The sequence below is a fragment of the Canis lupus genome, chromosome 9, assembly GCF_048164855.1.
Source record: "Canis lupus baileyi chromosome 9, mCanLup2.hap1, whole genome shotgun sequence".
Taxonomy (NCBI): Eukaryota; Metazoa; Chordata; class Mammalia; order Carnivora; family Canidae; genus Canis; species Canis lupus.
The window spans coordinates 20,811,910-21,388,625 of NC_132846.1; the positions used below are offsets into that span (position 1 = coordinate 20,811,910).

General features: G+C 34.9%; 1 protein-coding gene and 2 long non-coding RNA genes across 10 annotated transcripts; 2 read left to right on the forward strand and 1 right to left on the reverse strand.

The window, feature by feature from the left end:
* Window positions 1-37,615: 37,615 nt before the first annotated feature.
* LRFN5 (leucine rich repeat and fibronectin type III domain containing 5) lies at window positions 37,616-273,479 on the forward strand. 5 transcript variants are annotated; one of them, XM_072838415.1, is made up of 7 exons: window positions 37,616-37,736; window positions 38,754-39,660; window positions 143,306-143,475; window positions 256,034-257,438; window positions 260,131-260,843; window positions 267,178-267,221; window positions 273,058-273,479. In XM_072838415.1, exons 4-7 carry the CDS (start codon window positions 256,054-256,056, stop codon window positions 273,073-273,075), a joined length of 2,160 nt encoding a protein of 719 aa, XP_072694516.1. In that variant the 5' UTR covers window positions 37,616-37,736; window positions 38,754-39,660; window positions 143,306-143,475; window positions 256,034-256,053; the 3' UTR covers window positions 273,076-273,479. The 5 variants fall into 5 exon arrangements, 4 of the variants coding, with proteins under 4 accessions (XP_072694516.1, XP_072694517.1, XP_072694519.1 ...); XM_072838416.1 differs by lacking the exon at window positions 37,616-37,736 and having other exon boundaries at window positions 38,131-39,036; window positions 39,513-39,660; XM_072838418.1 differs by lacking the exon at window positions 37,616-37,736 and having other exon boundaries at window positions 38,131-39,036.
* Window positions 273,480-359,602: 86,123 nt separating this feature from the next.
* LOC140639881 (uncharacterized) lies at window positions 359,603-508,054 on the forward strand. Of its 2 annotated transcripts, XR_012036532.1 has the most exons (11): window positions 359,603-360,075; window positions 368,131-368,245; window positions 372,535-372,611; window positions 373,765-374,060; window positions 403,408-403,508; window positions 450,360-450,457; window positions 454,145-454,270; window positions 472,913-472,979; window positions 492,464-492,509; window positions 492,910-493,038; window positions 497,138-508,054. It is a non-coding gene; the product is annotated as an uncharacterized lncRNA (long non-coding RNA). The 2 variants fall into 2 exon arrangements; XR_012036533.1 differs by lacking the exons at window positions 373,765-374,060; window positions 492,464-492,509; window positions 492,910-493,038 and having other exon boundaries at window positions 359,604-360,075.
* Window positions 390,954-447,330, reverse strand: LOC140639883 (uncharacterized). Of its 3 annotated transcripts, XR_012036535.1 has the most exons (5): window positions 447,202-447,330; window positions 443,227-443,351; window positions 397,079-397,162; window positions 395,830-395,984; window positions 390,954-391,142 (listed from the first exon to the last, which is right to left on the reverse strand). It is a non-coding gene; the product is annotated as an uncharacterized lncRNA (long non-coding RNA). The 3 variants fall into 3 exon arrangements; XR_012036534.1 differs by lacking the exon at window positions 397,079-397,162; XR_012036536.1 differs by lacking the exon at window positions 397,079-397,162 and having other exon boundaries at window positions 395,811-395,984.
* Window positions 508,055-576,716: the final 68,662 nt, after the last annotated feature.

Here is a 576,716-nt window from a genome sequence, read left to right on the forward strand (position 1 = left end):
GTAACTGTCCCCAAGACATTGTGCTACTATATATGTCTTTTTTTTAAAGATTTATTTATTTATTTATTTATTTATTTATTTATTTATTTATTTATTCATGATCGAGAGAGAGAGAGACAGAGACAGAGACAGAGACACAGGCAGAGGGAGAAGCAGGCTCCATGCCAGGAGTCCGACATGGGACTCGATTCCGGGACTCCGGGATCGTGCCCTGGGCCAAAGGCAGGCGCCAAATCGCTGAGCCACCCAGGGATCCCCCTGTGCTAGATATGTCTTATTGAGTTCCTCTGTGAATATAAGCCAGCCAGCTAATATTCATACAAGAGTAGAACAGGGCCATCATTTTCACTCATTCATTCATACATGCATTTATTTGTGTTCTTGTTGTTATTGTTGTTTTGCAGAAATTAATTGCTCTGCCTTATTCTAGGTATTAGGAGAAAGTCTGCTTTTGGGGGAAAAAAGCAGTATTACTTACCAGTGCTGATGTTTTATGTATATTAATTCACATAGTTCAAGAATGGGCTGGCCAAGTTTTGGTCCAGAGGACTAATTAAAATAATTCTACTGATCTTGCTCAAGTCTAATATCCTATGCCATTTGGGCCTGATTGCCAAGATTAAGTCATTCTTTTTGAATAGTCCTCTTTGAATTGTTGCAAGCCTTTTGACAAATTTTCAGAGTTCTAAAAAACTTGACTTTGACAACTTTTGCTGCTGTTCATTGAGAAGATTTTATTGAAGGTTTTATTGAAGATCAGAATTCCACATCCCTTTACTCCATCATGCCAGAATTCCCTCCTTGCTATGATTTTAAACTCATTTCTTTAAAACCAACTGTCTTAGTTGACTGCTACTCTTACCTTTTTTTTTCCCTTTTATTATAACTAATTTCTTAGTAAATTCCTATGTAGAAATTCTAGCTTGGCTTCTGGGGTACTATGGACATGTGGTGAAAGGGTCATTAAATTCATAGTTGGTTATTAAAGGGAATACCAGGGGGATCCCTGGGTGGCACAGCGGTTTGGCGCCTGCCTTTGGCCCAGGGCACCATCCTGGAGACCTGGGATCGAATCCCACATCGGGCTCCCGGTGCATGGAGCCTGCTTCTCCCTCTGCCTGTGTCTCTGCGCCTCTCTCTCTCTCTCTCTGTGACTATCATAAATAAATAAAAATAAAAAAAAATAAAGGGAATACCAGAAGTCCTAAAGTCAATGTGATAGAGAAAACTAATCAGTGAGACAGCTCCAAGGGAAAGGTTTATCTTTCAGAGTAAAAGTAAGGGTATAAGGTCCATCACTCCTCATATAGATAATTCCCCTGGTAACCTTGGAACATTGGAAGTTCTTCTAAGGAAATTTAGATTTTTCACTTACATAGATATTACACACTAATTGCTCTTATTCCTAAATTTCTTACGAAAAGTCCTCTGTGTAGATCCCAAGTAGTTACCTCCAGAAATCTGCCAGGACCTCCCTCTCCATTTGCAGACTGGATTATATGGCCCCGTGATGGATGCCCACCTTGCTTTGTGCCTGTACCACACTGTTCTCTATTAGCTCTTCCATAGCTCTACAGAATTACAGGATTTTGACTTGCCTTTGTTATCTCAATATCTAGGACAAAACTTGGTGCTAATAGATGCTCAATAAGTTGCTTATGGAAACTTTTATTTATTTATTTTTACATTCCTCTTGTTTGTTCAGACTTCTTCCCATTGCTTCCCAAAAGTCTGCCAAGCTGCATTATTCATTCCAGTAGGATTTTCCAAGTCTATGTAGTTCAACTTATCTGACTTTAAGATTTACTATACTATCTTCTAGACTCTTTTCCTACAGTCCTTTTTATCTCAGCTCAGATTTTCTTATAAAACACACTAGTATTGTTTTTTCTCCCTTTAGCAAGGATCATATTGAAGAATTTATACTTCCTGAATCAATTTCCTCTTCATCCATTTTATTTTATGCTTCTTGTCTTTTTTCTCTTTGGTACTACTGAAACTATACATAAGTTATCACAAACTCTTAGTCTCTAAATATTTTATTTCCTCATCTTCTATAATTTTAAACCTTATTTCACATTATTGATCTATCTCATTCTTTAAAGGATTCTCCCGGATTTGCAAAACCATTCTCGTGCTTGAATCTCTACCTGCTTTGTGAGAGCTCCCTTTCCCATGAGCTGCAGTCTCTATACTTCTCACGTATGGCTCAGCCTCACTTGGAGCATCTGTGATATTAATCAGTAATGATAAAAGAACTGCTTTATCAGGATAGAGGGCAGGTGGCCACTTTCCTGCAATACTCACTTGCTTAGATGGTTTGGATCTTGAAATACCTCTATCTTTCAATGCAAATTGCATTTCTTACCAACCACATTATGTCTACTTTGAACTCTATGTTGTTATTGTGTACAAGATTGTTATTTTATACAGTGACCATAACCCTGCCTGGGGTCACTATCTAGATCAATGTGCTGAACTGAGTCTCTCTTTTTTTTAAATATTACTTTAGTACCCTTTTCTTAAAGCCAGCCTCCCAGACCAGGCAAGAGTGCCTGCTATTTTCTTTCTTTCTTTCTTGTTTTAAAATAATATCTATGCCCAATGTGGGGCTTTAACTTATGACCCTCAAGATCAAGAGTCACAAGCTCAACCAGATAGGCCAGCCAGGGCCAGATAGGCCCTGTGTACTCCTGCTCAAACTTTGTGAGCTACTCCACATAGCAGTATGTACTGATGAAGTGGATTTCAGCCTCAGTTTTGCTGCGAATCATATCCATCTACTCTCTCTCTCTCTTCCCTTCTTTTTTTTAAAGATTTATTTATTTATTTATTTATTTATTTATTTATTTATTTAGTCATGAGAGAGAGGCAGAGACATAGAGGGAGAAGCAGGCTCCATACAGGGAGCCCAATGTGGGACTCCATCCCTGGACCCCAGGATCATGACCTGAGCTGAAGGCAGACGTTCAACCACTGAGCCACCCAAGGGCCCCTCTTTCATTCTTCTAATACTTTTTCCCTCTTCTGTCTTCCCTCAGTCAATTTCATCACTCACATATCTAGCCCAAGCATAGCTTTTACCCATTCTCCTGCTTGGTTGGTATTCAGCTTCTGATTTTTCATGACCACAAATTGCTTTAAATTTTATTTTCTTTGCTGTTTGCTCTTAAAACAGTATCTGACCCAGTGATGCCCTTCAGTTATATCAACTTCTATTATTATTTCACTTCTACCCATTCCAAATCCTGGAAAGATTCAGGATCTAGGATTTTCTCTGACATTAGTTGCCTGTGCTGTGTAGCCTAGCTCAAATCATTTCTTTCTCTTTTATCAAAACATGTGTGTTTTGAGGATGGAGAATGGGGCAATCTATAAAACCATTACTGGCATGTAGAGATGCCATATAAATTCCTACTACAGCTTTTTTTTAATCTTTTTTTTTTTTTTTTTTTTTTTTTGAGAGAGAGAAAAAGTGTGTGTGCATGGGGGTGAGGGGGATAGAGAGAATCGCAAGCAGGCTCCTCACCCAGTGTGAAGCCCAAGGCAGGGCTTAATTTCACAGCCCTGAGATCATGAACTGAGCCAAAATCAAGAGTCAGACACCTAACCGACTAAGTCACCCATGTGCCCTTCTCTGGTCTTTGTGCTCATCCTTGCCTTCCAACTTTGATTTTCTGTTCAATACACAGAGCTTACCTCTTTCATTTATTTTCCCTATCCAGTGCAAGCCATATATTATTTTTCTTTGGTCTCCTAGAAAATGTTCCACCGATGTAGTCCCTTGCATGATTGACACTTTTTGTTATGCCTGGGCCCCAATTTAATCAGATACCCTGAGGACTCAGTCTATTTTGTGAGTTCAGTGCACACAAGCATACACACAAATATACATATTCATGTTCACACCCCATGAATGAAAAATTTTCCTTAAGTGCAGAATAATTAGACCCTAAGACCTTGTAACAGGTTAAAGTTAAATCAGAAGACCAAACAGAGCACAAATTTACAACTGTATCATAAAAAACCTTGCACGTTCATAAAAAATTCTGCCAGTCCAAGGACTGTTCAATTAGACTCTTTGGTGGTAGAATTTATTCTAAATAAAACCTCACTTCCATGCTGTGCCATTTCTACATAAGAATTGGAGAGAACTATGCAGATCCTGCACCTGTTGAGTTATACAGAAAATCTACAGGAAACCAAGAGTGCAAGTGCATGTGATTAAGTACAAAAGATTAGAATAAAAACCTTAGGTGGCTATGGTTTCTGCTGTTATTTTAACTCTCCATGCTCTTGTACATCATATATCATTAGTGGCAAAAATCACATAATAACAAATTACTAGCCCTATGCTTGAAGTTCTCAGACAATGCATATTATGTGAACATCTATGGCTATTCTGAGCATACTAAATGATTAAGCCAAACAGAAAGGTTATCACATTGTGCTTATGAATTTTGGTAACTAGTGGCCTTGTGTTACGCATGTCTGTGATTCTGGAGAGCAGATTTAGGTTCTGCTTGGTGGCAGCTCCTGCAGGGGCTAATCAGGAGAGCTGCTGTGACTAAAACTGAAGTGGAAGTTGCAGCTGCTTGGGAGATGATTTTCATTAAAACTGCTTGCCAGTGTCAACACAGAATCCAGACTGGATTTTAGAAACAATATGTAACATTTGCAAGGTACTTGGGCACAGTATTCATAATTTTCTAATAGTGGCATCTTTTCACCAAGAATGGAAATAAATCCTTCAACAATTATTGACATAGAATTCACCCTGTAACATTCTAGTTAAATGTGAACATTTCCATTATTTCCTTCTATCTAATAATTATAATATATATGGAGATTTTGCCATCAAAGATAGATGTCTTTAGCATTTGAAAATAAATTACAGTTATTGACAGGTTAGAGTATAATCCTTGGTTGTGTTAAAGTAATGAAGCACATGTAAAAATATTGGTAAAACTATTTGGTTTATTTAAGGGCAAAGGTTAACCTTAAATTTATATATCACTTTACTTTTTCCCTTGGTTTTAAAAAAGTAGCTCTATTTATGGAATTCTTTCTAGTAAGTTAATAGATGCTTAAGAAAAAAATGACTTTCAGGAAACGTCTAATAGACATCAGAATTTCTATGGCCATTAATATAAAGACATATGTTAAATCATATTATCTTAGTTATTTTAGTATTAGTGTACAGATTTCAAATGATAAGATTATGCAAATAAAATGATATATTTCAAAAAAATAAAAAAATAAAATGATATATTTCTTTGTTAAAAATAAAGGTAGTGCTTAGAAACTAAGTTGATAACATAAAGACAGGAAGTATTTTTTCCAAAGGAAATAAAGTGATGATGAGTCACAGAAATGCTGGGTGGGGTGCCTGGGTGGCTAAGTTGGAAGAGCGTGCAACTATTGATCTTGGGGTCCTGAGTTGGAGCCCCACATTAGGTACAGAGATTACTTTAAAAAACAAATAAATAAACTTTAAAAAAAGATCTGTATTATAATAATAGTGTTCCCTCTGTTGCTTTACCCAAACAAATATGTTATTGCTTTGGTTGCATATATGTTAAATAAGTTAAATTTATTTGAGAAGTACTGAAGAAATATCTTAATCCAAGACTATTTCACTGCCATCTTGCATCCGAGCACCTTCCTACCCTATTGGACATTTCTCCTATGCCTTTGAGAGTAGCTAATTGAATTCCAGAATCAAGCCACATCTTTAACATACACCTTGTGCTCAATAAATATTAGTTTACTACATGAATTTTTCTAGTTTTCACTACCTCAGTCTATGATCCTTATCAGGCTGTATTCTAAAATACAGAAAATCTAAATGTTTGGAAGATTTTGCAGCAGTGCCAGATAAGAAACACATCTGTAAATTTATAATTGCTGACCAGAAAAATTTAGATTGCTGTCAACAGCATATATTTATAATTATATTGTTTTAGACAAGTGCAATAAAGTGCTTCTTATCGTATATGTGCTGCTGAAGCACAAAGTGTTTCCTATTTTAGCTATTAGGATCTAAACCATTTTTTTCTTAATAACCAAAAGGAAAAATGAAATCAAACCACAGAATCCATGAAAAGAAGAGTTAGTTTTTAAATACCTTCCAAATGGCCATTAACTGGCATAAGCTAAGAACATTAAAGTCTCAGAACATATGAGCACATGTTCTTCAAACACAGAAATGTACTGGTATTTATCATGAAATCTTTCAAGGTAATAAAAATGCTAAGTGAGGCATACATGTACTAAGGAAGAAAAGAAAGAAATAGTACTGCTTGATAAGACAAAGTTGCCAAAAAGCAATAGAACTTGTTTATTCCCATTCATGAGATCGACACCTCTCCTTGCAGGTGCCAAATGATAAGTTCTTAATGTGTATGTGTCATTTGAATGTGTCTGCATAACAAGTGAATTTAAACATGAATTTTTTATTAAATTACTAAGTCCCTACAGAATGCTAGTCTTTGTATCAGCTCTCCCATTTTGATCTGAGAATAATTCATGTAGACTTACTAATACTCACTACATGAGAAGCGCTCCCAAATTATCAGTTGCTCTCTTCAATTCCACGTGCTCACTTCTGTTATCTAGACTGGAGTTTTCTAATTCAGTATCCTACTCTTGTTTGCCCTCCCTACTAGCGCATTTACTCTAGATTTTATTCTGCCTCTTTCCCTTCATAACATGCTGGGTTCACTATTGGTTCATAATTGTACAATCTGAAACAGAATTTTGAAATAAATTTTCATATGTTAAAATCTTTCTCTTCCAGGCTGAGACTAAGGAAGTGAAAATGTCAGGCACTATGAGAGGATCGATTCATGCATTATGTCCCCAAAAGTACCTGATTCATAGCTGCATTTTATGCACATTCTGAAGACTGGCTATGTATGAAAAGCTATGTGTATAATTAATGCCTTTATATAGACTTTATGTATGCATGATATGTATATAAATATTAAAGTGAATAGACTTTTCATACCTATAATTTAATTATGTTTTGGACTGTATGAAAACAATCCTTACCTAACCTAATGAACTTCTGTCACTTTTATAGAAGTTTTATTTGGAAATCTTTGGTTCCTTTTTCTTCTTCCTGGGACCCAAATCTGTAGGCATTCAGGATGGTCAAGTGTTTGACGTACAACCATAGCCTGTCCTAAAATATAGCCTCTAACAAAACTAAGCTATCCCAAACCCCTAGTAATAGAATAGCTTACTTTTATACTGAGAAAGTTGGGAAAGCACCAAAATCCACATGTGGCATGTGCTCAGGCCAACTTCAAGGAGTTGGTGCTTATGACACCTAAAGTTCTTATGAGGTTGCCTAAAACATGGCAGTGACATCTATGGTGGTTCTATGTGTGCTAAGTGTGTTCCTGCAACAGGATCAAGTGTGTTTTCCTTATCTAGGAGCAGAAAATTGTGAGTGTTGAAGGCACAAATACAGAGTCAGAAAGCTAAATTTTTTAAAAATGAAGGTTTTTTGAGTAATAAACAAAAGAAAAAAAACATTTCTATATATTACTCAGTATTCATCACAGTAAGTGTACTCTTAATCTACTTTATCTATTTCATCCATTCCCCCATTCCTTCTCTATCAACCAGCAGTTTGTTCTCTGTATTTAAGAATTTTGTGTGTGTGTTTCTTTTTTTATTTGCTTTGTTTCTTAAATTCCACAAATGAGTGAAATCATATGGTATTTGTCTTTCTCTGGTAATTCTATTTTTAACTTTTTTTTTTTATTCACTCAAGATTGAGAGAGAGAGAGAGACAGAGACAGAGAGACAGAGACAAAGGCAGAGGGAGAAGCAGGCTCCATGCAGGGAACCCGATGTGGGACTCGATCCCGGGTCTCCAGGATCAGGTCTAGGCTGAAGGTGGTGCTAAATTGCTGAGCCACCAGGGCTGCCTCTATTTTTAATTTTTTGAGGAATATCCATACTGTTTTCCACAGTGGCTACACTAATTTGCATTCTCACCCACAGTGTAGGAGTATTCCTTTTTCTCTACATCATTGCCAACACTTCTTATTTTTTGTCTTTGATTCCAGCCATTATGACAGGTGTGAGATGATATATCATTATAGTTTTGATTTGTGTTTCCCTGATGTTTGGTGATGCTGATGACATTTTCATGTGTTGGCCATTTGTATGTCTTTGGAAAAATGTCTATTCGGGTGCTCTGCCCATTTTTAATCAGATTATTGATTTTGGGGTGTTTAATCATATAAATTGCTTATGTATTATGGATTTTACTTCCTTCTCAGATATATCAATTGCAAATATTTTATCCCACTCAGTAGGTTGCCTTTGTGCCTTGTAGATAGTTTCCTTCACTATGCAAAAGCTTTTTATTTTGATGGAGTCCCAATACTTTATTTTTGCATATTTCACTTGCCTAAGGAGACATATATAGAAAAATAGTTCTATGGTCAATGTCAAAGAAATTACTGCCTATGTTTTCTTCTAGTAGTTTTATGGTTTCAGGTCTTACATTTACATCTTTAATCCATTGTGAGTTCATTTTTGTGTATGGTATAAGAAAGTGATACAGATTCATTCTTTTGTATGTAGCTGTCCGTTTTTCTTAACATTACTTGGTCTTTTACCCATTGTATATTTTGCCCCTTTTGTCATAAATTAGTTGATTATATAAGAGTGAGTTTACTTCCTGGATCTATATTCTATTTCATTAATCTACATGTCTATTTTTGTGTCAGTACCATACTGTTTTGCCTTACTTTGTAGTAAAAAGCTTTGTAGCATATATGGAAATCTGGAATTGTGATACCTCCAGCTTTGTCCTCCTTTCCCAAAACAAGATTGTTTTCACTACCTGGAGTATTTTGTGTTTCATATAAATCTTAGTATTATTTGTTCTAGTTCTGTGAAAAATGTTGTTGGTGTTCTGAAAGGGGTTGCATTAAATCTGCAGATTGCTTTGGGTACTGTAGACATTTTAACAATACTGGTTCTCCCAATCCATGAGCATGGAGTATCATTCCATTTGTTTCTGAATCTTCAATTTCTTTTGTCAGTGTTTTATAGTTTTTGGAGTACAGGTCTTTCACCTCTTTAGCTAAGTTTATTCTTAGGTATTTTATTCTTTTTGGTGCAATTATAAATGGGATTTTTTTTTTAAATTAAGAAAAAGTTTTCATTTTTAGTGTATAGAAATGCAACAGATTTCTAAATATCAATTTTATATTCCAACTGTATGGTTTTTAATGATCAAAAGTTATTAGTTACTACCTAAATCATTAAGTTATTATGTACATTTCAAAATATATTAGATTTTTAAAAACATTTTATTTCTTTATTTAAGAGAGAGCGAGCAAGAGAAACAGAGAGACAGAGGCGGAGAGAGCACAGAAATAGAGAGAAAAAAAGCGGGGGTAGGGGCAGAGACAGAGGGAGAAGTGCACCCCCTGCAGAGCAGGGAGCCCCATGTGCGGCTCAATCCCAGGACCTTGAGATCTTGACCTGAGCTGAAGACAGACACTCAGGTGCCCCTCAAAATATATTAGATTTAGAAATATTGTTTTCAATGGGATATCCTAAGTACACATTAATATATCTAATCTTATATATCAAAATTCATGAGAGAAACCAATAACAGTTACATACGAACTTCAAAATTCAAATTTTCTGCTGAATTATACCCTGACCTGTTATTAAAAGAAACCAATATCCTCAATATATTTTTCTACAAATATCTTGGTAGAAGTTTTATTTTTATTTATTTTTAAAGATTTTATTTATTCATGAGACACACAGAGAGAAAAGCAGAGACGTAGGCAGAGGGAGAAGGAGGCTACCTGCAGGGAGTCTGATGTGGGACTCTATCCCAGGACCCCGGGATCACACCATGAGCCAAAGTCAGACACTCAACCACTGAGCCACCCAGGCGTCCCTTGGTAGAAGTTTTAATAATCAGTAAATATATGAAAAGTGAATATCAAGAGGATATGGAGGAGAAGGGAAAGGAATTAAATAATATAAACTCAAATCCAGAGTATATCTATTTACACGCAAGAACAAAAGGCCAAATCAGGGATATAGATCCGTTTTAATCAAACTACCTCAGATAGCCTGCACTGCAGTATTCTTCAAGGTAACTTTCCAATTGGGACTCAGTTTTGGTTGCTCCTGCTAGAAAGGTAAGCAGTAGCCAAGTTAGCCTTGGATTTTGTTTTTTTGTTTGTTTGTTTTTGTTGTTGTTGTTGTTTTTAAAGATTTTATCCATTTATTCATGAGAGACATAAGCACAGGGAGAGGCCGGCTCCCTGCAGTGAGCCTGATGCAGGACTGGATCCTGGGATGCAGGGATCTTGCCCTGAGCTGAAGGCAGACACTCAACCACCAAGCCACCCAGGCGTCCCCAAGTTAGCCTTGTTGAAGTGAAAATTTTAGTACTGAGTCTACGAACGCGTATCTGTCTACAGGATGGTCATTTTTGTGCACTGAATAGGCACTTTATTTTATTTATTTTGGGGAACTTGGGTGTGAATATATATAGGGTATACAAATATTATCAAATTCTGGGAGTAGATCCATTGTGAGTGGTTCATCTACAAATATCTTCCCCAAACCTTCTTTTTATTAATTTTCTTCTAAGTCCTACATCATCCAGTCATAAAGCATTGGAGGTGCTAACCTCAAGGCATCTTTGCTTTTAAGCAAAGAAGATGACAAGATGCACTGATGTTCTGCCCTCTTGGAGGATTTCTTTCATGAATGGTCCTCCAGGGCACACCTCAGTGAGACTATAGCAGTGCCCTTCCAGCCTAGGCAAGCTTATACTGAATATTCTGTAACTAACCCTTCAATATTTTACTACTTTAACAACAAGACTTAGGGAGACCTAAGACATAAACAATAAGACATTATGAGACCACAGTTTTAGAATAAGGAAGAGAACAGAATATGGAGAATTTGGCATCCTTGGACTGTGATTTAAGAAGAAACAAAAACAAAACAAAGTGCAAGTATGAATTGTCATTCTTATGTCTTTGAACTAGGAATGGTTGCTATAGTGTAGTCAACTCAATGTGGATTCCAAGAAAAGGCAATTTTTCAGAGATATGCTTAGGTAAGCAGGCAGTTGTCATGACATTGTTTGGAGATAAGAAGTTACTCAAACACCATGTAGTAGAATAAAATGGTATTTTCAGACAAATCGTGGATTTAAATTCAGGGAATCTATTTTATTTTGTTTTAATTCCAGTATAGTTAACATACAGTGTTATATTAGTTTCAGGTGTATAATATAGTGATTCAACACTTCCATACATCACCCAGTGCTTATCACAAGTGCATTCCTTAATCCCCGTCATCTATTTCACCCATCTTTCTTCCTGCCCTTACCTCTGGTAACCATCAGATTGTTCTCTATAGTTAAGAAGCAGGAAATCTAGGTTACAATTTTAGTTCCAGAGAGGGCCAATTCTCGGATGGTTAAATTATAACCTCCAAAAATCTACTCCTCCATAAAAGCAATGAGAATAATTGAAAGAACTTTCAAAATGGAAACAAATTTTGATACCAACCTTTTCAGAATTTTGGAAATCAACTGAAGACTTGTGACCATCTAAAGTGTGTTTGTTTGTTAAAGAAGAATGGCTGAATCTAAGAGCAGCAAGCTTATATGTCTTATTCTTTTATCTCATTCCCCACCTTCCCTGCTCTGCAGTAGCCTTAAAAACTAACAGCATTGCACCTACAAATGCTGTGAAAAACCAGCCACTTGGAAACTACAAGATAAGACAAAATGGGATTGGAGCTTCCCCCAAGTCCCAGAAAATTGTCACTATTTGATCTGACCTGTCTGGCAGCTGCTAAAAAGCTCCATTCTCAAGAGATGCCTTCATTCAATCTGATTCAGGGCATGTTCTGTGAAAAACCACTCTGTCCTCAGGACATTTACCACAAAACAGTTAGTAGTAATTATTTGTCATCATAGCTGCCCAGGTAGCATTTTCGTTAGGGCTAATAAGAGGCTAATCAAAAAAACATTAAAGGTTGGGGCACCTGAGTGATTCGGCAGATTAAGTGGCTGCCTCTTGATTTTGGCTCAGATCATGATCTCAGGGTCCTGGGATTGAGCCCACATTGGACTCCACTGGAGTCTGTTTGAGGATTCTCTCTCTCCCTCTCCCTCTGTCTCTCCCCCTGCTTGAGCTTACTCTTTCTCTCAAATAAATAAACCATACTTATAGATGGAAAAACTGGGAAATTCCATGTCAATCAGGACTTTAAAAATGCCAGCATATTCCTGGAAATCTAGAAAGTCACATTCATGTGCTGGGTTGTGAAGATACTAAGAAAAGACCTGAGAACGTCCTATTCACTGACCACTAGTTGATCTTGAGGGTGTGCACAAGCAAAAAGCGAATACTAAGGTAGACTTCCCAACTTCTTGCCAGGGCATTTAAGGAATACCCCAATACAAACAGCATTCCCCATCAATGTCTGGGAGATTTACTGGTCCAAAGCACTGAAGGAAATCTCTTTTCAATCATTAGCTGACCACTAACTGAAGCAAGCAGAGACTTAAGTAGCACACATGACAAAAAGCACATACTCTTCAGACTATGTCCAGCTAAGTAACTAAATAAAAAAAGATAAATAAAAATTAAAAAAAGAAACCCAGCAGCAATAACAAACCTTAGGGAAGAGAAGACAACATGATTTCCAGAGTTGGAACATTTACTATTTAAAATGTACTATTTAAAATGTCCATTTTTCCAACAATGAAATATAGAACACGTGCAAAGAAAGAAGAGAGTATGAATCTTGTACGGGGATAAAAGTAGTTGATAGATAATTCCTCTAAGAAATCCTAGAATTTGTATTTACTAAACAAAAGCATTAAATCAGTATTTTAAATATGATCAAGGAACTAAAAGAAATCTTACATGAAAAGCAGAAGGGAGGTATGAGAAAGATGTCTTACCAAAAGAAGATATCAATAAAAAAATAGAAATTAGAAAAAAGAATCAAGTAGATGGGGCACCTGGGTGGCTCAAGTCATCAAGTTGGTTAAGTGTCTGCCTTTGGCTCAGGTCATGATCTCAGAGTCCTGGGATCAAGCCCCATGTCAGGCTCCCTGTTCAGTGGGGAATGTTCCCCCCTCTCCCTCTGCCTCTCTCTCCCCCTGCTCATGCTCGCTCTCTCTCACTCTTTCTCTCAAATAAATACAATCTTAAAAAAAAATCACGTAGAAATCCTAGAGTTGAAAGTACAATAACTGAAATAAAAAATTTACTAGAGTAATAACAGCAGCTGTGAACAGGCAGCATAAATAAATCTGACCCGTTGGTCCACTGTGATTATCCAGTTTAAGAAACTGGCAGGGATCCCTGGGTGGCGCAGCGGTTTAGCGCCTGCCTTTGGCCCAGGGCGCGATCCTGGAGACCCAGGATCGAATCCCACGTCAGGCTCCCGGTGCATGAAGCCTGCTTCTCCCTCTGCCTGTGTCTCTGCCTCTCTCTCTCACTGTGTGCCTATCATAAATAAATAAAATTAAAAAAAAAAAAAAAGAAACTGGCAAACAAGAATGAGGAAAAATGAACAGAGCCTCAGAGACCTGTAAGATGGCATAAAACATATTAACATGCATATAATGGAAGATTCTGGAAGAGAAGAAGAGAGAGAGAAGGAATATTCGAAGGAATACTGGTTGAAAACTTCCAGAATTTAATGAAAAATATGAATCTGCACATCTAAGAAGATTACTAAACTCCCAGTCAGACTGAATCAGAGAGATCTACATATAAATATATCATGTTTATTTTCAAGACAAGTACAAAGAGAGAACTTTGAAAGTAGCAAAAAACAAACAAAACAAACAAACAAAAAGAAGTAACTCATCACATACAAAGGATCCTCAATAATACTGACAACTTATTTTCCAGAAACTATGAAGGCTATGAGGCACTGTGATGATGTATTCAAGTGCTAAAAGAAAAGAGATTGACAGCCCAAGAATTCTACATTCTGAAAAACTATATTTTACAGATTAAGGAGAAATTAAGAATTCCAAGATAAAAACAGAATTTATAGCTAGCAGAAATGCTCTGGAAGGGAATTCTTTAGACTATGAGGAAAGGAAACTAAATATTATCTTGAATACATACAAAAAATTAAGTGCCCCGATAAAGGTGATTATATAGAAAAACACAAGAGACAATGTAAATATAGCTTTCATTTGTAACTCTTTTATTCTACTCTCTTATTTAAAACACAACCACATAAAGCGATATTTAAAAAACTTGATGGGATTACAATGCACAAGATGTAATTTGTGTGGAAAACATTGTACAAAGAAGGAGGAGAGATGGAGCTATATTGAAGCAATTTTTTAATATAACATTGAAATTAACTTGATATTAATCTGATTTAAATTGTCCTAAATTAAGATGTACATTGTAATCCCAGGGCAACCATTAAGAAAATAACTAAGAAAATATATAGAAAAGAAACAGCTACAAAATTAAAATATGAAATATGAAAATTAAACAAACAATCAGATCATTAAAATCAGAATTTAAAAATCAACCATAATGGGAGCATCTGGGTGATTCAGTGGTTGAGCGTCTGCCTTTGGCTCAGATCATGATCCCGGAGTCCTGGGATCTAGTCACTCATCAGGCTCCCTGCAGGGAGCCTGCTTTTCCCTCTGCCTGTGTCTCTACCTCTCTTTCTGTGTCTCTCATGAATAAATAAATAAAATCTTAAAAAAATAATAATAAAAATTAAAATCAACCATAATTAACAAGATTCTGAAATAAGCACTTTCTGTTGGTGTTTACTTTTCTAATCTTAAAAACTTTACATGCGTATTTGTAGACATAAATATGTTTTGATTTAACATGATATTGTAAATGTTTTTTGGTCTTAGGTTTGGATTTGAAGTGTGTGGCAGGGAATTTTAATATATGTTTTCTGTATATTGTAGAATCTGTACATACACACATGTAAGCAGGCATTTTATGTGTTACATGTGATTAAAATATATTAAAATGGATTCCTGATGTGTTCATTTATGTTAAACATATGAAATATTTTTAAGCAATTGCTAGTGATTTCCTAATTAAGCAGTGAAGGTTAAAATCAAACCCAGAGTCATATCTGCAAGACTCACATGATTTAAAGAGCTATCAACAATATATATGATAATCTGTATAGTTTTTCCATGTGATTTTTATTAATCTGAAAACAATTTAAAAATTCTTTAACCACAAAGACTAATAGAGTGAATCAATAGCAAAAGCTGATATAATTTAAAATAAACTAAGTGCCCAATCAAATGCTTTTGGTCTGTGGGCACATGCAAATTTGCTTGGAGAAGTTATTCTCTCAACATTCTCTTCACATGGGGAATTTGTGTGATGTTTGTTTTCACTAAGAAGGAGAAAATGGAAAAGCTATTTCAGAACCAGATTTGATTGCTTTGAAAACAAACAAACAAAAAGTGCTTTTTCTTCTCATGGCTTTGGGCTAATTGCTCTTGCCTTCAAATCTCTGTTTTCTTGTTGTTGTTATTTTTCCCCCCTTTATCTATTTTCAAGGTAGATTTAATGGCTTTGGGAAAACTTGTTTAATTTCCCCAGTCCTTTTGAAAATGGTTTTCTTCCCTTTCTTTTCTTGTCTTACTCTCTGAAGTCTGACTTTAGTCTTAGCATGTTGAGGAATTAATAATGCATGACTGATTTTTTTTGATATTTTTTCAACTTTTAAGAAGTTTTGCTTAATGATCTGATCCCAGAAATGACATATCCTCATTTAATTCTGCCTCTGAAAAAAACTGTATTATCTCCAGAGAGCCATGATATAACCTTGTACATTTGTTATCTATTGCCTTACTTATACCATAGGAAGAGAGGAAAGCCCATTTCATATGAAAACACTGAGTTAAAAAGCAAAACAAAACTTGTTAAGGAATTTACATAATTAATTTTACTAAAATGAAAATACAACATGGATATGTTCATACCCACAGTAGTTGGTGACTAACTGTAACACTAATAGTTGCTTTTGAAAAGCTGTATCCAAGTAATTTCTTATGTGTTATTTTCTTCCACAAAAATAATAGCTAGTGTTAAGGAATGTGTACTATGACCAGACATTATTTTAGGTCCTTGGCATGTGTCAATTCCTTTAATATTTATAATGATCCATTAGATAGATATTATTATTACTGCATTTTCCTAGTAGAAAATACTGAGGTAAAGAGACTGGTTAAATAATGTGCCCCAGGATTTGACTCTAAGTAACCTCGTGATAGAGCCTGCGATTTTAACGTCTATCTATTGTTACCTATTGTTATCAGTTGCATTTAGTATCAAAAATAGATAATGTGGGATGCCAGGGTGGCTGAGTGGTTGAGTATCTGCCTTCTGCTAAAGGCATGATCCTGGGGTCCTAGGATGGAGTTCCGCATCAGACTCCCCACAGGGAATCTGCTTCTCCCTCTGCCTGCGTCTCTGCCTCTCTCTGTGTGTCTCTCATGAATAAAGAAATAAAATCTTTTTAAAAAATTAGATAATGTTTTCTAGTGGACAAAAGATAAGCACATATGTGGTATTATAAATAACGGCAAAGATATAGACATTTACTTAGAATAATAAAATATAGTGGATGTCAAGTTTCCTCCAATGATTAAAACTCTGTTCACCATAAAATAGTAAGTTGAAGAAGGTTAGGAAGTAGAAATTTGTCAAACATACTCTTGAAATTGGTTTATCTAAAACTGGATGCCTGATATCTAAATCTGAATTTTTAAAAGTATTTTCTTGCTGATTCAACAAATTGCAAGGGAATGTTAAACAAACAAAAAGTAATGTTTTAAAGACCTCAAAAATAGGCTAGTAGTACTGACTTTTATATTTTTTATCAAAGAATGAAAATTATGGTTCTCTCACATATATAATAGTTGTGGTCGAGTCAGAGGCCTTTCTGACTAAAGCATTAATTTTTGGATTTAGGATAAACTTATAATTTTCTTTAAGTTTGAATGAAAATAACAAAAAGCAAAATCACATACATTTGAGCTCATATTAATACTATTTTTAAAAATATTTTATTTATTTATTCATGAGAACACAGAGAGAGAGAGTTAGAGACATAGGCAAAGGGAGAAGCAGGCTCACTATGGGGAGCCTGATGTGGGTCTCAATCCCAGGACCTCTGCTGAGCCAAAGGCAGACACTCAACCACTGAGCCACCCAGATACCCTTAGTATTAATTTTTTAACATACTTTTACATTATGCACTTATATTATGCTAGGCACTCTTTTATGTGTTCCACAAATATTACTTCATTTCATCTTTCTACAAACTGTGTGCAGTGGCTATTGTCATCTACATTTTATAGATGAAGAAACTCAGAAAGATTAAACAGTTTGCCTAAAGTCACACAGCTAAAATGTGGCAGACCCAGGTGAAAAACTTAAGATCTTGTCCCTAAATTTCTGATCATCTCCATCATCCTATATTGTATATCTTGGGTTTTAAAATTGTCATCACTTATCATTTTTTCTTTCTCTCCTATACACACACCAAGTAAAACAATCAAAATCTCGAAACAAGTTTCACATTTTACTGACAGGACAAATCATCCAGAGGCATTATTAGAAGGCTGATTTGATATATGGTTAATGGAAAAGTTATATTAATGACTTGTAGAGGCAGAGGTCCTACAAATAAGCTTGAATTACTTATTTAGTTATACTCCTAAAATCACCACACATATTTTGTGTATTAAGATTTTTTATTTCTAAAATTATTTTCAGTATCTTTCTTTCCACCAATTGGTAATGATGTTTTAAAGTCATGATTAACAATGGAACAAACATTTATTCCTTTTCAAACAGAGTTGGATACATGTAATTTTTAATGAAAAACTCGTGAATCTGAATAAATACATGTCCTCATCTTTCAGCGCGTACCATTCCGAATAGATAATCATTAGACATTTCATACTGGATGTCAAAGAGAGTGACCCTACATTCAAGTTACTGTCACTGAACTTTCTTTTGCCTGTGCATTTAGTGTCACAAAACACTTAAATTACACATAAATTAAAAACATAAATTTACATATAAAGATATACAGGATGATCAGCCACTTATTGTGGCTTATTGTGTGAACCAAGAACTAACATTTTTATAGCATTTCATAACTACAAGTTACTTTCATACACTTTATACTAAACCTTAAGGTACATAGACAGGTATTTATTTTTTCCCCATATTTTTGAATAAAGGTGAAAAGATTGACATTCATCGAGCACTATGATTGCTGATCATTAACTGCATGTCTTCAAGAAAATAATAACACTTTTGAACCTTGTTTTTTTAACCTATAGAACAGGGCTGGTAATGTACACTTTTCTTACTTCAAGGTTTTCTACTAATACCAAAATAAGGCAGGAGAAAAGAAATTGCATACTGCAAAGGGCTTTTCCTTGTCTCGCTTTTCCCTGTCTCGCTTTTCCCATATGAACATGAGCTAAAGTTAAGTTCCTAGAGCACCACAAAATTCTTTCTGTGACAAGAATTCTATTATATAAATGTAATATGTTATTGGCTGCTCATGAACACACTCTCAACCTAGTTTAGCAAGACTTGAAGTTATAATTTAGGTAGTGTTCATATTTTTCTTTCTCTCAACATTTATACTATAGTATTAAAATTTTAAATCATTCTACTTCTGTTTTTTGGACTTGCATTAGACTTAACTTGAATGAATCCATTTCTGTTCTCCTTCTTAATCTCAACAGGGATTAAGAGACTTGCCAGACCTATCAGGGTTTTTTTAAAAAAAAGCATAACTAAACAATAGCAGAGTATTTATTTTTAAGGAAAGGTAATTTCATGCTGTTCAGATAGACAAACTGTGCCATATAAAGTATAAAAATGTTAGTCTAAAAATGGATTAATAACAAGTACTGGTTTTATAGAAAGAATTGAGGGGTACCTGCATATCTCAGATGGTTAAGCACCTACCTGCCTTTGACTCAGGTCAAGATCCCAGGATCCTAGGATGGAGCCCACCCCATGTGTCAGGCTCCCAGCTCAGTGAGGAGCCTGCTTCTCCTTCTCCACCCTGTTCGTGCTCTCTATCTTATTCTCTCTTTAAAATAAATAAATAAATAAATAAATAAATAAATAAATAAATAAATAAAATCTTTTTAAAAAGAAAGAATTGATACTATATATATATATATATATATTACTAGTAAGCTAATATTTTATAGTTCTGATAATTGAAATCCTTTTAAAGACAGTGTCATTAGACCATAACCCCATTAAAATGTAACCAAAGGCTTAGGTCATCATATACTACAATTTTTTAAAAATATTTTATTTATTTATTCATGAGAGACACAGAGAGAGGGAAAGGCAGAGACACAGGCAGAGGGAGGAGAAGCAGGCTTCATGCAAGGAGCTGGATGCAGGACTCAATCCCCGGAATCTGGGATTAGGCCCTAAGCCAAATGCAGATGCTCAATCATTGAGCCACGCAGGCATTCCTACAAATGGTTTTAATCAAAGAAAAATACCCAGAATAACAGAAGTGGCTAGTATTTTGTGTGATGCAGTAGCTCCCCATCTTACAGACTAAAGAATTCTTTTGGGAAATAATATTAACAGAGTCCATATTTTATTTTTTTAATTCTATATTCTTTCCTTACCTCTTGCAGAGAAACCTTATCATTGATATACTTGTCCCCAAAGTATCCATTATTTCTACACGATCTTCTCCAAATATAAAACCCTACAGAAGATCTCAGTAACTAGGATATTTAAAAATTATCTGATAAAGATAAATACATACCATGGATATCCTATGATTTTTAACATGTTCTGGGAATATAAAATTTTATTTTATTTGCTGTATACTTTAAACATGATATTCTTTGGGTGCCTGGGGTGGTTCAGCTAGTTAAATGATCAACTCTTTGATTTCAGCTCAGGCCTTGAGCTCAGGGTGGTGAGATGAATCCCCGTTGGGCTCTGCGCTCAGCACAGAGTCTGCTTGCGATTTTCTCTCTCCTCTCTCTCTGCCCCTCTCCCCACTCAAGTTTATGCTCCTTCTGTCTCTCAAATAAATAAATAAATAAATAAATAAATAAATAAATAAATAAATAATAAAAATAAATAAAATTGATATTCCTACTCATGGTCTTATTTTTTTTATATTTTCATCACTTAATTACCATATTTAATAATTATCTCTCCAAATTAGTTTGACTCAATACTCAAACAAATATTAAATATTTTCACTCTTGCAAAATAGCTAAGGAAAACACTAAGAAAATTACCTCAGATCTTCTTAATAATGATTAAGTAAGTAATTCAATTAAAAATCCTAAAAATTACTTACCTAAGACAATTCAGGTGAAAGGATTTTTTTAATTCTCAAGTTACTGAAAACTTTCATGTGAATATATTAAAATTAATATTTCTGAAATTATGTTATATATGACTTAAAATTCTCAATTTTTAATGTTTCATCAAGCCCTATATACTGTAGAGTTTTTCTATATTTAGCATTATGAAACAAATGCAAATTGTATGAGAGCCAGGAAAAGAAAATGCCCATCACATAAAAAAAAATCATAATGATGAATAGAAGAAAGGAGAATTACAGATATTTTTCATTTTATAATTATTCAGTAGTCTACTAAATGTAAAACAGATTTTTTTAAAAAATTAATTTTTATTTTACACCAAAGGCACGATTCCATTTGGGAAAAAATCACCTCCTCCCCATGTACACCACCACCCAGATTTGAGAACATTTGGCAGAGAATATATTGGTCAACATTATTGAATGTTTAATAACAAAATCACGTGAGGACATTTAGAACCCTGAAGCCAGTTATGATCTGGGACCAGCTTGTTGGCTAGCCGCAGCCAATTCTGTGCATCTTTTCCCAAAAATGGTTCACTGACCTCATATAGTAGGTTGGTATCACCCAAGGTTGGATCATTAACCTTCCCTATCCTATCCCCTCCTGCCAAGTTGGTTGTTAAACATTTACCAGTGTACTACAGCCAGTAGCAATTTTCCACCTATAAAATACCTTCCAGCATCAAATTTCCTCTTTGGTTGTGCACTCTGTGCAACATTGTCCAAACTGCTGAGGTTTCTCCTACTAATTCTTTGGCTCTATGATACATGTGTGGAGATCTAGAATTTCTTTATTTTTTGTTTTTATACTCACAATATCCACATTATTACAGAACTGTGCTTGGTCAATGAAGACCATTATCTAAAACATGAGTTCTAATCTTAAAATCCAAAATTTGTCATCTTCCATAAAATTAAATATTGGCATGCATAATTGATTCCATAGACTCTGCAATCTTGTGAAATTCATTCTTAAAAAAAATAAAAAATTTAAATCAATGTACTTACCTTAAAGCTACAAGTTAAAAAAATAAAGTTACAAGTTTATTTTTGATTCAAATATACATTTTTCAATATATAGAGAGTATGAAAACTGCCTATAAAAAAAAAAGAAAACTGCCTATATACTTTAAGCATTTTTATTAAAAATTAATTTTGTAAACTTCCTTAAATTTTTTTTTTTTTATTTATTTGAGAGAGAGAGAGAACACAAACAGGGATGGAATAGGTAGAAGGAGAGGGAGAACGAGACTCCCCACTGAGCTGGGAACCCAACATGGGGCTGGATCCCAAAGCCCTGGGATAATGACCTGAGCTGAAGGCAAGACACTTAACCAACTGAGCTACCCAGGCACCCCTAAAAATTCATTAATTTAAACTAAAAGCAAAAAAAATAAAAATAAAAAAAAAATAAACTAAAAGCACAAGTTCAACTAGAAGAGAGGGGAGAGAAAACCTCTGAAGACAATAAAATTAAATCTAAATAAAATGCAGGTTTATTAAAGTGCTTTTCTTGTGCTTTTTCATTCAAATATATAGTAATTAATAGACTTCAGTATTCAAATAAAATGTGTTTTATCATTTAAACAGAATTAATAAAAATTGTTTAATATGTAAATGAAATTAACGTAAAATTGGAAAATTTGTTTTCTATCAGTTGGCCTAATATTTATTATAGATAAGTATTAACCTTAAAAACAATGGTTTTCAAAATATAAGAAGCACAGAATCACCTAGAGGTCTTGTTAAAAGATTCCTTGACCCCAACCCAGAGTCTCTGTTTCAATAGATCTGGAGTATATCTGAGAATTTGCATTTCAACAAGATAATGGTACAGCAACCACACTATGATAAATACTTCTCTAAAGGTACAAGTCTTTTTGATACTGACTTTATCAGTATATTTATCAGTATTTATAAGGCTAAGCACCCTCACATTGACAAATGACTCAACTCTCTGAAACATGAATTGGGATGTTGCCTAATTAATAGACGTCAGCACCATTACTTTTAGAAGAATAAAGAAGATCTTTTCGAGGTTATCATCCTGTTGGCTCACAAACTGGCCCCTATACATAGAGGACAAGGAAAAAGCAAAGAAAGAGGCAAATGACTTCAGATTGGTAGGTGGTAAGTTTAATAAGCAAAAAAACTTACATATGAGTATTGTCTTGGGTGGCTGCTAGACAGTAGATCTCCACACCTAACTGCTTCTATTTGTATAGAAGCCTTAACTGGGTTCGGTCACACACACTCTCTAGATGGTCTCAACACACATTGCTCTCTCAAGGCTGTTTACTTGAAAATGGCTTACAGCATGGGAACAGTGGGCAAAGTGGATATTCAAGGTCTGGGGAGCTGGTTAGGAGCCTCCCAATGCCCAGGTTCAGCTAGTGGGTCAATCAGTGGTCATGTCCTCTTGATGATCTCCTCTAACATATCCACAACTAGTTGGCCCCATGATGAAAAAGACAAATAGCTTAGAATTTCTAAAAAGAAACAAGTTGCATATTTTCTGAAATCCCATAACTCATTCATTCTGAATTTATCATATCCCATGTGATAAAATAACTTTCTCATAATATCATTGTTTTCTTAGTTATAAAATATCCTTGGAAAAATCAAAGTTTTTGCGTGTGCTGTGAGAAGAAAAACTTCTACCAATATGAATTCTAGTAAAATTTGTGATAATTGGTGACAGAAACACCAAGGTGTCTTTAAACTGTTTTGTCATTTTTTAATTAGTTTTACATTGCATGTTTTATGTTGTCTTTGATTATTTACTTTTTAAAAAATATTAGCCAGCTACTAATTTGCACAATTTTTCATAATACATCTATCACAATAACCTTTGTACCTCAAAAGACAGACTTTTACATATTTTATACTGTATGTCATCATCCTCAATTTAATTAAAATATCAGTAAGAAAATATCCTCAATTTAATTAAAAATACAAAGTAAGCTGCAACAGCAGAAGTAAATAATTATGGAGGAACTTAGACAAAACAATATATACCAGCTTCTGTTATTCTTCTAGAAAGAAGTCTCTTCTGCCTGGGGCTGATCCCATATAGTTAGGATCTTCTGCTAACTCCTTGGATGCTGTGCTCCAGCAATTTATTAATTATTTTCCATATTTTATTCCTTGTTTCTTTTGTTAAAAGATTTTATTTATTTATTCATGAAGACAGAGAGAGGCAGAGACATAGGCAGAGGGAGAGGTAGGCTCCCTGCAGGAGCATCATGCAGGATTCGAACCCAGGAACCCGAATCCCGCCCTGATCCAAAGGCAGATGTTCAACCACTGAGCCACCCATGTGCCCTATTCTTCATTTCTTAATGGGGATCTGACTTGATAGATACTTCAATACCCTCTATCTGCACTTGTGTCTTTTCATTTGAATGAACGATCCCGTACCCGTCTTAGATCTCTCATCTGCCATTTTCTCCTTACCCACTGCAGGAAGGGGCTATCCTCTAATATTATTCCTCTGAAACTGGTCTTGCTAACATTACTAGTGATACGCATTAAATCTTCTCCCTCTCTTTATATTATTAATCTTTCTGCAAAACTTGATAATGTTCTCCAACCCATTTCTTGAAATTGTCGTCTATGCTTTCTTGATACCATTTTCTCCATCTCTCTATTAAGATATGTTCTTCTTCAACTTATTTCCATCTCTTTTTTCCTTTTTTGTAAATAAATTTATTTTTTATTGGTGTTCAATTTAGTCACCCATTCACCCCCACCCCCTGCCCTCCTCCCCTTCCACCACCCCTAGTTCGTTTCCCAGAGTTAGGAGTCTTTATGTTCTCCCTTTCTGATATTTCCCACACATTTCTTCTCCCTTCCCTTATATTCCCTTTCACTATTATTTATATTCCCCAAATGAGTGAGAACATATAATGTTTGTCCTTCTCCGATTGACTTACTTCACTCAGCATAATACCCTCCAGTTCCATCCACGTTGAAGGAAATGGTGGGTATTTGTCGTTTCTAATGGCTGAGTAATATTCCATTGTATACGTATATTACATCTTCTTTATCCATTCATCTTTCGATGGACCCTGAGGCTCCTTCCACAGTTTGGCTATTGTGGCCATTGCTGCTAGAAACATCGGGGTGCAGGTGTCCCGGCATTTCATTGCATCTGTATCTTTGGGGTAAATCCCCAACAGTGCAATTGCTGGGTCGTAGGGCAGGTCTATTTTTAACTCTTTGAGGAACCTCCACAGTTTTCCAGAGTGGCTGCACCAGTTCACATTCCCACCAACAGTGTAAGAGGGTTCCCTTTTCTCCGCATCCTCTCCAACATTTGTGGCTTCCTGCCTTGTTAATTTTCCCCATTCTCACTGGTGTGAGGTGGTATCTCATTGTGGTTTTGATTTGTATTTCCCTGATGGCAAGTGATGCAGAGCATTTTCTCATGTGCATGTTGGCCATGTCTATGTCTTCCTCTGTGAGATTTCTCTTCATGTCTTTTGTCCATTTCATGATTGGATTGTTTGTTTCTTTGGTGTTGAGTTTAAGAAGTTCTTTATAGATCTTGGAAACTAGCCCTTTATCTGATACGTCATTTGCAAATATTTTCTCCCATTCTGTAGGTTGTCTTTTAATTTTGTTGACTGTATCTTTTGCTGTGCAAAAGCTTCTTATCTTGATGAAGTCTCAATAGTTCATTTTTGCTTTTATTTTTTTTGCCTTCGTGGATGTAGAAATGAGAAACTGTGTTAACCTAGTAAGTGTAAAACAGAGTGGATCCCCTGTTTCCTCACAATGCTTACGTTCTTAAATATATCTCTTTCTTTTTGAGATAAGAGACATTCCTGTATGGATCCAGGAAGTTCCAATTTTGAGAGCTGCGTGGGGGGGGGGGGGCTCAACCTCATTTACTCTTTTATAGTGATCAAATTAGCAGTTAGTCCATATGGATACCAACTTCTTATCCACTCCTGAATCCAATCCTCGTTCTTGTGTCCATAGCCATATCCTCTTATTTCTTACCTTAACTACTGTTATTCTCCTTGAGAATGATTTTGTTTTTGTTTTTTAAATTCTTCTATCCCACTCTGCTGCTGGACCACACTTTCTAAAATAGGAATCCATATTTATTATTGTTCCGCCTAAAGACATTTAATGGCTTCCTGCTGACTACCAAATGAAATCACATTCTTTAAGCAGAGCATGCAAACCACTTGAGTTTACTGTCCTGTATGTCTTTTCATTTGGCTCATGTCATTCTTGCTTGCTGGAATACCCTTCTCTACCTTACTGCCTAGATCATTCCTATTTACAGTGTTTACATTTGTAAATTGTCTCTGACCTACCCAATAGAGTTAATCACTCCCTTCTTTGGAATATACACACATACACAATTATCTATTCTATTTCTTTTATTTAAATTTTTTTAAATTTATTTATTTTTCTTCCTTCCAGAATATAAGCTCACTGAAAGAGAACAATGTTCCGTTATTTACATAGCATCTGTTTATTACAATATAAACAAACCCAGGAAGTTATTAGTATAATCTAAAGTAGATCTAGATATTCTGGATCCTAATGCTTAACCACTGGTGTATGTGTTAATCCATAATCTATTTCACTTTCTCTCCAAGAGAAAGGACAACTTTAGAATTATTATTAGAATTATTATAGTTCATATTGCAACTCTTTGTTTTTTAAGATTTTATTTATTTATTCATGAGAGACAGAGAGAGAGGCAGATACATAGAGGGAGAAGCAGGCTCCCCATAAGGAGCCCGATGTGGGACTTGATCCCAGATCCTGGCATCAGGCCTTGAGCCAAAGGCAGATGCTCAACCACTGAGCCACCCAGGCATCCCATATTGCATCTCTTGTAAGTGTCAAGGAGCTCATCATATTAAAAGATAAACTGAGGCACATTAAAAAGGGTTAAGAGTTCATTTGAACACACATAGATTTGAATTGGGCAGTACCAAACCAAAGATGATTAGAAGAGCTCCACCAACAGGAACTAGAGCAGAGGTTTTTATAGAGAAGATAAGGACACAAAGCAAATAATTAATTATTTGATTGGCTATAGCTTAAGCAGTTGCCTTATTTGGGAGAGCATTGTTGTCTATTTATGATTGGTTGTTCTTAAGTTTCATTTTCTCCAATTGGAGTGCATTGACTCTGGTTTAGGTTTTGCTTTACAAAGGCATTTAGTTATGTTAGTCTAAAGGACTCCTTGTTGAATTGCTTTAAACTAAAAAATCAAAAAAATAAAAATAAAAATAAAAATAAACTAAAAATCCAGAGCACCTGGGTGGATCAGTTGGTTGAGCATGTGCCTTCAGCTCAGGTCCTGATCTCAGGGTCCTGGGATTGAGCCCCTCCTTGGGCTCTGCTCAGTGGGGAGTCTGCTTCTCTCTCTGCCCCCACCTCATGCTCTCTCTCTTTCTTTCTGTCTCTCTCTCAAAATAAATAAATACAATATTTAAAAACTAATAAAAAATAAATCCTTCCTGTAAAAAATAAACTCATAAATCTCTGGCCTTATTTACTTACGTTAATGGCTCTCTTTGTGGCACTTCCAATTATGCCACATATTGCTATATTCTTTGGAACCACAGTTTACCTTTTTCTACTCAGATTCTGTAAGTATTTTTAAAACCAAACTCTTTTATCCAAATGTAGCCTAGGTGATTCCTTCTTTGCAATAGGAGAAGTCTTATTAATAGGACTGGAGAGTGGGAGAAAGTAGGCAGTGTGATTTCGTTGATTCTAATTCTGCCCTTCCTTCTCTCCATGAAGCACAGAAAAGTTAACTTAGGGTCTCTGCATATCAGTTTTTAAAATCAAAATTAGTGGTTGAAATAGCCAGTCTCCAGATTGTAGCTATACTTGTGAGCATAGCATAATATATAGAGACATTCAATCACTACGTTGTACATGAGAATTTAATATAACATTATGTGTCAACCATAAATAGGATAAATAAATTTTAAATAATCTATAAATTCCCTTCTAATTATAAATTTTTGTTCTTGAAAAATCAAAACATTTTATTAATAAACAGAATAATTTGAAAAGTAACCACTAGTGATCAGCATATATATTTACTTAAAGGTATATATTACCACTTGTGTAAATATAAATTAAGATATATTAATGAATTTCTACCTCCCAAGGTGCAAATATAACAAAACATTCTGATCATAGTAACATACATATAAAAGTATAGGGGCTATTTATGGATAGAAATATAAATGTCAATTATCTGATTTTAATTCTGAGTAAATCATTGGCTCAGGTCATGAGCTTGGGGTCAAGCTCCCTGCTCAGGGGAAGTCTGTTTCTCCCTCTTCTTTTGCCACTGCACCTCTCCCCGCAACTCCCAGCTGCTTGTGCACACACACTCTCTCTCAAATAAATAAATAAAATATTTTAAAAGTTTTGAGTAAATCAAAGATATATTGCAATAAAATTTCAGATTAGCTAGAAAAGGCATTTATTTATTTGGAGTAACCACTAATAGATTGTATTTCAAGAATGTTTCTTTTTTTTTTAATTTTATTTATTTATTCATGAAAGACACAGAGGGAGAGGCAGAGACATAGGCAGAGGAAGAAGCAGGCTTCCTACAGGACCCTGATGCAGGACTGGATCCCAGGACCCCAGGATCACAACCCGAGCCAAAGGCAGATGCTCAATCACTGAGCCACCCAGGTGTCCTCCAAGAATGTTTCATTCATGCTGTTTACACCTGAAACACAAAGATGACTAGAAACAGAAAATGGAACCAAGTGTCAATTGCTTTTTCATGGTGACTGCTAAATCTATCATCTATCTATCTATCTATCTATCTATCTATCATCTTCTTATTTTCATGGACTGCAGTTTTGTAGTCAGGTATTCTGTTTTATCCATGTCCCAGTTACTAGCTTAGAAAAAAATAAAACAAAATATATTAAAAAAATAAATGTTATACCTCTATTGAAAAGTCTTTTCCAAGTAAGTTTTATATATATGACTGTATCTAAGGTTAAAATAACAAAGGAGAAACTGAGCTGTTTGAAATCACAAAATAAATGGTTAAGAAAAAAGCCTGGCACATTATCTTATGCATATTCATATTCTTCTACTGCAACATTTATGAGATATAGGAATAAATATTAAATTGAAAATATGAAAGAAAAAATTAAGTCTTTGCATTCATTACATTTTAAAAATAGTTATCACCTTGTGTAAATGTGATCTACAGAGAATGTGAAACACTAAATTTGCTGACTGAATCTTAGCTGAAACTACAAACACACTTGGGTATATTGTGGATCATGCTCACTTTCTTTTATAAAATTCAACAACTTTGTTCAAATCCAGGGTTTACCCTCTTGGGCTACTCATTATTCTTGCTTTTCCGTTTCAGCATTTGCTTCTTATTGAACACCACAGCACAGATACATTGTATGAAAGCAACAAATAGCAAATGAACCACAGTGGGAGAAATTTCATACAGAAAAGTCAAAGCAAAACACAATCCCAAAAAGTAACCGTGTGTTTATATATTTCATAAAACAGAAAAAAAAATTTCAAGGAAAGTAAAATTAGCTTTCAAAGCACAGTTGCCTCTTGAACTGGACATTTGCTGTATGAGGGTAAAATTACTTTGCATATTTTATAAAGAAAAAAGTTTTAACATTTATAGAAAGTAGTCTAAGTATGGCTACTCTACATACACACTGGTTTTCTTCTTTAACGTTTTAAGTTTCACTGTAAGTACTAGTTGAGGCATTTTATGCAAAATTTTCCAGAAGGCTCTTTCAAAACTATCCAAAGACGTATTCTAATTATCTTCTTATTCCAAGTAAAATCATTCCTGTGTTACTTGGTGTTGGAAAACAGGCATGGATTTCCCCTACAAAAGGGTATTCTCTTATGAAAGAGAAACCAGAAGTGATTATATAACAAAAGCAAGCCAGAAAAGCTAGTTGCATAGTGCAAGGACAGAACACAATAGGCAGAAATGAGTTCAAGAGGTCAAGGAATCCATCTTATACCTCACTAGCAATTTTCTAAATGAATGAGTAAATGTAGTACTAGTGAATCCAATCAAAATTTCCAAGATGAGGTCACTAGAAAAAAAAAAAAAGTCTTATTCTAGTTCACTGCATCAAACAAGTGTCCATCTTTCAAAATTAATTAAAAATTGTATTTTATTTTTTGTATTTTGAGCATTTTCACATTTAAGACAAAGTTCAAGTTTAAAACTACATTTGAAACTTTCCACTCTTCACCAAACTGAAAAATAAAACCTTTAATAGGTCATACAGTTCTTTCATACACATAAATATCCATTTATCTCCATCTTTTTCAAAGTGTATAAAACAAACATTTCAGTGGAACAGTATGAAAATACTTTTGATAATAAAGAATTAATGTTTGAAGTCAGGGGAAAAATATTCCTAGACAATATATAAGAAATTATTTGTATAGTTCTAAGTAAACGTTAACTTTAAAATTTGCCCACGTCCTTGCTTCCCATTCTTTTTTTTTTTTTTTTTCAAGATGTAGTGTCCCTTTTAGTATAAATGGAAACTAGAGAGCAATAACATCTCTTAGTAAATGGCAGCAAGAAAACAAAGGACTATGGGCTGCTTGGGTGGCTCAGCAGGTTAAGCTACAGTCCTGATTTTAGCTCAGGTCATGATCTTGGGGGTTGTAGGATCTGCCCTGCATGGGGCCCTCCCTCAGCATGGAGTCTGCTTATTCCTCTACCTCTGCTTCTCCTCCTCCTCCCCATGCTCTCTCTCTCTCTTTTTCTTTCTCTCAAAAATAAAAATAAATAAATAAATAAATAAAATCTTAAAAATAAAAAAAGAAGAGGAAGGACCTATCCTTGAAGCATAACCTGTATGAAAATGAGTGAGTGAGTGAATGAATGAATGAATGAATAAATTCAGTGCCAATGTTTTTATACTTTTGGTTACATTATCAGTACTACAGAAATCAGAAGTCTTAAACAATTTCTATCATAAAATGTAATAAGTCCTCAAATGTGTAGAATTGTAAAAGCCAACTATAGTGCTGAAAGCCAACTATAGTGCTTTCTATATGGTTTTCACATGTTTGAAAACCATATAGAAAGACTGCAATTTCATATAAGTTTTTACAATGATTTCCCACGTAACTCTTAGTTCCTAAATTCTGTTGCTGATGAAACAATTTAAATAGCTAATATACCTCACAATCAGTAAGTTAAACTAATTGTTCAATGAGGTATTTTTTGGTTTAAAAAGGTTCTAATCTTATATTATCAAAGGGCTAAAACAGGCCAGTGTAACCCCAAATAAGAATATTTTATGTTTTTGGCATATCCAAGCAGAAACAAAAGATACAACAGGTAGATAATAGTTAAATTAACATTGTCTATTTACAAATTAGTTTCAGAGAAACTGGGAAAATACCATCACATACCAATATAACACAATAAAACAAAGTGTTTAAAAATAATATTTTCTATAAATATTAAGGATGTTAATAAATCAGAATCCAAATAACTTAAATATGTATTTAATAATGTTTGCTTTTATTTTCATATTGCCTAACTTTTATATTATCATATTTCTTAATTTTTATAACAACATGAGAAATGGCGAAGTAAAGACTAATCTGAGAACCACGGTTAAGCTACATAAATATGAAGAAAGCTTCTTTGTTTATTCTCTAGCAAGAATACCTCTAAGGGGAAGATATTTAAGGAACTAGTTCTAAACTTTTAAAATACATTTTGAGGATAAATAGTGTCTGAAGAGAGCAACTTGAGTATTCAAGATTTTGCTCAACAATATGTCACAAAAATTGCAGAATATTTAATATGAAGGTAAATAAAAATATTAGTAGAATTTTTAGGCATCTTCCTGAGGTTTTTTATCTCACTTCTATGAAAATATGTATTGATTAAAAAGGTTATTTTGAGAAACTAGATAATTTATAGTATTTCAGTAAAATTGGTTATTCATTACATAATTTAAAGTACACTGATTGAGAACAGAAGTGCTATGTATGGAGTACTTGCTTGTACTATGTAATTTACACCAGCAAAATCATTACAATCTCCTAACCAACCCCAAACATGAGGATTATAATTTTTATTTTACACACAGTAGAGGTTCAGGCTAGAGTTAAATGGTTTCCACAAATAATGCAGTAAATTTCAGAACCAAGAGTCTAATCCAGATGTGTTATATTCCAATAATTTTTTGATTTTGCTGTGTTGTACCTGTACTTCATTAAAAGATTGTGTCCGGGTATTTCATAGGCTACCTCCCAAGACAGTTCGAGTAAATGTGGAAAAAACAAACTAGAAACTAATAGCAATAGGCTATTATTAGAGTCAATGGAGATGGCTTCCAGAGGTCTAACCAAAAGAAGATTTGGGCTTAATAGCAAATTGTGGTTGTGAAATAAAGCAAGGTCATGTTATAATGACCTCTCGTTGGTCTAAAATCTGCATTTGATGGTAAGCACTACTGTGGGAATGAAGACCAAGAGAATTGTGATTCTTCTCTCCCCAATGTCTAGTGCTGGACACTCTCTAAAACAATGAAAGGAATACACTGCAAGCAGAGAGGCCATTATATGGAAAAAAAGTTTGATGGCAAACAATCACAAAAGGATTTGTTTCATTACAGAAATCACTGGCACTACTATTGAGAAATAAATCCAAGGGAAGTTTACCACCAATCTAGCTAAGAATGTGGAGTCAATGAAGGGATCTGAATGACTAGGCGGTAAAACATAAGTAAAGCAATGAGAAGCAACTCTGTTTCTCCTAAAGAGACCATTATTAAAGAAGCGAACTGGTGAAGACATTAGGAGGAGATTACCTAATCAAGCTTTAGGAATTTATGTTAACAAATAATTGTTTTAAAAAATTTATCTCTTTTCATGTAGATAAAACTTATCCAACATACTTATCTTAATGAAAATGCATCTTTCAGAAAGTAAGTAGAAAATAGTTCTTAATTCTGTATCTGTGGTAGCTTGAAAGAAAGCCAAACCCTGTGGTTTCAACCAGATGAATGTGTCACATTACTGCCGACTTGTGGCCACCTGATTGAAATTCAGGGGCACGTTTTGGAGAAAAATAAACATTAGAAAACAGACTAAAAAACTACAGCGTAAAAGCAAGCAAGAGCTTTCTTATGCAGTTTATTATCAGGTATTTTAGAACTAAAGGTAATATACACAGTTTGAAGAAGTTAAGTCCATAGACTTTCAACAACTATCACTTCCATCTAATATGACTTGACATTTCTACTAATACTCATAAGTCAAGTCGTAAGAGCAACAATGAAACTTTTTAAGACAATATGTTTTTAAGATAATTATATACAGACTGGCTTCTTTTAAAAATAGAGTGTTAAGTAAGGGGCACCTGGTTGACTCAATGGGTAGAACATATAATTCTTGATCTCCGTGATCATGAGTTCAAGCTCCACATTGGGCATAGAATGAACTTTAGCTTTTTTTTTTTTTTTTCAAGATTTTATTTATTTATTCATGAGAGACAGAGAGAGCAGAGGCATAGGCAGAGAGAGAAGCAGACTTCCCACAGCGAGCCTGATGTGGGACTCAGTCCCAAGACCCTGGGATCACAACCTGAGCCAAAGGCAGACCCTCAATGACTGAGCCACTCAGGTACCCTAGAGCTTACTTAAAAAAAAAAAAAAAAAGAATCAAGTCAAAATGTTCCTGAATATATAAATATAAAACTTTCTAAATGTTTTTCCAAGGTTAAAAACTAGGCGCTCAGCATTTTCAAAAATACGTAAAAGATAAAATAGAGAATATAGTACCATACTTAGCATTCAATCCTGTATGCAAATTTAAGAATGACTGTAGTGTCTTAGCTTCCTGGATAAATAACATACTTTACAGAAATTCTACTTTTTAGAAATCATGTTCATATTTCTAAAGTGGGTAAACAACTAGTCACTGACACTTTAGTTTGAATTAGCTTTGAATTAGCAAATTAAATTTGTTTTCTTAAGAATTTAATTAGATCCATCTAATAATATGGCTAACTTATTGACAAGATTATTTGACAAGAAAAGGAAAATAATTCACAGTATTGTACCGTTCTTCTCTGGATTAGATATTTCTAGGTAGGATGTTGTGCTTTGGGGTTTCTGGGTAACTATATGGAAGTGCCAGACAATAAGGAATTGATACCAGGACATAACCGAATAAGGAAGAAAAATAGATGGATGGATATTAAAGACAGTATCTACGTCTTGCTTGCAATAATGCCTAAGAATTGCTTTACCCCTCCTGCGATGTTTATCTCTGAAATAACTTCTCTTTGAATTTTCTCAAAAAGTTCTTGCCTATGACACAATCCTTAAAAATATTACACTTGTGTTTTAATAATTAAGCTTCAATAAAGACTCTTAGTAAAAGAAATGGCCACTCTCATCTAATAATTTATTGGGGTCTTATTGCTAGTTCCAGCTATCATGAGGTAGACCTTAATCACATAATGCACCATTACCATCATCTATCGAGGTTAAAGAGACAACAGAGAAAACAGGAAAAAAAAAGTAAATGTATGTTTTACACAAGTAAAAATATCAAAAGACAATAAAAAATTATTTAAAAATAAAGGGAAAATATCTTCTGTCTCTAGTAAGAATAAGTAGTAAATATATTTGATTTTTTTGGAAGCTCTAAAGTGGATAAATGAGAACTCTGTTCACTTATAAAAGAAATATGCTAGATCTTCAAGTCTGGTTAGAGTTCAGTTGAATCCTTTTTTTGGGAGGTAAGGTCTATTTACCACCACAATTTGTACCTTAGAACTTTATAGGCAGGAGCAACATCAGAAACCTATTTCTAAGATAATTAAATCTCTTTTTATATTTCAAAACAATGCATGGCACAACTATGACAGTTTTTTTTTTTAATCTTTATGTTTGGTTTTTACTTAACTTTTTTAATGTTATCACTTCAGTTCAGAAACTTGTCTTTTCCTGTTGTTTCTTCATATCATTTTCCAGTCTTTAATTAACAGAGAGCCTTATATTAATAAACGAATCAAAAGCTCTTCACAATAGTGATTTATCACCCAGAAAATCTGGAGATAATTTCACCTTAAATAACATTAAAAAAATAACATTTTAAAAGTGTACATCAACAAAAAATGGATTGAAAAGACAATTTATCACACACGTCAATCCGCAAAAGTAAGAAAATTCATGGAGGAAGAATAAATCATGCCTTTCTCATTGCCTTGGAAGAAACTCAAATGCCAAACACTAATACATCAGAAACGTAGGTTACCTTTTAGTTATTATCACTTCGCTGACAAAATTCACATTTCTATTTGTTGTCTGAAATTAGCAAAATACAACTTTTCCAAATTCTGGATTATTCTGGGACAACAGTCCAACATTTATAACCATGATCATTAGAAAAACAATCTGGGAGAGAGAAACTTGACATAGTTTTTAAAGTGATTTGGCATAAACATTGGGTTTGGGGATAAATTAAGAAAGTCAGGCAGATATATTGAGAAAAGTAAAACTTAAATTATCTATTGAAATACATCTTTACTTCTTTTTAGACACTGATGTACAAATGGACTCTGTTCTAGAAAGAATCTGCTTGGACTCTTAAAAACTTTTCCAATTACGTAGTTGGTTAGCGCCAACAACCAGCGTACAGGCAAACCAGAGATTGCTCTCTTCCTTTCAGAGGCCCCCTTTTTTCCTTTGAAGGAACTAAAAATAAAAAGTACCCTTTGTTAACTTTGAGATCCTTTGGGAAAGAGTATCCTAGCCTCTCCTTGAAAGTCGTGCCATCATCTACTGATGACCAGGTAAAGCAAAGCTCTTCCTCTCTATTATTGGCAGACTGTGTGATCAGCTTCCACTGGGGAGGAAGGAACAGGGTATGTGGAGAGGGAGAGTTCAAGGCTTTTCCAGTGAGTGCTTTCTTGAAATCAGTTAAAACTGGGAAAGTAGAGGAAAGCACTTTCCAATATAATGCATCACGGTGCGGTAAGGCTAGACTAACTGAAGAGAGGATGTATTTATGAGCTTGGTAGGGCTTGCAACATAAGAGAACACGAGAAGTTACACATTATTACTCCTCCACATTAAGGAAACGTTGCTCTCATCTTTCTCGTGCGCGCGCACACACACACACACACACACACACACACACACTCACACAGCTTTTCTTAAAAGCACCCAGTCATCTATTTGAACTTTGCCCTGTTCTCATTGCTAGACTTCTTACAGCTGGTTAAATATACCCCCTCCTCACCTCCGTCCAGGCACTAGAAAGAAGAAAGAAAAAGAAAAAAAGTGATTTAGTTCAGCGATGCACGGTCTTTGGATTTCTCAGTCGACATCTCCCTATACTTTGGTCCCCGCGAGGAACTGCAAACCTTTACTTCTCGGACTTGGGCGGCTCCTATCAGCTCAGCAGGAAAGGGTAGCAAGCGAGACCATCCTGAAGGAAGAAGGAGTCACCCCCGCGTCCTAAAGTATTTGGAAGTGCTCGCCCTCGGCGGCTCCGACCTCGTCCCGGTGCAGCGCCGCCGCCCTCCGCCAAGTCCCAGAAGAGGCCAAGTGCAAAGTGGAACGGAGACGGCCGCGCTCTCGCCCCGCTCCTCCGGGAGGGGGTCTCTGGCCTGGGTTCGCCGCCGGTTCTTGCCGTACACTTTGCGGAAACTCGAGTCCTGTACTTCGGAGGACACAAAGCCACAGGGAGGCCCGGACGGTTTTCGGGGAGACTCGCCTGGACGGCAGCGGCGCCCCTTCGGTGTGTGCTGGAGGGTCTCTCCGCGCTGCTCCCGGGCTCGGGAACTCCGACGGGGCGGCGCCGCGCGGCCGGGGTGGTACTGCGCGCCCCGCCACAGCTCCGGACCCCGGACCCCCGACCCCGGACCCCGCGCCGCGGCGGCGACACCCGGGAGGCGCCGCAGGAACCGCAGCCCCGCCGTGCGCGCCTTCGCAGCAGAGCAGCGGCCAGGGGCGCGCGGACTCGAACACCCTGGATTGGAGTTGGAGCCCGGGGTGGGGGGACGGGGGGGCGCGTAAAGGGAGAACTGAGCAGAAGGAGGAGATGAGAGCGGTTTCCACCGCAAGCCCCCTCCGCCCCTCGGCTTCCTTCCCCAAAGAGGCGGCTGTGTGGTCCCGCTTCTGCGTGGGTGCACGTGTACGCGCCTGGGTGAGCTCAGTGGGTGTGCCCCAGTGTGAGTGCGTTTGTGCCTCCGCAGGGCAACGCTCAAGCCTGGCAAGAGCAATGCCGGCAGCACATCGGAGAGCGCCCATCCGAGGGGCCAGTAGCACGTGGCCTTGCCGACTAGGCCAGGAAGACGCCCTTACTCGCCAGCTTCCCTCCGCAACCTGCGATTATTCTTCCCTTCTCTGCGGGTTCTGACTGGTGTCGGGGCCGGCCCGAGATCCCAGCTAAGAGGGGGAAGGCCCCCCCCTCCACGTCCCACCCCCGTCCCCGCCCCAAGGCCGAAAATCAAACGCTGGAGACGTGAAAGGGTTTCCTGGTTCCAGCAGAAAGAAACAGCGTGATTGCACCGGGGGATTCCCGAAAGGAAGCCTTTTGCAGACTGGAGGGAGCGAGGGTTGGGGTCTCGGAGAGAAGGTCCCCCGAGTTGTGGCAGAATCAGGAGAAACGCCCATCCCTCGGCCCCTCTCCGCAGAGCCCAGCCTGGCTTTATCCCCGCCACTCTGAGCTCTTTGCAGCCGACCTCAGTGGTCAGGCCCGGAGAGGTCACCTCTTGGGCTTGCTTTCTGCCCTTGACAGACCAAAATGTGACGGGCGGCAGCCCTGGTGATGTCTAAGGCTGAGCGGAGGTGATTCTCAGATATAATGCTTTTTAAGCTTCTTTTCCAAAGCTGATTAGTAAGAGAACCACTACCTACTACTAAAGGGACCCCGATGAGGCCGGCCGCAGGCGACAGAGACCTCAAGCCAGCTGCCCTCCGTCTTAGATTCTCCTGGAGGTCATTATAGCTCATGACTTTCCCCACCGCTGTTGGTCGTCGCCGCTTGACCCGGTGATACTCCTTTGTCCCGTCACCGTGGGGGCAGTGGGTGGTCCGCAAGTTTCTCTCTTACGGGAGGCTGGGGACGCCCCTAGAAGTTCGCCTTCATCTTCAGCCTGGGCGCCTTCCCCCTCCCCCTCCCCCTCCCCCTCCCGCAACGCCCCCGCGCCTCCCCGCGCCTCCCCGCGCCTCCCCTGCCTGGGGATTCGGCGGCGCCTCGCGGACCCTCTCCTCTGGCCCGGGGTAAATCGGCCCCCGGCGCGCGGCTCGCGGCTCGCGGCTCGCGGCTCGCGGGCGGGGGGTGGGGGCGGCAGAGGGAGGCGCGGCGGCCCCGGCGGGGGTCTCGCCTGACTCCGGAGTCTGGGAGGCGCGGTAGCTCCCGTCATTGCGGCGAGGGCCGGGCCCACGGCCGCGCGCCCGCCGCCACCGCCGCCGCGGCCGCCTCCATGCTGCAGCGCCGGACGCAGTCCTTCCCCGCGGGGCGGCTGCCGTCGCCCGAACCCGCTGCCGCGGGGAGCCTGGGCGCGGGGCCCGCACGGGTCGCAGCCTGGGACCTGGGCCACCTGGGCCGCCAGCCGCACGCCTGAGCTGCGGACTCGCCGCGGGCAGCGGGCAGCGGGCAGCGGGCGGGGCGCGGTGTGCAGCGGCGCGCAGGGAGTCGGCCCGCGTGTGCAGAGCGGCCCGAACTGAGCGCTCGCGCGCGCGTGTGTGTGTGTGTGTGTCTGTGCGCGCGTGTGTTTGCGCGTGTTTTTTCCTTTTCCCTAGAGGATGTGAATGTCTTCGCAGCTGGCTGCTCCCTTAGGATTCCTGAGTGTGGAGCTCTGGGCTGTGAGCACAACCCACCCATATAATCCATTTTGCACGGTCGGTTTAGATCGGGAGAAAAAAAGCGCAACTGGACGGGGGTGGGGCCGACCAACGAAACCTTCTGGAAATATACACACACATTCACAAGAGAGAGGAAGAATGAAAGACATGAGATTTTCATAACCTTCTTGCTGACCCTTCTGTTTTCCAAAAAGACTCTGGATCTTTGCTACCTTTTGAAGTCATCTTGGATTTTTTTTTTTTTTTTTTTTTTTTTTTTTTTTTTTTTTTTTTTTTTTGTGTAAGCCGCTCTCCAGCTAGCTGTGTGTGTGTGTGTGTGTGTGTGTGTGTGTATGCGCGCGCGCGCGCGCCTCTCTGATGCATTTGACTGTCTTTTATCCAACTGCCCAGAAGCAAATGTTGTTAACTCGTCGGTGCCCCCTCGATGCCCAGGTTCTCGAAGAACAGGGAGGACGCCCAGACCCATTTTGCCGGCTGGATTCGGAACCGCTGCCTGGCTGTGGACCCATGTGTGGATCAGTTTACCCCGAGGCTTAGAAAGCTCCGGTATTAACTCGCTTCCAGGTACATCACAAGGTCACCAGAGGGTCTTGTAGCCGTCTTGTTTCCGTGCATCTTAGACCTTCCCTTCTTGGCCAGAAGGATATTTATGTTTCGATCCACATCATCTGGAGGCAAAAGTTCAGCCCTTCCAGCTGGTTTCTGTACAAACAAGGTAACAAGGATTGCTTTTCAAACTGCTTAACAAAATCCCCGACTCTTCCTCAGCCCTTTCCCGGCTCTCTCCTCCCCACTAAAATGTCACCAGCTCTTGAATTACGTGGATTTGGGTTGGAGGAGAACTTGAAGAAAACGTGATCAAAAGGCGATGCCAAACCACTCTCTTTTCTGCCTGTGGTCCGGTGGGCATCAAAGCCGATCGTGAGAAGGACCAGTCCCCTCCTTATTTCTCCCTCCCCGTGCTGTGCTGGATGTGCGTGTGCAAGAGTGAATGCGAGTGCGCGCGCGCCTGTGTGCGAGTGTGTGTGTGTGTTTGAGTGTGTCTGTGTGTGCGTGCGCGGCCGCCCTGCCTCTGCCCGCTCCCCGGGCGCAGAAACGCGGGTTTCATGGGGCGATCGCCGCGGATCCCCCACCCAGCGCGACCTGCGGGCAGCGGCGGCAGTGGCAGGAGCCGCCTTTCGGACTCCCTAGGATGCGGGTGCTGAGCTATGGCAAAGGGCAGCAAAGTGACAAGCGAGACCCGCGTACGACTGTGAAAGCCACCTGGAGCCACCTTGCCGGGATTGTACCTGCGGGCAGAAAGTCCTCCTACGACCGTCTTTTCCTCTAGAGGCACCAGGTAACAAGCAAACGGCTACCCGCCTCACCCAGTTTCCTTCTGATCTTGTTTCTAGTGTTTTATCTGCATTGCAGGCTACTTTACTTATTAATGTTTCGAAAATCATTAGGAAGGGCTGGGTATCCAAGGGCGTCTGTGATGTTGTAATAACATTTCTAGGAGGTGGTATATAAATCTATACCTGAGCACTTAATCTAGCGGTGAAAGAAAGCTAAGGGAATATGGATACGCTCCACCCTAAGTGCTGATATTGGAAAGCCGGGCATGCTATGCTGAACCTGCCTGAAGATGCCAGAGATTAACATTCCATGTTTCCTTCAGGCTATGGTTGCCACGGACCATTTGGTATCCAACCCTCCCCAGACTGTGGAGTGCGAGAGGGTGTTTGGTTTCCACCCATCATTTCAGGCAAGGATCCTTCTGACCCTTCTCTACCTCTGGTGCCAGGTTGTTTTCCTTTCCTCATTGTGGACGAGCTTGCTAGATCCTTTAGTAGTTGTAAATTACGCATCTGGAGACTTTAATCTGAAACGGAGTTTTCTTGGAACTTGCTTTGCATGAAAGGGAATTCATTGTCACCGGCGTGTGTGCTGAGACATGGTATTTAACTGCGAGCGTTTGCTTCTATATAGCAAAATAGATCCGTGAAAGAAGTCATTTTTATATCGAGAGGAGCAAGGCTAAAACCATAACCACCACTCCGGTACCATCCCCAGCTATAAGGTCTCGGTGGTGGAGCTTGTGTGCGCCTGGTTGGTTTGGTTGGTTTTGGTTTGCTCGTTTCTGTATAATATGTATTTTGAAAATTCTTGCCAGTGCATTGATTTACAAGGAACAGGGTGGATTTGCGACTGCCTAATTAACATATTGGATCTGATACGTTAAAACGGAGGTTCCCATGGCTGGCTGGCTGAGTCAGAACAAATTTAGCGAACTTCCAAAAGCCCCTTACCCTTGCACCTTATTTCTCTCATTTCCTTTTTCCACCACATCTGCGTCCCCTCTGCAGAAATTTCACTCCTTTCTCGAGAGCATTCGGATTAACAGGATAAAGCACTTGCAAAGTAGTCTCATCACTGTTTTATTCCGTAGTGAAGGCGGTCTGAATAATTCAGCCGAGGAGTGCTCGTTTGCGTCCTGCCTTCCGTAGCTGCCTGCTGGGTGCACCCAGCCGAGGGTTTGGCCCGGCCCAGCGCGAGGCGCCCTGCTCTGGAGGCAGCGAGTGGAGATGCGCCGAAGGCTTGTCTTTGCTAAGGCAGCTTAGAAAGTGTCGGGGCGCTGCCTCTTTTTCTCCGCTTGCTGCGTTTCTATAGATATCCATATGATGGCATTTGCAGACTACAAGCTGGCCACTAGCTAGCTGCTCTCGCTGTCCCTGACTCCTCTGGAGTCTGGGCTCGGCTGCTGCTGCAGCCCTCGCAGGCTGGTGGTGCTACAAGGCCGTATATGCAGCCGGCTTGGGGGCTGGGCTCCGCCACTGCAGCTGCCAGGCCCTCGTCGACACTTTTTGGGGAGGGGCGGGAGAGCTCAGCAGGCCCCCTGGCAGACAGGAGGCGCATCACCGCTGGGGTGGCGGCCTGGATGTGAGAGGAAGGAGGTGGAGAGAGACGCGGGGAGGGCAGTGAGGTCCTGCTTGACTTCCTGCGCCTGCAGCCCTCCACCCCCTTGTAAATGAATATTCAAGAACATAGAAGAAAGCTGGCTGCAAAAATGCCTTGATACTCAAATATTGCATGGTTTCTCAGGTTTCAAAACCTGAAACTAAGTGTGTTTTTCCTAGATTTCCATTTTTCCCCCTCTCTCTTTTCTCCTCTTTTGCTCTCCTGGATTTAATTAGGTCATTTTTACTCCTGTTTTATCTCCAGTTGGAATACCACTGAAAAGACACCCCCACCCCCCACCGTGCCCAATAAACGTCAAGGCAACGAGGGCCACTCTTCAGATAGATTCGCTCTGTAAGGTAGGGAGAAACAAGAAAGGATAACTTGACTTTTAACAGAAAAGCAGGTCCACACTCTATTCTCTGAAGACTCAAAAAAAAAAAAAAAAAAAAAAAAAGGGTACTGCCTGAAGAAAAACTAAAACTAAGTAGGGATTTGGGAGGAATTAGATGAGAGCTGTTCCTTTCTTTTCAAGTTAATTTTCTTTTTTTTTTTTTTTTTTTGGATTTCCCTCATCACTCAGAAAATCCTGGTCAGAAAACTGATTTGTGTGTACTAACAAATCTCACAAAGACACTTCTTTGTCCCCCCAAATTCTCCAGAGTATTATTACAACAGAAACTATATCATACTCATAATATTTGTTAGCAAATAAGGCGTACTTCTTTCGAGGGTACCCAAGAAAGAAGAAATGCTGGTGCAGAATAGAAGTACCTGGGAAAATAATGGGTTTTCTCCATCTCCATCCTCATTTCACTTCTCTCTGGCCTTTTCACCATTCTGCAGGTTAGGTCTTGCCTTTGTAGCCTCATACTGAGGGAAGGCAAAACAAATGCATTTGCTGACTTTAGAGTGCTTAAAAGACTAAACATAGATTATGGTGTGATTCATGTTTTAAAACGCCATTCATTTGTGCAGATTGGAGTTAGGTGAAATGTCAAAGCCAAATAGGCCTCCTTGCACAGAGTTTTGTATATAGAAGTTCCTGAAAAATGGAGATTTTTGCCTCTCTCCCCTTCTCCCTTGTTTGGAGGAACAGGGAGGTACACACCAGTTAGCTTGAGGATCTGAGTCCACTGACCTTGTACTTAGATGGAGCTGGCTCATCTCACTCATGGGTTAAGATTGTCAGGTGTTGTTAGGAAATTTCCCAGCAAAATGTTCCTTTCTTTTAGGCTCCCTTATGCTTACCATCAAGAGGGGCAGAACAATAGGGCCGGAGGGACACCCATGGGAACCGACTTGAGCATATAGGCAGGTAGGAAGAACTTGCCACTTGACTCCTGTCCCCCAGACCATTTCTTTTAGTCATTTTTGTCTTTTCTCTTTTCAAGAAGAGAATGACCTTGAGCAACACCAGTCTCCTGTGCTTCACATACCTCTTTTCCTCTTCAAACATGTGATGTATGTATCAATATAGAATACACATGCTTATCTACTTTGGTTTTGAAATATGATATTCCTGGATTTGAGAGGGGTTCATTAAGAAAAATCTTTGACTACTACCAGCCAGAGGTGATTTTTTTTTTTCCTTTTTTCTCATGAGGGGAATGGCAAGAGCTGTGGTCACATGAAGGAAAATTGTCCCACCTTTTCCCCCTCTTCATCATTTTTGGCTCCTACATCATTAAATGCATTCTTGGTGTTAAAGGAGTGTCTGGTTATGTCATTGGTGTTTAAGTGACCCTCATATGTTATGTCTGCTCTTCATCTTTTCCTGAATGACCATTGGTTCCCTTTTGTTCATTTAAACCAGTGTTCTGTTTCCTCTTGCTGCTTGAAGCACTTTAAGCTTGGTAGTTTTGCTGAGTTTTCTAGCTGGTGAAATTAGGATCTTGCTTTCTGCTGATACTATTGCTGTGTTGTTCTGTGGTTGGGATGAGATGCTTGCAGATATCTAACAATGTCCCTGCCTCTACATAAAACTACCATGTAATAAACTCTGTATCAAACTCTGTATTTAGTTATTTTAAGAAAAAATTACAATTAACAAGATTGCTAATAAATAGATGCCAATTTTGAGGTTGGAGGAAGAAGACTACTTAAAACTTTCTAGTGGCTTGACTGGGTAATCTATTTCACTTATCCCAGTAATTGCTATTTTTCATTTACTTAGAAAAGTAACATTGGCATTACTTTCAAAGTTCTAACTTTTATATTTTATTGAAGAATAAAATATATGAGTTTAGGCTTTTAAATAAATAATATACATGACTAACAGGCAATTTTGCTAAATCATTCTACTGACACATATGTGTATAGCTCTGCCTCATTAATAAACTCTGAAAGTGAGACTACTTACTATATTTCAACTGCCCACATTTTTATTCCTGTGGCATCCTTCAATCAGTGAGGACTATTTAAAACCTGAGGCAGTAATAATTTATCCATTACATGGTGTATGCATGGTGAAATTAAGAAGAATTATGTTTATCAGTATTGAAGCTTTTCTGGTTAGAAGTGAACCATTTTTGTTATGCCCTATCAATATAACATAAATTGTATGTTTTTATGAAAACTCCAGTTTTATATAACAAGAGATATAAATATAAGAATTAATTCAGAGATAGTTAATACCATCTTAAAGCTTTTCCATCATAGTATTCTGATAGTGTTCTGACAATGCTTTTTACTGAACTATGACATAATTTAATAGTAATTATGAAGATGGTTAACAAGTGATAGAAAATTATAATGAGATGACATGGTTATATAAATGCACTATCATTTTGCTGATACCAAGTAAACCACATGAATGGGCTTTGTTATTAAACTACAAGCTATATCAGTAAGATTTCTCAGAAACTGGCTTTGATGGCCTATGTTTATTAAGTTACAAAACTTGGGCACATTGGGAAGAAAATGCAAACTGATCGATTTGAGTCTTCCTAGATAATATATATCTTTTTATAAAAGAAATCTGTCTAACCACAGACCTCATGCTATTCTTTTCTTTGTGGGGGCATATATGCAATTTATTGCTTTAAAAAACCTTCCACAGAAATATTTTGAATTTGGCATGATGAAGAACAATTGCAGAATTACCATTGGATATTGAATACTTTAGATTTTATAGCAGAAAGGATCTGGAAAAGAAGTAATAAGATAAACATATAAAGTTGTACATTCTCCTCCCCTCCCTCCCCCCCCCCCCACCAAATCTGGAAGCTGTTTCTGAATTCTTAGAAAAAAAAGACTAAATGAAAATGCTAATTAGTTCAATATATAGTCAATTAGAACTAGTGTATTTGATCAGAGATAGAAGCCACAACAGTGTCGCTTATATTACTCTTTTTACTATGCCCTGTGCAGCTCTTTTGAGGAAATACTAAAGAAAACTGAAGGATTCATGTCAGTTGCTTCCTGCATTTCATTCCTGCATTTCATTCCCCGTGTTGACTTTGCATTTTTTGTCTTCAAGTAGGTTTTTCCTGAGTCTTAGTGGTGGTGCTTCCGAAGTTATAGAATATTTGCATTACAGTAATCTATTAGTGGGAATATATCAACTCTGTTATGAAAACTTTTTCTTCTTTGGAAATACAGGCTGGTATTTTCTTAGTGATTACCTCTTTGTTATGTTTTCCATGGTATAAACATGAGGTTATTAAATGACTTATGTGGATTTATTAGTGTTAAGGTATTTGTATAGCAACATTAAAATGCATATGATTTACACGGTGATATTGAACACTATAGAGTAGTACTTGTACTTTTTTCTAGACGGATAGATACTATTCTATCAGTACTATTCACAGATATTTAAATATAAAGTGCCTCATTTAATAGAAATGTGTCTACCTTTGCATTGAAATTTTAGGGGTTATTTATAGGAATTATGTAGCATATTTGCCATGTATTGATTGTTCAAATGTCAAGCACTTTAACAACCTATAACTAGACATTGGATCCTGACCTCAAGGAACTTATTTTCCTAGTAACAGGAAGGATGTAAACAAATACGTAAGTTTGAAAGTAATTGATATTTTTAAAATCCTATTTTGAATTTTTTTTTTTTTTTTTTGCTTTGTAGTAAGAAGAGGAAATTTGGAAACTGTTACTATACTTTGTGGAGGTTGATACTGTGCAGTGGTTAGAAGCATGAACTTTGGGATTTCACAAACCTATGTCTCATGCTTATGTAACCTTGAGCAAGTCTTGAAACCTCTCTGAGCTTTAATGTCTTCACCTATAAGATGAAGCTAATAATAAAAAACACTTAGCTGCTATCATTACCATCATCATTGCCATCATCATTATCATTTCATCATTAGCTATCCTGAGCGTAAAGGAGAAAAAAAAAGGATAGTAATTGGATGATATCAAAGCCTATGCTTGGGATTGTAGACCCTCAGGACCCCAGGGAATGCTAAAGCTCAGCCAAACCAAGGACCGCACAGTCCACTGTCTTCAGAAACCAAGCATATGTGAATCTTAAACCCAGGAAATCTGGCTGGGTTTATGAAATTATAGGTTGAAGCATCTCTGGTACACTAGTGAGTGCATGGTTTTCCCAAGACATTCATATTTAAATTCATTTTACTTCCTGATGGGTCTGGTATTATAAAATGTCTGAGTTATTCTGATATCTATTCAAATTTAAATTTTCTCTAAAGCATCCCTGCCAAGTGGTCATCTTGACTAAGCCTGAGTACCTTCAGTGACTCTAAAAATCACTCCACCTAAACTGGATTATTCCATTTTGTATAGGCATATTATCAAATTTATATATATATAAATATATATATATATTTAAAGATTTTATTTATTTATTCATGAGAGACACAGAAAGAGAGACAGAGACACAGGCAGAGGAAGGAGAAACAGTTTCCATGCAAGGAACCTGATGTGGGACTAGATACCAAAAATCTGAGATCACACCCTGAGCCAAAGGCAGACGTTCAACCCCTGAGCCACACAGGGGTCCCTCAAATTTATTTTTGAAGTTGAGCCAAACATCTGACATCTTTGGCTTCTAATTAGTTTTAATATGGGAGGAGGGGCACACAACAAATCTAATTCCAAGTACCACAAATATTTAAACTGAATTACTTGAGATCACCAAACCGTGATTGCTCTGCTTATGACTAAACATAACCATACCTAAACTGATTTGGGACAGTTTTCTATGTGTCATGATTTCAAGCCCTTTACTTTTTGTACTCAATAAATGTTATCCATCATTCGTCTTTATCTCCACCTCCAGTTTGTTTGTGTCACTTTACATGCAAGTGTGATACCAGCTCCAGCAAACCACAAGGGTTGATTAGTGTAGCATTGAGCAGAAGCATTATTTCCTTGCTTTTGGAACAAAGGAAGCAGGTCCATGCTATGCTGGAACCATCCATCCAGCACTCATGTCATATTTACTATTTGATCAACGCCTTCTCTCCTTTTGATCCTGAACAAGGCATTGGAGTCTTTAACATATACCTCTCAGATGCTACAGCTTCATTGATCCAAATTGTCATGAGACTAGAATTATTTGCCATTATGAGTCTAGACCCTAGTGCAGACATCTGAGATCACTTTCATAATCATATCATATACCTCAACTTGTAATCATTCACATCATATGATTTGCTTATCATGGTCAAATTAATTCTTTTCCACTAAACATTGAGAGAAAAAGTAACTTATAAGTATTACAGTGATATTCATAATGTGTGTGAGAAACAATTAAATGGAGCAAGATAAGAAGACTAGATTTTATCTTATCCTAAAGTGACGGAAGGATCTGGCTACATCATGGGCTCTCTGATCTAGAAAGGAATGACTCAACGCTCATTCTTTGATTCTTTTAAAACCATTTATTCATCATTTAATGCATGCTTCCCTATTCTGCTAAGTAACTATTTCTCCTTTGAGACACAAAAGTCAAAATGGATTGAAGCCACTCTGTGGAAATTGCTATGTAGAGTAAGAAACAAATATTCTCTTAGACAGCCCTAGTCTTAAGTCACTCCTGATGATACTCATATATCTTTGCCTCTTAATTTACTCTTAAACTTAGATGATACTGATTTCTAGAATATTTACTATGTCCGTTTGGGTTACCTCCGCCACTATTGAATAAAATCGAAATTAGGTTTCCAGCTGTTTCTCCAGCCTCCTTATGAGGTCACCTGATTTCTAATAAGGGGGAAATAATCTGAAAACAAAAGGAAATGACAGTAAAACTCTCTCTGTCTGGTACCCTCACAGGATAGGTCTTGGCTATCAACATTCTTCAAAACCTTCAACCTTCAAATGTTTTATTCCACTAGGCACCATGTTTAGTATATGTGTATTTTAAAAGTTTTATTTTTAATGTGAATGCTAATAGTTATTAAAATTGACACACCAATTCTAAATACAGCTAACCTTTTTCTTAAAGACTTCAGGTCTTTGTTGTTAGTGATTGCAGAAAGCCCTTACAGACCGATCCATGGCATACTTAAGACAGTTTGTACTGGTATGAAATTTTCCTCAACTTCTTTTCTTTCCTATGTATGATTTTTCATTGATTATTTTTTCCATGCTCTCATAAAACAAACTTTTTCAGTGGATGTTTTTTTCTTTTTTAACTCACTAATAGGAACTTATTAACAAAATGATAAGATTGTTAGATATCTTTGTGAACTAAGAGCCTGAGGATGAATAATATTCTAAGACCTCCACTGCTAAGGAAAGCACATGAGTTTTCCTTCACATACTTTATGTGGAAAGTCCTGAAAAATGCTAATATATCTTGGATAATAAATACAATAGATGATGATCATCACCCATCATAAGTACATTTTCTGAGAATATTCTCTTTGCCAGGCACTGTTGGTTTTTACTCTCTTCTAAGCCATGCAATGACCCTACAACTTAGGTGTGATTGTATTCCTTTCTTTGGAGGAGCAAGTTGAGGCTGAGGGCAGTTAATTTACTTGTCCATGATTATATGACTAATGGATGATAGATGACAAATATTTCTGATTGTAAAGAAGATGCTACATCTGCTATACCTAGGTGATTTTCATTTTCATCTGCCTCTTAAAGCTGTTTTCTGTTGATTGTTACATAAATGTGACCTTCAAAGATGAAGACCATCCTCTGAATATGTACCTTATTCTTAATTTCTTTTCCTTAACAGTACTCAATGAATTATCGTATTTTTTATCTGGAAGTGTTTAAAAGACTTTATGGTTACTATCGATTAGGGGATTTGGAAGCTATTTGTATGGAGAAATGTTTGATCCCGGATCTGGGATATAAGTATATCCTGAAATTTTTTTTGCCAAAATAGACTCTGTGATTTGAGGTGATTTATTCTTCTTAGTTTGCCATTTCTGTCTACAAAACGGTATTACAAGCCAGGGTAAACTAGCTGGTATGTCTTAAGTAATTAATAAATGTTCCCTGTAGCATTTTTCCTAGTACAGAAGAATCAGAGAATTCTGTAAATATTAGAATCAGATGGAACTTGGAGATCATTAATGATCATTTATCATTAAAATGTTTGCACTTGTCTAATTGTGCTCTGCATTCCACTTACCTCTTTTTCCTGTTACTATGCTATTTGTTCTGTTGCTGTCATTAATGAGCACTTCAGTCTTTACCCCCAGTTACCTCTTTCTTTGAGACAGGGCTAGAAAAAAAAAAGTCAGATAACAAACTCATTTTGTCATCTGAATCCAGATTTCTATGCTGTTATTTCAGTGGCAGAGAGGCCTGACAGTCAGCCAAAATCTGATGCTTAAGTATAGATACATTTGTTGGCAGAACAGACCATTTCTAGATTAGGACCTGTGGTGTGTTCTCACCTGTGATTTACTTTCTTACTTCCTCTGGTGAATTCAGTATGGACACAAATTCATTACAGATATTCCCATCAAGAGTAGATGTCTGTTTGCCTTCCCCTTGAATCTGGACTGGCCTTGCAACTTGCTTTGAGCAATAGATGTGGGACAAGTAATACGATATGACTTTCAAGCGAGATCATACAGCCATCACTGTTGCCCTCCTAGAAAAAAAAAAACATTAACAGCATATAAGAAGCTTGGGTTTCCCTGCTGGAAACAAGTGGCCCAGCTGACAGCTAACACCAGTGGCAAGACATGTAATGAGGCCTCCTTACAGTACCCAGATACAATTGAGCTTCCAGGTAATTACAGTCACATGAGTGACCATAAATGAGACCAGCAGAAGAACTAGCCCAAATTTATGACCTACAAATCATGAACAAATAAAATGGTTGTTACTTTAAGCCACTAAGTTATGGGGTAGGAATAGATAACTGAGACACACCTTTGGGTAATGGGATATAACCAGCCATCATGCCTATTTTGGAAGACAACTGTCTCACCTCCCTTTCCTTTTTAAGATTTGTTTATTTACTTGAAAGAGAGAGAGAGAGAAAAAGAGTATGGCACACGAGTGGGGGAGGGGTAAGGAGAAACGAAGAGGGAGAGAAGCTGACTCCCTGCTGAAAGGACCCTGAGATCATGACCTCAGCCAACATCAAGAGTCAAATGTTTAACTGACTGTACCACTCAGGCACCCTTCCCCACTCCCTTTCTTACACTTCCAACAAATATTTGTTAAATAGCTACTAGATCTAGGCATACTGACCCCTATGTATGGGGGGGTCAGTGAATCTATGGATTCATTGAAGAATATATTCTTTTCTTAAACTTTTGGAAGTATTTGCTGGTTCCTCAAATGCCTCAGATTTCCTCAAAACTCCTTTTCCTAAGATGTTTCCTAACATGGCTAAATGTACATGAAATTAATTTTGATTTACCTATTTACTGCTGTACCCACTTATCACTGCATTAGAGAAGCTTCTCTGAAAGGGCTGTCCTCTTATCCTAGAGATCATGCCATTCACCTAAAGCCCAAAGGAGAATTTGTCTTTGTTTCTCGATGTTGTATTTTGGGCTTGGTTTGGTTCAGAATGACATTTTGTTATTTCTCCAAGATTTTACCTTCTAATTATGTTTCAGTGACTCATGTTTACTATTCATTTCTTCTGTAAATTGAATCTAGATTGCACAATTACTTTATCCTGGGACTTTATACACCTTCATTTTATTTCATGATGTTCTCATTTATATACCAAATTATTCTGTAGGCATTTGACATACTGTTACAGGTATAATAAGGTGCAGGGTATAGACCATGGGGCAGTATAATTATAATGGCTTAATAACTGTATGATTATTTGTAAAGAATGCATAGCTACAAAATGAATACAGTTAAATTCAGTGTTTTTACTTTTAGTAAGAGAGATACATTTGTGAAGGGATGCAAGGGAATGCATGTCAAGTTCCCTTAAATATTTTCTATAGAGATGTTGTCCAATGAATTTGAAAGTCTCCCTGGAAAATACCAAATATGAGTTATTTTATTTACATTTTCTAATTGCTATATCTTTCTGTGATTTTAGGATTTAATATAAGATAGGTAATGTATGTTGTACTAATCATTTGAAATTTCTACTAATGAACTCTAAAATAATCAAGTACATATTCCATCTGCTGCATGTTGCAATGTACATAAGAATTTATTTTCTTAGCATGATATGTATCAATTTCCAAGATCCTAATTTCTGCAGACTCCAGAGTGAGTGTTTTGTTTCACCATGTCCGTTTGGTGGTCATCAAACTTGCAGGGGAAGAAAAATAATTTTCTGTCTACCCTTCTAGGTTCTTGGCTAAAGCCACCAGCCCCCGCCCCCAATAAAAATACAGATTACAGGAGAAAAACAGAAATTTAACAACATGTATACCTCCTGTATACATAGAAGATACCCAGGAAAACTGAGTAACTCCTCTAAATGGCCCAAGGTATCACCTTAAATACCATCTCCAGCTAATGACCAATTAAAAAAAAAAAAGGGTTTGGGGAGAAGAGGAAGCCAGTTGTGGGAGATTATCAGACAAAACACAGTAATGGTTGTTATACAGATTGTGCCTCTTCTGCTGTTGAAGAATTTTTAGAGATTTAGTTAATTCTCCTCTCCTCGGTTCAGAAAAGAGGACACCCTTACAAATGGAGACTTCTCTTATAAATGTGAATGTCTGTTACGAAAAGGTAACTTCAATGTGGATTTTAGAGCCTTTCTGGTATCTGCTATTTCTTAAAAGTAATCAACCTAAATTAATTCTTATGCCAAAGAGGCATATTTTGGGATGGCAAGTTCTCCCCTTCCCTGCTTTCAGATTTCTTAGCAAGTTTTGTTATTTTGGGGCAACAAATTGAAAGTAGTCAAGCCATAGTCTGACTATAAAATCTTTAAAATTAATGGCTCTAAAGGCATCTAGTTGGCTCAGTCAATGGAGAGTACAAAGTCCAACCCCAAGTTGGGTATAGAGATTACTTAAAAATAAGATCTTGTAAAAAAATAAAAAGGAAAAAAATTAATAAAATGAATGGATCTAATAGAATTTAGCTACAAAGAAAATTGCATTTGTCTATTAATCATGGAGAAGTTAAATAACATCTGTAGTATATACATAAGGCAGATTTCATTTTACTATAATAAAACAGAGACTATTTGTATACACACACAGCTTGTTTATTTTATCAAATACTAAATCATTATTAATATGCATGCTATGTATTGTACTGTTAGCAATTATCACACTTTAAAAGAAGATTGAGAATAAATCCTTGGATAAATGGTTGTGGAAAAATAATAATCTTTTATTCGTTGTCAAATAATGTATAGTAAAATTGTAAGAAAGAAAATGACAATGACTAAATTTAAATATAATTTTTAAAAAGTCTCAGGTAGCTTCTTTTTCTTTTTCCTCTCTGCAAAACAGGAATCATACAAATCCTGATTAATTGTAGCTTTGCATTTGTTTTCATGGTCTGGTTTTCAGCCTCTGAAGTGTAGCATTCTTCATTATGATTTACTCGTTTCTTAAAATCATACTCTTTTTTGATAGGAATAAGTCTGTATTTTCTGATCAACTTCCTTTCTAATTTTCCACTATAATTTAACTCAAATGTTATAGGGAATAATAATGAACAGAGTTTTAACTGGGACAGGCCATCATTTTGTACTAATTCTTTGGTAGGCGTTCAGCTGAGAGAAGGAAGTAGTAAACCCCTGGCATGGGGCGACCTGGGTCAGTTTGACAGCCACTGCTTTGGCACAGGGTCAGCTCAGTTGTTAAAACTCAGCCTTCCATCTCCTTAAAGGCTCATTGCTGTACCCTCAGGACCTCAGTGTTCTTATGGTCATTAAATAAAGAAACTTCCATTTGACAAATAAAATGGCTAAAATTAATACCTGTGGGGATTTTGAAAAAATGTCCATGTGTTTGAGTTCCTATTAAGTGGTATATCAGAGAAGTAATCAAACATACCTGTGTTTTTCAGGGAACTCCAACATAATGCAGTTATGGGTATGTGGACCCTCTATTAAATGGTTTTAATAATCAATTTTCAGTGTCTCTGTTACAAAATTCATGAAGAAAAAATTTAGCTCTGACTAGCCTTATTGGTAATGGTGGGCAATATGTACTCATATTTCCTTTTTTTTTTTAAGATTTTAGTTTTAAGTAAACTATGCCCAACATGGGGCTCAAACTCACAACCCTGAGATCAAGAATCACGTGCTTCACACACTCAGCCAGCCAGGTACCCCAGTATCTACTCACATTTCTATTACAGTTTCATTGCACTGGGCAGACTTCTTAAGATAAAATTCATTCTTTAAAAGTTGGATATTTGCCTTCATTTTAGTTTATTTCAATATAGTGGAGATGGAAACATCCTTTTCATAGTCAGTTTTGGCTAGCGTACCCTAAAATTTACTAACTAATTATAGTGAAATCACAACTCTACATTCTTCGTTGAGAAGAAGTTGGTGGCAGCCTGTGAAGAAAATAATGTAGTGTGGTTAGCCAATGTTCCTGTTTCCTCTAGGGGAATGTAACTAGTTTAATCAATTACATATGCAGCAATGAGTTCCTGAATTACCAAAAAGGAAATGGCTCTTGGCCACTACATATGAGATATTTTAGTATCAAATACCTCTAGCTTTATCTATTCAAGTTTGAAATCATTTTGTTGGGGAGCAAGAATTTCCTGTCCTCTTCTAGGTTCTTCCAGCTGGACTGAGAATCAAATTGGCACAAGACAAGATTAACAGGAGAAAATCAGATTTAATGTTGCATGTACCAGGAATGCACACAGATATGGAAATTCCAAAGACAGCCGAGTAAAATGAGGTATATATGTCATTCTGAATTAAGGAGAAGAAATAGGGGTCTGGAACCCAGAGGAAAAGAATGCGATTCACATTAGCACTATATAAGAAGAGCAGGTATTTGGTTATTAGATGTTTTCCCTGCCATATAGGTAGGTCATTCAGATAAAAATGATCCTTGGCAATAACCTGTATTCTGGCAAAGACAGTTTAGATTCTTCTGTGCAGTTAAGCAAGGGACAAAATTTTCTCTTGAGCCCTCAAAGTCTATGTCAGCTCAAAATAATCCACATGCTGAAGTGGCATATTTTGAGGAGACCTCAAAAAAAATTTTGTAAATCTTTTAAGTATAGCCCAAGACATTACACTTTAATCAGTCAGTGTGCACTGAAATTTGAATGACTGGTTAGTTTTCCTACAGTTAATCTTTTTGTGGAAGTATCATTGGTATTATTTTAATTAAAATCAACAATAGATTGTTCATAATTGTGAGCAAGGAGGATGTAATGTAATATATCATTTGCAACCTCTTCAGATGATTCTGCAGAGGGAAAAACATTGAGCTGGAAGGTTATCAGCAAAAATAGAATATAGCAAGAGATATAAAAATAGCACTCTCTTCCCTGTCTTTTTCAATCTGAGTGGAGCTCTCATTGTATGATTCTGCATGCAATCTGCAAAGTGCTGTGAGACTCGCTTTTAATTGAGGTAACCCTGAGCTTTTTGAAGTATAACCAGCGACAGACTAAAGTGACATTTTGATTAAGCAGTGGCTCAATTGTGAAATACTGTTATCCTGCATCACTGCTGGCAAGCTTAATTGGAGTATAGAGTCTAACTAGAGGTACAACAACAAAGCAAAAACAAAGCACCAATAATGAAATCATGTTACCTTCTTATATTGGTTCTCTCACAGTTCACACATACACAGAGACACAATTTTCTTCATTCCATTCTTTTGTTCTTTTGTTTGAATCAGTGAAGAATGTCCCTCCTGATTCTCTTTTCCTTTTTTTCTTTGTCTTAGTTCTAAAAATTGACTAATTCCAGATAAAAGATTCTAATTACAGTTTAATCAGTTGCTAGTTTAATTTTTAAAGAAGCAAGTTCTAAGGATATACTTTTTGCTAGTATTTGCACTCAAATTTTCCTAAGATATAGGTTGCTGTATTATCGTCTTCGTGATTAAGTGATGGATATTTGGAGTTACATTAATGAATCACAGAGGAGAGTACTAATGCAGAGTGCTTTTCATTACAGAGTACTTCAGCATTGTTAAAGGATAGAATCAAAGTATGGCTTTGAAATTTATCTCACGGGTCAGTTATGCAGGTCAAATGTTCATTACAAGAAAGTTATTGCAATGTGATTTGTAATAGCAAAAACGTATTTTATAAAACTCTGTACAGTCGAAGTATTTATCAGTAACGGGCAGGTTTGTAATGGGCAGGTTTCCTAACGAAATATTGTGCTTCTCTTTAAATAACTAACATAGATCTATATTTGTTGATAAAGAAAGCTGTCCAATATATATGATTGCATAAGAATAGAAGTTGTGGTGGCTGTAATATTATCCTCTTTGCATAAAATATAAACTTACACGTATATATATACACGTAAATGTGTATTTATGAATTATTCCTTGGAAATATACATACACGCAAAAAAGTAGGTGGTGATTTCCGCTGGTTAGGGATGTCAAGTGATTTTTAATTTATCCTTTTATAGAGTTTGAAACTTTTTTGCTTTGTACATGTAATAATTCAATAATAATAAAAACTTAAATATAAAGTTTAAATAGCTATTATTGTTATCGATCAAATAAAATTAAAAATGAATATTCTAAATAATGAAAGGATACTGTATGCTAGATATTATGCTATTAAATAAGTCAACAAAAATATCAATGATATTTACAAATTTATTTTTTATAAATGAATTGTAGAAATTTAGCAACCAAGCTCATATAGAATACTATTTGCACTGTTTAAAACAAACTAAATGTCTGCCTCTTAAGGGGAATTTCCTTAACAGTAGAAGATATGAAAAAGTGCTTGATGGTTTTAGAGTTTCTGCTCTGCTTTATTTTGCAACTTTTAAAAGGGAAAGTATATATAAAACTTAAATACCTAATTTAATCTAAAGTATTAGGAAAACCTCACTTCCACGATAAAGGATGTTTCATTCTGGATTTTATTTAAGTTCACAGCCTTAAGTTTCTGGAGATAGGAATTTTGAGTGTTTTGTGTTTGCATTGGGCCCCAGCACAATATTTGCCATATAGATGAAAGATTTGATCTTTAAATAAAAAAGGAATTAACTTTTTTCCTAGAATCTTAATATATAACTTGCAGATAAAATGTTTTCTAATTTACTCCAATTTATTAACAAACTAAATAAAACAAAATGAAACAGAAGTATATAAGAGGTCCTGCTTAGACCAGTCTAGAAAATTGGTAATGGGAAAAAAAAATACTACTGAATTCCACAGTAACAGAGATAAAAATATTATTTAAATTTTGTACAGGACTATGAAGCTAAACTTTTGAAGGGTATTTTTATCTCATATTTAATAAAAAAAATAACTGCAACTATCCATAATCGTAGAGTAAGAAAAACACTCAAATCTTATTCCTAGGTACACTTTTCAAATAGTAGTGATCAGTAGCTTTAGGGTAGTTTTTACTTTCCATTTAACTTTCACAGCAGAATTTTAAGGAAGTTAAATTCTTAAAATTTATTTTCCCTTTTTTATTGAGATGTGATTCAAATATTGTATGTCACCCTTTTGAAGTGTACAATTTTAGTGATTTTTTAATATAATGACAAGGTTGTACAGCCATCTCTAATTCCAGAACTTTAAAAAAAAATCTCCCTAAAGAAACTCTGCATTTATTAGCAATCACTACCTATTTCCCCCTCCCAGGAGATTAAGTTTTTTGGTTGTTTTGTTTTGTTTTTTTTTGGTGGGAGGAGAGGCAGTGATGGGGAGGAGTGTCTCGGTAGGGAATGGCGATGCAGAAAATAAAGGAAAAGAAAAACAGTACACCAAAAACAAACTAGGGTTTTTTAAAAGAGTTAATCTTCCCAAGGCCTTTCCTAATCTTTGTTCTTTTAGAACATTCTTATAGATATATATATTTTTTTATTTATCAAGGTTTATTCTGTGAGATCCTCCTTTGTCTATGCATTTAATTCTAGCAGTTATTCCACATCATTCATAGAATCATGAAATCCTAATTTTTATAAATGAAATTGCAGTTTTACTATAGATATGTGATATGTTTGTAATGGGAAAGTAATAATAAATAAGTTGACAACATGGTCAAAGATCTAGGTTTCTCCCTATTGATCTATCTGACCATCTATCTATACTGGTGTGAAGTGGAAAGAAATATTTGAATGGGGTTAATTCTATAAGTGAATGGTTCATTAGTGAATATTGCGTTATGGTGATGCTTTTTGCTGCAATAAACAGTCTTGTAATTTCAGTGACTGGAGTAAAGAATACTAGGTTAAAAGCCCCTTTGTGTATCAGTTGAAATTGTATGTATTTTCCCCCTTTTTAAAAGAGAAACAATGAAATATACTTAAAGTTTCCATTTATGCAATTGATGATTGTGCGTGTTGTATATTAGGAGCTGATTCTGTTTAGATAAGAAAATTAATATTTTCTCAGTATTTAGCATCCTAGGTTTTAGTTACATTTGACTGATAACTTATTTCAACACTGCTGACTTGATATTTTGTTGCACAGAATGTCTAAGCACTGTGCAGAGATTGTTCTGTCAAAAGTGAAGCTTATCTTGTCTCTCCATTCTGAGTTCTTGAATCTTGACTATAATTTTAAGTTCCTTTTATCCCTCATTTCTCCTTAAGAATATTTACTTCTTTCTCACTAACGTGCCCCTGAAGTCATTTATCAGAGTAGATAAAACGAAACAGTTCTAAACTGGTCCTCTTTTTCTGTGTTTGGGTGCTGTAACTTTAAGTTACTGACTTGTTTATTCAGTAAGTATTTATTGAGAACATTCTACATGTTCCAGAAATCATGGTTAGATCTAAAGATCCAACAGTAAACAAAATAAGAGAGAGAGATGATTGCTGCCCTTGTTGATGTGATTGTTGTTCTTGTTGAATGTACAGAATGGCAGGGAGAAAGATACTTTGGAATTCATGGATTCAATTTGTTGAGCACCAGTTAGGTGTTATATGTCTGGTTAGGTGTTGGCATTAAAGAAATAGAATTGGTTTGCATGTTTGGAGACTGTTATGACACAGAAAGTCCAGGGTGCTTTGAGAATATGCAAGGTGGGATCCCATTTGTCAGACTCCCCTTCTGCTGGGTCTCCTGTCAGCCCATGTTCTTTGTGGATGAATGATAGTGCATGCTGAGATAACTTGTTCTATCTGGGCTGCTGTTCTATGCCCTGCAAAATCTCATTTAATCTGTAAACTATTAAAATTCAAATATTAGGTTAGATGGCATCATCAGCTGTTTTTTTTTAAAAACAGAATTGCAGATTATATATGCATACATGCATATGTGTATATATGATCCAATGTGTCTCTGTATTCGCAAAAAAAGAAAAAAATATTTCTGTAGTTACTTATCAGGTATGAAAATTTTCCTGCTTTTCATTTACTTCAGATAATATAGACTGCTCTGGCTCAAGTGCTGGCTTAAAAATTTGTTTGAGGAGCATTTCCTGCTAATCAAAAACATATTGCCCTACAGTTATTTCTTGTATTACACCGTCAGATAAATTATCCAACAACAGGAGCCTGAAATCTGCTGTTCAATCAACTTTGGGTTCACTTATTTGTGTGTTTCTCTTCCAACCTGTTTTATAGCCTTGAAAGACTTCTCTATTACCTATTTGTAAAATAATTCCATTGTTTGACTTCAACTCATTGTTTACAACATAACCACATATTCAAAGGTTCCTGTACACTCTTAAGATTAGACAAATACCTTTTTATTTCTCTGGATGGAATTTTCTAATTGTGTGGTCAGTGCAGCTGGTATGAAATCTTGTCCAAGTATTACTAAACTATTTGCAGTTTTCTAAACATACTTAGCTATTTCATGGTTTTGTCTTTGATTCTACTTTTTCTTTTCCCCAAAGTATTATTTTCTCATTATTCTTAGATTATTTGTTCAACAAAATTTCCAAAATGTCCTTTTGGGGAAGTCTTCTCTGCTGCCTTGATGTGGAGGTTGTTGTCACACGTCTTTGTTTCTATACTTCCCTTGTATCATATATTCTGGAGAGGCTTCTGGTGGTTTTCAGTGTTTCCATGCAAATGTCATATAAAGGGCCATTCAGTATCATGGCTCTTTTTTTTTTTTTTTTTTTTAATCACAGCACTTACAGAATCTACTTAAGTCATTTAAAAAATTTTCCTCTCCATATACACTAGACAGACACTGATGTCTTTAAGGGCATGATATATTTAACATATTTAAAATTTTCTTTTTATCCAAATGCCTAGAATCATGTTTGAAATTAGTTGAATTATTGAAACGAATCACTCTTTTATGAGTAAGGACATAATGGTGACACGAAACATGGGCAATAGTTTTCTCAAAAATTTTCCCAAGTTCATTGATATCAAGCTAAAGATTTCCTATATAGTAATATTTGAAGACCTTTACTCAATAAAGAAATACTGGAGAAAAACTAAGAAGGATCTATACATACATCTCAAGTAAAATTAAAGAAAATATTTCCTCTGCGTTGAATCAGTTTAAAGCAATGACTTCTTTCAGATACATAATTATCATTCTGAATTGGTTGTTAGATTATGCAAATTTAGCAAATACTATAAACATTTATCGTTTCAAAGTTATAATTTGAATTATTGACCCTTTTAAGGGATTTCTGAAGGCTGCTTTTGAGAAATACATGACTTGGGAGCAGATCTTTACATTCTTCCCTTTTTTTGAGTTTATATTATTTTCTCAGAACCCAGAAATTCTAATTCCATGTTGTACATTATAATGCAGAGTGATATATGTATAATAATGTACACTATAGTATGTATGCTAGTGTACTAGAACAGTATATACACTATATACTATATGTATAATGTATAATAATATACACTATAGTACATACAATATAGTTTGTCATTTACTTGCTGCTAATTCAATTGTACGATAATAAAATAGAAGATTCTCATTTCTTTGACAGCATTGCTATTTGCATCATATCCCTTTGAGAGGACATAAGTGGAAAAAATAATTTTCTTTTACAGTAGAATATCTTAGTATATATGATCTATGATTTATTTAATCATTGGACATAAATTTGTCTACTCAGGTTTTCTTGGTCATTTAAAAAAGTTGTTTATATCAAGTATATATATTTTATTTTCTTGGGATTTTTCCTTTGATACTTTTGTTAATTCTTTACCATTTTTGTTTCCATCTTCTATGTAAAGATGTCATGTGTCTCTATTCTCTTTATTTTTAACTTGCTGAGTTTAAATGGAAGAACAAATTAAAAACTGTCTCTTCCGACTTATTAAATATTAAGGTGAATAAGCTTGCAAGGGCTTATGTAAAATTCTGGACTCTCTACCTATAGTCTTCCCTCTTTAAATCTATACTTATAGTCCTGCAAGATAAATTTTCCTAAAGTGCTTCAGTTATGTGATTTCCCTGGTCAAAAACCTCCAGAGGTTCCCCATTGGTTATTAAATTAAATTCAAACTTGTTCTCTGACATTCATGACCCTCCAAACCCCAATAAGATCCAGCTTCTAGTCTCAACTATGACTACTCTTCTCTGTTCACACTACATATAGCAATAAAACTGAATTATTTGCTTTGCACAGACTCTACTATCTTTTTAGCCACTGTGTATATTTCTTTGGGCTGTTTCTTGGAATACTTGTTTTGTATCATTTTGGGCTGTTCAAATTCAACTGTTATTCCTCAGAAAGAATTTCAGAAATCTGTATCTTTAAGAAGCTTCCCCTGATTTATTTATTCAATACATATTTATCCAAACGGCATTAGTAAAGGGTACAATGAGTGAAAGAATTAAAATCTTTATTATAATGAGTTCATTTATTAGGCCAAATAAAAATATAAAATATTGGGGGCACTTGGGTGACTCAGTATGCCTTCCACTCAGGGCATGATCCTAGGGTTCTGGGATGGAGCCCCACTTGGGGCTCCCTGCTCAGTGGGAAACCTGCTTAGCAAATTTTCTCTCTCCCTCTGTCCCCGCCCCGACTTGTGCTCTCTCTCTCTTTCTCTGCTCTCTCTCTCAAATAAATAAATAAAATATTTAAAAATATATAAAATATCAGGTGATGATAAGTGCAATGAAGGAAAATATTCCAAGGGCCATAGGAGTCTGTAATCAAAGGTGGAGGGTAGGTGTATTAGTAAGGGCGATCAGTCATATGTTCTGTCTTTTGAGGGGGCATTTTCAGAGACACCAAAATGAGTAGGACAGTAAGTCATGGAGATATCCAGAGGACATGAGGCTGAAGCAAGTGTGAGTTCAAGACCTCTGGGACACCAGCAAGCTTGCTGTGTTTACAAAATAGCCATCAGGGACAGGTGGCTAAAAAGGAGTGAGTGAGCAAAGAGGTTAGAGAGAAGCCCTGTGGGCCAGCTCAAGGATTTTAACTTTCCTTGTGAAACATAGTAATCCAAGGAGGATTTTGAGCAGAACTGGCTTATTATTATAAAGGATCACCCTGGTCACAGCCTTTGAACAGACTGCAAGGTCACAGAGGGAAAAGGAGGGAGCACAAAAAGCTATGTCGATCAAGATTTAATGGTGGATTGAACCTGGATTTTGGTGTAGGAAGTGACGAGATTAAGAGTTAGTTTTTTGAAATAAAGAAGTATGTTTGAGAGGAGGTAAGAAATCACACACAAAAAATTAGCATGTTTTGTAGACTCTTCATCTTCAAAGCTACCATTACTTTTTTTAATTTTTAACAGTAATATCTTGTGCAAGTTTCTTTAATAAACTATTTACTTGCATTATTTATATTTAATCCTCACAACAACTCTATGAACTGTAGGTATTAAATATTATGGTTACATTTTTATATAGGAGTTCTTGGGGAATAGAGAAGTTGAAGTCTAAGAACATATTATATGTATTCTTAGGGAAGGCAAAATAAAATGGCTAGAGATAAATACATCACATTGTTCATAGTGGTAAAAAAATACATAATTTTTTTTCTTTATATTTATCTGCATCCCTTTTAAGAATGGGTATTGATTTTCCTTTACTTATTTTAAAATGCCTATATTTAGATGAATAAGGATATTGCTTTCATAATCTAATAAATGTTAAAAGTGAAAAATCATGATTTTTACTCACATTTGCTTTCAAATTCTATCACCTTGGTCAAATAACAGAGTCTTTCTGGACTTCTGTGTCTTATGTGTACACTGAAGCTAATAATTCCAAGGTTTCAGGCTTGTTTTCAGGATTGGAGTGGATAACAAAATAACTAGGTTAGGCACGATGCCTGAAACAATAGAGTACAACGAAATGGTCACTATTACTATGTTGATATTACGTAGATTTTCAGATTTAATTACTTAATAAGTAAGAGAAAAGATACAATAGTATAATATATATAAATTATACAGCTAAAATCTATATCTAATAAATTGCTATGAAAGTGAATTTCGACTAAGAACTTTGATTAATTTTATTTTATTTTTTTATTTTTTATTTTTATTTTTTTTTATTTTTTATTTTTTTTTTTATTTTTTATTTTTTTGATTAATTTTATAATTAAAAAAAATATTCCAGTGTCCTGTCTTATTTATAGGCCCTTCTACTACTTTGGAGGATGGAATTTATATTCTCTTTAAGTCTTTAAAAATATTTAACATATATTGATTTTCCTTATTTTAAAATGCTTTAAAAAATAAATAAAATGCTTTAGTGAGTACTTTTAAATAGATGTGGATAATTGTAAATAATTAAGGACTTAATTGTAAATAATTAAGATACTCGTTTAGTGCGGGCCAGTGCTGTTTTGTGAAAAATTCCATTGACGTTTGTTGCAAACAGACTTGACGTCAGTGTTAGTTCACTATAAATCCAATTTTTAGGGTCAGGTCCAATTCCACAAGAACATTGCAGTTATGACGTTATGTGTGGCAATGTCATGAGTGTAAGTTAACACATAGATGTTTAAAAACAGCAGCCAAAATGTTCTCTGAAGTTTTTGTAAATGTTGCCCTCTATAGTTAAGACATTTTTTAAAATTATAAGGTGAAAAATATTTAGATGAATTAGGTATGTGCATCCATAAAATAATGATACAGACCACGTTGTTTTTTCTTTTTTAAGAATCTCATCTATTTATTTGAGAGAGAAAGCACAAGTGGCGGGGGGCAGAGGGCAGCAGGCAGCCTGACAGAGGCTCATTCCCAGAACCCTGGCATCATGACCTGAGCCGAAGGCAGGCGCTTAACCCACCGAGCCACCCAGGTGCCCAGAAACTCCTTCTTTCTAATATGTCTGTATAATTTTTTCCATGTCTTATTATACCTAGCAATTGGAATGAACAGCTCTTAGATATCATTTAAAGTGACTGAATTACACTTTTTTTCCTAGAGATGGGAATGTGAAGAAATAAAAACTAATGCCATCTTCTGCAGTCTTATTTCAAAATTATCAATCCTACTAAATTATTGTTGAGTGATGTTTCACATTATCTTGGTTTGCCATGCCTCTAAGTTCAGTTATTTCCAATGGCTTTCACTCTTCTTAAATGTTACTAGATTTTTAAAAATATTATGGTGATTGTTATAAAATTAATTCAGGATTACTGTGTAATGGTTTTTAATAAAACTAAGCAAAACTGGATTCAGGACATTCATTATAATGAGCTTCATTGCATTCACTCAATGGTAGACCTGTATGAATCGCCAGTGATGCCAACTTCTCTGAAATTAAATGTTTTAAGAATTCTTCTAAAGGTTATACTCATTTTTTAAAAGTACCAAAAAATTGTCACTATATTGTGATTGTTCTTCCAGTGATGGGCTCATCCAGAGATATATCCCTGTGTCTAATGCACTTTCTCCCCATGGAGTCTCCTGTTGCTCTAGAAGCCATAAAGGCAAATAGCTTAATACAGAGAAAGGACAGACTGTGCTGTTGATCAGGTATGAGATCTGTACTTGAAGAGGGGAAATAAAATAGTATAATAATATAATTTGGGAGCCAAAGGAGAATTTTGTAATCCTTCATGAAACATTAGCTTTATAGATATGATTCCTGAGACACTGAAATATGAAACTTCTTCTAGGGCACAATTAACTATAATATATTTTGTGGACTGACTCTAAGAACTGTATGTCCCAGTATATAATTAAAGACCTATTGAGTAATTATACCAAAGTGATCTGATTTCTTTCAAGCTGTAGGATTTGGGTTCATTTTTATTTTTTATTTTTTGGTCCATTTTTATTTTTGTCATTTTCAGTTTTGATATATTGAAAGTGAGATCTTTTCATTCAGTTTTCAACGTATACTGAATTAAGACTCCTTTGGGTTATTCTTAATATTGCATATAATCTAGGAATTGCATTATTGCAGTTCCTTTAGGAAACAATTCATCAATAGTTAAAAATTGCTCCCAAATGGCAAGTAAAAAAGGGTAGCATGTTAATGTTTTTATGATTTTAGGACTCAGAAAAGCATTATTTTGTTTTGTGATGAAAATGGAACCCATTACTTTCTAGTAATTGTATTTTGTTAAGGTCAGCAAGCCATATTGGCTTCTGAACATTGAGATGTACCATGAACATTTAGATGTACCATGATATTTCCTTAAAATATCTCCATTGTTATGAATTATTTTAAAGGACAGACAAAACTTGTATGTTCGCTGCATTATCTATTGGCTAGTATACATAATATATCTGAAACTGTATAAGCCAAAAAATGCAGTTACTCAGATGTCAAGATTTTGAGTCCGGTATTAGAAATTAACAAATGCTGTAGAAATTTAAGTTGAAATTCTTTAAGTAAGTAAATCTAATTCTTTAAGTAACTTTAATGATTTAAGGAGATTTTCCTGAGTATTATAATATACTATGTACTGTACTGTGATTAAAAGATAACATAATTTTTGTTTAAAGAAAATACTTATATTTTTGGGAACTATGACAACCTCACAAATGAATTCATCAAAGCAGATTGTGGATGGTGCAACAGGAGACCATAGGGTTAATGAGAGAAAGATAAGATCTAGTTAAGAATCCAAAAAACATCAGAAAGAAGAATGCACCTGAGACAGTTCTTGAAGAATTGGTAGGATTTGAATGGTTTAAAGTAAGAAAGTAGGCATTTTATTTTACTTTTTATTTTTAAGTAATCTCTACATCCAACATAGGGCTTGAACTCCAAAATCAAGAGTCACTCACTCTACTGATTGAGCCAGCCAGGTGTCCCAAGAGTAGACATTTTAGAATAAAAGGACGATATGAAGAAAACAACAAAAAGAGGCTGAGCAAATCATATTTAGGAGTGAATAGTCTAAATATTGCTGGAGTTTAAGATATAAATAGGATAGTAATGGAAAAAATGTCCGAAAATATTTTAGAGGTAGGGAATTCATATGAAATTTTGATGAAAATTGGGAGCCATTGTAGTTTAATGAGTTGGAGAATTACGTTGGAACTTCCTTTGTGAATATTATAAAAAAAATGGTTTATCTGATGAGTTAGAGAAATATTGGAAACAAAGAAACTGGTTGAAAGAGCAAGCATTCTGGATGGGAAGCAATAAGGACTTGATTGTGGAGTTTGTATTAAAAATGGAAAAAAGCATCTGGCTCAGTGACTTCAAGGAACTCCAGTTTACTTTCATTAGAATTTAGGAATTTTGTTTTAATACATTCTCTGCTGTAAAATCACAAGAGTTAACAATATGCTCTCTTTTCATCCCAAACTCTTAGTCTGAAAGGGGCTTATTTCATTGATCTCCCACAATCATCCTCACTATGGGCATTTGCTATGGCCTTTGGTCCCCTCAGAACCAGTTCCATTGTTTAGGCCAGATGGATAAAAGGTGCTCAGTGTCTTAAGTAGGAGGTGCCCCTCACTAGTCAGGCTCCTTAAGTCTATAATTGTAGTTGGGGAGAGTTACTCTCTCTTCATGTACATCTATCATCTTATGATGGTGGAACTACATGATTTTCAGCATGTCTTGTTCAGATATGTTGTTTTGTTTTCATTTAATCATATGACACTTTAAAACTACCAGCATTGAGGTAAAGAAGAGGACAGGATTTTTCTTTTTCTGAATCTCATTTCTTTATTTCTAGGTATAAACCAAGGTGTTCTGATTAGATACAGAATCTGTCCTTAATAATGTGTAATTCTTAAAGAACTCCAGTCCAGATTTGCACATGCTACCCTCCACCTGCTATCCCAGCACAATCGTCGGGACTGGGATTATTCTATTTACCCAAGTTTGGGGTTTATCTCAGTCAAGAGCCAGGCCTGTGTGGATAACTCCATTTTATTTATTTATTTATTTATTTGTTTATTTATTTATTTAGAGTTTTTTACACTTCATTTAGAGTTTTTAGATATACATAGAATTGCTTAGGGATAAATATATTTTTGATGGGTTGAATGATGAGACCCATTTAGTGAAGAAAAAATAAACTTTGAACATTTCGTATGATATTCTAATTTCTTTCTCTAGCTAAATGAAAAAAGACATTAAAAATATCTGACTTAACAAACCTCTAGTTTGTAGTTCTCCTAGTGTTGTGTATCAGTACTCACTAAAATTTATATTTTTGAGAGAAAGATTCTAGTTCTCAAAAAATAATTACAAGAAATGTTACTTTTTGAAAGTCAGTTTTAAAATTAATGTAATTATATAAGATATAGTTTTTATAACATAAGCTAAATTATATAATATGTAAGCAAATTCAAATTTTATAAAGCTTAAAAGTCATGACAATTAAATATATTAAAATGCATTAAATACTTTATCAGTGCCTTTGAATTACGCTTCTGGAAATACACTAGATATGGTATTTTAGATATGGACAGATAACATTAATTTATATTTGTATATCTCTTTGCATCTCTTAGAAAGCATTTTTCTCATGTTATATTTTTTAAACCTGACAGAAATGCCATGAGGTAAAAAAGGTTGGTAACATTGTCTTTACAGTACAGATAGGAAATTTGTTCAATAAACCATGCTTGAAAAGTGACAGAAATGGGCTCCTAATATTCTACTACTTTAGTATTCTTCTGACTCCTAGTATTATGTGGCCTCTATTGAAATGCTGAAATAATATATATATTTTTTTCCTAAAGACAGAGCTCATGAACTGTTCTTCAGTAGCAGGAAATCATTATGTTCCTCTTAAGATTAGTATTTTGCTAGGTACTGGGATTGCAAAGTAAATAAGACTACCTTGGCCCTCAAAGGATGGATGGTCCACTAAATATTTTTTATAGACCACATCATAGCCTAATATGCAAATCACAGACACAGGGAATAATTTGTCTTTTGTTCCCTTAACCAATGACATCATGCAGTATTATATATATTTTTTTCCTACAATGTTACTAGGTGAGCAAAGAGAAGCTTTTTCAGCTTTTGGATAAGCCAATTGAAGATAGGTTTCCACCCCCTAACTGTTTCCATCTTGACCTTTATTACATCACATTTTACTTGCGTTTATATCTTTGAAGGAGCAACAGATAGGAAAGACTAGGACACTGTGAAGATAGAGTCATGTGGAGCACTCATGAAAAATTAAATGCCCTCAGCACACACAGAAGTAGGTCATTTCATTCTTTATTAAATTTATATATCACAGTCACTGATTAACCTGTATTTGGGTATTGTAATTAGATTAAGTCTGAACTTGCTTTATTGTCAAAGCATCTACCGTGTATAACAGACAATATCAAGTTAAAAGATTATACAGGAAGTTCCTTCCTCAAATTTCTCTGCCCCTTGTCTCATATTTCATGATTTTACACCTCTGCCTTGCATACTTCTAGGATTCTCTATCTAAATGACCTATTTTTATCTTTCGTAGCTTATATCAGCAAAAGATGAAAGATCTCAGGTCTATATAGAACTGTATCTGAATCCCCTAGTGTTAGAATTTCAAAGATTAGTATTTGAAGAAATGGCACAAAAAACTTTATGTTTTTCAAAGATATAGGATGGCTGAATAGACAAAGAATAAAAAAATTCACTCTCTCTCAAGTGCAAATTATATAAACTGTCAGCTGATATTCTCCTAATGTAAAACCACACCACAGTAACTTGAGACATATTTTATCATTCCTGAATACAGGATGATCTCTTTGGTGGGCATTTGAAAATGCTATTCTGAAGGTCTGAAAAGGACATTGGAAGGGTCATATGAAATACTAGCTATGCATTCAAGTATTGTGTTAGAGAACTCCAGAAAATTGGGAATGTATTTGATTGTGAATTAAAAAAAAAAAAAAAGGATGAGTGAAATAAATTAATGACTCTTTTTCACCATCACTGAGAAAATACGACCTGTACTATTTTTTATTACATTCCTATAGGTTGGAAAGGATAATATTTTGGTTAATGTAAATTGCAAATTTTAGCTATTTTATGGTAATATATTTTTCAATGTTCCAAAACACCATGCTGTAGTAAAAAGATTACTATTTTTTTCTCACTTCATGTACACATCAATACTCTGAGCATGGCATGTCTTTTCTATGCATTTTTAAATGGATATTTTTCATTTTCTTGGGAAGATAACACCGAATTTAACACCAAATTGCTTCTTAAACTCCACAGATATGCCACCAAAGTGATAATTATCAGGTCTGTAATGTCCTATATCAGATATTCATGTAGTTCTTTGTGGTTTGATAATGGCTTTATGATTTACATTTAAAAGATTGTGAAAGGTGAAGGATAATTCTACTGCCCTGAAACATCAGAAGTTAAAATGTGAAACATTACTGTAGTCACATAAATCAACCAATTTCCCTTTGTTTTTATAGTAGAACATATTTTTCCCTTGTTGAAAATAAGTGCATCAGCATAAAAGCCTCTTGAGCAAGAAAAATGTATATTGATCACTGTAAGTGCATCTCTATAATACCTTGAAGTTATTGAAATTGACCCTAAACCATGTTTTATTTCTGACAATAGGTTCCTTTCATGTATTGATATTTATTGTTTTATGCAAAAATAAATTTTTGGTCTAAAAAACCCATGTAAGATCTGTCTTACTATTTGAATTTTTTTGTAGCATTTGGTAAACATCACAAGCATCATGCTCAATGTAAGACTTATCAGATTATCCATCATAACTCTTATAACACTTTTGTCCTCCAACAAGGTGTTGAAATATGTATGTGTGATGAATCATCTATGTTACTACAAAGAACCCCTGTCTAGTAAACATTACAAAGAAGATAGATTCAATACCAAAAGGCTGCTTGTGTTATAACCTGAATACTAGTTTTTCTGATTTACCATATCATCCCTTTGCACTTCACATTTTCCATTTGGAAAATAGTGATAACATTAGTCTTCATCTAGCTCAATGGGTGTTACAGAAATAGATGAGACAGCATATGTGAATAGTTCACAGAGCTTTGAAAGAAAGTTGCTGCACAAATTGAGGCAATATGTAGGTCAAAGCTACTGGCTAAGGCAGGTGCTTCCTCATTGATATTTAGTTTCTCCCATTGTAGGGTCAAAACAGGCTGTCTGCCAAGAGACATGGAATATCATGAAGAAGTGGAATAGATTCCAGGACTTTATCCCTGTTTTGCGCTTCTCCATTCCTGGTGACTTGGATTAAATGGTGATTGCCAATATGAATTGATAGACAACTTGTTCTGTGATTCATAGACTGCTCTCCTTGCTACTTATTAACTATCTTTTGTTTTTCCTTTTTTTTTTCTTAGCATCTTGCACTCTGAGGAGAAAGGCTGAGGAAGATATCTTATATAAAATTGTAAATAATATGACATAGGTGTTTTTGAATGCTAGGTAAAGATTAGAAAAACATAATTAGCTGGATTAAATCACTAGTCATTTTAACACAAATAATTTGTTATGCCTGTATGCTGTTACTTCATACTTATTTGTCAAAGCTTATATCATATATTTTAGAAAAAGTAATGAAAATGGATTAAAAGCCTTACGTAATTGGTATAAGACAGTCACACTAAATGTAGTATTAAAACACATTTTAACTGATTTATAGTCGAGGAGCAAAGTCTAGTGCTTAGGGAAATCATATATACTTTTGACTATCTAGATGTTTTATTGGTAAACTAATTTAGGGTTACACAAGTATGAATTTTTTAATATCTCCATAAAATAAAGCAAGAGGAAAATATACCAATCTGAATTTAAAAGCATTCTTAATCTTATTACATTTTTCAGGACATTGTGAGTAAATAATGACCAAACAGAAACTAAACAATTGTAACCAATGGAATATTGAGTATGTATTATTGCAATTAAAGATATATATTTTGATTTATGTGATATCCTTTGAAAACAGTGAGGTTGAAAATATTTTATAGAATATTTCCTTTTATGGGTATTTTCGAGACTAAAATACTTCCCCAAAGCCACTGACAAATTATGCATATTAGTTTCTAAGTGTTCTGGTATATTTGAAAATCAACTGTTTTTGCATGATTGGGTTGATTCAAGATCCTGGTTCTATCTTCAGTAGCTCCTTAGGATGCCCTAAAAAAAGGTAAATTTAGTAATGTTGTTTCACATTCCTCTATAAATTATTCCTGGGTACACTCTCTCCCTCCCCACTGGAACATACACACACACACACACACACACTTCCTGCTTAAGCTTATTTACTGTTAATTCCATATATTCTTTAACACTCTGCTTTAGATGCTTCAGTATTTTCATCTTTTCATACACAGGAAACTATTATTTCTCTCTCTGTGCCTGTGCTCAGATTTTTCCTGGGCATGGCACACTTTCCCTTCTAACCTCTGCCTGTCAAAGTTTCAATGTGAATTCTTGCCTATTCCAAAACTAATCTTTTACTCCTCAGAACCACTATAGCCAATGCACATTTTGGCACATTGCCCCATATAACAGGTGGTGATATAAAAATAAATTCCTAATGTAGAAAATTAAAATTAGAAATAATTAGGATATTTTTCCTGCTTGAAGTCACTGTTGAAAATGAAAGTGATGTTTCATTTTTTATTCTATTCATTGCTTTATTTTTGCAAACCTCAGAGAGCATTAGAGCTAACAGATATTCTAAGGTCCTAACAGTCCTATAAAATTATTGTAGCCAGTTTTGTTATTTCACATACTCCATGTGTGAATTTCAGATTTTCCAGCATGCAGGAAGATTCCAAGTGTTATCAATTGGTCATTGAGTCTTTTTTAAAATAACATAGCTTTAAAAAATAAATAAATAAATAAATAAAAATAAATAAATAACATAGCTTTTTCTTAGAGCATATAGAAAGGATGAAAATCATTTATGTTGTTTTCAACATACTTTAAAACTATCATGTAACCAGAAATATAGTTTCTTTGACTAGGCTTTTTAATGGTTATGTAGTATAATGATCTATAAAGTATAAATTATGTTTTATAATAGATAACTATATAATGCATAATCTATAAAATAATACATAACCTACTATACACAGTATGCCATCAGTTTCATTACATATCATGAACTGTACAGATAAAGCACAGACTACGGCAGACTGGGATAAGCAGAGAGAGAGAAAGGGAGAGAGAGAGAGAGAGAGAGAGAGTTAGAGGTTAAAGTGGAGAATAGTTTTTGAACCCCATGTTGAAAGGGGAAACAATGATCATCCTAAGCAAAGTGTATATTTCTGTCAGCATGCCTTTATGTCCTTCCCCTGCTTCCTCCAACTTTCAGACTCTATTATTTGATACTTTACTTCTCAGACACTGAGGACCAGAACAGATGGAAGTTGGAATCCTGAGAGAATGTTGGCTAAAGACATGGGTTTATCTTTCCCAAAGAACACAGGAGTAGAGAGTGTTAAAGTTGAGATGAGGGCAGCCCGGGTGGCTCAGCGATTTAGCACTGACTTCGGCCCAGGGCCTGATCCTGGAGAACTGGGATCGAGTCCCACATTGGGCTCCCTGCATGGAGCCTGCTTCTCCCTCTGCCTGTGTCTCTGCCTCTTTCTTTCTCTGTGTCTCTTGTGAATAAGTAAAATCTTTAAAAAAACGAGAAGAAATTTCAAGGATCATCTTTACCATTTCATACTGAAGCATGGCTTCTTTTTTATAGTCTTCTAAAAGCAGCTGTCTGGTTCCTTTAAAACAACCACAGCAAAGTAATGGTTAATAGCTATTGCTATGGATCAGACCAACTGGGTCTGTCTCTTCTACCTTTGCTAGCTCAGAGAGCTTTTTCTATGCTTCAGTTTCTTTGTAATACAGAGTTAGTAATAATACTTTTTTTTTAGTAATAATACTTACTTCAGAATGGTTAAGGAGATTAAAAGAGATGATGTACTTAAAGTATAGCATAGTGTCTGGAGGAAAACTCTTAATGCCTATTAGCAGTTGTTCTCATATGATTATTGTTGGAAGGCTCATTAAAAAGGTTTTTTTCCCCCCCATATTTTAAGTTCCAAACAACAAGCCTGGCACTTTTACAGGTTAGAGGAGTTTATGCCTTTTGGAAGCTATTCAAAAGGACTGTCTTTTTCAAATGAGAACCGTTTAAGCATTTAAGCATAGGTAACGTTTCTCTAACTCTTTTGAAATCTAAAAATTCTAAGTTAGTTGATCTTTTTATATGTCATGATTTATCATTAGGACTATTCTGCTCTGGGTATTGAGCATGTGTTAATGTTTCTCTAGAAATTCAGTGCAATTCTCCTAGCAGATTGGACAGCAGAGTCAAGTAGAGTCAAGCAGAATTTCACATGGATAGCAATACGTAGGAGACAAGATGCAAGTTCATCAGATGTGTAGTAGGTATGAGAAGAAGATGGAGAGGCCATGGAGAAGCACAATCCACAAACACTGGCAAATGAGGAGTGGGGAGAAAATGAGGAAAGGATTAGTTGAAGGAAATACTATAGGTTTTTGTCTTATTAATTAATGGGACAATTATGACTTTAAGAAGAGTGAAAGGCTGGAGGCTCTGGGTTATAAGGAAGAGAGTAAGTCCAGGTTTGGGCGTGCTGATTTTAAGTTGGTTTTTAGTTGGAAGTAGGATAAAATCAGGGACTCAAAATATAAAATAGAAGTAAGAAGAGATACCAAAGCTAGATCAAGAGATCTGGGGTCAATCAGAGAAATTTTGAAGTGATTAGATAGATGAGCCTGTCAATTAGGAACAACTTGAGAGAAGTGTACCAAGATTGTGGGAAGTGTAATGATAAATTCTGAAGCTAGGGAATTTCAAGAAGAGTAAAAATTACATAGGCAAATAGAAGTGAATACAATCATAGCTAATAAGAATAATGACCAAGAAGAACTGTTCAGTTAAGTAATTTGAAATATATCTCTATGTAAACTTATATTAACTTCTCTGTATCTGTATCTTTCTCTAGCTTTCTATACAGTTTTATCACTTTTTTTAATTGGAGTCCACTTTTGAAGCTAATATACAGTATATATTTGCATTATGCTTAGTGGGGAATCATAAAATCCATTACTATTACAATCAAACAATATAGTGGTTATTATTACCAATACTATTTACAAGTTTCTGGAATGTGCCTAGCTGACTCAGTTAGTAGAGAGCATGCAACTTTTGATCTTGATGAGGTGAGTTTGAGCTCCATGTTGGGCACAGAGATTACTTAAAAATTTTTAAAAAATAAAATTAATAAGGTTCTGGAATGGAAATTGTCATTATTGTTTAACATTGTTCTTGAAGTATACTGGAAAAAATAGATGTTGGAAATAAAGAGTTATGTTTATTATTATTTGCAAATTATTATTTCAATCCAAAAATCTCCCCAAATCAATAGAGATATTAGAAATACTAACAGTTGATTCATATACCTGGTCAGATTATAAATATGTATGATTCAGGAGCTTACTTTTAAAATTTAGCAATAACCAGATGGAAATAAAATAATCTTGTTATCAAATATTAAAGAAGCATAATATGCCCAAGAATAAGCTCTACTAGACATATACAAGAACTTTGTTAAATAGATAATACTATTTATAATATAATAATATAATACTTCATGAGGGAAACTTAAAAAGATGTAAATAAATGGCATTAACAACTCCTTTGCATGAGATATCTTAATATTGTAAAGAGGTCATTTCTCTCAAAATATTTTTATGGATTTATTAGAATCCCCCTACCACTCACTCCCTACAGAATGGTCTGTGAGCAAATGAAAATTTACATGAACTCTTTGTTGCAGGATAAATTGATGGGACTTTCTGAAGGGTCACCTGACAGTATATATACAATTTGAAGAGTAGCAAGCCTTTTATTTCAGAAAATCCACACTGAGAAATATCTGTTAAAATAATTGAAGGGGCGCCTGGGTGGCACAGTTGGGTAAAGCTTCCAACTCTTGTTTTGAGCTCAGGTCATGATCCTAGGGTCCTGGGATCGAGCCCCAAGTCAGGCTCCACACTCAGTGTGGAGTTTGAGATTCTTTCTCCCTCCCACCCCCTCCCACTAATGCTGTCAATCTCTCTTTCTCAAATAAATAAATAAAATCTTTTCTAAAAAAGGAAATAATTGGAAAAAATATGGATTTACAAAACAATATTATAAATTAAAAAAAGGAAAACATCTTAAATTATCGTCAAGTGAGTGTACGTTGCTGTATACATACACGCACACACATTAGAATATGATGTGGCCATCAAATACTTAAATTGACATGTCCAGGACATGCTCTTAAGTAACAATTATGGGCTACATGTATAATATAATGTTCAGCTCATGAAAAGGGAGCAAATTGTGCAAATTATTTGCTATCACAGCACTGTCAGGAATCCTCAACAATCATAGTCAATTTGAACTTCTTTAATAGAAATTTTTAATAAATGTTCAAGTTATGCTATAATAATGCAGCATCACTTAGCTGACTCTAGTAAATTATGTTGAGATCATTTTCAATTGGAAAATACAGTAAGATATTTACTTATCATCATAGATCAAAATAAATACCCAAATATTAAATATTTAGCTATCAAATACTAGAATAAATTGAGGCAAATAACATTGGACTTTTGCAGTGCTCAAAGACAAGTTATCGTTAAGAAATACTGAGATTTCATTATGTAAGCATTGTATTTTTCCATTTGATGAAAAGAAAAACAAAGTTAATAAAAAATGATATGTTGGTAAAAGATATTTGCAGTATAGATGAGAGGCAAAAATTTAACATATTCAAGATATAAATAGAAGTATAACATTATAAAAAAGACCCTTCAAATGGAATGATCTTCTAGTATTTAAAGGGCAGAAGTAAGGTGATTGTGACAAAGAAAGTGGAGGGAGGGATTGTGTTCAGAGAGAGACCTTCAGATTATACAAAGAACAATTTGGGAGTTGTACCAAAACGTTTGGGCTTTAAGTATAAGTGTATTCCATTTAAGATTTGAGGCAGAAAAGTAATGTGATAGCCCTAAACCCTGAAGAAAGGTCACTCTTGATCAGGAGGGAAGCAGGAAGAGGAGCAGAGGCCAAAAGAATTATTGCTGCATTGGTTTAGGAAAGAGGTAAAGATGGACTTTATAAGGATTACAGGAGTTACCCAATTTCATATATATTTTGGAAATATAACTGGCAGGTCCTGCTGAATGAACCAGTGTTGTTCAACTACAAAGTTGAGTTTTTTAAATTTTTTTAAAAATAGATTTATAGTTGACATAACATTATGTTAATTTCAGGTATACAACATAATGATTGAATATTCGCATATATCATAAAATGATCAACACAATAAGTCTGGCTAACACTCATCACCATACATAGTTACAGTTTTTTTTTCTTAGTATGTAAACTTTCAAGATCTACTTTCCTACTACTTTTATTTTTTTATTTTTTATTTTTTTCCTACTAGTTTTAAATATGCAATACAGTATTATTAACTACAGTCACTATACTGTACATTACTTTCCCATGGCTGAATTCTTTTACAACTGGAATTTGTACTCTTTTATCCCTTTCACTCATTTCACCTACCTCCTGATCTCTGGCTAAGGTAATAACCACCAATCTGTTATCTATATCCATGAACTCAGTTTTTTGCTTTCTTTTTTTTTTTTTTCCAAATTTTTATTTTAGATTCCACATATAAGTGAGGTCTTGCAGTATTTATCTGTTTCTGTCCAACTTATTTCACTTAGCATAATATCATCAAGGTTTATCCATGTTTTTGCCAATGGCAAAGATTTTACCCTTTTTTATGGCTGAATAATATCCCATTGTATACATACACCGCATTTTCTTTTTTTTTTTTTACATTTTCTTAATCCATTTATCACTTGAACACTTATATTGCTTCCACATCTTAATTATTGTAAATAATGCTGCAATGAACATGGATGTGCACATAATCCTTTTGAGATACTAATTTTATTTCCTTCTGACAAATACCCAGAAGTGGAATTGCTGGATCATACAGTAGTATTTCTGTTTTTATTTTTTTGACTAATCTTGATATTGTTTTCATAGTGGCTGCACCAATTTATATTTCCATTAAACATGCACAGAGTTTCCTTTGTCTCTACTTCCTTGCCAGCAGTTATTTTTTTTTATCTTTTGATACTAGCCATTCTGACAGATGCGAAGTGCTATCTCATTATGGTTTTTATCTGCATTTCCCTAGTGATTAGTGATATTGAACACCTTTTCATGTACCTGTTGGCCATTTGTGTGCCATCTTTGAAGAAATGTCCATTCAGATCCTCTGCCCATTTTTTTTCCATCATGTTTGGTTTTGCTATCAGATATGTGGCTTGCAAATGTTTTCTCCCATTCTATAGCTTGCCTTTTCATTTCTTGATGGTTTCCTTTGCTGTGCAACTGACAGAATGGGAGAAAATGAAATGAATGTTGTCTGAGCAAGAAGGATGTGGATATAAGAAGATTGTGCATTGTGAAAAATCTGATGTGGTAGAGAAGAAGCCTCGGTGATCAGAAAATTGTTGAACTGATAATTTTAGAATAAGTGACTTGGAAAGTTTAGATGTGATAGTCAGATAGGAGGTGCTGTTTTCAGAGCAGGTCTTTTGTACAACCGTGTGCTTCGGTACCTGAAGTAAGGTGGAAGAAAAGACCAGTGAGACAAAGGAAGCAAAGAAATAAAAGGCCATTGTGGTAGATGGAGCATATCCTGACTTTTAATGTAGCTAAGCATGGTGAGAATATCATTTGTGGATAGGAAGACAGTAAACCAGGAACCAAAAATCTCACTGAATGAGGAATATCACAAGTAGAAGGTCAGAAGGTGGGGGCAAGTAGGAAGGACATGGAGTGGGAGAGTCCGACGACATGCATTTCAAAGGAGCTGTGGTTTTGAGAAAGGGAAGAATCAGTTAAAAAATATCAAGGAGAAGCAAAGAGGAGACTTACTGAGCTTACTTGCCTTTCTTACTCTACTTATTTGCTTCTTCTTTTTCTGAGTATTGGAAGGGGGAAAAATCCTCTTATTAAGAAGGAGAAGGGAAACCTATCTTCAAGAAGAGCGCTGTATCAGAGTATTAAGTTGAAGTGAGTTTCAGAGAAAACAAAGTATCAGAGAGGAAGTTTTAAAGGGAATAATAAGTCTTGTAGAGGGGTGGTTCTTAAATACAATAATTACAACAAGTAATGTTTTAATGATGAATGAGAATAGTTGTAATGCATTATGGTAATATGTCTACTCTTTAGGGCTGGATGGTATTTTAAGATTTTATTTATTTACTCATGAGAGATGCAGAGATAGAGGCAGATGAAGAATCGGGATCCACCTGGGGTACCTAATGTGGGACTCAATCCCAGGACCCCAAGGTCACGACCTAAGCTAAAGGCAGATGTTCAGCCACTGAGCCACCCAGGCATCCCAGGGCTAGATGGTATTTAAGATCTCAGGGAATTTACCACTTGGAACTGATGAAATTTTGTCAAGAAAGAAAACTTGCAAGAAGTTGCAACTTCATTCAGGGAAGTTGGTCTTGAGAGAATGAATACATGGAAAAGTAGGTAATTGAAGAAGGTTTGGACTCTAGGATAAGAAACTGGGAGGAGGAAGGCTCTGGATTTTCCTGTGACTGGAGATTTTTAAGCATTGTAAGATATAGGTCAGTCAAGGTATCTATCATATTCTGAATTGCTGAAATCAGTATCTATGCCAACTACCATCTAGTGGACCTTCCTAATCAACAAAAGCTGGAATACTAAAGGCTACATGACCCAGGCAAATTTCAGTAGAGTTTCTATATGTGCTTTAAGTTCTGTCAATCAAATGGGTTTGGGTGAGACTTGAATTTGGAACTGAGTTAAGGGGAGGAAGGCACAGAGAAGGCCATCACCATTCTGCTGTTACAGATGGTGACAGAGACAAAATGGTTCTGGATTTGGCAGTTCCCAGCCCCAACATCTGGTTTCTTGATAGTAGAAGGAGTATCAGTTGCTTTGGTACCCAAGGAAGAGGTTTTTTTTTTTTTTTTTTTTTTTTTTTTTTTTTTTTTTTTTTTTGGAAGCCTAGCCTTCTAGAGTCTGCCTCTTGGGCCCTCTCAATGTCTCAATGATTATTTATTTTTTAAAGTAATCTCTACAACCATCATGGGGCTCAAGCTCACAATCCTAAGATCAAGAATTGTATGCTCTAGTGACTGAGCCAGCCAAGCACCCCTCTTAGTGATTAGGGCCATTTTATATCCTATAATAAATTTTATTTTTGCTTATACTACTGGGATGGATTCTTTCCTTTTCTAAAACTACCCCTCCCAAATGTAGATAATTTGCCTGAGGTTGGGCACCTGATTTAGTAATATATGGGTTTGGAGAGTTAAAAATTATTAATTAGGACCATCAAATTTTCTCGTGTGTGTGTGTTTTAGAAATAAGTAAGTCAATTATGAGAGATAATGGTTGTTACTTTTATAAGTTCAGCTTCGTTCAGTGGATAATTGGGAAGAGAGATAATCTTGAACTAATGTGTAGTGTGTGTGTGTGTGTGTGTGTGTGTGCTTGCATGTTGGCAGAAGTATCTAAAATACTGCTGAGTATCTTAAGAATGCTGTAAAGTGACTCTTGATATGACACTTAGCAAAAGAAGGAAGCATTTACTAGTTTAGTAGCTAGTTGTCTCTGCCACAGGAGCACGAACAGACATACTTGCATTTTTGAGCAATAACTAGCCTCATAAAAAGCTGACTTGGAGAACTATATGACTACAAATTGAACTCTTACTATAATTAACTTTAGTACCCTTTGAGGGAATGCTGGGCTTAAATAGATATTTTCATACAGCACATAGAAAATCTAACCCTTTAAATCTGGGTCAGAGATTAATGTGAACATTAGGTATGGTGTGCTCTGGGAGCTCATGCTAGTGTTCTATGGAAGTAATCTTCTAGAATTTAACCTGTGACCCCATTTACAAACTTGAAATATTTAGGAGAATCCCGATGGTAGGAGAAAAAGTGAATTTGACACAGGTTCTACTTTCAGTTATTGAGTAATCTTCGAATTTAACCATTGTTATTGATTTTTTTGTATTAAATTCTAATATGTGAAAATCAATGTAAATAATGGAGAAAGCTATAGAATTTGAATTGTTATGGAAGAATTGCAGGGGGCCAAAAAACTCAGGGCATAACACAAATTGACCTGGGACAACAAATTTGTTTCACTTTTTAAAGTCTTTATTTTTTTTTCTTTTTAAAGTCTTTAAAATGTTTCAATGTTTTTATTTTTTTATTTTTTTATTTTTGTTTTTTTTTGTTTTTTTTTTTGTTTGTTTGTTTTTTGTTTTTTGTTTTTTTTGTTTGTTTCAATGTTTTTAATGTTTTAGAAAGCAGCCTGTGATAGTGTGATTTATAAATTATAATAAGAATATATATATTCTTATATATATAATATTACATATATATATTTAGTCTTCATTCCCATTTCTGGTACTGAGTTCCTAAAAGCCTTAAAATTTCCAGCAGAGAGCAGCTAAGGTGTCTCTTGTTATGTTAATGACGTGCCTGTTAGACTCCAGCTGAGGGTGGCAGCTGGTTGCCAAGAGAACCAACTCTGTGATTTGAAGGTTGGAACTTTAAATCCCACCCCTGAGCTCGGTGGAGGGGACGGACTGGAGGTTGAATCAATTGCCAGTGGCTAATGATTTAATCAATCTTGACTAAGTAATGAAGCCTCCATAAAAACCCAAAAGGGCGGGGATTCAGGGAGCTTCCCAGTCTGTTGGATGAGTGGCACGCCTGGGGAAGGTGTGCAATCTACTTTCCCTTTCCCGCCCTTTGTATTTCTCCCATCTGGCTGTTGCTGAGTTATATCCTTATCATAAACTGGCAATCTAATAAGTAAAATGTTTCTCTGACTTCTATGAGCTGCTCTAACAAATTAATTGAACCCAAAGAGAAGGTCATTGGAACCTCTGATTTATAGCAGGTAGGTCAGAAGCAGTGGTAACAACCTGAGCTTATGCCTGGCATGGAAAGTGGGAGGGGTCAGGGGATAGTCTTGTAGGACTGATGCTATCCCTGGGTAGAAAGTATCAGAATTGAGTTGAATTGTAGGACACCCGGCTGAGAGAATTCCTGATTGAGAATTGCTGATTGGTATAGGGAGGCATCCACACACGCATGTTAGAACTGGGTACAGGATCCTATGAGATAATAGTTTTCTCTCCAACTATTTGCGATTAAAAAAAAAAAAAAAAAAAAAGAAAGGGAGAAAAGAATTGCCACCAATGCTAAAAAAAAAAAAAAAATACAGTAAATTCCCAATAATTTTTTTTACCTAGATTAGTGGTTGTTAATATTTTGTCACATTAGCCTGTTCTCCCTGTTTCTCAGATAAATGGATATCTAGCTACTATAGGTATACGTTTTTTTGCTGATCTGGATGAGCTATTGAAGACATCATGATGCAAGACCTCTAAATACTTGAACCTGTCCCTCCTCTAAGAACCAGGACATTCTCTTATATGAAAATAATACAGAGTGTGATACAAGAAATGTAACACAAAGTTGATAGTCTTATCTAAAATATAGCATATTAAAAGTTCTCCAGTTGTGTAGTAATGGCATTCATAGCTAGTTTTTAGCCTAATCTGAGATGCAAACAGGGATCATGCATTGCATGTAGTTGTCGGGATTACTTTCTCTGCCTTAAAAGAAATATTTTAATAGTGTTGACATTTTTAAAGAGTCAAAGCGGGTGTTTTGCAGAATATTTCTGAGTTTTGATTTGTCTGATCACTTTCTCATGAAGATTCAAGTTGAACATTTGTCAGAGAGTATTGCAGTAGGACACCTGTGATATTAGTTTCCCTCATCATTGGTGTTGTTATGTCTACATAGTTACTAGTGGTGCTGACTTCTGTTGGAAAGCTACCCCTTCCCCTTTGTCATTAATTAGTAATCAGAGAGGTGATATTTTAAAAATGTGTGAAAATCCCATTCTCCAACAACTTTCATCCAATTGATGAACTTTGAACTAAGTATTAAAAGCTTTAGCAAAGTGATTATTTTCTATTTTGGTTGTTCCTGTGTTACTCCTTCCCTCCACACTACCTGTCTGTTATTTCATCCTTCACTTTCTTGCTTCCTTCTTCTGTTTCTTTTCTTCTATGATTTTCACTGCAGACTCATAAATTCAATGCTTTACAGCTACTATGATCTGTTTTCTTTTCTGTAATTGTACTAGGCAAGGACTGCATGGTGGCAATTATTGCATTTCATACATTGTTGCCTCTATGAGATACATTGCTGCATTCTAGGCATCCTTGTATCCCATATGCAGAGTTGATTTGGGGAGAATGATGCCCTAAACATGGTAGTTACTCTCTCTTTCTCTCCTCTCCCCCTTTCTACATATCTATCTATATATATATATGCTTTCAACATAGCTAATCAGTTTTTCAGGATTTCCTTACTGTCTGCCATAAGAAAGTCACTTTGCTTTATTCTCTTTCTACCAGTCTTGGTATCAGTTGTGTCTCTTGGAGCTCTCATTCTTCTTAAGAGGATCTATGTTTAGAAACCAAGGTCTAGGGGCACCTGGGTGGCTCAGTGGTTGAACACTTTTGGCTTAGGTCACGATTTCAGGGTCCTGGGATCAAGTCCTGCATCAAGTTCCCAGAGGGAGCTTTGGGGGAAGCCTTTTATACAGACTGGTTGGGGCTTAAGTGCTCACTGCTAATATTTGAACAGAGACTTGAGGAAAGTTGAGGACTAAATCATTCTAATACCTAGGAGAGTTTTTTAGACAAGAAACTGCAAACACAGAGCCTCTTAGAAAGGTGAGTAATATCTAGAAAGATCTAGGACAAGCAGCCACGTTAGTGGGCCTGGAGCCATGGGAGGGAGAGTTGAGTGGATGAGGCTTTTAGAGCTTTGTACAGACTTGTATTCTGCCTGGGGTTTGAGTAACCATTAGAATGTTTTGAGAATAACAATGATAGCATCCAGTTATGGTTTAGAGATTATTCTGGCCATTGGGTTAGAGAACAGACTGAAGAGGGCTTGATTAGGAAAAGGAAGAGTAGTTAGGAGGCTATAGCCAGAATCCTGCCTCATCCAGAAGATAGTGTGGGACAGACAGATGGTGGGACATGGTCAGATTCTAGATATATTTTGAAGCTGAAGACCACAGGATTTGTTGATAGGTTAGATGTAGAATGTGGGGGAATGAAAGAAATTAAAGATGGCTTCACAATTTTGGCCATTGATTTCTTGGGCTGTGATAAGGACTACATGGTTAATTCATCTATAGTATTTTCAAACAGTGCCTAGGATGTGATAAGCAATAAGTATTCGCTTTTTAAAAAAAATTTAATGCCTGTTAGTTATTTTCCACTCTCTTCTTTATGCCTTTATGTTTGTTTTCATGTTTTTGATTTCTGGATTTTAACTTGGCTGTCACCTTAACAGTATTCCTCTCAAGTGCTAACCATCTAGCTATATAAATTTTAGTAATACAGTAATCTTAGTGCCACAGCCTAGCACTGAAATCAGCATATAGTTCACTTACTGTGTAGCTATGGGCAAATTACTAATCTCTCAATTTCATCTCCTATGAAATGAGGGTAATGATATTTACCTCCCAAGGCTATTATGAAAATTAAAGAATATCCAGATTCAAAAATGAAAGTCACTACAAAGTATGAGTGATTGCAGTTTTTATTGTTGCCTACACTCTGAGAAGGCTCTTTATGCTAATCCTAGCCACTTAGAGCCATGAAAGAAATGAATTTGAATGCATTAGTCATTCACACTGAGTTTTATTCTTGTTTGGTAATATTTGAATGTTTTTATTGGTGAGATTTGTTTTTTATATTTCGCAGTATGGGATTTATTGAGACCTGAGCAGCTCTATTGAACCACTTTTAAAAAAATTTAATGAACCCAAATCTTTCACTCAGGATGAATATTGGACTTGGGAAGGGAGTGAGGCAGAAGGCAGTTTAGAACATATGTATGTCTAAGTCATTCAACTTAAGAGGGCTCCATACCTTTGTGCATATTAGATACTGCCAAGGTACAACTATTGAACACAACTGTTAGGATTTTCAGTGCTCAGCAAATCTAGTGTGCAATAATTACTGGAACTTCAACAACTTTAAGGGGAGGAAGTTGTAAAGCCTTGATTACTTATGCAAAAACTAAGGAAAGAACACCAAGGGACTGAGTGTGGCTTTTGTTCACCTTATTTCAGTTGTTAGGTGCCTACTGAGACTGAAGATGGATGAAAAAGAACCCTGTGTATTTTTCTTAAACTAGGTAGGCATACATGGCACCACCGTTGTTCATTATTTTATATTAATTTGCTGCTTGCAGATATTTCTTCATAGACTTCGTAGACTTATTTTAAACCAAAAATCCTCATTCTCTCACCCACTGAGTTATGCTTCTTAGGCTAATATACTTCTGCCTAATTAGTAGAAAAGGGAATTGAAGCCAAGAGAAACCAAATCACGGGGTTATTTGCTTACTAAGGGAGGGAAATGCAACCTTGCTTTCAAGTGGCTCATCTGTATCACCCATCGACATTCTCGACCTACAGATGAATTACGAAATCTTGGTCATTTAGGTATTGGAACTGTCCTAAGTACCAGAAGAAAGTGATATTGGAGCTTTTGCATTTCTTTATAAAAGTTTTATGGAGAAGTGAGTTTATAGTTTCATTAAATTTTAAGCACACGACAGATATATACAAAATAATTTCACAGTCCTATTTCCAGGAAAGGTTTGGGGATACCTGTGCAACCTGTTCAGCAAGCATGTGTATTATGCGTTTTACTTTTACCCTAAATGTTGTAAGCAGGTGGTTGTCACTGGAATTAGTTTTCTTGTCTGACCCATATCAGAAATGCAGCATTTTAGAGTTAAAATTATAAAATAACTCTATAAAAATAGTTACAGCATTTGGGAGGAAGCTCATAAGGTAACTTGAAAATTCTTTTGTAACTAAGATACAAATGGCTTTTAAAACCCTTTGATATTTATGAGCACCTTCAAAATATGGGATAAGTCTTAGAGTCATTTAAAATATTTAAGTACTTATAACATTTTAGGCAATATTGTGATTCATGATGAAGCCATATTTGCACATATATCCATAGTCAATTTGAAAGCCTCGTTATAAAGGGCTTGAATAAGTATGAAATAACTTAATAGGCACCCTCCCCCCACACTATCTGTCAAAAGCACCCTGTGGAATTGATGAATTGTAAGTCTGTTTGTCATCATGAATATTCCCGTTTTCTTTCACATAGAGAATAGTGATATGGAAATGCTGGGATTCAGAACCAGTGATCACAAAAAGATTCTTGAGATGTCTTTGGTGCAAGAAGGTGGTTTAATGACAGCAAGGGGACAGGCAGGACCAGTAAGCATAAAAGGCTGCCCCAGGATTGTGAGGAGCAACTGACTATATACAATGGAATCGGGGGAGGTAAGACGGGAAGTTTCCAAAAGAATTTTCATAATGCTACACAAGACTCATAGTATCCTGCAGGCCTAGCTTTTGTCAAGCTAAGGTTGTTTTTCCCTCTAGCAAAACATTAATGTTGAGAGAGTTGGGAATTCCTGGAGGAATGTCATTCTCTGCCTGTCTCAAGTATTTGTCAAGGGACTGCAAATTATAAGGAAATCTAATTTTATCTGTTTCTTTTGCCTTTGTTCCCCATATCAAATAGGAATAGGAATTGTTTAGTAAAGTGAAAGAGGCTTTTGAAAACTAGATTTGAAAAAAACAAAACAAAACTGTAACCTATATCTACAATCTTCATTCCTTACTTTTTTAATGAATTAAGCAGAAATTTTATTGCTAAGCTCATCAGAGATTGTTACAAACACAGATAAAGTATCCCACATTTAACCAAAGGTACACTTACGAAAGTAAGTATGCCTTTTTTACATCAAAGTAAAACACTTGTGCCCTTAAGGATTCATTTACATTGTAGTGTTTTCACATTATTTTGTTTTTAATCATTTGCAGTATTCTGAATATCACATTTAAACTTTTTTCTAAAAAAATGAAATAATGTAGTTTGTTTTAAGTACAACCATAGCTATGAAGTAGAGGAACTTAAGACAAAGACCAAATCTGTTTGATACACAGGATGGGGCAATTTAATACACAACACAATATCAATCTTTCCAAGTAAGTTTGCTAAGAAACAGCTTCCATATTTAGTGTTACAAATAAAACAATCTTCTCATTTGGAAAAGTTAATACATAACTCATGAAGGAGGTGTATTTTGGAATATTTGGTGGTAACATTTTTGTTTGTCTTGAATATAAAAGCAGTTTACCAAAAAAAAAAAAATCAGGCCAATATTATTTAACATTTCCTCCTTTACCCACTTTCCTTATCTGAGTAGAAACTCATTCATTTCTGTAGAATTTTGGCTATAGGAATGGATCACAGGAAAGGTCTGAAATATCTAAGTCATTTGGCTGGAGAAAAGTGTTTTCTTGAGACTTGGAGGCAATCATTCCTCACTTTGCACTTAAAAGCATTCCTCAAAAAAAAAAAAAAAAAAAAAAAGCATTCCTCAGCAAACTTCTTCCCTACAGTCTTTAGAATAAAGCATAGGATCTGGGCTCCTGGAAGAGGTTGCTTCCAGCTGGGACACCTACCAGCTGAGCATCCTTGCAGGCTTTCTGGATGTAGTACTGTTGAAACTCTGCAGCGACTGGGAGACCTTGGTCCTCCCCATGCCAGCCTCCAGCTGGAGCTATTCCACCAATGCTGTGGGGCTCCCACTGAATTGGACCTGGAAGGGAAGGTGGCTTCACTAGGCTCCCGCAGGCCTTAATTATCAAATTCATCTATAGTCTAATTATTTACAAAGGTTTAAATAAACAGCAACTTAATATTACTCAACCAAATAATTAAAGGAACAAGAAAAGTTTTTCTTGAATTCTGTATCTAAATAAATATATGTGTGTGTGTATATATATGATACATATATCATTATTTTTTGTGTTCTGTGCTGAAAGGGTAAGTAATGTCACAGAGATCATCTATAAATCATTTTAGACCCAATGCAGACAATAGCTCTTAGTATTTTATATTTGAACAAATTATTGGAAACATATTTGTCAGAGAAGTTTGACCTTGAGAAAATACCAGAGTAATTTTCCAATGAACAGACAGGTGTTTTTGTTCATAGAATTATAAAGGGAAAAAAAGAACCTATAATTTTACTTAATACACTTCTGATAAATGTGTGATTGGCACTTGTAGCATCTTCCTTTAATCACAATTTAATTAATACATACAACTTTGTTCAGGAAAAGTGGTGAATAATCATTGTTGCTGTAATTATTCACTTTTTGCTGTCTGAGAATAACCTCTAAAATCTTGTAATGTATCTTTCAAACCATTTTTCTTTCAATATGTGTTATGGAATTCATTTCTAATACATAAAATTTTCTCATATGTAAATGTAAATAACATAATGAACTTCATGAAAGTTTTGCATATGTATCCAATGGCCTGTATTTATCCTATTATATATTGAATTACATGTATAATTTTGAGATTTTAGCATAATTTTCCCAAATACCTTAATGCCATGTAAAATTTTTCTCCTTGTTCATTTCTCCCTTTAGAAAAGAAGATCTGTATTTACTATTAGTTTAATATACCTATGCCCTTGGATATGATATATCAATAGTCACTACATTTTAAAGCATATAATTTTTATTCAATCAGATGATTTCTAATCACAGATTTTAGGGTCAATGCCAATTTATCTATTTCAGCAAAACTAAAACTGATTGCACTTACTTAACTCATTATCCTGTTCCTTAATTTTTACTTCTGCCTCTCTGTGTACTGTAGTTGTTTCTTACTTTCTCAGACCTTTGAGCTGCTTTCCATTCTTTGGTCACCTCTCTATATTTTTTAAAGGATTTATTTATTTATTTGAGAGGGACAATGAGAGAAAGCTTAGTATCTATCAGGAGGGGGCAGAGGGAAAGGGAGAGAGAATCTCAAGCAGACTCCGCACTGAATACCAAGCCAGACACAGGGCTCCATCCCATTACTGTGAGATCATGACCTGAGAGGAAACCAAGAGTAGGTTGCTTAACCAACTGTGCCACCCAGGTGCTGTTGGGTCATGTCTTAAACTCTGTTCATCGTCTCTGTTTCTACCCAGAAGTATGCTGGATCAAAATGTTTGAACATTTGCAAGGCACTAGTTATATGCTGGATTATAATTGTATCCTGGCCCACAGCCTTGATTCTCCCACTCTTACTAAAGTCAGAAAACATGCTGTTTTAGTCCACATGACTGTGCAAGTATTTTCTGTGCATGTTCAGAAGATGGCTTGCATAAGACCTTAGAGGATTTATTTATCCTTTTGTTCTAGAGATTGGAACAATTTGTTTATTTGTCATGTATACCTCAATGCAACTACTTAGATTATGCGTATTGGTGGTACTCAAATAGTAGGGGAGTAAGTCACCTGGAGTGCTTGTAAAGATATTTATTTGTTGGTCAAACATTCTGATTCAGTAGGTAGTAGGTGTTACCTGGGATACTACAGTGTTAGCAGAAACCTAAGTAATTCTGGTACATGTGGTCTAAGGAGGATACTCTTTGTTAAATATTTTTTTTTTATTTTTTATTTATTTATGATAGTCACAGAGAGAGAGAGAGAGAGAGGCAGAGACATAGGCAGAGGGAGAAGCAGGCTCCATGCACCGGGAGCCCGACGTGGGATTCGATCCCGGGTCTCCAGGATCGCGCCCTGGGCTAAAGGCAGGCGCCAAACCGCTGCGCCACCCAGGGATCCCTAAGGAGGATACTCTTAAAAAAAAAAAAAAAAGTAAAATTTCTCCATCTATGAGCTACTTAGAATAAGAAACTAAGTCTAAGGTTTGGCTAAGTCTAAGCATCCATTTCTCTTTCCTGCCTAATTGCAACAAGAAGAATAGCTCTGGCTCCAATCTTGGATTCATTGCACTTCTGTCTCTTACAACCTTATATGATTTGAAATTATTATGCACTCATTTCTGTGAGGTACAAAAGATAGACTCCAATTTCAGATGGCTTAGAAGAAATTTTATTTGCAAGTATATCACTACTTCTTCCAACTTATTAAAAGGTTTCAGAGACAGAAGATACATTGTAGATAATTTATTCTAATCCCCTCTTTCTAAATGAAATGGAATGTAGTCTTTTTAAAGATTTTCTAAATTAAACATAAGCTAGTTATTGGTATTGTCACTAGTAGAAGATAGGTCTCTTTAGTCGCAGTAGGAACTCTTCCCACTGAAGCAATATTTTAAAAATTTTATTATTTATGAGAATCATCTAAGTACTTATCAAAATAAGTATTCCTGGGCTCAACCTCAGAAATCTTGGGAAACAGGGATCAACAGGAAACTATCTTTTTAACCATCATCCAGTGAGATATGAGTGTAAGTGGTCCAAGGACCACATTATGTGAAGTACAATATCTGGCTAGAAGGGTTGAAGAGTTAAATAAGACTTGATAACCAGCTTTAATTAGTTAAGAAAAAAGCCATTCAGCTAGGTTCTACAACAGGCCCTGGGCTAATAGATATAGTCCTTACCATTCAGGAAGCCCACTGGTTAGAGGTGGTAGTGACAGGCAAATGAACCAGTTACAGCATGTTAGATGATATGGAGCATAGGGAAAGGAGTGTCAGTAAGGCCCTCAGGAAAAACACACAGAGTGACCCCAGTGAGGGGAGTAGAATATGGCCTAGGGCTGTCAGGCAAGGAATGTAGCTTGGGTAGGGGGAGAACCATGAACAACAAAAATTTGTGATGAGGGAAAGCATGACGTATAGGATTTTTACAGGAAGTGGGTGTGTGCTTAGCACCCATCATAATATTCAGGAAACACTTGTCATTATTTGTATTTAGCAATGGGCTAAAACTATATGGATTGGGAAAGAGAATCCCATGAAAGACATATGGGAAAGCCTGGGGGAACTGAAGTTTTACATCAAGCAGCAAGCAGATACTTAGGGTGGATGATATGTCTATAACTCAGTCCTACAAATTCACTGATAAATTATTTATGGGAGAGCCAGCAGTTTTCAAGGACCTGGGCTTTGAGCATCTGGGAAGATGAAATTTCAAGGAGATATCATAAAGAGTATCAAATATTGCAGAAAGGTCAAATGTGAGTAAGAGCTGAGGAGTCTCCAACAGATCTGGCTCTTAGCTATTCATGACATTATTCCTCACCATCTATATCAGAATCATTTAGGAATGCTGATAAATATTGGGATCCCTGCCTTCCAATTTGGGACTCCTAAATTAGAGTATCTGGGGTATGTGGCTTAAGAATCTTAATTAAAAAAATATCCAGGAAACTATTCTGCACACTGGAGTTTGAGAACCAGTGAAGTAGAGAAATATATTTCAGTATGTGGTAGGTGCACAACCAACTGCAAAGCTTCAAGCAGGATACAGAGGAGAGAAAGTGGAGATAAAGCAAGTATAGACAAGATTTGTTATGAAAGCAAGGCAGGAAATAGGAACATATTTAGGTCAAGGGAGGATTTTGTTTTTTATATTTTGTTTGAATTAACAAGAAACATGGGAGTACTTAAGTTCGTTATATTCTGATTAGAAAATTCAGAAGATACTCTGGATCATATGCTTATTTACCAAGTAAGTTTTATTTGAATTCTGAGGTTGCAGGTTTTATTAATTTGTTAATATAGTGATCTAATTTATCTAAAAGTTAAATATTTAGGAATCTTCAATATTTGAAGCATATTCCCCCCCAAAAAAAAACTTTGAAAAAAGAATTTTTGAACTGCTTATTTAGAAGTAAAACTTAATTCATTAAACTCTAGCATATTATTGACCTGATACAAACTTGATGCTTTCTATAAACTATGTACTTTTACAAACAAGTATTATTATTGAAGATGAGTATTATTTCTAAGCAAGAGATGAAGAAAAATGATCTTAAAGTGGTTAAGTGGTTTGTTGAACATTGAAGGGCTAGGATGTGAGGGGCAGAATCACATTTTTAAAAAATGTTATTTATTTATTCCTAAGACACAGGTAGAGGGAGAAGCAGGCTCCACGCAGGGAGCCCAGTATGGGACCCAATCCGGTAACTCCGAGATCACGCCCTGAGCCGAAGGCAGATGCCTGACCGCTGAGCCACCAAGGTGCCCCAGAATCACATTTTACACTATGTTTTATCATGCATTTTAAGGAAAAGCTTTTAGATTCTCATTGAAAGGTAGTTTAACATATCATTCTTTTCTTCTTCTTTTTTTTTTTTTAGTTCATTTTATTTATTTAAATAATCTCTACATCCAATGTGGGGGTTGAACTCATGATCCCAAGATGAAGAGTAGCATGTTCTTCTGACTGAGTCAGCCAGGTGTCCCTTCACATGTCATTCTTAAGCTTTAATCCCATGCTTTATATTTCTAATACTAATATGTCAGATAATACTATACTTTTTAACTATATTCTATGCTAAATACCAAATAATGACCATTATAGCAGCCATAGGCACGTAAGGAGAAGTTATTTTATTTTTATTTTTTTATTTTTTAGGAGAAGTAATTTTAACAGATATTCTGGCCTACAATTCACACTTAATACTATGAGTATGTATTATGGAATAATGGAGCTGTAGGAATGAGACCTTACCTTACAGTTGTGGAGGAGTTGGGTAGTAAAATTCTGTACAGAGAGTTGGAGAAGTAGCTAACTAGAAAATCCAAGAAGCCAAACACATTAAGCTGCCTAAATGTGACCAGAAAGATGAGATCTCTCATGGGGAGATCTCTGTGTAGCTTCTCCTCTCTGTGAGTTCACAGATAAGCATCTGTGGGCCTGAGCTGCATTTGGTCACACAGTCAATTAGGAAAAAGAGCTGTACATGGTGCAGAGGAACTGCATGGAACCCACAAGGCATCTCTGTATCTGTTTGTCACCACAGCTGTTTGCAAAAAGACCATTAGGAAGTTATGACAGTTGCTTCACTTCTTAATTTTTTTTCTTTTATTTTTTCTTCTCTTTTTTTTTCTTTCCTTCCTTCCCTCTTTCCTTCTTTCTTTAAAGATTTTATTTATTTATTTGAGAGAGAGAGAGAGAGAGAGAATGAGCAGGGGAGGGCAGAAGCAGAGGAGAAGCAGGCTCCCCACTGAGCAGGGAGCCCAATGTGGGGTTCCATCCCAGGACCCTGGGATCATATCTGAGTTGAAGGCAGAAACTTAACTGACTGAGCCACCCAGGTGCCTCACTTCTGCTTTCTAAATCTTGTGGAAATTTGCAGTAGCTGGGTGGTTCAGTCAGTTGAGCAAGCGACTCTTGGTTTCTGCTCAGGTATGATCTTATGGGTCCTGGGTCCAAGCCCTCCACTGGGCTCCACATTCAGTGGGAAGTCTACTTGAGGATCCAGTCCCTTTGCCCCTCCCCCCACTCACATGTTCTCTCTCCCTCTCTCTCTAAAATGAATAAATAAGTCTTAAAAAAATAAATAAACCTTATAGAAATTCAACTTTTGGTTAACTCTAACCTGGGCAATTCAAAGGAGAGAATCAGGAAAATAGTTCCCAGCTTAACCAAGTTGCCAGGACATAATCACCCTGTAACTTATGTTGCCAACTGCCTTCTTTACTTTGCATTTAGGAGTTGTAGTGGTTCCATGTATGTTATGAAGTTGTGCCTTGTTAAGAACATAATGGTTGCCATGTGAATCAGAAGGTAGTTTACTGTTATTGCTCCTATTCTTCCTTCTCTTATTACTATAAAGAGATGGCATTTATTGACTATTTATGATCTGCAAGAACTGTGAAAATTGTTTGCACAGAGCTTAATCTAATTTTATCTTCTTAGAGGTGTGAGAGGTAAGTTCCCTTATCATTCTCTCCCAACAAATGAGAGAGCTGAGGTTGATAGGTGTTAAGGAATTTGCCAAAATTATAAGGTCTTTCTACTTAAAAAAAATTACTCGTAGTTTGTTAGACTAAGGAGTATAGTAAAACCACTATGCCACTGAGAGAAAAACCAGGATTTCATTATTAGTTCGAATAATGGGAAGAAGAATGTCCTACATTCTGGTAGGTCTTTACACTTCTTCCTTCTCATATAGGACTCATTTGCATCCCTTGATGTGATGAGGTCAGGGTTTGAGAAAGGCCAACCAGAAGGCCACAGCTCTCCAAGGCAAAGAAGACTAGGAGTGCAGAGTCCTGGCGAAAGAACCAGTAGGAGGTCAATTGTTTGCATTGGTATTAATAAGGGAAAGCCTCCTAGTTTCTTACCTACTTTGAACACATTGTGTAGGGATGAAAAGGGAAGAATACCTAGAAAGATCTAGCTATGAGGAAAAAATAAAAATAAGGAAGGATAAACTGAATGGAGTCTAATTTTCCTTTTGGAAAACATTACTCATATGTAAAGCAACTACTCAGAGGAGTAGTCCGATCTCCATTTTCTGTCATAGCCTGGCTGTCCATCCAGGTTGTGTATTGATTGTCTAGAATCCAGCAGAGAATTTGTTCTTATATGCTCTTAAGCTGCTCTGCATGTGCACAAAGCAGGACCTGGAGTCATGAACTCGGAGTTCAAGAATGTGGGAAAAATTGCTAATTTCAGAGGGGGAAAAGGGTAAATAATAGCTGTCCAGTCTAGTTTATACAGGGATTGTATTTATTTATTTATTTGTTTATTTGTTAAAGATTTTATTTATACATGAGAATAAATAAATAAAATCAGAGAGAGAGAGAGAGAGAGAGAGAGAGAGAGAGAGAGAGGCAGACATAGGCAGAGAGAGAGAAGCAGACTCCATGCAGGGAGTCCAGTGTGGGACTTGATCCCATGACTCTAGGATCACACCCTGGGCAGAAGGTAGGTGCTCCACCGCTGAGCCACCCAGGTGTCCCAGGGATTATATTTAAAGAGTAGGATGAACTAGTATAAAAATCAAATATGTTATTCTTTAAAAATGAAAAAAAAATCTCACGGGAGGGATACAACTGGATCAATACACATTAAGCACCAAAAATAGGTTTGGCTTGGATTGGAATTATTAATGTGTTCACAGTAGCAATCATGATAAAAAGTTTTGTTTCTTCTTCCCTCCCCTTTTTTCTCACATAGTAGTCCTGAGTGTTATAACACTGGAAAAAATATCCACATTCATCTCACCTTCCATCATTCCCAGAAACATAACTGCAAAATTAAGCTCTCCTTACAAGTGTTTGTAAATCATTTGTAAGGGAGACGTGGGGAATTAAAATTACAGTAAGATTCTCTCCCACAGGCAGTTGCTAAATTTTATATGAGTGCTATTATACCTTTAGTTTTTATTTATTTGTTTAAGATTTTATTTGTTTATGAGAGAGAGAGAGAGAGAGAGAGAGAGAGAAAGAATGAGTGGGGGGAGGAGCAGAGGGAGATAGAGAAGCAGAGACACCCGCCTGAGCAGGGAGCCTCACATGGGGCTTGATCCCATGACTCTGAGATCTTGACCTGAGCTGAAGGAAGATGCTTAACCATCTGAGTCAGGCAAGTGCCCCTATTTATTTGTTTTTACTGAAGTATAGTTGACACACAATATTATATTAGTTTCAAGTGTGCAGCATAGGGATTCCACAAGTTTATACATTATACCTAGCTTAATTTTAAATGGTATCAAAAATAGCTAATAAATTGTAGTCAAAAATGCAAAATGTATGCCATTTCTCTAACTTTAAAAGGTAAAAGCATACCAGAACATTGCTTAAAGCAATTTTCAGTTGTTTATGCCTATATGGTCTTTTTCCTAGTGGCAATTTTCCTTGGTGGTATTTACTACTAAGATTAATGAGTTTGACTTTTACTAGCTTAAGAGCTAAGTAAATAAGTTCTTAATTTACTCAGGGTATCTTACCACTCAAACATTCTAGAATTTCTTCTTTACTTCAATGATACAAAAAAACAAAACAAAACAAAACAAAACAAAAAACACCCCAAAACTACTTAGGAATAATTATACAATGTACCTTCAATCACAGAAGAATTGTTTTTCTTCCTTGAGACAGAATCCAATCAGAAAGAATTTTTAAAAGACTTTCTCCTAACGTGTTGGTATTGATTGAACTGAGATATGGTCCACACAAATCAATACATGAAAAGACAAGTTGTGTGTGATGACAGTAATTCTATCTGCAGGGTAACTGCCAAATGTCTAGGTACTGATGATTGTACTTCAGCTGGCTGGTCAGCACATGATAATTTGTCAGGAAGCCATTTTCCTTTCTTTGGTTTACAAAATCATACTTATTTTCCTCAAAATATACATTTTGCTTACTATATCAATATTATTATGTTATATATGTAATACATATATATTAGATAGCATGATCAGAAGGCTTGAAAATGCACATTCTTAAATTCGACTTCCTTTTCTGACTTTTCAGAGAAGGGGTGGTCTCAGAATCCTCATGCTGTCTGGTGTCCAGTATTGTTATCTGCAGGAGGGTGCTTGTGACCTGGCATAAGACAATGATATGCTACTGCCGCTACTGAAATGTTTTGTCATAGGGATGCTTTTGTATACCAAGCTAAAGAAAACCAACAGAAGTAGAGCAGCAAATTATGTTAGGAATTTCTATAAGGGACTAACAAAGGAGGCGTAAGAGGTACCATTTGGAAAACCATGTCATTGGCTGGGACATAGAAGTCTCTAATCTATCCTCTATCCAGTGCAGGGAAACTACCTGGACATTTTCTCCCACCACTTACTCAGTTCTTGGCTTGATAGTGTTAGTTATCAGTCAGTGAAACACATTTACATAGATAAAAAATGATAAACATCAGAGTGCAAGAAAAGCATCACACAAGGAAGATCTATTTAGGATTATCAGTCCAAAGGCAGCTAAACTTTATTATCATAGGATACTGCTTAGTTTCTTAACTTTTTTAGCTCTGAAATTTTTATTATAAATGTGCAATTTCCTTTTTTAGAAACTAGGAATGAGATTAATCTGAAGCTCCTTTCATGCAAGAGAATAATTGTTCTTTAAAAAATTCTGACTGCAGTTTTAATGTCTAGAACTAATATATACTATTCAGTTAAATTACAAAATACATTTCTTTACTGATATATGTCCATTTCTAGTTAGAAACATGAATCCAATTATAATGCCATGTTAAATTTACTTTTACTGGGGTGCATGGGTGGCTCAGATGGTTAAACAACTGTCTTCAGCTCAGGTCATAATCCCTGGTTCTGGAATCGAGCCCTACATCAGGCTCCCAGCTCACTGGGGACTCTGCTTCTTCCTCTTCCTCTGCCTCTCTCCCTGCTTGTGCTCTCTCTGTCTGTCTCTCTCAAATGAATACATAAAATCTTTAAAAAATATGTTTTTACTCCTCTTTTATATTACATTGTGACTATTTCATAAAATTGAAGTTACCAACTTTGTTATCAAGGTATATTTTGCGTCAGTATTAAACATGTCTGATTGTATATTTATGGATATTTTCTTTTAATCAGGAAGATTTTTTCAGAGACCATTTCTGCAAACTTAACCAGCATTCTGTTTTGCTCACATAAGGAAAATCCATATTATTAACAGTAATTGAAAGATGGTAAGAAATCATAGAAGTTTCATATTCCAAGAGTTTTTAAATTATTTATCTGGATGTCTCTAGATGCCTTTGAAAGAAAATTGACCAGGGATACGTTTAATCTGTGCTGCTCCTTTTTCTCATTTTGTTGAAGCCCTGAGTAGTAATTATGGTTACAAGGCATTGAAATTCATTTAGAAGAATTCTACATTTTTAAAAATATCAAAACCCTAAGTGTAGAAGAAGATATTAATCTTATCCCCATTTTTCAAAATTGCAAACTGATGTGTAGAGTGTTGTTTAAAGTATCCTGTGCTCAGTGACACTAATCAACAAAGATATATATTTTAATAGTTAGTTTCCTTAATGAATATTTCAAATTATTATCACTACCTCTGCCAAATGGAAAAATGAATCATGCAATCGATTTTGCATTCCTCCCCTCACATTGTTTCTTAAGGTTCTTTTTAAGTAGGAAACATGCATGTTTGTGAGGGAAAAATGCAAGCTAAAGGAATTCATTTTCAATTGATGGAAGTGTTGTTTTTATAGTTGGATTTCATTCTCATAAAATTTCAATTTTGTGGCTTAGGAAGTGTCCAGCTAAGGGAAACAAAAAAGCCAGGAAAAATTCTAGCTCCTGTTAATACCTTTCTGTGGGGTGGGAGTTTCTTTGGAAGAGTTTTCAGCCCTTACTCCTGGAGCTTGTAAGTAGTAGAGATTGAGGTAAACAAAACATGACTGAGTGTTAGTTTAGACAAGAATAATGGTTTCAATATGCAATTGTCACTGCTCCTTGCTTTGTTTTCTTCTGATTCTATATTCCTAAATTTCATGGTTGTATGTACATACTGTCCACATTAGGACTGGAGACAATTCATTCTAAAATTTAATGTAAAACAATAGTAAAGAACAAAATCACCCTATATTTAGCAAGGGGGGTATTTGGTAAAGTTGTTGTCCTCTAGCACTACTGTTCAATGTGAGAATTGTAGCCATTTGTACTATTTGACATTTGAAAGGTGGCAAGCGTGATGGAGGAACTGAATTTTCAATTCTGTTTAATTTTAGTTAACTTAAATAGCCCCATGTGGCTAGGGATTACCACACTGGACAGTGTGTGTAGTTCTAAAGCCCAGAAATGGCTGCTAGATGTACATACCCTTGTTCCTGTCCTGAATATTATACGGAGTGCTGATTCTTTCTTAGGGCTCATTGACTCCTATATCATTTAAAATCTGAGCATTCCTTTTTCCCTAATGTGGGTCCAGCTCGAAGAAGAGCTAGGTCTCTATCTATAAAAGTCTTTGGTTAGCTAACATCTCCTAGTCATCTAGCTTTGGAGCACTGGTGGCCTGTTTGCTTTCTCTGGGTCTTTTTAAATTGGGACTGGATCCTGTTCCTTCCAATTCTGACTTATGCTGACAACTACTGACTGAGTGTGACTTTTGGCAGTAACAGCCTCTCGCAGTTGGTGATTTTCGATTCTTGAACATACAAGTTCCTTTCAGTGGTATACAGTGGACATCTTGGCCGCGCTCATTAGGGCTCTACAGCTAGTTTTTGCAGCTGTCTTGGATCCCTGCATGCCAGATCTGGTGACGAAGCTGTCATTTTTCATTTTGTTGCTGCACAGCTGAATCATTTCTGGCTGTAGAACCTTGTGCAAGTTATTTAATCCTTTGCTCTAGCTTCCTTATTTATAAAAATGGGCAATACTTGTATCTAGCTCATTTGGTTCCTTGAGGAATAAATGACTTACTATGAGAGGGGCTTTGAATGGTATTTGGATATAATGATTGCCATATAAATTACCAGTAGTAACAGTATTTCAGTAGTTTATATCAGATGCTCTGATTAAAACTATTTTCATTTAGCTCTTCATTTTTATTAAACATCAGAGTATCACAAAATAGATTCTTTTAATTTTTTTTTTGTAATTTGAAAATTTTGTAAAGAAGACTTAAGAAAGAGACTGTATTACATATTCAACTTCAAAAACTTGAAATTTGTATCCAACATTCAGTTTTCATCCCAAGTTCTCTAATATGTGACCTTGGGCCAATAACTATGTGTGTGTTTTCTTTTTCTCTCCCATCTCCCATTATTGCCTAATTTAATAACAACTAGAAATTCTTAGAGGGTAGCTTTAAGGGGCATCTGGGTGGCTCATTTGGTTAAGCATCTGCCTTGGGCTCAGGTCAAGATCCTAGGGTCCTGGGATTGAGCCCTGCATTGAGCTCCCTGCTCAGTGGGGAGTCTCCTTCTCCCTCTCTCTGCCTCTCCCCTGGCTTCTGCTCTCTCTCTCAGTTACTTCCTCTCTGAAGTAGATGGGTAAAATTCTTTTAAAAAAGTAGTTTGTAAGTTGTTAGTTATTAATTAAATATGCCATTTTGGGTTTTACCAATGCCCCAGAAAACTGTAGGATGTTTTCCATGCAGAATACCCTCCCCAAACTCAAGACAGCTTTTTAAATAATTGTAAGAGAATGATTTCTTAAAGGATTTATCTTTTTTTGGGGGGGAGTGGGAGTACACACACAAGCAGGAGGGGCAGAGGGAAAGGTGGAGAGAGAGAGAGAGAGAGAGAGAATCTCAAACAGACTCTGAACTGAGCACGGAGCTGGAGTCAGGGCTTCATCTCATAATCCTGAGATCATGACCAGAGCCAAAACTGAGAGTCAGATGCTTAACTGACTGTGCCACCCAGGAGCACCAAGAATATTTTTTTTCCTATAATTATACTTATTATTAGGATTAGTGTCCTTAGGTTTCAATTTTTTTTTTTTTTTTGTAATTGGTGTCTTTATATCAGATACTAGTCAGAGTTTATAGGAGAATCTGATTTCCTGAAGAATAACCAAGCCAAGGACACTCTGAACTTATTATCTTCATTCAGTACCACTGACTTTGTTGACTTTAGCTCTGGCTCTTATTCTTCTAAATATTCTATTTATATATAAATATATATGTATATGTGCATGTATATGTTGGTAATTGCTTATTTTTTTAAGCAACCGTGCCCTATAGAAGAGAAGAAAAAAGTGGAAAATCACGATGAATAATTTTGGCAGCTATGTAGTAGAAATATGTAATTTTGTTTACTGAGACAAATGACTAGTTTGTAAGTGGTGTTGTGAGAAATGGCTAGCAAACTAGCAAAAAACAAGACAAACTAAAAAACAAAAAACCATATTCCAAGATGAATAGATAAAACATTTATATGTAAAATATGAACTCTTAATAATAGAAGAAGAAAACCTGAGAAAATGTATAATCGTACAATGGAGTGCAGTGCTTCATAGCCATAACTCCAAATCTGGAACCCATGGAAGGAAACACAATCACATTACAAAAATCAGTTACATTAGAATAAAATCTGTATCACAAAGGTACAACAACCAAATACAAACATAGGGAAGACCATTTGCAATTTATAATACAGAAATGTGCTAATATTGCTAAGATGTTCTAGAAATCAAGAATAAGACAAAAATAAAACTGCAAAAAAGGAGAGATATTTAATAAAATGAGTTGATGAAATGGAGGACACCTGGGTGGCTCAGTGGTTGAGAGTCTGCCTTTGGCTCAGGGTGTGATCCTGGGGTCCGGGATCGAGTCCCATATCAGGCTCCTTGTGGGGAGTCTGCTTCTCCCTCTGCCTGTGTCTCTGCCTCTCTCTCTCTCTCTGTCTGTCTCTTGCATGAATGAATAAATAAAATCTTAAAAAAAAAAGATGATAAAATGGTTCTTATACATAGGGAATGATGTCATAATCCTAACCCTAATGTCCATCAGAATCCTAATAGAAATCCACATGAAAACAACACTGATAGAATTTAATCTCTTGAATTAACATCTGTAAACTTTTTATTTTTATTTTTATTTATTTATTCATGAGAGATACATAGAGAGGCAGAGACATAGGCAAAGGGAGAAGCAGGCTCCCTGCAGGGAGCCTGGTGCAGGACTCCATCCCAGGATCCTGGAATCAGGACCTGAGCCAAAAGCAGATGCTCCACCACTGAGCTACCCAGGTGCCCCACATCTGTATACTTCTTAAACCCATAGTACTGGTATAATTGCTAGTAACAAAATAACACCCTCACATGTTGCTTGTGAGAGCATATTTAGCACATCTCACATGTTAGACAATTTTACAAGATCTATAAATATTAAAACTATGCACATTTTGACCCAGACATTTTTTTCTCCCAGGAATTTATTACTAGTTGTATGGTTCCATATTCATGAAATAAAATTTGTATAGAACTTAATATTGTTGGCCGCCTGGCTGGCTCATTTGGTAGAGCATTCAACTCTTGATCTCTGAGTCATGAATTTGAGCCCTACATTGAGGGTAGAGTTTACTTAAAACACAACCCCCCAACACACACAAGAGAAAGCATTAAAAAAATTATACTGTAGTATTGTTGCAATAGCAGAATTAAATTTCCATAGTGTTTGATGATTAAATGAATCAAGGTATGTCCAGACACCGGAAAGCTCTTCAATTATAATAATTAAAAAATTAATTAAGAAATTTTCTATACATAGTTGTGAAAGACAACCAAGCTACATTGGTAGAGAATCAAGGCTTTGTGGGAGCTCTTTCCTTTCTCTCTCATCGCCATTTTGGTTGCTGCTCTTGGTTGGGGCCATTCCATACTTAAGGCAGGAAGATGGCTGCTGGAAAGAAGATGAAAAAGTCTCGAGTTAATCAGTTCTAGACTCCAACTCGTTATGAAAAGTGGAAGGAATGTGCTGAGGTACAAGCAGACTCTGCAAATGATCAGACATCGCAAAGCAAAACTGATCATCCTCACCAACAACAGCCCAGCCTTGTGGAAATCCGAAATGGAATACAACACCATGTTGGCCAAAACTGGCATCACTACAGTGGCAATAATATTGAGTTGGGCACAGTATGGGAAATACTATAGAGTATGCACACTGACTATCATTGATCCAGGTGATAATGATAATGATCTTCAGAAGCCATGCCAGAAGACTGGTAAAAAGTAAATCAAGCAAAATTTCTTTAATAAAACTGGCCAGAACTTAACAACAACAACAACAACAACAACAACAAAGAATCAGGTTCCTATATGGTAAGGGAAGTAAATAGCATAAAGCAAAAATGCAGTCCAATAAAAATATGTATTTCTGTATTCATATATATATATAAACCTCTAGGAAATGCGTATTATTGGAGGTGTCATATGGGAACTGGATGTATGAACATAGGGATTAGAAACTTTTTACTATATAATTCTGTATATGTTTTTGATTTATGAATAGCATAGATGCATTACCTATTCAAAAATACATCCAAATTTAATAAAAAATGTTAATTATGGGAAGTATCCCTTTGAGAGACTCAAAATAATTTATATTTCTGTAACATGTTTCAAGCCATCTATAACAATATTAATTTCATTATTTTGGCACAGTGGATCTTTGGGCCTCTGAAGATCACTGTTTTAAATTTCATCTTTGGTTAAATTTTGTTAGGTTATAAAGTCCTAATTCCTTACTGGAATAGTCCCGAAATTTGTATCATTTTTATTTCAGCCAATAGCAAAATAAGACCCAGGAAGATTACATTTGCACAGTGTCAGAAAGCATGGTAGTGGGAGAAATGGACTAAATTTTCTATCTTCTAACTTTTAGCTAGTATTCCTTCAATGATGATGAATTCTATTACATTGCACTATCATTTGTTATATGTTCTATTTTAGTTTTAAAAGCTTCTATTTTATTATTTTGTAAAAACCTTGAACTGCCTCTGCAAGGACAAAATGTTAGGAAAATGGAACATAAGAATTTCGAACTAAAAATATTAATATCTATTTTTCTTTTAATTTATTATTAGTCTGTAAAGGTCATCCTTTGCTACAAAGGGAATTAATTTTCTAATATAAGAATACTTTGAAAATATGTCTCTAATATTTGACAAAATTATGTAAAGAGATCTCTATTATCAATAAAATTTGTAATTTTAAAAGAAATCAGGGATCACTGGGTGGCGCAGCGGTTTGGCGCCTGCCTTTGGCCCAGGGCGCGATCCTGGAGACCCGGGATCGAATCCCACGTTGGGCTCCCGGTGCATGGAGCCTGCTTCTCCCTCTGCCTGTGTCTCTGCCTCTCTCTCTCTCTCTCTCTCTCTCTGTGACTGTCATAAATAAATAAAAAAAAATATTAAAAGAAATCAAATTTTTAATATGATAATAGCCTACGATGAGAATTTGGGCTTTCTTTCCTGAAGTCTAAAAATTATCTTAAAGGGGCAGCCCAGGTGGCTCAGCGGTTTAGTGCCACCTTCAGCCCAGGAGACCCGGGATCGAGTCCCATGTCAGGCTCCCCGCATGGAGCCTGCTTCTCCTGCTGCCTGTGTTTGTGCTTCTCTCTCTCTCTGTCTCTTATGGATAAATAAAATCTTAAAAAATAATAAAATAAAAATTTTCTTAAAGGGAAACTAATAAGTATTTTATCCTAAAAATGAAGGGCAACTAAGTAGCATTTTCCTCTTTAAAGTATTTTTCTCCCACTTATAACATCTTGCTTGCTGCTCCTACATCTTAGACACCAGATACTTTAACTCATTATCTGTATTTGTTCATTTTCCCCTCTCTTGAGGAAATTCATCCTTGTTTCTTTCTCTCCAGTACCTCTTTCAACAATCTAGCTCTCTTCAAACAAGATTGTTAAATAAATCTTTCTAAAACATCACCTTATTGTATCACTTCCAAGCCCAAGAAACTCTAATACCTCACCATACTGTTCAGGAGAGATAAAATACCTCAGAGTCAAATCTTGAATCGAAATCTATTTATTCAGCATCTGGCCACATTGCAAGGTCTACAGAGACTTATTTCTTCTCCTCTTAATAACTAATCTTTCTGGAATCCAGAGGTTTAATTTATTTTCAAGTACTGGCTTTGGTAAGTAAGCAAGGGCAAGTACTCTTTTTCTAGATGCCAAGTTTCCTTATTTGTGAAATTGGGATGATAAAGTATACTTAAATTACTAGATACTGTTAGGATTAAATGAGGTTGATGCATGTAAGATGCTTTATTATTTTTTTTTAAGATTTTATTTGTTTATTCATGATAGACATAGAGAGAGAGAGAGGCAGAGACACAGGCAGAGAGAGAAGCAGGCTCCATGCCGGGAGCCCGATGTGGGACTCGATCCTGGGACTCCAGGATCACACCCTGGGCCAAAGGCAGGCGCTAAACTGCAGAGCCACCCAGGGATCCCCTGTAAGACGCTTTAGAAATATGTTTGACGTATAGTAATCGCTCCACAAATAATAGCTATTTTTATTCTCTTCCTCCTTGAAGAGTCAGTGTTGTATTTGACTTCTCTCTTAGGTACATCTGTGTCTCTGTGTAAGATCCTACTACTCCTCATTTCTATTTATTCAAATTCTACCCTTCCTTGAGATCACAGTTTAAGTGACTTCTTTCTGATACAGATATTTCTGTGCATTTCAGCCAGACACGCAACAGCACTAGACTGCTAATTTCACTTAGCTCTTAATCAGATCTCTTAATAGAGATCATGTTTTAATTATTTGATTCCATCTAGTGTCTAGATGCTCAGACTTCTTTCACAAAGATACAGAATCAATAAAATAACAAATTTCTTGTATGTTATGTATATATCTTGGAAAAAAAGTTATAACCTTCAATCCTTTCATCATATTGGCAAAGTACATGTCTATTTTTACATGATACTTATTGGATATTTCTTGATTACATGATACTTATTGGATATTTCTTGATTTCAATTTGTGAATGGGCTTCAGAAGGACAGAAAAGCTTCTGAAATTGTAGAATTTGGGGTATGTGAGTATGTGTATTTTCTACAGTTTGAGAAAAGACAAAAATGGAGAAAAGGTAGATGACAGACTTGCAGATTTTTTTTCCCATTTTTACCACCAGAGTAGTGAGAAGAACTAGATCAGTGTATCTCAAATATTAATGTACACAGGAATCACCGGGGAGATTTTGTTAAAATGAGGATTCTGACCTAGTAAGTCTCAGAGGTAGGGCCTGCAGTTCTGCTTTTCAAATAAGCTTCTAGATGATGAAACACTTCTGCTACGGGGACCACACCTACAGCAGTAAGGAGTGGAAGCTTTACTACATGATACGTGCAGAGCAAGGATCTTGCTAAAAGCTGATCTGCCCAAGCCTGTTTCTTAGTTTCCTTGGTAACTACTCCCCCACCCCTGACAAGCAAGGGCACCACTTTAAAAAATACACACGAAAATGATATAAACTCCAGTGAGAGATAGAGCAACATGTCAAAATAATATGAAGGAGTAGTTTGGAGAAAGAGATTCTGCAGTTTTCAAAGGTGATGTTATTTCAGGAAGAACTTGGTTCATCTTATTATTTTTTAATTTTTTATTTATTTATTTGAGAGAGAGAGCATGAATTAGAGGGAGGAGCAGAGAGGGAGAGAGGGTCTCCAGCAGACTCTGCACTAAGCACAGAGCCCTATGAGGGGATCCCATAACCCTGAGATCATGAACTGAGCTGAAACCAAGAGTTAGACGCTGAACCAACTGAGCCACCCAGGTGCCCCAGAAGTTGGTTCATCTTTATAAGAGTAAATAGGACTTCTGAGGTTAAGAACTTCTAGGGTACAACTGGACTGTTTTATTTCCAGCTGACTTTTGGGCATAGTGTAAAATCCACAGAATTCATAATGCATGAATTCGTAATGGATGTCCTTACCTTTTTATGTGACACTAATATTGCACTGATGAAAGCCTTACAGAGAGCAGGGTTATTGAGTCAATACCAGATACTAATCAGAAAATGACATTAATTAATTAATTAATAAGTGGGCTCCAGCTGTATGTGGAGCCCAACATGGGGCTTAAACTCCCAACTGTGAGATCAAGATCTGAGCTGAGATCAACAGTTGGATGCTTAACCAGCTGAGCCACCCAGGCACTACAACATGCACTGTATATGGAGATATGGTAAATTGTAAAATTGAAAGGACGAATATCGCAAAGAGCAATGAAAGAAATAAAATAAGAACATTAAAGTTGAGAGTAACCATGGGAAAGGAAAAAGACCCATTTTTGTCTGTTTAAACAATAAAAAGCAGACTCAAGAGGGAAAGTGTATTGGTGGGCTGTTCACATTGGGGGAATAAGAGGAAAGGATATCTGTTAACAATGAAATAAGGAGAAGATTTACAAATCAGAAAAAAAATAATCAGCAAGACATGAGTAAGGCACTTTTAAAGCAGTATTAAAAGTGTACTTGTTATGAGACATATGCATTTTTGGCAAAATAGATGCCTGTTGTTAATGCTTTCTCTGTCTATCTTCTGCAGCCCAGGGGAGGCTCTGGAGAAGTAGCTGAGTGTGTGCAGGGAGGACTGGTGACTACTGTTGATAGTATCACAGACCTAATTGTGGAGAGGGGTAAGGATTGCATGGAAATGGCTGACCGTACACTTCAGGAGAAGTACAAGTAGCTAGAAATGAACCAATGTGTTGATTGAATTAGAAGGCCCTTTCATGTGAAGTTTCTGATGAATATAAAAAGGGAAATGTGTTACTTTGTGAGATTTGGGGGTGAAAAAATATTTGAAACCTTGGGATTAGAATATGATATGAAATGATAAATTACAAAACATGGTTGCACAAGGCATAGATGGCTGATTTGGAGTGAATATTAACATGAATGGCTTGAGGGAGAGAAGTTTCTTTAAAATGATCATGGTGTGAGGCTCCCCAATGTGTTTATTAAAGTTAATACAGATGTCTGAAAATGTGGGATAGAAAAAACATATAAGCCAATTCTTGAACTTGTCAAGGAGGGAGAAAACGAATTTCAGTTCTAAACTTTTATAAAGGGTAAATAATAATATTTATAGATTAATATGTTTAGGAAGGAATTCAGAGCTAATACAGTCCAATGCTTATAATTTATAGACAAGGAAGCTCATAATCAAGAAAGTAAATTACCAAAAACATGAGTCTTTTAGAAAAAGAGTTGGAATTAGGATATAAGATGATTGTCCTCTCTTGTTCTTTGTACTAGTGAAGATGATGGCAGCACTTTTGACAATAGGGACTTAGGTATATGTATACCTACCAAGGGCTTACTATAGGTGCAAACTTTGCTCATAACTAATGCGAACAAAAAACTAAAATGACTTTTTTTTTATTCTAATTCCCCCCTTCAAAATGTTCCTTCCATGAGTGAAGTGATTTTTATCTGGTTTATTCCTCGTATATCCCTAATAGATATTTGGTATTCCATGTTTATCTGCTGGATATATGAGTTAACACATTTTTAAATTTAGGATTTGCTAATCAGTTAGCTGCTACTGTAGAACTCTAACTCTGCTAAGAGAAATGTTTATTGGATTCTAATCACTTCAAGTGCTTATTAAATATTGATGGACAGTAAAACTAGATAACTCTTATTGAACACACATTATGAACCATAGGATGCACATTTTTTTAATCCATGTAACTCTTGAAAGTCATAGTTATAATATGAGAGACCTAATGTATTTAAACTATTTCCTACTACTAAAGTTCAGGCCAGTAATGTATGGTGAACTCTGGGTAAAACATACTGAAGATAATTTATAAGGAGGATTAAGGATTTTCTTGGGAAAAAATGTCTCCTATATCAAAGAAGGTGCCCAGCCGAAGTGGGTTCATCAAAAACCGTTAGTTATCAAATGGGAGTTTCTGATGTGGTAGATGGAACCTTTCCCCCAGTTTAGCTGTGTGTTACCATGTGTGTCCTACTTGCAGGAAGAAAAGCTGCTGCAATAAATGGTGTAATACTTAGGAAAATGAGTAATGTGATGGAGAGAAAAAGTCCTTCAACTCTTTTGACATAGACAGTTCATTGTTGAGAAGGTTCAGGGCGATGGTATAGCATCAAAGACACCAGTAGGAAAAGTTGATTTTAGCACATTAATCGGAAAGTCCATGACCTCTCAGATTTATTCCCTGGACCAGCTGCATCACCATCATCTGGGAGCATTATAGAAAAGCAGAACCTCAAGCTCCACCCCAGATCTACTGATTCAAAAATGGCATTTTATTTTATTTTAAAGATTTTATTTATTTATTCATGAGAGACATAGGGAGAGAGAGAGAGGTAGAGACACAGGCAGAGGGAGAAGCAGGCTCCATGCAGGGAGCCTGATGTGAGACTTGATCCCGAGACTCCAGGATCACACCCTAGGCCGAAGGCAGGCGTTAAACTGCTGAGCCACCTAGGGATCCCCCAGAAATGGCATTTTAACAAGCTTTCCACCTTCATGTAGGTGATCCTTGGCCATGCAGTTCATTGAAACAGAACCAGGCAGAGTGGCAATGTCAGGAAGAGCAGAGTTGCCAGGAATAGAAAGAAGTGAGACTTAGGAAATTCCATACTGATTTGGTAGATGGGTAAAGATGTTATCGAGACAGATGAAGGATAATTTAAATGAAATCTTGGTAATGATTATTAACATGGCTCCATCTGTAAACACAGTCGGTGATGCCTAGGAAAATTGAGGTTTTTGTCTACTTTACAAATGAAGACATCACAGCTCAGAGAAGATAACCTCCCTTCTCAGATGCAGAGTCTGTTCTTTTTGCTCTACTGCCAGTATTTTAAATGAGAAGTGACCTGGCTAGCCAGAAGCATGCCCTCACTACAGTCTCACACATAATCAGGAGCCAGGAGAGACAATATGGCCTTTTCGTAATGAGTACTTGGGCAAGGTGGCCGTTGCTGCATAGGAAATGCCAAGTTTCTGCTAAAGCAAAAAAGCAGAAAAGGAAGGTGATAAAAATTTGGTGGTAAAAGGACTCTTTGGTTTGAAATGTATCAAAGAGACTAAGTTGATTCAAATGAGAGTTACATGGTAAGAGTTCCAGGTATAGTCCATAAGAATGATAACAAAAAGTCAGAGGAGATATTGGAGGCCCCAGAAGTGAAGGTGGCAAAGTGACTTACAAAAATGAAGATAGATGGTTCAGGGGGCTGGCAGGAGAATGGTTTAACAGTAAATTCAACATCTTGTAGACAGCCTACACATCTAAATTAAGTCAATGTGAACACACTGGCACAATACTTAACTAAAATCCTGATTATAAAAAGGCCAGCTTCTGTCTAAGGGCTCAATGTGTTTTATAAGCCTCATCACATTAATTTCCACCGTACTCCCTGGAGACCCGTGGATATACAGTACTACTTAAATGTGTACGTTTTCTGTCTCTCAATTGGGACACAGAAAGAACTTGGTGAAACGGCCTCCTTCTTTCAAGCTGAAATAGTTCAAAGTATATTTTTATAGACTAAGTAAGCCAGCTAACTCTTCAAACCATGGTACTCTTGTTCCACTGACAAATTCCAGTGTCTGATTTAATTCTTGGAAGATCCTGTTGGATCTCCTTGTAAGACGTCAAGAAGAAAGAAATGAAAATCCAAATTTAAAAATAAGGACTATTTTAAGATTGCAGTATAGCCATCAAAGGCTGATGATGATGTCTATATTTATCCACAAATGGAGTATAGTTATTTAATTAGCAATTAAATAATTCAATTATTTTAATTACTTAAATTAATTTCTTCTAATCTTTTTAATGTAGATGATGGGGAGGGATATTTGATGATGAGTCTGACTTATGTATCATGTGATTATCTTATGATGATAAATTTAATATAATTAATGTCTCAAAAATGGCTCCTTAGAAGAAACTTTTCCTTTTTTCCTGAAAAATTATTTTCCAGGTTCATGAAATAAACACATTTTCTACTTTAAAAAAATAGCATTAATTGCATTCTACTTGACCAGTTTTCTCAGTTTTATTTTTGAGTACATTTTTTTTCCATTAAACAGAACGGCCTTCAGAGCAATGACAGTAAGACAGTGTTCTTTCTCGGCTAAAGTGTCGTCTTTTCTAAAAGGGCTTCAGTTTTTGCTCCTTGTCATCCTTCCTTTGGGAGAATGACTATTTATAAATACTTGTCTAGAATACTGTGCACATTTCCCAGAGTAAATGCCCCAGATTTGATGATCATTTCCTTGTAAAAGCCCTTGGAAATCAACACACTTCCTTCTCTAAAATGGTACTGCCAGGTGGTACAATAGATGTCAAAGTGTTTTATCAGCATTATTATGTCTGTTTTTTGTTTGTTTGTTTATCACACCCTCATAGTGTAGGCTTTTTTTCTTTGGAGGACCCTTTGACCTTCATGTATTTTGGTTTCTTAATTAAAATGGGAAGAACATATTCTCTACCTTTCAAAAAACACTGCAAGCAAAATATAAGTCCCTCTTTGACTTTCCAGAATACTCAAATCTTACCTGAATTAAAACTTGGTGTATCAGTGTGGAGTGTCCTTCACATCAAAATACTTTCTCCTCTGCTCAGTTTCAGGTCTTTTCTCTGAAGTAGGAAAAAAGAAAGACACCTGAATTAAGACACTTAACTTTCTTTTGCCTACCCCTGAATTACTTAAGTGTGGATGATTGATGCTGTTCCATTCCCTGGGGTCAGAAAGGAATCCACGTTTTATAATATTTAAAGTATAAGAATTGGTGGCATTTTCAAATTTGATTCTCCTAGGGACAAACTTTCATTTTTACTCCCTTCTTTGTCTATGCTTTGAATTAGCCTAAATGTTGATGATGGCATTGCTTCCTTCTTTGGGGTTGTAAAGAATTTAATATCTTTTTCTATCTTTCATTATGTGTGGGAAGTGCAGTATTTGCAAGTTTAACTCTCCTAGGAACCAGCCTTAATATTTAATTCTCCTTTTCTCCCCGGAACTAAGTGGAGCCCTAATTATGGGCAGTAGATGATTCAGATAGTTGTGTGAAAATGGAACATCAGACATGTTCAGCTCTAAAGCTACATAACATATAAATGATTCTGTAGCACAGGGTTCTGAGGTGCATTCATCACATTGAAAAGAGATATTTTTATTTTATTTTTTTAAATTTTTATTTATTTATGATAGTCACAGAGAGAGAGAGAGAGAGAGAGAGAGAGAGAGGCAGAGACACAGGCAGAGGGAGAAGCAGGCTCCATGCACTGGGAGCCCGACATGGGACTCGATCCCGGGTCTCCAGGATCGCGCCCTGGGCCAAAGGCAGGCGCCAAACCGCTGCGCCACCCAGGGATCCTGAGATATTTTTATTTTAAGGATTTTACTTATTTATTTGAGACAGAGAGAGAACAGAAGATGAGAGGAGGGAGGGAGAAGCATCTCCACTGAGCAGGGAGCCCAAGGCGGGGCTCAACCAGGACCCTGAGATCAATGACCTGAGCTGAAGCCAGGTGCAGCCAGGTGAAGCCAGGTGCTTAATTGACTGAGACACTGAGGCGCCCCTGAAAAGACATATTTTAGATAGTATTTTGGTATCAAGTTGGCCCACAAGGAAATGTGTTTCTGGTTGAGATTGTAATAGAAATCTGGTCTTCAGAGCTAGATTAGTATCACCTGAGTTGGAGGAGGCTTTATTTTCACCTTAATGCTATGAATGAAAAGATTCCTCTCCATGGAAAGTATTTTTAATCCTCTACCTTTCCAATCCAGGCATATGTAAGGTCTAGCACCTTTTCCCAGTAGGAGAATCTTCTTGGAAGCCAGCCTCCAAGTGTTTTAGATAGTCTTGTTGAAATTCTGTTTAAATCTGAGGTAATTTTTGTGCTTCTTAAATTAGTCCTCAGAAGTACTTACTTGTTCATGATTAGTAACAATTTCCAATCTACTGAATGTCATAGTACATCAAACCATTAAGGTTCTGAATTTTATTCTGTCATGGACCAATTATTTTAAGGTCCAATTGTGTGTTGGTCAGCGTTCTCCAGAGAAAAAGAATCAATAGGATATATAGAGAGAAATATGTATGAGAAGATTTATTATAGATATTGGTTCATGTAGTTAAGGAACCCAAGATATCCCACAATCTGCTGACTGCAAGCTGTGGAACCAGGAAAACTGCTGGTATAATTTAGAGTGAATCCGAAGACCTAAGAATTAAGGGGCTGATGATGTAAGTCCTGATTACAGTCTAAAACCTCAAGCAAGAGTCAGGAGCACAAATGTCTGAGAGCAGGAGAAGGTGGATGTGTTCAAACAGAGATTTGGAATTTGCTTTCATTCTACATTTTTGTTTGTGTGTGTGTGTGTGTGTTCTCAATGGATTGGATGATGTCTAATCACAGTGGGGAGGGCCATTGGCTTTACTCAGTTTACCAATTCAAATGCTAATGACTTCTAGAAACAGCCTTACAGACATATTCAGAAATAATGCTGTATCAACTGTCTGGGCATTCCTTAACTTAGTCAACATAAAATTAACCATCACAAGTCCACCACTTACCAATTTGACACCTATACACATGTCCTTAAACCATAGTTAATCTCCAAGTAAAAACAACAGGGTCATAATTTCACCTAAGATTATACAACAATATTGTATGCAAATTAAAACCCTAATCCCTTCTCCAGATGAGAGTGTGAAGTTCATCAATGTTTACCCTTCTCATGATATCTTGTAACTCATGCTACAATTTAAAATTACCAATACTTAAATACTGATGTAAAGTCAATACAACTTTTGTCACATGAAAGGGGAATAAGCAAGGAAAGAAAGAACCAAGAAAGAAAAAAAAAACAAAAATACATATATTTGCTTAATATATGTATGTATATACACACACATATATATATACACATAAACATTAATAACAAAATAAAGGGAAAATACTTGCAATCCCTTTTTTGTAACGAGTCACATGGTTTAAGCTTGTTTTGGTAACTGCTTTCTTATACTTCTCATTCTATATCCCCTTTGCCTTCAGCAAGCACCTCAGTTGGTTATGGTACTTCACTGGTGGGGTGATTCATTTTTGAAGGGTCTGGGCCATTAGTAGTCCTACCTCGATGTGGTTGTTACAGTTTTTCATTGACCTTAATCACAGGTCTTGGCAATACTAAGAGATACCCTAAGGCATATCCTATTTGCTGAAAATAACTCCTATATTCCATATATACTGTTCCTTACCTCCACTGTAGAGTAGTCCAAATTCACCTTATATTCAGGATCAGTCACCCCAACCAACACTGTAACTTGCTTTCTTGCTTTGATTCTGGAGCATGAGGAGCCCAAAATGGATAGGTGATGTCTCAATTTCTAGTTCAATGGAATTATTTTTGTGTCTCCGTGTGGAAACATTTCTCTTTGAATCTAAGATCTCTAAGCTAGCAGAGCATAAAGTCATGGGAACAGGAATCACAAATCTTGCTAGTGAGTCATTAGAGGTAACAGTGAGTAACACCACTTCCATTTCCACCCTTTGATTCCTGGACCTTTTGGGTGCTGATCCAGGGCATATACAGTCTTCTGGAGAAATTGCCTCAGCCCTGCAGAGTAGTGTCACCTAGCTAGTGCTTTCTGTTATGGGCCAAATCTTATTTTAAGGTTGAAGTGTTTCCTAAAATCCCTACTGTCAAATATTACCTGGGTAAATCACTTTTTATTTTTTTAGTAGAACTTTTTTGAGGAATTTTTTTAATGGAACTTAATGCTAGTAATGTGAAGCAGAGCATAAGGAAGGAGAGGTTCTCAAAAATGTATCTCTGATTGGCTTATCATTCCAATCTAGTTAGCTGCTTTATTTACCCCACAACTTTCTACCCTGTGAATATGACCTTTATATTTCTAGATTCAAGGAGATAATAGCTCCACAAGAAGTGGATGAAGGACAGTATGTTTTTTAAAAAAATCTGTGGACCAACAGTGGCCAAAATAGACCTTTTCAAATGCTATAGGATTGCATTTTTTTTTTTTTTTTAATTGGAGTGTTCTCTTATTCTCTATACAGAGGCCATCTTTAGATGGCAGTAACCACAGCTGTAGTTTGGGGAATTATTTCCAACTTCTAGAGTAGCCATAAAATTTCTCTTTCTCCCCTTTTCCCTCACAATGTCTCATCTTAGTACTTTACAACAGTACCACATTGCTTGCATAGCATCTGATGAGAATTTAACCTTCATTTTCTAGATTTATTATTTACTTGAATCTTTTTCCTTATTTTCATGTCCAAAATATATTGCCTCCTATTATATCAGTTGCTAGGGCACTTTTATCTTTTGCACTTAAAAAACAAAACAAAACAAAAACTGTTAGTTTGAAAGCCTGTTTCTTAGGTTTGCAAATAGCCCTTCCATTTTTATCTATTATCAATATTTAAGACAGTTTCCTTCTAACAACTCACTCTCTTGGCTGATTTCCAAATCTAGTAGCCATCATCAAAAATGAAAGATCATGTCACTTTCCTATCAATTACTTGGTTTGTATTCAACATGGAATAAATGTCTTTCTAAAAATATTTTAGAAGAGGAAGTAAAAAAGATACCTATTATGTTAGCTGGAATATATGATACATCTCTGGAGAAATAAGCTTATTGTAAGTAATTAGGTTCTGGCTTCTATCTGCTCATGATTTAAATGCTCTTAATGAAGGATAAATATAAGACATTCCCTGTTATATCTTATGTGATATGAAAAGATGTATGCAGGGCAGTCAGCTGAATGCATCATCCATTAATTATAGGGATAAATTATTATGTGACTTCACTAGTTCACTTACTTCTAGAAACGTTTTAAAGTACTAAAATGTATCATTTTTCAAAAGGAGAAAGTAGCAATTTTTCTTACATATTTACTAATATAATTGCAAATGAGCCTCAAAATCCATTCAGTTAAAATGTAAAAATAAATAAATAAAAATCCCCAAACCGGTATAACACACTACTCTAAGCAGGAGCTGTGGCCTCAGTTGCTTCCTTGGAGACTGCAAAGATACTAATGCACGTAAATATGATGTCATTATAGCTTCCAATTCTCAAAGTATCTTCGTCTAGCTTGTAAAAATTCTTGAGGTAACTAAGATAATTTTTTCAATTGTTTAAAGATGAACCTCATGCAATTTGAAGTTAAAGACCTTATGTCATATTACTTTAAATCATAAAATAACTTCAGTAATCATTCTAAATTGGCTATAAGTGTTTTGATGATTATTCCTATATCACCCCCCCGTCTCTCTCTCATATGCACACACATACCCCAATGATAGTATCATATAAACCATTGTATAGATCCTTTTCAAGAGAGATAAAGCTTTTTTTTTTTTTTTCTTTTCTTAGCTCTACTGCTTTTTATCCCCATCAGAGTCTATCCCTACCCCAGGTAGTCCTTGGTGATAAGCTTATAATTTGATATGTCTCATTTGCTTGTATATCATATATGCAATGTGCATAGAGTTTTTGTATTTATAGTAAATGATCTTTACACAGTTTATGTGTATTTTTCTGTATTTGCAATACAAATATTTTTTGATTCTATCAGATATACCCAAATTCCACACTTATACATGTGTGTTATCACTGTTAGCTTTCATAAGCATGGGCTCCTATTCTGTATGTTCATTATTCAAGCATACTTGATAAAAATTCTGCCACACAAACTTGTATACCTCCAATTTATTTATTTTAATTCTTTCCTAATAAATATATTAATAGTTGGTTCATTCATATACTCATTGATATCACTTACATTGTTTCTGTTGATTTTTATCACTATAACCACGCTACATAAAATACAAGACCTTTATCCATAAATCCTTAAATTCTTTTTTTTTCCCTTCCTTTGAATGAGGTAGATTTCCAGGAGAAAACTTTTTGGGTCAAATATTCGATTAGTATTATCCATTTAATTTTTTAAAAAGGCTATCAAAATTCACAGTTCTCTAGCAATATGTGAGTATACCCCCACATCCAGGCCATCTGTTGTTATTATTAATTGTCTAAATTTCTGTCAAACTGATGGATATTATCTAGTATCTCACTATTAATTTGAGTTTGAACATCTTTTCATGTGTTTGATGGCTGTTCATTTTTCTTTTATATGAATTGTGCTCTTATTGTTAGAACTACATTCAGCTACATTAAATGAAACACTCAAAATAGTAGTACATTGAACCATATAGAAAGTTGATTTTCTTTGTTACAAAAGAGATTTACAATTAGGCAGTGCAAGCATTGGTATCTTTCTGTTGTGACATGGGTTCTGAGTCTACTCTGTGCTGTCCTGCTTGGCATATTCCACTTTGTCCACGATCACAAGCTGGAACCTTGGGTGTTAAATTCCAGACACTTGGGAGAAAGAAGAGGGATAAGGGCTTGCTCCCTTCATTTAAAATAAATCTTCCTTAAATGTACATATTTACTTTTTCTGGCTATATTTCATTGGCTAGAAGGTAGATATTGCTGCATGTAGTTACAATACAGTTTGTGAAATATAATATTCTATGATTTTGGCAGAATACTTGGCTTAAAAGCAGGTTTCTGTTACTACAGAAGATGGCAAGCATATACATTAGGTAGCCATTGACACTCTCTGCCAACGATATTGTTCCCTATATTGCTTTGGATTGTCTTTTCCATTAAATTTTAGGTGATTCCCTGATACCTATATTGCAAATATTAACCAAAATATATCGTTTGTATCCTAACTTTATTTATGAAATACTGTATTGCATAAAAGTTCTAATTTTCATATAGTCCGGTATGTCTTTTACTTCTAAGTTTTCTGGAACACTTCCCAAATCATTGAATGCACATGATTATATAAAGTTTTTCTAAGACTTTTGTTGGTTTATTCTGCAAGTTTAAATATTTTTTTAAAGATTTTATTTATTTATTCATGAGAAACACACACACACACACACACACACACACACACACACACACAGAAGCAGAGACAGTCAGAGGGAGAAGCAGGCTCCACGCAGGGAGCCCGATGTGGGCCGTGAACCTGGGACTCCCAAGATCACACCGTGAGCCAAAGGGAGATGCTAAACCACTGGGCCACCCAGGCGTCCCTATGTTTAAATATTTAATCAATCTGGACATACTTTCATAAATAATGTGGTTAAGGGTCTAAATGACCTTTTTTCTTAACATATTAGATTTGTTACCATTGTTGATTAAAATGATGAAATTTATAATCTTTTCTTACCGAACTAAAATTTCCACCCTTGCTGTTTATTCAATTTTTGTATATATTGAAATCTACTTTTAGGCTGCCTCTTGTCTTTTTCCTATTCTTTCGTCAACACTATTCTGATTTGAAATATAGTGAATATCATACAGACTTTTCAGAGGCTGGAGAACTACAGTTCATCGGCCAAATCCACTCCACTGCTTGTTTTTGTATATCAAATTTTATTGGAATATGATCATGCCATTGTTTTGGAGATAAACATCTCTAATAAGCATTGTAATGCATTACATTTTAAATAATTTTGTTATTTTTATTATAGGAAATTTCAAACTTACATTTTTTTCAAACTTACATTTTTAAAAAATTGAACAGTATAATAGACCCCCAAGTACACATTACTCACCTTCAATAATTATCACCAAATAGTCAATCAGTATTCAGATTTCCATATTTGCTTCATAATATTCTTTTCATGATTGGTTTCTTATAATCAAGATAAAAAGGTGTTTTCAAAAGTACAATTAGTTGATGTTTCTTAGCTATCTTCAAATCTATGAATTCACATTCTTTTTTTTTTCCTTTTTTTAAAATGAACTAATAGAAGACACTAAGTTGCTTTGTATTTTATAGATCCTTACCTTATGGATTTGCTGACTGCTATTTTTTACATATTTTCTTTTGACTATATTCCTGTAGACTGGTAGTTAGATATAGAGGCTGGATAAGACTTAAATCACTATTTTTCTGAGGAGGAGCTAGTATTCTTTGTTGATTGTTCTTTGTACGTCCAATTGTTTTTTACTCAGGAAGTAATGATGTCTGAGTTTCTCTCAAGTATGAGGTCTCAAGTTTTGTGAACTTGATATATCTATTACACAGTTATCCATTAGCTGTTTACTAATGATTTGTTGATCACTATTGAAATTCATTATTTGTTCTATTAGCTGAAAATCTAAAGTAAAACTTACTCTCATCAACTATCTGTTACACTTAGGTATATATAGTTCATGTAGAGGAAAAGCAGGATAGATGCTTGATTCTTTTACATTATTTACACGTTTTCAAAATTTTGGTTTCCTGACATCTTCTAAGCATAATCGGTATGTTTTTAAGTTGGTTAGATTGATTGCTTGTTCACTAGGACTATGCTTAAATTACCCCAAATTTGTCTAGTAAAACTCCCTTTTGTTGCTTCCTAAGTACTTTGATTAGACCTCAGTGATCTTCCTTGCTTATCTGTTAGATGATATAGGCTCATGTATCTTGTATATTTTTGAACCTAGATCCGGAATCCCATTGGGTTTCTTAAGACTAGAACTTGAAATCACTTCTTACTTTTCACTTTGTTTCATAAACATAATGATAGGCTGATACTCATATATTGATTTTACCATTTATGAGTTCCACTTACTATATTTTGCTTTGAATAGTTCCTCAAATATGTGAAGGAAATATTTTATGCCTACTAAAAATCTTACTTACCTTCTAGTCTTTATATAGCATGAACTATTGTGTTGGGTTTTCCTTTTGTATGTGGAAATGTCACTGTATGCCATCTCTCTTCATTTAGTCTGTACTTGGCTTGAAATTTAATTATTTTAGGAATATATATTGATAAAATTGTTAAAATAAAATATAAGCTTATTTTGGGAATATTAAGTAGATTTGTCTCAATTTTAGGATCCCTGGGTGGCTCAGTGGTTTAGTACCTGCCTTTGGCCCGGGGCGTGATCCTGGAGTCCCGGGATCGAGTTCCACATCAGATTCCCTGCATGGAGCCTGCTTCTCCCTCTGCCTGTGTCTCTGCCTTTCTCTCTGTGTCTCTCATGAATAAATAAATGAATAAAATCTTTAAAAAAAGATTTGTCTCAATTTTACCTAAATTTAGTATATATTACCTAATATAAAGATGTGGAGGAAAATATGGCATTCTGTCCTAAATGACTTTATCATTAGATGTAAGGATGCCTAAAGAAACACACAACAACCAAAGAAACAAAAAGCAAGATGAAACAAACTATAATATTGAAATGCAGGGTCTGAGTTCAGATTTCTCTCTCTGGGGATAAATTAACTGAAGTGTTACATATAAATTATCTATTCTAAACTCAAATACAACGAGAGAGTACATAGTTGTTATTTAAAAAAAATATATATTGCATAATTCACAACTTTTAAGGGCTTTCAGTCAAGATAGTTTTGAGGCAAAACATTTTTAAAGTAATGATAGAAATACAGTAGATGACTTATTTCTGCACCTCAGTTTGAAATTACATGAAAGTATCAATGCATTAGTGTTGACATTAATATGAAGTAATTCTAGATCCCGACCAAGAGACTTCTTTAGTTCACAGTCATTTTGAAAAAAGCTAAGATTAATCAAGTTTCATTTGTGGCGTATTCCTCTGCATCATGGGTTATGAAAATTACCTCAAGGCAAAGTTTTAGAAAGCATTTAGCATGAATTTTCTTAATATTTTTTGAAATATCTAATGTGGCTGTATTGTGCCAAATATGTACTCAATAGAGGATTTCCTATTAATGCAAATATGTTTACAGTAACAGCATCAAGCTGTTAAAAAGGAAAGTAACAGGAATTCATTTTGATGTAGCTATCAAGAAAAATAGTATAACATAAGATGCATTTTTAAATTTGTCATATTTAATTATAATTTAATGGTTTAATTCTAAAAATTACTCAAAAAATAACATTTGGAAATGTATATTTAAATTTTGAGTTTCTCTCTCAGAAGGGTGGATCACACATCCTCCCTTCTGAGTGTCAATAAGAAAAAAATGGTGGTTAAATATGTCTTTCTCACACACACACACACACACACACATGCGTACATATACACACACATATACCTTGAAAGCAATAAATGGATGCTGACTGAAGCATAAAAATGAAGTTGAAAATAGAAACCTAGAGAGGTGAGCAACATATAAACTTGTTAGTTGCTCTCAGGAAGATTTTGAACTTCCATTTTTTTGGATGGGTACATATGGTGCCTGGGCAGGAGACAAAAGCCAGGACATATATCAGATGAGGTAACTCAGGAGAGGCCTCTCTACAGCCAAAATCTTGGGGAGTGACATGCTTAGTGAATGAGAGAAGTAAGAAAATATATTCTACACAGAGGGGAAAAAATAAACTTTACTGCCTTGACTTTAGCACTAGAGCTATGGGACATAAGTAAATAGTCTTCTGAGAACTCGAAACCTCAAACTAACTATTATATATGGAATAGACTTGTGATGAGAATTTATCATACTTTTGGTTCCAGGCATTCTTAAGCTGTAATTATTTTCAGATTATTTCCTGGTTGGTCTTGGCTAACAAACAACTGGCAGATGCAACCATAGTTTCTCCCTAAAAGAAACCCTCCTTAAATGTAGGATTCAAATAATTTCATAGATAAGATTTTATTAACATAAATACACTATAAAACATCAGAAAAAAGCACTATAAATGAGACAATAAGACCAAGCAGAAGTAATAGAAAACAAAATCAGACTCAGTGTTCAGATTTTAGAATGATGTCAAAATATAAAACCAATGTGTCTCTGTGTGTGTGTGTGTGTGTGTGTGTGTGTTGTGTGTGGTAGCAGTAGTAGTAGTAGATGTATAGAAAAGAATAGGAGACTGTGAAAAGAACCAAATGAAAAAAAATGTTAAAATTAGTAACAGCAGATTATTAATAGCTGATTAAAGAAGATAAAAGGAAGAATTCATGAGTTGAAGGGAGAACTGAAGAAATTACACAAAAAACAGTGGAAGTAGAAATGGGAGATATGCAAAACAATAAGAGAAATGAAGTTTAGAGAATTTAATATGCGTCAAAAGTCTTCTTATCTATAAACTGTATATATCTTTCTATTGTTTGCGTATGTATCATTTAATGTCTTTCAATACAAGATTAAAAAATTTCTCCAAGGATTTTCTTCAGAAAAATATTTTGAATTTTTAGTTAGTTAATGTTATTTATTGATACCTTTTTCTAAAATTGATCCATAGATTAACTGTAATTCCAAAGAAAATTATAATAGGTTTTGTTACGAAATTTGACAATTAATAAAATTAATGAAGAACACAAATTATCAAGAAGAACCAAGAAACATTAAAAACAAAAAGCAACTTTATGTTTTGACCAAACCAAAGAGCAACAGTTTCATGTAACTTGAGTTATGTGGGATTAGCATGGAGATACTCAAGAAAGAGTCAAATGAAAGTCTACAAAAAAATCCACACAAATATGAAAAATGTACAAAACAGAAGGATCTTTGCAGATTAAGTGGGGGGTGGAAGAATTAATTATTAATCATGCTTTGGGAACAATTTATTATTTACGTGAAAATACTTGAAATTTGTGGCTATGGTACTGTCAGATCAATTTTAGCTGGAGTGAAGATTTAACGTACAAAAATGAATCTTTAAAAAATTTTAAAGTGAATAATGGAAGAATATGCTATAAGAGAAAATACTTAAGGAATGCATCAATAATAAATAGTAAATAAACATGTGCAAACATGTGCAAACCATACAGAATAATATTAAGAAATGTCACTCCCATTAGATTTTTTAAATCTAAATGTTTCATAAAACACAGATAAGCCATAAAACTCTCTTTATTAATATAAACTTGAAGATCTATGTAACACATATAGCTGACAAAGGATTAATATCAGAATTTGTGAAAAGTTGGGGTGCCTGGGTGGCTCAGTGGTTGAGAATCTGTCTGCCTTTGGCTCAAGTCGTGATCCCGGGGTTCTGGGATCAAGTCCTGCATCAGGCTCCCCACAGCAAGCCTGCTTCTCCTTCTGCCTATGTCTGTGCCTCTCTCTCTGAGTCTTTCATGAATAAATAAATATAATCTAAGAGAAAGAAAGAACGTGTGAAGAATCTATACACAAAGTAAAATCTCTATAGTCACCTTGTTAAATGGGCAAAAGGCATAAAGATACTTTCCAGAAGAGGAAATAAAAATGGTTAATAAACCAATGAAAATGAATTCACTGTTACTAGTAATAAAAAAAAACACAAATATAAAACAAAATAATATACCATTTCAAGTCTACCATATTGACAAACCCTAAAATATTCATAAATCAAGTTATTAGAATATATAGACCAAATTGTGTAGTTTTGCCTTCTGGTAAGAGGTGAATTAGGACAATATTTGTGAAATAATTTGTCATTACAATTTGTAAGTTTGAGTATGTGCATGCCTTATAACTTGATAATTTCATTTTAGGAATATAATTCCAGAGAAGCTCTTCTTGATGTGGCTATTGTTTCTTATAATAGCAAAAAGTCAGAAATAATTCAAATGTTCACTGACAGAGCACTGAATATGTAAAGTGTTGTAGACTCCTACAGGGGAACATTATATGGCATAAATAGCTAAAATTAATGATATAATAGAAATGGAAAACATGAGATACAAGAACATGGTTACTGCATATGGATGATATATAAAATAGGAGAGGAACAGGGACTTGAGAGTCATTATTAACGTTTTTTTGACATAGTATGAACATGTACATGTGTTTGTATCTTTTTCTTTTTGTGATCCACACATACTTGATAATGAATCTCCTTAAGATTAAGTCATATGCTTTACCAGGATAGCATCAAACTGTTGGGTTACCTGCAAAGCCACATACTTAATATGCAACACATAATTACAATATGAGAATGGTTGCTGAATAGTCTTCATTATTTAGAAACCATTCTTGTTTAACAGTTTCTGATTAAATTTCTCCCCTTGCCATAGTGAACCATTGGTGAACTTTCCTACTGTAATAGGAATTCAATTTAGATCAGACAGATTTTTCTTATTTTCTAAGATGCAGAGGACAGTGATATTATGGATTTTTTTGGCCAAATATACTAAATCATCATGATTTTCCATAACTTCTCATCTCAACAATGCTATTCTCATATATTCCTCAAACTTCCCAGAATAAAGACTATTAATGGGTTATATGAAATATTAGTGGGGAAAGACATATAGCTGCAGTTGGATTTCCAGGATCCTCATATTCATAATATACTCATGAATTGAAGGCAATTTTATATATTTTTTAAAAGAATATAATGAAATGGAAAGAATGAAAAATAAATGAGAGAGAAAACATCCCTCACATCTAGTGCTTCCCCAAATAAACGACTCATTACTATTCCAAAATTGTTTACTTAAAAATCAAAGAGGAATTCTAATAAGACCAGATATTTGACATTTATTTTTTTGTCTTCTTCCTCTGTAATGAGTCATTAGAACATTTTATCCTCTGATCCAGTAATATGGAATGTTTAATCGACTTTATCTCATGTTTTAAAATAGCTTTATAGTGTAGGAATCAGAATGGCTTTCTATGGCTCCATATCACAGGTCCAAGTTCCAGCTCTGCATCTTCAGTTTTTTATTAACCTCTTCCTTTAGCAGAGGACCTCAAATCATATCTCATATTTGGTCTTAATTTGCAGATAGAGACTGTTCTTTCAGAAACAAATGAGTTTTTAATTCTCCCTGCTTCCTATCTGGCTCTCTGCCTTATTTCTTTTCTTCAAGTCCTAGCTCTCAATGAAGTCTTTGTTCTAGTGAAATTATTTTTCTGAGTTCTAGTTTTTCTCTCATTCTTTCAACCTTTGTTTTTTTGTCAAGCCAATTGACAAAAAATCTCATATTAGTGATTATTTTCTTATACTTCCCTGTGGTAGTATTTCATGAGATTATACATTAGTGCTTTAAGGTGTCCATTTCTTTTTACTTTCTATGACTCAAGCTAGAATGCCATATTATCTCTTTACCTTTAGTATTTTCCAAGCTGTGGTCCAGTATCAGTCTCAACTTTCTCTGTTAACCTCTAATGGGCACAAGTCAATCTCTAGGAACAGTCCCTCTGATGTTCCTCATTGAACTTAAGAGAGAGGGAGAATCACATACCTCCTTTCTTGTATGAAGTGTAAGGAGGGAAAATGCCACAGCATTTCTACAAATTCCTCCAAGATGAAGCCTGCTCATTTCTTCAGCCACAAATCTCTTACTTATCCTATGAGAGGGTAATGAGCCATAAGTCACTAAACAGGTTTTAGATCCTGCTTTCCTGGTATATATGCTGTATGGCTGCCATTTTGACTAGGGACGTTGGAAGCAAAGAGGGTTATATTTCCATCAATGATGTCCATTAGTGATGAATCAGAAGTACCTATTTCCAGCTGATCAGATGTGAAACTCATGTTAGCAAACAAGACTAGATTTATTTTAGTTTACCCAAATATGGGTAATAGACAAATGGCAAAAAAAAAAAAAAAAAAAAAAAAAGAAAAAAAAAATTAAAAAAAAAAGACAAATGGCTGAGGCAAGAATTATGCATGGCAACCTAAGGAAATGCATTCACTGTGAAATATAAGCATACTTGTCACTCTTGTGCTCTTGATTTCTGTGATCTCTCCCAAAACTAAGACAGAACATACCACTTTTAACATCTTATTAGGCACAGATAAAATGTAAACACCTTTCAGTGCATGTAGTGAAAGATAATTGGATTGTATTAAGAGAACTGACTATGGTATTGGATCTCTTATTAACTCAGTGACCTTGGAGAAGTTACTTAGCCATTTTATACCTCTACTTCCTCATCTGTTAGAAGGAAATACCATATCTACTTTATGAAAGCTAAACACTGACAAGTAGGTTCACAATAAGGTGGTTATGGGATGTAATTCTAGAATATGTACTTTTCTGTCTTGCAGTTTGAAGTATCACTAGTACAAGTGACCATTGAGCTTATTGAATTAGCCAACCATATTATTAAATGTCAAGTTATGTACCTGTCCTTTGATTTGTTTGACAAGGATTAGAAAGGGCAGAGAAATTGTCTTTTGCTAAAAACAGGCAAAAATACCAGTTATTGCAACCATTCTTAAGCTTATATTTTACACATACTTACCTATATTACATTTAAAAATCATAACATAAAATACTTTGTTTCTAGAATTAAAATTATTTATATTAGTTGTTTATCACGTCATGTCTATATGGAAAGGATGGTCTTCTCAGGTGCAATAGACATTATGATTGATTTCCTCGAATCTATCTTACTTCTGATTGCATAGCCACTTAGGTGATTGGCCAAAACTCCACAGCCTAGGCTTGCTTAACTTAAGCCAGTCAAAATAATCCTACCTGTCTTCTTAACAACTGGTTTCAGAAACCCAGCTCTTAAGCACATTGGTGAATGACATTCCACTACTTTATGAGTGGACATGTGACCTCTGTTAAGCCCTTAAAACTGGTAGAAAGATACTTTTCATGATTAGTTAGGTTTTTGCCACTTCCCTTGCAGCAGGGGGAATTGAAGAAGCAAGTGCCACTAGAAGCCGTCCTACAACCACAAAGAGGAGTAGCCTTAAGATGAAGCTGAATGCTGGACTGCAGAGTGTCAGATTAGAAAGATTCAAGGTCTTCTGTGACTTCTCTGAAGTGCTTCTCCTCTGACCTTCCAGAATTATGAACAAGTAGAATCTTTTGTCTTTAGTCATCAAATGAAAAGCAAAAAGAACACAGTAGGACTGTGTTCTTTTTTTTTTTTTAATTTTTATTTATTTATGATAGTCACAGAGAGAGAGAGAGAGAGGCAGAGACATAGGCTGAGGGAGAAGCAGGCTCCATGCACCAGGAGCCCGATGTGAGATTCGATCCCGGGTCTCCAGGATCGTGCCCTGGGCCAAAGGCAGGCGCCAAACCACTGCGCCACCCAGGGATCCAGGACTGTGTTCTTTTTGTTGTTTCACTCTTATTCTGCCTTTGGGCACTCAAATCATTTAAAAGGGATTTATGTACATATTTATTGAAATATAGCATCTTGTTTGTTCTAAAGCCTTTCCATTTCAGCCAAATTTATATATTTTGAGTACTTTTTTATTTTTAAGCTGATAGCTTTTAAAATGTATGAGTTTTTAACATATGAAAACAGCCTGACTATAGCATTCTTTTGTAGTCATATTGCATAGTATTTTTATAGCCATTATGCATATGCATATTTTAAGAAATCACTGCTAAAATTATCTTCCTATTATAAGAGCTTCCTATTATTTCAGGTCACCCACATACAGCATTTATCTTCACCATTGTTTTTTATCATAGCACCATAGAACTCACTTAGTAATCCATAACCTTCAGTTTACCCCTAATACAACTTCATTATATTCTCCTACATTCTCTCTGATCACACCTTTTGTTCTGACAAACCAAATATTGTTTAAATAATTTTATTCTTTTCATCCTTTAAGATTTTATCATATATATAAAATATTGGAAGAGAATGAGTATATAAATTTAATATTGGAAGAGAAGGCAAGAGACAAACCAAAGCAGACCAAAAAGAAATATAAACAAAAATGTTTGCTAAAAGTTTTTAGTAAAATTCAACATAAGAAATGACAGATTGTGCCTGAAGACATTATACTAAGTGAAATAGACCAGTCACAGAAGAAGAAAGACTTTGTGATCTCACTTATATGAGTCTATAAAATAGCAAAGAGTAGAATGGTGGTTGCCAGGGGCTTACAGTAGGAGGAAATGGGGATAAAATTTTGGTTATTCTAGATGAATAAATTCTAGAGATCTGCTATAGAACATTATCCCTCTAGATAACAATGCTCTGTTATAACTTAAAAGTCTTTGTAGAAGGGGGCAGCTGGATGGCTCAGTGGTTGAGTATCTGCTTTTGGCTCACGGCGTGATCCCGGGGTCCTGAGATCGAGTCCCGCATCAGGCTCCTCACAGGAAGCCTGCTTCTCCCTCTGGCTATGTCTCTGCCTTTCTCTCTGTGTCTCTCATGAATAAATGAATAAAATCTTTAAAAAAATATTCTGTGTAGAGGGCAGATCTCAGGTAAGTATTCTTACCACAATACAATTAAAAAAAAAGAAAGAAAAAGAAAATGTAATGACAGTCTCTGTTAAAAGAAAAAAAATAATATTTCCTTTAAATATCTTATTCAAATGATTTCAAAACATTGAAAGCCATTTCTAACTTGTCACACTTAGCAAGACTGAAATAACCTTTCAAGTTTTCAGCACGTCTTGGAGGCCAGCATTACAAACTAAAAGTTTTTGAAGCAGATGAGGACATTTATATTTCATTATCAATTAGCTAGCACCTTTATCTAAAATTTATTCTAATATACATCTGAGGTTTAAAAATGATGTTCATGAGCTCATATGAATGACTTCTACTAATTAAAAGTACAAAAACATATCACAGTATGGTTTAAGCAGAAATATGACCAATATGGTCAGTTTTTTATCTTTGGGTAATGTAATAAATATTCATATTCCATTTTTATAGAACATTGTTGTACTTTGTATTGTTGAGGGTAGATATAATCTGAGTAAACATGGTAGAGAAATTTAAAATTGTAAGCATATTTTTAGGAACATGTTATCATTAATATAGAACATAATGTAATGAACTAAACTTAGGAATTTATTGTATTGCAATAATTATTTTCACCTATACACATAATCTTTTTTACCTACTGTATGATTATCACGTCAGTTCTTAATTTATCTTTTCTCCACAAATACAGTAAAAGCATCATTTTTCCTACTCTTTGATCTTCTTATTTCATATCTCAGTGATTAGTTACTACTTTTCAAAGGCTCTGTAGATTTTCTAACATGAAATTACCTTATTTTTTCCTGCATCCGCTCAGATTAGTTTTTTTTAATGGTCCCAAATTGTTACTTTTATTCATCATATTGATGTGGAAAACCAGTAGGATATTTTACCTTGGGGCTTTGTCTTTTTTTCCTTTCTTATTTCTTAGTAGTTTAGTATGACTAATCAAGTTTACCGGTAGTTAAGAAATTTTAGTGAGCACTTATTTGTGAGGTATAGAGCCTTACATTCATTCTCTCATTAAGTTTTATGGCCACATTACCAAGGTGCCTAGAATTAGCATTCACATTTTAGGGGTGAAAAATTGGAGGCATAAAGACGTTTACATCATCCCAGGTGATAGTTATTAAGTAGGGTCAGCCTAAGAAGCTGGGGTTTATCAGATTTGGAACCTGATTTTTACCTCATGCTTTCTGCTTCCCATTTGCTTACATGGCTTCATCCATTATTTGGAAACAGTTAACATTTGACTACATCTTCACAGATTTCATTCCTTTATAACATGTGGCAGTTAGGTCAGGCCTAGTAACATACCTTCCTGTCTCTTCTAACCCTTACCAGATATTTTCCACTTGCCTGATACATGGAAACGTATCTACTGGCTCAAAATGGAAACCCAGAAGTCCTCCTTAATTCCTCAGTTGCTGTGGCATACCTTTCTTACTCTCAGCCCAATCTATTTGTCGGGAGTTAGTTAATATTTGCTAGGATAACAATAAATTGCCCCAGCTATGTAATTATTTTAGAGAGTTGCTGGCCAAGTAATATTTTTCAGTCTCCACTGAACCATCTTGCTTTACTTTTTAAACTCTTAGAAGCTCTCCCAAGAAAGAGATCTACTTCATAGGATCTCTATGTCCCCATATACTAAAGACATCCTCTCTTCTTCTCTAAAGGAATCACTGTTTACTCTTAACTACAATTTTATGTATTTTTTGCTTTCTCTCATGTTGAGCTAAAAAATTGTTGGAAAAAGTCGTTGTTCAAATTATTAACTTCTTCTCTCCCGAGAAGAAAATTATGACACAGTTGGTTGAAATTTCTCATAAGTTACTTGATAATGCTTCTATCTAGTTATTTTTTTTTTTAAGCTTACTTTTACAGACCCAAGCAGGTAGTACCAAGTGTGACCAATGATCATAATAGATTAATTAGGCAAAATGGGAACACGTTACTTAAATAGCTTGGCTTGTTATTTGCGACTGTTCCTATTTGGAGCTCAGAAGTAGAATACAGACTTTGCTTCGCTCATTTATTGTTTTCAACATCAGTGTTCCTAATTATCCTGTTTTGTAAATTTGATTATTCAAAGGAATCCATGGGGCTTTCACTATTTCTTGCCTTTTCTATAAATTGCCTCATTTTTTTTCTTCCCAATTCCTATCAGTCAAAGTTCCTCTTTCTTAAGTCATAGTTTGGTGTGACTCAATCTTTGTTAGATAAGCAATATACCATGTGAAATGTAATTCTTGCTAATGTGCATGAGAGCAAGTAACACACATGGATGGATCCTTTCAGGAACATTTTAGAAATAATAGGTAGAAGAATATCTGTAATTCATCAATTTCCATAAGGACATTAGAATGTTGAAATTAAAGCCTGATGTGCCCCTGAAAATACATATGAACTTTGGGGAGCCCTGGTGACTCAATTGGTTAAGCGTCTGTCTTCAGCTCAGGTCATGATTTCAGTGTCCTGGGATCAAGCCCCACATCAAGCTCTCTGCTCAGTGGGGAGTTTGCCTCTCCCTTTCCCCTCTCCCTGCTCATTCTCTCTCTCTCTCTCTCTCTCTCAAATAAATAAAATCATATATATATATATATATATATATATATATATATATATGAACTTAGTCATACTTTTTCTACAGTCTAAAGGTTCAGGTTTTTTTTTTTTCCTACTCTTTTGACTTTTTAATGGCCATCACAGGAATCAGTCTCTTACTTTTTAAAGCCTCTTTAGATTTTGATGCACCATCTTCTCCTTTGTCAGATTATTCAAATCTATTCAGATTGTTTTCTAGTTCTTTTTCCTTTCTTAGTCTTTTTTTTTTTTTTTAAGATTTTAGTTATTTATTCATGAGAGAGAGAGAGACAGAGACGCAGGCAGGAGAAGCAGGCTCCATGCAGGGACCCCGACGTGGGACTCGATCCTGGGACTCCGGGATCAGGTCCTGAGCTGAAGGCTGAGGCTCAACTGTTGAGCCACCCAGGCGTCTCACCGTATCTTACTCTTAATTTGAATGTTGTTCTATGACGGGATTATAATATCTTGGCATTTTATGAAGCCTTTGCATGTAGTAAGGCACTTCCAGTTGAAATTGGAACATCCATTGGCCTTTCACAGTGACAAGACTTCTTATTAATCATTTATTTGAGGCTAATGACTTTATACATGCCTAGAGGAATATAATCTTAATACTAGAAATTAATTTAAAAGCCATTTTTAAGTTAAAATGGTGAGCTGTTTATTGGTAATGCTTTACCTTAATAACATTTAATATTGAAGTGAGTGCTCTATAAATCTCAAGTCACCAATTGAGGTGAAGTAGCAAAAGTCAAGCAGCATGGTATAGTAAAAAATAAAAATAGTAAAAATAATAAAAATAAAATGAAATCAAACTATCAATAATAAAAATTTCAAAATATTCAGATTCGAGGCCTGAAAAGTATGGATCTTCATACTGTCAATGCTTTTGGCTGCATATAGGACTTTGAGCCAAAGTCCTTTTACTGTCTATATGACTCAAATATTTCAACTGTGAAAGTTGTGTTGCTTTTAAGAGGTATGTGTGTTAGGGGACAGAGAGCATGAGGTAGCCAGTAATCTCAAATACAATTACTTTCACTCCAGAAAGGCCAGTTTCAGATAGGACTAAACTGGTATTCCAGGATACTATGGAGGTGTTTACTGTCCTGTGATGTCAGGAATGGATACTGAAAAGGGACACATAGACAAAAAGGAAAAGATCAGAGAAAAAAAAAAATCACCCTCCTTATATTTTGCTTAGGGGTTGATTATTAAATGCTTTTTTGAAGTACCCAGACAAGCTTTACTTTTCAGTCTCTCTACATTAAGAAAAACCTAGACCTTTTTTCAAAGTTTTTTTGGAAGAAACTTCTTCTAACATTGAGGATTTATTGAGAGTATGACAAGTCTATTGGAGGAAAACCATCTAAATGGTTCTAAATTCATTTTCCCCTAAAGCAGTTTCATTCATGATCTGTTTCCTAAGAAAACCACTTTAGTTTCTCCTTAAATTCTTCTTTAGGAATTTCTTCTAGCTTTAATCACACATAAATTACATTAGAACATCCCTAAGGAGCTTTTACTTTTTTCATTTCAGGTAGTATCTGCTTTGTTTTCATGACACTGCAATAACATGGTCCATCCTTATTTTCAGATCAGTCTTAATTTAGTAGAAAGATTCTAGTGATGATATTGGCAATATTTCTGTTCCGTGTGTGGCTTTCACAAAATTTAAGAGGCTGTGCCTCACTTTGGGCGGTCTGCCATTAGTCATATTTATTGGATAAACTTGCAGGATCAGCAATCATTAAAGTACATGCAGACAAAATTAGTTGATGTTGCTTTTTTTTTTTTTTTAAGAAAACACAAATAAAATGGCTGTAACTACCTCTTTGAGAGTTCAGACTAACAATTTTTTAAAAAACAATCCATAATTGAGAGGAAAATGAAAGACTGGATAGAATCAGCAAAAAAATCTAACAGTGTCTGAGTCTCATAGAGATAGATCATTTTAATGAACTCAAAGATTCTCAATGAGGGAAAAACACATCTCTTTCAAAAATTGGTCAAAAAAATCAACTATAGAAATAAATTAAATTAAATCCTATATCTCTGTGTTTTAATAAGACAAGACATGGTTTAATAATACATTGCATGATCCTTATACATGTTTTTAGTCCTTTAATTAACTCTCAGATTTCCTTTGCAAATAAGACTAAGAGTCTTTCTCTAGACTTCTAACTTTCTTAATTCCTCATCGTTAAGGGAATCCATCAAATCTACTGCATAAGATTGGGAAAGTTTCCAATTTTATAGCTGTCTTTTATCTTAAAGCCAAAACATTTTATGAATCTCTTGGTTCTAATGTTCTTAACTTACCTGATCATTTAAGATGGAGACATTTTTATCACTTTGACAAAAATGGCAACTTTAATTTTAATGACTCCATCAAAAATTGATCAACTATGTTGTTTTTGTGAGGCCTCTTAAGAAAAATGAACTTACTAACTGATAATGCTAAAGACTTGTCCATTTTGGCTTAAAAACTCCCCTTCAGTTTAACACATGAATTAAGTATTTATTTACATATGGCATCTTTAAAAAATGAATCTGAGTTGCAGTTAAAAATCCAAAGTGAAGGTTTTCCAAAGCAGATTCACTTTTCACCATTTATCAAGTAATCAGACTATCAAAAACTATTCCCTATCCTTATGTATTTATCTTACATTAATTCCTTTTAATTACAAGGAGATTATTAGTTTGAGTGAAAATACTTTTATACTTTCAATATTGTTTTACCTTTGTTAAATAATGCTTGAACAGCTCTTGATGTTTTCAGTACTATTTTGGAAGGGATTATTTTTTAATTGAAGTATTGTTGACGCACAATGTATTATTTTCATGCATATGGCACAGTGAATTGATGTCTGTATGTTATGCTATGCTTACCACAAGTGTAGCTACCACCGGGAGAGAGGTGTTTATTTTTTTTTTTAATTGAAATGATTTTTTTCTTTATTTTTGCACTCTGGTTTTAAATGGAATAAAAGGCCCTTGTGAGGTTATTACATGGGTAGTGCTCGCTCAGTAGTCTGCATAAAATGAGCATTTGGTATCTAGATGTTTAGTTTCAAAAGTGAGAAGTTTTGTTTTTTTTTATACTCCGAGTGCCTTACTTTATAGTCAAAATATTTGATCATGCAAGAAATTAATTAATTTGCCCAAAAACAACCAAAAAAAAAAAAAAGTGTTGAGTACCTTGAGTTAGGATTAAGATCTGAGGACACAGAGACTACAAGTCTTTTTCACTCTATCTTTTCCTTTTGCCTATTGTTGAAATTATCGAAACCTTTTGGTTTTCTGGTTGGTTTGTTGTTATTGTTGACATTACTTTTTTAGATCTAGGAATTTTGAGAGTCGTGTTCTTCTGTAAGTGTGCATCTGGTATTTGCAATGCTTCTCTACTATTTTTCTTTAAGATTTCATTTTTTTATTCATGATAAACACAGAGAGGCAGAGACAAAGTCAGAGGGAGAAGCAGGCTCCCCAAAGGGAGCCTGATACGGGAGTGATCCCTGGACCTGGGATCATGCCCTGAGCCAAAGGCAGACACTCAACCACTGAGCTACCCAGACGTTCTGCTCCTCTACTTTTTAAATTTGTCTCAAACTTACTTTATTTGATACTTTTAAAAAGGTAAACCTCCTCTTTGACTACCAGCTATATTTTAAGCTTATGTGTTAATTATTCACTTACATGATCTCATTTAAAGCTTTTTTTATTTAAAATATATTAGATGAGATCATGGGTGCTTAGGTAAAAGGGCTTATAATCATAAAGCTAGTTGGTGATTTCAGGTGTGCTCTTTGCAACATGGTGTTTGCAGTAGCCCAACATCAGACAGATCTGTACCAAGGTCTACTTGTGTTCTTGCCACCATCCTACTCTAAAAATTTTATCTATGTCCTGAGCTATGGGAATCCTCTCCTACCTTGTTTCTCTTCTTCTACATTGGCCAGTATTAGCCAGAAAAAAAAAATTGGTTAATATAAATTTGGTCATGTGACCCATTCTTGGTTTTGTTTGTTTGTTTTCCCTCTCTGTTTCACTTCAATAGTGGAGCTAATTTTGGAAGATAAGGAGTTAGCTTGGCAAAGAAGAAGGGTAAGAATATTTCATGCTGAAGAAGCAGCCAGTGCAGAGGCCTCATATATCCAAAAGGCAAGTTGGTTTGAAGATTTGCAAGTATAGTGTGAGATTTTAAAATTTGCCTTTAAAAAGGAATGGGTTAGTATTCCTGGAGCCTAAAGGCATGAAGAATGGTTGAAGCCAGATGCTTATGGGCCTTGTATGTGATACTAGAATTTTATATATGACATATAATTTGATACGAAATTATCAATTATTGTATAGAAATAATTATGGTGGTGGCAAAATGAAAATATGGAGGACGTGTTGTCTTGTGATAAGACAGAAACAAACATTACCTTTATGATACTATTGTATTAATGTAGGTAAAAGATAGTGAAAGAGTCAATTATAATGGTCATGAGGAACAAGTGCAAACAGAACTAAGTAATTAAGGACATTGAATCAAGAGAACTTCATTGATTAGATGAGAAAATTTTATCCTAATTTTAAGTGTCATTACCATTAAATTATTTCAGTAATTAAAAAATGGAGTTACAGATGTGGGCCAGGAAACCACAGATTTTAATAATGTAATCTCAAAAGTGGTAACTTCAAGCCAACATCAATAGGCCTAGGCCTACATGCACATTTTGAAACTGTCTCTAAATTTTAGTTCCATATTAAAATACATTTTATATTCAATTTAATCACTTCTGATATATTGAGATATTGAGATAAATTTCAACATATATTACCCTTAGCTCCAAAGTAAATTAGAAGTGTGCATAAATGATTTACCAATTTGGTTCCTATGAATTAAACTTCCATTTTATTTCTTACTGCTCTCATCCTTTATAGTGCTATCAATTTCCTTCTTTCTTGACATTACTTGAAGTTTCCTGTACATGAATAACTTTTCTAAAATTGTAGAAAATGGAGTTGAATGGAAAGAGACTTAAAAGAATCAGAGATTCTTTCTGTAGTCTTTTCTTTGACTTCTTACCAAATAGCAGTATGGCTCTGTACAAATGTCTTTTTCTATTTGGTCCTTGGAAATGAGATCAAATAACAGTGCTACCTGCCTTGTAAGACTATTTTGAAGATCACTCTAAATAATATGTGTGAAAAAGCTTTGAAAATGGTAAAGTACACACATAAAATATTGAAATTGGCTTTTATTTTATTATTAGGTTAGTTACACCGATGCAGAATCATTTAGCTAATGCATGTAATCACCCTAAAGAAGAAAATTAAATTGTGCTCTTAGAGACTTAAAGTTCACAGAGCTAATAGCACTTACAGTAAAATTTAAATGCATGCATTTTTAGTTGTAAAGGAAGTTACAATCCCCTTGGTTAGACATCAAAATCACAAACTAGAACATATTGAAAAAATAATTAACACTAAACCCCCCTCCCACTCACAGATGTGTTGGAGTAGGAAGGCATTGCTTATAGATATGTCTGAGGCTTTGAGGTGACTTTTCTCATTTATAATCTTAAATATTTATCCTAATATAAATTCAATGGTGAACTAGACATGTATCTCTTTTCCTCACCACTTTGGAAGAGGCCACACCATAAAGTCACACTCTCAGGGTACAGGCAAGTCAGTTTGCCTTTGAAGAAGGACCAGCCTACCCCTGGCTGGCTCATTAGAGGCAATCTCTCTCTCTCTCTCTCTCTGTCTCTCTCTTTTTTTTTTAGAGGCAATCTCATAAAATAATAACTTTAGGAGATATTCTCATGGCTATCGCTTCCAACCTTAAGTCTCACTCAAGAATGTCTTCTTTGATAATTATACAGAATGAATGTGTTGGCAAACAGTGAGCTCTAAGGCAGACCATACTGATGTGGTACCATGAAAATAACATGTTCTTTGATGTACAAAATCCCAGTGCAGTTCTTGTTCTCCATTCCAAGCCTCTCGACTTTAACACCACCTCCTCCCACCTCTTACAAATGGTACAGTAAGATATCTTCCCTGTTTCTTAGCTTTTTCCCAAGATAATATTTCCAGTTTTAGTTTTCAACTGTTTTTCATTGTAGTGGTTGGGATTGGCCTTGCTTTCTTTGGGAGTCTGTCTCCAGACATGTTTCACAAAAATTAAGAGTGATAAACTGTATTTCAGATGTGCTCTGATAAGGATGAAATAATCCCCTGTGTCTATTAAACTTGTTGTTCTAGATATTTCTGTTCTATTAATGAATGCTGAGATTGCAGCCCTCAAACTCTTGACCTTTAGGACTACGGAGACAATTAATACCCTAAGTGTATTTCATATAAACTGCCTTTAAAGACATATCCTTCACCCTACACTATAATAGTTTAGTTTTTTAATCTAAGCATCTTTACCTTTGGCTCTGTTATATTTCATTTTGACAGGCTTGGCCCATCCATTAAACCTATGGAGACATTTTTAAATCCCAGTTTTGTGTCAGTCACAGATTCATAGATTTAATAAGCACTGTTTCTTCTGTCCTCTTGCAAGTCAGTATTAAAATGCTGAACAAGAAAGACCAAGGACAGCAGGGTTACTGCCTAATGAAATAATGTACCTGAAAGTGCTTTGCAAACACTATTTTATATTCATCTTTGTTCTGCGTCCTTTCTTCTGTTTTATACATGCCAGTTTATAATCTGACCTTATGGAGAATTTCTCCTGTGCAATCTTCGTGATTTAACTTTCTTTCCAATAACCTCTTTGTCATCAAAAATCATTTCTAGTTGTATCATATCATACTAATTTTACTTTCAGAACTTTCTTCTCTACTTGAGTCATCTTTTTTCTTAGAAATTTTCTCCTTAAGTGGTAACTTCCTTGTTTTTTAGTATATGATTTCCTTTGTCTACAGTTAAAATTCTTTAATTTGTATTTCTTGAGTGTCTGTTGTATGTAGGTGAGCATGGTTGGCACTATCAGGCATACAATTATCCATATGATGTTACAGGACTCAAAGAGTTTATAGGCCAATAAGAGATCTCAGGTACATAAGATGCCATTAGTTGTACACTATAAATGTGCTTTTCCTTACTTTCATTCTCTTAGTTCTTCTCTGTAGTTGTAAGTGTGATTGATTTTAAGCCAGTCCTCATCCCCAGAAAGTCGTAGTGCTTATGCTTTTTGGTATTTTCTACACCCATATTGCTTTTCAGCATATTTGCAGTGTTTTCAGATCCCAATCTTCGTGTGGTCCTTGGATTGTCTGAGTTTGCTCCAAAATCTTTTAAGTATACTGTGAATCTACTTCACAGCTTCTCAGTAGTTACTCAAGACTTACAGCCTCATATTCAACTCACTGACTAGTGAAATATATATATACTCTATGGTTTTTATTATTATGAAGCATGGTCTCTTTCCCTCTTTCTCTATCCACTTATATTTATATACATTAAAATATCTCACTATATATAATTATATAGTATTCTAAAATACACTTATGTGGATGTGCTTAATGAAAATATATATTCATATATGCTTAAAGTATGTATTTCTAATATATATACTGTATAGCTTTTTCTACTATATCATCTATCTATCTATCTATCTATCTATCTATCTATCTATCTATCTATCATCTATCTATCTATATCTATAGTATGCCTATGTATGAGTTCAGTTTACTTATATCATAAAGCTTTGTTTGGATTTATACATTTTAACCAGATGTATTTTTAATATAATTTGTAAAGCATTTTGATCAAGGCTTAAAATTGATTAAAAATGAAGAGACAACAACCACCACCAGAAAAATGCAGAATTCTTGTCCACACTACTAAGCATTTTCTCCCATTCTTAAACCACCTCACATTTCCCAAACACCAGGAATCTCCATTTTCTTTTATGATTAACTAAAAAAGGAAAATATCAATTAAGAATAGGTAGAGACTTTATTCAACCTCAACCCAGTAGAGTACTCAGCAGTTAGATAATTTACCATACCACACATTCATGGTATAAAGTCTAATCTCCATCTGAGTAGTAATGCTGTTCATGCACTCTAGTACCCAAAGCAAGGTGCAATCCAATCCTTTTCATTGACTAATGGATTTTAGTTTTTCTCTAGTCTTTCTGTGAGACACATTGTAACCCAGATGTGATTTGATAAGGACCAAATAGGAGAGCCTGGGTGACTCAGTGGTTTAGGGTTTAGCGCTGCCTTCAGCCCAGGGCATGATTCTGGAGGCCGGGGATTGAATCCCATGTCGGGCTCCCTGCATGGAGCTTGTTTCTCCCTCTGCCTGTGTCTCTGCCTCTTTCTCTGTTTCTCATGAATAAATAAATAAAATCTTTTAAAAAAAAGATAAGGACCAAATAATCCATTACAATGTTAAACTTGATATTTCTTTTCTATTAATGAATGCTGAGGTTGCAGCCAGAAATTATTGGCCCTTAAGAGTCACTTTAAGGCACATAATATACCATTATGTAGATCCACATGTAGTTGGCATAAATAATTCAGAGACATCCCATATAACCTCTGTAGAGTTCTATTCCTTATGGTAACCTTTTGTATAACTGTAGTACAATACCTAATATTGCAACCGGGGAACTGACATTGAGACAATCTGCCTATGTTATTCAGTTTATCAGTTTTACATATATTTGTGGGTATTTACATTTTGTTCCCTAAATTTTATCACATATGTAGGTATATATAAACTCAGTCAAAATATATAACAGTTCTACCATGGCAATTCCTCTTGTTAACCCTTTATACCCACAAACACCGGCCTTCCCACCTCTAAGTCTAATCTATTATATTTAATGTTAAAAGAAGAAGTGTATTCGTGTATTGTGTGTATGATATATAGTAATAAAAAATGGGACACACATTTTATTATCTTCAGATTAAAATTGATCTGGCTTTTACAAATTTAGGCATGAGTCAGAATTCTGAAGATGGTACTTAATATAATGTACATGTTCTGAAATTCTATCTAAATGTGTTTTGAAAAATTCTTACTTTTAAGGAGCATATAATATTATGATTCCTTATGGTATAATTTCTAAATTCACCTGCAAGAGGTGAGGTGGAGAGAATAAAGGAAAGAGAGAGTGGAGGAGAATAGGAAAGAGAGACAGAGACAAAGAAAAAGGGACAGGGAAGAGAGAGAAGAGGCAGGAGGAAGGGCGAGAGGGATTGGTGAAACAGAGATGGCAGGTATAAAGGGTCTAAATAAATGATTGATCATGGAACAAAATGGTCAGATATTGATTGAGATAAGGAGACACTAATATGCATGTTTGCTACTATGTAACAATTAGCTGCAATGATGTTCACAGTAAGCACTAATGTCAGTTTGGACTAATACTCAAGACTTTATGCCTTGTCCTGGTGTGAAACTTGAAGAAAGGAGTGGGAGGAAATAAAACATTAGGTGGAAATCATTTTAAAAATAGGTAGAAATGTAGAGATTTTTGGTTTACTTAAAATAATAAAACTTTTTTTTCAAGTTACAGTATTTGGGTGCCTGTACTATTCACATTCACGGGTGTGTGCACATGTGTAATAGACAGATAACATTCACAATTACATTATGATGTTGGTTTTATTGTAATCATTTTGAAAACAAAAGACATAAAGTTTAAATCATTTAGAGTCACTGAAGACTGATGGAAGGAAGGGAAAGAGGAAGAGATGAAAGAGGGAGACAGGAAACTATATGTATATATAGATACATATAGTTAAACATTATATCAATAAGAGTTTGTTATTTTCTTTTAGTTGAAAAAAATTATTACCAAAGTCATACACTGACATGCACATTAGTATGACTTTGATCTCTGTCTGCTGACTTTTGCCAAACCACTAAGTGTAATTAGAATGTTGCATTTTATTTTTCCATGTATTCAAAGAAATGGAGCAAGATTGACATTTATATTCTCAGCCAACCATGAGCTAGGAAGGTACAATTCTCTCACTTCACAAAGGGTTGAAGATGTGCCACTCAGTTGACTTTTGGAAGAAGAAAAAATGTTCCCAGAACTTTGAAATTCAAAGAAATTTCAAGAAATGTTAGCAGGGTGACTTTATCTTGTGAAAGATTTATGTGTTGAAATTTTTTGTTATTATTTTCGATTCAGATTCCATCATTCAAGGAAATATTAGTTATACAAGGAAAAATACTTTGCTAGCTCAAAAAACTTCAGTTGGCCCTTATTTTATACTTATTATTTTTGTATAAGAATTTTGTAACCTGGGATTCCTGGGTGGCGCAGTGGTTTGGCGCCTGCCTTTGGCCCAGGGCGTGATCCTGGAGACCCGGGATTGAATCCCACATCAGGCTCGCGGTGCATGGAGCCTGCTTCTCCCTCTGCCTGTGTCTCTGCCTCTCTCTCTCTCTCTCTCTCTGTGACTATCATAAATAAATAAAAATTAAAAAAAAAAAAGAATTTTGTAACCACAATCTAGTAAATAGTATTTTTATAACTAAAGTCAGATTTTCTTCACTAAATAGGATATTAAGTTAGAGTTTTTATGATAAAAAAATCCATTATTTTAAATTACGATTATGAAATTTAATGAATAAATTAGTCCCGTAAAAACGATGCAAAGCCAATTCCACCTCTACCTTCTCTCTGCCCCTCCCAAAGAGCCTCCACCTTGGGTTGTATCTTACTGAAATACAGCATCACTTAAAATTATTTTCTTGAGTTGTTAATAGGAAATAATAAATGCAGTAATGAAATTTTTAGGTCACCAAGATTTATGTTTTATTTAGCTGCTGAATTCTTGCTATTAGAGGAAAGGAATGATTAGTCGTTCTCATTTACAATGTGACATTTACATTAAACAGCAAATACTTTTGTGGCACATTAATTTATTTATCATATGATCCTGGATATGTATAATAATTTGTAAATATTTTCCTATTACTAGGTATATGGTACACTTTTATTCAATGACACAAATGGATTCCCATATTCAATCAGTGCCTCTAATTTAATTTTTAAATTAGGTTTAACAGTACTGGTGATGAGGCAAGAATGTTTTAGTAATATGTAGTATTTATATGAATTCTCCTGAATATTTATGTATTTCAAAGACCCATTAATGTAGAATAATTTCTGATTTTATTCTATATTTCTGGTCCAAAATTTTTTAAGTTATTTGTCTTTATAAAATAGCGTTTCTTCTACTCTCATTTTTGGAGTCGTCCACCAAGATCATGCCAAACAATATATCATTACATGATTATCAAATAAGCGATTGACTTACTTACAGTGAAATCATCTAATTCGTTTATTCATCATATATATCAAAACAGCTGCTTTTCTGCATCATGTGGATTAAACATCTGGATGACTAAATGTTTACTTTTTAATCATTTTCAACACATGGTAAATATAATTAAAAACCAATGAGAACACCTCCTTCATGTTATTTTGTTCTATTAGAGGTAAAATGGAGAAATACAAGGAATGGTGCTATTTGGTGGGTTCATAATTGCTTTGATCTTTAAATTTGAAGGACATACTTAAGATTATATTACTGCTACCTTAAAATAATTCAAGGGTGTCTTTAGTGGTCAGTGTGGTAAAACTTAGAGCAACCTTAGGAAGAATTTCCTGAGGGAAACAAAATTATCACATGCCTACCATGAATTTTATTCCAGATTGGTAATGTATGATACCTTGATATAATTACAACTTTTTGTAATATTATTTTTTTCATTTTAAGGGAGAAAACTGAGCAACATGGTTATCACTATGATTCCAATCCAGGCTCATAAGACTTTTAAAGTCCTGCCTTTATCAGTAGAGAGATTTGAATCAAAGTGTATCTTCAGACAACTTAGCAAAGACATTGTAGAGGGGAAGAGGATACCACTAGGAGCTGGAAGGGGTCATGATTCTCCATTTTGAAAAAAAATATTACCTAATAACTTTCTGAGTTTTGCCCATGTTTCCTGAGTTCTTTCAGAGTTTAATGTCGGCATCCAAGATACTGTTGGAGGAAGAACCATATTTCTTGGGAATACATGTACATAAAAAATAACAGTTGCCAAATTTCCTAAGACTGTGGAAGAAGGCCAACATGGCAACAACTTGGAAATAAGGGACTGATCAGAATTTCTTATAAGATGTTTTATTTCAAGATATTATCAAGTAGGAAAGGACATCTTTATAAGATCGTACTACAAAATTGTAGTATTAGAATACCAGTCTAAAATCTACTATTTTTGGCATTGCACTGACCAAACTATATGGGCTTAAAAAGCAAAACAAAACAAGACAAAAACCTAGCATCTTATTTGTGTTTCTTTAATATAGAATCCTGTAGTGGTTTTCTGAAATCCTCATATTATGAGATAGGAGACTATTGATTTGGAGTGAGATAGTCCTAGATGAATAGTCTCAGCCTTGCCTGTTACTAACATATGACCTTACCCAACGCTAGTGGACTTAATCTCTATCCTTACTGTTCATACCAGTGTATAAGAATATGCATTTATTTCATTTGATTCTTGGGAGAGGATCTTAATAAAAGGTATTGCAACAAAAGGAAAAATGTTATCATTATAAAATGATATAACCATACATAAAAAGAATTTTGGGCTATTGGAATTTAGAAAGGACTGTAGCAGTTACTATGCTTTTCATGCTAAAATAAAGACATGGAAATACTGTTGATCAGTCCTTTCTTATTACTAGTATAATAATTAGAGATATTAATATTTTGCTCTTGCTTTATATTACCTTTTTACTGCAGAGAGGGAACATAATCAGAGTTACAATAGCAGGCTTCTTAGCCTAAGCATTTTACTTCTAGGAATTTATTATAGAGATATTCACTAATATGTGTGCATAGATAGATGTATGTGGACATTGATTATATCATCTTACGGTAAAATCCTAGAGATTTGTTAATCTTCAATTGTGACACACTATGAGCAGATTATATTGTATGCATATGGTAGATACTCTGGATGGAATGAACAAGGTTGATGATAGAAAACAGGAGTGATCTTCACAATGTATGAAATAAAAGGAATAGAGCAAAATAGGGTACAATCTTTGGCTCAGCGGTTTAGTGCTGCCTTCAGCCCAGGGTGTGATGCTGGAGGCCTGGGATCGAGTCCCACGTCAGCTCTCTGCATGGAGCCTGCTTCTCCCTCTGCCTGTGATTCTACCTCTCTCTCTCTCTCTCTCTCTCTCTCTCTCTCTGTCTCTCATGAATAAATGAAATCTTTTTAAAAAATCTTAAAAAAAATCTACATACACAGACTCACTTTCATGTATGCATAAAGTATTTCGGGAGAATGTTCTGAAATTTGAAATTGGTTTCTTCTAAGCAAGGGTCTTGCTTTAGAAGGAGATTTTTTTTGGGGGGATCCCTGGGTGGCGCAGCGGTTTGGCACCTGCCTTTGGCCCAGGGCGCGATCCTGGAGACCCTGGATCGAGTCCCACATCAGGCTCCCGGTGCATGGAGCCTGCTTCTCCCTCTGCCTATGTCTCTGCCTCTCTCTATCTCTCTGTATGACTATCATAAATAAATAATAAAAAAAAATTTTTAAGAAGGAGATTTGTTTTTGTATTTCTTGTACTTTACTCATGCATATAAAATGTAAAAATTAGTTTAAAATATTAATGGAAGGAAATAAATAACAAGGCAAACAATAGCTGTCTCAGGGTGGTTGGCATATGATTGATATACATTCATGTCTGTGTGTGTGTATGTGATATATCTGAGTTATTCTCTAATTCTATAAGAAACATCTTTCTTTTGTAATAAATATAAATTTTAAAAATATAGCACTGGTTGACAGATTCATAATTTGAAATGAACTCTAATTTACTCTTATTCCACTTTACCATTAATCTATGCACTGTTTTTTTAGCATTTCTGAGTAATTTCAGTATAAACTTTAAGCAGTAGCTTTACTTTTTTTTAAAGACCTAATTATCAGGTATCTCAGGATAATATAATCACTCTTAAATTTTGACTTTATAAGATTATTCACACATTTTTTCAAATGGAGACAGCAGAAAGAAGCTAAACCCAAATTGTCTTTGTATCATCTTATGTGATTCTTAATAATATCTTTTGAAATTATATTATTCCTCACTTTGCTTCTGCAGATAAAATAAGTCATGGCAAAAAAAAATAAGTCATGGCTTAAGTAAAATTACAATTCCTTTGTTCATTTCAAAAACATTTTTAAAAATCCAGATTTCTGCATTAAAAGTGATAATGGTTGAATATTAATTGGCACTATTGTATAGATGTTGGGGGAAGTTAGATACTGTATCTCACAGATCTAGGTCAGTTATTATTTAGGTTAACATGGGACTCTCAGAAATAGGTATAAATCAGCAATCTTCTGATGTGAAGTTAAGATACAAGTGGCACATCTGACTATTTTCTCCATAGACGTATGTGTTTAAATAAGTAGATTTTCTCTTGAGGGAAATGCAGGTATCACAACATAAGACAATTAGCTGCTATGAGGGCAGGATTTATGAGCTTCATTCACTACTGAATTGCCACAATCATGTGCCTGGTACATAGCAGATGATGGTTAAACATTTGTTAACTTTTGTAATTTTTTAACATTAGCTTGCAAGTTTAATTAATTGAAATACAAAGAAAATTGAACTATATTTAAATTGTTTAAATTATGTTCAATTTTGAGATAAGAGAACTTTTAAAGATGAAAAACGGAATGCTGACCGGTCTGTTGGAATCCGAGCATATTGCACATTCCACTAGAAAGCTTCGTTATGCAAATCTATTTATTTATTTTTTATGCAAATCTATTTAAATTCTGTTTAGTGATATTCCTGATAGATTTTGAGATTGATCACACAGTTGACAGCAACTATATTTTTCCAAGATACTTTATAAACATATTTTGATACACTTTTTTTGTGCTTGTCTCCTTTGAAGAGTCCCTGTAACCATTCAGCCAGGTGTCGGGAAGCTATGTAGTAGCTGAGCACCCTTCTGACACTCCTCAGAATCAGCTTTGGAGATGCTTTCACCTTGTCCGTCTTCTTCAGCAGCCAGGCAGAGTGCTGAATCCTTCACAGCAGTGAGGAACTCTTCTGGCTCCAGAAGTAAGTTGACAACATTCAGTTTGATCATTTCCAGTGGTTTTAAAAATACTTAGAAGAGGCTAGCTGGAAATCTTGCAAATTAATATACAATTAAAACCAGGATTATTCATCACTGACTATTTCACTTCTTTGTTGGATTTTATCTTTCTGATGATATAGTTACTACTTTTATGTAGATAACCTGTATGATATTTTCTGAGATTTTTTTTCAGGATTGTGTCACATGATTATCATGATTTATTTATATTCACAGCTTTGAGGCATAGAGAGAGGAGAGATTCAAATAATAGTTTACGCATGAGCAGATGGACTCAGAATGACCAAATATTTTATAAAAGTTGCTTGGCCAATGAATTATGAAGATGGGACAAAATTTCTGGTCTTTTGATTCTTAAATATCAAGAGCCCTTTCCATGACTTTGATCTCCAGTGATACATGGAGGGTAAGGGACTGATGCAGGAAACAGCATTTTTCTTGATTGGATGGTTTACTGAGTGACACTGTGTCATTAAAGGAGAGTTTATGGCAAATTATAAATATGCATTATGAAAAAATAAAAGGGAAATCACAGGTAGAGAAATGGATTGAAATGGGGATATGAAGAGTGTACAAGACGCGTAATATACACCACCCCAAAACAAATTTCCAGCTGCATATTGATCTTTGGGCTTCTTAATTACTGGATATATCAGGTAAACACATCAATTATATGATTGTTTGTTTGTAAGATATGAAAAGTAAATACAACATCTTGGGGAATGTTCAGACTTTCCTAGTTCATACTTATAATCCTATTGTTTTGCCACTTTCCTAGTTTACTTGCTTTAATTTAACATATTTTTTCCCCTTCTCCCAAATACTTGATGTAGGCATCCCTCGCTTCTCTTAGGGATATATTTGTTTCAAAATGTCACCACACAGAAAAAAGATTATGAGTGCATTTTTAAAGATAAAAAAGTTTGATTTAGCCCAGATTATTTTTTAAAATAAAGTGCTTAGCGATTAGAATTTCCTTGAAGAGAATGGGTAGAAAACATTTAATAACATTAGTTTTATTTTGCAACATAGTATAGCTTCAGTGAGCCAGCAACAGTGATGTCCTTAAGGGAACAGGGGGACTGTTGTTAAGAATTTATTTCTGAATTGTGGTGCTATCTATTACATAGATTAAATGAGCATCCAAAATGTTGTTGCTAGTGTACTCAGAGTAATATAGGACTTCTTTTAAGACATAAATAAAAAGGATATATTAGTTTATATTGAAGTTAATTCATTATGACTATAACTGTAGCATAAAATGATGAGTCTGAGTATGCAGAAGATAGATTACAAATCATTATTTTAGTGTAGGTTTTTTTCTCTGCATATTTTATTACCTTGTACTCTTTTCATACATCATTTATTCATTTATCTTAAAAATTGCTTTTGTTGTTTTTGTTCTTGAGCTTTTCATTAAATAAAGCAACTTGAGGGAGACATTTCAGATTTTCTAGGTGTTGCTTTTTGTAAAGAAATGGAGGATCCTGACGAGTTTGAGTTGATTTCACACATTTTGAAGATATGGAGCTATGTAAGATTTATTTCTTAAAGGCAACCCACAAGAGCCTACAGAGATTTTTATATGTCCATACAATAAATTAAATAATTAATAAATTTTTGTTTTCCACTGATAAAGCTGACTTTTTCTAAGTAAAACATCTGACTTTATGAAAGCTGTTAGCATAGGAAATACATTTACTAACATAGATTCTCTAGTGTAAGTCACAGGACTTAGTGAATTCAAATACATTTTCATTTACTAATGGCTATAAACAAGGCCAAAGGATTTACTTAATTAACTTGGCAATAGAAGGCTAAACAGAAATAATTTATATATTGAGAAGGACTCTTCTGAGTTAATGCTTAATTCAATTTTTAAATTACCAGTCCATTACTCTGTAGAAGTAGAATCTCCTTTTCCCTTTCTATTTTTTCTTTGGAGTAACATTAGGCTGAAAGTCTTGCATGGAATTAATCACTCTGAAAAAAGAGAAAGTAAATACATTCCTAATTAGGTTCCTCAAATTTCAAATAGCTCATTGAAAATTCATAGCACATCCATTAAAATCCCTTTAAAAAATAAATGGAATACTGGGAACTTTGTGAGAGGAAGTAAACCATGGAGAAGTAGTAAAATAATGAAGCAATGGAATATCTATCTGTTACTAGTGTAGGACAGTTGAGGTAGTGGTGGTTTTTATGATGATAATTTTTCTCACTGTGGCATTTTGAATTAGTCTTAGCCAGTAAAATAGTACTTTTGTCTGTTTCTACTGTTCTTTCTTATTTAACTAAAGCACTGTGATGAATTTAAACAATAAACAATAATATCTGAACAGGAAATGGGCATGCCTGTCTAAATATATACATATGTATATAAACATCTAAAGATAATTTACTATATACATAGCAGTAATGATAATCACTCTACAAAGCTAATATGCCTTGTAAATATTAAGTATTCCTACTGACATTAAATACATATTTAAGAGACTTTTATTTTTTCTGAAAAAAAAATTCCCTATGTTTAAGACTTATAAATTATCAACTCTGATAATATTAATTTACTGTGGTTTTACCATTTGTCATAATAATCAGTATATTATCATTTGACACTTTCCAGTACTTTTTAATAAATATTAACTTATTTGATTCTTATATTACCTCTATGAGGAAGTTTAACAAATTATGTAGGCTCTCAACCAGATATATATATTTTTACATTGAATACCTTCAGATATATATTTATACATTTGAAGTTATCCTAGATACTTGAGCTATAAGAACACTGATAGAAGGGGTGCCCCAGGAGCTCAATCAGTTAAGTGTCCAACTTTTGAACTCAGCTCAGGTCTTGATCTCAGGGTCATGAGTTCAAGTTCCACACTGGGCTCCATGCTGTGTGGGGATCCTACTTGAAAAAAAAAAAAAAAACAGATAGAAAATTAAAGTTATTGATAGAACAAATAATATGCTAACTATGAATGATAAGATGGGTAATGGATTAGGTTCAATAGCCCTGAAAGGTATAGCCAAGAGGAAACCTGTTATATCATGTAGTGCTCATTTCATTTTATTTATTTTATTTATTTTATTTTTTTGTAGTGCTCATTATAAAAAGAAGGGAGAATAAAATTCTCAAAAGAAGGAAACTGTAAAAAGAAAAAAAAAAGAAGCAAACTTTGTAATGACTCTCATAAATATATGTATTCAGGGATGCCTGGGTGGCTCAGTGGTTGAGCGCCTCCCTTCAGCCCAGGGTGTGATCCTGGAGACCCGGGATCAAGTCCCACATCGGGCTCCCTGCATGTAGCCTGCTTCTCCCTCTGCGTGTGTCTCTGCCTCTCTCTCTCTCTCTCTCTCTCTCTCTCTGTCTCTCATGAATAGATAAATAAAATCCTTAAAAAAAAAAAAAACCAAAACCCCCCACAAATATATGTATTCAGTGCCAGTCAATTCCAAATTAATGTATCTAATTTCCTAACTGCCTTAAATTTAACATGTTGCTAACTAAGCTCTTGATCATCTTGCCAGATACTCTTTTTGATATTCTGCAGCTCACAAAATGTCATCACCATATGCCAGAAAAAATAGGAACCATATTCTTACCTTTTCCCTTCATTCTACAGATTCCATCACCTAATATGGTCAAATTTACTTAGAAAAATTTTCTTGAATTTATCCATTTTTCTCTGTTTGTGACCATTAGTACCCTGGTCCCAAAGACCATAATTTCTCCCCTGGGCTACCCCAGAGGCTTCTTAAATTATCTGCTCACATCCACCAATGCACTGATTCTGTTTATTCTCCATAGGTAGGCAGAGAGAGGTTTTTTTTGTTTGTTTGTTTGTTTTTTAGATTTTTATTTGTTTATTCATGAGAGAGAGAGAGAGAGAGAGAGAGAGAGAGGCAGAGACACAGGCAGGGGGAGAAGCAGGCTTCATGCAGGGAACCTGATGTGGGACTCGATCCTGGGACTCCAGGATCACCCCCTGGGCTGAAGGCGGCACTAAACCGCTGAGCCACCCGGGCTGCTTGAGAGAGTATTATAAAGTACAGAACTGACGTGACATACCTCTTTAAAGACTGTTACTTGTAGAATATGAATAAAATTCCACATCACAGCTTATTATGCTTGAATGGTTTAGCACTTTTCCAAATGTCCCCAACTTATTTCACACTGTGTTCCTCACCTTTCCTACATTCCAGCACAGAGGCCTTTCCACCCTTCTTCCACATGATGTGACCTCCCACCAAAGTCCCACCACATGGTTATTTTCCCCTCAGCAGATCATCACTCTCAATTCCTTTTTGCCTAGTATCTCAACAAAATACTCACTTCCTGAAAGAAGCCTTTCTTGTTCTGCCTGACCAGATCATCTCCACAGCACGTAGTTCCACAGCACTGTGTAACTGAAATTCATCACAAGTTAATGTCTCTCTATGCAATAATTTAATGTTGACCTCCCTTTCAGAATGTAAACGCTATAAGGTCACGATCCATGTGCATTTTGCTTATCAAAGAAACCTGTTTTTATTTCTTGGACACTATAAGCATGGGCCTAGAGCCTCTCTGCCCTTGCCCCCTGCCCCTAGCCCCATCATGTGGGTTTCAAGGACATCAACTGGAATATAATTTTTAAGCATCAACTATGAAACCTCTTTTTTTCTGTGTTTTCCTGTTGTCATAGTTTGATCCAGTTTTATTGCAGGCTTGTCATTTTCAGTGGGTGTTTATTTTTCCAGGGCCTTTATACCGCTGCCTTCTCCCCTTCTTAGTCTCGGCTATATTCCTCAGGGTCTTATTTTCTGATAGGTGATGGATCAAGATCCTGTCCCTGCTGTTATAAAGCAGGTACAAATGAATCCGATTGGAATTTTTGTTTAAAAATAATTATAGATCAGTAGGAAAGGTAAGGGTATTGCAATGCAGAAATAACTACCATAAGATAACTAGTGATGGAAAGCTACAAATAGTCATTACATGGAAAATAAGTTTTTCTATTTGAGATTATGCAAATATGCAACTTATTATAAGTAGAATTTGAACCTCAGGGATAGATTTCAATATCGGAGAATTGTTAATGTGCTGATGTGTTGCCTCACTTAGGTAAAAATTCCAGAAGCTAGAGAGGTTATGCATAGTTCTCCCAAAAGCCCTTAAGTACTGACACCAAAGCTAAAAATGTCTTAGCTGGCAATACTTGATGTAGAAAGGCCACTGTTCTCTCTGCCTACTGTTAGTGTTGGCTCTGTGGTTGTTAATACTATAGTTCTTACTGTGAAGTGTCCTCAGATGAGGTCTGAATACATTTTTAGCTTTAGGAGATAATGATTACTTTATATTTGTTTAGGACCAGGAAAGACTGGTGTCATGTAGAGAATACTCCTGGCAACTGACATTAGATGTGTGACAACAATCTTAATTGTGAAGTATTAGCTCTGAAATGCTTAGAAAAAATCTGATTTATGCAGAATTAGCCTGAGTAACTATCCCAGTTATTGTGATGAGCACCCTGTTTCACTGTCCAGTTAACCTCCGTTATATCACTGTGGGCTGCACTGAGGGTATATTAACATATGCCAGATTTAGAATCCTCTGAGTATATTGAAGCACTTCTCATTGATATTAAATAATGTGGGAGACTTTATAGCAAGGAAAACAATTAGGAGTACAAATATTTCATTTAGAGAAAAATCTGTGGTTTACAATAGCAAGAAACAGACTAGAAGAATTAACTTAGGTTATATTGATCATAAACACTAATTTAACATTACTAATGACTTATGATATGAAGGGAACAATACAGTGAAATTACAGAACTACATGGAAAGTTGTGTGAAAAAAAAATCAGGGACGTTATAGCCATATCAATGCCAGCTGGAAACATTAACTATTTAGGAATCCTAGAAATTTGATTACAAAAAATGCTAACTTAGATATATATCTAAGAGAGTTAACTTGATTATATGGTTTTTGACACAGAAGTATTTAATATCTAGGATGTTGGACAGCCTCAGTGATGTTGAAGATATTTTATCACCCAGGAGAGATAAGTAAAACACACCATTTGGGGATGGGGACAGGCAAGAGGTGGTGACGTGTGGGTTAGTCTGAAATGACAAGCCCTTCCATCATCCTTAGTTGCATAGGTAAAGCTGGATGATGGCTGTGACTTGGCAGGTAGTAGCTCAGTCTCTTGTCTAATTAATCTTACCTTCAATAATTAGGAATAGTGAAGGTATAACTTACTTAACGTAAAAATGAATTTACCCCCATATATTTATTTAAAAAATCAAACACAAAACATTTGGCAACCGAGGTGAAAGCTTTGTTGGTGAGGTAAAAGCTACTTTTCTAAGGTGATTGGCCCTCTTAGTCAAAGGCAATTCTAAATCCATAATAAGAATCTGGCTTTCTTTTTGATCAGTTGTGTGCAGATATGGATTACTGTGCTAAAGTCTGGGGTTTTAACATACTGTTTAATATCTGAAAAACAAATAACCTTTTAATACCTGCTTACTTATTTATGTCTTGAAGATAGAGTACCATTACAGGCAAATGAATGCCTTTTAGATTATTTCAATACCTACTACAATAATGATTCCAATGTGGAAATAATCCACAATTGAAAACATACATTCATTATTTATAAAGAGACAGAAAAGTAGAGTAAACTTTTTCTAATAAGAATTCTCTACTTAAAAGAGAGGATTGAAAAGGAAATGCTGACAAGTAAACTTATATATAATTGTACGTGATTTTTATGTAGTATTTTCATTTAATCAAGGTTATATTTTGGAGCATTTTTCAATATTTTTTGTATGTGCCTTGAAATGAAACGGTGGAACTCCAAATTTTAAGTCAGATTTAAAGAATGACTCCATTTAACAATTATAATGATAATGAGGATGGTCTGTGGCACTCATGGATTTTGTTGATGTAGTTATATGCAAATGTCCCCAGTCTGGAAACTGGTATCCAAGAATGAGTCATGTAATACTGAGTTCAGCAAAGATCCAACATCTGAATCACTTCTTGAGTTTGTTGTCTAATCATAATAATATGAAAGTAACTTTTATTAAAGATATAGAGAGATTTTAAAAAATTCTTTGGTAATGCTTTACTGTGGTTTGTGGGCAGTTTCTCAGTGGTTTACTTGATTTCATTTGAAGACAAAAATCCATATATATGACTTCTTGTGCAAAGGTTTTTATGTATAAAGATCTATAATACTCCATTATGAGTCATAATACTAAATAAGGAAGATATTGAAGAATACATCAAGTAAGAACCTAGCAATCATCAAGCCTAAGTCCAGCTCATTTTTATCCAGGCTTAGTAGTATCTTTTTTTTGCCACATGATTCCCAGGTGAACAAGTACATATTTTGTTCTCCTGTATTTAGACCTCAGAAATTATCAAGTCCTTCCTCTACATCTAGACATATGTTTTGGTCAAATAGTTTTTTTTTTTTTTAATGCTTTTGTTTCTCAGGATATTTCTTGAGTCCTACTCAGAAATAAGTACAGACATTAAGAAAATAATAACTTTAGTCTATAAGACATACTATCATATGAAAAAGTCTCATTAGTCTACTTCAAATAAGCTAAAAAGATCATTTATTTACACATTTTGCAATGACCTTTTGTAGAAAATGCTCATGTGAAGCAGCAGCTATCAGGGACTTACTTTAAAAATACATATATCAAAGGTATTAAAAATAATAAGAATGGCAAATCCAAGGCACTGGAAATCCTTATGAGGGATGGTAAGTTATAGAGATTTATTTATTTATTTAGTAATTTTTACTTCACTTGACTGTATATTAACCAGCAGTCTATAATCATTCTTAATAAACAGAAGCTTATTGAATACAAGAATAAATATGAAAATAATTTTAATTAACATTATACAGTTATCTTGTATCACAAACCCAAATATGTAATATAATATGATCCCCAGATTGTTAATTCTTGGGCTTATAAAAGAATTGCATTGCAAGTAAAACATTAAAGTAGCATAAATGTACCAAGAGGTACATTTATGCACCAAGAGGAAATGGCAAAAAAAAATCGAGATATTCCATGCTCATGGAGAGAAGCCAATATTGTTGAGATATCATTAATTGCCAATTAGATATGTAGATTCAATGCAATCCCAATCAAAATTCGAGAATGTTATTTTGTGGGAATCAACAAATTGATTCTGAAGTTCATATGGAGAGACAAAAGACACAAAATATCCAACATAATATTGAAGAATAACAAAGTCGGAGGACTGATGCTCCCCAATTTCAAGACTTAACTATAAAGCTACTTACTATAAAACTACAGTAATCAAAAAGATGTGGTATTAGCAATGGAATAGACAAATCAGTAGATCAGAGTAGAGACCCCAGAAGTAGAGTCCCATAAATATAGTTAACTGATCTTTGACAAAGGAACAAAAGCCGTACAATGGAGTAGACAGTCTCTTCAACAAATGGTGCTCACAACTGGATATACATACGTAAAAAATGAACCTAGACATAAATCTTAAAACCTTCACAAAAGTTAACTCAAAATGGATCAGAGACCTATGTGTATTATAATACAATAAAATACCTGGAAGATAACATGGGAGAAAACCTAGGTGACATTGGGTATGGTGATGACTTTTTACATAAAACACCTAGGAAACAATAAAAAATAATTGATAAACTGAACTTCATTAAAGTTAAAAACTTCTCTATGAAAGAAAATGTCAAGAGAATGAGAAGGCAAGCCAGAGCCTGGGAGAAAATGTTGGCAACAGGCATATCTGATAAAGAACTGGTATCCAAAATATCAACAGTGATAACATAAACATGTTTTAAAAATGAGCCAAGGACCTTAACAGATACCTCACCAAAGATACACAGATGGTAAAACAAACAAACAAAAAACCCCCAAAAACCTTACGAAATATGCTCCATATCATGTGTCATCAGGGAAATGTAAAGTAAAATAACAATGAGCTGCTACTTTACACCTATTAGAATGGCCAAAACCTGGAATACTGACAACACAGGTGTTGTCGAGGATGGGGAACGACTGGACTGACACATTGCTGGTGGGAATGCAAGAGTACAGCACTTTGGAAGCCAGTTTCCCTGTTCCTTACCAAACTAAACTATACTCTTACTGTAAAATCCAGCAGTCATCCTTCTTGATATTTACTCTAGAGTTAAAAACATATGTCCACACACAAACATACACGCGGATTTGTCCAGCAGCTTTACTCATAATTTCCGAAACTTGGAAGCAACCAAGATGCCCTTCAGTAGGTGAGAGGATAAATAAACTACATCCAGACAATGAAATTATTCAACACCAAAAAGAAAGGAGCTTTCAAGCCACAAAAAGACATGGAAGAAACTTAAATGCCTGTTAGAAAGTAAAAGAAGCCAATTTGTAAAGGTTATAATCCTGTACGATTCCAACTATATGACATTCTGGAAAAGACAAAGCTATCCAAAACAACAGAAAAGATTAGTGGTTGCCAAGTGTTTAAGGGTACAAGGATGAATAGACAGCACAGAGGATTTGGGGCAGTGAAAATACTCTGTCTGATGCCATAATGATGAATACATGTCATTATACATTTGTCCAAACCCATAGAATGTGAAACACCAAGAGGAAATGGCAATATTGGCTGTGTATGAGTTTTGGGGTGACTATGATGTGTCAAGTTTACTTTCATTATTTTTAGCCAATGTCCTACCATAGTGGATTTTATTAATAACCCGAGTGTATTTACATGTGAGAGCCAGGGAGTATGTGAGCAATTTCTTTGCCTTCCCTTCAGTTTTTCTGTGAATCTTAAATTGCTCTAAAAAAATTGTCTTAATTTTAAAAACTGGTATAAACATGTTCATAGTTTCACTGTTGAACTTTCTTGTGTTTCAGATATTAAATAAATTCCTTATATATTGTGAAATATTACTGTATACGAGTTGGCCATATTTGATATGAAATTGTTTCTCATTCTTGTATTAGCTTGTATTTACTTGATTTACTAATAAGATTGAGAATCTTTGCATGACTTGGCCTTTCAGATTTCCTTTTCAGTGAAGTCTTTTGTTAATTTTTATATTAGCTTGTGTTTTTTTTAACAGATTATAGTAGTTTTTTTTTTTTAAATGTGCTTTACATTTTAGTCTTTTGTGGATTTCTTGAGTTATATACAATTGCCCCTAATCTATGGCTAGTTGTTTTCACTTTAATAATGTTATAGCATATTCATAAAGGACTGATCTTATATGTATAGGAGTTGAGGTAGGAATTCCATTCTTTTTTCCCAAATGAGACACAAACTCCTAAAATAATGGGTAATACACAACTTTGTTTTAATGCCTGCACCAGACCCTTGACACTCAGAAAGGTATGAGTGGGGAGTAATATATAGATTATTTTTTTTACCCTTTTGGGAGTTGTTTACACACATTGAAGTAAAAGTAGAATGGGGGTTGTGGCACTGTTTCTACAGCTGGCGGATCCCCAAGGAAATTGACCCTTTCTCATCCAGTCTGGGGAAACAGCACCTCCAGGGATTCTGCACATACAATAGTGGTGACATGGATAAGATTATGTTGCCTCAGAATACTGGAGAGAAGGTCATTAAGCACCCTCTTTTCCGGTGTCAGCTGAGAGTTTCTCCAGGTTTTATTTAGTATATAGCTCTATGATCAATCTGGGGCTTACTTTACTTGTAACCCAGAGATAGTTTTTAAATATAAAGCTACTGACATATTTAACATTTCATACATAGGAAAGATGCCTTAATTCACTGTATTTATTGTCATCAAATTTTCATAAGCATTTTTAAATATTTAATAATTTCAGTTCTTCATTTCAAGGGACAGTGCAGTGACCAAAGAAAGTAAATCATTTTTACAAAGAGGAATTTGCAAGAAGGATCCCAAGCTCCAGAAAAGAGAATGTCCCACGAAGTCCTTACCCAGATAAAATGTAATTTTCATTTGAAAAATGTATCAGAAAAAAAAAAAAGAAAAAAAGAAAAATGTATCAGTTGTTTCTTTTGGTTTGTGTATTTTCTTTTCTTTTTTCTTTTCTTTTCTTTTCTTTTTTTCTTTTCTCTTTTCTTTTCTACATTATTTAAGCTCTTCTCTGCTATTAAAGAAATAAAGATATTTTCTTATGTATTCTTTTAATATTTTAAAAGTCTCTTCACATTTTTTATATAGTGTGAAAATTAAAGTGGATTTGGGGTAAAGTTTAGTTCTATTTTATTTTTTTCAAACTGGTAGCCAGTTGTTCTGATATTGTTTATTCCATCCAATATTCCATCCTTTCCCCATTGAATTGAAACTATAATGCTGCCATACACAGAGTTTTCATATTTGCACAGATGTATTTCCTGGTTTTTCTATTTTATACCATTGTTCTCCTCATCATCCCTGCACAAAAACCATGCTGTCATTTAATTATTCTACTTCAAAATGTTGGTAGATTGTAAAATGAATGAATCCACTGCTTTTGTTTCTCCTTCAGAATTTCCTTGGATAATATGTTGGCTCTTTATTTTTTTATTCTTGTTTCAATTTTGGGAATAGACAAATTTTGTGAAAAAAATCATGTGTTAAATTTTACTGGCATCACATTTACTGTAGTAATTTTTATTTTGGTTTGGGAAGAAATTGTTTACTTAGATAAGTTTCATATTTTTTTATCAATGAACTTTTTCAGGTCCTATAATAAAGATTTACACCTTTCTCCTTATATATCCTACATTTTTTTTCTTTTCTACACAAACTTTTATGATTTTGTGAATAAGTTTTTAAAATGTCATATTTTTTCAAATGATTGTTTCTGTATAGTAATGTTACTTTTCATCATTATGTCTTCTAAGCAACTTTGATAAACTCTTAATAGATTTAGTTATTTGCAGTTATTCTTATAATTATAAAATTTATTTATACAAATAGCATCATTATAATTTCCTTTGTATTATATTTCTATTATCTAATTGAACAGGTTAGGAGGTCTCTTACAGTGGTGAATACAAATGATGAGTGTGGACATTCTTGAATTTTTCTTGACTTTAGAGGAACTATTTCTCACGTTTTGCCATAGTGTACAATGTTTTGCATTAGATCATTTTATGGTAAGTACTAATTTGGGATATATACACTTTTCAAACTACCCAGAAGCACAATTACCCTTTTTACCATTTTCTTCATAAAGAACATTATATGGAGTTTCTATTGCAGTAATCAGTTTTAGTTTTCTTTTTAAAGATTTTATTTATTCATGAGAGACACAGAGAGAGAGAGACTGAGAGAGAGAGAGAGAGAGAGAGAGAGAGGCAGAGACAAAGTCAGAGGGAGAAGCAGGCTCCTTGCAGGGAGCCTGATGTGGGACTGGATCCCGGGACTCCAAGATCGCGGATCACGTCCTGGGCGGAAGACTGCGCTAAACCGCGGAGCCACCCAGGGATCTCCTAGTTTTAGTTTTCATGGATTATGATGATAGAACTCATCAAACCCTAACCCAGTTTCTGACACTGTTTTTAATGTGTTCTTTTTCCCCAATTTACACTGAGGTCGGTATTAAAATATCATTAAGGAAATTCATGCCCTACCTTTTAAAAATTTTGGGGTGAGGGAAGGGCAGAATTATGCTTTGAATCCCTCAAAATTTTATAATATTTGTTTTATTAGAATTTCCTCCACTCCAGAATAATATTCTTCTCTACTTTTGTAAAGCTTGATTTTGGCATATTTAAATACAAAATATTTATGATAATTGGAAATAGAAGAATCAATTTAATTCCTAGTCTGAATCTAGAAGAAAGTAGGTAATGCATTTTTTAAATAAACAAGCAGATATTCACATAATTGAATAGAATTTTAAAGCAGCTTGACTTTCTTTACTTACAGTTGAAAGATTAGGGACTATGAAAAAATTTTTCATTTGTTTGAGCTCCCGCAGACAATTAATGGAAGAAACTGGCTTATTTTCTTTTAGGGTATAACTTAAACAATTTAAAGACCTTGTGGAAAAAAAAAAAATAAAGACCTTGTGGGACTGTTTTACAGATAAAATCTCTTGGTTTTCCATGTTCTCATTTATTTCTTTGATCATGATTGCTCTCTATGCTGCCATTTACTCCCATTGGCTTGTGGTCATTGTTATTATGATTATTATCATTATGATTATGGCTTAATATTTTACTTGAAAATTTGTTCTTATTGCAACCTTTAACACTTATAGAAAGGTTCATAAAACATATGTGCATTTTAATGAATCACATTGTAAATAACTGAAACTACCACTCAGTTCAAGAAGTAGGACATTGACATTGTCCTCTGCTTCTATCTGAAATGTTATCCTTTTCCACTAAGCTAACAACTGTATAGTAATCTATGTGATAATGATTTCTTTGTTTCCTTTTAGAGTTTCACTTCCTATATATGCTTCTACAACCAAAATTGCTTTGTCAGATTTTGAACTTTATAGGAATGGAGTAACACTGTTTTTGCCATGTGTACCTTGTCCATTTTGCTTACAATTCTGCTTTTAATATGTTAGAATGTATTTCAGTTGTTGCATATAGTTGCAAATTGTAAATATTCATCACTCTCTAGTGATCTGTTGTATTAACATACTACAATTTATATATCTCTTTTTGATGGATGTTTAGGTTATTTCAAGTTGTAAGGATATGCAAATAAAGAATATTTTTGCACATGCACATAAATTTTCACCTAGATATCCTATATATATATTTAGTTACCTTGCACTCACGTATTAATTCCCAGTGTTTTTGGTCAGGTCTCTGGAATTTTCTATGTAAAGGATTGTGTCATTTGCAAAGAATTTTATTTCTTCCTTCCCAATCTGTATAACTTGTTTCCTTTTCATGTCTTATTGTGTTAGCTAGGATTTCCAGTATGCTGTTGTATAGGAATGGTGAAAGGGAAACCTCTTGCATTATAGCCGGTCTTAGAGGGAAAACATCAATTTTCACATCATTAAGTATGATATTAGCTGTAAACATTTTAAGACGTTTTTTACTAAGTTGAGGTAGTTCTCTTTTATTACTAGTTGGCTGGGAATTTTTATCATGAAAGGATATTGGACTTGCCAAATGTTTTTTTATGTATCAATTTGATATATACTTTAATACTTCATTAGCTTGTTGATGTTATAGAACATTGATTTTCAGTTTTTTAAATAGCCTTGTATGCCCAGAATAACCCTTTTGTTTATTATAACTTATTTGTATCATTGGATTCAATATGCTAATGTTTTACAGATTTTGACATTTATGTTAAAGAGAACTCTTGGCCTGTGGTTTTCTTTTCTTGCAATCTCCCTATCTGGTTTTGGTATTAGGCTAATGCTGGTCACATAGAATGGGTTAAGAAGTATTATTTCTGCTTCTTTTTTTATGGGAGAATTTGTATAGCATCAATATCATTCATTACCCCTTAAATGTTTGGTAGAATTCACCAAAGAGACCTTTCTTTTTAGAAAGTTGTTTAGACAGTTCTTTGTCCTATAGAAAATTGTTTATTGTTGGTTCAGTATCATTAAAAAGTATTATTTTTCTGTTTTTCATTTAATTGTTTTCTCTTTTTTTTTTTATGTCGTTTGTTTTCTTCTGTTTACTTTAGGTAAATATTACTCATCTTTCTCTATGCTCCCAGGGTGGAAGCTTAGATTGTTGATTTTATATCTTCTTTTTCTACTTTATGGATTTCTTGGTATAAATTTCTCAATAAGCAGTGCTTTGCTGTATTTTGCTATTTTTGATAATTAGTATTTTTATTTCCATTTAGTTCAAAATATTTCTAATTCTCTTGAGACTTTTGACCTGTGAGTTACTTAGAAGTGTGTTTCTTAATCTCCATTTATTTTTATATTTTTGAGCTAACTTTGTTATTGATTTAATAACATTTATTTTCATATTCAAATAACAACATGTATATGTTTTCCATTTTCTCATATTTGTTAAGGTATATATTATGCCTCAGATTGTGCTCTGTCTTGGAGATTGTTCCATCTGAGCTTGAGAAGATTGTGTATTCTGCTGTTAAGTGAAGTATTCTATACATGTCAATTATTTCAAGCTAGTTGGTGGTTCTGTTTAGTTCTTATTTCCTGCCTGCTGGATCTGTCAATTACTACAAACGGGGTATAGAAGTGTTGAACTGTAATAGTGGGATCCTCCATTTCTCTTTGCAGTTCTGGCAGTTTTTGCCTCACGTCTTTTGATGCTCTGTTGTAAGGTACATGCATGTTAAGGACTGTTATGTCATCTTGAATGATTGTTCTTTTGTCATTATGTAATATTCTTCTTTATTCACAATAATCTGTTCTTGAGTCAACTTTGTCTGAAATTAATATATCTATATCAGCTTTCTGTTTTTTTTTATTTGTGTTAATGTGATCTATCTTCATCCCTTTTAATCAATGTTTCTTTATATTTAAAATAGGTTTCTTGTAGAAAACATAGTTAAGCATTTTTTAAACTGAATCAGACAATTCTTTGTGTTTTACTTGGAATATTTATGCCTTTTATATTCAAAATAATTATTGAAATAGCTGGATTAATTTTAACAATGTTTTAACTTTTTCTATTTATTCCATTTGTTGTTTTTAACTTATTAACTGCTTCTATTTTTCTGCATTTTCTGATTTAGTTGATCATTTTATATGATTTCATTTTCTTCTTCTCTTAGTGTATTAACTACACTTTTTTTAAAAAAAGATTTTTTTTAGTGGTTGCCCTAGCGTTTGAGAAATACATTTACTTCTTAAGTCCACTTTTAATAACACTATACTCATTTACAAGTATGCACATAACAGAGCATTCCCAGTTTCTTCTTTCTATCCCTTATAGTATTGTTGTCATTCATTTTACATAACCATATGGTAAATTCATATAAGACATTGTTATGATTATAATTATGCTTTTGAAATGAATAGCTATTTTTTAAATCAATTAAGAATAAGACAAGTATTTTACTTTCATTTTTTTCTTTTTTGATGCTTTTCTTTGCTTTATGTTAACTCAAGTTCCTGACGTATGTTATTTTTTTCTTCCTAAGAACTTCTTTTAACATTTATTGCAGAGTCTGTTTGTGATGAATTGCATCAGGTTTTATTTTGTCTAAGTAAATATTTATTTTTCCTTAACTTTTGAAGAAAAATGTTGCTAGATACACTGGTTTATTTTTATTTTTTAAATACTTTTATATTTTAATCTTCTTTCATATTTAATGGTTTCTGATGAGAATCCCAATACAATTCTCACCCATATTCTTCAATAAGTAAGGTTATTTTATCCTTCTGTTTTTTGTTTTTTTTTTTAATTTTTATATATTTTTTTATTGGGGAGTTCGATTTGCCAACATATAGTATAACACCCAGTGCTCATCCCATCAAGTGCCCCCCTCAGTACCTGTCACCCAGTTACCCCATCCCCCGCCCACTTCCCTTCCACTACCCCTTGTCCATTTCCCAGAGTTAGGAGTCTCTCATGTTTTGTCACCTTCTCTGATTTTTCCCACTCATTTTCTCTCCTTTCCCCTATAATCCCTTTCACTAATCCTTAATGTTTCTTCCAAGATTACCCCTTTGTTTTTGGTTTACTGCAGTTTGAATATGATATGACTAAGTGCAGATTTTTTTTTTTTCTGTGTGATATTCTCTTAGCTTCCTACATCTATAATTTACTGTTTGCTATTGATATTAGAAAAGTTGTGGCCATTATTACTTCAAATATTTCTTCTTCCCTATTATCTGTTTCTTCTCTCTTTGATATTCCAGTTGTTTGTGTTTCACTCTTTGAAGTTGTCCCACAATTCTTGGATGTATCGTTTTTCCCCCACATGTATTTTAGTATGGAAAATTTCTTTTGACATATTTTTGAGCTTTTTCATTTTTTCCTTGACTTTCTCTAGTCTACTGATGAATGCATTAGAGGTATTCTTTATTTTTGTTAGTATACTTTTAATTTCTACCATTTCTTTATTTTCTTACAGTTGCCATTCTTCTGCTTATATTTTCCATCTGTTATTGCATGTTGTCTACTTTTTCTTTTATAGCTAGCTCTTAATGAATTAATCACAATTATTTAAAATTTTGTCTCTGATAAGTACAATATCTGAGTCATATTCAAGTCTTGTTCTGATGCTTGGCTTGTCTGTGTTTTTCTTGCCTTAGTCATACCTTATGTGTGTGTGTGTGTGTTTTTTTTTTAACTAAACATCAGATATGTTGTACTGATAAAAGGAATTGAAGTAAAGAGGTCTTCAATCTGATGATTTATATTTATCTGGCTAGCGATGGGCTTTCTTCAATATTTATTGTAGTATAAGTAAGTGCCAGGGTCTTCAAATTCGTCTAGTGTCTTTGTTTTTGTCTTTCCTCATAACTTTGTGCTTCTCTTAGTACTCTGCCCTTCCTTGGGAAGAGTCTTTGCCTTGCAGCTAATCCACTCTGAATATATATTGGAATTTTGTTTTGGTGGTAATAAGTGGGGAAAGGGAAATTAGTTTTAGGTGACTTTTGGCTGCAATCTTAATACATGTTTCTATGAACTTACAGTTTTTTCATCTTATTAGATGAGTCAAAAAGGCTGAATGAACAATTATTGGGAAATAATTGGGATAATTGGGAATAATTGGGATAAATTGGGAAGTAGTTGGGAATCTTTTTCCAGAGGCCTAAAAGCAGAACAAGCCTCTGGTAAAATCTTTTCCTTTGAAGAGTATGCCTTTGTTATGGAGAATGATCTGAATGTATGGAAAACTGAATGCTTTCCCCTTCCCCCTGCTGGAAATACAAGGAGATTATTCTTCTGTTTTCCTTCTGAGTTATATAGTGGGTTTATGGTGGTAAAACCCATCAATGTTGGGGGAGGGTCTTAAGACAGTGGCTTCACTTTTGCTCTCATGTTTCAGCAATTTATCAAAATACTATTAAATTGGTCATAACAATTTATGGTTCTAGCAACTTCTGCTCCAGATAAGTGTATGTATGTTGGCTATGTCTCTCTGGATGTACGTGATTTTCTAGATTTCATGGTGGCAGTTTTTCTCGTGACTTCAGTTCTCCAACTGGCCCAAGAAAAGTCAATGATGTTTTCTGTTTGGCTTCTTTTATGTTATAAGAACTGGAATGACAACTTTCAAGTTCTTTACATGTTAAAGAAGAAACTTTTCACTCTTTTTATTTTTTCCCAGCTTTATTGAGATATAATTGACATATTGTATAAATTTAAAGTGTACGATGTGATGATTTGATACACGTATATATAGTGAAATATTTACCACACAATAAGGTTAGTTAATATAGTCTTCACCTCACATAATTGCCATTTTGCTGCTGCTTCTGCTGCTGCTGCTGCTGCTGTTACTATGAGAACATTAAAGCTCTACTTTCATAGCAATTTTCAAGTTTGCAGTATATTATGGTTAACTATAGTCACCGTACAGTACATTAGTTTCCCAGAATTTACATATCTTCTAACTGAAAGTTTGTACCCTTTGACCCAAATCTCCCCATTTCCCTCACCTGTTAGTCCCTGACAGGCACCATTGTTTTCTGTGAATTGGTGTTTTTAGGTTCTACATATTAGTGAGCTCATTCAGTAGTTTTCTTTCTTTGTCAGTCTTTTGAAATGTAGCCATTTCTGGTTAGTGGCTTAGAGGAATTAATTTGCATTTTCACTGATGATTAATGAACTTCAGCAACTTTTTTTCATGCTTATTGTCCTTTTAGATATTCTTTTGAATGCATTGCTGTATAAGACTTTTCTGTTTTTTTTTTAAGTAGTTTGTCCTTTTCTCAGTGACTTATGTATTCTTAATAAGTCCTTTATCAAATGTGTTACAAATATCATGTCTCATTCTGAGTTTTTGCCCTTTTAATTTTGTAATGGGGTAGATTTTGATAAAGAGAAGTCCTTACATATACTTTTAATTCAGTATAATTTATCAGTGTTTTCTTAACCTTTTTAAATGATCTTTTGTTATATATAAGAAACTTCTAGTCTCCAAATCATGAATATACTGTCGTATGTTGTTTTCTTGAAGTTTAATTATTTTGCCTTTCACATTCACATGCACCATCTGTTTGGAATTGGTTTTTATATATAGTGTAAGGTAGGATTAAAATTTAACTTTCTTTTTTTAAAAGATTTTATGTATTTATTCATGACAGACAGAGAGAGAGAGAGAGAATGAGAGGCAGATACACAGGCAGAGGGAGAAGCAGGCTCCACACAAAGAGCCTGATGTGGAACTCGATCCCCGGACTCTGGGATCACACCCTGAACTGACAGCAGACGCTCAACCGCTGAGCCACCCAGGCATCCCTAATTTTCTTATATTAATAGCTGTTTGACTTACTAGTAAATTTTTCTTTACCCCTCTGCTATGCTCTGCTACTTTTCTTAAAACTTATGTACGCAGGGATAGTTGATATATGGCAAATGTGGCAGACTAAGCAGTGAAATGTAGATAGTGTTCTGGATACTTTATTATGTTCCTCACTCTATTTGGTTATATCAACTTATACCATACTGCCATAGTTAGTGAGGCTTTATCATAAGTTTTGTTATCTGATAGTGCTAATCCTCCAAAATTATTGTATTTCATAATAATCTTTGCTTTTCATAGCCAGGTTTTATTGTGAACATAGTAGTCATTTACCTTATTGTTTATTCCTTCCTTTATCTCCATTTTTTCTATCCTATTTTTTATTTTCTTCCCCTAAAGGACTCCCATTGGCATTTTCATTATTGTGGGTAGGCTGCTGATATATCTTCTCTTTTTGTTTATCTGAAAATGTCTTCATTTTTCTTCCTATTAAAGATCTGTTAATATTTGAATGCACATTTAGTATGGTTATGTACTCTGGAAGAAATTGACATCATGATTATTGTGATATATTACTCTTAATTCCTGTTATTTGTTCTGAAATCTATTTAGAATGATATTAATATAGACATCCTAGCTTCTTTATTTTATTTTATCTTTTTATCCATTTGACAGAGAGAATGAGAGAGCACAAGCAAAGAGAGAGGGAGAAGCAGATTCCCTGCTGTGCAGGGAGCCTGATGCAATTCAGGGCTCCATCCCAGGACCCTGGGATCATGACCTGAAGTCAAGGCAGATGATTAACCTACTTGAGCCACCCAGGTGCTCCTCTTCTTTGATTAGTATTTACATGGTCTATCTTTTCCAGCTTTTTGCTATTATCTATTTGCGTTTTCAAATTTGAAATAGCTTTCTTTTAGGGTTGTTGGGGTGGTGCATTTGGTTGAGCAACTGACTGTTGACTGACTCTTGATTTGGACTCAGGTCAGGATCTCAAAGCTCTGAGATCTCAAAGTTCCTCTTTTCCTGCTTTCCTTTAGAATAATTATTTTTATTATTTTATTTGATTTTATTTATTAGATTATATAATTTTATCCCTTTGTTTTATTTTTTCAGAGCTTGTTCTAGGGTTTTTAACATGCATCAAACTTATGAGAGTTTGAGGGACGCCTGGGGTGGCTTAGTGGTTGAGCGTCTGCCTTTGGTTCAGGGCATGATTCTGGGATCCTGGAATCGAGTCCCATATCAGGCTCCCTGCATGGAGCCTGCTTCTTCCTCTGCCTATGTTTCTGCCTCTCTCTCTCTGTGTCTCTCATGAATAAATAAATAAAACCTTTAAAAAGATTTATGAGTTTACCTTTATATTATTTTATACCATTTTACTCATATGCCACTTCATATATACAATGGTTATGCCCATATTTCTATGACTTTTGTCATTGTTTAAAATGTAGAACAATGTTGTAGAACTCTTCCTATGTAGAAGTAAAATATGTAATATACTCTACACGTGTAAAGTAAAATAAAACCAACATTGTTATTAACAATTTTATTTTAAAGAGACAAATGAGAAAAATACTTCCATATTACCCACATATTTACCATTTACATAACTTCATTCTGTCTAGTATCATTTTTCCTTTTATCTAAAGACATTTTTTTAACATTTCTAGTATTAAGTCCACAAGTGATGAATTTGTCAGCTTCTATTTGTTCTAAAAGTATTTAAAGTTATTCTTACAACCTTAATTTTACATAATTTTTTCTTTTAATGCTTTAAAGATGTCTCTCCCCTCTCTTCTCTTTTTTTCCACTCTCTTCTACATAATTTCTGAAAAAGTATACTCTCATTCTTATGGAATATGCATATCTTTTAGCTGTTATTTTGTCATGTTTTGCCACAAATTGTTTATATTGTGCCATGGTGTAGTTTTTCAGATTTCTTTTGCTTGGGGTTTGCTGAGCATCTTCCATCTATTAATTTATGATTTTTAAAATAATCTTTGGAAATATGTCAGCCATACTTTTTATTTTAGTTTGTCATTGTCTTATTGTTTCTATTGTTAGCATTTTTTCCATGGGCTCTATTTTGAAGTTTTTATTGCTGTGTCTTCAAAATCGTTACAAACTTCTACAATGTCTAATCTGCTATAAATATCACCTTGTGTAGTCTTATAACTGCTGTAATGGCTTTGCTATTTTCATCGTCTTTTTCATTTCTATATATATTTTTTTTCTATCAGTTGAGTGTTTCTGGTTTGGGGTTATATTTTCTTGCTTCTTTGTTTCCTAGTATTTTTTAAACATGGATACCAGACATAATAAATTTATATTGTTGATTGCTGAATTTGAAGGGATTCCTATGCATATCTCTGAAGCTCTCTCTAAAACTCCTTTTCTCTGATATCTGCATACATATAGACCCTTGACCTCTATGAACTCTGATCACTATCTACATTAATTAGGAAGATTACTGGGTTCTGTTTGGATCACTCCGCCCTGTGGTACAATGTGGAAACTCTTCAGGCAGGAAGCAGAGACAATTTTAGGGACAATCTCATTGCTATTTTTCTAGGAGGAATTGCATTTCTGTGCTGTTGTCCAATATACAAAATATGATACAATACTAATATTATACAATGTATCGTAAAAATATTGTGTCATATTTTATATACTTTTTCTAGTTGTTTAAAAGGTGAGAGGGTGTATCAATCCCATTTACTTCATCATAGCCGGAAGCAGAAATCTCTATTTTCATCTTGATTTTTGAAGTAAAATTTGCTGGGCATAGTATTTTAAGTTTGTGGATATTTTATTTCATTTCATCATTTTCTAGTTTCCATCATTCCTTTAACTTTATTTTTCTCTGAAGGAATAATATGTTTTCTTTTACTGCTATTTAGCTGTTCTCCTTGTGTTTGTTTTATATCAGTTTTTTTTTTTTTTTTTTATGCTACAACTAAGTGAATGTTATGGTCTAAGAGTAGGGTTCATAGGTTTTCTTGAATCTCTTGATACCTTTCACCAGCTTTAAGAAATATTGTTGATTGTATCTTTGAATATTACTTCTTCACTCTTATCTGAAAGTCCGTTCTTCTGGGACTCCAGTTACATGTATGGTATATCTGTTACCATGTTTTATATAACTCTTTTTTTTTTAAGATTTTATTTATTTATTCATGAGAGACAGAGAGAGGCAGAGAGACACAGGCAGAGGGAGAAGCAGGCTCCATGCAGGTACCCTGACATGAGACTCAATCCTGGGTCTCCAGGATCACGCCCTGGGCTGAAGGCAGCACTAAACCGCTGGGCTGCCCTGTTTTATATAACTCTTAATTTTCTTTTCTGGATTCCCAGTCATCATTCATCTTAATGTTTAATCTAGCTATTATCTTCCAATCTAGTTTTACACATTTCTAGTTTTCTTTAAAAAATGTTTCATCTCCTACTCAGTCCATCTATTGAGTTCTGAATTTTTCTTCTGGAATTTCTGTTTGAAATTTTTAATAAGTTCTAGTTTTCTTGCATAAATCCTAAATTTTGTCATCTAACTTCTAGCTCATATTAATTAAATTTATTTTAAGATTTGTGTCTGGCAACTAATAAATCAGAAAGTTTGATATCTTTTGTATATTTTATAATTGTAAAAGATATACTTTTTCTATGCAGCCAAATATTGACTTTCTATTTGGCTGCTTTTTTAAAAAATTTTGTTTAAAATACTAAATATGAAAAATTATGAAAATAATTTGAGTACATGGATGATATTTCAGTAGACAAAATTACATTCAGGATATACTTTTCCTAAGAAAATGCAAGTAAGGTATGTTCCACTTCAGTCTAGCTAAAGTTTGACTTTACTCCTTCTGAAGACTGATATATTTGTAGTTCGGACTTGTTCTTAGATGAAGCCCAATACTTGTTTGCAGATGAAGCTCTTCTTGAGGCCATGTAAAATTCTTGTATTTTTTTTTTTTAAGATTTTATTTATTTATTCACAAGAGACACAGAGAGAGAAAGAAAGAGGCAGAGACACAGGCAGAGGGAGAAGCAGGCTCCATGCAGGGAGCCCAACATGGGACTGATCCTGGGTCTCCAGAATCACGCCCTGGGCTGAAGGCAGAGCTAAACTGCTGAGCCATCCGGGCTGCCCAAATTCTTGTATGTTTACTAAGGCTATTCCTACTTAGAAAGCCTAAGCTCCTTCTTTTTTTTTTATTTATTTATTTATTTTTTTATTTATTTATGATAGTCACAGAGAGAGAGAGAGAGAGGCAGAGACACAGGCAGAGGGAGAAGCAGGCTCCATGCACCGGGAGCCCGACGTGGGACTCGATCCCGGGTCTCCAGGATGGCGCCCTGGGCCAAAGGCAGGCGCTAAACCACTGCGCCATCCAGGGATCCCCTAAGCTCCTTCTTTTGTTTGTTTGTTTGGCTTGAAATCCTGGACCTAAAAAAAAAAAAAAAAAAAAAAAAAAAAGAAATCCTGGACCTCTCAAAAGCTGTGTTCAGCATCTTAGCCTGTCACTGTCTTCTAATTCACAACAGAATCAGAGGTTGCCTTTAGGTTTATAGTGACCCAAATATCTGACTCACTTTGAGGGTGCGGTGAAGAATTTTCCATTTCTTCTGGATCTTGCCACAAACTTTCACAACCTTGAAAGGAGTGAAATTTAAACAGATACACACATAGTTTAAACAGATACACATGTAGACACACCCACTTTTTTCTGGAGGGTTGGTTCATATCAAAGTAGTCATTGCCAAAATGAGAACTCACAATACAGTTTTATGTTTAGATTTTGTATCTAACAAATTCCTTGAACTTTCCTCTTTATTTTAATAATGTATCTGTAGATTTTATGTACTTTCTATTCCCAATTATACTAGAATTTATGAACAATGATAGCTTTGTCTTGTCCTCTACAATTCTTAATTATTTTTTTCTTGTCTTACTCTGATAAACATCCAGTAGAATTTTGAATAGAATTGATAATGGAAAGCATCATTATTCTTTATCTTAAAAAAAATACATTAAATGTTTCACCATAAATCTTATATGTGCTTTCTTCTTAATCTTGATTTGCCAATCATCTTAATATTCAACGTTAATGACTAGGGCATAACATCTATCACTTTTTTCCCACATCTGCTGAGATCACTGTATGATTTTACAGTGTCTAAGTAACTTTACATTCCTGGAATAAACCCCTGTTGGCCATGATATGTGATTCTTTTTATGTTTTATTGAATCTGATTTGTTAATATTTTTCTTAAGATATCAACATCTGGGTTTATGAATGAGTTTTTCCTATAATCATCTTTTCTCATATTCTTAACAGTAATGTTGTTTAGTCAAATGCTTTGGGGGAAAAATAAAATGTTTTGTGGCAACATTCCTTCCTTTTATATTTTCTAAAAGTGTTGATGTAGAATTGAAGTTATTTCTTTTTTGAAAGCTTTTTAGAATTTAACTATGACAATGTCTAAGCCTGGAATTCTCACAATATGAAGATTTGGGATTCTACTTCTTTAATGATTGTAAGTCTATTCAGGTTTTCAATTCCATTTAAGTGAGTTTTGAAAGATATATATATAGTTTTTTTTTCTTTTTCTGGGAGCTAATACTTTTAAGCTAAGTATACTTTTGTTATTTTAATGTCTGCATCTTCAGTAGTATTATTTCCTTTTTCACTCTTGATCTTAGTTATTTGCACTTTTTTCTTTGTAAATTTTACCTGTGATTTGTGAACTGTTGATGTATTTTGTCTTTTTAAAGGTGTAATCGTTGGTTTTCTTGTTATTTTCTCTGTCATGTTTGTTTTCCATTAAATTAATTTCAGCCTTCATCACTATTATTTCCTTCCTGGTATTCCCCATGATTTATTTTGAAGTATTTTTACTAACTACTGGAGTTGGATTACTTTATTTTTGCTAATTAATTTTCAACATTGGTTCCTAAGTAATATGTAGTTATAAGCCTAACCATTTTTTTTTTGTTTTACGTATTGATTTGGTTGCAATTCTTACTATTTTTTCATCAACATTCAATACAATATAAAATTTTTGTTTATTCTCCAGTTTTATTGAGAATTAGCTGACATACATCCCTATATCAATATATTTTCTTATTGATATTTTCTTTTGTAAATTGATTATTTAGGAATGTTTCTTATTTCATAACAGTTATGGTTGATTTAAAACTTCATTCACTTTGATCAGGAAAGCATAGTCTTTCTGTTTCCAGATTAAAATGTGTTAAGACTTTGTCTATGGACTCTTATATAATCAAACTTTAAAATTATCTTTAATGCATGACATAAGTATTTTACAATTGTTGGGTATTATGTACATTACATATTCACTGGATTTACCTGTTCACTATGTAATTATACACATTTTGTATTTTCCTTTATATTCTATCAACAGAGAAAGATATATTAAAATCTCCAGGTATTATTTTGGATTTACTTATTTCTTCACATAAACTGGCAAAGGTTTACTCTGTATTTTGAGGCTATGCTTTTTGGTGAAAATAGATTTAAAGTGTGTTGGCCTCCATGTGAATTGAAATTTTTAGCTTTATGAGCCAATTTATTATCTGTATAATGTTTTTGCCTTAAAGCAATAATTTGATTACCTATTTTTTAAAGTGTCTTTTAGAAATCATTCTAACTTTATTGAAATTATAGTTTAGATGTCCAGTAGACCACTGTTTATAAAATACCTCAAGAATAATTTGAAATGATAGCAGGTCTGTCATGATCATTTTCTCTAGAAATATAGATGATTAGTCAACATCAGGAGAAGAGTTCAGATGTGGTTATCTACCTGTCTTACGTGCATAATGGATTTACTTGCCTATAAGGAGTGACCAGTCATCTTTATTTTTTTTTTTTGACCAGTCATCTTTAATAATAAAGTGAGATCAATAGGTTATATAATAGGTAATGATGATTGAACTTTTTGCATATGGTAAATTGTCACTTTAGATCAACATTTGTTTCACTTAATTTTTCCCTGTATATTTACTCAGTTCTGATATAGAAAGTAAAGGTTTCAAGACTAATTGATACTTAGATTGGTAGTTTTGGCCACAATCATTTCATTTTAAAACTATTTCCAGTTAACACTGTGGTTGAATATCTGTCCTGGTTTATGACTGATAAAAGTGCCTTTGGCAATGCTGTGTTTCCATTAAAAGGTTTATTTCGTCTCAATTTTCAGGTCATATTGCTAAAGTAGATGAGGTATCTATCCTTTAGTAGATGATGGAGTGGGTCATTCTTTATTTAAAGGTGAGGCTATCCTGAAAATTTGTGCTAGATAAGCCTTCGGAATATCACTTTTTAATTAAGGAGTGATTACTGCTGTACCTGGAATGCTGTACCTGGAACTTGAGACATTGTAAAAAGGAACACAGTTCCTTAAGTTTGGTTATCCAGTACGGTGAAACAACAAATTATTATATGTTTACAGCAAATACGATAAATGCAAATGCATTACAAAATTATATGTAAAGCATAACAAGCACAGAAGTTTCGATGAGTCAGAATTTTCTCTGTGTACTAGGATATACAAAATTCCCATGCTTAATAATGAATATACATTTCATTCTTGAAATAGTTTTCTTCTGAGAAAATCTCATAACATTATAAATATTGTAATATAATTTTCCTAGAAAAGATTTTCTATTTGCCCACATAATGGTATGTTTTTTGTTGTCTCTAATGCTTGAATATTAATTCAAAAAATCTATTAGTTTGGACACAGGACCCCTGGCTTCTGATAGGGTAACGTTAAAATTTATTGAACAAACTGGGACACTTTTAGCTGAACAAATGTTAACCCAACCAATATTCTGAGGCAGTGAACATCAACTAGGACTCATCCAAACATAACCATAATATGCAATCACCCTACTCCAAAGAAAAGAATAAAACTAATGATCATCCTGCCAATGAAAAATGTGGACAAGTACAAAGAAGATTGGTAACTCATCACTTTCTAGCCAGAGTTTTTGCTGTTAAATGTGTATTTATTTATTTATTCATTTATTGATAATATCCACTTGAATGTCCCAAATGCTCCTCAAGTACATTATACCTGGGAATGAATTTATCTTTGGAAATCTACTACCTTTATATTCCTTTGCCACAGCCAGAAACAGAAAGTTATTATGGTCTCTCCTCTTGTCATCTACTTTTATTATTAATCTGTCACCAACTTTATTAATTGTACTCATTCTTATCATTCTCATTTCCACTGCTTTGACTCTGTCATATCAAGTCTCATGTTTTATAAATATACCCCCTACCCCCGGAATGGTATTCTCTGTGGTCTACCCCTGTAACCTCATTACCAGAGTTTTATTTTTAACATGACAATTTATTTAAGTCATGACCCATGTGAAAAGAATATAATCACTTCCTAAAGATTTCAGGAAATTTAAAACTGTATCCCAAGGTCTGCAGTTTACTCATAACTTCATCCATGTCCTACCTCTGACCATTCCTATTTCATGTATATTTGCCTTGTTTAAAAATACTAGAGCATTCATCATCCCTGCCATATGATTTTTCAATAAAAGACTGATATTGGAATTTTCTAAGAATGTAATTTTGTCTATTTGTAATAGTCAAGTGTGATTATTGTACAAAATGCACAAAATATGAAGAAATTATAAATAATTCATAAACCTTACTCAGATATTACAACTATTACAATGTTGCCACAATGGCTATCCAATATTCTATGTTTTTATGTTTGTAGATGTGAATAAATAAGTAAATTCATTGAAATTGTATTTTATGTAGTTTCAAATTTTTACCATAACCTGTCATGAGCATTCTCTCTACATTATTTAATCGTTTTCAAAAATAAGTTTTTAAAAAGGCTAAGTAATATTTTATTTGTGCCTATCTTAGCAAATTTAACCTTTGCTATATTTTATGAGTATTTTAATATATCACCTTAGTTTTTGCTTGCATCTGTACTTAATTAGAAAGTTGTTTTTTTTTTAAGATTTTATTTATTTATTCATGAGAGACACAGAGAGAGAGAGAGAGGCAGAGACACAGACAGAGGGAGAAGCAGGCTCCATGCAGGGAGCCTGATGTGGAACTCAATCCTGGGACTCCAGGATCACACCCTGGGCCGAAGGCAGGCGCTAAACTGCTGAGCCACCCAGGGATTCCCAATTAGAAAGTTTTTAGGGATCATTTTATTAGGGACCATTTTATTAGGTGTTATTATATCACTGTATATTAATTCTACAATACTATATATCATAGAATTCCACATGACCCTCTCTGGTTATATTGCCCTAGTTAACAACTTCATAAGCAATGAAACACCTATGCCCATCTGACTGTCCTATTTCTTGCTTTAAACATATTCACCAAACAGACAGAGCTGACTATGTTTCATTTTGTGTTCTCAGGACAGGACAGTGAGCAAAATAGACAATATCCCTTTCTCACATAGTTTTTACCACACAGCTAGGAGAGAAAGACCAGCAATTTCCTAATGAACAGTTCTAGGAATATATCTTTTTATAAGCATGTTTGGCATTCAGCAGGCCCCTTCAATTAGAAATGTTTTAACATTAAGCAAAAGGAATTCTCTTACTATAAATTTTTAAGTATTTCATTCACTATTTTTTTCTTTACTGAAACTTGGTGTTGTTAGAGATTAAGCTTCTTTATTAATTTTTTATGATTCTTGCACCCGTTGTCATATTGTCTACTTTTTTGTTTTGTTCAAACATTTGGGTCAACTTGTTTATTTTATCATGTAATCCTTTTGAGTTTTTTTCATTTAAAAATATCGTATACATTCATTTTTGTCTTTTACCATTTATTATTATAGTATCATACTAATTTTTACCCAAGTAAATTTATTTTAATCTTCTGAAGGCTACTAATTGAGGAATTTTTGTGAGGTGTGGCCTTTTTTTCATTATAGTTACCATCTGTTGCTTTTTTTTTTCTCGTGTTTATTTTAGCTTGCTGTCTGATTTTCCTTGGATAACCTGGAAAACTTCATTATATGTTCAAATTTTAAAATGAAGTATAAATCAAATTGGGAGAATTGATCTGATCCAAACTTACTGACTAGCAAACTTAGCTTGAGAGTGGATTGATAGATTGCTGGCTGCTGGACTGAGTCAAGAGCCCACTATCAGAATATGAAGATTTTTGCTGTTTTTGCTGTACAGTACAAATAACCAAAAAAAAAAAAAAAAAAAAAAAAAAAAACAACCTATTCTAATCCTTACAGAGTTTATTATCTTTGTTTTAGGAAAACTCTTAGGATTTCTTGCCTGGGGAGTTGCAGAGTAGATCGCTGCCAGGCACAGTAGTGTGTGTGTTGAGTGTCTGCAATCTACTCTAGCTTTCATTTTCCAGTGTACTTAGCATTTCCAAGTATAATTTCTTTTGGAGTGGTTCTGAAGGACTGCTTGCTTCTGCCCTCAGTTATAACCCCTCTCTGGAATCATACCTGGATTCATAGATGCTCCATCTCTTTCATCTACCTTTATTTTCCTGCTATTTGTTAAAACATGTTTTTTACTGATGGTTTCAGACTTTCAAATCTGTTTTCTTCATCACTGTGGATACACCTCTTTTAAAATTGAATTTCTATCAATTTTATGACAGGGCGGCAGATGAGGTAAATGCATATGATTAGTGGTAGTCTCTTACTGGATTTGGAAGTTGGGAAAGTGTGCCTTTTGCTGTTCTTCCTGTTGGTGTTTTACAGTTTTTAAGTGATGGGTGGTGTTTGTGGCCTACACATCTTTCTTTTAATAAAAAACATAATTGAAGGAAATGAGAACCTCTATGAATTAGAGTCAATGAACAAGAAAGGAACAAATGAAACATTTATTCATTTTCAATTATTTGTGAGATACTGGACAGAGTATTTTATTTAACTAACAGCAACCCTGTGATCATGTATTATTGTAACCAGCTACAGTTTCTAAAAGACATTTCCAAATTCTAACACCTTAATGGTGTGCCATGTGGCTCATTTAAAATTTGAAGTTATATTACATCCTGTAATTATTTTTCTGCATCCTTCCATCTCTTCCCAACCAGCTGCCACCAAATTGGAAGGTCCTAAAGGGCGGGATTTATGTGCAATTAATGTTGTTTCTCGAAATACTGATCATTGCTTAGCAACAACCAAAAATTCTCAGGAACTGTACCTAGATGAAAAGTAGTTAATAATTTAGTATTTTAGCCCCATAATGCTGACTTCCTCAAATTTAAATAACCTAAGATTAGTAGAGTGAGGAGTTTTGCAGCTATGTATATGTTATCTAGTTTTATCCTTTTTTGATAAAAAAAATGTACATTCTGGTCATGATTCCTCAATGTAAATATGTAGTTATAATTGAATATGTTCAACAATTAGAATATTCAAGCGACTTCAGTATCAGATATCAATATTAAATAATACACATGTGGGAAGACTGGTAATGGAGCAGGAAAAATGAACTGATTTTGGAACCTAATACAATTTAAATATGGTCGCTGGCATTAGCTGTAAATGTTGACCAAAAGTCTTCAATTACTCAATAACTCTGCATGTGAAAAATGCAAGAGCAATCCCTTAGAAAATCATTGTGAGATTTAAGTACATGTGTATTTGTAAAGCACTTAATAGATACTTCCTTAATGATAGGGATGCAATTAGTGACAGTTAAAATCTTGCAAAAACATTTATGTCTTTTTCATCATCATTTGTTCCAAAATTAATATTTATTGATAACATTGAACATCAGTCATCACACCCACCTAGAGCTGCACCTACAGCCACACACATCTTAAAAGACAAGAACACTTGTTCTTACACTCAAAATGTTCTTTTTCCCTTACTATTGACAGTCACTTCAGAGTTAAGGTTTTATGTGCTCCATCAGTGTTCTCTCATTTTTCCAGTTTTCTCCCAAACCTGTTTTCTCCTCTACACGATGGGTCCTTGAGGAGCCTAATACTCACAGCATGTGCTCAGCATCCTGGCTGTTGGGGCACTTGAAGCACCATACGGAGCGTGTATGAGATGGTAAATAGGTTTTATCTTACCGTGCCAACTTTGAAAGACTGGTAGTGACTGCATAAATCGCTCTGCTGAGAATGAGAGAATGCTCTAAAACCTTCAGGAGAAAAGCAGCATTTGCCACGGGAAGGGCAGGTGGAGAAGTGCCCTACCTGCGAGATCAGTGACACTTCTATGGTAATGGTAATGCCTGCCTTGAGATGGGGACAGAAAACAGAAGGGAAGGAAATTGGATATTATTACAGACAACTTTTAACAACCCTTGATTTTGGAAAGGGTGGCATCATCCCTTCTTGTTTGTGTTCTGGGTATAGAAAATAAATTTTGTAAGAGTATTTCATGTCTAAAGGTACCTGGCTCATTTAGTCCATGGAGCATGTGATTCCTGGTCTTAGGGTTGTGAGTTCAATCCCTATGTTAGGCAGGGAGCCTATTTAAAAATAAATTAATTTAAAATAAAAAAATAAAGAATATTTCATCTCCTACTTAATATGTGTGCCTTAGTAAAGGTATGAAGACAAAGTGATGCTTTTAAGTTATATACCTTCCCTCAACTGAACCAAAAAAACTAACAACAACAAAAACCAGTTCCAGAAAGCAATTAAGAGTTTCCAAATAGCATGCCATTCTTTGTATGTAAAAACCTATTTATTTAACTAATAAATTATAGCACATATGAATTATCACCAGAACAGATATCTTTTAGTATTGTTCATTGATTTTTTTGACAGCTAATGAAGATACAGTTTTTAAGATATGTGTATATTTTCCAAAACTACATTATGTATATAATGTGATCAGGTTACAAAAGCTAATTCAGCTCACTGAACAGAGGGTTTGTATGCATATATTTTAATTATGTTATTTTATAATATCATTTGTAAAATGATATGCTTAGAACGGTGCCTGGAATATGGCAAGTTCTCAAAAACATTTGTTAAATGAATGAGTGACTTGTTCTCTTAATTTCTTTTCTAATTTTTAATTGCCTTATAATGTTCTGAAACTAATAGACATTAAGAATAGAAATGTACATTTCCTTTTTTGAAGTGTCAGTTCATTAATTCTAGAAATAATCATTATATTAGCTATTACTTGTATTAAAAGTATCTTTAGGTTATTAATAGTGGTAGTGGTTTTATTGCAAATGAAGAGAGAGAGAGAGATCAATGTGAATCAAGAAGCAGATGGAGGATAGCGTTACTAAGATTAGCTACAGAAGAAAAGCAATAAATAGCATCTGTATTTTCAATTTAAATAAAAATTGGATTACAGCACAATTCTGTGCCTGCTTTGTCCCTGAAGCAAGACTTTGGATATCAACAAACATCTGAGCCTTTTATATGGGAAGTAATGTTGGGCAGATTGATAATTGTGGAAGTGGAAAACATATCAGGAATATTAGATTTTTAAATTTTAATTCTTTAAAGCACAGAGTAAAATATAGAAGGTAAACTGCGCCAATTACACAGGTTTCAATCCTGGAAGATTCTCACACATCTCCTCAGGACGTACTCCTATCATGCTTTATTCAGGGATAGGATAGAGCGGACCCTGGGACAAAAGTGCAGGCAGCTCATAGGGGCTGAGTTGCTTTCTCCTGCAGTTCCTCAGGTGCTTTCTTTGTTACCCAGCATGGTAACATGTTTCTTCTTCAGTTTACAAACGATCAAGATATGTATGAGGAATTTTGGCTTCAGGGAGCTCAGGAAAAGTGAGGTGGGGTCCTTGATAGACCATTAGCCTTGCAGCCAGGCCAGACTGTGTAAAGTAAGTATAAAACCATTGATTGGTCTGTATATACCTAAACAATAGAGACAAGCTAATCCGAGGTGCCAAGTTGAGAGTGTCAAACTTTAAACAGCACAATACAAAGCACTAATGTTGGCCTTACTGTGAACAGAGTTCAAGACTAGAGTTACAGGAGCCCCAGAGGTAAGCAGAGTGATACCCCAGGTGAGCTGTAAGATAACCTTACACAGTTAGATAGGCATATACCCAGCTCAACATAAGTAGCTTGAACACCTCTGGACTTGACTGCCTCTGTTATGTTCGGCATTCAGGGAATATAGACATATGTGTCACCTGTCTAGCCAGAGTTATAAAAGAGTAATAAACTCTTTTGCTAGAGAAAACACAAATACACGACATGGAAAAATATACCATGTAGTCAATTGCTGTTTTATTGCACTATTAACCACTAGCATAAACAGAGATATTCCTAGAAATGTAGAATTTTAGATGGACTCTGAGCAACTGAAAGCTTTGCAGTGATGATATATGATAATGGCCAATATTCTAGGTATCTTTAAGTAATAAGCCATGGCCAAAGCTATATCTTTTTATTGTAAAGTGAACCGAGATACTTGGTGAAAAGTGGAATTGGAGCACATATGATTGAGACTTAGCTATGGATTAGGATAGGAGTCATTTAAGAGAAGCTGAATTCTGAGGATGATTCAAGAAGATGGACGTATACAAAACTTATTTCTAGGAAATTTAATGTCTAGAGAAGCTTGAGTTAAAGACTAAGCTTTGACCACCACGGTCTGCCTAAGCCAAGCAGATGCCCTTTGCATATGAAATGAAAGTACCCTTGCTTGTTTGCTGTACACAGACCTGGAGAAGCCCACTAATCTCATGAATGAAGATGCTCAATGGACTGTTAGCCTAAGCAGTTCTTCTTTCATGGACAGACTCTTGATAGTCACAACTGCACAAGCCTAAGAATCTAGAGCTTTTCCCTAAACTATTAAATCAGGTGGTCCAAGCCTGATAACCAATTTGCTATTTTAAAGGAGCAACTGTTCTCCCACCTTGCACTAGTTGTTCCTCCAACACTGCCCAGAGAAGATTCAATGTCTAAATTGGGTGAATTCATACTAATAGGTCAAAAAAGATTTAATAAGAGTAAAAGAAATAAGATGTCAGATAAGAGGAGTGGTGATACAAACTTTGAGAATAATTTGCTGATAGTTCAGGCAGAATCTAGAAATGAAAACATGTCTATAGACCTGATCTTCTGCCTATTGAATAAATATGACCTGATTAAATTTGTCAGTCAGTTAAATAATTTGAGGGGGCTCAAAATAGCCCTGTGGCTTTGTTAACATCATTTAGGGGACAGATTAAATAATAGAAGTCACTTTGTTTAAAAACATCAGTGTGTGTAGTAAATGGACCTGTTGTACTCTTTCAACTGACATTTAGTAAAGATTCAACTATCCCTAAAAATGTGGGCTTTCCCTAAAAGCTCTTAAGACATTTGTATCTTTAACTTTTATAATTCTGCACCTTAAAATGTTAAGAAGTCAAAAGAAAGAGAGAGAGTGAATGAAAGAGGCAAGGAGAGTACAAAAAATTATTCTATGAATCTGGAATATCTACTATCTGGGACAGATGACACAGATGGTACCCTTATTATGAGCTAACTGGGTATTCCAAAACCCACTTGTCATTTACAGAGATAAAAATCAAATTCTTACACAAAGATATGTGCACTTGTGTTAAATTCCCCAGTGGTCTGAGAAAAAGAATATACCCAATTTAAAACTAAATTATCAAAGCAGTGTGACCTGTAAAAGACTCTATTACAAGAATTTATATTACTATATAAAAATGCTTTTTTTAAATGCTTTTTAATTAGGAACTTCTGTGAGAAAGGTTTTTTTCCTGAAAGGACTAGTACATTAAAATTACAATTTTAACTTCTCTATTTCTTGGGAATTATGAGAATATTAGTTTCTATAAGCTAATTGAAACAGAGGTCTTATATTTTAAGACATTTACTTCTAATTTCTTAATAGCCTCTCAAGGTAGGAAAATATTTTATATTCAAACAGTGATACACTGATTGTTCCCAATTATGTATATACAGGTACACAGAAAACTTGCAGCTTTGTTTCTTTAGCTTCAGCCACATTCCAAAAGTAGACATAAATACATACATAAAATAGCCAGATGAAATCCAAAAGGATCTGTTCTATTTTCTAATAGCTACAAGGCATATTTTTAATGATGCGTGCTTCAGAAGGATAGGCAAACCAAAAGAACATCAAACTACAGTCTCTGTCCTCTTACACTCGATAGAGAATAGATCTGATCATCCCGACAGAGAAAACCAAGGGGACATATTCAAGCATAATTCGGAGAGTGCCGTTACCAATACCAATGCAGAATAATGTTTTGTATGTGTACAAATCAGACTCAAAGTGTACAATGACTGCTCTGTCAAATAGGCAAACTAGTCTTGTACTGGACACATTAATTCTTGAACCTGTTTGTGGCACGGAAAACAGCCCAACCCAGAAGTTAAGCAGGATACAGATGAGACCAGCAGAATTGGCTAAGTACAAGAAGTAAAATTTAAAAACACAAAATGGAGTGAGAGAGGGGGAAAAATCAGTGAAAGGAAATTTCTATTGCCATTAGGCTTCGCTTCAAGAACCAGGAATATATATGTCTGGGCTTAAAGAACCAATGAGGCAAATTTCTCAAGCTGCACAGTTTAATTGGTCTTCTTGAACCTCTTGGAGAGACCTCCAGAACTATCAGAGTATATTTTTTTAGGTGAATATGTATCAAAGGGGAAGAAAAGAAATGTCTCTCTCTATATTCTGTACTATTGTATTTTAAATGATTGTATCTTTCAATTATTATGTTCTGAACAGTATTCCACTGAATAAAGACTAGTATACTTTCAAAAGAGAACGTGTAAGTTGACAGGTGATGGAAAGTTTCATGAAGGCAGTTGTATTGACCTAAATCTAGAAAGGGATGAAGAATTGGAGAAACAGAGGAACCACACTGCAGACTAGAGAAGGACCTTATGTGGAAACCTGTGACCTAAGGGAACCAAGTGGAGGCTGCTAACTGAATAGAGGTGTGTGTTCAGGATGATGAGAAATAAGATGGGAAAGTTGTCTCTCATCTATAGAAATGACTGTATTCATAGAGCTAGTCACTTAGGTAGATATGATTTCAAGCAAGATACTGGGTTAAATTGGTCAAATAGTTTACCCAGATCTGTTTTCAATCTACAGCAGAAACAACTATTGACAACAATTTGCAGCTATTTTAACAATTTCACCCCTCTGATCATGGACATGATTCAGAGGGTCAATGCTTTAGAACATGTTTTCTCATCCTTTCTTATTATAATCTCTTTAGCCTGGTCCATAAAGGGCAACCCTTTATATATGTATTTATAATCTTTTCTCACTGGTAATTAGCATTAATTTAACAACAGCAAGATTTTAATTAAATGGAATGGTCAGCAGATTGGAGAACATAATCCTTGCCTGAAAATAGCTTGTAATGCTGTTGGGGAGATAATAAGTGCACAGGGGGAACCCTATGGACATAATTATAGAACCCATCTGAATGGGAAAGTTTGTTAGGGGTCCCTGGGTGGCTCAGTCAGTTAAGTGTCTGCCTTTGGCTCAGGTCATGATCTCAGGGTCCTGGGATTGAGCCCAGCATAGCGCTCCCTACTCAGCAGAGAGTCTGCTTCTCCTCCCTCTTCTTTTCCCCCTCCCCTGCTTCTGCTCTCTTGCTTCTCTCTCAGATAAATAAATAAAATATTAAAAAAATAAATAAATGGTAAATTTTGTGTGCAGATGAAAAGCATAAAGTCAGCAGTAGGGAAAAAAATCTGTAGAGATCCAAGTGGATCAGGAAATACAATTCTTCCATGAACCATGAAATTCCTCAACAATCTCAGGAGCCTAATTACTCATGTTTCTCAGATGATGAAATTAACACTTGAAATCGTTAGCTCTGTCAATATTACTCAAATACTATGCAACAGAAAAACCAAAATCTAGACTTTTTGATTCTAAATTCCAAGCTGCCTTGCATTGCCTGTGTTTTAAGACTCTTCATAGCTTAAAAACTATTTGAAGGTGATAATGTTTTTGGTATTTTTGTTTTGTTTTGCTTTTTATCTAGCATGTACAGTAAGAATGAGATTTTTGTGGAGGAAAAGCACCAAGAGGGAATTAAGACAACCTGAAAGTGATTATCTGAATCATAGACCTTTCTGTTTGTCAAGAGAGAAACCAATCAGTGCTATGGTCTCCGGGGTTTGGGGAGGCTTTTTTTTGTCTTTGTTTTGGGGGTTTCTGGTTTTTTAACTTCATTGTTTTATCTAGCCTATAATTTATTCTACCAAATAATCCAGGAAAAAGAGGAGAATCTCACTTTCCATCTCCAGATTAGAAGTTGGACCACTTTCAGTCCAACATATCATGTCACATTAAATTCTAACGGTGGATCAAACAGTTCTTTTATTTAATAAATACATAACAGGACAGTATAGAGTTGGAAGACCTGAGTCTAATCTACTTCACCTTTGCTGTGCTCTTTCCAGGGCTCCCACATGTGGGTATTGCCTCATCTGGTATTCATCTCACTCCTGAATGCACAGGACATAGGTTCCTTGTTGTGTCTTGCAAAGGCTGTTGCCTTAGGTGAGCTTGAGGAAAGTAAGTAAAACACTATGGAAAACCTGATTTATATTTTTGTCTTTAAACAACCCTAGAAAAGGAGATTTATTATTATTATCTCATTTTCAAATGAGAAAATGATACAGAATTCTTAGTCATTATGCAATACTTCTTGTCTCCTAAAACTATATTCTAACTCTTAACTCTTAGCCATCGAATATGGTTCCTCAATTCTGGCATATGGAATGGTGAGCGCTGGTCCTCTGAGTGGGCAGAAATATGGCAGGTGCTTTAACTCCAGTGTACCCTATCTACATAGTTGGTAGTACCCAATTTTCTCTTTAATTTCTTGCAATGGAGAGTTAATTTCCTTCTTAAAACTATATAGTCTCTTGGGTTGCCTGGGTGGCTCTGTGGTTGCGTGCCTGCCTTCCGCTCAGGTTGTGATGCCGGGATCCGGATCGAGTCCCGCATCAAGCTCCCTTATGAGAAAGCCTGCTTCTCCCTCTGCCTGTCTCTGCCTCTCTCAGTCTGTGTCTCTCATGAATAAATAAATAAATAAATCTTAAAAGAAAAAAAAAAGCCCTACATATTCTAGTTGTACTTAGAGAAGGGAACATTGATTCATCCTGCTAATGTACTGTTGTCCCTGTACCTTGGGTATTAGTCCAGGCTTTGTTATCTTCAGAGAAAATTTATTTTCCTCCTAGGTCTGTCTTCACAACTCGGTAGCTAAATATACCTAAGTCTGAGTTCACAAGTGTTGCTCTTGGTAACAGAACTTCTCAGAGCTTAACAAGAGACAGGATGTTTATGCTTATATTGAATAGGAGTTCAGTTTGAAAATATGAAAGTTTGTCAGGTGATATTTGCAAGTTATTAAGGAAGCAGATTGTAGAGAATCTGAAAAACTAAGCTAAAGAATTGAAGCATGATGTTTGAGTTGTTGGTCAAACTTTAAAACTATGAGGTATCTTTTATACGTCCTCTTTTTTGTTACTGTGTTTAATCTGTTACCAAACATTATAAAATATGTCTCCAAAAGATATATAGATGTCAAAAATTAATCTCCCTCTTCACTCCTAATTAATTCAGACATCTGTTATCTGTCACATAGGTAATTGCAATAACCTCCTAATTAATCTTTCTGGTATTAACAGTGTTTTGTGAGAATCACATGAGTTAATATATACAAAACCCTGTTCAAGTATATAATAAGGACCCAATAAATATTATCATAACTATTTTTTTTCTTTCTATGTTTAATTCTTCACATAGAAATCAGAGAAATCATGTCAATATTTAATTTTTATTAAAGTAATATAGGGGGATCCCTGGGTGGCGCAGCGGTTTAGCGCCTGCCTTTGGCCCAGGGAGCGATCCTGGAGACCCAGGATCGAATCCCACATCGCTCCCGGTGCATGGAGCCTGCTTCTCCCTCTGCCTGTGTCTCTGCCCCCCCCCTCTCTATCATAAATAAATAAAAATTTAAAAAACAGTAATATAGGTAAGTAGTTCAAAATGCAGATTGTTACAGAAGAGAAATCTAACATTTCCCTAGTTTACCATTCATAAGCCATAGTCCTACTGAGCCAAAGGTGCTGTTTTACCTGTTATTTCTCCACATTTGTGAATGATATTTTTATATTACTATACTTTATATTTCAAATTTATCCATTTTAAATTAATTTCTCACTAAAATTTATTATAGGTTGGCTCTTCTACATTTTTTCTCACTTCTTTTCCATCTAGTCCTTACTTTTTAAATATTAAAATCATCATTAAACCTGTGATAATCATTAATATTCTTTTGAATTTGCAAGTAAGCATTCTTCACAAAGACCATACTTCCTTGTCTCTATAATCATGCTTTTTTCCTGGCTGCAGTAATATATTTACTTTTATTCTTTTTCCTGGTTTTCTTTGATTACATCTTTATTTTTTCCAAAAGATCTAATACATCTACCACACGTATATGTGCATCAGTGATTTAACTATGTTCTGGCAATTACTTTATTTTAGTAAATTAATTAATTTGTGAATGAGAGATATTGCTTTCAATGCCTTCAGTTCTTTGCCTCCTAAATATGTTATTACTAATTTTGTCTTCCATTTATTTTGATGCTAGAACTTCCTTTTGTAGTTTTCCTATGTTGGACTAATTTTTTCTGGATATCATACCTTTTATTCCCTTGTTTTATTTCCATGTTTTTCTGAGTTACAGCATTTATTGACTTCATGCTAGCATCCTACTAGCATGTCTAAAAAAGTTTTCTTTTGTTCTCACTTTTGACAGCTCATTTTGCTGGGTAGAGAAAAATTTTCTAGGATAAAATCTACTTCGCATAAGCATTTTAAATGTATTGGTTTGTTTTTTTCTAGCTTCCAGTTTTGATGTTATGATACCTAATGCCATTTTGCTCTTAAATCATTTTGGCAGGACTTGATAGTCTTCTGTACACTTGGGGATCTTAACTTGAATTTGGTTTATTTTCTTTAGTTCTGGGACTGTTTTATTGTTTTGTATACAATTATTTCTTCCCCTCTGTTTCCACTGTTCTTTACAAAAGCATATTTACCTTTCTCTTCCTATTATTATTTAATGATATTTCATTTTAACTCCTGGATGCAATATACAACTGTATATTCAGCTTTTTAAAGACTTTTAATTTCATCTATTGTAATTTTAATTTCTAACAAAATTGTTTTTGTGTCCAGTTTACTTTTTTTAAATTTATTCATTTTAGAGAGAGAGAGTGTGTATGCAAGCAGTGGGAGGGATAGAAGGAGGGAACCCTCAAGCAGACTCCCCACTGAGCAGGGAGGCCCCATGCTGTGCGGATCCCATGACCAATAAGATCATGACCTGAGCCCAGCCAAGGGTCAGGTGCTCAACCGCCTGAGCCACCCAGGCACCCCTGGTTCATTTTTTATATAGATTTCAAATACCGACTTATGAATCAATTTAAACAACAAAGCTGTCATTTTTTGGGAGGTGGGGTAAGTGTCATCACTTCATTACGTAGGCTTTGGGTAAAGAATTGGGAAATCTTACTATTTTATATGGAGACTATTGACCAAACCTTTTGGTTCTTTAACCTCCCATTCCTTCCTTTCCAGTCCAATTTACTATCAAGTCTTAAATAGATTTTTGGTTTTGTGTAGGCAAATTAGCTATTTCCTTCTGATTTTTCAAATCTGTTGTGGCTATTTCTTTTGTCTTCAACCATTGCCAATGTGCTAAAATATATTGACTTCTATTGTTGCTCCTCCAGTTATCTTGTCTTCTTGCATTAATTTATTTCATCCCTTTACCATCATTTTCAAAGGGTTCATGAGGTGGTGGTATACAGACAAGGAATTGTTTTGAAGATTAATTATAACCAACTCCAAGCTTGCAACCCTAAGAAGTTTCTCACTGCAAGGTCGCCTGCATGGCTTCGTCAGTTAACCTCCTACTGACTTTGCCTCAGGTCATGATCAGAGGGTCCTGGGATCGAGCCCCATGTGGGACTTTGCATTCATTGCAGAGTCTGCTTGTCCTTCTCTCTACTCCCCTCTTCCTCTTAATAAGTAAATAAAATATTTAAAAAGAAAAAAACAAAAAAAAAGGTTTGGGTGCCTGGGTGGCTCAGTCAAACATCCACCTTCAGCTCAGATCCTGATCCCAGGGTCCTGGGATGGATCCCTGCATGGGGCTCCCTGCTCAGTGAGGAGTCTGCTTCTCCTTCTCCCTTTGCCCCCCCGCCCCCCAACTTGTGTGCACGTTCTCTCTCTCTCTCAAATAAATAAAATCTTTTTTTAAAAAGCTTCTTATTGCACTGTAAACATCAAGCAAATACCTTAAAGGCCACTCATGCCTTTTAAACAATGTTGTACCATACTTCTCTTACAGTGAAGTTCCAGTCTTGGCGGACTTCCTTTAATTCTTCAAATGCCATTCATGCCTTTTCCATTTGGGACATTTTAGCATGCTGTTCCTTTAGTTTGAAGTATTTTCCCACTCACTTTTAAACAGAAATGCACTTTTTCTTCCTCCATACCAAATTTAAGTATCCTTCTATCCAAGAAGTATTTTCTTTTTCTTGCTTACTTATCACAGTAAGTGTCCTGTCTATTTAATTTACCACCCAACCCTAACAATATAGAGGATGCCCAGCCCACTCTGTCATTTTGTGAAATATATACCAAATGATAAGACAGACATGTTTCGATACTGACTTGATATGTCATTTCAGTAGGTTTTTGTTACATAAATTTCAAAGCAGTATGGAATAATGATTGAAAACATAAAATTGGGAGCCAGACTACATGGGTTTAAGTCTTAGTTGTGCTAGTAACTAGCTATACGCCTTTGGGCATGTTGTTTAACTAGGTGCATTGATTTCCTTGTCTATAAAATGGGGAAAATAATACTATATAACTCTTTGGGTTTGTACGAATTAAATGAGATGATGTACATTAGGTACATATATTTGACATGTTGCATGTGCTACATAAGTATTGTTAGTATTGTTTTAAAAACTTAGTTCTGACTAACACCAAGTTAAACAGATCAAATTCAACTTAGCAAAGGTAATTTACTAAGTAGTTCCAGAAATATGAATTAGCTTTACCTAATTCACAACCTAAAATTAAAACACATATAATCAAAGCAAAATTACTTCTACTTTCTAGATAGAAATTAATTAAGCTCAATATCGAATTTATTAATTTTGAATTATGCATAGTCTGTTTCCTCTCAGGCTTGTGAAGCTTAGTGTCATTTTAAAGCTTTCTCTTTTATGTTAGCATCCTAGCATTTTGCATAGCATATAAAAGCAGAGCTTTTTATTTTATTTATTTTATTTTATTTTATTTTATTTATTTATTTATTTATTTTTTAAGCAGAGCTTTTTAGACAAACTCATGATGGCAATTGAATTTCTCAGTTGTGCAAAAAAGAGATCTGTGCATTTATTTCTAATTTTCATGAAGAAATAAATTGTAGGCAATACTAGAAAATGAATGTAAATGCATAAAAAAATAGAAACATCTTCAAAAATTACTGCTTATGTTACCTGGAACATACATATTTGGAAAGCATATATGTGCATGACCTAGAGAAAACATCACACTAGATACATTGCAGAAATATAGGAGCAAAATATATTGAAGGAAAATGAAATAAAAATGAAAATATGAATGGCATATTCATTAGCCATTCCGTGATAATCTAGGCACCATATGATTTTAAGTTTTACTTGAGAAATTTAAATTTTTAAGTTCCTAAAATGACAACAACAAAACCACAGGTCAACTATGTGTTTTACAAAATAAAACTTCACTGATTATGATTAAGATCTTAATATCATTCCAAAACTTAAAATTTAGAACCTTTGTTTTGACACTGGTTTATTTGTATATGATAATTTTCTGAAGTATCAACAAGTTTTATTGCTTCTTGTTTCTGAGTTTAGGAGCTAGTTCTAGTTTATATGTCTCTCTACTGTACTTTACTTTCTCAGTAAAATGTAACAGACATGATCTTCACTCCTAGTTTTATTGAATATATGCTTTTTTCCCTCAGAAGTTTCAACTATTCCTGACACACTTGCACTTGCCTCAAGGTTATGCTTCATAGTGAGCATTTGGTTCATGTCACAAGAGGACTGTATCAGTTTACAATAAAAATAAGTGAAAATTGTTTTATTATGAAACTGAAGTAAGTCAAAGAGAAATATTTTGTCAGCTTTTTCTAGTCATAACTTTTATGTCAGTAGAACAAACTATATACATTTTAGATTTTAGATATGGAGAAAATATTTCAGAATATGGTTTCTTCCATTATGTTTCCTAAATACAAAACTTTTGGTTCCTTTTTTTCCTGTTCTATAATGTTAATTAATTTATAGTTTTAATTATCATAGTTTAGGTCTTGAAATTTGAATTGATCATCTATTTTATAGGTATCAAATTAGCTTAAGAACAGTGCTAACAGAATCCAGTTTACCTACATTCTCCACAAACTCTAATCTAAAGCAAACCAAACAGGTAGTGGATGAAGATAAGTTACATTTAGGCCCTGGATGCGTAGGTCATCCTTTACCAAATAAAGCAAAATGTTCTTTTACTTCAACCCTCAACTCCTCTTTTTGCCTTTTCTTTAGATGATGATACCTTGGCATATGATTGAGTCTTTTCATCATGATATTTCTTTTTTGAGCTTGGCATAAATGATGTTCACCAAAATTTATCTGAATGGTAAAAGAGTGAGAATAAAAATAATCTATTCAACCTCTCTTTTCCAGGTGATATATATATATATATATATATATATATATATATATATATATAGCTTCTTTTTCCATAACCAATAATTATTTATAAAATAGGGACACCTAAAATCAAATGTCCAGTATTGAATTCATGATCTTTTATCTGAAACTTATTGTTTCCCTCACTTTTCTCAGTATATTCATTCAGTTTCTCAACTTGGAAACCTAGAATTTATCCATGTCAACCTTCCATTCCCTTACCCATTCAAATCTAATAAGTCTATAAGTCCTATTGATTCTCCCTCTTAATTAGTTCCCACATCTGTGCACTTAATGTAAACTTCACTGTCAAGACTGTGATAGTCAAGGACACTAGCATTTCTCAGCTTGAGTATTATAACGTCATACCTTTCTCCAATCCCAAATTTAATACTGGAACATTTTTCTTAAAGTTGAAAATGCTTACCATGGACTTCATTTTATGGTTTTCCCATATCCATATCTCTTTATAACTATCTAAACTCATTTCATGCAATTTACTTACAACAATCATTAGATTCATGACCCTTTTTTGGTTGTACAATAGCTCCGTACTTCTTGATACAGGGCCTTACACATAATCTTTTATTGTAATATTATTTCCTTTCACCTCACTCGACTCTCTTTCATGTTTTATGACTTAGCCATTACTCATTTACCAAAATTCAGCTTATGTTTCACTTCCTCAGAGAAGCTTCTTCTTACTTCTCTGTTGATATAGTCATTCCCAGTTTTATAATCCTAACATTCTGCAAGTTTCCTTTATATTAGTCATTTTCATAATTACATGTTTACTCCCTGTCATCTCTACCAACACTATACTTTATACCACTATAAGACAGACTCATTCTGTGAATATATATATATATTCATATACATATACACACACACAGACATATATATTCATATTCATATACATATACACACACACACAGACATATATATTCTTTTTAAGATAATATAAAAACAAAACCCACAGATAAATTTTTAAGGAGAATTGTATTAAATTTCAATATTACCAAAAGAACCACTGAGATCATTGAATATTTATTTCCATGAAGAGATTGTATTTTCCCATTGATTTATTTTAAAAATGTATTTCATAAAAATGCTATCGTTTTCTTTATGTAAAATTCATGATGAACAGTTGACAAATTGGTCTATCTTTATCTGATTAACATTCTCTCCAGTTCGTTAGCAAAATTATTTCAGACCTCCTCTATTCTCTCTAAACTGTGGAAGAACAAACCCACCACTGAGCTTGCCCCAAATCTAGCAGATATTCTCTCCTTCACAGAAAAAAAAAAGGAAAAAAGAAAAAAATAGAAAACACCAGAAGAGAACTCCCTCAACTTCCCACTTTTAGAAATAAAAATCTGCCTACATGTGCATAGATCTTTCTCCTTCCCCCTTTGAAGTAGAGGAGAAGTGCTTCCCCCTTTGTGGGACCAGCCCTTTTGCCTACAATTTGATTGATTCTTTTCCTTCTGCCTCTTGTGCATAAAACTTTTTTTCAAAAGAATTGCTTCAATACAGTGACTTAAAAGCTATTAAATATTTCTCATTTTTTTAAAAAAAGAATGCTTTCTTCACAACATTCACCAAAAAGTACCTAGTATTTACTGTACTTTTGTGCAGTACATTTCTGTAAAGTAGAAAAACAAGCAAAACTAATCTATGCTTTTAAAGTTTAAGAGAAGTTGAGAAGGAGGCATCTAAAATACCATTAATCTCTTCTTTCTTTATATAGGTACTGGCTATGTGTCTAGTTTCACTAGATGACTAAATATTCATCAAGATATACATTTATGAGGGGCGCCTGGTTGGCTCAGTCAGTAGAGCGTGCAATTCTTGAACTCTAGGTTTGTGAGTTCAGCCTTACATTGGGCATAGGGTTTAGTTTAAAGTTTTTATTTTTAAATTAAAAGAGACGCATGCTTTTGAAATGTACACTTCTGTAGCCAAAATATTGTACTTAAAAACAATTGAAAGAAAAAATCCTCTTCATTTTTTATTCCCTACACGTTATCCTGTTCTTTCATAGCTCAGATTCTTAAAAGAATTGTCTTAATTTCTTCAATTCTCACTAAAATACATTTGGCTTGTGTTCTAATCACTTTACTGAAACCGCAGTTCTGTGAGAAATTCTATAATGAACCTACTTTGCTTCTCTTATTTCTCAACTGCCCTTCAACATTTGGCATTGTCTTGCACCCCTTCCTTCTTAAAGCTCTTTCCCCACCTCAGCGTTTATGGTGCCAGGGACTCTTGCTTGCCCTCCTGTGTCCCTTTCCCTTCTTTTCATATGATAAGATTTTAAATACTGAAATTCCTCTGGGTAAAGGTCTTAGCTTTTTTTCTTTTTCTTTTTAAAAATTGTATTTATTTATTTATTTATTTGAAACAGAGCATGAGCAGAGAGGGTGAGAGAGAAGCAGACTTCCTGCTGAGCAGAGAGCCTAATTTGGAGCTTAATCTTAGGACCCTGAGATCATGACCTGAGCCGAAGACAGATGCTTAACCAACTGAGCCATCCAGGTGCCCCAGGTCTTAGCTTTCAGACTCATCTATGCAATTTCCTTTAGTCTATTCTACCTCCAGGATTTTAATTATCTATATGACAGTTATTTCAAAAATAATTTTCTCTGGCTTAGAATTTACTGAGTTTCAGTTTCATTTTACTAGATGCTTGCTTCATATTTTCACTTGACTATTTCAGAGGCATTTCCAATTCATATCCTATTTTTTATTCTTTTAATTTTTTTATTTTTATTTATGATAGTCACACACAGAGAGAGAGAGAGAGAGAGGCAGAGACATAGGCAGAGGGAGAAGCAGGCTCCATGCTGGAGCCCAACGTGGGATTCGATCCCGGGTCTCCAGGATCGCGCCCTGGGCCAAAGACAGGCGCCAAACCGCTGCGCCACCCAGGGATCCCTCCAATTCATATCCTATATTGAATTCATTCACTATCCTTCCCTCTCTGCTAAATGGTGCCCTTATTCCTATTATACCATCAAACCACCAAATGAGGTTCTCCAATTGTGCTCTATTTCAGTGAATTATTTCTCAGTTATACCCCAGAGATATCTATCACATCTTCTCCTATCCATTTTTACAAATCAGAGATCAGAAGGTCAACCTTGACACCTTTCTTCCTCACCGTAACACCAAATATACTATAAAATCTTGTTATTCTTACCTGAAAACTATTTCTCTGGTACAAATGTTTTTCTCCATCTGTTGCCATTTTGATCTTTCTGATAGATGATTGCAGTACCTTCCTGACTGATCTTTTCTCATCCACTCTAAACTCTTCCAGTCCATTTTCTGTATAGCAGTTGGAGTGATCTTTTTCAAAGGCAATTGTGATTCTATTCTGTTCAGTCTCCTTTTAATTAATTGACATTTCATTTAGGTTAAACTCCAAATCCTTCGCCAACACTGCCTGCCTCACAAGCCTTTAATTTCTCTTTTGCCACATGGGAATTACTCACATAGGTTCCTTAACTTTGTTAGTTATTTAGAAGTTACTTCCTCAGGGATTCTTTTCTTGACTTAGTCCACTTGTCCAGGGTAAATAACAAACGTATTTTTGCAGGATATTTTATTGTGTGTTCTATAGAACAATTTAAATGGCATTACAAATTTTGCCTTTTAGAAGTATGTAAATTATTTTAAAAATACCAAGAATAAGAAGTATATTTTTAACAAAATGATCATGTTAATGTTAATGATCATTTGCCTGTTGATTTTTTCCTACATTTTTCTGACTCAAACTGAAAATTACTCTCTAGCTAAGGAAAAATAAATTTCATTAGCAATTTCAAATATATCATTAATTTTTTTAATTCCTTATAAGTGATTATATTCCTTAGCTCATTTAAAATGTTAGGTATTTTTTATTGATTATACTAGGGCTTGAGAGGTGTTACTTTCTTTTTTTTTTTTCTAAACAATATTTCTTGAATTTTCTTTTTTTTTTTTTTTTTTTTTTTTATATTTCTTGAATTTTCTGATTCCACAGTTTTTGGTAATAATTTTTTAAGTTTCTCCTCTAACATTTATAAAGTAATTCTTTAGAAATTATTTTCTGTGAATAATTTAAAAATATATTTCAGTGCTTACTTCACCTTTATTTTATTCATTATTATTTACGAAACTGTTAAGCTTTGGATTTATTGCTAATAATGTCTCTGATTATATAAATTAGCTTTTGATTAATGATTTTATTATATTTTTCTGGTAAATATTTTATAAAAAGGGATTTTGCTTCCTTTTAGATCAGTGAGTTATTATTAACTTCCAAGTATTTGATTTGTATTTTTGGCATTTATATCTATCTCCTGTGAATTGCAGTGGAGGTATGTGACCTACACAGTTTTTATTTTGTTTTGATTTGACAAAATTTTTCTTTCAGGCCTATTCTGTGATCAATGTGTATGCTATCCATTCACTTTCATTTCTAATTTAGTTTGAATAAACATGTTCTTGAAAAAGCAAAGCTAACAATCTGAAAGAATCTTAAGATTTTAAAAAGATTTTTTCATGTTTCTCATCAGCTTTATATTTTTTTCAGTACTGTTACTTGATATACAGAATATTTTGAAAGTTTTATCTTTATGGTACCTCATATATGTAACCTTCTGTAGCAGTCAGTATTTGGTCAGAGAAATAGAACTACTATAAGCACATTGGATATTGAATAGATTCTGGGAGGTAAAATCCAGAAGTGGCACTTGGGAAGTCACCAATTAGCACCCCTGCAGCACTGGCAGGAGATAGATGAATCTGAGCTCTAGGAAAGTTGGGGCATGCCAATCTGCCAGAGAGAAACCATTAGGGAAGGGGGTAGAAAGGCTCTTTATGTTCCTTCTGGTGTGGGCCCATTGGTCAGCAGTGTCAGCAGTTGGAAAGAAGTGCTAGACATCAAAAGGCAGAACAAAGATGGAACCCACCAGCACCTCTGCTTGTCTTTCCCCTCATCTCACCACAGTGATAGATCTTCAGAGACAAATAACTGCTACTTCTTCCTCTTTCCACATCTCACACAAATTTCTCTTTAGACAACCTCTACCATTTATCTGTAACAGGAATTCTGGGAAATGTAGCTCCAGCTTACAAATTTATACATTTCAACACCACCATGGACCACCTTTCAAAACGTGGTATTTATATTTCACTTTTTAAATCTTACTCTTTCTGAGTAACTCAGTGATTTAAAAAAAAAAAAATGCAACTATCCCAAGATAAACCAAGAACATACCAACATCCCCCAAAGACCATACAAGTCACTTTATCCAACTCTGAGAAGTGTGCATTCCTTTTCTAGCTGAGTCATGCTCACCCTTTGATAGCTTATAACTTAAATACTGAGAAATAAGCTAACTGTTATTAACACATTTCATGAATGGGACAATAACCAAAGGAAAACGATTGCAGGTGTGTATGTATATATGAACCTAAATACATGCATATACACATATATCATCCATATACTATATATGCACACACAGTATACAACATATAAATATACATGTATACAATGTATATACATATATTTTCCCCATACATTTTATGTAATACAACTACAACAATTTGTTGTTCCTGCACCTAGTCGTATGGTCCAAGGGAATATTTGTGTCTTCCTTCTAACCCTATAGATTTTATTTTTCCCTTGTCTTTGTCTTCATCAGTTCAGGCTGCCATGATAAATACCATACACAGGGTAGCTTAAATGACGGACATTTATTCTCACCATTCTGGAGGATGGAAAGTTCAGGATCAAGGTGCTGGCCAGTTTGGCTCCTGGTGAGACCCTTTTACTGGCTCGCAGACCACTACTTTCTTAAATGTGGAGAAAGATTGCAGTCTCTCTGTCTTCCTCCTCTTATAAAGCCACCAGTCCATTATGAAGGCTCCACTCTCATGACCTCATCTAATCCTAATGACTTCCCCTAGTTCCTGTATCTGAATGCCACTACACTAGGAATTAGGGCTTCAACATTTGAATTTCAGGGGGACACAATTTAAGTCCACAGCTGCCCTCATCAAGTGATGATCAGCTAGTAATAGATTCTAATCTAGTTAGGGACTCAGAATTTTAACTTTCATTCCTGAATTATCTGTGATATTGACAGTTCTGCCCATATTGGATTGTTGCATTTTTCCATTGACTTATCAAAGGATGTGAAAGCACTGAAAAAAAAAAAAAAAAGTCCTCCATAGTGTTTGCTCCATCCAGATATGCTCCATTTTACTTGCTTTTGTACAGTACCAATCCAATTTTACCTTAAAGACCAGGATAATCAGCCTCTTCCATGCATGTTAATTCACTGGCATGAGGAGCCCAAAGTGACCGGCTGGCATTTTCATTTTCCAGTTCAGTGGAACCATTGTTGTGACCCTAGAGAGAAATATTCTTTCCTTTAGAACTTAGATTCTTAAATTAGCAGAGTGCAGAGTTGCGGTGATGAGCAGCAGAATTTTCACTAGAGGATCATTAGCAGCAATAGTGAAAAGAGCTATTTACATTTGCACAACATGACTCCTGAACTTGTTAATCTTAGATATTGGAGGAACAGCAGAATATATAGGTCACTTATTCAAAGCATACCCCATATCCCTCTTATTCAAAGAGTTGCCTAGCAATGTTGTCACTTGGAGCACTGTAACCAAGTTTTCAGAATGTCATCTCATTTTTCTACCAAGTCTGCTGTTTTTGGGTGATGGTAGATATGGTCATATCTGTGAGTCCCAAGAATATAAGCCCATTACCACATTATTTCCTATAAAGTGAAGTTTGGTTTCAACAGAAACATTGTAAGCAGGGAAGGCAAATCTCTGTCCAGAATAAATATCTAGTCCATGGGAGCAGCATGCTGTCTACTTTGTTTTAGAAGTGGTCCAGTATAATCAACCTGTTAGCAGTCAGTTGGCTGTCCCATCTCAGGGGATCATGCCATATTAGAAGGCTCATTATTGATCTCTGCTGCTGAAACTTTGATTATTTAGTAGTTTTTCTAGCTAGACAATCCTTGGTAAGTAGAAATTCGCTTTGATAGGCTCAGACATTTTAGCGTTATAGCCCCTGTGACAACTTTCTTTTACACCCGTGGATGGAAGAAGCTGGAAAAAGAGGCTGATATCCATAGAAAAAATTATCTTATCCACCAGATTATTAAGATAAGCTTATGAGGTGCTGTGTGCTGAGTATTCACAAAGGACACAAATTTCTTTGTTCCCTGGACCCAGAGAGGTCTATCTATAAGCCACTTCCACAGAATCTCTTATTACCAATTTTTCAATCATCTTTTTTTTCCAAATCCTTAATTGCCCAGCCAGAATATTAGACACTACCCATGAGTGAGAGAAAATTCATACCTCTATCCACCTCTCTTTCCAAGCAAACTTGCAACCAGGTACACTGCTCAGTCTTGCCCACTGAGAAAGTATCCTCCGCCACCACTGTTCTTCAAGGTCACCTTGAGTGGTATTTTAATGTTATAGCTGCAGCTGCTGTCCATATTTGTGATTTTCAGTCAAGAGTAAAGAAAATCTGATGTACTTCTTGGCCATGTATAGTCAATTACTGGCTTTTGGGCAGTATTCCAATTTATCATTCACTTTTGCTACTGGCTTTTCAGCAGTATGTAATTTGTCATTGACTTCTGCTACTTTCTTAACTTTGTAGAGTTTTCTCATGTGATCACTATCTCCTAGTTTCTCCCTTTCCTTGGCATAAATCTCTTTGGAGATTACAGTTGTTTGGATTCTTTCTTTTGAATTCCTGACTGAGTAACCTTAACAAGGTGAAGTTGTGTCAGCATTTATGATTATTAGGAATCTCAAAGCTGAGGTAGATTCTTATTCAACAAACTAGATCCTAGATATTATGCAAGGAGATACTTTGTGTGTGTTTATGTTTGTATGTTACTTTGCCACAGTTGTGTTCTGCTGTCCAGGGAAAGCAGGGGGGAGCTCAAGAGGACATTTATATTTGTGCCTCAGCGTGGTGTGTACTTTCCAGATCCACACTGTGAGCTTAAAAGTGTCAGTGGGATTCCGATGGAGGGATGCTCCACTTTATCCCTAAAAGCTATTTTGCTTTTATGGGGCTTCAGTATAGTTAGGCTTCAGTTTGGTAACCAAAAATCTTAAATATCACTTGCAAAGTTTTCTGTTATTTCCTAAATTCATTTTCTTTTAATTATATTTGTTGGTTTGTTTGAATATCAAATTATGTATGTATTGATTTGCATTCTGTTTGTCATTCCATCGGGTATTTAAGAGCTGAAGAAGTTAAACAGAAGGGCTCAAGTCACCATATTGAATGAAATATCTGTTTACTTTTCAAGCTCAACTAAAGTTGGGATATTTAATTCTATTAACCTCAGTCTACCCTTGTAGTCTGCCAAGATCTTGTGCATGTTAATCACCTAACACATTGTATACCTTTATTTCATTCTAACCTTTAATAATCGTAGTCTCCATCTTCATCTAATTACTTGACAATCATGATAAATACTATAAAGGGAATGATATCTGAATGTAGGTCTCTGAGGTACTTCAAAGAAGAAATTTGAAATGAAGTCTTAAATAGGAGAAAATCTTAGAAACTTGGGGCATGGAAGCCAATTATTTCATCATTACTTATTGTTAATGTCTTGAATGTGCTTTAAAAAATGAGACAAAATGAATATTTAAGAGGGAACTTATGTGGCAGTTTCAGTCTGCAAATGCCCTGTCAAGAAGGAGGAATGGGTTGAAGCCAGGATTGTTATACATGTTGAGAGAAGTGGTGGTTGTAAATGAATACCTGTTGCTGCATTTCGCCAGTTTGCTCTGCAACACCTACAGGCTAAAATACGGAATACTTCCTCTTCTGCCTAGGACACATACTTGGGCAGTGAACAGGATTTCAAATGAACCTCTGGTCTGAATAATTTAAGCAGATGCTCATGTTTGGATATAGAACACCTGTCAAGTGCTTTGAAGTCAAATAGACCTCATGACTTTAAATAGAGGTAAAAGTAGTCAAGGGAGTATTAAAAACTAATGGGTGAATAAATGAGGTGGAGAGAAAAAGACTTGGAAACATGGATGGGAATCTTTGGAGTTCATATTAAAATAATGATTCTGGATGAAAGTAATGGTTCATCTATAAACAGCATGTAAAAAAATAATTTTAATCTTGGCTAAAAAAAGCTTTGAAACTAGCTTTCAGTTGTCCTCTGAATTCATTGTATTACAAATATGATAATATGACTGACCACTCTGTAAAGATATAAATCTCAAGTAAGTTCAGGAATTATATAACCTTCCATCTTAAAAAAAATCACCAAAGATATAAAAGGCCCCTATGAATAAAACCTGTTTACTTGGAGTAGGGGACAAGGGACTAGTATACATTTCTGTGAACTCAAATTTTAGCTTCAGTTGTGAATTGCTGTGCTTTTATTATTACTGCAAAGAGGGTAGAATTGACAGACAGGATTTTCTAATATATGATATTGGCAAAGAAACACTTTTTCCTTTGCAGATCTCAGCAAGTAAAATTTATATATGTCCATCAAGAAAGCAATACATTTTGAATACCTAAAGTAAAAGGAAGCTCATATGTATGCATATTCATGTTTCTATGCATTTGTTTATATCTATTTCATATACATAAACAACATTTGCATGTGTTTATGTGTCTGTGTATATGCATGCATATATTTGTTATAATGCATGCTTGTGAATATTTGTTATAGGATATTAAAAGGAAACTTTTGGTTGCCTTTCAATTGTGGAGTGAAGCCCAAAGCTGAAGAAAAAGAGAAACTGATTATACTCATCCCAAGATGATCGATTCTATCTTTCTCAGACTGCTAACAGACAAAAATCTTTGGCCTTGAGGGATTCGTAATGCTTGTTTTGTGAAGCAGTTATATGAGGCAAATACAGCACCTCAAGCTGACTCACTCATAGAGATTGGAATGTCTCCAAAACAGATAATCCTTCCCACCCCCACCTTTTTTTTTTTTTTTTTTTTTTTTTTGGAGTGAGTGGTTTTTAGTTGAGATATAACTGACAAGTAACATTGGGTAAATTGAAAGTATACAGCATGCTGATTTGATACATTTATATATTTCAATATGATGGCGAGTTTCCCCTTCTTTTTAACAGCCCTTTCCCTCCTTATTGGCTATCTGCATAGCGAGGTGCTTTTTTCCTGTTAAGCCTGTGCCATCCTAGGGAAGGAGGAAGGTAGAGGCAGCCAAGCACAGAGGGGGAATGACAGAGGAACAATGTGTAGCTCCCTATTTGACAGGGGTAGTGTGGGCAAATTTCCTTTGAGATTAGTAGTTAACTGGGAAGCTGCCTCACCTTGACTGATCTTGCCACTTCCCCACCCATGGGGATTATTCTGAAGAAAGGAAGTCACAGCAGGAAGCTCTGGGCAGTTGCAAGATGAAAGCAGTTAATTCCAGTTGGCTTTCCAAATCAGGGAACTGGGAAGTGGGGGGAGTCCTCAAAGGACTTTGAAGGGTTTTCAAACACACTCCACCAAAAGACCAGCATTTGGGCGAAAAAAAAATTTTGGTTGCCTCAGTGGCCTCAGCAGTAAAGTTAATGTTAGAGAAGCATCCACAGCTTGCAGTTAAATAAATCTGAACTTTTTTTCTGGCCTACTAGCCTGGCTAGGGGTGAAATGCTATGGCTTAGAAGGGGACAATGTGGAACACAGGCAAAGACAGAATCTACTTCCATCTGAATTTTAGTCCCCTTGACCTCCTGAGATGGTAGACGGGCGAGTGCTAAATCCAAAATGAGATTAAAGTATTGCACTGGAAGCACTGAATTTTATTACCTGAAAGCTATAGATAGAATCTGCCCAAAGTAACAACCCGCTTTACAGATACATTTACCTGTGATGGGAAACAGTGAATGGTATTTGCTGAAAAAAATGGAGGGGAGAAGCCAGAAAAAGAGAATAGGACTTTTTTTTTTTTTTTTTTTACAATAATTATACCAGAGGCATGTTTTAAAGATTTATTTCCGGCATGTGCAACCTCTCAGCCATACAGATGAATTAATGTGTTTAAAGAGTTGCCGCTTTAAAATAGCTAAAATAATTTATCAGGGAGTTTATAAAATGCTCAGCATTGAAGGTTGTAATGCAGACCAATGAAAAATAAATGCTGGTATAATTCTAATTTAATTCTGTCTTGCAGACCAATTTTTCACAAATATACTCAATGTTGAAAATGTAGGGTGTTGTGTGTGTGTGTGTGTGTGTGTGTAGGCATGGATGTACAGAGAACTGCATCTAGTATTTGAAAAAAAAATCATGCATCATCTTATTTACTAATCCAGTAAAAAGGTTTCTTACATTGTAAAACACACCAAAATGTTGCAAAAGGGAAGTAAGTGGATGTATGCTTATCATTAGCACACTTTGTATGAATACATTTTGTAAAATTCCATAAAACAGTAATATGAACTGTGTCAATCTATGTTATGTTATTTATTACTAAGACCAAATCAAAGGAAAACGACTCTGGCATTCCTTTTCTCTCCCTTGATGGCCCTTCCTATGATATATAAACTATTGTGACTTTTTAATGTTATGCATTTCATTTTGTAAAGTATAGATTATGATATAAGTAATTACCTGGTACCACCTACCCAAGAGAGATGTGTTTCAATAAAATAGAACTGGGATGGAATGACACCATATTGTACGAGAGCTATAAACACAAGGAGAGAGGCCCTTTTTCTATTCCTTCCTCCAGGACCCTGTTATAATACAGCACTATATAACTTAACTTGCAAATTTGTTCATAATTTATGCATTGAGAGGTATGAACAAAGTTAAAATAAAGAATTGAAGTAAATTCAAAAGAATTTAAAATAAAATGTCAGCTAGAATAAGAAGAGTAGAACCAATAACATTTATTCTTTTCCTGGCAGATATGTCCTGTGTCTTTGTGTTCTCTTCCTTAGGGTTTTAAAAGAAACTAAGATGGGTAGGGTAGAGGAGGTAAAGACATAAAAATAAGGAAATAATATTAAGCCAGATTATTTCTAGGCATAACATGGCACTGTTTTTTAAAAGTCATTAAGTAATGAGTGCTTTACAAAGGAATGAATATTTAATATGTTTGTAAAGAAAGTAAAATTAGCTGTGTTAGACTGATGTGAGAAATGATGACTTCTAAAATCTAATGTTGAAAATATTGGTGACTGTGAATGTATGAGTTTTTTGTTTTTGTTTGGCTTATTACCACTAAACATATGACCAGAAACCCCTTTTTTTTGTTAAAGAGAGTAAAAGGAAAGCAGTTGTCAAAATATTGTCCTCCTCCCCCCGCCGAGGGCAGACAGGCTATTGGAAAACATAATTTGTTGTTGTTAATTTTATATTTATTTTCTGTAGCTTTGGGTTTCCATGTCGAATTATGTCAGTCTCCTCTAAATGTCTTTGGCTGTTCCAAATAGTCTGTTCTGTAGTATATAGGAAAGAGTTACAGTTTCATAAATTAGTCAGAAAGTCATATTTTCATGATTTCTGTTTTCTCAAACTTTTCTATTACAAACAACTTTCTCCCCTTCTTTTATATATAAATAAAATAATTTTCAGAGTAGGAAGAAAAGTGAATAAGGATTTGAGTAGATAAGATGTCCTAGCTCAGTTCCTTTAAGAATAGATTTTTTTTTTTTAAGGGGGCTTTTTCATGAAAAGTGAAATCTTTTAAATTTTTTTTGTGTGTGTGTGTAATGTGTAATTCTAAGATAATACAAAAACAGATATTTCAATAGAATGGCTGTGTTGTCTATCTAGTCTCTCTCTCTTTTTACATTAATCCATATATTTATTACTAGCCCTGGCAACCCAGGTGGCAGCCTTCTCACTTTTTCTCTGATGGTGCCATACCATGTTTTCCATTTAAGCAAGGTCCAACCATTTTCTCAAGACATATGCATAAATGTCTTTATGCATATGCATAAAGGTTAAATATTAACCAAAGGATTTACTTTATAATAACAATGGCTGTTAAATTTATGGGAAAAAGATGATAAATGTTACCATAGCTATTTTCATGAAGGGACATTAATGATGTTCAGCTGTTTTCTTCCTGATCTGAATGCATCGTAAACCTATTTCTATACCTTTGCTGAAGTCTTTCAATTGAACTCCCCTGGCTTCAACTAATTCAATTCCTAAACAGCAGGTATTGCTAAAGCGTGCTGTGTGCACGTATTCCCAGCTTTGATAATACAGAGGGGAATAAGCAAAGAATCACCAAATCTAGATATGCAGGCTGTTCTTGCTATAAATAGTCACATTATCCTAGGCATTTTGTTTCTTCCTAATTCTTTCTCTCTTTCATTTATCCATATAATCCCAATCCGTAATTTTAATTTCATGAATATTTGGAAAGCTAATTTGGACATGTGCACTAACTTTGAAAGACAACTCTGAAATATGCATTAATTATGAAAGATCACTCTTGCTGGAGAGAAATATCCAGTAACCTATTAAATGATCCACGATGTCCTGAAAGACACAGACAAAAATAGATCAATATGGTAGGCTGATTGCATAGCTTTAAAGAAGTTACAAAATATTTATATGACTTTTTTCTTACCAATGTAAGAGTATTTATGACACTAAGGAATTTAAGCGACATATATGTAGGTTAACGGCAGAATATTTCTAAATGTCTTTGTTCTCTTGTAAAGGAAATTAATATTAATACTATTAGTGAAAGTTCTTTTGTGGTTATTTTCAAACAAGCTATTCCAGAAAGACTGGCAATAGTGCCATGAAATAACTTCTGTTATTATTTAATCATACCTATTAAATATTTCAGTATAATAATATGCAGAAAATATCAGAATTACAGATGTAGAATGTAAAATCTTTATTGGTGTTGAAGTGCAATTTTAAATAGCCTTTAAAGAACTCTGGTATGGCACTTTCAGGCATAAGCATCTTCTGTATGCATCAATAATGAATACCCTTTTTTTCCCTGCATCCCTTAAGTAGGCAAAATTGTAACCCTGCCATTGTATTATCTTATAGGCCAGCTGAAAGAGCCAAACACATCATCATCTCCTTCAAGGAGTTGGAAGGCAACTGAAATAATTCTAAGTGAACAACATTGTTATTTAATTTTACATAATTAGCTCTTGTTGATATTAATGTTTTAATAATGTGTGATTCATTTATTATACAAAGCCTGAGATAGAATTATTTTTTGAATCAAAATAAGAATCTACTCAGTGTTGATAAGAAAATTGTTATTTTTTGTAATACAAATACACAGTATCAATATGTGGATTACTTATTTTAGTAGTTAGAATTCAAATTCTTTTCCAAAATGTTAGTATTCAAGAGGACTGTATATATTCCAGAAACTCCAATCAATTATAGCATATATATGTAGCAATATGAAAATGAAATTTTTTTCCTCCAAGTGGCAGTGAGTTACTATACAAGTAAATTATATATATATATACACACACACATATATATGTATATATATATGACTAAATAAATATAGGAACTAAAATCAAATCAATAACTCCTTTGTGATATTTAGATATTTTGTATAAGCCCATATAGAAAACACATAAGGGTGTTCTCTCTTATTGTCCTACTTAGAAAATCTGAATATGAAAAGAGAATTCCTGGAAGTATATTTTATAACAAAGGAGAGAAAAATAGCTTTACTGGATGCAGACAGCCAGTTCTAAAGTTAGGGCGCTGAGGATGCATTGCTTTATTTTTTCCCTTCTAAGAAGTTCATAAATCTCACTGGTTTATGTACATCTGTATGTATATGTATGTGGTAGGGTGCAGAGAGGAATGTTGTATGCGTGCATATCCACCTATGACATCGGGTGTTTTGCATTATTTTGTGTTTGATTTCTTATACCCAATGAAATTCATTCATGTTTTTCATATATTAATAATTGATATTTGTGTGGCTGTGTATTATTCTATTATATGAATATATCACAGTTTCTTGATGAATATTTTTTTCATGGTCCTAATAGTTTTATCCCACTTTAGGGCTGTTGTGAATAAGCTTTTCTGAACATTCTTCTACAAATCTTTTTATTGACATATCCACTTAAGTAAGTCTCTGATCTATTTAAATATTGTTTCTCATCATGTGTTAGATGTATATGCTACTACAACCTTATATTGGCTCATGAGTGCTGCTTGTTAAATACAGTGCTGCCTATAAAATATGTATGTAATTATATGCATACATTTATTTTTCAGAGAGCTGGCTGTTAAATACAGATTAAATTAAGTTATATTATTGATAAATTAAATTATACTAATTTACACTTATATTGAAAATAAAGTGAATAAATTCTCAAACATCACACTCCAGCTACTATATTTTATAATTATATTAATTTAATAAATTAAATTATACTAATTTACACTTATATTGAAAATAAAGTGAATAAATTCTCAAACATCACACTCCAGCTACTATATTTTAATGGAATATCTGTGCTGTTGAGTTTATTTATGTCTTTCATATGTACATGGCAGAAATACCATGTACAATATTAAGGTGCACTATTATGCCTTTTTCTCCAACTCTACATTTGGTCATGTCGCAGTGAATATGAAATCAGATCTGGTGGGAGTATTTAGACCACAGAATTTGGTAACTATTACATATCAGAGCTTGATTTTTTGTTTTGTTTCTATTCAGTTTGGTTCTCTTTTTGCTGGTCTAGACTTAAACTTATGGAGAGAATGTTACGCAGATTAAATTTTATTTTATTAATTTTTTAAACATTTATTTATTTATTTTTGGGAGAGATTATGAGCAGGTGTAGGGACAAAAGCAAAGGTAGAAGGAGAGAAGTCAATTCCCCACTGAATGGAGGGTCCCATGTGGGACCCAAAGTGGGATTTGACAAGGGGCTCGATCTCACAAGTATAAGATCATGACCTCAGCTGAAAGCAAGAGTCAGAGGCTCAGCTGACTGAGCCACCCAGGCACCCTTCATGCAGATTAAATTTTAAGGACATCTCACATCTAGCGGTGCCTGGGTAGCTCAGTCAGTTAGGGGTCTGACTCTTGATTTCAGCTCAAGTCATGATCTCCTGGTCGTTGGATCAGGCCCCATGTCAGGTTCTGTGCTCAGTGCAATCTGCTCAAATTCCCTCTCTCCCTCTCCTACTGCCCCTTCTTTTTTTTTTTTTTTTTTTTCCTACTGCCCCTTCTAACTAAACTTATTGTAGTAATCAGTTTATAATATGTGCATGTATCAAGTCATTATGTTGTACACCTAAAATTAATACCATGTAACATATCAATTATATCTCATTAAAAATTAATTAGCAACTTAGAAGATCAAATGTGGAAAAATATTTGCAACAAGTGGTTAAAGGAAGATGAATTCTTAATAATCTTTGTTGAGCAAATAATTTATGCAAAATAACAAAAAACATGAGGGAGCCAACAGATAAAAGAGCAAAGAAGATGAACAGATAACTCATATATAACAGAGGGAAAATAGATGACAAAGTCATGAAAAGCTTTGGCTATGCTAATAATTAGAGAAATGCAAGCTATCACAATGTCACAGTTCAACTCTCAAATTAATAAACATTTTCACAATATATAATTCATAATGGATTTTTCTGTTCTTTCCTGATGGTACAATGGAATTCATACAGATTTATTAATTCAGAGAGTGTTTTCATTTTGCTCACTTCACCATTTAGAGGAGATTTTTGTGTTGTCTTCAATATGATGATTTATTAAAAATGGTTCTAAATGCTTCAATACATTATTATTTTAGCTTTATTGAGGTATAACTGACAAATAAATTGTAAGATATTTAAAGCGTACAGTGTGATGATTTGATATATGTATACGTTGTGAAGGGAGCCCCCTTCTCTAGGTATTTAATTGTTAGCTCTCATATTTTCTTTTTTGTTTTGATGAGAAATGTTTAAGTTTTACTCTTTTAACAAATTTCAATTATACTATCTAGAGTTGTCAACTATAGTCACCATATTATAAGATTCACAGATCTAATTTATAGTGGTTTTGATTTTGTGATAAAATGGGCATTCTTTTAAGTTCCTGATTAAATTAAAATCATTACCAACATTTTTAATACAATTTAGGAATACCAATACCAAATTTTTCATCGCTTAAACTGCCCTGCCAGTGGTTATATAAAATCATGCTACACTGATAATCTTATTCTGAAAAAAGTAAACCTCTGATTTGTAACACTGGCTGATATTTTCGATGTAGGTTTAGCATGACTGATTTTAAGCTACTAATAGATTAACAATCTATTCACAAAATTTCACAGCTGTCTATTGCAAACTAATACAAGCCAGCACAAGGATTCCACTACATATAAATTTTTACTTTTATTTTTAAATAGTAAATCATTACACAAAAAATAAAATTAATCTTCTTTTGTTTTTATTTTTTATTTCAGTTTTATTTAAATTCTAGTTGGTTAATATATATGGTAATATTGGTTTTAGGTGTAGAATGTAGTGATTCCTCATTTATATATAACACCCAGTGCTCATCACAGCAGGTGGCCTCCTAATACCCATCACCTATTTAGCCCATTCCCCTCACCTCCTACCATCAGCCAACCCTCAGTTTGTTCTTTAAATTAACAACCTTCCTTTAAATAAAATTAATTACACTTGAGAAGAAATGGGCCTGAGTATGGTTTATTTTTCACATTTAAAATGTGAAATTAAAAGACTTTGGAGGCCAAGTTGGAAATAAGCATCAAGTCTAGATACATCTTTTCACACTTTTAGCACAAGAAATTCTACTTCTAGGAATTTATTCTAAGAAAATGAAAATGTATGTGCAGAAATTTTATCTACTATCAAAGTAGATAAAGAAGTATTTCATTTATTTGCAAGTCCTTGGAGAAATTCTGTATACATAGTAATAAGTATTGTGATCCAATTATGCGATTGATTAATAGCATCCATTACTAGCAGTCTACAGAGTAGAAAAATGTTATAAAATAGTTTCTACAGTCTTTGTTAGAAAGCCTTTTATGTGTTTATCTTACATCTGCATTTATCACGTATTTATACTATGTGTGTATGTATAATATATGCACATACAATGTATATATTATATTTTGTTTCTCCACTGTATACATAGATATATATTTTATGTATTTTATATGTTGTAGTCAAACAAGAGTATTCTTCATGTGTAAGGTTTATAATTTCTTTTTTTCTTTTCATTCTTTGGGGAGAGGGTAGGACTAATTATAGTATTTACTAAGGATAAGTGTATACATACACATATATAGTTTATGACCCAGAAATTTTATTCCTCATTATAAACTCAATAAGAGTTTACATATATTCAAAAAAGATAAATATAAGAATATCCATAATAGCAATACTTGAAATCACCAAAATCTAGAAAAAAAATGCCCAGTGTAGCAATAGAATACATAAGTATATTGCATTATATTTATATAATGTAATGCTGTATAGCAATGAGAATGAAATGAAATAACATGGTAGTCTCACAAAGAATATTGAAAGAGGTCACATGCAAAAGAATACATACTGTATCATTCCAAATACATAAAATTTAAAACAGACAAAACTGTTATGTAAGAAGTCAGGATAGTGGTATAACTGGAGGGAGTGGTCCATTTCTTCATCTGGATTCTGATTACACAAAAGTTTATTACTTGGAAATTTATCAAGTGGGACACTAAATTCTCTGTACTTTCTATATGGACGTTTTGGTAGGCCAGAAGATTGACAGGGTAAAATCAAGGTGTCAGCTATGCTGTGCTGCCTTCTGGAGGACTAGAGAGCTCATTTCCTTGTTTATTTGGATTTTTGGCAAAATTCAATTTCTTGAAATTTTAGGACCATGGTCCCCATTTCCTTGCTGGCTGTCAGTGAGGGCCATTCCTAACTACAGAGGCCCCTCACATTCTATGGCTTATAGTCTCTTTCTTCCTTCTTACAAAGCCAGCAACAGTGGGTCAAGTCTCTCTTACTTCAAATCTTTCCTACCCTTTTCTCATGTAGTCACAGCTTTCTCTGATCTTCCTCTCTGTCTTTCTCTTCTGCTTTTAAGATCCCAGATTATATTGCAGTCACACAGATAATTAACAATAATCTATCCATTTTAAGGTCTGTAACTTTTATCTGCAAAGTGCTTTCTGACATGTAAAGTAACACACTCTTGAGTTCTAGGACCTAGGGCTTAGGTATCCTTGTGACTGTCATTATTCTGCCTACTACAATATTAAATTTCAAATTAAAACCTTTCACAAAAATATTTTTAAAAGCATATCCTGACAAGAGTAATTCAAGAATATTTATTCTTCCTTTGAGCTAGAGTCTTCCTCAGAGCCTATACTGTTTGCCCTCCAAACTCCCTGAGATTCATAAGCTACCTGTGAGCATACCAGATTTTATGTTAAAAGTGAACCTAGCACTTCTTTAAAAAATATTTAAATAAACTTGGGAAACTCTGACTGCTATAGCCTCATAGGGAGTCATAATATGCATTAATATAGAAAGATTCTGAGGTATTATGTGGTAAAGAAATTTCCTTAGTTGTGTTAACCCATTGTTCCCAAATACACTTGAACATGAAACTTAAAAAAGTACCCTGTGAAAGCTCTTAACATCACTCATAAAAAGTTATTTTCTTTGATCTTGATATTGAACATGACACTTTAATATCTCTGAAATTTTTCACTATATCACCACTACTATTGCCTCACTTTCTCACTTTATTAAAAATATTGATTGTGCTTTTACTCTATTTTAATTTTTACATGTGCTATTTCCGCAGAATTATTAACCCCTTTTCACAGATGAGAAAACCAAGGTGAAATAATATCCCTAAATTCCCAAAGCTAGTGCCAGTGTATCTTAACACATCTCCTGGTCTCCATTTTATACCTTTTCACATACCATCTTCTGTTTTATGATGAAAGATTCCTTCTAAAATACTGATTCAATTTTTTTTTCCTTAAAACATTTCTAACAAGTCCTTATTAGCTATAAGATAATGTCAGATGTGCTTAGTGTGGTAAAGAAGGCCCTTCTTAAACCTCTCCAGATGCTGTACTATAACTACCACTGTTTCTCCTTGTGAACATTGGTTTGTGCACCTGCTCCTTCACATTTCCCTGTCTTTCCTTCATGTTCTTCCACACTCTTTATAGTGATAAGTGATAAACTCCTATTCATTTTTCTAGAACCACCTGAAATAAACACCATCTCTGTGACCTCTCTCCTAGATAGAATTATATACTCTCCCCAGTTGTTTAGTGTGTGTTTGCTGATGTGAATTTATTTTGTTTCTTTGTGTGTTGGCTCAAAGAGGCATAGTATATATACTCCAATAATTTATAAAACAGTTCTGTGACCATCCTCTCTCTTCTTAAATTCTAAATTACTTTTTCATTTATCACTGAGAAGTGAATACCATAATCAGTTACTTAATTAAGAGATTTGAGATTTTTTCTTATTGGTGGAGTCAACTTTGTTAAAAGAAGACTTTATTAAAAAATACTTTCTCATACTGAATTTGAAGTTATTTATTATGTAACTGATACCTCCACCACTTTCCCAAATTAGACAATGAGCTTCTCAAGGATGAGGGCAGAAACAATGACTTAGTTATATTTTGGTCTTCAGTTCTTGATTTTTCATGTACTGTTTATGACCCATAAATAATATGTGCTCATTGGATATGGGGGTCCAAGATGGTGGCAGAGCAAAATCCTGAATATGGACACACCAAATTATACCTACATATGGAACATTCCCCTCTGAAAAAGATCTGAAGACTAATTTAACTCTTCCTCACCACAAAGAATAAAAGGTTCATATCTTCATAGATAGAAGAGGTAGAAACTGTCACAAATAACTCTATCCCCACCACACCAACACATAAAAGGGAGGGTTCTCACCAGACAGGCACTTCTTCCGGAGAAGCAAGGGGTTGGTGCCCCACATTCAGCATTCTGGCCCTTGGGATCAGGACCAGAAATACGAGTCCCCAGAACATGTGACTCAGAAAACCAATGGAGCTAAAGTCTGGGGGTTCCAAAGTGCTGTAAGAAACTGAGCTATCTCTCTTGGAGGTGATGTATATGATCTTGTTCACCCTGAGATCCAGAAAAAATAAAGAAAAAATATATATTAGTTTGAAAAGTACCTAGATTATATGCAATGGAGATTCATTTGCTGATCTGGGGACATTGGCTGGAGGGAGGGGGGGCAGTTGAGATGCTTGTGCTAGTGGACAACATTATTCCACTCTCCACACAGCCTACTAGAACAGGCAGGTGAACTCAGGTGTGGCACCTTCACACTACCTTGCTGAAACAGATTGGGGAGGGGAGTGGTGGCAGCTCTGAAGGATAGTTGTTTATAGCATTCCTCTGATCGCTGGCTGGGGTGCCTGAGTGTGAATGGTCATGGAATTACCCTACTGCCTAGCTAAAGCCTGCAAGTCTGAGCAGTCAGGGCATTCTCTATCCCCAGCCTGAACACCCTACTTGTGCACAGACAAATCACTCCTGCTGCATTGCTGAAGCTGGCAAGCATGTACCACCCACAACATTCTCCAGTTGCCTTGCTTATGCTAGCAGGTATGTTCAACCCACTCAGGTGACACCTCTTGATTATCTGGTCCTTGTAGCCAAGAGGGCTGGTGTTCAGTAGTACCACTGGACATTAAAAATCAGAATGACAGTCCCTGTCAGGCAACCTCCTCCAGGGCACTGCATAGACGACAGACTGAAATACAACCTGTCTTCCTGTGAAAAAACTCTATTTACTTAGCCTGAGGATTCAGCCTAAGGAACAGCCTTCAGGTTTCCCACACATCTAGAAGCAAAGGAGGTGCTCCCAAAAAATATAAGCAAGGTAACACCATCCTTGTGCCCTGAAGCTTCACTACAACTCAGCAAGACTTTCCAGAAAGGAGCTTATACATTTATCTAGAGCTGCAGTTATTGCAATGGTTGTCCAGAGGGAACCTCCAGATCTCCTGGTTTGGAGACCAGCAGATATTACAATTGCAAACTGATAGGACTGTACTTGCATACTTTAAAAAACTGCTGTCTGAGATTTTTGTTTCAAATCAACCTGAAGCTAGGCACTAAATGAAATTCTTCCATTGGGCCACTGACAGGTCTTAGCATACCCTCAATAACAGGAGCATATCAAAAATAATCAGATAGTTTAGACTGTCACAAAGGTTCAAGAGACAACTAAGAGTGAGGGCAGGAGTGAAAAGAAGGGGCCAGCACTTTTCCAAGGGCACTTCAGGACAGAGAGGTAGCTGTTTTGCCTAATACGTAGAAACAGAGTCAGGTAAAATGAAGTAAAAGAGAAACAGGTTACATGTGAAAGAGCAAAACAAAAACCTCAGAAAAAGACCTTAGTGATACAGTGATGAATAATGTACCTGATAAAGAATTCAAAGTAATGGTCATGAAGATTCCCAACCAAACTCAGGAGATGAATGGATAAACAAGTGAGAACTTCAACAAAGCAAAGACAGAAAGAATTAAGCAAGTCACCAAGCAGAAGACTACGATAACTAAACAGAAACATGCACTAGAAATGTTGAACAGCAGACTAGATGAAGTAGAAGAGTCAATTGGTAAACTGAAAATAAAAGAACCTCTGGAGCAACATCAAGTAGAATAACATTTGCATTATAAGGGTCCCAGATGAGAAGAGAGAAAGGGGCAGAACATTTATTTGAAGAGCTAATAGCCAAAAATTTTCCTAACCTAGGAAAAGAAACAGACATGCAGGTCCAGGAAGCCAAGAGATTTTCAAGTAAAATGAACCCTGTAAAATGAGAGCCACACCAAGACACAGTATAATTAAAATGTCAAAAGTTAAAGAGAGAACCTTAAAATCCCTAAGAGGAAACTTGCTACATACAAGGGAAAAGCCCATAAGGCTATCAGCAGATTCCTCAGCAGAAACTTTGCAAAACTACGAAGAAGGTTAAAAGATAGAAGTAGTAAAAATCAACTAAAACTAAAAAAAAAAATAAAATAATAAAAAAAATCAACTAAAACTACATTAATTATTTAGGAGATACAAAAAAATATAAAATGTGATATCAATAATATAAAACTTGAGGGGGGAGTAAAAATGTAGTTTTGGGATATGTTCATATTTTAAATTGCTATCAACTCAAAATAGATGGTCATATACCTAGGATGATATATGTGAACCTAATGGTAATCACAAAGCAAAAACATAGTAAATCTGTAAAAGACCAGGAGAAAGAAATCTAATCGTAACACTAGAGGAAGACCTCAAGCCACAAAGAAAGAGAAAGAGAATAAGAAAGAAACAGAAGAAATATAAAAGCAGCCAGAAATAACAAAATGGCAATAAATACATATCATTACTAATTACTTTAAAGATATATGGAGTATATTCTCCAATCAAAAGACAGAGAGTGGCTGATCGGATTGGAAACACAAGACACGTCTATAAGAAATTCAGGAAACTCACTTCAAAACTAAGAACACACATGGACTAAAAGTGAGGGGATGGAAAAAGATATTTCATACAGATGGAAACAAAAAGAAAGATGGAATATCTATATACCTATCAGACAAAGTAGACTTTAAAACAAAAACTGTAATAAAAGACAAAGGGGGACACTATATAATGAGAAAAGAGTCAATCTTGCAAGAAGATATAACTTTTATAAATATATATGTACCTAATATAGAAGCACCAGAATACATAAGGAAAATATTAGCAAAGCTAAAGGGAGGAGTTGATAGCAACATAATAATGGTAGTGGACTTCAGTACCCCACTGACATCAAGGGGTAGATTATCTAGACAGAAAATCAATAAGAAAACATTAGTTTTAACTGACATATTAGACCAGATGGGTTTAAGAGATATATGCACAATATTTCATCCAAAAGCAGCAGAATATGTATCCTTCTCAAGTGCACATGGTATATTTTCCAGGATAGGTGACATGTTAAGCCACAAAACAAGTCTTAACAAATTATAAAAGATGGAAATCATATTAAGCATCTTTTCTGAACACTATGGTGTGAAACTAGAAATCAGTTACAAGAAGAAACCTGGAAAAAAAAAAAACTAAAAAAAGCCATGGAGATTAAACAACATGTTACTGAACAATTATCAGGTCATAGAAGAAATCAAAGAAATCAACAAATGCAAATGAACAGAAATACAACACTCCAAAATCTATGTGATGCAGCAGACTGTTCTCAGGGAAATTTATAGTGACACAGGACTACAAAACACAAATGGAATCTCAGATAAATAATTTATCTTCACAACTAAAGGAACTAGAAAAGGAGCAAATGCAGCCCAAAATTACTGGAAGGAAGGAAATAATAAAGACCAGAGTGGAAATAAATAGAATAGAGCCTAAAAAGACAATAGAAAAGACCAATGAAACTAAAAGTTGATACTTTGAAAAAATAAACAAAAGAGATGATCCTTTATCTAAATTCACCCAGAAATAAAAAGAGGGACTCAAATAAATAAAATCAGAAATGAAAGAGGAGAAATTACAACTGATACCACAGAAATACAAAGGATAAAAAGAGACTACTATGAACAATCATATACCAACAAGTAGGACTAACTAGAAAAATGAATAAAGTCCTAAAAATGTAGTATCCTCCAAGACTGAATCATGAAGAAATAGGAAATCTGTATAGATCAATCACTGGTAAGGAGATTGAATCCAGTAATCAAAAACTTTTCAGTAAGCAAAAGTCCAGGACCAGATGGTCTCACTGGTGAGGTCTACCAAATGTTCAAAGATTTAAAACCCTTCCAAAAGAAGGGGAAGCCTTCAAACTCATTTTATGAGGATAGCATTACCTGGATACCAAAACCAGACAAAGACACCACAAAAAAAGAAAATTACAGACCAATATCCCAATGAGCATAAATGTAAAATCTTCAACAAAATATTAGCAAGCTAAATTCAGCAAACATTATAAAGGTCATAGATCATGATCAAGTAGGATATACTCCAGGGATCCAAAGATAGTTCAGCATTCACAAATTAATCAACACGATGCACCATATTAACAAAAGGAAAGTTAAAAATCATATAATTATCTTGAAAGATGCAGAAAAAACATTTGACAAAATTTGACATCTACTTATGATAAAAAAAAAAAACTTCAACAAAGTGGTTATAGAGAGAATATATCCCAATATAATAATGGCCATATATGAGGAAACTACAGCTTACATCATACTCAATGGTGAAAAGCTGAAAGCTTGTCCTCTAAGATTAGGAACAAGACAAAGATTCTCATTTCCCCCACTTTTATTCAATAGACGATTGGAAATCATAGCCAGAGCAATTAGGCAAGAAAAAGAAATCAAAGTCATACAGATAGGAAAAGAATAATTAGGGATGCCTGGATGGCTCTGTGGTTGAGCGTCTGCTTTTGGCTCAAGTGGTTATCCTAGGGTCCTGGGATTGAGTCCCACATTGGGCTCCCCATTGGGAGCCCACTTCTCCCTCTGCCTATGTCTCTGCCTCTCTGCGTATGTCTCTCATGAATAATAAATTAATAAAATCTTAAAAAAAAGAAAGGAAAAGAAGAATTAGGGGATCCCTGGGTGGCGCAGCGGTTTGGCGCCTGCCTTTGGCCCGGGACGCGATCCTGGAGACTCGGGATCGAGTCCCACGTCGGGCTCCTGGTGCATGAAGCCTGCTTCTTCCTCTGCCTATGTCTCTGCCTCTCTCTCTCTCTCTCTCTGTGGCTATCATAAATAAATAAAAAAAAAAAAGAAGAATTAAAACTGTATTTGCAGATGACATGATGCTATATATAGAAGACCCTTAAAGACACCACTATAAACTATTAGAACTAAGAAATGCATTCAAAAGAGTTGCAGGGTGCATCTACTGCTTATGATTAAACTCTGAAAATGGCACTGGATTACACATGCTATATAAATTGTGTAAAACAACAAAACTAGAGAACAATTCTTATTAGAGACTTTTTTCAAAGCAGGTTTAGAATCCTAGCATATGAGCTACATTCTGGAAAATCCATTCTCCAGTTTATATGGAAAAGATTTTAAATATGATTACAGATATATCATAAATATCCTGATTTTAAAGCCAAATCTCTCTTGAAATATAAGAGCCAAAGAGTAAAAAGCTGATTTTTAAAATTTTGTTACATATGGTGTTTGAATTTTTGCATAAAACACTTATGCAAAGATTCCCCAATATGGAAACATAATTTTGTGAAAAATTAAAAATATGTATAAAGGTACGTTTTTACATAAGTGAATTTAAATTAAACAGGTACATCTGTTTAACATGGAATCTTATGGCAGTTGTTTCATTTTCTGAAGCTGTTCACAACAAGGATTATTGAATAAAAATACTGTACATGTAATTTTTAGTTTAATTTTCCTAAACAGATTGGGTGGCTTAAAGTACCAAATGCCATAGCAAAGCTGATTAAAAAACATCAATTTACATTACATGGACAGTTTATTAGAATTGCAAATGTAAGTCCAAGCATTTGACAGTTTCAGTCCTTCCACATACTTAATAAACCAAAATTGATGGGTCTGTTGCACTTGAGAAAAGTTAGAAATTGGGATGTTTTATTAATGATTCAGTTCAAACATAAAACCCAATGCCTAACTTGATCTCCATTCTCTGGCAGCAATAATTCTTGTCAGCACTGCTGTAACTTAATGCAGGGAAAGGAAGAGAACCTGAAAACCATGACATCATTTCTTTTCTGTTTTGTTCACATTACATTCTCTTTTCTAGTGCTGGTTGTGGCTATATCTAAACTCCCTAAATTGTCATTTGCTGTGAATAATAATGATCAAAACACAATTTTCAACCTTCCCCTTACTTATTATTGTTAAAACATCCTCTTTGAAAGTACCCCTCTCTATGAGCAAGATTAAATTATGTTAGTTCACTCCCAAAAGCTTTCCAATGATAACATTATCAAATGAATATATTCTTCAATGTTTTTACATTCTGAATCACAGATACATATTTAAAGGAAGACAACATTCTAATCCATCACTGCCACCAGCATTAATACGAAATTATTAATAATCTATGACATATGAATTTTCAGCATCTCATGTAAATTTTTAATATATTGTTTTTTTTTTCATTAGCTCCTAGGTAGTTCATAATTAAATTTGTATCCTCACCTTAACCCAAACAACTTAAAAATAAGTGCAGTGAACGTTGAAAGGCATCCATCCACGCTTTTAGATACTACACAGTGATGTAGAATTTGTTTCTCCCATTTCCCCTACCTCTCTTTCTTTTGCTATACTTTTACCTCAGTTGAATAGTTAATACTTTGTCCTTTCAAAAAGGACAAAGCTTTAGCTTTAACTTTCCCTATTAAGTTCCAAGCCCCTTGACAAAATGTTACTCTTCTAAGCTCACAGGTTTCAAGAAACCTCTATGCTAACATTCTTTTAGAAATTATTGCTTCTTTGACAGTTCTGGATGATCACATCATGAAACTATCTCATATTTTTACTGTCACCAGTAACTTCTCATATTGGGATAAATGCCATGACTCCTGCCTTTTCTTTTACTCTGGTCATCTTCTAGCAAGATGCTTCAAAAGAGAATTGTTTTTTTTTTTTTTTTTTTTAATTTATTTTTTATTGGTGTTCAATTTACTAACATACAGAATAACCCCCAGTGCCCGTCACCCATTCACTCCCACCCCCGCCCTCCTCCCCTTCAACCACCCCTAGTTCGTTTCCCAGAGTTAGCAGTCTTTACGTTCTGTCTCCCTTTCTGATATTTCCCACACATTTCTTCCCCCTTCCCTTATATTCCCTTTCACTATTATTTATATTCCCCAAATGAATGAGAACATATAATGTTTGTCCTTCTCCGACTGGCTTACTTCACTCAGCATAATACCCTCCAGTTCCATCCACGTTGAAGCAAATGGTGGGTATTTGTCATTTCTAATAGCTGAGTAATATTCCATTGTATACATAAACCACATCTTCTTTATCCATTCATCTTTCGTTGGACACCGAGGCTCCTTCCACAGTTTGGCTATCATGGCCATTGCTGCTATAAACATCGGGGTGCAGGTGTCCCGGCGTTTCATTGCATTTGTATCTTTGGGGTAAATCCCCAACAGTGCAATTGCTGGGTCGTAGGGCAGGTCTATTTTTAACTCTTTGAGGAACCTCCACACAGTTTTCCAGAGTGGCTGCACCAGTTCACATTCCCACCAACAGTGTAAGAGGGTTCCCTTTTCTCCGCATCCTCTCCAACATTTGTTGTTTCCTACCTTGTTAATTTTCCCCATTCTCACTGGTGTGAGGTGGTATCTCATTGTGGTTTTGATTTGTATTTCCCTGATGGCAAGTGATGCAGAGCATTTTCTCATGTGCTTGTTGGCCATGTCTATGTCTTCCTCTGTGAGATTTCTCTTCATGTCTTTTGCCCATTTCATGATTGGATTGTTTGTTTCTTTGGTGTTGAGTTTAAGAAGTTCTTTAGAGATCTTGGAAACTAGCCCTTTATCTGATATGTCATTTGCAAATATCTTCTCCCATTCTGTAGGTTGTCTTTGAGTTTTGTTGACTGTATCCTTTGCTGTGCAAAAGCTTCTTATCTTGATGAAGTCCCAATAGTTCATTTTTGCTTTTGTTTCTTTTGCCTTCGTGGATGTATCTTGCAAGAAGTTACTATGGCCGAGTTCAAAAAGGGTGTTGCCTGTGTTCTTCTCTAGGATTTTGATGGAATCTTGTCTCACATTTAGATCTTTCATCCATTTTGAGTTTATCTTTGTGTATGGTGAAAGAGAGTGGTCGAGTTTCATTCTTCTGCATGTGGATGTCCAATTTTCCCAGCACCATTTATTGAAGAGACTGTCTTTCTTCCAATGGATAGTCTTTCCTCCTTTATCGAATATTAGTTGCCCATAAAGTTCAGGGTCCACTTCTGGATTCTCTATTCTGTTCCACTGATCTATGTGTCTGTTTTTGTGCCAGTACCACACTGTCTTCATGACCACAGCTTTGTAGTACAACCTGAAATCTGGCATTGTGATGCCCCCAGATATGGTTTTCTTTTTTAAAATTCCCCTGGCTATTCGGGGTCTTTTCTGATTCCACACAAATCTTAAAATAATTTGTTCTAACTCTCTGAAGAAAGTCCATGTTATTTTGATAGGGATTGCATTAAACGTGTATATTGCCCTGGGTAACATTGACATTTTCACAATATTAATTCTGCCAATCCATGAGCATGGAATATTTTTCCATCTCTTTGTGTCTTCCTCAATTTCTTTCAGAAGTGTTCTATAGTTTTGAGGGTATAGATCCTTTACATCTTTGGTTAGGTTTATTCCTAGGTATCTTATGCTTTTGGGTGCAATTGTAAATGGGATTGACTCCTTAATTTCTCTTTCTTCAGTCTCATTGTTAGTGTATAGAAATGCCACTGACTTCTGGGCATTGATTTTGTATCCTGCCACGCTACCGAATTGCTGTATGAGTTCTAGCAATCTTGGGGTGGAGACTTTTGGGTTTTCTATGTAGAGTATCATGTCATCGGCGAAGAGGGAGAGTTTGACTTCTTCTTTGCCAATTTGAATGCCTTTAATGTCTTTTTGTTGTCTGATTGCTGAGGCTAGGACTTCCAGTACTATGTTGAACAACAGTGGTGAGAGTGGACATCCCTGTCTTGTTCCTGATCTTAGGGGAAAGGCTCCCAGTACTTCCCCATTGAGAATGATATTTGCTGTGGGCTTTTCATAGATGGCTTTTAAGATGTCGAGGAATGTTCTCTCTATCCCTACACTCTGAAGAGTTTTGATCAGGAATGGATGCTGTATTTTGTCAAATGCTTTCTCTGCATCCAATGAGAGGATCATATGGTTCTTGGTTTTTCTCTTTCTGATATGATGAATCACATTGATTGTTTTACGGGTGTTGAACCAGCCTTGTGTCCCAGGGATAAATCCTACTTGGTCATGGTGAATAATTTTCTTAATGTACTGTTGGATCCTATTGGCCAGTATCTTGTTGCGAATTTTTGCATCCATGTTCATCAGGGATATTGGTCTGTAATTCTCCTTTTTGGTGGGGTCTTTGTCTGGTTTTGGAATTAAGGTGATGCTGGCCTCATAGAACGAATTTGGAAGTACTCCATCTCTTTCTATCTTTCCAAACAGCTTTAGGAGAATAGGTATGGTTTCTTCTTTAAACGTTTGATAAAATTCCCCTGGGAAGCCATCTGGCCCTGGACTCTTGTGTCTTGGGAGGTTTTTGATGACTGCTTCAATTTCCTCCCTGGTTATTGGCCTGTTCAGGTTTTCTATTTCTTCCTGTTCCAGTTTTGGTAGTTTGTGGCTTTCCAGGAATGCGTCCATTTCTTCTAGATTGCCTAATTTATTGGCGTATAGCTGTTCATAATATGTTTTTAAACTCGTTTGTATTTCCTTGGTGTTGGTAGTGATCTCTCCTTTCTCATTCATGATTTTATTAATTTGAGTCTTCTCTCTCTTCTTTTTAATAAGGCTGGCTAATGGTTTATCTATCTTATTAATTCTTTCAAAGAACCAACTCCTGGTTCTGTTGATCTGTTCCACAGTTCTTCTGGTCTCGATTTCGTTGAGTTCTGCTCGAATCTTTATTAACTCCCTTCTTCTCTTGGGTGTAGGATCTATTTGCTGTTTTTTCTCTAGCTCCTTTATGTGTAAGGTTAGCTTTTGTATTTGAGTTCTTTCCAGTTTTTGAATGGATGCTTGTATTGCGATGTATTTCCCCCTTAGGACTGCTTTTGCTGCATCCCAAAGATTTTGAACGGTTGTATCTTCATTCTCATTAGTTTCCATGAATCTTTTTAATTCTTTTTAATTCTTTTAATCTTTTTAATTCTTCCTTAATTTCCTGGTTGACCCTTTTATCTTTTAGCAGGATGGTCCTTAACCTCCACGTGTTTGAGGTCCTTCCAAACTTCTTGTTGTGATTTAGTTCTAATTTCAAGGCATTATGGTCTGAGAATATGCAGGGGACGATCCCAATCTTTTGGTACCGGTTCAGACCCGATTTGTGACCCAATATTTGGTCTATTCTGGAGAAAGTTCCATGTGCGCTTGAGAAGAATGTGTATTCAGTTGAGTTTGGATGTAAAATTCTGTAGATATCTGTGAAATCCATCTGGTCCAGTGTATCATTTAACGCTCTCGTTTCTTTGGAGATGTTGTGCTTAGAAGACCTATCGAGTATAGAAAGAGCTAGATTGAAGTCACCAAGTATAAGTGTATTATTATCTAAGTATTTCTTCACTTTGGTTAATAATTGATTGATATATTTGGCAGCTCCCACATTCGGAGCATATATATTGAGGATTGTTAAGTCCTCTTGTTGAATAGATCCTTTAAGTATGATATAGTGTCCCTCTTCATCTCTCACTACAGTCTTTGGGGTAAATTTTAGTTTATCTGATATAAGGATGGCTACCCCTGCTTTCTTTTGAGGACCATTCGAATGGTAAATGGTTCTCCAACCTTTTATTTTCAGGCTGTAGGTGTCCTTCTGTCTAAAATGAGTCTCTTGTAGACAGCAAATAGATGGGTCCTGCTTTTTTATCCAGTCTGAAACCCTGCGCCTTTTGATGGGGTCATTAAGCCCGTTCACATTCAGAGTTACTATTGAGAGATATGAATTTAGTGTCATCATGATAACTATTCAGTCCTTGTTTTTGTGGAATGTTCCACTGAACTTCTTCTTAAAGGGGAATTTTAAGAGTCCCCCTTAAAATTTCTTGCAGAGCTGGTTTGGAGGTCACATATTCTTTTAGTTGCTGCCTGTCTTGGAAGCTCTTTATCTCTCCTTCCATTTTGAATGAGAGCCTTGCTGGATAAAGTATTCTTGGTTGCATGTTTTTCTCATTTAGGACCCTGAATATATCCTGCCAGCCCTTTCTGGCCTGCCAGGTCTCTGTGGAGAGGTCTGCTGTTACCCTAATACTCCTCCCCATAAAAGTCAGGGATTTCTTGTCTCTTGCTGCTTTAAGGATCTTCTCTTTATCTTTGGAATTTGCAAGCTTCACTATTAAATGTCGAGGTGTTGAACGGTTTTTATTGATTTTAGGGGGGATCTCTCTATTTCCTGGATCTGAATGCCTGTTTCCCTTCCCAGATTAGGAAAGTTTTCAGCTAGAATTTGTTCAAATACATATTCTGGCCCTCTGTCCCTTTCGGCGCCCTCGGGAACCCCAATTAAACGTAGGTTTTTCTTTCTCAGGCTGTCGTTTATTTCCCTTAATCTATCTTCATGGTCTTTTAATCGTTTGTCTCTTTTTTCCTCAGTTTCCCTCTTTGCTATCAACTTGTCTTCTATGTCACTCACTCGTTCTTCCACCTCGTTAACCCTCGTCTTTAGGACTTCTAGTTTGGATTGCATCTCATTCAATTGATTTTTAATTTCTGCCTGATTAGCTCTAAATTCTGCAGTCATGAAGTCTCTTGAGTCCTTTATACTTTTTTCTAGAGCCACCAGTAGCTGTATAATAGTACTTCTGAATTGGCTTTCTGACATTGAATTGTAATCCAGATTTTGTAACTCTGTGGGAGAGAGGACTGTTTCTGATTCTTTCTTTTGAGGTGAGGTTTTCCTTCTAGTCATTTTGCTCAGTGCAGAGTGGCCAAAAGCAAGTTGTACTGGGAAAAAGAGAAAAAGAGAGGAGAGAAAGAAGGAAAGAAAAGAGAAAGAGAAAAAAAAGGGAAGAAAAAAAAAAACGAAAAAAAAAAAGAAGAAAAAGAGAAAGAAAAAGAAAGGAGAAAAAAAGGGGGTGGGGGAAGGAAACAAATCAAAAAGCAAAACAAAACAAAACAAAAAGAACCACGGGGGAGTATCTTCTGATTCTGTGTACTTTAAGTCCCTTGGCTTCCTCTGGAAGTTGTCAATCAGTCTAGCTGGTCTTCTCGGGGAGGGGCCTGTTGTGCTGATTTTCAGGTGTTAGCAGTTGGGGGAGCTGCTGTGCCCCTGCCTGGTGCAGGGCTCAGTGGGGGTTGTTTACCCCGTGAGGCCGCAGGAGGAACAGCCCCAGTGGCGGGGCAGCTCTGGAAACCTGGATTCAGCTCCGGCAGGAACTCCGTCTGCAGGGCCTGGAGGCTCCGGGGCGGGGCCGCTGATCTGCTCAGCTGGGGCAGGAGCGTCCTCGCTGTCCTGGGCCCTCCCGGCCTCTGCCTGTCCCGGGGGAGGCCGGATCCTGGGCTGTGTCCCGGCGCCCTGTGCTCCGGAGCCTGCGCTGTTGGATTCGCGCTCCCGCCCCGCAGCCCCCTCCGCGGAGCCGCCCCCGAGCCCCCCGGAGCTGCTCCTGGAACCGCGCAGCCCCCTCCGCACGGAGCCTCCTCCTCTGCCCGAGCCCCTCCGAGCTGCTCCCGCCCTGCAGCCCCCTCCGCGGAGCCGCCCCCGACCCCCCCCCCCCCCAGCTGCTCCGGGTCCCCCCGTGCACGCTGCAGCCCTTAGGGAGCTCGGCGCACTCTCCCGGGGCGCAGGTGCCTGTTAGTGTCCCCGGGAGCCCGAGGGCATCCCCGCCCTCCTGGGTCCTGCTCCACCTCCCCGCGAGCCCCTTTCCGCCCGGGAAGGTCGGTGCAGCTCCTGCGTCTCCGGGACGGGGCTCTCCTGTCCTGGGGACACTCGCCCCGGCCTCAGCCCGGCTCCTCGCGGGCCCCTCCCCCTTGGAGGCCTTTTGTTCCTTTATTTCTTTTCCCCCGTCTTCCTACCTTGATAGAAGGGTGAACTCTTCTCACTGTAGCATTCCAGCTGGTCTCTCTTTAAATCTCAGGCCGAATTGATAGATTTTCAGGATAATTTGAAGGTTTTCTAGGTAATTTGGTGGAGACAGGTGATTTGGAGACCCTACTCTTCCGCCGTCTTGCTCCTCCCCCTCTGTTTTTATTTTTTTTACTGAAATCATTATTGCATTCCCTTTTTACCAGGCTACCCCTTATGGAATAATTAAGGAATATTAATATGTCTCCATAGCAAGTACCTTAATGCAAAAAAAGCACTAATCTTAGAAAAATGATCTGGAGTTAACATGGATAAAGAAACTGATTTATTTTTAAAACCAGTGTCATAGCATCCTTGAATTTATTCTCCCAATTTGAGAATGGAGAGGATTTTAAGTAAATAGTTTTTTAAATTAGAATCAATTGAAAGGTTTCAATTAAATTACCTTTTATGTGTATGGGAGGAAGGCATGCTTTTATTCATTAGTTCATATAACAAATACTACTTTAGAGCTAATTGTGCTTAGATCTATTCTAGATACAAAAGTGGATTACCAATTTAGATAGCAAAAAAGACTAGTTAGTAGAAAATTTCATCATTTTATGCAAAAAATAATGGCTACTTGATCTAGGAAAGTGACAACAAAGATAAGCATATGGCTTTAGAATGTATTTGGCTGTATATTGTTAGGATTTACCAATAACTTGGATATTGGTACATCGGAAAGGTAATAATATAATAACTCTTAAAATAACTTTTTTTTTTAGCACCTAAGATGGGAAAATGATGTTGTGAGGAGTAGGATTATTGAATTAAATCTTCCATTTGGATGTGATAAATGTGAGATACTTCTTCAACATCTAAATGTAGATGTCAAGAAGCAATTAGACATAAGTGTCAAAGACTCAGAATGGAAGTCAGACTAGAGATATATTGGGAGGGAGGAATAAGGTTACAGAAATCATTTAAAACCATCGAGAATGATGAAATTACTTTAGGTAACAAATAGATAAAGAATAGAAGCTCAGAGAAACTTCTGAATCCTGGCAGAACATTAATGTTTAGATATAATTTAGAGAGGAGGCCAGACAGCATGGGAGTAGGGACAAGACTAACAATACGACCTATGATTTATTGTGTCCTTACTCTGAGCCTGTCAGTATCCTAAACATTTTGCACTATTCTAGAACACCTATTTAATCCTCATGGCAACCAAATGGTGTGTGCACCATTATCATCTTCACTTTGCATAAGGGACAGCTAACACACAGAGGAGTAAATTGAGCTTTCCAGGATGAAGTGAGATCTTGTTTGTTCGTTTTTTAATAAGGAGACACTAGAACACAGTGTGTGCTATGACCTAGTAGACAGAAAAATTGCTAATGTGAGAAAAAGATATAGCTATTAAAATCATGTTCTTGAGAAGGTAAAAAGGAAGAAAATCCAGAACTCAAGAGAAGAGGTCGGTCTTTGAAGAAATCAGTATAATTGGAGGGAAGAAACAAAGAATAAATGTACAATAAAACCATATTATTGGCATACAGTTTTTATATGGGAAGGAATTCCATTTTGATTGCTTCTTTTTGTTGTTCTTTAATGGAAATAATAAAAGAGGATAGGTTTATGGAGAGGAGCCTGATCATCATGTAGACTTTCCATTCAGTGCTCTGAGAATCTTCACATCTCCATTCAATAAAATAATATTTTACAAGTAACATAGACTCATCAAGTATCTGTGGCATGAATTTCTGTCTCCAAAGATCCTTGACTCGAGACATGAATTAATTAAATGCTCCAAGTAAAAGATAAATAAAATTCTGTCAAAGCTCAAAAGAGGGTGCATTTAAACCCAATGATCTTGAAAGGTTCATGGAGAAAAACACATTTCAGCTAACACTCTTAGAATGAATGGAATTTTGATGGGTAAAATTTTGAAGAAAAGGTATTCCAGATGGAAATACGAGGGTGAACAAAGGCGTGACCAGAAATAGTAAAGCTGATTTGGCTTAAAGGTAGGATGAATAAAGTTATACAGTAGGGTATAATTCATATACAATGTTAAGGACAGATTGTGAAGGGCCTTGAATATCATGCTGAGTATAGATTTATTTTGTAATAAACCAGGAGACTTGGGAGGTTTTCAAACCGTAGAGTGATGAGACAATATTTTTGGAAGTATGATAATGAGCTTTACTGTTTGGTAATTTGGAATGTATGATATTTTAATACCACTGAACTTATCTAGCTACACTTTCGGTTGGTATAATTTTCCTTAATATTATCCTTTCTATTCTAAGCCTAGGGCAACACTTGAGGACAATACTCTTTTTTACAGTTGTCAAGGATGTCCTAGATATAGGAATGAATTTTTGTCTGTTAAAATAAAGCTAAATATTTTAACCACTTAGCATCCCAGGCAAATTTTCATTTTGAAAAATGTAATTCCAAAGGGATCCTTGTCGACTAAGAAAGCTCTTGATGATTACTGTAAGCAAGCCAAATGAACATTTCTATAAATGTTTAATCAGACCTACTGGCTAAAATAAATTTTTGATTTACCTGAAATAACCCAAAGAGTTCAGTAAAACAGATGTTTTCCCTAAAAAACTATTCTACCTCTTAGGATATAATAAAAAAAAATTTATTTTATGAAATTATGTGTCGTTGTAGTTTTTTTCTTCATATTTGGAAACCCCATCATACAACTTAAAAAATCCTCAGTAATCATTTTCTTTTTGAAGTACTTCAAAAATCAACAGGTTACCCTTTTGTCTCCTGCTTCACTATCCTGATAATCAGGCATTTGGAGACAGTTAATCTCGTATAATTTTGCACCATAAGAGGAGTTACCCTCCATGAATGTATTTGAGATTGTTATATTAAAACACAAAGTGAAATTTTTATTTATCACCAATGAAGATTCAAATCTCAGTATTTTTCGGGAAAAGAATGTGACATGCATGCATTAATGCACTCAGTAATCTTGTTCTTTTAACAACATAGCAAAAAGGCTGTCTTTGTGAAATTACTGACTATAGTTAGGGGCCCAGTTAATAAACAGAATCATATTCTATAAACACATGACCAAAATTCATATACTGAATATATGATTTTAACCTATTAATTCATGTATTTAACAGGTGGTCCTTAATTATATATTACCCATTAGATATTGTACTTGGTACTGGAAATAAAAATTAATTTTTTTTAATTTATTATGTTTTTAAAGATTTTATATATTTATGCATGAGAGAGAAAGAGAGAGAGGCAGAGACACAGTCAGAGGGAGAAGCAGGCTCCATGCAGGGAACTCGATGTGGGACTTGATCCCAGGACTCCAGGATCACGCTCTGGGTTCGAAGGCAGATGCTCAACTGTTGAGCCACCCAGGTGTCCCTGGAAATAGAAATTTAAATAATACATTGCACTATTCTTCAAGGAGCTAATGTCCCAATGGGAGCAATAATAGGACAAGGAATGTTGGGAAGTGTGCTTCTCTTACATGCTTCTCTTACATTTCAAACTTTTGTTTCTGAACCATGTATTGAACACATTTTGAACACACATTCACACGTGTGTGTGTGTGTGTGTGTGTGTGGCACTGAATTTTCCACCTCCATTGATGAATCTTCTAGGTATACTTGAATGCTTTTCAATTTTTTAGCTAATAATAATAGTGTACATTTAATGAACACCTGTGAAAAAGCCCATATCTAAGTAACGTCATCTGTTTATTTTCACAGTTAATTAAGTAATATCATTATTAGTCTCATTTAATTCATAAAATCCAAGATACCAGAGGTTTTAGTGATATGCTCAAAGCCCTATAGGTGTTCAGTGACAGAGTCATGTTTTGAAAGGGCCCAATAAATTTAGCCCACACTTTTAATTTAATTACACTATTTCCCTGGAACAGAAAATAAGTCATTAATTCTGTTAGCTATGCAGTAAAACACTGAGGACATAAGTGGTGGAATATTTATACAACTCCCAGAAACTATTTTTCTATAGTTTTTTTGCAGTATATTTTTGCTTTTGCAGTATATTTACTATTCATTTTTCCACCATCAGATAACATGTTATTATAGTTAATGGTATTGCTATTTATAATTCTGATTCTCCTACTGTCTATTGGTTACAACAAATCTTTTCATTTATTCATTCATCTTTAAATTTATTGAATGTGTTTATTTCATACATTCCATATGGTAAAACACCACTGTAGATTCTATACTCAGTACTATGATTTAAAAAAAAAAAAAAAAAAGAGGGACGCCTGGGTGGCTCAGTGGTTGAGTGTCTGCCTTCCGCTCAGGTTATGATCACAGAGTCCGAGGATTGAGTCCCACATCAGGCTCCCCATAGGGAGATTGCTGCTCCCTCTGCCTGTGTCTCTGCCTTTTTCTGTGTGTCCCTCATGATTGAATACATACATACATACATAAAATCCTTAGAAATAAAAATAAAATTAAAAGAAGCATAAAACACATCTCCTATACATACCTGTTCAGCTCACAATTGAGAAGGAAAACACAAATACTGAAACAAATCACGATTCAGTCTTGTAAGTTCTTGACAAAAGGTCTTTTAAAAATGTTATTAGAAGATAAAAGAGAGAGCAATTTATGCTCAGCAGGAGTATCAGTAAAGATCTTGTGGAGATGAGGATATTTAATCTGAAACCTGAAGGCTGAGAATTAACTACACTAGATAAGAAAGGAAAAGGTGTGTTTCCATTGGAAATGAAATGAAAAAACCTGAATGAGTGGTCCAAGAACAAACTGGCCAGGGTGATTAGAGTAAGGAGTGGTGGAGGCTTGGGGAAGCAGGATAGAGGACGAAAGCAGCAAAACAGGTTAGAGCTATACTTGAAGAAAGTTTAACTTTATCATGTAAATATATAGTATTTGCAAATATTTTTATGTCGGGGGATGACATTTTGGGTTTTCCATTTCAAACATCATCTGTTTGAGCCAGCTAAAGCATAAACTAGAGAAGCAACTAAAGGTAAAGACAAGAACAGGAACACTATATTCTCATTACTTTAGCTGGTCTCTAGGCAGTGTCCTTGCTCACCAACCTCAAGGCCTATTCCAAAGCTTTTCCTCTCTAGCATCATCCAGCCCATGCCACCTTTGGACATGATCAGCAGAATGTGTCACCTCTTTGTCTTTGACAGAAGCCATCACACACACTCTCTCTCAACTTCCTGCTTCCTAACAAACTTTATCTGATTCTACATATAGCTCAGTCTTTATTTCCTGTCTCTTGATCAGATTTTGTTCTCCACTTAATCACCTCTTGGCCTCACAGCAGCCTTGCTCTAACAAGTACTCTTTCTGTCATAGGTTTGTTCTGTCTCTTTTGGCTCATTTCCTCAGCCTAGTATGGGCTTGAACTATGCTAAAAACAAAATGAAACAAAACAACAAAGTAAAAACCCTTTTGATCTACATGCTTCTCTAAGCCTTGTTCTTTCTCCATCCTCTTCAAAGCCAGACTTTTCAGTATCCCAAAGAAACTCACTTTTATCCTTCCTGTACTGCTAGGTTCTCAGTTCACTGCAAACTTTTCTCTCCACCAGTACACAAAAATTAATGAACTGTTAACTGTAAACTTCAGTGGATATATCTCAATCACAGTCTCATTTGGGCTTTCTATGTATTTCACACCATTTACTCCTCTCAATGCTTTCTGCCGCTCTCTCCTAACATTGTTTTTCCTGTGTTTTGTTGCACTTCAATTTCCTGTACACATCTGTCCTAGAATCATGGTCCATGTGGTCCTAGTGATGATATAAATTAAGACAAAGACTATTTAACTGATGGACTATTCAGTAATAGTTTTTTGGCAAGTGTATAATAAATAGTTGGCCAGCAGGGGAGAAAGCCTGATTTGTAGCATTTCTGAATTTCTATAATGTAATTATTCTTACAGGGGCCAAGTTCAAGCTACCATGGTAAGGCGAATTAGCTCACAAAATTCCTGAAAATTTAATAAGGATCTCTCACAAATCAGTGAGAGCTGTCTATTTCTAGCATGTGATTGGAGTAGGAGATTGAATAGAAATTCAAGGCCCTCCTGGCAGAAATTATTTAGGAGAAAAGTAGCAGTTTTGACATTTCTGTCTGAGTTTATCTCTAATAATATATTTTTTGAAGATTTTATTTACTCGTTTGAGAGAGAGACAGAGAGAATGGCAGGCAGAGGGAGAGGGAGAAGCAGGCTCCCCACTGAGCGAGGAGCCCAAAGTGGGGCTCAATCCCAGGACCCCGGGATCATGACCTGAGCCATCCAGGTGCCCTATCCAATAATATTTTAATAAATATTATGCCATTTTATTGCTGGTATACTTTAACACTTCCTCACTGATTTCACCATATTAAAAGGCACTTGGGTGGCTCAGTCAGTTAAGCATCTGAATCTTGATTTCTTCTTTCCTCTTATTTATGTTAGGTCTCTTTTACATTATAACTAAACAGTTATCACATCAGTCACTCTATTGTACTTTCTACAATGGGTGTGGTTTACAGACCCAGAAAGTAACATGAGTTGCACATGGGGATAATATAACCATCATACATTCTTCTGCCTGATTTTTGTCCAAGTAGTCCAGAATTGACTCCGCGACTATGGCTCCAGATAGTTCTTACTGATAGCATCACTTTAGCATAATGCCAGCTGTCTAAAAAGAATGAAGCGTAGAATTTCTACTATGACCCAGAAAACAAAACAAAATAGGAAATTTAAAAGGATAATAAGACACCTAGCATTAAAAAAAAAATTCTTGCATGCTTCATACAGTAATGAACACCAACAGAAATCTTGCTTTAATTGTGTTTGCCTTATTTTCAAAGTAATAATATTTCAAGCACTACAAGGGCTTTAGAAAAGGATATAATTTTTTTTCTTTCCCAATCTTAGCAGTTTTGTTTTCTACTTTTATATTTTTATTTATTTTTTTGTATATTTTTATTGGAGTTTGATTTGCCAGCATATAGTATAACACCCAGTGCTCATCCCGTCAAGTGCCCCCCTCAGTGCCTGTCTCCCAGTCACCCCAACCCCCCGCCCACCACCCCTTCCACTACCCCTTGTTTGTTTCCCAGAGTTAGGAGTCTCTCATGTTTTGTCACCTTCTCTGATTTTTCCCACTCATTTTCTCTCCTTTCCCCTATAATCCCTTTCACTATTTTTTGTATTCCCTCATGAATGAAACCATATGATTGTACTTTTATATTTTAGATGTTTCTATACAAATACAAATTAATATACCCACATAGAGAACACTTTTAATTTAAAGGATTCCACAAAGGAGATTATTCTGAAACTAATCATTTTTCATTAACATTTTATTATGGACATTTTTCTATAGTATACACCAAAATTTACAACATTTTTTACCCAACCATTTTACTCATTCATAGATCCATGTTATATTTAACCATGTTGCAGGAACCACTATTTAAGAATTAAATGTAGAAAGGGAGTTTCCTTTCCCTTTCCACCCAAGTTTAGATAATTAAGGCAGTGACCCAAATTTGCTTCTCTTGCCTCACATGCTTGCCCCCTATGTCTAGTACAGGCAGGCAGAGTACTGTGACTAGTTATTTCCCCAGGACCATTTGGTGTGGACAGAGGTGGTTCTCCAGGAGATAAAAGCAGTTCTTTATAGATATGAAGGAAGGAATGCTTGGCAAACAAAAGCAACATACATCTACTACAAAGTGAAATCTCTGTTAATACATATTGAAATACATTTAAAGATAAATAATGCACTTTTAAGGAGTGTTTTAAAACCAAGTATCCCAATATTGTCCATTATAGAAAAAAATTCTATTCCAGGGTCCAATACACACTGCACTGAGATTTCAGGTCTCTAGTCTCTTTTAAATTATTTTTTCTATTTTTCATCAAACTTTCATTGACTATTTTAACATCCGTTAATGATTATGCCTGAATCAATTATTACCATGATGTTTGCTTAGTGGTGATTTTAGCTCTATTATTTTTTCTGCATTTATCAAGTGGCGATCTACTACCGTAAAAAATACCATTTCCTTCTCCACTTGTTCATACCTTTATTCATTTCTATTAGTCTTAGCAGCATTGATTCTTAGATTCCTATTTTATCCAACTGACTATAATCCGTTGCTATCATATAATTTGATGTTCAAACATATTTTGAGCAGTGAGATTCTAGCCAATAAACAAATACTATACGGCATTTTTAATGAATATTTGTATGTTTTTTAATCTTTACTGGGGTTTTCTGAGGAGAGTTAACTTGTTTTATTCATCTCCGTATTCCCAGTGTCTGACAGAAAACTTGAATTATAGTAGTGGTTAACAAACTCTTGCTGGGCAGGTAGATAAAGGGCCGCAACCACCCTCATGTGAAATACTTTTATTTTAAATGTTTATTGAAGTACAACCAGAGGAGTGCAAAAAAGTAAATATACAGCTCAATTATTATAAAATGAAAATCTCTGTAAACACTGCCTTTTAAGAAAAAGATTGTTGCCAACACTCCAGAATCTCCCTCATGTCCTGTCCAGTCAGTAATCTATGCTTCCTCTTCAAAAGTATCCTGTATCTTGACTTCTACACCATGAATTATTTTTGCCTGATTTTGTATTCTATGTGGAAGAATTATCTATACTTTTTGTGTGTAATCTTTAATTGTCCATTATTATGCTTGTGAGATTTATCCACATTTTTGCATGTTAAAGTGGTCCAATTCATTGTACCATTTGTATAATGTTGAAATATATGAATACTCATTATCTATGGACATTGGAATTCCTTCTATTTTTTTCACTATTGTTTGTAATACTGATAAGAACATTCTAGTACATGTCTCTTAGTGCCTATGAGCATACATTGGTGTTAGATATGTGCCATGTGTGTAAAGGCTGGGACATAGTATACATATGTATGTTCCACATTAAGTAAAATGTGCCAGGCCATGATTATGCAATTTGCCAACAGGGTCCAAGAGTGCCTATTGCTCCGTATTCTCACCATGCTTAGAATTAGCATTACTTTTTTGTTGGTGATGGTAGATATGTATATGTGCAGTCATGATCCTTGCAATTTTATTCTGTTTCCTTGATGGCTAATATGGTATACTATCTGATCATATGTATATTGGCCTTTAATGAGCTACTTTTAGTAAAGTGCTTTTTTAAAATCTTTTTATTGGTTTTTATTTTTCTTATAGAGATTTATAGGGATTATTTACATAATTTGGGTATGAATTATTTATTATTATATGTGTAGCAAATATCTTCTAGACAGATATGTGCTTCGACGTTTTCATGGGGTCCAATATCATACTACTTTAATTATCACAGCTTTACAATAAGTTATGCTATGTAATAGGACATATCCACACATTTTGTGATTGTGGTTATAGTTTTAATCAATGGTACTTTTTGGAATATTGAATCCTCTAGTGTTTTTATTAATTTATTTTTTCAATATTTTATTTATTTTTGTTTGTGTTTGTGTTATATCATTCTCACTAAATGCAATTTTAAGTATTTGACTTTTTCCCTCCTATTGCAAATAGTATATTTTTATATACAGGTTTAGCTTTTCTTTCTACATTATCAGTTTTCAAATAATAATAGTTTTATTTCTTTCTTTCCATTACTTATAGCTTTTATTTGTATTCTTGTTTCTCTCACTGTCTAGAACATCCATTACATTTTTTTCTTTTTTTTTTGCCTTTGATTACATTTTATTATTTATTTTTTATTTTTTTAATAAAATAATTTTTTATTGGTGTTCAATTTACCAACATACAGAATAACACCCAGTGCTCATCCCATCAAGTGTCCCCCTCAGTGCCCGTCATCCACTCACCCCCACCCCCCGCCCTCCTCCCCTTCTACCACCCCTAGTTCATTTCCCAGAATTAGGAGTCTTTATGTTCTGTCTCCCTTTCTGATATTTCCCACACATTTCTTCTCCCTTCACTTATATTCCCTTTCACTATTATTTATATTCCCCAAATGAATGAGAACATACACTGTTTGTCCTTCTCCGATTGACTTACTTCACTCAGCATAATACCCTCCAGTTCCATCCACGTTGAAAGCAAATGGTGGGTATTTGTCGTTTCTAATGGCTGAGTAATATTCCATTGTATACATAAACCACATCTTCTTTATCCATTCATCTTTCGATGGACACCGGGGCTCCTTCTACAGTTTGGCTATTGTGGACATTGCTGCTATAAACATCGGGGTGCAGGTGTCCCGGCGTTTCATTGCATCTGTATCTTTGGGGTAAATCCCCAACAGTGCAATTGCTGGGTCGTAGGGCAGGTCTATTTTTAACTCTTTGAGGAACCTCCACACAGTTTTCCAGAGTGGCTGCACCAGTTCACATTCCCACCAACAGTGTAAGAGGGTTCCCTTTTCTCCGCATCCTCTCCAACATTTGTGGCTTCCTGCCTTGTTAATTTTCCCCATTCTCACTGGTGTGAGGTGGTATCTCATTGTGGTTTTGATTTGTATTTCCCTGATGGCAAGTGATGCAGAGCATTTTCTCATGTGCTTGTTGGCCATGTCTATGTCTTCCTCTGTGAGATTTCTCTTCATGTCTTTTGCCCATTTCATGATTGGATTGTTTGTTTCTTTGCTGTTGAGTTTAATAAGTTCTTTATAGATCTTGGAAACTAGCCCTTTATCTGATACGTCATTTGCAAATATCTTCTCCCGTTCTGTAGGTTGTCTTTTAGTTTTGTTGACTGTATCCTTTGCTGTGCAAAAGCTTCTTATCTTGATGAAGTCCCAATAGTTCATTTTTGCTCTTGTTTCTTTTGCCTTCGTGGATGTATCTTGCAAGAAGTTACTGTGGCCGAGTTCAAAAAGGGTGTTGCCTGTGTTCTCCTCTAGGATTTTGTTTTTTTGTTGTTGTTGTTGTTTTTTGTTTTTTTAATAAATTAATTTTTTATTGGTGTTCAATTTACCAACATACAGAATAATACCCAGTGCTCATCCCATCAAGTGTCCATTACATTTTTAAACAGAAGTGGTGATAATGGACACACCTTCTTCTTGTTACTTTCTCAAACAGAAGTAATTCAATGTTTCATCATGAAGAATAATATTTTTAGGATACCATTTTTCAGGTTAAGTACTTTCCATATATTCCTAGTCTAGAAAGATTTTTTAAAACAAATTGGATGTTGAATTTTATTAAAAATCTTATGTTATCTATTGAAATCATCATATTCTTCTCTTTTTCTGCATTGAAGAATTAGAATGATTTTGAAATGTTGAAAAAAATCCTGAAGTCAATCCAAACTCATCATTCCACATTTTCATTCTATATAGTTGTATTTTAATAATAATGTGTTAAGAATATTTGTGCCTATGTTACTTAGTGAGATGGGTTCATAATTTTCTTTTAATAATATCCTCACCAGTATTTAGAAATAATGCTATGACTTCATGATATAAATCGAGAGTGTTTTATTTGTTTTTATTCTCTGAAAGACTGCTTAAAATTGCTTTTTTTTTTTTTTTTTTTTACTTGTTTGGAAGTGTTCATCAATGACACCATCCATGCCTAAAGGTTTCTGTTAGGAGGATTATTTTTTTAAAAAAAGATTTTACTTATTTATTCATGAGAGACACACAGAGAGAGAGAGGCAGAGACATAGGCAGAGGGAGAAGCAGGCTCCCTATGGGGAGCCCGATGTGGGACTTGATCCTGGGACCCCGGAGTCATGACCTGAGCTGAAGGCAGACGCTCAACCACTGAGCCACTCGGGCGCCCCTGTTAGGAGGATTTTAATTATGAATTCTACTTCATTAATAATTATAGGAATATTCAAATTTTATTATTTTTCTCATGCCAAACTTGGTAATTATATTTTTATAAAACTCTGTCCATGTCATGTAAATTTTCAAATAAATGGCCCTAGTTATTCTAAATGCTTGATATATTTTTAAAAAATAACTTTATTAGGGCACCTGGATGGTTCAGTCAGTTAAATGTCTGACTTTTCGTTTTGGCTCAGGGTTGTGAGATTGTCAGGCTGTGTACTCAGCACAGAGTCTGGTTGTCCCTCATCCTCTGCTTCAACCCCCACTTGCTTTCTGTGTCTCTTAAATATGTAAAAAATAAAATCATTAAAAAATAATCTCATTTCCAACTTCATTGCCTTAGTCAGTCTTGGTAGTAAGTAATCACTTTTAATAGTATTTTAAATGTCATAGATTTAGTGATCTTTTTAATTGTATATGTATTTTCAATTCAGTAATTTCTGCCCTTGCCTTCACTATTTTCTTTGTTTTACTTTCATTGGGCTTAATTTGCAGTTTCTTCTATAACATCCTAAGAGTGATGATGACCAGTCATGTCTTTTCTTCCAAGTATGTCTTTAAGGCTATACATTTACCTCTTTATGATTTTTAGATGTGTCCTCCAAGATTCAATATGTAGATTCTCATTATCATTTAATTCAAAATATTTTTCATTTGCATTCTTAGTTGTCTTTTGGTCCATGAGTATTTAGAGTGCGTAGATTCATTTCTATACATGCATATATGTTATATATGTTTTTCTTATTAATTTCTTGTTTAATTGCATTGTGACCTAAAAATATTATTCCAATAATTCTAACCCTTTGAAATTTTTGTATACTTAAGTCAAAAAAATTTTGATTTTTAAAAATATTTTGTGTTTAAGAAATGTGTATTTTTCAGTTGATGCACCCAGTGTCGTGTATGTGTGTGTGTGAAATGTTTATTAGAGCAACTAGCTAACTGTGTATTCAACTATGTATCCTCACTATTTTCTCTGTATATTCATACAAAAGATGGTAGAGTATTAACCTATACCTAATGATTATGACTTTATGTTGCTTTATACATTTTGAGGTGGTTTTGTTAAAAAATCATGTAATTTGATCATTTATATATCTTTCTATTGAAGCGTATCTTTTCCCTAGTAATGTCTTTTAACTAAAAATTTACATTTTCTGGTAGGACTATAGCTATACTTTCTTCTTTTAGCTTTTTCAAATGGAAGGATTTTTTTTTTTTATCTTTTCAGCACTAACTTTTTTTTTTTTTAATGATTATTTATTTAATTTTTGGTGGGGAGGGAGTCAAGGGAGAGGGACAAACTGACTCTGTGCTGAGTGTGGAGCCCAATACAGGGCTCCATCCCATGACTCTGAGATCAAGACCCGAGCCAAAATCAAGAGTCCGATGCTTAACCGACTGAGCCACCCAGGCGCACCAGCATTTATATATTTTCACATTGTATGTGTATCTCCTGTCAATAGCATAAAGTTTAACTTTTAAATTCAGTCAAGATGAACTTATTCTTTTAATTAGAAATTGCATTAGTTTGCTAAGGCTTCTGCAACCAAAATGTACCACATACTGGGTAGTTTAAGAGAAATTATGGTCTCAATTCTGAAGATTACAAGTCTGAGATCAAGGTGTTGGCAGAGCTGTTTCTTTCTGAGACCTTCTAGTGGTTTGCTGGCAATCTTTGATGTTCCATGGCTTGTAAAAGCATCACCCTGACCTCCGTTTTCATCTTCTTCATCTTCACTTGGTGGTGTCTCTATGTGTCTATTTCCAAATTTCCCCATTCTATATGCATACCAGTCATATTGAATTAGAAGTCCATCCTACTCCATCCTGTGACCTCATTTTAAATATATCTGCAATAACCCTATTTCCAAATAAAATCATATTCTGAAATACAGGGATTGGATTTCTTTTTTTTTTTTAAGATTTTATTTATTTATTCATGAGAGACACAGAGAGAGAGAGAGAGAGAGGCAGAGACACAGACAGAGGGAGAAGCAGGCTCCACACAGGGAGCCTGACATGGGAGTTGATCCTGGGTCTCCAGGATCAGGCCCTGGGCTGAAGGTGGCGGTAAACTGCTGAGCCACCTGGGCTGCCCAGAATTAGGATTTCAATATATGAATTATAAGCAACACAATTTAATGCATAACAAAGCATATACCCCATTTAAACTTCAGGTAAATACTGATAGATTTTGGTTTAAATATACTAAATATTTATATGATTTTATATAATTAAAATATATATTTTATGATTAGATTAATATTTGCATTATTTATATGATTGAATGTGCTGATATTTAAATTTATGATTTTTTCTTCTCTATTAACTTTTCTGTTGTATCTTATTTTATTGTACAACATATATTTTCTGTAAGATTTTTGTTTATTCATGAGGGACACAGAGAGAGAGAGACAGAGACACAGGCAGAGGGAGAAGCCGGTTTCTGGCAGGGAGCCCCATGCAAGACTCGATCCCTGAACCCCAGGATCACACTCTGAGCCAAAGGCAGATGCTCAACCACTGAGCCTCCCAGGTATCCCTACAGCATATATTCTTAATTTATTATAAGAAATCTAAATCAGTTATTTTGCCGCTTTTCAAGCAACAAACCACTCAACATTTAAAAATTATTTTCTTTGTTTTGACAGAATTTTACTTTTCCATTTACTGAGTTTCAAAGTTTTTACCATAATTTTGGAACAGTTTTATTGAGATTCACATGTCATATAATTTACCCATCTCAAATGTTCTCTCTAATTGAAGGTCACAAAAGTTTACTGTCATGTTTTTATCTAAAATTTTGGGGATCCTTGGATGGTTCAGCAGTTTAGTGCCTGCCTTCGGCCCAGGGCGTGGTCCTGGGGTCCCGGGATCGAGTCCCACATCAGGCTCCCTAAGTGGAGCCTGCTTCTCTCTCTGCCTATGTCTCTGCCTCTCTCTCTCTGTGTCTCTCATGAATACATAAATAAAAATCTTTAAAAAAAAATAAAAGTTTGATAGTTTTAGAGCTTACATTTAGGTCAATGAGTTCATTTTTGTTTATAGTGTAAGGAACTGGATTCATTCTCAATCTTTTATCTTTCTCTCTTCATGGGAAGTCTGATGATTACAGATTGCATTAATAGGCTTTCTTATATGCTAGCAGACCAGAAGGATAATACCTTGGAAGGAGGTCCTCGTCTTTGCAAACTCAGAGGAGATATGGATGAGGACTAAGTGCAGGTTATCATTGTAAAATTGCAATTACTGCCACTATTAAATGCTCTACTCTTTGCTGTCTGGTGGGAAAGACATTTTACCCAAGTCATAGTATATCTGACTGTAGCCTAAGAATTTCCAAAAGATACCAATAAACTGCATGAGCATGTTGGTCAGATTCCTTTGTTCTTATTGAGTGGCTGCCTCATCTTCAACCCATCCTGATAACCCCATGCAGAGTTTCTTATTATTATTATTATAGAAGATAGACAACTGTCCATGTTGTCTCTCAAAAGAGCAATCACAATTAATAAATCCAGAATACTACCTAGTTCATAATATTAGATAAACAATATTAGATCTTCTTATTATATGAGCCAAGTGCTTCTGTGTATGTTGTTGCAATTGTAGGTAGAATTGTAGCTATACTTTTTCATAGCATTATGGTTCTTGATAATTCACTTAAACCTTTCGTTTCTTAGTTTTAAAGTGATTATAACAATACCTACAGCATAGTGTCATTGTGAATGGCATTTGATATATTACACACATGAACAAACCTGTGAATATGTGCACAATGAAATGTTTTATTCCAGGTACTGTGACTTTAAGAGAAAAGTTAATTTATCATTTACATAAATTAAAATCTCTATATTTCAACCTATTTTTAATCTAATTCCATATTATTTTTTACTCCTTTCCACTTTTTTCTTCAGAGTGCCAACTAAATTTTTCGGAACGAGCATCACGTCTTAATAAGAGTCTACACTGGTATTGGTGCTTACTGTATATATCATCTCAGCTAAATCTCAGATAATAACAAGCCTCTATACTAACATTTGCTTAGATGTTGTATCCTCAATCTGATCTCTGCCATTTTGTTTGATGATGAGTTGACTTATGAATCCTCTCATACAGACTCTTTATACTTATCATTCCTCACTTTACCTGCCTCTTTTCCTCCCTTTTTCTTTCCGTCCATCCCACCTACCCCAACCTTTTTGATGGTTCTCTCTTATGCTATTAGGATATATTACTTGATATTTCTTTTGTCTTTGATATATAGTCTTTTTATACATCTCATGCCATGATTGCTAAGACAACTTTTTTGAGGAAATAATGTCTTCCAGGAATCCAAACAGTAAGTGTGAGACACTGTGAATGTTTTAACTATAATCTTCTCTTTATATTCACCTTGTATACACATTTGCCTTTATACTCTTTCTCTAGGCCAGAATATTCTTAAAATCTTCCACTATGGGGGTGCTTGGGTGGCTCAGTCGGTTAAGTGGCTAACTCTGGATTTTGACTCCAGTCATGATCCCAGAGTCCTGGTATTGAGACTGACATTGGGTTCTATGCTTAGTGGAGAACCTGCTTGAGGATTCTGTCTCCCTCTTTCTTTTCCCCTTGTCCTGCTCTGGTTCTCTCTCTAAAATAAATAAATCTTAAAAAAAAAAATCCTCCGCTATGACTTTAAAACAAGAAAAAAGGCAACACCAAACTAAGTACACGCTAGGGTACATTACGAAAAGTTTTTTTTTCAAGACATAGGCCTTTGAAAACTTGTAAGGTAGGATTTAACTTTTCTTTATAGTTATTTGTATTTTCTTTATTTTCTGTTACCCCTTAATTAGTGAAGGACAAGTTTCTAAATAAGTGACCAGCGGAAACAATTGACAATGAAATGTACAAAGGGATTGGGCCATTGCAAGACAAAACACAACAACACAAAAAACAAATGCATCATCGGCTAGTATTTTAAACCCTCATACTTCCCCAAGCTTAGCACCATTCCCCGTATAAAGAAAGCAAGCAGCAATGGTAACTACTGTATTAATAGTTCTAATTTTAGCAGTGATAGTAGTAGTAATCGTCATTCATTCATGTAACAAAACCTAAAAAAATTCTTCATCCCTGACTTCTCCAAAGGTCGCAGAAAATGAGTTCCTGCTTTCCAGGGACTCACTAACTAATGAAGCATAGTATGAATGAAAAATGCCATGCATGGAATGTATCTTTGGAGCATATCCCATCCCACTCCTATGATACTTCTTTTGCCTTAGTGATATCTTCTTGGCCTTAAAAGAGAAAAGATACTTCAATAAAGACTATTACTAATCACAGGACGCTTTAACTACATTTTAATATCCTAAGCATTTTGAAACATTTTTTGTGAAATATATCATTCATACTGAAAAGCATATAAAACAAACTTGTGCAGTATGATGAGTAATTGTAACATGAATGTCCAAAGAGCTTCCTTCTCAGTTAAATTGAATGTGCCAGTACCTCCAGATGCCTTTTATGTCACGTGGAGACCATATCCAACCCCTCCATGCCTCACAAATAAGCATAATCCAGATTTTTATGTTATTCACTTACTTGCTTTTCTTTATGGCTGCATCACTTTTTGAATATATCCCTAAGTTTTTCAAATTTATATCAATAAAGAGTCCATTGTGTTTATTCATGTCTTTCTTTTTTGTCAACATTATGTTTATAAATAACATGATGCTCCCTGTAGCTGGAATCAATCATTTTTATTGCTTTATAGTATTCCTTTGTTTAAATATACTCCAGTTTATATTTCCATTTTACTATGGATGGACAAATGAGTTGTTTGGGGCTATTACAAATAATACTACTGAAAACATTTCTTTGCATATCTTCTGAGCACATGTGCAACACCACAGGTCCTTGAGGATATCTCTGTTTTTATGATCAGAAAAAGCTCTCAGGACAGAACTGTTTCTGAGAAGTAGGCTTATTTCTATGTGATTTTATGTTTCCTAAAATTCAATCTAGTATACTTTACTGCCTTGTTAATTTTATGGAGATTTTTTTATGTTTTACATTAATATTTCATTCAGCTTTTTTAGAGTTAGTGAAAGGAACCATATTATTTCCCCCACATTATAAGAAAAAGAATACTATCAAGCATTTTAGTTTTAGTTTATTTTTTTAAATTGTAATCAAGTGCACATCCAATTTTACATCTCACTTTTCATCTAAATATTTTGTAATAATTTTCTATTGCCGTGGTGTTACAATAAATGTCAGGTTAGAACAATACACATTTATGATCTCAGAGTTTTCATGGATTAATCTGGGCATATCTTAACTAGTTCTTGTATTCAAGGTCTCATAAAGATACAATAAAATTATTGGCTATGTTGAGTTTTCACCTGGATGCTTAACTAGGGAAGAACCACTTCCAAACTTCCTCAAGTTGTTGGTAAAATACACGTCCTCCCTGCTGTTCAATCCTTACAATTTACTTCTTCAAAGCCGCAATGAAGAGAGAAAGTCTCTGCCCTCAAAATAATCATTATTTTTATTAACTCAAAGTCAAATAATTAAGCATCTTAATAATGTATGCAACGTCTTTACTTTTACCATATTCTCTTAGTTAAAAAAAAAAAAACAAGTTGCAAGTTTTTGCTGTACTAAAGAGGAAGATTAAAGCAGAAAATGTATCCATGATGAAATGGGAATAATAAGGACATCTTAGAATTCTGCCTACCATACATTGCATTATGTATTTTCCTATTATTTTTAACTATCAAAGATTTTTCATGACTGTATTGCATTCAAACATGAAGTATGATATAATTCATTTAAACACTAAATTATCAGGATATATTTTTGTTTTAATAGATATAAAATATTATGCCTAGTTTTTAAAAAATCTTCAATTTGAGTATAGTTGACAAGGAATGTTACATTAGTTTCGTGAACAACATAGTGATTCAATAAGTTTTTACCTTATGCTGTGTGCACCACAGTGTAGCTACCATCTGTCACCATGCAATGCTATTATAATATCATTATGATATCTCCTATTGTACCTTTTATTTCTGTGCCTTATTCATTTCATGACTGGAAGCCTATATCTCCCACTCCCCTTCATCCATTTTGTCCATTCACCCACTCTCCTCCCCTCTGGCAACCATCAGTTTATTCTCATTATTTATAGGTCTCATTCTGCTTTATGTTTCTTTGTTCGTATTCATTATTCATTTTGTTTTTCAGATTCCACATTTAAGTGAAATCATATGGTATTTGTCTTTCTCTGTTTTCTTTCACTTAGCATCATAACCTCCAGGTCCATCTATGTTGTCGCAAAGGCACAATCTTGTCCTTTTTATGGCTGAATAATATTCCACTCTGTATATACCACATCTTCTTTATCTGTTCATCTATAAAAGGAAGTTTGAATTGCTTCCATTTCTTAACTGTCATAAATAATGCTGCGATAAACATAGGGGTGTATATATCTTTTTGAGTTAGTTTTTTCATTTTCTTGGGATGAATACTTAATGGTGGAATTACTAGATCATATGGTAATTCGATTTTTAATTTTTTGAGAACCTCCATATTTTTTTCCACAGTGGCTGCACCAATATACATTCCCACCCACAGTATATAAGGGTTCCTTTTTCACCACCCCCTCACCAACACTTGTTTTTTGGCCTGTTTTATTTTTTGCCAATCTGAAAGGTATGAGGTGATATTGTGGTTTTGATTTGCACTGCCCTGATGCTGAGTGATATTGAGCATCTTTTCATGTGTCTGTTGGCCATCTATATGTCTCTATTGTGCCTAGATTTTAAGGTTTGGAAAGCTCTAGTCATATCTGAAAAAATATGTGAGCTTTAGTTTTCTCAGCTATAGATCAGTGGTCCTTAAAAATTGTGGAAAATAAGGAGTAGCAGCATTATAAAAATACTACTTAATGTCTAGCTAGCTCTGTTTTCAAAATCCTAAAAGCAAATACTAGCTGCTAGATTCATCTTAATTTTTTTAAAGATTCTATTTATTTATTCATGAGAGACTCAGAGAGAGAGGCAGAGACACTGGCAGAGGGAGAAGCAGGCTCCATGCAGGGAGCCGCATGTGGGACTCGATTCCGGGACTCCAGGATTACACCCTGGGCCGAAGGGAGCCGCTAAACCGCTGAGCCACCCATGTGTCCCTGGATTCTTCTTATTTAATAAATATTTGTGCCATGAGCTTTGACGGATGAAATTTGAAAAATATTCATAAATAAAAAAATAATAATTTTGTAAGTGAATAAATAACAATGAAAAATGTCCCCAAACGTAGACAATAGAATGCTATCAGTACATTTAAAATAATGTATTTCAGTTGTCTGCAAACCAGCTATATTCATCATATACTTCAGGGATTGCATGCTTATAGATTTTTTTTTAATTTTTTGCTTATAGATTTTAATACCAGTATCATGTTTATTTCAAAGTTTATCCAGCTTCAAAAAAGGGAGTATCTCAAACCAAACTCCTTATCTCTCATCACATTCAAACTCCTTTCCCCCCTATATATATTCCAAACTTTTTCTTTCCTATATAGGCTCTATATTAGCTATAGGCTCAATGTAACCTGATCCACCCAAGCCAAAGTTGAGATAGTAAGCCAACACTTGCACTTACCTACACATTTAATCAATATCTAAGTCAAATATTTTTACATTTCATTCACGTAACAGACATTATTTGTAGTTGACTCAATGTCTGAATTTTATAAAATTGTCCTTGGTTAGCTTGAAATAATTAATGAACTTTTTGAACTAATTTACTATCAAAAAATGTCCCAGGGATTGACTACTGATATATGATAAATGCATGTTAAACATGTTTACTCATTTAGATCACCATAATTTTTTTTTAACAATGTTGTAGGATTTGTTATAGCCCAGGGCAATACCTATCAAAAATCTCTCAATTAGTACACAATTTTTATAGTCCTATGACTCATTGCTTAACACATATAAATTAGTATTAATGGAATCCAGTTTAAAAAAATAAAATAAAATAAAATAAAGGAATCCAGTTTAAACTTCTTTTTATTTTACAGGAAATATGTGCTCACTACATATAATGTTTTAAAAATGTTTGAAATAAGGGATCCCTGGGTGGCTCAGTGGTTTGGCGCCTGCCTTCGGCCCAGGGTGTGATCCTGGAGTCCCGGGATCGAGTCCCACATCAGGCTCCCTGCATGGAGCCTGCTTCTCCTTTAGCCTGTGTCTCTGCCTCTTTCTCTCTCTCTGTGTGGTCTCTCATGAATAAATAAATAAAATCTTTAAAAAAATATTTGAAATACAGTCATATAGTTCAATGCATGGTATGTTTTGTCCTAGTCATTTTCGTTGTATTCATGTTTGGTGCTTTACTGTTCTTAACATCATACTGGAACCAGTTGAGATTAGTTTGGCCATGAGTAGCAGAGACTTTTCTGAATGGTAGTTTAAACATGATGGAAGGTAATCCAGGGCTGATAGAGCAACTCCACAATAGTGAGGAAGGCCTCCATTATCCTGACTCCTGATCCCCATCTTCAAGGTCACTTCAATTTCTAAGTTGGCTGCTAGAGTTCCAGACGTCATGTCCAAATTATAGTTGAGAAGAAGGTAGAGGGACAAAAGGACAGGAAGGGTATGTCACCTCCCTTTAAGCAGCTGCTTCTGAAGTTCTTGTCACCATTTTCACTTACACCTCATTGTAAGAAAATGACTCACATGATTATATCTCCCTGCAAAAGAAGCTAGAAAATAAACTCTTCATTCTGGGAAGTGATACAATAGGTAAAAATTAGATTTCTGTTACTAAAGAAGGGAAGAATGGATATTGAAAAGGCAACCAGTACTTACACACACTCATGTACATATGCACACATACAGATACACAAAGAGCCTGGGATATATATGAACATACATATATATGATATGATATTTTATATCATAAAACATCATATAAATTATATATATATATATATATATATATATATATATGATTGTTATCCTGTTTTGTTTTGTTTCATTTTTCCCTAAATATCTGCTTTGCTGCTGCTTCCAGTGAGGAAGCATTTATCATGAGTTGATCATTTTGTTTTACACCTATCTGTAGGCATGGGTTAGCATAGTGCTGTAAAAGCTTCACACAAACCCCAAACCAGAGGCATTGACAAATCATACAACTTTCACTTAAGATTCTCTTAGGGAGTATAAGAGGAAAATGTACTACCCAGGATACAAAAAACATCTTATAATGCTCCTAATTTCTCCTTCTTACACAACTCAAGGCAGTTGAATCAATCAGCTATCTCCCTTGTCAAGAACCTGCAAATATTGGGCTTTTTTCTTTCTATTCGTTTGTTTTTATTCAAATTCTGGTTAGTTAACATATAGTGTAATATTGGTTTCAAGAGTAGAATTTAGTGATTCATTATTTGCGTATAACAGTGCTCATCATAAGTGCCCTCCTTAATACTCATCACCCATCTAGCCCATCCCCACCCAACTCCTTCCATCTAAGTCTCTAAAGTTAAGAATCTCTTATGGTTTGCCTCTCTTTCTCTCTTTTTCCCTCTTATTCTCTCATTCTATACTTTATGCTTTTCTCCAGCCTCTAGTACCTTTTTTTTTTAAATTTTAGAGGTCATAAAATTCTAAATGTCTACTAATTTGAGCAATGTGTAAGAATATCTTTCAATTGTATTTTCACTAGCACTGACATTGTAATTTTAAAATTATAATTGTTTTACCAAAATAATGTTTTTATTCACATTTTAATTACTAAAGCTTTTAACACTTTCTAGGACATTTGCTAAGTAGTTGGATCCATCTTCACTCATTTAACAAATACCTACTTAAAATCTATTTTGTGCCATTTCTTCCTCTAGGCGTCAAGGATGCGGTGGTGAATAAAATATAAGTAAGACAAGAAGCCATTAAAAAGTTTTTGATCTGCTTTAAGTTTTAACAAGATCACTCTGACTGGTTTGTGGAAAATAGATTGAAGAAGGATAATGGCTGAAGTGTTAACTAGTTAGGAGGCTACTACTATGGTCTAAGGGGAAGATTATGAAAGGTCATAGCAGTAGGCATGATCCCATCATGTATATATTCTTCCCGTACAGTGTAGAGGATTATTAATGAACTGGATTTGGTATATGACAAAGGGAGAGAAGTAATGAATAATTCCAGAATTCTGGGTCTGGACTTTTAAAAGGACCAGGTTTCAGAGGCATCTGGCTAGCTCAGTGGATACAGCATGTGACTCTTGATTTTGAGGTCATGAGTTCAAGCCACATGTTGGTTGTGATTACTTAAAAAATAAAATCTGAAAAACAAGAAATAGGTTTTAAATAATCACAGAGAATTACTATAGTAGGAGTAAAGCAGATTTGAGAGAGAAAATTAGGAACTCAGTTGCAGACATGTTAATTTTGAGAGTATTAGAAATCAAAGTGAAATAGAATGTCCAAGCTTCTAAGAATTATCTGTCTGTATCCTTTATTCAGTTTATCTTAAGTTTACAGTTTTTTATACAATCGGGCATGGGCTTTTCATGTAATAATACTATTATGTTACTTGGTGAAATATGCTTAATATCAAATTAAAATGATCATTCTGTTATAAAAAGCAAAACAATGCTGACAAAAAAATAGGGGAATCTAATAAGACTGGTAGGGTGGGTGTGTTTGAGAGAGATGGAAGGGAAGGAGGAAGGGAGAAAGGAACAGGGGGAAAAAGAGAGGAACAGGAAGAGAGAGTGGAAAAAGAAACACACACACACACACACACACACATTGCTTTCAGTGATATAAAACTTCCATATGGTCTTAGTTTGTCAAAACATTCTGTAGGAGTACTGCCGGAACTTTCCACCCACACACATATTTAGTGTTTAAATCCTCAGTAAATTCACTACACTTCCTCTGTATGTGTGTGTGTCCTTCTTTCCTCTCCATTCTTTCTATTTTCAGTTAGATTTTCCATTGTTGATAACTTGGCTGCCTCAATGCCCACAATAATATCAAGAGAAAGTGTAAACCACATTTTTTTTTCCTGAAAGATTATCCAAGTTTCTGAAGATGCCTGAATTGTGTCAAACAACATCTCTGTGCTGATGATCCTGTCTGCATTGCTCCATAACTGTGCCTGTTTAATTGCTATGGCAACAGCACAATAGAGCCAATATAACCTCTGAGACTGGAGACTCCTTACATGAAATGTTAAACACCATTAAGAAAACTGAAACAGGGATCCCTGGGTGGCGCAGCGGTTTGACGCCTGCCTTTGGCCCAGGGCGTGATCCTGGAGACTCGGGATCGAATCCCACGTCGGGCTCCCGGTGCATGGAGCCTACTTCTCCCTCTGCCTATGTCTCTGCCTCTCTCTCTCTCTGTGTGACTATCATAAATGAATAAAAATTAAAAAAAAAAGAAAACTAAAACATAATGGATAGCATGACATCTCAAAGGCTCAGAGACTCACCTTTCAGAATTCTAAAGAAAAAGGGTAAATCATTTACTGGATTTGAAACACTGATTAATGGCATTTAAATTTGTGTTATATCCCATCTTATACCCTTTCAAAATGTCATAAAATCAAGGTGAATTCTGAGGCAGGAGCTGCTGTATTCTTGGAAATTAGAAGAAAACAGGGTCATCTGCTACTTTGCAATGGCACGATAGTGGTTTCATGGCATTTCACATCTGTGATGATGTTCCCTATCCTGGACCTTTCTTCTCCTCCATGTCTGTTGAAACTTGCAAACTGATTAGCCTGCAAAGAGATGTGATATAAAGAGATACGGGTGAATGAAGTCAAGGTTGGAGTGTTAGACGACTAATAACGTCTTCAGACTTTGCCTGAGATTCAGTTTCCTCATCATTCAATACCAACCCAAGAGTGGAACACAAGCTCTTTCTACCCTGATGTTTCCCACCGGCATGCTATGGGGCGATGGGAACACACTTCAGTTTTAAAGTTGATGGAAAGCCACAGTGTATCTTGGAAAATATCTCTGTATCTCAGAGTTTCCTTTGCTGTGACTGACTATGTAAAGGCCCCAGGCTCTTCTCTCCCAGGGTGTATTTCCTTCAGCCTCCTTTTCCACACAATGACCTTTCATTTTAATTTTTCAAATTGGAATTTGGCTCACCCTTGTTTCATTGCCCCCTTTAAAATCCATGCTGCAGACTACTCACTATTCCCATACAAAATGTATTGTCAAATGATTATGCTAAAGAAATAACCATCTACTCCCCAGATAAATTATACCTATTCCTTAGAGGCACTACTCTCTTAATTAGTTGAAGTTCTAAATATAAATTATCTTACACTTTTATACACATTTCACCCCTCCCACTTCCCACATATTTCCCACTTGTATCTGAACATCCGCAAGGAGTGCTTACAATCAACAGAAATTCATTTTAGCAAGCCACTTGCCACCTGTGCCAGTTGACCCAGCTTCAAACTACTGCTGTTCTCACTGTTGGGAATCTTCACAGCCTCTTAGCACTAGGCTGTTTTAGGCTGCTTTCTCTCCCCAAGCTATTTTCTGCAGGAGAGAATACATTCTCTTTCAGAGTTGCTAGTAGTATTTATTCTCAGAATCCATGGACCCTCAATGACATTATAGAGTTTCTGCAGGCAGACTTCCAAGTGGGCCAGAAAAGGGGGCCCATATCAGTGGGAAAATACTGAGACCTCTTCATACACAGAAATCACTCTCCCTTTTATGAAGTGGAAACTATATTCTTAAAAGAATAGTTATTATTATGGCCTTAAGTTTTTGGGTAACTTCAGTCATGTCTTGACATAACAAAAATAAATGAATGATGGTAGTTAAGTGTGTCATTTGGGTTGTCATTAAGTCTCTGTCAAGCTGCTTTTATATCTCTACTGTGTATGTCTTCACTGTAGTAATCTACTAGCACTTTTTAAATGTAGTTTTTTTACAAACAGAGATCAGGAACATAAATGAGGAAAACACTTGATGAACTAAAGGAATCATTATTGTTAGAATAAACACCTTATGTCTGAGTGCTACATAATCAGAAAAAACACAAATTACATATATATATATATATATATATATATAATATCCCATATATATATATATATGGCATCATCTTATCTTAGGAAAAGCTTGGGTTTGGAAATAGATCTCCATCTTAGACTTACATTTTTTTCTTTTCTTTCTGGTGGCCTTGAGGGGATTCCTTAATATTTCTTAAATTTTATTTCAGTATATAAAATGAGAAAAAAAGAACCATTTTATATGGAGTTCTATAAAGATTAAATAGGATTTGGTACGATAAGTACATTGTATAACAGGTCAATCTTAGTTTTCTGATCTAAGCTAAAAAAATTAATATTAAAAACATTTTTGGGGCTGCCCGGGTGGCTCAGTGGTTTAGCGCCACCTTTGCCCAGAGGATGATCCTGGAGACCCCGAATCGAGTCCCATGTTGGGCTCCCTGCATGGAGCCTGCTTCTCTCTCTGCCTGTGTCTTTGCCTCTCTCTCTCTGTGTCTCTCATGAATAAATAAATAAAATCTTAAAAAAAAAAACATTTTTTAGTGATGCCTGGGTGGCTCAGCAGTTGAGCACCTGCCTTCAGGCCAGGGCGTGATCCCAGGGTCCAAGGATCGAGTCCCACATTGGGCTCCCTACGTGGAGCCTGCTTCTCTCTCTGCCTGTGTCTCTGCCTCTCTCTCTGTGTCTCTTATGAATAAATAAATAAAATCTTAAAAAAAAAAAAACTTTTTTTTAAAAGAAATGATATCTCTTTGTATAGCTTTCACTTTAATTCTAAAAAACAAAGAAGTACCAAAATACTATACATCTATGAGGTAGATAGAACATGACAAATATTCTATTTATTAAACTTGTTTGTGTTATCAGTTTCTCAGTCTCATTTCCTCATGTATAAAATAAAGAGATCAATACTTCCTTCACGTTACCTATGCTCAATGGTAAGTATTAATTTTTAAAATAATTGCTTATTTTAGTAACTGAGCTCTTATCTGTACTATTTTAGTGTAAGTAATATGGATTTAGGTATACTTATGCCATGTTGAGTAAAAATATATATATGTATACACACAGGGATAACAAAAATTACACATTCCTCAAAGACTCATTTTATTTGTATAAATTTAAATATCAAAATGCTTTTCACAGTCTGCCTCCTATTATTATTGTGAATGTGCTTATCCTCATCCAATTTCAGCCTTCTAAACTTGGTAGGTTCTAGGAAAGCACCTTGCATGTACTGCAGATGCTAAATAAATATTGCTGAAGAAATTAGTAAAAGAATGAGTGAATTGATGCACAAGTGAATTTTTTAAAGATTTAATTTTCAGTGTACTTGGGAATTTTGCTAGAGATTTTTAAAATCAAAGATCAAAGAATACTTGTTCAAGGTTATAGTTGCCTTGTTTTGACATTCGAATTTAGCAGGTTCAATAGTAATATTCTCTGTATATGGTTTAGTAGAGAATAGAGGGATAATGTCCATTTATAGTACTTGGAAAAAATAAACAGAAAACCTAAAATATTAGAAATGATTATCAAATGTGTTTCATTATCTAAACTGTATTACAAAATATCCTTTACAGTACTATAACCATTTTGACACCTCCTAAAGCAATTCATCAACATCAATAGGCATCAGCATCTGTTCCCAGGTATTAGCCTGGGCAAAGGGACACTAATTGAATTGATAGAGTTCTGTCGAATGATGGTGAGGTGGCTTCTGAGGAGTCCAATAGCTTTTCTTTAACTCAACATATAAATTGGTACCATAGTGGTTTCTGCAGAGAATAGATTATACTCTCAGTTGGTTGTAAAATCTAAATTTGCTTGTATATCCTGTTCTAGTTGCCAAATAAATACTGATTCTCTTGAGCATATGTTGTGTAATAACCATGGGCTGAAAGAGGGATGCAGTACTGGAAAATCATTTTCCAGTTTTGTGTGATAGACTCTTCTTTGTTTATAAATGTGTCACTTTGTGTCTGAAAAGAATTAGCTTGAAAGAACATATAATGTAGAGATGTGTAAATATTATCTAGAGAGCTACAGCTGTATGACTATTTACTGAGTTTTATCCCCACTCAAATGTTATTATTAAAAACAGATCTGTGTTGTTTGCATTTAACTGGTTACAGAAGGCAATAGACAAATGTTTTAAAAGAGTTTAACTTAACTAGATGAGAATGGGGTTAGTGTGTTTGATGATCTTCATATTTTTAAATCATGAATTCCAACAAAACACAACAACTACTCTTCTCCTCCATTCACACTCATTTTCTTCAAGTGATAATATATTACTTCAATAAATAAATATGTCAATGATTAGTTTGTGAGTTTGTGGGAAGTAAAAAATGTTCCTTTACATGATCCCTATCTTCCATCTTCTACAAATTTTGAAATCTCTACTCTGACCTAAGATAACATGGGATAGGTCATTAATCACAATCGTGAGTCTTTCATTAAACAGGTCTCACCTAAGCAAAAAATAAACATAGGATTAAGAAAGTGATCCACATTTTATTCCAAACTTAATCTTACTTTCTAAATCACCATATGGGCAGTGAAATCATATCAAGCAGTGTATATATTGGTGAAGTAAATCAGATTATGAAACAGGATGTATAATTTGAGTTGGAAAGGAATCACATCTTTGAAGATATATGGCAGAATTAAGAAAATACGCATTTCTAAAATATGACTAAGTTCTACTCAGCTACCAATAATGTGTCACTTTATAAGTTCTTCCTTTGGAACTGGAATTTGGAAACAAAATAGAGACCCAGGTTGCCTTTTTTTAAACTTAATCAACTATATTGAAGCACACTTGACATAGAATGCACCGACATTAGGTGTAGAGTCAGTGAATTGTGATGTATACACCAGTATGTATCCCACTCTTGCAAATAAGATACAGGCTGTTTCCGGGACCTCCCCACCACCACCCCAATATTTCCTTGTGTTCTTTTCCAATCAACCACCCTCCAACTAGGCAACCACTGGTTTGATTTCTTTGTAGGCTAGTTTTGCCTGTTCTAAATGCACATATACTTGGAAGCGTACAACATGTATTGTTTTACTTCTGAAATTCTTCTGTTAGAGAAAATCTTTTTGAAACTTGAAATGATCAGGCGGTCATAACAAAGTACCACAAATAGGGCAGTTTACACTGAAGTTTATTGTCCCACAGTTCTGAAAGCCAGAAGTCCAAAATCAAGGTGTCTGGCATACCTGGTTCCTATTGAAAGCAGTGAAAAAGAATCTATTCTCTTCCTACCCTCTAGATTCTGGTAGCCTTAGGCATTCCTTGGCTTATAGATATTATTCTTATTGTGCTTCATGCTGTCTTCCCTTTACACATGTCTACCTTTGCGTCCAGATTTCCTTTGTTTATAAGCACACAATCAATTATATTGGATTAGGGCTTGCACTAATCACCTCACCTTAACTTGATAATCTGCAAAGACCCTATTTCCAATTAGACTCACATTCAATGGTACTGGAGATTAGGACTGCAGCTTTTTCTTTTTAATGGAGATATAACTGGGATATAACATTGTATAAATTCAATGTTTAAAACATGTTGATTTGATACATTTATATATTGCAATAAGACTTCTGCTGTAGCATTAGCTAACACCCTTATCATGTCACATACGTATTTCTTTTTGTGTGGTGGGAACATTGAAGATCTAGTCTCTTAGCAACTTTGATGTCTATAATGCAATGTTGTTTTCTGTAATTACTACACCATGCACTAGATTTCCAGGACTCATTTATCTATTGGTTGTAAGTATGTATGTACCTTTATTCGACATCTCCCCAATGCCCCAACCTCCCAGCCCCCTGGTTACTACCATTGTACATTTTGTCTTTGAGATAATTTCCTTAGGTACTCTGTATTTTCAGATAAGAATGGGGAAGAATTGGGGAGGAAAAGAAAATTGAAATGAATCTTCCAGGAAATCCAGACTTTCAGTTTTAGAAGAATGATGGGTAAGAAGTAGAAGAGCACAAGGAAAAATAAGTCGCTTAGGGGTTTCAGCTATAAAAGGACTTAGAGAGGGGATGGAGAGCTCAGTCCTTTTCTTCCTAGACAGGTGTGTTTGATTTTAAACCACAGAGTGTCTAGGGTTGAATTGGTAGGATACAAGAAACTTCTTAGATGAAACCTCTACCTTCATAGAATCTAAGGCAGTTCAACTGCAGCCAAAAACAATGAAATGCAGGGATGAGATCAAAGATCAAAGAGCTCTCATTGGCCACCAAAAAAAAAAAAAAAAAAGCTGGAAGCAGAGATGTAAACTTGGCTGAGGTCTCCAAATATTTGGAAATCACATAGTCCATCTATAGAACAGATCTCCAAAACCATCCTAGTACTAAGATCCCATGTCTTCTTGAATAGCAAATTCCCAAGCTTGGTCTCAAAACAGTTGAGACTGTAGTGAACTGAATTATGATAATACCATAACAAATGACAGAGTTAACTGCACAGCATAGAAAGCAAGACTGTAAAACTCTGAAAAGATAACATAAGAGAAACCCTAAATGATCTCAGGTATGGTGGTGCTTTTTTAATATACAACATCTAAGATATGATCCATGAAAGAAATGATTGATAAGCTGGATTTCATTGATATTCAAAACTTCACCTCCACAAAGGACAATGTCAAGTGAATGCAAAGACAAGCCAGAGACAGGGAAAAGTATTTGCACAAGACACATCTGATAAAAGACTGTTATCCAAAATATACAAAGAAGTCTTAAAACTCAATGATAAAAAAAAAAAAACATAATTTAAAAACAGGCTAAAGACCTTGATAGACACTTCAACAAAGAAGATATACAGAGGGCAAATCAAATATTGAAAGATACCCTACATTGTAAGTCATTCAGGAAATGCAAATTAAAAGAGATGCTAGTACACACCTATTAGAATGACCAAAATCTGGAACACTGACATCACGTGCTGGGAAGGCTATGGTGCAACAGAAAGTCTCACATTGCTGCTGGGAATTATGGTGGAGCCACTTTGGAAGACAGTTTGGCACTTCCTTACAAAACCAAATATATTCTTACCATACAGTGCAGCAACCATACTCTCTGGTATTTACCCAAAGGAGTTAAAAACATATATCCACACGAGAGGCTATACACAGTTTTGAAGAGCAGCTTAATTCAGAATTACCAAAACTTGGAAGCAACCAGGTGTCCTTTAGTAGATGGATGGATAAATGAACTTTAGTACATACAGAAAATGGTATAATATTCACTGCTAAAATTAAGTGAACTAGTAAGCCATGAAAAGATATGGAGGAACGTATTACTGAAGCTTATTATTAAGTGAAAGAAGTCAATCTGAAAAAGCTACATACTATATAATTCCAACTATATGAATTCAAGAAAAGGCAGAATTATGGAGACAGTAAAAAAAAGAAAAAAGAAAGTCAGTGGCTGCCAGGGATGAGCCAGGGGAAGATGAATAGCCAGAGTGCAGACGCCTTTCAGGGCAGTGAAAATGCTCTGTATATACTGCAATTGTGGACATTTGTCATTGTACGTTTGTCCAAACCTGTAGAATGAATGTACGACACCAAGAGTGAACCCGATGTAGACTATGAACTTTGGGCGATTATGATGTGTCAAAGTTGATGCACTGATTGCAGCAAATGTTCCATTCTTGTGGGAATGTTGTTAATGGAGAAGCCTGTGTATGTGTGGGAGGATTTGGTTTAGAGGAAATCTCTTTACTTCCCTCTCATTTTTGTTGTAAACCTGAAACAGTTCTAAAAAATGAAGCACTGAAAAGTTTGTTAAACTTTTCAAAGATAGACTGGTTTCTCTCTACCCCAATTTATGCCAGATAGGTCCTCTTATTTACTTTTCTGTTTGGGTGGGGACGTTAGAGGACATCTATGGAGCTCTTCCCTTTCATCAAAGACTATTACTTTCTGGAATATAGTTACTGAAAGTTTATATCCTCATTTTGATGTTGTTATTAAAAAAAAAAAAAAGCAAGTAGTGAGTGTCCAGCTCATCTAGCTTATTTGATTGCTAGGGTGCAAATGATGTAGGGTTGGTTTTTGTTTGATTCTTTTGTAGCTTTTAGTATCCATACCAGAAGCACTATTTATAAACAGATTAAAACACAACAGAAATGTTTTATAAAAATATCTACCCACAGATATACCATTTCTGTTGTTTTTCATCGTTTTGTAAAGATTCAAGTTTCCAACTGATACGATTTTCCATCAACCTGAAGAGATTTCCTTTATATTTTCTTATAGTGCAGTTCTTATGGTAATGGAATTTTCAGTTTGTTTGTCTCAAAATGTTTTTATTTTACCTTCGTTTCTTGTGAATATGTAAGTTCCCACCCAGACTGACTCTTTTCTTGAAGTGCTTGCAATTTCCAAAAAGAAATCAATGAAGAGTCAGCCATTATTTTTATTTTGTTCAGTTTATTTTCTTGTAATGTGCCTTATTTCTGTGCTGCTTTTAAGATCATTGCTTTTTTCTTTGGTTATCTGCAATTTGATTATAATGTGTCCTGGTATGATTTTCCTTGTTTTGAACTTGGATTTATTGATTGCTTTTTATTAGAAATGTGAAAAATATTTGCCTTTATGTCTACTTTAAAGCCTTCTTCTGATGTTCCAATTATATGCTTATTAATATTTTTGACTTCTTAATATTCTTTCACAGATCACCGAGTTTTTGTTCATTTTATCCCTCCATCTTCCCCCTACCTCCCCAGTGTTTCAGTATTGCCCTGTTTCTACCTATAGGATTACTGAAGTTCTTTCTTCAGATAACGCTCTTCTTTCTGCTGTTCTGTCTCATAAATTCAAGCCACTGAAGACTCTCTGCACTTGCCCATCCTCTTGCCCACCCACAAGTCTCCTTGTCTTCCTTCCTGTGCTATGCTTTGAAAAGGGTCTCCAGGAGCAATGATAGGGTTCATTAATTTTTTTATTTGCTTTTCTCAAAGATCACCATTCTGCGCTTCTTTTTTTTTCCAGTATGTGAAAACTATATATATAGTTCTTTCATATATATATATATATATGTCTAAATACATATATGTCTAAATATATATATATATATATATATATATATATATATATATTTGTACTTAACATTGCTGCTTATTGCGGACAGGCTAGTTCAGTGCCAGTTATTCCATCATAAAGAGAAGAGTAAGACTACTTCATTTGTTGAGCTTGACAGTTCTTATACATTACAACCACATTGAATGTGACTTAAAATAGGCATAAGATAAATCAAACCTATATGAATATGTTTTATTTAGAAAAGTTGGTACATTATTTCCAGAATAATTCCATATTTTATGTCTTCATCAGTTAAAAATTTGATTTTTTTCTAGCTATTTTCCTTGGCATTTAAAACCGCATGTAACTTATAAGAACTTTTAATTGCATATGTATTAGTATTTTAATTTTTCTTTTTTTAAATTTTTATTTATTTATGATAGTCACAGAGAGAGAGAGAGAGAGAGAGGCAGAGACATAGGCAGAGGGAGAAGCAGGCTCCACGCACTGGGAGCCCTACGTGGGATTCGATCCCGGGTCTCCAGGATCGCGCCCTGGGCCAAAGGCAGGCGCCAAACCGCTGTGCCACCCAGGGATCCCAGTATTTTAATTTTTGATGATTAATTTCAAGAATAAATATTTCAGATCAAACTGGGAAATGAGAGTATCAAGATATTTTAAAAATTATATTTGGGTAAATTTACGTACATTAAGATTTTAAAAGAAAAAGTGGAATTATAGCATCTTTTGGGACTCACTGTCAAGAATTTTGATGACTACTTTTCAGAAATTATCTTCAAAAATCCAATTTTATATTGAATAAACTATTCTAATATTTAAGGAGCTCAGAGTATTTGTGGTAAATTTTTAGCCCTTTTATTTTTGAGAACCTTTATTTGCAGTTAGATTGTGAAGGTTATACTATGTTCAAGATGGTTTGTAAAGATGAGTAAAGTTTAATTAATGATTAATTACTTTCAAATATGTTACAAAGTTAACAATAACAAATGCTGTCTTTTATTGTTTCTATTCTGTAAATTGAAATGCTTACAAATCCTTTTTTTTTTTTTTTTTCAAATCCTTAAATATATCTTTGAAACTTATAAGATGGTTTTTCAGGGTTATGGGGAAGTTTCTTAACTCCTACCCTCCAGTCTGAGCTGAATGTCACTTTGTTGTACATCAAGGAATACCCTGGATATATTTCAAAAATAGCACATAATTTACAGAATTGTAATAATCTATTGGCTTCTTTGTTTTCTCCATTTGATTTAAAATCCCATGAGGCAATGAATGGTACATTTTTCATCCTAGTGTCAATTATAGCCTATAATACAGAGTGGATATTTTATACTTGTTTGTTAAGTAAACAAATGAGTAAATCATTTCTGTATTGCAGTTGTATGTTGGCAAATTGAACACCAATAAAAAATAAATTTATCATTAAAAAAATAAAATAAAAAAATAAAAAGGATTGTTCCAGCAGGAATATGAACTTTAGAGAAATGACTGGATGCTAACACTACATTTTGTATCTTTTCTTACAGGCTCTTAAATCTGATCTACAATGGAAAAATTTCTTTTTTATCTGTTTTTCATTGGCATAGCAGTGAGAGCTCAGATCTGTCCAAAGCGTTGTGTCTGTCAGATTTTGTCTCCTAATCTCGCAACCCTTTGTGCCAAGAAAGGGCTTTTATTTGTTCCACCAAACATTGACAGAAGAACTGTGGAACTGCGGTTGGCAGACAATTTTGTTACGAATATTAAAAGAAAAGATTTTGCAAATATGACCAGCTTGGTGGACCTGACGCTATCCAGGAATACGATAAGTTTTATTACACCTCATGCTTTTGCTGACTTACGAAATTTGAGGGCATTGCATTTGAATAGCAACAGATTGACTAAAATTACAAATGATATGTTCAGTGGGCTTTCCAATCTCCATCATTTGATACTGAACAACAATCAACTGACTTTAATTTCTTCTACAGCATTTGATGATGTCTTTGCCCTTGAGGAGCTGGATCTGTCCTACAATAATTTAGAAACGATTCCCTGGGATGCTGTTGAGAAGATGGTTAGCTTGCACACCCTTAGTTTGGATCACAATATGATTGATAACATTCCTAAGGGGACATTCTCCCACTTGCACAAAATGACTCGGCTAGATGTAACATCCAATAAATTGCAGAAGCTACCACCTGATCCTCTCTTTCAGCGAGCTCAGGTACTAGCAACCTCAGGAATAATCAGCCCATCAACTTTTGCATTAAGTTTTGGTGGAAACCCTTTGCATTGCAATTGTGAATTGTTGTGGTTGAGGCGTCTGTCCAGAGAAGATGACCTAGAGACTTGCGCTTCTCCAGCACTTTTAACTGGCCGCTATTTTTGGTCAATTCCTGAGGAAGAGTTTTTATGTGAGCCTCCTCTCATTACTCGTCATACACATGAAATGAGAGTCCTGGAAGGTCAAAGGGCAACTCTGAGGTGCAAAGCCAGGGGAGACCCTGAACCTGCAATTCACTGGATTTCTCCGGAAGGAAAGCTGATTTCAAATGCAACAAGATCTCTGGTGTATGACAACGGGACACTTGATATTCTTATAACAACTGTAAAGGATACAGGTGCTTTTACCTGCATTGCTTCCAATCCTGCTGGGGAAGCAACACAAACAGTGGATCTTCATATAATTAAGCTCCCTCACTTACTAAACAGTACAAACCATATCCATGAGCCTGATCCTGGTTCTTCAGATATCTCAACTTCTACTAAGTCAGGTTCTAATGCAAGCAGTAGTAATGGTGATACTAAAATGAGCCAAGATAAAATTGTAGTAGCAGAAGCAACATCATCTACTGCACTACTTAAATTTAATTTTCAAAGGAATATTCCTGGGATACGTATGTTCCAAATCCAGTACAATGGTACTTATGATGACACTCTTGTTTACAGGTAAGAGAAATTAACCAAATGTTTATATTTACCATGCATATTAATGTAGGGTTTCTTCATGTACTACTGACTTGTTTTTTTTAATTGGCAGTGCTACTCTGTGTTCTAATTACAGCACTCCATTTTTGTTAAAGTGTACAATGTAAGGTTTGTGAAAGGTGAATACCTGTGGGGAAATATTTTGAATTTTTAGAGAGTTCAAATTTATATTTAATATTATGCTTACTTACCTTTTTCCCCTTCATCTAAGAGATGTGACTATCAGAGAATAAGATTGATTTATTTTAAAAACTCAAAAACATACCAGAATTTACACATCCACATGAGTGTTCTTTCCTTCAAGGAAGTCACGTTGGGAGGCTATTCCATTATCCCAATGATGCTGGCATTGCTCAAAGCACTTTTGGAATTATCTTTAGAATCTTCGTCATACTATTTTGAATATCCTCAGTGGTGGCAAATCTTCGTCTTTTGAGGGTGAATTTGAATTTTGGAAACAAGCAAAAGCCATATGGAGCCAAGTCTTATGAATAAGGTGGGTGATCAAGATGGGTATTGCCATTTTTGGTCAAAAATAGGATGTAACTATAAAATAATGAGACTGATTTTTTTGAGTGATTGAGTTATATGCATGTGTATTGTTTCATATATACTGGTTCTTAAGACAGTTCCAAAGAGAAAGTTGATAAATATTTTGAGCAGTGAAAGTATCACTGGAGTTAAGTACATAATCTTCTCATAAGGACTTTGATGGAGAATTTCATTCTGATTATAGATTTTCTGGTATGTTTTTCTAAAGTTCAGCCTCATTGATTTATAGTCACATCTTGTCCAATTTTCAATTGGAAATATACATTTTTACCTCTCCATATAATTTCACTCATGATAGACTATTATTACTCCTAGGAAATGATGCAAACTCATGGTTTTGAAATATACATATATATTTTTTGTCTTGAAGCTTTTCTGAAATAAGATTAACTCAATTTTATATACCCAGGTGAATTCTTGAAGATAATTTGATTTTCACTCATGTATGGAAATGAGAGAACTGTTTAAAAATGAGCATGGGCTGGTGGAAAAGACAAAACTGGCCCAGCTAGCCATATGATCCATCCTGGGCAAAGTTCTACCTGACTGGGTTTTAATTTCCTCCTCTTTAAAAGCAAGCGATTAAAGTAAATTATTTCTAATATCCCTCTCATCACTAAACATATGATCATGTAGACTATGATGCATGCATATTAGCATAAAGTAGTTTGTCCTTCTCATACTCAGCTCTTTATCTGGGCTATCCATTATTTAACCTTTTGTCAAAGAAGAATATGTGCTTCTACCCCTCACCTTCACGTAGCTACTAACATTTTATTTATTTTATTTTATTTTATTTTATTTTATTTTATTTTATTTTATTATTTTATTTTATTTTATTTTATATATATGTGTAAATAGGTCAGCTTTTACTTTCCAAATTATACGATTCTCATCTTGCCATGATAAGTAAATTCTATGTGACCTTCAGAAAATTGCTTGAATTTCCTGACTTCAGTGTTTGTCATCAATAAAATAGTAATGCCTACAGTAACTGTAAGAATAAAATTATAGTGTTCCAAAAAAAAGGATAAAATTATAGTATATATAATGTGCTTAGTAATGCCTGCTGTTTATCATGCACTAAATGATAGTGATTTTAATCACAAATACATACTCTAGCCTGTTTCCTAGTTTATTTAGAACACATCTAGGTTGTATAATGGATTAGCATTGCCAAATTTTAAAATTTCCTAAAAAATTCTTTCAGGGAAAGCATATAGTTTCAAGAATTATTTTTCTAAATGAAATTTTAGTTTAGGTCATATTTGATTGCTACTTAAAAAAAAATGGAAAAAAAAGCATCCGTGGAAGAGTTTTGTGATATAATGGACTGAGTTATCTATAAACTTTTATCAAACTTTAGCAACTATTCTGAAGGTAATTTCATCAGCCCACAATGGGTAGGATGATGGATTTATGCTCTGGTCAACAGCCTTGCCCTGTTCATGTTTTTAGGATAATATTCCTCATGCATTTTCATCAACCTCATTTTTAGATAGTAACATACTGAAAGCCACATGTTGAAGACATTAGAGAAGGCTGAGATCTGTAAATAAAGTACTTTAATCGTAGTAATTAGTGGAGTTATTAAAGATAGGTTAACTGGTACCATTCCATAGCAGCTTAAAACTGACTTGGAAAACAAATACTCTGATGCCTTTCCATTCTGGTTTCTAATGTGATTGTCAGTGTTTTCCCTTCCTTCAAATTGGCTTTTAGTCACAAAGGTGTTGTAAGTGCTAAATGGATTTGTTTAGTAGTCAGATAATGTCACAGTCACACCTTTCAAAAGCAATTTGTCATAAATGATTTTTTAGCCATGGCTTTTATCAGGAGGTCTGCTTTGCCAGGCAATGTAATTAGTAAGCTTGTCAAGGCCTGGTGCAGGCACCATTAATACAATGTAGAATCCAACAATGACTTTTAGCCATTTTACATAGGTAAATATAAGATTAGATCATTTTCTCGTATTTTGTATCTGTTATAAATGTGCTTATCTTAATGAGTACTGAAATGAAACAGAACTGAAGTCATAATGGCTCTGTGTGTATATATATGTCTTATTTTTAATATTAACACAAACTCCATTGTCCCTCAGAATGATACCTCCTACGAGCAAAACTTTTCTTGTCAATAACCTGGCTGCTGGAACTATGTATGACTTGTGTGTCTTGGCAATATATGATGATGGCATCACTTCCCTCACTGCCACCAGAGTCGTGGGTTGCATCCAGTTTACGACGGAACAGGATTATGTGCGATGCCATTTCATGCAGTCCCAGTTTTTGGGAGGCACCATGATCATTATTATTGGTGGAATAATTGTAGCATCTGTGCTCGTTTTCATCATCATTCTAATGATCCGGTATAAGGTTTGTAACAATAATGGGCAACACAAGGTCACCAAGGTCAGCAATGTCTACTCTCAAACTAATGGGGCTCAGATACAAGGCTGCAGTGTGACGCTGCCCCAGTCCATGTCCAAACAAGCTGTGGGACATGAAGAGAATGCCCAGTGTTGTAAAGTTGCCAATGACAATGTGATACAATCTTCAGAAACTTGTTCAAGTCAGGACTCCTCTACCACTACCTCTGCTTTGCCTCCTACCTGGACTTCAAATGCTTCTGTGTCCCAAAAGCAGAAAAGAAAGCCTGGCACAAAGCCAAGTGCTGAACCACAGAATGAAGCGGTCACAAATATTGAGTCCCAAAACACTAACAGGAACAACTCCACTGCATTGCAGTTAGCTAGTCGACCTCCTGATTCTGTCACAGAGGGGCCCACATCTAAAAGAGCACACTCAAAGCCAAGTAAGTTTCTCACTTTGCCTGCTGAGAGATCCAGAGCGAGGCACAGGTACTCCCTGAATGGAGAATTAAAGGAATACTATTGTTATATTAACTCACTGAACATATGTGGACGGTCTAAAAGAAGCATGTCTATGAATGCGATGTTAATTCAATCCAACAGTTCTGATGGGCATAGTGGAAAAGCAACTCTTTCCGATTCTGAGTGGATATTGGAAAGCACTGTGTAACCTATTATTTCTTTTTAATGAAGAAATTACTTTGAAAACTCATATAAGAAATTGGAATTTGAAATTCCAGTTTTGTTTCTCTGATACATGCCTCATAGAGCCAAGGTGTATAAACCTTCTAGGTATAGTTTAATATATGAAGGTGACATATATAAAATGGTCTGGGGATAAAAGCATGACATAGCAGCAGTGCCTCTTCCCATTCTAGGGCTGGCTTCCAGGTTCTACAATAGCAAAATGCAAAATAAAGGTTGTCACCAGGTAAAAATGTCTTGCATAAATCATGCTATTTCCTCCAGTCTTAAAAAGGACCACCTAAACTGATGAGTATTTTTCAGTGAGTATATTGCATATTTTCTTTCAAGGACAGTAGTGTTTGTTTTCAGGCAGATATCAAAAAGGACAACTCTGTGTTCTTATGGTATTTAAAATGAAATATTCAGTAAGTATATCCAGACAGTGTTAAAATAAGTACCCTTCTAAAGAACATTCTTGGTTCAGGTGCCTTAATGGATTTATGGTATTTCTCATCCATGACTTAGCTTCTTTGATGGGAAGCAAAAGAATATTCAAGTGATTTTGCATTTATCAAAAAAAAATCTAGTTATTATAAGCTGCTACCTGCTACCCTGGGCATGTGAGGGTGTTTTCATTCATTCAGTATACATTTGCAGAATGAATGAATGTTATATTTTTCTTTATGGAAATTAAAAAGGGAGACAGAAATACAAGACATTATCAAAGGGATGTTTATTTTTATCACTAAGTAAAATGAAAAGATTACTTCTAGTGGGATTCTTACTACGTTTATAAGCAATATAAAGTCATCGCTCATTAACCAGGTAGTGATTTCATTTTTCCCTTCTTTCCTTTCCATAATTCTCAGTTGGAATGTTTCTTTGTTAGACTGAATGCGTTTATTTTAACCAAAACCTGTGATAAATTTAATTAGAAATTATTCAGCTTAGTGATAATCTATTATTTTTTTAAATTTAGTCAGACAATAATATTGCTCTTTGATATATGGCATTCTTGGACATCCACTGAAATCAAGGTATATAGATAAATGTTCCTATCTACTTATTGAAAATCTTATATGGCAACTTGATGGTGTTTTATTAAAGACTGGTAAATGGGGGTTAACATTAGGGCATTCTTTGGTGTTTGGGGAGGGACGTTGAAAATAAGCTTCCAGTGAGAGTCTTGTACACACAAAAAATTTAGCCATAATACAATAAGGTATGTACTTTATATATATAACATACTCCATGGGAGTAAGTTTTAGTATATATGCTGCCAAAGTGACACATGGGAGTAAGTTAAACACACAGTAAGTTTATTATTATCTTAAAGATCACTTGAAATATCATTAAAACACAGATAAGGAATGGTAGTCATTAGTTTAATTTTTTTCTACTAGAGGCATATATAAACATTTCAGTTAATTTTAACTTTACAGAGACACATCTTATATACACTTTTATGATGACATTCAGAAGCAGGTAAAATTAAAGCAGTTAAAGATTATTTTCCATGCCAATCTTGAAACAAATGATCTAATGGGCTAATGTTATCTTAGATTCATAAATGCCTTCTCTGCCCTGGTTCCTTTTCTGAAGTTTACTTTTCACAGGTCAAATGTATAGTTCTCTTGAGGAATAAATGCAATTACACGTGTGGTCATGTTTTGTTAAATCAAACGCATTATACAGAGTAAAGTGTATCTTCAACATTTTCTGTGATAATGCTCTAGTCCTGATTAAACATTTCTAGTTAACATCAATTACTTAATTCTTCAAAAGGTGTTGATTGGCAAAAGCATGTTGCTTTTCCCTTTCCTAGTTTTTACCTATATAGTATTAAAAAGTCCCAAACGTATCACTGCTTTTGAGATTTAAATAGATGAATCCCCAGAGAAAAAACCTCTGGCCTTATGAAGATTGTGGTCAAGGGGGCTCTGAAATCATGCATAAAGGACAAATTTAGCACATCTGCACCAAGCTGCACTGATCAGCTTATTTAATGTTTTCCACGTGCCTGTATTTTTAAAAATCAATTTTCTGCTTGTTTCAAATGAAATTTTAATTGAATATCTTTTATTTTTATAAACATTTAGAACTCTATAATATCTAATAATTGTAATTTATTCTGTTTGACTAAAGTCATTAAACCCATTTACATTTGTATTAGTTTTATAAGGCTGTTTTCAGGGTATATTAACCAAATGCATGAACACTTGTTTTTAGAAGTGATAAGGCTTATGTTTCTGTCTTTAAAAAGTTTATATTTAGAGAGATCAACAAAAGATTGTCCTATAGAGAGGATCAAATGTTTTTGTTTTTGTTTACAACTATATGAGAAACTAAAAAAAAAAAAAAACAACTATATGAGAAACTTTTTGCTCAGGGCAGTTTCAATGTGAAGTGACTGAAAAGTAAATCTGTGGGGAAGCTGAGGGTTATTACAGATACCCGGTATAAAACATAAAACCTAAAACATAAAATCTGAAACACAGCAATTACTCAAATCAATGAATGAATGGATTGATAAATAAATAAATGAATGGGGCCAGGGAGGAAGGTACAGTAATAAGTCTTTTGATTATATGAAGTTGATTTGTGATCCAGCTGTTTTATTATATCAGCAAGAAATTCTCTTATTGTTTTTCTTTCTGTTTTTTCTTGCATTTCTCATTTAACCAGCTATGTACATGTGATCCAAAGTATATGGTTTGCAGTTGCTGATTATGTATAGGTTATATATATATATATATATATATATATATATATATATATATATGTAGTTTTTTGCTTCCATGTCTTAAATTACTTTTTCCTTTATTTTTAGTCATTCTACACTATGGTTTCAATTATTAAATAGGACAACTAACAAATAATATATTTACAGATATTTGCTCCAAACATTTTTTTAATTATATGTCTTCCTGTGTTACTTTTTGTTGCTTTTGGATAATTGTCCCCTGATTCGAAAATGTTCCAACTATTATTAAAGTAATAATAGTTTTTATTTAATGTATGTAGTATCTGAATATCATAAAGGGATAATGAAGCATCCAAAGCTGCCTTAGAATCCTAAGAGGAAACAAAGTTTGGTTTGATAAATACTATTTATTTTTACTCTACAAATAGAATGAAGCAGAGTCACATTAAGTAAATAATTTAAATTAAATACATAACACCCTCACTGTGGCTAATTTATTTCCTAAATTTTTTAAAAAACCATTAAATGTAGTTAGGTTGGGGTAAGCTATTTTAAGCTTTCAGACTGTTGATTTTAGCTGTTCTATAGATATATTTTACTAAAAATGTTTTAGAATATAGGTTATAGAACTATTATAAACCATTTATAGACATAACAAGTCTATTATCTGAGTGATTCATACTTTTCCATAAGAATTTGAGAAATTAAAAGAAAATTAAATGTGTTCCATTTATCTACAGGGATCTCTTTTTATCTTTCCTTGAGAAGTATTTTCTACTTCACTTTAAAGCACTCAGAAAGTACTTACTTCCAAACTAAATTTTAACTCTTTTATTTGCTTGTATTATTGAATGGAAACTAAATAACTAAATACTTCATTCTTAAAGGTAACAAACTAGAGCAATTATCACAAGATCCACAACAATTGTGTCTTAGTTCTGAAATTTTCCTATTTTCCTGTTATTCACAATAAGAACTTAACAACAATCTTTAAATGTCAATGGTTAAAAAAATGCTGAAAACATAGAGTATCTTGTTGTACATAGAATTGCAAAGGTAAATGCATTTTTTTTTCAAGGACTGCAGATTTGAATGCATTTTCTTATTGGTATGACAAAATTCCACTTCTATTTTATGATGCTAAGAAAGCAGTGTTCATTTATACTAGATAGAATGAAGACTGTTTATTCTCTTTTCCTTGCTCAGTCAACGCTTGTGTTTCAGGAAGCATCCAGTCTTCTTCCTTAACACTGAATGTGGATGCTTCTGTCTGAGTGTTGGTGGTGTTTGGAGAAAAGACTTCAGTACAGAGGTGGGCTGGATGGGAAATGGAGATTTCTCTTATCCTCCTCAGTTATGATGATAATTATCATCATCATCATCATCATTATCATCATTATATAGTCATTATTTAGCTTATAATGTTTGTGAGTAAAGTGTTTTGGGGGTGAAATGTATGGATAAGAAATACCTTGTTTTAAAGTTTCATAGAGAAAAGAGAAAAATAACCAGAAGGAATAATTGTAATTTTGTAATAGTTTCAGAGCTCTGTCTTTCCAGATTGTTCAGTTCCTTTCTTCCCATGCTAGATAAATGCATGCTATAAACAAATACACTTAGTTTTGTCAAGTTTGGGGGAGGAGATTGTTTGGTTTCCACAACAAAAACAATAATTCTTGTAGTAATACAGAAGATCACTTAATATAGAAAGAATGGTAAAAGTATTTCTGTGATCAGAGTCATCCAAAAAATGTGATATTGTTGAAGTGTGGGGCACAGAAAGTAGCAGTTTTTACCTAGGACTCTATTTAAGTATGAAATCACCATGTTAAATAATGTCAACGCATTTGCAATTTTATCAAATATTACAAGTAGTCAATGTAACAAATAGTGTATCACTGTCTTCTGATTTTGTCAGCTATTTCTCAAAGCTGAAATTCAGGATCTAAAGTTACCATTGATAAAATACATACACAGTATATTCTTATGTACCCATATATGTAATATATAGATATACTAATATGTATGCTTATCAAATTAATCAGTTAAAATTAGAATTTGGTATCCTGCAACATAGATTGTAATTAATGTAACAAAATCATATTTAAATGGGCTGGTTACTAGGGAACTTCTCCCAGAACAACTGTACAAACTATACCTCTTATTTGTAAGATTACAGTGGGATATTAACTCTCCAGTAGAAATTTATTTTTCTGAACTTCCTAATGATAGTGATCTCTACAACTTGTCTAATTTCATACACCCTTTTCAAATAGATGACTGTTATGTTCATGAATTTTAAAAACTAAAAATTATTTTTTTCAAATACATTCAGGGAAAGTCATGAAGTCCTTTTCATTTTGTGTTTGGAAGTGGATATACATTTGATCTTGGTTGAAACATGAACTAGATAGATATTGAGATTCTGCTCAGAGTATGTCCAATAAATTATTGAAATAATATGAAGGGCTTATGAAATATACTATGTTGGCTCTACCATAATGTAATTTCCTAAACATTTTTTCTGTATAATATGAACATGTATTATTATTGCTTTCATGTAAAATCTGATCTCCAGAGGCCATTACAAATTTTTATGAATATTTATGCAGGAGGTTCTATAAAAAAGTATTTTGTACTTTTCTCATCACACTTACCTGCAAACCAGAGAATAACTTTTTTCTATTTTTTTTCTTATCGTGTCACTTCTGAAGGACTAGGAGTATTTGCTTAAGAGGATGTATCAGAAAGAAATAGAATGTGTGCTATGCAGGGTTATATAATGGTTTTAAACATTTATAGCCCACTGGAACATACATAAGGACATTTAAAGGCAAAATGGTTGCATATAGAACATTAGTGTTTTAATGAGGATAAATGGGTACTTCATAAAACATGCTGTTATTTGGAGGGCTATTGAATAATGATCGTTGTAAATGATGATTGAATACTCTGCCTGTTGAACATGGTGAAGCTATTTCCTATTTTGGATTCTCTTGTCCATGGTTCCATGTTAATCATATACAACTCTGTAGTTGAAATATTAACATTGATAGTCAATTGGGGGAAATGAGTAGAAGCCTGATTCTCTTCTCGAACTCTTTCAGGAAAAGTGCATTCAATAATAATTATTACTCTTTTAGCAACTAAGATTTTATACCGTTATAATATCATATATCAGGAAGTAGCCATAGACAACTACAAAATATTTACGAAAGTCAATTGCAATTAGCCCAAGAACAGGTAAGTTAAAAAAAAAAAAAGTCTAGATAATTCTTTGTTAAGAGAAATCTTATCAAGATTTCACTGAGAAGTGTTTTAGGGTCTGTTTCTTTTAAAAATGGAATTTGTGTATTTGTTTGTGACACTGAGAATTTTATTCCCAGATGCTTTGCTGACTAATGTTGACCAGATTGTCCAGGAAACACAGGTGAGATTTTTGTTACCCGTCTCATAATTCAGCACTTAAGTGGCTATATTTTTTATAATAAATTTTTAGATTTTTTGCAAGCTTCTGTAACTTGCCAAAATTTTCTATTAAAGCTTATTCAGTGCTCAGGGATACAAACTGTAGTTCAGTTTAGTTAAATGACATTCCAGTTACTAAATTTAGACATGTTTCTGGTTAACTGAACATTTCTGGCTCATACTATAAGAATAAGGGGAATACTAATGTGACTTTGGAGTCACTCATACCCATGCACAATATAATGTGCATTTTTCCAAGTATTTCCCAACGTGAAGACAGTAGCTTGTTAATAATGTATTCACTCCTATCCTTGACCTCCACATCCTAATAGGAGCTGAAATGATACATTATACCTCCCTGGAAGTAAAGGAACAGAAGTGTTTCAGTGTTATCCAAAATGAATGAAGCCATTATAAAATGAAGCAAAAGACTACACATGAAATATTCATGTTATTCCTTTTGTCAGCAACTGATTACTCTTTTTTTTTTTTTTTCCTTTCTGGAAGTTTCAAATGAGTATTTGATTCCTGCATTTTAATTGGATCAGAAAGTGTGTTTCCAGAGCAGAATAGCACTTTAGCAATCTGTTCAAACAGCTGGAAGCATCAGCCATTTGCTTAAGGTTTGGCACAGAAAAATATTCTGCTTTTAAAAGTTCTAAAAAAGGCCACTGATTTATTTTTTAGTGGTAAAAATAAGGTCTCTTTTTTTTTAACATTTTGTATTTAAAAGATAATAACTTGAACAATCATTCAGGGTTTCCCCTAATGAATTCCACTCCCAAATTAAACCTAGAGTTTTTCATGCATCATATCTTTGACTTCAGGATCTCAATCCCACGTTGCAAAAAAATGAACAGATGGCTCACTAGAAACAATCAATAGCCCAGTGTCTGGCACATACTTTGTGTTCTGTTTTGTGTGCAGAGCTGACCTGCATGAGGCTGCATTGTTTCATCACCACCCAGTGATTCCTTTTCTCACTCTGAACTTCTCTCTCTCTGTTTCCTTCTCTCTCCTTCTGCCTTCTTTCCTCTCTCCCTCTCTCTCTAATTTCTAAAAGTTCATTTATCGTGTAACTCTGGGCCTCTAGTTCTTCTGAAAGTGAGTAGCTTTAGAAAGGCATTAGAAAGTAAATGGTTAATCTATAAGAAGCACAGTTCAGAACGGTGCTAAATGTTTTATCAAGAATTAGAAGCAGGAGAGTCAATCTAAGGCATTTTTCAATTATTAATTAAAGTATCCTGAGACTTCAGTGTAGCTACTATTGGTGCTTGGTAAATGATTTCTGCCTTCATAGGCCTGTCATTTCCACAGCTGTCAATGCAACCAGTGAAGCCCCTTCCAAGAGAGGAAGCCCCCTAGTCTTGTGGCCGCTCCCACGGTCCTAGTACTTTGCCTGCGAGAGAATGGAGTGAGGAAGAGCTGGCAGAGATTTCTTGTGCTCACAAATTCCTGGCTCTATTTTAGGAGGAAGAAGGAATATACATTTTTTATCCTAAGTTTACTTTTTTAAAGATTATATTTATTTATTTGACAGAGAGCGAGCACAAGCAGGAGGAGTGGGATGCAGAGGGAGAGGGAGAAGCAGGCTCCCTGCTCAGTTCCTATGTGGGGCTTGATCCCAGGAGCCCAGGATCCTGACCTGAGCCGAAGGCAGACGCTCCACGGATTGAGCCACCCAGGCGCCCCTTATTTTAAGTTTATATTTCCTGCACGATGGTAACAAATGTTGTTTATTACCCAAAGGCAAAACATATTTTCCAAAATTTTGAACACTGCCCATTGCATTAAATTGAAATTAAAATGCTACCTATGCATACATACAGTAAAAGTAAGGAAAAAACCGTGGCACTGGGGTGGCTCAGTCAGTTAAGCATCCTACTCCTGGTTTTGGCTCTGGTCATGATCTCAGGGTCTTTGGATGGAGCCCCGCCTCACAGGGAATTTGCCTGTCCCTCTCCATTCCTCTCTGGCCCTTCCCCTGCTCTCTCTCTCTCTCTCTTAAATAAATAAATAAATAAATAAATAAATAAATAAATAAATAAATAAAACAATTTTTAAAAAGTAAGCAGAAAACACAGAACACCTTACGACACATTTTTGTTTTTAATATAAAAAATGTTTCCATGGCAACATTATTAAATTAATTGTGCCATAGTCCTTAATATAACATCAAACTCTAATAGGAAGATACACAGAAGACAGAGGGTTTCCTTCGATCAGTGGCGTAGGTGTTCCTCATACTGATGTATCTACTAAGATTATTTTTTTCCTAAGGATGAAGAATTAATACATTTATTTATTTTCCATTAGCTAGAATATGCCATATGGCAATTTTTTCCTTAAGATCTTTCGTAAATGTGAATAGAGTGAACTTAAAATATTTAATATATCATATATGATCCTTTTATAATAAAATTATAAAATCCTAATCTCAGATGAATTCAGAGCAAAGAGAAGAGGAATCATTGATAAAACTGGTGGTAATTACATGTAAACGGGCACTTACAAATAAGTGCAAATCTTAAGTTCAAAAAGATTGTTATACTTAAAATAAACCCGGTAAAATAATTGACATGCCATGTTTACAAGTTAAAATACGAACAATTGACTAGTTGAATTTTTTTATTTATTAGAGAAGGGCAAAGGAACAGGGAGAGAATCTTAAGCAGACTCCACGATGAGCACAGAGCCTGACAGGACCTCAATCTCACAACCCTAAGAATATGATCTAAACCAAAATTAAGAGTTCGACACTTAACCAACAGAGCCACCTAGCTGCCCCTGACTAGTTGCATTTATACCAAAAATGCCTCAAGTAAAGTTTCTTAAAAAGTATTTTTTATATTCAGACCAACAAAATATGTGTACTGTGTGTGCGTAAGTATGCTCAAGAAATATCCCTTATTCTGCAATTGCTTGCACTAGCCTTTAAGATAGTAGCTTCCTGACTCTAATAAACTGACTTCCGATTATATCTGTTTAGTATCAATTAAGGTATTTAACAAATTTAAACTTCGTCATAAAATCTCTGCTACAGGTGCAATAACCATAAAAAGAGAACTTCTTTTAGAGAAACAATTAAGGTATAAATGAATAAAAGTAAGCTGATTAGAAAGAAACAGCATTTAACACAGGGTTAGGAAAAAAACATGAAATAAGAGCTAAACAGTAAAGCAAATGTGTCTTTCTAATATTATCTTTCTTACATTATTTCCTAGTAAAAATGACCATAAAATATTTGGTTCTAGAGCTTTAGTGTTTTTTTTTTCTATGATATTCCCTTCAAGTGAAATTGTTAAAACTAAGAGTGATAGAATAGGCACATATGCACATATGTAGAAAACTTTTAACTCTTTTTATAATAACTAAAGCTCATTTTTGACATTTATTTGACCATCACAGTAAATTAAAAAACTAGCATCCTAGTATCAGCAATGACTTTCAGAATCATTTTCTTCTTTTTTAGATATCCTAATTATACAAGATAAAAAACATTCATAGTTCTTAATTGCATTCAGAGTAGGGCACTAACATTTTCCCACAATCCATTCAACATCGGGACATTTTTTCTTCTTTTAATATTGGGGTAGTTTTAATTTCCTCTTTTCTTTGTAGTACTGTTAATAAGACTGTCTGCCCACAGTATTTTGCATGATACCCTTTCACTTTTAAGTAAGGACCATTATCAAAACATCCTGAGCCTATCTCAAATTCATTATTTTTAGTTCTTGAAACATTTTAGCATAATTATTATAGTCTTTTTTTTCCTTTGTGATGCTCTTATAATTTTGTGTTCATATTTAGATCTTTATGGAATCATTGTAAGAGTTTGTCCTTTGATAAGTAAAGTAAATTTGTTATTTTCAGTATCCTACATTCTAAGTTTTTATTCAGCTTCATATTACGTCATCGTTTCAATAATAGTATCTTCAGGGCAGGCAAATTCAAACCGTAATTTCTAAAGCTGATTGCTAATTGTCTAATCTTTGAAATTAGCAGCTTTTATAAAAGCCATACAAAAAAAAAGCCATAATCCCATAGTTTGTTAATGATTTTTTATGTAATGTGGAAATGAATCAAAAACTCTTTAAAATATGTAAGCTTATGCAATCATTAACTTGATTTTTTTTTTTTTAATTTATGAGAGAGCTAGAAAAAGCATGAGCAGAGAGAGAGGGGCAAAGGGAACAGATTCCTGCTGAGGAGGGAGCCCGACCTGAGCTGAAGGCAGATGCTCAGCTGACTGAGCCACCTAGGTGCCCCTCGTTAACGATATTAAAATAGCTTTTTATTCAGGAAAATTTTATTATTTCTAAAATCAAACTAGTTATACTGTCCACTATATTTTTCTTCTATGTGTATTTAATCTTTTCAATATATTATTGTTTCCTGAAACTTGAAGTTTGGTGTAATACACTATCTTTTTTTTTTTTATCAAAAGGAACATATTATTGGAAATGCAAACAGAAATAAACCATTATAATCCAATTTCACCAAGATCAGCTATGCTTTGAACCCAGTAGATAGGAATTTAGATATACCTCATTGTCATTTAAGATGATTTTGTGACTTTTTCTTAGAACACTCCAGGTAAAGAATGATAGTGAGATCTGTAGTTCAGTCATTTCCAAGGTAATTATTTTTTTATAAATAGGTTACACATCTATTATCTATTAACAGTTTTCAAACATTGTATAAACCTTTTGTTCAATAATTTTTAAAAACTATTGTTTGTACCAAAAATAACTTCAACTATTCAGATGAAATATTCCCCCTCAGCTTTTTAAAATATTTTATTTTTAGGTAACCTCTACACCCAATGTGGGGCTCAAACCCAGAATCTGAGATCAAGTGTCACACAGTCTACTTACTGTGCCAGCCAACTCGTAAATACAGTTCCTTTTTAATGGGAAGAGACAAAAATGATTTCTTCAAATTTATGAAATCATATATTTGTCAAAAATTATTTTTCATCTCTATTCAAGATAGAATTTATAGACATATCTTAAGTCTATGATGCTGAGAATCCACATTAGAAGAAGAGTATTTTTACAGTTTGATATTTAAAAATTTTAAATGGTTTTTATATCATTTAATTCAAAATCACATTAACTATGGAATACCTTTCTTGTGAGTTATTGTCGGTTTACACATTTATTTGTTCTGTGGGTGAGGAGCTAATTTATGAAGAGGAATAATAGTCTTCCTGATGTTTAATGTATAATTAATTTTTAAAAATTTCATTATGATACCGAATTCCCAACAGACTATATTTAGAAGTTAGAGATCACTTAGATTTTAGATATGATGAGCAAATTTAGTCTAATATGTTCAAAGTTTTAAAAACCACTATGATTATTTGTTAAAATTTAAATGGCATGCATTAATGAATAAAATCATTACTTTTTTCTTAACTTGAGAATATAAATGTGAAAAACAAAGCAAGGGAAAATGCCATTCCACAATTTGGCTTTGACGCACATAACTATTTAGGCTTAATGCACTTAGATTCCTTTTTAAAATGAAATCCTTTCATACATTCACAATTTGAAATTACTAAGCAATATTTTAAAAGCCTATGTGCATGTCTAGATAGTTTTTAGGTGTGTATTTTGTATTTTATAGCAATAAACCTCTGCCTGGGTGCTTATAGTTCAGTGACTCTAAATTACTAGCACAATGATCTTATTGCCTATGTATTTTCTCTTTGTTTCTTTTTTTCTTTTTCTTTTTCTTTTTCTTTCTTTCTTTCTTTCTTTCTTTCTTTTTTTTTTTTTTTCCTTCCATTTCAGAGGCTGGAGTTAATCTGAAGAGCACTACTTTCTCTCCTGAAAAAAGTTGCCACTGATATTTTTACTGGATAAAATTTAAAAAATGTTTCAATTCACAAAGGCTAATTGTTGAACTGGTGTCCTAGAAGAAATTGTCCACTGGAGCTGAAGCAGAAGTCTCTGATGCTGGTGGAACTGGCTCTTTCAGACCAGACCATGGTTCATCTCCTTTTAAAGCCAAAATTTTTTTTTCCGTCTGGCCTACAAGTTTTTTGGTTTTTTTTGTTTGTTTGTTTGTTTGTTTTTAAAGAAGGAAACAGAAAAGCCGACATTGGCATCGAGTTCTGTATCAATCCATGTTACATTGCCATCCATGATTTAAGACTGTAGAATCTTGAATAATCTATATCACTTTAACAAATAAATGTTTTACTATGACAGAATTTGTACAGTGCCTGATTTGTGGAAATATCAATTACTTCAAGTATGAATGGTGAAATAATGACTATAAGAACTAATAATACTATTTTACATTTATGTAATGCAAAACCTTAAAGAATCAACTTTGCTTTATAATGCTGGAACTATTTCTGCCATTACCGAAGTGCACCCACATCTGTGGGACAGCAGTGCAGCTATTTTAAAAGCTTTATAGCAATTTTGTGGCTCAGTGTAAGACAGAAAGTGATGAGGGATCTCATCACTTCAGAACTTCAGAAAGCATCAAAGTAGGTATATATGGTAATTAGTCCAAATCCATTGCTTTTCTGGAGAGCCAGAATGAAGAGGTTTTAATAATTTTAGGCCTTCTATTTTATTGTAAGTGCCCATTTTACTAATTTTGCACAATTCCAGGATAAATAAGGAAGAACAGACATCTGATTTAATACCAGCATAAATAGGAGTAAGAAATCTTTTGTGGCTAATAAATGTTAATACAACCATAGTTAGACAGTATCCAAGCTTCACATTTAAGGCTGGCCCTGGTAACAAGCAGGCCTGAGTTCTAGATCTGAACATATTTGGCCAGTTACCCACTCTTCCATATTTTCACAGGAGAAATATTATACAATTTGAAAATGTATGTAAACTTACCTCTGTACTTGGTGTAAACAATAAGTTTAAGTTAAAAATAGTATCAGCATTGCCATTGGCAATTGAATTCAGATTCTGTAAAACATTAGAGATTTTATTTCTGTTCCTTTACAATTCTGTTAGATCGTTAAAAGCAGTATGTAGTTTAATTTTTTTTAAAGCTAGGAAACTGTCTTTTAAGAAATTCAGCTTATATGTTAGCCATTCCATGTCTTTTAGACTATTATAAATATCCAACCATCCTAAAGAGAGTTTATAGAATGTTAAGCCTTTAGATGGCACTTGGAATCTGCTCAGAGCCTAACTAAACAACAATTTAAAGAGTATCACACACACACACACTCAACTTCCAGACACACAATCACACAATGCATGCTTGAAACAGAAGAAACAATTTTGAGTTGAAATGTAGTTAATTTGTGACTATGAGCAAATGGCTTCATTCTCTGTTTCCTGACAACTCTAATGTCCTAGAGCAATCTGTGTGTGTGTGTGTGTGTGTGTGTGTGTGTGTACATGTATATATGCATGGATAAATGTTTATGGTGACAAAGATACAACTTAAGCAGTGCATCTGCAGATCTATTCTTGTTGTATACAACTTTTCTCCTCAAATATAAAGTGTCAGGAGCACAAACGACTTTCCTGGATCTCAGTGCAGAGTGTAACTTTTTAAGGTCTTGGGAAAACCTGCTAACTTTTCATTAAGAACATTCTCCTGTTTTATTTCTTCCACTCCCTTGGGCCTGATTCTTTTCTGTTTTGAAATTTTTCTTGATGATAATGTGGCCTGACATCTTCACCTCTTTAGGATGTTCACACTATTGTGTTACAAGGAGCATAATTTTTCATGTAATTCTAGTGTGTTAGAATTAAGATTACACCTAATCATTTCAAATCTTCACTCCTAATCATTCAAATCTTCACTGTGCATCCCCTAAATCTAAAACTTCCCCTTATACACACATTCAAACAACATTAATCAGGCACTCACATTGTACATAGTTTCTCTTGTTGAAATGTTGTTCATCAGGAAGACTGAGGCGCAGTCTCTGATTCTGTAAGTGTGCACTACTCAGTTGTTTATGAACAGATAAATATCTGTATTTCTTATACTATGAGATTGAAAGAACACAAGTGTGTGCCTATAACTAAATAGGAATGCTTATCATAAAATATGTTTTGCAAAAAAAGCAATGAAATATTTTGAAGATAAGAATGATTTCTTGAGCTGAGCTTATGTTGTCACAGTACAGTGATTTAATGGATGTAAAATGTCTCAAATATAAAGTTATTAATATGAACTGGAAACCACTTCCATTTTCCGGTTATTCTACTATCTTGAGTAATATCAGAAGTAACCCAGCTGCTAAAAATATGTATTGTAATAAGTATGAATATTTACAGTTCAACTTGTGATGTAAATTATACAGGATATAAATTACATCAAACACACAAGAAAATCAAAAGAGGTTTGAATGCAGCACAGATAGTTTGTGAGACATGTAAATGGCTTAAAAACGGTAGTTTATATTTTGAAAATCTACAGTCATGATTTTTGAAACCCATGATCTGTAGAACATAAGATTAGTAATAAAGCACTATTGTTGGTTTTGAAAAGAGTAACTTACACATGAAAAGGAAAACTCAAATAATTTAAATTTTCCTCTTTATAATTTAATAGCTCTAAGATTAGTATTACAAGTTTTTGTTTTTTGCTCAATTGTATAATTCCCCATTTCATATTTATAGAATATTTTCTAACAAATTCTTGGTTTTGTCCAAAATATATTCAGATTATTTCTACTTTTATTCTGCTTTCCATACATTAAAACTTATTCCTTTTTTATTTCCAAAATGTACTTATACTGACATCTCATAGATCTGTTTATGAATAGTGTGTGTGCGTGTGTGTGTACATGTGTCTATCAAGGCATATGTACATAATTTTTAATTACTTAAAAATGCAAGTGATGCAGAATGTAGTATGTACAACCAAAGTAAAAGGCCCTAGCACATGATTGTTTTATTTAACATACAAATATAATATATAAGGAAACTAACCATGTTAGATTTTTTATAAAAGCATTTTTTAATTGTGGAAAATATATATGACATGAAATTTGACGTTTTAACCATTTTAAGTGTAGAATTCAATGACATTAATTACGTGTAATCATCCCCACTATTTAAAAAACATTCTTATTACCCATATACAGGATCTGTAGCTATTAAGCAATAATACCCATTTCCTTTCTCTCAGTCCCTGGTAAACTATAATCAACTTTCTCTATGAATTTGCTTTTTCTAGATATTTCATACCAGTGGGATCATACAATATTTGTCCTTTTGTGTCTGACTTATTCCATTTACTGTCATGTTTCCAAGGTTTATCAATGTTGAAGCGTATATCAGAAATTTTTATGGCTGAATAATATTCCAGGAATTTATGTAGCACATTTTGTTTATCAATTCATTTTTTGATAGACACTTGTGTTGTTTCCACCTTTTGGGCACTGTGATTACTGCGACAATGAACATTGTATTTAAGTAAATATTTGAGTTTCAGTCTTCAATTCTTTTCTTTTTTTTTAAGATTTTATTACTTATTCATGAGAGACACACACAGAGAGAGAGAGAGAGAGAGAGAGAGAGGCAGAGACAGAGGCAGAAGGAGAAGCAGGCTCCATGGAGGGAGCCTGATGTGGAACTCGATCCTTGGGACCATGGAATCATGCCTTGAGCCAAAGGCAGTTGCTCAACCACTAAGCCCCTCAGGTGTTCCCAGTTTTCAATTCTTTAAACTATATTCTTAGGAGTGGAATTGCTAGGCGGGTCATAGGGTAATTTTATGTTGAATCTTTTGAAGAACTGCAGACTATTTTCTATTGTGGCCATGACAGTTTACATTTATTCCAGTAATGCACAAGTGTGCAAGGGTCCCAATTTCTCCATATTTATAATTCTCAAATTTTTAAGAGTCATTTTAGTAGGAGTGGATTATCTCATTGATATTGATTTACATTTCCCTAGAGCTTTTCATGTGCTTATCAGCCTTTTGCATATCCTCTTTGGAGAAATATCAACTCAAGTTTTTTGTCCTTTTTTTTTTTTTTTTTTCCCTTAGAGAGAGAGTAGAGGGAGGGGCAGAGGGAGAGAAAGAGAAAGAATCCTTAAGTGGACTTCCTGCTGAGTATGGAGCCCATTGTGAACTTGATTCCAGTACCCTGATTTGTGACCTGAACTGAAATAAAGAGTCAGATGATTAACTGATTGAGCCACCCAGGCCCCCCTTCTTTGCACATTTTTAAACTGGATTGCCTGTTGATATTGAGTTGAAGACATTCTTAATATCTCTGGATATTAAACCCTTCTCAGATATACAATATTGTTATTAATGTCTTCCATTCTGTAGGTCTTTCCAGTTTCTTGATCTTATATCCTTTGATGAACAAAAATATTTAATATTTATGAAGTCCTATTATGTATTTTTCTATGTGTGTGCTTTTAGTGTCCTATCTAAGAATTCGTTGCCCAATCCAAGGTCACCAAAATTTATCTCTATGTATTTCCCTAAGAGCTTTATGGCTTTACCTCTTACATTTAGGGTATTCATCCATTTTGAGTAAATTTTTGTATGTTTTTTGAGGTAAAACTGCAACTTTATTCCTACAGATGTAGAAATCCATTTGTCCCCGCACCATCTATAGAAAAACTATTTTTTCCCTGTTGAATGGATTTGACAACCTTGTCAATAATCAATTGAAAAAAGATGTGTTTATTTCTATTCTATTGGTCTATATGTATATCTTTATGTCAGTACCCACAATGTTTTGATCACTGTAGCTTTCTTTGTAAGTTTTGAAACCAGAAGTATGAGTTCTTTTTGTTCTTTTTTGAGATGGTTTGGCTACTCTGGGCTCCTTCTAATTCCAAATGAATTGTGAGATTGGCTTTTCCACTTTTGCAAAACAGCAATTGGAATTTTGATAGGAATTGCATTGAACCTATAGATCTATTGGGTAGTACTGATCATAACAATATTAAGTCTTTCAATCCATGACCACGAAATGTCTTTTCTTTTGTTTATGTCTTTTTTAATTTCCTTTAACAATGTTTTGTAGTGTCCAATGCATAAATCTTTCACCACCTTAAATAAATTTATTCCTAGGTACTTGATTCCTTTGATGCTCTTACAAATGGAATTACTTTCTTAATTTCCTTTGTGGATTCTTCATTGCAAGTATTAAAAAACAAATCATTTCTGAGTGTTAATCTTGTACCCTGAAACTTGTTTGAATTTATTTATTAGCTCTAGTAGCTTTCTTATGACTTTTTAGGGATATCTACATATAGAATCATACCATATGTGAATAGAGATAATTTACTTCTTCCTTTCCTATTTTCGGTGCTTTTTATTTTCTTGTCTAATTGCTCTTGCTAGAAATACAGTACAATATTGAAGGGCAGTGGGGAAAATAGACATCCTTGTCTTATTTTTTAGCTTAAAGGAAAGCTTTCAGTCTTTCAAGATGAGTATGATGTAGGTGGTGGATTTTTTAAAACTGAATTTATTGTGTAGAGTTACCCTTCTATTCCTAGTTTCTGGTGTTTTTATTATAAAAGTGTGTTAAATTTTTTTCAAATGATTTTGGTATCATTGAGATTATTTTGTGCCTTGTTTTATTAACTTCATTCTGTTAATGTTATATATTATATTGATTTTCTTATTTTTAATAACTAACATCTCTAGGATAAACTGCACATGGTCAAGGTATATAAACCTTTTAATATGCTATTGTATTTGTTTTGCTAGTATTTTGTTAAGGATTTTTGCATCTCTATACACAATGGATATTTTGTGCACTTTTATTCTTTTTTGTGAAGTCTTTATCTGATGTTGGTATCAGATAATGCTGGCCCTTCAGAATGAGTTAGGAAGTGTTTCCTCCTCTTCTATTTTTTGGAAGAGTTTGAGAAGAATTGGTGTGAATTCTTTCAGTGTTTGATAGAATTTGCTAGCGAAGCCATCTGGTCCTGGAGTATCTTTGTTGGGAGATTTTGAATTATTGATTTAATTTTTTTTATTTTTATGGATCTGTTGAGATTTTCTCTTTACTCTTGAGTCAGGCTAGGTAACTTATGTGTTTCTAGGAGCTTGTCAATTTCATCTAAGCTATCTAATTTGTTGATGTACAATTGTGCTTCATATTCTCCTATAATTCTTTTTCTTTATGTAAGGTCACTATTATCCATTTTTGAAAGTGGCTTATTGAAGTCTCCTAGTGTTACTGTAGTACTGTCTATCTTTTCAGTCCTATCCAGTATTGTTTCATATGTTTTGGGCCACAATTTGCTAGTATATATAAGTTAAAGTTGTAATAGTCTCTTGATGATATGATTGGTTTTAGAATTTTTTCAATGTCACAAATATGATTATCCTAATTATTAACTGAATGAATTTATTTTGAGTTCACTAGGTTCATTATCACATTTATTTCACTGGCTTATAACCACTGGTTTCTTTCTTATATCATATACTAACCCTAGTCTTTCATCTCTGTCCTCCAAATTGAAATTCAGTTTTAAGGCTTAATACTCAAGTTGATAAGACTTGAGTCTTATCAACTAACCAATATGCTAGTCTCTTTGTCAATAACATCTACCAACCTCTTGGAAACTGCTCTCAAAAAGCAGCATTCTCAAATGCTACCTCATCAAATCACCAGCAAAGTTTTTTTTTCTATATATATACATTAGTAAAGTGGGTCCTAAACAATTTTATTTGCCCTTATTATTTGAATACTGACATAAAAATTAAAAGAGATGGCAAAAACACTATAACGCTTTCCAAAAGAATGCATAGTTTATCTCTGTGCATAAATCATTTACAATCTTTAGTAGCATAACTTGTGAATACCTACCTATAAAGGTCAACAATAAGTACGCTAAGTATATGATTGTAGTATAAATGCCAATCAATTGAAGTTCATGAAGTCTTTTTGAAAGAGTGGTTTTAAGCTTTCTTTTTGTTGTTGTGTCTTTATAAGGAAAAGGAAATCAGAAATGCCTATTATGATAGGGCATAAGATATCATTGCATGACCCCTAGGAAGTATGAGATGTGCAAATATCTAGAATAAGAAAACAATAAAGTGGGCCCAAATTTCCAACTTGAATTAAGAAAATAAAATTGGTCCTTTGAGTCATATGTTATCATATTTAACAATTTAGATATGAAAATTTAGTTGAATGTGATTGGAAACTATTTGAAAAAATTTCTGAGGGGAGTGACTTAGACAATGTTAATAGGGAATCTCCAATCCCTAGAAAGACTTTTATTTCAAAGGGAAGATTTCAAAATCTCCAACCACCTTTAGCAAACTTGTTCAACTGCACAAGAGTTTGCTAAACATTTAGTTTGTCCTTGGTCTAATACTATCCACTAGGGATAAAAAACAAATGATACAAATGTTCATAGTTAGGTGTTAGGTAAATGTGAAGACATCTTGTGTTAGTCTGTTTAAGCTGCTCTAACAAAATACCACAAACTGGGTAGCTTATATATAACAGAAATTTATTGTTCAAAGTCTTGAATACAGTTGCATTCAGGTGAAGGCCTTCTTCCTGATTCATAGCTGGTGCCTTGTCACTCCACTCCCACTTGGTGGAAGGGATTAGAGATATCTCCAGAGCCTCTTTTATAAGGCACTAATCCAATTCAAGAGGTCTCCATCCACATGATCTAAGAACTACCCAAAGGCCCACCAATTCCTAATAGTATTATCTTGAGTATTGAGATTGCAACATATTAATTGGATATGAGGATAAACACAAAATGTAAGACCATAGCACACATATGTTTACATAAGAAATCACATCATTAGATTTAGATCCACAGTGGTATAGAAGCACAGTACAAGCAACCCAATGACCACCTGAGAAAGAGAAGTAAAAAAATAAAAAAGTAGTTCATCACAATGATGCTACTTAAAATTAGTAAAACTATTCTCAAAGAAGCTTTGCAGGTCAGGAGACAGTGGCATTATATATTCAAAGTGCTGAATGGGAAAAATCTGTAGCCAAGAATACTCTATCCAGCAAGGCTATCATTCAGAACAGAAACAGAGATAAAGTTCCCCAGATGAACAAAAACTAAAGAATTCATCACCCTAAAATAAAGAGGATTGAATCATGTCCCCAAATCATAACTCTACTTATGGAACCACAAGATTTTATTATCCTATTTTGAAACTACCTTCAGTACTTTGTTTGCCACATCAACTTAAACCACCTTCACCAAGCCTTGAGCTTAATGTCCCCTTGAAATGTGTACCTTCCTCTTTAGACTTGAAATTCTCTTGAGTTCAAGTACTATGCCCTATTCATTTTTGAATCTTCTATGATGCTCAAAATAGTGTTTTGAATACAAAAGTCAAGTACTTTATATTTTCTGTATAATATATTCCAATAGTAGCTATCTACAGAAATGGCAAATTTGGAGTCAGTTATGAGGCTGAGGAAAAGTCTGTGATGAGATTAGGATAATACCTAACAAAGAATAATTGAAACAAGATACAAAAATTACCAATAGAATCTGCACTTATTTATTAAATAAGCATATTTACTTTTATTTAACACATTTCTGTTAGAATTTGTGCTTATTTAAGTGATCAAGATGGAGAATAAGTGACCTTTGAACATCTATGTGCTTATATCAAATCAATTTAATAAATATAGCAAAATTTGTTCCTGGGCTAAGATGGTTCATTTTTATAGTTGACAGATGCAGCAACAGCAAGTTGTAAAACAAGACATACTGTATGCACTATAAGCGTAATAGACACACTGTGAAAAACAAAGGGAATACATGATTACAAAGACTATGTGTTCCTGAATTTGGTATCTCAAAGTATAGTATGATTAACACTGAGAATGATGGAAAAGAGTGATATAAAATGTTTTTTTCCACTTTCTAGACATGCATGATATTGTGATCTATAATAAGAAAAATCTATTTGTCCTTTGTCTTATTTCTGGTACACAGCTCCTAAAATTTTTGGCATTTCCTACATGATGAGAGTTATCAAGGTGTTTTTGTTATGTTAATGAGGTGACTTCCCCTCAATACCTGACATAGGTGGCTGATTGCTAGGAGAACAAACCATGTGATATAGAGGGTTGGAATTTTTGATCTCACCTACCCATCTCACCCCTTGCTCCCCAACCTTTGGGCAGTGAAGTGGGGCTGGAGGTTAATCAATTGCCAATGAACAATGATTTAATCAATCATGCCTCTGTGATAAAGCCTTCATAAAAAACCCAAAAGGATTGGATTCAGAGAATGTCTAGGTTGATGAACACATGAAGATTTGGGGGAGAGTGATATGCTGAGAAAGGCATGGAAACTTTGTCCTTTCTCCATCTTGCCCTACGCATCTCTTCTATCGGGCTGTTGTTGAGTTCTATCCTTTCATTGTAAACCAGTAGTCTAATGAGTAAAATGATTTCCTCAGTTCTGTGAGCTCCTCTAGCAAATTAATAAAACCCAAGGAGGAGATGATGGAAACCTTTGATCTATAGCAATTTGGCCAGAAGTACAGATTATAACCTGGGTTTGGGATTGGCATCTTGAGTTTGAGGGAATTTTTGGAACCTCCAATTTATAGGTCAGAAACACAGGGGACATTCAGGGATTGTGCCTGACGTCCACAGGGAGAGGCAGTCTTCTAGGACTGAACCTTTAACCCGTGAAATCTGATGCTATCTTCAAGTAGATTGGTTTAAGATTGAGTCGAGTTGTAGTGATATAGAGTGGGTGTCCAGAGAATTGCTTGTTGGTATGGGAAACTACCCGCATTGGAATTGGTAACTGGAAACTATTTTAGCATGTAAAATTTTGATTGATAATAGTAGCAATACAAATTTAGTTTTGATACTGAAGATATGTATGTAACTAAACAATATAAAATAAAATTTAAACTCACATTCTAGGGTGCTAAATTACCCTTCTCTTGCTCTTCTCTAGGAAAAGAAACTTATTTTCTCTCCCAAAGTCACTGCAGTCTTCACACAATATTTCTGTTATCCTTTCTATGATTAATTTGCTCAAATTACTTCCTAGATCCTCCTTTCAAAAACTGCTTAATGCTCCCTTCTCAATGGTGGCTACCCTGACTGAACTAAATGGTTTGAGTCAAGTAAATTAAACCATGCATCCTTCGCAGTTGTGAATAGATAAAATTGTCTGTATATAATTTCTATATATTTCAATGTTTTGTGGGTTTTTTTCATCATGCTTTTTACTTATTGCTTTTGTTAGTATTAATTTGTGTTTCACCTTATTAAATTAGGAAATAAATAAATTGCCATTGTAAAAGGTAAATAAATCTAAAATCCTTTTACGTTAAATGCCTCAAGAATAGGAATTTTTGCCAATATTTTTATGCTGGTGTCCTTTCAGTGCTCCGCTGTTTTTTTCTATTAACTCACTGACAAATGCTTGAATAAATAGCAGTCAAGAACTAGAATGATAATTTTATTTTGTTTATTTTTATTTTTAAATATGGGAAATTAAAAATTTGCAATGATTCTTATTTGGATGCAAATAGATCTATCATTTAGATCTCTGATATTGTGATCCAAAAACTATTTTACTTGTTTACATGATAAATGAAATCCATAATAACTAAATACCAACACTGTATTCTTGCTTTGGGCAGGTTATTTGAAACAGTACAATTTGATCATTCTAAATTCTGGTTCTATGGTCCAATTGCCCCATTACTTTGCCTACTCTCTTTTATTTAAAAATGAATAACACAGTGTAAATAAATCCTATTTTCAAGAGTATTTTCAACATTTTTTTAAATGACACTGGTCTCTACAACATTTCTCAAGCTTAGTGGAAATCAGAATTATATCAGAAATAAATCTATTTTGAGATTTTACTCCTGCTTTAGGAAATGGGAGGGGGAAGAGTATATCAATAGTTTGTATTGTCTACCCATCACTTACACCACAGTTTACTCTTTCATGGTAAATTATTGAAAAATTGGTTGCAATTTTAATTATATAAAGGTCGTATTTTAATAGACTAAACAAAATCCAAATGCAAAAAAAATAAATTATTTTATCTCTAAAGATGTTCATTGCAACGCCTCCAGCATTATTTTGAGCATAGGCTCACAAGAGAGGAATATGGAGGTAGGTAGCATTAAAATTTTCCAAAGGAAAAAAATACCAAGTTAGTCACCATTATTGCACTCAGAATTTCAAATTTCCTCAGCTCTCAAAATGTGGTCAAAATGGTGATAAATGTGAGTCTTTGACACAAAGGAAGAGAACAAATCAACATTAGTAATTCAGAAGATATTTCAATGACGATAATGACATTTACTTCATTAAAGTGGTCAAATTATTCTCAGTTCCTTTCAAATCAGTGAAGATATATGATGCCTCTATTATCAATAGTAATTCTATTTATTATGTAACATTTAATGCTCTTTATTTTTACAACCATAAAAGCTGTCCCAGATGCTTGTGTTTGAAAAGAAACATCTAGATGTTAAATCACTCAGTATATTGTATTTATATATTTAATTAGTATCCAGGGAAATCTACACAAGAGAGTTCTCTCTAGACAGTCTTTAAAGTTAGAAGCAAGATAAAATACTGGATAATTAATCAATGTCTAGTTGTTTCAGGTAAGTAAATAAGATAAATTTTTATCTTTCCCTAGAGTTCTGGATATTTAAATTCTAAGTAATATTTTATTTCTACTATCATTATTTTTTGTTTTTTCATTGTTTTTACTTATTTTCTGCCTCTTTTCTATAGTGTATAGATTTTAATGTGATATTCAGCATATTAAGTTTTTACCCTAAAGTCTATGAAATTATCTTTAAATTTTACTATTTACTTCATTTGTGAGTTATAATTTACATATCCAACTAATTCTTACATTTTTACCTCAAAATATTTTACAATGACCTAGTCGCATGATTGTTTCTTCTCTTAGTTGGCTACATGATTCTTTCTTGGTGTTGACTATAACTCTGTAATTGTTACAGTCTTTAAAATTATTTTACTATTGGTAATAATAATTCAATTTAAGAATAAACAAACTGTATGCATAAGAGAAAGATAACATAAATTATATATAGTATATGAAAAAATACTATTTACAAAGATATGCAAAAGTCATGTAGAAATAGCAAATGAAAGTAGAATTTCTTATTTATAGGATTAGAAGAGAAGCCCTAGGTGGGGATAACAGGTAGGGAATTGGATCTATGAAGTTAAGCACAATATATAAATATAGAGACCAAGGAAGTAGGTATGGACAGGAAGAGGGGGTAAATTAAAATAATAGAAGATTGGGTCTATAGGATGGATTTGCTGATTTTTTTTAAAGATTTCATTCATTCATTCATTCATTCATTCATTCATTCATTCATTCAAGAGAGACACACAGAGGGAGGCAGAGACACAGTCAGAGAGAGAAGCAGGCTCCCCACAAGAAGCCTGATGTGGGACTCAATCCCGGACCCCGGGATCACAGCCGAGCCGAAGGCAGACGCTCAACCGCGGAACCACCCAGGTGTCCTGAATTTGCTGATCTTATATGGAATCTAAGGGCAGGTGTGGAGTAGAAAACTGTCAAAAGTTCTTAATGGGGAAATTAGCGAATAAGAAAAAGAGCATGATAATAAACTTAGGAAAGTTCTCCTAGACCCAAGACACATTCAATAAATGAGACACATACACTTAAGTTTCCATAAGACAGTCAGTTTTTTGTTTCTTTTTATTTTTTTTTAAAGTTTTTACTTCAATTTCTGTTAGTCAACATACAGTGCTACATTAGTTTCAGGTGTACAACACAGTGACTTTGAACTTCCATACATCCCCCTGTGCTAATAACAAGCGCACTCTTAATCTTAATCCTCATCACCCATTCAATCTATCCCCACATCCCTTCCCCTCTGGGAACCATCAATTTATTCTTCATAATTAAGAGTCTGTTCTTGATTTCTCTCTCTCTCTCTTTCTCTCTCTCTCTCTCTCTCTCTCATTTTTTCCCCTTTGCTTGTTTGTTTTTCTTAAATTCCACATCTGAGTGAAATCATGATATTTGTCTTTCTCTGACTTGTTTTGCTTAACATTATACTCTCTAGCTCCATCCACGTTGTTGCAAATGGCAAGATTTCATTCCTTTTTATGACTGAGTATATATATATATGTGTGTGTGTGTGTGTGTGTGTGTGTGTGTGTATGTGTGTGTGGTGTGTGTATATATATATATACCACATCTTTATTCATCCATCAATTCATGGAGACTTAGGCTGCTTCCATATCTTGACAATTGTAAATAATGCTGCTATAAACAGAGGAGTGCAAGTATCCCTTTGAATTAGTGTACTTTCTCATTCTTTGGGTACCCAGTGCTATAATTGCTGGATCATAAGCTAGTTCCATTTTCAACTTTTCAAGGAACCTCCCTACTGTTTTCCATGGTGGCTGCACCAGTTTGCACTCCCATCAACAGTGCATGAGTATTTAGCATAATCACTTTTTGAATTGTTTAGAGACTAAATCAGGTATGAAAGAACACAAAGAAATAGGTTTAATTTCCAAAGTGGAACAAAATAATACTACAGGATACCTTGATGTGGAGACAATAAGCAGAGAACATGCTAAAATTGAAATAGCCATGGACTTTACATGCAACTTTGTGTCTTCTAGAGTTTTTTCTCATGCTTAGTCAATTACAATAGATGTTTTCTACTTGCAAATTTTGTTAAATCTTTTTTTTTTTTTAATTTTGTTAAATCTTACTCACATTTCCTTTCTTAACCTGCCAAAGCCTGGTGCCCTAGAATAAGGAAGATTAAAGTTAGGCTGCATCAAATTCCCCTAATTTAGAAGCCCCAGTGTAGTATCATCAGGATCTATTCAAAATTAATTATATTTAACTACTGGTTATTTGATTGATTTTTTCCAGAGTATTAAAAAAAATCGCTTACATAGTGAGAATATAACTCAAGACTTATGGCTCTTGAATGCAACCACTAGAGCACATGCTGATGACCTTTTAATGGCTCCATAGAAATAATTTATAAAGTTTTAAAAACCATAGTCTAGTATTTGGGTTTTAGAGCCAGGATGCAAGTATATTAGAGAGGTAGCTATTTCATCCAACAAATATAAATTGATTTTAGTTTAAAGTGTGGTCTAATTCACTTAGCTTAAATTATTTAAGCATCACTTATAAATGTATTCAGTACTAAATTACAGTTGAAACCTTTGTCTTCAAAAATAGAATGTATCATTGTATAGAAGATGGAAGCCTAGGGATCCCTGGGTGGCGCAGCGGTTTGGTGCCTGCCTTTGGCCCAGGGCGCGATCCTGGAGACCCGGGATCGAATCCCACATCGGGCTCCCGGTGCATGGAGCCTGCTTCTCCCTCTGCCTGTGTCTCTGCCTCTCTCTCTCTCTCTCTCTCTGTGACTATCATAAATAAATAAAAATTAAAAAAAAATTAAAAAAAAAAAAAAAAAAAGATGGAAGCCTAGGTTCATAATGAGAAGTTGACACAGCATTATTTTTCCTAGTTTGGCTGTAAAACTTTATTTAGCATGAGGAAGCTAACATTTTTTAGAGGACAAATATTTAAAGTCTTACAGCCATAATTTTTTAATACTTTATTTGCTTCATGTGGCACAATAATATATTTATATACTTTCTGATACAGTGTGGTGAGCCTTATTCTCATTGGTACTCACAGGTCTTGATAGGAATGGTGAGAAAGCAAGTTTATTTTAAATGTCTTTTCATCATCTTTGGATAATCCCTCCAATGTGACTAGGTGGCACATCTGTAAGGTTCTTGCCAATACTTGGTGGCAGCTCAAAAAATTCTTTAAAGTATGGTCACACTCTATTTAAAGTATGCAGTTGGAACTGCACAGATTGAAGCTGTGTTTTTCATAACACTTTACCTGAGATTGAGACTGTTTTGTCTATCTCCAAGAATGGAGATGGATCTAATGGAGATCAAGCCATCTTTTCTCACCACTGCTGAAGACTAAATCCACTCAGGAATTGGAGATAGTGCATGTACCAACAAGAATGAATTTTGCCTTTGAGATATGAAAATCCCTGGCAAATTCAGTAAAAGGTAAACTTCCATGGCATTATAGAAATTGCTTTCAATTAGCTCTAACGCAACTTGTATATAGATTAGATCTCAGTGGTAGGCTGAACTGAGCTGAACATATTCATTAGTCTCCAAATATTAAGCAGTCAGCTCAGGTAAACTACTGTTATGTGAATTTAGAAGTATTAAACTACTAATTAGCCACATATAGAATACATGGAGGTAAGTAGACCCCCATGTACAGTACTCTTACTGGACCCTCTAAGAGAATATTTTTCAGACTGAATAAACTTCAAATAAAAATCCAAACCGAAAATCACATTGCAAAGGTATCTGAAAGTGTTTGAAAGTTCAAAGTTGCTAAGTTAAAAGCTAAGAGGAAAGGAAAATCTTAATGCTTAATTAATTAATTTACTCTCTTTAAAAAAAAGCATGTATTTTCTCCCATCTGGAGGGCTTGTGATCACTACATTTTCAAAAGAGTGCAGATGATTTACTATATTAAATGTGAATAAGAATCCATATAATTGTGTGGATGGCGTGAAGTAGAAAGTCAACAAAAATTTGTTGAATGAATAAATAAAATAATATTCAGAAAAATATTTTTCCAATATTCTAATGTAAACCATCAAAATCATATGAGAATAATATCATTTTTTAGAATAATATCATTTGTTTGCAGTAGTTTTTTTAACCATTAAAATAATTTTTCTCCCTAAATACCTAATTTACCTTAACTGGATGTTTACCTAAAGGACAATTTGAAAAACAAATCAACTACTGGGATGCTTTTTATAACTTACAGGATATAATGGGATAATCTGATTTTATTTAAGTAAATTGATCAGATTCTTGGTGGAATTAGTTAATCTATGCAATGAAAATCTTCATCATTGTATTTATAAATGTGAACCCATATACTTGGTTATAATTTCACATTCTTATATTAAAACCAAGTGCAAACAGAAGAATGTATCAAATCTGTTTTCCGAGCACCAGCATTCTTTCTTCCTGCAATTTTATTCTTATATTAACACTATTCTACATGAGAAAACCAGAATTACTCTGAAAAATAAAAAGTAACCTACAGCAGGGGAAAAAAGGTATCCAAAGGTGAACACTATATTATCCAAATAAGACAGTATTAATATTCTGGATGAAGGAAGCATCCTATCCTACCTGTCTCTCTGGGGCCCTTGCTAACATATTGCACCTGAGAGCCACTTTCACCCTTCAGAACCTGCAGGGTAGTAGCCTAAGCACCACCAAGTACCCTTTCCACCACTGGAAAGAAGTTCATGTCAGCCCCTATAGTTCCAAACCAGGCCCACTCTTCAGTATTATTTCCTCCTTTCCTGGTGCTGTGAGAAGCATAAATAATTTTTATCACCTTGATAAATCTATATCTATAATACATATGTATATTATATGTACTACTACTAATATATATCAACAAAGCACATTTTCCTTTTATTGTATATAATGTAAAACCCTGTTCACTTTACTTCATAGATCAGTGAATCACAGATATTTCTTTGTTTTCTCTGTTAGAATGCTCTTCAAAAAATGATATAAAATACTGCAGAATTATCTTTTAAAAATAAATGGATCATAATTAATTACACTATACCCTTATCTTTTGTATTAAGGTGCTTTCTTTTTTGTATAGTATAAATACAACTGTAAGAAATTCTTACAAATACTTCTAGCAGTCAGAGGTTATTGCTACTTTGAAGATTCTTTATGCATATGACAAAATGGCATTGAGAAGAGTTGGACTAAGTTATTAATCCACCAATAGTGCCTGGAATCGTGTTTCTTACTAAACCCTCATTAAAATGAGGAATTACGGTTTAAGAAAAGAAAATCTTTGAATTCTAGCCTTGAAAAAAATATTGTAATTATTTGGGCAAATCCTTAAGTTATAATGAATTTGGTTATTTTTACATGTTTATTAGTCTATATACATTCCCACAATTTTACTGGGATGATATTTTTTGCATTGATTTTAAGGGCTTTAAACATAGTAGTTCCTTATCATGTATATTGATGTATTTCTTGAGCTTATCATTTGCCTTATACTTTCATATGATAATTTGCAAATATTAGAATTTAAATTTATATGTAGTTATATATATTAATTAATTTCTAGGTAGTTCTTTGTTTTTATGTTTAGTTCTTCACTATCTTGATAATAAATATTCATCAATATTTCTTTTAAATTGCTGTATTTTTAGAAATTTACTTTTCAACTTTCACTTCTGTCTGAAATATGTATTTGTTGTATGGTATATGCTAGAGAAGTGTATTTTTAATTTTTCAAATTTTAAATTTTTCTCATTTGCACCATTTGTTTAGTATTTCCTCCATTCTTTAGTGCTTTTTTTTTCCCATTAGGTTTCAGAAACCAAATACTGTATATACACACTGACACACACACACACACTGTGTTTTTACACATTTAATTCTGTTGTATCAATTTGACTGTCATGCCCATTTTCCTATTTGGGGGCAAATTATTTAACTTTAACTTGTTTAAATGCAAGTTTTTCTAGAACTCTACTTTATGCATTTATTTGCTAAAAGTATCTTGAATTTTTCTTAATGAATCAAAAAAAATTAAGGGAGAAATAACATTTTTATACATGTGAGCCTTCCAAACCAAGAATATAATGTGATTTTTTCAAGTCTTCTCTTCTGTCCTTGAGTTAGATTTATAATTTTTGGCCTGTGTTTCTGTACATTTCTTATTGAATTTAAGAGTAACCTTCAAAAGTGAAGAGGATATTATTTTTGTTCTTTTTTCTGTATTCTCTGTAATTTGATAGCTCAATCTGAATTGCAAGGTAATTTCTGCAAGTGTCCCTTTCAGTTGCATGACACTGAATGGTGTAGCAGTATCACAGAGCTTTTCAGATATCTCAGAAATCCAGCATGTTTGTAAGCACATTTTATCACTTGTTATCTGTGTGGCCTTGAGCAAGACACTTAAGCTCTTTTTACTTCTGTTTTCTTACTTATCACATATATTTATTAGAAAAATTTCTTTAGGCTTCTTGTGAAATATAAATAAATTAATAACAATAGGATACTTATAACAGTGCCAAGTAATTGGAAGTACTCAATTACAGATCTCTCTCTTTTTTTAGTACTCAAGTTTAAGATGTTAGATAATATTTGTAATATTATATTTTACCACTAAAATATAATGAGGATATTGATATGATTGGCAAATTAGTATGATGAAAAAAAGAAGCTGTCAATGTGCTGAGTCAAGTTAATTAATTGAATCATCTAGACATCAAATACAATGAGCCATCCAGAAGTGTATCACTCCTGTCAAAACAAGCAAGAGCGTCATTTAATTCTGGAGACATCTGTAATCCTGGATTTCCAGGATCTATGACAGATGAAGGAGCACAAATTCTAGCTACAATTACTTTAGTACAGGTAAAAAAGTTTGTTCATTAATATTATAATGACTCTGACTATTCTATGTTATTATTTAATGCAAATTATATGAGTTCTTGGTAATACATCAATTTAGTATAACCAGTGTTTTAAATTACCTTCATAGATCTTATTCTATTGAAATATTTTTTGAATAGTGACCAAACAGCTAAACTTCAAAGTAAGTGAACTGGTACTTATTATTTTATTCATAAATTAATGATACAAATAATCATTCCTGATTTTGGGAAAATAATAGAGTAAGAAAATTTATAAATTTTCAGTGAAAAATGCCTAAACTTGTTGAATCAAATAGCAATAAAATAAAAAGTCAGTAAAAATAAATGTCTAACGATATTTCTACATCTCATTGAGTTAACATTGTAAACGCAATATAAGAGTAAAAACCTTTTATTCAGGAAAAAAATTTTGACAGTTGTATGTCCATAGAAAAGTGAGATTGAATCCAGATGATTAAGAGAAATGCTTGAAATGATATTGCCCGAATAAATTTCTAAATCTATGAGTAAATCTGAGCAAACACAAAGTGTGGGAAACACTAAAGATAATAATTCCTATTTGGGTGTAAATAAATATAGTAACAGATAAGATAGGATTGCGTTGATTAAAATTAAAGCATTCAAACTCTACATTATTCGGAAAGAGAATAGAAGAGATAGTAATTAAATTATGAAATTTCCAAAATAAAAAATAATTGTGAAAATGTAAACATATTGTTACAAATATAAACACAAAGTTAAATTGCCAAAGCAGGAGAGGAAATAATAAAAAAAATAAAGCAAATATAATAAATAAAATAACAGGCAAATAAATACATATAGTAATACACATTACTTACATAATCATAATATATAGCAGTGTATATTGTTCATATATTCAGAAATAAAGGATAGAACAGAGAACAAAAATACCAATGCATAAAATTATATTTATGTGTGTGAATTTGTGCATGTATACACAAACCAGTATATATTTATATGTGTGCAAATTGGTGACAAAGAAAATTACTTAGATTATTTCTGTGATTTCATAGAAAAACTATACTGAAACTGTATATCCCTACAAATAAAATGTTGATGTCATAAAGCAAAGCATTGACAAATGGAAATTGAAAGTCAGATTTGGAAATTTTGATAGAAACTATCTACATTGTGCCTAGGAGGCTCAGTCAGTTAAGCATCTGACTCTTGATCTCAGCTCAGGTCTTGATCTAAGGGTTGTGAGTTCAAGCCTTGTGTTGGGCTCCATGCTGCCTAAGGAGCTTACTTAAAAAATAAATAAACAAATAATAGAAACTGTCTACAACAATGGATAAAATAGACAAAAATTAAACAATGATGTAAAAAAAATTTTTTAAAGATTTTATTTATTCATGAGGGACACAGAGAGAGAGGCAGAGACATAGGCAGAGGGAGAAGCAGGCTCTCCTAAGGGAGCTCGATGCAGGACTCCATCCTGGGACCCAGGGATCATGCCACTCCCTGGGCATGATCAACCACTAAGCCACCCAGGCGTCCTGTGTACTTTTTAAAAAAGAATTATGTACATTAATTTTGAGAGAGAGATAGAAAGCAGGGGGAGAGGCAGAGGGAGAGTAGAGCAGAGCAGACTCCCCACTGAGCACAGAGCCTGGTGTGGGGCACAATCTCACAACTCTGAGATCATGACCTGAGCCAACATCAAGTGGTGGGTGCTTAACCACCTGAACCACCCAAGAGACCAAATACAAGATATTTTAATAATATAATTTAAAAATCTGATCTAAAGTACAGTATAGAATTTTGGTTTAAAAAAATCAAGCAAACACTTTAATCATGCATGAAATATTCATAAACACTGGCCTTGTATTGAACTGTAAAAGAAATCTCATCACAGACTAAATGAGTTTACACTACATAGGATATCTCTCTCAATGGATTATTAAAAATCAATAATGAAGAGGTAGGACTTAATATCTTACTTAAGGAATTTAAAAACATATCCCAGAATAATTTATGAAGAAAAAATTCATATGAAAAATTAGACATAAGTACATGAACATAGCATCACAGTACTTCTAGGATGTAGCTAAAATGGCATTTAGAAGGTAACTTATAAATATAGATTCATACATTAGAAAAGGAGAAAGATTAAATACTAATGTATAGCAACTCAAAAAGCTGCAAAGTATAATAAATTGATAGATATGGAGGCAATTTAATATATATGATTGTTGAACTTAAAGTAAAAATTAAAGAAAATATAGGTGACAAGAAAGCCAAAACCATTTCTTCATAAGTGGAATTAACTAGAAAAATCTCATCTGGGATGATTAATTAAGAAAGATAAAGGAAGTTACAAATAGTACATAGAATATTAGAAATTTAAAATATGAAGTAATATTATAAGCCAATTGTAAGATATTAAGTTACATGTTATGTTAGTTACATAATATGTTATATGTCACTTATATCTCATTTAAAAAAAGAAAAGAAAGTTAAAATCCTAAAGGAAAGACAATTGTTACAAAAAAGAGGCATTTAACTAAATTGACTTGATAAGAAAAGAAAAACAAAACAGACCAGTAAGTATTCACACACATGAACTACACATGATGTTTTACAAGAATTCTGCCAAACTTCTCAGAAACAGATAATCCATACAATACAAATAGTTCCAAATGGTAGGACAAGAAGGAATTCATTCATTTCTTTTATGTTAAGAATAATATTAATAACAAAGACAAGGAAAATAAAACTGTACAGGAAGAAAACTATAGGCCAATTTCAACTATGAATATCACAAAAACCTAAACAGATGTCATCTTAAAATAAAACCTCATACGCAAACACACAGTTGCCCAGCCCTACCTTTTGTATTAAACAATATGCTGGACATGGCAGTCAGTAGCACCAAGTCAAGGAAAATAAAGCGATTAAAAAAACACTTATGAACATACATGTCCATCTAGAAAACTCAACATATTCTATAGGCACAGTATTTCAACTAATAATAATGCTCAGGAAGTTTGTTGCTTATAAGAACAATTGAACAAAGCGAAAGTGATCAAATACATTCAAAAGGTAAGTTCCATGCTGTAATTGGGTCGCAAGGAAATCCCAAGAAAGGATTCTGTTGTTGTTAAGTAAACAGTGATTTATGTTAATATCTTTCTTTATATTTTCATATTAATATTTATGACATTACTTGTTCTGTTTAGATTGTAATGCACTCATTTTTCGAACAAAATATTCTGTTTAATGCCATGAAAAATAAAACTTAAAGTGTGTATTTTTTTATTGGAATGCAATTTACCAACATATACCATAACACCCAGTGCTCATCCTGTCAAGTGTCCCCCTCAGTGCCCGTCACCCACTCACCCCATCCCCACCCCCAACCCACCTCCCCTTCTACTACGCCTTGTTCCATTTCTAGAATTAGGGGTCTCTCATGTTCTGTCACCCTCACTGATTATTTCCCACTCATTTTCTCTCCTTTTCCCTTTATTCCTTTCACTATTTTTTATATTCCCCAAATTAATGAGACCATATAATGTTTGTCCTTCTCTGATTGACTTATTTCACTCAGCATAATACCCTCCAGTTCCATCCACGTTGAAGCAAATGGTGGGTAGCAAATGGTGGGTATTAGTCGTTTCTAATGGCTGAGTAATATTCCATTGTATACATAGACTACATCTTCTTTCCCATTCATCTTTCGATGGACACCGAGGCTCCTTCCACAGTTTGGCTATTGTGGACATTGCTGCTATAAACATCGGGGTGTAGGTGTCCTGGTGTTTCACTGCATCTGTATCTTTGGGGTAAATCCTCAGTAGTGCAATTGCTGGGTCGTAGGGCAGGTCTATTTTTAACTCTTTGAGGAAATTCCACACAGTTTTCCAAGTGGCTGCACCAGTTGACATTCCCACCAACAGTGCAAGAGGGTTCCCCTTTCTCCACATCCTCTCCAACGTTTGTGGTTTCCTGCCTTGTTAATTTTAACCATCCTCACTGTGTGAGGTGGTATCTCATGGTAGTTTTGATTTGTATTTCCCTGATGGCAAGTGATGTGGAGCATTTTCTCATGTCCTTATTGGCCATGTCTATGTCTTCCTCTGTGAGATCTCTGTTCATGTCTTTTGCCCATTTCATGATTGGATTGTTTCTTGGGTGTTGAGTTTAATAAGTTCTTTATAGATCTTGGAAACTAGCCCTTTATCTAATAGGTCATTTGCAAATATCTTCTCCCATTCTTAGATTGTCTTTTAGTTTTGTTGACTGTTTCTTTAGCTGTGCAGAAGCTTCTTATCTTGATGAAGTCCCAATAGTTCATTTTTGCTTTGGTTTCTCTTGCCTTCATGGATGTATCTTGCAAGAAGTTGCTGTGGCCAAGTTCAAAAAGGGTGTTGCCTGTGTTCTCCTTTAGGATTTTGATGGATTCTTGTCTCACATTTAGATCTTTCATCCATTTTGGGTTTATCTTTGTGTATGGTGTAAGAGAATGGTCTAGTTTCATTCTTCTGCATGTGGCTGTCCAATTTTCCCAGCACCATTTATTGAAGAGACTGTCCTTTTTCCACTGGATAGTCTTTCCTGCTTCGTCAAATATTACTTGACCATAAAGTTGAGGCTCCATTTATGGGTTCTCTATTCTGTTCCATTGATCTATGTGTCTGTTTTTGTGCCAGTATCACACTGTCTTGATGACCACAGCTTTGTAGTACAACCTGAAATCTGGCATTGTGATGCCCCCAGCTCCAGTTTTCTTTTTTAATATTCCCCTGGCTATTTGGGGTCTTTTCTGATTACACACAAGTCTTAAGATGATTTGTTCCAACTCTCTGAAGAAAGTTCGTGGTATTCTAATAAGGATTGCATTAGATGTGTAAATTGCCCTGGGTAGCACTAACATTTCACAATATTAATTATTCCAAGCCATGAGCATGGAATATTTTTCCATCTCTTTGTGTCTTCCTCAATTTCTTTCAGAAGTGTTCTGTAGTTTTTAGGGGATACATCCTTTACCTCTTTGGTTAGGTTTATTCCTAGGTATCTTTTGCTGTTGGGTGCAATTGTAAAGGGTTGATTCCTTAATTTCCGTTTCTTTAGTCTCATTGTTAGTGTATAGAAATGCCACTAATTTATGGGCATTGATTTTGTACCCTGCCACATTGCTGAACTGCTGTATGAGTTCTAGCAATCTTGGGGTGGAGTCTTTTGGGTTTTCTATGTACAGTATCATGCCATCTGCAAAGAGGGAGAGTTTGGCTTCTTCTTTGCCAATTTGAATAAATTTTATTTCTCTTAGTTGCCTGATTGCTGAGGCTAGGACTTCCAGTACTACATTGAATAGCAGTGGTGAGAGTGGACATCCCTGTCGTGCTCCTGAACTTAGGGAAAGGCTCCTAGTATTTCCCCATTGAGAATTATATTTGCTGTGGGCTTTTCGTAAACGACTTTTAAGATGCTCAGGAATGTTCTCTCTATCCCTACACTCTGAAGAGTTTTGATCAGGAATGAATGCTGTATTTTGTCAAATGCTTTCTCTGCATCTATTGAGAGGATCATAGGGTTCCATTTTTTCTCTTGTTGATATGATCTATTACGTTGATTGCTTTATGAGCATTGAACCGGCCTTGCATCCTGGGGATAAATTTCACGTGATCATGATGAATAATCTTCTTAATGTACTGTTGGATCCTATTGGCTAGTATCTTGTTGAGAATTTTTGTATCTGTGTTCATCAGGGATATTGGTCTATAATTCTCCTTTTTGGTTAGGTCTTTGTCTGGTTTTGGAATTAGGTGATGCTGGCCTCATAAAACGAGTTTGGAAGTATTCCATCTCTTTCTATCTTTCTGAACACCTTTAGTAGAATAGGTATTGTTTCTTCTTAAATGTTTGATAGAATTTCCCAGGGAAGCCATCTGGCCTTGGACTTTTGTGTCTTGGGAGGTTTTTTATGACTGCTTCCATTTCCTCCCTGGTTATCGGCCTATTCAGGTTTTCTATTTCTTCCAGTTCCAGTTATGGTAGTTTGTGGTTTTCCAGAAATGTGTCCATTTCTTCTAGATTGCCTAATTTATTGGTGTATAGCTGCTCATAATATGTTTTTAAAATCGTTTGTATTTCCTCGGTATTGGTGGTGATCTCTCCTTTTTCATACATGATTTTATTAATTTGAATCTTTTTTTTTCTTTTTAAGAGGCTGGCTGATAGTTTATCTATCTTATTAATTCTTTTGAAGAACAAACTCTTGGTTTTGTTGATATGTTTACAGTTCTTCTGGCATCTATTTCATTGAGTTCTGCTCGAATCTTTATTAACTCTCTTCTTCTGCTGGGTGTAGGTTTTATTTGCTGTTCTTTCTCCAGTTCCTTTAGGTGCAAGGTTAGTTTGTGTATTTGAGTTTTTTCCAGTTTTTTGAGGGATGCTTGTATTGGGATGTATTTCCCTCTCAGGGTTGCTTTTGCTGTATGCCAAAGATTTTGAATGGTTGTATCTTCATTCTACTAGTTTCCATGAATCTCTTTAATTCTTCTCTAATTTCCTGGTTGACCCTTTCATCTTTTAGCAGGATAGTCTTTAACCTCCACGTGTTTGAATTTCTTCCAAATCTCTTCTCGTGATTGGTTCTAGTTTCAAAGCATTGTGGTCTGAAAATATGCAAGAGACAATCCCAATCTCTTGGTATCAGTTAAGACCTGATTTGTGAACAAGTATGTGGTCTGTTCTGGAGAAAGTTCCATGTGCACTTGAGAAGAGTGTGTATTCAGTTGCGTTCGGATTTTTAACTTCTCCAAGTATCAGTGAAGTCCATCTGGTCCAGTGTATCATTTAAAGCTCTTGTTTCTTTGGAGATGTTGTGCTTAAAATACCTGTCATTTTCAGAAAGTGCCATGTTGAAATCTCCCAGTATAGGTGTATTATTATCTAAGTATGTCTTAACTTTGGTTATTAATTGATTGATATACTTGGCAGCTCCCACATTAGAGGCATAAATATTCATGATCGTTAGGTCCTCTTGTTGGATAGATCCTTTAAATATGATATAGTGTCTCTCTTCATCTCTTACTACAGTCTTTTGGATAAACGTTAATTTATCTGATATAAGGATAGCTACCCCTGCTTTCTTTGGAGGACCATCTGAATGGTAAATTGTTCTCCAACCTTTTATTTTCAGGCTGTAGGTGTCCTTACATCTAAAATGAGTCTCTTAAAAAATAAAATAAAATAAAATGAGTCTCTTGTAGACAGCAAATAGATGGGTCTTGCTTTTTTATCCAGTCTGAAACTCTGCACCTTTTGATGGGATCATTAAGCCCATTCATGTTCAGAGTTACTATTGAAAGATATGAACTTAGTGTCATCATAATACCTATTCAGTCCCTGTTTTTGTGGGTTATTTCTTTGGACTTCCTCTTTCTTTTGCAGAGTCCCCCTTAATATTTCTTGCAGAGCTGGTTTGGTGGTCACATATTCTTTCAGGATCTGCCTATCTTGGAAGGTCTTTCTCTCTCCTCTTCTGAATGAGAGCCTTGCTGGGTAAAGTATTCTTGGCTTCAGGTTCTTCTCATTTAGGACCCTGAATATATCCTGCCAGCCCTTTCTGGCCTGCCAGATCTCTGTGGAGAGGTTTGCTGTTAATCTAATATTTCTCCCCATATAAGTTAGGGATCTCTTGTCTCTTGCTGCTTTCAGGATTTTCTCTTTATCTTTGGAATTTGCAAGTTTCACTATTAAATGTCAAGGTGCTGAATGGTTTTTATTGATTTTAGGGGGGTGGGGGCTCTCTCTATCTCCTGGATCTGAATGCCTGTTTCCCTCCCCAAGTTAGGGAAGTTCTCAGCTATGATTTGTTCGAATATGCTTTCTGGTCCTCTGTCCATTTCTGTGCCCTCTAGAACCCCAATGAAATGTAGATTTTTCCTTCTGAGGCTGTCATTTATTTCCTTTAACCTATCCTCATGAGCTTTTAATTATTTTTCTCTTTTTTCCTCAGCTTCCTTCCTTGCCATCAACTTGTCTTCTATGTCACACACTTTTTCTTCTACCTCATTAACCCTCGTCGTTAGACCTCCAGTTTGGATTGCATCTCAAGTAATTGATTTTTAACTTCGGCCTGATTAGATCTAAATTCTGCAGTCATGAGGTCTCTTGAATCCTTTATGCTTTTTTTTCCAGAGCCACGCGTAGCTTTATACTTGTGCTTCTGAATTGGCTTTCTGACATCGAATTGTATTCCAAATTCTGTAACTCTGTGAGAGTAGTTTCTGATTTTTTTGTGGTAAGTTCTTTTTTCTAGTCACTTTGCTCAGTGCAGAGTGGCTAAAAACGATTGTACTGGATAAAGGAAAGAAAAGGAAGAAAAAAAAAAGGAAAAAAAACGGACAACAACAACAAAACAAACAAGGAGGGGTATCCTCTGTTTCTATATACTATAAATCCCTTGACTTCCCCTGGAGCTTTCCAGTGCTGGTCAAGGACTTGCTCTTCCCCTGTCCTTTCAGCTGGTCTTCTGGGGAAGGGGCCTGCTTTGCTGATTCTCAGGGTGTGTACTTGGGAGAGCTGCCCCACCTCCTGCTAGGTGCACGGCTCAGCGGGAGCTGTATACCCAGTGAGGCCCCTGTTCCCTGGCGGCTGCTCTGTCCCAGGCACAGGGTGACACCAGGAGGAACAACCCCACTGGCGGCGGCCAGCTCTACAGCTCTGTAGTCAGCTCCCACAGTAACTACGGCAGCTCCCAGTCCACACTGGCCTGGATGCTCTGGGGTGGGAGGTGCTGATCTGCACAGTTCAGGGGCACCCAGTGGCAGGAGAGTCCTCGCCATCCTGTGCCCTCCCTTGCCTCCTTCTGTCTCAGGGGGAGCACAGGATCCTGGGCTGTGTCCTCAGGTGCCCTTGGATCTGGGGCCTGCGCTGCTGGAATCGCTCTCCCGGGGCCAGGCAGCCCCCTCTGCAGGGAGCCGCTGCCTGAGCCACCGCCTGAGCTGCTCTCGGGGCCCCATCCGGCATGCTCCAGCCCTTTACTGTGCCTGGCCATGGTGTGCTGTGCCATCTCCCCGGGGCACACCTCTTCTATTAGTGACCCTGGGAACCTGTCCCTCCTGCGGTTCTGCCCGAGTTCCCTGCTGAGTGCCTTTCCATCTGGGAAGAATCTGGTGCAGATTTTTAGAGTTTCTGCTTCTTCAGAGCTAGGCTTTCCTGTCCTGGAGGCTTTCACTGACTGGCCTTAGCCCATCTTCTTGCGGGGGCCCCTCCCCTACTTGATTCTTTCTTTCTTTCTTTCTTTCTTTCTTTCTTTCTTTCTTTCTTTCTTTCTTTCTTCTTCTTTTTTTCTTCTTTTCTTTCTCTCTTTTCCTTCTTTCCTTCCTTCCTTCCTTCCTTCCTTCCTTCCTTCCTTCCTTCCTTCCTTTCTCTCTCTCTCTCTCTCTCTTTCTTTCTTTCTTTCTTTCTCCCATCTTCCTACCTTGTTAGAAGTGCAAGCTCTTCTCTCTGTAGCTTTCCAGCTGTTCTCTCTTTAAATCTCAGGCTGAATTCATAGGTTTTCAGGATAATTTGAAAGTTATCTAGGTAAGTTGGTAGGGACAGGTGACTTGGGTCCCTACTCCTCCACCATCTTGCCCCACCCCTCTAGAGTGTATATTTTTTTAAGTAAACCATGAAAACTGGCAGCATTTGTTATTGATTCTTTATCAAATATATTTATACTTGTAAATTTTTCCATGATAATGTCACAATTTTGTTTATTAAGCATGCCAATAATCTTCAGCTAACATTTATTTCTTAACTGGGTTAACCTTAAATTCTTACATTCTTTCCATCATTAAAATAAATTGAAAACATTAAAATCTCATCAGTTTCTTTAAAGTGAAAAAAAACCCCACATAATATAAAATTTATCTTCTTATCTACAGAAGAGTAGTATTAACTATAGGCACATTGTTTGTAATGAAATCTCATCAGTTTTATAGTCTTAGAGTCTATTTTTTTCTTCATTAAGTTTATATATTTATGACTATCCTGAAATCATCTTACTGTTCCTCTTTGAATATGTTTCTTTGCTTATGTCATTAAAAAAAAAAAAGTCTCCTCCATTAGATTTGAAGACTACTTTGATTACATTTTTTCCAGTAAAATGGGCAAACAGCAAATTATATATGTGAATAACATATTATTTAAAATATCTCATCTAAATATATTCATAGACTCAACAACTCTACATAAAGAAATATATCATATCATGTCATCAATAAATAAAAATGAAAAATATTACCTCAGAAATAAGGTTGTATCAAATGTACAAGTTACAAAATATAATGATATAATGTTAGGTTAGGGAGAATATTGTTTGTCTTCCAAATATAGGTTTATATTAATATTTACACTTTTACATCAGCAGTAAAACCTAAAAATAAGTATTAGAATTTTTCTGGCCAGGCTGTTTGATGTTTATTTGTTGCTGTAAGAGTGACTATGATAGTCTGCAAAAACAAGCCTTATATTGTTTGTCATATAAAATCCTTTCCAAACCCTCTATTCTAGGCGATTCTAAAAAGTCTTTGTCCTTTTGGCTACAGATACATGTACTTACAGATATGAAAAACAAAATCTAAAATAGTCTCTGAATTTTGATATTTTTAAGACAGCTCTAGTCAACTCAGACCTGCAGGAAGAGTGGCAAGTGGTGCTACACTAGTTCTTGCAGGTAATTCTAACACTGAGGATGAAAGCAATGCACTTCCCTCTACCATCACTAAGCTGATTAAACTAACCTTCGTACCTGGGCCCTGCTGAGCTAGTTTGTGGTGAAGGTAGTAGATGGTGGAAATGTGCTTATGTAGTGCTATTATCTCCTCTCACTGGGTTGCTCTTTGCTATTATAATGGGTAATCACTTCATATACCATGCAGTCCAACTATTCACATTGGAAATGCTGCCTGGCCTAGAAATGAGCAGATACTGGACTGTGGAGAGCACTGGGTTCAAACTTTAAGACTAGTATTTGGTATTTTGATTCTGTGTCTTTTGACAGGTAATTTAAACTCTGAACCCTATTTTTATTAAGTAAACTGTGCATAAGAATGACTAATTTCAAAGATTATTATATGGATTAACTAAGACAATGTGTAAAGCTAACATGTATTTTTGAAGTGGGGGGAATGCTTGTACGAAATCCAAACTGTTCACTACTTGGTCTCCAAAGTAGACTGAGAGAAACATTCAGAAGGATGTAAAATAGAATGCATATTCCCTTTATCTTAGTTATATAAAATATTCATAGATGTAATATCTTAGTTTTCAAGCATGATTCTTGTTACACTCACCAAAAATTAGACAAACCAAGTTAATAGTTGGGAGAGATAATCTCTAATTAAAATAAACCTTTCTTGGGGTGCCTGGGTGGCTTGGTCAGTTAAGCAGCCTACTCTTGATTTCAGCTCAGGTCATCTGATCCAGCTTCCTGTGAGGCTCTGCTCAACAGGGAGTCTACTTAAGATTCTCTCCCTCTCCATCTGCCCCCAGCCCTTATGCTCTCTCTCTTTCACTCACTAATAAAGAAAAGAAAGGAAAAGAAAAAAAAAAAAGAAAAGAGAAAAACCTTCCACTAGTTCTAACTTTTAAACAGCTCAAATATAAGCATCTCATGTGTATAAACGATGTCTGTTTGTACATTAACTCATTTGTACTTTTACATCTCACTGTGAATTATCTATAATATTAATGTAGAAATGGTTTGAGAACAAAATAGGGGATTGTGATGGAAATACATGGTTAGAGAAAAAAATTGTATGATTGTATAAAATGTCTTTTAATTTTTTTTCTTTTAATTGTTCTAGTATAGTTCTTCTTGTGAATTAAATGGCAAGTTATAATTTGAAAACCAGAAATTCCCTGAGTAAAAGAAATTTTCATGGTTTCATATCTTCACTCCATTTTTTTTTTTGGAAGATGGGACCACATTTTGGTTTGAAATGGATTTATTTACCTTTAAGTGGTATTCTGGTATGGTATGCTTCTCAAAAATGTTGCCTACAGCATTAACTGCTCTCTTCATGCCTTTGAAATTTCTTATTGAAAGAAAATTGGCATAAGTGAGCAAATTAGTATTTGTATGGCAATATTCAGGCTGTAAAGCACATAAAAATAGAGGTGAATTAAGTAAATTTCCAGAGGAAATGATGAGAATAGAACTTTCCTGTTAAATGTGTCAGTGAATTATCTAATGATGTCCATTAACAATCAGCTGATTAGTATATTGTCCCTATAATGACAAGTCCCTAATCAACAGGCACATTTAGTGGCAGCCTTGGTCAAGTCAGGGAACAAAGAGGAAGGACATAACTACTTTGATCTTTTCAAGATCAACACGCATTTGACAAGCTTTAAATCATTTTAGTGATAGCAGGTATCTTTTAATTGAATGGACCCTTAAAAATAGGACAGAATCAATAAAACAAGACTAAAGCAGAGAGGGAGACAAACCATAAGAGACTTAACTCTAGGGAACAAACTGAAGGTTGCTGGAGGGGAAGGGGTGGAGGGATAGGGTAACTGGGTGATGGGCACTAAGATAGGTATGTGATGTAATGAGCATTGAATGTTATATGCAACTGATGAATCACTAAACTCTACCTCTGAAACTAATAATACACTATATTTTAGTTAACTGAATATAAAATAAAAAGACTTTTAAAATAGAACAGAATCCTCAATTTAGATATATCTTAGAGTCTTTTAGATGGTGTTTTATTGTATATACAAAAAAGCTGATATTTTTATTAAAGAAAATATGATAAAATTTATACAAGAAAATAGCAAAAAAGTGAGAAAACATAAAAGGATGAAAATTATTTAATTGAATGGAAACAATACACAAAAGAATCTAGTCTCCTGTCTTTTTGTGGTATTCAAGATTTTACTTTTGAGCTTTTTAGTATTAACATCTTGTCTGTGGTATTTCAGTTCACTTTGTATCTTTCAGGAACATGTCTTTCTAAAAAATAAATTAATTGTGACTGCGTAATAGGGGCACAAATTAATTTTTAAAGGAAAATATTGTATTTGCTTACAGTGGAACATAATTAGCTGCAGAAAAGCAGTATGTTTTTTTTTTTTTTTTTTAAACAGAAAGACCAGTGCTGCAATTTTAGGCTCTATTGATTAGTCCTGTTTGGAACAGTGATCATTAGTAAATATTTTGGACCAGAGATTCAAATTATAAAGCTTGGTGCTGAGCAATCAGGCATGATTTACTGTGGAAGGCAACAGGGGCTGAGGTTGTCTACAGTGTGGCAGATGGAGATTGGAATACCATTATAGTCAAGAAATGCAAAAATGTTGCTTCTTATGGTAATCATAACTTACCTACAGCTCCTTTCTGTGATAATGATAGAAATTCCATGATTATTGCCTTTTAGGCTTTCAAACAAATATTTTCTTTCTATGAGACTTTCTATTTGCATTCATACATGTGAATGCACATATATCTAAGAAATCTCTAGATCTATACATCCTCAAGTATATAAGCAGAACATTTAAGTTTTTTTTTTCATTTTGCTGAACAACCTTCCTTGTTTATTATAATAACAAAATCAATTATGTTAATAATTCAAACTGTGAAGTTGAAGATGTCATATACAGATTATATCTTTTCACAAGTATCTTTCATCATCAGAAAGAGAAGCATTTTTTTAAAAAGATTTGTTTATTTATTCTAGAGAGAGAGAGAGTTGGGGGAGGGGCAAAGGGAAAGAATCTTTAAACAGACTCTGGATTCCAGCTCTGTCCGGATTCCAGCATAGGTGTTGGGTGATGCCAGGCTCTATCACATGACCCATAAGATAGTGCCTGTACCAAAATCAAGAATTGGATGCTTAACTTACTGAGCCACAAGGTGCACAGGGAAGCATACTAATTTTGTTACTTCAACTATAGGTCTCAGAATAATAACATAATAATAAGACCCACGAATAGAACATATATTATAAGCAGTGTTTAAAGCTTTAGGTAATTTATACTTTGGGATGTAAATCATGACTCTTCTTTTTTTTAAGATTTGTTTATTTATTCATGAGAGACATAGACTGAGAGAGAGAGAGAGAGGCAGAGACAGGCAGAGGGAGAAGCAGGCTCCTCGCAGGGAACCCGATTTAGGACTCCATCCCGCATCCCAGGATCACAACCTGAGCTGAAGGCAGGTGTCCAACCACTGAGCCACCCAGGTGTCCCAATCATGACTCTTCAAAGGGAAATTCTTTTGAGGTGTTGTAGATGAAATTAAATGCTTTAAAAATAAGTCTGTACATCTTTTTTCTGTACTTTTTTCTATTTTCCTTTATTCTGGTTGATGCTGAGTATTTGCCTGAAGCGATGATTAAGTAGATGCAAAAGTAAGGTCTTCTTGGTGGTGAGATTCCCAGGCCAGAATGGTCACAAAGAGTAAAGTATGAGTGATTCATGAACCTGAATGTGAATTCCATGTTGGGAATGGTAAACTCCAGGAGATTCTTGAGTGATAGTGGTGCTGGGTAATAGGAGAACCAAGTATAGCAGTCAAAAAATATATTTCAGGATAAACCTGCTATTGATTGCCTTACATTTTATTTATCATCATTTGTTTCCTATTTAGAAAACTATGATAACAGAAAGACACATTCTTTTCTTTTATGTTATTCTCTAGCTTTTATGGTTATCAACTCCAGAATCTTACCTCTCTGAAATTCTCTGTGAGAAAGCTTGAAGTTTCATCAAATTCCTACTGTATCAGTGCAGAGCAACTTGTTGTTTCCTGATTATAACTCATGGAAGCCTCCAGATTCTTTAGCTTATACTCACATGGTGACTTCCACTTGAGCCTACTGAGGAAAGGTTGCAAACTCGTAATTTGGGGACTGGGTAAAGTATCCCTCCCTTTCAAACCCAATAAGCAATAGCCTCAACCACAAGATTTAGAGGATTTTTAGCATAAAAACTATAAAGGTGGAAACAGTACTTTTATTATTTATTTATTTATTTTTAGTTAAAAGAGCATCCCAGAAACAAGGGCTAGAAAATATATGATTTCTTAGTTGTGAGTGAAAGATCATTAATAAATGTTGAGACTGTCAAATGTGGCTATTATGTACCAAAAGAACTTCTGTGATTCGCAGGGAAAATCAGCTTCCCTCAGTCTTAGGTCACTCTCATCAGGATCATAAAATGTCTTTCATTTGAACCTTTTGTGTTGAAAACTCAGAAATCACTTTATTTTTTAAACGTTGAATTGAAGAGTTGGGCGGGGGGGGGGGGGGGATCTGACCTCTAAGTAGTGAGAGGTTGGCAAAAGAGTGTAGGACTGCCAATTAAAGTTTCCAGAAATCAGATTTTCAATTGTGAGTAGTATTTGCCTCATTAGTTCACTGGATTAAAATGAGAGTGCATTGTATATTTCAGTCACCATATAGCATGACGCACAAATTTACTTAATACGCGTTTTCTTTTAACTTCCAATAATCTCTATTCTTCTTCCAAGTCAAATGTTTGCAAAACCCTGTTAAGGAAGACAAGTGTTTGCATATGACCCAGGAAACATCTGTATATGACCTAACAATATTAAAGTTAAGGCAACTTCTCCTTTCCAGGTGTTACCTATTTCCCAAACCCTCTCAATCTTCCCTCTGATTACAGACATACACCACTGATTGGGTACTCTATGGCATTTTTCTTATCTTACTAAAATCACTTACTATGCACCAAATATCTTCAAATAGTTATTGTAAATTGATTAAATTGATCCACTCTGGGAGCCAAATGTGATGGTATTACTCTCAGACAATATAACTTAGAGCCTAAAGATTAAGAAATTAATTTTGTGCAGCTGTTTATATCCATAACATTTGTTTTCTTTTATTTAAAAGTAATTATTGCTCTACTACACATGAGAAAATAATTTAATATGATATATGAACCAATGAGCACAGAGACACAGCTAAAGAGGCATAGAAGTAGAGTTAGGAAGGAAAGAGATTCAGGTACCAGGTTTGCTAACCTGAGGAATAAACAGACAGTGAAATAATTGGTCAAAACTGACACATCATTCTCTTAATTGGATGTGATTTGGATTTGTCTGTGATACTTTGTGTTCCAGAGAGAAGACACTTTTTTTTTTTTTCCTTTGAGACTAGCAGTAGTTCCTAGAAACATGGGAGGAGGTAACAAATCTTATGGAGTTATGACTCTCCACGGAAGAACTATGCAAGTATTACCTTCTCTTTTACCTTCTTCTTTGCATTATGTGGATATCCAAATCATATCCAATTAGCAGAATGATGTGTCAGTTCAGCCAATCATTTCAGATCTACAACAGGGCTACCTTAGGGTTGAAATCTTTCATTGAATAAGAGTATACATTTTTAACACCATGGTCCCAGCCCCAAAACATTAGAAAACTCCCTCTTTTGGGGGTACATCTAAGAATCTTTTGGTTAATGCAAATACAAGTAAATGAATTTCTGAAAACAATGCAATGGGCAACTATTGGATTTATTATTTAAAATTATATAATAATTAGTGTTTTCAAGTTTGGCATTTTGAATCCATCTCAGTTTGAATTCCATCTCTTCTTGTATCTTCTGTGCATCTCTTCTCAAGATAGATTGAGCACCCTTAATATTCACAGAACTCCTAAAGGTTCATATAGATTGTATTTACATTAAAATAATTTTCTCTCTAGAACTATATTTAATGAAATGCCTAACCCAACTCTCTCCAACACATTTAATTCTCTCAATTAAGAAATTTTACTTACAAAAAAAAACAAAAAAAAAAACAAAAAAAAAAACAAAAAAAAAAAAAAGAAATTTTACTTACATGCTTGTTGGTGTTCCAGACCAGCAATAGGAGTTTCTTGATAATTGCATATATGTATTTAGATTTGATTTAACATCCCTCAGAGAGAATTAATTACATCACTTTTTAAAAAGTGGAATAGACTAGAAAACACAGTACAATATATTTCTTGAATTATTGTTCACATATTGCAAGTAATTTTGTGTTATATTGAATACAATTTTACAAATATTAAAAACAGAAAAAAAAAAACAATGCAGAAATCTGAGCAATTATTCAGCAAGGTAGAATTACTTAAGGAATGCTTCTTAGATCTGTACTCCTGCAAAGAAACATTTCAAGTCAGTAGCTTTATATTTCAGAATTCTCTTCTGCAGTAATACAATATTTACTCTATGTCCATGGAATTGTGGCTAATACATGGTACCCTCAACCTTGTTGCTGCAGCACTTTGTTCAATAAGATCAAATTCAATATTCACTAACTTGATGAACAGGAAGGGGAGTGGATATTTAGTTGTTTTTAAGTAACCACATAGTTTTGGTCCACACAAGGGCACTTTTGAGTAGGTAAAGGATTACTATAAATGGTGGGATATCAAGTATAGCCTGGACTGTTCTGTGTCAAACAAAATATAATGTCTTCTAATGTAGAAGCTGTTTGAGGAATACTACATAAGACATCCCATAAACCAGAGCAGAGTTCTCCATATCTTGAAAAATTACCTTGGATGGTAATCTATAGCTATTACATTTTTTTCTTTATATGTCTCAAATAATTTTCTCCAGATTTATTGAGGTATAATTAACAAATAAAATTATAATTTATTTTTAAAAATTCAACATTGGCCTTTAAACACTAGTTGGAATGCAACTGCTTTTATTTTTATTTCCTAAGTTATAAGTTTTAATTTTAACAGAAGAAATATTTTTACTTTGAAGGAGTATAATAATAAAACTAGGCAAAATAGTGCATTAGTTGTTTCTGAGTGAATCAATATGTTACAGGCCGTATTAGTCACTGGAGACTACAGCCTACATTATGCAGCTATCATGTAGGGTTTCAGCAGGGCAGTTTCCATTAGTGACAATGAAATTTATAATGCTGGAATTTCAGAATATGGTTTAAAAGTATACTTTACAGAGTATATTTTAAGTGGATACAATAAGCCTTTTGTGATAATATAAATGAAAGCATCATGTGACATCACATCTGGTAAACCTTTAGTGTTTTTTTTTTTTTTTTTTTTTTTTTTTAAGCTCAGAAGTTGAGCAAATGGTGGCAATGAATAGTAAACAAATACAATGGTAGGTATATACAAGTTATACTAAGAAGCCATGGTCAAAATCATTGTGTAAAAGTGTCTTTTCTGACTTCTAATTTTGAATATAAAAATAGAAATTACAGATGTGGCTTAAACAAAAAAAATCACATACATCATCTAATCTGTTGCCCGATGTGGTTTTTAAATTTTTAAATGTTATGGCGGGAAAAACATGGTTTGATTAAGCAAAGGGTGAACTATAAACTGTTTATAGAGTTTAGAAATAGGCATCTTATTTGTGGCAACATGAAGTCATTGACAACTATCACTATAGAAGAATCTACTGTTAACTTTTAGTTTATCTTTACTGTTGTTAATAACTGGGTTATCAGCCAGTTATGCAAAATCTTGGGATCTATCTCTACTTCCCTTGAAATCCTCATTCTATGTTCATCTAGACACATCTGAGTCAGATTATTCATTTTCATGTAGGCACTGTTATCAGAATGCTAGTGTTCAGATTCCAATTCTGATACTACATGACTGTGTCATATTGAGCAAGTTACTTATTCTCATTACCCAAGTTTTTTTATTTGGAAAATGCAATAGTAGTTCCTACAGTCCAGACAGAGAATTAAAGAAGCTAATACAGGGGCGCCTGGGTGGCTCAGTCAGTTAAGTGTCTGCCTTTGGCTCAGGTTCTGATCCCAGGGGCTTGGGATCGAGTCCTGGGATTAAGTGCAACTAAGCATCAGGTTCCCTGCTTGGCAGGGAGTCTGCTTCTCCCTCTTGCTGTGCCCCTACCCTGGCTCGTGCTCACATTCTCTCAAATAAATAAATAAAATCTTATAAAAAAATTTAAAAATGAGTTAATACATGTGATGTGATTAAAATAGTACCTGGATTATTATAAGTAATAAATAAATGCTAATAATTATTACATCAGTGTTATATCATTACCTATCTCCCTCCTGCTGCTCCTCATTCTCCTTTTGCCATCCAAAGAAGATGTATCCTAAAGGGTTTGGTTTCCCCCTGGGACTGAATGTTTAGCCTTTAAAGTACTTCAGAGATATTGTAATTGATATTTCTGATCTAATTTTTGTTACTGTTCAACTCTGGGTGGATACCAAAATGCTAGCTGTGAAACTAATTCCAATACAGTTAAGCTCATGCATGTTTTTCTGATTCCAATGCCTCAAAATGATTCTGAAATATTTCTATGGAATCCACTTACTATAGGCAGGGCACAAGAATACAAGAGCTCCTGGCTCTGGTCATCTCAAACAGACCAGGTTCAGCCACTTGCTGATGACAAAATGCAAAGGCAGATAAATGAGTGGTGGTCAAACAAGAAAGGAATTTATTTCAGTGAGACTGACACCAGGAAGTCCAGGAACTAGCATCTCAAAGATTATCTCCAAAATGCTAAAAATCCGTCCAGTTTTACACAGGAAAATGTGGGGGCAAAAGTGAGTGGGTAAATGCAGATAGGCAATGAAAGTTAAGGAGATCATCATCTTGCCGCCACTTATGGATGGAGTCTTGTTGGCTCAGGGTGGTCCTTATTGCTTGAGGGGGTAGTTTCAGTTTCCATCATGGGATGCTTTCCCCTTAGGGTCTTTTACCTTAGCCAAGAGACAAGCTTTCAACCAACTAGAAAGTTTGAGGTCAAAATGGAGGCACCTGATACATATACTATGTATGACATGTATGATATATATTATATAGTTACATATTTCTTATGACTGTGGATGGAGAGGATGTATTAACCTTCTTAGTTTTATGCACACTAAGATTATCTTTGATTGGATTGTTACCAGGAACAGACTACTCCATTATTCTGAAACCACATAGATTAACCTGATGTCTAATGTTCTGGTATTTAAGAGAAGTATATAGTACCTGCTTGCTGCCTTACTGGAATTTTATTGCTGATTTTTGAATAATTTAAATGGAATTACATAAAGTCTGGTTGTAAAGCTCAGAAAAAAAAAGAATGATCCTGGGTTTGGGATCCCCTCTGAAGTATTTTACCTGAGTTGTAAATCAAGAGGCAGAGCTACTAATTTAGCTTCCTTAAGTAGAGCTGTCTCCAAGGCCAGAAAATCTAGTAGCAATGACTGTATTATATTCTTAAAGATCAAGCTGCCCCAAGTTTTTGTAAAATAATTGAAGAACATCCATAAAATCAGCCCTTCCTTTAACTTACCTCCTTATCAACAATGTAGAAATACCCCACCCAGCAGAGAAATGAGATACTTTTGTGATTTTATCCTAATGGTTATTCACTTTGTCATTATAATGTGTTACAATTGAGAAAATAGTACTGTGTTACTTATTGACCTGAAATACCAGAGATGTTTGTACAGAAGATATTTCTACTACTCTGAAAATTATGTCTATCATTCTTACCCTTTCTATTCTCCATTTACTGTCCTAAGCTTTGTGTTAAGTTGTTGGAGTGCACTTTGCTTATCCAAGAGCCTTGGCCCCTTCAATTCCCTGGGATTCTATATAGAGCTCTCTGTTTCAGTGGATGGAACAGTTTTTTAACATTCTTTTTGGCTCAATCATGGCTTTGAGTGGAGGAGAGATAAATCATCTCTCTGCTGATTTTATTGGGCTTTCAGCTTCCCTCCCATGTTTTCATGTTGCAATGATTTTAATGCAATTACAGGAGAATTTATTATTTTAAAAAAGAATGTAGTTATGAAATCCAAAATGTAATAATTGGGACCAATTTCAGATAAAATTCATTTTCATCTTACTCATTTTTCACTTGTTTGATTCTTTGACTGGATACATGCCTGCTTAATACTGTGCATTTGAAACAGTCATTCTCTATAAGAAGATGAATTTTAGATGAACGATTCCTCAGCTAAGCTCACTCAATGCTTAGTATTAGATACACTCAATCCTTTTATGAAAATGGAATTTCTCAAATGAAGACAGTATCTTTTGGAAAGAATACTGACATATTATCAACTGAATATCAAACATTAGGAAAGCAGCATATATTACCTTTAAACTGAAAACAAGAGAGAATAAACTAGAACAGTCTTGTTTCTACAACCCAACCTAGAAAATAATGGTGCAAAACATTTCACGCGGGTAAGACACTTTTCTCCCAACAGTGTACTTAGGAGCCATGTATCATTCAACCAAAGATCCACAGAGCTGCTTTCAAGCTTCAAAGAATTGGTACAATTGCATTCTCCCAAGGTGGGTCACTTAGTCTTGTACCATATGATGTTACTTTGGTTTTCCAATGGAGGTCGTAAAAAAGATTGATTCCTATCCTTTGTTGTTTTGCCTTCCTTGCCATATGTAGGGCTGTGTAACATGAGTGCTTTCCTTGGTGGCTGGCTAGTCTGATCTATTGCTTGTTGCAAGGCTCCAGAGACCTCGAAAACTAAATTGCTCCTGTAGCAAGCACCCTGCAATTACTCAGGCTGTAACTACATAGACCTAACAAACCACATTGCTCCCCAGGTGGCTTTCTGGCTTTCTTGTGCCTTACTCGTTCTGCTATTAGGCCTTTGCTGCTCCAGGGATCCAGGAGCTTGAGCATGAACCTTTCCAGAGTCACCTATCTTTGCAGAGCCGTATTGTATCCCGTGTGTACCCATAGAAATGGGTATTAAAACTCAAATACTTCAAGACACTGAGTAAAATCTTATCATTGTCAAAGAATATGTATTGACCTTTTACTAAGAAACAATATCAAAAGAAAAAAAGGAACAACCAATATCTAGTAGAAACACATTTACAAAGGAATGCCTATTTTTAGATTGTAAACATTCTAGGAAGAGGAGAGGAAAGCACATATAAAAATGGATAATTTTTAATAAAAATGCTTATGGTTTTATATTTGAAATTAGAAGCCATTTTTAACTCCTGTCTTCTCATAAACTTTTCTGATGTTTCTTGAACTATTCTGAGATTATTAAACAAATCCTCCTGTAATCAATCCTTTAAGTTTGTGTCGTCCTTTTTGCAAAATTATTCTACACTGAAAATGGGAAATATACTATCTTTCTTAATGAGCATGTTTTTGTTATTTAAATATACTGTTTGACAACTTTAGCAGGACGCAGTTAAGAGTTACAACTTGTAGCCAATTTTGATATGTTTATTAATAGACTGAAGTGCTGAATAACTATGCATAGAAGAAGCTATTTTGAGAATTAAATCCATATAAGTGCGAGCCAGTTTACTTAAGGGAATGAAGATATTAGTAAACAAGAGAATATGTTAAAGTTGCCATATTTAAATTATTTTCTGTTCAGATACCTGTTTCTCTAACATTTTATTTTATTTTATTTATTTATTTATTTATTTTTATTTATTTATTTATTTGTTTGTTTGTTTATTTATTTTTAAGAGAAAAGGAGAGTTTATTGAAAACTACATACAGTTGGTCTAGTCCCTACCAAAGGCTGCTGTCTGGGTTGGTCCCTCCCATATCTCAGGTACTGGCTCTGACCCTGATGTTAAGGGCTGGGTAGGGCTGTGGACCCAATTCCCTTGGGAAGCTTGGCAGCCAGACTCCACCATGGATCTTCATCTGTGAATTTACAACTCTAAATAGCTTGCTGGCAGAGAAGGGGGTGGGGGGAGACAGGGGATGGGGCTCTGCCCTAAACTAGTCAGAACCTATATAAGGGAACACTATTCTTACACTTGGGCCCAAGAGGCCCACTAGGCTGTCTGGAAGTCCTGGCTTCTTCTCACAGGCAGGCTTTCCTGTACATGGAGGCAGACATCCCTCCTACCACCCCACCTCATGTGCCACAGGCCCCATGGGCTTCACAGACTTGATCTGGGGACATCAGGCCCCTGCGCTCCCATCTTTCATTCAGGGTCCAGGGCTTTTAGAACCACCTTCCAACCCCCCAAGCAGAAGACTTGGGGTCATAGATGTACTGGCAGATGTTCTTGCTGCTGGGGATACAGAAGCCAAAGTGGAAGTCAAAGCTTTTGAGAAGCTGGTTGGGAATCAGTGCCTCTCAGTCATGTGTAAGCTATTGACAGGCTTGTCTCACCGGTGAACTCCACCGTGGTTCCCCCTTTGCCTTAGGCAGAGGACCGTAGGCCTGAAACTGGTGGTGGACAAAGCACCCAGCATTGGGGTCCAGGTCTGTGGGTTGATGGGCAACCACTGTGAGTTGGGGCTTCTTGATTTCAAAGAGGACGGTGCCTGAGCCCATGTCTTGAATCTTGAACCTGATGACATCGATTGTGGATGTCATCACGTCCCTTAGGGGAGCAGAGGTAAGTCCTCCGTGATCCCCTGCAGCCCCAGCACGTCCTCCCGCCCCACAGGCTGCTTCCTCTGCGGAGCCCCAGCCTGAGCCCCGCGCCGGAGGCCGGCTCCCCCCATACCCGCGGTCGGATTTCACCCGAGCTCCCCCCGCAGCCTCCCGCCCCAGCCCCGCTGCGGCCACCTGCTCAAGTCCAGGAACTTGAGGGGCGCTGCTGGCCTGCCGCCTCTGTGGCTGCCCTCACCGGCTGGAGAGGGGGGCATTCTGCCCTTTTTGAAAGAATGTCCGTATGCCCGTTCAAAGGTGAGACTTCCTTCGCTAATATCAACCCAAGTATTAGATTGTAAAAGCTTAACTGTTTCTTTTCCCAAAGAGCAGTTTTCATTAATTGGTTACCAGAAAATGCTAAAGCGCTGTCTGCTGATTGATTGGCCTTTATCCTTATTTTGTTTATTTATTTTTTAGCCTTTATGTTAGCTTTAAAAGCTGACAGTTTTGCTCAATATTGTGTGAGGAACTCAGTATTGTAACATTTGAGATGACAATAAATATAATACAACTTTGTGTTGGTGGCCTGGGTGGGTCAGTGGTTGTGATTCCAGGGTCCTGAGACAGAGTCCCACATCCCGCTCCCTGCAGGGAGCCTGCTTCTCCCTCTGCCTGTGTCTCTGCCTCTCTCTCTCTGTCTCTCATGAATTAATAAATAAAATCTTAAAAAAAAAATACAACTTTTTACTTAACAAGTACATATTATTTGGCTCAATTTCTGCATAAATAAGAGAGACTCATTTACATTTAGATTTATTTACAAACAAAATTAACGTATAATGTTACTTAAAATCTATATAGCAAAAGCATATCTTCTATGAGTCTCCAGGCATAAACTCAGAAAAATTAAATCAATGTCTGAGCAGGGCAATCTGTTGAATAACCCTTGCTTCCTTTTTGACTTCAGCTGGGTGCTTCCCTGGAAATGAGTACTCATTTGGTTAATTTTACTCTCCACTATTAATCTAAAGGTTGGGGCTCTGGCTAATTTCTTCTCTTTTCCTCCCCTCCCCTCTCATCTCCTCCCCTCCCCTCCCCTCTCCTCTCTTCTCCTTTTTTCTTTCTGTCTGCAGTTTTTTTGTGAAATTTACTTCATTTGCTTTTTTTGTACTGGTAGAGAGCCCTAGTGACTACAGATAATACAATTATTTCCCTTTATCCAAGTTTTCAGGTTCTACAGTGTCAGTTACCCAGGGTCAACCACAGTTCAGAGGTAAAATATTCTCGCCCATCCTGATAAGATCTTTAGTAGCCTAATGCTAAGTCACAATGCTTACCACTTTGTCCTCACTTCACCTCACACCATCACAAGAAAAGTGAGTACAGGGCACCTGAGTGGCTCAGTGGTTGAGCATCTGCCTTTGGCTCAGGTCACGATCTTGGAGTCCTAGGATCGAGTCCTGCATCAGGCTCCCCACAGGAAGCCTGTTCTCCCTCTGCCTGTGTCTCTCTGCCTCTCTGTGTCTCTTATAAATAAATAAACCTTAAAAAAAAAAAAAGGTGAGTACAGTACAATAAGTTATTTTAAGGAGAGAGCATGAGAATGAACATTTCCATAACTTCTATATCATTATAAGTATTCTATTTTATACTAATCTCTTACTGTGCATAGTTTATAAATTAACCTTTATCATAGGTAGGTACCTATTAGAAAAAATAGATTATATATAGGATTCAGTATCATCTGTGGTTAAAGACACCTACTCTGGCTCTCTGAAGCATCGCTGGATAAGTGGGGGGAGATGTACTGTAGATGCAAATGAGATTAGAGTTAAAATGAAGTTTCCCTACAAAAGCGAGAAATTCAATTTTATGGGACTTATAACGATTTGATGGACTGTCCAGACATGCTGCTCAGGTGCACAATCTAATCTCAGCAAATGATGTTGTTTTCTTTCCTTAAGGAAAGAAAATCTTTTTTCCTTCCTTGTTTTTCCTCTTCCTCATTAGTTAGGACCCAGTTCCTTCCAAAGTGAAAAAAAAGAACCAGAAAATATAACCTAGAGGTGAGGGGAGTGGGTATTTGGGGTCTAGGTAGGCTTAAGACTAAAGAAATCCTGGTTTCCTTTCCCTCCTGCATAAGAAGCTACAGAACAGGAAAAGCCTGGACAGAGGGACTGAAATAAGATAGCATTTCCCCACCTCAGGAGACTCTGGGGCCCATGTGCTCCCCCAGCACCCAGGCCATGCCCTTCCCTCCACTGTGCCCAGAGCCAGAGTGGCCTAGGCCTCCAGAGCCCCAAGGTGGCAGGCCCTGAGGAGACACCAACCCCATCCCAGGTGGAGACCCAACTCGACTCCTCAGTCCTGGGCTCTCCCATCCCATGCATGCCCTCCCCAATTTGCTTGACCTAAACCATTGCTACCCCTTGCGGTCAAGGTTTCCCAGCATCCCCAGGGGTCCCAAGGGTTGGAAGCAGGGGTGGGTGTTGGCAGAGGGTTGGGGGATGTTTCTGTCAGTTTTGGCCAGGGAGAAGGGGCCCTGCTCTGTCCAGGTTCAGGTTCTGGGAGCTTTGATCTCCTGGCTGGACATTTGGGACTACCTCCTGCTCGCAAGCCTGGAAACCCAGGTAATGGATGTCCGCTGATCCCGGGTAGACTAGAGGTAGAGGTAGAGAGCAGAGGCCTTGATTGCTGAGCTGCAGAGCAAGTGGCCAGGAAAAAGGATGTGCACCTGCAAGCCACTAATGAGCCTTTATTATCCAGGAGAAACAAAGTCCCTGGGACATATGCCCAGGCACCCTAATTCCCTAGGAAACCTCCTCACCTCCCTACCGGAAACTCTTTGGCCTCCAGCGCCTAGGCCCAAAGATCCTCGAGTAAAGGCACCCCGTCAAAGACCTGACCTGAGGCTAATGGTTTTCCAGTCTGAAAAAAGTTTGAACCATTTATACTTTAATTGGAGCATTCTTCTTCAAATGAATTAAATGATAGTAGTTGTGACCTTTTAGCTTTCTTGTGAATTTGCACTATCAAAAAATATGGCTTTTTTTCCCTTATGAGTCAATGAGTAAACAATTTTGGAAAGGAGTAATGTTTTTTGTTTTTTTGTTTTTTGTTTTTTGTTTTTCTCCTTAAAAGCTCTGTACCATGAATATGAGGAGAACAAGTTGAACCAGGTATGCCTGCTTTATCTTTCATTTTATTTTAAAGATTTATTTTATTTGAGAGAATAGGAGAGGGGCAGACAGAGCAAGAGAATTCCAAGCAGACTCCCAGCTGAGCAGGAGCCCCAGGTGGAGCTCATCTCAGGACCCTGAGATCAAGACCTGAGTGGAGGGATTCCTGGGTGGCGCAGCGGTTTGGCGCCTGCCTTTGGCCCGGGGCGCGATCCTGGAGACCCGAGATCAAATCCCACGTCGGGCTCCCTGCATGGAGCCTGCTTCTCCCTCTGTCTGTGTCTCTGCCTCTCTGTCTCTCTCTCTGTGTGACTATCATGAATAAATAAGATCTTTAAAAAATATATATATATTTAAAAAGACCTGAGTGGAAATCAGGAGCCCCAAGCCTCACCAACGGAGCCACCTAGGTGCCCCACTTTATCTTTCATTTTATTTTTTAAAACATTTTTATTTATTTATTCATGAGAGACAGGGAGAGAGAGAGAGAGAGAGAGAGAGAGAGAGAGAGAGAGAGGCAGAGACACAGGCAGGGTAGGAAACAGGCTTCATGCAGGAAGCCTGACATGGGACTTGATCCTGGGTCTCCAGGATCACACCCTGGACTGAAGGGAGAAGAAAGCAGGATTGGATTGAGGAAGAATTAAGATTCTTAACTTTGAAGGTGGCAAAAGCCTTCATAGATCTCTCCATCCAAGGCAAGACTGAAGGCGGCGCTAAACTGCTGAGCCCCCCGGGCTGCCCTATCTTTCATTTTAAATATCACCTTGGTCTCTCCAATATTTTAATTAAAATCCATAATATTTTCTAATGGTCAAAATTATTTAAAAAATCAGTATAGTCACATTTTGCAGACTGCAGTATTTTAAACATTTTAAAGCAGGTTTCTGCACACATAAAATAAATTTTTAAAAAATGAGCATGGGTAGGTGAATAAGGCATTTTAATTTGTTTAGTTCTACTTGTTAAGGCTTGCTACCAGTAAAAGTCTCCAAAAGAAGTGGTATGCCCTCTTGACCTTTTACAGAGAAAACCAACCTACCAACATATAAACCTGTCTTCTTTTCCCACAATTCTTATGGGCCTAATCTATCATGAATGATGAGGGTAGATTTGGGTCATAAAATGAGTACACAAAATTACCCATAGTGCAGGTGAGGTGATGGTGATAGTGGGGAGGTGCACTGAAGAGAGGAGTGAATCGATAATATGTTGTTTAAATTTCTCTGAAATAATGTCCTCTTGACAAGGAAAGATGGCTCAAGGGTAAAGGGAGTGAGGGAAAATTTTAAGACATTACTCTTAGAAATGAAAAAGAAACTCTATTTTTCTTAGCATTTCTGTAGCTATTGCCATTGTCTTTTCAGTGCTTCTGTGCCCTGTGGAAATACTTAGTATAGATGTCAGTGTAACAGTAGCTCCTTAAGGCAGAACAGAGACAGGCAACAGGAGAACATAGCTGCCAAGGCACTGTTATCACATCCATTCTGGCAATATTGTGTGCCTCAAAGAACAGTTTTACAGTTCTGTAAAGAGGAGCAAAAGAGAATGTTCACAACTTGGATTCCCTGTGAAACAGACTCCAAGATGGCGGTCTACTGGGGAGAACTCTTGAGATGACCTGGGAAAGGGAAAGGAAGGGAGAAGAAAGCAGGATTGGATTGAGGGAGAATTAAGATTCTTAACTTTGAAGGTGGCAAAAGCCTTCATAGATCTCCCCATCCAAGGCAAGAAGACTGGAAGCAGACCACCCCGGGCAGGGGATGTGATGTTTGGCCGGGTCCTTCCCCTTTGCTGAAGGAATCCCCAAAGGGGGCTGATAACTTAAAGTTGTCTGCTGGCAGCACTTCTAGCAGATGGGGAAATAAATCCTTCATTCCTCAGCGGAGAGCGATGAATGGAATGTAGTTTTTTATTGGCAAAAGAATTTGAAATTTTCCTGACATCTGTTTCTCCTCCCTCTGTCTCTCCCAATCCATCCTGCAGTTAGCTGCCAAACAAATCTTGACTCATTTATGAAACTACAAATTCTCCTGACTGCATTTTGAATCACATTTTACTATTTAAATTCCACTTTCTCTTTTTGTCTGCCCTTTCTCTTATTATAATAAATATTTAATTCATTGCCATTTCCTCCAAAGAGACGTTTATAAAAATGTGTGTATCTGCTCACTCTTCCTTGAAAACAGGTGCTTGTTATGGACTCTCCATCTCTGCCCATGCCCTTGCGTTCACCTCACAGACATTGTCTTCCCTTGTCTTTCCACCTCACTTTGGGTTTCATTTCTTCCTGAAGCATTTCCTGCCAGGCTCCACTGATCTCTTTTTCATTGGTCCCAAATGCACTTATATTCTGTACTTCATCTAGTCTTTCTCTAGGTGAATAGAGACAAATCACGGAAGGCAGTCACTGGGCTTGTCTTTTTGTTTTATTTTGTTCTCTGTCACAGTTGCTAGGACATTTCTGGGCCAGAGAGGAAACTTCAAAATACTTGTTGCTTATCTAACTGAATTATGTTCCTTATTTTCTATGGCAACCAATAATGGCTTTGCTTTAGTGTGGTTCTATTGCCCCTTTTCTGAAGTTCTAGACCTCTTCAACTATTCTCTTTTACAGAGAATAGAAATTTATCTCTTAGTTATTTGCATATGTCTTATTTTTCTTAATATTTTATAAACAACTTTAGAGGGAGGTCACTACTTATTCTCTACCTCCCATTTTTTTTATCCTCAATGTCTAGTCCAGTGCTTTTCACATTTCAGCGTCAAATGTGTATTCACAGGATGGTGTAACATTAATGGAATTTAAAACTGGACATTGGGGGTAGAAAAGAGTGTTTTTTCTGGGGGAAATGGAATATGACTTAGAATCATGAGCTTGTTGATTTCACCAGCTATTGCTCTACTGATGGAAAAATACATTGTCATTATTATCATCATCAGGACTGTATTATTTTTCAGTAGCCTTTTCTGTAAAATATAGAGCTTCAAGATTAATGTCATTGATTTTTCTTAAAATTGCCATATATATATAAAGATTGCCTTAAATATTGGGATGCTTGGGTGGCTCAGTGGTTGAGCATCTGCCTTTGGCTCAAGTCATGATTCAAGGGTCCTGGGATTGAGTCCCACATCAGACTCCCCACAGGGAGTCTGTTTCTCCCTCTGCCTATGTCTCTGCCTCTCTCTGTGTCTCTCATGAATAAATAAATAAATTTTTTTAAAAATCGCCTTAAATATTTGCATAGACAAAGGCCACATTTCCACCTTACTCTAATTAGACCACTTAGTAGATTTGGTAATTGAAGCCTATGTGAATACAACATTTCTTTTGTTGACATTTCTCAAATGATATCCTATAAAGCTTCCTCTCCATAGATTAAAAAGTAATAATTTAATATTTCTGTTCTTTTTGCCGAACAGTGAAATTACTCTCTCCTCACCCAGAATTTTCCTCACAAACATAATCTTCTTCTAACAACATCATTTAGTCAGAAAATTTATTGTCTCTTACCTTACTATTGGGCTATACAAATTCATATATCTGAGGGCAGAGAAGATAAAATGAAATATCATTCACTTTAAGAAATTCAGTCAGAGGGCAGCCCCGGTGGCTCAGAAGTTTAGCACCGCCTTCAGCCCAGGGCGTGATCCTGGAGACCTGGGATCGAGTCCCACGTCGGGCTCCCTGCATGGAGCCTGCTTCTCCCTCTACCTGTGTCTCTGCCTCTCTCTCTCTCTCTCTCTCTCTCTCTCTGTGTATTTCATGAATAAATAAATAAAATCTTAAAAAAAAAAAAGAAATTCGGTCAGAGAAATGAAGACTTAGGTTAAGCATTAAAATTAACTAATTTTCATCTTCTGATTATTGACCCACTTTTCTATTATAGCTGTATTACATATTCAAATTAATAGACAAGTAGAGAGAAAAACACCATATATGCAATAGAAAAATACTAAGTACAGCAAACATAAAAAGCAGAAAGAATAATCAAGTTGACTCTAGGCCCTATGACACTGTGAAATCTTTTCCTTTACCTCTTTTCTAAACGTAATAGTACATATTTTAATTATCCTGTGTATTGACATATATAGCTTGGAAATTCTGATTCTGTATAATTTGTGTGTGTGTGTGTGTGTGTGTTCCCCTTAGATAAGAACATTCAGGATATGATCACTTTAACTCAAAGCTGTTAAAAATGTCTCCAAGCTAACACCTGGGCAAACAGATTTCACTGTTCTGTAAAAATAATAAGGAAAAATAATGTGATCCAGAGAGTATACCTCTGAGCTTGATGGCAAAACTGGATCTGATTGCGAATTTTTACTGTTCCATGGCACCATGACCTTTGCCACGTAACCTTATAGTGTTCTGAATGGGGCTTGGTCGTTTGACTGGCTTTGGCCAGTGAAATGAGGTAGAAGTGTCATTATACTAATTCTAAATCAAGGCCTCAAGAGGCCTTGAGTATCTCTACTTGCTATCTTATATTTCTCCCATTGCTGTGAGGGATGCCCTGGCTGCTACTGGAAGATGAGAGACACAGGATTTGGAGGTGAGTATTCCAGTTTTCCCTTTGATTAGTCTGTTGCTAATCAACAGATTTGTGAGTAAACAAATGTTTATGGATAAACAACACAGAGTTTTAACAAATGTTATAGGTCATTGTAGTGGCAAAGAATAGTCTTTCGGTGCTATAGAGAAAGATTTGTATAAACCATTGCCATACAAGAGATCTTACTTAATTCCTAGCAAAATAATTATTGTGGAATGTTTATGTTGGAGTATTGGACTATGCTTTTTTAAACTTCTACTATTTCATGTCTTTTAACATATGCTTAGCCTAAAAGTAGAGATTCACTTATAAAGTTTTCCTGTAGATTCATAGGAGCAGTGTTCTTTAAGAGCTTAAATAGTAATAGCATTCTCTAGGCTCTCTCAATTTTTTCCTCTTCAAATTTTGTACTACTTATTAAAAAATCTGGGAGAACTGTGTACCTGCTTTCTTTTTTTAACCCTAAGGTGAAATAAATATATTTCTTAATATTAATGTATTTAGTATAGATATATAGATATATAAAATTCATATAGATATATAAAATTTTGTTTTTTAAGTAGGCTCCTTGCCCAGCATGGAACCCAGCATGAAGCATGAACCCATGAGTCAGATCAAGGCCTGAACTAAGATCAAGAGTTGGATGCTTAATTGACTGAGGCCCTACATTTTTTAATTTTAAGAGATAGATAGCATGTTTCATTTTTAGATGTGAAAAAAGCTTGAAAATTCATTAAAGTAGTAATAAATATTTCATATATTTATAAAATCAGTTCAAACTACATAATTGAATAAAGCATCTGAAAAAAACAACATATTTTGTCTAATAAAACTTACAGAATTTAGTACTCCTGCAGAAAGTATTAAATATTAACATTTTAAAGAAGGAGCATCAGCAACTTATACTTTGACTCTTCTGAATGCAGTCTTTAGACATAGGTAAGAATATCCATTTCTAATATTAAACTCTGTGCATGTGTATTTATATGGTATTGTATGCCTATATTTGTGTTTGTATATAAAAAGAAGAAAGATTTTAAGGTTTAAGACAGCTTTGAATAATGATTAAAGGAAAATTACCTATAATCAGTATTTAAATGTATCCTTTTGTTTAGCATTTTAGAGTCTTTTAAAACTTAGGTTAATTGGGGCACCTGGGTGGCTCAGTGGTTGAGCATCTGCCTTTGGCTCAGGTCATGATCCCAGGGTCCTGGGATTGAGTCCCACATCAGGCTCCCTGTAGGGAGCCTGCTTCTCCCTCTGTCTATGTCTCTGCCTCTCCTTCTGTGTCTCTCATGAATAAATAAATACAAAATCTTTAAACAAAAAACTTAGGTTAATCTACCTTATTAAAATTAGGTGTAAAATAAAGGGGTTGCCTGCAACTGTATACAGCAGGAACAGACTATGTGAATTTAGATTTGTTCTCAGATAAATTTTAAGAAAGACATATGAGAATATGAAAATTTAGAAATCAATTCCATTAAAACTGTGCATGCTGACTTCTTGTAAAGTCTTTATATAACATAGGACCCTGGTTTGAAGACATCTGTTTGAAAAAAGACAAAAATAATGTTACTATAATAACTTAAACAATATAGGCTTTCAATGTTGTCCAATTGAGCGACTCTGCACACAACAACAAAAAAGTAGATGATTAGATGCTAAAATATGCAATCCAGGCCACTAGGAATACCAAGGAATTCAGAGAAGGGAGATGAAAACATGTAGAGATGAAATATCACATATCATATAAAAAGATGTTTGGTGTGACAAACATCTGTGAATACATTTCTAAGTGTTCAGTATTTATGAACATCCATGAGATTGAAAGCTGCTTCAGGGCAGAAGGTTTGTGCTATTTGTCTTTACTTCCTTCACAGTGTAGCACAAATAACTGACACCCACCCCCTCACCCCCAAAATTGTTTCATTTCAAATCCATATAATTCATTGCAAGACATTATGACTAGTCCTTAAAGGCCTGGGTTCAGATCGGATTGCCTTGGTCTGAATGTCAGCTCAAGTTGCTTAATTTCTCTGTACCACAGTCCTCTCATCTGTGAAATGGAGTGAATCATGGTACTTATGTCACTCAGTTGATGCAGGGTTAATGTAAATCACATAAAAGTGCCTGGCATATACTAAAGACTTTACAAATATTAGCTATTTCATTCAATTAATCTGTCTTTCCTGAAGTCACCAATATAAATCTTACCTACAAATGTAGGACGTTTATTTATCTACTCTACTTATTGAGCATTACCTAATAAATGTTCATACTCCAGGTGCCTTAATCCATTCACAGTGGACACAATGACCTTTGAGCAAATGTTGTTAGAATATCTGTGCTTATTTTAACATATCAGTTAAAGAGGTTTAGAATCTTTAAAGTTTCAGATAAATTTATCAGTTTTCCTTTTATGTTTTTCTAGGAAAGGCTGAAGTTCTGATATTCATCATATGTTATTTTAAGACTGTTTGGGATAAAATAGATTGGTAGGAAAGATTAAAAGAAGACAGAGTTGATTATTCTTTAGATATCTTAAAAGCTTGTTATCATGATCACTACTACCAACAACAGAAAAAATACACACTAAGCATTATACTGTTTGGGGGATGACTAGGAAATTTGTGGAACTGTTTTTGTTTTTGTTTTGTGGAATTTTTTTTTTTGGAACTTTTTTTTATAATAAATTTATTTTTTATTGGTGTTCACTTTACTAACATACAGAATAGCACCCAGTGCTCATCCTGTCAAGTGCCCCCCTAAGTGCCCGTCACCCATTCACCCCCTTTACTAACATACAGAATAGCACCCAGTGCTCATCCCATCAAGTGCCCCCCTAAGTGCCCGTCACCCATTCACCCCCACCCCCCGCCCTCCTCCCCTTCCACCACCCCTAGTTCGTTTCCCAGAGTTAGGAGTCTTTATGTTCTGTCTTCCTTTATGATATTTCCCACAAATTTCTTCTCCCTTCCCTTCTATTCCCTTTCACTATTATTTATATTCCCCAAATGAATGAGAACATATAATGTTTGTCCTTCTCCGATTGACTTACTTCACTCAGCATAATACCCTCCAGTTCCATCCACGTTGAAGCAAATGGTGGGTATTTGTCATTTCTGATGGCTGAGGAATATTCCATTGTATACGTAGACCACATCTTCTTTATCCATTCATCTTTCGATGGACACCGAGGCTCCTTCCACAGTTTGGCTATTGTGGACTTTGGTGCTAGAAACATCGGGATGCAGGTGTCCCGGGATTTCATTGCATCTGCATCTTTGGGGTAAATCCCCAGCAGTGCAATTGCTGGGTCGTAGGGCAGGTCTATTTTTAACTCTTTGAGGAACCTCCACACAGTTTTCCAGAGTGGCTGCACCAGTTCACATTCCCACCAACAGTGCAAGAGGGTTTATGGAACTGTTTTGAATGCCTCTGATTAGTAGAGTTTATTTCTTACAAAATCATTCTAAACAAATTTATTCACACATAACTTAATAGTAACCTAGAACATTCTGTTAAATCTTGTGAAATTTTAGTGTTAAAGCAATTATTTTCTAAATATTTAATGTTCTTTCCGGTTAAATGTGTAACATATGAATGCAGACAATTGTTTAATATGCTGAATATATTCTTATGCACCTATTATTTTACAGGTACATGTGTAAAAGATATTGTTGCTTAGTTTAAGATCTAGAGTCTTTTCTTACTATTTTTTGCAGAAGTTTGCACTAAGTTACCCTTTATTGAGTAGTTTTACAATATATACCCTTTTTTGGTCCCTAATATCATTATACCACTTGTTTTTGGGAAGTTTTGTCAAATTTATGAGGCTCTGCTTTATATGAACACATTTTACAATGTGATTTATGGTTAGAACATTTTGAAATTGCATCATTTTAACATTAACTCTAATCCTAACTGCCTTTTCCACCTCTCCCACAGCATTGTTGGCAGTGTGTTTTGATGATTCTCTAAGAATGCAAATTTGCTAGAACATAAAGTACCTACCACAGAACACTGCAAAAATAATCTCTGTATTTAACTCAGTTAACCTTGATTTGTTTCCATACAATCTATTCAACAAGGAGAAAAAGATCATTTTATCTAGCCATTCAGTTATTCGTTCAGCAAATATTTATTGAGTGCCTTTCATGTAACATGCACTAAGTTAGGTTTGATAGTCCTTGTTTTCATGGAGCTGGTGGTAGAATGGTAGTTACAGATATACAAAATATTGTATAATATAGTATTATATATGCCGTGATTTGTATTAGTGTCTTTCTTATTTATAAAGAATTTCAGTTTCCTATTCCACACAGCTATTGGCATTGCCTTTAGTCTTAATTACCATTAACAGCAAAATTCCAGGTCCTGTAACTTCCTGATCAATTGTATAGTTCTGGGAGGAATGTCACACCAGACACAGGCTCTATGAGCAAATGACAAACGACAGACAATTTTGCAGTTTTCTCTAAAGCAGTCACCCTAACATCAAACACTAAAATGCAAATCCACTACATATCTATTCTTTTTTTCTGTCAAAATAACATTTTTCAGAGGATTATCATATCTCTCCACTTCTGCAATTCACAAGTAGCTGAAATCATGTAGCATCTCTAATTAAATTCCAAAATTCCATACTATGTGGAGAATAACTTGCCTGTGGTGGTAGTCAGAATAGTGTCAAGTTCATGAGCTGGAGCATACAAATGTAACTTTCAAGTTAAATTTCACATCAGGAAGTGCTTGGAAATGTGTTGCTATGCAATCTGAAGATATCAAATTATATACACAGCTAACTCTCTGTGTTACTAGGAAGGAAGTGCTTTCCAATCCCATCCATAAAGTAGACTATGCAGCCCATATGCAGTACACTAACAGAATACAGATTTTTGCATTGGTTAAGAATTGCAGTCAACACACTACTAATATCTGGCCCATGGTATTAGATTGCTTTAGACTCCCTGAATATTTGCATCTTGCTCTGTCTCTGCTGGATTTGGTAGAATCAATTCCCATAGTGTTTACTTTGATAAAATGTAAAATAGTATTCCTGTTCTATGCTAGAGGATATTCAGTGCTCAGGAAATGATACCTGGGAAATTGCTTTTATTCTAAGTACAGACTTTACATATAATTATTATTTATTATAATTGTTACAACTATTTCTTTTCCAGCTAGTGGCTTGTATTTCCATTTTCTTTGTGGTATCTTTTAATTGAGAGGAGTTCTTAATTTGTGTCAAAATCTTCAATCTTTGTTCAATCTTCGTTTCAGTGCTAATGTTTTGTGTATCTTGTTAAGATATCCTTCTATTCCCAAAATTGAATAGAAAATCTATATTTTCTTTAAATTTTTTTCTAATTAATGAATTTACGTATTGACATAAAATTTTAAAATTGGCATTTCATAGGTTTTTAGCTTTTTAAAATATCAATACTTATTTGTCTCATTACTACTTATTAAATAATGCATCTTTTCTCCAAAGATTCCTCTGTCATATAAAGCTTTTACATATGTATAGTCATTCTTCTTAGCTTCCTATTCTATGCCATTTATTTATAACCCCATCGCCATGTTAGTATCATACCATTTAATATCTTGATATCTTTCTTTTGTAAGATCTTCATTTCTGCTAGGTCAAATATTTACTTACCACCATTTTTTTTGGGGGGGGGGAATAAATGTATTGAATATTCTTTGGTTTTTGGAAGTCCGTGTAAATTTTAGTTGAATGTGTCAATGAAAATTTTGTTGGGATGTTGGTTGGAAGTATGCTGACTTTATATAAATTGAGAAGTGTTGACATCTATATAGATGGTTCAATATTTATAAAAATATAATTGTTTTTATATACTTTCTTAATATCTTCAAATTCAAAGTTTTATAATTTTCTTCTTTCTTTTGCATATTTATTCCTACGGAACTACTTATCTTCTTTATTGCTATTTTAAATGATAATATAGGGATCCCTGGGTGGCGCAGCGGTTTGGCGCCTGCCTTTGGCCCGGGGCACGATCCTGGAGACCCGGGATCGAATCCCACGTCGGGCTCCCGGTGCATGGAGCCTGCTTCTCCCTCTGCCTGTGTCTCTGCCTCTCTCTCTCTCTCTGTGACTATCATAAATAAATAAAAGTTAAAAAAAAAAAATTAAAAAAAAAAAAAAGAAATTATTAAATGATAATATATAATACTATTTTAAATTCAGAAATTACATTGTTGATCACTGGTATAAACAGGATATATTTCATTTTTAATCTTACAAATAATAACACTAGTCATATCTTTCACTTTCTTTCTGTCTTTCTTCCTTTATTCATGAGAGAGACACACAGAGAGAAGCAGAGGCATAGGCAGGGGGAGGAGCAGGGTTCCCGTGGGGAGCCCAATGTGGGACTCAAGCTCAGGACCCTGGGATCACCACCTGAGCCAAAGGCAGATACTCAACTACTGAGCCACCTAACTGCCCCAACACTAGTCTATGTCTCTTATGAATAAATAAAATTCTAATTTTTACCTTTTTTAAAAATCAAATTTTTAAAAAAGGTAAAATTGTCAAATTGTGCTGGTTAGAACTTCTGGCAATATATTGAATAGAAGTGATAATAGTGTGATTTTGATAGAAATTTTTTTAATGAAAATCTATGCTTTCAACTGAAAAGATTGGTATATTTTTACTTGGGTTGTCGACATATTTTGATTATCTCTATCATATGATTGGGGGATTATCATTTTTTGGCTTTTTTTGGTAACTTATTTATTATTAATATTGACTGAAATCCATTTTTTCCATTTAATGGTTTGAACGATATACAATTTAATTCTACAGTTTTCCATTAACTTTTAACATGCATAAGTAAACATTTATAATTGCTTGGAATACATAATGATTCTGATCACATTATTGCTATTCAGCCTCTTAGCTTTATCTGCTTATTTTTTATTTGATAAATTTGATATTAGTGATATATACAGTAGTGGTTTGCCTATATTTAACTTCATGTTCATAGTTTTTTTCCCACTTATTTGTTCATTTTGCTTCTCAGAACTTCATTTTGAAGTATATTCTTAAGAAATTTCATTAGTTTCTTGATAATAATCTGTTTTTGTTTTATTTACCTGAAATGTTTTATTTTGCAATTATTCTTGTAAAATAATTTACTTGACATAAAATTCTCATATGACAGTGAAGAAATTGCTCTGGCTTCTACTGCTCCTGTTTAGATGGCTACCACTGTCAATATAGTTCCCTTAAAGCTGTCTTTTTTTTCTCCCCTGTATCTACTTTAAGACTCTTCTCTGTGACTGTGTTGTTTTACAGTTTGGCTATGGTATAGGTTTATTTGATTTTCAACATTACTAATGTTTTGATTACTACAAATTTACAAGCTACAGTAAGCTTTATAGGAAGTCTTGAAATTAGATAGTGTCAATATTCCAACTTGGTTCTTCTTTAGTACTCTATTGGCTATGCTGGGTCCTCCCATTTCCATATACAATTTTAAACCAGTTTGTGTACAAAATATCTTACTGAAGTTTTGAATGGACTTTCATTGATTTCTTATTTATTTATTTATTTATTTATTTATTTATTTATTTATTTATTTTAATCACAGAGAGAGAGAGAGAGAAGCAGAGACATATGCAGAGGGAGAAGCAGGCTCCATGCACCGGGACCCCGACATGGGACTCAATCCCGGGTCTCCAGTATCGCATCCTGGGCCAAAGGCAGGCGCTAAACCACTGAGACACCCAGGGATCCCCTTTCATTGATCTCATAGATGAAGTTCGGAATAACTGAAATTCTGAATGTATTGAATCTTCTAATTCAAATAGCTTATCTATTTATTTTGATCCTCTATGATTTATTTTTTTAAGATTTTATTTATTTATCATAAGAGACACAGAGAGAGAGAGGCAGAGACACAGGCAGAGAGACAAGCAGGCTCCCTGCAAGGAGCCCGATGTGGAGCTTGATCCCAGACCCTGGGATCACACCCTGAGCCGAAGGCAGACACTCAACCACTGAACCACCCAGGCATCCCGATCTATGATTAATTAAATTAATATTTTATACTTTTCCTCACATAGATCCTATACATATTTTGTTAAATTTATGTCTTAGTATTTAAATATTTTTGTGCTATTGTAAATGGTATTTTTAAAAATGTCAAATTCCAGCTTTCTGCTGCTATATAGGAAATTAACTTTTATATATTGACCTTGTATTTTGCAACCATGTTCTACTTATTAGTACCAGAAGTTTCTTGTTGTAGATTCTTTTGAGTTTTCTATATAGACTACCATGTTATAGCAAAAAAATAGTTTTATTTCTTCTTTTTCAATCTGTATACCTTTTCTTTTTTAAGATTTTATTTATCTATTCATTAGAGACACAGAGAGAAAAAAGGAGGCAGAGACAGGCAGAGGGAGAAGCAGGCTCCATGCAGGGAGCCCGATGTGGGACTTGATCCTGGGTCTCCAGTATCACGCCCTAGGCTGAAGGCTGCGCTAAGCTGCCGAGCAACCTGGGCTGCCCTGTATACCTTTTTTAAAAATTGTGCTGCCTTGTCTTATTGCACTAAAATCTAAGGTGACTTTTATTTATTTTCAATTTTTTTAAGATTTATTTATTTATTTATTTATTTATTTATTTATTTATTTATTTCTTTATTTAGAGAGAAAGGCAGAGACACAGGCAAGGGAGAAGCAGGCTCCATGCAGGCAGCCTGACGTGGGACTCGATCCGGGGTCCCCAGGATCATACCCTGGACTGCAGGCGGCACTAACCCACTGCGCCACCGGGACTGCCCCAAGGTGATTTTTAAATAGCAGGGGTGAGAGAGGATGTCTTTGTGTCATCTGAATCTTGGAGGAGATTGTACAACTCTCCATTAAATATGATTTTAGCTGAGGGTTTTAAAATATTTTCTTTTTACATTCAAGAAGATCACTTCCATTCCTAGTACTTGAACATTTTTTTGATTATTGTGTATTGAATTTTGTCAAATACTTTTTTATGCATCCACTGATACGACTCCAAATACACACACACACACACACACACACACACACACACACACATTCACTGGGTTTATATGTCAAGTGCATTGATTGACCCTTAAAGATTAAGCCAGCCTTGAATTCTCCTGTATTACATATTTTATTATTGGATTTTGATTTGCTAATATTTAGTGACTTTTGGGATTTATGCTCATGAGAGATAGTGGCATAGTTTGTATTCTTCATCTAATTATGCTGCTGGGGTAATACTGGTCTCATAAAATGATTGGAATGTGTTCTCTTGGGAAAATTACATTTTGGAAGATCGTAGAGATCTGGTATCATTTATTTCTTAAATAGTTGATAGAATTCATTAGTGAAACTGTGCCTACATATATATATATATTATATATATATATATATGTAGTCTTCTCTCTCTGTCTCTCTTTCTCTCTCTCTTTTTTTTTTTTTTACTGGTTAGTCTGACTAGATGTTTATGAGTTTTATTGAGCTTTTCATAAAGGCCACCTTTTTAAAAAAGTAAGTTGTAGACCCAACGTGGGGCTTGGATTCATGACCTCTGGATCAAAAGTTACATGCTCCATAAACTGAGCCAGCCAGGTACCCCCGTCAATGCCACTTTTTGTTTCCTTTTTTTTTTTTTTTTTCTATTATTTCCCTGTTTTAAATTTGTATTAGTTTCCTGTGGCTGCAGTAACAAATTACCACAATTTTTTTTTTAATTTAGTTATTCATAGAGACACAGAGAGAGAGAGAGAGAGAGGCAGAGACACAGGCAGAGGGAGAAGCAGGCTCCATGCAGAGAGCCCGACGGGGGACTTGATCAGGGTCTCCAGGATCACGCCCTGGGCTGCAGGCGGCGCTAAACCGCTGCGCCACCGGGGCTGCCCCAAATTACCACAAATTTAATGGCCTATAACAACACATGTATTCTGTTACAATTTTGGGGGGCGAAAAGTCTGTAATCAGTGTCACCGAGCTGAAGTCAGGTGTCAGCAGAGCTGGTTCATTCTGAACACCTTAGGGAAGAGTAGGTTTTCTTATCTTTTTGTTGCTTCTGGAAGCAGCCTGCAGTGTTAGCTCACTACCCCTTCATTGTTTCATTCCAACTTCTTGCTTTCAGTTTCATATCTCAAATCTCTCTTTACTTTCTCTTGTAGGACACTTATGATTATATTTAGGGCAGACAAGATAATCCAGAGCAATTATCTCATTCAGAATCCTTCAACTAGTGACGTGTCACATTCCCATTTACCATATACAATAACCTTTATAGGTTCCAATAATTAGGACCTGAATTTCTAGTGGTTATTATTCATCCTATCCACAATTTAATTGATTTCTCCTCTAATTCATAGTCTTTTCTTTTTTTCTGTTTGTTTTAGGGTTAACTTGCTCTATACTTTGTATAATTTTCAAGAGGGGAAACTGAGGTTATTGGTTTTAAATATATCTTCTTTTGTAATATATTTTGTAATATATGTAATTATATATGTAATAAAAAGTAAACAGTATTTTTACTACATCTCACAAATTTTGATCAATTGTATTTTCATTTGTATTTAGTTTAAATAATTTTATTTTCTCGACAATTTCTCTCTGACTCACGTTAAGAATTTTTAAAAAAATATCATGTTGTTTTAAATATCTCCAACTATGATTCCATTATTGATTTTTAGTTTAATTCTGTTGTCATCTGAGGATATACTTTTATGATGTCTATTATTTCAAATTTGTTAGGATGTGTTTTATGACCAAGAATATTGATTATCTTAATGGATGTTCCACATGTACTTGAAAAGAATGTGTACTGTGCTATTGCTAGATATAGAATTCTATAAATATCAGTTGGATCAAGGTGATTGACACTGTTACTTAGGTCATCTATATTTTTATTGATTTCTGTCTACTTAACGTACTGACTAGTGAAAGAGGTATGTTGAATTCTTCAACTTTAATAGTAAATTCTTTTAATTCTCCTTCGTGTTTTATCAGTTTTTATATTATGCATTTTGACATTTTTCTAGTTAGGTTATGTTAGGACATAGTTAGGATTATATTTCTTTTTAAAGAATTGACTCTATTATTTTGTAGTGCTTCTCTTTATCTGTCACAGTGTTCCTTATTTTTCAAATTGCTTTGCCTGAGATTAATGTAGTTACTTCAGCTTTCTTTAGATTATGTTAGCATGGTTTATTTTTCACTACCCCTTATTGCCAACCTGACACTTTATATATACATTGGGTTTCTTTTAGACAACATATAGTTGGATTTTCTTTTTAATTCACCCAAACAGTCTCTGCATTTTAACTGGTATTTAGAATCTCATATTTATATGATTTAAATATGATTATACTCATGTTTAGGTGATTGTTGATATCATTGCATTAATAGCCATTGTTTGTAAAAGTTTTTTTTTAATTCATGTGTTTTTATTATATCTTCCTCTTCTCTTTTTAAAATATTTTATTTATTTATTCATGAGAGACGCAGAGAGAGAGGCAGAGGGTATAGACATAGGCAGAGGGAGAAGCAGGATCCTTGAGGGGAGCTGGATCTGGCACTCGATTCCGGGACCCCAGGATCACACCCTGAGCCAGAGGCAGACGCTCAACTGCTGAGCCACCCAGACATCCCACTTCTGTTTTTTTTTTTTTTTTTTTTTTTAAGATTTTATTTATTTATTCATGAAAGACAGAGAGAGAGAGAGAGGCAGAGACATAGGCAGAGGGAGAAGCAGGCTCCATGCAGGGAACCCGACGTGGGACTTGATCCCGGTTCTCCAGGATCACACCCTGGGCTGAAGGCGGCGCTAAACTGCTGAGCCACCTAGGCTGCCCTCTTCTCTGGTTTTAATTGAGCATTTTGTATTGTTTCATTTTTCCTTTTCTAAAAAAAGATTTTATTTATTTGTGTGAGAGAGAGCACGATCAGGGTAAAGGGCAGAGGGAGAAGTAGACTTGCAGCTGAGCGGGAGCCTGATGTGGGGTTCTATTCCAGGACTCCAGGACCATAACATGAGTCAAAGACAGACTCCCAACCAACTGAACCACACAGGCATCCCAATTTTATCTTTTTTAGTGTACCAATTATATTTATTTTTAATGGTTGACCCAGAAATTACAATATACATTTTTCATTTTCTTCAATTCTCCAGTCTCACCTCAGCACTATTCCAACCTTTTGTCTGAGTTAGAGGGTGGAAAGGATAGGATACTCTTCAGTGCGTCTCTTTCCAAGTTCCAGAGGTAGTATTGACTTATACATCCTACTTCTGAAGGTTGTAGATAGGTAGGGTTTAGAGCCACACTGAGTCTCACACATTTTCATCAGGGCCTTCTCTTTGTTTCTTTTGCAGCCATCTTATGAAGATTTTAAAGGTGGACATTTATTAATTTTATTATTTGATTTCTACTGTTGAAATTTTTGCTGGTGTTTATCGTGTTCCTTCATTTTGTTAGATATTAATGGACATAACATTGTGTTATGGATTGATTTTGACATTCTTAGAAGTCTAGACAAATACAATTTCACTGAATTTATTATGCAGTAAATACTCCTAGTGCCTATTATTTTTTACAATGATTAGTTGAGAATATTTTCAAATTGTATAAATCCATGTAATTTACTTACTCTTACTCTAATGGTAGAATTACAGGCAGAAAACATCTTTCCAGGTAGTTGTTCTGTCTTCTCCATTCTGTACCTTTAGTAGTACAGTAACCAACTTCCTTTACTTAGATTAGAGCCACTGTAATGATTTATTACATCTAATTTGAATAACCCTCGTATATTAAGCAAAAACCACATCTACAGTTATGACCTGTATCATATCTCTTTTCTTTTACTTGCTGCTGCTATTCTAATCAGACTCCAAGTTTTTATTTTTCTTTTTTCTTAAAGATTTTATTTGTTTATTCACGAAAGACACACGGCGAGAGAGAGGCAGAGATATAGGCAGAGGGAGAAGCAGGCTCCATGCAGGGAGCCCAATGTGGGACTCGATCCCAGGACTCCAGGATCATGCCCTGAGCCAAAGGCAGATGCTCAACCGCTGAGCCACCCAAGCATCCCAGACCCCCAGTTTTTCTTATTTTAACTTCTTTAAAGTGTCCTATTAAAGTGAAGGATGGCAAAATATACCACCTCAAAATATGCCCCTTTGATTATTTTGGATTATTTTGAGCTAAAGGCACTTCAACAACAGCAGGTATAAGAAGAGTGTTCTGACCTCCTCTTTTCTTCCTGAAAGCAGGAGATAAAACTCCCATGTGAAAGATGTCCTCCCTATACAAGGATGAAAGAACATTCTTATCACCAGAGACAAGAATAGAGAATGAGAGAATTCTGTACAAACAAATCTCGTTAAAAGAACTATCTTCTTTTTTGCTTTGCTTTTCATATATTTTAGTAACTTTTCCACAGTTGCCTCCCTTGTTCAACCCAATATAAAAAACATAGGTTTATCACTTCTTTGGAAATTCATTTCCTTTTGAAGACTCCTGTGTCACTGAAAACATATATTAAATAAATTTGTATGCTTCTCTCCTATTAATCTGTTTTATGTCAATTTAATCCTCAGGCCCAGCTGAAGAACCTTAGAGACTACAGGCAAAATTTTGCCTACTGTGCAAAAATAAGGATTTCTTAAGGAATCTTGCTATACTATATCTCTGTTACATCTGTAGTCCATCCTTTGTACAACTGGTATATGATGATTTTAGTTCTCAAAAAGAAAAAAAATGAAGTCATCTTTATCTGTATAGTTAAATTCAAATAAGTTATGATGAATTTTAAAATTCTTAATTATTTAGTATCCACTAACCTAACCTATCGGTATGTACCTCTATCCCCTAACTTCTAGTCATTAATTCATGCCCCCATGTCCTAAACCACTATGAGCTTTTCTTTCTTTCTTTCTTTCTTTCTTTCTTTCTTTCTTTCTTTCTTTCTTTCTTTCTTTCTTTCTGATTTTATTTATTTATTTGAGAGGAAGGAGGAATAGAAAGTGAGGGAAAAGCAGATTCTATGCTGGGTGCAGAGTCCCATGTGGGGTTCAAGCCCATAACCCGAGATCATGACCTGAGCCAAAATCAAGATTTAGTAAATTAACCAACTGAGCCACCCAGGTGCCCCCACTATGAGCTTTTATCTAATCTTTGCCTAGGCTCCTCTTTTAGCCTATAACAGTAGTTTAATTTATAGTATGAAAATATTCTTCTGATATTCATATTTTAGTCTGTATCTGATCAAATGAAGGATTAGAGATTTCAATACATATAAGGTTAGGAATGTGAAGAAAAATCAGTTTCATTGCCAATAGTGTAGTAAGTAGGCATTATCTTAGCTTATTACTGCACATTGGAGTTTATAATGCTTTAATGAAGGATGAAGGAATAGAATTGAGTGGAACATCATGAAATGATGAGGTTCATAAGGACAATAACATTAAGGACTGATTTGGAAATACATTTTTGTTTTTCCAAAGGACAGATATTAATATGTAACATCATTATTAACTTGCATGTTTAAATATAATATGCTTTGAAAAATATAGTTTAATAAGTGCATAAAATGTTAAATTTGTTGCAAAAGTAAATATATATAATTATATAAAGGAAAAACAATTAATTTGGAAAAATATATTTGAAACATAAGGTAAATGTTTTAAGAGTATCACTTGTTAAACAAATGAAAACTGTCCAAGGAAAACTTTCCTCTGGGAAGCTATAAAATAAGATACGCCAAAAAGATGCTTTAATTCTTTTTTTTTTTAATTCAAATTAGGTAACATATAGTGTATTATTAGTTTCAGGGTAGAATTTAGTGATTCATCAGTTGCAAATAAAACCCATTACTCATTATATCAAGTGCCCTCCTTAATGCTTTTCACTTAGTTACCCCATCTACCCATCTGCTTCCCCTCCAGCAACTCTCAGTTTGTTCCCTATTGTTAAGAGTAGGTGCTTTAATTCTAATTTTCTTGGTTAATAGCATGAAAAGCAACAGCTTGAGGGTTTTTTCCACCTCTGTGAATGTTTGCTAACCTTTATTTTATTGTGATCTCTGGTGATATTTGTCAACATTAGAAGGTCAAGACAACAATTGAGAAGATGTGTATATGTACATTCACATACACTATTGACAAGTCACTTGGACTAATTATAAACTCTAAGACAGAAAATATTCTTCTTAGAAATAGGAAGAGAGAGGATAGGATGCCTGGTTGGCTCAGTCAGTTCAGCGACTGACTCTTGGTTTAGGCTCAGGTCATGATCTTGCAGTGTGGGGCTGAGCCCCACATTGGGCTCTATGCTCAGTGGACTGCTTCAGATTCTCTCTCTTTCTACCTCTAGCTCACAAGCTCTCTTTCTTTCTCTCAAATAAATAAATAAACAAACAAATAAATACATAAATCTTAAAAAAAAGAATAGGAAGGGGATCTTCCATTACTCTGGTAAAAGATTAACTGGATGTATTTAATTTCATAATATTTTATGGCTACACTTATAAACCTCTTCCTTTGTAAAGGATAAGTATTGAATGAAAACATTTTCTGGTCAACAGCAAGAATAAATGTTCATTTGGGGAATTTAAAAATAGTGAAAGGGAATAAAGGGGAAGGGAGAGAAAATGAGTGGGAAATATCAGAGACGGTGACAGAACATGAGAGACTCCTAACTCTGGGAAACGAACGAGGGGTAGTGGAAAGGGAGGTGGGCAGGGGGTTGGGGTGACTGGATGACAGGCACTGAGTGGCACACTTGATGGGATGAGCACTGGGTTATGATATATGCTGGCAAATAGAACTCCAATGAAAAATATACAAAAAATAAAAATTAAAAAAAAAATGATCACATGTATCTGGAATCCCCATGACAGCTTTTATCCCACATTCCCAAGTCAGTTTTCTGCTCTGGGACAGAAACTCCATGGGAAAGGAGAATGCAAGATCAGGAAACATGAAAAGTCAATCAAGCCACTTGGATATCTATAACATTCTACTTGACTAAAGCACTTTTATTTTACAGAATGATACATATTTTCACTCCTTTAGAGAAAGTGTGCCATGTCTTACACTGAGATCAATTATCACAAAGAAGATTTGACTAGCAGAATCTTCATAGGTTCAATTAGCCACAAAGTACTATCCTTTGATATAAGAGTTAGATAATAGCCTGCTCCAAACATGATTTCAACAGTGCAGAATCCACAAAGATTTTTGAGCTCCAGTATATGCACACTTTACTAAAATCTATTCCACATCCTCATTCTCATTCCAACTATACCTTAATAAAATGGCAGAAATGTTACATTCTCAAGACAAATATTTGTGAATTAGTGAACTGAATAATTTTTATAATGACCTTTTCTTTCTTTCCCTTCCTTTGCACCTTATTAAAGTACCATATCTGAGAAACACATCTCCAGTCTGGGCTGGATGCTCAGAGCTATGGAGATAAGGATAAAGGATGTATACTAACTCTGTTTGAAGTGAACTGTAAATTCTTCCAGGTTGAATTCTTTTTTTTTTTCTTTTTTAAGATTTTATTTATTTATTCATGAAAGACACACACACACACACACACACACACACACACACACACAGGCAGAGACATAGGCAGAGGGAAAAGCAGGCTCCATGCAGGGAGCCGGACATGGGACTTGATCCCAGGTCTCCAGGATCATGCCCTGGGCTGAAGGCAGTGCTAAACTGCTGAGCCACCTGGGCTGCCCAATTCTAGATTGAATTCTTAGAGGATTCAATATGTGTAATAAAACCTAAATTCTCTAAAAATTTGGATACTTGTGAAACATCACAAAAATGCCAGGATATGTAAAAAAGGTAGAGTGGGAGCTCTCAAGACAAAAGGCAACAATGCAAAATTTAAAACAGCTGGCAGCATGTTCTACTTCATGATATGAAAGTGTCTTAAGCAAGTTCTTGAATATATAAAATTAGGGACAGTATTGGGGAAATTCATATTAGAAAAAGGTGAACTGATTTGCCTAAGGTATCTTAGGTTCAAAAGAGGAAATGAAGTCTCTAAACAGCCAATCTCATGCTCAATTCAGTTTATCATGCCTGGAGTAGGTGAGCCAATATGTAACTCAAGGTCATTGAAAATTTCATAGTATATGTCTTATGAAACAATTTTAATGAAATGAGCTATTCCAGTACACTCACAGGTGTGTAATAGCATTTTCTTTTGATCTTTAATTCATTTACTTCACTTTCTCCTGAGTTGCTTTAAAGTAGAATTTTAACAGTTAGTTGCAAGTTCTTCAAGCTAACTCTTTATTACCTAATCTTGTATTCTCTGGAGCAAATGGCCTTGCCTAAGAAGGAGCATAAATAAGTACAGATGTAGATGAAATTTGATTGGACTTAATAGGCAAAATTGATTGTGACCATATATTTTTATGATTTATTTCCAATAATATTAAAAGGGAATCCTAAAAATAGAAATACTAATCAAATTATGCCTATGTCTCATATGAGCATAGATGTAAAACAGAAATCCATTGTTTATTATCTGATTGTAGATCACGGATATTGACGTTAACTGAATTTCCATCACTTCAATTTTTCTATTTATATGGTAATATCTTATTATAGAAAGAGTGATAGTGAAGTATAAAATATTATCATATAAGATGTATATAATTATAACTATATAACATATATAACTATAACTATATATAACTATATATAATATATAATACACATATATATAATTTTAACAAAATTTATGTAAGAAAAATTATTGTATATTAGGATAATCTACTTAGTCATTGCATTTAATTTAAAAATTCAAGTGACCATTAGTTTTGAAAAACAGTTTTCTAAATTTATGAGTGCTTTGCTCATGAAGAGGTTAATTCCAACCACTGACTATAATGTTATAGGACTTCTAGAATAGAATAGGAAAATAAGGTCTCAGAGAATCCATGAATGCATAATACTACTAGGATATACAACAGTAAAGGCATATAAATAAAACCTAAAATTATTGAGTCCATATATGTGATTATAACTAATATAAGGAAAAATTTTAATGAGAAGAACATTCTAAGAAATTTTTTAAAGAATGGAGAGTTAAGTCCTAAGAATGTTAATGGTAGAATAACTGTTTTCATATATGATTCTATCCTTGTTTCATTTTAATAGGAAAAGTAAAAATGATACTTATTATTGATATATTACTGTAAGCTGAACAATTCAGTTTAAGAAATTGCAATTAGATGTCTCTTTGCCGAAAATGTATATTGTATTAATATATTAATTAAATATAAATCAGTTATTTATATATTATTTAGTTATTATTATGTAGCATGATTTTTTTTTAATTTTTATTTATTTATGATAGCCACAGAGAGAGAGAGGCAGAGACATAGGCAGAGGGAGAAGCAGGCTCCATGCACCGAGAGCCCGACGTGGGATTCGATCCCGGGTCTCCAGGATCGCGCCCTGGGCCAAAGGCAGGCGCCAAACCGCTGCGCCACCCAGGGATCCCTGTAGCATGATTTAAAAAAAAACAAAAAAAAATTTATTCTAGCTTCCCATCTGGAAATTTAATATGAAAAAAAAGGCGAGCCTATGAGGTTAAAATTTTTTGCATAAATTTCCCCCACTGAATTTTACCAGTCTATATTTTGTTTTACTTCCTTCAAGGTAAACATTTCCTCAGGACCCAAATCAAGGAAAACAATGGATGGTGAAATGTGAATGGTATCATATATGTGAAAAAGCAATGTTTTGAAAGTTAGAAAACAAAGATTTTCATCTAGCTTGTTCTAATTACTAGCCCAGATAGCTGTATTTTGTCCCAGAGGTTCATATATTTTTCTTGGGATTTATAAATGTTCTTGGTTCTCATTAATCCTTTATGTAAAGCCTCATATTTAATGACTCAAAAGAAACTCTAATGGTGCCCTTGTGATCTGATCAGTCTCTTTAGTTCAAAGTGAGGCAATTCCATAACATCAGGATAATATTTTTTTCCTATGTATTTTCCTCTTCTGGCCACCTTTGTGAAACAACTTTGTTGTTGCTATTATTTAATTCCATCATCAGCACTGTCAAGATGTTCTTACTCATCTTTTCCTCGTGTCATACTGATGCCTTGCTCCATTATTTTCAGTCAGTAAATAACCACACGGGAATTAATTTTTTGTCTCTACCCTCAAGGCTCTTAAATTTGATGAGGGGGTTTTGCCAATGAAACTTTTAGAGGTCTCGTCATCATTCCAAAAGTGTCTGAATATCCATGTATATGTGACTGGGATTCTAACTGACATGGATGCTGAAATCAGCCTCTAGATACTTATTGCTACGCCGTCAGCCTCTTAGGTGGTCTTTGCTGCTGGCTTGGTGCCATCACTAATCTTACTGGAGTCACAACTATGTCCAATTTTCTAGTATTCAGGGGAGAGTCATTAGTCATTAATTCTCCTGTTGTTGGAGAATTAATAATTTGTGTGGTTATTCACTTATAGTCACTATCACTCATACTGTTACAGTCAGTGTTTGATGGAGTCATTGTTAGTGAAGGCAAGAGTTTTGTCCACTTTTGGGCCAATAAAGAGGATGCTTTCCAATCATCCTTTCTATAAACTAATTTTGAACCATCTTACCCTTTAAATTTTGATATACCTGTGAATTTTTGAGGTTAAATTTTAGTTTTTATGGAAATTCAATCATCTGAAATAACTGAGGCTTCAATGGTAGCATTATTCTATCCAGGGCTCTGATAGGACAGATTCCTTTGCTAGAGGTAATCTCTGAATAATGAGTTCCACTTGTGCTGCTTTTAGTGTAGACTCACATGAATTATTCCTATGTGTATCTATATGAATGCTTGTGAATTTTAAAAACTATATCATTTTCAATTATTATTTCTGATAGTTTTTTTTTCCCTGAGATTTCTGAGGCTAGTAGAAAAGAAGGCTGTTGATATCTAGTTAGAATCTCCTCCTAGGTAGAGACTACTAGGGCTCCAGTCATACCCACTATGGCCAAATGATTTTTGGCTACATAGTTTGTGTAGCAGATGCTATTGGTGCTCTGCTCAGATGCTCTCAGGTCTCTTTAACTAGTTCAATGCATTTCTTCTCTAGTTTCTGTGTTCTTTTGCTTCTAACAGCTGTACTTGTGACTCTCTTCCAGGAAGTTTCCCAGAGCTACATGAACCATTTTGCATACATGCAGAGAGAGTTAGAGGTGCTCGTGGAAGTTAAATCATCAATTGATACCCTTAGCCACTGATTGAATGGTTGACTGATTTGAGAGTATAAAAGGCCAGCATTGCACAGTGAAGTATAATTTATAGTCTAAAGCTTCCCTGCAGTACCAAAGTGAGCCTTAAACTTTTTCCATGTGTAGATTCTCTGAATCCAGCTTTGTTATCCATAAGGCTTTGTTGACCTCAGTTTCCAGCCTGTGGAAGGACAAAAAAAAATCATAGAGAAGGAACATCTTCCTCTTTATCAAATGAAGGATTAACACATACCAGTTCTAATTGTATACTGTTGGCAAGAATCCGCAACAACACCAGACCTAAATGTCAAAGGGCTTGGAAACTACTTCCCTAGTACTAACTCTTTGCTATGGAAGGGGAAGACAAACTGTGGTGTCTTCCTAGCTATGGGAAACACTGTGGTTTTATTGGAATCTCATCATCATAATCAGTCCCCTTGGTAAAGTTCATATAGGTTTGTTTTAACAACTATTATGAAAAACACAGATTGTGAATTAAATTCTGCTCTGAATGTGTATGTATATGTGTGTATATGCTTAACATATTTTTAAGTGTTTCTCATGGAAAAATTGTGTTAAGCATATGGACTGAAGAAAATAATTTTAAAATATTATGAGTTTTTAGTTTACAGTATAGGAGAGGAGATTAATACAGAAATCCCCAACTGAAATGCTGAACTGAATTAACAAGTATTATATTAGTTGTATATATAATATACACACACACATACAAACACAGTTAGATAAGTGAATATGTATGTGTATATATCAGATCAAAGGAAGTAATTATAATTTATGGGAAAGAAATTTTTTACAATATAGGTGACATTACAACTGAAACTTTATAGAACATAGAATTTTCATAGATTGGAAAATCCAAGAAAAATATTCCATACACTGAAAATTTGGGGTAAATTCTTGAAGATATTTAGATTATATTGTTTAATGAAATTATGAATAGATTATTCATTGATTGTTCTGGAGTATATATGATGATGGTTTAGAGATACACACAAATTAGGTTTCAGAGGAATTTGTATGCCACGCAGTGGGTATTGCACTCTATTCTTGAGGGAATCAAAGTTATTTGTAAATAGAAAAAAAATCTTCAAAAAATTAAACTGAGAAATGTGGATATTTTGCTTTTCAACTATACATTCCTTAGGCTGGCTTTCAAAATCAACCATAATCTGATAACCTGAATAACCTCTGATCAGTTCATTACCTGAGATTTTTTTTTTCTTGTTTTCTTATCCTTTAACATATAGGCCTTTCCCAATGTTGTTCTCTACCACAAAGCTTTTCTGGCTATTCCAGTTGTCTTCTGAAGTTCTTCCACTGAACTTTCATGGAATTGATTTTACCTGCTTCTCATCTGCATTTACATACAAACTTCTTTTTTCAACTAAATTTTAGACATTTCTCACCTAAGCTTTCATGGTGTGTTTGTTCTATATTTATTGAAAAAGATAAAACAGTACCAAATACAAAGTACAAAGAACAATTTCTTTGTTTGTTGATTGGCAGAGAACTTTCTGCTATACAAGGGATGTCGTTTAACTCAGGTAGCGGAGTGGGAGCTCTTGTCAACACACTGTAGGAAAGGACTAAAGGCATTTTCTGTAAAGATCATGTTTACTCTATGTACGGGAACCTGATGGAAGTGTGGTTATGTAAGGATTTTGTAAACAGCTCAAAGGCTATTTTTTTAAATGAACATCTTTATTCCATGAGATATTAATGGCTAGACTCCTACTGTGTTGGATGCTTGCACAGTCTTCAGACCAATTCTATAGCAGTTGGACATTTTTAAATTAATCACTGTAGATTGAAAATAAATGTTTCTGAAGTACTAAGTTGATAGGGGAAAGCTTCAGGATAAATGAGTTCTAATAGAAAAATGTCTGCTCTTCTCATAACCGATCTGTATAGTGAAAAAAAAAAAGGATTCTGTTGGCTGTCCACAAAAATTCATTGAATTTCTGCCATAAAAAAAGCTCATGATATTGCTTTGACCTAAATCTGATAGTAATTTAGTACCAGTTTCTTCCATAGTAACCCTAAGACAAACTGTGGTGTCTTCCTAGCTATTAGAAACACTGTGGTTTTATTGGAATCTCACCATCATAATCAGTCCCCTTGGTAAAGTTCATATAGGTTTGTTTTAACAACTAGGTCTGATTCTGAGCAAAACAAATTACCTGTCTTGTTATCTGTTTCAGTCTGTAACATAAATAAAAATTTGCATCTTATTATTATTATTATAGCAGCATTGTCTTTGCCAAAATAACCAAAGATTAGTGCCTCTTCTGTTATCAGTCTCACTATGCAAGTGTTTAAAAATAATATCTTATACATTGGTGTATAAGTTTATACTTATTGGAGGGCTTTCCATTTTTTAATTAACTTTCATTGTGTGATTGCAATGATTTGCACAGTTTTAAATTACCAACCATGTGTTCAAAAATACTAGTTTAATCTATCTTCTGAGTCCAAGATTCATATGTTCAAATTTCTCATGGATGACCTAAGGCCCCTCAAACTCCAGTACTGAGCACATTTTCTTTTTTTTTTTTCCTTCACCAAAACTTTTATTTGCCTTGTATTTAGAATTTGATTTAGTTGCACCACTTTCCCTCCAAATATTCAACCGAGGCCTCTTTTTTCAGTCCCACCATTCCTTTAATTACTCAAGCAAGGTCTTCTACACTTTCTTAAATTTCCTCAACTCCTATTCTCTCCATCTTTCCTACATGTTTAAGTTCAGGCCCTCAAAACCCTATACAGACTATAGGGCATAGCATCCTAATTGTTGCTACTGAGAGCTGTTGTGTCTGGCCCTACCTCCATTTCCTACTCCCCACTGCCACCAGAATAATCCACACACTATTCTCCTATTTAGGACACTACATGGATCCTTGCTGGCTATGGAGCAGAGTACTAGTACCTCTTCACATGTTGTCCACTCTTCAAATCTCTGCAGGCTCTGACTCTTATTCTTTACTCCCATATTGAACTACATATAGTTTCCATTGCTCACTCAGCTGTTTTATTCCTTCATGTTTTGTAAACACAGTCCCTCTGTCCTAGGGTGCATGAAGTCTCTGTTGGTTGCTAAATTCATATCCATTTTTCAAAGGCTTACTCAGATGACATACTGCTGAGGTTTCACTGGACCATTTCCCAGTGCAGTGCCTGGCATGCCTTTCCCAAAAACAGTCTGTTCTATTCCTGTACTTTTATATAATTACAGTATATATAACATTGCTATAGGTATTATATTTTCAACTTTTATCTACCCAAATAGTATGGTTCTTGTATGCAGAGACCTTATAGTATTCTTGGCAAAAACTCTCTAGCATATAATGCAGTGCCTAACATATTGTAAGGACTTGTGCATTTTACTTAAGCCTAGCTGATCTTGTTAGATTTCTGTAATATAGGTTAGTAGAAATTTTACTCATTATACACACGAGGGCTTCATATTACATGGCTAAATAAATAAAGGCATTCAGAGATAAACTTAAGCTGAAAATATAAACAAAATACTTGGCACTTACCCTCTAAAATGTTGGGGGTATATACATGCACACACATACACATACACACAAACGTATATATTAAGATTTATTTATTTTAGAGAGAGCGAGACCGGATGCCTGGGTGGTTCAGCAGTTGAGTGTCTGCCTTTGACTCAGAGCATGATCCTGGAGCCCTGGGATCGGGTCCACATTAGGGTCCCTGTGCAGAGCCTGCTTCTCCCTCTGCCTATATCTCTGCTTCTCTCTGTGTCTCTCATGAATAAATAAATAAAATCTTTTTTTAAAAAAAAGAGAGCAAGAACATGAGCAGGGGAGAGGCAGAGAGAGAGAAAGGGAGAGACGCAGACTCTGCATTGAACACAGAACCTGATTGAGGGACTTGATTTTACAACACTGAGATCATGACTTGAGCCGATATCAAGCCAGATGCTTAACTGACAGAGCCACTTAAGCACCCTAAAAATAAATTATATTATTAAAAATTTCTAATATTATGTAATTAGATTTTTTACATACATGCTCACCCAATGTAAACTGAAATTCCAAAAGTAAGACATTTGTATTTAAGTAACTTGTTATTTTGATTACTGAGGCAGATAATTATGAGAGGCCGCATCTTTAGTAGTTAAGAGTGTGTGCTTAGCAGTAAGACTTACTAGTTTGAGTTGTGCTTGTGTTTTCTCTATTTGTGTGGCCTTGAACAAGTAATTCAATATTTCTATGATTTGGTCACTTCATCTGTAAAATGTGTCCTGCTGGATGGTTGTAAGGATTAAATATATTATTATGAGTAGAATTATAGTTTCTGGCACATATTGTATAATCTACAAGCAGTGTAATTGTTGTCATCTATAATTAGCAAGCATTAAGGAATCCTAGGGAATACACACATATATGTGTGTGTATATTTACATATGTTATATGTATGTATAAACAATGGAGTACAATAGTTTCTCTGATCAAAGTTCTGACATCTATGAGCTTAGATCATCTATGCTTTCTTAACTTTTATTTTCAGCTAGTAGTGAATCAACATTAGAGTAGGTCTTGACTCTGGTTGAATAGGATTCTTTGTTTAGTTATGACAGATTCATAGAATCTTCAAAAGACCACGGCTTTATGGAAATGCTTTGAACACACTTACAAAAGGAAACACTGTATTGGTAAAGATGGTAAATTAGGAGTAAGGCATTTTTAGTAGAATTCATTAAATAGCAAATGGTGTTTTATCCCGTGATAGAACGTTTCCAATGTTTGAAAACACATTGCCTTTTTAGATGGCTCATTTCACCCATAGACCCATCTGAGAGCTCGAAAAACTTTCTATAATAAGATAAAGGTTAATTGGGATTATCAAAGTCTTTGGATATGGTCAAATCTGAGGCTGAAAACTCAATCGGGCACTCATTTTCTGTGTCCAATAGGAAAAGTAGCAAATATCCTGAGATTCAGTAACATGGTAGCTGGTACCTAGTACACACCCTACAAATATTTACTTATGACCTTTTTTACTTTATAAGAAGTTATATTCAGTTTATTTTCAGCTTTCACCCACTAATACCTTAAGATTGTACAACATTATTACCTTATTTATATAAATCCCTTTAAGATAAAGATCTAGAGACTTTTAACTATTTTATAACATTTTTCAAGACATAATTTTATTAACTGATCATGCTCCTCTAGATGTGTTTCCTTCTATCTTTAATATTTTTTTTAAGATTTATTTATTTGAGAGAGAGAGCAGGGGGAGGGGCAGAGGGAGAGAGACAATCCAACCAGATGCCCCGCTGAGCACAGAGCCCAATGTAGGGCTCCATCAGAAGACCCTGAGATCATGAACTGAGCTGAAATCAAGAGTTGGATGCTTAACCAACTGAGACACACAGGCACCCTTCTATCTTTAATATTTTTTAAAAGGCATATTGTATAACTAGAGAAAACAATCTAGGTATGTTTTGACTATAATAGGTATACAAGTTGTAGAAGTTTATTTTTAATTGATTAAAAAGAAGGTGAAACTTGCTTTTATGTTCATCTTATACAATTGACAATTAATATTGAGAGGATATCAATTGAAACTCCGAAGCTGCTTTATAATTTTCTACCATACTTTTTGCTGGTAAGCCACATTTCTTTCCAATCATTTTTGTGCAATTAGGTTTTTGGACATAAGATATCCCTTGTGTAACCTTATAATTATTTTGATTAAATCCGTCTTGTTAAATTTGGCCCATCACTTGAGCCTGTCAGATCTTGGAGCATGATCATCATGCCTACCAAATTCATATAATTCACACATTTTCTGAACTTACCTTGGATATTTTAATGCAAGTCATTAAGGAAGTAGAAGATGAGGCTCTGTGACTTTCCATATCATCAAAATGGGCAGTGATTCCATATCAACATTTGAATATGGCCAGTTAAGCAGTCAATTCACCTAATGTCACAAATATCAATTGAAATTAGAAATGTAGAGACTTAAATTTTTTCTTGTGCTTATTTAATACTGAGTTTGGGAAAATGGTAAAGTGCTTTGTATTAGATGTTTCTTCCATTTATATAAATGGAGGAGACTAAAGCTAAACTAATATTGAGCTTAAGTAGTAGATTTACACTAATGGTATCAAGACTTCTGTCTTATAACCTTGTACTTAGGAGGAAATAAGCCAATTCGGAGAAGCTCTTTTGTTCTGAACTACTTTCACCGTTCTGTGCCCTACACCAGTCTCTCTCTGTCCATCTTACACACAGACACACATGCTCACACGCCACTGAACTAACTGCCTTGGTGAAGAGGGACCAGTAAGTAATCAGTTCAAATATGACTACACTAGACATTCTGTCCTTATCTTCAGGGCTTATCTTCTGTCACTAAATTGTATATCCTTAAAGGTCTTTTGCCTACTTGTTCAACTATTAAAAATCAAACCAAAACAGTGCTAAATTCTCTTTTACATCATTGTAGATTTCCCTATTTCTCCTTTTAGTTAAATTTTGATTTTATATATTTTGAAGCTCTGTTATGAGTTGTGCACAAATTTAGTATTTCTCCTCTTTCCTCCCTTCATTATAAAATGTTCCTCTTGCATGCCACAAAACCACCCTGACTTCAGTGGTCAGAAAACCTGGGAGTCAACTCCAACATTTCAGTCATTCTTATTGCATATCCAACTCTATCACCATGTGAATTTTACCTCCTAATTTATCTTGATTCTGTTTATTTCTCTTGAAATGTATCCCCGCTATCTAGCCTTCTATCTTCTAACTGGTCTGCTTTCATCAGTCTTTCTTCCCTTAGAGTATTTTTTATCAAATCAGAAATCTGATTATGTTCATCAGGTATTGTCATTGTTTCCCTTCGTTTTTCATAACCTAAATCTTTAATGTAGCCTACATAGTCCTGAATATGTGGCCCTTTCTCTCCCCTCCCCCCTCATCCCCTCCCCTCCTCTCCTCTCTTTTCCTCTCCCCTCCTCTCCTCTCTCTGGCTTATCTCGTCATCCTTCCTTTTTAAATTCTGCTTAAGATACAGTGGCCTTTCTTACGTTCCTTTTAATAATCAGGGTCCTGTCATCATAAACCTTTTAATATTCCATTTCTTCTTGAAAGAAAACCTGGAACCATTCTTTTTATCTAGAAAACACAATATACAAATCACAATTCAAAACCACTTCCTTAGGGAAGCCTTGCTAACTATGCTGACCAGATAACATTCTCCTATTTTATATTTTCTGTTGTGCCATTATCTCTCATTCAGAACACTTATATTTATGATTTTATGTTTATTTTGGCATTTGATGCATTTCTATCTAGTCTTATTAGACAATAGGCTCTTTGAATAGTTCTATTTTCTTCACCAAAGTATGTATATCTTGCCAGGGATCTGGCAAATATTTCCTGCCCAATAAAAACTCGTTGAATGGACAAATCAAATGAATGAAGAAGATGCATTCACGGCCATTTCTACATTGGCTAAAATAGAGCAAAATAAGAGCAAAATAAGTCTGAAGTTATTTCAAAATTTTCCAGAAAAAAAAAATCATAGCCAACCTTCTCATAAACACTTGGCCCTTCCTTCCTTCTCTCCTAAATGAAATTGCTGTTTTAACACTTAGTGCTTAAATGATTGTTCTTTTTAAAGCAATGCAAATAATAGCAATTATACAAATTATAATATTTTCCTATAACTTATACCCCGATAAATTTTTGTAATCATTATTTAAGAATAGTTACTGTATTCTTTGCAGGTAATGCCTTTAGCAGTGAAAATGCCAATTTAGAGACATTTTTTGATGACCTTTTTCCCTTAGCTGTTGTCACCCACCATCAAAATCTAAAAGTTCAAGCTTTTAGTGAGATATAGGATTTGATTGAATGTCAGATTCCTCTATGCATCCTAAGTTATTCATGTCTAATTGTGAGACAGAGATACTGTATTTAGAAAATGTAATATTTAAGCTGCTTAATTTTTTATTTATGAAAAAAATGTATATGAGGAAGAAAATGGTGAAATGGCAAACAGGAAGCAAAATGAACATGGTTTTTCTATATATATGTGTGTGTACAAGTGTAAATTTAAGTAATTAATTAATAACTAAATATACAATGAGAAGCTAGGTTATTATCAAGTAAGATAATTCATATATTTTTATTAGCTCCTTTTTTGCCCTAAGTAAGCACTTGGTAAATATTGATATTGATAGTTGAATTATCACTATCATTACTGGAGCTGTTCTTATTTAACCTTTAAATTGTACCACATCCTTCTCTTACAAATGTTCAATTTTATAATAGAAGACTTTTAATGGCCCAGAAATTTTAATGGCCCAGAAATAGACCATTACAGAGAGTCATACTTTCTTGCTGGTATAATCCATCATGCTAAGTCTTTCGATGTCTAGGTTTCTTAAATCCACATGAGGAAAAATTGAGGAGGTGTTGATTGAATAATAAGCTTTTAATACAATATTAACAAGTAAAAAGTGTGCCTCATATGGAGTTGCTAATTTATTTTGAACTAAATTATTGTTTGCTCTAGTTCTCCTTTATTTTTGTTATAAACAAAAATATTTCCTTAACTTCTAGCAAGGTGTATAGCATACAGCAAATAGTAGGTGTAATAAACATTTACTGTGAAATTAATTAATTAATGAGATCAAGCTAAATTTTGATGATAGAAAATACACTGATTATTCAATTTTATATGAAACTATGAAGCATGCATTCCACTATGCATGGTTAAGTTTATTTTTTTCTTTGTTTAGACATTAATCTTATCAATTCATTGTTTACCTCATATGATATACCAGGCAGTGTCAAACTGAATCTTAAGCAGAGAATAGGATGTAGCCTGACAATGGAGGTTAGGATGGCTAGAATGTGTGAGGAGGGAGAGGGTAGGCTACAAGCAGAAGGTCAAATCAAATCTGACCATGTTTGGAAATGAGGTGGTATTTAATAGTTCACATGCACTACAATGCTATTTGAGTGAATATACTTCAGCGTATCCTTATAAATGCATATCCTTATCCGTGGAATGAGATTTATGAAAAAATGTTTATACATTTTGTCAATTCTATAATTCTGTAATTCTTTACCGATTTTTTCTTTTCTAAAAAGGACAGTTTTAAACATGACAAATTACTGTTTCATCATAGATTTTTAAATATTTTAAGGCTTAAAATATTCAAGGGAAGTAATAAAATTACCGGATCAAGATTTGCTTTTTTGTGTGTGAAATAATTATTTATTTATTTATTTATTTATTTATTTTTAAAGATTTTATTTATTTATTCATGAGAGACACAAAGGAAAAGGCAGCGACATAGAGGGAGAAGCAGTATCCCTGTGGGGAGCCTGATGTGTGACTCTATCCTAGCACCCCAGGATCATGACCTGAACCAAAGGCAGATGCTCAGCCAATGAGCCACCCAAGCGCCCCATGAAATAACTTTTAAATGCATTACTTTCATGCCTTCTGAAGTTGGCTAGCATTCCATTCTTGCAAGTACTGGAACCCAGGGTCATGTTCTGAACCTTTTACTGGACTTCTTGCTTCTCTTGTACTCTTACAACATATATATCCCTAAGGTGAAATCACTACAGGAATAAGAGTTCTGGATGATTTCCACATTTTGAGGTGCTTGACATATTTAAAAAAATGTTAAAATTCCACAGCATTGTGAATGTTCACACATTACAAATAATACTTAACAAACACAAATAAAAATTGTTATTTGTAATCTCACTAATATATAATATTGAGAATTTATGGTATATGTCCTTAGAGAATTGGAGACCTTGCACAGTTTGTGTGTGTACTCTCCTTTTGGTCAGCTCTGCCCATTACTTAATATACTCTATGTGTCTTTATAACAATAAAAATAGAACTTAACCAATACTGTAGTTATCCAATGTAATATAAAGCCAATATACTTATAATGCATTTCCAGTTTCTGTTAACTTTTCAAAAAAATAGGATATACCTAAGTACACATTTGAACTTGTTCATACAATGTATAGACATAAATTAAAAATTAGGCATCTATATTTATGACTGGGATACAGATAATTCTGGCCATAAATCACATATCTAATTGAATAGAAAATTATAATATAGGAACACATGAAATGCCAACCTCTGCCAATCATTTTAAAACTTAAAGATATCTAAGGATGTATAAAATGTTCTGAAAACTGAATATTTTTTGAAAGTTGCAATAGGTTTTATTTAGGAAGAAAAACTGGTTTATGATTAAGTTGAGTATATTTCTAATGGAGAAAAAAGTGAAAGGTCAAGTTTGTTTCTATTAAAGAGATTTCCATAAAAGAATGACTAATCACAAAATACTTGGTTACAATTGATAAAATAATATAATTTGGATGCTATTAAAGATTAAAGCAAAGACTCGGTCTTAAGAAAAGAAAGAAAGTATAATATACAGAATTAAATTTAACTATAAGGAATTAAACTGTGTTTTTTCATGAATTAAGTAACTATTATGGGCTAAATAGTATCTCCTCCAAATTTACATATCAAAGTTCTAATCCCCAGTATTGTAGGATATGACTATACTTGGAGATGGGGTCTTTAAAGAGATAATTAAGTTATAAATAAGGTCATCGAGGTGGGTCCTCTTCCGACATGACTGAGGACCTTGTAAAAAGAGGAAATTAAGACAAACGGTGACAGAAGATCATGTGAGGACACAGGTAGAGGATGGCCATCTACAATCAAGGGAGAGAAGCCTCAGAAAAAAACAACCTTTCTGACATCTTGATTTCAGACTTATGGCCTCCAGAACTGTGAGAAAATAAATTTTTGTTGATTAAGCCACTTTTGTGATACCCTGTTATGGTTGCTCTAACAATACACCAATTAAAAACTCAAAGTATAATTAATGTTTCTGTAACTAACATGTTGTAAGCATTAGGAGAAATCTCTCAAATGAACTAAATTACTTTGGTGATAGGCTTCCAATAAAACTGTTATTTGTATGCTAAAAATTCCTAAAATATGGAGGTCAAAATGAACAAAATCTATGGGAATTGAAGCAGAATAAAACAGTAATATTTAATAAGCAGCTAACTAGAGATATCTTCATCTTAATCTCACTAATGCTCAGTGAATTATAGGGGCTTAAAGAAATGCCATCTCTGCCTTCACAGAATTTCTGGTGATGATGATAATGATGATGATGATGATGATGATGACAATAACCATAGTTTGGAAAACCTGTCATGTGTTAAGCAGTTTACCAAGAACCTCATTGTCTCACTTAAAGGGAAAGTCATTATTTTTTCCTTACTTTACAAATGAAGATCAGAGCATTTAAATGATTTATCTAAAATTACACTATTAGCAATTAGGGAGTTGCCCCAGATTCTCTACTCATAATCACTAGTATTTGCTCATTTAATAAAGAAAGAAATTCCCCAAGAGACAAATTATAGACATACAGTAACAAATATATACAACAACTGCATACTCAAGTATATGTGTTGCTCTAATTTCAGTGTTTCATTTTTTCTTGTCATATGGGTATGTTGATGAAATTGGAAAGACTGCTACTATTTTAATATGTATGTGCTAGTATATGTATTATTTTATAACATACAGTAATAAAATGTGAAATAATATAAGCCATCTTCATCTTTTATTTATACAAGTACACTATTTTGTACTATAATACATGTTATTTTTTAATTTAATTTAATTTATTTTTAGAGCATAAGTGAGCTAGTGTAGGGTAGTGGGAGAGGAAAATATAATTTTTTTTTAAGATTTATTTATTTGAGAGAGAAAGTCAATGAGTGACTGAGCATGGTGGGAGGGAGAGTCTTTCAAGCAGACTCCCCACCGAGTATGGAGCCTGCCATGGGACTCAACACCAGGCTTGATCTCACAACCCTGAGATAACAACCTGGGCCAAGAATCAGAGGCTTAAATAACTGCACCACCTAGGCACTACAAAAGAAAGAATCTTAAGTAGGGTCTACACCTAGTATGGAGCCTGACACGGGGCTCAATCTCAAGAACCTGAGATCATGACCTGAGCCAAAATCAAGAGTCAGATGCTTAACTGGCTAAGGCACCCAGGCTTACTGGCTAAGTAACCCATGAGTTACTTTTCAATGTTACTGACTATTATAAAAGTAATTATTATTTAATCAAAATTTTAAGTGGTGAATATATGTAGCTGTACATATTTGGTAAAGTATTCAATGTTCTTTTTTAGGAATTGCCATATTGCAGGCATATTTTAGCTTTTAGTAAATAGTCTTCTTTTAGAACATAGAATTATCCTTCATTTCTAACAATTTTTTAAATTAGTCTTTTTTTTTCATTTTTATTTTCCTTTCCTTTCTTTCTAGTCCTGTAGATTTCAGGTTTACCTCTATATCTTTTATGACAAGATCAGAGTTGTACTTCATGACAGCCAAGGTAAACAGCATGAGAAGTCGAGCTCCCTAATTTACAGAGAAAAAAAATTGTTCATAGAACTCTAGTAAATAATTTCTGTAATAATTGAAAGCTATATCATAACTAAACTTCACCTTTTTAAGTCTGAGACAGAAGGATGGTAATATTTCTTATGTCAGTGACTATATATTACTACAAATATTTTGAATGGAATTTTTACAATGCACAACTATAGAACTAAGCTTATAAAATAATCATATAATATTAATAACAACATTAAAATAATAACTAATACTGAGTTTTTACCCTGTGAAGTATCTTACATTAAGCACCTTACATGCATTTTTCTCAATTGTAATAATATTATTGGCGCCTTTTATGGTTGTACTTATCTGTGGGATAAAAACATGGAGGAACAGCACATAGTGATCATGTAACAGTCAATGCAAGGTCAGCTGGAAATTCTAGCATACCCAGTTTGCTACGATATCAGAACCCGAACTTATAAATTCTCTTATGGGAGCTTTTAAGATTATATTTCTCTGGATAGATGTATAAGATATAACTGAAGTTTAATCAGCAAGATGCACCTTTTTTTTCAAAGAATGCTCCAGGACAAACTTTCTCTCCAGCAGATAGCTACAGGATACTGAGAGCAAGTCTCTACTTGCTCAACCATGGTTCTTAGCATAAAAGCAGGATTAAGTAGAGTTTGCTTTTTGTATAATTTTTCACAGAAAGATTTCTCTAAAGATGGGGACTGCATAGGTTAGCAATCAAGAGATCTCCCCTGCACGGCTAGAAACAGAGAATAGGTAAAATGTGGAGAGCCCCACCACATCTTCCTTATCTTTCCTGACTCCATAGAAACTTTTCCGATTCTGAGGAATGTGTATTTAGCACATCTGATTTCAAAGCGTAGATCAAAATTTTTCTTTTATATTAATGGAGTTATTTTACCTCGAAATTCATAGAAAAAGGAGTCACTTTATGTTCCTGAATTAAGATTTAGTAATACACCAACATAATAAATGTATGCACAAATTATTACACCAGCATTTTTACATAATGCATTTTTATACTTATGCTGAAAGTCAATAGATTAAGATTTTGTATAAAGGTATAACTTTATTCCTTTCAGTGAGCACAGATTTGTTCTCATTGAATTTTGGTGACTATCAAGAGTAATATATATTAGGAAGAAGAGGTATTAATAACAGCTAATACTTCCAAATATGATATGAAACCCCACTTAATTATATCTTATCTGGAAAAGAATAATAATTAATAATATATTTGAAGGTAGAAAAAAGTCAAAATGAAGATAAATATTAGCCAAAAAGTTAGACTTTAGAGTCAGTACCGCAGAGGATGAACTCATAGTTGGAAGTAAATGAAATATTTCTCACTTCTTCTGACAGAACTTGATTAATTCAAGGAATGCTTTCTCTGCTGCTTAGCTTCTCAGCACTCACACCATCTGCCCATATTCGGCTTTGGTTTCTATTTGGTTTTACTTGTGAAGCAACATAAAATGAGAAACTCATTAAAAACTTTTGAGACACATCCCATGTAGACACACAGAAACCACTCAGTAGCTGCCAGTTTTATAGAATCAGATACACATGATCTGTATGGAATATTTTTTGTTTTTAAATTCAGGATTTTAGGAGCACCTGAGTGGCACAGTCAGTTAAGTAGTGCCCTACTCTTCGTTTCAGCTCTGGTCGTGATCTCAGGGTCATGAGATCTTGTGCTCTGTGCTTGGTGTGGGGTTTGCTGAAGACTCTCTCTCCCTGGGCCCCTTCCCCGACCCCTTTCTCCCTCTCAAAAATAAATAAATAAATCTTACAAAAAATAAAAATAAAATTCAGGATTTTAGTCTAGGTATCTATGGTTAGTAATGGAAGCCACATTCAGAATATATAAAATGCTCTGAGGTTGATAGTATGCTGGATATTATGCATAACCTTGTAAAGCTTGATTTGATTATTCCAATTTAAACTGAAGTTTTTTTCTCTGAATTTCTATAGTTTGTGTACTTTTAAAATACTCTTTATTGCCTATTAATTTTCATTACTTTTCAAGCATGATTATTTCCTGTTTCTCATTAATTGAAGGCAGTGATCTTGTCTTTTAAAAATAAAATCAACATTATAGTAAAGACTACTGCTTGTTGATTACTTGCCAATTACTAGTCTGTTGTAAATGTTACCTTCCTATTTTACTTTTGAATATCGCAGGAAGGTACAGCAGGTTTAAACTCAATGATTTTTTTTTTTTTATTTCATTACCTGCTTGGTGGTAGGTTTTCTGTAGCAGGTTTTCACCATTTATATTTCATTCTATCCTCAACAAGACTATGTATAACTGGGAATTACAGTATTCTCATTTAACAGAGATTAAGATAAATTAAGTGATTTGCCTGAGATTACAATTAGTAGCATTCAATAGAGAAGTGTTGAATCCCTATATTGTATACCTGAAACTAATATAATACTGTATGTTAACTATACTGGAATTCAAATTAAAGAAACAACAATAAGTAGTAGCATTCATTCTCAGCACATCACAGCTGTAGTGACACTGAATTAGAATGAGTGGCACCATATTACGGTGTGGTGAAATATTAAGGAAAAGAGATTCATGAGATTTCTCCCAATATATTACATCAGGACTCCGGGTGGCCCAAAAGATCTCCAGTTCTATATGCTTTTTCAAAACCTCAATGCTGCTTCTTTATGAGTGGAATAGTATTAAACATTAACTGATTAATGAATTTAGGCAATCTATCTTAATATTTTTTAGAAAAGAACTTGTTTAATATGATCTATTTCATGAATTCTCAATGTTTGTGTCTTTCGGAAGAGTTTGGAGCTTGCATATGTACGTGTATATGCATAGTTTGTTCTATTTCAATATGTTTTTATTTTGTATTTTCCCTGACAGTACCTATTGTGGTTTGAGCATAAATTACTATATGTGATACTGCTCTATGTTATGTGTTTATCTTTTTGCATGATGGGGGAGGTTTTCTGGCATGTTATAGCATCAGTTATCTTCCAAGTATAAGTTAAAAAATAAAAGAATAATTGCATAGCAATTTTTAGATACTGCTCATCTTTTCATATCATGTGTAAGGATTGTCAATTTTATATCCCTAGTTTAAATGTTTCAGTGACAAGTAAAATGGTAAATATAATATTTTATTATACTTGACTTTGCCTTATGACTGTTGATATAACCATGCCTGTTTATAGCAAAGTTGGGGAGTGCTGCTAGATGCTGACAAATATGAATGACTCAATTCAAGACACTGTACTATTTATGTTAGTGTTCTGTTGTATGATCTATGCTACTTTGCACATGGTGGGCTGTTATATTTGTGAAACTCTCCATGGTCTTGGTTGCCTCTCCAATTTTTTGATTGGCACAGAAAAGTTCTAAAACTGTCCAAAACCACTCTTCATAATGTTATTGTCCAGAGACCTCCATGGGACTTGAGTGCCCCTTAGGATATACAGTCATAGATAAGTTTCCTAATGCTTTCTGTTCTTGCCCATCCTTACCTTTGATAATTTAGTTGGCACAGAGATGGTAGGATAGAATCCTGGGTAGGCGTTCTGTCATCCATGTCTTTCTTTTCTTTGGATCTTGACCAAAGCTTTTGAAATGAAAAAAACACAAATTAAAAAAATGTTTTTAGGTGCTATAAAAATAAAAAGTCAGTTCTATTCCTAGAAGTTTAAACCCCTATTAAATTATTCCTTGATTCTGGTGGTAAATCACTAGTGAGGAGGACTTTAAGAATATGATTTTGATAAATTTTAAAATAAAAGAAGTTGAATTCATTTTTCTTGATTTTTGTTTTTTTTTTTCTTGATTTTTGAATGGAGCCAGGATTTTTCTGTCTTCATTTTTACAGCTGGAATTTTTAATAATTTTCAGATAAGTGAAATTTAATTTGGTTTCAAGCATATACAGACGTTTGTGAGGAAGGAAAATATGAATTTCTTGGCATTTCAGTGACAAGGCTTTACATTAAACTTTTATTGTCATCTTTCTTGAATCAAGAGCAGGAAAACGCAGTCCTGAGGGGAGTTTCATTTGCATATTGCTCAACAGCTTGACGTCTTCAATTGGAACACAGCAAAGTGTACAACAGGCCACCTGATTTTTCATAGCCGAGAACGAAATGGGAAATTGAAGAGAAAGAAGAATTTCATTCCACTCCACTTATTTGGTTTAAATTCACTTCAAAAAAATATGAAATGTCTCATTCAGATTAATTCATGCAAATGAAGCCTATAGAGGATGACAGAAATCATATGGTAAAGACTTTCCCAAATGCTCTGACTGAGAGTGAAGCAGTTTTACACCGTTTTTGAGGGGGATACCATAAAATACTGTTGAAATAGCTGGAGATTGTATTGAAAACCTTCGTAGATTGGAGGAGAGTAATAATTTAGGATTCAAATTAAAAAGAAGGTAAGTAATTCAGCAAAACATTAGAGGGCTTTCATCTCTTTAAAAATTAATGTTCTTTTTCTTTACCATTTAAGTTGGAAAACGGACTATATGACTACATATTCTCTTGATAAGTGTGTACATATAAAGACAGTATCCAAATAATTTAGTTTATACAAGTCCTTTGTCTTGAAACACCCAGGTAATTGAAACAAAAGAAGAATGTTGACTGTCTTTGGCTCTGTTCATTTAACTATTGTCACATTATTAGCTTATTTTTCTCTTTACATTTTTATTGCATTTTAAATAGTAAAATAACAGATGTGGCTGTTCCTTGAGGACTGTGAAATGTATGTAATTTTAGTTACTATCTTCAGTATTGTTGTTATTCTAACCCTGCATGAATTCTGTATTTCCAGTATACATGTGTTATATATTTGGTCATGAACATTCATTGACTATTCAGTTTTATTACTGCTCTGTCTTTACTTAGAGCATTCATCTCATTTGTCTGTGGGTTTGTTGTGCTCTCTGATAGACTTTTAATAGTATAGTCTCTGAAAATGCCACTATATAATGCAATTAATTAATTGATCTCCTAAAATTCAACTGACTTTGAATCTGTGTTTTTTTTTTTTTTTTTTTTTTTTTTTTTTACTTCTCAATAAGCCTTTGTGTTTATACATCTGAGCTTTAGTTGTGGAAAAATTTGTATTATACCTTTGAAATGCTCTTCTCTCTCATTTCTTCCTTCTCTGTTAATTATGCTATGTGTCATCTCTTGGATTTGTTAGAATATTCATCTTATTTTTTTTCATCTTCTCCCCCTACTTTTCATTGTTTCATCATTCTATTTTAACTTCTTATTTTTTCCTCGTTTATTTTCAATGCTTTTATTGAATTTATCATTCTAGTTATAATATTTTAATTTGTAATAGCTCATTAGTTTGCAAATATTCATTGTTACATTATCATGTCCTTGTTTTATTTATGCAATATTACAGCTTTCAGAGTTATTCATTATAGTTTCTTCACAAGAGAATGTCTTTCTCTTTTCTCTGTATTCTTTTTTCCCTGGATTCATTTTTTATATTTTTCTTTGTGTTCTTTTTTTCTTTCTTCCATGTAATATGCATTCTCTAATGGCTGCTGATTTTTAGATATCTATTCATATTTGAGAATGAAATATGAAAGAAATAATTAGACTCTTAGTGTTTGTAGTCAAGTTTGCCAGTACCTGGAAGTCTATTGTCTTTGGTCATTCTTCTTCTCTAGCAAATGTATATCTGGTCAGCCCTGCAAAATTTGTGATGGCCAATGCAAACTGGAAATGCAGAGCTCCTTGTTAAAAAATTAAGAACCTCAAGACTGCAATCACAGAGCTTTAAAATAAAAGTGTGATCCTTCTAAGTGTGGGTCCCCATAAGATGACAGAAGATGCATACCCATGTATCTGGCCCTATTTCTAGTTAATGTTTGCCTGAAATCCAGTGTTCTGGGAATTGCAATCCTCTGCAATTCATCCTCTGTAGTGAACAGACCTTGGTTACTTATACTTGCAGTTAATTCCCCATTTTTTAGCCTTGTGCCTCACTTATACCTTCTACCTTTTTCTTTGTTCTCTGTTTTAAAAAGTCTCTTTAATTTCTATTGAGAATAAGGACTACATTTTCTAGGGGTAGAGTGATGTGTTCTCCAGCACAATGGCAAGAGGCTGTCTATCCTTTCTGTGTACAGACTTTCAACCCACCACCCAAATTTCAGCCTATGTCCTATATCTGCATTCTGAAACCTTCAAGTCCAGGGTCCCAAGAATATTGTTTTCTTTTAGATTTCTCCCTTTTAAAGACATAAGTAGTAGCTTTCCCCACTCTTTTAACTACAATTCATTTTATTCCTCTATCTTCTTTCAATTTTCCAAAGCTTTGTTGGGATCTCTTGTCTTTGGTTACCTTTTCTCCTATTCCCCTTATTCCTATGATTGTATACTTGGCTTTCCTGCTTTGTCTCATTTACCATGGTGTACTGTAGAATAGAGGATCCATTGTGTGTCCAACCTGCCATAAGAGTAATTATCTTCAAAATATTTAAAAATTACAAATAAATGCATAAAAATAAGGAAATGTCTTGCCTTATTAATAATCCATTTAACACTAATATACATTTGATCCCTGAACAACTTGAGGGTTATGGGTGTTGACCCCTGTGCAGCTGAAAATCCATGTATAACTTTTGACTCTCTCAAAACTTAACTACTAGTAGCACAGTGTTGACCCAACGCCTTACCAATAACACAACTAATTGATTTAAACATGCATTGTATGTTATATGTATTATATTCTTACAACAAAGTAAGCTAGAAAAAATATTATTTAAAAAATCATAAGGAAGAAAAAATACACTTACAGTACTGTATTGGAAAAAAAAATCTGCCTGTAGGTATACTTGCACAGCTTTAACAGGTGTTTTTCATGATCAACTGTATATTAAAAATAAAACAATAATAAAAAAATCATTGGACTTTGACATTTCTTTTGTTAGTATGGAAAGTAGAGTGGAATTTGGGAGAAAATGAATTTAAGGATTTAAGATTGAGAGGGATATTAAAAATTAAATTAAATGTAAGTCTTTAACCATTTCTCAAACAATATAGCAGTTCTGTCTCAAAGTTTACACACAAAATGTATTTGTCTCCCCTTTGTGAAGGAAGTAAATGAGTGAATTTTTAGAAGTCTTCCAGGTGACTAACTTGACTCCCTGGTTTCCATTAGATACTAAAAATTTATTGATGTTATGGTTCATGAGAAAATGAAGTACAACAAAAACCTTTACCAAATTTAAACATGGTAGAGAGTAAGAGGAGAAATGACATTGTTTAAGATGGTTGCTACTTTTTTTTTTTTTTTTTTGCTGGTTTGCTTTTCTACGGTCTCATTAAATTCCACTTTACTCTTTTGTTTTATATAGTAGAAACAGCCTTGTGTCTTGATATTTTAAAATATATTCCTCTAAAGAGGTTGGAATTATTTATTTTTAAATATTACTTTGGAACATTCATTATATTGCCATTAGATTGCTGTAATATATTCCAATCAGGGATTTCTTGAAAACCACTTGGAAATGTATCACTTGGAGATTTTCACTCAACATCCAGGAATGAAGGAGAGCATTGAGTGTATTCAATTACAATATCCAGTCGGAGAGGGAGAGGGGTAGTGACCATAGAGTGTCTCTCATGTCAGGAATTTTTTCATCATGAAGGGAGCAGGTTACTAGGTGAAAATGCTAGCTTTAATTTGTTTCGAGCCTTTTCATAGAAACCAATAGAGATATATCATCCTCATATCTAATGTATCTTTTTTTGAATACCATTCTCCTGATGCACATTTTTTTCAACAGTCTAATTCATCATGGATCTTTAGACTATTAAGAGGTGTATGTTTCAATGAATAATCTACAGTGCTCTATTCTTGATATCCTTTGATATCATTAAGACATAGCAAGGGATTAAGGGTACCAGCTGTGGTATCAGAAAGACTTGGATCTTGAGTGCTGGATTACCATTTACTAGTAAAATAAATGCGAGTAAATTATAAACTCAGCCTAAGCCAAAAGTTTTCAAAATTGTGTGCATATTGGAATTACTGGGAGTTTAAAAATATGTACTGTTAACCCTTGAAGAACAGGTTTGAGATGCATAGGTCCACTTATATCTAGATTCATTTTAATAAATACAGCACAGTGCTATAAATGTATTTATTTTCTCTTCCTTATAATTATAATATTTTGTTTTCTCTGGCTTACTTTATTGTAAGAATGCAGTATATAAATGCATCACATTCAAAATATATGTTAATTGACTGTTTATGTTACTGGGAAAGGTTCCAATCAATAATAGGATATTTGTAAAGTTTGGAGGGAGTCAAAAATTATATGTGGAGTTTTGACTGCACAGGAGTTGGTACTCCTAACCCCTGATTGTTCAAGGGTCAACTATATTCAACATCAGGATGCATTATGTGTCAAATAAATCATTACCTTTGTTTTTGGGATCTTGCCTCACAGAGCTCCCTTAGTGACCTTAATAGATAGCAAGGGCTGACAATGTAGCCTCCAAGCCTCATTCTCCTCATCTTTGAAATGGGTATAATTATAGCAACATTATTATATGATTATTTTAAGAGTTAAATGGGAAAAAAATGCATGCATAGTACATATCACAATGCCTGTAGCATTATAAATAATTCATAGCTCCCACTCCCTAGCTGAACTATAAATACAGTTAAGGAAGTGACTATATCCTTTTTGTTCACTATTTTATGCATGGAACATACAAAGTATTTTTGTGGATTCAGTGAATCACTTGCACTGTCTTTAAAAAGAGGAGAGAGACATTGTAGTGTTGACTTTTGTTTAGACTCAGAGACCCTTACAACAGAAAAAAATATATATACATATAGATTAGGTTCTGCTGTAGAACAACTTCTTTTCTAAAATGATTGTCCTAGTTATTATTTCTTTCAGGCTAATATATTACCTTATCCTAAAAGATACACATATCTGCCTTCCATTGTATCTATAGAACTTTCTTTTTAATTTCCCTGTCCCTCCTCCCCTCTTGCCTTCCCTCTCTCCTTTCTTTTCATACTTCTTTTTCTTTTTTCTTTCCTCCTCTTCATTTCCTTCCTTCTGCCTTCTCCCCATACTCACTTTTCTATTTCTGTCTCTATCATAGACAATCTCTCTTGGTTCCAGGATAAATTGCTTTTCTCTTAGCCTTGACTGGCAGCACTCCATTGACTCTGCTTACTTATCACAGGCAATAATTGTGAATTTGTCTTCTGAGTTACAATACCCTCCTTCCTTGTATTTTAGTGGTACATTTTAGTAATTAACGATCCAGCTTTGTAAATGACAAAAAAAAGTACAGGTTGTAACTCCAACATTTGTATTATTCTTCTTCCATAGAGCTGATATTAATGTTACTTATTAGTTTTTTATACACTGATTTATTCTACAAAAATATTTTGGGTCATTATCATGTGTCAGGCCTTTTATTGATACTAAATAGAATAAATATACACCTAGCCTCAGAGAAAGGCATAAGCTTGTGGAAGTCTCAACAAATAAACAGATTATTATTGAACAGAGCAATGCATGCTGCAGGGGAAATATTAAGCATCTTCCCTATACTTTGTGGAGTGCACATTGTAAGGGTCTTCATTCAGTCCTGTCTACATGGGAGGCAGGGGCAGGGCTCATACCATCTGAACTGTAGTTCAAAGAAGGAAAGTAGGAGTCAACTTTGAGGAATAAGGGGCAAGGGAAATGGGACATGACTCAGCATTCTGGAGTAAGGAGATTGGTGATAAATGAAGTTGGAGAAGCTGGGGAAGCTGGGTATTAAGGAGCTTGGGCTTTATCTTTGGGACACAAGGTAACTTTTAAAAATTGCTTAAACAACTTGAATAATGCATAATAGAATTTCCTTGAAAAATCAGATTTACATGTTAGTGTAAGGGAAAGTAAGAGGAGAACTGAAGACATAAAAAAAAAAAAAAAAAAAAGCAGAGAAATAGGTATAATGTGATACATTTTTAAGCCAATCAGGAATAATCTCACCCTTAACATTAGCTATAATAACAAAAAATGTTGAGCACTATATGCCAGGTAGTTTTCTAAGAACCATACTCCTAGTAACCACCATATAGGTAGATTATATTATCATAATATGATGATGATATGAAAAGTAATAACCATCACTAGTTAACTGCACAGATGGGAGGCCAAGCCACCTGAGGTCAAAGCTTCACTTCACTTGTTTTCCATCTGACTTTGGACTAATTGATTCATGCACATAAATGCATATACATAATCGAAAAAGTTTTTTGGGCCAGTTAGGGGTTCCTTCAACCCATACTTGCCACTTTCTTGTTCAATGGATTTTAATAAAATAGTGAAAAGAAGTTGTAAATAATAGCAAAAGAAATGATGTTCAAATCTGATTGAAGTTAAACTTTAAACCTCCATCAAAGAAACAAAAATCAAACAAAAACGAGATGAAATAAATTGTGTGCAAACGGGGACTCTGGAATTTGGAGTAGGGTAAGTATGACACAGGAAGAAGGGGATAGAAGTAGACTGATTCCCTGATGCTGTTTGAGGAAAGGGGGGCTCATCTGAATTTCAGTTTTCATCTGAAAAGAAACTTCATAGAAAATGCCTTTTTGGAATCCTGCCTTTATTGCTTCTCAACAGTGTAACCTTGGACAGATGACCAAACTTCTCTTTTCTTCCAGCTTCCTACTCCACGCTTACATAAACAATAGCATTGAACTCATAAGATGTTGTGAAGATTAACTGAGCTAACAAATATAAAATACTTAGGTAGTTCTGACACATAATGTCGGATATATGTTATCTATTATCATTGTTAAAACATCCTTCGGATTTCATGTATTACCATATTTGCTTAGTAGTAAATTGTGTATATTTCTAATCTTAAATTTTTAAAACTTTAGGGCCATAGGCAAGAATTTCCTCTCATTGCTTCCTGAACTGTGGTATGTTCTGCCTTGGTAGACTTAAACTATAATTTTAGTGCCAATCAAGGAGAGCTTCTAAACTGTCAGTGAATAGTGCTCAAAATTGGGTACCATGCAGAATGAGTAGCAATTGCAATAATCATCTCTTGTCTATGGAAGATGGTGGTCATCTCTAAGGGCCCACTTGGGGAGCTAGATGATGTCAAACATGCATGCTGCAAGCATAGTGCAGGAACTTAGGTTAATAATGTTAGAAACCAGCTGAATGTGGGAATTTGGAAGAAATAGCATATGGAAGGTGATTCATGTACTCCTTTATCTAACATGAAATGTAAAATGAATGCTAGTTTGTTTTGTTTGTTGTTGTTTCCTGGGGAAAGAAAGACCTCTGGGTAATATGATTACAATATAACAAAAAGTTCAGACATTTTTTCAGAGGCTAAGAGGTGTGCTTGGGAAGGAAGAATTTGGACTACACACTGAACACCCTTGGGGGAAGATGAAAAGAATCAAATGCCTTAGAGATTGAGATACACAGCTGGATAATGCAGAGATAGATCCTTTAAGTTGGAACATGGGGTGAAAGTTGGGAAGGCTTTTGCATCTGTGTTTGACTGGTTACTGAATTTGGAACAAGTTTTCTGCAGGGCAAAAATTTCTATGGAAGCATAAGTTTTTCAGCACCCAGCAGGGAAAGGATAAAAGAACTTGCAGTTTCCTGAGATTAGATTTTTTTTTTTTTTTTTTTTTTTTGCCAGTATTGTGGCCTGTACTGGAAATACATGGCACAAAATCAAAAATCAAACATTGCTGATTTACATGAGCAGCCCAGGGCCAGGGAAATGGTAGCCAACTTAAACACAGAAGTAGCCTAATCTTATTCAAATTTCCGTCTAGGAGAAGCAAGTTGAGAGAAAAAACAGCACAGCACAAAACAAAAGAATAAGATTGTGTGGTTGTGGCGAGATCCCATATTTGCGTCTTCATGCATAGGTTAGAGTCAGATGTTAAGAGATGATTTGAAGTAATTGTAGTCCTGGTAAAAGCAGTAGGTATATGAAAATTATGAGTTTCAGATTGGAGTGGAGTTAGGTGTAGGACTCAGTAAGTTACCACCTGTGTTGACCACTTTCTTCTAATATAGGTAGAATGAGTATATTCTCTGGAGTCTACCCAAAAAGAAATCCATTCTTATTGTGAAAAAGAAAAAAAAAAACAGAAGGAAAGAAAAGAATATCCTCAGAGCTATGGTACTGGGAAATTGACAAAGGCTCCAGATGAAAGCCAGTAGAAGTCCAGGAAATGAGGCTAAACACTGAATCCGAGCTGTGTCAGAAGTTTCAGGCACTTTTAAGAAGACTGACAAAGTCTTAGTAAAGATGCATGAGCAGGAATTATGGGTAATTAATGCCAAGTACTACTGGATACTGAATGACAAGTTAACATCACTTTTAGCCATTGGAGTGGTGGTTGATCTATGAATCAGGCCATAATTCATAAGGTTTTAATCCTTTATACTGACTACAAACAGATTCCAATAACCTGGGAAACAGTGTGCTGAAACTGGATTTTTGCAGAAGAGACAAGAGGCTACCTAATAATGCTACTTCTGCAAATGGGTGTCCAGAATTGAAAGGTGTGACTGAGTAAGTGTTCTATTTGAAATCAAAATTTGTTTTTGATGCTGCATGCTATTGTTGCCTATAGGATGGTAATATTATTATATACTTGCTAAAAGTGCAAAACGTCAGGAAGCACTGGACCCAGATTCTGAGACATTTAAGGTAGATTTGATTTTAATAACTCCTGAGCCTAAATTATTTTTTAAAGGATAGTTACAAGATAGGAATATTTTTCTATCTTTACAAGTGAGAAATGCATGATCTGCTTAAAAAGGAAATAGTGCTTAATAGAGTAAAAATAACCCAGAACTTTTGGGAGTGCTGTAGAATGATCACTTTCTCCAAGATCAATTTTTCTAAGGACAGCATAATAAAGAACTTTTAATTAATGCCATTAGCTTCTAGTCTGGCAGGTATTATGGGTCACTGAATGTAGGAACACATCATAAATCTTGGAAAATTAGAATATATGTGGGTAAGAGAACACTGAAAACAGATGAAAGTGATGACTGCATCGTTATAAACCCAAGGTGCACCAGACTGCCTGCAGCATGAATGGTTTCAGCTTCAGATTTAAAGAGCAGGTATAACTAGAGAGCCATCAAGAAGACAGGGCCTCTTTCCAGCAACCATTACCTGTATAGGGCCAAAGGCAGAGTATGGTTCTCAAAATTAACATGCACAAAACTGAATTTTTGATATTCCCTCCCAAAATGACTCCTTCTATATCTTTGTATCTGCGACACACCTCTGTCTCATTTGTTCAGGTCAAAACTCATTCTTGACTCCTCAGTTTTTCTCTCATACCCCATTCTATTAACAAAAACTATTAGATCTCTCTTCAAACTGTACTGAAAGTTGGATGACTTCTTACCACAACCCTTCTTACCCTCTGATCCATGCCACAACCATCTTATGCCTTATTCCAGTACCTTTCTACATGGTCTTCATTGTTCCATCTCTATCCACAGTGGTATTCATTAGGACCTTTTGTTAATGTCACTTTTCTCACACTGGCCATATAATAAAAATCTACTCCCCTCCCCCACTTAAACTTCTGTTTTGCTCATGTGACTTGATGGGCCAATGAAATGTATAAGAATGTACATGTATCCTCTCTGGGCAGTAGCATTAAGAACCAATGTGATTAATGGAATTTACATAATCAATTCACTATGGTTCCTATTATAAGCCCCCCAACCTTGCCGACTATGAGTAAATCTGTAGGATGAGAGAAAAATCAGTTTTCTTGCTTCAAGCCTCTGAGACTTTCAGGGTGCAACCAGTTTAACTTCACCTATCCTAACTGATAAATTGTTCCAGGAGATGCCAGAACAGGAACAAAACCCAAAAATATTTGGCATTGGTTATGGCATTGTGTGGTAGGTGTCAAGGAAATATTATTGGAGGCCAGATGGATGGTAATCCATGTTATATAGTGGGAAAATTCTAACCTATGGTCACATGGAAAGCAAGTATTTTACCCATTGAGCTTGTAGCTTTACGCAAGAGAATAAGTGAACATCAACAACTAGTTTCTTACTTTCGACTTCATTTTGACATGTTACAACAGGAAAAAGATAAAACAATTGGTTGGCTTGCAAGAAAGAATGAAAGAGATTAAAGAGAGTTCTGAAATGTGGGATTTGGCAGAATAAAGTTACAATTGACTTCTAATTCCAGATAGTAAAAAGAAAGCTGTTAAGGCTTTTAAAAAACAAAAGGCTAAAATTCAGCCTGGCAGCAGCAAGGGCCAAAACAAAAGAATGGCCATCAGCCACCTGTTAAAGTCTCTCAATGAATGAATTCTTTACCTCATAAGTCTTTTCAGTTGCACCAGAAGGTCAAGAGAAAAATACTAGGGATGGGCCTCTCCCAGGATATCTGTTAAGTTTATATTCACAATAAAGTCTGGAGAGCAGGGCACATCTCCAAAACAACTTAAGTAGGATTATTGGTACATGAAGATGACTGTAAATATTAGGAATTAGGTGACTGTAACTTTGCAATAATTGTACTGTTGAAAACCCCACGAGCCTGTGAAATTATGACTATTAAAGATTTAAAATATAGTCCCCAGACCCCAAATCTTATGGTGGTAAAGATTTAGCAAGCTGCTCAGCTTGCTAAATGGACAACATTTTCTTATATCCATTTCAGATGTATACACTGAGGATAAGGTATACAGGTCAGAGCCCAGAACCCTTGAGAACTATAAACTTGAGCACTATTCTCAGGTAGCTAACCCTCACAGTGGCCACTCAGTGGGAATGGAGAATTTCTATGGTTCGGTGACTTCTAAGTGCTTCCTCCCCATGTCCATTCTTCCTATTCCTTACCAGAAATATTTATTCAAGTGATTCTATTCTTGTTCTGTGAATCCAGTGGGAATAGGATAGAGGGGTAGATGGTAGAGCATTTTTGTGTATTTATTTCTTTTTTAATTTCTAGGTCTTTAGAACAAGAAGTGGCACATCTGGACTTTTATAGATATATTTACTTCTGCTCTTAAATCATAATATTATTAGACAGAATTCTTGAACTTTCTTGGGGAGTGTTAGGAGGTTATTTTGCATGTGGGGAAGGGAGCAAACTAAATATTTGTGATCATCAGGGAAGCATATTAGGATGTTTGAAAATGTCTGTTCTGCTTTGGACAAATTGTAGATTGAAATTCTTTACCCAATTCAAAGCAGTCAGGTTATATGATTTTCATGGGCCAGTGAAATGTGAGCAGAAGTGATAGTAGAACTCAGTAGCAGAAGCTTGAAGAGTCAATATATGGTTTGTCGTGCCTTTGTCTTTATACTTTGGTTATGAAAACAAGTCCATTGGTTTGGGTCTTTGAGTAATTGCAATGGACATAATCTTCTTTTGACCAAGAATATAGATATAGGACAAATGAGAACTAGTTTTAGGTTGCAAATTATTTGTTTTCAGGATATTTATCACTTGTTATAACTTGGCCTATCCTAATTACTACAAACCCAAATTCTACCAACAAGGCAGAACCTAGAATGATCATATTAAAGCCTCATATTATTCACTCCTCTTCATGAACCTCTCCAGTGGCTCAGAGTAAGACAGTCCTAATATGAATTTTCTTCCTTCTAACTTTCTAACCTAATTTTCTTTGACTCTCCATTTCATTCTTTCTACTGTAGCCACACATTAGTGACCTTGTTCTTCTTAGAACATGGTAGCCACATTCACCCTTTCGTTTGCTATTTCTTCTGCCTAGAACACTCTTAACCCAATTATACACTTGATTTTCTCTCACTTCTTATCACTTTATCTCTAATACTTTCCTGGCCACCCTTTATAAAACAAAGCAATAGCACCTGCTCTTCCATTTCCATCTTCATTTGTTTCCCTTTCCTTTAAAACACTTGACACTCATTGGCATATTGTATGTTTACTAATATACCTCTCCCTACCTTTTCCACATATTGTGCACATACTAGAATCTAAGTTCTGTGATAGAAAAGGCATTGTTTTGTTTGTTGCTGTATCTCCAGTTCCCAAGACACTATGTAACTGACAGCAGTCAATAAATACTAAAAGAATGAAAACCAAAAGAGATAAATTAGAGATGTGTCTTTTTTTGGAGGTGCTTGTGTAATTGGACAATATAATTTTCTTTGGAAGGAAGTAGGGACATTGCAGGAAAGAAAGAAAATCCATATTATGGTTCTGGTCATCTAGAGAAGGCAGAATGAAACTGACACTTATGTACTATAGTTGACTATCTTCCATTAAAATATGTGAAAATAATTATTTACCAATTAGGGATATACATAAAAACAAACAATTTTTCTGTCTTCAGTCCCTGCAATTGGGAGAGCTAAGAGAGTGAAGAGACGTTGGAAGAGTTAATACACATTTGTATACAGCTGCCAAAGCCTTTACACTCTGAGGTGCCAGATTAGAAGGCTTAGAAGAGGAGCTATATCTAAGAATTTAGGAGAAAAAAAGACTATGGCATTTGTTGTTAACAAGATAATTGTTGATTGACCTATCTATAAACTTTACTTTTTTTATTCAAAGCCTTTCAAAAATACATATAATAAGTATATGTATGGGGTAACTTTTTCTTTTTCTTTTTATTTAAATTCAAGCTAGTCAACATAAAATATATTATTAGTTTCAAGATAAGATCTCTTTTCTAAGTGGATTGATAGTAAGTCTCTAGCATGTAATTTCCATATCCTAAGGGATAACAATATGTTGTCTCTTTAGTGAACTAAAATTTTAGTCATTATTTGTCATACTTGAAATCTATGGATGTTGATTTTCTATTGCTCACATTTCAGATCACTGACTTCTTATCTGGCGATTAGATGTGAACTACCGTGGATGTAAGAATCACAGTCTCTCCTAAAAGAGAAAGGTAAGGCTTAGGCCCACTCCAAAATTTTGGGGGCTCAGGGCAAGAGTACAAATGGAGGCCCAAATAATAATGTATTGATATTAAAATTTACCAATCAAGCAGAATATAAACTACATTCTTTATTCTGTGCTAGAATGACACCTTGCCCCCTTCAAATCCCACACCTAGCTCCATATTGTGGAAGGAAGGCCCTCTCTTGTATTTTTATGGATACTTTAACCTTAAATACCTAATCTCTGTATTCAAACCCTATAAACTTCTGATCCTTTGGCTATCTCTTGGGACTAGGAATACACATACATCTTTTTGGAAGGAAGATCCAGGGGAGAGGCCAGAACAGGTCCTAGAAACAAAGTTGAGTAATTTGTCCAATAATTCTGAGACCTTTGGTATACGTGGTCTAGACATGGGGAGTATATTTTCAGGTTGGATATATCTCTTGACCTTGCAACCATTTTTTCCCTCTGGAAAAGGGGGTGGAAAGTTGGTCAGAGAAAGTCCAAAATGAGACTTTCTATACTGCAGATCCCGGAATAGTTGCTTCTCTTGCTCACATTTAAAGGCAGTGTTGAACTAGTAAGGTTGACATCTAGAGGCTCTTCCACAGGATAAGACATATCAACACAAGCTTGTGTGTTTTATAACCCTAAACCCCTACTGAGCATGTAGCTCAGTGGGATTATTCAAAGCTGCAGACAGTAGTAGAAAGCAAAAATTAGGTCTTTAAGAGGGTAATATAAACTTTGACTAAAGACTGTTCTTTTTAGGAAGAGTAGAACATTTAATTTATTTAATGAAGTATTTTATGGAGCAATTTGGAACCTCATAAAGGTGCAGTTAAAGCAATTGGTGCTGATTCAAAGAATATTCCTTGCATAATGACTTTGGATCCTTGGGGAGAGAAGGAGGCTATCATTATATAGAGTGTAGTGTTCTTGGCCCATGGTCAGCAAACAGTTTTAGTTGTACAGGAACTATCCAATGCAAACTATTGAACATCATAGTGTTCTATCTACATATGCTGCAGATCTGCCTATAAATCTCTGAAATTAATATGCATTAACTTTTGTTCATTAAAACTAGATATTTTGATGCTGGGTAATTTACTGGTATTAAAAAATAATTGCATCTCTGTATGCTTGAAATCCTCCAGAGTAGCAGGACTGCTTGTGAGAAAAGTGCTCCTCTTAAAGATACAGTCTGACTCAAGAGGAGATATTGACTATTGATTGCTATGGAAAATATTAAGAAGTGTTTTGGACTACTTCCAATCATCCAACTGAAGGATCATCCAACACAAAAGATTATCAAAGCTTTGTTAAACATGTAAAGAATTTTCCTCTTAAAATAGGCAGTGAAATTACTGGATTGCTTTCTCCAGCAATTCTCAAGTTTTGGATCAGAGGAATCTCTTGAAAATTATTGTGGACCCCAAAGAGATTTGGCTATGTGAGTTATATCTATTGATATTTATCATATTCAAAATTAAAATTTATAATTTAAAATATATAATATTTATTAAAATTACATGAATATATATGCAACAGATAGTTTATAAAATATAACTATATCTTTCCAAAGAAAATAGAAGCTGGCATTATTGAGGCACCTGGGTGGCTTAGTTGCTTAAATGTCCAACTCCTGATTTTGGCTCAGGTCATAATTTCAGAGTTGTGGGATTGAGCCCTGCATCAGACTCTGTGCTGGGTGCGGAGCTTGCTTAAGATTCTCGCTTTCAAAAAAAAAGATTCTCTCTTTCCCTCTCTCCCTTATTCACATGCTCTCTCTGTCAGTCTGAAAAAGAAAGAAAAAAAATAGCATTATTTTGAATTTTTCTATTGTTTTTTTTTACTGCATTGAAAAGCATAAAGTTTGATTAGCAAGTTAAGTTTGGCAGTATTGTTCTATTCCTTATTTTTCCTTCTTTCTGCTCCCTCTCCCCCACATTCGAGACAGTGTTAGGTTTTGATTGTCCTCCCTTTGAGTAAACAACAAGAGTACAGATATGAAATTCCCATTGTTCGCTGCCCTGATGAACATCTGAACAGATGTTGGGCAGGCAGCATGCACTGCATGATAGGAAGGAAATACGACCCTTAGAAATGGTACTAAGAGCTCCCAATGTTGGGGCGTGCTTACAACACTTTGATAGATATAAATTAGGAGTTAAATGTGTAGCCAAGATAGTAATTTCCTTGCTAGGTATACCAAAGGATTATATATGGATTATATATGTTATTATATATATATTTATATATATTTTAATATTTTAAAAAATTTATTTATTTGAGAGAGAGAACAGAGTGAGTGAGAGAGAATATGAGTGAGAGGGAAGGGCATAAGGAGAAGAAGCAACAGGCTCCCTGTCAAGTGAGCTGATGTGGGGTTCTGTCCCAGGACCCTGGGATCATGACCTGAGCCAAAGGCAGATGCCTAACTGACTGAGTCACTCAGGTGCCCCTGGGTTATGTACTTTAATATGTGAAAATGATTACCTGTAAGATTTCCACTTTTCTTATTTGAAGTAAAGAACAGACATTGGTTATTTTATCATATAGGCCTTAAAACATGGCACAGCACTTGCTAATATATTTGATATGCTTTCTTTTTTGGATGCCTTGCTTTTGATGCTTTGATAATTTAGTTTGTATAAACATAAATTGCTCTTCAAATACTTCTAAAAATACTTTATGTTAGAAATATTTTCTCATAATCATATTTCTTTCACTATGTTATCAGGTGTTATTATGTGATTATATCTCTGGGTTCTTTCTATTTCTATTAGACTATAAACTCTGAGAGAATAGGATGCTAGCACAGAGCTTGACACATAGTATGCCTTCATAGTGTTGCTTAAATATTTAGGCCTCTTAAAGTAGTAGTAGCTGAAGGCTAGCCCCACTGTTTCTGACTCATTGACTCATTATTCATTTTGGTTTTCCCTTTCTGGCCCTTCTTTCTACATGTGTAGATGCTCAGTTCAGTATCTCTTGCTCACTCCTTCCCCACATAAATCTTAGATATTTTGAAAATTATTGAGGACCTTATCAGCAGTGACTTGTGGTATTTCAAGCCCTAATGCTCTTTTAGCTATGCACACTTAGGCAAGTATTAAGGTCTAATTCTTTTACCTCAACTGAATCTAAACCCAGCTATAAAATTTTATCATTTTTTAATCTGTTTGCATTATTATATTTATCACACCGTATAATAATTCTCATTTTATCATATTGGCTATTTTTATTTCTTTTTTTATTATTTTAAAAAAACTTTATTTGAGAGAGTAAGAGTTCATGAGCAGGGGAAGAAGCAGATGGAGGAAGAGAGGGAAGAAGGAGAGGGAGAAGCAAACTTCCCATCGAGCCAGGAGCCAGACTCGGTGCTTGATCCCAAGACCCTGAGACCCTGACCTGAGCAGAAGGCAGACACTTAACTGACTGAAATACCCAGGCAGCCCTTGTTTGCTATTTTTGTAGGGGAAAAAAATAAGCATCTTAAACAATTATTTCTGATTGATTAATTAGTAGGCACTGTATATTTATAATTTATTTTCATAATTTACATGGTACAATTGCATCTATTATTAAAGAAGATATATCACATCCCAGCAACATGTTTTGTTGTCAAAGCTTCAACACCAGAATATTAGACACAATAAAGAAAATAAAGAAAATATGTATCAGCACTTTAGAAGGAGGTAGAAAAATGTTTAAAAATCATAGAAAAAAAAAATGATCTTTGTCCAAAGGAGAAGAAGGAAAGATCCCTACAGCTTGACTAGCAAAACAAAAAAGTATGAAAGGTATGAGAAATTCTCTATGAAGTTTATTTTCCAGACACATCTATGCAAGATAGATAGGGTAGGGAATGTCCTGGAATTTAAAGAGGTTGTAACTTAGGCCCTTTGGCAGCTGTGGTGGCTGGGATGGTCTTTCTGAAGCCCAAGCTAGGCTGTTTCCTGGTGTGTGTCTATGGGCTTGAAATACCTTGGAAGAACCCTTTTTAATGCCTTCCTCTGGCTGTCAGGAATGCTTAAAAGGTTTCTATCAGACTTACCGCTCAGAGATGAAACATTTGAAGTGCACTGTCTGGTTTAGGTAATACATTGGCAGCAACTATTTTATTTCAAAGAAAATCCATCAATTAACAAGTGAACATGACAGATAGAGTGACAGTGTTTCTCTGTGTTCAAAAGAGGTAGCTAAAGAAAAGGGAACACTGGGTATCTGAAGAGGAAAAATCACCCCTGGGGAAGAAAAAAAGAGCCCCCTGAGAATGCAAAAGCTCACAAAATAGATCTGTCAGATCCTTTCAGACTTTGATGAAAGACACAGTGCTTGATATTAGGAAGACTCTGGGCAAAACAATTCTTCACCTTAGATGAATTCTAAGCCCAACTAAAGACAGAGATTACCATGAAAGGAAAAATGAACCAAGAGTTGGAAAAGATCAGTGCAATGCAGAATAATTTTGCCTACTCCATAATTTGCTTAGGATGAGACTTACCTACCTCCAGTCGGTGCTGACACAATAAAAATCCAGGCATTAAGATAGTTTTTAATTTGAATCTGTGGAGGCATGCTATCAAATGCCATTACATCTTAGCAAGGCCAGCATGAACGTTAATATGTTTGCTCTCAGAAAATGTGTCCTAAAATTTTAATATAATTTAACTAGCATTAATATGTGCCTTCTGTGTATAGCACTATGTAGGTGCTATTGGCAATGCATTGATAGAAGACAAAGAACTTGCCTTCATAGAAGTTCTAATAGAATAGGACAGCTATGGTATAGAGGCAATGTGTATGTATTTAAGTGGGCAACACTTTTATTCCTAGAGCTGTATATTTTTATAATCAGTAGACTCCTAAGCATACAATTAATTGAAGTAGAAATCTTGCAAATTATTTTTTTAAAGATTTTATTCATTCATTTGACAGAGAGAGAGCACAAGTAGGGGAGCAGCAGGCAGAAGGGGAGGGAGAAGCAGGCTCCCTGCTGAGCAAGGAGTTCAATGCGGGGTCTGGATCCTAGGACCCTGGGATTATGACCTGTGCCAAAGTTAGACGTTTAACTGACTGGGCTATCCAGGTGTCCTGCAAATTGATTTGTTAGTATCTCTTACTTAATATTTCAGAAAACATATTGTATTAAAAGCATGTGTTTAGTGATTATCTACTTTTAATTAAAACAAAAATGAAAAGTTTTTGTTTTGGGTTTTTTTTTTTCTATAAAGAACAGAGAAATTTTATAATGACATTAATTTATTAAAGACCCAATCTAAGGCAGGCAACTTCCAAGACCCCTTAGTGGTCCTTCTCCCCTACTGTTCATAGCATTGTGTAGTTCCCACCACTTTGGATAGTTCTCTCCTGTTAGCTAACTAATGGAATATTGAAGAAATGAAAGTGGATTTCTGAGGCAAGTTCAAAATAGCCCTTGTGGCTTCTGCCTTGCTGTCTTGTGGACCATGGGCTCTGAAGAAAGTCAATTGCTATATTGTGAAAACACTCAAGTAGCCCAGCAGAAAAGGCCACATGGTAGTAACTTATGTTTCTCCAGGACAGCCAGAACCAACTTACTAGCCATTTTAGTAAGCCATTTTAGAAGTGGATTCTTCAGCCCCAAACAAGGATTTCACATGAATGTAGTTCAGGCTTGTCTGTATCTTGACAACTTGTTAAAAACTAGACTACAGGTCCAAAATCAAAATGGAGTTCCTTACGTTAAGTCCCACATCACCAAACAAAGACTTAAGCACAAGTTTGGCTTTCTCAGGAATAGGAGTCCTACACCAGGTAATCAGGAATCCCCTGATCAGTATTACTTAGGTCATCTGCCTGATAAACCCCTGCCATTCCCTAAAGGAAAGTAACCTCGTTACAGTCAGCCCACTTTTTTGCCTAGTATAACTTCCTGTGCCTGTTCCTTTCTGCCTATGTAAGTTTTTCATTTTGTACAGCTCTTAGAGCTCCTTTCTATTTGTTAGATTGAATATTGTCCATTCCAATTGATTTTTTGCTCAAATAAACTCTTAGAATTTTAAATATTTTATCTTTTAATAAACTTCAGCAGAGAACCTGTGCCAGCAACACTCCGCTAAGCTCTAATGTAATTCCTGTCCCAGAGAAACTGTGTAATGAGAAAGGTTTATTGTTGTATTAAAGCATATAAGTTGGGGGGGGGGTCATTTTTATATGTAGCAGTTGATAACAAATCCATAGCCTTTAAGTATTCTTTTCAATCTTAAAATCAATGCAGACTTTGATTTCGACTTCATGTGAAATACTTGGTTATATTAGAGTATCAGCTTGTTTCTTTATGCGTTCAACCTGGTTGTCTCTAATCAAGCAGAAGTGTGATGCTGCAAATACCTTTTCTTTTGCTTCAGGAGTAGCAAGTAGGCCTTCTTGTCAACTGTTTCAACCTCTTTAATAGCTGGTGAAAGTGTTGCTGTCAGCTATGGTTGTTTTCTTTAAACTAACACTAATTCAGTATAAGCAAAACACTTTCCTCTTAAATAGTTAAGCTTCTCAGACTCAGTGAAATCTATTTTCCTTTTATCCATTCTTTGCTCAAAACATAATGCATAATAAAACAATACATATCCTTGATTACTATAAAATGAAAGTGATGGAAGAGCATATCTGCCTGTAATAAAAACATCAAAAGCAATTTAGCTGCCCAACAAATGTAATTTTAACAGGGCAGGGTATATTATGTTTGCAGAAGATATGTGAGCATATTTTATTTTCAAAGAGTCAATGTTGCCTTTTTAAAGGGATATTTTCTATATTTCAAATGTAATAGTATAATTGAGATGAACAATACCATTTTAATATTCTTATAAGTCTATCCCGATTTTGACCTTCTAAAGCTCGACTACCTCCAATCTAATCTCCAAATTTATGCAACCTGCCTACAAACCAGAATATAAATTCATATTTAATTTATAAATATATAAATTTTTTGAAAATCCAGTATTAGTCATGTACCTTTTCTTATGGATAAAGTATTTAATTTTGTATTACTCTAAAATAGTTGAAACATTTTTTTGTGTGTGTAACTTTTATTTTACCTACTTGGTTTATATGTTCACAAAGACCAAGGAGATTTTGAAATTTTACTTGCTGCTCTGAGCTCATTTAAGCTTGGAAATGATGGAGCAATTTTAATGTATAATATGTCTAAGTAAATTTTAATATTATCTTCCCTTGAATATATTTCAGCAAATGCAGTGTATTTTAATTGGTATAAACACCAGCAATAATAATACAAAATATATAGAACAGTATTCAAGATTTAACCTATAAAGTTAACCAACTTCACAAACATAGTCTATGATTTAATGGCTACAAGTGCTAAATCAAATATAACTAAGGCTGTTGCCTGGAAATTTTACCAAAAGCCTTCTTAGAATATTCTCTTCTTTAAGGCAACGTTGTTCCTTTTTTATTCAAATTATCCACATGTTTACTTAATTCCTTTAGTTTGCATGTGTAGATATGGTCTTAATCCCTAATGTTGGATGATGGTAAAAATATAATTTGGTCCCACTGAGTCTAATGAAGTGAGGGTATTATGCTCTATTATTCTCCAAAAGATCCATTTATGTGCATTGCACTCTGGTCTAAAAAATAAATCTTGCAGTTCAAATTGCCATATGCTCAGAATTTTAGCACAGGTGAGAGCACAGTAAGACCAGCTGCTATTGCTCTAGATAATGATATCATGTAAACAAGAGAAAATATCTTTTGAAAATGAATACATATTACTCTTTCAGTTTGGAAACAGAGACATTGGAAAAAAATAAATACGGATATTCTTAACACTATTTTAATATCCTTGTCTAAGTTTAGAAAAACAGTTTTTCTCTGACTTCCGTTGGTTGATTGGTTTGGCTTTCAAAAATTACTTCCTTTTTAATAAAACATAGGTTATATAATTGATATATGTATTTGCATGTGATTTTAAAATAACAGTACCATAACAGTACTCACACTAAAGTTACAAATATATGGGGCACCTGGGTGGCTCATTGAGTGCATTAAGCATCTGCCTTTGGCTCAGGTCATGATCCCAGAGTCCTGGGAGTCTGTGTACAGCTCCCTGCTCAGGGGAGAAGTCTACTCCTCCTTCTCCCAGTCCCCTTGCTTGTGTTCTCTCTGTCAAATAAATTAATAAAATTGAAAAATAAATAAATGTACAATTATATGTATGGAATAAAAATCCAGATAAGACATAGTTCCCAGTACTTATGGAAATTTAGCATATGATAAAGTTAACAACTCAAATCACTGGGACCAAGATGGGCTTTGTAATGAATGGTATTGGGACAACTGTGTAACTATTTGGAAAAAGAAAGACACAACTAGTTTTGTGCTCCTCACCATGCACAAGAATTAATTATGAATTTATTAAGAAACTAAATATTTAAAAAATTGAATCCATATAGCTACTAGAAGAATACAGGAGTCAATGCTTATGTATAACTCAAATCCAAAGATTTTGAGATTAACTGATAAATTTGATGATGCAAAAATATGCATGGCAAAACAATAACAGCAAAATTCTCATCAACAATGGCAAAAGACTTCTGATAAGTTGAAAGAGAAAATTTGTAATGTATGACACAGAAAGGGGACTAATATTAGTATACAAAGAATCTTAAAAACTAAAGAACAAAGAATAAAAAAACATGGAAATAAGCAAAACATATGAAAATACAATTCAATAAAAGATAAAATAACATGAAAAATCCAAACAAATTCATATCAAACTAATGTAGTACTGTCTCTCAAAAAAAGTGAAAAATTTAAAAATATGACAATACATTTTGTTGGGGAGATAGACTATCTTATACGTTGGTTGTTAGAATACAAAGCAGTAAAACCCTCTCAAGTGGGATTTGGCAATAGATAAGAGGCCTATATATGTACTTATTCCCAAAAGAGCAATTCCACCTCTAGAAATCGACCATGATGATATATCTCCCACAATATGAAAATAAACTTTCTCAATGCAAGATTATTCATTGCAGAATTATTTTGGTGGATTTCAAATAATTCAAACAACCTAAATTTCTAAATTGAATAATGTTTTAATAAACTATGACACAGGGGTGCCTAGATGGCTAGTGGATTATGTCTGACTTGATTTCGCCTCTGTTCACTATCTCAGGGTTATGAGACTGAGCTCTCCCCCACTCGGCATCAGCTCTGTGCTCTGTGGCAGTCTGATGGAGATTCTTCTTCTCCCTCTACCCCTCCCCCTGTTCTCCTTCTCTCTCTCTCTCTCTCTAAAAATAAATAAATAAATCTTAAAAAAAATAAACAATGACACCTCCACATAATGGACTATGTAACTGTAGTAAGGAATGAAGAAGATTTCTATGAACTGATGTGAAATTATTTCCAGGATATTTTGTTAAGGTATCAAAAGCAAGCATATCTATTTAATACTGCCCTTCTTATATGAGAAAAAAAAAAGGAATATAAGAAATAAAAGAGCAGAAGAAATACAAGAAGGGCAAACCAGAAAGTAATGAGATTTTGTTACCTGTAGCATGAGGTGTAATGGAGAGAATGAAGGAATGAGAGCAGTGTATTAGGATGAGGGAGAGACACAGGCAGAGGGAGAAGCAGGTTCCATACAGGGAGTCTGAGGTGGGACTCGATCCTAGGTCCCCAGGATCACACCCTGGGCTGCAGGCGGCGCTAAACCGCTGCGCCACCGGGGCTGCAGTGTATTAAGATGAGAATAGAAATTCATCTGATTATCCTTTTTATATAGCTCTGCTTCTTAAAAATATGTGAATATTACACATACTCCCCCCAAATAAATAAATAAATAATTAAAATCAACCAGGTTGTGGTTGGTGGGAATCTAAAATGGAATTTAAAAAATAATCAATGAACCTAATTTACTACAAATGAATACCATACACACTAAAGGGAGAGGTGAAGAAAAGAATAAGCCTAAGAAAGGCTGGCAAGTAGTAATCTGAGTATAAACCATATGGCTAAAGACAAAAATAGCTGTAAAAATATTATGATCTACTTTTTCAATTTATTTTTCATGGGACATGGGGTAGCAATTCTAAAAGTAGTTTATATGTATATTAAGATTGAAGAAGTAGATGACGTTATTACAGTTAATGAGAGTTATGTTCTATAAAAATAACAAATAGAGAAAGGAGGGTGGCTAGAATGAACCCCATCCTGTTGAGGTTTAATTGGAGATATTCATAGAAATTCATACTCTGTTTCTCTGGCTCTCTGGCTCTCTGTGTCCCTACATCTACAGATTGATTGAGAGATAAATGTAGATGTATATGTATGCATGTGTTAATGTATTATACATACATATATTTCCTAGTTCTGTCCACTGAGGGGCCCAGAAGGCAAGAAAAGCCAGTACCACACACAGTATCTAATGCCATTCCAAATAACGGGGATTTGTTGGAGAAAACACTTATCTCCAGGGTCAGGTCAATGAAACACATCATAAGGTTAAAATATCTTATAGTACCAGAAACAGCAATGCAGTGTTCCACAAATGATGGAGGCATGTCTAAAGGATAAAGGATCCAAATGACCAAATCTGGGACAATTTTAGCAACAAAATAAATAATGATAGAATTGATATGTAACCTAAAGAATAAAGTGATTATTCCTAAGCCCACATTGATATTAACAAATTGAATCAATCAATAATTAAGTTGTGGAACAGCTTTTCCTTACAACAAAATTTCAATTAATAAATATGGAAATAATTAAAAATAGAAAACCATCATTAGGCAAATATCACAGTAATAATGGCAAAATCCATCATTGTATGATAAAGTAGTTGGCAGAAGTATGATGAATAATAAGATATTTACATAATATCTAAGAATCTTCTCACAAGATAATTATTAAATACAAAAGGAAAATAAGAACATTATAGATAAATCTCACAGATACCACCTTAACCAAGTGATCGAATTTGACATTACCAAAAATAGAACATACCAATATCATGTATTTACTTACTGAGGAGAGTTCATTGCCTTTAGAGTTCTTGCTCAAAATAAACAATCCCATTCTAATCATGAGAAAACATCACATAAATCAAAATTCAAGAACATTTTATAAAATAACTGACTAGGTCCCTTCAAAACTGTCAAAGCAACGAACGAAAAGATTGAAAACTGTTTCCTAAGGGAGTTTCTACCTATCTGTCTGCGTTCTAAATCTCATAGCTTTATCGTTTTATTTTCCCTCTTCTGATCTCTTTACACTTGTTGGTTAATGCCTTATTTAAAACACGTTGTTATCACTTTTGGAGTTTCAAGAGAAAATGGGGGCTTATATTGCATGCTTTATCAAGAACATTTTGAAGTGAATCTAGCATTTAATATTTACTGCAGTATATTGTAGTAAAGAATACAATGGCTTCTAGAAAACAACAATGTCTGGATTTTTTGTCAAGGTATCCCCATCATTGCTTCTGTACTATCAGTGCAAATGATGGCATAGTAAGAAAGCTATGAAAATGCGAGAAAACAGTTGACAAATGGTCTCAGGGATTCCATGTCCTCAGAGCCTACTTTAAAAAAGAAACTATTCTAAAGGATATATTTTAAGACAAAAAAATTAAGTAACTTCTAGAGGATGTACTCAAAGAAGAAATAAGTCTTAAGAAATATTAGAATGTTAAATTTCTACCATTCAATAATTAATGATGAGAAATATAACTGTGTAAATAAAGATAAACTTCGAACGTATAAAACAAGCAAGAACACAATTCTGTTTTCCTTTCAAAAGGCTGCACTGTCAATTTCTTTAATACCTTCGGAGACCTTGCCCGGACCTATAATTTCATTTCTTTTTTTTTTTTTTTTTATCATTTTTTTTTTTTTAATTTATGATAGTCACAGAGAGAGAGAGAGAGAGGGGCAGAGACATAGGCAGAGGGAGAAGCAGGCTCCACGCACCGGGAGCCCGATGTGGGATTCGATCCCAGGTCTCCAGGATCGTGCCCTGGGTCAAAGGCAGGCGCCAAACCGCTGCGCCACCCAGGGATCCCTATAATTTCATTTCATCTCCTGTGGGTTAGGGTATGGGCGAAATAGATAAAGGGGATTAAAAAAGTACACTTACCTTGATGAGCACTGAGTAATGTATAGAATTGTTGAATCATTACCTGAAACTAATAAAACACAGTTTGCTAATTATACTTCAATAAAAAATGCTGAATAAAAAAACAGTTACAATGTCATGAAATGTTTGGGAAAAATTTACCCAATATTTACTAGACCTTTAGTAAAAACAAACAAACAAAAAAAACAAAAAACATTGCTAGAGGAAATAAAAAATATACCAATACATTGAGAGATAGTCCATGACCATCAATTGGAAGACTAAATGCTGCTAAGATTTTAGTTCTTAAATTGATCCATAGATCAGTTTTTTTTTTTTAATGGAAATTGACAGGCTGATTCTAAAACTTATTTGGCAGTGCAAATAAATAAAGTAGCCAAAACAATCTGCTAAAGAACAAAGTAAAGAGGTTAAACTATGTGATTTTAAGACTTTCTCTAACACTACAATAATCAATACAACTTGACAGTGCTATAAACATAGACATATTGAAAAATGGAACAGAAAGAAGTGTAGCAGTGGGTGCCCGCAATATTCCCAATTGATTTTTGACAAAACTAACAAATGAATTAAACACGACAATGTAGTCTTTTTTTTTTTTTTTTAAGGTATTGGAATATCTAAATCCTGATATGTAAAAAAGAAATCTCAACTCATGTTTAACACCATATATAAAAATTATTTTAAAATTGAGTATGCACTTAAACGTAAAGCCAACAATAAAGATCACATAAGAAAGAATTCATGTGACTTTATGATAGATTTCATAAACAGAGGATAACAAAAAAACACTAATCATAAAAGAAAAAGAGTGTTAAATTGAACTTAATCATCTTAGGAAATATTTGGTTTGAAATATACCCTTAATATGAAAATGCATGTATATTTCACAATTCATACCTTGATATACTGTTTTAATATTTATTATATATTTAATATTTATATTCATTTTTATTTATTATACATGCATATATTTAAATGTTTTATTCAAATATAATAAAAAATCTTACAACTTAATAAGAAAAAGACACATGACCCAATTAGAAATGGATAAAGGTTTATACCTCATAAAAGACAAAATAGACATTAATAGGCATTAATAGACATTAAAAACATAAAAGATGATTAACATCGTTAGTCTTTAGAGAAATGCAAATTAAAACTGAAATACTCCTCGCACTTACTAGATCTCCTAAAACTAAAAAAATGACTGATGATAGCAAATGTTGAGGAGGCTATGCAGCAACTGGGACCCATACATATTTTTGTGAAACATTTTGGTGATTACTTATATAAATTAACATAAACTTACCATATGACTCAAGATTCTTTTTTTAAGATTTTATTTATTTATTTATTCGTGAGAGACACACACACACACAGAGAGAGAGAGAGAGAGAGGCAAAGACACAGGGAGAGGGAGAAGCAGGCTCCGTGGGGGAGCCCAATGCAAGACTTGATCCTAGATCACAGGATCAGGCCCTGAGTCAAAGGTAGACACTCAATCACTGAGCCACCCAGGCATTCTTCAATAATTCTACTCTTAAGAGAAATGAATACCTAACACAAAATATTTGTCCAGAAAGTGTCTTGCAAAATTATTTTTTCTAGAAGCCCTATTCATTTATTTATGATACCTTAAAACTGGGAAGAATTCAAATATCCACCATCAGGTACATATATAAACTATGGTATATTCAATGGAATATTTGTTAAAAAATTAAAAATTGAACTACTGATACATGCTACTGTAGTGAGGTATTTAAAAAAATACAATACTGAGTGAAACAACTCACACACAAAAGTACGTAGTTTTTTTTTTTATCAATTTATATGAAATGCTAGACGGTAAACTAACCTTTAGAGACAGAAAACAGATTGTTGGTGTCCTGTGATCAGAGATAGGGAAGGGGTCAAGTAAAAAGGAGAATGAGAAAATGTTTTGATGGATGGAAATATAAGTTTTCTTTTGGATAGAAGTTAAAATAGGCTACGTTCATCAAATTATATAAGACATAGGACACATTTTATTGTAAGTGAAACTTTAATAAATGAACTAAAAATGTAAAACAATACTACCTTTAATGTCACTATTCATAGATTATCCTTTACTCCTTTTTTGTATTCTATAAGGATACTTCTATCTATATAAATACTTATTAAAGTAGGTGCATGGTCCACGCATTTTCTCTTTACCTTTGCAGCTAAGAAATTTCACCTGGATGAACCAAAATGAGGATAATTTAGCAAGATTCATATTTGATATTTACTGGTATTTTGGAGTCTTTTTGTAGCACATGATTATTTTTTTCTTACATTACTATTTTATTTTCTATCATCTATCTCTTGTATTTTCTTTTATTCAAGAACTGTTAACAGGATGTGTGTTGGAATTTTAGGCTCTGTGTCTCTGTTTATCAACACTTATTTCCTACTTCAATTTCTGTGTTCTTTTATTCTGCATTCTTAGAAAATTCCTTATTTGACCTTTACTTTCCCTACTCATTTTATTTTTAAATGTTCAGTTGGATTAATTTATTATTATCAGGACATTTTGAAGGTAATGTTACTGTCTTAATTTCAACAATCATAGCTTTAGTTGCCAAAAATTGCAGTATTTCTAGTTCTGAGAAAACTTTTCAATTTCTAGGTATGATAGCTACTCAAAGTCTCCAAAAATTAATTCCTAATTATAATTATTTTAGAATTTCCTCCTATTTTCTGGTGTATTCTTTTGCTTTGTCAGTTAAGACTTTATTGAGCTCATGGCTTTTCCTTGTAGCTGTTTGTTTTTTATCATATATTTTGCAATTTTTGACTGCTCTGATCCCGGGACTCCAGGATCAGGTCTCAGTGCTAAACCACTGAGCCACCAGGGCTGCCCTTGTTGTTACTTTCTTACTGTACCCAAGTTATAAAATAAATCATATCATAGGTATGCATGTATAGGAAAAAACATAATATATTGGGTTCAGTACTGTCTGCCATTTCAGGCTTCCAGTGAGGGTCTGGGAATGAATCCACCATGGACAAGGTGGGGTCTACTCTATAGGGAAGTGGAAAACACAGTACTTTCTTAGCTTACTTGGGAATGTCTGGGAGTGTAGGTTTTGATTGTAGGGTCCCCAGCTCCAGTGTTTTGGCAAGGAAAAGAAGGACAAGGACCTGTAGACTAGTGCTTTTCTTTAGTGTGTTTGAGCAACTTTAATTTTTTCCCCCTGGATGAAGAAGAATCTCATTTTTTCCTAGTGGCATTGATTTTACTTCCAATGTTATGATTTTTATTTTTGTTTTGTTTTCATTTTGGAAAGAGAGTTCAACATATTTAAATAGTCATCTTGAACCAGTATTACTACTTGGCAACTTTCATTTCAACAATAGAAATTCCATGTGTTTACCTCAAATAGTATTCTTCTATGCATTATTTAAATGGCTCTCTTTCATCACATTTTATCAATGCAACTGCCATAATGACTTCACTAATCCCTTTCCATCTTTCCATACTATCACCAAATCCCTGGTGTAAAATGCAAATTGTGCATTTTTAACATTAAAAAAAGCACCTCTAAGAAATTCTGAAAATAATTACACATATATATTTACTTCATCTTGTCCTTATTCAGAGTTCTGAAATTTAAGCAAATTCATCCCAGATTGTATACATAGTCCTTTTCTACTGGCAAAGATATTTGATATACTATACTTGAAACAGCCATTAGTCTAAGTCATAATCAAAATTATTAAAACAAACATGGCTAATAAAAGAAAAAAAGTTGAATTCAACACTTTAATGCATCTGCTTTGAAGTTCCACTTCACATAATGCTGGCTAATTTTCACATCTATTTTTCTCTGAACTGACTTCCAAGGATATTAGAGAAATGCTTGGAAAAACATATTTTAAGGGACAATTCCTTAAAACATCAATTCTAAGAGTAAGATGAACAAAAGCTATCATACAAGTGGATAGCAAATGAAATTTTCTCGATTCGTTAGATGAAGATGAAACCTTGACAAACTTCCACATAAAAATCTTCAAAAGCTTATCACTTATGACATTCATGATAAATTTTGATTATTTGTTCTGGGTTTTCATGAGTGATAATAAACAAAATCTGGGAACTTAACTCTATTTTGCCAATGAGTTTCTTTTTTTTTAATTTGCTTATCTCCCAGTTCATCTTGTTGTAATACAAATACAAATGCCACAATTAGTTTTAAAAAATCAACATAGGGACATCTGGGTGGCTCAGCCATTGAGCATCTGCCTTTGGCTCAGGGCATGACCCTGGAGTCCCAGGATTGAGTCCCACATCGGGCTCCCTGCATGGAGCCTGCTTCTCCCTCTGCCTGTGTCTCTGCCTCTCTCTCTCTCTCTGTGTCTCTCATGAATAAATAAATAAAATCTTTTTAAAAAATCAACATAATGATGTTCCATTAACATTTCTCTAAAGTAAAACATGACCTTGAATCCAGAAATAATAACCTTTGAAAGGTAAATGTTGGAGGAAAGTTAGAAATAACTTCATATACAATACCTCTGGCATGTATATTAGAACCAAAACACTTTGTGTAGTCCAGAACTGATTGATGTCCAAATTAATCAACATTAGTATGCCTTAAAGAACTTCAAAGCTTCCATCTGAAGCAGAGACTGAAATAGTTAGGTTAGTTGTTATTTTTGTCCTTTGAACTTGTCTTTTTTCTCATAACTCGACCCATGTGAGATTTTATGTAGTCTCATGACTTTAACTGTCACCCCTTTACAGATGACTTTCATCTCAGAGTCCCTAGGTAGGAGCTTTGGATCTATTTCCAATTGCACAATTTGACAGAAGCATACTTTGTTCAAATAGTACTTCAGATCCAAGAAACTTGCTCTTTCCCAAGTGTTTCTACAACAATCAACTGCACTACCATTTTTTTAAGCATCCAGATCATAAAGTACAATTTAAGTCATCTTTAACTTTTCCAACTTCTTTACATTGAATTCATTCAAAACTTCTATTTTCCCGCATAGCTGATCCTATACCACACTTTTTCATTCCTGTGGTCTTTGCCTTAATCTAAGGCCTTCATCACGTTCCACCTAGAAAACCATGCCCTAGCCTTTTAATTTGCCTACCTGCCTTCTTTCTTCTCTCACTCCTTCCTGTTTCTGTATTTTACCTCTGGTCTCTTTGTCATAATTAACCAGACATATTTGTCTTAAAATATAAATATTATGATACTGAAATTTTCTGAAAAATCTTTAGGGTCTTCTCCATGAATAGCTAATGGCCCTTTTTCAGAAATGTTTACACAACAGTATCTCTCCCCACCCATGCTCTTCTGCTATGGACTTTGGCTCTATCCACCAAAATTCACCCACCTGAATCTGGCACATATTACAGCTTTGATCCACTGAATAAGGTAGACTTGATGTGCTACCTCCTGATGAAACTCTTAACTGCTGTGCAATTTAACACTTTTTGGCCCTTGAAAACAAATTGCCATATAAAAAGTATTACCATGCTTTATGAAGCCTGAGGCACATAAAGTATGGTAATACTGGAGGAGAAATGAGAAAGAAAACATCTAGTCTCTGGACATGTGAGTAAAGAGGAGGCTTTGGAAGTGCATCCTGCAGCCTAAGCTCTTCCATCTGACTCCATGTTGAACAGATATGAACAAACACATCACATCCTTCCCAAATTCCTGACTCCTTCATTTGTAAACAAAATAAAATGGCTGCATAATTTTTTGGCATAGTTTATTTTGCAGCAATAGATAATTGAAGTGATGGCAAATAATTTTTTAAAAATAATCTAATATTTTTGCTGTAATCTGGACAAATCATGACTTCTAGCCAAATATTTTACTTTGTTGAACTTATCCCAATTGTGCAGATCAATATTAGATTACTTCTTATTTTTTCCTTTTACTATAAACCTGCATACTTTATATTCTTTACAAATACTGTTAACTTGAACTAAAACCCTCCAAAGAGGCAAGAACTCCAAAGGCTAATCATTCTTGTAAGCTACTACTCAAATATCACCAGTTTCTAAAGTGTTACTTTGTTCCTGCAGCCCCAAATTTCTCTGTGTGTTCATCATCATAAAAGCATTTTCATTTGATATTTATGCCTTTCTTGCTTTTATCACATTGTGTCCTTACATGGTTTTCTTGCCCATGTTTGTTAAGTAGGCTAGGCTCAGTGGGGGTAAAAATATCCTAAATTTTATTAACTCAGATAACCCACAGTGCAGTAAATGAGTGTCAGTGAGTGGCTTTGCACTCTAGTGGTGGTGATTTCATCTAGTAGTTCTTAAAAGTCCTTCTAGCAAGTGTTTTACAGCTAGGAGATCTTCACATCCTTCACTGGATCTTCTGCATCTGTCCTATAGCTGAGGAAGGAAATAGCAAGCAAAGGATTTCATCAGCAGTTGAGAAGCAAAGTTAATAAGTAAAATATAGTACTTTTACCTACATTCCTAGGGTTGGAATAAATCACAAAGTTCAATTTCAATGCAAAGCAAACTAAAATTATATAATAAGAATCTTAAACATGTTCTTTTAAGTTTCCATGTAGAATTTTTTCAGCAAAACTATGTCTTGGTACAGAGTTGATGAGCCATATGACAGACTTGAGTTTAATTTGATCAGGTACATCCAGCTTGCTCTTCAGAATGGCAGCTCAATGTCCCTAAGCAGCAGATCATGATGGTTCCTGTCAGTTTTTTTTTATCTTGCCAACACCAGACATTATGGTATTTTTACTTAAACAAGTCCAAGAAGATGTTTATGTATACAATGGAATATTACTCAGCCATTAGAAATGACAAATACCCACCATTTGCTTCAACGTGGATGGAACTGGAGGGTATTATGCTGAGTGAAGTAAGTCAATCGGAGAAGGACAAACAGTGTATGTTCTCATTCATTTGGGGAATATAAATAATAGTGAAAGGGAATATAAGGGAAGGGAGAAGTGTGTGGGAAATATCAGAAAGGGAGACAGAACATAAAGACTCCTAACTCTGCGAAACGAACTAGGGGTGGTGGAAGGGGAGGAGGGCGGGGAGTGGGGGTGAATGGGTGATGGGCACTGAGGGGGGCACTTGACGGGATGAGCACTGGGTGTTACTCTGTATGTTGGTAAATTTAACACCAACAAAAAATAAATTTATTATTAAAAAAACACAAGTCCAGTAGGCATAAAAGAATATCCCATTGTTGCTTAACTATTTAACATTCAATTATCTATTAATTATGAACTAATTTAATATATTATTATTTTTAAAAATAATTTTTGACACTTACTTTTTATAACTTTGTCCTATTTTTCCATTGATATGCAAACTTTTCCTTTGGCAATCTATTGGCAAACTATTCTTAACATATTTCATGCGTCTGTGTTATATATCATCCTATCATCTACTCTCTATAATTTTGGTAGCGGTGTTTTAATTGAATAGAAATATTCAATTATAATTTAGTCAATTTATCTATTTTCTAATAATTTGCATATTTAAAAATTTGTTTAAAAATTCTCTTCCAGAGTCTATTTTCTTGCATTTTTTGTAAACATGATACTTTTTCTTTCACATTAGTTCTTTGATCTATCCACTGTGTGCTCATATATGTCATATTAGATAGGAATTCAACTTTGTCTCTATATACTGAGTCAGTTTTTTAGACGTCATGGCCAGAGTAGTTTGTACATTTACCATTGAATTGCAGGATCATTTTTATCATGTATGTCTTGTATGTCATACATATCATGTATGTATATTAAGGATCATTCTTTCAGGCCTCCATTTGTTCCATTAGATATTTTTCTGTTTGTGCAACAATACTATCCAATTTTTTTTATTATGGCGTTGTTGTATGTTTTAATGTCTAGTAGAGTAATTCCTCTTGTTACTTTTTTCATTTTTTTAAGATTAAGTTAGCTTTTGTGGATCTTTATTTTTTGAATAAATTTTATAATAACTGAATTGAAATCCTGAAAAATATCAAAATGCAATATTGAATGGGATTGCATTGAATGAACATATAAGGCATAATTTGGGGAATAAGCAGCCTCTTTGTGTTATGATTTATTTTATGCTATCACTTTTTTTGGAGTTTTAGGTCTCTTAAGATCTTTATAGCTGATACTCTAAATAGTTTTCTACTTGATTATATATGGTATAGACACATACAAAATTTTATGACTTGATTTTATTTCTAACAACTTTACAAAATTATTTTATCAGTAACAAAAACCTTTGAATATGGATTTCTAAAATGATTTTCAGACATTTGTAAATACAGCAATTTATTTTTCAATATTTATATATTTTCACTTTGCAATATTGGTGATCAGGGATAGTAGTATTATGCTAAACAGTAGTAAGTACTCTGGGTATCTTGTATTTTCTATTTTTGTTTAGTAAAATACTCTATCAAGTTAACAGTACTTTCTATACTTTCTATTTTAAAGTTTTATGGCTTTTCAGGATGCCTGGGTGGCTCAGGGGTTGAGAGTCTGCCTTTGGCTCAGGGCCTGATCCCTGTGGTCTCGGGATCGAGTCCTGTACTGAGCTCCCCCTGAGGAACCTGCTTCTCCCTCTGCCTATGCCTCTGTCTCTCTTTCTCTCTCTCTCTCTCTCTCTCTCTGTGTCTCTGATGAATAAATAAGTAAAATCTTAAAAAAAATAAAATTTAAGGCTTTTCAGCTTTTCCACATTTTTTGAGGCAGTCACATGATTTTAAACTTTAACTTATTAATGTGGTAAATTATCATTACACTTATGCTGATGTCGAGGTATCCTTGCATTTTAAAGGTAAAACTACTTGATTCTGACTGTATTTTTTGAGAACAGTATCCGATTTGGTTAGCTAATATTAAGATTTTAATGTAATATTTTATTTATTAATAATCAAATTTAAATTTAATTTAGGATTTTTGATTTAAAGTTCAAAGGTGAAGTAGATCTATAATTTTATTTGCATTGTATTTATTTGGTATTAGTATTAAGATTATATAAGCCTTATAAAATGAGTTTGGTTTCTGTAACTCTTTCTTCTATTTTCTCTATAAAATATTTTCATTCTTATCAGAGACCTACAAAATAGAAATTGTCATTCTTAATTTATAGTTGATATAATTTAAGATGGAAACTATTATAATTTTCTCAAGGGCCAAAATTTCAACCAAAGTCTATATGATACCAAAGTCTATTGAACTTTTCTATAGTTACATATAACCTGTCCATATTCACGAAATATCCGTGAAATGTATTCCAGCCTGGTCAGGAACCAGGCTGACCATGTCTGCATCCTGACTGCCATTTGCTGCCTGAATGATCTTGATTACTGTATTAGAATGAGTGATATGAAATTACTGATATTTGGATGTTTTAATTTATAAAATGACAGTATCATATGATTTAACCTAATATTTAATCATTTGTATTCCTCAATTTCTTCATCTTTACTAGTGTGTTAATAGCATGAATCCTTTTTTTTTAAGGAACATTACAAATCTATGTAGGTAGGTTTCTAGAATAGTTCTTGAATGATAGTAAGAGCCTAGGGCCAGTAGCTTATTATAATTACCACTTATTTTTAAAAGTTAAATCTAAGTGTGTCACCTTTATGTTAAATTTTTATACATCACATGAAGATATAATTTTCAGAAAATGATGCTGGATGGAGGTTCACACTAGTGTAGTGATTTTTACTTCAACATTAAACATTGTTTCAAAAAAAAAAACATTGTTTCCAAAACAGAATGAAATTTTCTTACAAAATTTTGGATTTGAAGGTATGCAATTTTTAAAATTTTTATTTATTTTATTTTTTAAAGACTTTATTTATTCATAGAGACACACAGAGAGAGAGAAAGAGAGAGGCATAGACACAGGCAGAGGGAGAAGCAGGCTCCATGCAGGGAGCCTGACATGGGACTCCATCCCAGGTCTCCAAGATCAGGCCCTGGACTGAAGGCGGTGCTAACCCGCTGAGCCATCCGGGCTGACCTGTTATTATTATTATTATTTTTTTAATTTTCGCTTTTAAATAGTGAGGTTTTTGTTTTACCCATAATATGCATTGTTTTAATCATCTAATTCATTATTACTCATTTAAAACAAAGTGTTAATTATAATTGCGTCAGAATGCCAGCTTTGCATATCTACTTAAAAGCATTTCAGTATTTTATAGCTGAAAGTGTTTATTTCTCTTTTTAAATTTTTTTTTAGATTTTTAAAATTTATTCACGAGAGACACAGAGAAAGAGAGGCAGAGACACAGGCAGAGGGAGAAGCAGGCTCCATGCAGGGAGCCTGACATGGGACTCGATCCTCAGTCTCCAGGACCACACTCTGGGCTGAAGGCAGCGCTAAAACACTGAGCCATCGGGGCTGCCCAGAAAGTGTTTATTTCTAATTTAGAAGATTAATGTTTTGCAGTTGGGATACAGGAATGACAAACACAAGGGGATGACTGCAGAGGGAGATTTAGAGTGAATTCTGGCAAATAGAGCAACAGGCAAAATCTCTACTGGTTATTTTGTTGGTATTGTAGAACCAGATCATAAGCATTATAATTAAATTAGAAGAAATGTCCTAGTTCACATCAAACTGGAGGTTAAAGAGTATTTATCCTTAGTTTCAACTGGAATCCAAATTCATATTCACTCTGTTAACCTGCAATAGCAACATGAATGGAATAGATTGCCTTGTACATAAATATTTTTATAGATTGTTTTCCCTTTTATCCCAATTTATATTTTTCTTTATTATGATTTATTCAATTTTAGGTAACATAAGCTGCTAATAAAAATTCAAAAATATAGACTTGCTTTTTAAAAAATTCAGCTTAATTAGTGCTTTAAAAGAATGTCATATATATTTCTTTTGTCACTTAAGATAATTTCAAAATCTATAAGCTATTTTTTTAATATTCAGGTATACATAATATCCATTCAGTAGTTACTTTGTTCTAATAATGATAATTTTTAAAACAGCAAAGTTAGGATTCAGAGCCTGATTCAAGCGTGTTTGGATATATAAACACTCTCTTACCTCTTTTTAGAGAACTCACCCTTTCTGCAACTGAGAACTGCTGTGTAAGTGGAGTAAGTGGCCAACTGTGTGGCTGGCTTTCAGAGACAGTTGTAAACATTTTGCCAGTTGGCCAAAAACATCGTTTTGATTAAACTTTCTTCCACTGGATAAAACACTGTCTCCAGAAGGCACCTGTTAAAATCAGAAATGAATTATTTGCAAGGAGGACTATGCTGAACAGAATAGAGATGTTGGTTAAACTTATGCATATCGCCCTGGAGAGAGCTCAGTTCCTCAGATAAAGACATGAGGATACTACATGATGAAATTTTTGCCTGAGGAATTTACCAGGCACTGTAAACACAAAATGAAGTTCGAAAGAATAGAATGGTCATATTTGAAACATATGGAAGGGAATTATTTATCTGTGTTTGTTCTAAGGGATTTTGTACTATCACACACTTTCTTTTTTAACTCCTTCCCAGATGACCGTATGGTTCTGTAGGTAGGGTAAAATACAGTGTGGAGCCCTGAGCCTAAAAATAGAAAGCACTGAACTGGAGGTAGAAACGGGGAGAAGGTGATTTCATTTATGTACCTTCTAAGCATGAGATACTTTTAACTCTTAATCCCCGCTGGACATGAATTATTAAATAGCTAATAGTATAATACCAGAAAGATAACCATTAAAAATAATAATGTACCTGCTTCTATCACTATTTTTAAAATACTGTCTAGATATAAATCAATAAATTCTATAATTTATATAAGCCAATAAAATTAGGAGAAAAACAAAATAAAAGTTATAATCTTATTTTTGTATGTTACCGATCTACTATATGACTGCTAAATAATTAAAAATAATTATATTCGTTGTGGGGAATATGTCTGTGGTCCATGAAAATATATATTCTTGAGATATATAAACTCATCTTAAATGAGATAATCCAAATAATCCAGCTATTTCCCTGAAAATGTATTGTATTAATATCTGAATATTATTAAGCCATTCTTTATTTGATCATTTTGAAATTCAAGTAAGAAAATGACACTGATCTTGAATTGTGTGAAATTATTAAGGGGATGCCTGGGTGGCTCAGTGGTTGAGCGCCTGCCTTTGGCCCAGGGTGTGATCCTGGAGTCCCGGGATGGAGTACCACATCGGGCTCCCTGCATTGAGTCTGCTTCTTCCTCTGCGTGTGTCTCTGCCTCTCTCTCTTTCTGTCTCTCATGAATAAATAAATAAAGTCTTAAAAAAAAAAAAGAATTTAAGCATAATTGCTTACATAACTCCAAGCAAAATCAGAATGAATTTGGTCATATTCCTTTACAACACCATCTTCAAAGGACAGAATTTATTTTGGGTAGTCCTATTAACCAAAATAAAAACAAAATCAGAAAATTTTCATACCTTTACATTCAATGAATACACTTTCTCTTTATTCAATGATAAAACTTTAAGCTTTTTATTCAATGATAACTTAAAATTATGATATAATACTTTATAGAAAATAGATTGCCTTTATTTTATTATTATTATTATTATTATTATTATTATTTTTAGATTGCCTTTAAACATGCTTTTTTCAGTATTGGCTTTTATCATTCCAAAGTTAAAGAGAGATTACAAAAGAAATAGAAAACATAAATACAGATATTCAATCAGAATATTATCACTATTTTTGTTCTCCCCAAAGTAGAATGCAATTATAGCTTGTTTTCAAAATGGATGGTTTGAAACACAAATCTCTAATATTTCCCTAATCATTTCAAAAGGAAATAAGTATCCTTTAAAAGTAATTCTGAGAATAGGAATGGTGTTTTTTAAAACAATGTTTACTAGGAGAGGTTTTGCTAATAATATGAGGATAAAATTTTTAAAAATCATGTTTTTAATGCTATATATTTATTGAACATCGATTATACCAAGTTATCTTGTAACTGTATACTTGAGCATACTTGTAAATGAGCATACTTGTAAATGTCTCCTCTCATCTTCTGTTTCTCCCTCTGTCTCTGTCTCTATGCCTTTGTCTTTAGTTCCTTTGCAATTTTGATATATAACAACACAATATGAAAAGATACTTAGCAATTTGTTTCACAGGTAATCTTTCAGCTATTATAAAATGGGGTAATATTTTATTATTTTTGTCTGCTACTAGATTAGTATATATTTACATCTGTGAAACTACTACCATGTGCGTGTTTGGTCGCTCATTCATCCACTGATTTTTTTTTTTTTTAACCTATACAATGTCTTATATCCACAGTAATCCCATAAGGTGTATTTTGTTAGTGCTATTTTACTTTACTTTATTTTATTTATTTATTTAATTTCATCAATAATGAAAGTAAGCATCTTAGTGCCTGAGTTACTTGCTTAAGATTCCATAGGAATCTTAACAGGAAAGATTTTAGTAGACTAACTGCCTGTCTTCTGATTCTCTCCTCTTCCTGGATAGCAGATGGACTAATTACAATCTATGAGTATACTTCTTTCATTTTCTTTTCTTAGAATTTACCTAAGCAAAATTGAATTGATTGAAATGCTTTACTTTGTATAGTATTTTGTATTCTGTCATATATGATAGATAAATAGGTAAATAAATAGATACATGTATATATGCATACATATAACCTACAAATATATATATGGATATATACATATTATATATAATATAATTCATTCGTTTATTTATTCATTTTTATTTCCTTTTATGACCACAATGCTCCTACCAAACTTTCAGACTATCTTCAATTTCCAAAACTTCTGTGAAACTCCGATTTACTCAATCCCAAAGATCCCTCCATTATTTCATAATATTAATGACAATGATAATAATAAATACAACAATTTAATGTTAATAATATCTGATATTTATAGAGGTCTTATTAATTCCAGTCACTGTCCTTTGTGTTTCATATGTAAAACTGCACTTATTTCTCAAAACTCTATGAGATAATTACTATCAATATGCCACTTTCACAGATGAGGAAATAAAGTCACAGGAAAATTCATTAATCTGTTCAGAGTCACAGCTAATAGTGATAGCATTAGAATTCTAAGTTCAGGCAGTCTGACTCCAAGTCCATACCCCTAACCAATAGTCCTTACTTGTTTTTTAATAATACTTCTGCATTTACATTACTTATATCATTTTGCCTCACGTTATAATATTTTGAGTAGGCTCTCTATTACACATATTTTAACTTAATATTTAATAAGTATTAATCTTGCACCAGGAACTGCTATATGTGCTTAAAATATAGCACTGAGAAAGAAATGGTAAATGGAGGAAAGAGAACTTAAGAAATTTAACACTGATGAACTAAATGATTTAAAATATTGTTAACTATTATAAATACAACAAATATTGTGTATTGTAGGATATAACTTAAAGGTCATATTGGATTAAATGGTCATGGAAGGCCTCTCTAAAGAGAAAGCATTTGAGGTGAGATGAGCCCTGGATGAAAGAAGTTGCCAGGAAAGCAAATACCAGAGGTCAGAGTGTTCCCACACAGAGGGAACAACAGATTTAAAGGATGTTTTAAAATGAAAGGACTTTCCATGTGGGAGAAGTGAAAAGGAGGAGATGATGTTAAGAAATTAATTCTAAGAGAAAGGAAAGATCCACCTTATGGGTGCCTCATTAGTTTGATAGACGATTGGTTTTTATTTTAAACGCATGAAGTCATTGACAAGATGAAAGGAGGGAAGCGGAAGCGACATAAGCCAACTTCATCCCCCCTTCCTTTATTTTGAGGACACTCTCGCTGCTACATGGGACTATAGGGAAGCAGTGGAACCCATTAGAAAGCTATTGTAGATTTTTATGTGTGACTAATGTTAATACAGAAATAGGTAGAGAAATGGATGAATGTAGTTTTGAGGTGAACAAACAGGAGCTAATATAGTCTCTTAAAGGCAGAAACAATTATTCACTTTTATATGTCCAAGAGTGCTCTGAATATAGTAGACCTTTCATATTTCAATATATTGAGTGTGCTTAAATGGCAATTGCATCAGCTAAACTATTTCAAAGTTCTATTTTATTTCTAAAATACAACAGTAGTTTTAGAGTTAGAATGTTGATGTTTATATGTTGAAAGAGTTACTCTAAAAATCTTTCTAAAAAGTGAAGTAACTCTTGCCTGCTTTCTCTCTATTGGCTAAGAGGAAAATTTATAGCACTAAATCTATATATTATAAAGAAGAAATGTCTAAAATCTATAATGTAAGCTCTCATCTCAAGAATGTAGAAAAAGAAGAGCAAGAGAATTATAAATGGTATAAACCTATTAAAAGAAATAAAAAAAGGAAAATAGAAAAAAATGAGTGAAACAAACATATGGTTCTTTAAAGGTATCAATAAAATTAGTAGATTTCTAGCAAGATTGACAAGTCAAGAAATGGAAGACACAGAGCACCAACATAAGGCATGAGACATATGACATCATTACAGCCCCTGCAGACATGAAAAAGTGAATGGCTGAATATTTAAAATATCTCTACAAACATAATTTGTCAATTTAGATGAGATAGATAATTTTGTTCAGAAGCACAAACTACCATAATTTACCCACTATGAAAAAGATACTTTGAATAGTGCTGTAACCATTAAAGAAGTTAGTCATAATTAAAAGCTTAAAGAAATCTCCAGGTTGGGATATTTTCTTTTTTTTTTTACAAATTTTTAAACATATTTTCTGTTGTGTATGTTTTTTTTTTTTTAAGATTTTATTTATTTATTCATGATAGACAGAGAGAGAGAGAGAGAGACAGAGACAGAGAGAGAGACAGAGACAGAGACACAGGCAGAAGCAGGCTCCATTCAGGGAGCCTGACATGGGACTTGATCCTGGGACTCCAGGATCAGGCCCTGGGCTGAAGGCGGTGCTAAACCGCTGGGCCACCAGGGCTGCCCTCACTGAGTAATTCTACAAGATATTTAAAGAAGAATTAATGCCAAATCTCCACAATCTCTTCCAGGAAATCCAAGAGAAGGGAACCAATGTCAAATCATTTTATGAGGCCATAATTTCCCTGATACCCAAACCAGAAAAACAAAACAGTACAAAAGAGAAAACTACAGATAGATGTTCTTGAATAGTACAGTGCAAAATTCCTCAAAATATAAACTACTGAACCTGATAAGTAAAATATATTATCATATATTGTATGATAATATAAAAAGTAGTGATATGCCATGACCAAATGGATTTCATTACAGAGATGCAAGGCTGGTTCAAAATTTAAAAATCTGCCATATTAACAAGTGAAAGAAGAAAAATCATATGATTATGTCAATCCATGCAAAGAAAGCATTTGACAAAATTCAACATTTATTCATTATAAAAATTCTCAGATATCTAGATTTGTATAGGGCAAGTTTTACAATTCGATTAATTTGATAAGGTATATGTAGAAAAACATACTGAGCTCTATTCCTTGTTTCCCTTCTCTCTCTTGCCCCTGCCCCTCAGTACCAAAAGACTTGCAGCATTTTTACTTTTATCTTCTCTCTCTCTGTTTTTTTTAAATAAAGATTTATTTATTTGAGAGAGAGTGAGTGTGTATGCTTGCATGATCAATGGAAGGGGCAAAGGGAGAGAGGATCTCAAGCAGATTCCATGTTGAATGTGGAGCCAGAAGTGGGGCGGGATCCCACTCCTGAAATCATTACCTGAGCTGAAACCAAGAATCTGACACAAAACTGACTGAGCCACCTAGGCCACCATTACTTTGCTCTTCTAAAGCTTTTTGTTTGGCTTCTTGGCTTGGTCGATCATACAGTTTCAGAACTCAGCAGAAACTTTGAAGGGACAATCAGATGAGCTTTGGGCTTAGGTTTTTCTTTCTTTCTTTCTTTCTTTTTTTTTTTTTCCTTTTCCACCATGATTCTGACACTTCCAGTCTCACATTTTTGTCTCCTTAGTCCTGCAATACTGCCAAAGCTGTTTTCTCTGTCTCTTAGTATAGTCCCTCTTCCTGGGTTCACTCCCTAGATCCTCAGACTCTTATGTCCAGATTTGGTGAATGCTTCAAGGAAAAAAATCAAATGGCTGAAAATTGACTCACTGATTCATGACTCCCTCTTCTTTAAGATTTTGTCTTCTCAATTTTTGGCAGCCTCAAAGACTCTCCCATATAATCAGAAATTCATTTACAATTATTTTTATCATAGCTTTTCCAGTTGTTTTCTGTTTTTTTTTTTTTTTTTTCTAGTTCTTGTTTTTTTGTTGTTGCCTCTTGTTTTCTGCTTGTTTTTAGTTTCCAACAAAATTGCTATGTCTTGTAGTACTGGGCGGGGGGCGGGGCGGGGGGGCTGGAGTAAATTCAGTAAGTTATTGGTAGCTGTTGTTTATCAAATTGCAAAAGTTCCCCTACAGTCCCAAACCTTTGGCTTGCTGCAAGCTACATTATCTTAGCTGGAAGTAGAATCTTAAAGCAGAGGTTTCTCAAAGCTTAGAGAAGTAATCATGTAGAAGTGACACGGAAGTGAGGAAGACACTGATGCATTATCTGATCCTGAAGAATGTGAAGTGTTGGAGGAGTAGTCTCAAAAAGAGTGTCACAAAGGAAAACTGAGTGTCAGTTAATGCAATGATAAAGAAGGAATAGTTTGCAATCATTGTAGAGAACTCTATAAAATGGAACCCAAAACAACAGTAAAACACATTTAACTGTTTTTGCCTCACTGCTTTGTTTCATTAGGCTTGTTATTTCCATGGTTTTAGGTTATCCCTAGTACGGTTTATATTCTTGCCATTAGACCTAGTGATCTGTTTGTTTAGTTATAAGCCAAACCATATATTGCACAGTTTAGATCCAGTCATGTTCTCCATCAGAAGTTCTGAATGCTGTCCTTTTCAAGTAGATTATGTTCAATGGAAATAATTCACTGTTTGAAAACACAGAAAAAAAATTAATATTTATGCTGTTTATAGGTGAGAATGAATGATTTCCAATAGGGATTTTGGATTTTCAAATAATAGTCTTCATTATTATAAACCAAACCTACTTAACACACATAGATATTTTTAAATAGTTTTAGTATACTACTGTTTTAAGGATTCAGGCTAATGCAAATCTCAGTACGATGTTTACATGATTTCTTTAAGTGAAGGCCATAAAATGCATTAATTACACATGGATATAGGCTAATTTTCACATGTATTGTGTATATTTTTGATAATATAATATGTCACTTCAGAGTTTTGTGGATTTAGGTTGGCAAGATTATATTCCATTTCATACAGTCTTAAACAAATAGGAAATGTGTTATTTTACACAACTTAAAGTAGAAGATAGTATGATCAATTATGTCATTAAAGTCCCAAGGTCTTTCCATTTGTCCATTTTGGCAACTGCAATAAAACTCCATCACAAGATATATATCCCCCTGTGTTTGCAACAATACTACTCAAAAAATATAGGCATTTCCTACTGAATTAACACTGTTCAGAGGCAGACATTTCCAATGTTTCCCTTTTAAGACTGAATAAGTTTTTCCTAGAAATACACTAACATCACTAACCAGAATTTTATTTATTTATTATATTTATTTATTTATTTATTTTTACTAACCAGAATTTTATTCTTCATTTCTAGCTATTCCAGTCATTGATGGGGAGCTCCATGATCACTTTGGGTCAGAAATCTCCCATGAGGTTAAGGATGGAACTGGTCAACTTGAAAACAAATGGTCAAAGGTAAGGAGTGAAGTGTGGGCCACTCTATTAAAGTAAAATTTCTTTCTTTTTTTAAGAAAGATTTATATATTTGAGAGAGAGAGAGAGAGAGAGAGATAAAGAGAGAGAGCACGCACATGAATAAGCACAAATATGGAGAGGGGTAGAGGAAGAGGGAGAGAAAGAGAAAGTCCTAAGTAGACTCTGTGCTGAGTGTGGAGCCCACTGAAGGGCATAGAGCCTGTCAGGGGGCCCAATCTCATGACCCTGAGAACAAGACCTGAGCCAAAAGCAAGAGGTGGACACTTAATGAAATGTGCCACCCAGGTGCCCCTAAAGCTAGATTTTTGATAGGGAGGATGAAAACGAGGGAGTTGGTGAATGCTGATAGTTACACGCAATGATCCATAAATGACCATTATTTTATATCATCTATTGTTCTAAATATTTTTACATGTTTTTTATTTACATTTATTTCATAATACCCTCTAGATTATTTTATAGATTAGTAAGGGAGTGAAATACAGAAAATGCATTTTACAGGTAACTTGATCTTTTCTCAAACCCTTAATAGTACAGCTGGGAACCTTATCTGTCTTCACTCCTATTACTGCTTGATTTTCTGTTCACTTTTCTGTATGCTTCTTGAAAAGAAATAGGCATTATTCACAGAAGCTTTTCAGTATTATTCCCGTACCACTGTAGATTCCTGAACTTTTTTCTCATGATAATTTCTCTGTATTCCTGGGTAAAAGAAAGCTAGCTACCATCATTTGAGCTAGGATTTGTGGGAACATTTTCTCACATCAGCTATTCACTGAAAACCTAAGTAGCTTGACTCAAATGAAACAAATAAAGATAATTTATGTTTTATGCCGTTTCTTATTTTATTGACATTAATACACTCTTATAAAAATATTTTCCTCAGAAATGAAATGGTTTGGGAAAATTATGGTTTCATAATTTTTCTAGTTGTAGCTTGCTTTAATGACTATATGAATTTGTGAGGAGTTGTATGTATGGTCACTTTGGCCCTGAATCACTTAAAATGTATTTGTATACTTTACAGATGTAAGAAACAAATAATGTTTAACATTATTTATTTTGTTTCATTCTTTCTTTTATTTTCTTAGGGAAAATTTTTATTTCCTTTTAAACCATGACAACAGATTTATATAGATTTATTGTAGAAATGACCTGATATTTTAATTACATCCTTTTTTTTTTTTTTTTTTTTTTTTTTTTTAAAGAGAGAGATAGCAGGATGAGGAAGCAGAGAGAGAGGGAGAGAGAGAATCTCAAGCAGGCTCTGTGCCCAGCACAGAGCCCAATTTGGGGCTGGATCTCATGATACTGAAATCATGACCTGAGCAAAAATCAAGAGTCAGACACTTCACTTACCCGACTGAGCCACCCAGATGTCCCCATAGATTTTTTCTTCGTGATAAAAACTTTTAAGATCTACTGTCTGACTTTCAAATATGTAATACAACATTATTAACCATAGGCAGACATCATTCTTTACATCACACTCCCATGACTTTTTCATTTTATAAGTGGAAATTTATTCCTTTTGAGCCTCTTCACCCTCCTGCCTCTGGCAATTGCTAATCTGTTCTCTGTATCTATAAACTGCTTGACGTGTTTTGGTTTTGTATTTGTGTGAGGTTTTGTTTTGTATTTGTGTGGGGTTTTTAGAATTTACATGTAAGTGACATTATATGTTATTTATCTGTCTCTGTTATTATTTCACTTAGCATAATGCTTTCAAGTGTCTTTTTAAAAAAAGATTTAATTTATTCACGAGAGACACACAGAGAGGGGCAGAAACATAGAGTAAGGAGAAGCAGGCTCCATGCAGGGAGCCCTATGTGGGACTCAATCTCAGATCTTTGGGATCATGCCCTGAGCCAAAGGCAGATGCTCAACCATTGAGCCACTCAAGCATCCCATACTTTCAAGTTTAAATAAAAAATTGGCACTATATATATATGTTATACATGTGTGTATATACATGTATGTATATGGGTGTGTGTGCATCTATATATATGTGTGTATATATATGTGTATATATATATATGTATATTACATTTTCTTTATCCTTTCATCCACCTATGAACATTTAGGTTGTGTCATGCCTTGGAAATTGTAAATAATGAGCCCAAGGATAAACATATATTTTTAAATTAGTGTTTTTGTTTTCTTTGGATAGATTCCTAGTATTGGAATTGCTGGATCATATGGAGTTCAGCTTTTAACTTTATGAGGATAAAAAATTGTTTGAGGATGTTGTTTTCCATATTAGCTGTTCCGATTTACATACTCAACAGCGCATGATGGTTCCCTTTTCCCCATAACCTCACAAACACGTGTTTAACTTTTTCGCAAGACCCATTCTAACAGGTGTGAGGTGATATCTCATTGTGGTTTTTTATTTTTTATTTATTTATTTATTTATTTATTTATTTATTTATTTATTTATGATAAGCACACAGTGAGAGAGAGAGAGAGAGGCAGATACACAGGCAGAGGGAGAAGCAGGCTCCATGCACCGGGAGCCCGACGTGGGACTCGATCCCAGGTCTCCAGGATCGCGCCCTGGGCCAAAGGCAGGCGCCAAACCGCTGCGCCACCCAGGGATCCCCTCATTGTGGTTTTAATTCGCATTTCCTTGATGATTAGTGATGCTGAGCACGTTTTCATGTACCTGTTGTCCATCTGTATATCTTCTTTGGAAAAATAACCATTCAGATCTTTTGCTTGTTGTTTGTTTGGTTTTTGCTATTGAGTTGTATGTTTTTTATATATTTTGGGTTAATCCCTCATCAGATATATGATTTGCAAATATTTTCTCCCATTCAGTAGGTTGCCTTTTCGTTTTGTTAAAGTTTCCTTTGATTTGTAGAAGACTTTAGTTTGATGTAGTCCCACTTATTTAGTTGTTTTTGCTATCTTTGTTTTTGGAGTCAAATCCAAAAACTCATTGCTAAGACTTATGACAAGGAGCTTACTGCCTATGTTTTTTCCTAGGAGCTTTATGGTTTGAGGTCAAATTTATTTTTAAAATGATATGAACATGTTTGATTTTTTGTTTTAATTCTTTATTTTTCCCTTTTTACTTGCACCATATGCTTTCCCTAAAAGAATATTTAGAAAAAAATTCTGTAGTTCTCCCTTTCCTACTAGACTATAAGATTAATGAAGGGAGGAAACCTGTGAGTCTTGATTATTGGAGGTGTCCCCAGGCATAGGCACTTAACAGAAATGTGAAATAAATGTTTGCTAAGGCTAAAAGCTACAAAAACATTGTTGCTTTGCTCCACAAATATTTTTAATGTGGTCATATGCTTGCCAATTATGTTGTACCAATTGTTCTTACTCACTTCTTTGTATTTATTTATTTTAAAAATGTTTATGTTTTAAAATCATATCTAACAAGTTAGATCATTTTTTGAAAAATCAATTTAAAGTACAATATTTTTATTTTGGATTTTATTTTCAATATTTTTCTTATTATTTAGAAAGTGAAACCCACTTTTAGTTAGTTTTTGGAGAGATTTACTTGGCTGACCTAAGCAACATCCTTCCCACAAACGGTTTAAAACAATGCATCTAGTATGTCTTTGGGTGAGAGTGGTGTAGGGTGGTTGTTTGTATAGTAAATGTGTGTGTGTGTATGTGTGTGTGTGTGTGTGTGTAGTCCATGAAGTAACAAGATGTATAAATTTCCCATGATGGTGCTGACACAGATGAAGTAATCTCCCATGAATAAATTCAAGTATTTCACAGCTGGTATAGCTATTGTTATTTTTTGAAAGTACGATGACTATATTAACTCTTGGGAATATATATATAATCTATTTAAGATAAGTGCTTAGGTTTTGTTGACAACTCATTTGAATTTATAGCAAATGATTTGTATTGCATTTCTATTAGTGTTAAAATTGATTGCAAGTAGCTCAATTAAATTTATTTAATAAGAAAAACTGAAATGAATACATTCTGTGACAGATATCAACTTCCAAATAATCTAGCAAGGCCTGGCATCCTATAATATTCAGTCTATCCAAATTGGCAGGAAAGCCTTTTGGAAAGAAACAAAATCAGTACCTTTGTGTTATCCTGAAATTGCCTGAGGGCCTACTGTCTCCACAGCCAACTTCTCTTGGCTGAAGGGACATTTTTACATAGGGAATTTAAAAATTGGTCACTGAATGGTTAGACATGCAGAAATTATATGTGTGGTGAAGAAGAAAAGGGATTTGTCAGAAATAAATGTTAGATAGTAGTAAAAATACTCTTTATAAAAGATATTTTAAGATATATTTCCCATTAGAAATAGAAGGGAAAAGCTTGTGATGCTACTCACAATGAAACAATTTTCTCAAATATCTCTAGACCTTGTTACTCTGAAATGGAGTGTGTACCTTTGGGATGTGAAGGTTATTTTTGTTGGAAATGTGACAAATTGAAGGAGTGCTGGTTGGTGTGATCAAGTAGAGCACCCACAATGCAGTGAAGTGGGAAGCTTTGAAAACATTAAGTCTAATCTAAGGGTATGGAAAATCCTTACAAAATCAAACACATAGAGGCTGCAGTTTTCTCACTCTTATTAACTAAACTGGATGATTTTTTTTTTTGGTATTTTGCAAAGAATGATAAAAATATTTCATTAAGATATTATAAATAAATTATACATCATTATCATTTATAATTATTTTTAGAGCCAAAATCATTTTGTTTACAATTTACAGTGCCTGCTTGTTACTGAGAGATAGACAAATATGGGCTCAAATTCTGGCACACAGATTCTCGTTTAAACTGTTTTATTCTCAAGGCCTATCTTAGACATAAAATTCTGTACCATGTTTATAATGTATAAAATCATTATAACATTAAGAAAAAATTAATCACATGCTACTGTATCATTTAGTAAAGATATACTGGTTAAGAGAAACACTGAACTCCAAGGGCTGTGTGTCAAAACTCAAACATTTTATCATTTCCTTATTTATAAAATTCATTCTACTTCCCAAGGATGGATCAGATCAATTGGTCCTATAATCTTGTAATTGACTTGCTTGATTAACTTGAGATTCAACTAATTTTATCAAAATGGAACTCCGGTGCTTCAGGGAGAGGCATGTAAATCATAGAAGTCTCATTGAATCTAGATTTTTACTCGATTTCGTTCATCCGAATTCAGGCTTCAAGAATGCTTATGCAGGTATTCTTTTCCAGTTCTTCAGCATTCTCACTAAAGACAGCCTCTCAAATGCCAGCTTATGAGAAGGACTGTGAACAGGGCTTTGCTAATTTTTCATACTCAGTGCTGAAGCACATAGCTTTTATCCTTTTCAGAAAAAAAACAAGGGCAAGAGACTGAGCCAACTTGAACTATTCTTATCTGTTCAAGTTGGGCCTAATCACCTTTCAGGTACACAGGTTTTTTTCTCAGAATTCCCAATGGCTAATGAGAGAGAAACAGGGCACTCAAGTGGATCCATCAGTTAAGCCTTGGACCCTTGATTTTGGCTCTGGTTGTGATCTGAAGATCCAGCACCCCGTGTCAGGCTCCGTGCTCAGCATGGAGTCTGCTGAGCATTCTCCCTTTGCTCCTCCCACCTGCTCATGTCACTCACTCTCTTTTGCTCTTGCTCAAATAAATAAATAATATATATATATATATTTTAAAGGAGACACAAATAAGCAAAATAAACCTATGGTGTTGTTATTCATCTCTATTAATTTAAAACTAATGATTTTATGTTTGTATAATTTTACTTTATTATTTTCATAATCTCATTTGTATTATGTTACATATGTTTTAAATTTTTACTTAATACTTAAAATCATTCATATGCTCTTATTTTCCATACATAATTACTAAATGCCTTGTTGTAAGCCAACATTTCTTAAATTTCAACAGGAAATTTAACTAGGAAAGCTTGGAACAACACACTTTGATTACTCAATCATTTTCCTACATGTTCTGATTTACTAGAGCTGAGGTAGTGCCCAAGAATTTTCATTTTTAACAAGTTCCAGTTGATGCTAATCTTGCTGGTCTCGAGAATCACTGGTCTAGGCATGTGGTAAAGGGGGCATAATTTTAACATACTTTATGCATCTTTTATCGACATACACTACTGGACAAATTACATCTATAAACTCAATGGAGTCTTTTACATGAATATATTGTAGTTCATTCATTGGATGGATTTCAGCACAGCCAGTCAACAATTGTTTCCTGTTCTTGTCCTCTAAGATTAGTGCTATAATAAACATTCTATTCTATGTATGTCCTTAGGAATTGACATTTTATTCCCATGCTATCATTGCTCAGAAGTGAAATGGCTCTGTTTTAGGGTTTAAGAATTTTAAATTTTAATAGGTATTTTCTGATAGTCTTAAAGAAACTTTGACACTTTACATTTCTATCAGTGATGTACAAAATTCATCTGCATTTCAAACAAATGGTTACATATCTATTTAAAATTTTTGCCAGTCTGATAGACATAAATTGCTAATTCACTTTTAATATGTATGTCCCTATTAGATTGAACATATTCATAAATTTAATCATTTGAATTTTGTTCTTCTATCCATAGTATGTTTTCATCTATTGAAGGCTTTTGCTGTACTCAACTACTATAGAAATTACTTTTTCTCTTACCTATTTTAAAAATACTTTCTAGATGCAGAAATTGTATATTAACATTATTTTCCACAGCTATTCATATTTTAAAAGAATATTTACATATATTCATTTTGTATCTTCTTTGTCATCTAGAAGTAAGGTATTCATCCTTATGTAATACATTTAGTCCTTTAAATTAACATGCAAGATTCTTATTCCAGTTTTGGCATCTAATTTGTTAATTAAATTGGAATATAATTTTCTATGTGACATAAGATAGAAGTATTCAGTTATTTGTTCCTATAGTTATTGAGTAACAATATCATTAAGTAATAGTGTCTTTTCTCAGTGTTTCATTTACTATGCTTTTGCCATTATCAAAGAGATTAAAGTGATCTTTTAGGATGTATTGACAAAGTGACTCTCACTGTTATATTTATTACGTTAAAAGCTGTTTGGTGGGTTAAAGTCTTGAATTCAATATTTACTTTATCTAATTCTAAGAAACTATTGTAATTCAAATGAAATTCTTATTAACATTGTTTACTCACCTGATGTTCTTAAATTTAGATTTTTTCCCATCCAAAAACATGATGTGTCTTTACATTTATTCAGACATTCTGCTGTATCTCAAATTTTATTCTTCATACAGATCCCTGTATATTTGTTAAATTAGTACCTGAGTATTTTGTTTGCTATTGAAAATAGAGTATTTTCTATTGTCATTTTTACATTTTTTTGCTAGAATGTTAAAAAAAAACTGATCTTTTTAAAACATTTATCTTAGAGCCAGATACTGGATGCAATTTTTTTATTAATACTTATCATTGTTTTCTTGTTTAAGATATTTGCTTTTTGTTAAAATTAGTGAATTGGTTTGTGTATTACATGTTTTTCTTAGTGTAAGTAGAGTTTCATCAGGTGGCTTTTAATAATCTATTCATACTGAACATAGCAAAATTATTTTTAAAAACTAAAAACAGCTGGACAGTATGATTTTTGAAAATTTGACAAATATTATCATCAGACAACTTTGTGGTGGCAAGTAATACCTTATAAAATGACCCAAATGAAAAGCAATGTGTGTTGATGTGGAAGAGACACATAATCGCATGATTATGATGGAATTTGGGGGAGGAAAGAATCACAACAAAAAGCAGTACAGAGTTTATTTCAGTTATATTGGCAATCATGACGACTATATACTTCAAAGTGTAAATCAAACGTTGCATTCATGAAGAAATTCAAAGTCTAAATCCAGTTACTTCTGGTTACAACATAGGGGTGGGGGAAGAGGAGAGAGGTGATTTGTGTCCAATTTTTAAGACTCATGCACTTGGATTTAAAATGCAAAGTTATAGGCAATGTTACAGAAAACTATATTTGGTGTGTGTGTAGGTATGTGAGAGCGTTTGATTATATCTAGAGCACTGTCTGTAAAACATTTAAAATGAAGCAAAGAGCTCAGAGAATGAGATTCACCCCCAAGTGATGTTCAGAGTCAAGGTTGTTTTTCTCATATTAGAAAGCCGTTTACTCCATGCTGTTTTTGAGAAGGTGTCTTTTCAAATGCTCAGTGATATAGTCCTGAGCATCAACAGCAGGAGGGAGAATTGGTTTTCTATCTTCAGTTTGGCCACATAGCTATTGAAACTACATTAAACTACAGGGTCAAGGATCATATCATCCAAAGGACTAAAGGGGAGTCTTTGTTTTGTTTTTTTCTCTCTCACCTCCCCCACCCCAAGGCAGGATGGAATTTTCTCAGTTCAGTATTTGGATACAGAAATTTGGAAAGGAGAAACTCTGTCATGGAATAATAAATAGAACTATATTTATGACATAAACTAGAAATGATACCATTGTAATTTTGTACTATTAAAAGGGAAAAACGTTATATTAGAAAGTATGTGCAAAATACACTTACTGGAATATAAAAGGTTAAATTTTTGAATTATTAGACATGTGTAGTTGATATATTTAAGTTTAAAAAAAAACTATACTTGATTCCAATGTACTTTCTCAATGAAATTTTCTTTTTTTTTAATTTTTTTAAATTTTTATTTATTTATGATAGTCACACAGAGAGAGAGAGAGAGAGAGAGAGAGGCAGAGACACAGGCAGAGGGAGAAGCAGGCTCCATGCACCGGGAGCCCAACGTGGGATTCGATCCCGGGTCTTCAGGATCGCGCCCTGGGCCAAAGGCAGGCACCAAACCGCTGCGCCACCCAGGGATCCCTGAAATTTTCTTAAAACAATTCTTTATGCTATTTCTATTAAGACATTCACTATTTTGGAAGTGTTCCAATATGACGCTATAACATTTCAATATCCACCTTTTAAAATTCATCTAATCCTGGCAGAACACCTAACTATGCCAGGCATAATCCAGATGCTGGGCTGTGTTAAAGGAACAAACAAGAACCCTTGCCCTTGTGAAGCTTACATTCTACTTGAAACATACAGTAAATAACTAAATTATACATTTTATGGTACATAACAAAGTGCTAAAAAATATAGGAAATAGAATGGGGGAGTAGATGAAATGTTACATAAGATGAATAAAATGCTGGTATTTGAGCAAAGACTTGAAAGAAGTGAGGAAATTGGCATCTGGGTATCAGTGAGGAGAGTGGTACAAGTGGAGCTGGAGTGGGTACAAAAACTCCAAGCTGGGAGCATGTTTGACCAGTCCCAGGAAATGTAAGAAGACCATTATGGCTCTAATAGTGAGACATTGGAAGAGTGGTAAGAAATGCTATCAGAGGTAGTAGGGGGAAATATCAAGGCCTTGAAGTAGCTTTTATTTTGACTGAATTAGAGAGTTGGGGTGGTTGTATGTAGAGGAGTGTTCCAATATAAATTTTTTAAGGATCCCTATGGCTGTGGTACTGAGGATAAACTATGATGAGGGGAGCCAGGGTTATGAAATGTGTTTGAATTGATACATTTTGAATATAGTCTCCATGACTTCCTGGTAGAAAGAATGCAAGGTTTGAGATAAGAGAGATCTTAAGGTTGACTCAAATTTTGGACTAAACAAGTGAAAGAATTCATCGGTAATGGAGTCAGGAAAGATTGTAGATGGCTCAGATATGGTGGGGGGGGAAGGAGAATTCAGTTTTACACAAGTTTCTGACACTATTTTCAACTGGAGAGGTTTAGATCTATAATATGTATATACTATATTACATGTATATGTAATATTTAATATATTAGATGGATATGTAACATATATATTCCTCAAGGAACAACAACTTAGGTATAGATATATACTTGGGAATTGTAAACAAAATTGGAAAAAAAAAAAAAACAGCCCTAGCATTAAGAATGGTACTAATGGATCAACATAGATCCCGTAAATAAATGTAATTTTTGTGTAACCTTAATCAGAGTATTGCAGTACCCTGATCCAAACTACCACATTTGTAAAGCTTCTATGATAGCTATTCTCTGGTTTAATTCCAAAAATAAGCATGTTAAAAATATCATGACTGATATTGGCAAATCATTCTATATAAAACAATTATGAATAAAACAATTTTTAAGCATTCAGCTTCTTTTTTTTTTTTTTTTAAGATTTTATTTATTTATTCATGATAGTCACACAGAGGGAGACAGAGAGGCAGAGACACAGGCAGAGGGAGAAGCAGGCTCCATGCATCGGGAGCCCGACGTGGGATTCGATCCCGGGTCTCCAGGATCATGCCTCGGGCCAAAGGCAGGCGCCAAACCGCTGCGCCACCCAGGGATCCCAAGCATTCAGCTTCTTACAACTATAAACACTCTTCTATTTATAAAATCTCTTATTTAAACTTCATTTCAGAAAACATATTACAATATAACTTTACTATCAGTTAATAAACTCTTTTACTGTGGAGAATACAAATGACAAATATAAATGTGAACAGGATGGATTCAAGGAAAATCTTCCTATAAACTTCTTGCCCTACTGCTGGTCCTGGGTTAGAACCGTATTCTAATATGCTTTATCAGTGACATGGATCACCACAATTCTTATGTACTCTGTGAATTTTCTGACAGTGACAGTTATTTTATCTGAATAATTTGTGGACAATCATTGGTGTATGATCTGAGCTCAGTAAATTCTTGAATAAAGTGGTCCTCATTCCTCCACTCTCTGAGCTCATATTTGAAATTTGACAACATTTAAACTTGAAAATAAATTTTGAATATAAAAACATTTTGCAGTAGGAATGAATATTCATAAAGGAGTTTACCTACAAATGCTATGAATAGCCCCATTGTTTTCATTATTAGTTTAAAAATACAAAAAATTCTAAAACAATGATTAAAACACCAATAAGGCATATAAGTGTTTAATACATTCATACAGATGATTCTATTCTGTAAGTAAAAGGTCATACATACCTAGAAATGTTCAGCTATCAAAATAAGGTATCTGATAAAGACAAACTGTAGATATCACAGGCTTTGCTTTTTTTTTTTTCAGTAATAGTCAATTTGGAATTTGTTTTATAGTCTGTTTTGTACAACAAATGACTTCACTTGACTAACACGTGTAGTTTAATATAAAACATAAATTCTTGAAAATGTGACCCTACATTTGTAATCCTACAAATGATTAAATCCTACATAGTTTCTATGGTTGAGTTGTAGATTGAATAGAATCTTTCATGGTGAATAAAGGGAAATGGAATATGATCACTTAGAGATTACTTCTGTGCAAGAGAAACTCAAAGCAAAACACAACAAAACAGTACACAATAACATTGCCAAGGGAGAATAATAACGTTATTATTCTTAGTAATGAAAGAGCAAGAGAAATCGGTCCAGTAGTACATGCAGGAAAAGTTCACATGAGTTTGTTGTTTATAGTCTCCCTCACTTAAAAATCAATGAAAACATTGGGAAAGCCACAAATGTACCTTGTAATTGCAAAGCGTTATGATGGTCTTATTTGCCCTAATGACAAAACTTAGAATATATACAAAATCTTTGAAATGTTTGTCTATAAATCTTCTATAGTGATCACTTATTTGGAAAATGTTTCAAATGGTACACATCATTAATACTTCAAAATGAATACTAAAATTTTGAAATAAAATTATGAAAAACCTTCATAGCATCGATAAAAAAAAAACCTATCATTTCACACAATAGTCATTGCCTACAATGTAAATTTTACTAGGCTTTGAAAGTAAAATATTGAATGGAGAAAATCTTGCTTCAAAAGGCTTAACACTCTTAACTATAGAGAACAGAGGGTTGATTGGGGGGGATGTGTTAAAAGGTTGTTGGGTAATAAGGGCACTTGTGATGAGCAATGGGTATTATCTGTAAGTGATGAATTATTAAATTCTATGTTAACAAGTGGAATTTAAATAAAAACTTGAAACAAAACTAAAAGAAAAAAAAGGCTTAAAATTTTGCTTGATATTGGTCACATTGAAAAGGGAATAGCAATTAACATTTGTTATACTAATTGCCTGTGATTGGAGTATAGTGTGCCTTCAGAGCAGTTAGGCAGTACCAGTTAATAGAATAGAATTAGTCATACACTGTATCAGTTTCCTATTGTGGCTGTAACAAATGGTCATTGATTGAGTGGCTTAAAACAACTTTTGTACTGTTCTACAGCTAAGAAGTCTAGAATGGGTTGCCTGGGTTGCATTCCTTCTGGAGGATCTAGGAGAGAATCTTCATCTTGCCTCCTCTAGTTTCTACCGGTTGCCTGTAATCCTTGACTCATGGCTTCTACTTCCAAAGCTAGTGGTGTAACCTTTTTCAATCCCCATCCACTATATTTATAGCTTTCTCTGACTCATCCACCTACCTCTTATTAGGATTTTTGTGATTACACTAGGCCCACCTGAACAGTCCATGATGCTCTCCTCAAGATTTTTAACTGGATGACCAAAAATCCCTTTCGCCATGTAAAATAATATATTCCTGGGGATTAAGTCACAGGCATCTTTGGGGATCACCTTGCTTGCCTACTCAGGAAACATCTTACTTTTTTCTTGTAAGTTACATATAAAAAGACCAATTTCTATTAGGCAAGAAAATATTTAAGAAATGATTCTGTGACATTTGATTATTTATTTAGAGAGAGATCCTCCATTTTGGTGTTCCCCTCACAAATTGATCAGATAAAGAATTCTATGAGAATCTTCTATTTCCAGGGGATGCCATTGGTATAGATTATAATGGGAATGGCTTCACTGGAGTTTTATAGTATTACATTACATGACTAACCACAGCTGCACTTTTTTTTTTTTTTTCAGCAGCACTTTTTTAGGATACCAATGGAAATTACAAAATTCTTCAGAAGGGATTTGGCAATTTGTATCAAAATTCAACTATGTATGCCCTCCTGGTAACTTCCTTTTTGTTTAAATATACAGTATATTATATATTTTTATAAGAAAACTTTTATGTATAATGATAGTCATTCTAATGTCTAATTTAATGAAACATTATATAAACAGTATAAAATTTATGATATCAGTAGTTTAAGTAAAATATTTAAATCCATTTGTAATATTTAAATCTCACAATGAGTTTCTACTGTTAATTGGGCATACTTAAGTGGTATAATCAGAATAAAAGTTTCAAATAATAGAGAGTTAAATCATAGTTGATTTCCATACATATTTATCTCCTTTGTCTACCAGTACCCCCAACAAAATGTAATAAAATATATTAATCTATTACACAGAAGTATACGATTGGTAAGAGTGCAGTAAAATTTCAATAAATGGAAGACAGGAAGTAGAAATGTGGTGACTAACTCAGGAGAATAGAAGGACATACAACTCAAGCACATTGATTTTAAACTGATCCTTATTTCTTTGGATGATTTCATTTTTGATTCAAAAATCTCCAGATGGGGGATGCCTGGATGGCTCAGAGGTTGAGCGTCTACGCTCTGGTCAGGGCATGAATCCAGGATCTAGGATCAAGTCCCACATTGGGCTTCTTGCAGGGGACCTGCTTCTCCCTTTGCCTGGATCTCTGCCTCTCTCTCTTGATGTCTCTCATGGATAAGTAAATAAAAAAAAAAAAAATCTCCAGGTGGATCTCTGTTTTTTCAAAGTTTAGGACGAAAACCTTAGGATTGCTGGAAAGGAGAAGAGAGGTCTAATATCTCATTTTCTAGGAGTTCTGCAGGCATAGATGTTGCCCTGCCCTACCTACCACCAATCTTGGGCAGCCAAAAAAGTGACATAATTGCACTCTGTAGGTCATGCATTTTCTATTTTCTCCCTTAGCTATTATCAGTTTCTCACCCCCCAATCCACCTCTGCTTATTAGAACCCAACACTTCCTTTTCATCTAAAGAAATTTGATACTCTTTTGCCCTAAAATTATAATGAATTCACTAAATGGATTTATCACATGGATCTTTGTAACATTTTTGTAAGATCCAATTCTTTTAAAAATCTCATTTTGCTTACTTCTGGGTTCCACACTTCTGGAAGTGAGTATATGCTTTTTTGTTCTTCCTCAATATAACATGTTTCTTCTGGTTAAATCTAAAACTATATATCTGCAGTTTGACAGTGTGGATACATTCATTGGGAATGTATTTCCTCGTTATTTCATTTGATTTACTAAGCAATATTTCATATTTGACTATTTACAGCACATTTATCAACCAAAGCATTGCCACATGGATAAGATAGCCTATTGTGAAGGAATGTAGTCTCACGAGACAGATATCGAAATCTAATGTTGAATAAATAATCTAACTGAGGTATGTACAAATGTATATGGGCATGCACAACAATCACCTTGAAAGGGACTTCACATAAAATAGGTCACTGAGTTGATCCTAGAAAAATTGAATGAATACCATGAGATTCAGAAAGCTTAACATTAGTACCAGAATAATTAGTATGTGCAAAATCAGACATAGATGGAAGAATCTTCTCAGGAAACATAATAGCTAAAAAAACCTTAATTCGTGTTTTGGGGACTTTAATAGTAGTTCTAAAAATATTTTGGGAAAGTTCTGGGCTTTGATTTTCACTTTCCTGCCAGTCATTTAACCTCTCTGCTGTTCCTTGAGCATAGGTTTTTTTTTTCTTTTTTCTTTTTTTTCCAGTTTCTATCTCTTCATTGCAACTCTAATAGCTCAAATTCAAGCTCACATGAGTGAGTACACTAATCACAAGAATGACTGAGTTTATGAGCATCCTACAAATCTCTTCACAAAGTTCACTACTATAATTCAGTTGGACAGGTAGTTACTTGAGTAAAGGAAAATAAAAAGGCTGTCTAAAATTCGTTTATTAAATTAAAAAAAAAACACAGAGAAAAAAAATGTACTTTTCAGCAGTACTACTTTCAGAGTAAAAAGTGACCTCCATGCTCTGAAAATGTCAGTAAATCGTCTTTGCTCATGTAATTGAAAAATGACTGGATGTTTGTACGTTTGCAGTTTTGCATGTTTCTCACCAAATCATACTTAGAATCCAAAAAAATGTGAAATTCATAGTGAAAGTTGAGGACAATATCATTAGCCTTTGGGATACACACTATTTAGTAGGTCATATTTTGCCTAACTCACATAATTTAAACTAGCAACACTAAGTTCCATGTCCTAGTTGTCATATGGCTGGGTATTTTTGTTTTCTTTTTTTTTCTTTCTTTCTTTTTTTTTTTTTTAAGTGACCTCAGGTGCAGAGGATTGGCTTAATTCTATTCATGGAACATTATTTCTGTGCAAGGCCCACTTTTTTCTGTTCTACCACTATTTGTTTCTGTATTATCTGTTATGTCCTCAACATTATGCATTTTCCATTTATAACAAAGTAAGGAGCAATTATGAAATGATAATTCAGTTGTGTACCTATTCAAATTGAAAAATTAAAGGATCTGATTTCCAAAGATCCTTATTTTTCTCTGAAATCTGTAGTGAATTAAAATCAGTTGAATAGTTTAATGAAAGGGAGCTGAAAATTAACGCAAATGTACTATGTCCTCTGTCAAAATAAACAAAATGATTGGGCCAATTTCTTCTAGTACTATGCCAGGCAGGTATAGAAACTATAATTTTACAGAAAAAAAGGCACTGGAATTTGAATAATTTGCCAGTGGATTACATTCATGTATGAATCTAAAAGTATCCAGTTACTTTCCATTCTCCATGTCTCGGGAGAGACATGTTATTTGCTTTGAATTTTCCGGATGACTATTTAAATAATTGTATCCTTTAAACTTTAGATCTAAAAAAATAAAAAATAAATAAAACAAAAAATAAACTTTAAATCTTACCTTAACACCAAAAACAAAACCTGCTAGAACTTTGCTTGTTTATGCATGGTTTATAAAGTACAAAATTCAAATTATGTACTGTTCTATTAAAAATCATTCTTTTAGAAAGTAGATTTCAATACAGACAATGGAGCAATTGCTTGCTTAAACAAGTATTGGTAATTACCCGAGGCTTATTCCTTTGTTACAACATGAAGAAATGCATAAATCCTAATGCCATCCAGTTACATAACATTTCGTGAACTGAATTAAAATAAGCATTTATACTTTATTTAGCAAAGAGAATTTGCCACATAAGGGGGTTCAATTGAACTATTTCATATACATACTCACACACTCGTTTTCCTCAAGTGCAACCAGACTTCATAGTTGAGATTTAATCATCTTCTATGAAAAGTGAGAAACAATATGATCGGGAAAAACAGATTATTTATAAATTGTTCTACCTCTGTTTGTAGAGCAGGAAGAAAATTTGGATATCAACTGGTTCAACCGTCTCCCTGTACAATTGTGGAAATGGGTTAAATGATCTGCTCAATGATGTTATTTTATAAAATGAATCATTTCCTTATAAGACTCCCACTACCAGTTTGGATCTCTGGACTTTGGACTGCTTTTTTTTTTTTTTTTTCATCATTGATTGATCTTAAATCTATAATAGGATTCTTAAAATATCATAGGGAAACTAGTGTGATACGGTGTGCAGGATGGTTTGGAGAAGCATAAAGAGATTAATCCAGAGATCATGGTAGATGAAGAAAGGACAATGGGAAAATGGAAATAAAAGATACTGAAGCCCAGGATGTGGTTAGCATGTTGGGAATTAAGGATCTAGAAAGTCATAGACTTGCTTAAAGTTTTTTTTTTTTTTTTTTTTTTTTCTGTTTTTGACTTGCTTGAAGTTAAAGAAGACTGCTATGCTTGCAAAGGATATTTTAATGGTACTGACACTATCAAAACAAGAGCTTGAATAATGAGATCATTTGTGGACAGGGAACTGTAGGCTTATATGCTTCGCACATATGAGAGAGAAATACTAGAAATAAAATCAGTACTTCCCAATAACTTCAAAACTTTACTGCCTTCAGTAAGAGACAAGATTATACAAAATTTTAAGATAAAAACCATGAAAAATGTCTCATGATTTCAATAAGAATAAGGTTGCACAAGGTGTGGAATGTACCCATACAGAAGGATCAGATTTACTGACATAGCAAATTATAGTTTAAGTTTATAAATAACTGAATATTAAATGGCTTAGCTAGTCAACACATTTGTCATGCTTTTGAAATAAATGGCTGTGCTATTTATAGTTTAAAAATAGTAATTGTAGTACATCTTAATTTTAAGAAGATTGTTATGCTTTCTGTAGAAATTTTGAGACACCTCTTGTGAGCAAAAAGAGATGAAAATCCAAGGAAATTAAGAGGCCAGTACTAGTAATTTCCCAATCTGTAGTGAATGCAAGACAATCTTGTAGAAATAACTAACTTTATTGGCTCAATGACAGTGGGAAGTAGACAAGCTTCTGTATTCCTTGAACGTCAGTGAAGACTTCTTATGTTAACGTCTTTTAAACATTTGCATATAACCATTTGGTTAATTTGGAAAGTTAGGCAAAACGTCTTAGAAGAAGAATCTTTAACTTCTAGATAGCAGGATCCAACCTGAAATGAAAAATAGTTAACTGCCCTTTGCTGTAAATAATCAAGCACATGCTTGGCACTTTGTCTAGGATTCCTACTGGTCATTGACCAGTAGTATCAGGAATAGTAGACCATCTGCAAAATTCACCATATTAAATACTACAATTATATTATTCTAAAAACAATATACATAGAACTCTTAAACCTTTATATCACTTTGGAAAACTAAAACCTTGTACCACTTTGGAAAATAGGAACTGGTCTTTGGCAGGAAGAACAAGGGCTTTCTCTTAGATTAGAATTAGGCTCATAAATATTTTTTATTTTATAATATAAAATAGATTTAGAGAAAAGTTGAAAAGATAATACAGGGATGCCTGGGTGGCTCAGCAGTTGAGCATCTGCTTTTGGCTCAGGGCGTGATTCTGAATTCCCGGGATAGAGTCCCACATCGGGCTCCTTACACGGAGCCTGCTTCTCCTCCCTCTACCTGTGTCTCTGCCTCTCTTTCTGTGTCTCTCATGAATAAATAAATAAATAAAATCTTAAAAAAAAAGAAAAGATAAGATAATACAGGAAGTATTTCCCCTCACTTAACTTCTTCTTTTTAACATTCTACACCTCATAGTACATTTGTCAAAACTAAGAAATTCCTACTTAGTATGTTACCATTAACTAACATCAGATTTTATTTGGAGTTTAACAACATTTTCATCAAGTTCTTTCTGTTCAAAGATCCAATTCACCATAACAGTTTCTCTGCCTTTATTTTCTGTGACCTTGGTAGGATTGGAGAGTAATGGCCAAATGTCCTACAGAATGTCCTCTAATCTGGGCTCCTGTGATGTTTTTCTCATGATTAGATTTAAGTTACGGATTTTTGGAAAGAATATTGGAGTTGAAATGCCCTAGTGCTCAATTTATATCAGAGATTAAATGGTATCCACATACTGTAATTGGTGATGTTAAGCTTCATCTTGGATAATATAATGTTGCCAGGTTTTTCCACTGAAAAGTATAACAATGTTCCTTATATCTATTCTGTTCTTTGAAATAGAGCCTAGTTTACCCAAGGGGTGAAAGAGGATTAAAATCCAACTTCTTAGAAGGGGAAGTACTACATGTTATTTGGAATCCTTCCGTAAAACAGATTACACAAATAGTTTTTAGAACAGCTCAGAATACAAATTTTATTCTGAATAATGTATTACAAATAATGAATATTAACATGTTTTTCACAATTACATTATACCTTTTGTCAAAATATGAAATAATTTGTACAGTTAGGGTTGAATTTCCCCTATATTTATGTTTTCAAAATTCTTCCTTTCTATCTTTGACTCAACCACCTTTAGGAAATGGTCCTATATGCAATGCTTCATGATTTATTACTATATAGTAGTCCTAAAAGAATCATATGTTTTTCATGTAAACTTTTACATTTTTCTTTAATCTTGTAATCTTTTTATTCTTTACTATTGCTTTGAGATTTGTCCATATTTATGTCAATAGTTTATTTTGTCTGCTGTGTTTTATGTTTTGAATATGACCTTTTTCCCTTTAATTACTAATGGACTTTGGGTTGCTTTCCATTTTGAGGCCATTACAAACATTACTTAGTGAATAGGCTTATAAATTTCTCTTTGGGCATTTGGAGAAACTCATTACAGAGAAGCTGTTTTTCAACTGCAGCTGTATGTTAGAATTCCCTAAAGAGTTTAAAAAAGAAAAAATCATTGCCTGGGCTGGACCCTAGATTCTTCCTTAAGTAGCAGATTCTGTGTAAATGGCTGTGTATATTCTTATAACTCCCAAGAAGTCCAATATATAGAGAGCAGTAAAATTATTATTCATAGATATGTGTGGAAATAGACTTGTGTAGTATTTCTTTCAACTATATTAGATCTCTCTCTCTCTCAAAAGTGGTTGTACTACCACTATATGCAAGTTTATTTTTTTTAAGATTTATTTATTTATTCATGAGAGACACAGAGAGAAAGAAAGGCAGACACATAGGCAGAGGGAGAAGCAGGCTCCCTGCAGGAAAACCGATGTGGGACTCGATCCCGGGACTGGGATCACACCCTGAGCCAAAGGCAGACACTCAACTGCTGAGCCACCTAGGCATCCCTAAAATTATTCTTAATAAAATCCAGTTTAAGGAATGAATCATAAGTGGTTTTCACTCAAGACAAATATTCAATATATGTGTTTGCTGAAAAGCTTTAAACATTCTGGTATCCCATGTTTCCAATATTTATTTCCATTACTTTATTCCTTATTTATCCCATCATAAAATTCATTAAGTAAGAGAGACTACAGTGAACTGGCAAGAATGATTTTTTGGCATCTATAGAGAAGAATAGGACTCATTTTTTTTTCTGCCTTAATCGCATAACATATGGTTTTAAATTTTTATCAAATTACCTGACTTGAAAATGGACTGATTTGCATGATTTTACTGAGGCATTGGTATAGCCCTGAGACAGCCAACTTGACCCGATCACCAAACCATAGAGATGAATGGCATTTTTGAAATTTTAGAAGTCTGAGAAGTTTTGGTATTAATTTTTAAATGGTTAGAGAGGATTCCAACTCTGGTTCTGGACTTTTGTTGTTAGGAGTTTTTACTTCTTACCTTAAGTTATCATGAGCTATCTTCACTAACTCTCAAATTATGTAATAATCCTGTCCAGACATAGTGCTGACTGCAACTTAGAAGCTCAGGCCAGGAGAATACAGATGGCTAAGTGAGAACACCAAAATTGTGTAAGAGCTTGAAGAAAGATCAGACTTACTTTAAAAAAATAAGACAATACTAAACAAAAAGTTGCATAGCAATATCGCATTTGGGAGTTTTCTTCATGCTTTTTTCAGTGACATTTTCTTTTAGTGATATTTTATTTAAACTAGTATTTTTCAGTATTTAAAATTTTAGGGTTTCACTTGCTATTTTCTTGAGCTAAAATAACACAAAAATATAGAGAAAGAAGTGACCAAGAGGCCAAGACGAAAGCCAAAGTCTTTCTAACTTAACCTGAGAAGCGAACATACATTATTTCTATTGTATATGGTTGATCACATAGACCAATTCTGGAAAGGTGTGAGGGAACTACAAAAGAGTGTGGTGTGAATGTCAGGAAGGGGAGAAATTGGGGATCATTTTTTGCATCTGGCTATATATATATATATATATATATATATATATATATATATACTTATATATACTTAGTGCAGATTCACTATAAAAGTTGAACAAATGTGATTGTTACTTTATACAAAAATCCATTGTTTTATTGGATTCTTTTGCCAGATCAGTTAAATGAGGGACAGAGGTTTCAAGTTTCATTTATGATCATGAGATTAGTGTTAACTAATGATAGTCTTGCTGTTTTGATATCAGAGCCCATTATTTTTCTACTGAATGCAAAAACAAAACCAAACTTTTCTCTCTTGTATATGTCTGAATACGTATTTTTGTATGTGCAAGTGATATGGTTAATATTAGGCTCCTAATCTTCTCCCTGCCCCAAACTTGTTCCTCCAACTATGTACCCTAAGTTAATGGCAACTGCATATTTACTTAAGTCAAAACTTGGAGTCATCTTTCACACCTACACACAATCTAGCAGCAAATCTTGGCTAAACTTTCCAATCACTTCTCTTTAACTCTCTTTATCTAAACTCTTCTGACCCCAAATAACAGCAGGATTCACTTGGATTATTATAGAAGCCAATTTCATCATGTTCTCCACACAACAGCCCCCTAAAAATTCTATTGAAGGTTGAGTCTTCTTATTCCATTTCCCTACTAAAATTTCCAATAACTTCTCATGTTATTCCCACTTAAAGCCTAAGCCTTCTCAAGGCCCCACACATAACTTTCACATTTCTGATGAAATTCTCATGTATCTTTTCACTCGCTGTCTCCTATGTTCTGTCCTTTCATTATGCCAGGCTCATATCACTTGTTTGAACTCCTATTAATTTATAAAACAGTTAGGGCTTTTTTTTTTTTTTAATACTTTTCCTTCTTTCTGGTATTCTCTTATCTGAAGTTTTCATTCCTTCATTGAGATCTTTAACCAAATACAAATTCTTAGTGATGCCTTTCCTATTAACCCTATTTAAGTTGCATTTTCTTCTCTCCAAAATACTTCCCTTCTTTCCTATTGTACATTTTCCTTAATAACTAGAAGAATCCAATATACTTTTTTTCTCTAGTTTCTTAACATATCATAGTTAAAGTAGGAGGCCAGAACTTTTATTGTTATGTTTATATAATATTATAAGAAAACTACTTGTCAGGAAATTGGTACTCTACACAGTAAAAGAAATCCACCATAAATAATCACAATCATAAAGTTTTATGTTAGGAGTGAAACTAATGTAACTTACTATTACTTTAATAGACATTCCAAAAAGGAGGAGTGAAGCAAAACAAACACAACCGGCTCAATTTATTACTTTGGTCACAGTAGGCTTTGAGGGTGCTTCATTCCATATCAAAGGCTTTTGAGATGTAGCAGTGAACACTAGGTAGTGCAGATCTATCACTTTTTATTTTTTAAGGCAAATAAAACACTCTATTGTGAAGTTGGAAAAATATGGCAGAAAAAGGATCAGATAAGTGAAACATGTTTATGGCCACATTTGAAAAGTTGATCTATTGCCACTTACAGAAGAAATCCTAAAACTATTCCCACTGGACTTCAGTTACTGACTCCAACAAAATGAATGTACTGTATGTAATCATGTGTATACTGGTTTAAAAAAAAAAAAGTGAAGGTAAATCAAGTAGGGATTGAGCTAGTTACTGTCAAAAGGAAATAAAGGCAGATTGGATTCCTGGGATGATAGGATAAGGAGCCAGTGATTCTATGGATTGAGAGGGTTTTAGAGAAAGGAATGAAAGAAGAAAGACAATCCTTAAATAGTTTTTCTTCAATGTATTATTGATCAGTTTAAATTCTACTTTTAGAATTCAATAGAATCCTTACTCAAAATACTGGTTTATCATAAATCGAACATAAAATAAGTGCCCACATTCCTTAATACTGCAGTAATTTACAGTTAAACAATTCAAATTAGGCAATTGTTGATGAATTCACATTCCTCTTTGAATCACTGTTGAATTCATGCTCTTAATCCCTTGCTAGAAATGTCGCAGGGAAAGATAAGAGAGGAAATACCATAGGAGGGTATTGTTTTCAATACCTGCTATGTCTCATGCTATCATACATAATAAACTGCATATCCTCTGGGAAAAAAAAAAAAAAAAAAAAAAAACCTCAAAGGTGGCCATTACCATTTTAATGGAGACATGGAGGTTTATTTATTTTTTAAATTAATTAATTAATTTTTGACACGGAGGTTTAAATCATTTATATAAATTGCCAAAGTCTAGTAAAGGAGCAATCAGAATTTGATGAACTATATTGAATTCTAAAAACATTTTCTACCCATACTATATCATCTTCCATTTGAGTTAAAAGAAGCAGGAACTGTATATTATTTGACCCAACCTATTGTTTGTATCCATATCTATAATCTCTAGATTGGATGAAATGGATGAAAGAAAAATTTCTAATTTGTCTAAGAATTATAAAGTAGTAATCAATCTTTTTATACATCTTCCTTTTCACACCTCACCCCCAAGTTAACTGGAGTCTAACACATACTAAATGATTAATATCAAGTTAAATAGATGTGAACCATAAATATAGGCTTAATGAATCCATGATCATCAAAATATATTAAATATAATCCTATGAAATTGAATAAAAAAAATGTATGGGCATGAAAGGCTTTTCTCAATTCCACTAAACCCAAAATATTAATATACATGATTTCTGTGAATTAACCGACTACTACAAGGAAAAATATGAGTTGAGAAATTCAGAATTGAAACTTAAGGTAAATATTTTATTCTTCCCATTTTATTAAAACGAATGGAAGAAACAGCAATGGAATGAACTTCAAAATTCATCCTTCTAAATAGAAAAAAATATAAAAGCCAAAGAATAAATGAGTTATAGTGATATAACAAAGTACTCATTCAAGTAAATAGAAAAACAGAAAAAGAGATGATTGGGCAAATTCAGTAAATGTAAGTTCAACATATTTTAAAATTTAAAACACAAATGTCCAATACTGAACTAATAACTTTTAAAATTCAAATCAGTAAGGGGAAAAAAAATGGTCAGAAAGAACTCTTGTGGTGATGTAAGAGAAAATCACTTCAAGGAAGAATAATGAGCTATATATATCACAAGCCTTATTTGTGTTTAACTCTGCCTAGATCATTTGACTGCCAGGAATTTATCTTTAATCTTGAAACTTAATCTTGAATGTAAATCTTTATGTACAAGATTCTCATGAGTGTTAATGTTAGAATGGAAACGTGGTTTATTGAACTGCATTATGTAGAAAGAAGAGGCATGGTAACAAAGACTTTGGCAATACTTAAGTAAATGAACATGACACATAATGCTATATGACTTTATATTTTAAAAATTATATACAACAAAAGAGCTGGATTAAATATGTTAACCCTTTGATTTTTTTGAGTCAGATTATGATTCTCATTTTACTTCTACACTGTATATATTTAACATTGGACAAATTATTTTTATAATCAGAAGAAGTCTATCCAAAAGCAATTTCATAATTTTGTCCTGATTCTTTTGGCAAGTGTGCCTTTAGATTTTTCTGTAAATGGGACTAAGTGGGAAACCTCAGGTATCTTTTAATCTTCCCTGCTACTCAACCCCATCTTTCAGTCAGTTGCCAGGACACTTTAATTCAAGCTCCAAATACCTTTTAAAATCTATGCTCCCTGCTTTCTCCTCCCACTGCTATTGCTTTGGTTCAGTATATTCTTGGTATTCTGTGGGAATGTTAAAATAGCCACCCAACTGGTTTCCTTTGTTCCGGTCCAGCTCTACCTCCTGCCTTTCCTTCAATTCCTCTTCCTAGCCACTGCCAGAAGATCTTTCTATGACACAATTCTGGTCAAGTAATTTTCCTGATTAAAAAAAAACAAAACAAAAAAGCTCATAACTTTCCCTTTCTTACAAGATTGGATGTTTCACCATGATACCTGAACTTTCAAAAAATGGGCTTTGTTTTCTTTTATGGATTTCTTTTAACACTAACCCCAATACACATGCATACAGACACATATGCATGTCCATTGTATGCCTTAAAGGGTCTAGTTACCCTATTTGCTATTTTCAAACACTTTGTGAATTTGTATTTGTGTATGCATTTTTTTATTTAACACGTTCTATTCTAAGCCTGGCAAAACTCTTACACATTCTTCACAACACAGTTCAAAAATTGCCGTTTCCATACCACATACAAATATTAAGCACATTTGTCAATGCTCCTAGAGTGTTCTAGGCAGCTAATATTTCACACTGTCTAATAAACTGTTCTTTGCTCATCTTTACCATTAATAGCTAGCTATATGATTAGTACCCTGGAGGCAAAGGCTATATCTCATTTATTTCTATGTTTTTGCGTCCTGAACTATATATATAGTGTGTAGTAGATGCTCAACACTTTTGTGAGTTAAATCTAAGTAAGTGCCATTAGGCAATACCTCAATGATGTATAAAGATTTTATAAAAGCTCTTTCTTCTGGTGAACTGAATGTTGCCATACATCTGTTATGAGAACTGATATATTATGCTTTTAGCCTCTCATTCATTACTTGACACACAGCAGTCTGCCTTTCAGTCCCACAATGTCACCGATGATATTCTCCTTAGGGTCTCCAATAAGACATTGCTGATTTCAAGGATCCCATTTACTTTGTTTTTGATGAATTAATTTCTATTAGTTTTATAGCCATTTTTTTTCTTGCTTGCACATGCTTCAGGGTTGGAGTCTCTTCAATGCTCATTTTTGAAACTTTACCTCCCCTTCGTGATTCCCTTACCCCTCTGGTGCTGGCATTTCCGTAATGCTCTGGACGCTATATCTCTGTCTTAGTTCATTTTTCATTTCTGTTCTTAAATGTTGAATATCATTTGCACTTGTCTTCTGTATGCTTGTTCCTCATCTTCAGCATAGCCTCTTTCTAATCCCCAATTTTGCAGATCTAACAATTTTTGTGAAGTGTAAATTTTATTGGTTTGGCTCCCTATTTATGAACCCTAATGGTGATCATAAATATGCTTTTGTAAACATTTTTCTTATGTGTTACGACAGAAAATGGGTAACAATCAGACATCAGCACTTCAGAGTTAGCCCAGTATTCAGTCCTGAGGATTCCCTCAGTCACAATATATCATTGCATGAACTCCCAACATTCTTGATCTCTTTCTTCCCCTTTTACATGGCAGCATCTAATATAGTCTGCATTTTATGCTTCTCACCTTTTCTAGATCCTACCACTGTAATTTCCATGAAGGCAGGAATCTTCATCTGTTCCAATTGGTTTTGTTCACTGATGTACTTAAGATTCTACAATAGTTCCTAGCACATAATACATACTCAGTTCACCTCTTTTGAATGAGTGAATATGAGTGTTAAAATTTTACCTCCGTTCTTAAACTTACAAAGTTTTAAAAAAGATTTTATTTACTTATTCATGAAAGACAGCAAGAGGCAGACATAAGTAGAGGGAGAAGCGAGCTCCCCACAGGGAGCCCAGTGGAAGACTCAATCCCAGGACCCCGGGATCACAACTTGAGCCAAGGCAGCCGCTCAACCGCTGAGCCACCCAGGCATCCCAAACTTTACAAAGTTTTATTGGTCTTTCTGTACCTTAATCTTTCTTGACAGTATTTCATAAAATCATTCCAGAGCTGTTTTATATTGCTTTAATGAGTTTCCCTGGAGATTGGATTCCTTAAAGGAATTCCTTAAAGCTCAGGCTCTGCTCTATAATTTCCTTGTACAAACCATGATCCCTAATAGCCCAGATTTGGTGCTCCTTCTGCCTGACTGACTTGTTCTCACTTACTTGCTCTTGCCTGCCTGGTACTATGCCTCTGCTTTCAAGTTTTCTGTCACCATGGTTGTGCAAATCTAGACTTGATTGCTCTTTCTTTCTGGGTGGCTGGATTAAGAGAGAATAGGACTTCTGGATTCCTGTTCAAACAGTGTTACTTATTAGCATGAAAGGGATATAATATTTCTTAATGATAAGAACAACTGGTTAGGAAAGTTAGTATGAAAAAAAAGGACATTAGATTGTTGGGTAATGAATTAGTAGAGGATGACAGAAATAAACTTCTTTTATGTGAATCAAGAATAATTAAAAGAATACTGTAGCAATTTGTGAGTTAATTTTTTTGTTGAAGAAAAATGAATTAAACATTCATATAGATAAGAGATCATATGTTCTGATATTACCAAAGTAGGAGATGACAATTCAAATATTTGGAACGGTTAAAAAAAAATTTGGAAGGGGATCCCTGGGTGGCTCAGCGGTTTGGCACCTGCCTTTGACTCAGGACTTGATCCTAGAGTCCCGGGATGGATTCCCACATCAGGCTCCCTGCATGGAGGCTGCTTCTCCCTATGCCTGTGTCTCTGCATCTCTCTCTGTGTGTGTCTCTCATGAAAAAAAAATAAAATCTTTAAAAAAAAACAGTTTGGAACAACAGTAAATGAGACTTAGAAACAGGGAGAAATTTCCAATATTTCTCAGAAAATATAGGACATATACAAAAACCAGAATGGAGATTAAAAAAAAAAAACCACCACCAAGGCTGGAACTTTTCAAAGAGGAATACAGATGACAGTTTCACCCACTAGAGGACTAGAAAATGAACTATTTTGAATGCTTAATCATGGTACTAAAATTCAGATGCCACTTAGATACCTTTCTTCATAGTGTCAAATTAAATCTGCTTGAATCCTGATGCATGTTAATTGGTGCCTGGAGATCTTCCAGTCATGTTGCAGATTGGAGTGGGAAAGGCAATGAAGAATATTTTGAGCCTCTTAAAGTTCTAAATTTCTGTCTCTATAAAATTGCATCGGAGGACATCATTGAATTCCCTCAACTGTGTACCCATTCTACTGCTGTGTTCCAGACAAGACCCAAATATTGCCTCTGATTTCCCTTGGAAAACTATCAGTCATCCAGGGCACACATGCATGTGCATGTATGGATAGAATTTTCTTGAGATTGGGGCACCTGCAGACCTATCCATTAACATATTGCTTGACTTCTTTTCTTCCTGTGAATACTCCCTTCACATATTTTCTTCACAAGTTTCTGGAACCTGATCTTTCTGAAGATTTTTCAAACTCTACAATCTTCATTTCACAAAGCAATTTAACTTTACACTCCTCCACAATATGGTTGCTCACTGTTGTATTTCCTGAACTCACTGATGTACTGTACTGTTTGTGAATCATTGACTATAGGACACAAAATAAGATTTTGAAATGTTCACTTTCCCTTTTCTGTTATTCACCAGTATGTTAGAAGGACAATGAATAAACAGATTTTAATCATTAAACCTATTATAACATCCCCCTTAGATGGCAAAAGTAGCTATATTGAGCTTCTAACTTTGGTTTTCTCTTCTAGTAGTTCTCATATTAGAAAAAGATGCATTCCTACTAGTAATTATGGCTAGAGAAATCATCAAGCACTTCCCTAGGGCCAGTCATTGCTAAGTGTGCTATTTCCATAAGTAAAACTAATGGACATTTATAAATACAGAAATAGAGAATTAAAGATGCTAAGTTTCACATAGATTTTCACTTCATTTTACCTAGATATTCACTATTCTAGCTATGATCCAAACCCATGTAATCTAATCCTCCAATATATATTACCATCACACTGTATCACACTTGCCGTTTGAGAAGAAATGTGGAGATGATCACTTGAGATCATTAATCACAAAGGATTTTAAAACTCTTGATGTTCCTACTCTTGTTCTTTTGAACCACGTTGCCTATATAATGATCATGTAATTGCTGAAATCCCAAGTTTGTAGGCATCTCCCATTCAGTAAGGATGAAGTTTAATTCTGTCTCTGCTCAGTTTCATAAAATATGGGAGTGGAATTGAATGCATTTTCCTCATTTCTTAAAATATTACCATGGGTCCCTGTTCTCTATACTGTCCTCTCATGGTGTTACTGTGCCTTCAGTTCTTTAATGCAGCCTGTAAATTACAGATTTTAAGGGAGAAAAATCTATGATTTAGAACAATGTTGTGAGACAAGGAAATTAAAGGTAAGTTGTCAGAATTATCGAACTAAGAGAAGGTGTATAAGACATTCAACCATAGGTAAACCAATACTTTATATTATAATAGGTTTGAGCCACAAAAGCTCAAGAGTTGTGATCCTTAACATACACTAATCCTTCTTACATGTTTGCTCTTTCCTCAATTAATATTCATTTTTTCTTGTTACAGTCTCAGACCAGGAACACTTAAAGTTCCTGCTAACAACAACAAAAGACAAGCTTGCTAAACAGGCAAGTATTGGCTAAATGGCAAGGTGTTTTTGTTTTTTGTTTTTGTTTTTTTTCTTTTTTTCCTTCTGTCTCTGCAGTTTTACATTGTATTCCCTTTGAAAGCAGCATTCAACTATTTTCACTCTGTGGTTCATTAATATACAGAAATCAACACTGATCTGAACACAGCTTTTTTTTTCTTTACTGTTACCTAGACTTATCAATTTGAAAAATTTCATGCTGTTGTCCATATTGAAGAACCTCATTTGATTTTTATACTAATGTGTTTAAAATGATTAGGCAAAGCCATAGTTCATTTATATTGCATTCTTACTGATTTTTATTTTTAACAATAATTGATGTATCTTGGTAGACCAAAAGGAATGTGAGAATTCCAGGCCTGACACCCTAGGTCAGATTTATCACTTTCTAGCTGCGTGTCTGTGGGCAAGCCACTTCATGAGTCAGTCATTTTTCATTTCTAAAATGGGCTTAATTATGCCTCCCTCAAAAGTTTGTTCTGACCAATGAGACAAAAGGAGTGAAAGTGCTTCTTTATAAATAGCAAAGTGCCTGGTAAATGTTACATAATTACTTAAAAATATTTTATGTTTATGGAATGTAATACGTATTTTATATTTTATATATATTTAAAAATACGAATGTGTAAGTCCTACACAAGTTTAAGGTATAGATTACTCTGAAGCATATACATCCAATGCTCAACATTAATGCTTAAATTAATACATGGTTAAAAAGATTTTGCTTTAATTTCATTCTTGAGGTAATTGTTGAGTTATGTTATTGCTCTCATAATGTGAGAAAATAATGTAACTTACTTTCCTAGATACTCAATTTGAAACTTAGATGTGGCTGATATATTTTAATTTGGAGACACTATTTACTGAGAGGAAGACAAGGTACAATTTATATCTATTATTATATTTAGTACTCTTAGTATTGAGTTGGAAGTTTTTAGGATATTCAAAAGGCTGTGATACTAAATTATTTAAAAATCTATCCCATCTACTGGCTTGGGATTCAGGTGCTTAGATACTTATAGCGTGATCTGTATGGGCCTAACAAAAGGTGCTGACTCGCTTTCAGGAGTTTTGAACATCATAACTGTTCTGATTCTATATCTGTTCTACCTGCCAGCTGCTTCAACTTCCACTATTTCTCAGTTGATTGCTGGTCATCTAATTTTATGTCATGAAGGTTTTGTTTTTGTTGGTATTTATTTATTTATTTATTTATTTATTTATTTATTTATTTATTTATTTATTTTAAAGTAGGCTCTGCATTTTGTGTGGAGCCCAGCACAGGGCTTGAACTCACCACTGTGAGATTGAGACCTGATCTGAGATCAAATCGGAGGCTTAGTTGACTGAGTCACCCAGGTGCCCCTATGTCATAAGTTTTACTGAACTTCATTGCAATAATCTAGGACTTGAAATCTTACTATTCCAGGCAACTATTGGCCTTTTGGTTTAAGCATTAATAGTAAGATGAAACTTAGCATCCAGCAAAAATTCATTATTGAGTTTTTACATTATCTAAAGTGCTTGTACTTAAGAAATAGATGTTTGAAAGTGGCTCAGATATTATCAAGTTACCAGATAGGCAAAGGAAAATGAATCAGAAAAGGGTTAAAAGACTGGTAACCCATTTTGCTTTTATCTCCCTCTTTTTGAGGAGAGCCATTATCAAATAGAAAGGAGTTTTGCAAGCATTTATGGTTTAAGAGTAGTTTAAAAAAAGAAAACGTAGTTTTATTTTTCTATTTTAGCAAAAAAAAAAACTTTATTTACAATGTAACTTAAATACAAACTTTGTAAAGACTAAATTCTTTATTTATAAGATGAAGTGATGAGTGAGTTGGAGCCCTGAAACTCCTCTTCCTTAAGACACTGTAGTTAGGAGGTAAGTGTCAAAGAAAAGCAGTTTGAAAGTTGAGTTAGAAAAATACTTAGGAGTCAACATGGAGATGTATGTCCTCACAATATTGAAAATACTTAAAGCCAAGGGACTAATTGTGAAACCAACCAAATGGTGTTTTGTTAACCAATCAGGCTGAAACAGTGACTGGAGCAGTGTCTGGCACTCAGGCAATGCTCTATAAATGAGTGATTACTGAATGCTAACTGCCAGGAATTGGCACACACTGGCACTCAATGTCAAATGAAAAGAAGCATTTTGTTAACTTGTTTGATGCAGAGATTTCAATATTCAATATCTTGAATATTGGACATTTAAAAAGAATGCATATTTCCATAGGTAGAGAAAATTATTCTTCTAAATTCTATTTTGTAATGAGTATAGATTCCCAGCAAACTAGCTGCAAAGATAATACAGAAAGATTTCTTTAAAATTTTTGTTTTTGTTTTAATTCCAGCATAGTTAATACAGTGTTATGTTTCAGATGTACAATACAGTGATACAACAATGCTATACATTACTCAGTGCTCATCACAATGAATATGCTTTTAATTCCCACTCACTCTCCCACCCTTCTCCCTCCTAATAACCATCAATTCTCTATAGTTAAGATTCTATTTCTTGGTTTGTCCCCCTTTTTTTTCTTCATTTGCATTGTTTCTTAAATTTCCCATGAGTGAAATCATACGGTACTTATCTCTGCCTGATTTATTTCACTTAGCAGTATACCCTTTAGTTACATGTTATTGTAAATATCAAGATTTTATTATTTTTTATGGCCGAGTGATATCGTGTGTGTGTGTGTGTGTGTGTGTGTGTACCACCTCTTTTTTATCCATTCATCTATGGATGGACACTTGAGCTGCTCAAGTTGTTTGGCTATTGTAAATAATGTTGCAATAAACATAGGGGTACATATATCTTCTCAAATTAATGGCTTTGCATTCTTTGGGTAAAAACCCAGTAATGCAATCACTGGATCATAGAGTAGTTCTATTTTTAACTTAAGTATACTCCTTGTTTTTCAAGTGACTGCACAGTTTGCGTTTATAATAGTGCATGAGAGTTACTTTTCCTCCACATCCTTGCCAATACTTATTTCTTGTATTGTTGATTTTAGCCATTTTAACAGGTATGAGGTGGTATTTCATTGTAGTTTTGATTTGCATTTCCTGATGAGTGATACTGAGCATCTTTTCATGTGTCTGTGGCCATTTGTACATTATCTTTGGAAAAATGTCTGTTGGTGTCTTCTGCCTTTTTTTAATTGGATTTTTCATCTTGGGGGTGTTGAGTTTATAGATTCTTTATATATTTTGGATACTAACTCTTATGGAATATGTCATTTGCAACTATCTTCTCTCATTCCATATGTTGCCTTTTGTTTCTGTTTTGATTCCGTCCTGTGCAGAAGTTTTTATTTTGATGAAGTCCCAATAGTTAATTTGTGCTTTTGTTTTCCTTGCCTTAGTAGACATATCTAGAAAAATGTTGCTATGCTGGTGTCAGAGAAGCTACTAATTATGTTCTCTTCAAAGAATTTTATGTTTTCAGGTCTTTAATCCATTTTGAATTTATTTTTGTGTGTTGTATAAGAAAGTTGTCTCATTTCATTCTTTTGCATGTAGGTCTCTGGTTGTGAAGACACTATATTTTTCCCATTGGATATTATTTCCTGCTTTGTTGAAGATTAATTTATCATATAATTGTGGATTTATTTCTGGTTTCTCTATTTTGTTCTGTTGGTCTATATGTCTATTGTGGCAGTACCCACACTAGTGCTACTTTTTTTTTTTTTTTAACCAAGGCTTTGTAGCATCTCTTGAAATTTGGGATTATGATACCTTCCAGTTTTGTTCAAGATTGCTTTGGCTAAAAAACAAAACAAAAACAAACAAACAAACAAAAAGATTGCTTTGGTTATTCAGGGTGTTCTGTAGTTCCATACAACTTTTAGGATTTTTTGTTGTTGTTGTTGTTCTGGTACTATGAAAAATGCTCTTCGTTTTGATAGAGATTGCATTAAAACCACAGATTGCTTTGGATAGTATGGACATTTTAACAATATTCTTCTCCCAATCCATAAGCATGAAATATCCTTCCATGTGTTTGTGTTACCCTCAGTTTTTTCATCAATGTTTTATAGTTATCACAGTATAGGTCTTTTACCTCTTAAGTTTATTCCTAGGTGTTATTTTTGTTGCACTTGTTAATGGGATTGCTTTCTTAATTTCTTTTTGCTGCTTCATTATTAGTGTATAGAAATGTAATTTATTTCTGTACATTGACTTTTGTATCCTGTGACCTTATTGAATTCTAACAGTTATCGGGTGGAGTGTTCAGAGATTTTTATATATAGTATCATCTGCAAATAGTGAAGTTTTATTTATTCCTTACCAATTTGGGTGCCTTTTATTCCTTTTGTTGTCTGATCACTGTGGCTAGGACTTCCAGTAGTACATTGAATAAAAGTAGTGAGAGTGAGGATGCCTAGATGGCTCAGGAGTTGAGCATCTGGTTTCCCTCTGCCTGTGTCTCTGCCTCTCTCTCTTTCTCTCTGTTTCTCATGAATAAACAAGTAAATCTTCAAAAAGATAAAAGTGGTGAGAGTGGATATCCTTCTCTTGTTCCTGATCTTAGGGGGGAAGCTCTCAGTGTCTTACCATTGAATATGATGTTAGTTGTAGATTTTTCATATAAGACTTTATCATGTTGAGGTGTGTTCCCTCTAAAACTGCTTTCTTGAGTTTTTTTTTTTTTTTTAATCATGAATGGGTGTTGTACTTTGTCAAATGCTTGTTCTGCAACTATTGAAATGATCATATGTTTTTTATCATTTCACTTGTTGATATAGCACATTGGTTTGTGAATAGTGAAACACCCTTGAGTCCTAGGATTAAATCCCACTTGATGGGACTCCTGGATGGCTCAGTGGTTGAGCATCTGCTTTGGGCTCAGGAAGTGATCCTGAGGTCCAGGATCGAGTTCCTATGAGGAGCCTGCTTTTCCCTTTTCCCATGTTTCTGTCTCTCTTTCTCTCTCTCTTTCTCTCTCTCTTTGTGTCTCTCATGAATAAATAAATAAAATCTTTAAAAAAATAAAAAAATAAACCCCACTTGATCATAGTGAATGATTTTTTAAATGTATTTTTGGATGTGGTTTGCCAATATTTTATTGAGGATTTTTGCATCTGTGTTCATGAGAGATCTTGCCTTACAGTTCTTTTGTGCTGTTTTTATCTGGTTTTATTATCAGGGTAATGCTGCCTTCCTGGAATGAATTTGGAAGTTTCCCTTCCTCTCTATTTTTTTTTGAATAGTTTGAGAAGAATAGGTATTAACTCTTCATGAAATGTTTAGTAGAAATTATCTGTGAAGTCAACTGGTCCTGGAGTTTTGTTTCTCAGGAGATGATGACAATGTAGTTTTTCTTTCCTTTTTTCATTTTTTAATTGCCAGTTCAATTTCTTTAATGATAATTGACCTGTTCAAAATTTTTGTGTCTTCCTGATTGAGTGTTGGGAGGTTATGTTTCTAGGAATTTATTCATTTCTTCTAGGTTCAATTTGTTGACACATAATTTTTCATAGTATTCTCTTACAATCTTTTGTATTTCTGTTATGTCAGTGGTTCTTTCTCCTCTTTCATTTCTGATTTTGTTTGAGCACTGCCTGCCTCCCGGGCTAAAGAGTTATCAATTTGTTGATCTTCTGAAATAACTAGCTGCTGGTTCTATTGATCTGTTCTATTGTTTTTTTGTTTTGTTTTGTTTTATTTTATTTATTTCTGTTCTAATTTTTATTATTTCCTTCCTTCTGTTTTTTTTAAGATTGTATTTATTTATTAATGAAAGACATACACACACACAGAGGCAGAAACATAGGCAGAGGGAGAAGCAGGCTCCATGCAGGAAGCCCAATGTTGGACTCGATCCTAGGACTCTAGGCGTGATCCTACGCCCTGGGCCAAAGGCAGACGCTCCACCGCTGAGCTACCCAGGCATCTCCTTCTAATGGTTTTGATTTTTGTTCTTTTTCTAGCTCCTTCAGATGTAAGGTTATGTTGTTTAATTGAGATTTTGCTTGCAGAGCAATTTCTTGTACTCTTCCCCGGTTATCCAGCAATGGTTATAGCTTACATTAATATGTTACAATATCTACACTAGTAAAATTGTTGTAATGTATATAGTTGTATTGTAGGTGGATTTTTATCACATTTTTTGAGAAGTATAACCATTACAATCAAGACTAGAACTATTTCATCACCACAAAGATAGGTGTCAAGATTTAACAGTTCAAGTGAAATGTAGAAATACTGTGTTCCTTTAATTTTCTGCACTCTCCACTTTACATAATATTGAAGAGATGGACTTTCCGCCTGTTGTGTATCTTGACTCTGTTGTCATAATGTAATTGATTATATAAGCATGGCTTTATTTCTAGGCACACTATTCTCTTCCATTGATCTATGTGTCTGTTTTTATGTGAATACTGCACTCTTTGATTACTATTGTTTTGTAATATATTTTGAAGTCAAGGATAACAAAACCTCTGGCTTTGTTCTTTTTCAGATTGCTTTGGTTTATTTAGGGTCTTTTGTAGTTCTACACAAATTTTAGGATTGTTCTTTTTCTGTGAAAATGCCATTGGAATTTTGATAGTGATTACATCGAATCTGTAGATTGTTTCAGATACTGTGGACTTAAAAGTATTTCTCTAATATATGAACATAGCATATCTTAATTATTTCCATTGTCTTCAATTTCTTTAGTGTTTTTAAAGTTTCAGTGTAAAGGTTAAATATATTTCTAGGTATTTTATTCTCTTTTTTTGCAGTTATAAATGGGACAGTTTCCTTAATAACTCTGAGAGTACATTACTATATAGAAATGCAACAGATTTTTATATACTGAGTTTTGTATCCTGCAACTTTACTGAAAAAAATTCAGTTGTAACACTTTGTGTGTGTGTGTGTGTGCGTGTGTGTGTGTGTAGAATCTTAAGGTTTTTCTATATATAATATCTCATTCTGCAAATAGTGACAGTTTTACTACTTCCTTTCTAATTTGGATGATTTTGATTAGTATTTCTTGCCTGATTGCTCTGACTAGGCCTTCCTATAGTAAATTGAATAAAAGTGGCAAAAGTAGGCATCCTTGTCTGGTTTCTAATCCTAGTAGAAAAGCTTTCAGCTTTTCACTGAGGTGATGTTAGCTGTGGGCTTTATATGATCTTTGTATATTATGGTATGCTCATTTCCTGTATACTTGTTTGGAAAGTTTTATCACAAATAACTATCGAAGAAAAAATATTTATTTTATCTTTTAAGGATATTTCCCTGGGTATAAATTCTAAGTTGGAAGTCTTTTTTCTTTTAACATTTAAAAAAAATAACTTTTTTTTTGCTTATATGATTTTGAAAATTCCATTATAATGTTTAATGAGACAAATATTAATATTTAACACTTCATTATATTTGTATCAGAACAAAGGAAAATTAAGGCTATATATACTAACCAGAATAAAAGATTTTATAAAACAATTTATATGACTATCCAAAGGAGGTGTACAAAAGAAACTTGCATTCATATATAGCACACAACACTGCAACAAAATGTACTGAGTTAGAATTCTTGAAATAGGGTAACTTGTTAAAATAGAACTTTATTTAAATTTTATAATAAAAATCCATATGGGCAAAATTAGAATATTTGAGCAATCAAACACAATTTAAGAGATTTATAAAGAATGTTATCTTAAAATAGACATTCTTTCCATATACTTGGAACATTGTTCACACACTAAAATTATATACTCAGCCACAAAAAAACTTAATAAATCCATGTAGAGGTAAAGTATGTTTATCTGACTCTGGATTTTTTCAAGATTTTCTTTGTTTTTTGCTTTATATCGTTAAAGGAATATGCCTAAGTTTTGTTGGGTTTTGTTTGCTTGTTTTGGTACTTGCTTGTATTCTTGTCACAAAACCACAGATCTAGAAAGTATAAATTTTGGGAAGATCTATGCCAGTATTCAAATACTTCTCCTCCTTCTGTCTTTTCCTCCAGGTATTCCAATTGTATATTACAACTTAAAATTGTCCCACAGTTCTTGGATCTTCTGCTGCCTTGTGTTATACTCTTTTCACTTCAATTTGAATAGTTTCTATTGTTTTATTCAGGGTCACTTATACTTTCCTGGCCTATGTCTAGTCTACTGATATTATTAAAGAATTCCCAGTTTCTATTTATTCATTTTTTAATATTACCTTTTAATTCATCCTTAATTTCTCTCTACTCATATTACTCACCTGTTATTGCCTATAGTCTATTTTTTTCCATTAGAGTCCTTAATATATTACTGTTATCTTAAATTCTCTGATAATTATGTGTCCTGTCTGAGTCTGGTTCTGATGACTGTTTTGTCCCTTAGGCTGTGATTTTCTTTATATTTTGGTTGTGTTTAATATCCTCTGTAGCTACAGGTGCCAGTGGCTTCAGATTTTTCTAATGTCCATGTATTTTATATAAATATATTTATCCCTCCTGATTTTTGTCTTAAATATTTCTCAGAATCTGTATCTTTCATCTAATCCAACTATAATCCACTGTTACTATATTTGACTCTTATATTTGTTAGTATAGTGGTAAGGTACAGGGGAGGTGGCATGTTCAATAATATCCAGTTGCATATCATTGCTTCAGGGATATTGTGTCTTGAGGCTGTGACATTTACAAGTGTTTGTCCAGTGGTATAGCTCTTCCCCCCAGGCTCCTACTCCATTCCTTGTCTGCAGTTTTCTTGAATGTTTCTTCCAAGCTCAGTTGTCAATTAACTGTTATACTCTAAGGTGATACAAAATGGCTAGAACATACTAGAGTCAGAGGCATTACCTTACACTAGCTGACAGAAGGCTCTGGCAAAATATTACCCTTGTGAAGAAGGCATTTGCTATGGAGAACTCTCCAGGTGTATTTCACAGTGAGTACTTTTTCTGTGCCCTTGACAGAGCCACCAGGGAATCAGTATGAAATCTTTAATAGAATACGTTGGGTTTCCTGATTTTAAGGAGCATGGACATATGGGAGTTCCCTAAGACTCTAGGCCCAAGATTTTCTCATTCTCCATTTCCAACAGTTTTTCAAAATTACCATGTTTCTTCCAGTTTATGGCTTCAGCTTCTCTAAACAAACAGATATAAGCTGTGATTGCCTGGATGCATTTGTCTCTCAATTCTTGGTGTGTATGGGTTTACATGGCTCATACTGAGTCAGCTGATCTTTTATAGATGACTTATATAAGTTAATGTCTTCACATAGAAGGGAATTATTTGGCTCCAGATTCTGTTATTCCAGAGCTAAACTGTGCTGTATTCTATAGAAGACTGAAAGAAAAGGAGAAAGAAAGCAATAGGAAATTGCTCTCTTCTGTAAATTTTGAGATAAAATATCTGTATAAACCTGAGTAAAAATATATTCCTTTGAGATGATACTTGAAGTATTTGAATAAACAAATTTAATACCCCCATTACAATAAGCTGGATCTTACACCTTTTCTAAGTTCCTTATATCCCTCATGGTGAAAATATAGTATGTTAAGAGCACCTGAGTCCATGGATTTGAAGAAGAAAATTGTGAGGCCAGCTTGAAGAGAGAACTTTTTTCTCAGCCTAATTATTGAGTTGCTTGCTTTAAAAAAAAATATATATATTTATTTATTTATTTATTCATGAGAGACACAGAGAGAGAGGCAGAGACACAGACAAAGGGAGGAGCAGGCTCCACGCAGGGAGCCTGATATGGGACTTGATCCCAGGACTCCAGGATCACGCCCTGGGCTAAAGATGGCGCTAAACCACTGAGCCACCCGGGCTGCCCAGTTTCTTTCTTTCTTTCTTTCTTTCTTTCTTTCTTTCTTTCTTTCTTTCTTTCTTTCTTTCTTCTTTCTTTCTTTTTCTTTCTTTCTTTCTTTCTTTCTTTCTTTCTTTCTTTCTTTCTTTCTTTCTTTCTTCTTTCTTCCTTCCTTCCTTCCTTCCTTCCTTCCTTCCTTCCTTCCTTCCTTCCTTCCTTCCTTCTTTCTTTCTTTCTTTCCTTTCTTTCTTTCTTCTTTCTTTCTTTCTTTCTTTCTTTCTTTCTTCCTTCCTTCTTCTTCTTCCTTTTCCTTCCTTCCTTCCTTCCTTCCTTCCTTTCTTTCTTCCTTCCTTTCTTTCTTTCTTCTTTCTTCTTTCTTTCTTTCTTTCTTTCTTTCTTTCTTTTTCTTTCTTTCTTCTTCCTTTCTTCTTCTTTCTTCTTTCAATATATTTAAATGTAGACCATTTTCATACATATATTTTAGAACTTGGTCTCTGTGACTTAAAAATTCTTGATTTTATAAGTGTAGAATTACATGTGGTGCTCCTTTCCAGAATTCTGAGATCATGACCTGAACCACCCAGGCACCCAACATATGGAAAATTTTCTTATTTCTATTTGTTTCATTTACTTCGTTTATTCGCTGGTGGTTATCAAACTGGGTCCTTTTTCTTTACTTTCCACATGTGCAATTAAAAAAAGTGACTCTTTATAGTCATTGATATTCCTATATATTTTTCAGATTTGCTCCAGATCAATGATTAAATATACTGTTTATCATTTACTGTTTTCATTATGCTAATATAAGGCACCAGGAATCAACATATTTTCAGTCTATTCTTCATATGATAGTGATGAAATTCAGGAATTATAGTAGCTTGACTACGTTCAAAGAGTTTCTAGGAATGAGGGTTGAATTAGCCCTTCTAAATACTGAAATATTTGAATTACATATTAAAATATTACCTGTCATTTCATCTTTGCTTTATGAATCCTTCCCCCAGATGGGCAGCAAGGTGAAGTGAGCTCCTACATCACAAATTCCTGGAGCAAAATGGATAAGCATCTGTTTGGTCAAGTCCCCCTAACTCCTAATGGGTAAAGAAATGCAAAATATTATTTCAGTATTTTTAGAGTTGTGTGTGTTATCTAGCTTTATAAATGTCATACTTCTGAACCCTCTCCTAAAAAAAAAAACTATTATAATTAAGCTTAATGTGAAGTATAACCATGATCATTTATGGTGATTTTGAAGGAAAATACCCTTGTTATTGTCATAACAGATAGCAAAAAATGACTGGTAAATTTGCCAATGGACACCTATTAATGTTTTTGAAAGCTGGAAAGAACACTATGGGGGCAAAAATAAAATTGGAGTGATTGAGGATTAACTAGAAAATGAGGAAACATAAAACTAAATAAGGGATTAAATTCCAAGATGCTTTCTGGTGACCTAAGAGCAAGAGAGCTGTATTGAGAAAAGGAAATGGAGTTAGTGGAATGTTGATTTCTTCTTCCCGTTTTAGCAAATTGAACCTTAAGGTTTTTGCTTGTAGGAGGGTAAATTCCAGAAGAGGGGCTTCTCATCAGTGGAGCTAATTAGACGGGAAAGGTCATGAGACTGGAGTACTAGGTAAAACAAAACAACCACAACAAGACATTAGGAAAGAGGAGGAGGATTAGCTGAACTCATGCTGGTTGGAAAAGAAAGTATAACTTGTCTATTGATTATCAACTGAGTAGCTGGAAGGTGAGAGTTCTTAAGAATGGAAAAAGTGATGTTAGAGGCAGTGGGGACAGGATAGAAGAGTTTAATAAATTGAGAAGTGTGGTATATAACCTATCAAGAAAGCCTTCTTACGTGGGTGTATGTGTGCATACCTATATAAAGACAGAAAACTAATAGAATGTGAATAGTTTAGAATCTATTCTTTGGATGAACACTGAGTCCAGCCATGTTCTAAGCACATGATTAGGAATTGAATATACAGTGTTGGACAAGAAGGACTTGATCCCTCCCAAGTCATAGTTTTCAGTGGAGGTGAAGCTCATGAGTCTTTGGTATTGGAAATCTAATTCTTCTCTATTGCTGTATTTTCTCAGCTTTCCTCACAGAAACATGTGAGGAAACATGCTACTAATTAGATAAGACACAAAGCAAAGATCTAAAAAAGATAAAAAATTAAGATTAAAATAGACCAGTGACAGTAAAACATGATCTCCAGGATCATGCCTTAGGCCAAAGGCAGATGCTCAACTGCTGAGCCACCTAGGCATCCCCACTTTTGTAAAATTTAAGGATATATACACACTTCACAAAATATTTAAATATATACACTTGGAGTTTAAGGAGGTGTTCCTAAATGACAGTCATCCTACTGAAAATTGTATAAGATTAATAAGTATCATAAGACAAATACATCATCTATATTATTTTGATAAAGCAGAATCTTAAGTTGATATTTCATATCCATATGTTTTCATCAGTATTCTCTATTTTACTACAGTGAAGAATGCACTAACAGAGGCATGGTGTATTATAAGTTGCCCCCCACCCCTTTTAAGTGTGCTGTGGTTGTTACCTAGTTTAATGTACAGATTACTTAAGCACATAGTGTATTTACTATTTACTAGTGTATTTACTTCCACTAGTTCATAATGTAAGTGGAGCCCTAAGATCTAGCTGTGAAGTTGTATTCACCAAAGTGTCTTGAAATAAGTTTTATCATTGCAGCTGTAGTTGCTGCTTTGAACAGAGTCCCATTCTGAGACTCAACACACACACTGGCCTTTCCAAACTTTCTGATATGTCATCAACACTTTCAGAGTGCAAATGTGTGTGTTGGACTTCTCCCAAATATAACTTTAGATTTGTGAAAATTTTCAGAGAGTTGAGCTAAATCCACTTTGTCTTTCAGCATGTAAGAAATTTGAACCAGAATTTATCACATTTTCACAAGTCCAGGTTTCCCCACTATCTGAAAGTAGAGTGCTCTTATGGAACTCTTCTGAAGCTGACATGGAGTAAAGCAAAGAGTGTTTTCCACTTTTTGGAAGTTAGCATTAAACCATTTAGCATATGAAAGACCTACATTAGTACTTGTTTTCACTAACAAATCTGAAGAGACTTTTTCTTGTACTAGAAAGGTAGATCTCTGGTAAAAAAGCAGAGTGGTGTAATGTGAACTTCTGGAAAGTGGAGAATGGTTGTATCTCAGTGGGCATTTCTCAGAATTTAGTAATATTAGTAAACACATTCCTTGTGACAAGAAAAATCATACAGGATTTAAAAGACAAAAATAAAGTTCTGTACTTTCATTTCTTTGGTAAAATATTTCCAGTCTAAATGAAGCTGTTTTGATTATAAACAAAAGAATTGTCAAGGCAATTTGTGATTGTTTTCATTCAGAAATAATAATTTAAAAATTCCATTTGCATCAATTTTTAAAATAGCTTGTTCTTGAATAGAAGTGGAATAAAGATTATCCTATATTTGTATTTTCAAATGTGGGTGATCAATTCCTTTATCAGTTGTCTTCCCTCACTCCTGAATTGCTTCAGGTTGAAAAGGGCAAGGATTTCTGGAAAGGGACATAGAAACAATTATGAAAATTACATTTCTATTTCCAGAGATCTCACTTGGTTCAGAATTCAAGTCAATTTTTAAAAAGACAAATATATTCCAGAGCTAGGGGAAAGTAATGTGATACTCAGATCCCAGAAATGAAGAGAAATCACAATTCAGTCACTATGCTATTCCTTATTCTGGAAAAATCTGCCACTATCTGGTAGTGTAGCATATGGGTATTTTAAAGGTATAGAGCTGGGAGAAAGAAAAAGACAGGGTCCCAAGAAATAAAGTTGGATCAAACACCTCACATTTTAAAGAGTGAGTTGCAAAGGTCAGAATACCAGTGAGTGAATTGCAAACACATTACCTCTTTTGGTTTCAGATAAAAGGGAAATTAGCATGCATAGGTCTGTTCTTCAGATCTATGCAGGTTTTTCTAAAAATTATTTTCTAGACTAGATAGATCATATAGCATTTGTCTTTCTGATGTACTTCATTTGGCATTATGCCTTCGAGGTCCATCTAAGTTGTCATAAATGGCACTATGCCATTCTTTTATGTCTGAACAATATCCCATTGTGTGTGTATATACAAAATTTCTTTATCCATTCATTCATTAATTAATGCTTAGGTTGTTTCTGTTTCTTGGCTATTGTAAATAATGCTGCGGTGATGGTGGAGGTGCATATATCTTTTAAGTTAGTGTTGTACTTTTCTTCGGATAAACACGTAAAGTAGTGTTGTTGGATAGTGTGGAAGTTCTGTTTTTAATTTTTTGGTAACTTTGATAGTGTCTCCACTGTGATTGTGCCAATTTACAACCCAACCAACAGTGCATGAGGGTTCCCTTTTCTAAACATCTTTGACAAAACTTATTTCTTTTGATAAATGTCACCTCATACTTCTCAGAACAGCTATTCATTGTGTTTTTTTCATTTTCCTGATTAGGGAAATGGAGCATTTTTCCTGTGCCTGTTGGCCATCTGTATGCTATCTTTGGAAAAATGTTCAATTCCTCTACCCACTTTTTAGATTTTTTTTTTATTGAGTTGAAGTTCTTCATGTATTTTAGATATTAACTCTTTATTGGATATAGGATGGTCAAGTGCCTTCTCTCATTTAGTGGGCTGCTATTTCATTTTGTTCCCTGAGGGAGAGCTTCATTGGCCACTAAACTTGTGACAAACCTGAAGCCTACTTCTCAGGCCAAAGCTCCAGGATAGGCAAAGAGGCCTCCTTTACAGAAAGACTGGCAGGCAAGTTAGCCTCCCTCTATTATCAGTACAGTGCCCTGGGGGTGATGGCCTGCCAAGAACTCTTTCCAACTTTTACAGTCTTGTGGGGCCCAGGAATGCAAGCCCCAACTCTACCTGAGCCAGGTGATTGAGGGGCATCTGCTGGGCAGAGCTGCAGAAACCAGGTCATCAGATGAAATAACCAAGGCCCCGGACACATGTAAATCTCCCCTCTGGGAGCCAGTTATACTCTGGAGTACAGTGGAGGATAAGCACAAAGATTGTGCCTATGCTCCCAGTCATAATGGGAACCACAGTCACAATGGTTAGCTAATAGGTCTCCTTCACAGAAAGAATGAACTCTTGAGTTTGTTGTAGCTGTTTAAGGATTCTATTGGCTATAATCCTGTAGGGCCCATGAGCATAAGCCCTACTGACCACCTAAACCAGGCAGCATAGAGGTGTCCTCTGGCAGTAGTCACAAAAATCAGGGCCCCTGACAAAGGTATGAGTTCTTTCTGGGTAACACCTGTTACTACAATCCACTGGATCAGGAATGCCAACTCCCCTAACATCTAGAGCCAGGTGATCAAGAAGCATCCCCTAAGTGGCAGCAATTAAAAAAAAAAATTAGGGCACTGGATGTGTGTAAGAAATCCCTTCCAGGAGATCCTGGTCCTCTGAAGCATGGCAAAAGAAGAATGTGAAGACGGCACCTCCTAGTCTCCATCCCCTGGGAATGTTCCAGCAGGCTCCTAGATTTGTGTGTTAAATTAGATGCGTGCCCCTCAGGCCCAAGCTTTAATACAGACAGGTGAACATGCTTTCCTTTGGCCACAAGCAGCTGTCTCTGAGCCGGGCTCTAGAGGATGGGTGTGAGTTTGAATGTGTGGGCTCTTTAAGAGCAGTTTCTCTGATTCTACAGTCTTGGGGGTCTTGCAATATGAACCCTGTTGGTTTTCAGAGTTAGATGTGTTTAGAGCTTGTCTCTCAAGTGTCATAAATGTTCAGGTGCCTGATGTGGGGTTTGAATCCTTGGATCCTCAGAGACATGTTTCTAGTTTTGCATTCTCCCGAGACTGTGTATCCTTGCACCAGGAGTGGGGTTTATTGTGAGATTCTGTTGCAGCCTCTGAATCCACTTCTCAGTTTTCTTCCATTTGTCCAATGTGTAGCTGTTATTTAGCCTTTGCATTTTTTAAAGGGAATTTTCCATATGTAGCTATAGCTTCAGTGGGTCTGTGGGTGGAGGTCTGTTCAGGATCTTCCTACGTCACCATTTTCACCAGAACCTTCTGGAATTTATATTTTCTGTGTCCTGAACAGTGTGCTGCCAAAAATTTAAAGTGGCTTCAATTACCAAACAGAAGCAAATCCTCAATGGAGTTATTTCACATCCAGGCTGTAAATTATCCCACAGATAAAAGTTTAAGGAAGATAGCTTGCAATAAAACCACAGACAAAAAACACATGAGAAAACCAACCACCATGACTGAGTCCAGAGAAATAACCAACTGCACAATCATGCACCAAAAATTGCACGTCTGTTATTGAGTCCAGAGTATAGAATTAGCTTATAAATGCATTTCATATTTTAATAAAATATCTTAAACATGAAATAAGTAGCACCTCATAAATAGCCAAACATTTGAAAAAGAACCACTTTCTAGAACTAAAATACAATTAGAAAGTAACCTGAATGGATTATGATAGCTAGTCAAGCTACAGAACAGCAAAGGTAAATGATCTTAAAAACAGCCTAAGAAGAATAAAAACTAGATTAACATTTAATTTCTCAAAAGCAATAATAGAAACAAGAAGTCCTATCTACCATTCAACTATAAGAAGAAAAAAAAAAAAGCTTAAAACTATGTATTGAGGAAACTATTTTAATATTGTAGAAGAAACTATTTTTAGGCAAACCAAATTCTCAATATAGGCTCTTCTAAACATAAGAAATATTATGTGTGGAATATAAGAAATGAGCAAAGAGGGGGGAAAAAGAGGGCAAAGCAAGAAACAGACTTAGCTATAGAGAACTGATGGTTACCAGAAGGGAGTTGGGGGGCGGATAGGTAATAAAGATGATGTAGATTAAGAAAATGCACTTGTGATGAGCCCGGGGTGTTGTACAAAATATCAGTTCAACACTTTTATACACCCCAAACTAATATCACACTGTATATTGAGAAGCTGGAATTTGACTAAAAACTTTAAAATTTGAGGTTTATATTTTTAAAAATTGGATTTGGAAGTTCTAAAATGCAAAGAAGAATAGCAAAATATTAGCAATTACATGATTAAGGCAAATAAATACTGTATTTACAAAATCATAATGGTATGATAATGATGGCTAATTAGTGGTTTTCTAAAAGAATATTGAACATTCGCTTATATATCCTACATGCCTAGAGCAATGATGATGGTAAAAGAGGGAGGCCTTAAAAAAAAATCATTCTAATATCTTTGAATAGCTGAAGAGAAAGATAAATATATTGATAAATGTAAACATACCAATAAAGGCCTTTACTGCAAGAATCTGAACAGCCCAAAGTTAGCCTCTTTGGAAGTCTGCATATTATAGATCTGATAAATCGACTTTTTAGCCTTTCTATTGGCTCTTGAAGTTTTCTTGCTTTTTTGATATACTTCAGCTGCTCCCTCATTTGCCTCCTCATCTCTCCATTCATGTTACTCTAGAGTGTCTCTTTGTAATATTGTCTGTCCCTTTGGAATACTGTTTGAACAGCTGTTTGTGCCGAGAACAACACTTATTGTGGTTTTAATCGACTGCATCTCTTAAGATATTTTTTTTCATGAATTGAAGTGGCTTTTAACAGTAGAGTTTGTGTGTAAGGGGAAATTCGTTTTCTCACTATTGTATGTATACATTTGTGTCATGTATCCTATAACATCACAAGGGAGAAATGTGGTATAATGATATAATGGAAAAACACTAAGAAGAATTTCTTGTCTCTGCTATGCACTAATTTGCTCTGTGATCTTCTCAGTTCACCTAACCTCTCTGGATAATAACACTTGTTCTTCCTACCTTGAGGATAAAAAAGAGCTAATAGCTATTAAATTGCTCTGAAACAGTTCAAAGTGTTACTATTACAAAAGAATAGGCCACTTATCAAAGAAAAAAAAAGAACACAGCTAAGTCTTGCAGTCACTTCACTTATTTTTTGTCAAGCCTTAGGGAAATATTCAATCAAATGTTGAGCTATCCACTTTAGAATCCTTCAAGCCCTAAAATGATCAATATTTGCCTCTCTTTCTATTTGTACCAGGTAGCTTTGATATGTGTACAAGGTTAAGGGAGAAAACTCAGTTTGGATGTGTTTTCCACATGATGATAAGGTCTGATGCTGGCTACAATGTATTGACTGTAAGTATCAACATAAAATATTTTAATTATTCATAAATAGTGTTTTGAATGGGAAAAATTCTTCAGGTATATTGGAGAACTTCTTTTCTTTCTTGGAGGTGTTTATAAATTAGCCCAGACTAAGTGTGTAGAACCTTATGAAGGCAAATAGATGAACTGCATTCTATATAAATGTTCTTCTTTTATACAACTATACTGGGCCAATTATTTTACCTATCCTGGAACATGTAGCTTTTTCTAAGAATGATTACTTGATCATTCAGTCATGTAAAATAATTACATTAAGATTCTTCTCTTTACAGTGAGAATGTGGTTTCAACCAACTCTCCTCTTGAGAATAGCTAAGGAAATTGAAAGAAATTAATTTTTAATGATTTTTCTTAGAGGTCTAGGAGGAGCTAACAAATCAGTGAGAAATTGGAGAAACAAAGTGAGAAAAAAGAAGGAACTCTGGTAATTCTAATAGAATTACTTTTAGTTCAAAGTTTCTTCCAGTTCCGTAATTGTGGCTGAGAAGTTGAGAGACTGATGACTATCCACGAGGATTCAAGCATCGGGGGGAAGAATTTGGAATTCAAGGCCTACCAAAATGGAGCAGCCATTATTAACCACTAGACTTAATATATTCTGTCATTGTGAACATCCTACTCTTGGGGCAAGATGCTTGCCCCAAAATAGGATGATAACTTCATCCAAAACCTCAAATTATCTCTCTATATTAAAAAAATACAGTGAATGTTTTTAATAAAATAATAATCAAGCATATGTAGAAACATGAACTTCAGTTGACAAATCAAAAGACATTATAGACAATAAAAAATCCCTGTGAATCCAGGGTGCGGTAGGATAAAAAGTTTGTGATTAGGGAAGTAAGACAAAATTGAGAATTTAAGTCAAGAACTGACAACTATTGAAAAGAACTAAATGGAATTGATAACTCAATGAATAGGTTATGTTCTAAAAGATTAACTATAGTTAAACTATAGTTAAAAAGCAAGTAAGTACAGTATAAGACATCAGAAGAAAATATCCAGAGAAAAAGAATAAAAAACACTGGAAATTGTGCAAAGGACATATCAAGTACAGGGAAAAAGTCCAATATATATACTTGGAGTCCTAGCAAGGAGAGGGGAAAGAAGATAGAAGTAATATATAGAGAAAATAAGAAGAAACAATTTCAAACTATCAAATATTGAGACTTATGAAAAACATATGAATAAATCTTAAAAGCAAGAAAAACAAAATGATGTGTTCTGATGGTACAAAAATAAGATGGGACTTATGCCTTAAACAGTGAAGATCAGACTAAGATTAGTATATTTAATGTTCTGAAGGAAAATAACTGGTGAGTAAAATGATAAAACCCATTAATATGTCCTTCAAGAAACCAAGTAACTAAATACCAACAGCTCAAAGGCTATTAACAGATATTAAGTATGATGAAGGGTAAACTGGTGAATTGGAAAATATTTTTCTAAAAGAAAGAGATATGTGAAGTTCTATTTGTTGTTTTATAAACAAATTATCACAAACTTAGTACCTCAAAACAACATGTGTTTATTATGTTGCAGTTGCTATTGACCAGGAGCATGAATATCATCTCCCTGGGCCCTCTGCTTAGGGTTTCACAAGGTTGTGTTCAAGTTGTCAGTCAAGCTGTGTTCTTTTGTATAGCCTGGGGTGGTCCTCTTAGCTCATTCAGTGACTGGAAAAAGTCAGTGCCTATAGAACCCAGGTTCTTGTTTTCTCATTGAATGTTGGCTAGGGACTGCTCTCAGGTTTTAAAGATCGTCTTAATGTATATTAATGCATGTGGAGCAATCAGTACTCTCAAGTGCTTCTGATCGTAGAGAATATTGCTACAGATACTTTGAAACACTGTCTGGGAAGGTCAATTACATCTGAAAACTGATATATAATCCAGAAATTCCTTCTTAGAAGCACCTGAAACATAGGTATATAGGGTCACCAAAATACATAACAGAATGTTCATCACAATACATTTGTATTACAGTTTGTAATATACCTCTTGTTATGGACTGAAGTGTCTTCTCTCCCAATTTACTATATTGAAGTCCTAACCCCAGTGCGGCTGTATTGAGAAATAAGGCCTTTGAAGAGATAAAGCTAAGTGGGGTCATATGGGTAGTGCCAAATCCAGTATCACTGGTGTCCTTATAAGAAAAGGTAGAGACACGGGGGATACATGTACCACAAAAAGGCCATGTGAGGACACAATTAGAAAAATGACCATCATCAAGCTGAGGAGAGAGGCATCAGGAGAAATCAGACCTGCTGGCACTTTGGTCTTAGACTTCCAACCTCCAGAACTGTGAGGAAATAAATTTGTTGTTTAAGCCACTGTCCTATATTTTGTTAAAACAGCCCTACCAAACTAATACAATATCCATACTGAAAATAACCTGAAAATTACTCGATCTCCATCAGGAATAGAATAGATTTTGCTATAGTCATGCAGTGAAATACTATGTAGCAACGAGGAATAATGATTTACAACTAGATACACGATATGAGTGAATCCTACAAAGACAACTTTGAGAGCCAGTGTCAGTCATGAAGTAATAATAGATATTTTATACCAATTTTACTATAATTTTAAATACATGTAGTTTCTATTAATTTCATAAGTATTGGGCATTGAGTCATACTTAATTTGACAAATATTTGATTTGCCTACTACATTCCATAGAATGTGTGAGGGGTCTATTATTGAGCCAATAGAGATTCCCATCCTTAGGTAGTTTATATTCTAGCAAGGGATACTCAAAAAACCACCACTGTGGTAAGTACATAATTAGTCTATTGGATGGGTGCTCTGGGGGGAAGAAAAAAAGTAGTAAAAGTGGAATCAGTGGTATTTGGGGGAAAAAGTTGCAATTTGAATAGCCTGTTCATAATAGATCTCATGAAGGAGGCATTTGAACCATTGCTTGAGGTATGAGTGATTTTTGAGGAGAATTTCAGGCGTAGAGAAGAACTGGTGAAAAGACCCCAAACTGAGAATGTTCCAGACAAGACTGAAGAATATCAGTGGGTTCAGAAGGCCTGGAGCAGAGTGAAAATGTGAGAATTAGAAAAATGATTGGGAAGTTTGGAGATGGGGAATAAATAATGTGGGCTTTTAAGCAATTATAAACACTTTGGTTTTTGAAATGAGGCATTTGGGAAAGAGCAGTGATGTTATGATTTACTTACTGAAAAGATTACTTTAACTGCTATGTGTTGTGAATAGACTATAGCAGGGCAAGAGTAGACACAGGGAAATTTGTTAGGTTACTAGAATAATCCAGGTAGACATGATGATGGGTTAGGGAAGAGTGTTAGGTTTGAATGTAGTAAAAAGTGATTGGATTTTGGATGCATTTTGAAAATAGAGACTGAAGAATGATCTGATAGATGATGATACAGAATGAGGAATAAATGGCCACAGGAAAAAAAAAAGTTGCCATAACCTAAAATGAGAAATCCTGGGTATGGAATGATTAGGTGGGAAGAACATGTCAGGTTAATATGTCTCTTAAGCATCCAAATGAGAATGTTCCTTAGACATGATGAGGTTATCAATTGCTACATAAATTATACCCCAAATCATGCTGGGGTACAATAGCCATTTTATGATATTTCATAATTCTGAGGAATGATTTAGGTTCAACTATGGAATTTTAGATTGTCACCTTTGGAGTCTCATTAGGATGTACCAGAAACTGACCTGGCTGAAATATCCAATATGGCTTTATTCAAATGCCTAGTATTTCTCTGTGGATGGCTGGAAATCTAGGACATGGAGGCCAGGTAAGCTTCTCTCTCTCTCTTTTTTTTTAATAATAAATTTATTTTTTATTGGTGTTCAATTTGCCAACATACAGAATAACACCCAGTGGTAGGCTTTTCTCTATAGGGCGATTTCATGTCTCTACTTGGTCTCTCTGGCCCAGTAGCTGGACTGCTTAAATGATGGCACAGGGCACAAAAGCACAATACCAGAACTTGCTAGGCCCTCATAAGGTTTAGAACTTGAAATTGGACAATCCCACTTCCTCAGTGTTTATTGGATTAAGGAAATCACATGACCCTACTCAGAATCAATATGGCAGCAGTCTCTAAATGCTATAGGGGTGCAATACACTAGAGCCATTTTGGAGATTTGGGGGCTAAATGTCATAAGCACATTAGATATGAGAGGTCTATTAGGCATCTAAGTATAAATATCAAGGAGATAGTGAGACATAGGAGTTGAAATCTTAGTAGTCTGGTTTGGAGATAAAATTTCTAGAATTTTTGGCATATTGAGTACGTGAAGTCCCCAAGAAAGTGATTTACATGAGAATCAAATAGTGAAAATGTTCCCATTATGTTTTTTATTTTATTTTATTTTTTTACAAAGTCTTAGTGAACTTGAGGCATTTCACACTTGATACAAGATACATAGGTAGACAGATAGTGATTTAGTTGTATGGCAACCTAGGGCTCATTGTGTTACCCTGTGAGTTTGTTGTATTATTTAGCTGATATAATTTAAAAGAAAAACAAAAGTGTGTAACTTAGCTGGATGTACAGTATGGCCTTGAGGTAAACTAAATGGAAAAAATATCCTGCTCTGATCCCTTTTAGACGTCTCTGGGTATGGGAAAACACTAAGAAATTGTCAAAATATCTTGAGGGGGTTAATGGTTAGTCTCATTAGTCTCTGCTGGACACAAAGGCTCAGAGGAAGTAGCCTTAGAAAGGTTCGAAGTATTTCCATTTTCCTGTTGAGTGTCGTCTCCCCACCAGTTCCCATCATCTACTCTGAAAAGAGCAGAATAATACCCCAGGTTGAACCTGACCTATGTGTTACCCATTGCAGTTGAAACTTCCTGTGCTTTTCCAAGCCTGCTCTCTCCAAAAGATTTAATAAAATCCAGGAATGTTTGTTGAGCTAGAGGGATAGAGTCTGCCTTGCCTTTGATGGATAAGGGTATTCGATGGAGGTTTACAGTGGTAATGACCAAATGCAGGTGTGACAGTGGAAAGAAAGCTGGTCCTGCCTTGTTTGTGAGACAATGCTCTCTGCCAACTTTTCCTCCGGACCTAAAACAATAGCCTAAATGGCTAAAGAATGCTTGAAACAGATATGTCAGCTGTGCCTTTGGACTTAGAATGAACTAACAGTGTTTGAACTGTGCAGGTCCTCTTATATTGCAGATCTTTTTATAAATACAGTGCAGAACTATAAATGTATTTTCTCAGGATTTTCTCAACATTTTTTTAGCTTGCTTTGTTGTAAGACTGTAGAACATAATACATAAAATGTGTTAATCAGTTGTTCATTATCAGCAAGGCTTCTAGTGAACAGTAGGGTATTAAGCTTTTGGAGAGTAAAGTTGCGTGTGGATTTTTGACTGGAGGGTAGATTCTAACCCCACCTTGTTGAAAGGTATTTTCTTTTGCTATGTAAACACTGATAAGGCAGAGCCAAAGTTTGAGGGTCTAGTTTAAGCAGAGAAAGTCAGCCACTTAAACTAAGTAGTACTTTAGATATTTGGCAAAAATTAGATTAGGCATAAGGAGTCCTTAAAGTCTCTGGGTATAATTGACTCACAGTAAATGAGACTTGAGTTTAGGCAATGGCATTTTAAGAAGAAAGAACATGAGTTGGCATGGGTGCTCCTTCTTCCTTTCTCCCTGGGGAAACTAGTTTAAATAGTAGGTGGCTGTTTCAGAGTTAAGATATTCCGTGATCTGGGTTCTCCAAATATGCTATTTTAGTATCCTTGACAACTGCTTCAAACTGTGTTTAATATAGATCTTTACGAGTAGAACCAAACCATTTAAATTGCATCTTCTCTTGGTATGATATAAACGTAGAGTAAATAGACTAGTCACTCTTTAGTTACTGTCAAAACTACACTGAGCAATGTTACTGGATGCATATGAACTTGATTGCACCACTGAATTGGGAAGAATTAGGCTCAAGGGGAATGGATGCTGATTTGGTAGCCTTCCCTTCACACTTCAGAGCCCTTACAGATTTACAGCAAAATTTGCCCTTTTGAGATAATCTGTGCCTGCTTCTTCTGTATGATGCTTTTTTTTTTTTTCCTTCAGTACTAAGCATAATAGTTTATGGAACCCATTTTTTGTTTCTTAATGAGGAGAGATCACCCCACAACAGTGTTTACCAGTAGAGGTGTGTATGTGTGTGTGTGTGTGTGTGTGTGTGTTTGTCGCTCTCTGTTTCTAGTTGCAGCTACTTGTGTATATTTCAAATATGAAATGATACATGCAGCTCCAGTCCAAGTTTCCAACTGTATGGAATCTACCATCTTCAGGATTGATAGGAAGATTTTCCTTCTCATCCACACATAATAATTTTATTCCCAAAATGCAATAAAACCATCCCTTGTAGCTTGTTAAACCCACTTTCTGCTTCTGAAAATTGAATATATGGAAGTAGAACTTCTGGAGGAAGCTGGGAACTAAGGGTGCAAATAGCATGCATATATCCTCACAATAAAATAATACATAATCAGGTACAGCTGTTAATTTAGTTGACCTTCAGAAAGCTTTAGTGTAGGGCAGCCTGGGTGGCTCAGCGGTTTAGTGCTGCCTTCAGTCCAGGGTGTGATCCTGGAGACCTGGGATCGAGTCCCACGTTGGGCTTCCTGCATGGAGCCTGCTTCTCCCTCTGCCTGTGTCTCTGCCTCTCTCTCTCTCTCTCTCTCTCCATCTCTCATAAATGCCTCTCTCTCTCTCTCCGTCTCTCATAAATAAATAAATAAAATCTTTAAAAAAATATAAAAGATAGCTTTAGTGTCGTATTCAGTGACTGGGGGAAGGGACCAGGAATGGGAAGGTTAAATGTATTTTTATCTTCAAAGGCCAAAATGAAGCCTGAGTATAATGCTAGGTATTTTCACAAACTCTGCTACAGATCAGATATAGGTTGCATGTAAGTTGAAGGCTTTGGTTTTAGTATCCTTTAAATTTTAACTTTGTATCTTCATAAAGATGTTTGTAGAAATTTGGAAAACATTCTGTCCAGGGCTGTACTTCCTCCAACTGTTTGAATTACAACTAGGCTTTTAGGTTCTTTCTTTAGTCATTTTGGGTTAATTCCTGTCCTCCATCCTGATTTATAGCACTTCATAATTTGACCTGCTTTTTGTTTGGAGCTTCTTGTAGTGCTCTTTTCTAAAACCTCTGGTGTCTTATCTCTCGCTAGGGAACAAATCATTGCAATCTCAATGCCATGAATGCATTGAGCTTATAATTCATGTGTATGGAGGCATCTATCACCACACCTTCCAGTTCAAGCTCATAATTCCCCTGTGGATATTGTAGGGGAATAAACCACTGATGCAGGTGTAGAACTGCTACGGAGCAGAGAGGAATAAGTGACTAAGTAGTTACTTTATTTAAAACTGAGGTTTTGCCTTGATATTATTCCTTCCCTAGTACTTGATCCTTTATTTTTATTATTATTATTTTTTATTGATCCTTTATTTTTATTCTATTCTACCTCTCCATTGGTCATGGTCAGACAATAATCTCTGGAAACCAAATTTAAAAATCTAGCAAACAAGATTGAAACTGAGAAGTGGGAGATCCATGTAGATTCCTGATTACAAAATCCCCAACTGGTCTCTAGTTTCTGAAACTCTTTAGTTTCCACTTTCCAAATGAAAGCACATTTCTTTCTTAGAACACTATCTAAAACTCCTGAAACCCTATTCTCAAAACCATGCCTTTAGAACAGCTTAACTTTTTGTTTTGTGTTTTTATTAATTCCAGCATAATTGCAGTGTTATATTTGTTTCTGGCATACATTACAGTGATTCAAAAAATTCTATCCATAGTTCTATACATAAGTGTACTCTTAATCCCCCTCACCTATTTCACCCATCACCTCACCCACTTGTGTGATAACCACTAGCTGTCTATATTTAAGAGTCTTTTTTTCATTTATCTCTTAGAAGCTAGGAGAGGCATAGAAATCTCATTTCTTCAGATTCAAGTTGATTAGAAATAGAATATTGAGTGCTAATTATCTGTAATTATTTTTGTTATGAATCTATTTGAATCCCCATGTATGTAAAAGCTGATGTACTGACTGATCCATGGTCTCTTTCTTATAAAAAAAGGCACAATATAGAGCCCACTTAGAATTTATTTTGTCATCTACTCTCCCCTTCTTGACATTCCCATACTGAATTCTCCAATTCCCTCTTTACCTTTCAGTGCAACTCACTGTGGACTTAAGAAGAAAGTGAAACTGTTTGATCCATCATAGACACTTGTGTTATTTATTTATTTATTTATTTATTTATTTATTTATTTATTCATTCATTCATTCATTCATTCGTTTGTTTGTTTTAGAGACAGAGCATGAGGGGGGCAAAGGAAGAGGGAGAGAGGACCCACAAGTAGACTGCTTGCTGAGGATGGAACCCAAAATGGGGCATGGTCCCAGGAATCTGAGATCATGACCTGGGCCAAAACCAGAGTCGGCTGCTTAACTGACTGAGCCACCCAGGCACCCCAATACTCATGCTTGATCTAGCATGCTTTTATGCCTCATTGGTGGGACAGTGCTGTCTACAGCTAAGCCCTGGGAAGTAGCTGCTCTCATCCTTACCCTTCACAATGGATCTGCGTTTTTTGTTCCTGTTAGCACATCAAAACTAGTCCAGAATTCACTCCTCTGGGACACATATTTAAAAAAGAAAAGACTTTTGTCAGGGTTTTCTAACTTATTGGACAGATTCTAGTCTATGATGTAAGGCTTCATAATTTTATTTTTGCTTCTTCTATAGGACATATCTAGTATTCCAGATCACCCAGGCTCCTGTGAGCTAATACTATTCCATTTGGCCATAGGTGGTCTTGAATTGATGCAGATTTGGCAGTTTATTTCTAGTTGTAATTTTAGAGACCCTTAGGAATCACTCTAATCAGAGATGTTTGCCTCTTCAAATCAAATGAAAAGCATTCTACCATTCTAAGCTAAGGTTATGACCTATATTAAAATTAAAACGAGGGGATCCCTGGATGGCTCAGCGGTTTAGTGCCTGCCTTTGGCCCAGGGTATGGTCCTGGAGTCCCAGGATTGAGTTCCACGTCAGGCTCCCTGCATGGAGTCTGCTTCTCCCTCTGCCTATTTCTCTGCCTCTCTCTCTCTCTTTCTCTCTCTCTCTCTGTCACTCATGAATAAATAAATAAAATCTTAAAGAAAAATTAAAGCTAACCATCATCGACTTGCAAGTTTTGGAGGATCCATATATTCCATTCTTTCTGAATAGGAGGACAGTAAGAGCGAATGGAAACCACAAAGCTTTTGTAGAAAGGACTGCTTAACAAAAAGTTGTAGAAGGAATATGTAATCAATATTCATTATTTTGCCTAAAATCAGTTATTAGGACTTCAGTTAACGTTTAGGGTATTAATTTTTCATTTATGAAGCATTAGAGAGATGTGTTAGATATGGAGGCTTTCCATATCTGAAGGTGTTTTCAGGGGATCCCTGGGTGGCTCAGTGGTTTAGCGCCTGCCTGTGGCCCGGGTGTGATACTGGAGTCCTGGGATCGAGTCCCACGTCGGGCTCCCTGCGTGGAGCCTGCTTCTCCCTCTGCCTGTAACTCTGCCTCTCTCTCTATGTCTATCATGAATGGATAAATAAAATATTCTTTAAAAAATGAAGGTGTTTTCAGTTTTAGTCCTTTTATTCATATAAATACTGGAAATTTCATTTCCTACCTTTGTAATACAATTTCGGCAACTAAAATCCTGTTTCCTGCTTCGCATCCTGGTGGCTTTGTTTCTGTTGTTTCAGAATGTATTTGTGTGTTGTATTGGTTTCTTATGGTTGCTATAACAAATTACTAGACTTAATGGCTTAGAACACATGTTTATTATCTTGCAGTTCTGGAAGCCAGAAGTCCAAAATGAGTCTTAACGGTTCTAATAATTTTTTTAATTTTTTAAAATTTATTTATGATAGTCACACAGAGAGAGAGAAAGAGAGGCAGAGACATAGGCAGAGGGAGAAGCAGGCTCCATGCACCAGGAGCCTGATGTGGGATTCGATCCCGGGTCTCCAGGATCGCACCCTGGGCCAAAGGCAGGCGCCAAACCACTGTGCCACCCAGGGATCGCAGTCTTAACGGTTCTAAAAGCAAGGTGTCAGAGGGCTGGGTCTCTGGAGGGTTGCAGGAAAATCTGTTTCTTTTTCTAGCTTCTGGAAGTATCTGCATTTCTTTACTCCTGACTCCTTTGTTGCATTATATTTCCTCCTCTTCTGCAATCAAATCTTCCTCTACCTGCTTTTTATAAGGACACTTGTTCAGATTATTCTATATTACTTAAATGTAATCGCATCTCCAGATTCTAAATTAAATCATGCTTGTAAAGACCTTGCTGGCCATTTAATGTAACATTCATAGAGGTTCAAGAAATGAGGACCTTGATATTTTGGAGGGCGGTTATTTGACTTACCACGTATGCTTATGTATGTATGTATAATTATGTTTTAAAATTTGTATTTCAAATGTTTATTGGGTGTTAGCCTAAAGCTATTGTCACCCACATATATTTATTTGATTGAACATTAGCTGAACTGGAGAAATTATCATTTCATATACAACCTCCACAAATCCACACTGTCATGTAGATTTTATTGTACTTAAATATTTCAGTATAGAAGAAAAAGTTTTCATGAAGAAAGACCACTCTCCCAACCCAAAATTTGATTTGAATTGAGATAGACAAGTTATTTTTTAAAAGTATTTTTCATTTACAAATTAACATATGCCATGCATATGTGACAATATATTTAAAAAGTAAATACAAAAAAACAATTTACATGTGAATTAAAGAACAAATTGAAAGGATAATACCCTTTTTCAGAATAAGAATCTTAGGAAACTGGTTGAGAATCCTTCATGAAAAACCAACATCTAATTTTTGAGTTCTCCAAAGGTCATCCCTGTGTATTTGTAGGTTATTGATATTTGCTTTGAGGTTTCAGAGGGTTGGGAAAATATTTGAAAAAGAAGAATTTTTGACAACCAGGGAATGTATCTTTTAGTGCTTTTGAAAAAGGACTGGAATCTGTAGCCACCATGATGAATAGCACTGCAGGAAGTCTGCTGCTATCATATCAAACGTTAAACTAAAAAAAGTGGTAAAATCTGGATCTCCTAAGGAATAACTACTTATGCTATGCTTTTGACATAGTAACCAAAATAGGTCCCAGCCAGTATAAACTCTGTCACCATAAGTCTCGGGGTAGGTAGAAAGAAAATGTTTAAGATGACTATAACTATTGGCAAAAGGAGCAAAGAAATTTGGTAAAGATAATTTCAGATGCCAATTTAACCTGGGATTCCATGGCAAACACAGACAATTTGTGATTCTCATATCAACAGGGATGCTTAGGGTTAGATTCAACACCTCTAGGGATGCCTGGGTGGTTCAGCGGTTGAGCGTCTGCCTTCGGCTCAGGGCGTGATCCTGGATCCAGGGTCCAGGATCAAGTCCTGCATCGAGCTCCTTGCAGGGAGCCTGCTCTCCCTCTGTCTGTCTGTCTGTCTGTCTCTCTGTGTTTCTCATGAGCAAATAAATAAATAAAATCTTAAAAAAAAAAAAAAGATTCAACCCCTCTATATTGACATAGCAATCCTAATCATCTACTGCAGAAATGGGCGGAAATGGTGGTCTCTAATTCTAGATGGGCTCAGGACATTTTTGTGTGAAATCTGTAATTTCAAGAAAAATGGAGCCAAAAATATATATGTACATAAGCAGAGAAGATGGTCTTTTATTTATTTATTTATTTATTTATTTATTTACTTATTTACCTATATGTCATCCGTGGGTTGGAGGAAGAAAAATCACCAAGGGAAGGAAGTGGTTATACTAGTAGGTTTTAAGAAGCAATATTACTGATTATAGCAAGCCCGGTCAGTGTCCTTCCCCCATATTTAATCATTTCCTTGTACACTGGCCAACTTGTAACTTCTGATATAAAGTTCCATTTGCTTAAAGATTTTTTTTTTCCAGATTTTTGAGCTTTCTCACCAAGCTTAGTCTGCTCAGAGTGCAAGAGAATTAATGATACCTGGAACAGCTTTCAAGCAGTTGCCCTCAGTGGGATAACTTGAATTAGGTCGTGTTCCTTTTTTTTTTTTTTAATTTATTTATTCATGAGAGACACAGAATGAGAGGCAGAGCCATAGGCAGAGGGAAAAGCAGGAGCCTGATGCAGGACTAGATCCCAGGACCCCGGGATCATGACCTGAGCCAAAGACAGACGCTCAACCACTGAGCCACCTAAGTGCCCCTTACATCGTGTTCTCTACAGGCTCTCAGAGTTTCTCAAATGGATTGAACTCCCTGCCCACAGAGGTAATTTGTCTGTCAATGTATTCTTTAGTGTCTCCTTTTCCCCTCCTCATCTCACCAAATAAACAACTTGCCTCCAGATGTTTGTCATGGGATCTGCTTCTGGAGAACCCAAACTAATATAATTTTCATTGGAGCTGGACATAGGAAAGTGAGTCTCAGGATGGAATTCTGGAACTTGATCACATCACTCCCTGGCTGGCCAGAGGCTGTAAAAACATGATTGTGTGATATGCTCTGGCATGCTGTTAGAACAGAATTAAAATGACTCTCACTTGTGGATATTAATAAATAAAACATAAAGCTCGAAAATCTGGAAAAAAATCTTATGGCTTATGTAATATGTCTAGCATTTAGAGATATGAGGGCAATAGTGAATATAAGGACTAAGCAATTCGTTTGCTGCTTAGTGTATGGATAAAAGAAATTGACAACGTAAGGTCTGATGTAAAATCAGAAGGATTTGATGACCCAGGTATAAAGAAACTTTCTTCTCTTGCAGTAGAGGACAAGGGGGTATTGGAAATCACTAGTCACTCAGTTGTGATTGTGCTTCCCATCCCTTTATATTTCAGCTCTGCTGAGCCAGAGGTCTGGTTGCTAAAGGCAGAACGGTTGCTTCTATCATGTAGCACAGTAGGAATCTCCCTAATCTTAATTATGTTTTTTTTCCAGGCCAATTTTGGACATGTTAGGACCACAGATTAGCAGACAAAGGAGTTATTATACTACCTTGGATAAATAACTCTGATTTTCATGAGGAGATAAGATTGCTGACCCAACAACTGGCCCAATTTGATCCCTAATGGGATCAAGAATGACTGTATCTGGAGCTTAGAGGATTCACCAGGAATACTTTGGGTACTCTCATGTCTGGTTATAATTGTAGATGGAAATTGTAGCAGTCATGGCCAGATAGTATCAGGGTAAACAGAAGTTCAAATTCTTCAGGTTTATTGACCTGGGTTTGCCTACTAGAAAAGCAATCTAGAGTAGCAGAAGAGCTGATCCAGGGTAGAGAATCTAGAACTGGTCCTGGAGGAGACAGGTGATATCATTTTGTGACCTTGGTAACAACTATAGAACTGAGGGTATAGTTTGTTGCACAAACCCTCCAAAGGCCTCTCTCTCTCTCTCTCTCTCTCTCTCTTTCTCTCTTAAAAGAAATTGTGGTTAGCCACTACATTGAATAATCAATGACAGGATAGAGTAAAATTTATGATGGGCATGAGTAGATCTAAATACTACATGTGCCCTCATTATTTTCACATATACCGGCCCATCTTCAAAAGTCAGCCACTGCCTTGCTTTATCTCGGGCTTTTTTTTGACCTTGATAACCTAGTCTATAAACCACAGGTAAGTCTACATGAGTATCTATATTTACCACACTCTCCCCTCTTCTCCGGGAGCAACCCTCAACCAAAGATTTCCAGAAGTTGGTAGATAAATATTCTAGCACCTATCACTCTTACTTGGGTGGGAAAATACTAACACATATGTTCTGTCTTGGTTCTAGAGTTCTGAGTGGGATTGAGAGCTAGTTGCCTATGGTGGCAACTAGCTTGATAATTTAAATGTGCTCAATATTGGTTACATTACTGTATTAGTTTTCTATTGCTGCTATTAACAAATTGCCACAGATTCAGTGGTTTGTAACATAAATCTATTATACTATATAGTTGTAAAAGTTTGAAGTCTGAGATGATGGATCTCACAGGCCTAATATCAAAGTATAAGCAGGGCTGCATTCCCTATGGAGGCTCCAGGGGAAAATCCATTCTCTTGCTTTTTCCAGTTTCTGGAAACTGCCTATATTCCTTGGCTCATGGCCCTCTGTAACAATCCCTGCAACTCTTATCTATTAGGTTTGCCATCTAGTACTGCTTTTGGCTCTCGTTTTTATGACTATTTGGCAATAGAACTAGTTTTTCACTTAAAACAAAATCAGTGAATTTATATTGCTCTTGTCTGAGCTATCATTCTTTTGGCAGATGGCTTAAATGACTTGATACACACTTGAGAAATTAAGGTAAATTTGTTCCACATTAGTGCCTTTGTTGGCATTATATGTCAGGTCACATAGCCCAGTAGCTGGGTGGAGAGTTGGAACATTTTTTGTAACCCTTTAAAGCAAAAGAAAATTAGAGCTTTTTTAACATATTTAGCCAAAATGAAATAGGGCTTGTGAAACTCAAAAGTAATTCTCTAAATTTATTATTTTTGCCTTTTATTTACAAAGTGGTAAGGACATTTTTGGATTATAATAGTTGTACAGGTAACCCACATTTATTTCTAGAATGCTAGCAAGAGTAGAATTGGTCTCTGAGGATGATAAGTCACAGTTGTCAGGGAGACAGTCAAAATAGAAGAGAGCACAAACTTTTCTACTTTGGGTAGGATGAAGTTGAATCATTTGTGTGAAATTATTTTCCGGGGAAAAATAAGTCTAGATACATTGGAAAGCCTTGTATGATTTCCTATTTCATTACTTCCCCACATTGCAAAGTTCCTCTATGAAGTTATTAGTATGTGAAATTTTACTGCCATGTCCCATGGAAGAACAGACCTGGCCTAAATGTGTCTATCTGTCATCATGAACATTAGATATGAGCGTTGGAAATTGGGGAGCTCATGTATAAAGAAGGTGCATAGAGGAGGAAGAAAAGGGATGAACACACTGTGTTACTTCTTCCTGTTCCTAGAGGCAATCAGAGTGAATGGAAAAGCACATTGGAGTGGGGGTCAAGGCCTAGCTTCATAAAAAATCATTTTTATACTCTGATTCTTAGTCCTTTTATCCACAAATGATTATTAATTTATACTATATAATAGGACACTTCTCTCTCAGCTGTAAGAATGCACTTTCCCTAGTAAGGGCAAATATAAATTATAGAAACTTAATTCTCCCTGTTTAAGTAAATGTTCTACAGAGAGAGCATTTACTTTCGATAATTTAGAAATTCTTTCCCAGTCTCATGAAATGTACACAAATCTTCTTAAAGCTAAATATGCTTCTGACTTTAGGACTCAGAAATATATTTTATAAGGACCTAGAAACCATTTTTTGGAAATCAAGGAAGCTAGCGCCTCTATCTCCCAGTCTCTGGGTGGGTGCAGGAGCCTTATTTTGGCAGACCCCTTACTTCAACTTATACTACTGCTTTCTGTTATAAAGCTAGGAGAAATCTGTTTGCTAACTGGCCTTAACCAAATGGGAAAAAAAAAAAAAAGATTGTCATCTCAACTACCAAGTGAATTTGGGATGAACTGTGTGAGAAATGGTGCTGTGAATGCTGTAACTTGAGGAACCATTGTTTATCTTGCAAACATGTATGTAATGAGTGGTATCTGCACGTTGTTGGAAAGGGTAAGATTTCTTTCTGTCTTTGCAGCCTTTTTTGAGGGGATTGCCTGTGATGCACCTCACATTCTGGGCTTATTCAATAATGAAACCGTCTTCTTTCTCTTCTCTCTTCATAGAAAGCTTTTTAGGGCTTTAAGATTTTCTTAAAATTCAGTTTCCCTCAACAACCTGTATATAGTCTCTAATCATTAAAATGATTAAATTACACTCTCGGTAGAGAGTTTTGAAATGTGTCAGATAAAATCTATAAAGAATCATATTTATCTTTGAAACGTTGCACTCTGAAGAGAAGGAAGGTCAGAAGTGTCAGAATTTTACCAGAACTTTTTCTTCCATATTGCCTTGCAGCTTCCCTACGAAAGATGCTATGTCCTCATTTCTGTTGTCAGTCCCTCTCTTTTCCACAGCCAAAAAGTCATTTTACAAGGTAAAAACATGTGAACTTTAAAAATAAGTTATTTTACCAGTAAAAAAATGGCTTTGATTCAGGATTGTAATTCAGGATTTGCAAACGATGGTGAAGCCATCGGCAACTCCAACAAGAGGTAGAGGAAAGTTACCTTATGCAGAAGGAGGAGGAAGTAGGGGAGGGGTTGTTTTGAATAAAAGTCCAATGGAGAAAATTAAGAATTCAGGGTGATGATGGTTTTCATGGCTGACTTTCAGGGATAGCCATTTTTTTTTTGGAGGGAATGGCAATGTACATCTTTGCCTTTCGGGCCTCGTAATTAATTATTTCCTGTTGGTGATCATCTTGTTAGGGTCTGTAATTGACATGTCTGGTGGAGTCTTTAACTCACAATTCTTCCTTACTGATGTTGAGGGGTGTGGTTTCCTCTTCTGTCCCCTGACTCCACTTCAGTGAGGTTTCCCTTTAATTATCACAAGCATGCACATTGTTCTTTGAAAAATTACTTATTGGCTTCCAAATCCTTCTTGGTCCATATAATCTAGACCTTCATATTGTAATTTATCCTTTAGAGGGAAGAAGCATTTATAATTTGTAATCTATTTTATTACTCTTTTCATTTAAAAATGATGAAAATTTAAGCCAAATTGTAACTACCCTTTCATACAGATTAGGAGTTAAACAAAGGTTAGAAGGTCAAATGCTAGTTCTAAAATGCCCAGTAAGGTTCAAAATGCAGAAGTCAAAAAAAAAAAAAATGCAGAAGTCTTAAGTGTAACAAGTATTCTAGTTGTGAAAATTCCATTTCATAGCTCAAGAAATGAATATGCTAGTCAAGTAATTTCCTCAACTTGTCAAATGCAACAAATGTAGAAAAGGATGCAATACTATAAAAATTCAGGTTTATTGGGAAGCGCCTGAGAGGCCCAGTTGGTTAAACATCTGCCTTCCAGGGTCCTGGAATCAAGCCCCACATCCAGCTCCCTACCCTGCGGGCAGTCGGCTTCTTCCTCTGCCCCTCCCCTTCCCTCTGCTCCCATATGAGCACACTCTTCATCAAATCTTTAAAAATATATGTTTGATGGGAGGGAGAACTTCATTGTGAAGTATTTCTAAAATTCCTTAAAGTGATTTGGAGTTTTTGATATCATCAAGGACATGAATAAATGTTTTATAGTCATTTGTGAAATAATATATTAACATACCTGAGATAACATAACCTCCTCAGAGTTTGGGTCACCTTGACATATATATTGGTTTTGGCTAAGTAAACCTATGAAAACCACAGATGCTACAGTTACATTAGCTGTGTTTCTTCACTTCAATTTGCTTTTTAAATCCACAAAATGCTTTCAGCTGGTAGTGCAACCGTACTCTCTATAATTAGAATGTTATTAGCCTTAAAAGGCAGATCTGGAGGGAGCTTGTTTTCTCCTGTAACTTCAGGCACACCAGCCCTGAAAAATTATCTCTGAGCTTTTTCCCTAGAGACCTAGAATCCATGTCTTCTTAAAGATTCAAATTAGTCACAGGGCACCAACAGCAGTAGCATTGCAAGATTTTGCTTATTCTTAGTCTTTAACTAATTGCCCCATTTAAATGGCAGCCAACTTTAAAAAAATCAATAGTTGCTTTGCTCAGATGTTGGTGGAATTATAAAAAATCCACGTTGTAAATCATGTTGCCATTAGACAAAGGATATCATTCTTTTAATCACTTGTTTCAAAACCCTAATTGTACAGTCTGCCAAGTCCTGTGTTATTTGGACTCAAATAAATATTATATTTAATCTTGTGTAATCAGTTTAATGTTTGGAAGAAACAAAACAGCTACCTTGCAGGACTTCTAAATGCCAAGCATGCATGTCTCACCATCAATAACACATTATTGCTTTGGATGGAAGTGAAATTCAAGACAATTGATGCCTCAGCTGCTGAGGAAGCAGAAGAAGCATCAGGTGATACAAAGTTGCTTGCTCAGTAAAATTGCTGCATGCTGAGGAGTTCAACCATTTCTTGATCTCACTGGGAAAATCCTGCTTCAGTAAATTGAACAATGCTGTTTAGTGAAATGATTCAGATGAGACAATTCCTAAAGTATGGATTGTGGATTTCCACAAACTCACATTTTCATTGTATAGGCTGTCTAATTCTATAATGCTGATTTATATCACAGAAGTAGTTTAAAAACATGTCTGCAAATTCTTTGACGCCTTTCCTTCAAAAGACAAAAACAGTATCCCTTACCCTTGAAAAACTGAGCCTTTTGACAGTGTCAGCAAATAGAATATAGTGGAAGCAATGCTGGGTGACTTCCAAGAGAAGGTTAGGTATGTTCAGGTAGGAGGTTTCTGTGGATCTCTCTTAGGACACTTGTTCTGGGAGCCTCACTGCCATGTAGGAAGTTCAGCTACCCTGAAGCTGCATGGAGAGACCAGAGAGTAAGACCAAACAGAGACAGAATGCTAGGAATCCCTAGCAGTACTCCTAGCCATTTGATCTCCCCGAGTCAGGTGCCAGAAATGTGAGTGGAAAAGTTGTCAAGATGTCCCCAACTCCAGCCACCTTCAGATTGCAATTGTGTGAGCTATCCAGAGGGACAAATGCCTACCTGAGCCCAATCAACCCACAGAATCATGAACAAAATAAGTGATTGCTATTGTTTTAGGCCATAGATTTGGAGTACAATAATAGAAAACTAGGAATATTGCTTGTACACTTTTTTAGTAGATTTATAAGCTAAAAGTATATAGTTGCTTGAACACATTTAATTCATTTCTCTTTAATTAAAGGTTTTCCCACATTACATGAAACTATTACCATACATGATTTCCAACTCTGCTTCTCTTTTATGTAACTTTATATCTTAAGCCCAAATGCAATAATTGAACTGAAAATGCCTAAGAAGCATAATTATGGTATAAAATATCCTTAAACTAATGAGTATAAAATAGATAAAATGCTGTCTGGCAGGTGTTTCTGCTAATTTCTTCCTGTTGAATATGAGATACATGGATGTTAATTCATTTCCTTAGAACAAATATGGATTTATATGCGTTCTAATAAGTTCTTTTTATTGTATCTAAAACTTAATGTTAAAGAATAAGGTCTTGTCCATCTTAGGGTCAGTCTTTCTAAGGATTGAATGTATACTATTAAGGTTTCTAAGATCTGAAAGATCCTTTATAAACAGGGGATCAGATAAGAGGACTCTGAAATTTGTTTTTATTTTAATTATTTAAGAAAGGAAAACACCCAAGATCATGACAATTGATAAATCTCTCTTAGCATCATTACCTTAACACATCCATTTTTATTTTATAGATTACTTTCTAATAGGCCCATATAGTTGAATTTGTAACGTATCTCTATATACTTATTTTAGAAAATACCTAATTTGGTAACACATATTTGTATTTTTATCTGCTTGGGCTGTTATTCAAAGTCCCATCCTAAGAAAGACTACGGTCTCCTTGCTTCCCTGAATGAAGTAAATACGTGGCCACCTTAGAACAGAGATTTAAGTACAAAGATTCTCTTCATGTAGCCTTTTTCCTAAACCCATATTTGCCCTCCGTATCATATTTTTCAGGAAAAAAAATAAGTCCTATTGATTTTTTTTTATTCCATCTAACATGGTAGAGCATTGTATCAGAGCATAGGATAGTCTAAAAGTCAGGGAAAAAATCTAAAAATATCACCTCAATACAAAAATGTTTTTCTCTCTAACATTCCATGGTCACAGTGTCAGCAGGAGCTCTTTTCATTTCAGTCCTTAGTGTCTCAAGCAGACAGAATAGTATGCTATACAATGTTGTTGACTGCTATGACAAAGAAGTGAGAACTCTGGAAGGTCCTTAATTAACAATTAAATGCTCAGCAGAGACATATATCATGTCATTTTATTAAAACTAAAAGGGTCAATTCAGTCACCAGACAGAACAAGTACAAACCTGCCATATGCCTTAAACTGTTTGGCTAATAATATTAATGATGACCTTAGGAATAAAGCAGTAAAATGATAATTGTAAATTTTCAATTTCTAATGTCATGATTACAAACCATATAGTTTATACTACAAAATTGATTGATAGAGAAGGTAGGGTTAAATATGAGCTAATACAAATAAGATCTTGTCCCTTAGATTACTCACAATGTGATAAAACTTATAAACTAAAAGCAGTACTTAAAAAGGGATAAAACTTGTGCTAAAGCATGTGATAAAGATGTGCAGAATGCCTAATGGAAGCAAAGAATGGAATACTAATTCAGCTTAGGTGGTGTAGATTTTTCAAAATGTTATAGATTTTTTTTTTTAATTTTAAAACTCAGCCAGACTAAAGTCAAATAAAATGTCATGTTAAGAAAAAATCTTCACAAGCTACCAAATCGTAATCTTGCAAATTTAAGTTCTATTTGTGATTTCAATTTCAATGAAATATTAAGAATCTTCAATCCCATTTATTAAACCAAAAATGCAGTATATTAAACCTCATAGTTCCATGGTTAAAACACATTTAAAACCTGTCCCTGGGACGCCTGGGTGGCTCAGTGGTTGAGCGTCTGTCTTCAGCTCAGGGCGTGATTCCCGCGTCCTAGGTAGGATCCAGTGGGCATTGGATTCCCCACAGGGAGCCTGCTTCTCCCTCTCTGCCTGTGTCTCTTCCTCTGTCCCTGTGTCTCTCATGAATAAATAAATAAATAAAATCTTAAAAAAAAAAAAGTCCCTGAACACAAAACTCCTACCTCTTAAAAAGAGGTTAAAAATAACTCTTGATAATAGTTAATAATCAAATGGTAGGCACTATGGTCAACCCCCTTGCCTCCTCCACTGATCACAGGCACCATTCTTAAAACAATCTTTGGAGGTAAACACTTTCCCTTTACACAATCTCTACAGATAAGAGAATTGAAACTCGGCTGAAGTGACATGTGTGAGGCTTCCTAACTATTAAGTAGAGTGACTGTTGCAAACAACCTCTGACATCACAACACAGACTCTTTTTTTTTTTTTTTTTTTTAAGACATAGGCAGAGGGAGAAGCAGGCTCCATGCAGGCAGCCTGAGGTGGGACTCCATCGGGGTCCCTAGGATCACACCCTGGGCAGGCTGAAGGCGGTGCTAAACTGCTGGGCCACCAGGGCTACCCACAACACAGATTCTTAACTCAATTTAGTATATTCCACAAATATTAGCAGACTTCATAAAATTAAGTCAGACTGAATAAATGTATATTAATATAGGGTATGTATTTTTAACGAATGCCTCTTAAAAATAATTATCTCACATTACCTAAATTGATTTTTCTTAACACAATTAAGTTATTAAATGTGAAAATCAGTTGACTCATCATCTAAATGCTGATAGATTAAAACCCAAGATTTAACAATGTTTTAATATCTGGGTATCAGTTCAAATGCATTCTAGTTTTTACAGGATCTTATTTACAAAAGCATAATGAGATATTTTGGGTTAATTAAATCATGAAAGAGAGCTATTGAACCAAAATTGGAGCATATTTTAACCATTGCTTTTTTAGAAAACATGATAGACCTATGTTAAAATCATCTAAAGTAAACGGAAAATATTTCCTGCATAGTGATGAAGGAAATAAATTTGTATTTTTGGTGCCGCTTCCGTATAAAACAAAATGACATCAACTACACAGCAATAATAACAAAACACAACTTACTAAAATCTTTAGGGTAAGACTGACTCCATTTCTTCTCTTTCCTAGTTGAGAGTATGTAATTAATCTATCATAAGAACTCCAGGCTGAATTACAAATATCACATGGTCTGTGGCATTGTTTGCAGACTATACCAAACTGGGACGCCTGGGTAGCTAAGTGGTTGAGCATCGCCTTTGGCTCAGGCGTGATCCCAGAGTCCTGGGATCCGGTCCTATAATCCAGTCCCACATCGGGTTTTCTGCATGGAGCCTGCTTCTCCCTCTGCCTATGTCTCTGCCTCTCTTTCTGGGTGTCTCTCATGGATAAAGAAATAAAATCTTTTTTAAAAAAAAGACTATACTAAACTAAAAATACTATAAATATGATGAGATCCCAAATTGATAACTGTTCTTTATCCTTTCACCTTTCTAGATAATGCAAAGATGACCAAAGATAATTTATTTCCAACAAGTTGATTTTAAATTCAAACGATACTGTTTCCTCTGTCAAAAGAATAAATACTGAATGGTTCATGAATGATTAAAAAAGGTATACTAATCTTTGGAAGATAAGGATAACAAAAATGTGGTTATTTTTCTCTCTTACAGATACACCCTCATTCAACATGAGGCATTAACTTGAAAAAAAAAATCAGGCCTTCAACTTCAGAACTTGGTAGGTGGTAAAAAAAGAAATACGTAATTGAGCCTATACAGAAACAATCGTCTTAAACGCATTTTATATTTATTCCAGGATTTTTTCCCCACTTTGATTCATAGATACTGTTTTTGTGAAGATCGCTCATAGCAGATAATGCCTTCCATGGTTTTAAAATTCCTTATATATCAAAATTGACCACTGTGACCCTCATTATCAACTTAACTGGCAAGAACCACTGAGACATGGCATTAGTGCTGCTTTACCACACTGTATTAGATAAAATGTGTTCTCCAAAATAACATGTTTAAATTATCCCTTTTTATCCACTGTGGATTGTGAGTGTATTTATTAACAGTCTATTAATTTTGAAGTTATTGAAGCCAAAAAGAACTATAGGTGAACAGGGTCGGGGGTAACAGCCCAGGTTGCTGGAATTAAGCAATTTGAATAGCTAAGGCAATGAGTGGATTGGTTTTCTATTAAGGCGATAGCCAGTATTCACCTCCTAGGTCTTCCGTGGAAAAAATAACTTTGCACATGATTTTACAACATCAATTGTACCTTCTCCAGATAAGTTTGATAGATAAGGGGAATTCTTACTCCTGCTTTTGATGAACAAGTTATATATTGACTTGAATATAGGTATGTTGCCCATTTTCTGTAAACGAGCAAAATATGCATAATGCAGAAAAACAGATGTGTGAAGTACTGAATTGTGACAAAGCAGAAAGTCTTTAAGAGGAAATAAAAGAAGATAATGGTGATTGAACCTCAGAAAAAACGGGAGTATGTGAAAGGAAATAATGGAGAGAGAAAGAAGGCAAAAAGAACAGTGAATTAAATCAGAAAAAAATTGAGTCTATCAAATTGAGATCATCTGGCCATTGAATCAAAGTAAATGAGAGCAATCAGCTTGTCATATCTAGGAACTGTCAAGTGAGCATTTTCAACATTCATCTAGGAACTCTACCTATATAAACCAGAAGAAGGGTCCTGCAGACAAGAGGCTAAGAGAAAATCCTTAGTTGAGAGAAATCTAACTTAATTTTTAAATTCTGGAACAGAGAAGACATCACTTGCAGTGCTGTTGTCTGTAATATGCCAACCTCTTTGCAGTCAGCATCCACTGATTTTCTACACTTGAGATATAAAAAGACATTTGACTTCTTTGAATAGTTGACAGAATGAATAATGTACTAAAATTGTAGTTCTGAAAGAGTATGTTAGAGGAATTACTTGGGGAGGTTGACAATAATTCAAATCTCCAGGTTTTACTCCCAGAGACTCAGATCAGTGGGTATGGAGTGATATATCCGGTAACTCTTTTGAACCAATTCACTTAGCCTTTTAATGCATGTCAAGAGGCTGATATTTTACCTTACTTGCAAGCTGACAAATTAGCCTGCCGCAGGTTCATGTATATCAGCAAAAGATAAAAGATTCCTGGGTCAGAGACTAGAGACTTTGTTACTCATGGCACAGAGTGTAGAATGATCATCCATCTGCAGTAGTTTCCCTTCCTCCAATTCCCATAGGTCAATGCTGATGGGTTCAGATGGATGTCTGCACATGCATAGGAGAGGAATCCTGAAATTAGGATAGCTTTATCAAAACCAAACTCTAAACTCTGGGTACAGCTTAATGAGTCCTATGACTCCTGCCACTTGTCTTGACCATCATCTTTAGAAGGCATGAGTATAGGTAGATACATTCATTTTTATTTAGAAGTACGTACACATGATTTCGAGTACTATTCCCTTAACAATTATACTTTTTACCATCAAAGCAAACCTTAAGGATATAGCTTTACTAATAGTTGTGTTATTTCTGTAACTGTTTTACCACAAAAATATCTCCTTATCATTTTTTTTTACCTCATGTGACATCTTTTCTTATCATGACTACACTATCTAGGGGAAAGAAGAACAAGTGCATGATTAGAGAATGTATTTTTATTCATTTAGAGACTACATGAGAAATCTCATTTCCTTGTTTGTCACATTTAATTTTGACTCAAATTCTAAGCTAGAATTGGCTTTGCTTCAAGTTGGTCACTTCTAAAAAATCAATATTCAACAATACAGGCTTGCTACTACTGGTGGCGCTTTAGATTTTATTTTCTGTATCCATATCGCTGTTCGTATGCTTTTTCCACCTAAAATTCCCCTGATTACATCCACATGTTCCACCATATATTTCTCCAGTGCCATACTCTCCATAAAAATCCTCTAGTCCTTAAGATTATTTTACCTGAACTCTTTATTCTGAGGCTAGTTTACCTTTCCATGTCATTTAACCACATCTATCTTGGATAACAAACTGAATACGTGCCTGTTTTTTCTCTGAGACCATGAGAATTACAGGGCCATGGATCAGGTATTATTCAAAATGTTTTCTTCCTGGTGCCAAGCATGGCTAACTCTCTCAGGTCCTCTATTGTTCACCTAAATAGCCAATCTAGCACTCTGGCACTCAATCTCAAATTCAATTATCAAAATTGTTTTTTCAAATAATATGTCACTATGTATTTTCTCTATTTTCTGAATCACTCACCCAATTAACCCCATGATAGCAAATACTTAACTAATTGTATTTACTCTATTTTTAGCATCTAAAGCAATGCCTGGAAATAACATAGATGTTGAATAAACTAAAACCCATAACTTTAAAAAGCGTTCACCTAGCATGACAAATATTTCCATATGAAATTAACATATTTATTGTAATTATTTTATCAGTTCACCAAACAATTCTTTATTTTTTAAAGACATTATTTATTTATTTATCCATGAGAGACACAGAGAGATGCAGAGAGAGAGGCAGAGACACAGGCAGAGGGAGAAGCAGGGTCCATGCAAGGGAGCCCGATGTGGGACTCGATCCCTAGTCTTCAGGATCACGCCCTGGGCTGAAGGCGGCGCCAAACCGCTGAGCCACCCGGGCTGCCCTCACTAAACAATTCTTAAAATGACTGCTTAGTTCTGTTCCATTCTTCTGACTTAGATAAGGTCATTACCTGCCTTTCAGAGACCACTAAAGATTAAGAACCTAGTAATTAAAAACTATGAGAATTAGATGTATGCATATACAGGGAGATATATTTAAATTGGTTAGCTCCATGGAAAATGGACAGTAACACTTGCTATTTCAAAATAGTAAATTACCTTAGTTACAAATACTTCTCCACTTCTTTTATTTTTTTTTTTAATTCAGGTTTGAAATTTTTCTACCAAATCCAAGTTAGTGCTACCCATATATTTGTTAAGGAAAATGTACTTAAGCTACAAAAGTCATTTCTCACACACTATTTAGCAGCTCCTTCTTTTATTTAAGAACTAGTTTCATTATTCCCTAAAATATCAGATGTGGACCATCAGAAAAGTTATTTGTATGGAACTTCTCAAAATCCCACATCAGCGAAACATAAATCTAATTCAGTAACAACTTAACCTTGTTGCATTTGACTTTTCTAGTAAATATTAGACTTTTTCTGTGTTCTACCAAAATTTTCTCCACAGTAAATCTACACCAATAATACGTTTTATATCTTTTATATATTTTGTACTTTTGTATATTTTATATTCTATATTTCTTTTACATATTTTTGCAGTGATAAATATCTGGCCGAAAGTTATTTTGAGGGATTAAATGTGAAGTCTAAACATTTAATCAAGGAGGCTAAGCACTTCATTTGTAAAAGTAGTGGTGCAAAGATAAACACAAGCAAAAAAATATATATATATGTGGCTATTTTCTAACTTGGGTGATGTTTTTGTTTTTTGTTTTTTCCTCAAAGAAGAGACTGGTGATTTCTGCCTGACATAGGAAGTGAACATTTAGGTGACAAAAATTGGCAAATACTATTATATCATTAGGTCAAAAATTAGGATTCTGGCATGTAGAGAATTACTGAGATGGACAAATACTGATTTGAATAATGGACAAGGATAAAATAAGCCCACATCTTGAAGCAAACTGAGATAGTGTCGTTGTTCCTTATGTTTGGACCTTTGTCTTAAACATCGGTGTTACTTCTAAAGGGTATTAATTATGAGGTAAGTACAGAAAGCAAACTCAAATATGATTCAAAGTGGTATACTATTATCTCTATATTTTATTTCCCAAGCCAGGCATCACATTTTATGAAAGAGGATTTTAATTTACCAGTGTCTCTTTGATTTGGTATCAGCTGCCTACTTTCCAAAGTGTGAAAGAAATTCTCCTTCTCTGAAATAACTCCATTTCCACAAATAATATCAATTCAAATAAGTATTAAGAATTTGGTCTCTCGATGTTTAGATGTAGAGTCAGAATAGTATACTGTCAAAGTTCAAAGCTGATGACTGGTGGCAAAGTCAGATCAATTTTTCTGCAACACGATTCTAGGTTAAACGTCTTCAGGAAGTAGTTTAGACAATATAGAAAGATGTTAATTTGAAAACATTTTTACACTGTAGGTAATGATGATGATTTCGTTTTTGGAGATTTTTTTTTTTTTTTAAATCATAGTAAACACATCACCCTATACTTTCAAATACAATTACCGCCTCTTCCTATCTCCCCTTTAGCTGTAGATTTCATTCTGTCCACCTATTGCACCCACCTGCAATATTGAAATCTTGCCTTTTAATACGACTTCTCTATTTGCTTCATTGACCTATTATGTATTGCAAATCCAATCTCGCTTAAAAATATTCTTTCCTACTCCTATAACTAATGCCTTTCCCTTCTCTTGTTATTTTCCATTGCTATTTAATTTTACTGCTGTATTTTTATGTTACTCTGAAATGAAATTTAGAATAAAAAACTTCTAAGAATTGCAATATTGTGATAACTAAGCAGATACTCTGTCATGTATTATTATTGTGGTATTTATGTGTGATGTACGTGATGAAAAGCTGTTAGCAAATTTTATGCTCACTTTCTTGTAATGTAGTGCTGATTTCTAATCACTTTTTGAAGCTGCTTTTCAGTTTTTCATCCTAATACTGTTGAATATAAACTCTACAATGTAAGAAAATAAGCCATAATCTCATAACATTGGATACAGGGTATATTTTTCAGAGGTCAAGCTTTTAATTCAGCTGATACTTTACAGTACGTATTGCCTGAATTGTAAACATCTCTCACACAAATATAACTGCCCAAGTGGGTGAAACCCCAGTGTTCACTGGTGCACCCAGGGAAACTCTTTTTCTTTGTCCTATACCAAGGCCATCACAGTGGCGTCTTCAGAATAGCTGCTGACATGACGGACGACTCTCCTACTTCCAACTTTTTGATCTTCCTTCCCCTTTTCTGAATTGGCAGTTGGTGCTGCTGCTTGCTGAATCCAGTGATACGCCAGGGAGTCTGTTTCTCATGTCCTCCTTCCACATTAAGTCCTCCTTCCACATTAAGGATGCTTTATCATGCAACGAAAACATTGGCTTATGCATATATTGCTGGAAAAAGACTTGGAGATGCTCCTGTGTCTCTCTAGAAAGTCAAATTTCAACTGTGGTCTCCATTTATAAGTATGTGTCATGCACAAATGTCACAAAGCTTTACTAATACTTAAATAGCAAAGATTTATGATGTTTTTCACAAACATTACATATGTGGGAAGTCCAAGCTAATCTGTATTTCGGTATTTCATTTGTTTTCCAATATGCTTTTTGAATAAGTGTAGTTAGCTATGTTATGAACAGAATAAACTCTCAGGTAAGCTAAGCTTTGTGCAGTGAATGTGAATATTTCTGGTGGCAATAAATCCTTTCTTCTGAAGAACATCTACTGCACTTCCACCCCTAATCCATGATGATTTCAGATTTAATGATTTTTAAAATTTATTCTATATCTGTCTTTAACATAATCTAACTCTAGGCTTGTGAGTACCTGACATTTTACCCAAGCCTTAATTATCAGGATGTCTCACTCTGTCACAGTGATAAGCTTACCTACTTGTTTTGGAAATTATCTGAATTTATTGGCATCTTCATGAGAATGTTTTACAGAGCTATAAAGATCTTTCAAAGAAGGTAAGTCTGAAAATGTGACTTGCAGAGAAAGTGAAGCCACAAAATGGACAGGAGAGATTGGGTGACCCTGTTCTAGGTTCTTGTAGCCTATGTCTGCCTTTCATCCTTGCAGCCCTGGCATGGTGGTAGAGGCTTACTATAGTGCTATTCTCTTGATTGCTTTCCAGAGCTTGCTTTGATTTCTCAGGCTCTTCCATCACTGGCATAATACCTACTCTCTCTGTTTTAAATGCCCAGTCGTTCCCCCATATTTTTTCTGTTTGAACATGGATAGATTCATCTTTTAGATCTTATTTTCTGTGTGTTCGTTCATTTTGGCAACAATACTTATTCCCCAAAGGCTTACCAAGAAATCTAATAGATAAAATCAATAAAAGTAGAGGTACTAGCAAAGCTGTTGAGGTGACATGATTGTATATAACCTAGCTGGCTTGATTTTTCTATTTCTCTGCCTTCCCAAATCCCTAAACACTACTTAATACAACTAAAAATACATGGCTATATTCTTTTCAGTTGAGGACATCTAGCTATACTGAGAACATATAGATGCCTTAAAAATAGAAGAATCTTACAAATCTCGATGTAATTCCTCATATAGGAATGGTGAGGTCATTGTTTCATTCAGATAAACATCTTTGAATATATGTCTCTCATATCTGCTAATCACTCCATAAGCTCAGTTCAGCCTTAACTTTAAAATTTGATTACACATCTTTTCCTGATACTGTTCTTTACCAGAGACCTTAACTTTTTTTGTGTCTTCCCACCATTATAAGACTTCTCATTTCTCAGGGCTATTTGTGGCCAGTTCCATCACTCATCTTCAAAACCCTTAACTGCTTTACTGTTGCTGTATGCACTGCCCCCTGCCCCCGAGCTCACTCTTGAGCTTTCTGTCTTTGTCTCTGTCTCTCTTTCTCTCTCTCTCTCTTGCTCTTTCTCTCTTTCTCACACACACACACGTGCACCCCAGCACTGCATTTAAATAAGCCATAAAACCTTTAGATAATTGATCATTTTTTGTTCTCTTGGACTCTTACCAACTAATTCTGACCATCATAGACCCTGATCTACAAGGATCAAATCCCATCTTTGTAATCCGCACCAAATTGTAGATGTGGTATTTCAAAAGAGTTCTATCAGAGGAAGTAAATTGTGGGATGGCTAGATTGAATGTGGTAATATACGTATAAGACAATATTGATTAAGTGGGAAATGCTGAAACAATTACACAGCAGTAAGACTGCTCCAAGCAACAATTCACAGTATCAGACATCCTTTCTAGACCAGACCTGCCAGGGGGCAGCTTTCATCCCTCCACAGCAAATCATCTTTCTTGAGACAGAGTAATCCATTCAACAATTATTTATTTAATATCTATTCTTTCCCAGTCAATGTATTAAGAACTGGGATTACAAGCATGGATCGTATCTTCAAGTCCCTTGCATTTTAATATAAAGATAGGGGTGTAAATGATTACAATGTGAAATTGTACAATTATAATGAAAGATTTGACAAGGTACTAATGAAGTTGAGAAAATTTGGATGTAACTAAGGCTACTTGAAGAGGTTTTGCAAAGTGGCATGCCAGGCTGGACTCTGAAGTTACTCTATGTAAGTGATGCATGGGGGGAAGAGTATGGTTGGAGGTGAAGCCCTGATTTGGGGATCCAGCCAGCTTCCCAAAGCCAGATTATTTATTATTATAAACAGGTGACAGTCACAGTACCTTATTGAACACAATACATGTTTTGTAAAAATGAACAGAAATAGTGCATCCTAGTGAAGTGGCAAGCCTTGGAAACAGGCAGAGTCTAAGCCAACCACCCCTCTAAGCATTGTTTTGAATATACTTAAAATTCTCATTGATGTTGCAAGATATATCAGAAGCAATGCATGTTAAGTAGTTAGTGCAACATCTGTCATGTTAGAGGTACCAAAAATATAAGTTATTCACAATAGCCTGAATATTAGTGAAAGCAATAAAGGTGGCTGTGCTGGCAGAGTGATTTTATATGGTCTCTTGGAATTACTTCATTAGTCATGTCATTCTATGCCAGCCAGATCCTAGAAGGAAAGCCAAATCAGGATATTCAGAGTATTTTTTTTCTTGTGGCTGCAGTATTAACAAATAATGATGAAATTTTTTTCTGTACTAGGAAATGTGCTTAATTTAATTTAATGGCATATAAGTAGACCTAGTTCTGTCCAGGTCCTGATTTTAAAGTCCATTATAACCTATCACTGTGGAAGTGTCAAATCCACACCCATATGTAGGTCTTCCAGTGACTGAGGTCAATCTAAATAATGGCCTCCATTTATGCTGTCCAAACCTATTGTTTTCAAAAAGAACTCAGAGGCTGATATCTTTGAGCATGGAGTTCTGGCTTGAGTGAAATGAGACTATTGTCACCTCCAGGGAATAATTAACTAAAGGTTTAAGCACTGCTCTTGGGGAAGAGGTGGGTTTTTGGGGGAATTGAGAATCTCCTCAGGAATTCTTGGAATGGAAAAAAAATTGCAAACGCTAAGGCTCTCATATAGTAGGGACCAATTATTTTCTTGTCCTTTTTGAAGTATGCATTTATTAGAAAACAGAGACTCTAGAGAAACATCTATCCATTCACACAAAACAAATTCACAGCCTGGGCTTAAACTAGAATTGTCCTTATATGAAGAGCTAGTAGAAGTAGCTGAAAATGACAGCCAGTATGCCTCATCCTCACTCTTTACTAGTGAAATGTCATCTACATGTTTCATTAGTAATTAATTGAATCAGGAATATTTTAAAGCCACAGTTCATTGGTATTGTTATGTGCCTTAATTTTACTTCGAAGTATCTTACCATGAAGTATTTTGATATTTGAAGTATGAATTTTAGGAGTTTAAGTATTTTTCCACAAGAGATTTTAGAAGACTTATTTTAAGATCTCTTATGTAGATAAATGATCTGTAAAAAACAGACTAACCTTAATCATATTCTTTGTATTGTTGAATCCAGTCTTAAATTTGAGTACCTCTGGCTCCTGTGTGATTTTTCTGAAAATTTAATGTTAATTTAAAAAAATATGTCAAATGCATATTTTTAAGGGAAAAAATGATGAATCTAGTATGTACCAAGTAGGTTTCACCACACAAACTTAAATCCACACATTTTTTTGTGTGTGAAGATTATTTCTACCATGTGAATGAGACATTAGGGGCATGGCAATGTTTGCTTGTGGGTCCAAACTGCTTCGTGGTTATAAGACAACCAGTTAACAAGGAATTCACTTGAAAAGAAGATTTTCACTTGTTGATTCTCTTTTCTGGATTTTCATTGTCCCATACCATCCAACATTAAATCGTGAAAACAGTATCAATATTTAATGATGTAAAGCTTTTATCACATGATGTATTTCACTTCTGACTACTGCTGAGAATAATTCTACTGTTCAGTTCTCCAAAAGCACTTTCATGGGAAGTTACCTTTTTGTTGATTACAAGGCATATTTGTTTTCATGATAGTTTTCACTAGTTTGAGGTAACTGCAGTGGTGGTGCAAGGAAAGATGTTGTAGAATAATGCATAGTCTGTAATCTTAGAGAAATCATGTAAATGCAATGAGAAACAAAAAATCATGTCTTAGCAACCTTTTCTAAAGTGATTATATTGATTATATTTCTAGGTCTAAAGGACCTTAAAAACTTTTCCCGAGTTCTATATTTAATGAAAAGGTATTATCCATTGTAACAAAATTTCAAGACACTGGAAGTGCTACAATACAGTTGGATGGAAAGTAGTGATAGACATTATGGAGCTGTGTTACCGCAGGGATAGTGGAGCAAACATTTTAGAGAAATATATTCCATGACTAAATTAATCAAATCACAAATAAAATTTGGCTTAGCTAAATGCATTATGGTGTGCATTTACAACAGAATAGTATGTAGCCATTAGACAAGATGGTATTTAATGATAGGGGGAAATGTGCATAAGCATTTTGTTCAAAACACATGGTTAAAGTTTTTAAAAGTTGATTCAACTTTAGAAACTTATGATTTTTCTTAAGGTGCAGATGTTTTAATGAGTAAAAAAGTCTATTGAAACAACTGATAACACTAGCATTTATTAGGATGTTTAGTTGATTGCTAGAATAATTATATTTTCTAAGCTGTCTAGAGTGAATATATATTTCTTTGGAAATAAGATAAATCAATGTTATAAATGTTTGATTTAAAATGGTCCTCTCACATCTTAAACACATGCATAGATGGCTGGGAATATGACATTCTTTATGCCTTTTAACACAATGCTTACTGTAAAAGAGTTCCTAAATAGTGAATAAATGGAATTATAATTGGTAGAAGACCAAGTTTTTTTGTTTGTTTCTGAAAAGGAGTAGATAATTGGAGAACATGATACACATCTACTTAGTCATGCCCAGAATGCTGTCCTATTTGGATACATACACCATGTCTTTACCTTTATGTAAAAAGTTACTAATGTTATTGAGTGTGTTCTATTTTTTCTCAATATCCTGGTTTCAGTTCAAAATCTCTAAATTGGTTAAGGATCCCATACTAGAGTTCAACCTGGAGTTCCAACATGTTATAACACAAACCAAAATATTTTATACATTGAATGACCTTGGTTATTTTGTGCGGTTTGTCATTGGATATGATGGGATAAGAAATTTTCATTTTATATGCATTCCTGGATTACCCAATCAAATACTAATTTTATGGTTTCCACTCTATTAGGTACCTTTGATCTCTCCTTCAGAGCCTACTCACTTTCTTCTGCTTTTTTAAAGTTGTCTGTTATTTTAATACACAGTCTATCTTTTACTGTGATTCTTATTTGTGTCTTAGTATCTTTCAGCCTTCCTCTGGCAGTTGGTATACCAAACATGATCAATCTCTGGCCCGTAGTTATTATTTTGGGGTATTGTTTCTTTTGTCTTTAAGTTCTCTTTTCTATGGTCTTTTTTCCCCCTGTAATTATTTAACTGATAGTAATAGTTGAATTCATTAAATGCCAGCTGGCATTGTATGTGATTATAGAGACCAAAAAAAAAAAAAAATCTCTGGTCCATTTCTTCTTTCATTCTTTGGTCTTTCAGTCTACAGATATTAAACTGTAGTTGTTAGAGGCTGAGACTCTGAAGCCAGCTTACCTATTTCAAATCCAAACTCTGCCACTAATTAACTGTGTGACCTTGGACAAATTCCTCAACTTAAAAAAAAAAATTCCTCAACTTCTGAATTTGTTTCTTCATTTGTACAATGAGGTTGATTATGGACGTGTTGCAAAATCATGGCCCCTTAAAGATGTCCATGGACCTCCAAACAAGATTTTGCAGATGTGATTAGCAGTCCTGAGATGGAGAAATACTCCTTAAAAATGAAATAGGCAGGAATTCAGAGTTAGGTAATGCGATGAAAGCAGAGCACAAGGATAATGTAGCATGATAAAGGCATGACTGGCCACTGATGGCTTTGCAGATGGTGGAATTGAGCCATGAACCAAGAATGTGGATGGCCTTTCTAAGCAAGAAAAGCTAAGGAAATGGATTCTTTTCTCAAGCCTATAGAAGAAAGTCTTGTTGCTAAATTAACATTAGCCCAGTGAGATCCATTTTAGAATCCTGACTTCCAGAATGATGATAAATTTGTTTTTTTAAGTCATTGAGTTAATGATAATTTGTTACAGTAGCAGTAGGAATATAGTAGGGCTTCCAGGAGAATTCTAAAAATCAATATTTGTGAAGCAGTTAAAGAGCATCTTATAATCACTATATATGTGTTTTTGCACAATATTTATGTAGGTACCTAAAGAAATAAGTATTGAGAAGTATCAGGTGCCCCCTACAAATACTTCACATGCATATAGACAGAAAATAAATGTAAAGAATTATCCCTATTCGGTTGTAATATACCTTAAATGAAACTACACAAATATATTAGAAATGGTATATATCTATATTATATGTAACCTACATTATAAGGGAAAGCTGCTGAGGCTTTGGCATACTCATGTAATGATAAAACAATAGGGATCTGGAATAGATTCTATGTGTAGTTGCTTTAATGATGTTAGGGTAGTATTCTTAGATCTAACATGTGAACCTAATGCTTGCCTTTGCTTAAATGCTGAGGGAAAAAAGCTTTCCCTAAAACAGTGTTTAGCTCAGATGACAGAACTTTAGTTGTGAGAAACTCAGTTTTAGAGAAAACCCCAAAAGTATAGCATGCACCTTGGTGCTTGAATGGTAAAAGGCCTTTCTTTACTTGTGCCCAAGGGAAGTAAAAATCGCCCTTGAGAAACCTGGATAAACACCAATCCCCTCAGAAAATGCTGCAGTGGGAACCTGATGCAGCTGGTCCACTTAGGATTGACATTACAGGTGTTCTTATTCAGTGAAGAGGTTGCAGCTGTCAGTATAATCGCAACAGATGGCCATCCAGGACTCCTTGTCTGCCACTTGGGCTGAATCAGTACATCGGTAATGCCAAGTATTAAACCACATTCCTGACTACTGGGAGTGGGTGTTTCTCTTCCCCAGCCTACTCGAATGACCACCTAGAAATGGTGTCATAAAAGATCTTTCAATCTCAGAGAGATTTTAAGAGTATTTCTGTCTCCCACAGGTTAGACCAAATTCAGATACTGGGGCTGGGAGGCATTCTCTTTTGAGAGATGATCAAGGGGATTATCACTATTTCATCAGAATACATATTGTCATCCAGGCCATCAATAACTTGTAGTAACTGAAGTCTGTGTTGTGCAAAAACATCTATCCATATATCTCCCTATTGGTACAGTTTGATTTACACATAATAGAAGAGAGACATCTGCAGTTTCCTGGTATTAAAACTAAAGAAAAAAAAAAATAAATAAAACTAAAGAAAACTAAAAAGTACTTCTATCTGAATTACAAAGAAAGCTTTTGTGTATTACTAACAAGTGCTTAATATGTACTAAGTATTATGCTCTAATGCATTGCCTTTTAAACCTAATAATTCTGTTATATACATGTTGATTCAACCCTCGTACTTCATAGATGATAGCACCAGTGTATACATAATTGTTGCAATATACACACAGTTTATATTCATCTGACCTCAAAGACTGCCTGGGGCAACTCAATACTTCTGCCTTTAAAACTTCTTCTGGGCACTGTATGATTACCCCACAAAACCCAGGGCCAAATTTTAAAATAGGAAGCAAACACACACATAACTGTTAAATCCTAACAGTTTGGAGAATCAAGTTTGCTCTGTGACCTTATCTGGTGCATCTCTAGATATTGAACTTGACTGTGAACAGCTGCTATACTAAATATTAAAAACCCACAGGAAGAACAGAGAAGCTTGCACCACAGAGGGCCTGACAGTGCCTTTATCAGAAGGCCATAGCACTAAATCAATGTAGCTGAAATGTACTTTCATCCCAAAGTGCTCCAATCTTAGAAGTTACCTGAAAGATGCAACACATTTATCTTCCAGACAACAGATTCCTAGTGGGTTTCTCCTCGATTTTCCTAAGCTGCAGGACTTTCTACCACCAGGGGGCGCCAGAGCAACAATCAAGACACTGTAGATTCTTAAGTAAAAAGACATAATTTTCTCCTGAATCATGACTCATCCATGGTGTTGGGGCAATAGATGGCACCTAAGGGCACAATTCGTGATCAACCAGAGCTTTACAAGAGTCCATGATGTTAATTTTAATTTAAGGAAGGATAAAATAATTTATACAGAGAATACCGGAACTCTGTTAGAATATTCCTCCTGCCAAATATGTCTGAGTCATTACCAAGAACTATTTTGTTTTCTGCCTACTGCTTTACTTTTTCTAATGGAAATGGTTCCTAGAGGAAAGACCAAAAAACCTGTTAAAAAGATCAGAGTCAAATAGTAAAATCAGCTACTTAACAATAGAAATAGTGGCATTTGGATAAAGAAAGCATTTTTTTTTTTTTTTACTAGAAAATTCTTGGAACTCTATATAGTAAATATTAGCCCTAAAACTCCTTCTAAGAAATTTTAAGAAGGGAAAGTTCCCAAATATCTCACTGCAGCACTCAGAATAACAAAGTTTTCTTGTATGTTTTCTCTTCACATACTTGTTTGTGTATATGTGTGTCTGCACCATAGATGCCATGTATGTTACATAATATATGTCCTGTGTGCTTTGTAACAATTGATATGTACTGTTTACATGTATACTTTTTACATTTTTTCACTTTGTATATCATGAACATCTTTCCTCTTAGGCCGTAAATATCTACAGTCCCTGACTTATAAGGGTTCATCTTAGATTTTTTTGACTTTAAGATGTCGTGAAAGCAATATGCATTCATTAGGAACAATACTTCAGATTTTGAATTTTGATCATTTCTTGGGATGTTGTGATACTATCCAGTATGATACTGTCTTGTGATGCTGGGCAGTGGTAGTCATAGCTGCTTGTCAGCCACGTGATCACCAGGGTGAACAACTGACAGAGAACCTCTCCCTACTCATAAACTATTCTGTTTTTTACTTTCAGTATAGTATTCAGTACATTATATGAAATATTCAACACTTTATTATAAAATCATTGTGTTAGATGATTTTGCCCAACTGTGGATTAAGATAAGTTTTCTGAGTATGTTTAAGGTAGGCTAGGCTGAGTTATGTTCAGTAAGTTATATGTATTGGCTGTATTGTTTACTTAAACCCATAAAAAGTTGAACAGTGGCATGTTACCCCATTGTATGTCAAGAAAGATCTGTAGTTCTTTTTAAATAAACTAGATATCTATACGTCTACATTACTAAAACAATATAAATACATTAAGTTATATAATTTTCTTATTTTTTTAAAAGATTTATTTTAGAGAGTGCAAGCAGGTGAGCTAGGGTGTGGGGGAGCTGGGTGGGGGAAGAAGAAGAGAGAAACTCAAGCAGACTCCATGCTGAGCACACAGAGCCTGACTGGGGCTCAATCCTATGATCCAAGCCTACAACCTGAGCCAAAACCAAGAGTTGGAAGCTCAACCCACTGTGCCACCCAGGCACTCCTGTATTGTTCCCTTTAAAAATATATTCTTTTACCAATTTAAGCCTGTTATATATTTGGCATGCAATAATTCACTTACGTGACTGGATATTTCTACTTCTTTAAGGAAGAAACCCTTACATACTACATACCTCTCCGGACAGTGACAGTATGCATGGACTTGTGATAGACTGTTAGTCTAGCGGTAGAGACAGCAGCTTACTTCATTTAGTCTAACATTTCACAAATAAACATTCATCACTTTAAAAATACTAACCTAAATCTCGGGATCCCTGGGTGGCTCAGCAGTTTAGCACCTGCCTTCGGCCCAGGGCATGATCCTGGAGTCCTGGGATTAAGTCCCACATTGGGCTCCCTGCATGGAGTCTGCTTCTGTCTCTGCATCTCTCTCTCTCTCTCTCTCTCTTTCTGTGTGTCTCTCATGAATAAATAAATAAAATATTTTTTAAAAAAGTAAAAAAAAAAAAAAAAAAACTAACCTAAATATCTGCAGACATAGATTGTGATGCGTCATTCTAGATTAATTCTTCAATTTGCTTTGACCCTAGAGAGTGCTCCTCAAATTTTAATCTGCATGTTGATCACTTGGGGAGCTTGTTGAATTGCTGATTCTGATTCTATAGGTCTGGAGTGGAACCTGAGATTCTGCATTTCTAATTAGCTCCCAGGTTATGGTCGCTTGTCTGTGAATAGCTGACCAGTGAGATCTTATATTAGAAGATAGGATGTAATTCACATGGGGTTGTTTTGATCCTAGGAAATGGCAGGAAGCAGTAATTTGAATGACCTTTCCAATTCATAAAAGGAACTTTTCTCCCTTTACTTTTTAGTGATTCATTTGTTGGTGCTTTACATTTGATCGAATTTTTAATACTATCTTTGAACATGGATTAAGAAAGCTCTCTGAGGAAAGTAGCATGGTTAATACTTTATGTGAGATACTATTTTAACAGCAATATATTAGCCAGATTTAGGAGTAAGTAAGAGCAATGAACTAAGAAACAAATGGTTTCTTCACCAGGTTTTATTCACCCTGCCAAGCACCACTATCCCTGCCTGATATGTGTGAAGGTGCATGGCAGCCTTTTTACCGTGGGTAAACTGTTCGACATACATAACAGATGGGGTCATAACTTCCCAATTCCATAAACATAGTCTCCACTCCTGGAGGCAGTAATGTATTAAGATGCTTTTTCAATGTGTTTATAGTAGGTGCATTGCTGGCATTTTACACGTTATTGAAGCTCAGGGCAGCAATAACTTGTAATGTAGTTTTCAACATAGCTTCAATGTGTTTTTAGGGGTGAGGTACAATAGATAAGAAATACCTCTGTAAATTATTCTTTCATTCTGTCACTTGGTTCAAGAGTGTTATGCCTGGCATTTCAGTGTGAATTTGTGATTGTTTGGCCATTATTATTTTGATATTTTGTCCTTTGTAGAACCATCCTGTCAGTGAGGTTTACAGTTACCTCTACTAAATGGTATCCCTCTATAGCACACTCAAATATTGTTCCCAAGATTGATAGCGGCCTGCTACTCTCGAAAATCCAGTTAACCTCACTGGAGACACAGTGTCCCCAAAAGACAAGAAAAAAAATATGACTCCAGTGGAAGATACAGGAAATATATTTCAGGAGGGAAATTTATATTTTAAAGTTTTTTCTGTGAGCATTATCTTGATGTATTGAGCAAACACGTATGTAAGATATCTAGCAAGTGCACTAGGACTTGGATACACATTAATTTCAGTGACTTTGTTATTCCAGTTTCTGAAACTTAATTTCAGGAAACAATGACGTAGTAACAAGAAAATAATTACCACTATGCAGGAGCTCAAAATTTATGGAGGAAAACCTCAGATTAAAGGATGGGAATATATTAATAAATACGTTATAGCGAATACCTAAGTGTAAGGTGACAGAGAAAATACTCAATTGTTTGAAATGTTGATGGGGGAAGTCAATGGATGGCAAAGCAAAGATATTATTGCTCTTGTTATTATTAACTGAAAATTTAGTTCTCAAAATTCTCCATGCCACCTCTACTCCTTCCTATTTTCTACACAAATAGTGTTACACATTCCATAGACAAGGAAATTGTATTTTCTTTTCCATAATATCTAATGTATTTTTGTTTTTTATTGCAGTCTTATAAATGATCTCGTGTACTAAATTTTATCCTACTGACAAAAAAAAAGAGTTTGCTTATTCACCATTTTATTCTTGTCCCCAAGATTTACTTCCATCTCAGTAACTATTAATGGATACCATAATTGCCCACAATAAAATATTAGTGTTATTTTTGGTTTTCTATGTTGTGATAAAACAGTTGAAGAAATGGCTATAAAAAACAGACTTTTGATATTATGCATCAGTTTCTTGTTTGCAAACTTCAATCATTTCCTAATGGGGATAACACTTCTCTTCATTACATTTGAAAAGAATTGATGGGATTAATGGATTGAAATGATGATAATGATGATGATGATGATGATGATGATGATGATTTTGTCTCACAGTACCAGTAATGGTTCTGTTTCTCTGGAGAACCCAAACTAATACAGTAAATATATGATAAAATCTGTATAGAGGTGCTACAGGGGATAGATAGATAGATAGATAGATAGATAGATAGATAGTGGGAAATAGGAGTCAATTTTGGACATGTTTAATTTGAGATGTTACTAAACAGACAAGTGAAGTTATCAAAGAGGCATGTATATTTTGGAGAATCTTAGTAGACGTATGAATTAATATGTGGGATTAGTTGTACATCTATAGTAAAGACAAAAGATTGAGGCACTCTAATCGTAAAAAGTAGGGGTGAAAAACAGTAGAGTAGGAGGTATGCTAAGAGTATGTAAAATTCTGGAAACCAAGTGGGAAAAAAATGTTATCAAAGAGGTGATACTGATCATTTGTGCTGAATGCTGATTATTGGTCAAAAGGAATGTGTAATATGAGAGAGAAACATTGAATTTCACAATGTGAAGTTTATTGATGGCCCTGACAACATGAGTTTTAATTATATAATGAGGACAAAAGCCTAATTAGACTTTGGCTAAGCGAGAAAAGGGAGACTGTTTGCTATTGCTGCCATACAACGTGTGACAGACTGGTTGGCTTAAATAATAGAAATTAATTTATTCACAGTCTGTAGGCTGTATATCCAAGATCAAAATATCAGCAAGGTTGGCTTTATTCTTAGGCCGCTTTCCTTGGTTGGTAGAAGACCATCTTTTGTCTTTGCCTTCTTGTGGTCTATCCTTCCTGTGTCTGTTTCCTAATACCTTCCTCTTTTAAGGATTAGGGTCAACTGTAGTTAACTCATTTTAACTTAATTACCTCTTTGAAGATCATATCTTCTAATATAGTCACATTTTGAGATACTCTGGATTAGAACTTTGGTGAGAAATAAAATAGCCTATAGCACTCTGCTGTCTGGTTCTTCAAACTTCATGGCCTTAATGCAAAATATATTCACCCTATCCCAGCAGCCCCAAGGGTCTACACCTATTTCAACATTAAATCCAAATTAATTATCTCACATAAATATCCTCTAAATCAGCTACTGTTGAGAATAAAGATATAATTCATCCTGAAGCAAAGTTCCTTATCAGCTGTGAACCTGAGAAACCAGACAAGTTATCTCTTTATAAAATACAGTGTAGCACAAGTGTAAGACAGACATCACCATTCCCAAAAGGAGATATTAGGGGAGGGGAAAGGACCACAGGTTCCAGCAAGTCTGAAAATTAGCAGGGAAAATTCCATATGATTCTAAGCCTTAAAATTAATTGTTGGGCTCAGTGTTCTTTCCTTTGTGTCCACCAGGGAGGTGGTACTAATTTATATGCCCATCAGTGTAGTGTCTCTTTCTCTTAATTACAGTAACATTGTTAGGTATTGGAGGTTGGGTGGCAGACACAACACAGCCTACAACAGGGATTGTAGGTGGTACTTCTGAGGAGTATTAATTTTCAAAAGTCAACAAAGATATGAAACAGTAACGATGGGAAAAGATGACATTTGATGTAGAAGAAAGAGGAAGAAATTGCTACATTAATGTCCATAAGTACACTAGAGAAGATGGAAACATGTAAAAATGGAGGAATTTCTTGGCTTTAGGTGAAAATACATAGGAAACAGGCAGGTACAGATACTACTAGGGGTTCTGATGTGGGGTGGAAATATGTGGAAGTTCTCTTGTGAGCTTTCCTTTCTTTCAGCTAAATAGAAGAAAAGTAGAGCCAGGTAAAGTAGAGAGAAAAAGAAAACACATAATAGTAATTTAGGATAATTTTGTCATAATGTTATCCTAGGAGGAGCCATTCCGGTTTTAAGGGATTTTTGTTAGACATTTTTGATTTGTAAAACAAAAAAACTGAGAATGATGAGTTTTTTCTCGCTTTGACGTTTTTCTCCTACAGTATGGCAAAGCAAGAAAGGGGCAAGTGGAACCAGGATATTTGTAAGGTAATGACATTAATAATTAGCCTTGATATATTAAGCAGTGTAGGAATAGAGGAAAGATGTAAAGGTGACAAAGGAAAATGAAATGAAATAGAAGTGCTGGGAAGGTCAAGAGATTTTTGGAGTCCAGGTTCTCTAAAGAAGGGGCCTGAAAATAGAGGAAATGGTGATCAATGAATGTCACATTTTGGAAACTTAGATCTCAATACTGACTTGTGGCAATTTAGTGAAAGGGTATGTCTCTATTTGTAGCTGCTGCTGCATTTAATGCAGTTTAATGAATAGTTAGAATCATTTGAAGAGTTCATTATGTTTAGTTAAATTAGTATTCTATGCTACCTTATAAATTACCACAAACTAAATGGCTTAAAACAGCAGTCATTTTATTTAACCATTTCTGTAGGTCAGAAGGCTGGGAACTGCAAGCTGAACTCTTGCTTAGAATCTCATAAGACTGAAATCATGGTCCTGGTTGGCTGCATTCTCATCTGAAGGCTCAATAGGCAAGAATCCACTCAGCAATTGCTCTCAGGTTGTTGACTGATTTCATTTCATTGTAGCAGAGATTTTTTTGGCAGCTCTTTAATTTTTTAAAGTCAGCAATAGTCTACTTCAAATCTGGGACTTCTAGACCATCTTTTAAATGACTTTCCTGAATAGACTAAGGCTACCAGAATAATCTCCCTTTGATTAACTTAAAGTAAGTTCATTGGAGGTATTTAATTGCATGTAAAAATCAATCACTTGTGCCATATATTGATTAGAAGCAAATTCCAGGTTTTGCTTACCAACAAGATGAGGAGATTATAAAAGGCTGCTATTCATGACTGGGGTGGCAGTTAGTTTAGGCTCATGCAAAAGTGTGTACATTGAACTATGTATTATTTAAAGATGCTTTTTCAGTTTCATTTTCACCTATAGAGTTTTAACTGCATAGAGAATCACCCTGCTACAAATGTAAATTACAAGAAAATCGGGGATGAGAGTGGAAAATAACTTTTCACACATTGAATGTAGGTAGCATAGGTCATGGATTACATGAGAGAGTCTCATGATGGAAGGGGAAATATGATACCTATGACTTCTAGCATTATTACCTAGAGAAAGTTTCTATCCATGTCATAGAAAATGTCAGAGGGGATCCAAACATGACCTAGTTGAGTTGGGAAGATAGGAAGATACTTGCAGAAATCAAATTGACTATAATTTTAAGGGCAGCACATAAGAAATAGAGGAGATTGATTGGTAGGTTGGTGGATAGATAGAATAGGAAACTGTAGGGAGGAAGGGAGGAGAGAAGAGGGTGTGCTAGAGAGACCACAGAAGGATTCTTTCAAGTAGTTGGCTGAGTATTGACCAGCCTTCCAAGGGGACCAGGGATGGAACTACTGGGAAGCAATGGGTAAAACAATTAATGAAGATCACATAGGGTTGAGAACAATTGGCATTCTCATCATCCCAAATAAAAATACCTCTTAATACACAGAGCATCATATAGTGGCCAAAATGGTCATATCTTAGCTATAAGACTAAACTAACCCCAGTGATAAATCTGCTCTGAAGCTGTCCAAACTGAAATCGAGCATCAAAAGAAATAAAGTGAAGAAATGTAGATAAATTGTGACCTAGAATAAATTTCAATAATCTTTACAAAAATACATGAAAATTGAACATTAAACAAAATGATTTGCAAAACTGCCATACAGAAAAGATTACTAGGCATACAAAAAAGGTAGAAAAATAGAAAGTATTATCAAGAGACAAATCTATCATTAAAAACAGATGCAGAAAAATCAAAGCTGGAATCAGTAGACAAGGAGTTTAAAGGAAAAATTATACATTTAATGTGTTCAAGGATTTAAAATAAAGCCTGAACATGAAGTGAAGAACAATTAAGTTACAAAAGACTCTGATGAAACTACTTGACATAAATTCAATATCTGAAATGTAAAAATAAAGTTAAAAAAATACTGCATGGGAGTAATAACAGACATGGAAGAAAAAGATCCATGAACTTGATGTAGCAATAAAACAATAGAGGAAAAGTCCTGGAGACAGAGACTGTAAATAAATGGATTATCATGTCCAGTGAGACAATATTAGGCTAACATTTTATTGGAGAGCATACAGATAGGTCTACATATTATTTAGAGATAATGGCCAATTTACTTCATGGGAAAATAAAAAATCAGCAAAACCATGCTGAATAAACAAAGCAGACCACACCAGAGCACATTTGAATAATAATAAAAAACCCTAAAAAAAAGTAATTGAGAGAAAATATCTAAATGGTAGCCAGCGGGGGAAATGACACTTCTGCATAGAACAAAGAATGCATATAGATTTGACAGAAGTTAAACTTGCCAGAACACAAAGAGGAATAACCTCATTAAAGTGCTGAAAGGAAAAAAAACAAAAAACAAAATAACAAAAAAAAACTGTGAACCTGAAATTGAATATCAAGCAAAAAATACGCTTCAAATATGAAGACAGACTTTTTAGACAAACCAAAGTTTACAAATTTCAGTGTTATCAGACCTTTGTGACAGAATTATGATGAAAGGAAGCATTTGTGAAAAATGAAAATGGCACTTGATAAAATTTTGCATCTAAATGAGGGTTTGGTAAAATTTAGCCTGCTGCCATATTTGACTTAGGATGTGTCTATCTGTCACTATTTCTTGAGAAGCCTGAGAGGTCAGAATGTTTTACATTGTTAATTTTTTTTTTAAAGAATAAGCATATTGGACAGAAACTATGTAGAGCCAGTAAAGCCTAAACAATTTATTGTCTGTCTTTTTACAGAAAATGTAAAACTTTCAATCTAAATAATGAATATCACAGATGACAAACATAGCAGCATAAGTGACACACAAATGTTTTTCAAAATATTATGAAAAATAATGACAACAAAAAATGATAACAATGGCTGTTTAGGTAGGAATAAAATGTATGACAATAAAAATAAAATATCTTATTGAATGATCTTAATCTATATGAAAGGTAGTATAATTGGTGGTAGATGGTGATAAGTTAAAGATGCATATTGTGAAACCGAGGACAAACATATTAAATAAAAAGCTAGTAAGTCAATAGCAAGGATAGGAAATATTATACTCAGTTAATCTAAAATAATACGGTTAAAAAGAGGAAAACAGGGATGGTCAAAATGGATGATGTTCTGTGGGAGATTTAGGCTTCCAGTTACTGAATGGATATGTCACAGAGCTGAAAGATAGAGCATGGGGAATATACTTAATGACACTGTGATTGGGTTGTATGGTGGCAGACGGTACCCTACACCTCTTTGTGTTGAGCATAGCCTAAGTATTAAAGTTGAATCACTATGTTGTACACTTGAAATGAATGTAACATTGTATGTCAACTATAAGCAAAAAAATTGAAAGGCAAAATGAAGAAAAATTGACACAGATAAGCAAGATTTTAGCAAAATTGTATCAATAATCTCATTAAATATATGGTCCAAAAGTTGTAATTAAAATGCAGAGATTATCAGACTGTAATAAGATGCAGATTCCTTTTCTCTTTAAAAGAAATTCACTTTAAATACACAGATACGGATTAAAGTGCAATAATGAAAAAGGTCCTTATGCAAATGCTAATTAGAAGAAAACTGGGGGCTGCCTGAGTGGTTCAGTAGTTAAACAACTGTCTGACTCTTGGTTTCAGCTTAGGTCATGATCTCATGGGTTGTGAGACTGAGACTCACATCCAGCTACATGCACGGCCAGGTTCTCTTTCTCTGCCTCCCACTCATGCTCTCTCTCTTTCTTAATCTTAAAAAAGTTGCAAGTGGCTTTTACTCACAGGTATGATGGAGTAACAGGAATCCGATTTATTGCCCTTCTGTAAACAACGATGATACATATAGGAAATAACTAGACTAAATATAGGAAATAACAGTTTTCAGACACTAGAACACAGGCAAGGTAAGAAAACAATCTCTGACAGAAAGGAACAAAATGAGGTAAATTGTATGATTTTCCCTACTCTTCCGTTTTCAGGCTCTAGTAAAAGGAATAGGGCTATATATGGAGCTATCTGATACCACCACATTGAGAATTCACAGTTCCGATTTCAGGGATGCCAAAACAAATACAATTTATGGGGCCAAGCACTGGAGAGGAAGGTGTGCAGGGAGGAAGAGCTAGAGACTAGCAGGATTGGCAGGGAGTCTCTCAAGGCTTTGATTGTATATGTTGGTAATAAAACACTGGGAAAGCAAGGAAATAAAAACTGAAAAGGGTAAGTCAAACAATTTCTAGAGATCATGTAAAGCTTGAATAGTCCACTTTTTAAAGAACCATAGCGAACAGACCTCTTTATACATGGGAAATGGAGGAGAATTCATAGAATGGAATTAGCTCAGTATTAAAGCCAAGTTAGTCCTGGTACCACACTAACAGATTGTTTAGAAAATAAAAGGAAAATAAAAACCAGGAAGAATATGCCTATTACCTGAAAAAGTCCAGAGAAATAGGCACAAATGGGGATGCCATTAGGGATGTATGCCAGAGACTGAAAGGCCAGAAAAAGAGGAAGGAATATTTTTTCATGTTTCCATCCTTTACCTAACCACATTCTCCTACCAATTTTCTTCCCCTCTCTAGGCCTGATTTTTATCTTTTTCAGCAGCAGCAGATGTTGATTCCAGCAGAATTTTAGAGTTTTCCACAACACTCTACAAAACATCATGTCTTGCCTCAGAAGCAAATGTATCAGCCAGCCAGAGAAACTTGGTTACGAATCAAATTGTACAAGCACATGGACCCAAGTTTGTAAGATGACCATCTATAAGACACTATTTGCTTCTCCAGAAAATTAATGACAAGGAGGATGAAAATTGAAGGCCATGGAATCAAAGAAACGGGAGCTGTAACTCAAGAGCTGGTGGATTATCAATCAAAAAAAAAAAAAGAGAGAGAGAGTTGTTGATAATTAGGGAAATGTGAGGCTAGACTATCTATTAGGTAATATTAAGAGATTTTAATGACAAAATATTTAGATGTGAAAGTGGTATGGTTTATATAACAATTGTCAACATGATACATGCTTCAGGTATTTATGAGTGAGATAATCTGGTATGTTAGTTTTGCTGAGAGGATTAAACTTTAAAGGGATAATTATATACCAAAATTGTTAATAATTGTTAAACCTGACTAATAGGTACCTGGGTTCATTTTATAACTTTCTACTTTGTATTTTCCAATAACCTCCCAAACAAAACATCATGGAGAGAGATGCTGGAATAACATACTCTTCTTTTTCTAAAATTTAAATTTCACCTCACTCTAACTTTGTTAAAGTTGTTATTTAAAGGGGCCTTGCAGTTTAAACCCTCTTGATACATCCTCTATAAAATTATCAAGTTTTCCTCCTAAGTATCGTAAGCACACTGTGTTGTTTTAGAGAAAGTTTTGCAAACTGCTGTTTGAGCCAGGTCAGGCTAATTTCTATAAACAGCTGTGCTGAAGTCTCAGTAGCTAAACAGTTTTATCCCTTGTTTGACTCACCATGGAAAGCAAGTTGGTGTTGGTGATGAGGGATTATACATGGATCTTAATATACTTAGACTGTTTGCTTCCATTTGGCAGAGAGACAAGTGTGGAGAGGTTGTGAGGGATCAGAAGGGAAGTTTTAGAGGCGAGGCTGGCACATGGTGTAGCATATATCACTCCTGCCCACATTCTAGTCACCACAAATCAGTCTTATGGTCCCACCCAACTGTGAGGGAGGCTAGAAAATTTAAATTCCTGTGTGTTAAAATCAACTAAGAGATTTACTGAATCTAAAATATTTTCTTTACCACAATAGACATTTGGTTTAATAAATACTTTCATATGTTTACACTTATAAACAACCCATTTAATTTAATTTAATTTAAGCTATCAAAAGATAAACTGTCATAACAGGAGTATGAATGGAAAGCTTAATTCCTGAATTTGATTGGCAGTAAATGCTTTTGAGCCATATGCCAGGATTAATATCCACCATTCATCAAAGATGTATTGAGTGCCTAACATAAGGTACTATACCAGGCACTAGGGATGCTGGTCAGGGATCTTGCAAGCCAGGATCTGCTACTCTATGAAGGAGAATTAAGAAAGAATGTAGGTAATCACTACACATCCTGCAAAGAAAATGCCATCTCTAAATGGAACCAAACTAATAAGAAATGAGAAGGTAAATGTGTTAGCCAAATGAAACGGAGGTTTGTTTTAATGTGTGCTCTCAAGCTCCCAGCTAAAGGAGTGGCACGTGTAAAGATTTGGATGTTGGCAGAGCATCTGGACATTTGACAAACTATGAGAACTTAATGTTTCCTGAGTCTAGGGTAGAAAGAAGAAAAAAAAAAAAAAAGGTACAATGTGAAAGGAAGTAAATCCATCTGGCTAACTATTTTATTAGGTGAAGGAGTTTGGACTTCAAACTGATATCAATGAAGTGCAAACCTAATTCAGTTATACATAATATTGGCTGCTTTGTAAAATTTAAATTTATTTAATAGAATCTCTAATTTTATTGAAGCTGTATCAAAAGGGTGCTATAATTTAAAATCTTTCAATAGCATTCTATTAAACATCACATTTTTCTCATAAGTTGGGCCTTATTTTCTTAGAGAAAATATAGATAGGATAGAAAGTTTACCTATTTCCAATAAGTTCATAAAGATTAGGACTCTATTCTTAAAGGACGATGTGATATGGCATATTTTTAAGGAAGAGTGATGCTATAAAAGTCAATTCAGCTTCTCTGAAAGAAGTAAATACTAAACTTTTACTAGTGTTTTTCTTCTAAACTTTTCTGTTAAGAATGACACTAATACGGTAAAAGAAAATATAATTTTATATGAAGTAGGTTTTTATAACTCAGGTCATGTATGTAATGATTTTCTATTAGATTAAGAAATTCTGTTTTATGAACCTTTTGGATTTTTAACACTCCTTTGTAACAATGGCACATTTACTTTTCCTGTATTTTCTTACATGCAAAGAAATGTCATCTACATATACTTATGCACATATAAATAGAAATATACATTTAGGCTTTTTTTTTTAAATAAAGCTTTTACTTATTTATTCATGAGAGACACAGAGGCAGAGACATAAGCAGAGGGAGAAGCAGACTCCCCATGAGGAACCCGATGCGGAACTCGATCCCAGGATCCCGGGATCACAACCTGAGCAAAAGGCAGATGCTCAACCACCAAGCCACCCAGATGCCCCCATTTGGGCTTTTTTATTTCATATTTTTAAATGCTATAGTATAATGTATTAAATGTGGCTTAGGTTGTCACTAATACCACTTGATATATATGAATATATATTTGAGATAAATAGTAATAAAGATTTAATATAACTAGAAAATAGAAAATTGTATTTATTATATGTAGTAAAATGTTTAATTTTGACTTACTTGAATGTATGATTATTACTAATTATTCTCAAGTGCAAGTAGTCTTAAATACACAGAAAATATTTCCAAAATTTAGTATCATATTGCAGTAGGGACATAAATAGGTTGTCTTTTTGAATGATACTGAATATTTCTTTCTAATAAAGCTTTCAGACATTTGAGAATAAAATGTAAGTGCTAAAATATGCAAATACAATTTATAGTGTGTTTTTATTGTTAGCTTCTGATTACTTTTAGAAAGTATGTCTCAGGGCACCTGGGGGGCTCAGTCGGTTAAGCATCTGACTCTTGATTTCGGTTCAGGTCATGGGCTCAGGATCATGAGATCAAGTCCTACTTTGGGCTCTGTGCTGGGTATGGAGCCTCCTTAGGATTCTGTCTCTCCATCTGCCACCTCCCCTCAAGGAAAAGGATGTTTCATAAAAAGTATAATTATGGAAATCAGAAAAGCTAAAATTAAACTTGTTTTTTGTCTTATTAGATATTCATAATAAAATTACTGCATGTAATGGGTACATATAATATGTACAGTATACATGCATACATAAACATGTATATTTACCCAAAGGCAAACTATACATCACTGATTTATAACCAATTTCTTTAAGCCTCTAGTGGCACTATCACAAAAATAATTTTCAAGACAAATATTAATCTACTTCATTTTATTGATAGTATAGGATTCCATTTCATAAGGATGACTAATATCATTACTCACATTTAGATAATAACCGAGTAGTCAAGCTTCACTCTTTGCCCCTCTATCTCTTTTCCATTTTTTTTAAAGGTTTTATTTATTTATTCATGAGAGACAGAGAGAGAGAGATTGAGAGAGAGAGAGAGGAAAGACATAGGCAGAGGGAGAAGCAGGTTCCATGCAGAGAGCCCGATGTGGGACTCAATCCCGGGTCTCCAAGATCTCACCCCGGGCCTAAGTCAGGCGCTAAACCGCTAAGCCACCCAGGGATCCCCTCTTTTCCAAAATTAACACATGTGCATATTCAAATGCAGGTTTTTAACTACTTTTCTATTGCCTACTAAATAAAATTCAGAATTGGGATCTTGCCAATAAAGTATAAAAAGGGCAGTTGATGTATGTTTATATTATTGTAGCTCAGTTTCACTTTATTGTGTGCTTAGTATGTTCTGGGATGAAAGATGTTGTGGTCTTTATTTTAAATAAATTGGAATTTTAGATAAGTGATTTGAGCAAGGATACTTGTTGCAGATCTTTGAGGTCACATTCTGAAATAACCATTTCACATTCATAGGCATATTAAATACTGTGTACTTGATACACACTGAATTCAGATATCAGCATTTCAAGGAATCACTGGTAATTTTTTTTTTAATCAGTGAGATTAATAGAGTATTCTCTACACTGCTCAAACTCCTTTTGGTGACCTATGAAATCTACTTGGAATGTCATTTATTACTTGACCTTGATTATTGAACTCTTAACCTTTACATCTGGAAGTGGTTAAAATGATATAAAATACATGTCTTATATAGGCTCCATTTTCATCTAATGTATGCTAGAATGCTTAGATTGTATGTAACATTGCCATGGCACATGTGACAAAAGTTGGCTTGGCCTGATTCCAAGGTGTACAGACAAAACTCAAGCTCTTCAAATACATTCTGTGACTTTCACATGAGAACACATAAAAAAAGTAAAAAAAAAAAAAAAAAATTTCTGGTAATATGATTTACTTGATTACATTGGAGATTGGTTTCTCTCCTCTAACCTAAATATTTCCTGTCCTCATGAGTGTGCTTCTGCCAATTCCATTCTTCTCTGCTACAATTAGTGTTCTGTGCGCTAAGGCAATGAGAGTTGCATTTCAAACTCGCCATTGGGGAGATAAATCATTTCTTGTCTGGAATCTGAGTTGAAATCAGATTGCTTTTTTTGTTGTGCCATCTCCTTTCTTGTCATTAAACTCCCCTTTAGCAGTAACACATCGAGGAGTAAGTTTAATACTTCCTGTCCAAGGAAATGAAAATTAAAGTCATTATAACCCCTGTTTTGCAAATAAAGAAACTGATATTCAGAACAATCAAAGAACTTTTCTCCCCTAAGGCAAAACAGCAAGGAAATGATAGATTATAACCCAGGAATTCTATTCAAAGTCCAGTTCTTTTTCTGCTACCAAAAAAAAAAAAAAAAAAAAAAAAATGACCCTGTCTAGCATCCACTTTTCATTATTGAACACTGGGGACAAAACAGATCCTCCTTCTTAAAGACTTAATGTCAACTGAATTTCAGGGATTAATGTTTCTCTTATTCAGAGGAAATTAAAGAGGCCCTTGGCTTCGGGCTCAGTGATTTCTTCAGATTCGCTTTCAAATATGATTCTCACTTTAGTAGTTAGACTAAGGCCTAATTTCTTGGGAACAAACCCCTGAGCCTGGTCCCAATTCTAGTAATGACACTAGAATATTTAGATTTATTAAATTATCTTTTACATTTAATACATGTGCTAGGATAAATGTCATGCAACAATTATGATACATGATAAGATCTAAAAGGAGAGTATAAAAATGTTATCAATTACAAATATATTAATAGTATTATACTTTCTAGGTTCCTAAATTCCTTAATGCTATTTATTTATTTGTTTATTTGTTTATTTATTTTTAAATATTTTATTTATTTATTCATGACAGACACAGAGAGAGAGAGAGAGAGAGAGAGAATGAGGCAGAGACACAGGCAGAGGGAGAAGCAGGCTCCATGCAGGGAGCCTGATGTGGGACTTGACCCTGGGTCTCCAGGATCACACCCCGGGCTGAAGGCGGTGCTAAACTGCTGGGCCACTGGGGCTGCCCCCTTAATGCTTTTTAAACCGCTTTGCTGCTATGCTCTTACCATCCATGCATTCACTGAATGAACAAACATTAATGGAGTGTTTGGAATTTTGACATTGAAAGGCAGACCCTACTCAAAGGAAATGGGAGGGGTCTCAATACCTACTTACCCTTCAAACACCTATGCCCTACCTACTCATCAAAAATGCTAGCCATAAAGGTGAGGCTGCTTCATTTTTACTTTTCTGCCTGATATTTTCTGGGACATGAGAGATTTTTTTTTTTTTTTTAACTGGGGCTCCTCTGGAATGGCACATTCTGCAATTCTGAAACTTTGTCTCATTGCTAAAGGAGCTTTGTTTTGTTTAAGAGACAGACCAACCCAAATGTCTAACTTTTATAAATTTGTTCTTTTGGCATATGCTCAACTACATAACTATATTATACAAATTTACTAGTATCTTTCAACCCAGTTAAAATGGCAGAGATCAAGTAACAGTACTTTTGATTTCAAGCAATTGTCATCTAAATCAAAGGAAAAAGGTTTAGGGGCACCTGAGTGGTTTAGTTAGTTAAGCATCAGAACCTTGATTTCAGCTCAGGATGTGATGTCAGAGTTGTGAAGTGGAGCCTGCTTAAGATTCTCTCTCTCCCTCTGCTCCTCCCCACCCTTTCTCCCTCTTAAAACATACAGAACCTCCCCCCCCCGCCCCCCGCCGCAACACACACACACACAGGGAAAGGTCCAATGTTGTGCTAAGGTGTTTGCGGATTGCCCCAAAAGTTCATGGTGATTAAAATAATCAACTCGCTGATGAGGTTATTTAAAATATTTTAGACTGGGACCCCTGGGTGGCTTAGCAGTTAAGTGTTTACCTTCAGCCCAGGGGGTGATCCTAGAGACCTGGGATTGAGTCCTGCAATGGGCTTTCTGCATGGATCCTGCCTCTCTCTCTCTGTCTCTGCCCATGTCTCTGCTCCTCTCTCTCTCTCTGTGTGTCTCTCATGAATAAATAAATAAAATCTTAAAAAATAAAAAAATAAAAAAATAAAATATTTTAGACTGATGAAACCATAAAGACAATAAACCATTAAAATTAGGACATGGTATAAGTCTAATACAGCCACATCCTACCAGCTTTGTTAAAAAGGAATCTTAGAACTTTGTCTATCTGTGATCTTCATATATATAAGGAAAACAGAGAAAAATACATATTTAAATTTAGAATATATCAGTGACTACATTTCCATTCCTGGGTTTTCTCTGTGTCATCTCTTAACCTCTATGTGTCTTCCATTTGTGAAATGACAATAGCCACCTCCTACATCACAAAGAGGTTGATGAGATATAGAAGAAATATTTTAGCTATGTAGAAAATGTGCCAAGGCATCCTGCATTCGTGACCATGACCTTTGCCTGGGACCCTTAAATCCTTTTGTATCCTCACTGAGAATTAATATCCAATAAAAGATGACTAGGGAAAAAAGTGCCAAGAAAGGGTACTTTTGGAAAAAAAAATCTTTAAAAAGTGTCATTTCTTATAGAATCATCAAAAGGCTCCTTTAGTGAAAATATGAAATTTTTGAGAAAATCCTTAAGATAAAGCTAGAAGAATATTTTACAATGTTTATATTTTATTTAAAATATTATTATTGACATTAATAAGTCAATGTCAACTCAAAGTTTTAAATACAACTGTTTTTATTCTTTGAGTATTATACAAAATCATTTGAAAGTAGAAAATATCTGAATGAAGGCTTGAAAGAGTGAATTAGTAAAGAATGATGAGATAGATGGAGGAGCAATGATGATTGTTACTTAAAGTAACCAGTCCAGGGGTGCCTGGGTGGCTCAGTGGTTGAGCGACTGCCTTTGGCTCAGTCTGTGATCCCAGGATCCTGGGATCAGATCCTGGGATCTGAACTTTGTACAAACTTTGTACCTCTTGTTCCACAAGAGGCTCCCCACAGGTGTCTCTCATGAAGGAATTAGTAAAATCTTTAAAAATAAAAAATAAAATAATAATAATTAACCAGTCCAAATGACTCACCACAATGAGGGTGTGCCCTGAGGTGGGGGGGACAACTATGTGGACCATGGAAATGCCCTTTATGCTTAAAGTGCAGGCAGCTCTCCTGTGGATCTTTTGATAGACATGGCATTTTACACCTCACAGATGACTGCCAACCATTCTTCACATGTGAATATTGAGAAATTTCAGCTTACTTAGCAGAGAGCACAGTCACTAAGGGTTTTGATGGAAGGAGTTGAACCTCAGCAGCATCTTGTAAAGATGATGAAGACTTTGAAGTGAAGAGGTCCTGGAAGAAAGAGCTGAGGTTCTACAAATCTAAAGGGATCAAATGAGACAAAATGAAAATACATTTATATGCCCGCTGGTGAATTCCTGGGACTTGTGGGATGTGTTTGTAGTTTTGTAACTTATAATGTTACCAGTGGAAGATTGTTGTAAATTGTGGAGAAAGCTTTATTAGTGTAAGAAAACATTGTTCATAATTGATACATAAAAAGAAATGAGCAAATTAAAATATATATATATATACATATATATATATATATATGATATTTAGTGAGCAGAATGATGGATTTAGTGTTCATTTATTTGGGAAATGTTCATGCAGCTCTATGTGTCAGACATTGAGCTAAGTCTTTGAGAGTCCTCAATGAGTTCAGAGTTTCAGAGGAAAAGGCCTACTGAAAGCTAAGATCATGTGATAATGACCATAACAGATGTATGTAATTACACTAATTAGTGTTACAGAAGAAAGAAAAGTTTCCAAAAGACTTTAGGAAGTAGGCAAAAACTTCAAGACTACTGCAAAGTTTGGTATTTTTAGATGGTAAAGTATAGGAAACCCAGGGATGAGATCAGAGAGGCAGAGTGAACTATTATCTTGATTACTGTTCTTGTATGCTTTCGTTGCTAGGTTTTTGGGAGCCATTAAACGATCAGACTGGTGTTTTGGAGTGATACTAAATCCAGAATTAAGACAAGAAACTTGTATTACTTTGTTATTGCTGCTGTTATATATTATTAGTAATATATACACTATAATAAATTACTGAATTTAGTGGCTTAAAACAACATAAATGTATTTTTATAACAGTTCTGTAAGTCAGAAGTCCAATATCTTTTTCACTGGCCCCAAATCAAGCTGTAGGCTCCTTCTGTGATCCCTCTGGGGAGACTTCATTTCAGCTTCTAGTGGCCACCTGTTTTTCTTGGCTGGTGTCCCCTTCCTCTGTCTTTAAAGTACATCACTCCAATCTCTGCCCATATCACATTCTCCTGTTCTCTGATAAATCTCCCACTGCCATCGTCTTATATAGATACTTGTGATTAAATTTTTAGCATATCCAGATATTTTGGGATTACTTCCTACTGTCAAAATCTTTCAATTAATCATGTTTGCAAAATCCATTTTGCAAATGAGCTAGCACAGGGGCCAGGGATTAGGACTTGGACATCTTTTGGGTCCATTATTTAGGCTATCACAAAGCCTATGTTCAATTATAGGGAACCTCCTCCATATATTCTATCACATACATGAATATACACACATAGACTCCAAAAAAACATGGCATAAAAACCAAGGAAACAAAAACTCACTAGCACAAGAGCCTGCACTAAGTCAATGGCCATGAGGTGGATTTGGTAAATGGTTGGGTATGCACAGTATGGAAATCAGAAAATTAGAATTAAAATCAAGATTTATGGCTTGTATAAGATGCATGGTAGTATGATTAACCAAAATGAGAAATTTTGGTTAATAGACCTAGATGTGTTTATCACAAAAATCTATAGTTTAGCTCAGCATTCAATCAACTTCTGTTTTACAGATCTGTAGCCATTTCTTTTAAAATCAGTTCCCATAAAGTGTGTGTATTGAATGATCGCTCCCACCATGACCACTCCATTCCATACTAGAATGATAAAGGAAATATTTCTTTCTGCTCTGTCGGCATGGAATATATTTCTGTGTTGTGAAAGGGTAGTGATTAATTTCAGATCAATGTATTTCAACAATGTGAATGTTCTCAATGTTAGTACAAACTTTGTACCATAAAATACTTAAGGATTTTCACTGTGCTGTTTTAATTATTACTGTTTTAAATTTTTATATGCTGCTGCTTCATATTTTTTAAAAGACCAAGGCATAAGATGAATCGCTGCCATTTCAAAAACAAATCTAATCATTCCACTGTGGAAAACTAATACCAAATTTAATGTACACTTTCTTGAATTCAGTCTTCCACAAACATCACTTTGATTCATATTTTAGTCTGGTAAAAAATACCAGAGTTAAACCTAAGTTTATAAATAATTGGATATTAGAGTTTCAATTCTATCAAAAGTAATCACTTCAAAGAACAGTAGATATAGTGTAATTTCTGAAAATAGAAACCAAATATTTCCTCTTACATATGGTTTAATGTGAATTATTTATATATAATTGTTTTTTGTCTTTTTATAATTTAGAGATTCATTTAAATCTTAGACAATCATTTTCTATAAAAAATCTAAGAAGGAAAATAATCTTCATAATCTCAAATTTCAAAAACACCAAAAAACGAATCAAAGTACAGATTATAGAAATGAAAAACTCCCATGTTTTTATTTGCCCCTGAGAATGTCCCTATTTCCTACCTGTGTGATAGTACTCAATTAACATCTAAGTAGAGTTATAAGGATCCAAGAGTTCTGCATAGCTAACTTCTGTATTTTATACACTCTAATTTAAGGCATGTGTTTCAGCCCACTATTGACAGTAGAAGAGAACATTTAAAACCAGTAGCTACTGGAAATAGAATGACAAACATACCACTACTTTTTTTGGCAGAAATCTTTTAAACTGTAATTTGGCCTCCTCAATAGTTTTATGTCTAAGGAATGATTGTTGGAATGTATTATCTCCTATGAATTTGACTATTTTAAATACCTCAGTTAAATCATGTTGTATTTGTCCTGCATTTGACTTATTTCACTTAAAATGAGTGAAACTGGAGAATATGTTGCTATCACATATGTCCTTGTTTCCATCTTTTTTGAAACTGAATAATAGTCTATTGAATGTACATTCAACATTTTTATCGGTTTACCCGTCCATGGACATTTAAATTGTTTCCACATTGAATACTTTGAATAAAACTTCATGGGAATGCAAATATCTTCTTAAGATGGAGATTTTAGTTCTTTTTTTAAAATAAATAATCAGAAGTGGGATTTCTGAATCATATGGTACTTACATTTTTTATTTTTTTAAGGAAACTCCATACTGTTTTCCATAGTGGCTGCACCAACTTACATTTCCACCAATAGTGTACAAAAATTCCTTTTTCTCACATTTTCACCAACATCAGTTGACTTATATTTTGATAGCCACTATCACACATGTGAGGTGATACCTCACTGTGATTTTGATTTTCCATGACAATTAGTGATGCAGAACATCTGTTCGTGCATTTTTTGACAATGTGCATGTCTTTGGAGAGCTATTTAACTCTTATGTCAAATTTTAATCAAGTTGTTCTTCCTTATCTCTGGAAGTTACTTAGGTATTTGGATATTAACCACTTACCAAAAATAGGCTTTGCAAGTATTTTCTCAGATTCTATAGTTAACCATTTTCTCTGTTAAATATTTCCTTTGATGTGCATGTACTTTTTAGTTTGATGCAGTTCCATTTGTCCATTTTTGCTATTGTTTCCTCTGCTTTGGCATGTTATCTAAGAAATCATAAGGAAAAATATTCATGGAATTGTTTTCTTCTAGTATCTTACAGTTTGCACTATTACATTTAAATCTTTCATCTGCCTTGAGTTGATTTTTGTGTATAGCATGAGATTAAGGTTGAATCTCTATCTTGCATCTGAATATTTAGTTTTCCTAAAACCATTTGATGAAGAAATTACCCCCTTACTATTTTATACACTTGACATCCTAGCTGAAGATCAATTGGCAATATTTATGTGGATTTATTTCTTGCCTCTCTATTCTGTTCCATTCATATATATGTTTGTTTTTACACCATTACCACACAGCTTTAATTACTATAATTTGGTAGTATATTCTGATATCAGGAAGCGTGGTGTCTCTAGCTTTTTTGTTTTGTTTTGTTTTGTTTTGTTTTGTTTTTCTCAAACTGACCTATTATGGTCATTTGTGGTGTGATACAAATTTTGGAAATTTTTTTTCTGTAAAAGTCATTCAGTTTTGGTAGTTTGTATATTTCTAGGAATTTATTTCTTCTAGATTATCTAATTTGTCCAAGTCTAATTGTTTATAGTAGTCTTTCATGATCCTTTTTTTTTTCTTGTGTTTTCAGTTGTAATGTGTCCTCTTTTATTTTTGATTTTGTTCCTTTTTTTCTCTTAGTCTATCTAAGGATTAGTCAATTCAGTTTCCAAAACTTCACTTTAGGTTCATTGATTTTTTAATTTTTTTTTCTAAATTTCATTTATTTTTACTATATTATTCCCTTTTTCCTAGCTTTGGTCTTAGTTTGTTCTTCTGTTTCTAATTTGTTCCTGAGTAAAATTAGGTTGTCAAGATCTGTCTTCTCTTTTAATGTAAGCATTATGTCTATAAAATTCCTTTTTAACACTGCTTTTGCTGTATCCTAATTTGGTATGTTATATATTTGACTGTTTTCATTTGTCTGATATTTATTAATTGACTTTTAATTCAATCCTTGTCTCAGTGTTGAAAAATTTTAAGAAGTCACAAACATGTCACAATTAACAATTTTACTTTTGCTATTGATTTCTAGTTTATTTCATTGTGATTATAAAAGATACTAGGTATGATTACAGTCTTCTTAAATTTGTTAAAATTTGTTTTGCAACCTGACATATAACTTGTTTTGGATAATGTTTCCTGTGAGCTTGAGAGGAAGATGTATTCTGTTGCTGGGTGGAGTGCTCTGAATGGTCTCCTGGGTCCAATTCATCTGTAGTGTTGTTCAGGTTCTGTTTCCATATTGACTTTCCTGTCTGAGTGCTCTATCCATTATTGAAAATGAGATTTTAAAATCTGTTATTTCCTCTATTCTTCCTTTAGTTTTTTTAGTATTTGCTTTATATGTTATGTGATGTTTATGTAGGTTTGTATGACTACATTTGTAATGTTGTAATATGGCATTATTATATTTATAATTGTTACATCTCCCAAGTAAATTGACCCTTTTATTATTCTGTAAAATCCTTCTTTGTCTCTTGTGATAGTTTTTGATGTAAAGCCTATCTTTACTGATATAAATACAGCTATCTCTCCTTTTTTGATTACCATTCCCATGGAATATCTTTTTTTCCATCTCTTCACTTACAGCCTATATGTGTCCCTAAATCTGAACTAAGTCTCTTGTAGGCAGAATATAGTTGTATCTTTGCATTTTTAAATCCCCTTTAGTCACTCTGTCTTGCAGGGAGATTAACCCATTTTCATTTAAAGTAATTACTGATGGGAAGAATTTACTCTTACCATATTATTGTCTCCTGTATGTCCTGTTGTTCTTTTGTCTCTTCTTGATTGCTTTCTTAATATTTCATTGATTTTTTGGTATCAATATGGCTTATTTTTTTTTACTTTTATTTGTTTTCTACATGTATTTTTTGGGGGGGTTATCAAGGTTTGCCAAAAATATAGTTACAACTTAAAATATACTACTGTAACAACTTTAGTAGCATCCAGCAACTACACTTTTACTTAGCTCCTCACTTCATCTCCCACTTCATGATTTTGATATCACAGTTTGTATCTTTTTATATTTATCAACTAACATACTTTTATAAATAATTATTTTAATATTCATCTTTTAACTTTTACTAGAATTAAACTTTTGAATTAACTTTTAATTAAACTTTTTAATTCTAGTAATTTAATTCTAGTTTAATTCCTGAGAGCTTTCTTAAGTAATTTTTGTAAATCAAGTCGGGTGGCAATGAACTACCTAGAATGTGTTATTTGTATGAAAAAGATTTTCTCTATTTTTGAGGGATTGGTTTGCTCAGAATGGTATTCATGGTTGGCAGGTTTGTGTTTTGTTTTTCTTCTTCTATACTTCAAAGATTCTGCTGAAAAATCTGCTTATAGGAGTTAAGGAAATTCTCTTGCTGCTTTTAAAATTCTCTTTGTCTTTGACTTTTAACAATTTACTTATAGCATGGCTTGGTGTGGATTTCTTTGAATTCGTTGCATTTAATATCCATTTGGCTTCCCGGATGTGACTGTCCTTTTCTTTCCTCAGATTTGAGAAGCTTTTTGGCAATTTTTATTTTATTACTCAAAAAGATTTTATTTATTTAAAAGAGAGAGAGCACATGAGTAGGGGGAGGGATGGAGAGAGGGGGAAAGAGAGAATCTCAAGCAGTGTCTGTACTGAGTGTGGAGCCCAATGGGCCTGATCTCATGAACCTTAGATCATGACCTGAGCCAAAATCGAGAGTCAGATGCCCTAGTGCTCCTGGTATTTTTTTTTATTTTAATTTTTTCTGTCCAATTTTCATATAATGGGGATTCCTTTATGTGTATATTGTCCACTTGATAGTGTCACATAACTTTCTTAAGCTTTCCACACTAATTTTAAGTGTTTTTTTCTTTTTTATTCCTGTGACAGGATAATTTTCATTGACCCATCATCAAGTTTACTAATCTTTGCTTCTGATTGACCTAGTTTGTTGTTAAATATCTCATGATATTTTCAGTTCTGTCTTGTGTTCAGCTTTTGGACTTTGGTACTTTTTAATATTTTCTGTTCCTGTTGAAATTCTCATGTTGTTCATGCATTATTATCCTGACTTTGGTGAGCATTTTTATAATAGTTATTTTTCTCTGTCAAGTAAGTCATATCTATATTTCATTAATGTTGTTTTCTGGAGACTTAACTTGTTCCTTTACTTGGGACACATTTTTTCGGTGTCTTCATGTTTTTTGACTTTTTATGCGCATTAGAAAAAAATTAAAAAACTTCCTCTCCTAGAATTAACAAATGTCCTGGTGCAGAAGACCATCATGAATCAGCCAACCAGATATTCAGGGGCTTTTCAAACTTGTGCTAATGCAAACCTTTGCCTTTTCTTTTCTTTCTTTCTTTCTTTCTTTCTTTTTTTTTTTAAGATTTATTTATTTATGATAGAGAGAGAGAGAGAGGCAGAGACACAGGAGGAGGGAGAAGCAGGCTCCATGTTGGGAGCCCGACGCAGGACTCGATCCCGGGTCTCCAGGATCGCGCCCTGGGCCAAAGGCAGGCGCCAAACCGCTGAGCCACCCAGGGATCCCCAAACCATTGCCTTTTCTTAACAGCAGCTAGGAGTCCAGGATTTCCTAGGTTCCACCAGTGCTCAGAGTTAGGCAAGATAGAAGCTATTTCCTTGGGCAGCTCCTGGGAAAGTTGGAAGATTGGGTGTATGGTCCAATTCTTTCCCTTGGCAGAAAGAAGCTGAATCTTTTACTTACTGACTGTGCACTCAATGGATGAAGGGGACTGCTTGCATGGTATTCAGACTACCATCTTTGTTCAGTCATTTCCGGAGTTTGTTGAGGCCCATTAACACAAGAAGATAGGAAATACAGAAGCAACTCCCTTGGACAGCCCTCAAGAAGTTGGAACATTGGAACTGCGGTCCACCTCTTTTCCTCCCTAGGTAGAACCTGGAAGCCAGGGCTTTCCTCCTGATTCCATGACACTGTGCTGGGGATATGGATTATGGAAAGAAGGTGTCTTGAGTTATTCTAGCTTTGATATGGCTGATTTCATGGTTGCTCAGAATTCAGGGGCCTGTCAATTAGTTTCTTAATTTCTTACAAAGGAAATATATTCATGTATTGTTGAATCAGTATGCCTTATAGAGGAAAAGTGTCTAGAACTTCCTCTTCTGCCATCTTTCTGATGGACATGCTCCTAAAACTACAAATTTTGAGCATATATACTCAACTATGAAAGGTCCTAATAACTTGTGCAGGTTTGGGAGTACCTCTTAAATCTGTGTAATTTCTCACAAATAAGACTTGAATGGCATCATGGTTATATTTCTATCTCTGCTTACGGATGAACAAAATAAGGTGGTAATGGGACTGTATGTGAATAGTACATAAGAACTGATTATATTCCTCGTGGGTTTGGGAGGATAGAATGCATGCATTTTAGACTGATTGATTTTGGAAACCCAGAGATCTTTCCACGTTTTTTTTATTCCCCACATTTATCTTAGGAGTAAAAATCAATCAAACAGAATGTGAATGGTAAGTATTAATGAATAATAATTCATAAATTTGATGATTTAAAGTTTATCTTTATAATCATTATTTTCAGACATACATATACCCTTACATCTGGTGGGTGCTCATTTGTCGCTTCAATGAATGAACAAATGGACGAAAGTTCATATAAAATCAATGGTCAGTATTCTTTATGTGTATAATTCGAGTAAACAAGAAATAGCCATTGACATTTTAGTCATTACATATGAGTACTGATTACACTTTGATTTTTAAATATATTTTAGCTTCAAAATATTTCTGCAATAATTTGAGTAAAATATAAAATTAAATAAGCAAGTGAAATGTGAAGCTATCATAAAAGTTATACTTGATTTTTTAAAAAACATGAATAACAAATCATTTTACTATTTTTAATAAGAATATGTTGTATATTTATCCTATTCAAGAGAAGCTGAATTGGATTTGAAAATGAAGTTAAACAGGGATAGCAGTTTCTAATTAAATTAAATATAACATTATAATAGTATAATACTTTGCATTATGGGTACAGAAATTTTTATAATGATGTTCTACTCAAAAAATACTGAAGAACATGGTTCAAAGAACATGGTTCAAAAACCTTCTTTCTGCTAAACAGCAGCATATAGAACCACATGAAATAAATATACCTATCAGTATACTCTATAGGATTAGTTATCCATATTGTTTTGAGGGAAAAATAAAAATTAATGTGTGTTGTAAATTTTCCTTGCCAGAGATATAGGGGGAAAAAAAGACAACGCTAAATAATACTGTCTTGACATATTTTCACTTCCTTTAAATTTTAAGATAACATGAAACTATTTCTAATTTATTAATATAAGAAAACAGAATTTAGCTTGATTCAGTGCATTAATGGACTTTAGTATAGTAACTTTTTCATAGTATATCCCAAACTGAAAAGAAAATACATGCATGTGGAGATGTTTCAAAATGAGTGGGGACACTTACGATCTGGTAAGATTGGAATTTATTTTATATTGCATACTTTGGTTATATGTAAATGACAAATGAGCTCTTGGAACCAGGAGCTAAAGAAGCTAACCAAATTTTGTAACTACTCTTAACTATTAAAATATGGTATAACTAAATTTCTTAAAGCACTAATTTTAATAAAAGGAGTATGTCTCCCAAATCATTTAATTAGATATGAGAATAAGTGGTATGTTTCTGGAACACCTGGGTGGCTTAGTAATTGAGCATCTGCCTTCAGCTCAGGGTGTGATCCCTGAGTCCCAGGATCGAGTCCCACATCAGGCTCCCTGCAGGGAGCCTGCTTTTCCCTCTGCCTATGTCTCTGCCTCTCTATGTTTCTCATGAATAAATATATAAAAACTTTATAAAATAAAAAGTAAGTGGTATGTTTCTAAATAAAAAGTATAATGTCCCTGTAAAAACTGTGAAAATTATAAATAATAAATATATGAAAACCAAAGGTATTACTTTGAGATATCACCTCTTACTTTGATAGAATCGCCTGTTTTGGACTAGTGCTCTTACTGAGAACAACCAGAAAAGCTGGATATCTATGTCAAGGCAACAAAGATTTGCAAAGGTAGGCAGAAATTCATGGGCAGACATCATGGAAAAAAGGGAGCTTGTCAAACCTGAGCCAGTATTCTCAACTCTCACTTTCCTCTTTGTGGCATTTTATGAGGGCAAGAATCTGCTGATTCGTGTAATTGGCTAAGAGAACCACTGCTAAGGAAGAGAGAAAACAGTAGCACTATTAACAATTTCATGAAAATAGGGAGACAAAACTGAGAGTTGATGACCAAGAGTGTTGCTAGGACTTAAGACTCCATGATCCCAGAAAGAAGGGAGGTAATGAGAAATGAGCATTAAACTTAAACTCAAGTTTTCTTTAAAGTATTTTCTGAATTCATAAGCAGCATAAAACATCAGTGCAAGATGCCAAGTAAAAGGAGCCTGAAAAGGAGAGTAAAATTTTTTACAGTGTTTTGTTACTATGCAGACACAAATTTGAATTTAGGAAACAAAAGGCTCCATGATACACTACAAGCTCTAGGTTTATTTCTCGGGAAGAGTAGAAGCAAATAAGACACATGGAGCCTTAAAAAGACTGAAGCCCAATACCAAGCAGCTCACTATTGATTACACTAAGGAGTCTTTGATTTTTAGAGCCTACCAGAGGATTGGTAAACCTACTCTGGAATAACATAATATCCACAGGCCTTACAATGTTTTATATACAATTTCTAGTATTTAAACAAAAAAGCACAAAATACTAGATGAAAAATCACCCTCAAACTCTATAACATACCACAATTATCTACCTCTTGTTCATCCACCTGTGGTTTAATTGGGGCTAAGTTGCCTCAATTTGATGTGTGGATAGAACAACCCTACATTACATGTGTTTATTCTAGAGCCCATGGTAAAGGAGTATTATCTACTCAACAGAAGTTTTTCTCATGATAGCAGAAGGTAAGAGGTAGATTGTTACTAAAGGATCAAGGAGAGACCCATGATTCCCATTAAAGTCTAAACTATAATATTAGAAATTGTCACTTCCACTGAGAATATACTGGCTAAAAAGAGTCACAGAGAAAGCCTCCTATCAGTGGGGTAATGCAACCTGTATGAGAAGAACTGTGAAGTCAAATGACTAAGGGCATGCATTAAGGGAAGACAGGAGAATTGAGAAGGTAATGGCATCTACTGTAGTCCATTTTGTTTACAATTATCCTCACACCTACCACAATCAGAATTCACTCAAATCCATTCACAAATACTCAAAAGTTTAATCTAATCATGGTATTATGCTTCAAATCCAGAATATTGTTGTTTATATCTGGTCTGGATGAGGTTTCTTAATCTGGAGAGCTAGTAAGTAAAACGGCAAGTTTTCTATCCCTTGTCACACATAGTTCTCAATATAAATTCTACAATAGGGATGGGTTATCTGTAACAAATTTCTAATTTGAAAGAGAAACAAGAGGAACATGAAGCAATCTCTAGAGTCCATAACAATTCTTGGATTCTGTTGGGAAAAAATATTATCTGGCTCCCTAATGTGGAGTTAAAGAATAGACCTTCTTTTGCTCCCTGTGATTGGCTCTCAGTACATTATTTTCCCATAATCCTTCTCTCCATCCATTCTTTCTTTTCCACTGTCTTCCTTGTTTACCACAAAGAGAAAATGCCTTGCTTGGTAGCTGAGCAACTTTCTGTCAGTCTGCTGCCTAACAGTGAAAAGGTGGGATCCCAAAGGTAGCTTCACATCTCAGCCATGTTCTGTTTGTTTATTTAGGTACTGCCAACATAACTTTTTTTTTTTTTTTTTTTTTTTTTTTTACCTCAAGAGGTTCAATCTGACCCCATGTATCAAAGCCACATGAGTAATTATTGTCAAGCTGCCTTTCTGCCTAGGCTTTTTTTGTGTGTGTGTGTGTGTGGATATTTGGGGAATATAATGATTTTGACTATGTCTTTATCTTTCTAGAAACTATATATTTAGCTAAAAAGTTCTAGACACAATTTTTATTTTCTCAAAGGTATTAATAAAGAGGTTTAACTATACACTTGGTTAACTACTAACTTATTTTCTCTGAGAACATCTTTCAATGATGGAATCCCACATACCCCCTGCTGAAGCTGTCAGTGCCTTGATCTGGTAAGGAACAGATTAATTTTCCAAGCATCTTCTAGGCATTTTTTATTCTTTCTTCTTTTTAATATTTTATTTATTGATTCACGAGAGACAGAGACAGAGACACAGGCAGAGGGAGAAGCAGGCTCCATGCTGGAAACCTGATGCGGGACTTGATTCCGGACTCCAGGATCATGCCCTGAGCCAAAAGCAGGTGCTCAACCGCTGACCACCCAGACGTTCCCAGTTTTTAATTTTTTCTAAGTTTTATTTTCAAATTAGCTAGTCCCCCCACCAACCTCATCTGTTTCTTGTGGTTCCTTGTAAAATGCAGCTAGCAACAGCCAACTCATAGATTCAGCATTCTGCTTCAAAATCTCACCCCACATGACAAGTTAATTAGATATATTTTCTGCCTTCCAGGTTATCACAGGTGACAGTTGTACCAAATATTTCACAGTAAATAATAGAGATCATCATATACTTCAACTATCTATAGTGATTTTCTTATGACATATACTTTTCCAATTTTAAGAATAATTTCCTTACTGTTGTCCTGTTCCTAAAGTCACTGACACGTATTAGGGTTGTGTGTGTGTGTGTGTGTGTATGTGTATTTTCCTTGCTCTACCTTACTTCTATGTACTAATTTTTGCCTCATTCAACTATTGGCACAGTAATCTTGCTGGACTAATAATCTTAAGATTTTTGGGCCTTTAAATAAGTTATTTTTAAAATAATTTTTTCATCACCTTTATTATTATTTAAATTCAGCTAGCCAACATATAGTACACACTTAATTTCAGACGTAGTGTTCAATAATTAATCAGTTGCAGTGCTCATCATATCACGTGCACTCCTTAATGCCCATCACCCAATTCCCCCATCATTTCACCACCTCTCCTCTGGCAATCCTCAGTTTGTTTCCTAAGAGTCTCTCACGGTTTTTCTTCATCTCTGATGACTTCCCTTTCAGTTTTCCATCCCTTCCCCTATTATCCTTTATGCTGTTTCTTATATTCCACATATGAGTGAAATCATATGATAATTGTCTTTCTATGACTGACTTATTTCACTCAGACTAATACCCTCCAGTTCCATTCATGTTGATGTAAATGGTAATTATCCTTTCTGATGTCTGGATAATATTCTATTGTGTATGTATACTACATCTTCTGTATCTATCCATCTGTTGATGGACATCTTGGCTCTTTCCACAGTTTTGCTACTGTGGACAGTGCTGCTATGAATTTTGAGGTGCAGGTGCCCCTTCAGATCATTACATTTGTATCTTTAGGATAAATACCTAGTAGTTCAATTGCTGGGTGGTAAGGTAGCTTTATTTTTAACTCCTAGAGGAACCTCCATGCTGTTTTCCAGAGTGGCTGTACCAGCTTATCACTAATAGTGTTATTTACCTTCTTTTTTTCTTTTTATCTATTCATCAACTGTCTTGCAGGCGGTCTTGGATAGATTGAGCTGTGCTTGGTTTTAAGCTGGAGATTGGGCTTATGTCCAATTCATTTGCCCTTCTTTTTCTCAGAATGAGGGCTTGTTCTTTCCTTGATAGAGTTCAGAAAGTCCTAGAGGAGCAAGTAAATGTATGTTTGCTGTCTCAATGTCTAGGCTCAGAATCCACATAGACATTCTTTCGGCCAAGATAAACCACATGGCTAAGCCTTAAATCAATGGACTGAGGAAGTATATTCAACTTATAGTAGAAGAAACTTTAAAGTTACATGATAGAGGCGCTTGATGCTGACCAGAGATGTGTTTGAAACAATATGGCAATTTCCCAAACCAAAAAATAAGACTAAGGAGGAAAAGCATTAAATGGAAACAGAGCAACATGTTAGATTTTATTGAAAAATACAACTAAGAAAAAAAAAAGATGAAGTATAATTTATCATAAAACAGGAATTTGTACATACAAGCAATTAAAATTCTTTTTTATACTAAATTTATTTTTTATTGGTGTTCAATTTACCAACATACAGAATAACACTCAGTGCTCATCCCGTCAAGTGCCCCCCTCAGTGCCTTTCACCCATTCACCCCCACCCCCTGCCCTCCTCTCCTTCCACTACCCCTAGTTCGTTTCCCAGAGTTAGGAGTCTTCATGTTCTGTCTCCCTTTCTGAAATTTCCTACCCATTTCTTCTCCCTTCCCTTCTATTCCCTTCACTATTATTTATATTCCCCAAATGAATGAGAACATATAATGTTTGTCCTTCTCCGATTGACTTACTTCACCCAGCATAATACTCTCCAGTTCCACCCATGTTGAAGCAAATGATGGGTATTTGTCATTTCTAATGGCTGAGTAATATTCCATTGTACACATAAACCACATCTTCTTTATTCATTTATCTTTCGATGGACCCCGAGGCTCCTTCCACAGTTTGGCTATTGTGGCCATTGCTGCTAGAAACATCGGGGTGCAGGTGTCCCGGCGTTTCATTGCATCTGTATCTTTGGGGTAAATCCCCAACAGTGCAATTGCTGGGTCGTAGGGCAGGTCTATTTTTAACTCTTTGAGGAACCTCCACACAGTTTTCCAGAGTGGCTAAACCAGTTCACATTCCCACCAACAGTGTACGAGGGTTCCCTTTTCTCCGCATCCTCTCCAACATTTGTGGCTTCCTGCCTTGTTAATTTTCCCCACTCTCACTGGTGTGAGGTGGTATCTCATTGTGGTTTTGATTTGTATTTCCCTGATGGCAAGTAATGCAGAGCATTTTCTCACGCGCCTGTTGGCCATGTCTATGTCTTCCTCTGTGAGATTTCTCTTCATGTCTTTTGCCCATTTCATGATTGGATTGTTTGCTTCTTTGGTGTTGAGTTTAAGAAATTCTTTATAGATCTTGGAAACTAGCCCTTTATCTGATACGTCATTTGCGAATATCTTCTCCCATTCTGTAGGTTGTCTTTGAGTTTTGTTGACTGTATCCTTTGCTGTGCAAAAGCTTCTTATCTTGATGAAGTCCCAATAGTTCATTTTAGAGTTTGTTTCTTTTGCCTTCATGGATGTATCTTGCAAGAAGTTACTGTGGCCGAGTTCAAAAAGGGTGTTGCCTGTGTTCTCCTCTAGGATTTTGATGGAATCTTGTCTCACATTTAGATCTTTCATCCATTTTGAGTTTATCTTTGTGTAAGGTGCAAGAGAGTGGTTTAGTTTCATTCTTCTGCATGTGGATGTCCAATTTTCCCAGCACCATTTATTGAAGAGACTGTCTTTCTTCCAATGGATAGGCTTTCCTCCTTTATCGAATATTAGTTGACCATAAAGTTCAGGGTCCACTTCTGGGTTCTCTATTCTGTTCCATTGATCTATGTGTCTGTTTTTGTGCCAGTACCACACTGTCTTGATGACCACAGCTTTGTAGTACAACCTGAAATCTGGCATTGTGATGCCCCCAGACATGGTTTTCTTTTTTAAAATTCCCCTGGCTATTCGGGGTCTTTTCTGATTCCACACAAATCTTAAAATAATTTGTTCTAACTCTCTGAAGAAAGTCTATGGTATTTTGATAGGGATTGCATTAAACGTGTATATTGCCCTGGGTAACATTGACATTTTCACAATATTAATTCTGCCAATCCATGAGCATGGAAGATTTTTCCATCTCTGTGTGTCTTCCTCAATTTCTTTCAGAAGTGTTCTGTAGTTTTTAGGGTATAGATCCTTTATATCTTGGTTAGGTTTATTCTAGGTATCTTATGCTTTTGGGTGCAATTGTAAATGGGATGGACTCCTTAATTTCTCTTTCTTCAGTCTCATTGTTAGTGTATAGAAATGCCACTGACTTCTGGGCATTGATTTTGTATCCTGCCACGCTACCAAATTGCTGTATGAGTTCTAGCAATCTTGAAGTGGAGTCTTTTGGGTTTTCTATGTAGAGTATCATGTCATCAGTGAAGAGGGAGAGTTTGACTTCTTCTTTGCCAATTTGAATGCCTTTAATGTCTTTTTGTTGTCTGATTGCTGAGGCTAGGACTTCCAGTACCATGTTGAATAGCAGTGGTGAGAGTGGACATCCCTGTCTTGTTCCTGATCTTAGAGGAAAGGCTCCCAGTGCTTCCCCATTGAGAATTATATTTGCTGTGGGTTTTTCATAGATGGCTTTTAAGATTTTGAGGAATGTTCCCTCTGTCCCTACACTCTGAAGAGTTTTGATCAGGAATGGATGCTGTATTTTGTCAAATCCTTTCTCTGCATCTATTGAAAGGATCATACAGTTCTTGTTTTTTCTCTTGCTGATGTGATGAATCACATCGATTGTTTTATGAGTGTTGAACCAGCCTTGTGTCCCGGGAATACATCCTACTTGGTCATGGTGAATAATTTTCTTAATGTACTCTTGTATCCTATTGGCCTAATGTACCTATTGTATCTTGTTGAGAATTTTTGCATCCATGTTCCTCAGGGATATTGGTCTATAATTCTCCTTTTTGGTAAGGTTTTGTCTGGTTTCGGAATTAAGGTGATGCTGGCCTCATAGAATGAATTTGGAAGTACACCATCTCTTTCTATCTTTCCAAACAACTTTAGTAGAATAGGTATGGTTTCTTCTTTAAACGTTTGATAAAATTCCCCTGGGAAGCCATCTGCCCCTGGACTTTTGTGTCTTGGGAGGTTTTTGATGACTGCTTCAATTTCCTCCCTGGTTATTGGCCTGTTCAGGTTTTCTATTTCTTCCTGATCCAGTTTTGGTAATTTGTGGCTTTCCAGAAATGCGTCCATTTCTTCTAGATTGCCTAATTTATTGGCGTATAGCTGTTCATAATATGTTTTTAAAATCGTTTGTATTTCCTTGGTGTTGGTAGTGATCTCTCCTTTCTCATTCATGATTTTATTGAGTCTTCTCTCTCTTCTTTTTAATAAGGCTGACTAATGGTTTATCTATCTTATTAATTGTTTCAAAGAACCAACTCCTGGTTTTTTTGATCTGTTCCACAGTTCTTCTGGTCTCGATTTCATTGAGTTCTGCTCGAATCTTTATTAACTCTCTTCTTCTGCTGGGTGTAGGATCTATTTGCTGTTTTTTCTCTAGCTCCTTTAGGTGTAAGGTTAACTTTTGTATTTGAGTTCTTTTCAGTTTTTGGATGGATGCTTGTATTGCGATGTATTTCCCCCTCAGGACTGCTTTTGCTGTATCCTAAATATTTTGAATGGTTGTATCTTCATTCTCATTAGTTTCCATGAATCTTTTTAATCCTTCCTTAATTTCCTGGTTGACCCTTTCATCTTTTAGCAAGATGGTCCTTAACCTCCACGTGTTTGAAGTCCTTCCAAACTTCTTGTTGTGATTTAGCAATTAAAATTCTGTAATTAGTTTGAAAAACTGAAAGTGTATACTTAATATGTAGATTTGACAAACCAAAAATTATTAAAATGTAATAAATGAAAGTGAAGTATTCTATCATAAATGTGATATGACGTCCAATAATGAGAAGAGAAGACAATTGCCCAGGAATATTTGAGAACCTAATGACCAAGGAGTTTCAAAAAAATGAGCTGAGGAGCTACATATTTAGGACCCACAATTAAACTTAATCAGGATAAAAACAACTACCTCCTATACAATAACAAAATCTCATCTAGGTACAAGAAAGTAACTTTTGAAAATGAAAGACAAAAAGACAATATATCCCTGGGGGTGGGGGTACTTAGAAGGTGCTACCTACAGTTTTAAGCTATTTTTTCCAGTGGAAACTATGGACACCCAAAAACAATTGAATGCCATATTTAATGTGTGAAAGAAATATCAACATGAACTCTGAAGATGATACCAAGAAAAAATTATCCTTCAAATTTGAAATTGGAAAAGATATGCAGAACACTGAGTTGATTCAATGCAAATCTGAATTCTAAAAAAAATTCTAAAATCAGTTTTTCAGGCAGAAGAAATATCATGTATCAAAAAAAAATAAAGAATGCACAGCAAGAGAAAGCTATTTTTAGATAAGTCAAAATATTCACCATGCTATACAATGATGAGAATGTATTTTGTGGTTTAAAATAAATGAAGAAATAGAATCACCCAAACAATAAAATGAAAAGCAGGGAGGAATAAGTCCTGGAATTTTGATGTGTTAAGGTCCTTATATTTTCTTGGAAACTCATAAATTTAATACAATCAAGAATGCAAGCCATAATTTCTGGTACAATCACTAAAATTATCAGCTTTGTAAAAAATGCTCGTGGTATTGTGATAGGGATTTCATTAAATATGTAGAATGCTTTGGGTAGTATAGACCTTTTAACAATATTTGTTCTTTCAATCCATGAACCATGGAATGTTTTCCATTTCTTTGTGTCATCTTCAATTTATTTCATCAGTGTTTTATAATTTCCAGAATACAGGTTTTTCACTTCTTTGATTAGGTTTATTTCTAGATATCTTACAGTTTTTTGTGCAGTTATAAATGGAATTGATTCCTTGGTTTCTTTCTGCTGCTTCATTATTGGTGTAGAGAAATGCAATAGATTTCTGTATGTTGATTTTGTGTCCTGTGACATTAGCAAATTTGTGCATCAGTTCTAGCAATTTTTTGGTGGAGTCTTTTGGGTTTTCTATGTAGTATTATGTCATCTGGAAATAATGAAAGTTTGGCTTTTTCCTTGCTGATTTGGATGCCTTTTATTTCTTTGCATTTTCTGATTGCTGTGGCTAAGACTTCCAGTACTATCTTAAGTAACAGTAGTGAGAGTGGACATCCTTGTCTTATTCCTGATCATAGAGAAAAAACACTCTCCTTTTTTTTTTCCTATTGAGGATGATATCAGCTGTGAGTTTTTCATATATGGCCTTATTATATCGAGGTATTCCCTCTAAACCTACTCGTTGAAGGTTATCATGTATGGATATTATACTTTGTCAAATGCATTTTCTGTACCTATTGAAATGGTTATATGGTTCTTATCCTTCCTTTTATTATTGTGGTGTATCACATTGATTGATTTGCAAATGTTAAACCACTCTTGCAACCCAGGAATATAACTCACTTGATTGTGGTGAGACTGTATTTTAAAAATATACTGTTGGATTCCATTTGCTGGTTTTTGTTGAGAGTTTTTGTATCCATGCTCATCAGAAATATTGATCTGTAGTTTTCTTTTGTAGAGGCATATTTATCTGGCTTTAGTATCAGGGTAATGCTGGGCTTCATAGAATGGTTTTGGAAGTTTTCCTTCCTCTTCTATTTTTTTGGAAAGTTTGAAAAGAGTAGGTGTTCACTCTTCTCTAAGTGTTTGGTAGGATTTGCCTGTGAAGCCATCTGGCCCTGGCCTTTTGCTTGTTGGGAGATTTTTGATGACTTTTTAAATTTATTTGCTGTTCAATTTTTCTATTTCTTCCTGTTTCAGTCTTGGTAACATATAAATTTTTCTAGGAATTTATCCATTTCTTCCAGGTTGTCGAATATGTTGGCATAAACTTTTTCATAATCTCATAATTGTTTGTATTTCTGTGGTGTTGGTTGTTATTATCATTTGTGATTTTATTTATTTGGGTCTTTTCTCATTTTAGTAAGTGTGGCTAGGGATAAATCAGTTTTAGTAATTTTTTCAGTTTCTGTATAATTTCTGCTTTAATATTTATTATTTCTTTCATTCTACAGGATTTGGGCTTCTTCATTTGTTCTTTTTGTAACTCCTTTAGGTGTAAGATTATCTTGTTCACTTGAGATTTCTCTTCCTCCTTAAGGTAGGATTATATTGCTTATATTGCTATACACCTCCTTCTACAACAAACTATCACCTCACACCCATCAGAATGATTAAAATCAACAGCACAAGAAACAGGTGTTGGTGAGGATGTGGAGAAAAGGAGTACCTCTTCTTGCAGTGCTGGTAGGAATGAAACTGGTGCAGTGACTCTGGAAAACAATATGGAGTTTCCTCAAAAAGTTAAAAATATAACTACCCTATAATCCAGCAGTTGCACCGCTAGATATTTACCCAAAGAACACCAAAATACTAATTCAAAGGGATACACATACCCCAATGTTTATACAAGAATTATCTACTATAACCACATTATGGAATTAGCCCAACTATCTACTAATTGATGAATGGATAAAGAAGTGGCTTATATACACAATGGAATATTACTCAGACATAAAAAAGAATGGATCTTGCCATTTGCAAAACATAGATAGAGCTAGAGAGCATTATGCTAAATGAAATAAGTCAGAGAAAGATAAGTACCATAAGATTTCATTTATATATGAAATTTGAGATGAAATAAATGAGCAAAGGGACAAAAAATAGAGGCAAATCAAGAAACAGACTCCTATCTATAGAGAATAAACTGATGGTTACTAGAGGGCAGGTAGGTGGAGGGGATGGGTTAAATACATGATGGGGATTAAGGACTGCACTTGTAATGAGTACCAGGTATTGTGTTGAATCACTATTTTGTATATCTGAATCTCATATTACACTGTATGTTAATATTAAATAAAAAATTTTAAAAGCTAATGATTATCAGATATAACTAAGGAAAGACTTAATGAACCAGAATATATTTAGAAGAATCCATGAAGAAAAAAATATATGGGATATAGTCAAAATGACATGTAAGTTTAATTGACATCTCAAAAGGCAAAGAGAGAGAAAGAATATGGAGAAGAAACAATACTTAACTAACTGAAATTAAAAACTCAGAGGATAAATCGTTCTACACATACTTATAGTAGCATTACTTGCTAATAATCAAACATTAGAAATATCCCAAATTGGGAGGTGGGTGGGGGTTTGGGGTGACTGGGTGATGGGCAATGGGGGGAGGCACTTGGTGGGATGAGCACTGGGTGTTATGCTATATGTTGGCAAATTGAACTCCAATAAAAAACAATAATAATAAAATGAATAAACATAAGCTTGGTATGATTAAAAAATAATAAATAAAAGTGACTTTATTTATTTATTTATTTATTTATTTATTTATTTATGACAGTCACACAGAGAGAGAGAGAGAGAGAGGCAGAGACACGGGCAGAGGGAGAAGCAGGCTCCATGCACCGGGAGCCTGATGTGGGATTCGATCCGGGGTCTCCAGGATCGCGCCCTGGGCCAAAGGCAGGCGCCAAACCACTGCGCCACCCAGGGATCCCTAAAAGTGACTTCTTGAAACTTTCAAAAAAATAAAAAATAATAAAAATGCCTTGCACACACACACACACACACACACACACACACAAGAAATATCCCAAATATTCAGCAAGGATAAAATAGATATATAAAGGTGTGTAATATGCATCCCATAGAATATTATACAGTAATAGTATATTAATTACAGCTATATCCAACAACATGGATGAATAGCTGAAAAATCATATGGAACAAAAGAAAACAGTATATACCTTATGACATGAAATTATATTCAAAAACAAGCAAAACCTTGCTGTGATATTGATACTTCTAGTCAGGATAGTGGCTACATTAGGAATAAGACAATGTCTAATGTTTGAGAGGTATGTGACAAGGGTTTCTTCTGGTGTGAGCAAAGTTCCAGTTCATTATGTGAATGGTGGTTGTATAAGTATCCTCACTTTAAAAAATTAATTTGTGTTCTTCAAAAGATTAAATAATGGGGAAATATGACTAGGGAAATATGACTAAGTATTATGATAATATTAGGGTTCTAATGCATAGAAATTTGAAATTCATAAGTATTTTCTTTAGGGATTTTAACACTTAGAGGTAACCGACCCACAAAGTAAAGAGGCCTCCAATAAATAATGAATTATGAAGGCAGACTACTGGTCACCAGAAGACGTAAATACTGATATCTCACTTAAAACCATAGTTTAGAAACCCAATCACATTTGATCTAATTCAAGAAGGTTGTTTCAGCTTATTGCATAAGAAATTATACACACACACACACACACACACACAGGCTACAGTGCTCATTTGCTATTTTATACAAGAATAATACTCTTTATTTCCAAAGAAAAGAGACCCATTCAGGAAACTTACATAAAAGCAAGCTTATTGTTAGATGCTAAATAAGTCTCTTTTCTTTTAGAAAAAAAAGTAATTATCATTTTTAATCCCTATTATATAAATCAATAAATTCACATGTTTGATTTATAAACTGTACTGTGCTTAAATGGACTGAATGAACTGAAATAAGGATTCCATTCTAATCTGGGAATTACCTACTTTCTTGGAAATAGTGCCTGGTACTTGGGGAATGCTCACTACTTCTCAGTTATTGTTACTTTTGTTATTATTGGTAACCATGTGCCAAGATAGCATCTTATCATTTCCACTGAGCCTCTTTTCTTTTGAAATATCAAATTATTAAGTACATAACTTTCTAATCTTTTTTGTCTTTTCCATTTTAAATATATTCGGAGTAGAGAAACCCAATAGTCATCCTAGCATTCCTAGTGCACTAAATCCTTTGTAGTTAATCACTTTCTGGAATATTAACCAGCCTGCCTGTTTATGGCTGCTCAAACTCTTCTGCAAACTAAAACTAATTTAAGCTTCTTTGGTGGGTGGCTCCCATCACTGAAAGTTACAGCTAGAAAGGGAGTTGATTTTTGACTGAAAGTATGGCTAACATTTCCCAGAAAATTCTCAGGTAGACCAGTAGTTTCAAAAAACTGAAATGACACTTTCTCTTTCTATAGGTGAACTATGTTATAAGCTACATATCACTATGTCTTTTTATTGCATTTATTTCTTCCTCACTTTTTCCAACAAATATTTATCAGAATTTCTATACGCCAAGCACTGTGCTAGGCATTAAGGAAGCACGATAAGAAGCAATTCCTATCCACACATGGGTCTTGCGACAGAAAGGGAGCATAGGAACTGAAAAAGGCTGTGGTTACTGTAGTAGAGAGAGTTGAGGGAAGCATGGTATGAAATGAGGCTGCCATATTATGAATGTTGATATCATTGTAGTTTTGAATCATGGGAGGTGTGGTGAAGTAAGTTTGAGGAAAAATTACCTGGTTTCAGTTCAGTTTCTTGGAGAGTATGTAGTTAGAAGGAAATTGGAGAAATATTTCAAATTTTAATGACATCAAGTTGAGTTCTGTATACACAGCCTCACAGCAGGGGGTGCTATCATTGAGATAATGATCAGATGGACTCCTGTGTGGAAGGTGTTATTCATTCTAAATGTGTTTGGAAGCTATTGCTATGTGTCAAGTGCAGTGGAAATTTGATCACATTTGTGTTTCCATGTGATAATTCTAGCTACCGTATGGAATTCCAGAAACTTGGATGATTGCCTTTCCTACTTTAACTTTCAAAAAATCCTCTGCTCCACTTAGTATCAAATCAAATATTCTCTAGATTTTTATCCCATTCAGGCATATCTTACAGGCCTGGAAAAACATTCCACTTTTTAATTATGTACATATCTCTAATACAGTCTATTTAGTTTAAATATCAAAAAGAATCCTATAGCTTGCTAATTAATTCATTTATTAACAAATATTTATTCTGTGCTTAGCTTGTGCAGAGTACCCCTTCAGGCACCAGGGATGTAACCATGAACAATACTGTGTAACCTCTGCTTTCATGAGGCTTATGTTAACATCTACTCACCAGTTTTAAGCAACTGCTTAGAGACTTCTCTAACTATAATTAAATATCCCATGTGAAAACATTGGATGCTTATCTAGCAAGTACTAGGAAATAATAAAACCAAGACTCTAATGGCCTTAGATGGGTGATAAAGGGATCAGAAAGTTGCATGTATGACTGTATCTCAATGATGGAACTAGCCATAGTAAGAAAGTTCCAAGCAGAAGGAACAAACAAGTACAAAGGGTTTAAGATTGGGGAAAGCTAACATATCCATAAAACAAAAAGATCAGTATGGCCAAAATTGCATCAGAGGAAGAGGAAATTGAGGTTGATGATGTCAGCAGAAGACCATGGGCCTTACAGGCATATGAGGGATTGGGGTGGCAACATAACAATGTTTTATTTGGTTTTAAATTGTTTTAAAGTTTTTCTACATTAGAAATACTCTGTAAACAGTATTATGAACCACGTGTCTAACCATTCCTGGAAAATTTACCAGTTTAATTTGCTTAAAATTTTTTCCCCCAACTTTTACAGGTAAAGGTAAAGCACGCAATTCAACTTTTATCATGTGTCTACTTGGAAAGCTGGTCATCATCCTAGATGTACTTGTGAGTTTTCTCTGTTTTTATTTATTACTTTCTTATAATTGGAGAAAGGAAGACATTTTTATTGTTTCCTATAACCAAAAGGACTAAAAACCTTTAAAAATAATGGAGAAGAAATGTGTGGGAAATATCAGAAAGGGAGACAGAACGTAAAGATTCCTAACTCTGGTAAACGAACTAGGGGCGGTGGAAGGGGAGGAGGGCAGGGGGTGGGGGTGAATGGGTTACGGGCACTGAGGGGGGCACTTGATGGGATGAGTACTGGGTGTTATTCTGTATGTTGGCAAATTGAACACCAATAAAAATAAATTTATTATTTAAAAAAATTGAAAAAAACAATGGACAAAGAGTGAGGGGTATTCAACAGCCTGAGAATATCTTACTATTTTCAGATTTTGAATTTTATTTTACCCTGTGTCCAATAGAACTTCTGCATAGAGAAAAATGCAGAAGGATTTCATTAGTTTTACTTTGTAAAGCATGGGTGCACAAAGGTGTCTCTTTGGTAGACTGGAATGTATATATGATATACCAGAATTATCACCAGCATTTGAAAATATTCATATGGAATAAACTTGGTGTGTGGGGGGTAATGGTAGACATTAGAAAAATGAAAATAGGGATCCAGGTAAAAATTCATGTGTGTATATCATACTCATTATCATATCAAGTCCTGTATTATGAATATTGAATTTTATAAATATTACAAATAAATATTTTATGACTATTTTATCATATTTATGCATTGTATATATGCAAATGCATATACATAATATTGATGGGCCTATAGTTGTATACAGATATATTTGTATGAGTTTGCTTATATATATATATATATATATATATATATATATATATATAAAATCATTTGAGAATTTGGAACCATTATGTGTGGACTACATATCCTAGTGCCTAACCTATAGGTCAGAGGCACTTTTGATCTTTCTCCTAATGCTCTCTACATTCAGTCAAGTGATAAGGGGGAGGTATGACTCTTTCAAGGAAAATTAAAGAGTTTTTTTTTATGATCAGTTCAACTGATAGAGACATTATATACAATTATAAATATTAATGTTCTTTAAAAGAAAGAGTTTAGGTTCTCACTTAAATTTTTAATTTTGCTGTTATATTATTTCTTAATGAGGTTTATTTTTATGGTTCAATTAATTTGTAATATGGAATTAAAGGAGATGTATCATTCCCTGGATGTAGGGCTATTGGGAGCATAAGAAGAGCTGACACCATTAAAATATTGGAGGAGAAACACAAGTTATAAAATAACATAAAATTTCCAATAATACCATATAAATGTTTAAAGTCATTTATGGAAGGTACTTAATAACCTCAATAAATGACAATGGAATCACGACTATAACAGTAAAATACCTGATGTTTAAAATAACCTTCAGCTATGCCTTCTATCAAGTATTTGAAGGGTATGTTATTCAGAATCTGTAAAGCTGATTCTGCCTTCCACTCAGAAATTCTAGGATTCAAAAACAACCAAGTTCCTTGATAGGACATTTTTTAAACATAACCAAATAGCCATCAAAACTGGAAACCACTGTGCACTTGAGACCTAGACCAAAGTGTTCTACTGTCCTAGTTTCTCTCGCATTGGACCTTAGTAAGTGAATAATCTATTTCTTCATTTGTCTGCATATAAATAAGAACTTATTCACCCCTGTGAATTTTTTTCTTTTTCTCCCACCTAATTTGACATAACATGGAAAAAATGAGAAGTGGTACTTTGGTTATTGAACTTCTTTCATGATGTCTCTAATCATTCTGTGGTTCCTTAAAAGGCAAATTAATTGACATCACTGAATGTGTCTAAAATTAGATTTAAAAAAACGGAGTGAGGCCAATCTATAGAATAGAGAATATTTGTTGAATAAGAAAGATAACATGAAACAATAAATAAATCAGTTGTTAAAGGCCACAGCATAAATGAACATAAATGTTGAAGCTAAGCTAGTAGGCTATAATAAATCAAGCTGGATATTACTGGGTATGATGAGTGAGAAGTGATAGTCCTTTAGTGTGAAAGACCAGTTAAGGCAAAATCTTTTACTTTAGGCTCCTGTAATAATGTTTGGGCTTTTTTTGGAATCGTCTACATTCATCAATCTTAGGATGAGGCATTGAAGGGGCAGATTCCACTGGATACCCCTAGTTTCACAAAAATCCCTGCTGGTCCTGCTTTCCTCATTAGATAACTCCATATTCTTGATTACACCTTGCCTTGGTATATTAACTAAATCTTATGTTGCTCTGCAGAATTTCCCTTTCTTTTCAATTGCCTTATTTTGTCATCTTAGTTAATATTAACTAGGTTTCTAGAGGTTGGAATTTGTGCTCCATAATCTCTAGGATATACTAGCAGCACTCTCCTTGCTGAAACCTTTGTCCTCAAATTTGGTACTTAAAGCTCCTTTGGACATCAGCATTAACATGTAAAGATCTTGGAAGGATATCACTTGTATCCTTATAACCAAAAAAGCTAGAAAAATTCAGAATAACCATTTTTCTTAAAATCATCAAAGACTTGGGGGATCCCTGGGTAGCTCAACGGTTTGGCACCTGCCTTTGGCCCAGGGCGCGATCCTGGAGTCCCGGGATTGAGTCTCAGGCATGGAGCCTGCTTCTCCCTCTTCCTGTGTCTCTGCCTCTCTCTCTCTGCTTCTCTCTCTATCATGAATAAATAAATAAAAAATTAAAAAAATCATCAAAGACCTGAAATTGGAAGGAAATCATCCCAAATCTGGAAAGATGGGTATCTCTAGACAGCTGAGGTCTGCTTACTAGAGCAGAAGAGTCTGGGACCATATGTAGTTAGGGATATCAAAATGGCAGTTTTGATGAATTGCTACAGGTTGAAAGTATACTAGGTTGAGTCAGACACTCATAGGTCCTCAGTTCTAAGGGAATCTTGTCATATTCATTGGCTTTACTTCTAGGAATCCCACCAGATTATCAAAGTGAAAAATCCAAGAAATATTCCCTCATAGCTGTAGCAGAAGAGAAATCTTTATAAAATACAATGAATCTGGTCTATAGTACATTCTAATGTTGCAGCCTTATCCCAATTGGGAGAAGCAGATTCATCCTGTTACAGCCTCCCTCCAGTCCTCCTCTTTGATTTAAAAAAAAAAATGCAGTGCACAGGAGAGAAGGCTTCAAGGATATTCAAGGATATTCAAGGATATTCATAGATTAAGGACACTACATTGAGGAAAGGAAGTAGGAGACTGGGAGAAAAAGTCATACTACTGAAAAAATATGTGTAAATGTGACATCCCTAAGATTACAGGCCCATTGAGGCCATCTGAGATTTAACTGAAATTTTACAGAATACACTTTCCTACGCTTAACCTACGTACCTACACCCACAAACCTCCAGTGTACTATCAGTAGATTAAAGTTGAAAGAGCCTCAGTCTTTGTTTGGGGAGGAATAGTTACAGAAGTCAAAGTTTAGAACCCTTTCCTAAGTAAAAAAGTGCCTCTGGGAGAGAAAAAGAAAGTTTTCATAGCATCTATTCTGAGCTCCCTATCTCAGGGCTACTCTTCAGTCATCCTTTAACTGAGAACCAACTATCTTTGCTCAGAAAGCACTGACCACATGCATAGAAATTAAAACATTCACACTTGTTCCCCAAAATTTAGTATACAAGAATGCTAGTTATGAGGTGTGTGTGTATGCATGTATATATGTATATACATATATATACACATGAATACATGTGGTTGAGATATTATGGATATTTTAAAAATATTAAGTACAGTTGAGTTGTCAGTTTTACAGTTTTTAAAGTTAATACCTGGGCACCTGGGTGGCTCAATGGTTGAGGGTCTCTGCCTCTGGCTCAGGTCGTGATCCTGGGATCCTGGGATCGAGTACTGCATCAGGATCCTTGCAGGGAGCCTGCTTCTCCCTCTGCCTATGTCTCTGCCTCTCTCTGTGTGTCTCTCATGATTGAATAGATAAATAAATAAATAATCTTTAAAAAAGTTAATACCTCACTCATTTATGTATTTTATTTTACTGTTAAATGTCTTGACTATAAGGTTTAATTTGGGCCTATGGCATCATGTCAACTATAGCGTAATTGATTTATTTTTATTCGAATTTTATTTTTTAATTCTTTTTTTTTAATTTATTTTTTATTGGTGTTCAATTTACTAACATACAGAATAACCCCCAGTGCCCGTCACCCATTCACTCCCACCCCCCGCCCTCCTCCCCTTCTACCACCCCTAGTTCGTTTCCCAGAGTTAGCAGTCTTTACGTTCTGTCTCCCTTTCTGATATTTCCCACACATTTCTTCTCCCTTCTCTTATATTCCCTTTCACTATTATTTATATTCCCCAAATGAATGAGAACATATAATGTTTGTCCTTCACCGACTGACTTACTTCACTCAGCATAATACCCTCCAGTTCCATCCACGTTGAAGCAAATGGTGGGTATTTGTCATTTCTAATGGCTGAGTAATATTCCATTGTATACATAAACCACATCTTCTTTATCCATTCATCTTTCGTTGGACACCGAGGCTCCTTCCACAGTTTGGCTATCGTGGCCATTGCTGCTATAAACATCGGGGTGCAGGTGTCCCGGCGTTTCATTGCATTTGTATCTTTGGGGTAAATCCCCAACAGTGCAATTGCTGGGTCGTAGGGCAGGTATATTTTTAACTGTTTGAGGAACCTCCACACAGTTTTCCAGAGTGGCTGCACCAGTTCACATTCCCACCAACAGTGTACGAGGGTTCCCTTTTCTCCGCATCCTCTCCAACATTTGTTGTTTCCTGCCTTGTTAATTTTCCCCATTCTCACCGGTGTGAGGTGGTATCTCATTGTGGTTTTGATTTGTATTTCCCTGATGGCAAGTGATGCAGAGCATTTTCTCATGTGCGTGTTGGCCATGTCTATGTCTTCCTCTGTGAGATTTCTCTTCATGTCTTTTGCCCATTTCATGATTGGATTGTTTGTTTCTTTGGTGTTGAGTTTAATAAGTTCTTTATAGATCTTGGAAACTAGCCCTTTATCTGATATGTCATTTGCAAATATCTTCTCCCATTCTGTAGGTTGTCTTTGAGTTTTGTTGACTGTATCCTTTGCTGTGCAAAAGCTTCTTATCTTGATGAAGTCCCAATAGTTCATTTTTGCTTTTGTTTCTTTTGCCTTCGTGGATGTATCTTGCAAGAAGTTACTGTGGCCGAGTTCAAAAAGGGTGTTGCCTGTGTTCTCCTCTAGGATTTTGATGGAATCTTGTCTCACATTTAGATCTTTCATCCATTTTGAGTTTATCTTTGTGTATGGTGAAAGAGAGTGGTCTAGTTTCATTCTTCTGCATGTGGATGTCCAATTTTCCCAGCACCATTTATTGAAGAGACTGTCTTTCTTCCAATGGATAGTCTTTCCTCCTTTATCGAATATTAGTTGCCCATAAAGTTCAGGGTCCACTTCTGGATTCTCTATTCTGTTCCACTGATCTATGTGTCTGTTTTTGTGCCAGTACCACACTGTCTTGATGACCACAGCTTTGTAGTACAACCTGAAATCTGGCATTGTGATGCCCCCAGATATGGTTTTCTTTTTTAAAATTCCCCTGGCTATTCGGGGTCTTTTCAGATTCCACACAAATCTTAAAATAATTTGTTCTAACTCTCTGAAGAAAGTCCATGGTATTTTGATAGGGATTGCATTAAACGTGTATATTGCCCTGGGTAACATTGACATTTTCACAATATTAATTCTGCCAATCCATGAGCATGGAATATTTTTCCATCTCTTTGTGTCTTCCTCAATTTCTTTCAGAAGTGTTCTATAGTTTTGAGGGTATAGATCCTTTACGTCTTTGGTTAGGTTTATTCCTAGGTATCTTATGCTTTTGGGTGCAATTGTAAATGGGATTGACTCCTTAATTTCTCTTTCTTCAGTCTCATTGTTAGTGTATAGAAATGCCACTGACTTCTGGGCATTGATTTTGTATCCTGCCACGCTACCGAATTGCTGTATGAGTTCTAGCAATCTTGGGGTGGAGACTTTTGGGTTTTCTATGTAGAGTATCATGTCATCGGCGAAGAGGGAGAGTTTGACTTCTTCTTTGCCAATTTGAATGCCTTTAATGTCTTTTTGTTGTCTGATTGCTGAGGCTAGGACTTCCACTACCATGTTGAACAGCAGTGGTGAGAGTGGACATCCCTGTCGTGTTCCTGATCTTAGGGGAAAGGCTCCCAGTGCTTCCCCATTGAGAATGATATTTGCTGTGGGCTTTTCATAGATGGCTTTTAAGATGTCGAGGAATGTTCCCTCTATCCCTACACTCTGAAGAGTTTTGATCAGGAATGGATGCTGTATTTTGTCAAATGCTTTCTCTGCATCCAATGAGAGGATCATATGGTTCTTGGTTTTTCTCTTGCTGATATGATGAATCACATTGATTGTTTTACAGGTGTTGAACCAGCCTTGTGTCCCAGGGATAAATCCTACCTGGTCATGGTGAATAATTTTCTTAATGTACTTTTGGATCCTATTGGCCAGTATCTTGTTGAGAATTTTTGCATCCATGTTCATCAGGGATATTGGTCTGTAATTCTCCTTTTTGGTGGGGTCTTTGTCTGGTTTCGGAATTAAGGTGATGCTGGCCTCATAGAGTGAATTTGGAAGTACTCCATCTCTTTCTATCTTTCCAAACAGCTTTAGGAGAATAGGTATGGTTTCTTCTTTAAACGTTTGATAAAATTCCCCTGGGAAGCCATCTGGCCCTGGACTCTTGTGTCTTGGGAGGTTTTTGATGACTGCTTTAATTTCCTCCCTGGTTATTGGCCTGTTCAGGTTTTCTATTTCTTCCTGTTCCAGTTTTGGTAGTTTGTGGCTTTCCAGGAATGTGTCCATTTCTTCTAGATTGCCTAATTTATTGGCGTATAGCTGTTCATAATATGTTTTTAAAATCGTTTGTATTTCTTTGGTGTTGGTAGTGATCTCTCCTTTCTCATTCATGATTTTATTAATTTGAGTCTTCTCTCTCTTCTTTTTAATAAGGCTGGCTAATGGTTTATCTATCTTATTAATTCTTTCAAAGAACCAACTCCTGGTTTTTTTGATCTGTTCCACAGTTCTTCTGGTCTCGATTTCGTTGAGTTCTGCTCGAATCTTTATTAACTCCCTTCTTCTCTTGGGTGTAAGATCTATTTGCTGTTTTTTCTCTAGCTCCTTTATGTGTAAGGTTAGCTTTTGTATTTGAGTTCTTTCCAGTTTTTGAATGGATGCTTGTATTGCGATGTATTTCCCCCTTAGGACTGCTTTTGCTGCATCCCAAAGATTTTGAACGGTTGTATCTTCATTCTCATTAGTTTCCATGAATCTTTTTAATTCTTCCTTAATTTCCTGGTTGACCCTTTCATCTTTTAGCAGGATGGTCCTTAACCTCCACGTGTTTGAGGTCCTTCCAAACTTCTTGTTGTGATTTAGTTCTAATTTCAAGGCATTATGGTCTGAGAATATGCAGGGGACGATCCCAATCTTTTGGTATCGGTTCAGACCCGATTTGTGACCCAATATGTGGTCTATTCTGGAGAAAGTTCCATGTGCGCTTGAGAAGAATGTGTATTCAGTTGAGTTTGGATGTAAAGTTCTGTAGATATCTGTGAAATCCATCTGGTCCAGTGTATCATTTAAAGCTCTCGTTTCTTTGGAGATGTTGTGCTTAGAAGACCTATCGAGTATAGAAAGAGCTAGATTGAAGTCACCAAGTATAAGTGTATTATTATCTAAGTATTTCTTCACTTTGGTTAATAATTGATTTAAATATTTGGCAGCTCCCACATTCGGGGCATATATATTGAGGACTGTTAAGTCCTCTTGTTGAATAGATCCTTTAAGTATGATATAGTATCCTTCTTCATCTCTCACTGCAGTCTTTGGGATAAATTTTAGTTTATCTGGTATAAGGATGGCTACCCCTGCTTTCCCTTGAGGACCATTCGAATGGTAAATGGTTCTCCAACCTTTTATTTTCAGGCTGTAGGTGTCCTTCTGTCTAAAATGAGTCTCTTGTAGACAGCAAATAGATGGGTCCTGCTTTTTTATCCAGTCTGAAACCCTGCGCCTTTTGATGGGGTCATTAAGCCCGTTCACATTCAGAGTTATTATTGAGAGATATGAGTTTAGTGTCATCATGATATCTATTCAGTCCTTGTTTTTGTGGACTGTTCCACTGAACTTCTTCTTAAAGGGGAATTTTAAGAGCCCCCCTTAAAATTTCTTGCAGAGCTGGTTTGGAGGTCACATATTCTTTTAGTTGCTGCCTGTCTTGGAAGCTCTTTATCTCTCCTTCCATTTGAATGAGAGCCTTCCTGGATAAAGTATTCTTGGTTGCATGTTCTTCTCATTTAGGACCCTGAATATATCCTGCCAGCCCTTTCTGGCCTGCCAGGTCTCTGTGGAGAGGTCTGCTGTTACCCTAATACTCCTCCCCATAAAAGTCAAGGATTTCTTGTCTCTTGCTGCTTTAAGGATCTTCTCTTTATCTTTGGAATTTGCAAGCTTCACTATTAAATGTCGAGGTGTTGAACGGTTTTTATTGATTTTAGGGGGGGATCTCTCTATTTCCTGGATCTGAATGCCTGTTTCCCTTCCCAGATTAGGAAAGTTTTCAGCTAGAATTTGTTCAAATACATATTCTGGCCCTTTGTCCCTTTCGGCGCCCTCGGGAACCCGAATTAAATGTAGGTTTTTCTTTCTCAGGCTGTCGTTTATTTCCCTTAGTCTATCTTCATGGTCTTTTAATTGTTTGTCTCTTTTTTCCTCAGTTTCCCTCTTTGCCATCAACTTGTCTTCTATGTCAGTCACTCGTTCTTCCACCTCGTTAACCCTCGTCGTTAGGACTTCTAGTTTGGATTGCATCTCATTCAATTCATTTTTAATTTCTGCCTGATTGGATCTAAATTCTGCAGTCATGAAGTCTCTTGAGTCCTTTATGCTTTTTTCTAGAGCCACCAGTAGCTGTATAATAGTGCTTCTGAATTGGCTTTCTGACATTGAATTGTAATCCAGATTTTGTAACTCTGTGGGAGAGAGGACTGTTTCTGATTCTTTCTTTTGAGGTGAGGTTTTCCTTCTAGTCATTTTGCTCAGTGCAGAGTGGCCAAAAGCAAGTTGTATTGAGCAAAGGAGAAAAAGAGAGGAGAGAAAGAAGGAAAGAAAAGAGAAAGAGAAAAAAAAGGGAAGAAAAAAAAACGAAAAAAAAAAAAGAAGAAAAAGAGAAAGAAAAAGAAAGGAGAAAAAAAGGGGGTGGGGGAAGGAAACAAATCAAAAAGCAAAACAAAACAAAACAAAACAAAACAAACAAACAAACAAAAAGAACCACGGGGTGTATCTTCTGATTCTGTGTATTTTAAGTCCCTTGGCTTCTCCTGGAAGTTGTCCGTCTAGCTGGTCTTCTGGGGGAGGGGCCCGTTGTGCTGATTTTCAGGTGTTAGCACTTGGGGGAGCTGCTGTGCCCCTGCCTGGTGCAGGGCTCAGTGGGGGTTGTTTACCCCGTGAGGCCGCAGGAGGAACAGCCCCAGTGGCGGGGCAGCTCTGGAAACCTGGATTCAGCTCCGGCAGGAACTCCGTCTGCAGGGCCCGGAGGCTCCGGGCGGGGCCGCTGATCTGCTCAGCTGGGGCAGGAGCGTCCTCGCTGTCCTGGGCCCTCCCGGCCTCTGCCTGTCCCGGGGTTAGGCGGGATCCTGGGCTGTGTCCCGGCGCCCTGTGCTCCGGGGCCTGGGCTGTTGGATTCGCGCTCCCGGGCCGCGCAACCCCCTCCGCGAAGCCGCCACCCGAGCCCCCCGAGCTGCTCCTGGAACCGCGCAGCCCCCTCCGCATGGAGCCTCTTCCTCTGCCCGAGCCCCCCGAGCTGCTCCCGCCCCACAGCCCCCTCCGCGGAGCCGCCCCCGAGCCCCCCGAGCTGCTCCGGGTCCCGCCGTGCGCGCTGCAGCCCTTAGGGAGCTCGGCGCATCTCCCGGGGCGCAGGTGTCTGTTAGTGTCCCCGGGAGCCCGAGGGCATCCCCGCCCTCCTGGGTCCTGCTCCAACTCCCCGCGAGCCCCTTTCCGCCCGGGAAGGTCGGTGCAGCTCCTGCTCCTCCGGGACGGGGCTCTCCTGTCCTGGGGACACTCGCCCCGGCCTCAGCCCGGCTCCTCGCGGGGCCCCTCCCCCTTGGAGGCCTTTTGTTTCTTTATTTCTTTTTCCCCGTCTTCCTACCTTGATAGAAGCCCGAACTCTTCTCACTGTAGCATTCCAGCTGGTCTCTCTTTAAATCTCAGGCCGAATTGATAGATTTTCAGGATGATTTGAAGGTTTTCTAGGTAATTTGGTGGAGACAGGTGATTTGGAGACCCTACTCTTCCGCCATCTTGCTCCTCCTTATTTTTTAATTCTTATTTGAATTTTATCTAACATACAGTGCAATATTGGTTTCAGGAGTAGAATTCAGTGATTGATCACTTACAACACCCACTGCTGATCATAACAAGTGCTCTCTTTAATACCCATCACCCATCTAACTCATCACCCACTCATGTCCCTTAATCAACCCACAGTTTATTCTCTGTCATTAAGAATCACTTATGGCTTATTTCCCTCTCTCCTTTTTTCCCCTTCTCTTCCTTCCCATATTTTCATCTGTTTTGTTTCCTAAATTCGACATATGAGTGAGATCATGGTCTTTCAATGACTGACTTATTTCATTTAGTCTAATATACTCTAGGCCCATCCACGTCATTGCAAATGGCAAAATTTCATTCCCTTTGATGGCTGAGTAATATTCTATTGTATATACCACATCTTATTTATCCTTTCATCACTCAATGGACATTTGGGCTCTCTCCATAGTTTGACTGTTGTCAATAATCCTGCTATAAACATGGGATGATTATACATCCTCAAATTAGTACTTTTGTATATTGGATATATACCTAGTAGTGTAACTGTTGGATTGGAGAGTAGTTCTATTTTTAGTTTTTTTGGGGAGCCCCCCATACAGTTCTGGAGAGTAGCTGTGCCAGTTTGCATTCCTAACACAGTGCAAGTGGGTTCCCCTTTCTCCATATCCTCTCCAACACCTGTTATTTCTCATGTTGTTAATTTTAGCCATTCTGACATGTGTGAGGTGGTATCTCATTCTGGTTTTGATTTGTATTTTACTGGTGAGCGATATTGAGAATCTTTTCATGTGTCTGTTAGCCATCTGGATGTCTTGTTTGGAAAAATGTCTATTAGTGTCTTCTCATTTTTTAACTAGATTATTTGTTTTGTGGTGTTGAGTTTGTCAAGTTTTTATATACTTTCGATACTAACTCTTTATCAAATATGTTGTTTGCAAATATCTTCTCCCATTCTGTAGGTTAACTTTTAGTTGTGTTGTTTCCTTTGCTGTGTGGAAGCTTTTTATCTTGATGAGTTTTCAATATTTCATTTTTGCTTTTGTTTGCTTTGCCTCTGACACTTGTCAAGAAAGAACTTTCTACAGCAGAAATCAAAGAACTTGCTGCCTGTGTTCTCTTCTAGAATTTTGATGGTTTTGTGTCTCACATTTAGGTCTTTTTCCCATTTTGAATTTATTTTTTCAGGTGTAAGAAAGTGGTCCAGGTTCATTCTTTTGCATGTACATAGATTTGCAGGTATAATTTTGTGTCCCATGACTTTGCTGAATTCATGTGTGTATTCTAGCTATCTTTTGATAGAGTCTTGCATGTTTTCCACATAGAATATCATGTCATTTGCAAATAGTGAAAGTTTGACTTCCTAGCTGACTTGGATGACTTTTATTTCTTTTTGTATGATTGTTGAGGCTAAGACTTCTAGTACTATTATGTTAAATAGTACAGTGAGAGTGGAAATCCTTAATCTTATTCCTGACCATAGGGGAATGGCTCTCAGTTTTTCCCCATTGAGGATGATATTAGCTGTGAGTCTTTCATATGTGGCCTTTATGATGTTGAGATATGTTCCATCTATCCCCACTTTGTTGAGGTCTTGTTTTTTTGTTTGCTTTTTAATCAAGAATGGATGCTGTATTCTGTCAAATACTTTTTCTGCATTTATTGATATGATGATATGGTTCTTATGTTTTCTTTTAATAATACGGTGTATCATATTGATTGATTTGCAAATATTGAACCACCCTTGTAGCCCAGGAATAAATCTTACTTGATCATGGCAAATAACTCTTTTAATGGACTGTTGAATTCAATTTGCTATAATTTTATTGAGAATTTTTGCATCCATGTTCATCAGGGATATTGGCCTGTAATTCTCCTTTTTTGTAGGGTCTTTTCCAGTTTTAGAATCAAGTAATGCCGTCCTTGTAAAGTGTGTTTGGAAATTTTCCTTCTGTTTCAAATTTTTGGAACTGTTTGAGAATAGGTATTAATCCTTCTTTAAGTGTCCAATAGAGGGGGTGCCTGGATGGCTCATTCAGTTAAGCATCTGCCTTCAACTCAAATTATGATGTTGAGGTCCTGGGATCAAACCCCACATTGGGCTCCCTGCTCAGCAGGTGTTCTGCTTCTCCCTCTCCCTCTGTTTGTTTCTATATCATTTATTTCTGCGCTAATCTGCATTATTTCCTTTTCTCTGCTGGCTTTAGGCTTTATTTGCTGTTGCTTTTCTAGCTCCTTTAGGTGTAAGGGTAGATTGTGTATTTGAGACTTTTCTTGGTTCTTGAGATAGGTCTGTTTTGCAATATACTTGCCTCTTAGGACTGCCTTTGCTGCATCCCAAGGTTTTGGACTGTTGTGTTTTCATTTTCATTTCTTCCATGTCCTTTTTAATTTCTTCTTTAATTTCCTGGTTGCTTTATTCCTTCTGTAATAGGATATAATTTTACCTCCATATATTTGTTATCTTTCCAAATTTTTTCTTGTGCTTGACTTCAAGTTTCATAGCATTTTTGTCTGAAAATGCATGATATGATCTCAAAGTTCTTGTACTTGTGAGGGCTGATTTGTGACCCAGTGTGTGATCTACTCTGGTGAATGTTCCATGTGCCCTAGAAAATACTATGGATTCTGCTGCTTTAGGATAAAATGTTCTGAATATAACTGTTAAGTCTATCTGGTTCAGTGCGTCATTTAAAGTCATTGCTTCCTTGTTGATTTTCTGCTTAGATGATCTGTTTATTGCTGTAAATGGGGTGTTAAAGTTCCTTATTATTACTGTATTACTATTGGTGAGTTTATTTATCTTAATTATTAATTGATTTATACATTTGGATGCTCCCAAATTGGGAGTATAAATATTTATAATTGTTAGATCTTCTTGATGGATAGACTCCTTAATTATGATATAATGCTCTTTTTCATTTCTAGTTATTGTCTTGGGTTTGAAATCTACTTAGTCTGATGTAAGTATGGCAACTCTGACTTGCTTTTGACATCCAGTAGCATGACAGATTGTTCTCCATTCCCTCACTTTCAGTCTGAAGGGATCTCTAATTCTAACATGAGTTTCTTGTAGGCAGCATGTAATGATGGATTTTGGTTTCTTTTTTTCTCCATTCTGATACCATATGTCTTTTTATTTATTTTTTATTTTTTTTTCCATATGTCTTTTTATTGGAGTATTTAGTCCATTTACATTCAGATTGTGAATTTAGTGTCATTGTGTTACCTGTAGAGTTGATATTTCTGGTGACATTCTCTGTTTCTTTCTAGTCTTTGTTGCTTTTTGTGCTTTTTTCCCCCTATTCATTTTTGCAAAGCTGGATTTAGTGGTCATGAAATTCTTTAGTTTTTGTTTGGGAAACTCTTTATCTCCCCTTCTATTCTGAATGACAACTTTGCTCGATAGAGTATTCTTAGCTGCATATTCTTCCTATTCAGCATATTGAAAATATCCTGCCACTTTTTCTGGCCTGTTAAATTTCTGTGGACAGATCTGCTGCAAATCTGATCTGTCTTCCTTTGCAGTTTAAGAATTTTTTCTTCTCTTGTTGCTTGCAGAATTCTTTCCTTGTCTGTGTATTTTGTGACTTTGACTATGATATGCGTTGGTGATAATCAGCTTTTGTTTGATTTAATGGAAATTCTCTGTGCTTCCTGGATTTTGATATCTGTGTCCTTCCCCAGATTAGGGATGTTTTAGGTATAATTTGCTTGAATAAACCTTCTGCCTTCTTTTCTCTCTCTTCATCTTATGGGACTCCTATCATATAAATGTTATTATATATTATTATTTTTTGTTGTTTTTTGTTGTTTTTTTTTTAAATTTTTATTTATTTATGATAGTCACAGAGAGAGAAAGAGAGAGAGGCAGAGACACAGGCAGAGGGAGAGCAGTCTCCATGCACCGGGAGCCCGACGTGGGATTCGATCCCGGGTCTCCAGGATCGCGCCCTGGGCCAAAGGCAGGCGCCAAACCGCTGCGCCACCCAGGGATCCCGTTATTATATATTAATAACACCGAGTTCCCTAAGTCAACCTTTGATCCATTACCTTTCTTTCACTCTTCTTTTCAGCTTCCTTTCCCATAGTTTCTATCATCTATATCACTGGTTCATTTCTGTGCTTCACCCATCCTCATTTTTATAACCTCTATTTGTGTTTGCATCTTGGTTATAGCATTTTGAATTTCACACTGACTAGATTTTAGTTCTTTTATCTTTGTAGGAAGGGATTATCTTCTATGTCTTCTATGCTTTTTTTCAAGCCCAGTTAGTATCCTTATAATTATTGTTTTTAATTCTAGTTCAGACATCTTATTTATATCCATATTGATTAAATCCCTGGCCATGAGTTCTACTTTCTGTTCTTTCTTTCTTTTGGAGTGAATTTCTCCATCTTGTCATTTTGTCCAGAAAAGAAAAGAAAAAAGAAAAACAAAACAAACAAAACACAAAACAAACCTGGATCCTGGGTGTGTTTTAGTCTGCTTGTTAAAAGAAGTTATATCCAAATAAAATAAAATAAAAATATATATGTATATATATAAATTTTTAAAAATAATGATATTTTTTGAAAGTTAATAGAAAAAATGAAAAATAATAAATGGAACTAGATCCTATTTCCCTTAGAGCTGAAGCTTTGCAACTCTATGATTGGCACAAAGGAGATGTTTATGCTGGTCTTCTGCAGTGAGGGGCCTGTTGTGCTGATTCTCAGGTGGACTTGCCCTAGTGGAGATGAACATTCTGGGCACAGGGTATGGAGCTTGGTGTCAGTGGCTTCAGCCCCCACTAAGTGGCACTGTTTTGCTCCCTGAAGACTTTCAGCTCTAGATGAGTGGGGTGAAAATAGTCTAGCCCAGGGGCTGAGAGTTTGTGTCCCTGTCCCCACTTTTCAAGAAGCCCTCACAGAAGAGCAATCAGAACTCCTCCTGTGTATTTGGCTCCTGTCAGATCCCTGCCTTCACCTTGCCTTTGTCTGAACCGTTTTATCTCAGGTGCAGGACTGGGGTTCAAAACTCCAAATTTTAGGGACTCCTGTGGTGCAAGACCTGTGCTGATCTTCTGGGGAGGTTCTTGCTATGCTTTTGCCTATCATTAGCTGGAGGCAGGAAAGTGGTGGCATGATCACATGATGGTTCAGAGTTTATGTCAGGGAACCAGTACCCAGGTTCATTACTCTCGGCTGGAATCCCCACTCCTATGCCTGGGAACAGGGAAGCATGATGGCATTATCAGTTCTTTTTGCAACCCAGGGGATCCTCAGACCACATTGTACACTCTTGGGTCTCTGCCTCACTTCTCCACCTGAGCACCTCTAAACCAGGTATGACCCTGGTGGTGACAGGCTTATAAATTTCAGATTTTGTGCTATACTACTTATCATACTTTGAGATAGTCTCCATAAGCAGAGCTCCCTCTCTACTGCAGTACTCACAGTTATATCCTTCTCATATCAACTCTCCATACTCCTACCTTACATAAAAGGGTCACTTTTCTACTTGTAGACTTTCAGTTTTGTTCTCTCAGACATATTGATTTCTTGGGTGTTAAGAATGTTTTGATAATTATCTAGCTGTGTTCCCAGGATGAATCAAGCTTAGGGTCCTCTACTCTTCTGCCATCTTGACTCCTCCTCTTGAATAATTTATTTTTATATAGTGCTCCAGAAAGGCATCATATAAAATATATTTATCAGGAGACTTATATAGAAAGGTAAGTGAAAGCACATAGAGAAAGGCTTCTGCTTTGGGTTAAGTACTTAGGTTTCTGAAGGAATAAAAGAACTGGTCAATTTACATAAGAAATATACATGAAAAGACAAGACTTTTTCTCGAAAATGTTTGTAAGCTTTGGCCTTTATACAAAATCCCTGAACTTTGTGCTTTAGGTATTAAGCTTATTTATTAACCTGAAAAATCAGTTAGCTTAATTTGTTGGATGACACTTGTAATGTATATTTTTTTCACCATGCATAAACCTGAAGTTAAAAATCATCCATTTTGAGGCATATGTGCCCTGCATTGTTTTAAGATTTTTTGTAAAACCAAAGACTGAAATAAATGTGTTTATTACATTTCAGATATGCCTGAAAGAAAAGTAAGTAACTAGAAAAGGTCAGCTGTAGGAAACAAGCCTGTAAACACCCCAGTGTAATGAATTATAACTTCTGCCTGCTGTAGATGCAGAGGATGACTCCTATATCTGAAAACATGTGCCTTGAAGTTTTCAATTACTCTCAGGAAACTGAACATTTCTTCCACAAAATATTTGACAAGGCTAGCTGACAAATAGAACTCTGCAGAAGGAAATGTTGTTGGATCACTGGAGTGTGTTTGAAAGAAAAGCAAGAAGTAGGTCTTGCCTTTTCACAGATGAAAAAGTAACTACTCACAGTATCAAGTCCTGGGTAGTAAAACTACTGAAGTCCTTATTCTGGCATCAAATGACCTTTAATGCCAGACAAAGGAAGCAAGGATAATATCTTAAATGAGAAATAAAGGCATTTTATAATATTACATACTTCAGTTTAAAGTTCAGGTAATGCATTTAGGATTTCCTATATATGAAATTATATGGCGGCAGCTTTTAATTTTCAGATATTATAGGAGATGCATGGAATAGACAAAGACAAATCAAATGGAGCAGAAATGAGAAGAGAGGTCTAAAGCCATTAATAACTAGACCTTAAGTCCCTCAAACATCATTCCGAGAATGTCACTTCAATATTTTCTCAAAAATAAACTATATTCTCCATTTTATCAGAATTTTTGTCCCAATGCAATAACCAATAGCAATATTATACAATTTTGTAACTTAAATTCATACAGTCCTGAGTAAGGAGAATTAGTGGAGGCTTGAATCATCTTCTAATACTGGGAAACCTGGAATTGTTCCAAAGCTAGAATACCATCATATCTTTATGCAGTGAAAATATTTTCTAATCATTTTGAAAGTATAGGTTAAAGTACAAATACACATTTTATTGTATCACAGAAAACTAAAATACCTTGTATTTCAGCATTAGCTTTGACTTTCTTTTCACCAAGTATAGTGCTAATACATTATTTTCTAGTGAATAGAAGTGCTTCTTTTGTTTAATACCTTTAAACAGGGTGTTTTTGAATGCATATCTACTAAAAGCTTCAACTTTCCTAAATAAAAGTTAAAATACTTGCTCATGACTGATTATATACTAACCAAGATTACTCACTGACGTATTGCCCAAAAGGAAGGAAGAATACTGAAATACTGTGAAATAAACAATATTTAAAATGTCTCTTTTCATCTCAGGGATATGTCACGAATCTTAAAGCATTTCTACTCTTTTATGTGCAATAGGGGATTTTTTTTAAATGTATAACAGGAAATTTTAGCGTCCCTGAGCAACCAGGTCTCAACTGGCATGGTAATAGGGTTAACCATGAGAAGAAAAAAAATAAGTGTTCCGAAAGAGATCTCAGTCAAATACAGCATGAACTCTAGAACAAATGAACAACATTTTTAGTCACCTTTTTGTGTCCAGGAGACGAAGACTCAACCTATATTTTCCCATATGTCTCATGTCCATGAAAATAATTTTTCCAGACACTCAGAAAATTTACTATTGTATCCCAGTTAACAGAATGTTCAATGTATGTGATGGACAATGATTTTTTTGAACATTCGAAAGAAATATAGGTCACACCAATTCCAAAGATTTGAAGCCAAATGAGTGTTTTAATAAAATGTTTAAAGTGAAAATACCCATAGGGATAAGAGGGGGTAGGGGATAATAATTGAGAAGGCACAAAGTTACATAAAAGAAACCAGACTGAAGAAAGCAGATATTGTGCAGTCTCAGTTACATAAGAGATTTGAAAAAAAAAAAAGTCTAACTGATAAAAACAGAGTCGAATAGTTAACTAGACTGGGGAATGGGGAAATAAGGAGATGCTAGTCAAAGGATATAAGCTTTCAGTTGTAAGAGGAATAAGTTCTGGGGAACTAGTGTATGGTATGGTGACTATAGTTTAAAATATTGTATAACATTTATTAAGAGAATAAATATTCTCATGACACATAGTAATTACATGATAATAAATGTGAAATGATTATAACAATTAAGTTAATTAACACAATGTATATATCAAATGATTACATTGTATGTCATATATATATAAATATAATTTTATTTGTGAACTATAAAGATGGGGAAAGATTTTTTTAAAAAGGTTTTATTCATTTATGAGTGAGGGAGTGAGAGAGAGGAGAGAAGGAGTAGAGAGGGACAAGTTGACTCCTCCCTGCTCCTGCATCCCACGTGGGACTTGATCTCAAGACACCGAGCTCCTGACCTGATCTTAAATCAAGAGACTAGTGTTTAACTGACTGAGCTACCCAGCAACCCTGATTTTCAAAAGCATTTATATAAAAATAACTTTAATATTATTTCCATCTTCTTTACCAAAAATGTTTATTTTTGCAAGTTAAAATTAGTAGCAATTATATATGCTGTTTTGTCATACACTATTGGTTAATAATTGTGTCTAAGAATAGCAAATATGATTCTATTGCTTTATCAGACTCTTTATTCTAGGGTGTACCCTGTTTATGGCCTAATCACATTTTTGTAACCTATGAAACACTACGCATTTACGTAAGTATGTAAAAACTGGATGCATATAACAGATTGCTAGACGGTAACTATTGAGATCTGCTTAGAGAATGGCTGGGTGGCTTAGTTGGTTAAGCCTCAGACTCTTGATTTTTGGCTCAGGTCATGATCTCTGGGAAAAGTGATTGAGACTCGCGTATGGATCTGAGCTCAGTGCAGAGTTGGCCTGAGACTCTCTCCCTCTCCCTCTTCTCTCCCCACTGCTGTACACACACACACACACACACACACACACACACACACACACACACTTTCTCTCTCTCAAATAAATAAAATCTTTTTTAAAAATCTATTTAGGAAATTCCTGCTGAAATGAGGGACTAGGTATCCTTCCTTTGTACTTTTAGTAGCCAGAATTAACATGAATACATGTTGATTCAGTGAAATAAAAAATAAAACGCCACCTTTTTCAGTTATAGTTGGCAAAGACAGATAGTTTTGTCTCCCTGATTTAAAAGCATATATATACGGGGCAGCCCAGGTGGCTCAGCGGGTTAGTGCCGCCTTCAGCCCAGGGCCTGATCCTGGAGACCCGGATCGAGTCCCACGTCGGGCTCCCTGCATGGAGCCTGCTTCTCCCTCTGCCTGTCTCTGCCTCTCTCTCTCTCTCTCTCTCTCTCTCTGTCTCTCATTGATAAATAAATGAAATCTTAAAAAAGATTTTAATCCAAATTCTTTTGGGTTATTTAAAAAAATAAATAAAAATAAAAGCATATATACTTTTCATGTTAGAAAAATGAAAAAAAATTCAAATCTACCATTTCGCTTTATTTCTCTGACTGCTATTTTTGTAACTGAGAATTCAGAAAAGTGACCTAATTTTTCTGGAGGTTGTAAAATAATTGTCCTGGCTTTGTATATGTTAATGTAATTGATCTGCATTTAAAAAATTAAGTTAAAACTTATATTTATGATTAGACTGATTTCGTACAAGGTGAAAAAGATAAACTATAATCACTAGATAAGATGGTGCAAATGATGAAATGTGCTAGTGTATACAGTGACTATGCTAATAATTTGTTACGTACTATAAGTTTAAAAAAGGGTGCCCATTACATATAAAATTCCTTTCCATTAGTTCAAAGCAAGTGAAATAATCCTCATGGTAGATTTCTAGATAAGAAGATAATATTGAGAAGTCTAATTTGATATCAACTTTATTAATTGCATTTAAATTACATTAAATAATATCAGATTATCCAACTAATCTTGCTTTGTCCTAAAATTATTGTTAACACAGAAATATCTTCCCCCTTCCCCTAGATTCCTACCTTTTACTCCTGTGGTCTCCAACTGATTAGCTTCAGACTTTTATTATATTACTTTTGTGAACCAAAAACAGTGAGTTCCAAAAGATTTTTTGTTTGCATTTTGCAATAATTTTACTTAAAACCTTTGTAAAAAAATACAGACTTTCATGAAGTATTTTGAAAAGAGACAAAAGAGAAGGGGCATGGCAAAAACCTAACTTGTCTGTTTTACTCGCACAGGTTCAACAGGACTGATTTTTTACATTCATATAAATGATACCTATGAAGCTGAGAATGCTGTCACAAGATAAGCATCTATCTTTGGATCTCCCACTTTTTTTTCTCCTCTGCAATGTTTTATTATAAATATATTCTTTTGGGTTAAATATTATATTCAAGAATATCTGCAAGCTTGCTTTTTTTTTAAAAAAGATTTTATTTATTTATGATAGACACATACGAGAGAGAGAGAGAGAGAGAGAGAGAGAGAGAGAGAGGCAGAGACACAGGCAGGGGGAGAAGCAGGCTCCATGCCAGGAGCCCGATGCGGGACTCGACCTGGGGCTCCAGGACCACGCCCTAGGCCAAAGGCAGGTGCTGAACAGCTGAGCCACCCAGGGATCCCCTGCAAGCTTATTCTAAAGTAATAAAAATGGAATCATTTTTCATAAAGTAATAAAAATGGAGCCATTTCGAAGTAGAGAGGAATAGCAAAGACACCTTCACACCATATATGTCTTTTCCCTAAGCAGTAACAGAGGTTAACAGGAAATACCACATTTCTCATTAGCCTATTTAAATAAAATAAGCCTAGAGTTTAATTTGCACTGTTTAGTGAACTGATCTCCTGTCTTCAGTCCTAAGAAGTAGAATGGAAAGACAGTCTTCAGAGCTCAATGCCAACAGGAAAGATCTCAACTTTGTAACTGCTCAGGAACTAAACTGTTTACTACTTGCCAGGAGCACCATCAGAGTAGTCCTTCAACACACCAGCCCAGTGTTCATTTTAAGTCTTCAACTATCACTTTCTTTGTGAAACAGACTTTTTTCCTTTTCTGAGTAGGGGCTATATTTTTTTGGTCTAGCTCCTAAGACTATAGTTAAATTGTAACTGTTGAAGAGTATTTGAATGATACAGTGTTTTAGTAACTAAAGTCTTTTAGTCAGTATTATATACGTGAGAATGGTCCATGCTCTCATGTGTAACTATCATTAATTCATTTTCACTGCTGGGGCATTTTCCGTTATATAAATATATGGCAGCTCACTCTGCTGATGGGCATTCAGGATGTCAGCAGTTTGGTGTGTTTACAGAAAATTCTTTAATGAATTTATACATGTTTTTTGGTCACATATATGCTTTTTTTTTTTTTTTCCACATATATGCATTTTGTTAGAAATATCCCTAGACTAAAGCTGGGTGGCAAGAGCCTCCAGGACAGGAAAGCCCAGCCCTGGAGAAGCAGGAACTTTAGAAATCCGCACTGGATTCTTCCCAGATGGAAAGATGCTCAGCAGGGAAACTGGGCAGAACCGCAGGAGGGGCAGTGAAGCCTCCAGTTTCCCAGAGTCACTAACAGAGGAAGGGCGCCCCGGGGAAGAGTGCACCACACACTGGGGGCCGAGCTCGGTAAAGGGCTGGAGCGCACCCGGCCGGGCCTCAGGGAGAAGCCGGTGGGTCAGGCGGGGGCTCCGGGCAGAGGGGGCTGCGCCCTGCTGCCTTCGGGAGCTGCACCCTGGGAGCAATTCCAGCAGCGCAGGCTCCGGAGCCCAGGGCGCCAGGGGACACAGACCAGGAGCCTGCGCTCCCCCCGGGACAGGTGGAGGCCGGGAGGGCACAGGACAGCGAGGATGCTCCTGCCGCCGGGCACCCCGGAGCTGTGCAGGTCAGCGCCCCCCCCCCCCCCCCCCCCCGCCCAGCCCCAGAACACCTAGGCCAGTATGGACTGGGAGCTGCGGTAGTTACTGGGGGAGCTGACTCCAGAGCTGGAGAGCTGGCCACCGCCAGTGGGGTTGTTCCTCCTGGTGTCACTCTGTGCCTGGGATGGAGCGGGGCCCCAGGAACAGGGGCCTCACAGAATAAACAGCTCCCAATGAGCCCAGCACCCAGTAGAGGGCAGGGCAGCTCCCCCAGGTGCACACCTGAGAGTCAGCACAGCAGGCCCCTCCCCCAGAAGACCAGCTGGAAGGACAGGGGACGAGCAAGTTCTTGACCAGGCAGTGTTGTAAAGTTCCAGGGAAAGTCGAGGGAGTACAGTATATAGAAGCAGACGGTACCCCTCCCTTTTTTTTTCCTTTTTCCATTACAACTTGTTTTTATATCAGACTATAAATCTCCATTTTTTTCTGTTCCCACCTTAACTACAATATTTTATCACCTCTTCATTTTGAAGTTTTTTTCCTTTTTGACTTTCATATTTCTACAATTACAAGTCTTACATATATTTCCACTTCTAGATTACCTTCAACATACTCAATTTTGGGAGATATATGCGATATGCTTTTTTGTTTTGTGTTTTTCGTTTTCTCTGCTTCATTTTGTTCTACAATGGTGGAAGTAAATACCTTCTAAAACATGACCAGCATGCACCCAGAACCAAGCGGTATACCGTGCTGGTTCATTCTGTGAGATTATATTCTCTCTTCATTCCCAATCTGCCCCCCTTTTATCTCATTTATGTTTGGGTGGTGAATGTTGGGGCTTTCTACAAGTATTTCTGGTTTATATAAATTTGGGACTGAGCATCTTCTAACATACAGAACTTAATATACTCAGAAACAAGAGGATCACCCTCTAGAACACCTTAGGTAGACTACATTCTCCTTCCACTACAACTTCTTCACCACCACCATCTCCCAGTCCCCCCCCCCCTTTTTTAATTTTCTCTTTACTTTTGCTTTTTTTCTCTCTTTTTTTTTTTTTTTTACTTTTTTTCTTTCTTCTTCTTCTTCTCTGGGATTCTTGACCTTTACTTCTTACTACTTTGTTTTAAAATTTGTTTTTCACTTTGGTGGTCCTTTTGTTTTATTTTGTTCTGACCTTTGTTTTTATTTTCTGATCTCTGACCTCATCAGAATCATCTAGGGTGAAATTTACTTATGTCATGGTTGATATTCTTGACTCAACCTGCTCATATAGCCACTCTGCACTGAACAAAGAGACTATAAGGAAGAAGTCACCACAAAAGAATCAGAAACAGTATTCTCTGCCACAGAGTTACAGAATTTGGCTTACAATTTGATGTCAGGAAGCCAGTTCAGAAGCACAGTTATAAAGCTACTGGTGGCTCTGTAAAAAAAACAAAACAAAACAAACAAACAAAAAAAAAAACATAAGAATTCTAGAGACTTCATGACTACAGAATTTAGATCTAATCAGGCCAAAATTAAAAATCAATTTAATGAGATGCAATCCGAACTGGAGATCCTAACGATGAGGGTTAATGAGGGAGAGGGTTTATGAGGGAGAAGAGTGAGCAACATAGAAGACAAGGTGATGGCAAGGAAGGAAGCTGAGGTAAAAAGAGAAAAACAATTAAAAGACCATAAGGAAAGGTTAAGAGAAATAAATGAGAGCCTCAGAAGGAAGAATTGATGTATAATTGGGGTTCCAGAACACGCCGAGAGGGCCAGAAGACCAGAAAGCATATTTGAACAAATCATAGCTGATAACTTCCCTAATTTCGGGAGGGAAATAGGCATTCAGATTTAGGAGATAGATAGGTCCAGCCCCCAAAATAAAAATAAAAATAAAAATAATTAAAAAAAAAAGTTCAACACCTCGACATTTAATAGTGAAACTTACAAATTCCAAAGATAAAGAGAAAATCATTAAAGCAGCAAGAGACAAGAGATCCATACCTTATATGGGGAGAAATATCAAATTAACAGAAGACCTCTCCATAGACACCTGGCATGCCAGAAAGGGCTGGCAGGATATATTCAAAGTACTAAGTGAGAAGAACATGTAGCCAAGAATATTTTATCCAGCAAGGCTCTGATTCAGAATAGAATGAAGGAGAGATAAAGAGCTTCCAAGATAGGCAGATCTTGAAAGAATATATGACCACCAAAACCGCTGTGCAAGAAATATTAAGGGGGATCCTGTAAAAGAAAGAGGAAGCCTAAAGAAATAATCCACAAAACAGGGACTGAATACCTATTAGGATGACACTAAATTCATGTCTTTCAATAGTAACCCTGAACATGAATGGGCTAAATGATCCCATCAAAAGACACAGGGTTTCAGACTGGATAAAAAAGCAAGACTCATCTATTTGCTGTGTACAAGAGACTCATTTTAGACCTAAGGACACTTACAGCCTGAAAATGAAAGGTTGGAGAACCACTTACCATTCAAATGGTCCTCAAAAGAAAGCTGGGGTAGCCATCTGTATATCAGATAAATTAAATTTTATCCCAAAGACTGTAGTAAGAGATGAAGAGGGACACTATATCATACTTAAAGGATCTATCCAACAAGAGGAACTAACAATCTTGAATATTTATGTCCTTAATGTGGGTGCTGCCAAGTATATCAATCAATTAATAACCAAAGTTAAGACATACTTAGATAATAATACACTTTTACTTGGTGTCTGTAGCAGTTTCTACAATCGACAGATATTCTAAGCACAACATTTCCAAAGAAACAAGAGCTTTAAATTATACAATGGACCAGATGGTATACCGCAGATATATACAGAACTTAATACCTGAACACAACTGAATACACGTTCTTCTCAAGTGCTCATGGAATTTTCTTCAGAATAGTCCACATACTAGGTCACAAATCAGGTCTCAACCAAAACCAAAAAATTGGGATTGTCCCCTACATATTTTCAGACCATAATGCTTTGAAACTAGAACTGAATCTCAAGAAGAAATTTGGAAGAAACTCAAACACATAAAAGTTAAAGGGCCTCCTACTAAACGATGAATGGGTCAACCAGGAAATTAGAGAAGAATTAAAAAGATTCATGGAAACGAATGAAAATGAACATACAACTGTTAAAAATCTTTGGGATACAGCAAAAGCAGTCCTAAGAGGGAAATACATCTCAATACAAGCCTCCTTCAAAAAATTGGAAAAAACTCAAATACACAAGCTAACCTCAACCTAAAGGAAGTGGAGAAAGAGCAGCAAATAAAACCTACACCAAGCAGAAGAGAGATAAGATTTGAGATAAGATTTGAGAAGATAAGATTTGAGCAGAACTCAATGAAATAGAGACCAGAAGAACTGTAAACAGATCAACAAAACCAAGAGTTGGTTCTTTGAAATAATTAATAAGATACATAAACCATTAGCCAGCCTTATTAAAAAGAAAGGAGAAAAAAAAACTCAAATTAATAAAATCACAAATGAAAGAGGAGAGATCACAATCGATACCAATGAAATACAAACAATACAAAAATGTATTATGAGCAGCTATTCACCAATAAATTAGGCAATCTAGAAGAAATCAATGCATTTCAGGAAATCCACAAGTAACCAAAACTGGAACAGGAAGACATAGAAAACCTAAACAGGCCAATAACCAGGGAGGAAATTGAAGCAGTCATCAAAAACCTCCCCAAACACAAATGTCCAGGGCCAGATGGCTTCCTAGGGGAATTCTATCAAGCGTTTATTTACTTATTTTTTTAACAATTTTTTTTTATTTATTCATGAGAGACACAGACAGAGGGGGAGAGAGAGAGAGAGAGGCAGAGACACAGGCAGAGTGAGAAGCAGGCTCTATGACGGGAGCCTGACTTGGGGCTCCATCCCGGGTCTTCTGGATCATGCCCTGGGCTGAGGGCGGCACTAACCCACTGAGCCACCTGGGCTACTCAACAATTCTTTTAAAGATTTTATTTACTTATTTATGAGAGACACAGAGAGAGTGAGAGGCAGAGACACAGGCAGAAGGAGAAGCGGACTCCATACAGGGACCCCAATGTAGGACTAGATCCCAGGACTCCAGGATCACGCCCTGGGCTTAAGGCAAGTGCTAAACTGCTGAGCCACCAAGGGATCCCCTATCAAACGTTTAAGGAAGAAATAATACCTAATCTACTAAAGCTATTACAAAGGGTAGAAATGGATGGAATTCTTCTAAACTCATCTTATGAGGCCAGCATCACCTTAATTCCAAACCCAGAAAAAGATCCACCAAAAAGGAGAATTACAGACCAATATTCCTGATGAACTCAGATGCAAAAATTCTCAACAAGATACTAGGCTATATGATCCAACAGTACATTAAGATTATTCACCATGACCAAGTGGGATTTATCCCCAGGATGCAAGGCTGGTTCAACACTCATAAAACAATGTTTTAGATCACATCAACAATAGAAAACAAGAACCATATGATCCTCCAATAGATGCAGAGAAAGCATTTAACAAAATACAGCATCCATTCCTGATCAAAACCTTCAGAGTGTAGGGATAGAGGGAACATTATTCAACATCTTAAAAGCCATCTACCAAAAGCCCACAGCAAATATAATTCTCAATGGGGAAAAACTGAGAGCTTTTCCCCTAAGATCAGCAACATGACAGGGATGTTCATTTTCACTACTGGTATTCAACATAGAACTAGAAATCCTAGCCTCAGTAGTCAGACAACAAAAAGAAACAATAGGCATTCAAATTGGCAAAGATGAAGTCAAACTCTCCCTCTTCGCTGATGACATGATACTCTACATAGAAAACCCAAAAGACTCCACCCCGAGATTGCTAGAACTCATACAGCAATTTGGCAGTGTGGCAGGATACAAAATCAATGCCCAGAAGTCAGTGGCGTTTCTATACACTAACAATGAGACTGAAGAAAGAGAAATTAAGGAGTCAATCCCCTTTACAATTGCACCCAAAAGCATAAGATACCTAGGAATAAACCTCACCAAGAGGTAAAGGATCTATACCCTAAAAACTACAGAACACTTCTGAGGATATTGAGGAAGACACAAAGAGATGGAAAAATATTCCATGCTCATGGATTAGAAGAATTAATATCATGAAAATGTCTATGCCACTCAGGGCAATTTACACGTTCAATGCAATCCCTATCAAAATACCATGGACTTTCTTCAGAGAGTTGGTCAAATCGTCTTAAGATTTGTGTGGAATCAGAAAAGACTTTGAATAGCCAGAGGAATATTGAAAAAGAAAACCAGATCTGGGGGCATCGCAATGCCAGATTTCAGGTTGTACTACAAAGCTGTGATCATCAAGACAGTGCAGTACTGGCACAAAAACAGACACATAGATCAATGGAACAGAATAGAGAACCCAGAAATGGAGCCTCAACTTTATGGTCAAGTAATATTTGACGAAGCAGGAAAGACTATCCAGTGGAAAAAGGACAGTCTCTTCAATAAATGGTGCTGGGAAAATTGGACAGCCACATGCAGAAGAATGAAACTAGACCATTCTCTTACACCATACACAAAGATAAACCCAAAATGGATGAAAGATCTAAATGTGAGACAAGAATCCATCAAAATCCTAAAGGAGAACACAGGCAACACCCTTTTTGAACTTGGCCACAGCAACTTCTTGCAAGATACATCCATGAAGGCAAGAGAAACCAAAGCAAAAATGAACTATTGGGACTTCATCAAGATAAGAAGCTTCTGCACAGCAAAAGAAACAGCCAACAAAACTAAAACTCTTCAGAGTGTAGGGATAGAGGGAACATTCCTCAGCATCCTCCTACAGAATGGGAGAAGATATTTGCAAATGACCTATCAGATAAAGGACTAGTATCCAAGATCTATAAATAACTTATTAAACTCAACAGCAAAGAAACAAACAATCCAATCATGAAATGGGCAAAAGACATGAACAGAAATCTCACAGAGGAAGACATAGACATGGCCAATAAGCACCTGAGAAAATGCTCTGCCTCACTTGCCATCAGGGAAATACAAATCAAAACCACAATGAGATACCACCTCACACCAGTGAGAATGGGGAACATTAACAAGGCAGGAAACAACAAATGCTGGAGAGGATGTGGAGAAAGGGGAACCCTCTTGCACTGTTGGTGGGAATGTGAACTGGTGCAGCCACTCTGGAAAACTGTGTGGAGGTTCCTCAAAGAGTTCAAAATAGAGCTACCCTATGTATCCCTAATATATTTATCCAGCTCAAGGTAATGATGATATTTTTCTGTGTAATTTCATAGAAGATTCTTTATAAGAATTTGTAAACAATAGCATTTTATAAACAATAGGCCTGGAACTGATATTTGTATGTAGTTAGTGTGATATAAGTATTAACATCATTTCCCTGTATGGATATAAAATGGTCCTGAAACTAGATATTGAAAAGATCATGCCTTCCCCACTTCTTTGTGGTGCTAATTTCTTCATAACTCAAATGGCTAAACAGGAATTGTTCAGTATCTTTCCTCTCTATCTCTGTCATGTTTGCGTATCCTTGGGCCAAGAGGGCACTACCTTAATTACTATACTTATAATAAAGCTGCTAGTATGTTCTTTTTAAAATTTTCCTCAACAATGTCTTAGCTATTCTTGATATTTTGCATTTCCTTACAAATCCTAGAACTGTATTGATATTTCTAGAAAAAATAATGTATAGCATCAAATCCACAAATCAATCTAAATTTGGAGAGAATTGACATTAAACCAATCCAATATTAAGGTATATATCAATAGAAGTCTTTACTTTCTTACAAGTCTGTCTTATAATGCATAGAAACTTTGTACATCTTTTGCTAATGTTTATGGGTACTTCTACACTATTTTAAGTGGTATATTTTTAAAAATGGCGTTTGTTACATATATATATAAAAATATAATTGATTTTCATCTATAGCACTTATACTATCATGCCATCTGTTAGAGTATTTCCTTAAAATCCTTTGACTTTGTTTCTTGCTTTCCTCCTTGTGAGGGCCTTCACTGCCATTTGTTTTAAAAGTGGTCATTGTGGGCATCCCTTATGTGAACCCTGATCCCAGAGAAAAAGCTTTCAACATTTCATTGTATTGTATGTTCACGATAGGTTTTTAAATTTTTTTGTATATAAACTTTATCAAATTAGATAGTTTGCCTTTCCTTCCTGTTTTAATAAGTATATCTATTAAAGAAAACTAAATATACCTTACTAAGACTTTAAAAAGTTCATGAATGGATATTGAATTTAATCAAATTCTTCATGTTTTGAGATTATCATATATTTTTTCTTAATTTTATGTATTAGATTTGCAGTGGTTGATTTTTGGATATGAAATCATCTTTGCCTTTCTGACATCAATAGCCTCAAGCCAAAGACCACCACAAAAACATTTATATTTAATCAATTTGTGTTTATTGATTATTACAGCAAGGGAGAATGCACAACATATAAAGCCCCAGAATGTCTCAGTAAGGGGCTGTTAGAATGTATAGAACTTGGATGGATTGGGTGATTTTCAGGAACAGTCAAGAAAGCCAGACTTTGTTGTCTATTGAATGCTTTTAGCACAAGGGGGCGATTTTGTGATTGGGTATTTTAATGCATCCTATACATAAAGTGCAAGATTCAGATTTGTTTTGTTTCTGTCGTTGGCAATGGAATGGCAGTAACTCACATTAACCCATCTCAGGGAATGCTTGGCTATTGTGTGGTGTGAGCAATATTTTGTTTGTTTTAAAACCACTTAATTAAAGTATGATTGACATAAAAAAGCTGTGTGTATGCGAACATACTTGTGTATTTAATGTACACAACTTGATGAGATTGGAGATTAATATATGCTAGATGTGATAATGGGGTGATTTTTTTTAACAGAGTCGCCTTGTCTGATATTGGTACCCTACAGAAAGATTTATTTTTATAGGAGAAAATAGAAATCTAGGTATGATTACCAGGATACCTATTAGCAATATCAAGTCCTAGATGACAGTGCCAGGCCCAGCTCCTGAGTGGCCAAGGCTGCTTTTGTTTTTTGCACTAGAATTAATACAGCATGATCTAGTTTATATAGTACTGGTTTGGTTTGCTGATTTCATTTAGGAGTTTTGCAGTTGTGCTCATGAATAACATTGACCTGTAGTTCTCAAAATGTCCTTGTCAGATTTTGGTATCATGTTTGTGTTGATCTTTCAAAAATGAGTTTTGGACAGTCTTTTGTTTTTTAACTTTAAATTTCTGGAAGAATCCAATGTAATAATTTATTGCATACCTCCTAGGTACTTTTATTATATCAAAATATATAATTCCCCAGTAAAAAGTAAAGATAACTTGTTATAATAAATAGAGTGGATTAATCACCACAAACATGAGTTGGTTTAAAGCAATTCATTCAAAGTACCCTACATTAACTTCTAGCAAGTAAATCCCATGTATTTCTATGTGTCATATCTATTTGAGTAGATTTTCCATGTATTTTAAACTTGATTACAGTTATATTGCAACTAACAAACTCTGAAAATATTCTATTACTTGAAAAATAGCTAATTGGATGTTAGTTTACTCAATCTGACAAAAAAATACTATTACTCTCAAAATTTACTAATAGAATAATCTAGAACACTGACATATCAAACCTATTTTCTAACCATCCTATAGTGAGATAGCCTTCCTAATCAGTTTATAGAATGTCTAGAAGAATGTTAATTGGAGTTCTGCTAACTTCTTAGCAGATGTGGCTGGCTTTGAGTAAGGATATTTTTCAGTTGATCAGGAATAACAATGCCACATAACCTCAATACCAAGGCTTTAGGTTGATTAATAAAACAACAATATATATTTTAGCACTCCAAGATTATTTGCTTTTGAAACCAAGAGGGAGAAGCGACTAAAATGATACCTAGTAATCAGTTATGAAACACAGTCATGAAACGCACCAATTGTGAAAAGTCAAACTAAGATCATTCACTGTCTCTGTCTCTCTGTCTCTCTGTCTCTGTCTCTGTCTCTCTCTCTCTCTCTCTCACACACACACACACACCAGTGCATGTTTAACTGGTGAAATCATAAGGTTGGTAAATTGTATCAATGACAATGTTCTGGTATATTTTATTATGGAAGATGTTACTACTGGAAAAAACTGGATGAAGAATATACTGGGTCTTTATTTCTTAAAACTACATGTGAATCTACAATTCTCTCAAAATAAAAATTTAAAGACAAAGATTTGATAAGTAAGATACGGTCAAGATAAGTGATGCAAATAAAATATAAAGATCTAAAGTATTTTCAAGTCATGGTACCTGATGTTTGAAAAAGATCTCTGAATTCAGATGTTTTTGACTCTATTTTCAAGTTAATTTGAATAAGCATTTAAATTAAAAGATCCACTGGTCCTGATTTGAAGGAGTGATTGAGGAAGACGCTTAAAGTTCCATGTAATACTATATTTTCTCATATTTTAAATGATCAAGTTAATCTCAGAAACAAAAATAAACCTTTTTCTTTCAATAGATGATTTTTAAAAAACTTCAGAAGTAGCTATAGCTGTACATATATGACCCTTCAATATTCTGTTACTTTTTATTCTTAGGAATTATTGTGTTTAATTCAATTTTGGTAGTGTATCAGCTATAAGTTAATATTAGGTATATATAAACCAGGTAAGAAAAGAGGGCAAAAGTGGTTTGAGACCCCAATTAACACTGTGGTTCTATCACACTTTAAAAAAATTTTTTTAAGAGCTGGCAGGTTTTAGTGCAGTCACTTGACCACTTTCTCTTTTCTGTATATTTAACCAGTGTAGTCAGGTTTTAGTTTTTTTTTCCAAAAATCATAGTAAAATAAAAAGGGGAAAAGAAATGTCATAGAAAGCAGATTGGCAATAATAAAATGTGAAAGCCAAGAAAGTGATAGCGAAAACAGAGTAGAAATCAGAAAAGCAATGCTAAGCAGTCTTTTCTATAAGGCAAGCAATCATCAAAAGATGAATGAGAATATCAAAAATTTCACAAATGGTGAAGTGATACATCGTTGATCTTGGATCATTAAAAGTTTATGATTAACAACTATTTAAGATTGCAGATAAAATACCTGTTTCATGAAATATTTTTTATAATGAAAAAAATAGTACAAAATATTTTTGTGACTTTCTACTGTATTTTCATTGTGTGCATATTAAGCGCCAGGAAAGTTTATTTGGGGGAGCTGTAACAATTATTTGAGGTAGAATATGCAGCTTTTTCACTCATTTTGAGGAAAAAGAAATTTAGAGAAGATTTTCACAAGGTAACTAAGCACAAAAGCTGAAAAACTGGAAATGAAATTATTTACAAATATACATGTATATAAAACTAAAAATTTTAAATGCTTTCATTTTCCCTGAAGTACAATGTTCATCTATTGCTTGAGGCCTCACATTTGCTTGCTTGGGGTTTAAGTATTGGTGTTTAAAGCTTAAAAAATCAGCTAAGTAGAAAATTTTACTTCTATTATTTCCTATGATTATGGTTTTAGTGTCATTGTAAATTTATTTGGAAACTAAGTCTCAATTTATCTGGACTTTGTGTGGTGAGTGACCCATGCTACAATAGTGTTTTACAAAGAAATTACCGAGATCTGGAAGATTAATACTAGATTACTGAGGAACAACAACAAAACTGGAACAGTTCAGTCTGAGGGAGTGCATGTTCAGAATTCCTGACAATGCACAATCTTCCGTAGGTTTACCTTGGCTAGGCATATATCCTCCATGACATAAAACCCAACCAATAAGCAGGGCTTTGCCTCAAACACCTGCATAGTGAGCTGTCTTTCGAAAAAGAAACATAATCTCTGGTGAGGGGAGAGAGGGATTAGTTCTTGAAAAGCAGATAGAAAAAGAGCAAAGCTTTCATTCAGCCTTGAATGAATGTACCAAGAAAGAATTATAAAAACTGAAACATTTCCAGACTGTTAATGGCATTCCTGCTGAGAGTGTAAGTTCCTGCAGTGTGCAAAGGAACTCAGAAGAGTGGTCTCCCAGACAAGAAGATTGATTCTGTAATTCTCTGCCAGCACTACAGGCTGTCAGCATGATTGCACTTGTTTCTCTAAAAGCATTAGCACGACAATTACCGATCATTTCACCATGCCATTTACATGTTTGTGTCCATCTATCCCTGAAACCCAGGAAATTGATAATGCATTGCCCGACATTTTTTGCTGTTCTATGTAGGGTAGCAGGTAGCCAAAGTAAAATCTGATGGCACTTGGGAAAATCAAAGGCTTGTGAGTTTGTAAATTAGGTACACAAAAGAGGAAAAGTTAATCAAGTATGCTTGGCAGAGAAGGATCAGAATGGGCTTTTCTTGCTTTAGTAAAATATTTTGATCAGTAAGGGAACACAAGAATGTGCCGTTTCATATTTTAGTCTTGTTAATGGACTAAACATAACCATACATGCTTGCAAATTATAATTTTTTTTAATTTTTAAGTTGTTATTTATTTGAGAGAAGAGAGAGAGAGAGGATCCTATGTGAGGAGGGAGGGACAAGGAAGGAGGGATAAGGAGAATCTAAAGCAGACTCTGCCCTGAGCCCAGAGCCCTGACATGGGGCTCAATCCAGACTGTGAGATCATGACCTGAGTGGAAACTAAGAGTCTGACGGTTAACCGACTGAGTCACCCGGGCACCCCAAATATCATTTTTGAAATTTTGATTCCAGTGTGGTTGACATACAGTGTTATATCAGTTTCAAGTGTACAATGTAGTGATCTAACAATTCTATACAATACTCAGTGCTCATTATGATAAGTGTACTGTTAATTCCTCTCTCCTCTTTCAACCAAACCACCTCTTCTCTGGTAACCATCTGTTTGCTATAGTTAAGAGACTGTTTTTTTTTTGGTTTGTCTCTTTTTTTTCTTTGTTCGTTGTTTCTTAAATGTCCTCATATGAGTGACATCATAGGGTTTTTTTTTTTCTCTGACTTCACATAGCATTATACTCTCTAGCTCCATCCATTTTGTTGGAAATGGCATTTCATTCTTTTTATGGCTAATAAAGAATATTTATATATATATCTCACCTCCATTCATCTATTGATGGATACTTGGGCTGCTTCCATAATTTGGCTTTTGTAAACACTGTCATGAACATAGGGGTCCCTTTATCTTTTCAAGCTAGCATTTTCATCTTCTTTGGATAAATCCCCAGTAGTGGAATTACTGGATTGCACGGTAGCACTATTTTTAAGTTTTTTAGGAAACTCCATATCTATTTTCCACAGTGGCTGTACCAGTTTGCATTCCCATCAATAGTACATGAGGGTTCCTTTTTCTCCACATCTTTAACACTTGTTTCTTGTGTTTTTGATTTTAGCCATTCTGACAGGTGTGAGGTGAGATCTCATTGTGGTTTTGCATTTCTCTGATAATGAGAGATGTTGAGCATCTTTTTGTGTATCTATTGGTCACCTATACGTTTTCTTTGGAGAAATATCGGGTCATGTCTTCTGCCCATTTTTAAATTGGATTAATTGTTTTTTGGGGGGTGGAGTTAAGTTCTTCATATACTTTGATACTAACCTTTTATCAGATATGCTGTTTGCAAATAACTTCTTCTCTTATATAAGTTGTCTTTCAGTTTTATTGACTGTGTCCTTTGTTGTGCAGAGGCTTTTTATTTTGATGTAATCCCACATGTTCCTATGTTAGATTTTGCACATAAAGTAGTGAGTAAAAAAGAAAACTGGCCTTTTTGTATGTACTATAATTTCCTTGGCCATTTTCTTAATATTGGCTTTTTATTCTAAATCTTGACATAACTTTCATAAAACTGCATGAAGGTATTTGTAAATAATTTGATTGCTTGTATCTTTGTTTACTTAGGATTAATAGGACCATTGGGTCAAAGTTACAGTATCTATTGTGTATTATGAGACTCTTATAAAAAATGTTGGGCCAGTGTAACTTCTTAGTGATAAAGCAGGACGATGCTTAATTGACTATTCTTACTAAATTAAAATAATACTTTTCAAGATTTTCCATTACTACTAAATGGAACACAGGTTTCACAAAGCAACTTATTCATGAAATTTGTTGTCTTTTATAAAAGCGTATCTTTGAGGAAGATATAATAATTGTAGAAATGTACACAACCAACATTGGAGCATCTAAGTATGTTAAGCAAATTCTAACAAATGTGAGGACAGCAGTAGAAAAAAGTTAAATACCCAAGTGTCATCACTGGAGAGATCATTTAGACAGCTAAAAAATAAAACGTTAGAATTACACCATATTTAATACCAAATTGACAAACACATATAGAAGATTCCATCCAGCAATGACAGAATAAACATTTTCTTCAGGCACATATGGAATGCCCCAGTGCACTAACTACAAAACTTGATACACATTTATAAATTTATATAGTGTATATCATATACTGTAATTACCACTCCGATAAAGAATTTGTATTGCAAAGGAATTTCATTTGCCAGAGGTACCATTTCTGGATCTAGTGCTTGATCCTTTTTCTGTGATTATTTAAAAAATGAACTGTAAAAAGTAACAAAATTGAGGAAAATGCAAATAAGTACATGAAATTATTTTTAACCTAACTCTTAGAAATAGCAATTGTCATCTAATTTTTTAGTATACACACTTTCATTGCGTTGACCAAAACCATAATCGTGTCTACTTGTTCTTCTCTTTCTGTGTTTTTTTTTTAACATTTTCCTCTGACTTTAAATGGTTTTTAAAATCAAGATTTTTAGTAGTTATCAATTATTTTAGTTTATCAAATATTCTAAATATTAATGCTTTAAATATTAAATGTATTTTATAGTTTTTTTAAAAAGCTCTTAAACAATATTGGCAATTTCTTTCTTTATGTTGTTTCAGTGGATTTTGCTAAATAAAAAAAGTATGACTAGCTCTATATTTTTTCAACTGAAATTTTCATTCCTTATTCTTTTTCAAACTAATGACATATAAATATTAACATTTTATGTATTTTTTCTTTTTATATTTATAATTAAATTTGACTTGTGTTGTTTCTCCTACACATATTTAAAAAAGAAATGTGTATTTGTGTCATCAAATCTACCAGTATTGTCACTTATAATTTCTTTTATTTTTGCTTCTAAAAGTATGCTCCATTTATATACACCTGCATAAATACTCACCTGTATCTTCTTATTGTTGTTTTAATTTTATGTTTAACCCTTCACTATATCTGAAATTTAAGAATTTAGCTTATAAGTAATGTAATTTTAATATATATTACCGATGTATCCCAACACCACTTCCTAGGATGTTCATTATTTCATTGATAACTTGTTTCATTCACCCACATTCTCCCATTATTGCTGTTATTCATTTATGGTGAGGCACTCAATCCATATAGTAAAGAAACCCCTATGCCTACTTCCAGATGATTATGGAGGGCAAAGATTCACTCTGCTTATTGACTAACGAATGTCTGTAGAAACCAAACTTAGCCTTCAAAAGAGAAAAATAAACAAAAATTAAGTTATTCCTATCGTCTAAACTGGACCATAAACACTCATTCCTACACAAGATGGAGTGGACTTAGTTCCCAGTGGCCAGTATAGACATTAAGATATGACTATGTGGTGGTCATGTGTTGAAAAAGAATCACTCTGCAACCAGTGTTGGCCACTGGAGTATAGTATGAGCCACTGCTTATCTGGAAGTGACTCTGCTAAGTTTTAAAATGTCACATGCCATATATTATTACTCGTTAGGGGCTTCCTAGATTATATTTATTAGGTCAATACAGACAAAGATACATGGAAATATATATTTGAAATGGACATTTTTCTCATTTTCTTGGACTTATTTTTACTAGTATAACTGTTACTAAATGGATATTTTTAATCTGGAAAAGATGTTAAAAACTTTATAAAATCGAACATCTGTTAGAATAATATTTCTGAGTTGTAGTAAACACTATGTAAACTTAGCAACTCATGTGGCCAATAAAACTTTTACACTGAATCTTTTTTCTTTCCACATACTCAAAACTTTTCCCTTACAAATGATCATTTCCCTTCTTTATCATCAATTTTCTTTTAATATTATGGGTAGAAGCTCTAATACACTGTTATTTTTATCTTAAGAAAATCATGCTGTAATATCTTCCATTTTAAACCAAAATACTTTCTTGTTCTTTCAGCTTCACACTTGTCTATCCTCTTTCATAGTTAAACTTTTTAGAAAGTATCTATAATTCTTTCTTTTTACTTTCTCTTCTTAAATATTTACACAACAATAATAAAGTCATAATAAACATATGCTAAATAGTGGCATTTTACTACAAATCTTAAACTAAAAGCAGCTACCTCTTGGCCTTTACTCCCCACCTCTCAAGTTCCATTTTTTAATGGCCACAATCTTAATTATTTTACCTAGTATTTATGTCCATAATTCTGTATTTTTTTATTTTTAAATATTTTATTTATCTATTCATGAGAGACACAGAGAGAGGGAAAGGTAGAGACATAGGCAGAGGGAGAGCAATGTGGAACTCGATCCCGGGACTCCAGGATCACGCCCTGAGCCAAAGGCAGACGCTTAATCGCTGAGGCACCCAGGCATCACTAGAATTCTGTATTTAAATAACTGAATTGTTTGGTATGTTCCATATTTATAAGTAAACTCAAGGTAGTTGCAAAAGCTGTGTGGGAAGAGTCATCAAATCCCAAAAGAATTTAAGATTTCTCTAACTTTATTAATACAGGTAAAATATCATGAATATAAATTTGTAACAGGAAGAATTAGAGGTCTCTGGAGAGGTATCAGTGCCCTCACTGTCTTAATGTTTTTGCCTTCAAGATAAATATTGATCAAATCCTCATGAAATATATCCCAAAAGATAATTTTACATTTTTCCATTTGATACTTTTACTGTAATGAGTTAATCAGTCATTAAGTCATAGCATTATCAGGTTTAATTTTTTTTCATGCATACCTCAAGTTTCTGCTTAAAGGATATAGGCTAGAAATTAAATCTTCAGCCAGGAAGGACTGCCTCAGAGAGACTGTATTAGGTAGCTTTAAAGATTTCATTTATTTATTCATGAGAGACAGAGAGAGAGAGGCAGAGACACAGGCAGAGGGAGAAGCAGGCTCCATTAGGGAGCCTGACATGGACTCCATCCGGGGTCTCCAGTATCATGCCCTGGGCTGAAGGCGGCGCTAAACCGCTGAGCCACCTGGGCTGCCTATTAGGTATCTTTAAATATTGGTATTATAAGGGGTGCCTGGATGGTTCAGTCATTTAAGTGCTCACCTCTTATTTTTGGCTTATGGGGTTGTTGATATCAAGCCCAGCCCCAGTCGGGTAGTCTGCTAGAAGACTCTCTCCCTCTGCCCCTCCACCCATTCTTTTTTTCTCTCTCTCTTTCTCAGATAAATAAATTAAAAAAAAAAATACTGATAGTACAAGAAATAGACTCTTGGGTATAGGACTTAGAGTTTCAGAGCACCAGTACTTAGACAACTTATAAATTATACATAGGACAGACTTAGAATTTTAAGGATTCTTACTAGTTTAGAAAGAGATAACCATGAAATCAGATTTCAAGTAGAATTTATTATATAGGATGGAAGGACTGCTAGAATGATGAGGTGTTACTAATTGTGATTATTTGCTTTGGAATATTCTTGCTATATTTTGAAATATTCTATTTTTCATTTAAGAGGAGATTTATCATTTTTCATCTATCTTTAGACTTCAATTTCTTCAATTTAATAGATTATGTTTATTCAAACTACAATGAGATCCTTTAAATGGTAAATTGTTCTGACCTCTTGAAATTTTGGAACAAATACTTTAAGTTCTTTTTGCTTGTTATAGCAATGTAGTTTTGTATTGTTTTTTTTGTTGTTGTTGTTGTTTTTGTTTTTTGTTGTTGTTTTTTGCATAGGTTCACTAGGAAACCATCCTTCTCTAATTGAATAAATAGTTTGTGCAACATATATACGCACATTTAAATTTGGGAGTCTGATTTTATATGTATATATAAGACTTTGGATTAATTTTATTTTAATTAAAAAATTTCGATATCCATGCTTAACAACTTTGTACAAAACTCAAAAATCTTAGAAAGATATGCATATATTATTTCTTTGTGTTTGTATAAATTTTTAATTCTAAGTTTTAATTCTGTTGATGTTGGTGAATATGGTAAGAATGTATGATAGATTTTACTAATATATGTTAAGGAAGATGCATATATATGAGATTATATACATATAGGAAGATTATATGTATATTTCTTACACATGAGAGGATCAGTTTCATTCCTCCCCAGGAAACCAACCTTCCTAGAACATCTCTTCCTCCAGTTTAAATTGGTTTCTCTTGGGCCTGCTGCATAGCTATCATTGCAGTAGGATTTTTTCCTCTCACCAGTTAGGCCTCTTATTTCCTAGATCCTCTATATTCACTTCTCATTTTGATGGAGCAAATCTAGTTAATCTTTCTGTGTTCCCCCAAAACAAGTGAATGGGAAATACTATTTCCTTGAGAAGTTAGTACAAAATATCTATCTTCGTAGTTCGGCTTAATATAGATCATAGTAATTTTTAACTGAAAATTTTAAATCACTTTCTTGGTATTTCAGTTATGATATCTAATGCTTGATAGTTCTTGACCATAGAAAGTCAAATACTTTTTCTCTATAAACTTTTACGTTTTTTTTTGTCTTTAGTGTACTAAAATTTCATAATTTCTGTATCTCATGGTATGTGTCTTTGTGTGTGAATATAAGTGTGTGTGGATTTTTAAACATTTAGGGATCCCTGGGTGGCGCAGCGGTTTGGCGCCTGCCTTTGGCCCAGGGCGCGATCCTGGAGACCCGGGATCGAATCCCGCGTCGGGCTCCCGGTGCATGGAGACTGTTTCTCCCTCTACCTGTGTCTCTGCCTCTCTCTCTCTCTCTCTGTGACTATCATAAATAAATAAAAAATTAAAAATAAATAAACATTTATGCAGTTAATTTCATAGGAACCATAACTGATATATGATTAAAAAAAAATCTTGCTGGGATGCCTGAGTGGCTCAGCGGTTGAGCATCTGCCTTCCGGTAAGGGCGTTATCCTGGGATCCAAGATCGGGTCCTGCACTGGACTCCTTGCATAGGGCCTGCTTTTCTCTCTGCCTGTGTCTCTGGCTCTCTTTCTCTCTGTGTTTCTCATGAATAAATAAATAAAATCTTCAAAAAAACCCCACAAAACTCTTGCTAAACTGATTTCCTAGTTCTATCTTTGCCACTGATCCTTATTCTTGAGAAATTTGATAAAAATCAGTTCATTGATCAGAGAAATAAAATCTATTTCTGAATTTTCCAGGTCTCAGCTGTCCCTTTTACTGAGCAAGACTTTGTTTTTTTTTTAATTTATTTTTTATTGGTGTTCAATTTACCAACATACAGAATAACACCCAGTGCTCATCCCGTCAAGTGCCCCCCTCAGTGCCCGTCACCCATTCACCCCCACCCCCCGCCCTCCTCCCCTTCCACCACCCCTAGTTCGTTTCCCAGAGTTAGGAGTCTTCATGTTCTGTCTCCCTTTCTGATATTTCCCACACATTTCTTCTCCCTTCCCTTATATTCCCTTTCACTATTATTTATATTCCCCAAATGAATGAGAACATATAATGTTTGTCCTTCTCCGATTGACTTATATAATGTTTGTCCTTCTCCGATTGACTTACTTCACTCAGCATAATACCCTCCAGTTCCATCCACGTTGAAGCAAATGTTAGGTATTTGTCGTTTCTAATGGCTGAGTAATATTCCATTGTACACATAGACCACAGCTTCCTTATCCATTCATCTTTCGATGGACACCGAGGCTCCTTCCACAGTTTGGCTATTGTGGCCATTGCTGCTAGAAACATTGGGATGCAGGTGTCCTGGCGTTTCACTGCATCTGTATCTTTGGGGTAAATCCCCAACAGTGCAATTGCTGGGTCGTAGGGCAGGTCTATTTTTAACTCTTTGAGGAACCTCCACACAGTTTTCCAGAGTGGCTGCACCAGTTCACATTCCCACCAACAGTGCAAGAGGGTTCCCTTTTCTCCGCATCCTCTCCAACATTTGTGGTTTCCTGCCTAATGTTCCCCATTCTCACTGGTGTGAGGTGGTATCTCATTGTGGTTTTAATTTTTTTTAACTTTTATTTATTTATGATAGACACACAGTGAGAGAGAGAGAGGCAGAGACACAGGCAGAGGGAGAAGCAGGCTCCATGCACCGGGAGCCTGACGTGGGATTCGATCCCGGATATCCAGGACCGCGCCCTGGGCCAAAGGCAGACGCCAAACCGCTGCGCCACCCAGGGATCCCTCATTGTGGTTTTGATTTGTATTTCCCTGATGGCAAGTGATGCAGAGCATTTTCTCATGTGCATGTTGGCCATGTCTATGTCTTCCTCTGTGAGATTTCTCTTCATGTCTTTTGCCCATTTCATGATTGGATTGTTTGTTTCTTTGCTGTTGAGTTTAATAAGTTCTTTATAGATCTTGGAAACTAGCCCTTTATCTTATACGTCATTTGCAAATATCTTCTCCCATTCTGTAGGTAGACTTTGGCACACATATTTGAACACAAGTTGTTGATTAGGGAACAGTGGTAGGGGAGTAGGAGACAATGAGAAGGAAAGCTCAGAAACCTACCAAAAATATAATAGATAATGGATATTATCAGCATCCACTATGGTTATCTGGAGCTTAATCCCTCTGTGGAACTCTTTGAATCTTATTGCCAAGGCATCAGTTGGCAAACATTTACAATCTGCCCTCTGGGCCAAAAGAGAGCCCCAGGGAGAGTCCTAGATGCTGAAGTCTGAAGAAGGGCTGCATGAAGAAAGATTCTCTAATGAGTGGATGTGGGGGAAGGCACCTGCTCCTCCACCCTCCAGCTATAGTATCCATGGTTTAATATAATATTGCAGAAAATTTTTGTTCTTAGTGATTATCAGCTGGGGCCACAGAACATAAGGAAGAATTTAACCTGCTTTAGCTTAAGTGGGTTCAAATTGAACATTGGGAGGACACTGGAGGTAAGACTCTTTCATGAATAGGGAATGTTAGATCACTCTTTTGAGCATAACTATTAGAAGCCTAAAGTACACCAATTTTCCTGAATTAGTGTCATTGGAATATCAGCATGAAGAAGTTACTTCTTTGTAGTCTAATCCTTGCATTCATTATACTTCAGACAGTTTGATACCTAGAAACTGCTACACTATTAAATATCATTCTTCCAAATTCTTTATTGTAGTAGTACTACTTACAAGTGTGGCATATTTAGAATAATAATTGTTTTCAGCAAAGCAGATGGTAAGCTCATCCTAGGGCTATTAATGTTAACATTTATTCAAAAGATCAAATGAATGTGCATGTATTATTTTCTTGGTTTAGACGCCTCCACAGTTTCTACTAGTTCTCATTCAAAGAAATGTTCCTTTAACATTTGTGTCATTTATACTATGCTGCTTTGAATTCAAAGTGACAGAAAAAGAACACTTCATGGAAGTACTATTTCTAAGATAATTTCAGTGTTCTCCTTGGAGACCCTTCTAATTGTTCCCAAATTAGTGCCATGAATCCTTAGAAGAGGAGCACCTCATATGTGCTCGAAAATCATCTCATTTTAGGTCTCTCTCTACAGAGTGTAAATTATATTATATTATATTGTATCTATATTATATTATATTTGATATACATTATACATATCATATATAAATATTATGTGTGTATGTGTATATATGTACCTCCCTCCTCTGCAGTTCACTAGGTTATGTCTCTCTTTGTCAACAATTCCAAAATGTAGGTTTTGCTATTAATAGACATCAATGTTTCTAGAACATAAACTCTGACTTGTCTATTGCTTATAGAGCTGTTCATTTCCTTTGCTGTGGGCTCGACCATCTATAGCACATCCTGTTTCTGGTACCAATCACTGAAGTTTTATTTATTTATTTATTTTTATATTTTAACGAGTTTTATTTATTTATTCATGACACACACACACACACACACACACACACACACACACACACACACACAGAGGCAGAGACAGAAGTAGGCTCCATGCAGGGAGCCCGATGTGGGACTCGATGTGGGCCTCCAGGATCACACCTTGGGCTGCAGGCGGCGCTAAACCGCTGCGCCACCAAGGGCTGTCTCAATCACTGAAGTTTTAAACCTACTTATGTACCTATCTAATACAGTAGTTACTGCCCAGCTACAAGTGAATTTTGAGCACTTTAAATGGGATTATTGTGACAAGTACAGATTTTCTGAATTTTTAACTTAAACAATGATCTTTGAGTTATTGAAAAATCCTTAAGTATGTTTGGAAAAACTTGGTTATATGAATCTACCTTTACACTTGCACATTAAAAAAAAAAAATCTAAATGCAGTCAGCTATTTCCAAAGAAAATTTAACATTGGTTTGGGAAGTGCTGTAAGCGTAAAATGGAGCTCATATTTCAAACTTTTTTATATACTTTCTAATGTGGTAAATCTAAAGCTTAATATTACATATGTGCCTAGCATTATAATTCTATTGGACATTGCTATTTTACACTCTTAAGACTGAGGTACTCTTTAGCTTACTTTAATGATGTTCTTTTGGGGAAAGATAATTTAAAAGCAAATCTCTTATCAATCTCTCCACAAATATAGAGGGGTAAGGAAAAATATTTTATTATCAGAAAAAACATGAAATCAGAATGTGATACACATCACAGGAAATCTGCTAAAGAGATTACAGGATAGAAAGTCTCATGCTTCCATACAGGGGGAGGAATATGCAACCCATTTCATGCATGGTAGTTAGTCTTCAAGTAGAGAATTTTATAGCACCTCTTAACACACAGTGTTCATTCTCAATTCAGGTCGGTTTCAAAACTCCAAATTTTAAGGACTGGGCATGGTGTAGACCCCCACTGATCCTCTGGGGGAGAATCTTGCTGGACTCTGGCTGGTACTGGTTTGTCCTAGAAAAGCAGTCACACAGCTGTGCAAGGGCTTGGATTTTTATGGTAAAGCAGAGCAAAAAGCTAGCATCGAGATTGGCTACCCTCAGCCAGCATCTCTGCTCCTATGCTAATGAAGAGCAGCTCAATGGCACCCACTGGCTCTTTGATCCCCTGAGAGGCAGTACTACCTCTCCCAAATACAGTCCAAGGAGGGGAGCTCTCTCTCCCAACACAGCCCAGGGGATCCTCAGAGCATACTGTCTGCTCCCAGGTCTCTGCTCTTCTTCACCACAGGAACGCCACTATCCCTGCCAGGCTCTACCTGGGCGATGGTGAGGACTTCTGAAACTTAAGATGTTCCACTCCACTGCTTATAAAAACTTCAGATAATCAGCCCCTCTTGTTTTCCAAGTCAATGGTTTTGGGGAAGTTTTTTCTTTTCTTTTCTTCTTTTCTTTTCTTTTCTTTTCTCTTTTCTTTTCTTTTCTTTTTCTTTTCTTTCTTTTCTTTTTTTCTTTTCTTTCTTTCTTTCTTTCTTTCTTTCTTTCTTTCTTTCTTTCTTTCTTCATTTCTTTTTTTTTTTAAAGAGAGAGTAGGGGGAGTGGCAGGAGGCAAAGGAGAGCGAAAACCTTAAGCAGGCTCCATGCTCAGTGTGAAACCTGACCCAGGGCCCAATCTCAGGACCCTGAGATCATGACCTGAACTGAAATCAAGTCACATGCTTAACTGATTGAGCCATCCAGGTGCCCCAGGAAGTGTTTTTCTTATGCAATCCCCTGCAAGCCCCTGCAAGCTGCTTTATCTCTCTCTCTCTCTCTCAAATCAGGCCCCCCTCCCCTTCATAGTACCTGCAATTCTTTTTTCCCCCAAATCACATCAGTACACTTCCTACCCTCCACTACATGGTCTTTCTCCCTCTAGTTGTGCAGTTCATTTTCTCAGTCCCCAGAATGATTTGATAATTATGTAGCTGTGTTCTATGCACCCCAACATTCATAGCAGCACTATCAACATAGCCAAATTATGGAAAGAGCCCAAATGTCCATCAACTGATGAGTGGAGAAAGAAGATGTGATATGTATATGTATATATATATATATACATACCTACATACCACATGTGTGTGTGTGTGTGTGTGTATATATATATATACATATATATATATATATATATATATATATATATCAGCCATCAAATAGAATGATGTCTTGCCATTGGCAACAACATATATAGACCTAGAGGGTATTATGCTAAGCAAAATAAGTCAGAGAAAGAAAAATTTCATATGATATCACTCATGTGGAATTTAAGATACAAAACAGATGAACATAGGGGAAGGGAAGGAAAATCAGAATAAAAACAGAAAAAGAGGTAAACCATAAGAGACTCAATGATAGGGAACAAATTGAGGGTTGCTGGAGGGGAGTTGGGTGGGGGGATGGGCTAAACGGGTGATAGCCATTAGGGAGGGCACTTGTTGGGATGGGCACTGGGTGTTGCATTTAAGTGATGAAGCATTACATTCTATTCCAGATATTAATAATACACTATATGTTAGCTAACTTGAATTTGAATTAAAAAATTATGCATCTGTATTCGATGGATGAGACAATCTTAACGTCCTCCTACTACTCTGTCATCTTAATTAGTCCTTAATTTTATTTTTTAAATTAGACACTCAATTGTCCCTAAAATTTTTATTTACTCCTATCTCACTTCTCACTAATTTGCAATAGACATCTTTACAAACATTGAAATACATCATTTCCCCCTTAGGACTCTGAAGATATTTTGCCTTACCTTTATTTATTTATTTGAATCAGTATACTTACCAAACTTTCTATTTGTGTATTTACTCCGCTCCTCATTGCTAACAAAATAATCCCATCTTGTTTGTGCTTCCAAATCTCTTCAACATACCCACCTTTGAGCTGAATATATTGCTGAGTAATATGATAGAGATTTATTTGAGTTTGGCATGTCTATGCTGTTTCATGCCACGTAATAATTCAATATTATTTAGATACATTTATCAATGACTTGGCATCTCCTGTGACAAACTTTCCTCTCTAAATATGTTGATGAACAATATCTCTTTCTCTTTCTTCAGGATACCTTTGACACTTTCTCTGTATCTTCTGTTTTATATTCTTGTGTGATAGTAAGGTACAGCAACAAGATAAGACCAAAAGCAGGCTCAAAAAACAATTGTAAACTACTAACAGGTCCTAGAACTGGGAGGTCTGACACTCTGTGCAAGGCTAAGAAAACACCAGGTTAGTCAAGAAGGGTGAAATCATTAGGCCAGCGCTCTTATGGGGGTTTTCATAGGAAAAGCAAAACTGGGCAGAGTAAACTGTTAAGGATTGGCTAGCTGGATAATTTTAGTAGGCTCTAAACTATAGGAATGTTACTTAGTTGTCTGGTACCTGGCTCTGGGATGATTAAGGCAGAGGAATATTGCCTCTTGACCCCACACTGGACACAAAGAGGACATATATTCTGAAATGGTTAGTTTGCATCCCAAAGGCATGCTCATTAGCTATCTCTAAGACTTGCCTAATCCCCAGACAGTTCTTCAGCCTGAAAAGTATTTATGGAGGTAAACCTTATACAGGAAAATTTAATTTCTCAAATTTAAGGAGGATGTATTTCATTGTCTTTGTGTAGGTGTGTGTGTGTGTGGCTTGCTTGGATTCTCTTCCTGAGAGAATAAACACTTTTTAATTGGCTTATCCTTAGCCATCTTATTTTCCATATATTTAAATAAAGAATGATAGATCATTAGTATTTATATGCATCACAGAAATGAATATCACGCTTAAAAGTTTAGAGTCTTTAGAAATAGGATGAAGAAGAATAGAGGAAAGAAACTATAGGTAAATAATAAAAATTGTATATTATATGGAGTGTGAAGGATAGTTTCAAAATGAAAATATAAAGTATAGAAATGCAAGGTGTATATAGAAATAAAACTAAATAGAAATAAGGTTCGAGTTAGTTAGAAATAAGTACAAGAGAAAATAAGCTGACAGTAACCACACTCTCTGAAAAAGTATTGCAATAAGAGGAATATTCAAGCATATTTCTGATTTAATAGTTTTCAAGAGTAATACCTAATTTACGTTTTTTTCATCCTACCCACACTTATTACATATGAAGAATATGGGTATAAAAATGCCCTTCTCATGGTTTGTGTATAGTATACTCTGTATCACTGAAGGAAAATTACCTTTGTATCTTCCTAAGCTACAATACTTTTGCACAAATGGATGTAATATAGTTATAATGTTTTGGTGTTATTTCCCTTTCAGATAATTCTTAAATTTCATTTCAGTTTCTACTTATAACCATACTTAAATATATTTAGAAACAAAATGAAAATTATTTTCTAAATAATTTTATATTTCCAGGAATTGACTCCGTGTATATAAATAAATGGTATTTTTAGATGAATATTACAGTTGCATATTAATAAAAATAAATTCAATGATCATTATGCTAGTCTTTCCTCATTTGATCTTGACATTTATCTTCTATTAAGCTATTTAGAAATTAAATTATTCTGTAAGAGGCATTCTAGAAATTCAATCAGAGAAAGCATTCTTTATTTTTTATGAATGACTAGAAAGCTATTTCAAGTATCGAATTC

What these genes read in the sequence shown, in the direction of transcription:
- LRFN5 (XM_072838415.1), top strand. Translation starts at nt 256,054, where the DNA reads ATGGAAAAATTTCTTTTTTATCTGTTTTTCATTGGCATAGCAGTGAGA. An exon ending in GATGACACTCTTGTTTACAG is followed by an intron (nt 257,439 to 260,130) that starts GTAAGAGAAATT and finishes ATTGTCCCTCAG; the next exon opens with AATGATACCTCCTACGAGCA. An exon ending in AAGAGCACACTCAAAGCCAA is followed by an intron (nt 260,844 to 267,177) that starts GTAAGTTTCTCA and finishes TTTTATTCCCAG; the next exon opens with ATGCTTTGCTGACTAATGTT.